Below are 534,644 nucleotides of genomic sequence, written 5' to 3' on the forward strand. Positions count from 1 at the left end.
TTTTTTTTTTATTTTTAATAAATTTGCAAACATTCCTAAAATCTTGTTTTGACAGAAAAATGAATTTAAATGATTTTAGCACAAGGCTTCAACATAGCAAAATATGTAAAAAATTAAGAGGTCTGAGTATTTTCTGACAGCACTGTGTAGCAAACTAAAAAACAGAGCTAAGATTCTCACCTCCTTTGACGGTGATTTTTAAATTTTTTCATTTGGGATCCCAGGAATGCACTGAGCCTTGGCCTGACTCACACACACTCCCTCACAGAGACAAAAAACCAACGAAATTAAAACATATATTGACAAATATATTAAACGATAAATAAATAAAACCTAATTACACAAAACACATCCCACCCCAGTTCCCTTTACGGCAATATACAATAAATACAAATTCAACAATAACAAACAACTAACAAAAACAACACACGGTGAAGTCCATGAAAAATGGCAACTGATGCAATGAATTGATAGAGGTAGATAGTCCAGAGATCAGCTCTCTGTATGTGAATGTAAAGATCAGTCCTACCGGTATTTCCTGATGAGATGATGATGTGTGAATGGGATCAGGAGCGCTCCTTTCTTCGCAGGTTGAACCCTCATACTGCCCTTATCTCATGCAGCAGGAAGACATCAGACAGTCCATACACCAAAACAGAAGATGATCCAGGACAAACAAGAATCCACAGGTAGTAAACAGGAAGGCAAACAGACAGTGTCACACACGTGTGATTGGGAGGCAGCTGAAGGGCCTGAATAATAGTAGTTTCACGCCAAACCAGGGGGTGGCGAGGTGCACTGAGTTTCTCTCTCAATCCTCTGCAGATCATGCATGGGAAATCCTGCACAGTTCCAGTGCCTACAAAGATATCACTTACGGATCCGGCGCCCATGATGATGTCACTTCTGGCTTCTGTGCCTATGATGATATCACTTCCAGTCTCACCAAATCTTTAACAACCTGCCTCAGTTCTGTTCTGGACTCAGACCTGTGAACAACTCAAAAGCAAATTACCCATTTGCAGCCTGGGCACAATATACAGGTGGCTGTCCCAAACCTTTTTCCATGTCTTTTGCCTATTGTGTGACAACAGGTAACTCAAGACACAAAACAACAAAAGACCTCTCCTTCTCTATACAACTGGCCTCCTTTTAAATCTTGCGCCAGCCTCCTTGTCCCCAGCAGCCCTTGCACCCTCAGCAGACGACCAATCAGAGCCTCTGCAGGGACTGCTGGGAGTTGAGGTTTTCACTCTCCAGTAGCGCCACTACTTCTGTAAGCAGTGCCATCACCCAAGGTTACCATATGATTCTGGAGACGTAATGGGGAGTACAAATTAATAATCCTATTATGTAATGGGGAGTAAAAATCTTCTGAATTTAAAATATGCAAAGTAGAAATGAACTCATTTAAGGACTGCACAAAGTGACTTGTTTTTTGCTGTTCTGCATCTGTGATATTCGCCATTCATATAATTGTATTATTGTGTCTGTTAAGAATAGATTTAAGTTTGTATTAGCTTTGATGCTTACCTATCCAGCCCCTAAATCTTTAGGAGACAATGTGAAGTACTGACTTAGGAAGTGAAATTTATGGCAAGGGGTGCGGAGCTTCCACAGCACCTTATGGCCTGGAAGGGGGCCAGGAGGAGTTTGGGCCCATTCCCTGAGAAGAAAGCCTCGATGTGGAGTCAGGTTTAAAAAGGCAGTTTGTGCACACATTGGTCAGAAAGTATGGCTCTTTCTGATTGGTCTTCAATCAGAGGCCATTCTCTACCGCGATCCTCACTTGTGGCAAGACTTGGTATAAGCTTGTCACTCCACCTCTCTAGCTCTCTCTTGGCATCTTGTCATGAAAAGAAGAACACCTCACTCTTTTGCTGTCTTGTCATGGAGAGAATATCAAGTCTCTCTTTTGCCAGTTCTCCATGATGACGACAATTTTACCTCAAATACCATTACTGAAAGAGGCATGCGACCTGTTTCAATACTCCATTCAAAGGCCACACTTAATCTGGATAAGTGTGGTAGCCAAGCCCAAGCTAGACCGAAGACAAGTTGAGAGATGCCTATGGACGCAAGATGCACTGCTCCATAGGCTGTAAAATTATTTTTGTCACATTCATTTTACTTTCTTATAATTTGGGCATATCATTTAAATTGCATACATTAACACATTAGTAGCTCCTTCTCCTCTGCAAGCAGGTCCTCCAACATGCAGGGAAAACTGAGGGGTTGGTGGCAGGACTGGCACTCCAGCCACTATGAAAAACCTCACACTGTTCCACTCCATTTGAACTAGTGTGGTGCTGAGGTGTCACCCGTTACACGGCTGCACTCAGGTCCTAAATTGGGTCCCGAGGTGGGTGCGGCGATGCGTTGATTCAGTGTGTGCTCCCAACCTCCTTCTCCTTCTTCTGCCTTTTCTTTCACTCGGTCTAACTGCCTGAGGTTATAGCTAAAGAAGGGAAGGTGTGAGGAGGTGCTGATGTACAGTGTCTGACCATAGAGTGGTTAGTGTATGGGATTTGAGGCATTCTGGTAAAGTCCACATAATAAAGACTATAAAAGGAGAAAAGAGAGTCACCTAGGACTCTATACGACAAAACGTGCATTCCAACAGAAGTTGCCTTTCCACATCCCTTAAGGGGCATTTCCCCCCATCCATGGCACTGTGGCTTCACTTGTGTTTCAGGGGACTCCTTGTCCGCCAGGAGACCATTTTATACTGAAAAGAAAATCAATCCCGAATTCAAACGACCCATCCTATTGCCAATATAAGCTGTTATTTCATGATTTCAGATATCCTGAAAGCGGATGGAGGTCCTTCACCAAACTTTTTGCAATCATCTCTTTAGTGTCTGTATGTGGGGGTCCAGATCAGACAGAAATAAAGGACAAACTGACAGAATGAGTCGCTGTGCTGCAGCATTGAACTTGTCCACACAGCAGTAACCCAAGCTAGCTCTCCATCCACGTGCCTAAGACAAAAGTAAACGTTCTTCAATTTAACTTTTTCTTTCCTAAGATGTGCTTAAATGAATATTTAATGTGGCATGACCACTGTGCTGAAATGCATAAAAGGCAATCAAGATATTAAACTGTGTAATTAAGTACCATCTGGATAAGTTAATTAAGGGAGAAGGCAGTAAATAAACCCTCCTGAAACGTGTTCATGTGCAAAGCAAGGTGAGCAAACACAGTCATGCCCTATGGAGAAACTATTTGAGGATTTGTATTTCTGGTGGTGGGTAGGACAAATATTAATAATCTAATTTCTGCACACCGCGTGCCAGTGTCTCTTCAGTGTCACAGAGATTCCCAGGAGGGCACGATAGTCCCCAAAGCTTTATTTCACTTTTGTTCTTCCACGTCTCTGTGCATTAAGACTTTTGCACATCACTGCATATCCTTATCTAATTATCTAATGGAATTTATTGCAAGTTTCAATCTTCACTTTCACTTTTCAGTTTATTGCTAAGTGTTCTCGTATGTGCCCAGTGTGCTGTACAATAAACATAAAGCATAATGTTGGTACATAAACAAGAAAATGTTTTGTAAACTATGCAAATACATATTTTGGCGACCCATGTAAAGCGAATAGGAGGACTCATGGGTGCCGGGGCTTCTCGCACTTTATTGCTCTTTCAGGTTCTGTGTAAATTGCAGTGTTATCATTAGCTCCAGTTACGAAGCAATCCTTTAAAACCACAGCCACATATCAAAGCCTTGTTAACTTGCCTGTGTCCGTCTACAACTTATCTGTCAACTTCACTTATCATCACCAAGTGACCTTTAGTCTCCTCACTCCTGATCACCCTCACCCCCCACTCCCTCTTAAGTCTAAGAGGGGTGTCCACCTCATACAATTACAAACCTCTCCTCCCTGCCCTCTCATCATCTCTCACAAAAGTCTGCAAAGGACTGCCTCCACATCACAATATATTGTCATGCATTTAAGACACGGGGGAGCTTCACTGACCCTGGTTGGGTAGGTAACATGTGGATTTGTAACGATGAAATCCAGTCGCTCCCCTACCTCTTTTCTCTTAGAATGGAGGATGAAAACGCAGGCAAACTATGACATCACTTCCACTCCTTTCCCAGAAGTCCCGCCCCTTCTGGTTTGAATGCTATTAAAGGAGAGAATCTCCCAAGAAGTCAGCATTCAGTTTGGTCCCTGCTCCACATGAGAACAGACCTCATCTGTAAAAATGAATTTTTGGATTATCGGTCCTTGCATTATTGTTTCACTTTTTTCCATTCTTGCAAGAAAAATTGCTTTCTTAAATTGGTTTACCATTTTGGGTACCCGATCTCTGTACCTGTGCTATTCCCTTCCTGGTACAATATATTTACATGTATTTACACTTTATTAATGGTAGTATGGTAAAGGTGGTATATGTCCCAGACTGCATCAGCTGGCATAGCAACAGAGTCTTGGCTTGGGTTAAAATCCATATGAACAATGACTTCCCAGGCCACTAGTGGGCACCAGCATTTTCCCTAAGGTTCCCTCAGAGTCTCCTAATAGGAGGAAGAAGAAGGAAGGTATGAAGGAATGTGTGCTGAGGAAAGTGATGGCTGAAATTTATGAAGGAATGATCTGGTATTATACTCTTAGAGGTTATCTATCTATCTATCTATCTATCTATCTATCTATCTATCTATCTATCTATCTATCTATCTATCTATCTATCTATCTATCTATCTATTATATAGTGCCTTTCACATCTTTCTATCTTTTTATTATATAGTGCCTTGCATATCTATCTATCTATCTATCTATCTATCTATCTATCTATCTATCTATCTATCTATCTATCTATCTATTATATAGTGCCTTTCATATCTATCTATCTATCTATCTATCTATCTATCTATCTATCTATCTATCTATCTATCTATCTATTTATTATACAGTGCCTTTCATATCTATCTATCTATCTATCTATCTATCTATCTATCTATCTATCTATCTATCTATCTATCTATCTATCTATCTATCTATTATATAGTGCCTTTCACATCTTTCTATCTTTTTATTATATAGTGCCTTGCATATCTATCTATCTATCTATCTATCTATCTATTTATCTATCTATCTATCTATCTATCTATCTATCTATTATATAGTGCCTTTCATATCTATCTATCTATCTATCTATCTATCTATCTATCTATCTATCTATCTATCTATCTATCTATCTATCTATCTATCTATCTATTATACAGTGCCTTTCATATCTATCTATCTATCTATCTATCTATCTATCTATCTATCTATCTATCTATCTATCTATCTATCTATTATATAGTGCCTTTCACATCTTTCTATCTTTTTATTAAATAGTGCCTTGCATATCTATCTATCTATCTATCTATCTATCTATCTATCTATCTATCTATCTATCTATCTATCTATCTATCTATCTATCTATCTATCTATCTATCTATCTATCTATTTATTATACAGTGCCTTTCATATCTATCTATCTATCTATCTATCTATCTATCTATCTATCTATCTATCTATCTATCTATCTATCTATCTATCTATCTATCATATAGTGCCTTGCATATCTATCTATCTATCTATCTATCTATCTATCTATCTATCTATCTATCTATCTATCTATCTATCTATCATATAGTGCCTTGCATATCTATCTATCTATCTATCTATCTATCTATCTATCTATCTATCTATCTATCTATCTATCTATCTATCTATCTATCTATCTATTTATTATACAGTGCCTTTCATATCTATCTATCTATCTATCTATCTATCTATCTATCTATCTATCTATCTATCTATCTATCTATCTATCTATCTATTATATAGTGCCTTTCACATCTTTCTATCTTTTTATTATATAGTGCCTTGCATATCTATCTATCTATCTATCTATCTATCTATCTATCTATCTATCTATTATATAGTGCCTTTCACATCTTTCTATCTTTTTATTATATAGTGCCTTGCATATCTATCTATCTATCTATCTATCTATCTATCTATCTATCTATCTATCTATCTATCTATCTATCTATCTATCTATCTATTTATTATACAGTGCCTTTCATATCTATCTATCTATCTATCTATCTATCTATCTATCTATCTATCTATCTATCTATCTATCTATTATATAGTGCCTTTCACATCTTTCTATCTTTTTATTATATAGTGCCTTGCATATCTATCTATCTATCTATCTATCTATCTATTATATAGTGCCTTTCACATCTTTCTATCTTTTTATTATATAGTGCCTTGCATATCTATCTATCTATCCATCTATCTATCTATCTATCTATTATATAGTGCCTTTCACATCTTTCTATCTTTTTATTAAATAGTGCCTTGCATATCTATCTATCTATCTATCTATCTATCTATCTATCTATCTATCTATCTATCTATCTATCTATCTATCTATCTATTTATTATACAGTGCCTTTCATATCTATCTATCTATCTATCTATCTATCTATCTATCTATCTATCTATCTATCTATCTATCTATCTATCTATCTATCTATCATATAGTGCCTTGCATATCTATCTATCTATCTATCTATCTATCTATCTATCTATCTATCTATCTATCTATCTATCTGTCTATCTATCTATCTATCTATCTATCTATCTATCTATCTATCTATCTATTTATTATACAGTGTCTTTCATATCTATCTATCTATCTATCTATCTATCTATCTATCTATCTATCTATCTATCTATCTATCTATCTATCTATCTATCTATTATATAGTGCCTTTCACATCTTTCTATCTTTTTATTATATAGTGCCTTGCATCTATCTATCTATCTATCTATCTATCTATCTATCTATCTATCTATCTATCTATCTATCTATCTATCTATCTATTATATAGTGCCTTTCACATCTTTCTATCTTTTTATTATATAGTGCCTTGCATATCTATCTATCTATCTATCTATCTATCTATCTATCTATCTATCTATCTATCTATCTATCTATCTATCTATCTATCTATTTATTATACAGTGCCTTTCATATCTATCTATCTATCTATCTATCTATCTATCTATCTATCTATCTATCTATCTATCTATCTATTATATAGTGCCTTTCACATCTTTCTATCTTTTTATTATATAGTGCCTTGCATATCTATCTATCTATCTATCTATCTATCTATCTATCTATCTATCTATCTATCTATCTATCTATCTATCTATCTATTATATAGTGCCTTTCACATCTTTCTATCTTTTTATTATATAGTGCCTTGCATATCTATCTATCTATCTATCTATCTATCTATCTATCTATCTATCTATCTATCTATCTATCTATCTATTATATAGTGCCTTTCACATCTTTCTATCTTTTTATTATATAGTGCCTTGCATATCTATCTATCTATCTATCTATCTATCTATCTATCTATCTATCTATCTATCTATCTATCTATCTATCTATCTATTATATAGTGCCTTTCACATCTTTCTATCTTTTTATTATATAGTGCCTTGCATATCTATCTATCTATCTATCTATCTATCTATCTATCTATCTATCTATCTATCTATCTATCTATCTATCTATCTATTATATAGTGCCTTTCACATCTTTCTATCTTTTTATTATATAGTGCCTTGCATATCTATCTATCTATCTATCTATCTATCTATCTATCTATCTATCTATCTATCTATCTATCTATCTATCTATCTATCTATCTATCTATCTATCTATCTATCTATCTATCTGCACAGTGCCATTCACTTTTTCCACATTTTATTCTGCAGCCTTGTGTTAAAATCATTTCAATTCATTTTTCCCCCACATCAAGCAACTCTCGATACATCAGAATGACAAAGCACAACCAGAATTTTTGAAATGTTTGCAAATTTATTAAAAACAATCAACTGAAATATCACTTTGACACAAGTAGTCATTGAAGCTCCTTTGGCAGCGATTACAGCCTGGAATTTTTTGGGCCTGATGCAAGGAGTTTCATACACCTGGATTTTGGGGATTTTCTGCCATTTTTCTTTTCTTCATTAATGGTTTTGCTGCTTTAACCAGACGTGTGCCTTGACACAATTCTGCCTCAAAGTTCTGCAGGTAATTCCTTCGACCTCATGGCTTGTTTGTCCATTGTGAGACTTTCTATAGACAGGTGTGTTTACCTTTCCTAATCTGTCCAGTCAATTGAACTGGTGGACTCCAAAGAAGATGTTAAAACATCTCAACAATGATCAGTTGAATGGGCGTCATCTGAGCCATATTTCAGGTGTCATAGCAAAGGGGTCTGAATATTCGTGTCAGTGAGTGTGTGTGCTTTAATGACCGAGTTATTCACAGAGACCTTGCCATGTAAAGCCTTATTCTGGCTATTGGTGTCTGTGAGACCAGGTTAACGTGTGTAGATTTCTCTACAAGTGGCCTCTTTTTATTTGCCCATGTAAACCCTTAACCGGGTTACAGGTGAGGATTTTGTGTTCTGCACTCTGTTTTGTGTGCACATGTGTTAGTCTCAAACACGCACTCAGCAGCCATGAGAAGAAGTGTCTACAAAGAGTAATTTCCTGTGGCAAATACTTGGGCTTCAGTTTTTTATTTTTAAGAAATCTACAATAATTTCTAAAATCCTATTATTTCTTTGACATTCTGAATCGAATCTAAATGATTTTAGCATAAGGTGGCGACATATCAAAATGTGTAAAAATACATTCTGAAGGCATTGTATGTTCCTTAATTTACTGCAATATTCCAAAATGTCGAATCAACACTATCTACTAGATTTATTGTTTTATGATATATTTGAAATCCCATGAGATTGTGCCCTTAAAGCTCTAGTGGTTCATGTTTAACTCATTTACCGCAAGTGTCATTGATTTCACTCCAATTTTTTAACGACATTCAGCTTTGCTTTACTAATGTGTTACAATATTACCAAAAACAAATCTTAAAAATAAGCAGGAGTTTGAAGAGCTCACAGATGGCATTTTGTTTACTGACTTGACAGAGGAGCCATGTGCAAAATACATAACCCGGAGCATTTAGCAAATCAGCTAGATTATGAAAAAAATATACGGGGACTTGCAAACTTATAAAAAGCGGAGTTAAACCTTTAAAATAATGAGTTGCTTTTCCAAGACATAGGGTTTATTTTCATAGAAGCCTGTGATTCTCCATGCACCCATCCATCCCCCTCCAAATCTGCTTATTCCACCACCAGCGACTGTAAACACGGTCATTGGTTGTACGGAACGATCCAACTTGGCTGTCCTCCTAAAAAGCCAGCATTTAAAGGTAATTCAACTATCAAAGGAGACATTAAACACAGACACTGTGAGTGGAGTGGGAACTGAACCCAGCTACCTGGTGCCATCCGCACTGCCTGCTGTGCCACCATGCCTCCCAGAAATCCATTTCCAGTCTCTATAAGCTTTGTATCCTGAGTCTGACTGTACAAGCAGCTATTTTATTCATGAAGCTAAAAGGAAAGAGTAACAGCATCAGGAATAAGACTGTGCTCAACTCTTATACACTATGTCCATTAATTGCATATAAATTGTATTTCCACATTTACCCATTTCAGAAATGTTTTTTCTTCCATGTACGTGCAAATTGTCTGGAAGATATGTAACAGGCAAAGTTCTATTAAATTACAGAGAAAAAGTGACTTTTTATTTAAGTATAATTGGGTTTCATTCTCTTACAAAATCCTGCTTTTTATGTACTGTCTGAGCCATTAAAATGTAACATTTTCCACATGCATCAAAATGACTTTGTGTCTGCATTGACGAGTAACATATCAAACACGACTGCAGTGTATGAATGATCAGGAAAAACTGAAGCAATTGAATCTTTTTGGTTTACACAAAAGAACATTAAAAGATGACGAGATTTAAGTGTTATCACAATGCCTGACAGTTACTAAAGCCCCCCTCTGGTTGTCTCTTCCTTCCCACACACTGGTGTTGTGTTTTCTCATGGCTGTGATACCAATTCCACCTTCATAACACCCTGTGATGCCCAGGTTGGCTGCAGATGGCATACTTCTTTGAACCTGGGGCATCAATAGACATGTACTGAGATGGCCTGGGGTACAAAGGGCCAGGTGCAAGGCTTCTTAGTCTCGACCAGTGTTCCAAAACAAATTGCAGTGCCTTTTTTCCCAATAGATAATCCAATAAAAACAGTGTCATTTGTGGAGGTTAAAATCAGCAATAAATAATTGAATAATCCAGACAGATAAAATACTGTCTCTTTAAAGTTACTCACGGGCTTCAGTGCTTCCTACCAAACTGACGTCTCCTCTGCTCAGCCTGTACTCAAACTCCTTAAATCATCACTTAAACTGGCTTGAGATCCTGCCACCATCCCTTGGCCTTCAGCTGGAGCCCACATGGAGTCATTGGTCGCTCCTACTCCTTGGATACTAAGCAGGAGCAACGTTGCTCATTCCTCTCAGGACCACTTCCTGACTGCTTGCCTCCATTCCACAGCACCAGCTCTGCCGAGATCCTGCTCTTCTTGTCTTTCTTGCCTTTAACCTCCAAACTCTTCGTGTTCCTCTCAGTCTTTTCTTATACTCTAGTGCAGAGGTAGGCAAAGTCGATGCTGGAGGGCCGCAGTGGCTGCACGTTTTTGTTCCAACCCAGTTTCTTAATGAGAAGTCAAATATTGCTGATGAAGCAATTATTGCTCAAGTGACATTTTTCTGCTTCATTTAAGTGGTCTCACTTGTTAAGGGTCCCCTCTCTCCATTGCTTATTTCAATCTTAAACAGCTGCATTCACTATTTTAATGGCTCCTTATTAGCAATAAGATTCATAATCTCTTATCTGCCTTTTATTCACTCCAATGCCTTTGGGTCTCTATTCTCCTTATTGTCCTTATACGTTTTATATTTGCTGAGAGCACCTGATCTGTGTGTACTACATGCTTTTACACGACTGAGTTTTTTTTGATGGGTGTGCACTTATATGATATCTTCTGTAAGTAGGGCATGCCTTAAAAGAATCTCATGTTCCATATCCCCACGAGGCACCAAGTCTCATGTTTACGGTCCCTGCGAGACGCACCGTGGCAAGTCTCTTTTGTCTCGCGGGTCTTTTAAATGTCTTCCGAGAACTTCCGAGAAGATCACGTATCATAACCTTGCTTTTGCTTTCCAGGATTTTTTTTTTTATAATAGAGAGATAAGAAGCCATTTAAACAGCGAATGCAGCCATTTAAGACTGAAATAAGCAATTAAGGGTGGGGAACCTTAGCAAATGAGACCACTAAAATGAAGCATCAAAATGTCATTTAAGCAATAAGTGCATCATCAGCAATAATTGACTTCTCATTATGAAACTGGGTTGGAACAAAAACCAGCAGTCACTGCGACTCTCCAGGATCGACTTTGCCCCACCCCTGCTCTAGTGGGTCCGGTGTGCTAATTGCAATCCACAGAGCAGCTGACCATCCATTGAGACACCCCAACTTCGCCACTGTACACACTCACTCAGAGCTTGAGCACTCTGCTTTTAATGAAAGTCTGCACGTTGCTATAAACCCCAAGTGTATGTTACCACACATCGCTAATTTAACACCTACCTGTCGATCTATCAAGTGTCAGGCTGCGATTTCACTGACACCGACCACAGACAGACCAGGCCAGGAATGGCTGCACGTGTCATTTACTATTCTCTTACTCACAGACAGTAAACTGAGTGTACAGCAGTCAAGCAGGGGAGCAGGTACTGTCATGAATGGAGGCCAAATCCTGAACAAATAAGGATGTGAGGCCTCCAACAGTCTCAGTGAGCCAGGCCAGGCCTCCTATGCCTGCCTGGATTCTGCCTTTAGCAAAATATTAATGCGTTTTTGGATACCGCAAGCATACGACTGAATAATTAATACATGGATTATGTGACACAAGTAGCCAGTGATTTATTCACAGACATTTTGGTGCAGTTTGTTGTTGTTTAGCACTGGCCCTCCGACTGAAGCCAGTGTATCAGCAGCTTTGTTATCTCCTGTTATGTTTAAGTCAAGATTCCTCCCGTAGCTTATGTTTAAATTCAGTTTTTATGTCTTTTTTGTTCAATTTTCATTCTGAGATTATTATTGTTTATATTAATACTAGCTGTGTAAGCCCGTGCTGTAAAAAGCCCGGGCTTCTAGAAACTATTGAAATCGTTAGAAAAAAACTAAAATGCAGAGTTGGTGGTTTCGTTTTGCAGACGTGCTCGCCTCCCTTATCTATCAGCGGCTAAGCGACTTTCTCTCTTATTTGTTGCTTTCTTTCAGCTTCATGCTGTAGCCTCGTCCTTCTTTCTTCTTTTGACTCATGAATATGGGGCTGCCTTACCGGCTCTTTGAGCTTCATGCTGTGGCCTCACACTTCCGGGCCGGACAGCTAGACAGGCAGACACACTTCTATGCTTAGACGTTTATATATAAGAGAAATTATTTTATTGTCTAATTTTGTCATTTTATTTTAATTATTTAGTTTCTATGTGTGTAATCTTGTTCTCCTATGTTACTTGTATTTTATGGGTGGACTCCCAAGTGTCAGGACTACCAATACCTCACCACAAGGAATCGTCCCCAGCCTTTAAGGCATAATGGGAGAATGAAGTCCTTGTGGTTCATTGAATGCATTTTGATGAAAAGTTGGATCTTGGATTTTTGAGCATTACTTTGGGTTGTTTTTTTGTTTTTTTTTTTAGTTTTGCTTTTCTTGAGTCTTCTGCGTGTGTTTAAGGATATTGATTAAGGATTTTGTTTTGAGACTTGTTTGTTTTTGGATTTCTTGTTTGTATCTTTATTTCTCTTTCATAATTTTTTTTGTAGCTGATCTCTTTTTAATCCCGAGGTTTACAGTAATCCCTTCTCTTGTGGTGCATTTTGATCATATTTTAGGATTTTGCTTATAAATTTTTAAACTTTTGAATCCAAAGCCAATTTGGTGTGGTCTAGGCCGAAGCCAACCAGTTGAGCAGTCACGTGGACTGCAGCACAGCACACCCTTTCTGGGCAGACTAGTTTGGATTCTGTCATTTTTAATGATAGCAATAGATACCGTATGTTTCCTGTCCCATTACAGGCTGTGAAACTTCATTCATATTCTTGCAAATAATTCCTGTGGCCATCACTACAAGCAACATGAGTTAAATTACAGATTAGAAAATATATCTGTGTCGTGTATTCTTTTACAAAAAAACAAAAATTGGATAAGTTTTGAAATTAAGATTTATGTTAACATATTGGATTGATTTTGATTTTTTGGTATATTCTTAATTTTTTATTTGCACAGGACAATATTATAGGGGTCAAGTTGTTATTTGCTGGACAAATGTTAATGGAGCAGGAAGGTCAATTTCTTTCACGTACACATGTCAAGCATAAATAACAAAAGTATTCTGCCAGGATTTAATGACATACAGTTTTTAATTAAAAATTCAAAAGCAAAACAGGTCTAAGCCAGCAGTACAAAGGTAATGAGATTTATGAGCTACAAACACAATGAACCGATATTCAGATGCAGTAAGGGTTTCAGCACAGTATGAGCCATCCTAAGGGACACATGCATTGATTACAGGCAATATAAACAGTGGTGGCTCTTATAATTGAGCTAGAGGAGCTGAGCCCACCGCTGCCCCCCCTACCTCCAGGTGAGAAGCACAGATGTAAATGAGACAAGGCCTGCCTGTGGCTGCACCTAAAAATACTGATGTTATGATATTTAGACATATTGACAATGGAGTTGGGAAAACGAGAGCAGAGCTGAAACATAAAGCTTATAATGTGCAAAGGTTGGTCTTCAGTTTTTAGAACTGTGACGGTGGAATCAACAGTTCTGAAAATGATGGGTATGCTGGGATGTGATTGTCAATGTTAGAATGTTTTCTACAGCGCCAATGTAGAAAGATTTTAGCATTGCTAGGGAGACCCTAAATGTCCCCATTTGCCTCAGATGGTTGAGACACTGCCTTGCCTTTTTGACCTGTGTTTAGATATCCCAAGTTCATGTCCGCTCCTCAGAGATATGAACTCCAAGGTACCTGAAGCTGTTCATGGTCTCCACTGGCACCAAGAGTTCAGGTTCTCCATCTCCTCCAGTTAGGCCTAATCATCATTGTTAGACATGACACCTATCACCACTGTGTTGTCATCAAACTTCACAATGGAGATGGAGTTGTGTATGGCCATGCAATTATAGGAGTAAACGTAAAACAGCAGGGCGATCAGGACACATCTTTGAGTGTCTCCTCTATTGAGGATATTACTGTTGGAGGGACAGCTTGTGAGGAAATCCAACATTCACTCAGAGAGACATGCTTTCAGTCCCAGACTCCTTAATTTGGTGAATAGTCTGTGGCCCACTATGGTGTTGAAAACTGAGCCATATTGTATAAACAGCAGTGCATGTAGGGGATAAGGCATTGACCCTTACATTAAAGGTGGCCAATTCAAATCACACCTCTGAATCATTGTTTGACTCTTGAAGGGTCTATGCCACAATTGTAGAAAATGTCCAGTTAATCCAAAATGCTGCTACAAGAATTATTACAAGAACAAGAAAATTCGAACACATAACTCAAGTTCTTAAATCCTTACACTTGCTCCCGGTTAAGTTTAGGGAAGTTTTCAAAATCCTCCTTTTAACATATAAAGCCTTAAATGGCCAAGGTCCGGCTTACTTATCTGAATTTATCATGACTTACAAACCAGAGCATACATTAATATCTCAAGATACCGGTCTGCTTATGATTCCAAGGATTAATAAAATAACAGAGGGAGGTCGAGCTTTTAGTTACAGGGCCCCTAAACTGTGGAGTGGTCTGCCTGCTACTATAAGAGATGCCCTTTCGGTCTCAGCTTTCAAATCCCAGCTGAAGGCTCACTACTTCTGTTTAGAATACCCTGACTAGAGCTGCTGATAAACTGTACAGACTGCATCTCTGTTGTTAGTCATTAGCACTAAAACATAAGTAACATGATAGTTATAATTTGTTACTAACCCTTACCTATTCTGTTTCTCTTCTTGGTACTCAAATCTGGCACTTGGTGCCACTGCCCACCTGCCAAGTGGTTTAGCCTGCCTTAGGTAAAGTCATCTCTGATGGAGGATCGCAGGAATCGTCGGGTCTGATGGAGGATCGCAGAAATCATTGGGTAGAGGGGTTCTTTCATCGGATTGGCTGGCCCAGCGCTGACTCAGCGCTGTCCTATAAGTGAAAAATCTTGGATAAAGACATAACGTACACTTTTTCTGCCAACTTAACTTAGTTCAGGGCAAGGGTAGTGTCCAGCCTATCCCAGCAGTACTGGACAGGGTGCAGCCCATCACAGGGTCCCCTCATTCAAGTTCGCCCTCAGACAAGACTAGTTTGGGATCACCAGGCAACCTAACCAGTGGGTCTCTTTTGTGGATATGAGGACAAAAAGCCACACATACACATGGAGAACATACACAAACCACAGGGCAAATCTGGGCATAGCATTCAAAGCCAGGAGTCTGCACCTGTGAGGTGGCAGTGCTACCAACTGTAACACAATAATAAATTGATAATCCTTGTTCCTTTGCAGCTGTCAGTGGGAATTCAATTTTTCATTTTTAGTCAAGAGTTAAGTAAAAATTGAAGCTGAAAACTCCAAGAATTATTTAATATGGGGCTCAGGAAGCATAATGTAAAGGAACTGTTAGATTTGGTTCTGAGAAAGCATTAGATTTTTAAGTGAATCATTATTAATTTATAGTTAAAAACTTTCCAGGTATGCTGGGGATATCAACACACAGGGGACCTCATAGATGAGGATAACAGTCACATTACATTTCAAATGCTGACCTCAATTCTCAAGCAGCACACTTGCATTTTTATCTTCTGTTTATTTAAATTTTGAGGACAAGAACCATTGGTGCTGCACGCAGACATCCTCCACACAAAACATTAAAAGACTTTTTTAAATCGATATTAACTTTTTAAAATAAAAATAGTTTTTTTTGCTATGGAGACTTCAGTGTGTATGTGTGTTGAACAAACACGGAAGCAACTTCAAAATGTAAAATCTCGATTCTGGGAGCACACACACACACACACACACATATATATATAAAGCCTCAGCACTCTGAACTCGATCACAAACTAAGCCACATTTTTATTGTTAAAAGTTGAAAGATTTACCAACTTAACTCTCCTCCTCTCCGGTCTTCATACCTGGACATGCAGCAGCAGACATTGCGTTAGCGACAATGTGATCAGTACGATGTAGCAATACAAGTAAAAGCAACTCCTGTAATTTTAGTACAAAAATAAATATTCTTCTTTCTCTTCATCTTTCCCCACTTCTGTTTGGGGAGGATGTGCTTCTCCCAACAGCTCGGTCATGAATCTCCTTGCCAGTCAAACCCTTTTCCTTCTGATTTTTTAACCAGCCACCTCTGCTTTGGCTTCCATCCCTTTCTCCTTCCCTGTAGTCCCATTCCCATCACTCTTTTGCCCACATTTTTTTTTGTTTTTCCTCAGCACATGTTCATGCCACCTCAGCCTACTTTCCTGTATGTTCTTAGATGTCTCTCCCACTTGTGTGGTACCTCTGATTGTCTCATTTCTTATTCTGTCCTTTTTTTGTAAACTCCACACATCCATCTCAACATTTTCATTTCTGCTCCTGGGCTCCATTCACTGCTCATGTCTCAGCTCCTTATCACTGTCTTAAAAACCTCACCTTTAACCCTGGCCTTAATTCTTCGATCGCACAATACTCCTGATACCTGAATACCAATCAATCTGCACTCTGTCGGTTATCTCAGCTTCTAGTTTTCCATCTCAGGCTACCACTGATCCCAGATATTTAAATTTTCCCATTCTTTTCATTAGCTCGCCCTGCAGGCTAACATCTGAATCCTGATCATCAATAAACTTCATATATTCTGTCTTCTTCCTATTGATCTTCCAAAGCCCTTGTCCATTCTTCCAACTTCCTCTCCACTTCCTGGTGCTACACAACATCAGGCATTAGTCGTAAATGGGGCTCCCTTTAGTGCTGTTTTTCTTTCACATAATCCTGGAGTTTAAAATAAATAGTCTAAACACCAGGATTATCTGAAAGAAAAACACCACTAAAGGAAGCCCACTTTAAAGTGTCTAACACATCCTTTGAATTACCCAATGACATTAGAAAATGAGTGAAATTAAAAAGCCAGGCAGGTGCGGGAGCCACAAGTGGATATTAGAGAATCTAAGAAGTGAATGCTGCCCGAAGATAAGAGCAGAATAAACAACCTGCAGTGTTAGGTCCGGTTGCCTCCTTCCAGGCCAGGAGGGTTTTAGCTCTTCACTTGACTTCCCCCTCTGCCTGCATCTGTCATCTTCTCCTTTGCTCTCCAGCGCTTACACTTTAAGTCTCTCCCTGCTAGCTCCCGAGTCATCCAACACTGTTTTTTTTTAAAGCCCCCTGCAGCTAGCTTTTATTATCTTTTCTCCAAAGGTTCTTGGAACCTTTAATTATATTTTGCAGTTCACTTGTTTCCTGCTCAGTATCTGGAAACCTTGCTGACCTGAAAACTTCTTCAGTGAAACCACGTAGATGTTGTGGCTGCGAGTTTGTCATAGCCTTTGTTGTCACACAGTCAAAAAAGAGTATAATTGAAACATTGTTTGTTTGAAATCATTTCTAAACATTCATTTCGGTTATTTGCATTAGTTTGGTTTTATTTATTACTCATTTTTGATTAAAAAAGGGCGGCACGGTGGCGCAGTGGTAGCGCTGCTGCCTCGCAGTTAGGAGACCTGGATTGGCTTCCCGGGTCCTCCCTGCGTGGAGTTTGCATGTTCTCCCCGTGTCTGCGTGGGTTTCCTCTGGGCGCTCCGGTTTCCTCCCACAGTCCAAAGACATGCAGGTAGGTGGATTGGCGATTCTAAATTGGCCCTAGTGTGTGCTTGGTGTGTGGGTGTGGGTGTGTGTGTGCGCCCTGCGGTGGGCTGGCGCCCTGCCCGGGGTTTGTTTCCTGCCTTGCACCCTGTGTTGGCTGGGACTGGCACCAGCAGATCCCCGTGACCCTGTAGTTAGGATATAGCAGGTTGGATAATGGATGGATGGATGGATGGATGGATTAAAAAAGGAGTTAGAAGTGCAATGCAAGAACTTATTGTAATTGGGACGATTGTGCACGATGCAACCTGGAAGCTTTGATCCGTAAAACAAAAAACGTAAATAGGTGAACATCAAAGAGCCCAGAAGAAATAGACAGTGTGAATCGGCATGAAGTGTAAACAGGCGCACACAAGGTAGCAAAGAGCTTAACCCTTAAACCACCACATACTTGGGGGTTAATGCACCCCTGGACGTCAAATACTTTTTTGCTGCACTTTTTTAAGGAAAGGCCACAATTCACCAAGAAAAAGTGAACTTTTAATGGACCACATATTTTTTTCAGGCAAAGAGCATCACACTTACTGCAGCACTGACCATTTTACACACTGCCAATGAACTGTAAAAACTATAAAAAAAACTACAGCAACAATCTATTATTATATGTTGTTATAAAAGGCGCTATATTGCGCCCGACCCAACACAGACTCACACTGAGGCACATGTAAAACACAAGAAAGACTTTATTTTTCTTCAGCTGTCGGGCACGACTTCCCCGTGAACCCTCCAGCCACAACATAGTCCTTTTCTCCTGCCACCACCACTCCTCCCGTCTAGCTTTGTCCTCCACTTCCCGACTCTGGTTCCTGAGTGGTGGTTGCTGGCCCTTTTTATAGCCCACCTGGAAGTGCTCCAGGTGCTTGATCACCTGTTTCTAATTGCACTTCCAGGCGGGGCTGTAGAGTTGTCCGGCCTGCCTCAGGGACCCATGCAGCACCCCCTGGCGGCCACCCCAGATCCCAACAGGGCTGAGGAGAACTCCATCTCCCATGGAGCCCTACGGGAAACTGAGGCAGCATCGTCAGCCAGGAACGCTGCCACCGAGCATCCCGGAGAAGGTACTGAGATGCCCATGGTTGCTCCCCTGGAACATATGTAGGAGGGGTGTCCTTGCCGGGCATGGGACCCGGCCGCCTGCCACAATGTACAAGGTGCAACTGACGCCATTGATGAAATTCAGTACATCACCAAGCCAACTGCGCTTGAACTGGCTGCATGCAAGCACACAGAGGCCAACGCTGATGATTGCAGGCTCATCTAGTTCAGTAGCTGAATCCCAAGGACAGTGATGCAGATTCGCTAGGGGGCAGCAGTGGTCGTAAGCTGGCTGCTCAACGAATGTTGCACTGGGAACAGACTATAGCCGGTTGTAAAAGAAAATGTAACTGCTTACAGGCTACTAAGGGTTAAAAAGCTGTTTGCTATAATGGCAGGCTATTCATACAGGTGTCTGTCATAAGACAGGGTGCAGTAAACTGACCTAGGACAACTTCTTTAATCAGAATGCGTCCGTACCAATGGTTCTCAAACTGTGGGACGGGCCCCCCCTAGAGGGACGCGAAGTAACAAAAAGGTGGCCGCGAAGATGTGAAAAAAAGAAAACAAGAATCAAAAATATGAAAAATACATCTATTGAAACCAAAACAAATTAACTTAAACTACATTCTGATACTAGAAAAATAAATATAGAGTTAGATAAATGTCGATAAAAGTTAAGTAGGTATAATAAAATGTGCATCTATGATATATCATTAATTAAAAAAGAACAAATTGGTATTAGTGGTGTCCTTTCAAAAAACCTTAGGGGGAGCGCGATTAGAACTGTTATGAAAACTCGGGTCGCAAATACTTAAAGGTTGAGAAATGCTGCGTTAGACGCAGGAAAGATGACATTTCCTTCTTTAGGGCCCCTTTTGCAATGTACATAAAATAGAAACGGTTAGCCCAGTGATTCTCAATCTGTGGGGCGGGCCGCCCTAGGGGGGCGCGAAGTAACAAATAGGGCGGCGTGAAGATGTGAAAAAAAGAAAACAAGAATCAAAAATATGAAAAATACATCTATTGAAACCAAAACAAATTAACTTAAACTACATTCTGATACTAGAAAAATAAATATAGAGTTAGATAAATGTCGATAAAAGTTAAGTAGGTATAATAAAATATGCATCTATGATATATCATTAATTAAAAAAGAACAAATTGGTATTAGTGGTGTCCTTTCAAAAAACCTTAGGGGGGGGGCGCGAATACAACTGTTATGAAAACTCGGGTTACAAATACTTAAAGTTTGAGAAACGCTGGGTTAGCCAATACATGCAATGTAAGATGAAATGCTTAGATAAACATTTTGTGCTTATTGATAAGTAAAGGGAAGGGGGAGGGAGGAAAATTATTAAAAGTCGAGTGACACAGGGGAACTTTGCTCTTCTGCTTTGCAAAGCATGAATCCATGTACTCATCTGTGACTGAATAAAGACTGATTGATTGTATTATTCCTCAGGGGTTACTTCCACACAGTTTAAGGGTTAATTAGTACCACAATATTCTCCTCTAAACCTTTCATGTTGTCAAGTATACAAACAGCCTACAATTACTGTATGTCTGTTATAATTAACATGCAAATAACAACTCCTTTTTTCACGTAACAGAATAACACTTGGAGCAATGCTGCCAGAACAGGTTTGGTTCCTGTTGTTGTCTGGTGCTAATAAAAAAGTAGCACATTTGCCTCTTTGGCCTCTGGCATTGGTTTTAGCTGGAAGGCAGAACTAAGGCCGAATCAGTAACTGAACTTCATTTATACTGAGGAGGAAACAAACAAATATTAACTTATAATGGACTCCATCCATTTAATTTTTTTCCTTTATACAGACTACAGAGTGGTGCTGGAGATTGCAGATCTAATGCTATATTATGACCACTAGGAGATACAAACCTAATCAGAAAACCAGACAACAAGCATGTAGGTTCAACCCTGTCATGCTGAGAATATTTAATTTAGACATTGAGGTGTCCTCATAAAATTGATTTCACTATAGTCCCCAGATATCTCAGTTTGCTTCTGGTCTTTATTATTCTACTGGATGGCCTGGCAAAGCCTCTCAGACACACATGTTTGTCTGACTGGAGGCTAACAATGAATCACCCAAAACCTTAATAATAATAATAATATTTTTTTAAATTAAAGTTACTTACAATTATAAAAATAGAAATGATTGAATTTCAAAACTCTTTATCCTTGACTTCATCTTTGCAAACTTAGAAACAATTTCTTTTAAATCCAGTATTGAACTAGTTCACTCTCCACTAATAAGGTTGCTGAGAATTATATGAATAGTAAGAATAAATGTATATTGTGACTGCTGCCCTTCAGAAACCCCTTCTTAAACAGTTTATCAATGGGAAACAAGCGCACTCTTACAGCTCCTCTTTGTGGGATCAACTGCCGGCTTGCTGTGCAACGTGCTTCTTGCACAGGACTTCGAACATTTAAAAGACCGAGCTGCAGCCATCTTGTGCTCTCTCACTCTGCTGTCTCTCTTCCCCCAGACTCCCTCCGTTCTGGCTGCTGCTACTGGCCCGCTGGGTCCCCTTGATGAGGAAGACTTTGTGTTCTTTTGAGCAGGAGTTGGAGCTGATGCTTCAAGTTTGACGGCTGTTCCTTGTGAGGCTGGAGTGCCTCTGTAAGAGACTTGTGTTTGTAACTGGCAGAACACCAATAATGCTTCCACTCCTCGGAAAACCTCCTGAACTCTCCTGTGCAACTTTGTGATCCAAGCTTGAGTATATATATATATATATATATATATATATATATATATATATATATATATATATATATATATATATATATATATATATATACAGTAATCCCTCGCTATATCGCGCTTCGCCTTTTGCGGCTTCACTCCATCGCGGATTTTATATGTAAGCATATTTAAATATATATCGCGGATTTTTCGCTGCTTCACGGGTTTCTGCGGACAATGGGTCTTTTAATTTCTGGTACATGCTTCCTCAGTTGGTTTGACCAGTTGATTTCATACAAGGGACGCTATTGGCAGATGGCTGAGAAGCTACCCAGCTTACTTTTCTCTTTCTCTTGCGCTGACTTTCTCTGATCCTGACGTAGGGGGATTGAGCAGGGGGCTGTTCGCACACCTAGACGATACGGACGCTCGTCTAAAAATGCTGAAAGATTATCTTCACGTTGCTATCTTTTGTGCAGCTGCTTCCTGAAGCGACATGCTGCACGGTGCTTCGCATACTTAAAAGCTCGAAGGGCACGTATTGATTTTTCACTGTTTTGTTTTTATCTGTCTCTCTCTCTCTCTCTCTCTCTCTCCCTGCTCCTGACGGAGGGGGTGTGAGCTGCCGCCTTCAACAGCTTTGTACCGGCGGTGCTTCGCATACTTAAAAGCCAAAAAGCCCTATTGATTTTTTTTTTGACTGCTTGCTTTGCACTCCTTTGAAAAGGAAGATATGTTTGCATTCTTTTAATTGTGAGACAGAACTGTCATCTCTGTCTTGTCATGGAGCACAGTTTAAACTTTTGAAAAAGAGACAAATGTTTGTTTGCAGTGTTTGAATAACGTTCCTGTCTCTCTACAACCTCCTGTGTTTCTGCGCAAATCTGTGACCCAAGCATGACGGATTTTCTTATTTCTCGGGTGGCTCTGGAACGCAACCCCCGCGATGGAGGAGGGATTACTGTATATACTGTATATATATTGTGGCACGCGGCTGGGGGTGGTACCCAGCCGGGACGCCCAAGAGGACCAGAGGAGGGCTCACGCCGCCTCCAGACCGCGAGTAGGCGACCGCCCTGGTTGCTGTGGGGGCCACGGGTACAGAGCTTTGAAGCTCAACTCTGTAGGGGCCCGTGGTCACCATCGGGGGGCGCCCCAATGCCTGGAGAGCCCTGGACCTCAGCACTTCCGCCACACCAGGAAGTGCTGGGGCGAAGAGGAACAGGGACACCCAGAGTGCTTCCGGGGATACAACCGGCACTTCCACCACAGTGGGGCGTGTCGGTGGAAGATTGCCGGAGCACACCTGGAGCACATCCGGGGGAACATAAAAGGGGCCGCCTCCCTTCATTCAGAGCTGGAGTCGAGTGGAAGAGGACAAGGTCTGGGAGAGAAAAGAGGCGGCCTGAAGAGAGGAAAGGCATATTGTGGAAAGAGGCCTGGACTGTTGGTGTGATTGGTGCTGCGGCACTGGGTTTGTGCTTCACTAATTGTAAATAAACGTGTGTGTTGGACTTTAAAATGATGTCCGTCTGTCTGTGTCCGGGCTGCTTCCCACAATATATATATATATATATATATATATATATATATATATATATATATATATATTTGAAATAGCTTACTGTCAAATAATGCAAAGAGTACGCGACACGTGTTTCGCCCTAATTCTGGGCTCATCAGGTGTACACACTCTACTGCACTCCCTCTCGGGAATCGAACCTCGGACGTCAGCGATTCCCGAGAGGGAGTGCAGTAGAGTGTGTATGCCTGATGAGCCCAGAATTAGGGCGAAACACGTGTCGCGTACTCTTTGCATTATTTAACAGTAAACTATTTCAACCATTCTATGATCTGCTTCTCACAACTGAGGGCACCGTGGCTGATGTTAGCAGACTTGCTGGCCAACCACAAGCGTTACCTGGTAGGTAACCACCCACACAATCAGATTGTGACACAGACTACGAATGCCATGATATATATATATATATATATATATATATATATATATATATATATATATATATATATATATATATATATACAGTATATTTACCAGTGTTACCTGGTAGGTAACCACCCACGCAATTCAGGTCATCGAGACTCAGACTACGAATGCAATGAATATATATATGTATACATACATATATATATATATATATATATATATATATATATATATATATATATATATATATATATATATATATATATATATATATATATGTAGATATATTGTCACACACGTGCGCATGGGAGGCAGCTAAAGAGCTTGAGTAAGGGCAGTTTCGAGGCATGCCGGGATGTGACAGAGTGCACTGACTCTTTTTCTCCCTTTCCTGTAGACCATTCACGGGTGATTCCACCTGGTCCTCTTGACATCACTTCTGGGACCGAGCCTATGGAAGAAGACCTTGCCAGTGATGTCACGTCCTGGCTTGAACCAATAGCTGAAGACCTTCATGAGCCCGACCTCTATGATCTCACTTCCTGTCTTCCCCTTTAAAAGCCTGCACCTTTTCCCTATTCCCTCAGTTCTGTTTTGGACTCGGTTGTGTGCACATCAGTGCTGTATTCATTTAAAATGACTTTTGCAGCCAGGAAATCAATTATACGGGTGGCTGCCCCAAACCTTTCTATGACTCTGTGTCGAGTTTGTGACTATATATATATATATATATATATATATAGAGAGAGAGAGAGAGAGAGAGAGAGAGAGATAGTTAAAGGATTCACAACAAAGTGAAAGAGTTAGGGCACCACCTTGTTGACTCCGTAAAATTTAAGAGAATTCACAAAAATGTAATGCACAATAATATGCAGAGACGTCATTCGAGATGTAACTTCAGAATGGAACTAAGAACAAGATGGCCGGTTCCTGGGTTACATAATTACTCAGCAGTAGTGATGAGCGAACTCCACAGTGTTTGCTTCCCCTCGATTTCAGAGAAATCACATGAAGTGTTTGTGAATATCGCTGAACTCAGTGAAATGCATTGAAGTCAATGAGGGAGAACTGGCTGAAGTAGGTATTGACTGGATTATAATGGTGCGATCATCTTTATAGTGTCCCTGCGGGCTGGGGAAACACCTGCCATCCATACTGGACTGCTTATTGTGGCCAAAAGGTGACCTGAGCTGTGCGGCAGCAGTGCTAACCACTGTATCACTCTGTCTCAATGAGATGAAAAAAGAAAGAATGCAGTCAGAATTTCACAATCACAGGTTTTGTCAAAACAAAGTAGAAATGCCGAAATCCTAGACAAAAGCCAGAAAAAATACATAGGTCTCTTAAAGGCAGAAAATTCAAAGTGGCGTGTATTGATTGAAGCCGCTGGCTCGTTCTATTTTTTGAAGTCGCCAATGCTTTGCACTTTTTCTTCTATCAAAAAGATAGAAATGTCTTGTAAGTAGTAATAAATCCTTTGTTATTATTATTATTTCAGAAAGTTTTCTGTATTTTGTGTCAGGCTCCTTTAAGGTTTGTTTTTATCTCCATGTGAATAATTATGCATGCATAGGTCACGCACCTCCTTTTCTTATACTAATGTAGAACTTGAAGATCGTCCTGTACATTTGGCAACAAGCAGAGAAAATTGTTACTTGTGCTGTATTTGTTTGATAAAAATAACATTTTGAGAACCTGCATGATTTACTTATCTGTTTGATCACAAACTAAGTCCCAGAGAGTCTGTAATGCAAATGATGAGCATTATATACCCAGGCTGCGTTTCCTGCCTTGCGCCCTGTGTAGGCTGGGATTGGCTCCAGTAGACCCCCGTGACCCTGTAGTTAGGATATAACGGGGTTGAATAATGGATGGATGGATATATACCTGGGGGGCAGTCCCATCCAATGTTTGCTGTTACAGCTGCGGGGGATGGCACGCTGGCCTCACAAAGCATTATGGGGTTCTGGTGAAAAAAGTTCTCCTAAACTGGCCAAAGTATTAGTAAATAATTCAATGAACAAGGGCAAATGAAAATGAAGCAAATTTGTTTTGAATAACACTTTGGCAAAATTTGCTGATCAACACTACTCAGCAGGAAGAGACGGGTCCAGGAGGGCAGACAATGGATGGGATGTCAGCGGTGGAGTTGCTGTCAGTCTTCTGTTCTGCAGAGGGAGGAAGAGAGAAGGCATTAGACCAGAGCGCCAACCCCTGGTTTGGTGGGCAATCATCATCCCCAGAGCCCTTATGCCGTCACCCATGCACTTGACAATATATATCTTATATACAAAGCAGCTATAACAATCTTGCAGTCTTGTATGTATGTTATCAATTAGTTGTCACTTAGTAACCAAAAGGGGGCACCAGAGAGCCCCAGACACAGCAATACGGTCCACAATATAAGAATATAAATACAGTAATCCCTCACTTATCGCGGGAGATAGGTCCCAAGGCCGACCGCGATAACTGAATTTCCGCGAAGTAGGGACACTATATTTATTTAATTATTTAACGTGTATTTGGACGTTTTTAAACCCTCCCTGTATTGTTTACAACCCACCATTTACTCTATTAATAACAGGGACAACTGCTAAGCAATATGAAATCGGTAGATAAGTTTACACTTACTGTATAGCGAAGTACACGTAGCAGCTTGTAGGCGGTCATGACGTCGTCGACCTTGTTGCAAAGATTCCTAAAGCAGATTCCATCCAGACTACTGCCTTATCACGTCCACTTGCAACTCGTTTTGCACCCTGGTTAAAGGACACTGCGGCCGTAGATCTTATATGCTTTTCCTCCTTTTTAAATAAAAAGAATCGATGTCCTGCAGCGGTGTAGCTGTTCCCTTCCTTCAACATATCCAAAACTTTTACCTTTTCTGCAATCATTTGCATCTTCTGTTGGTGCTTGGACACGGCCCCTGAAGCATTAGCACGTTAATGATGAATGAGTGAGATGAGACTTCCTGGTTAATGCAACACTCCGTCACTGAGCCAATCAGCAGCACACAGGAACTTAACTGCGTGCTCTGATTGGGTAGCTTCTCAGCCATCCGCCAATAGCATCTCTTGTATGAAATCAACTGGGCAAACCAACTGAGGAAGCAAGTAAAAAGACCCATTGTCCGCAGAAACCCGTGAAGCAGCGAAAATTCCGCGTTATGTATTTAGATATGCTTACATATAAAATCCGCGAAGTCGTGAATCCGCGAAAAGTGAACCGCGAAGTAGCGAGGGATTACTGTACAATAAAGAGTTTTTATTCCACAAAGCACCTTCCAATGAACACCTCTCCAACAATTATCCACAATCTTATATATTAAGCAGACTGTAACAATCTTGTGGTCTTGTATGTATGTTATAATCCAGTTGATGCTCGGAAAATTCCTGGTGTGCTCCGTAAAAGCAACCAACAGTTTTATCATGAAAAATCCATAGTATTATTTGTTTGTCATTTATTATTTGTTTTTGTTAACTATATTTTTGCATTATTCTTATTGTAACAATGTTGTAGTGGTAATACAATTAAATCAACCTAATAATAATATAAATAATAAGATTATTAATGTTAATACTAATATAGAATACTAACAATAATAGCAGTTGATTCAGATGGCATTCAGATCCCTTCTCCTTTTTTACGCATTTTGTTATGTTGTAGCCTTATGGTAAAATCATTTAAATTATTTTTTTCTCTCATCAAGCAATACTTAATACCTCAGAATATAAAAGAAAAAACAGGATTTTAGAAATTTTTGAAAATTCATAACAAATTAAAAACTGAAACATCCAATTGACACAAGTACTCAGACCCTTTGTTCAGCACTTCTTTGTAGCCCCATTGGGAAGCCACTCCAGCATGGAGTGTTCTTGGGTTTGACACAGCAAACTTCACACTCCTTCATTTGAGGATTATCTGCCGTTCTTCTCTGCAGATCCTCTCAAACTGTGTCGGGGTGGATGGAGACCATCAGAGGGAAGTTATCTTTGGGTCACTCCGGAGAAGTTCAGCTGGCCTGGCTCGGAGTTGTCCCTAACCCAGTACTGTGATCTCTTTGTTTTGTGATTAGGGACACTGCACTCTTGGAAGGTAAAACTTTGGCCCTGTCTCAGTTCCAGAGCAGTGTGGTGCAGATTTTCATTTCTCTGTACTTTGCTAGCCTTGCAGTTTCTGCCACTGCCGATGAGTGGTGCCTGGTTTCTGCCAGACATAAAACTAATCTTGATTTCATCAGACCAGATAATATTGTTTCTCACAGTTCTCAGAGTCCTTTAGTTGCAAACTCAAATCAGGCTTCCATGTGTCATTTACTGAAGATGGGCTTTTGTCTGGCCACTTTGTCATAAAGCCCATATTCTTGAAGTGTTGCAGTGACAGTTGTCCTTCTAGTTGTTTCTTCCATCTCCATACAAGTTCCCTGAGGCTCAGTGAGAGTGAACATCAGTTTCTTGGTCACCACTCTTTACCGTGGCCCTTCTCCTATGATTTCTCTGTTTGGTCATGTGGCCATCTCTAGGAAGAGTCATGATTGTTTCAAACCTCTTCCACTTATTAATTATGAATGCAACTGTGCTCTTGAAAACCTGCTGCAGAATTCTTCTGTAGGCTTCCTCAGACCTGTGCCTCTGCACAAGTCCATTTCTGAGTTCTGCAGGCAATTCCAACAACTTCATGGCCTGGGTTTTGCTCTGATCTATATTGTCAAGTTTGGAATCATCTGTAGGCAGGTGTGCACAATTCCTTGTCATTTCCAAATAACGGAAATTGACCACAGGTGAACTCTAACCAATGCGTAAAAACATCTCAACAGTGATCGAAAGGAATGGGATATACCTGAGCTAGATTTCAAACAGTATAGCGAAAGATCTGAAGATTTGTGTCAATTGGATATTTCAGTCTTTGCTTTTGGAAAGTTTGCAAAAATGTCTAAAATGCTGTTTTCGCTTTGTTGTTCTGGCTATGGAGTATTGTTTGGTGAGAGAAAAAATGAATTTAAATAATTTTAACACAAAGTTGCAACATAACAAAATGTTTAAAAATTGAAGGGTCTAAACACTTTATGAATCCTCTGTACAGTAATGTAAAACAGGCCGAGCACACAGTAGACAGTATGCAATAAGAAATTCAAGAAATGCTGGGGTTGTGAAGTGCATGCTGACCAGTTCAGCGACTGGTCACAATTTGTTCCTTAAATAGAGTCAAGATTCACAACAGGCACATAAACAATCCTTCAAAAAACACTCTTTATAAAACAGTGCACTGTGCTAGCAAAATAAGGGATGAAACAGAAGGAATGAATGCATGTATGTCGTAAAATCGGCATCAACCCAATGATGAAATGATAGAAAATAAAATAATGATGGATGGGAAACATCACTAAAACAAAATTAAAAGGACAATCCTGCACCTGAAGAAAATTAAGAAATGAAGAAATTTAGTGGAAGGTGACACGGTGGTGCAATGGTTCAAATCCCAGGAGCTCCTTGGAGTTTGCTTCAATTTCTTCCGACAGTCCAAAGACATTGTGCGTGTGTTTGTGTCCAGGATTGTTCCTGTCTTGCCATCAGTGTTTGCTGGGATAGGCTTCAGATTCCTATGATTGTACATCTAGAAAATGGATGGATGGATGGGCATTCAGCTTAAAGAGATCCTCAGTGAAATGCAATATGATTCATCTTGGGATTTGGAAGGTCACCTGTAAAAGGTCTGTGTGGGTCATCCAAAGTTAAAATCAAGCATCACTAGCATATGAAACTAATATCTTCCTCTTCTTCTATCGGCTGCTCCCGTTAGGGGTTGCTACAGCAGATCATCTTTTTCCATCTCTTCCTGTCCTCTGCATCTTGCTCTGTTACACTAACCACTTGCATGTCCTGTCTCACCACATCCATACACCTCCTCTTAGGCCTTCCTCCTTTATTCTTGCCTGGCAGTTCAATCTTTAACATCCGATTCCAAATACACCCAGCATCTCTCTTCTGCACATGTCCAAACCAACACAATCTCATTTTTCTAGCTTTGTTTCTGAACCATCCAACCTGAGCTGACCATCTAATGTACTCATTCCTAATCCTGTCCATCTTCATCACACCCAGTGTATATCTTCATCCATCCATCCATCCATCCTCTTCCGCTTATCCGAGGTCGGGTCGCGGGGGCAGCAGCTTGAGCAGAGATGCCCAGACTTCCCTCTCCCCGGCCACTTCTTCTAGCTCTTCCGGGGGAATCCCAAGGTGTTCCCAGGCCAGCCGGGAGACATAGTCCCTCCAGCGTGTCCTGGGTCTTCCCTGGGGCCTCCTCCTGGTTGGACATGCCCGGAACACCTCACCAGGGAGGCGTCCAGGAGGCATCCTGATCAGATGCCCAAGCCACCTCATCTGACTCCTCTCGATGCGGAGGAGCAGCGGCTCTACTCTGAGCCCCTCCCGGATGATTGAGCTTCTCACCCTGTCTTTAAGGGAAAGCCCAGACACCCTGCATAGGAAACTCATTTCAGCCGCTTGTATTCGCGATCTCGTTCTTTCGGTCACTACCCATAGCTCATGACCATAGGTGAGGGTAGGAACATAGATCGACTGGTAAATTGAGAGCTTTGCCTTACGGCTCAGCTCCTTTTTCACCACAACAGACCGATGCAGAGCCCGCATCACTGCGGACGCCGCACCAGTGTATATCTTAACATCTTTAACTCTGTCACCTCCTGCTCTGTCTCCTGCTTTCTGGTCAGTGCAACTGTCTCCAACCCATATAACATAGCTGGTCTCACTACCAGCTACTGGTGCCCATCTGTCCCAAATCACTCCTGACACTCTTCTCCACCCATTCCACCCCGCCTGCATATAATACCACATAACAGGGTTAATGGGAGTCAGACAGTTACCGTATATACTCACAGATAAGTTCTTCTGCAGATAAGTCGGGACTTGATTTTACTGTATTATTTCTGGTATTTTATAATGTTGGTTGTATAAGTCAAATGCGGAGAACTCACACTATTGGTCCAAGAAATTATGATATGCTAACGCCCACCTGAGAGATTAACCACGGAGCATACAGCCTTTTTTTTCTATGTTGGTGCAGCAGCATATGCTACTAACCTCTCTCTCTCTCTATTGTGCCTACGTGACCACACAGTAATACCCAAACTATTCCGAAGCAACATTTGCACTGTTTTGTGTTTTTTGTATCTCACACCCTCATACACCTTTATTGTAAGAGCATCCCTTATCTACGATGGAGCGTTTGATCAGAAGAAAATATGAAGCTGGTTTTAAATTAAATGTCATTGAACTGGCAAAAGAAACTGGCAACTGCACTGCTGCAACAAAATTCGATGTGTCTGAGAAAGTGGTGTGAGATTGGAGGAGGCAAGATGTAAAAAAAAAAAATGAAGTGTCGCATTTTTGAACGGAGGTATAAGTCAGGGTCTGATTTTATGATTGATTTTTCGGGTTTCAAGACCTGACTTATATGCGAGTATACACGGTATACTGAAAGTGTTTGAAATACAGGATCTGTATTGTTTAAAAAAGCACCCCCCAGCTTTGCTGTCCTAGATGACCATCTAGTTCGCCCTACTGGTAGAATCAGATCCAAAGCAGAAGAAAACCCTGAAGCACACAGCCAGTGTTCTCATTCACACAGGAGCCCATTTGGAGTTACCAGTTGACCCAACCCACATGTCTTTGGGAGTGTGTGTGGAAGAACCATGTGGACACCAGGAACATGCAAACTACACATGGATGATGACAGGCGTCAACCCATCAGAGACAGCCAAAAACTAATGCACTACTGTGCTAATCGAGAATGATTTATTTGATTATATTTGTCTTTATTTATATTTTCATCATTCTTTTTAATTTTTTTGCAGTTTTTGGCAAATGTAATATTCAGTTCATCATTTATTGAAAACACAGCAGCTAAATAAGTGAATGTGTCAATTCCTATTCAATAAAAATGAGAAACACCTTCCATTCATCCATCCATTTTCCAACCCGCTGAATCCGAACACAGGGTCACGGGGGTCTGCTGGAGCCAATCCCAGCCAACACAGGGCACAAGGCAGGAACCAATCCCGGGCAGGGTGCCAACCCACCGCAGGACACACACAAACACACCCACACACCAAGCACACACTAGGGCCAATTTAGAATCGCCAATCCACCTAACCTGCATGTCTTTGGACTGTGGGAGGAAACCGGAGCACCCGGAGGAAACCCACGCAGACACGGGGAGAACATGCAAACTCCACACAGGGAGGACCCGGGAAGCGAACCCGGGTCCCCAGGTCTCCCAACTGCGAGGCAGCAGCGCTACCCACTGCGCCACCGTGCCGCCCAAGAAACAACTTGCAAGCAGTTAATGAGTTTGTTTGTGAGCCGCTTTCTGCTCCTTATTTTTTAAATATAGTCTAACGGCGTGAATAACTAAACGGCATTTGATTTCATGAATTTTAGTAGCCAGCAGATAAATGAAGCTTGCTGTAGAATCAGTGGAGAGAATTTAATTTGCATGTTGGCAGTGCGTTCAAAAGTGCTTATTCTGTGAGTTGAAATCATTTTCTGCACACGCCATTTAGCTGTGAACTCTAATAAGGTAACAAATACATCTGCAGCCAAGGATGCACATGCCTCAATCTCGTCCCAGATTTTCATCTCCATAACCAACTGATATAACTATATGAGCCAAGACGTTTTATCCATTGGAATTTCTACAGGATAATGCAAAGCTAAGCAAAGGGCACATTTATAATATGACAGCTTTGTAATATTTATAAGTTCACGGTAGAAATTTGGGGAATGCAAGTTTACATATATAATTTTGAGTATTCCTCCATTCAAAGAGTCTGTCATGGTGAGCTTTCTTATTGAGCCTCATATTGAAATGACTTGAACGAGAAAAAACGAGTGAAAAAAATAGAGCGGCAGTATGAGTGTCAAAAAACAGATTATGAATGAAAAAGGTTAGAAGAGAATGTCCAGTTTGGCCAGCCACAAGGAAGCAGTCAGGAGCTGGAAGAAATTTTGGGGAACCACTCCTCTAACCCCTTTTAATTATAACAAGAATTGAAAGAAAAAGGAAAACGGGTGAGCGATTCACAATGAAAAAGACGCCGATTCAATTCAAAATCAATCAAAAGGGCTTTCAGCTCCCTTTTCTCTCTTGCTTTGTGGTTCTTGGGTCCTGGTCAGTAAAACAGGCTCCGCCTTTCTAGGTTGCTGGAGTGACCGGAAGGGGAGGGGCTTGCTCCAGACATCACAACTGGATGGAAGTGCCCTCAATGGGTGTCTTCTCAGTGCTGTAGAAAAAAGGATAGGATACTGTTAGTGACAGCGCCCCCTGACTGCCCAGGGTGGTAGTGCTTACCTCAGTTAAGCTTGTCAGGGGACCCCTGAATGCCCATGTCCATTCATGACATGAGAATTAATCAAGCTAACAGAAATAGTAGAAATACTCTGATAACAGCTCTTTATAACAGAACAGCATCTCTGAACACACAAGATGCTGGACCATGGAGAGAATGGGTTACAGCAATAGAAGACAACACCAGGCTCCACTTCTGTCAGTTAAAGCCAACGTCACATTGCACATTATGCTTCTAGTTGTAGGGTATATCAGACTTGCTGACTGTGGGAGCTGATCTCATCGCCAGACCGTGTCAGTCTACCCAACTGAAAACTGCTTGGCATGTCAAATTTACAGACTGTGTGCCAACTATTCAGCACAGTCTTCTTCACCGTATTTTCTGAGAGTCAATAGTGATGTACAAAGGGTTAAGAAGTCCAGTAAGTTCAGCAGAAACCTGGACTTTTTTGTTTGTTTTTCCATTCTGGTGTGGTATGCAAAACACGAGAAACCAGATAGGCGAGCTTCTCTTCTGTTTGTGAGGTCCAGAACACCTGCATTCCTCATTTGTCTTCACTTCATTATATGAATTGTATTTGCAGATGGATGTCATTGGTTATGCGGTGGGTTGGCACCCTGCCTGGGATTGGATCCTGCCTTGTGCCCTGTGTTGGCTGTGATTGGCTCCAGCAGACCCCCGTGACCCTGTGTTAGGATATAGCGGGTTGGAAAATGGATGGATGTCATTGGTTACCAGCTCTCATGCACACAGAGCTACCACCACGACTAAAGACAAAATCGAACGTGTTTTAGAGATGAGTCGTGGACGAGTTGGACTGCGTCATTGGGAATGTCACAGTTCATGACTGGAATTAACAGGAGTGCCCAGTCAACAGCCTCTGACTCACAAGATTACGTAAACAAGGGGTTTGACTGAAAATCATTACAAAAGCCTTCTAATGATATGGCTTTAAGGACAAGAGGATGAGGCTACACTGGACATGTGATTGCCAAAACCGCATGATCAGACACTTGATAATGATGATGTCTTCTTTAATGCTGATCGGTGAAATTTGGCAAAGCATTTTTCATAGCAAACATGCTGTGTTCGCTTGCTACATTGTCCATCCCGTTCACCTAGATTTTCCAAAACAACATTATGTTGCGATATGATTGTCCACACTACTTGGTAATTTGTTTCATACCTCTGTGGTTCTTTGTGTGAAGAAAAACTCCTATCATTTGTGAGAAACCTGCCCTTAAGTTCCAAGCCATGTCTTTGTGCTCGTGCCATAGAATTTATTGTAAAGTAGCAGCCTGGATCCACGGTACTAATTCCTTTCAACATTTTAAACACTTCAGTTCTGTCGCCTCTAATGTCCATTTGTTTAAACTCGCTCAATCTCTTCTCACAGCTCATACCTCTCAGTCCTAGAATCAGCGTAGCTGCTCTTCACTGGACTTTCTCTGGTGCTTCTATGTCTTCTGTAAATATGAAGACCAACACTGAACACAGGACTCCAGGTGAGGCCTCGCTAGTGTGTTATGTAACTTGTACTCCACATATCATGATATACAACCTAACGTCTTATTAGCCTTCTTGACCGATTTTCTACACTGTTTGGATGTGATGAGTCCTCTATGACTCCCAGATCCTTCCCATAAGGGGTACTTTCAGGTTTTAGACCTCCCACTGTGTATTCAAATCTAACATTTCTACTTCCTTACATTTACTTTCATTAAATTTCACCTGCCACAAATTTGTTGTCGAATATAATGCTGATTCTACAGTATCTGCCCTTCCACGTAATGCTTTCAGGATTTTATTGTATCCACGGGTTGAGTAATTGAGGGTGTTCTGGAGGGTCCTTCCTACATGGTACTAGATAAGTGGAACCTAACAAAGCGGCCACTAAATGTATATTTCACCGCATCTAAGTTAGCTGTTTAGCTTTTCATAAAATGTAATTTACAATGCTTAATGTAACCAGGGAAACAAGACTGAAAGTAAAGAATATTTAATTCTGCAGCAGAAAAGCAAACACAACACCATGGGATATGAAGCGATCAAGGCCACTTTCAGAAGGCCCTTTGGATGAGTCAAAGTGTAACAGAATAATGAAGGATAAACTGAATAGTTTCTGAGACAGTATACTATCATCAGCCAAAAGTTGTGATGAAGGGGCGGGTTACCAGAAAAAAGAGAAAATGGCATTTGGTTTTGAGGAGAGGCGTTGATTAGGATTTGAAAATCAATGGAGGATGAAATACTACTGTAACAAGGCAGCAGCCAAAAATCAGAATGAGAGTTCATTGGGAGTGTGGTGTCCGGCTCCTGGATACCCAAAGCAGGTCACAAAGATCTGTGGTTGAGGTTGTCTCTTGTTTGGGATCTAATTGAAGTTATTTTTAATAGTTCTTGTTTTCCCATTTCTGGAGATTCTGAATGAACTCTTAGTTAAGTCTTTGTTAATAAACTCAAGTCATCTACAATGAGTTAAGCTCATAGAATTGTATTCAGCCTCCTTGACATGCCCATTAATCTTGGGGCATTCAATTACAATAAAACAATATTGCTTCTTGTAACAGACCAGTGGAGGGACCATTGATTCATCGTCACTCATAATTAAGCCTGATCAACTGCAAAGAAATTGGCTTAATTGCTGTAACAACACGTGTAGCCTAAGGACCATCATTCCCTAACAGCCCTAGTCTTGCTGAACCAGACATGGAACATATAAGTGTGGAATAACCATGAGGGAATTTTCTTAAAAGTGGGTGGCGACAATTAGACAGTGCACTGAGTGTCACAATTCTAAACCAATCTAACGCCTCATGAATGTGGCGCGCAACACAGGGGCCTGGATATTGAACCGCAAAGAGCGCAGGGGCTGAAGTTAGCTACTCATTCGGCTGGCTCCTTATTCGCAGCTACTTATTCTGTTCCAGTCAGCTACTTAATCACACACCTTGTTTCTGCAACGTTGTGCTGGCAGGTACCGAAAAAGAGCAAGGTTTTGATTGCGATAAATTGTCCCACAGCTGTATTAGTCCCATAAAAACAAACATTCTTAATCATATAAATATGTGTTGCCTGGGCAGAGAGCACATTGCATATGTTACAAATAAGCATAACTCGTTTCATGGAAAAAAGGTTTCTGTAAAATGTCTAGCATCCGCAGACATCAATGGACTAGTGGTAAAAACAAACGATACGTTGTTGCAGATTGAAAGTATTGTCAGCTATTTTTGTGAAAATATGAATTGCAAAATATGCTTCTGAAGTAAATGGCGTGTTACGCCCCATCAAAAAGAGGTGAAAAGTGTGGAAGAAACCCCTGAGGAAGACAGTAATGGTTCAATCAATTAGATTTGTATTCAGTCACAGATGAGTACATGGATTCCACTTTGCAAGTCTGTCTGACTAGAAAAGCAGACATGTCATGCCATCCATAGACCACAATGCTTATCTAAACTCTATGTGCTGTTGTTACAATGACAGAATGATATCGTAGCAGACATAGGCACTTCTCAAATGTGTGGGACCTGTGGTCTATTTGTGTGTCTTTCTGCAGCGTTCATTACAAATTAATATAAATGAGTATAAGTAATAAGAGTATGAGTATATTGTTAAGTTTTAGTTATCATGGGCTGCTAAGAGTCAGAACTAATAACAGCAAATTTTATTTTCTCTCAGCTTCAAGTCTTTTCCTCGGTTTCTTTTGCTCTCTCCCTGCAACCCCCACCATTTAAAGTGCAAGGACTGGAGAAAATTGGAGATGGGTTTTTAGGAAGAAACTGTATGGGTGTGTCCTGTATAGTGCTAGATTTCATCGCCATTTACTACAAATTTTATAGTGAGCTGTCCCCAGATGCATATTCTCATTTAAGAATCACGTCTGGTCCAGTGAGACTAAACAGCCCCCAAATATGCACAACACAAATACCCTTAGACATATTCATCAAAATAGTAAGGATGACAGTCATCATCAAGATATGCATTTCAGAGCTTGTGGACTACAATTATGAAATCTAATAATCTTAGTCTTGACTGAATAAGATGGAGAGGGTTGGTGTGGAGCATTTTGTCAAAAAAGATCTTAATGACCTTTCGCTTTGGTCTTTAAATCCACAGTTTGGAGTAAACTATGACAGCTTTTGTTCTTTTGCGTTTATGCTTTATTTTTTCACTTTTGTTTAGTTACTAGTGAGAGGGATGACATGCTGGGACCAGTGTCCCAGCCACAATTGGTCGCCAATAAAACAAAAAGACAGAAGAAAACAATTTATCCAGCATATTGTCTCTCCCCATATGCTAGGTGGCAGCTTCATTGGGTGTCAGTGCCCATACAGACACCAGCATGGAATGCCAGGAATTGTAGTCTAGCAATGCAACTATACTGGGGTGCTTTGGTTCTGCTGATGGGGTGCTGCAGGAAGTTACACAACCTATTTTTGGGAACTTCTTTATGACCTGAAAGTGCTTCCAACTGGCACCGGAAGTACTTCTGGGTCCTCAATAAAAGAGACTGCACTGCCTTGTCCAAAGAGTCGGAATCGGGAGTGGAGACAGGCAACACTCACCTTGGAGGAGTGGCAGTGAGAGTGAGAAGAAGAGGCAGCATGTATACTTGCGATACAAAAGGTATTTATGCAATAAAACTCTTGTGATTTGAACCTGCGACTGTTTTGTGTGTTCGTGTTTGGGGCTCAGGGGCACCTGCTATCGTTCACACTAATCAGTTTTAACAAAAACTACGTACAGCAGTAAAATGTATACATTATATAACAGGGTTTCATATGTGAATGTTTGTCTGTATTTGTGCTGTCATGTATCGTCTACTTTTTCAGTGTAAATGATTAATTAATGTGATGGCAAACCAGTGAACTTGAACATTTGAAGCCACCGTAAAGAGGCAGTACAGCAAGCAATAATTAAAGTGGAGGCGTCAAAGATGGTGAAAGTAAAGAAGGTGTACCTGCTAGTGGCAATCCACTGTTATTTGTTTGTGGAGAACCACTATGGAGAACTTGACCCCACTGGAAGAGAAGAAAAGGACCACGGATGGATTTATGAGAATTGTGGCTGGGGACCCAGGTTAGGTGATGCTCTTCTGCGAGACTGCAGCAGTGCTGGGATTACTTTTGATTTTATTCCGAATTTAAACTTCCAATTGGAGGAATGCATTTAACAAGTTTGTTGCAGTGACTCATCAAAACTAAAACAGCGTCTCATATCTTTTGTGTGTTAAATGTTTGCAATTTCGTTATGTGTCCATGGTCTACTGATTGATGACATCTTTATTATTGCGTTATTTCAGGTGTGGGGTTTATGTTACACAATTTAAAGTCAGATTCTTGTCTTTTCTTATCTATTTAACACTCATTTTAGGAGTCATCTCATGTAGTGATCAGGTGTCGGGATAGCATTACAGAGTAACAATCATGTGTTTGCCATTTTGGAAAGTGTCGCTTGTTTGCCATGCTTCACCAGGCTGTGCTTATGTGTGTGTGACAACATGGCAGCCATCTTTAAAAGAGAAAGGTGAATGATACGAAATGTCTTCAGTGTTTTTTACTTTTGGCTTTGACTTAGTTGTATTCTGTCTTTGAGTGTATTTGTGTTGCATTCTGAATTCAAATCACCTGTAACTCTTTTCTCGAAATATTTTGTCCAGTACTTCTAACAGTTGGGAGGCACGGTGGCGCAATGGTAGTGCCACTTCCTTGCAGTAAGGAGACTGGAGTTCGTGCTCCAAGTCCTCCCTGTGTGGAGTTTGCATGTTTTCCCCCATATCTACGTGAGTTTTATCCCACTGTCCAAAGTCATGCAGGTTAGGTGGTGGTGAATGAGTACAGAATTGCAAGTCCCAGGCAAGGAAACTTTGGGGTGCCAACCTGGCTGTCCCCGTTTACTTCAAAGTATTTTATCAAAAAATAGAGGTGCCCAATGTCGCAAAGATAACAGTCAAATAAAATAGCCACAGTCGGGCTCCGTATTAGGTTTTGGTTGTATCACAGGAGCTCCATCCATGATGTGCTCTGCTCACAGACTGACGCTTTCTTCCACGACCCTGTGATATACTGTATTCCTTTGAAACCAGAAGTCAGATGCCATCACTCGGGGTCTGCTCGGTGCTGTGGGAGGAATAGAAGAGAACATGATTAGCAACAGTGCCCCCTCTTGACCTGGGCTGGTACTACAAAGTTTAAAAGAAGCCTGAGGATGATCTGCAGACACACATGTGTGACAGTGGATTGGTGACGCTACATTGGCCCTCAGCGTGTGTGTTAGACAGACTGGCGGCCCATCCAGGGTTTGTTCCTGCCTTGTGCCCTGTGCTAGCTGGGAGGGGTTCCAGCACACCCCACTATGACCCAGGTCAGGCTTAAACAGATTAGAAAATGACATGACCTCAGACAGTTTCTGTTTATCAAAAGCTTTAACATAATTAATGAAGCACATGTAAAGATTTTCGTTCTTTTTACTTTCTTGTATATGAAAATTCGATGTCAAGATTTTGATGAATTTCGACGTTTTAGACCTCCCTGACTTTCTCATATACAAAGTATAGGGAAAGTATTGTAATCCTCCAAAAAATTCAATTTTGAGATTTTGATGAATCTCGATGTTTTAGACCTCCCTGAGTCAGAAAATATCATTTTTGGAATTATGTTTGTGTGTGTGTGTGTGTGTGTGTGTACGTAAACACGATAACTTGAGTACACTTTCAACCAAATTTTGCAGTGGTACTTTATGTTTAATTCATGCAGCTGCAGAGTCCGATTTATTCAACTTTACTTTTATAGTAATTGTTCAATATATTGTATTATTAATTTGATTTGATTTGTTGTTGATGGTTCTTTAATGTACATAATATAAAAATATAATCATTGTCTTGCAGTTGGCTTACTCCTCAAATATCCATCTCAATGTCTGAGTATATGAGAAAGTCTAGGGGAGACCACTCCCGATTTTTTATCTGTTATCCTCACCAAGTGCTGTGCAGTATATCCCACCCCAGTTCCTTTCCCTTTTCTGAAACCTGGGTGACTTTCTTTAGTAATTTTGTGGAATTCTACAAGAAATGGGCCTTCAAATCAAATCAAATCAAGCCAAATTTCATTTGTCACATACAATTACACACACAGTACAATAGACAGTGAAATGCTTAGCTGCTGAACTCTAAGTCTGTGCATTAGAAGAATATAAAAAGGATAATAAATAATAAATACTCAACTCTGTAAATCAACAAATATCAATATGTGCAATAACAGCATTATATTAATATTTGAAAAATATATAATAAATAAAGTATTTAACAATAGAGCATCATGAATCTCTGAGTACTGTCCTCCCTTAGGATGCAGGTGGACTGTGGATAGGATCTCCTCCTCGGTCTCTTTGAACTCATCCTCAGGCACCGATAGCGTTTACCTGACCGCAGCACAGGGAAGAGGCCATTGTTGGTATTTTTGATCGTTTTCTTTGCCCTGCTCCAACAGTGCTTGATATCGATGACCTGGAAGTTGGACGGTGCACACCCAGCAATGTGTTCAGCTGATCGCACCACTCCATGCAGACCCTTGTGGTCCTGCTGAGTGCCTTTTCCAAACCAGGTGGTGATATGTCCTGTCAGGATACTTTCAATACCGAATTCATAAAGTTTCTTTAGTATCTAGGAGGGCAGCCTAAAATCTTTGAGGTGTCTGATGTGGTAAAGACGTGCCTTTCTCACCAAGGTGTCAATGTGCTTGAACCAGGTGAGCTCCTCTGTGACGTCGACCTCTGATGGTCTGCTTCTTTGTTTTGTGAAAGTGACGTAATGTGGTCTAATACACTTGCCAATCAAAGCCACTATATCACAAGTGCACCTACTGTTAGGAGAAAATACAGAATATGTCTTTCAAGTCATCAAGTAACCATCCATCTTTTCTTCCAAACTTAGTTTTTCGACTCCAGGGCTCAGTTGTGTACACATAAAAAGAGACAAAAAGAAAAGCTGATGGGTAAACTTGTATATATTTATGGCAACTCTGACTCATGTCAGAATATGGGAAATGGAAAATGATAAGACCCTGTAACACACGTAGAGGACAGTGTCGAGTGGGAACTTTGACTGACGGGCCACACCTGTCGCATCATAATGCAGATGTCCTAAGGTGAGCTCAGGGAGGGAAGAAACCTCCTGTGGAGCAGAAGTGCAAAAGCTCCCTTTGCCTGCTTGTGCTCCTCTGCACACACTAAGCATCAATTGCTTTGAGTTGCTCCCATGCTAAAATCTTTCTGCTTCTTTCTGAAAACCTACAAGAAAAACAAAGCCACAAAAAGAAAAAGCAGCGTACTGTTCACAGATAGCTGTGGTCATCTGAGTGGCAGAAGGTCATCAAATCTGGAATAATTTGGGTTGCCAACACGGCCCTCCCTGTTTACTGATAGCGTCCAACATAAAAACAACACTTGATGGCATGAGAAAAACAACAAAAGCAATCATCACATAGTGGACTGGCTTCTATTTAATTCAGCTCTGCCAATGGCTTGTCTGACTCTGACCTTCTTCCTTTGAACCTCCAGAAGCAGAAGGGCCAGGGTCTGTTCCCCTTACTAGCAAATTTCTTAAGACTGTGGAGGAAGAAAATGACAAGACCGTTCGTGGCAGCGGCCCCTCTTGGCCCAGGGTGGTACCTTGGATGGTAATCCTCAGATGCGCATGTGTGACACAGCATAACAGTGTAACTGAAAAGTGGCATTTTATGTGCGTAGTCTAAAATAGTAAAAGCCGGTATTTCAGAGGGGTGTATTGGCCATTAATAATAATAATAATAATAATTCTTTGCATTTATATAGCGCTTTTCTCACTACTTAAAGCGCTTAGCAATTGCATGTTAAGGGCCTTGCTCAAGGGTCCAACAGAGCAGAGTCCCTTTTGGCATTTTACAGGATTCGAACCGGCAACCTTTCCGATTGCCAGTGCAGATCCCTAGCCTCAGAGCCACCACTCCGCCATTCAGCAATGTACCTGTACTGCAGTGGGCTGCAAGATTTAGAGAGAGAAGAGTAGTGTAACATTAGCAAAGCACTCAAACCAGCAAGCTTATAATGGTAGAGAGGTAGGCTGTAACATTAGCCTTTCGGGTATATACTGCTGTACAGCTGGCCCAAAATTCGGTCTTGTGGGCTCAAACGGTTAAGGATATGTCGTACTCTGACAGACTCCAAGAATTAAACCTGTTTATTGTTGAGCAAAATAGACTGCATGGGGACCCAGTCCAGATATTTAAAATAGTCAAAGGCATTGATAAAGGAAATCCAGCAGAATTCTTTCAGTTTAAGGGTGAATCACATACAGTGGATTTTAAGGGGAAGTACATTTAAAACTGAAGCCAGCAAGTGCTTCTTTATGTAAAAAGTTGTGGAACTCTTGAGCAAACTACTGAGATATGGAGTTGAAGCAACCTTTAACCTGACAACCTTTAAGAAGAATCTGGATGAGATACTTGGATAGAATAGCTATTAACTAAACGAATGGTCTTGATGGACTGAATTGTCTCTTCTCGTTCATCAGATTTCTTATTTCTCTTACTTAAAAAATATTTTAAAGCCAAAAAGTATCTTTAGTGGGTAGAGTAGTGGCTCCGAGGCTAAGGATCTGCTCTGGGTACTGGAAGTTTGCCGGTTTGATTCCTGTTACTGCCAGAAGAGATTCTATCCCGCTGGGCCCTTGAGCAAAGCCCTTAACCTGCAATTGCTCCGGAGCAGCAGCTGTCACACACATGTGCACAGCTAAAGGGCTTGAAGGAAGGTAATTCCACACCAGACCAGGGGGTGGCGAGGTGCACTGATGCTTTCTCTTTTTCCACTGCAGACCCATTACTGGAAATTCCACCTGGCCTCCATGATGTCACCTCCAGTCAGGAGCCCCATGATGCCAATTCTGGTCCAGAAGACGCCCCTTCTGGTCACAAGCACCAATGATGTAATTTCTGGTTCCAGGCATAACAACCTCACTTCCTCTGTTGCACTTTAAAAACCCACCTTCTCATCCTCACCAGTCAGTTCTATTTGGACCCAAAACAGTACACATCTGTGCTAAAAATTTCCATTTTTGCAGCCAGGAAAATTATACGGGTGGCTGCCGCCAATCTTTTTATGGCTCTTGTCTCATCTTTGACACTGTACAATAGCTGACCCTGTACTCTGATCCCAAGGGGAATGTGATAACTACACTTTATTGTACCTGGACAATGACAGTATCATTGAACCACTATCATTACTTGCATTTTTTCAAATAGGAAATATGTTACAAATGTCTGTTAACACTGCATGCGGATTGAAAGTTGCCTGTTCCTCTCATCAGTAGCCACCAGTTCATTGCAGGGCATGCGTCAACACTCTGGGTGAATTTCAGACTTGCTGGTTTGTGGAATGTACACTTCTTTGAAATGCAGGGGAAAACCAAAAGTGAGAGTCCTACCTGTAACCACACGATCATTCAGGAAGTGGACCCCGGAGGCTGAGAATGCTCTGAGACAATGTTTTGGAACTACAGACTGGGATATCCTGCAGGGATCACATAGTGAGAACATTGAGGAGGTTGTTGACTGCACTACTGACTACATCAACTTCTGTATGGACATTGTAGTTCCAGTAAGAACTGTACGCTGCTATGCTAACAACAAGCCATGGATTACAAGTGACATCAAGGGCCTTTTGAACCAGAAGAAAAGAGCCTTTAAAGACGGTGATCAGCATGAGCTCAAGCGCGTGCAGAAGGAACTCCGAGTCCAGCTCAGGGCGGCGAAGGAGCAGTACAGGAGAAAGCTGGAGCAGAAGTTGCAGAACAACAGCATGAAGGAAGTGTGGGATGGGATGAAGATCATCACTGGCTGCAGCTCGAAGCGGGGTACCACCATCGAGAGAGACGTGAAGAGAGCAAACCAAATGAACATCTTCTTTAACAGGTTTGACCACCCTAACCCACTCTCACCTCGGAGTACTGCACTCTCTACACATCCTTCTGCTGATACCAACATAGGAGAGACATCCCCACCCACAATTACAGCAGCGCAAGTGAGCAGAGAGCTGAGGAAACTTCGTGCCAGCAAAGCAGCAGGTTCAGATGGAGTATCGCCACGACTGCTGAAGGTCTGTGCATCAGACCTAGGGGGTCCTCTACAGCGCATCTTCAACCTGAGCCTTGAACAGGGGAAAGTCCCGAGGCTTTGGAAAACATCTTGCATCACCCCAGTCCCAAAGGTATCACGTCCTGGTGAGCTGAATGACTTCCGGCCTGTCGCTCTAACATCACATGTGATGAAGACCATGGAGTGGCTGCTGCTTCACCACCTGAGGCCACAGGTCCAACACGCCCTCGACCCTCTGCAGTTCGCATACCAGGAGAAGGTGGGATCTATATGCTACATCGATCCCTCTCCCACTTGGACAGAGGCAGTGGCGCTGTAAGAATTATGTTTCTAGACTTCTCTAGCGCCTTCATCACCATCCAACCTCTGCTCCTTAGGGACAAGCTGACAGAGATGGGAGTAGATTCATACCTGGTGGCATGGATCGTGGACTATCTTACAAACAGACCTCAGTATGTGCGTCTCGGGAATTGCAGATCTGACATTGTGGTCAGCAACACAGGAGCGCCGCAGGGGACTGTACTTTCTCCAGTCCTATTCAGCCTATATACATCGGACTTCCAATATAACTCGGAGTCCTGCCACGTGCAAAAGTTTGCTGACGACACTGCTATCGTGGGCTGCATCAGGAGTGGGCAGGAGGAGGAGTATAGAAACCTCATCAAGGACTTTGTTAAATGGTGCGACTTAAACCACCTACAACTGAACACCAGCAAAACCAAGGAACTGGTGGTGGATTTTAGGAGACCCAGGCCCCTCATGGACCCTGTGATCATCAGAGGTGACTGTGTGCAGAGGGTGCAGACCTATAAATACCTGGGAGTGCAGCTGGACGATAAATTGGACTGGACTGCCAATACTGATTATCTGTGCAAGAAAGGACAGAGCCGCCTGTACTTCCTTAGAAGACTGGCATCCTTCAACATCTGCAGTAAGATGCTGCAGATGTTCTATCAGATGGTTGTGGCGAGTGCCCTCTTCTACGCAGTGGTGTGCTGGGGAGGCAGCATTAAGAAGAAGGATGCCTCACGCCTGGACAAACTGGTGAGGAAGGCAGGCTCTATTGTTGGCATAGAGCTGGACGGTTTGACATCCGTAGCAGAGCAACGGGCACTCAGCAGGCTCCTATCAATTATGGAGAATCCACTACATCCATTAAACAGTGTCATCTCCAGACAGAGGAGCAGTTTCAGCGACAGACTGCTGTCACTGTCCTGCTCCACTGACAGACTGAGAAGATCATTCCTCCCCCAAACTATGCGACTCTTCAATTCCACCAGAGGGGGTAAACGTTGAACATTATTCAAGTTATTGTCTGTTTTTTACCTGCATTTTTTATTACTCTTTAATTTAATATTTTTTGCTGCTGGAGTATGTGAATTTCCCCCTGGGATTAATAAAGTATCTATCTATCTATCTATCTATCTATCTATCTATCTATCTATCTATCTATCTATCTATCTATCTATCTATCTATCTATCTATCTATCTATCTATCTATCTATCTATCTATCTATCTATCTATCTATCTATCTAACCATCGAACCTGATAAAAACTTACATGGAGAGACGCAGAACGTGAAAACTCCTAATGACTACAGCAGGAGCCTGGAGATCTGAGGCAGCAGGGCTAACATTTGCTCTCCATCATTATATAAATATTTCCTTTACAATACAGGAAGCACCAAAAAGTGCAGTTTAAAGTGCAACCCATAAAGCAGTGCTGTGATTTTCAGTCAATAATACTTTGGCTTTACAAAAGACACGTGCTAAGTGTTTGCTTTACCATATGTAGGGGGGGCATCTCAATAGACCAATCCCTCTTGTCATATTTCTGAGCATGCTTCAGTTCACTGTTACAGTGCAAATGTTAAAGGTCATTATTTCAATCTGCCACAATGCTGTGACATATTAACACTCTGGTAAAGGGCAACATCGCCACAAAACCTAAGCCTTGCTGTCAAAAGCAAACACTCAGATCTTAAAGAGAGACATCAGACCTAATGAAATTAGCCTGCAGCTGGCAGCTGCTTGCTGGGATTTATACCTCTTTTAATGTGACAATATGTTTGCATTTTATTGCAGCGCCTCGGGGCACAGAACAATCACTGACCTCCTGGCTTTGAAGGAAATGCGTCAGCAAAACTAAAGACAATTAAATCAAAGGTGGAGAAGGAGGGGACTGGAAAGCAGAACTAACACACACACACGCACACACACACTCGCGCTTTCACGCACACGGACGGCTTCAGGAGAAGCAGCATTTAGAGGGAATGGAGTGAGGAGGCTCTCTGTATGCCTCCGGGCCGCTTCTGACATTCTCCAAAGCAGAACACTTGGCGAGAGTCTGTTGCTGCTTAATGCCTTCTCATTCCATTTACCTCCTCCATAATTGGGTTAGGCAGAGACTGTGGCCTTAAGGACGCATCTTAACGCACCGTGGTTGGAGGCAAGAAATAGATAGGAAGTAATTGATCTGGTTCTGATGGCTCACTTGATATTTAAACATAAAGTATGTCTCATGCTGGCAGGCAGGGTGGCTTCTAAACTTTACTTGCTCCTCGAGTTTTTTAATTAATCTTTTATAATTCAATTTGTTTCCTCTACTGTTCCTAGGACAAAAACTACCAGTGAAAAAAAATCTGTTATAATTTCTTTCCACTAATTTATATGAACAACTCCTGTGGTAGCTATAATGGTCTTTTCATAGAGATACAGTATAGTGATCTAATATAGATTTAAAATATAGAACCCCAATTCCAAAAATCGGGAGTGGTGGTCTTCCCTAGACTTTCTCGCATACTCAGATATGGGGATGGATATTTGAGGAGTAAACCGCAAGACAATGACTGCATTTTTATATTATGTACATTAAAGAACCATCAACAACAAAACAAATCAAATTAATAATATATTGAACAGTTATTATAAAAGCAAAGTTGAATAAATTGGACACTGCAGCTGTATAATTACAAAAGTACCATCTGGTTAGCTGAAATAGCTCAAAAGTCGATAGAAATCTTCGTTTTGTACCTAATACTTGCATGTAATATTTGGTTGACCTAAGTGAAAGCGTACTCAAGTTATCATGTTTACACACACACACACACATACACACAGAGACATAATTAGACTCATGGTAGTATAAAACATTGAGATTCATCAAAATCTAGAGGTCGAATTTTTGGACGATTACAGTACTTTCCCTATACTATGTATACGAGAAAGTAAAAATATTGAGACAGTATAGAAAATGCTAGTAAAAACAAAAAAGGGGGATTTGTAAATTCCATTCACCCTTTACTATATGTACAACACATTATTTGGTGTTTTACTAAGTGAATTTCATTGTATACATACATTCATGTCGAATCTGATGACTGCAACACACTCCGTAAAGGTGCGGACAGTTGTGCGTTGACCACTGAGTCACATCACAAAACTCATCGAGCATTTGGGCATTAAAGACATAAGTTGGTTCATCTGATCAAGCAGAAGTTTCTCCCATTCTTCCGTCATGCTGTTTTTTCCAAAATCTATTTGAAATGTTGACTCGTCCGTCCACAAAACACGATTCAAATTGTGTGACTTTATATCTCAGAAAAGACCGAGCCCAGAGAAGTTGGCAGCACTTCTGGACAATGTTGATGCATAGTAAAGCCTTGGCTGGCATCTGTGGTTTACCAAAGTATTCCTGAGCTCACATCATGATAGCCACTACAGATGCATGATGGTTTTTAAGACAGTGAAGTCTGAGGGATCGGAGATCACGTGCATTCACAAGTGGTTTTTGATTTTAACCTTTATTCATCCAGATTTGACCAAATTCCTTTAATCTTTTAATAATATTGTGCATTGTAGAGGGTGAAATTCTGAAAGTCTTGCAGATTTGTCCTTCTACTGAACATTGATCTCAAAGTGCTGAATTATTTTCTCTCGTATCTACTGCCAAATTGACAAGCATTGACTTTTTTTATAATAATAATAATAATAATAATATATTTTATTTATACAGTTCCTTATCTACTAGAACATGACTGCCTCACCTGTTTCACAATACTTTATTATTAGAACATTATAACACTCTAGACGAGAACAGACCATTCAGCACAGCAAAGCTTGCCAGTCCTATTCACTTAATTCTTCCAAAATAACATCAAGTCGAGTTTTGAAAGTCCCTAAACTCCTACTGTCTGCCACACTACTTGGTAGCTTATTCCAAGTGTGTATAGTTCTCTGTGTAAAAAAATAAAATTCCTAATGTTTGTGTGAGATTTACTCTTAACAAGTTTCCAGCTATGTTGTTATCATCTGCAAACTTTATCAGCTTGTTACTTATATTTCTATACAAATCATTTATGGATATTAAAAATAGCAGCAGCCCCAGCATTGACCCCTGCTGGACACCACTCTTAACATCAGCCAATTCTGATGAGGTTCCTCACACCATCACCCTCTGCTTCCTGTGTCTGAGCCAATTTAGCACCCATCTACACTCCACACCCTAAACCTCTACTTCTTATAGTTTGATGCCCAACCTCTCATGTGGCACCTTATCAAATGTATTCTGAAAGTCCAGATAAATTATATTGTATCCTTGATCATATCCTTTTGTTGCTTCTTCATAGAACTCCAGCATGTTAGTAAAACATGACCTTCCTCTTCTGAGCCCATGCTGACTGTTCAGAAAAAAACTCCTGTTCTTGCAATGTGCTGCTCAATCTTATCCTTAATAATACCAATTATTCTATTAATTTTCCTGTGATTCACGTTAAGCTTACTGGCCTATAGCTGCTTGGATCTGCCCAATCACCCTTTTTTACATAACGGAATCATATTTGCTATTTTCCTGTCCTTCTGAATTTCTCCAGTGTACAGTGACTTCCTAAAAATATGTGTCAAGGGTTTATATATGAATTCACTAACCTCTTTATTCTATTCTTCACATCGGTACTAGTCAGTTTCACAATAAACATATATCTTCAAAAAACAATGCAGTTGATTAGGTAAAACATGAAATGCCTCGTCTTTATGCTGTTTTCATTTGTATACAAAACAAAGCAAATTTACATATCACTCCTTTTTGTTTCTAATAGTATTTTTCCATATTGTCCCAATTTTTTTTGGAATTACAGTTTGTAGATCAAGCAGAGATAAATATTATAAAATGAAACAGAGAGACACACACAGCAAGAATCATTCATTGGACCTTACTTTTATTCTATGTTAATTAGTGTTCCCTAATTTTAATTCTTATTTATTTTGTCTTTTTTCTTTTTCTTCATCATGTAAAGCACTTTGAGCTACATTATTTGTATGAAAATGTGTTATAGAAATAAATGTTGTTGTTATTGTTGTTGTTGAAACCAGTCATGGAAAACAGGGGGGTATTTTTTGTACGTGGATTACTCGTTTAGCTGGATGTAATTGTTGATGATTTGGCCTGATCCTGGATCTGTCGGTTTTTCGAAACTCTTGCTGGATGTGTTGTCATAGCAACACATCCTAATCCTCAAACCTGCTCGGAGCAGGTTTGTTTGATGTAAACAAGGATTAGCTCACAAACTTAATCAGTGTCCGTGCATGGAATTCATTCAGTCATGACTTCACCGTTCATGAATGAGCAACCAATTGATATCGGTATACGAAGAGAATTTCATATAGAGAGGGGTTTGCACGATCGGCAAGATCCTTTATTGCTCCCGGAGGAAATTCTTTTTGAAAAATACTGCTTTTGCCGAGGGGGGATATTGTACCTCAAAGATTTATTAGCACCTTATAATCGAAGTCAAACTCGGCGAAGTCGGGCTCTCACAACCACACAGACAGTTGGCATTGCTTTGAGGTTTTTTGCAAGCGGAACTTTTTTTATATACTGTAGGAGATGCGGAAAATCTATCTAAAAGTGCAGTTTGCCAGGCAATTCGTAAAGTCTGTTTGGCTCTGAAATATTTCCTTCGGGTTTTCATAGTGTTTCCTGGACACCTGCGTGTGCAGACCATAAAAGAGGCGTTTCATGCCATTGCAGGTAGGTAATACACAGGCTAAAACACCCACAGTTCCATGAAGAATCTCACAATCAGCCTAACATTCTCATTACCAGGATTTCCAAATGTGATTGGGGCACATGGGACTGATCAGAGTGGAGTTTGATCAAACATAATTTGGAAAATATACCTCTCCTCCTGATGAATAATCAGACGCAGTGTCTCCCTCAAATATTTGACCTTCGTCAATATCTCGTTGGTCAGACACAAGTTCTAGGGATATGACATTCCCTGCAACTGACCCAACAAAAAAAAGAGGGCTATATGGAACATACCTATGGCACACATCAATGACAAATATATGCAATGACCATCCTTTACCTGAAATGAAGTGACCACTGCATCCTGCCACTGGTTCTGAGGAGGAGCTTCCCCCTGAAATGCCCTCAGAAACAGGGCAATGGGTATTATGCTGGATAGCCAGCTCTTCTGCAGGGGTTAGGTCTGGACTGTGTGGACCTCTACCTGATTTTTGCTTGTCTGCCTTCTTATTAGCTTTAAAATTAATGTTTTTATATTATATATGATTATTTATGTCAACAATTCTTTAAATAGTTATATACCAATATTTACCAGTTTGAAGTATATTCTTGTACTTCACTTTAACCTGTTCTCATGTTCTCCTTGTGCTCACGTCTGATCTGGAATTATGACATATTAAATAATAATTAATCTGACGCATAAGAAATGAAACACTGCATTCAGTAAGTACAATGCACACTACTTAGCGTTTAATTTGTCGGCCACTTTTTGCCAGCTGTCTTTTCTGGTTTGGGCTGCTTTTGCAGTGTTACCCCTTGTGCATATTAAATCTTGAAATTCTTCATATCCTTCGAATAAAAGGTCCTGCTCCGCTTGTGTGAAAAAAATGCGCCCGTTCTTTCGTCATTTTGTTCATCAAAGACTTACTGATCATGTTTTCTAGACTCAATATATATGGGCTTTTCAATCAGCGCGGGCGCGCGCATTCATCTCGTATGATTAGATCCCGCTCGACTAATCTAATACACGGCTGTGTTTGAAAAACCGACTTATCCTGGATGAGTTTCACCGACATTAACTCATCCAAGATAAGACATCTGATCTCAGATGATTTAAGCGACGTATGGAAAATACCCCCCAGGTCATTACCTATACTAAACAACATTATCAGAGGCACTTCATCCAATTCAAGGTCCGAGGTGTTATGACCAAGCTGGTAATCAGCCAGTCCAAAAGACTTCAAAGTTCATTTAGATGAGCGTGGAAGGTTGGGCTTTTAAATGAGAAACCAAAAAAAGGCAGATATTATAGTATGTGTTAAAGTGAGAGCCAAGGAAGAAGCAGGGAATAATGATCAGAAGATGGACAAAGCATGAATTGACGTCAAAACCCACACTGAGGTCAGTACGAACAAGTGACTATGATCCTGGTAACCAAATCTCAACAAGCAAATCGACATCATTGTCAAAACAGAGATGGTAGTTTTGAAGATCTTTCAGCAATGATCACACCACAGCAGTTGACGTTTTTAAAGAGTATCTGCAATCTCACATTCTAAAGGCATGTAGCACAAGCTTATGAAAGGTTACACCCATCGTGCAACGAGAGCAACTTCCATGGGACATGTACTGCTAAATGGTTGTTGCATCATAATAATTGAACAACAAAATGGCGGTGCCCACAGAAAAAAAGCTTATAAAGGGTTACACCGATCATGCAAAGAGACCAACTTCCACAGGACACGGACTCTACTAACTGGCCATTGTGTCACAGTAACAGAACAAAATGGCAGCACCCAAAGAAAAATTAATGTAACATTAGGCAAAATGAACTTTCTTTCAAACATAATGAATATGCTAGAAATGAATTCCATAAATTTCCTAGTGTTTTAAAGGCACCAAAACCATAAAATAATACTTAGAAAAATGGATAAAGCCAGGAAAAAAGTATGTGAGGTCATTTCACAACCCCAGAGATCAGAACATATTTAATATATATATATATATATATATATATATATATCAATCAGAAAAACAAAACCCAAAGTCGCGAAGAAGCACAGTCAAGAATCCTAACATGAATCTCCTGTCATTTCTCTCACTATACTATTATTTACTTGTGTTTTAAAATAAAGATAGAAAGCTTGAATGCTAGTCTGGGAATATCCATATCTGTTATAAAGCTGGCGTGGTGACGTCATACATGGTGACATCTGTAGTGCATGTGACTATTGATGGATGTCCCTGCCAACAGCAGTATTGTGGTGTTTGTGAAATAAACACAGAACATGGCCTTACGCAAAAGGCTTCACAGAAAGGCTCCAATCATTAAGAAAGATGGGCCATGAAATGAAGACAAAACCAAACAGGCATTCTAAGGGCAAGATTGAAGGGCAGACACCTCAAAGATCCAAAATACTGAGTGCCAAATTCAAAAAGCAAGCCAAAAATCAACAATAACATTTATTTCTATAGCACATTTTCATTCAAACAATGAAGCTCAAAGTGTTTTACAAGATCTCAAAGAAATAGTTACACATAAATCAAATTAAAATTACATAACACTAATAATGAATAAACAGTATACAAAAACATTGATATATAATTATGATAAATAGAGCCCTTAAATATAGTATTGCTTTTTTTTAAAATTGTAAATGACGATCAGATGGTTAGATCAGTTGGTGTGGACAAAAGAATTCCAAATTCAACTTTGCTGAAACAATCTGAATGTTTAGTGATGTGCTGACTGCACAGGGTGGCAGCAATTCAAAGTATAATGGAATCAGAAGATTGTTCATAATATTAATAACAAGCCAAGGTCGTAAATGGGAGGGAAGGAATCAAATAGAATTTGGCTAGACTGTGACACAAAATTGTAGATTCAGAAATGTAGCAAGCAAGTCAATAACAAGAATATTGTACATAGCCAAGAAGAACAGAAAACAATTTGTAACTAGTGTCACACACGTGTGAATGGGAGGCAGCTGAAAGGCTTGGAGAATAATAGTAACACATCTGCCCAGGGGGTGGCGGAGTGCACCTTTCCCGGGAAATCCTACCAGGAGCCACTGCCTCGACTCAGGACACTACACTTCCGGTCCCGGCCCCGAGGACGACATCACTTCTGGTCCCGGGACCGAGGATGACATCATGTCCGGTCCCGGCCCCGAGGACGACATCACTTCCGGTCCTGGCCCCGAGGACGACATCACTTCCCCCAGACTTCCTCTAAAGCCTCACTCCCTTCCTCTGGAATTCAGTTCTGCTTTGGACTCTGTCTTGTAAACTTTACTTGCTACCAACCTTTTTTTGCAGCCAGGAACACATTATACGGGTGGCTGCCCCAAACCTTTACAACATTTTGGGTCTCTTCTTGTCACACTAGACAGCTATTTAATGGTAGTAACACCAGGGTTTTATGTTTTGATTTACCCATAAGCTTTGACAGATAGGAAGTGTAGGCTGCTGACCTTTAGATCGCCATGGTAACGATGTCACCCCTAGCACACTCCCGGTCATCCTGCCTAGCAACATCTTAGCAACTCCGTATCATAAACAGGCAATAAAGGCAGCGCCCATAATAACAAAACCAAATGGCCCTTAGGAAGAAATATTCCAAAAATACTGTCATCAGAAACATCCTAAATCAAAAAAACAATCTGATAATTCAACTTCTTGACTTCTAAAACCCCCCAAAGCAGTATCTGTTATTTTTAGAGATAAACTAAAAGGATGTAATGATACTGTGATTAAAGGGCAGCCAAACAAAATAAAAAAAAAAAAAATTCAAACCACTTTTCTGTACCCATCCACACTAGTGTACCCAGTGTATAATTAGGGGACATAGTAAAGTCCAAGGCACATAATGGGTTTAGGTGGCTACAGAGGTCTCACCTTCTCTTCCTGCCATTGGATTGGAGAGGCTGTATCCCCCGATGTCATGTCTCCTCCTGGTGAGGCAGATAAGGGCACACAGACCAGGGTCCTCATGCATAATGGCATGCATAGAATTCACACGAAAACATGACGTACAGACAAAAGTAGAAATGTGCGTACGGACAAAAAAATTCATATGCACAAAACCATCCATATGCTAACTTCCATGCACTTCCGCTACATAAATCCTGGTCAGCACGAAAAGTAATGCTCATGCACGCACCTGTCGCCCCACCCTGACTCCTCCCAGAATTTTGCATATTTTAATATGCAAATCAACACAAATAGCCTCTTGGCAAAAGCACAGGGAAAACCCTTGTCCCAATTCCTGTCATTCTTTTTCTTTCTCCAAATAACCAATCGCCACACAATCAGCTCTGTAGATGTCAAGCCATCTGTAAGCTTAGAACGCCGATTCTTCAAAACTTTTAAGCAGCATTGAAATATATTTTTGTACATGTTTAATTATTCCATCCATCTATCCATCCAGGGTCACACCAGTCCCAGCAAGCATACAGCGCGAGGCAGGAACAATTACTGAACGGGGTGCCAGCTCATCACTGCTGCAATGAAGTTAAAAATGTATCTGTATAATGGAATATATACAGTATATACTTTACTGCATTTCCTCTTAAAAATGATATCAAGACAACCAAAAAGATAGTGCCTGGAAATCTAAATTGACTTAGAAGACAGTTGTCATCATGTGTAAATACGCGCTCTCTTCAGTTGAATTGAATTCCTTTATTGTTAGTGTATGGTACAATGGCATTCATTATGCAATTCCTCCATAAACTTATTTTCCTCTAAAATGATAAAATAACAACAACAACAATAACAATGCGATAAAAAGCAATGAAAAATATACAATATGTAAGAATAAGTGGCTCAGGTTGTGCAATATTACAACTGTAGTGCAAGTTGAAAGTGAGGTAATTGTACTTATAAGTACAAACAGTTCTACCGAGAGCACTTAATTGACTGATTAAGTGTGTTTAGAGCTCTTAGGATGAAAGTACTTCTAAACCGCCAGATCCCGACAGGAAAGGCTCTGAAGCATTTATCGTATGTGAGATTTTTCAAATAGACTGTGCGCAGCGTGTGCTAGATGCAGTATCCCAATAATCTTTTTTCCAATCAGCTGCTGTAGATGCAGTGGGCTAAAATGCTCTGAGTGGTGCACCAAGATTAACAACACTAAAGCAGCTATATTATTTGGAATAGTTTGGCAATTCCGTGCACCATTTTATTGTTACAGGTTGATTACATTCAGATGCCTTAAACTAATAGACAATATGCGGTTAATTTCAGTGTATTTGATAAAGCCGCGTCAGGAATGTGAATCTAAAAAATAAAGGGAAACCACTTATGAACAGTGGCACTGTTTTGGCGCTGGGCGCTGCCAATTTGCAAAACTGAGCCGAAAACATGCATATGCAATTGTTTGACCTGACGTGAGAATGTGCATGGCTTACGCCAAGTTTAGCTTTTATACAGATTGAAATTATAGAATTAAGAGAAACAGAGTCATTAAATATAGAATTTTTTAAGACTCTAAATGACAGCCTGATGATGAAATGTATTTGGCCACAGTTGACAAAAAACAAAACCCAGTTAAGGTGTAGAAAATAAAACAAAATTTGATGGGGTTCCAGGCCAAAAGACCACTCAGCTCCCACCAAGCATTCTGCCTAACATACATTTTCTTAAGTCATTCTTTACTGGTTATTTTTAGGTTTTGTCCTAGAATATTTGATGCCATGTGTCCTGTGGGCAGTTGGGGTATCCATTTTCCTTCAAACATTCAGACATCACAAGCAGCTGCACAGGACTTTTATCAGGTGGTGGTGGAAGACCCGGAAAAAAAAAGAGAAAACTAGAGATTAATAAAGATTGTAAATTCATTGAAGAGTAGGATAGTTCTGTGCTTATCTGATTTATTAAGGGTAGAACTAAAATGTAGTTATGAAAAGGACAAGTTAAAAATGTGGATTTTTTAGGAATGTTTATTTTTTAAATGATCTACAGTGTTAGCCTGGTATATCCCTATTGGCAAATTATTCCAGAATTTTGGTGCATAACAGCATAAGGCCGCCATACCATTTCTTTTATGCTTGGCTCTTGGAATAATAAGCAGGCTACTTTTAGGAGATCCAAGGTTACAACCTGGAATGTAGGAGGATAGGAACTTGAAAATATAGGAAGGAGCAAAGATTATTTAAGGTTTTATACACCATTAGTAGTATTTTGAAGTCAGTTCTACAAGATAACCAACGTAACAACACTATACATTTTTCCGGTTCAGATACCATCATCTGCATTCCAAATTAATATCTGATTAATATCTTTTGTAGGTAGTCCAGTTAGGAGTACATTATAGTAATCCAGCCGACAAAAGATCTTCTTCTTCTTTCGGCTGCTCCCGTTAGGGGTTGCAATAGCGGATCATCTTAGTTCATATCTTTCTATCCTCTGCATCTGTTCTGTTACACCCGTCACTTATATGTCCTCTACCACCACATCCATAAACCTTCTCTTAGGTCTTCCTCTTTTCCTCTTCCCTGGCAGCTCTATCCTTAGCATCCTTCTCCCAATATACTCCGCATCTCTCCTCTGCACATGTCCAAACCAACGCAATCTCGCCTCTCTGACTTTGTCTCCCAGCCATCCAACCTGAGGTGACCCTCTAATGTCATCATTGCTAATCCTGTCCATCCTCATCACACCCAATTCAAATCTTAGCATCTTTAACTCTGCTGCCTCCAGCTCTGTCTCCTGCTTTCTGGTCAGTGCCACCATCTCCAACCCATATAACATAGCTGGTCTCACCACCGTACTGTACACCTTCCCTTTCATTCTTACTGATACCCGTCTGTCACAGATTACTCCTGACACTCTTCTCCACCCATTCCACCCTGCCTGTTCTCTCTTTTTCACCTCTCTTCCATAATCCCCATTACTCTGTACTGTTGATCCCAAGTATTTAAACGTATCCACCTTTGCTAACTTCTAATTCTTGCATCCTCACTATTCCACTGACCTCCCCCTCATTTACACACATGTATTGTGTCTTTTTCCTACTGACCTTCATTCCTCTCCTCTCCAGAGCATATCTCCACCTCTCCAGGGTCTCCTCAACCTGCTCCCTACTATCACTACAGATCACAATGTCATCAGCAAACATCATAGTCCACGGGGACTCCTGACTAATCTCGTCTATCAACCTGTCCATCACCATTGCAAATAAGAAAGGACACAGAGCCGATCCCTGATGTAATCCCACCTCCAACTTGAATGCATCCGTCACTCCTACCGCAGACCTCACCACTGTCACACTTCCCTCATACATATCCTGTACAACTCTTACGTACTTCTCTGCCACTTCCGACTTCCTCATACAATACCACAACTCCTCTCAAGGCACCCTGACATATGCTTTCTCTAGGTCCACAAAGACACAATGCAACTCCTTCTGGCCTTATCTATACTTCTCCATCAACACCCTCAGAGCAAACATCGCATCTGTGGTGCTCTTTCTTGGCATGAAACCATACTGCTGCTCACTAATCATCACCTCACTTCTTAACCTAGCTTCCACTACTCTTTCCCATAACTTCATGCTGTGGCTCATCAATTTTAGTAGTTAAACAGTCCTGCACATCCCCCTTATTCTTAACACTAGAATTACCAGAGCCAACGAAAAAACTCGTAAATCCGGCCCACCTTAAATCCCTTCACACCTCTCCGTCAGTGTGTTTTGTCTTCTAAATGTGTCGATAAGCCCAAGCAGCCTGCTATATCATCCCCTCCACCACCTCAGAACAAGCAAGAAAAGAAGTTCTCCCAGTTCCTGCCTTGATTGATTGTCTGGGAGTGAGCTACCCAGAATTTTAAGGGGAAATAATTTGATGTGTGTTTTGTGTCACAAGAGTCTATGTAAACACATAGTTAAAACAGAAACATTTTTCATGTTTTAGTAATAAATAACAAAATCTAGATATGAACTGTATAATGTGTGAAAGCTGATGGCCAAATATCAAATAAACACTTTCACAAAAGGTGCAAGTACAGTATGACAGCTTCTGTGGTGCAGCGGTAAGATCCACTGAATTATAATTCAGAGGTTGTGAGTTCAAAACCAGCTCCCCGGCAAATTTACCATTTTCATTAGTGAGCTGCTGCTATTGTTAACATTATACAAAAAAAACATACATTTGATTTGTGTCTGTAACAGCCGGTGTAAATTTATAGTACTTCTAAAAGTTAGCATTTTTTTCATTTTTATTCTCTCAGTCACGATCACGATACAACACCCACCCCCCACCCCAGATCTGATGCGGTTACTTTTTATCTGAAACTGGGAATAACTGTATATGTAAGTGGTGTTTTGAGACAATGGAACTGGAAATTCTCTGATATGGAGGGATAAAAGCTGGCAAACAAACTCTGGTGAATCTGCCTTCTTTGTATCTCACCGTCACTTGAATTTTTTTTTATTTGGGTTTATTGAGTGTTCCTGCTCACGCTGAATTAGTATGCACCTTATGGCCCATGATGTCAAAAGCCACACTAACAAAAAACAAAGACATAGGTATATATGATATATGGAATAACTCATTTTATGACCTGTATAGTACATTTCGGAAAACATTGTGGCACTGATGCAACATTATTCATATTATTCATATTTATTCGCATGCCTTCTTGCACGTGTAATTAGTGACCACATTTTTTTTTCTGATACAATCTATGTTTACACAGATTGTTGTAGACACAAAACACACATCAAATTATTTCCCCTTACAATTCTGGGTAGCTCACTTCCAGATAATCAATCAAAGCAGGAACTGGGAGAACTTCTTTTCTTGCTTGTTCTGAGGTGGTGGGGGGGATGTTGTAGCAGGGATTTAAGGTGGACCAGATTTACAACTTTTTTCGTAGGCTCTGGTAATTCTAGTGTTAAATAATGGCATCAGTACACTTCTTCTCCACTCCTCAGGCATCCTCTCACTTTCCAATATTCCATTAAACAATCTGGTTAAAAACTCCACTGCCACCTCTCCTAAACACCTCCATGCTTCCACAGGTATGTCATCTGGACCAACGGCCTTTCCAGTTGTTAACCTGGGGCTCAACCGATCCAGTGTGGAAATTTGTATTGTTGTCTGCATATTGATTTGGCATAATTTTTACACAGAATTCCTTTCCTGGCATAACCCTCCCCATTTGTCCGGGCTTGGGACCGGCACAAAGAAACACACTGGTTTGTGCATCCCCTGTGGCTGGGTTAATCTGGCCGACAAAAAATAAAAGCGTAAATTAATTTCTTGCAATGTTATAAGAGGTCTAACTTTTGTAATGTTCTTTAAATGGGAAAATGCAGCCTTAGTAATATGGATAATATGTGATTTAAAATTATGGCCAACATCCATGATTACATCTAAATTCTTTACTTCCATCTTGACTTAATTGATTAAGGGATAGGATTTACTTCTAATACCCTCCTTATTTCCATTTTTACCAGTGACTAAGAGTTCAGTTTTTTTTTCTTATTCAACTTCAGGAAATTACTATTCATCCATTCAGAAATACAACACAGATGTTGGGTCAGAAAGCCCAGAGCGTCAGGGTCATCGGGTGCTATAGATATGTAAAGCTGCATGTCATCCTGGTCATAAGAAAAGACAATTTCCCTTCAGAGATTAACAAAGTATATCAAATCACAAAATCAAATAAAAAAAAAAACTTGAATAGCTGTGGTAGCTCATCTTGTGTTTTGAAACAATTGAAGCATGTAGATTGAAATTAAAAGCAGGCCCAAAATAGATCTTTGTCATATACCCTATATAATATCATGGGTCTCTGAACTACAATCACCACAGCTAATAAAGAAATTATACTTATAAAATAAGACTGAAACCAATTTAATAGTCTGCCCAAGAAGCTCATTGTCTAAGATGATTATTAGAATACTGTGGCCTAAAGTGTCAAATGCTGCATTCAGGTCTAGGAGAACAAGAACAGATATGTGGCCACTGTCCCCATTAACCTGTAAGTCATTTACTACTTTAAGCAGTGCAGTAGTACAGTTTCAATACTAAACTAAAAAAGCTCAAAAGTCACTAAACTAAATCCTCTCCCTCTCTAAACTATCCAAGGATGTTTCAGAAGGTTTTTTAAAAACGATGAGTGCTAAATACAGGTTCACTTGTAGCAATGGTCTGTAGACAGATGCCACCTATGAGTTATCTCTTAAACCATCTTCGGTGCTGTAGCAGTAAACTTGAGCATATTCATGAGTAACACATGCACTTAGGGGATAAAAAGAATAGAAAATCAATGTGATGTCACAGAACAAGATATTCTACTTATAGTTATTTTTTTCCTACAATCCATATTTCGGATAACACAAAAATAAGTTACATATGTAGAACCACAACCATCTGAATATCATTCAGTGATTAGCACCTCACCATTATGAAATTTAAATGAAAACTGTGAAATTTGATTGCAACGAATTATGTAAGATTTAACTTGTCAAACTAGACTGAGTTATCATGCAGCTGGCGTGCACAAACAATTTTCTCTTTCATGCTCTATGCAACTATGAGGTAACTCAAATACATTTTTTTGAGAAAATAAGCTTTTATTGTTTTTATTATTTTGCTCAATAATACAATGCATTTAATTAGTATATTAAAATATCACTTGTTTTCACCGTGGCAGTTAATGTGTTAGGGTTTTTTTGTCAAAAGCTTAGATATCTGAGCAAGTGAGCCACCATCTTAAATAGGAGTAATGCAAGGACATCATGCACAAAGCCATTACCTGTCATGTGGTGGCAATGGATGTTATTGCCTACAACAGGGGTGGGCAGATTCAGTCCTGGAGGGCCGTAGTGGCTGCAGGTTTTTGCTCCAACCCAATTTCTTAATAAGAAGCACTTATTGCTCAAGTAACACTTCAGCTTCACTTTAGTTGTCTCGCTCGTTAAGATTTTGAACCCTTATTGCTTATTTTAGTCTTAAACAGCTGTATTCTTGGTTTTTAATTGCTCCTAATTAGCAATACCATGCAAATGACAAAAGAGACCAGCATTTCTCCATTTAGCTTGTTTTCATTTACACCTGTGTGTATTTATCACGCATTGTTTGGTTTAATTAAATATTTGGAAGGAAAGTGAAGAGAAAAAAGTGAAGCACTGAGAATTACTCATCTGTTTTAGACTTCAAATCATTTGGATGATATCCTTAGAAAGGAAAATAAATCTAAGATATGAGAATGACCTGACATGGCAGAGTTAAAGCACTAGCAAGCCATGCAATTAAATAATTGACAAGGATTGGTTTTTAATTAAGCAACTGCAGCCACTGCGGCCCTCCAGGACTGAATCTGCCCACCCCTGGCCTACAACATGGCCACAACCATTAGAAGCAGAAAATGATGATGCTTGCTACAAAAATATCACACAAATTGGAACCGTGATGACATTAACAAACAAATGATAAAAATGAATAACAGTCAAAATTGAAAAACTTGTGCAGAATTCTCCAGTCAGTTATTATCCAACCCACTATATCCTAACTACAGTGTCACGGGGGTCTGCTGGAGCCAATCCCAGGCAACACAGGGCACAAAGCAGGAAACAAACCCCAGGCAGGGCGCCAGCCCACCGCAAGGCACGTGCACGCACACACACACACACACACACACACACACACACACACACACACACACACACACTAGGGCCAATTTAGAATCGCCAATGCACCTAACCTGCATGTCTTTGGACTGTGGGAGGAAACCGGAGTACCCGGAGGAAACCCATGCAGACACGGGGAGAACATGCAAACTCCACGCAGGGAGGACCTGGGAAGTGAACCTGGGTCTCCTAACTGTGAGGCAGCAGTGCTACCACTGCGCCACCGTGCCACCCCAATTCTCTTCAGTTATAGTTCAATTATAACAGTGATTCACAAAACAAAAGTAAAATTAAATAATTACTTTAAAATTAAAACACCAACATAACAAAAAACTATACAAAAAACTCAGAAGGACATGAAATTGTTTTTAATTGGATGGTGCCAATCTTAAGTGTTATTCTTGAAATTTATAATTATTTGAAGGCTGGAAGATTCTTTAGAATTTTGATTGGCTTTACTAAAAAGTTCTTAATGGGGTTCATGCCTTTTTAAAAATGGCCTCCACAATGTGATGTACTCACAGATACTACTTGAACAGGTGAGCAGCAACACCAACTGCTGTAATGGCAAGATGAACACTAGAAAATTCTGGGTAAAAAATTAATATCTCTATAGAACTAAATGCAATTTAAAACTATTAAATTTAATTTAATCTTACATTTTTCAGGAATAGAGGTTTGCAACCTTTATGTCTTGAGGGCCCACCCCAAAGTATTTCAATGTTCTAAAATAAAACAATTTTTTTGGTCCAAAACTGTTAATTAGTGAACCAATATATGGTAAAATTAATGGTGATATTTCGTTATTTGTGCAAAAATATTTTATTGTAACAAAGTCTTAGGTTTTGTATTTGTGTGCCTTTTAAATTTTATCTGCACTATTATTTAATAAATTATTTGTGAATGTATGAAATGAATTAAAAAAAAAACATAAATTTACTTTTAATTTATCAAAAACAGATCTGGTCTGAGCTAGAATTTTATGAGTATCAGAGAGGGGTGACTGGATTCCCCCACACAACAAATGGTGTTATTTAATTAGGCTTGGATGGGTTTCAGCATGGGGTTTATAAAGAATGACATGATCATTGTGGAGTACCCAATTGATTTTACCTCTAGCTGTGCTACACATCTAAGACGGGTTCAAATCTAAATAATCAACAAAGACCTCAGTGTTAATGTGAGTGGTGCACCATGCAATGTGTATGTCTCTGTTATAAGCCATTTGCTATGGAATTAGCAAAAGCAGTGTTAATGTTTGTCATGTAGCATCTGCTGGAATGAGAAATGCAATACATTTTATTGCTAAAATGTTTTTGATGCACCATCTGTTGGAATAACAAAGACATAGCAACCAAATGGACACCCAGTCAGTCGCTTATCCTTTTGTTAAGGTGGATGGGTGTTCACATGCTAAATTTATTCACTTACAGTTTCTGTCCATTGACTGAAATAAAAATGCTGTTTTTAACCAACACTAAAATCAAACATTATTATGTCATTGCCTCATGAATTTGTGAGTATTAAAATAATTCAGAATATTTAAATTTACACAAGCTCTTTAAAGCTGCTTTTATTAGAACACACTTTTCAAATCAGGTTTGTCGGGTTGATGACATTTGTTGTTGTGGAGATCACCTCAGCTTATTAATAATGCTGAAGGAGGAGTGATGTTAAATGGACAAGTCAAATCCACTCAAAGATCTGTGTATCATCTCAGTTCATATCCCTGATTATTCTGCTGCTGGCTCCTAAATGAAAGACATGTACAATACAGTATTTAACACGGCACAGTAGCTTAGTCAGCCTACTTCTGAATTAAAAATGTCAAAAACCAACCTAAATACTAGTGGTTTAGATAGAAAAAGGATATGAGACAGGATTAAGACCTTCTGCTTTGTTTTTTTAATCTAATTTATGACGATCAATATTCTTCCGACTCTCAGTATTTTGACCTCTTGTCTGCCCCTGACAATGCTTGTGAGCAGCTCTTAAATATTGTTCATCTCCTCATCAATTCTATTTAATCTTCTCTCCACTAACGGCACTTACATTTATTGCAAAATTCTGGTATCTGTATGTTGTTTTGGCTTTCACATCCTGTTTCTTCTGATACAAGTTGTCAACTTTTGATTCATTGACACATCTTACTATAAAATTACTAAACTTGTTTTCACCCCTACTTCTCCAAATAAAAATTCTGAATTTTCTGAATCTTCAACAATACATAGTCATGGAAAACCACAGCTTCTTAAAGCAGGAAAGAGCAGGAATCAGCCTAAGATGGAATGCCACACTTACATTGGACCAAGGAAGAGACCTCAATCAATCAATCAAATGTGGGCCAACATTCTTGGGGTCCTGAAGCTTTGTACGGTTATGGGAGCCTCTTTCCAACCACCAACGAGATCTGGGTAACTGCTGTTAGTTGCTGTTATTCCAAAATAGCTTACCACAGGTTATTTAAGAAATGTTTTAAAAACCCCTTCTCATACAGTAGACACCCAAAATTGTTAAGCAATGTAGACTAAAGTCGCTTCTGGAGCCACTCCAGGATTAGGGGTCCTGAAGCTTAAGTTGCATTAGTTTCCTAGTAGATCCACATCTGCAATCAATCAATAATTGAATCGTTGACTTGTGACAGTATGTTTCTGACCCTCAGCACCCATGAAAAAAAGGAAACAAATACAAATGCCATATAGCATCTAAACAGATGGCAATGCCACCCACAATGCCACAGGGCCTCCCTCCTTAATGGGTCACTGTAACAACATCAGCAGAGGCTCTCAATCAGATGAAGAGTCTTCAGCAATGCTCCAAGCTATGATATTTATGTGCTGGCTAAACCACTGGTCAGGGTCCTCTGACTGCCCTGTCCTCACTGAGACATACCTTGCATTGCCTATAAAAATAGTCACTTCCTTGGAAGTTCTCACATTTTATTGTTATAAAACATTGAATCACAGTGGATTTAATGCAGCTTTTTTGACAGCAATCAACACAAAATGGAAAACAGATCTTTGCAAAGTGGTCTAAATTAATTACAAAAAGTCTCCTCAAATTACAGTATGTGTTCATTCTCTCATGTCAGTATTTAGCAGATGCAGCCTTAGGTAGCCATGCCAGCCTTCAGTCTGTGCACAGGTCTCTATCAGCTTTGCATATCTGGGCATGGACATGTTTCCTATTCTTATTTGCAAAACTGCTCAAGCTCTGGCAGGCTAAATGGAGTCCACCACACCATCTCAGCTGGATTGAGATCAGGACTCTGACTCGGCCACTCCAGGATGTTTGCATTGTTGTTTTGAACCCATTGCTGTGTAGCTTTTGCTTTATTCTTGGGGTCGTCTTGCTGGAAAACAAATCTCCCAAGGAGCAGGTTTCTTGTGGACTTCATCAGGCTTTCTTCAAGGATTTACGTGTATTTTGCTGAATTCACTTTACCCTCACAAGGTCTTCAGATACTTCTGCAGAGAAGCATCTCTACAACATGTTGATGCTACGTTTGGTGTGTTTTTTATAATGTCCAGTGTTTGGCTTATATCAAACTTGGCTTTTAGTCTAAAGTTCTGTTTTGGTCTCCTCAGACTATAGGACCTTCTTCCAGCTAACTTCAGAGTCTCCGATAAGCCTTCTGGGAAATGGGCTCAATTTTTTAGCAGTGGCTTTCTCTTTGAAATTCTCTCCCAAAAACCTGTCACCCGAACAGCAGTCTTTCCACTGTTAGTACATTGTAGCTTGTAACTCTTTCAGAGTTCACAGAGGTCTCATGGTGGCCTCCCTCACTCGTCTCCTTCTTTCATGATCAACGTTTCTTGTAGATGTCCTGCTCCAGGCAGATTTCCAGCTGTGCCAAAATCTTAACTGGACTCCAAGGGATATTCCATGACTTGGATATTTTTTGTTTTCATCCCCTGACTTGTGCTATTCATTCCACGTTTCACTGAGTTGTTTGGAGTGTTGTTTTCGTTTTCATTGTGTAGGTGAGGCCACTTGCTGACTCAAAACAAGTTGGACATCCTAGATATAGGAACATTTAGACTGCAATCAATGGAAACCCAGACAAGTGGTCTCCAGTGAACTGATTCTGGGACTATAAAAACTGATTGGCTAAACCAGTGAGGATTTAGGTTTGTCATATTAAGGGCGGTGAATGAGATTGATTATTTTGTACTTTATTTCTGTAACTAATTTAGACCATGTTGACATAAAGGAGTCTGTTTCTATTGTTCAGTATGAAAGAAGCCAATCTGAATCCACTATGATTAAATGTTATATAACAATAAAATGTGAAAACTCCTAAGATACTGAATACATTTTTTAGACACGGTATGCATGCACTTGCTTTTTAATTATTTTGCCGTTTGGTATTTTAAATATTTTTAAATGATCACTTCAGAAATTTTGCATTGACTCTTTCTCCTTCTACTGTAAATCCCCTCAGATCAGATCATCAAATTAGTGAGTTGTGAAGCACATCATGATTTGTTGTGTGCCTGTGTCATTGTCACTCATGTATCTCCATATTATAAAAAACATATGAGTAAAATCAGAGTGGATAAAGTGGAAAATAACCTCCTTTTAAGATTTCCAATTATAGTATATCACCTCCCAGAATTCATCATGCAAAATTTCACTAGCCATGTTTATTGCCATCAGGAAAATCTTTTTCCAGTACACTAGGTGCATGTTCTGACAGAAGACTGCTCTGTACATCTCCAGCATGTACCTAAAATGCAAGCTGGCAAAAACATCAGTGGCAAATTCACTTTTAATATCACTTCCCAGCACATCATGCCAACATGACGTGGCAAGGAAACACCGAACATGTCACTTGAATTTCTATTTTTCTGTTAAGGTAATCATGAACATTATTCATTCAACTGGCTGATCTTTATACAGCATCTTCCATTGTGAGCATTGAACAAAGCTTTGGATGTCAATCAATGTTATTCTAAACCAAGGAGGCAAAGCAGCTCATGCAATGGCCAAACAGACATGAGGGCAAGACAACTCTGAGAGAGAGAGATGACCAAATGTCACAGATGGCAGGTATAATAACTATTTAATTGTGCTGAAGAATTTATCACAATTACATACATTCATATCACAGCCAAGAACAGTATAACACTGGAGACAGAGGTGAAAGATTCAAAGAGAACCTTGCCTTTAATTTTGCTTGATTCTCAAATAAAGTTACTGTGAATGATGTTAACCTTTCAGTGCTCATCATAACAGAATACCAAACTATACAGTTTCAAGGATCTACTCTGGCCTGCTGTTATTTTCAATCTATATGCTCCCCATTAGGCCAGATTATCTGAGAACACAAGTTTTACTACCACAGCAGTGCAAATGACACATAGCTTTACCTGTCTATAGCACCAGGTGACCCTGACGCTCTGGGCTTTCTGAACCAATGTCTGTCTTGTTTTTCTTAATGGATGAGTAGTAATTTCCTAAAGCTAAAAAAAAAGTACAAGCTTAGTTTTTAGTAAAAATGTAAATAATGAGGGTATTAGTATTAAACTTGATGTCTTAGTATAAACACTAGAATTACCAAAACCTATGAAAAAACTTGTAATCCTGGCCCACCTTAAATCCATCCTATCCTATCCATTAGCGTCTTTTGTGCTGTAAATGTGTCGATCAACACAAGCAGCAAGCAGCCTACTATCCACCACCAACACAGAAAGGGCAGAAAGTTGACCTGCATTTGAGTTGCCTGGAGTTGTACAGGGTAAATAATATATTGTTATTTGGAATACATACATTTCATGTGTGTTCCGTGTCTACAACAACTATGTAAACACATCATTAAAACAGAAACATTTTTCATGTTTTAGTAATAATTGACAAAATGTAGACATGAAGTGTATAATGTGAGAAGCCTGAAATCCAAATATCAAATAAACACTTTCACAAAAGGTACAAGTGTAACAAAACAAGTGTCCTAGCCCTAAGTTAAGGCAGAAGTAAAGTTAAACTTTAAATCACACACTGCATTGATCACATTACTAAGATTGAACTTTTCCATTTCAGGAATATTACAAAGGTTTGACCTCATAATTACAGTGCAAGATGTTGAGAATGTAATTCACGAGTTTGTTTTTTATCAGCCAGATTACTGTAATGCACTCCTAACTGGACTACCTAAGAAAGACATCAGTCGGTTGTACTTATTGCAGAATGCAGCAGCGAGAATTTTACCTAGAAAATCTGAGCAGATCTCAGCAGTTTTAGCATCAAAACATTGGTTACTCTGTCTTTTAGAACTGACTTTAAAATACTACTAATGATGTATAAATCTTTAAATGATCTTTCCTTTTTCCTATATTTTGAAGTGCAGTCCCTCCATTTCAAGTTGTAATTTTAGATCTTCTAATGGGGATCTGCTTATTTTTCCAAGAGTCAAACATAACAGAAGTGAGTGATTAAGCACCAAAAATCTAGAAAACTTTACCAATGGAGATATGCGAGGCTAACACTTTAATTAGAATGTTAAATAAAACTCCACTTTTTTAATTTGACCTTTTTGTAACTATACTTTAGTTCTACTATTAATAAAGTACATAAGCATAAAATTAAAAATCATTTAAAATAAAAATAAAAACTCCTAAAAACCCACATTTTTAACGTGTCCTTTTCATAACTACATTTTAGTTCTACCCTAAAATGCTAAGATAAGCATAGAACTATCCCACTCTTCAATGAATTTACAATCTTTATTGATCTCTAGTTTTCTCTGAGACCACCAACTGATCAAGAAAATTTACGTTAGGCAGAATGCCCAGTGCGGGCTGTTGGTCTTCAGCCTGGTTTGCTTCTACCCATAATAAACTAGATAAGCACTGAATTATCGTACTCTTCTTTGCACCTGCAGTCTTTATTAGTCTTTACTTTTCTTTGTCTTCTTTTCCGGGTCTTCCACCACCACTTGATCAAAGTCCTGTGCAGCTGCTTGTGATGTCTGAATGTTTGAAGGAAAGTGGATACCCCAACTGTCCCCAAGACACACGGCATCAAATCTTCTAGGACAAAGCCTAAAAAATAACCAATAAAGAACGACTTAAGAACATTTATGTTAGGCAGAATGCCTGGTGGGAGCTGGGTGGTCTTTTGGCCTGGAACCACTGCAGATTTTGTTTTATTTTCTTCAACTTTACTGGATTTTGTTTTCTGTCCACCCTTGCCAACTGACATTATAATCGAACTGTCATTTAGATTCTATATATTCTATATTTAATTCTATATTTTATATTCTATTTCTCTTAATTACATATCTGTCTTATGTAAGTTTTCATTGTTTAATTTTGTATATTATTTATGAATTATTAGTCAGTCAGTCATTGTCCAACCCGTTCTATCCCAACACAGGGTCACGGGGGTCTGCTGATCCCAACCATCACAGGGTACAAGGCAGGAACAAATCCCCAGGCAGGACGCCAGCCCACCCAACTTGGCACACACACACACACACACATAAGCACCTACCCTGAATGTCTTTGGACTAGTGGGAGGAAACCGGAGCACCTGGAGGAAACCCACGTAGACATTGGGAGAACATGCAAACTCCATGCAGAGAGGACCCGGGAAGCGAACCCACGTCTCCTTACTGCGAGGCAGCAGCACTACCACATCGCCACCATGCCACCCATGAATTATTATGTTTTTCTAATTTTAATTTGTTTTTCTTTGCATGTAACTACTTCTTTGACATCCTGTAAAGTACTTTGAGATCTATTCTGTGTGGGAAAATGTGCCATAGGAATAAATGTTGCTGCTGTTGTTGTTCAGGCCATTTTTTGGAGGACGGATTCATCCTGGCATGCTCTCTTCAAGTCTGTGTGCCCTCATCTGTCTCACCAGGAGGAGACATGACACCGGGGGAAACAGCCTCTTCAATCATTAATGGCAGCAAGTGAAGGTGGGACCTCTGTAGCCAACTCATACCCATTATGTGCCCTGAACTTTACTTTATGTCCCCTAATTATACAGTGGGTACACTAGTGTGGATTGGGACATTATAGTGGTTTGATTTTTTTTTGTTATTTTGTTTGGCTGCCCTTTAATCACTTCATTTCTCATGATCTAAACTGTACAGCCTTTTTGTTTACCTCTGAAAGTAACAGATAAGGCTTTGGCGGGTTTTAGAGGTCAAGAAGTTGAATGGTCAGGTTATTTTTTTGAATACTTCTTTCCGAGGGCCATTTTGTTTTTATTATGGGCGCTGCCATTGTTTGCTGTTTGTGATGCAGGGTTGCCAGGCTGTTGCTGGGCAGGATGACTGGGAGTGTGCGATGGGTGACATCATTACCATGGTGATGTAATGGTCAGCAGCCTACACTTCTTAGGTGTCGTAAAACATAAAAACCCTGGTGTTATTACCGATAAAGATCTCTCTAGTTACAAACTGTAGTCTGCTCTTCAATGAAATTTTGGCTAAGGCCGCTATGTACAATATTCTTGTTATTGATTCTCTCACCACATTTCCCAATCTATGATGATTACTTGATGCATGCCCTCCCAGTTACAACCTTGGCTTGTTTTTATTATTATGAACAATCTTCTGATTCCACCTTACTTTAAATTGCTGCAACCCTGTGTAGTTAGCACATCACTAAACACTCAGGTTGTGTTAACAAAGTTTAATTTGGAGTTCTTTGGTCAGTGTTGCCACCATTTAGTAGGGGACACTGAACTTTTATGGTTGGGGGGGAGTGAATGTTTACAAATCCAAATATAATCCACAGTAATGTAATAACTCGGGGGGGATCAACTGTGGAGTGGTCTAGCACTTAGACGTCATTGGTAGTTGGGCATCTGTAACAGGACCCTTTGTTACTCAACAGTCAAGGCTCCGTCACCAGCTGAGCTCCAGTGCTGCTGCTGCTCCTCCTGTCTGTCCAACCCGACCTCAGACTCCTGCTGATTCAGAGCTCACTCTTTCACTCCTCAACTCCATAAACTGAACTTTGCTGAGATTCTTCTTGAGACTCTCTGAGAACAATACGCTGGAGCTGATGGATTTTAATGGAGGACAGTGTCTTAATAAAAAGTGCTCTGTTTCTTGAATATTTCACAATTAGCACAGCCTTATTGGCCCTGTCCTAACATTTTTGGAACAAACACCTAATCCAGAAATGACTTGTACTTATTTAAAAAAGAAAGAAATAAAACAAAGCTTCTATTGAAGAACATTTAATTTATTGTCATTTTACTGTTTTGAATGTAACACAAGTCAAAGAACATTTAAAAATCACAAGCTTTTCCAACTTGGATGTTGACTTAATTATTGCTGCAATGGCAGAACTCACCACAACATCTAGTAGATGAAACATCTGGGCAAAAGAGTCACAAAGTAGTGGCACCCACAAAAGAAACAACGACATGGCGTTATGGCAAATCAAAGTCTCAACATTAAAATAAAATAGTAAATACAAAAACAAAAAGGAACTACAGTACAACAAAGTTAGAAATAGAGCATATATGATTCATACCTTAGAAGTAAAAATTACAGAAACAGAGAGAAAAAATTATTCACCAACATAATAAATGAAAACAAACTAGACTTTATAAAACAACACCAGTCTACAAGAACATGATGGCAATAATGTATTAAAACTCATAACTCCATTTAATTTAATAAAGCGTGCATAATGATATTTTGGAGGAAATGGAGGAGTAAATGAACATGCAAAACTGTCAGTTACTGGGCTCTAGATAATGTGGACTGAGAACTGGATGGACGGGAGTAACTCCTTAAGGGCTGGATGTTCTACCGCCATGATTGAACCCCAACTTTAAACAGCACTCTGATTCTCTGGAAATGACACTGAATTTTATGAAATGTTTGATGTTTTACTTCCATGTAAATAGAAGTGTGGCGATGGGGTCAAAAATCCATTATCAAGTTAAACTTACGTTCTGCTTCTACGATGTCCAAAACATTGTGAAAAGTTCAACTTAGCATAGTGTCTATATGTATGTGTGGAAGATAAAAATTGATTTTTTCAAATTAAAAAGATAAATGTCATTGGAAAATTTGATTTTTTGTACTGATCTGTAGAGCTGTAGAGCTGTTGCATGACTACATCTTAGCAAACATTTTAGAACAAGAGGTTTCGAAGATATCCACCCTGAACAATGAGACCTGCTGTATGAAGACAGGGACTTGTCTTCTGTAGACAAGTTGAACCGTGTTTGTCTTGTTACGGGAGGAGGAGGAGGAGGTTGGGAGCAGGTGCTGATTGCAGAGCCTTGTTGCACCCACCACACGGCGAACCACCCATATTGAGATCAGAGTGCAGCCGTGCAATGGGTGACACCTTAGCGCTACACTGAACAGTGTGAGGTTTTTAACAGTGGCTGTGTGGTGTAGCAGGTCTACAGCTCACGTCAAAAAGGCCTGTTTTAAAATAAATAATCACCGCACTAATGGCTTAGTGAGGGGGCTTGGTGGTGTGTGGCCGAGCGGTTCCCAGGGAATTCGTGATGCGGGCGATTCTCACTTAAGTACACAGGTGAGGAGTCGTCCGCATCCGTAATTGTTCCTGGGAGCTGTTGGTTGTTACAGCTGATGCACATCCCTGTGATATATAGAAGCGCGAGGTGGCTAGTAGAGGAGGATAAAGAAAGAAAAGATGGACGGAGGTTAAGGAGGAGAAGACGGCAGGAAGCAGGAGGGAGAAAGCAGGTGCAGGAGAGAAGGAGAACGAGCGAACGCAGGCGAGCCCGAGTGGGGTGTTTGGCCGGCACCCGAGGGCCAACGGTAGTGGTCGCTCCTGCTGAACACTTGTTTGAAGCAGGAGTGACTGGGAGAAGGTTGGCTTGCCGCAGCGAAGGCAGCGGGAGTCGAAGATTTGGAATAGAAGCCCCAGTGTGAGCATCCTGGTTGGTGGGGAGCCCAAGTCTCGGGCTAGGTGAGCAGAACCGGAGCCAGGGATCGGAAGGCCACCAGACCAGTAGAGCAAAGAAGGTCAGCTGCATGTAGGGTGACTCCCCAGGAGCATAGCCTGGATGGGAGAAACAGGGGAGTCAACATTAATAGAAGTCACCAGGCTTTGTGTTTTTAAAGAGAGCGCTTCCAGCTATTGTTTTAACCTCATTATTTTTTTAAAAGGCTTTTTTCTATTGGATTTTAACCTCCACCTTTCACTCGTTTTATTGGATTATTTATTTAAGGAATTGAGATGCACTGCACTATTTATTTAAACACTTGTTTTGTTGTTGCTGTTTTTAATAAAAGCATTTGGCACTTTTGCACCATCCCCTTGATTCATTGTTATTCCTCACTACCAAGCTCATTGGTGACATTACTGATGATGTCAGGTTCAGGGCTCACAGAAGGACGATGGGAGCGTGAAGCGAACCCGCATCATCACAGGCTGGAGTGCCAATCCCGTCACCAGCCCTGCCTGTGGTTTGATCCGGTACTTGTCTACATATCCTTCAAAAATGATTAGACCAATGTCCAACGATATTTTAACCAGGATTTGTAAAGTCTGCTCTGTTTGCTCATGGGGCCAGGCCTATTGATTTGCAAAATCTTTAAATAGTTTTTGAGAGGCATCATTTATTTAAATAAACATGTGCACGCATATGTAGGCACACACAAATGCACACACACACACACACACACACACAGTCAAAGAAATTTTTAATGGAATATAACAACTTGTTTGCCCTACCAGAGCACATGCAGGAAGATGAAAACAAAGAAATGAACACACATACGCACACTGCGACAGATCTGTACAGGTCAATGTGACACCCCGGAGCCAATCTGTCTGCCTGTGCAGCTTGTATACTTCATTTGACCCTATGTGTTTAGTTTCAAGTTAAATATTATTGAAGTTGTTCACTTCATTTAATTTTTCCTCATGTATTTGTGTATTGTCACACACATGTGCATAGGGGACAGCTGTAGGGCTCTAGTGGCTGTAATTCTACCACTGCTGCTCCAGGGGATGGCGTTCTGTTCTAATGCCTTTCTCTCTTCCTCCCTCTGCAGGCCGGATGATTCATGGCTAGAACACCTCTGACATCACTTCCAGTGTCCATCCACCTGGACCCACCTCTTCCTGTCAGAAGGGCGGAGTGGTGGCTCTGAGGCTAAGGATCTGCGCTGGTATCCCGAAGGTTGCCGGTTCGAATCCCCGTCACTGCCAAAAGAGATCCTGCTCTGCTGGGCCCTTGAGCAAGACCCTTAACCTGTAATTGCTCCAGGGGCGCTGTACAATGGCTGACCCTGTGCTCTGACCCCAAGGGGTATGCGAAAACTACCAAATTCCTAATACAAGAAATTGTATAAGGCGAAATAAAGAACAAAAAAAAAAAAACAGAATCTCAGCCATCTTTGGATGGTTCTATTTTGGACTCACGTCTGCAAAGCCAACTCCACAATAATTGCATATGTTTTCTCCAAAACCAATTATACAGGGTGAACCAGGCTGGTGCCCCAACTCTTTACCATTGTCATCTCTTTCTCTTACAGTATATAATAAATATTATCCAAGCTAACGTACTTGATTCTTTATTACTGGTTGTTCCACATGTCTAAGATGGGTTGACGTCAAAGTTATCAATGTAGTCCTCAGCGTTAAGGCTTGCAGTGCACCATGCCGTGTGAACATCTCTGTTATGTGCCATTTGGTATGGGATTCCTAAAAGCAGGGTTAATGTTTGTGATACGCCATCTGCTGGAATGACAGAGACATAGCAACTGAATGGGCGCAAAAGCAGACACATAGACACATATCCTATTGCTAAGGTCAATTGTGCAGTACAACGGTTGTATCTTATTGTAAAATCTTCTGTTGCTGTATCACTGAAGTATAATTTACGTGAATGGACCATTCCATACCAGTGCAGTCCCATTTATTTGGTGGATTTAAGAATTCACTTTTAGTATGTAATATGCCAAGATGTTGATTTCAATAAACATTCTCTTGGCAATGTCAATTTAAATTTAACTTTTCTTTTTTCAGATGTTAGTAACTTGATTAGAGAATACAAATGATCAATTATGCTATAAATTGGCTAAACAACGAAATCCGCTTCTTAATCAGTAAACAGAGAGATCCATCAACTTTTTCTAAATGTCTCCCAGAGGACAAATAACAAAACAAATGATTTGGATAATGGATGGATGGATGATTTTCATGTACTACCCTCACGCCTTTTATTTACTGTTAAATGTTTATTGTATTGTTGATATTTCCAGTTTTGTACGGCCCAAGTAAAGCAGTTTTGTTATTTGCATTGCAAAGCACATTTTGATGGAGCAGTAGATTCAATATGTGGCATTTACATTTCTCCCTCCATCATACACTTGTCATCTGTCACATTAACTGCACTGACTGTGCCTGCTCTTTAGGACATACTTCATTTTAACTGCGTTGTTTCACAGCAAAGAGCCTCTATGTCCGGTCACTATTCAGGGAGTGGACGTATTGGGGGTGCACTTGTACAAGTACTTGGGGGTCCACATTAATGACAGGTTAGACTGGTCTCAGAATACAGAGGAACTACATAAGAAGAGGCAGAGCAGGCTCTTCATCCTTAGGAAACTGCGTTCGTTAATGTGGAAAGTGACATCCTTCACATCTTCTACAACTCTGTGCTAGTCAGCGTGATTTTCTATGCTGTGGTGTGCAGGGATGGAAACATCACTTCAAGAGATACCCACCAAATTTACAAGCTAATTAAAAGGGCAAGCTCAGTTCAAGGAAGCACTCTGGACCCCCTGGAGGTTGTAGTGAAATGGAGAGAATTAAAACAAAACTGAGTGCCATTATGAACAATCCTGCTCAACCTCAGTTTTTCTTTCTACATCCCCAAAGACAAGCATTTCAGTTAACTGATAACTTTAAAACGGCCCTGTGTGAGTGTGGGCTTGTAATTTAGGGGGCCATGCAAAGAATCTGTAGCCTGATAAAGACTTTTTTGGGTGTTTTTTTTTTGGATGCACTCTGGACTATAGCAAAGGGGAGAGTTAAAACAAATCTGAGTGCCATTATGAACAATGCTGCACATCCTCTCTGTGACACACTAACATTGAGGACTTTCAGCCAACTATTCTTTCAGCAGAACTGGGCCAAGAAACGCAACAGGGGGCTCCTTTATACCAACAACAATATGCCTGCATAATGCCTCATTGGGACTGTGACTATCTATCTATCTATCTATCTATCTATCTATCTATCTATCTATCTATCTATCTATCTGTTTGTCTGTCTGTCTGTCTGTCTGTCTTGTAAAGTGCCTTATAGCAATGCTACTCATGGAAGTTTCTATAGAAAAAAAAGGATGATGGCCTACAGTTGTGAATGGCAGTCAGATTAAATTCTTGAGCACTGTGAGCCACAGAGTAGATATAAATATGTGTATCTCTGCACCATTAGATATGCAAAATATAATTATTTTACATATATTATTTTAATTTTTACAAGAATGCAGTAAATTGTAAAATTTCAAAATGATAGATCTTTTGATTTGTAGTGGCACTGACAAGTCACATCAGCCTGGGATGGCATCAGTGATGAGTCACCAACAGACTGAGCTGGCACTCAATCATCCATATGAGCAGCTTCAGAGCTATTTCAGAATATTCCTGACAAAATAAAATAAATAAATATGCAAATAATTGTATTGTGAAATGTGATGATAAATAAATAACACAAATGTGTTTTTTTGCTGGTTATTTCTTTAAGTGCTTATTTAATTATTTATTATTATTTATCCCTATAATGTCAAAGTTGTAGTGTTTTAGTGGCTTAATCAATGCCAGAACACACATAGTAGTAGTAGTTGTAGTTTATTTATATAGCGCCCTTCACAGACAAGGGCCACAGAGCACTGAACACCAATACAATACAAAGCATAACAAATAGAACAAAACAGAAACATTATCAATAAAATAACAAACAAAAAGAAACTACTCAGCACTGATTAAAATCCTGTTTAAAAAGAAATGTGTTCAGTTGTCTTTCAAATGAATCAACAGACCGCGTGCAGACCATAAGGCAGGCTATTCCATATTCTTGGTGCCACGGACTGAAAAGCACAATGCCCACCTTTTTTCAGTGTGGGACAACTAAAAGGCCCTGTTGCCCAGATCTAAGAGTCCTAAAGGCTGTATAATGATGGAGCAAGCAAGTAAGGTACTCATCAGCTTGTCCATGCAAGGCTCTGTAAGTAAGTACCAAAATCCTAAACTCTTTGACTATCAAGTGCTATATTTATAGGCAGACACCACACATCAGGTGCAGATTCCAGACAGGATGATGAATTTAGGGCTTCTTGAACTAAAGTACAGTCACTGCTTTGTGAACCCATTTTGGGGAACTTTTTCTTGCACTCATGTTTGCCACAGGCGTGCAGTCGCAACTTTGAGCTTGTGCTTTGCTTGCCTTTGGAATCTTGTGGCTTATAGGCTTGTAAAACGCTATGACGGTGAGTGTCCGCACTGCAGACGATACACCATCAAAACGCAGAGCTCGCCCTCTCAACTTTGATAGTTGAAAGTGACAGTTTCGATTTTATGGTGTAGTCTATATTGCATGTGGTTTTATTGAAATACATAAGGAAACAATGAAATAAGCATCAAAAGCATATTTTATAACACATGTAACTATTTATACTCACATGCTATTGTGTTTTTCATTTATTTATTTCATTTATGTTGGGGTTCTGAAGGTGCTCTGCTGGTCTGTAGTGATAAAGCGGGAGCTGAGTCTAAAGACAAAGCTCTTGGTTGACCAGTCGATCTACATCCCTGTCCACTCCTATGGTCATGAGCTGTGGTGATGACAAAAGAATGAGAATACAAACAGCAGAAATGAGTTTTCTTCGTGGGGTGGCTGACACTCTGTGATAGCGTGAGAAGCTGAGCGACTCAGGGGAGCCTCAGAGTAGAGTCACTGCTCCTCCTCTGGACTGAGAGGAGCCAGCTGAAATGGTTTGGGCATGTCATAAGAAAGCTACCTGAGCAACTACCCGCTCCGGACACATCCCACTGGGCGGAAACTCTGCGGTAGACCCAGGGCATGCTGGAAGGATTCTATCTTTCAGCTGGTTTGTGAATGCCTAGGAATTCCACAGGAAGACCTGGAATCTGTATCTGGGGACAGGAAAGTCTGGGTTGACCGGCTTGGCCGGCTGCTACTGCAGCTTTCATCAGGAAATGGATGAAGATGTGATGAGATAAGGCTATAACCCTATAACCCTTGTGAGAGAGACCACAAGGCCCAGTACATTGTCTTCATATTTTTACAATGTGAGCTCTTTCAACATATGTGGCAGACTCAGGGTCATCCAAAGAGTCAGTGGTTGGAATTAAACTGACAGCCTTGTAAGTTATCGTCCATTGTCGAAGCCGAAGGTTATACAGTCCATGCATTTCTTCCACATCACATAAACATTTACATGTATCTCATAACATATATATTAATTTTTAGAAGTGAAGATTATTGTTTAAAGAGGTATTTTGAATTGAACAGCGAGATTTTTTTCCTGAAGATAGCCTCAGGATGTAGTTATTTTGAATCCAGTGATGGGTGGATTGTATTTCCCGAAATAAATACAAAGCAAAGCAGAGCTGCGTTTGTACTGCCTGGTGCCAGACCCTGAGGCAACACAAGATTTCTTTATTCCTATATGAAAAAAATTGCTCACTTTAGAAATACAATCAGGAGCAAAAATAACGTCTACCCCCGCTCTGTGACACTTGGGAGAAGCTGTGAACGGTTTCTTATAATGAAGTCACTTTGGCTATCCAGCTTGCTTCCGAGTTATTTATGGAGTCAATAAAATTACAAAAAGACTCCAGTTTACGAAATACACACACATCTTTAGCTTTTCCTCTTTGAAATCCTAAGAGATGCTGTTTAAGAAGTTGCACATAAAAGTTCAGTCTATTCCGTCCTTCAAACTTATTTGATTAGCTAACAGCCAAATTCCCCAATATCCAGATACTACTAAAAGTTATCAAGGTGTTCACTTCCTCTACTTAGCTTGGAAGTTTGTAATTCCTTTTGTCACACATGCTTGTCATAGTGTTACCACCCTAGGATGAGCGGGGCTGCTGTCGCTAACAGTCTTGTCTCCTTTATCCTTCACAGATTTGAAAAACCGTCCCTTGAGGGCAACAAAGGCAAAGAAGCCCCGCCCCTTCTGGTCCACTTGGTATAAAAAGGAGACGTTCCTAGACGGTGGCATCTCATTTTACACAGTAGTGAACACTTGAGAGAGTGAGAGTGAGAGTGAGAGAGAGTGAGAGCGAAAGAACGAGAACAAAAATGAGAATGAGAACAAGAACGAGCACAAGGACTGATTCAAGGGAATTGTCCCTAGTAAAGAGCGTTTAGAAGCACATGCTTACTTTACAGTTTTTCTTTTTTTTATGTTTGAATTAAATAGAGGTTTTGCTTGGTTGGCACCCAAGCATTTGGCTTTTGCCTTGCCTCATCATTTGCCCTGCTACACTATTAAGATAAACATAATTTATATTTCATCCATTATTCTGTTAGATAGATTATATTGCTCTATTTACAGCTCTAAAGTATATTTTAATTTGGATAATTAAAACAACAAGAAAGCCGCAGTCTCATTTCATGAATACACTGGACTGGTCTAATAATAATAATAATAATACATTTTATTTAGTCCGCCAGGCCATTGAACATTGATCAGGGGAGTTGAGGACTTTTGGCATGAGTGTTGACAGACGTGGTACCAAACCACCAGATGATTATACCACAGTAGTATATGTTGTAGGGTGGTGGTGTTTGACCAGATGTTTCGTCCTTATTCAGACGGGCCATGGCAACCCTAAAATATTATTTTCTTTACATTGTAAACTACAGTAGAGTTTGTGCTTTGTTCTCTCTTGATATACACTGACAGTGTCTTCCGTCAGTCATATCTTTTAGCAGCCTAATGTTGCTAACATTTCTAATTTTTTTTTACAGAAATGATGTTTAATATCCACCGTGATATGAACAAGAGGCATTAATAGGACTGAATTTGCCAGTGTGGTATGAATTACATCCATTAAGCAGCTGCATAAAGAACCCAGGTGACCATAGAAGTGTGAATGAGGCTTTAGGGAGCATATTCCAAAATTTCCACCCAAAGACAAAGCTTTTAAAAACCCCAAAAAAGCCTTTAGTGAGTTTCACATTTCCTAATCACATAATTGTACCAGATTTTTACAAGATTTAAACCCTCTGAATCTAATTCAAGTTTGGAGCCAGGCCAGTACAGGCTGCTGAGTCTTTACATGGCCACCACCTGCTCTCACACAGGGCCATTTTAAAGTAACCAGTCAAATCAAATGCATGTCTTTGGGGATGTAGGAAGAAAATTGATTCAGACATGGTGATGACTTTTTAAATTCCATACTGGTGATATTTGCTCCGTAAAGTAGCAGCTTTAAGCATAGAAATATACATCAAGACAGATAACAACCCTTTATGGCAACCTACAGAGTGTGCTATTGGACAGGCAAGGGATGGTTAAGATCTGATAGCATGGAGAAAATAGGCTTCAGCTGTAGAAAGGGTAACCATTATGCCAGAGCCAGGAGAACAATGCCAAAGGGAAAACAAGAGCAGCCAAAAGTCAGCAGGGATGACTGTCAAAAATGTGACTGTCTGGTATAAGGCAACACGTAGATCACTTGTATTATTTATAGATAGATAAAACTTTATTTGTCCACAGCAGGAAATTTGTTTTTTTACAGAAGCTCAATAAATAAATAAACACACACACTTTGATCAGAACACACGCTAGAATGACTATAAAGGAAGAAAATTCAAACGAAAGAAAACTTCTTACTTGGCACAGTCCCAGTTAGGCATAACGAAGACGTAGTGCTGTTGGTATAAAGGAGTCCCCGTAGTGTTTCTTGACACACTTTTGCTGAATATTTTGTTAACTGAAAGTCCTCAGTGTTAGTATGTCAGAGAGACGATGAGCAGAATTATTCATAATGATACTCAGTTTTGTTTTAATTCTCCCCGTCACTGCCAGCATATTCCAAAATTTCCACCCAAAAACAAAACTTTTAAAACACACAAAAAAGTCTTTATCAGGCTGCAGATTCTTTACATGGCCCCCTCAATTACAAGTCCACATTCACACTCACACAGGGCCATTTAAAAGTTACCAGTTAACTGAAATGCTTGTCTTTGGGGATGTAGAAAGAAAAACTGAGGATGAGCAGAATTGTTCATAATGGCACTCAGTTTTGTTTTAATTCTTCATTTCACTAAAACCTCCAGGGGGTTCAGAGTGTCCTTTTAATTAGCTTGTTGATTCAGTGGGCCTCTCTTTAAGTGATGACCTGCTGTTAAATTTGTAGTCGGAGGTGTGTTGAAGAGCATGAAGAGAAAATGAGACAAGACTGTTCCTTGTGGTGCTCTAATGTTGCTTACACAGTCCTTGATAGATAGATAGATAGATAGATAGATACTTTATTAATCCCAAGGGGAAATTCACTTGAGTCTCACAAACTGCATTCTTTCAGACAACACAATACAATTTATTTTTATATATCTCAAAATCACACAAGTGCCACAGTGGGCTTGAACAGGTCCTGCCTTTTGACAGCCCCCCAGCCTTGACTCTCTAAGAAGACAAGGAAACCCTTGTAGGGTAAAAATGGAAGAAACCTTTGGAAAGGCAGTTCAAAAAGAGACCCCTTTCCAGGTAAGTTGGGCGTGCAGTGGGTGTCAAAAAGAAGGAGGTCAATATAATACAATACACAGAACAGAACACAAGTAATCCTCAATACAGTATAATGAAGACCATGGAGAGGCTGCTGCTTCACCACCTTAGGCCACAGGTTCAACACGCCCTTGACCCTCTGCAGTTTGCATATCAGGAGAAGGTGGGAGCGGAAGATGCCATCATCTATATGCTACACCGATCCCTCTCTCACTTGGACAGAGGCAGTGGTGCTGTAAGAATTATGTTTCTAGACTTCTCTAGCGCCTTCAACACAATCCAACCTCTGCTCCTTAGGGACAAGCTGACAGAGATGGGATTAGATTCATACCTAGTGGCATGGATCGTGGACTATCTTAAAGACAGACCTCAGTATGTGCGTCTTGGGAACTGCACGTCTGACATTGTGGTCAGCAACACAGGAGCGCCACAAGGGACTGTACTTTCTCCGGTCCTGTTCAGCCTATATACATCGGACTTCCAATACAACTCGGAGTCCTGCCATGTGCAAAAGTTCGCTGATGACACTGCTATCGTGGGCTGTATCAGGAATGGGCTGGAGGAGGAGTATAGGGACCTAATCAATGACTTTGTTAAATGGTCCGACTCAAACCACCTACACCTGAACACCAGCAAAACCAAGGAGCTGGTGGTGGATTTTAGGAGGCCCAGACCCCTCATAGACCCAGTGATCATCAAAGGTGACTGTGTGCAGATGGTGCAGACCTATAAATATCTGGGAGTGCAGCTGGATGATAAATTAGACTGGACTGCCAATACTGATGCTCTGTGCAAGAAAGGACAAAGCCGGTTATACTACCTTAGAAGGCTGGCTTCCTTCAACATCTGCAATAAGATGCTGCAGATGTTCTATCAAACAGTTGTGGCGAGCGCCCTCTTCTACGCAGTGGTGTGCTGGGGAGGCAGCATTAAGAGGAAAGACGCCTCACGCCTGGACAAACTGGTGAGGAAGGCAGGCTCTATTGTTGGCATGGAGCTGGACAGTTTAACATCTGTGGCAGAGCGAAGGGCGCTCAGCAGGCTCCTATCAATTATGGAGAATCCACTGCATCCATTAAATAATGTCATCTCCAGACAGAAGAGCAGCTTCAGCGACAGACTGCTGTCACTGTCCTGCTCCACAGACAGATTGAGGAGATCGTTCCTCCCCCAAACTATGCGACTCTTTAATTCCACCAGGGGGGGTAAACGTTAATATTTAACATTATACATAGTTATTGTCTGTTTTTTTCACCTGTATTATTATCATTCTTTAATTTAATATTATTTATTGTATCAGTATGCTGCTGCTGAAGAATGTGAATTTCCCATTGGGATTAATAAAGTATCTATCTATCTATCTATCTATCTATCTAATAGTGCAATATAAATATTACAAGTACAGATCAGAATTCAACAGTAGATGATATCCCATGATATGATTTGGATTTGTTTAGAGTCCTGGAGACCTCAGCCATCAAGCTGCCTCCCCTATTGGCCATTCCGCAGCTGAGTCAGCGATGAGCCAGCCAATCCAATGAAAGGACCCCTCTACCTAATGATTCCTATGATCAGGGATGACTTTACCTTAGGCAGGCAAAACAACTTGGCAGGTGTGCAGTGGCACCAAGTGCCACATTTGAGTACCGAGAAGAAAAACAAAATAGGTGAGAGTTAGTAGCAAATTATAAATACCATATTACTTATGATTTAGCGCTAATGACCAACAACAGAGAAGCAGTCTGTACAGTTAATCAGCAGCTCTAGTCAGGATATGCTAAACTGAAGTAGTGAGTCTTCAGCCGGGATTTGAAAGCTGAGACCGAAGGGGCATCTCTTATAGTAGCAGGCAGACCATTCCACAGTTTAGGGACCCTGTAACTAAAGGCACAACCTCCCACTGTTATTTTATTAATCCTTGGAATCACAAGCAGACCGTCATTTTGAGATCTTAATGTGCGATCTGGTTTGTAAGTCATGAGAAGTTCAGATAAGTAAGCTGGACCTTGGCCATTTAAGGCTTTATATGTTAAAAGGAGAATTTTGAAATCAACCCTAAACTTAACTGGACAGATAGTCCAGTATCCAGGACAATGTAGGCTCATCCATATGCACATCTCTGAGATTACACCCTTAAAAGGGATGGGTGGATGGACGTTGGAGAAATCAAAAACATAATCCTCACAGTGCTGCCAGCTTTGTTCAGGTGAGAATAAGCCTTGTGGAGCAGAGAGATAATTGCATCCTCCACTCCAGTCTTTGTCTGATAGGCAAACTGCAGAGGGTCCAGAGGTCTGCCCCTTTAAATATTAGATGGTGATTGGAATTCCCACCCTGCAGCCTCAATTAATTATAAACCTACACAGTAAAACTGCTAGTGTTAAATGACCTCAAATATTAATAAATTAACACTTAAAGTAAAGCAACAGTTGAATCAGAGAGTATTCAGATTCCTTCATTTTCTGCAAATTTTATTGAGTTGAAGATTTCATTATAAGTGAATACATTTATTGTTGTTGCCCATCAATCTACACTTAGTAAGCCACAATAACAAAGTGAAACATTTCTCAAAGTGAAACATTTCTATCAGGACAGTTTGCAAACTTATTAAAAATCAAAAACTGAAACCTCTCATTTATGGAAGTTGTAGCAGTGAAGGCGTTTATCGACCTCTTGAACTCTCAGGTACCACTCCAAACACCAGGTAAAAGTACTATTATTTATTAAATAATAATCACATGCACAAAGCACCCTCCACTCCACACTATTCATACAATAAACAAACCAATCACTAATCACAATACTCTCTCTCCTCCGCTCCCAGACACTTAGCCACCCTACCTCCCAGCTCAGCTCAGTGTCTGGGTTTTCCCAGAGTCCTTTTATACCCCCTGACCTGGAGGTGTTCCTTCCCAACAGTCCACAAGTCCTTACTACTTCCGGGTCAGGGTAAAAGACCTTTTCTTCAACCTGGAAGTACGTCATCTCTCCTGTTCACGTGACCAGGACGTACTTCCAGGTTATAGGGCACATAAGAGTCCATGAGCCTCCCTACAGCGACTCCCGGTGGTCCCCAAGGTATCCAGCAGGGCTATGTATTAAAACTACAAAGTCCATGAGGTCCTGCTGGAACTCGGGGCACGTTCATGCTGTCGGTAGAGCTCCTCCTGGTGGCCTGGGGGTGAGGGCCGGAAACTCTCGCCGGCCATCCATCACAAAGTATTCAGGTCCTTAATTCGGCACTTTTTAGCACTTTTAAAATATCATTAAACAGAAACCTCTAGAATAAGACAGGAGGAGAGGCAGGTCTTCAAAAAGTCAGCCCCATGAGGCTTTAGTTTTCTGTTTCATGCCCAGGGCTGATTATTTTGGAAGTAACTATTTAACAATATTTTAGTAAAAATGCACGTTTGTGCATATGACTGGATAACTGACATGTGGATTATGAGACACGAATGTTGTGAGATTTTATTTTGTTTTTCCCATGGATGTTTTTCACATCGTTTTCCATTGCACAGCATTGGACACTGCTGGCTTCTAATTATATCTTAAACTTTGTACTCTGCATCCTGCATGAAAACATGACTTTGAAGATTTTTTTCAGCTGCCTCTACAAAGTAAATTGGGTAAATAAGATCATTTTTGGGTGTTGCATTCATTTTGACTTTGAGTTGTGCGTAGTGTTCAGTTTTGTGGAATTCTCTATGTATAGTTTACTGCTTGAATTTACTGGGTTTCTGATTACTTCTTGCTCTGTATTAAGGATTCTGTTTTTGATTTTGTTTTGGAACTCATTTGCTGTGGATTGCCTTTTAGGTGCTGAGGTTTTTTCTTTTTTTTGCTATTTTTGTAAATAAATCTTTCACTTATAAAGATTCTTTGTTTTTTATACAACCCAAGAGGTTTTTGGTTATCTCTCCTGTTGTGAGATGTTTATGTTTATTTTTGGAGGTTTAAATCCCTTTTGGGACTACAAAGCCTAAGGCAGGCTACTTTAGCTGGAATTAAGCCAGCTGATGTGAAGCCTTTTCCAGGCATTTAATCGAGGCCTGACCTGGCCATTGAAGCCTTATGGAGGCCTCACACGCATTTGGCCATGTTCAAGACTCCACTTGATTGACTGAATTGTCTCTTTACGTTTGTTAAATTTCTTGTGATATTGTTTCAATTACCTTTTACCCTTTTTCTGGGTCTTTGCCATATCTCGATTTATTTCAAATAAATTATATTTTTTATATAAAGATTCTTTGTGAATTGGTTTCTCAAGTCAAATATTTTATGGATTACCTTTCTCTTGAGAGGTATTTTGATATATTTTGGAACATCCAAAGTATTTTGAACTTTAAAAGTCTGTTCTCCATCTTTTGGTCTTGATTTAGCTGAAGACTGCCAGTAAAGTTTGGGGTCTGGCTGTCTGGAATGAGGCCTATCTTAGGAAGGCCATTGAAGACAGTTGCCTGGTTTTGTGGGGTTTTTGGACTCCTCACATGCTTTTGCTATTTTGTGTGTTGCTCACCATAACACTTTTATTGTTTTCTGTCTCTTGTCTGCTTTTTGACTGCAGCTTGAGTGCTCTTTTCTAGCCCCCCATTTTCTGTTTGTTATTTATTTATTTAGAATACACTTAGTCATTCACAATTCACAACAGCTCTCACCTATCAGCTTGACAGTGGGGTTCTTTGGCCTCACACTTTCCCTTATAGCCTTACTGTTAGTTTGCCTTGAAGCGAGGAAATCCTAAAAAAGAATTTCTGGAAAAAAAGTGGATAATAATAAGTTGTAACCATTGACTCACCTGTGCGAGAGAGTAGGAGTTAGATGAGTGACACCACTTTATAAGTTAGGGGAGATGGCTGTCTCAAGTTTCCTTTCAATTTAAGGAGCTTCCTGTTATTTTTGTCTGAGCCGTTTTCACCGCTACCTTGATAATTGGCTGCCTGTCTCTTGAGACTCAGGCTTGGCCTCACATTGCTAAGATGTTATTAAAGAAACATACAGAGGAGCCTCATTACAATGTTTTGTAAGTAAAGCTCGTAGTCAAGTTAGATAATGACCAGTCTCTTGGGACCACTAATACTTTTTACTAAAAAGAATAAAATATTGACGGCACACACTCTTGACTAAAAAGAATAAAATATTGACAGGACACACTCTTGAGTTGAGCCTTCAAACACCAACACAAGAGTCCAAGGGGATAAAAAAGTGCTTTATTAACAATAGGCTGCATCAACAATACAAGGAAACACCAAGGTACGGAAAATACTGTTTTATATCTTTAAATTGTTTAGACGTCTTTGCAGAGTCCTGTTTTTCCTTGAACATTAAAGAGACTTTTTCTATTGATCAATGTCAAAAAAGCCAAAATAAATCCACTGTGACTGAAGCTAAACCACTGTGACCTCTGGGTATTCTGCCAGTATATCAGTCCAGTAGAGTACCATAGGATGAAGTGGAATGGGAGTTTCACCGACAAAATTGTGTCTGGTGATATCAAGTCAGCACAAACCAGTAATTAGAACAGTTCTGATGAAAACAAGCCATTCTGCCCAACAAGTCTGTTCATCCTACTCATCCAGATTGTTCAAATAACATCAGGTTGAAACCCTAATGTCCTACTCTGTACTACACTACTTGATAACTTATTTCATATCCCTAAGGCTTTGAGTGAAGTAAAACGTTTCAATTTTTATGTGAAATCTGCCTTGGCATCAGCTCTTCTCTGGACTTTCTCTAGAGCAGCTATGACTTTTTTGTAATATGGAGACCAACACTGAACACAGCACTCCGGGTGAGACTTGTACTCCACACCTGGTGCTGTATAACCTAATATCCTGTTAGCCTGCTTTCCTGCCTCTGTCCACTGTCTGGATGGAGATAGGGGTGAGTCCACTATGACTTCAAGGTCCTTCTTATAAGGTGTACTTCCAAGCTTCAAATCTCCCATTGTGTATTCAAATCTGACATTTTTACTTACACGTAATACTTTACATTCACCAACATTAAATTTCATCTGCCACAAATCTGCCTGAGCCTTCATGCTATCCAAGCCCTTCTGTAATTCAGCTGATTCTCAGCATTATCTGCCATTCCACCTAGTTTGCTAGCATCTGTAGACTTAACCATCTTACCAGTTATATTCTTATTATGTTACCAGTTATATTCTTGCCCAGATCATATACTGTATACAAACGTGGACAAATTTGCTGGTACCCCTCCACGAAAAAAGAAGAACCCTCAATTGACTCTGAAACTAACAAAAGTAATTTGCCGCTGTATTTAAGAAAAATCAGACTTTACTTTAGATTTTTAATTCAATGGAATATTTCAAATCCATATTACTAACCGAGAATGGTAAACCGAATGGCATGGACACAGGTACACGGCGATGGGACCATGAGACGTACTGCGCAGGCGCGTACAGCGCGCATCTCATAAACCGCACGCGAAGTTGTATCCACCGTGCACGAAGGAGTCACGGCCCAAAAACGAAAGAGCTCAACTGACGTGAATGAGAAATGAAGCAACAACGCGCCCATGGCTAACGACTACCGACACAGCCACACAAAAAAGAGGACTCTGCGCTGCAGCCCAGATTCAAACGGAAGAGGCTATGGAGGCCCCACGGGTCCATAAAGTACGGACGGCGCAGGCGTCACCTCCATATTGTGAGTGGCACTACTGCGGAGTGAAGTTAGGAATAATGTACTGCTTGGGTCGACTAATGTATTTCAGGATACCCAAAGCCGGGGGTAGGCGAGCGAAGCGAGCAGGGGGCGGAGCCCCCTTGTAATAACAGAAAAGAAAGGTCATGGACAAAACTGATGGCACTCTTAACCTAATATTTTGTTGCACATCCTTTAGAGTTTGCAATCACTGCACAAAAGTCATTCCTGGAGCTCTCAGTAAGATGTCTGCACCTGTCCACAGGTAGTTTAGCCCCACTCGTCCTAAGCAACCTGCTCCAGCTGTGTCAGGTTTGAAGGGGTCTTCTCCAGTCCTTTCCATAGATGTTCGATGGGTTCAAATCAGGGCTCATTGAAGGCCACTTCAGAATAGTCCGATGTTTCATTCTTAGCTATTCTTGGGTGCTTTTAACTGGGTGTCTTGGGTCATTATCCTGTTGGAGGATCTGTGACCTGCAGCTGAGACAAAGCTTTCTTTTTCTTTTTTTTACTTTTATTAAATTTATTTAAAGCATGTAACATTCTATACAATCAAGTCAAACTTAACAAAACTAAATTCAGTTGACCCCCCCCCCCCCCCCCCCCACCCATGAGAAAGAGAGGAAGACCAACAGCCACAGTAAAACATTTGAGAGTAGTAAAGAAAGAAAGGGTCTTTTCCCCCAATATAAATATTTATTCTGAAATGTTTTTGATTAGATCCTCCCAGGTTTTAAAAAAGTTTTGAACAGATCCTCTAAGAGAGAATTAGATTTTTTCCAATTTCGAATAGTTTACAGCATCAGTTGCCCACCGACCTAACAGAGATGGGTTAGAATTCTTCCAGTTGAGCAAGATAAGTCTACGTGCTAATAGTGAAGTAAAGGTGATTACAGTTTGTATGTTCTTCTCCACCTTAAGTCCATCTGGGAGTCCATCAAACACAGTTGTTAGTGGGTTAGGAAGGGAATGTGATACCAAGGCTGTCTGATAGGCATTTAAACATTTTTTGTCCAGAATGATGTTCATTTGGTGCACACCCAAAACATGTGGCTTAGTGAAGTTGGAGCTCGAATACAACATTCGCAGGTTGGATCTTGCCCTGGAAACATTTTGGACAATTTTAAACAAGATAGATGTGCTCGATAAAATTTTGTATTTTTTAATTGAATACTTTCAGACAGAGATTTCTGACACTGGACAGTAAATTTTGTTCCAGAATGCTTCAACAGTCTTAGCCATTTCATTGTTCCCTGCGCAGACTCAAGGCACCCTGTGCCAGATGCAGCAAAGCAGCTCCAAAACATAACCAAGCTTCCTCCATGTTTCACAGTAGGTATGATGATTTTTTCTTTGAAAGCTTCATTTTTTTTGTATGTGGACATACAGCTCATGTGACTTGCCAAAAAGCTCCAGTTTGGTCTCATCTCATATCCGAAGGACATTCTCCCAGAAGCATTATGATTTGTCAAGACGCATTTTAGCAAATTCCAGTCTTGCTTTCTTTGTGTTATTCTTTCAACACTGGTCTTCTTCCATTGAGCCCAATGTTGCTCAAAAAGTGACAGATGGTGCGATCAGACACTGATGGGCCTTGACCATGGAGTTCAGTTTGTATCTCTTTGGAACTCGTCCTTGACTTTTTGTCTACCATTCTCACCATCCTTTTACCCATTCTGGAATTGATTTTCCCTTTGTGGCCATGTCCATTATGGTTGGCTGTAGTCCCATGGACCTTAAACTTCTTCATAAATATTTGCAACTGTTGTCACTGGAACATCAAGTTGCTTGGAGTTGGTCTTCTGGCCTTTTGCCTTTAACATGCTTGTGTATAATTTTCTTTCTGATCTCCTCAGACAACTATCTCCTTTACTTTCTCTTCTTCATGTTCAGTGTGGGACACACGATGATACCAAACAGCAGAGTGACTACTTTTCTTCTTTTAAATAGGCTAAATGATTGATTACATGATTAGAGATATTTGTGATACGAATTAAAGAAAGCATCAAGTTTGAAAAACCACTCTAATCAAATCTAATCTAATTTATGATCTTTTGTATGGGTTCCCACAAATGTGCTCAGGCCATTTTAGAATTGTAGAATAAAAAATACTTTAATTCTTTTCCCAGTCGCTTTGCTTTACTCAATGACATATCAAAGGCATGCAGGTACACAGGGGAAAATTGTTTTTCATTTAATCACTTTCAGGAGGCATAGGAACTGCAAGGAAACAAACATATTTCTCCAAGTCTGATCTGTCCGACCCCTGACATACACTACTTTTTATATCACATAGTTTTAAAAACGTTTCCATAATGATACCCTTATCCTGGGATTGATTTCTTTTGTAATTTGATGTAAAGCAGGTAATAAAATGACTCCCTCCATTGTGTTTATTGTGTCTCAGAGAGAGGCCAGGTGTTGTTACCCCCTAGTGGTTGAGCTGTTGGACTGTAACCCACTTGGCTATATGCTTAATCTGTTAACTTTGACCCTGAACGAGTCAAGTAAATCACTGCTGCTTCAAACACATAAATACTGAAATAGTTGTATTGGCTATTTGTGATTTATGTTTGTGGACAAGCACCTCAATCTGCGTTATTCCCCATGACCTTGACACAGATTACATGATTTTTGCCTTGAAAATGAATGGACAGGCTTGTGATTTGTAAATTAATCTGAAGAAAATTGTCAATTAAATAGTTATGAAAGATAACATTTTCAAATTGATTTAATCCAAATCCGGGTCATGAGGGGCTGGAGGCTATCCTGGTAGCATCAGGAGCAAGGCATCAAGCAAACCTGGATGGCGTGCCAATCTATTGTAGGGCACCTTTATAAGCACACCTACACAATGCCAATTTACAAAAGGTATTTAAAGTATTTTTGGGGATGTGAAAGGACAGACATTAGGCAAACATACAAACTCCACATTGACAGTACCCAAGTGAACTGCAATGCCAAATCTGTGAGGCAGCAGTGCTAATCAGTGTGCTGACACCTGACCCTATAAACATATAAATCCATAGACGTATTACTAAGTGTTAATTCTAAATGTCAGAGAAGCAACAAAATGTCATCTTTTTTCATAATTTCACTTAACTTCTTGTGGTTTACTCTGTTCTTGATTATCCACTAAACAATTTACATTTTGCTGTTGATCATTTTCAGCAGGGTTGGCTTAATATATGCATTATATATTCTTCGCCTCTTTAAAAAAAACAAATTTTACCAGCATTTTCATATCCTTATCTACAGCTTTCAGAAGCATATCCTACACTGTTCAAAGTATGGAAACCACCTCCGCATCACCTCCTACTGCCAATCCGTATTTAGAATATGCAGGCTTCTCAGGGTACATAAGATATGATTACGTGTTTAAATCTTTTGACAAGCAAGTCAATAATCATGCTCGCCATAAGACTGGGATCTGCTAAATTAAGATGTAATAAATAACAGGAAGATGATAAGCTCAAGGTCAACTTTAATATTCCACAATATGGAAATGAACTTTGTTATATGTATTGACTATAAATTGACCAAAACATTCCACTATCTGGGACCCGCGTGGCACCGGCGAGGGACAGGCACTGATGGGACTGTGAAACCCACACTGCCAATATGAGAGCACTGCTGCTTCTCAGTGTAAGCAGTGCAGGACAAACTGACATTAGCCATGTTTTGCTATGGCAAGAAGAAAAGTCCTAGAGAACCAGTAGTACAATCTAGATGGGAACAGGCCATTCTGCCCAGCAAAGTTCACCAGTTTAAAAGCCAAGGCCTGACACTTTTAATGCCAGCTAAAAAGACTGCATTTACATGATGGAGCCCCTCTGCGGAATGCAGCCTCTGATGCTTATGTGATAAGAAGAGTGATACACACCATGTTACATCTAGGGATGCCTCTCAATGGCACAAGCTGGACACCCAAGTTCTGAATAAAGGACCATAAATCAAGGATGAGTAGCATTGATTGACAAACATTACACCAATGGTCAACCAAGAGGATGGGCTTATGTGCATCCAGGAAGCCAATACCAAGACATCTATTCCTTCTTTCAAAAACCCTTGTAAGACCCTTGTTCATTGCTTCCCTCTGTCATCTCAGTGCCTAACCTGACCATAATTACCTACCCTGTATAGCAGAGACCTGGGTGCTTACGAGGTGTGGCCATGACAAAGGTTACAACTAAAATTACCAAAGCCTACGAAAAAACTCTTAATTCCGGCCCACCTCTCCATCAGCATCTTTTGTGTTGTAAATGCGTTGATAAGCAAAAGCAGCAAACAGCCTGTTATCCCATCTTCCCACTGCAGCAGAAAGTTCTCTCAGCTCAAGTCTGTTTACCTGCGTGTGTGTTGCCGGAGTTGTATAGGGTAAATAATATATTGTCATTTGGAATACATGCATTTCATGTGTGTTCCGTGTCTACAACAATCTATGTAAACACATCATTAAAACAAAAATGTTTTTCATGTTTTGCTAATAATTGAGAAAATGTAGACATGAAGTGTATAATGTGTGAAGCCTGAAGTCCAAATCAAATAAGCACTTTCAGAAAAGTTACAAGCATAACAAAAAAAGTGCGCTTTTATTCAAGAATATAACTGCAGAAAAAGAACTCACGTTAGGGTGTGACATTGACACTCCTCTAATACAACCCCTTGGTTGGTACAGCGATAAGAACTGCTGACTCATAATCAAGATGTTTGCGGTTCGATTCCCGGGTGCCTCTGTTTTGAGTAGTGAGCTGCTCTTACTCTTACTATTATAGAATAAAACATACATTTTATTTGAGTCTGTAACAGCCGGTGAAAATTTATGGTACTCGTAAAGGTTAGCATTTGTTTTTATTTAGTTTTATTCTCTCAGTCGTGTTCACACTCCCCCCAAACTGACACTGCTGTTTTCACATAAAGACGTGCTATAACAGAGGTGAACTCAGATGAGGATGAGGGTTCTACATCAGAGAAAGAGAACAGAAGCCGTCCCCGTGAGAAACGACCACTCACACATAAGAACAATGCAGCTGCACCAGGCGTAATTACGAGTTTTTTCGTAAGCTTTTGTAATTCTAGTGTTAAAGCAATCTGTTATTTCAGCAAATGATATGACTAGTGTGAAATATTTTTGTGATTGCAGGAGATATGCAGTAATAAGTTATAGCTATACCAGCATCGTGTATTGTGTATTTCAAAGTTATAATTTGGCATGGTACATAGTAGTACACCCTATATAGTAATAGTCCTATTAATTACTTAATTTATTAAAGATGAGTCTTTTTCCTGTGGGAAGGGAAGATGTTCATTCAACTGCAGGATCCATGCCAGTAGCAAGAAAGGTTTTGTCCTTCTGGATACATGACAGATGCAAAAACAGCTGAGGAGGATAAAGAAAAGGCAACCCAGGCAGATGAAAGCAGCATAGAGAAGGCTGCTACAAACTTTGATGATTTTGCACCCCCAAACCAGTCCAAAGATCTTGATATGTTTTTCTGCTATCACCTCCAACAATCGGTTGGTTTGAGAGTTTCTGTAACTATTGATCTCCTGGGATTTTCACACACGCCATGAATAGCAGTTTGAAATATGCTGATGAATAGAGAGGTCAGAGGAGAATGACCAGACTGGTTCAAGCTGACTAAAAGTTATGGTAGCTCAGATAAGTAGTCTTTACAGCTGTGGTGAGCATCTCATAGTACACAAAACTCCAAACCTTGAAGCAAATGGGCTACAACAGCAGAAGACCCATGTCAGCCAAGAACAGAAGGCAGAGGATTCAGTAGGCACAGGTTGACCAAAAACTGGACAGTTGAAGACTGGAACAATGTAGCATGGTCTGAATGAACCTAAAGTTCATCAGACACACAGATGGTAGGGTCAGAGTTTGGAACTCACATCATGAATCCCTGCACCCAATCTGTCTTGTGTCAACAGTCCAAGGTGGAGGTGGTGGTGTAACATTGTGGGGAATGTTTTCTTGGCACTCTTTGGGCCTGTTAATACCAATGAGACAAGCACTTCAGTGTCACAGCCTATTGGAGTACTGTTACTGACCAGGTGGATCACTTCATGGACACAGTTTACCAATCTTCTAATTGCTACTTCCAGCATGATAATACTCTATGTCACAAAGCAAAAGTCATCTCAATATGCCTTCAAGAACTTGACAATCATTGGCCTTCTAAGTCAACAAATCTGAATTCAATAGAAGACCTTTAGGATGTGGTAGAACAAGAGGTTTGCAGCATGAATGTGCAGCTGATAAATCTGCAGAAATTGTGTGATGCCATTATAAAGTATCAACATGGACCAGAATCTCAAAGGAATATCTTGAGGAATTCATTCCAGGAAGAATTGAGGCTGTTTTGAAAGCAAAATGAAAGTCATCTCAAACTGGTCTCATGACCATGACAATGAGTTCAATGTTCTTCAGTGCCTTTCAATTCACCAGATTTGAATCTAAAGTGGTAGAATGGGAGATTCACAGCAGGAATGTGTCGTTGACAAATCTTCAGAAATCATGGGATGCAATCATGTCAATATGGACCTGAATCTCAAAAGAATGTTTCCAGCATCTCGTAGAATCCATGCCATGAAGAACTGAGATTGTTTGGAAAGCAGAAAGTGGCCCTAAAAATGTTCACAGTGAATGGAAAGGAAAATATTTCATGAGCAGGTTATGTGCATGAGCGCAATGCTGATTGAATTCATAGACTAGAGTGACGTGTTGAATATTGATTGATCTTTGCTGTTGCCTACAATGACATTTAGTTTTTGCTAGTATTGGCTCATAATAACTGACCATCTCAACTGACTTGACATATGGAGACATTTCTCTTGGCAGACGGATAGGAAATACCTCAGATTTCTGAGAGTCTGGCCAGTTATGGGCCAAGCTGTTTCATTTCTTATAGGTCATTATGCTTTAAATAACTCTGTGTATGAGCCAAAAAACCAGTGTGAAATAAAGCTAGACTATTTTTTTCAAATCCAAAGCAATATATAATGTGACTTGTGACAAAGAGTGTGTGATAAGGACTTTGCTGCCTTTGTCTTTCTCGTACCTGTTAAATAACTGGAGGTGACATGGTGTCATTAACATTTTGGATCAAAGGAGAAACTGTGTGTGGGCAATTTCTTATGTTTTTGCAGGTGTGAAGAAGTGATCATAGGCAAGGTTTGTGATGACTTAATGTTATTCAGAATCTAGGAATAATAAATTGTGTTCAATACGTCATTCCAGTTGTACTTCATTTTCACCTGAAATTGCTTTCGTCCTTTTTTGATTTTATTTCTAGACAGGAAAATGTCACTGCATTAGAAACTGAGAGAGATACACAAAGCCTAATCTGCAATGTGGAAGTACTTTCTGTAACAATGGTGTTGAAGTTAGGACTCAGGAGGCTAGTCAAGGGATGAATCAATGCCAATGGACAGTCACCCCCAGGACTTGAGAGGTCTTGTTTGGCAGCGCTATATAAATGCAAAGAATTATTATTATTCTTTTAAGAATTATTATTATTATGGATTTTTCATTCATCCATTTCATGACTCACTTTTTGTCATTGTCTCATCTAGTTCTGTCGATTAAATCTGCACAATATCTGTAATATCCTTGTCACACATTACAGGATGTGTGTAAGAACAGTAATTGCATTGAAGTTGTGCGTTTTCACAAAGTCAGACTAGAGGGGTGCATGTTGTTGCTAAGCAACAGGAGATGCACTTGTGATAATTTGGGGGTTTTGCACATATTTGGTAGTCTCCTTTTCAATTTGAGGTTACGGTTTTTTTGTATTGTCATTTTTATTCTTATTTCATACTACATTTCTGTGTTTTGTGTTTGTCCTTAAGTGTCATCATTTTGTGTGTTTCTTTCAGGCACAGCCATGTTGTTTATAGCTGCCTGTGTCGTGATGATTGGGACTTTGTTTTCTATTTATCTTTTTTAAAAACCTTTTCATTTGCCTATAAAAAATAATGGAGTTTTAGGGGTTTTAGAGGTTAAGGAATTTAATAATTCTGTCCCGTATTCATCAAGTGTCTCATGATTACACCTAGGAATTGCACTAAAAGTCTCACGGTGAGAGTTCATGTTTGAGAAGGATTGACGTCACGACTTCACAACACCCTGAGCTACAAACTGGAACTCATGATGACGTTTTGTAGTTTTCTGATACTAAAGCTAAGACTGCACCACAAAGATGATAACAATAATAATAATAATAATAATAATAGTAATAATGTTGTCATGCATGCGCTTCTGAAGATCAAGCTCTTCCCCGGGTATGTAGCACCACCCTGTGCCGATAGGGGTCTCTGTGACTAATAGCCATGTTATGTTCTTCCTCCACAGCCAGGAGAAAAAGCCCACTGTGGACAAATGACCCTGTCTCTTATGGTCCCGGGGCTTTAAAAGGACAGCCACTCAAATGGAGGCATTTTTGACCAAGGAGACGATCCAGAGTAAGGACCTCTTTTATAAGAACGTGTGTCACTGGCAGAAGCCTGATGAGCGAGGCCACTTTGTTAAATGGCAGTTGCTTTGTTATTATTTTCATGCCATTCTGTGTAATTTTTGTTTGAAAGAATAGTTACTAAAAGGTGAGGGCGGTGTTGGCACCTCAAACTGCTTTTGGTTAATTGACCCTACTTTCCTCAACCACCACACTGTATTCAAAGTAGTAGGTGAAGAAGTTGAAAAAGAAGAAGTAAAACATAAAAAGGTAGGATATTGTGCTAAAGTGCACATAATTATTGCCAATTCACTACAACATGAAGAATATGTGATAGGCTATATCACAGGATATTTGCAAAAGTTTGCAACCATAATTTAGTTATAAAAAGTACACTTATCTGCGTGGTAGATGAAGAGGTTCTGGGAGAAATGGTTGTGGTGGTGGTATGGAGGCACGCCATGAGTGGAAACAGTGCGTTCAGATGACAGTTCAACGTGGGTGAGCAGGCCTGTCTCCCACTTTAACCCTCTAGCACAGGCATGCTGACATCCCACCATTACATCATGCCATCCTGGGGAAGGACATCTGTTTGACCGCATGAGTTGTGGCAAACTAGCAGTCTCATAAAAGTGGCACGTAAGCCAGGCGTGCCAGAAGAGCCGTGAGTTTGGAAGACCCAGAAAAAGAGTAAAAGTGAAAGTAACTTCAGAAAGGCGTCTGAAGTTGAAGGTCCGTGTGTGTGTGTGGCAGCCACGCACCTGCACGCAAATAATAATGTCCAATAAACAGAAAGGCTTCAGCCTAGACTGAGGCTATAGGGGTGGAAGCTCACAAAAGGCGTCACTGACTGGAGTGTCGGGCTGCCGTTAACGTTTGGCCAGATAAATTGGCCCAAGGAATGCCCAGCAGGGGTCGTCATTTCACCATCTGGTATGAAAGAGGTAGCTGAACAAATTCTAGAATGATCCTTCTAGAGCATTCTTGTATATAGAGAGTTATTTATTTATTTTTTTTATTTTTGTGCTTGTGCCATTTTATTCACTTTGGATTTTGATAACTGGTTTTTTTCTGTCTTCTTGATTATTGTCCTGTGAAAAGAAGGAAGAAGAAGAGATGTTTGATCGTTTGTGTTTGTTATTTTTTTCATCACCTTTGTTTTGAGCCATTGTCAATACTGTATATATTTATGGTCTCTTATTTTTGTTTATTGTTGTATATATATACAGTACTGTGCAAAAAGTTTTAGGCAGGTGTGAAAAAATGCTGTAAACAAAGAATGCTTTCAGAAATATAAATAATGATTGTTTATTGTTATCAATTTACAAAATGCAAAGTGAGCGAAAAAAAGAAACATCTAAATCAAATCAATATTTGGTGTTACTACCTTTTGCCTTCAAGCCAGCATCAATTCTTATAGGTACTGTACACTTGCACAAAGTCAGAGATTTTGTAGGATTCTAGTCAGGTGTCTGATCAACCAATTCTACCAAACAGGTGCTAGTGATCATCAATGTCACACGTAGGTTGAAACACAGTCATTAACTGAAACAGAAACAGCTGTGTAGGAGACTTAAAACTGGGTGAGGAACAGCCAAACTCTGCTACCAAGGTGAGGTTGTGGAAGACAGTTTCATGTCATGGCAAGATTGAGCACATCAACAAGACACAAGGTAGTTCTACGGCATCAGCAAGGTCTCTCCCAGACAAAAATAAAAATAAAATTCAAAGCAGACTGGGGTTTCAAGATGTGCTGTTCAAGCTCTTTTGAAGAAGCACAAAGAAACGGGCAACGTTGAGGATCGTAGACGCAGTGGTCGGCCAAGGAAACTTAGTGCAGCAGATGAAAGACACATCAAGCTTATTACCCTTCGAAATCGGAAGATGTCCAGCAGTGCCATCAGCTCAGAACTGGCAGAAACCAGTGGGACCCAGGTACACCCATCTACTGAAGTGGTGTTCATGGAAGAGTTACAGCCAAAAAGCCATACCTCCGACGTGGAAACAAGGCCAAGCGACTCAAGTATGCACGAAAACATAGGAACTGGGGTGCAGAAAAATGGCAGCAGGTGCTCTGCTGAAAAAAAAAATTTGAAATATTTGGCTGTAGCAGAAGGCAGTTTGTTCATCGAAGGGCTGGAGAGTGGTACAATAATGAATGTCTGCAGGCAACAGTGAAGCATGGTGGAGGTTCCTTGAACGTTTGGGGCAGCATTTCTGCAAATGGAGTTGGAGATTTGGTCAGGATTAATGGTGTTCTTAATGCTGAGAAATACAGGCAGATACTTATCCATCATACAATACCATCAGGGAGGCGTATGATTGGCCCCAAATTTATTCTGCAGCAGGACAACGACCCCAAACATACAGCCAAAATCATTAAGAACTATCTTCAGCGTAAAGAAGAACAAGAAGTCCTGGAAGTGATGGTATGACCCCCACAGAGCCCTGATCTCAACATCATTGAGTGTGTCTGGGATTACATGAAGAGACAGAAGGATGTGAGGAAGCCTACATCCACAGAAGATCTGTGGTTAGTTCTCCAAGATGTTTGGAACAACCTACCAGCCGAGTTCCTTCAAAAACTGTGTGCAAGTGTACCTAGAAGAATTGATGCTGTTTTGAAGGTAAAGGGTGGTTTCACCAAATATTGATTTGATTTAGATTTCTCTTTTGTTCATTCACTGCATTTTGTTGATTGATGAAAATAAATGATTAACACTTCCATTTTTGAAAGCATTCTTTGTTTACAGCATTTTTTCACACCTGCCTAAAACTTTTGCACAGTACTGCATATATATATGTACTGTATACAACAATACAGTATATATATAAAGTCATACACGAGTGCATGGGAGGCAGTCAATGGGCTTGGCTGAACGTGATATACAGGGAGTTAATGGGGTGCAGTCACGGCTTTTCTCTTTCCCTCCAGACCTTCCGAACAGAAGCCTGCCTAACTCCACCTTCACTTCCAGAACCTTCACTACCAGTGACCTCACTTCCGGTTCCGGCCCCCATGGACACACCCCTTCCTCCTCCGCAGCTATAAAAACAGTTACTTTTCCCTCAATCCTCAGTCCTGTTTTGGACACAATCCAAAGTGGCTACTTGGCTTCATTGAAACTCACTACATTTCTTCTTTCATACAGATTCGAATATACGGGGTGGAACCCCAAACCTTTTTCTGTCTCTTTTGTCCTTCTTACAATATATGTATTAATTTTATGTTATCGCAGAGGACTGCCTTTAATTTGAAGTGCATAACATTTGAACTTTTTTGTCTTACTAGCACTATAACAAAGAATTCTTTTAAATATTTTCCTAGATTCTGTGCTTCTATTTTCCACCACTGATCTGTTCAGAGGCATTACAAATGTCCAGAGTTTGAGTATGTGCATGGGGCATCACAGAATAATACTCTAATGCGCACCATGATGGAAAGACAGAGAAGCACACACACTGAGAGAGAGTTCATTCATTCATCTACTAACGGGGGCTTAGGCCTATCCCAACAGCATAATAAACCAGGCAGGAACACAACTAGTACTGGTCATCAGTGCCATGAAGGACAACCTCACTCTAAGGTGACATCAAATCACCCATCAATCCAACATGAAATTTAAAAAATCAAAGAGAAAAAGCTAAAAAGCACCATGGTGTATCATTTTACCACTGTCAGCAGTTTTCTTCTTTTTTTCTTTAATAGTCAAATAATCCTAGTGCCCCCTTCTTCTTTGTAAGTGTTAAGCTGGTGGATGCAAGCCACATTACATCAGTGTTTAAGTCGACAGACCCACAAAAGGGCTGTGGCAGCCTGGATGAGCCAAGTGTTTCCATTCGGGAAGTCAGCAGTTCTGTGAAACTATGATATGCCCTCCTGGTTTCATAAGTCATAAGGTGACAGAATAAAAATGCCAACTCAGAGAAACTAAAGCTGCCGCCGAAGTTGCTTCTTCATTGACATATCATCAGATATTATATAAAATGATATCTGAAAGTCAAAATGAAACTTAATCCTTCCAAGTGATTTAAAATGCATCACGAGAATCTTTGTCATAGATCATCCTCATCAAATACAAGTATATTTAGTAACAGGGTGGTCGTAGGCCAGAATATAAAATGCCATAAATGCAAAACACGTAAGGCAGCATAGTGGCTCAGTCTTTCTGAGTTCACAGTCTCCCTGTTCTGCACAAAGACATGCTGGTTAGGTCAACCAGTGACTCAGAACTGACCCCATGTGTGTCTACATGAGAAGAACCTGCAATGGACTGATGCCATCTCCAGTGCTGGCTCCTGTAATGCACCAAGTGCTGTTGGGATAAGCTATGACCCCTGCAATGCTCAAATGGATCCAGGGATGGAGATACCACCAGGGTCAGTGATGGCAAGGGACTTTTTCAGTAATACCCCCCCCCCCCACCCTACCCCCCCAATGAAACAAATGAGTATCTGCAAGTTGAAATGACTAAGAGTGAACCAAGGGCAATGAAGTGATTGAGTCTTATGCAGAAATCAAGAGCAACAAATGCTGTGCTACATTAAACAACCATGCAGTTCATTGTTAAAAAGTAGGACCAACTCCTCTTAAGGAGCTAAGGAGCCTGTAGGGGTCTTAATCCAGGGTTGCTTGCTCCACAGAAGTAAGAAATCTGAAATAAAAGGATATTTTTGTAAACATTTCCTTATTGAAATAAATGTTATCAGTTGAGTAATGTGGCATTTAATTTCCACTTCACTGGCATCATTGGACTGTGTGATATGCATCTATTATAGTAATTCTAAAGCACTGGCCCAGAACATGAGCAAAATGGCACCTGGCCTCACCATAAAAGCAGATTTGGGGGGTCTAATAGAGTATTTAAAGAAATCCACTCCAAACTACACATAACTAATATCAGCCAAGTGATACAATAACTAGAAATCAGTTGAGACCACCTGCCTGTTACCTCATACCTAATAATTTCCACATTTCTTTCAACATGATAGGAGGTAATTTAGTCCCACATGGCTAACTGTGCCATTTTACTGTATACCCCTGTGTGTGTATCTGTGACAAATAAAATCTAAATCTAAATCACTCCTATCTTGTATCTAAAAGTGTCATCAAATCAGTTTTGATTACAACATTTGTCAGTTTGTTCTTGATCTCTCTGCTGCCTGGTTTCCATCTTTAATGCTCTCATACCTGGTTGTCCTTAAGTTCATGTTTCTCTGAAAGTTCCAAGCTAGATGTTACTATGCATCCCTCAGCTGTCTGGGACAGAAGTGACTTGGCATGGGTACTCTCTGCCTCTCTTGCTCTCTCCTTTTCTCTGTTCTCTGTTCTCATTACTCCTAGTTTGTGGCTTGCGGGTTGGTGGGAGTCAGACCTCATGCTTTGGTTTATGTGAGTTGGTTTGATTCTCTTCTGTAAGTATTTAATTGTAATGATAACTGATAAGATATCTGTAGGCCGCCATGAAGTTCAATTGATATTCAATGTATGACTGTCATCTATGCACGGATCAATATCTTTAGTCTCATACAACCTGTTTATGAAATATTAATCTTTCATACAGTATATAATATATTTTGGATTGTAAGCACTCTCACTTTTTCTTTCTGCCCAGCTTGTAATACTTTGACTTTCCTTCTTCCCTCTGCTCAGTTCTTCTAAGGTCAGTTCCTCCCAACTCTAAGTTCACAGAACCAAAGGAAGGGATGCTAATTTATATTGTACCCCAGAGTCCTGCCGAATACCTTACCATAAGCATTCCCAGGATCCCAGTTACCATCATCTGTCTCTGGTGTTGTATGAGCATAACTTTCCCTGGGGGCACCAGGTGCTCTTGAAGTTAGCCTCACTGCAGAGGTGTACTAGAAAGGGCAAGAATGATTGTCCTCCCCAGTACCCTTCTGAGGCTACAACACATTACATCCTAGTGGCTTCAGGAACCTTAAACTCCATAATAGAGGGCAAGTTGCCTACCTATAGGTTTCTCGTGTGACCGTCTGCTGTAATGGTGACATCCTCTGGTGGTCAATAAGGGTACACAGATTATCACAGTTATCATGTAGTGCATTTATTACACATACAGAATACTATACTGTATGGTGAATGGTTTGTGAGCACCTGACCATCCCACCTACATGAGGTTGCTGGACATCCAATTCCAAAATTATGGCCATTAATGGAGTTGGATTGTGTCTGCATGCATTTGTGCCCTGTGAGGTCAGGTCTGAAGATGGACATCTCAAAGCTGCCCAGTAGGGTTGAGGTCAGGGCACTGTGCAGGCCACTCGAGTTGTTCCACACTAAACGCGTCAAACCATGTCTTTATGGACTTGTACACCTTTGTACACCATGCTGAAATAGAAAAGGGTCTTACCCAATCTGTTGCCACAAAATTGGAAGTGCATAATTATCTAAAATGTCTCTGTGTGAGGTAGCATGAACACTACCCTTCACTGGAACCAAGGGGCCTAGCCCAAACCCTGAAGAACAGACTCAGAACATTATCACTCTTTTACCAAACTTTACAGTCCAGAAGGTAGACTTTTCCTTTAGAGTTTTCCTTTAGAGTTTCACCCATCAGATTGGCAGATAGTGAAGCAGGATTCATCATTTCCATTGCTCTAAAGCATTGCACATAGTGATCTTAAGCTTTTGTGCAGCTTTTCAACCACAGAAAACAACTTCTTGAAGCTCCTGACATGCTACTCATGTGCTGAAGATACTTCTAGAAGCAGTTTGGAACTCTACTATGTGTGATGCAATGGAGGATAGGTGATCTTTACATATTATGTGCTTCAGCACTGTGAGCTTACGTGATCTACAACCTCGTGGCTGAGCTGATGCTGCTCCAGTTACTTCCAATTCGCAATAATAGCAAATTTAGCAGAGCAGAAATTTCACTTTCTGACTTGTGTTGAAGGTGACATCCTATGACAGTACCATGTCACTGAGCTCTTCAGTATAACCAGCTCTACTGCCAGTGTTTGTTAATGGAGATTTCATGGTCATGTGTTTGATTTCAGGCACCTGTTATCTATGAAACACATGGACTCAATAATTTGGACTGGTTTCCTCATACTTTTGGCCATGTAGTGTAGAAAGACTAATTTTTATATTTTAGTGCTTCTTCATCATCATCATGGGTTAGCTGCACACCCGTGTACCCACATTCAGTATATGTAATAATATTAATGTATTATTATCATCACTGTGTTGCATTGCTTGCTTTTCCTTTTTATTATACCTTCTTAGGTTTTGTTCCCTTTGTTGCGCTGTGCCATTGTGTGATAAATTATTACTTGAGCTCTATCGGAAGAATGTCTGAGAACTTTCTTAATTTCCAGAGATTTCTAATATAAGGAGTCAAAGCTACTAGTTAAACATGGATTGGTTTATTGTACCAAAACAATATTATCTTTAATTTACTAAAAGTTTTACCACACACTTGGCATTTGAGAGCATCACAACCACTGAACCCACAAATACTGTAGCACTTGGCTATGGATAACAGCCAGCACACCAAGAGCATGGTCATCAAGAGTCTGGAGATAACATCACTTGATTTATATTCAGCACTATTTAAAATAAATGTTTACCTTTTTTTGCACATTTCCTGGAGGTTGACACTCTTGCATTAACATACAGTAAATCCTTAAATCTTTTCTAGAGTGTTTCTTCCTTGAGGCCACCATTGTGCATCCGATGTTTAAAATGTCCAATCTTTTTACCTTTAAGGAACTTCCATTTTTTTGCTTTCTTTAAGCTTAATAGTCTCCCTAATGCAGGGTTTCCCAAACTGGGGTGTCCGCCTCCCAAAGAGGTGCGAGATTGCTTTTCAGGGGGTTCAATAAAAAGGAAGACTGTGTCGCAATTTGCCAAAATTGAGAGAGGTGCGTTGTCCAACTTTATCTTGGTGCAATCGGTGTTTTGCAATGTGCCGTCATTTAATAGTTTGTGCTCCTGTCCTATGATATGAAAAGTATCAAACACTGCGTGTGCAATTGTCACCTTTGAAAAAGACAGAAATGCGTGTTCTTGCAATTTCCTTGATATGGACAGAGCATTCATAAAGGCAAATAACTTTTTTAAGATTATGTGAATTTGGACCTTGCAATGATCCACAGAGATGGGTGAGGTCCGGTATTGATGTCTGTGTAAGCCTTAATCATGAAATGTCACTGATTTTGAGGATTGATTAATATTTTTGCCTGGCGGGGACAAGGGGGACAGAATTGGATGCAACAACTGCTAGTTACACTCAGCCCATCTCTCCTGCTGGTGTTCCTGGCAGTAGCACAGCAAATTTAATTGTGTGACACATCTGTATATGAACTGCAGTGCAGGTGTTATTGGGGGAGAAAGCTCATTGACTGTTTCATTGCTTAGCGGTGCACCAGCTCCCTTGACTTCACAGTGGTCTCCAATCCCCCAGACACCTTGATTGTTGAACATATGTAATTTCCTTGCAGTGCTTGATGCTTCACAGGATACCCCAACCCCTGGATCATCAGTTAAGTGTCCAAGGTTCATAGTGGACACACTTTCAAGATTATTGAGATTTATTAAGTTAAATAGCTCGTTATATTTAAATTAAGTTAAAAGCTTACTTTTTTGAGTTCATGTTGTTCACCTACAGTACTGTATGTGGTTCAATTTGTGGTTTCAACATGTGCAAACATACATCAAACATTTTCTGCTGGCGCTGGGCATAGTAAATGTTTGGAACCACTGCCCTAATGGGTTAGCTGTGACATCTAATTACACATGGAGGCAATTCCAGTATTAATTAAAACCTTTCATTTTGTCTGTTTCATTTAAAGGGTGAGGCAGCTTTAAACTCTCCCACCATCTTGATAAATGGTTCTTGAGTTTTGCCTCCCTGGACTATCATATTGTAGATGTTTCCTATGTTGGTCAGTTGTACCTACAACAGAAATTGTCCCGTGCTGGACCAAAGTACTCACAGTAAAACCAGACAGACAGAGGGTTAGGTTTAGGATTAGGTTAGGGGATTAAAGCCTTACGGCAATGCCTGGGCATACTGATCCCACAAATAAATTATTATTAATAATTACCAGAGTCCATCTTCCTTTTTTTCTAAATAAACCCTCTAAAATCCTATTACAAAGTTTTAGGATTCTGATTAGATATATATTAACTTATATTTTAAACTTGGGTTGTAAATTCTGCATCTCACATATAAAACGGGCGGGGGTGGGGGGGTTTCAAACTTAAATTTAACTTACTAAAAATGCAGAATCTCATCCCTATACTAAAATTTCAATAAATATTTCAAAACCAGATTAAAGCACATTCCACAAAGGAAATTTACAGGTTCTAAAGATATTTTAACATTAGGTATGTATAAATGATTAAAACAAAAACTGCTAGGGTTAACATTAGGGACATGATGAAAGTTTTCTTAACATCAGGGCCCCAAAGTCACTTTTTAAGATTAGGGCCCCAGTTTACAATTTTTAGGGTTAGGATTGTGGGCAGGGAAGGGACATATAAAATAAAATTAAAGTTATAAACAAGGTAAAGGGAACTTCAAATTGTATTCTCTCTAGCCAAGATCTTAACAAGGCTTAAGCGGATTCTTGTGTTAGGCAAGATATATCTTCCTTAACTTGACTGGGTTTAATAATCCAGTTTTGTAAAACATTAGGAAGACTTAAAAATTGCCTGATTAAAAGCCTCAATCTTTCTCATTCCCTCCGGATGTTGTATTGAAAGAATCTGTGGTAAATATAAAGTAGATTTTGGGAAAGAAATAGCAAATAATTTTAGGATGTCTCGAAAATCCCAATTTAGTTCAATGGGACTAAATAGATCCCTTATTCCAATCGATAACATGAAAACATAAGCTTTTGATATCACTGTTTAAGATAAGGGATTCTTAGATTCTGTATGACCTCTACTTGCAATCGTTTATATTGACACAAACCTAATCAACAAAAACTCATATCCACAATGACACACAGCTCAGAAAAAGTCAGACACCAATCCACTATATTAGGACAATAATTCACCTTAGATTTATTTTTAGAATAAGGAGAAGTGTCAGATTTAGTGCCACCCACTGAATGAGTTTTAGATGGGTCACTATTTATCACTTCTTTCTCTCTATTAATTTTTCTAGGTGTATTTGTCCAATCATGAGTTGTTTTATGGCTGGAGTCCAAAACCACAGAGTCTGTAACAGAAAGAGGGGGATCATTATAATTTTAATTTTTAGTCTGTCTTTACCTGTATCGTCAGGCAGAGATGAAGTATGTGCTACTGATTTTCATCTATTTAAAGGAGGAAGAGGAGGAAGCTGTGGGAGGGAAACAACAGAGGGACATACCTGTTCTGGATCAGGGGACGAAGCCTGTTGGTTTTCAATAATAGTTGTTTGTTGTTTAGTTGTTGTTGACCTACTGACTACAGGCTTGGCTCCCGGTCCAGAAGAGGGCAGATCTAAAATTGCTGCAGAATTAGAATAAACTAGTTTTCTAAAAGAGTCCGGAGAAGTATAGGTTAGTTTACTCTTATACTTCTTATAGTAATTGATTTATACATTGCTAACTCCTCACATTGTGGGAGTTGTTCCAACAATTGTTCAATAACTCTTTTATAATGCACACAGAAGTTTCCCATAACATCTAACCACTTACCAGTATTATTTTTAATTTCTGCAGTTATTTGCGAGTTGGGTGATGAGGGTTTAATAAGAGAAATCAATTTTGTAACCTGGTTAGACAAACCTTAGAACATGAAACGCCATATGGACAATGACCAGGATAATACTAATAATAATTCTTTGCATTTATATAGCGCTTTTCTCACTACTCAAAGTGCTCACCAATTGCAGGTTAAGGGCTTTGCTCAAGGGCCCAACAGAACAGAGTCCCTATTGGCATTTGCGGGATTCGAATTGGCAACCTTCCAATTGCCAGTGCAGATCCCTAGCATGCTGGATTCGTCCATCAGTAGTGCTATACTGTAGTTTATATGTGTATATTTGTCTGTTTTCGAAGTTTCCATTTCTGTTACTTTCACATTTTGTTTTGTAATTTAAAAGCTCATTGGTCTTCTTGATCTACGTGGCAGCATTTTGAAGACTACATGATTGCAATTATTCCATTGATGATGTAATAGAAGCTACAATATAAATATCGGTACTTTACATTTCATCCACTGAAAAACCTTTAGATCTTCATAACAACAGTTACTCTTGCTTCTAAGTAGCCCCTAGCATTAGGATTCTGTGTTTTGGTCATGACCGTATTTTGAGTGAGACTTTCAGTTTTTGGTTTGCACTTTAATTCTTGTCGCTTGTTCTTATTTTGTCCTCTCTTTCTTTTTTGTCAGGAATGTCCTGCTTGTTTAAGCTCACAATAATCCTCGGTACTCTGCATATCATAACATAAACACTCCGCTACCTTGCTGTCCCGCAGAATGACAGTATAATACTAAGCTATTAATATATTGTTTTTATAATGAATACACACATTTTTGAAGAAGAACCAATATATTAAGGCATATTGTGATGTGCAATGTTCATAATAGATAGTGTGAGAATTACAGTAAATACAATAAATGTTGCACAGAAAAGGTGGGAACTGACAGAGGGGGACACCATCTGACATCACCAGGAGGCACTCTATTTGCAGTGTTTAGAAATGGTCTCTGTGCGCAGATTAATGGTGTTCTGTTAGCTCACACTGTAAGGGGATTGCTTCTGGGCCAGACGTTGCATGTTTTTCGACTTACCACCGGCAGTTCATTACGGAACCAATTTCTGAACGGATTTACTTCGTGATGTGAGTCAATGGCAAGTAACTTGTTGACAAAGATGGGATTTGCACTGTGGGCGAATGGAGTATAGTAGTAACATTGTGCAGAAAAGAAGGGGGCTGATAGAGAGTGGTGGAAAGTGGCTGACTTCACCAGGAAGCATTCTGCTCGCAGTATTCAGAAATGTTGTCTGTTGTATGCTGACTAAAGGTGTTCTCCTATTAGCTCACTGTGCAAGGAGATCAATTCTGAGCCAGTTGTGGGTTTGCAACTGACCACTGGTAGTTCACCACGGTGAACAAATCATCGAACTGAGATGCTTCAGTGTGTGAGTCTATGGCAATTCAATTGGCAACGAGGATGGGATTTGCACTGTGGACGAGAGGAGTATAGTGAAGACATTGTGCAGAAATGGAGGAGATTGACAGAGAGAGAGAGTGGCAGACATCACCGGGTAGTGATGTGCTCACAGTATTCAGAAATGTCTGTGCATCTGACTATTCTTCTATTCTGCAAGGAGATCAATTCTGAGCCAGATATTGTGGGTTCACAACTGACCACCAATAGCTCACCACAGTGCAAATCTTCAAACTGAGGTGCATCATGTGTGAGTTACTGCAATTCAGCTACTCATATTGACAACTGCGTGAGTGTAGTTGATTTGTGTATCTTATATTCTGTATATTGCCTCTAATATATTGTGTTGTATAGATTCAGTGCACCAATTGTTGGCATTGCACTTCGGCCACTAATCTGTGGGTGACACGCACATGCAGTAAGATGCCATCATACACATATCACTAAATTTAAAATTGAACCAACACAAGGAGAGCTTCATACATACACATACCAGCAGTAGGATTCAGCGCCAGAATGTTAAATATGTAAGGCAGCAGAGCTAACCACCATTATGCCATTGTGCAACCAAAGCACTCATTCCATACAAGCCCAATAAAAACTTTTTACTTTCTGTTTTTTGGAAATGCCAAATGATATGCACATACAGGGAACATATATGCTACAGGGTATAACCCTTTAATGCCTCTACATCACCATATAATGAGCACCTTATTCAAAGAGGAGCTCACAGACTTCTTCATTTCAAGCATCAACCCCTCAGGTGCCACTAACCATTTTTACTTTACCACTTGCTTTTACATTTAGTTAGCAGCACCACAAAGCAGATGGTTTGTTCTTTTTCTTTCACTGTTACTTTTTATTTTAACCATTGTTGCTAATTAAATCAGTATTCTCCTACTACCAACACTGTCTACCCACACAATTCTGCTGCGGTGTCTAAAGAATGTTTCATATTAAGATGTATATTCATTTCGTTTGAGCAGATTCATTAGAAGAGAAGATTTTTTTTTCAGTATTATCAAGATTTTTTATGCAGTGTACTTCACCATAAAATACTAAGCCTATTTTTACTTTACATTATGCCAATATGCCCAAGTGTGACAAGCATTAGAATGGAAATGCTACACAATAAATATTACAATACACGTATTTCCATATCTCATAGCGTGTTCCACCATACTTTCTGGTCCTTTTGTTAGGGCCACAAGTGATCCCCAAAATAATAAACCTGCCATAACTCTATGATCTGCTCTTGCCCTGCTTTCACTAGCTGCTCCTATCTTTGCTAGTTTTTCTCTATCTTTGGGTCCATCTCCATAAAAATCAGACACCCCGTGGCCTGCAGACCGTTTTATTCTACTCCTATTCACCCACGCTTTGGTGCAGTTGCTCTGTGTATGGCGAGCTAGTACATTACAAAATGTTCATGATTTTCAGAGCCTTGGTACATTAACCCTTGGGTTTTGAGAAAAAAGCTGTTTTATTTGTATGACATATTTCAAAGCAGACTTTAGATAGATGGCATGGCTGGGAACATCTCCTACCACTATGCATGATACAATTCTGAAAGGTTGTTGGTAAGGCAGGGGCCCAGAAAACCACTAAAATGCCACAGAGTCAGGTGCCATACTCCTTTGCCCCTTTATTTAGAGCTTCACTTTAGAGCCTGACCTATTAACCCACATGTGGTTTTGTAGATGTTGTTGGGGAGTTTCTTGCAGTTCCAGTAGTTAGATTTAGCCTAACACAAAGACTACAGAAAGAATCCATTCAAGAGTGACGTTGATGTGGAATAGGACAACATGTGAAGAAGTACCTAATCACATATATACTGAAAGACGAAGCATAACATAACACTCAAAACAGTTCATAGTAGAGCTGAGGCCCAGCAATGTTGGCTACAAGGCTGGAACCATTCATGGATAATACGCTGAAGACTGCATAATGATATGGGACCAAGATGAAGTTTCCGATTCACCTAACCCACGTCTTTAAGATTAGGAGGAAAATAACAGCATCTGGAGAAAAATCCACACAGATATGGGAAGAAAATGCAATACAGCAATGAGTACAGCAGGATGAAAGATCTCTAGTTTAGCAGCACTAACCTCTGAACCACCCTATCATCCTTATAGTGAATGATGATCTCCCTAGAAGAGGCCTGGCGCTCTTCTCAAGTTATGGATTCTCGGTCGTATCAAGTGAATCTTGCGATTTCACAACAATCATCGGGAACTTACAATTCTTGGGTTTCTGCAGGGCTCACAATGTCCTCCCTTCTTCATTTCAGTTTCAATGTAATATTTAGTACTAGGGTGTTGTACCGTGTTAGACATTATGGATGTAATGAGAAGTTAAGCAAAATTACAATATGCAAGTTTTTGAGACAACTCAGGCCCCTTCTTCAGGAAAGATGTAAACTGTAGTGTTTCTATAGCACTCTTCACTGAGTATTTCCGCAAAGTCCCTGCACACAATTTACAAGCAACAAGGAAGAAGGAAAGTTCACCTTGGGTTTGGCTGGAGAAAGAAAGACCCTCTGTAACAGAGAAAACTCTTTCCAGCTGAGAGAACAGGATATTAAAAATATGCAGTTCTGGTATCATTTATACAACATCAGTCGGTACCAGACATGGCTGATGTTATCTATAGCTCATCACCCTGTAGTAATCTGCCTGCCAGGCATTATCACTTTAAAGAAAAAAGGTTTGAGAACAGTGTGGAAGGAAGTGGAGGGAAGTGTTTTCACGAGGATTTTAACTTGGACTTCTGCAGGATCACACGGTGCGACGCTGGCTGCAGGTCAGGTGCATGTCCATTTCAGGCCTGATGGATGCCGCATGTCTGGCCAACAAAAAGGCGAACGTCTCCATAGCTCCCTGAAATGAACAAAGTAGAAGTGCGGCCCGCTTTAGTTTGAGCATGCATGCATTAGTTTTGAGAAGGGGATCCCAAAATAAAATCCCAAGGTAAAGTTACAAGAAAAGTAACTTACCTACCGGAGAGCGTATTGGCTTGTCCAAGGGAAGCATGTCGAAGGTGCGCTTATGCTCGCTCACACGAGGCCACCGGCCTGTTTAATACATGCCTTGCAGGGGTCGAGCGTAGTGCATACGCAGAACGCACCAGCGTCAGCTGCACTTAGAGAAGGAGAGCAGCGTGATGCAGGATTCGTTCCCCAATATACAAGGCTCTTGTTACCTCTAGGTGTCGTCTTTGGACTCAGTGATGGGGAGAGATGGTTGGCGTAGCTTATCTTTCAAAGAATACCAAGCATAGCGTCTTGTGCCTTATTTGTAAATATTTTCTTGTGCATATAAGTATAGACATAAATATCTTCCAATTGTAATATTGTTAGTGGAGGTATTTATATACTGCCACTGGCGCCCTGCCCGGGGTTTGTTTCCTGCCTTGTGCCCTGTGTTGGCTGGGATTGGCTCCAAGCAGACCCCAGTGACCCTGTAGATAGGATATAGTGGGTTGGATAATGGATGGATGGATGGTATTTATATAGCTTGGGGTTGTGGTGCACTTTTTGTCTTTCTTGTGTGTACACTGTTTTTATTATTCTTCTTGTATGTTTTTTTGGGGGATTCATTGAAAGGACTGACTCAGACCGACTCAGCTGGGATGCCCAAGAAGTGGAAGGAAGGGGGAAGGCAGCCTTTTTAGGGCAATTGTTCCCCCTAGAATGCTAGATGGCAGCTCCCCTGGATTGCAGCGGTGCCCCGGATTCCCACAGGGCACTATGAGACTTGGAATTCTTTATCTCTGCCCTGTTGGGTACTGTGGTTGCCACCAGGGGAGGCTGTAAAAATGGAGGAGCCATGTGGCATGTTGATTGCTTACAGATCACGTGGGTAGAAGAACAGAAGCACTTCTGGGTTGGACACGATAAAAAGACTAACCAGCCTCACAGTGAGGAGACCTAGAGTAGGGAGGTGGAGGACAAAGCTTGAGGAAGGAGGATTGGAGACTGAGAGAAAGAGAGAGGAAGAAAGGACTGTGTGTTATTTGGTGCTTTGTACTGTGTTGTGTAGTGGGGGCAAAAGAAAAACACCGCCTCACTTTAATAAAAGGTGTGCAATTAGACTTGTGTCTCAGCATGTCTGTGTCGGGGGTTCGGGGAGCGGTACACCTCCTGGTGGTCCACAGTGTTAAGACTTGCTTTCTGATTTCAGCCATAAATGCACTTCTACTTAATTTCCAAAAATGCCCGTCCATACATTCATTTTCTAAAACCCACTTTATCTTGAGCAGCATCAGGGGGAAGTTGGAGCCTTTTCCAGCGAGTTTTTGGATTCAAGGCAGGAACAATCCCTGAACAGAGAGCCAGTCCACCAAAGGGTTTCCAGAAATATTCATCTGCTTAGCTGATAGCCTTCTCCATAGCTACACAAATTATTAGAACCACACAGAGTTAGAGAAAGTCTTGACCCGCAGTTGTACTTCAGCATTCATACATAAAAAAAGGTTCTACAGACTCTAACAATATATGTCAAGTCATTTTCTAACCTGCTTAATCCAGATCAGGGGCGTGGGTTGTCACATAGGGGGTGGAGCCTATCCCAGCTAACATTGGACACAAGGCAGGAACAAACTGTGGACAGGGTGCCAGTCTATTGCAGGGCAAATACACACACCTAACACACACTAGAGTCAATTGAGCATTGCCAATTCACCTAACCTGTGTGTCTTTGAACTGTGGGAGGAAACCAGAACACCAGAAGAAACACACACATGCAATGAGAGAGAACATGCAAACTCGACTCAGGGAGGACCCGGGACATGAACCCTGGTCTTCTTACTGTAAGGCAACAATGCTGATGTACTGCCCTACAACAATATCCATCCATCCATCCATTTTCCAACCTGCTGAATCCAAACACAGGGTCACGGGGGTCTGCTGGAGCCAATTCCAGCCAACACAGGGCACAAGGCAGGGAACCAATCCCGGGCAGGGCGCCAACCCACCGCAGCCTATAACAATATTTAAGTATAAATTTACTTTAACAAAGATAACTTTGGATCACACCATACAAGCAGTTTACTTTTGTATTAGAAATCAAGTTATACTACTAATCTTTTTTTAGAGAAAGCATTTTTATGTGTATGAATATACTGTACAAACAAAGTGTATTTAGCATATAGCTGATAACATGTTAATTTAATATAAGATAGATAGATAGATAGATAGATAGATAGATAGATAGATAGATAGATAGATAGATAGATAGATAGATAGATAGATAGATAGATACTTTATTAATCCCAAGGGGAAATTCACATACTCCAGCAGCAGCATACTGATACAAAAAACAATATTAAATTAAACAGTGATAACAATGCAGGTATACAGACAGACAATAACTTTGTATAATTTTAACATTTACCCCCCTGGGTGGAATTGAAGAGTCGCATAGTGTGGGGGAGGAACGATCTCCTCAGTGTGTCAGTGGAGCAGGACAGTGACAGCAGTCTGTCGCTGAAGCTGCTCCTCTGTCTGGAGATGATACTGTTCAGTGGATGCAGTGGATTCTCCATTATTGACAGGAGCCTGCTCAGCGCCCGTCACTCTGCCACAGATGTCAAACTGCCCAGCTCCATGCCTACAATAGAGTCTGCCTTCCTCACCAGTTTGTCCAGGCGTGAGGCATCCCTCTTCTTTATGCAGCTTCCCCAGCACACCACTGCGTAGAAGAGGGTGCTCGCCACAACCGTCTGATAGAACATCTGCAGCATCTTATTGCCCATCTTAAGGCCCATATACAAGGCTGCACAGAGATATCTAATGCCTCCACCTGACTGCAGGGGGTCTGCATACTGAGATGAACTCATCCTACTTAGAGCAGTTAGACAAAAGGCAATATGACTGAAAGGTTTAACAGATTAAAACTGCTACAAAAAGGTTTTCCGCTACCATAGCAGAATAGAACAGTTTCAGTTATCATTGTCATTAAGTTATTCTTGACCATGTGAAGTCCATAATCATTGAGGCAGCGTTTCTCAACCTTTAAGTATTTGCGATCTGAGTTTTCATTACAGTTTTAATCGCGCCCCCTAACGTTTTTTTGAAAGGAGCCCACTAATACCAATTTGTTCTTTTTTAATTAATGATATATCATAGATGCATATTTTATTATACCTACTTAACTTTTATCGACATTTATCTAACTCTATATTTATTTTTCTAGTATCAGAATGTAGTCTAAGTTAATTTGTTTTGGTTTCAATAGATGTATTTTTCATATTTTCGATTCTTGATTTCTTTTTTTCACATCTTTGCGCCCCCCTTTTTGTTACTCCATGCCCCCCTAGGGGGGCCCGCCCCACAGTTTGAGAACCACTGCATTGAGGTATAACCAGTTGACAGTAGAGGAGAAAAAACACAATTCAAATCAGCAAAAAATAAACCTCAAGGGGATCCTGGACAGTAATAATGGGGAAAGTTACAAAGTTAGAAAAAAATATAGTTGTGCTGAAGTAGACCACCTGACCACATACCCCCTCTGGGCATTCTGTGATATCATCAACAGATGGACTGTTCCTGCCTGGCACCCTGTGCTTGCTGGGTTAGGCTCCCACTTCCCTGTGACCCTGCTCAGGATGAAGTTGGTTTAGCAAATTTATAGATGGGTGGACAAAGACCCCGGTGTGAAATTCAAACCATGGATTCTTTATCCATGAGACAGCCAGAGATAATATATGCCACAAAACAGCAGCAAATAAATTAACATACATTTAATTAAACTTTTTTTTTTATTGTCTGTTCTGTCTAAATGTCTTTTTTCATATTTTTGTCTTGCTATGAAATGATTCATTGGCAGAGCAATAATTCATTCGGTTTATCATTAAAAACCACTTGTGCAGTTCAGGGTAGAAACCAGTAGGGAAAAAAAGCTTAATGCTCCACATTTGGCTGCCGGGGAGTCACTGTTAGGAGACGGTTATGAAGAAATTATGAAGAAAATCAGAGTGAATATAATTGAGTGAATTTACATTATTAATAGGAATAAATGAATTTTAAAATTAATAGCTAAATGCTTTTAAATGGGATTTTTCTTCAGGTGACCATAATTGCAGCCTTTTACCCATCAGGAGATATCCTCATTCCAACTAGTGAGGTTGTTTTTAGTCATTAATAATAATATACAAGAGATCTGATGTGGATTCTTATTTTCATGTTGTATTATATTACAGCTGTAGGGCCCGGGGTTCAATTCCTGGCCCAATGTCTGCCTCTGCAATTTCTGTCCATTTCTCTCCATGTCCACGTGTTTTTTTTTCTTTTTTTTGGTACATTATTTCCCTTATCTCACTAAAAGTGCATTTATATGAGGAAGGAGCTCAGGAAAGCAGCAAATTCTCAGGAAGGAGCAGATGAGTGATTTAGCTTTGAGTAAGGACTTTTACATAGGCACGTTATTCTTTTTTAATGCTAAATCAGCCGTTCTGCCGATGCTTTTGCATTTAGATAAGAGCTCTCTTAATATTTTAGTAGTTAAGTTTAAGTAGAAACTGTTAAGATTATGTGACACTAAGTGTCCAGAGTTATGTTGTTTAGTAATGCTGTTTAGAATATCTGGTTACTGATAAAGGATTAGAAAAATTACTGGTGTGAGTGTGCAGTACAACACGATTTTGTCAGATGTCAGAAGCATAAATTCGTTTTATGAGCTTCGAAAGGAGAAGCTGACTACCCCAGAGACAGTGAACTTCATTTGACGAGCCCTGTAGGAAAGACAAAAATCAATCTTGGGACAAGCAACATTTAGGAGCCCTTAAAGTGACAGGATCACACCACACCTTAGGATTGTGTTATAAGAATACACAGTATGCTGATCAGGGCCTTCCACCTCCACTATCACTGAGCTACACATGCAGTGTAAAAAAAGTTAAGACACTGGATAGCAATGCAAGTCCTGAGCCGCCCAGAAGACTGAATATCTACCACTAGCAGGTTGTATGGTGTAGATTGCCACATGTTGATTTGCTTTTTCTTTGGCATCAACTGTATATTTACAGAGTATAAATATTGTGAACATTACAACATGAAACTAACTTAACTGCCTGCTTCTCTAGGTTACATTCTCTAGGTTGCATTAGTTAGGATTACACTGATACAGTAGCACAACAGAATAAAGTGTGGGCTGAATATCACAAATGCTCTTTAAAGTTAGAATTAAAGAGAATAAAGACCAAATACTCTGAATTCACATTTAAAAGAATTTAGCCCAGATAAGAGAATGTGCAGTGCATGTTTTGAGGAGAGGTGACCACCCTTAAGAGCATAAGAAGTTTGACAAACAAGAGGAGACCATTTAGTTTATCAAGTTTGTTTATCAATAAAACATCATGTTATGTTAGTTGCACACTACATCAAATTCAACTCTTCCAACAATCACAAATATGTTCAAATTTCTTCTTGACATATTCCATTATGTGAGGTATGCAGTGATTAATGGTAACCTTCCCATTTTGTGGGGTCTCTCACATTTAGAATTAGTTTGAATGGAGTGTCCAAACGGGCCTGATATGAATGAGTGTGGCCTGCAGTGGACCAGCATTACATTAAGGTTTTGTTTCTAGCATGTGACCCACACTTCAAATCGAATGGATAGATGGAATCAGGGCCGGCGCCACCGTTATGGCGAATTACTCATTTGCCTATGACACAGATCATAAGTGGGGGGGGGGGGGGGGGGGGGGGGGGGGCGCCCAGCCGCACAGGTTAGCTACTGAACAGTTGGTTGGTGTACTAATAAGCTTGGCCTAGGGCACAAAATAATCAGGCACCGGCACTGGACAAAAGAATTCTTTGAAGCCGACTAATAAAGCATGTTGGACATTGCTATCTATGGCAGTCCATAGGATGACAAGGCCCATAACATGTAATATGGTCAAGTTGAAATAATTGCATGACTAACCAGCATGCACCTCACCAACACCACTACTTTCCAGCCCCACGATCGGCAAGTCAGCTAGAAAGGGAATGCTATTGAACCTCTAAAATGCCCTCCATTACTTAAAGTACAGTGCAGCTAACCAATCAGAGTGCTGGTCATATTCAATTTCAATTCAATTTACTTTCATTACACCTTAAAGAACAATAAAGAGTACCTGTTGCCAGTATACAGTATAATAAAGTGTGTGGCAATGAATACTAACAATAAATGTGCAACAGTGCCTAATAAAAAAATAAATATCAGATATTATCACTCAACAGATCTCAGACGGATCAGGTTACCATCAGATGGTACAAGTGAAAGAGCTGCAGAAGGGTCAGTAACACTGAATGGGTAACAAATGGGCAGACTGGTTGATACTGTCATTTGGCTTTCAGTTTTACTCCTTGCCAGTTGCATTTTTGGTATGAAAATTCTAGTGTTCTGGTAGGTCATACCATCATTTTCCATTCTGCATACAGACATCTTTAATGTCGACATTTTTGCATTACATGATTCAACCAACAAGATGCTGTGGCTTAGTCTGTCTTGACTGGCATCAAATTATTGTTATACACTCTGACATTGTCATCATCTGAAAACATACAGCTATATACACTTCTTCTTCTTTTTCTTTTGGCTGCTCATGTTAGGGGTTGCCACAGTGGATCATCTTCTTCCATCTTCTGCATCTTGTTCTGTTACACTCGTCACCTGCATGTCCTCTCTCACCACATCCATAAACCTTCTCTTAGGCCTTCCTCTTTTCCTTTTTCCTGGCAGCTCTCTCTTTAACATCCTTTTCCCAATATACCTATCACCTCTCCTCTGCACATGTCCAAACCAACGCAATCTCGCCTCTCTGACTTTGTCTCCCAACCGTCCAACTTGAGCTGACCCTCTAATGTTCTCATTTCTAATCTTGTCCATCCTTGTCACACCCAGTGCAAATCTTACCATCTTTAACTCTGCCACCTTCAGCTCTGTCTTCTGCTTTCTGGTCAGTGCCACCGTCTCCAACCCATATAACATAGCTAGTCTCACTACCGTCCTGAAGACCTTCCTTTTCACTCTTGATGATACCCGTCTGTCGCAGATCACTCCTGATACTCTTCTCCACCCACTCCACCCTGCCTGCACCCTCTTTTTTTACCTCTCTTCCACAATCCCCATTACTCTGGACTGTTGATCCCAAATATTTAAACTCATCCACCTTCGCCAAATCTACTCCTTGCAGACAACAATACAAAATGCAACTATACACACTCATTGAGCAAATTCTTAGGACCACTATCCTAATACTGTGTAGGGTTTCATTTTACTTTTAATATTCTTCATAGAATGGATTTCTTAAGATGTTGGGAACTTTTCTTTGAGATTCTGGTCCATGTTGACATGATTGCATGCAAATTTGACAGCTACATATTCATGCTGCTGTGGTGGGCTGGCGCCCTGCCCGGGGTTTTTTTCCTGCCTTGCGGCCTGTGTTGGCTGGGATTGGCTCCAGCAGACCCCCGTGACCCTGTAGTTAGGATATAGCGGGTTGGATGATGGATGGATGGATGGATGGATGGATGGATGGATGGATATTCATGCTGTGACTCTCCTATTCTACCACATCCTAAAGATGTTCTATGGGATTCAGATCCAGTGACTGGGAAGGCCTCATTGTTATGTTCATGAACCGTGTGGCATAACAATCTCAACTTTTCTAATCATTTGTATTAAAGATATGACTGTTGAGGGATTCTGGGCAGGTAGCCTCCCAAATATTCTTCATAGCCATGTTGATTTTTAAAGGCTGCCTGGCTTATTTGGTTTTCATTCATCTACATCAAAACTCATTTATTCCACTATATGGTCCAATGTAGCCTGAGGATATCATGTTGGCAATGGGTTAAAGGTGGAAACCAACCCTGGATGGGATGCCAGTCCATTGCAGGAACTGAAAACAACCAGGATTCAAAGAGGACTGTCACCTTGAAGCAATCACATTTAGTGAAATGTGTTAAAAGTGCTTAGTATCTTGATGCTGGCATTCCCAGTCAGAATGGCTAAGAGCAGGGCATGTTAATCGTGTCTTACTGGATTAGACTCAAGTGCTTGGCCGTAAACCATGTTGAAAATTTGATGACTACAAACTACACATTGTTACGCTATTTATGAAAATACTTATGCAATCACCGTGCGCCCTATTCAAAACTCAGACAATCTAACAAGCTCTGAGCTTTATTTGATATTGTAAATGTTGTGAATTCTGATTTACACAGTAAGCCTCTGAGAATTCCACGGTGTATTTATTTTCTTATGTACAAGTAGCTGACATTTGTAATTTGAGTACTGATCTTGAATTGGCTGTTAGATTCAGACTGACCTCTTAGAGTATTCTGGAAGAAGACACATTGAGAACATGTTGTGATGGAGTACTCAATGAGCAAGAATGGGTGACGGTGGAACGGGGCAAGTAAGGTCCTAAAATACATGAAGGAAGGCAAATGATTTCTTAGGAAGCTAGAAGACTGGTAACCCAGCAAGTTCCTGGGGTACCTAAGCACCTACTGAACTCTGTAAACTGGCTCTGGAGGACTGGAAAAAGAAGGCTGCAACACCCATTGGCATATAAAAAGGCAGCATACAGTCTCGGGGCTGGGGAAGCAGGAACACGTTGTGCTTTAATAGTGAGGTCTGGCAGGAGGCCATCTGTGTCCCTCTAGACCACAGGGATCCTAAAGTAGAAGGAAAGTAGGGCAAGTCATGAATCACCTGTGAATGGGTCATACATACACCAGCACATGGACGATTCACAATAATCAATCATACCTGAGAACTGTGGTAGGAGACCAGTGTGAATACGGGCTGAGCAACAGATGGAAGCTGAACTGGGGTCTAAAAACTGTGAGGCAGCGTGGCATAAATGTGCCTCTTAGCTGGCATCAACAGAACAGGAGCCAGAGATTAGTTATGTAGTCATTTTATGATTTGTATTAAAAGCTTACGACATAGTCCTTGGGAGAGCCATTCAGTCGTAAAACCAGAGGTACAGCTCACCTATTGATTTTCAAATCCTCTAAATCCAATTTAACATCTCTTGGGACCTGAGCTTATCCCAGCAGGACAGGAAGCCACACTAGATAGGGCACCAGTGTTTATTTATGTGTGTACCCAGTGACTTTATCTCAAGCACTTCACATGACATCATGTGAAACCACTCAGTTACTAAACCATAAGTATTGTATGTCCATCTGTTCATTCTCAAGTACATTTAACCACAGTCAGAGTCGTGGCCTGGCAGAGCCTATCCTGGCAGTACTGGGCACAAGGGTGGAACTACCTCTGGATAGGGTTCTGTTATTTATTTATTTAGTCAGTACACATTATACACATGATCAGGATATTCATTCACTACACCATGAGTAGAGTCAATTGCTTTTCAAGCCTTGTTAAATTAAGGTTCATGGTGGCAGGAACCATCCTCAAACGGGACGCTGACCACCTACACGTTATTGAGCCTATTTAATCAAATGGAGCCTGAGTCTTTCCCACCAGCATCAACTGCAAGGAAGGAAACAACCCTGAACGGGACATCATTCTCTTAGGTATTTAGTTTTATTTATTTTATTTTATTATTAGTTGTCCTAATAATTCCTTAATGTTTCATAATTTGGGCAATTTTTATTAGGTGCAGTACTGGTACTAAATTATTGCATAAAGTTATTCACATTTTAAGATCACACATGCATGATTTGAGTTACAGGAAGTATTTTATCAGGTCCCACATGAGAGATTGGGCATCCGACTAAAAGAAGTGGGAGTTCAGGGTGTGGTGTGTAGAAGGATACAAAATTGTCTCAGACACAGGATGCAGAGGGTTATGGTGCGAGGAACCTTGGGTAATGTTAAGAGTGGTGATGTTAACAGTGGTGTCCCTCAGGGTTCAGTGTTGGGGCCGCTGCTATTTTTAAAATATATTAGATAGGAATATAAATATCAACCTGGTTAATTTTGCAGATGATGCCAAGCTAGGTGGACTTGCAGATAACCTAGAATCTGTTGAATCATTACAGAGAGACTTGGACAGCATACAGACAAAACGTAATGTAAGTAAAAGTATTACGCATAGAAAGCAGAAATGTTAGATCAGAATGCACAATGGGAGGTCTGAAACCTAAAAGTACTGATTATGAGAAGGATTTAGGAGTTGACACTACCAACTGCCAGACAGTGTTCAGAAGCCATTAAGAAGACTAACAGAATGTTGGCTGATATATCCTGATGTGTGGAGTACACAACAAACACACTGGTGAGGCCTTGTCCGGAGTACTGTGTACAGTTTTTCTCTCCAGGCTACAAAAAAGACATAGCAGCACCAGAGAAAGGTCAGATAAGAGCATCTAGGCTGATTCCTAGACTGCAGGGGATGAACTGTGAGGAAAGATTTAAGGATTTGAACTTTGTCATTTCAAGCAAAAGAAGATTAGGAGATGACATGATTGAATTGTTTAAAATTATGAAAGTAATTAGTACAGTGGATCAAGACTGTTATTTTAAAATGAGTTCAATTAGAACATGTGGACACAGTTGTAAACTTGTTAAGGGTAAATTTACACAAACATTAGGATGTTTTTCTTTACACAGAGAACCATAGACACATGGAATAAGCTACCAAGTAGTGTGGTTGACAGTAAGACTTTAGGGACCTTCAAAACCTGACTTGATGTGATTTTAGAAGTTTTAAGTGGATAGGACTGGTGAGTTTTGTTGGGCTAAATGGTCTGTTCTTGTCAAAATGTTTCTATTGTTTTAATGATTGATTAATGGATTAAACAATGAATTATGCTCCCTGGGTTTATAATCTGTGGATAGCCATGTTATACTCTTTTCAAAAGCTTTTCACACTGTGATTTACAGTTAAGCTTTAACTTAACCCGTGAGCATCAGGGATTTACAATACCGCCTGTTTGTTTTAATTATGCATACATATCAGTGCATCAATTGGGTAAATTTAAAGCCAGGATTTACCAGCACAGCATTTGCCCAGCATTTTGTGGCCCTTGTTTAAGTATGTGTTTCCACTGTCCACTGTCAAAGGCTTTGAGAGAAGGATCCAATTTCACCTCCACAGGTAGTTCAGTCTGTCACAAAGTGTGAGCAGCATTGCATTTTACAGAAATAGGAACAATCACAGGATACATTGGAGCAGGTAGAGTCACAGCTATGTCATAGTGTGGTAGTGGGGTCAGTGGCAGCTGGCCATGAGGGATCGGAAGCATCCTAGAGCTCTGCTTATACAAAGCCCAGGGAAAAGAAAAGTGCCTAAATTTCAAAAGAAAAAGAGCTGGAGTTGAAGAACTGTGTATGAATCACATCACACATGATGTGGATATGGCAGTAAGGTTCGTGGATGAGATGGGAATAGACAGCAGACCATATGAGTTGTGGCACGCTGAACCTTGCCACATTAAGTTCCTCATCCAGTCAGTGTATGATGTTCTACCTAGCCCATCCAAAATATTCTGTTGAGGCCAGGTTGACTTACCAGTATGTCCCTTGTAACTCAGGAGAAAAATACTTGACCTTTTCCCCAACTGTTGCCCTATATACCTAAGCACTAGAAGAAGGTCACTAACTCTGGTACCCCGACCAGATGCTAAAGGTGATTCCTAAGGCCATCTGTAGCACTATAGCCCAAACCAAGTGCAAGGTAGGGCATTAGAGCAGGGGAGAAGTTCAAACCTCAACTAAGACCTGCAACAGAGCTACTTAGAACAACAATGGACTGGTAGGTGTCCTCACAGGTGGTGCAGTGGTAGTGCTGCTGCTTTGCAGTAAGGAGACTATGGAAGACTGTGGGTTCGCTTCCCGGTTCCGCCCTGTGTGGATAGCGCTTTGAGTACTGAGAAAAGTGCTATATAAATGTAATGAATTATTATTTATTATTTAGGTGAAGACAAACCTGGGGAAACAGTTCCAATTCCAGGAGAACATTGTGAAGACCACCTTAAGACCAGATAAGTTCTCAATAACATCAAGGCAGGTAGTCATGCTGGAGCATGGACACAGTCCAGGATCTGATCACTCCAGGTTGGGTTGCCTGGTAGTTATCAGTTCTGAAAAGGACTGTTGATTTATTTCTTCAGTTGCTGGAACTGCTGCCAACTTTTTCTAATGTTCCTCCTCTGCACAGGCATCTGCATCTCCACAAGTTCCCAGCTACTCCTTCTCATTGCCTGGGCAGACACACCTCCACCTTCACATCACTTTTCTTTGCCCGGGATCAGAGACAACCCTAGTATTACACTGAGCTCTCTGAGTTGCCAGAAGTTAAGGTCCACATCAGAGGCCTCCTGGTGGCCACCCACTCAGGCCGATGAACTATAGAAATGGGGATACGAGGTCAAAGTGTTCTTTTAGTGCTATGCGTGTGTTGACCTAACTTCTACTCCCACCCACTCTCGCTCCCCCCTTAAAAGCTTGTATATGCTCACAAGAACTGCTTTTATGGCTGGCTTCTGACAGTCCGTTCCAATGTAAGAAGTTATGTTTCACTAATGTCCAAACCCAGGGTGCTACAATACCCACTTCTCAAAACCCTTCTCCTCAAGGGTAACATAAACTCCATCTGCTGCAGTGGTCTCAAACTCCGGTCCTGGACAGTTGCAGTGGCTGCAGGTTTTCATTCTAACCCTTTTCTTAATTGGCAATCAGTTTTTCCTGCTAATTAACTCCTTTTCCTTTCATTTTAATTGACTTATTTTTTAAGATTTGTTTTCCTGAATTTCTTCATCATTCCTCTGAATTGCTTCATTTCTTTCCTTAAATGGCACCCAAACAGAAATGAAACGTGAAGTGAGTGAGACAACAGGAGTCCAACTAAGTCAAGGCCTCAACCTCCAACCAGTTTCACTCCAACCAGTTGCTCAATTCGGAGCTGATTCTTGTTGTTCATTAAACCTGTTCTTTAATTCCATGGCTCATTGCTGCTCTCATTGTGCAATGGCATACATTTCCAAAATTATTGATTTTCTCTTTTCTAAGAGCACTGTGAAAATGTTTTGGGGACCTGAGCAGATCAGCATTCTTGAGATCTTCATCTTTCTTTATTTTCAGATAGTGTATGATGGACACAGTTTGTTGGTCATATGTTGGCTCATTTTATAGCTCATTATTGTTTGACTGCTAATTAAGGAAAAAGAAACAATTGAAGGGTCTGAGTCTTCAAGAACAAGTCAATTCAAATGAAGTCAAAAGAAGTTAATTAGCAGCAAAAACAGGTCACTAATTAAGAAAAGGGTTAGAATGAAAACCTGCAGCCACTGCGGCCATCCAGGACCATAGTTTGAGACCACTGATCTACTTGGATAATTAAGTGTTGCAAAGTTAAAATATCTTTCCTGCCCACCTTTTGACACAAGTCCTCTTCAACATGATAGAACAAACCACAAGCTTTAGTGTTAATCCCATCCTCCGTCTCAGGTTTTTAGTCAGTTCTTATCCCACCTCTGACACCAATGTAACGACCTGGGAATGCAAGAGATGGAGGAATAGACTTTGTAATTTGTAGAAAGCTGATGGTAGTTAGATCTGAAAAGGACCCTAGGACCATCTCCCTCGGCCAATCCTTCACAATACATTTACATAATTTAGCAGACGCTCTTATCCAGAGCGACTTACAACAGTGTTTGTTAGTTTTTTTCGCATACCCCTTAGGGTCAGAGCGCAGGGTCAGCCATTGTACAGCGCCCCCTGGAGCAATTACAGGTTAAGGGCCTTGCTCAAGGGCCCAGCAGAGTAGGATCTCTTTTTAGCACTGACGGGGATTCGAACCGGCAACCTTCGGGATACCAGCGCAGATCCTTAGCCTCAGAGCCACCACTCCGCCCCAATAATGTTTTCTTCTAGGGATGCACTTGACCCCAGCTACTTCATCCCTGTGCCTGCGCATACAAGCTGCCATCCTCACCTCACTGTTCTTACCTGTGTTCATTTTCCTTTACTCCATGAGATGACTCGAGACCAGGGTCCATCTGAGGCTCAGTTTTGGCCAGGTACACAGGCAATGGGGACACACAATCTAAGTGCTCTTTATATTCTTTGCGCTAATCCATCCACCCCCCCCCCCCCCCCCCCCCTGCTTTTATGACCTCCTTCTCCAGGTATCCCTTCATCAGGACCCAGGGCACTGCAGTAACCTTGGAGTAGAAACGCTTAACAAGGATGACTTACATTTTCCTTTATTAGAAAAGATTACCTGCTAAATCAACCATCTGCTCGAAGCTGTTCTAATAAAATCTTGATTTCACTTAACAGGAAAGGTAACTCTTTTAAAGAAACTTGTGGGCTGACTTGCACGCACCCATTACATTCGAACTCTAGGTTAGTCAGCGGGGTGACAAATCCCGTGCCAGTTTCTAGCCGCTGGAGTAAAATAAATGGATAGGAAAATGTGGTGAGATGACGGGTATGGCGCTAAACGTTGAGGTTACAGCTGAGTGCAAACATCATCTGGGATCTGTGTGTCTGTCTTACCACAGAGCAAAGAGTCGAGCACAAATACACCTGCGATAGGAGCTAAAGGAGATGCTCATCGGTCTTAACTGCGCTGCGATTTCTCACAAAGAGGAGGGGGCGGGGGCGGTGGGAGTTATTGGGGAGCGCGAGAGCAAGCGAGAGAGAGAGAGAGAGATGGGAGGGGCGGGGGGTTTGGAGGTGGGTGAGGGCCGTACTGTTATACGATGTTCAAATTTCGAACAGCGCCTGTGTGGTTAATTGCATTATTCACGTAATGATTATCAGAGGCGCAGGAGAAATCTGCTTTTACACTGGAGAAAGGAAGAGAAAATGCATCTGGCGCGACGCTAACTTCATTAAGAAATAAACCTAATGGACTACAGATGCCGGCCACCGTTGAAAGCCGCTACACTGGAATCTAAGCATCGCAGGATACAATATATGGTCATCAAAAATAGCCACATAAAACAACAGAACAAAGAAACAAACCTGATGAAACCTTTACGATATTCACTTTAAACCAAGCAAGAAACAGCGGGCTTTGGTTTTCACTGTCCAGTGTATGGAGATTGTTCGAGTTTGTTTTCCCTGTAAAGATTAATATAACTTGCAATTATTTTAAAAGATTGATCATTTAAATTCAAACTTGAAAACTGGAATTTCCAAAATGGGAAAGGAGCGTCAGAGGGTTGGTGACGATCTCTAGTTTGAAAATCTTATCATTTTTTTTAAGTATAAATGTATTTTTTTAATAAGGAGTTGCAGAGCCAACCACTTTAACCGACTCTTCCATGGGTCTCAAACGAGCTGCGTCCTTTGAGCTGGGGGATCTGAACGTCGGTTTTTTTTATTTTTGATCCAATTGTCTCCATATACCGTCTGCATATTCATCACGTAGCCCTGCAAAAAATGCATGGGTACTGACACTGAAAAAGGAGATCCTCGGCATGTGATATTTTTACTGTACTTTTCTTTTTCCCTGCGATTTGTCACAAACTGAGTAAATCAGCGCCGGGTGCTGCTGTCATTTGGGGGAATCACGTGTTTGGGGTTCACCGATGCACAGTGCCGGACGCTCCGAAAAAGAAGACCAAGACGGATGAGATCAGGAACAATTCAGATCTTTATTAAGGTAAGAAACGACATTTACTAAAGCCGGGCTATAGACCGCTGTGCCGTAGAGGTGAAGGCGCCTGTCGTCGGGAGAACGAAACGCGGATCATTGTGGAGCTGATGCGCCTGCTGAGATTGTGTCTTGTCTTTGTGCGACTCTTGTCCTTTTTCACCCTCCCCCTCGGAAAGAAAAAAAAAACAGCTTTTTTATGCACCATATTTCCTCATTCCCATTGGTCTTTAGTTAAAATGATTTTCACGCAACATTAACTTGATTATTTAATCTCAAGGCAGTCGGAAAAAGGCCAGTATTTCAATTGAACTATACGTCGTGTGTTTGTACGTATAAGTAAATACGCTTGTATTCCAACTTATTTTGGGCTTTTCCTGTTTGGAATCATATGTGCATCCATTTTTTAAATCATTAAATCTATCTATCTATCTATCTATCTATCTATCTATCTATCTATCTATCTATCTATCTATCTGTCTGTCTGTCTGTCTGTCTGTCTGTCTGTCTGTCTGTCTGTCTGTCTGTCTGTCAAGTTTTCTTATACATATATTTTTCCTTTTCTCTTTATATATTTCTTTACAGCACTTAACAGAGTTACGAAGTGTGCTGTTTGCCATATACAGTATACACACTGACGCCCACATACTGTATATGCTTTGTATTTCTAGAATTCAACACTGAAACATACATTCAAGTACACTTTACACATAATAAACCTTAATAAATCTTTCAATCTGTTTATACACACACATGCATTTCCATCTGTCCATCCATTTTCTAAAGAGCTCAATTACACATAAAAATAGTTCATATAACATAACATTCTCAATCTTGCCTAATCCAGTTTAAAGTCACAAAGCTGGAGCTTATCCTGGCAACATTAGATGTAAAGCAGGAGCCAGCCATGGACAGGACACCAGTGCATTGCAGAGCACACAGGGTCAATATGGAATTTTCAATTAATTTACCTGAAATTCTGTAAAATATTTAAAAATTTCATCATTTTATATTGTCTTGCATTAAGATGTTGTATAAGTGCAAAAAGGTATAGTGACCACGGCAAAATGCAACAACAAATCTGAATTAAGTAGCCTTATATCTGTTCATTTGGACTATAAAATAAATTTAATTAATTTCTTCAAGATATTGTTTCTATTATATTTTCTTTGAAAAAATGTGAGGGCCTTGAACACAATTATTTTCTTAAATTGCACTTTTAATAGACTGTGATCTAAATGACATCTTGGGGGTACTTACTGTACAGGACTGAAGTAAAGTGAAAGCTTCATGGACAGAAAACACAACAAAATACTGTATATGGCTTAACCTGAAGCAGTCACTTCCATAAACACTCTGACCTGATCTCTTTGCATTTTCCTGATTGATAAAGTGTTAATGTGCACTGTCTTGTGGCAAATCTATCTATCTATCTATCTATCTATCTATCTATCTATCTATCTATCTATCTATCTATCTATCTATCTATCTATCTATCTATCTATCTATCTATCTATCTATCTATCTATCTATCTATCTATCACATTTTTTCTTTACAGTATGTGTAAAGTGTTAAGAAGTGTTCCTTTTACAATACACACACATTAACTGACGCCCACACATAATTGCTGTGTATTTATATAATTCAACGTCTTATGCATATTGAGGAGTAATACATCTCTCCATTTATACACACGTACAAATATATCCACCTGTCCATCCATTTAAAGTATTCCATTTAAACTCAGTAGCACAAGCAACCCCAGATGAGAGGGCCAGTTTTATGCATATGCTTATATATAAATATATTTATACAGTATATAATTTGTTTGTCTATGTACTGTATACACAGTAGTATATATATATATATATATATATATAGTAGATATATACAGTATGTATATTTATATATATATATATAAAATGTATAGTGTATATTCATTCATGCACACAAAATATATGCACATATACTGTACGTAGACAGTGTGTGTCAGTATGCATTACATGATACTCATCTACAACCTTACTGACAGACAAAAAGTCAGAAGTTTGTTCCGCATTAAGCCTTCACCACATACACAGAAATACAAACACATACATACATATTTTTTAACCAATCTTGAACGTTACTGAAGTATTAATCAAGTCACACCTGAAAAGATTAGAGTAGAAAATGAGAGACTTGTAAATGTTAGAGTAGCAGATGCTTCTTTACTGGTGTGGTGGTTGGTCAATCAGGTATACTGTACATTAAGGTTGATGTTTACGGCAAACGCTTTTAACGAAGGCGACTTAGAACATTTGCGATACAGTTGGTGACATGTAGGTGCACAGGCAGGTGAAGTGACTTGCTCCTGGTCACAGAGTAGCACTTGACACACTAAACCTCACTGCCTGCCTAAACTGTGACATGGATTTGAAAAAGCAGGGTTGGAAAAAAGAAGTGTGGATGGGATGAATGACAAATGGATGGATGAGTGTTACTTCACTGATGATTGGGGAATTTGGACTTGGACTTCTGTGTTTTTCTTGCTGGTCTTCAGGTTCATGTTTATATGAGATGACTCAGAAAGATTATACTGGTTACCGTCATTTATAAAAGATATTTGGATATGTTAGTACAATATATCTTCTTATTTGAATGTATCTTGATCTCTCAGAGCTTAGCATCCTAAAAATGACAATATTTTAAAGAATACACTTCTTTTGGGCTTCTACTTCATGCTGCTGGTGATGAAGCCTAAATTGAAAGGTCCAACATGTTCCGATTCATATTTTGGCTTAGGCATGGGGATGACCTGAGAAATGGCAAATCTGTACTCAAATGCAATTTTTCAGATCAAAGTTTAAGACTTTACCGGGTTCACTAAATTTAAAAATGAATACCAAACTGAGCACATTTTCAGTATTTCTGTGTGATGAGACTCTTTCCTGATTTTCTTCTATTTTTATTAAAATAAATTCAATGTTTTTTGTGTACTGCATTGTGCTGGTTGTGAGTGATAAAGTGAAAAGTTCAGCATGAGTCAGCTGGAGGTCAACTGTGACCGGAAGTGGATGGACTTGAACCTCGACTTAATTGTGTCAGCAGATCATTTTTATGATGTTCCATGAGGAATACTCAATGTACAGTATATTAATATATTCCAGGTATTATTACATATGTCAAGGGAAAGAAAAAGACAGAAATGCATTAAATTAGAGTCACTATAGCCTCAGATATTGCTGTTAATATCAGTGGCTTTCGAATGCTAAATCTTAACATTATTCATGATGCTTTAGAAAATACCTACAGTTGTAGTTATAACCGTGTCTTTTCCACATTTAGAGCTTGTTATGTTAAAAAAAACAGCAAGTGCACTGAGGCGAGAAAGATGTGCTTTTACAGTTTGTTAAATAAGGCTCATAATATTTAATGTGTGTAGCTATTAGGATTATTATAGGATTCTTTGAGTAAAATGAGGCTTTTAGACGAATACACTGGAAAAGTTAACATTAGTTTTGATAGTGTGTATTTAAACAGGAGTTAAGCAGGCAGCTGCCCTTTTGGAGAGAAGGCAACAAATAACTGACTCATAGGATGGAATGTTCTTCAAGAGAAAGAGGGTGGTGGGATGCACACAAATAAATTGAGAAATACTTGGACGTATGCAAATTCTAAAGCAAAAACTAAAAAAATGTTATTACTACTAAACTGCATTCTTTTAACCTTGGAAAAACCAACCAGTGTGTATATGCTTGTAAGAGGATGTGAAACAGGAGCTTGGGAACCTTGTAGTCAACATGCTATTATATTTAACTTAACGTAACTTCACTGACAAGTAAAAGGACCACCGTTAATAATGAGTTGTCCAACTTTAGCAGATATAATTCTTGTATGGTCAGCTACCTAGGCATTCTGTAAAGGAAAGGATCATTGTCAGAGATATTACAAGAGGAGAATACTGATGGACATTTCATTTACTTTTCTGATTTGATTATTTCAAAATACCCATTTAAGTCGATTCTTTTCATTCATTTCATTTGTTTGATTGGTTGATGTTTGATTCATTTAGTTTGGAAGGGGTCTTCTCTGATCACATGACAAATATATAATTTAATAAATCATACTATTCAGTGACATATACGTATATATTTATGAATATGAATATATATGTTCATGAAAATGTTAGTTACATGTTTAACATGATGACACTTCATATAATATCACCCTGTTTTAGTACACAAAGAATGGTAGCACATTGGGTAATGATTCAGTTCAAAAATCAAGTGAACGAGAATTATGAGACTTATTCGCTAGTCAAATGAATGAGAATCACTTGACTCTTTCACAGATAACGATTCGTTTATGAATAAAATGAATGAGAATTCTATGATTCATTTGTGAGTATTGATTAAATCACAAGTCAAATGAACAAGAATCTTGTAACATGTAATGATTCAGTTAGAACTCAAAAGAATCAGTGAGTGATACATGCTCTGTGACCTGTTAAACATGTGCGGTAAAGTAAAGTTGAAAGCAAAAATTGTTCGAAATTTGAATAATATTTTTATAACTTTAAGATTTGTGTGACTAATTTGTTGAATGTACAAAGGAACATAAACATATCTTATATATAAACTTCTACGCGTGGAAGTGTGTGTGTCTGTCTGTCCGACTCAGAAGTGAGAGGTGGAGTCGGGGTAAGGGCTCTGCCTTCGAAGAAATAGAAAACTCACTTAGCCACTAATAACACAAGCGAGGCCAGCACGTTGGCAAAACGAAACCTCAGAAGAAAGAGTCACTCACTTAGCTGCTAATGTACAAGCAATGTGAGCACGTTGGCAAAACAAAACCTCCTAGGAGAGAGACGCTCAGAGTAATTCCTTCCAATTACCTGACATCTCCACATTTCAATTTTTTTTCTGATGATTTCAATAGTTTCTAGGACCACAGGCTTTTTACAGCACAGGCTTACACAGCTAGTTAGTTTAATATTATGTTTATACACTTACCAGCCACTTTATTAAGTTCACCCTTCTAGTACCGGGTTCTACCCATTTTTGCCTTAAGAACTGCCGTAATTCTTTGGGGCATAGATTCAACAAAATGCTGGAAACATTCCACAGGGATTGTGGTCCATATTGATATGATAGCATCATGCAGTTGCTGCAGATTTTTGCGGCTGCCCATTTTTGATGCAAATCTCCCGTTCCACCGCATCTCAAAGGTGCTCTACTGGATTAGGATCTCTTGAATGTGGAAGCCATTTGAGTCCAATGAATTTATTCTCATGTTCAAGAAACCAGTTTGATGTGATTTGACCTTTGTGACATGGTACGTTATCCAGTAGTCATCGGAAGATGGGTAAATTGCAGTGATAAGGAGATCGACAATACTCAGGTAGACTGTGGCATTTAAACAATGCTTAGTTGGTGCTAGAGGGACAAGGTGTGCCAAGGAAATATCCCCCACACCATTACACTAACACCACCAATACCGGTGATACAAGGCATGATGAATCCATGGTTTCATGTTGTTAATGCTAAATTTTTACACTTCATCTGAATGTCGCAGCAGAATTGAGACAGCAGACCTGAAAACATTTTTCCAATCTTCTATTGTCCAATTTTGGTGAGACCTTGCAAATTGTAGCCTCAGTTGCCTGTTCTTAGCTGACAGGAGTAGTACCCGGTATGGTCTCCTGCTGCTGTGGCCCATCTGCTTCAAGGTTTGACATGTTGTGTGTTCAGAGATGCTCTTCTGCATATCTCATTTGTAATGAGTGGTTATTTGACTTACAGTTGCCTTTATATCAGCTCGAACCTGTCTGGCCATTCTCCTCTGACCTCTGGCATCAACGAGGCATTTTCACTCAGAGATCTGCGGCTCACTGGATATTTTCCCAATACTCTGTCAACCCTAGAGATGGTTATGGGTGAAAATCCCAGTAGATCAGCAGTTTCCGAAATACTCAGACCAGCCCGTTTGGCATCAACAGGCATTCCACGTTCAAAGTCACTTCAATCACCTTTCTTCTTCCTTCTGATTCTAGGTTTGAACTTCAGCAGGTCGGCCTGACAATGTCTACATACCTAAATGCACTGTGTTGCTGCCGTGTGATTGGCTGATTCAATATTTACGTTTACAAGCAGTTGAACAGGTGTACCTAATAAAGTAACCAGTGAGTGCATATTCTGTTTAAAAGAATTCTAATAACACATTGTGCAAAACAAACCTTGAACACTTTCTAAGATGTTGGTGAATGTGTTGTTACTGTATTTTTAAATTTTTATGTACTTCTAAAATTTTTATTTTTATACTGTATTGAGGATTTGTTCTGTTCTGTGTATTTTATTGTATTGACACCCTTCTTTTGACACCCACTGCACACCCAACCTACCTGGAAAGGGGTCTCTCCTTGAACTGCCTTTCCCAAGGTTTCTTCCATTTTTCCCTACAAGGTTTTTTTTGGGAGTTTTTCCTTGTCTTCTTAGAGAGTCAAGGCTGGGGGGCTGTCAAGAGGCAGGGCCTGTTAAAGCCCATTGTGGCACTTCTTGTGTGATTTTGGGCTATACAAAAATAAATTGTATTGTATTGTATTGTATTGTATTATACTTGTATGATGAGAAAGAGAATGATCAATGATAGACTTCTTGATTGCTGAGGATGATTTAGTTGTAACTAGAAAGAATCAGGAATCAGAAGGATGGTACCTTCATGTGCACTACAAACATTAAATTAAAGAGGCTCATAGCGTCATGCATGTGCTTTAGGACTCCCGTTGAGCTCTACTGAACCGATTTGTTCGTGCTCATGGTTCAATACCCATAATTCAATGAAAACAGTCGTTTATAAAGAATGGCCCATCACGAGTGGAGAAGAGAAAACACGTATCACATGTGGCCTAAAAAGTCAGACTGTAGTAACTCAAAGTCAGTTGACCATATGAACTGAAGCTTGCTGTGTGACTCTGATTTGAATCATCCAGGTCGAGTGTTTTCCTCCATTATATTATCTAACATTTGGATATAAGCCTGGTTTCTCTGCAAATAAAAATACATCCATCCATCCATTGTCCAACCCGCTGAATCCGAACACAGGGTGACGGGGGTGTGCTGGAGCCAATCCCAGCCAACACAGGGCATGAACGAATCCCAGGCAGGGTGCCAACCCACTGCAGGACACACACAAACACACCCACACACCAAGCACACACTAGAGCCAATTTAGAATCGCCAATCCACCTAACCTGCATGTCTTTGGACTGTGGGAGGAAACCAGAGCACCCGGAGGAAACCCACGCAGACACGGGGAGAACATGCAAACTCCACGCAGGGAGGACCTGGGAAGCGAACCCAGGTCTCCTAACTGTGAGGCAGCAGCACTACCTATTGCGCCACCATGCCGCCCACAATAAAAATACATTTAGATTGAAATAAAGTTTGGATATTATCTCACTGTGGTCCTGCGGGATCAGGGTCCTGGTCCCTGTTCGAGTGTTTAGTGCCTGCCTTTCAAGTGTAGACAGTCCCAGATGGCATATCTGCTCAAAATCTTTCCAATGGTAGTGAACAGGGAGCAGGGTGAATTCTGGGATCTCAGCAGGAGCAGATCTCCTGGCCTTTGCTAAGTTATTCAGAGGTTTGGCCCTTACAGTGGGTGCAACTGAGAGCAAGGTGAGTGATTCAGAGGTTTAGTGCTGAATCCTTTAGATAGATAGATACTTCATTAATCCCAAGGGGAAATTCACATACTCCAGCAGCAGCATACTGATAAAAAAACAATATTAAATTACAGAGTGATAAAAATGCAGGTAAAACATTGTTATAATGTTTTACATTGTATAATGTTAACGTTTACACACCCTCAACTGGGTGGAATTGAAGAGTCGCATAGTGTGTGTGTTTCACTACAGAGGTAGTCAGCCTTTATTAAGGATTCCAGAGGTAAGCATTACAGGGTGTACATATGGAACAAGACTAATAACTTAGCCATTTCCAAGATTAACCTGCCCACCAAATAAAAAAAAGAACCTTTGAAGGCTAAAGCTGCCCTATCTGGACACTGTCACAATAAAATAGCAAGTTTACATTTTGTTTAAAGTTTCTGGAGATTGAATAATTTGTTAGTTTTTCGTATAACATAACCTGCTTAATCTGATGAAAGGTCACAGAGCTGGAGCTTAGCTTGATGGCATTCGGATCAAGGCTGGAGCCAGCCATGTGCAGTGTATCACAGAGCCCACTCACACACTCAAGCACACACACAGGAACAATATGGAATCACTGATTAACTTAAATGATATTTGGGAAAATATTCCAATTTTATCATTTTATATCATTTTGCACTGCCATCTTGCATAATATTGTTAATGTTCAGTTAAGAGTGACCACAATAGAATGTAACCAGAAATCCTGAATTAGCAGCTTTACTTCAGGTCAGTTACCAATTTCTTTAGACACTTAATCATACTTTAATTAATTTCATCAAAAAAATATTTCTGTTATATTTTCTTTCAAAACATGTTCAGGCTATTACCACGTTTATTTTCCTTAATCACTCACTTAACAGGCTGGGCAGCATGATGGCGTAGTGATAACACTGCAGCCTCGCAACAAGGAGACCAGCATTTCCATCTCAGATCCTCTTCGCATGGAATTTGCATGTTCTCCCTGTGTTCATGGGTTTCCTCCAGGTGCTACTGTGTCATCCAACAGTTCAAAAGATATGCAGGTTAGGTGGTTGACAATGCCAGATTGTCTCCTGATGTGTGTGTCACCCTATCCAGAGATTGTTCTTGCCTTGTACTCAGTGCTTGTAAGGTTAGACTCAAACTTCCCTGAGACCCTGCTCTAGATAACTGGATTTAGAAAATGGATGGATGTGTGGATAGACATTAATATAATTGGTATGCTGGGGTATTTACTTTACAGAACGCCTTTAAGAGAAGTGAATGATCCAACGAAAGAGAAGGCAACGGTTTAGGCACCACAGCCCGAAGCAGTTCACTTCTACAAAGACTCCTCTCATCTTTTTGCATTCTCCCTATTATGCCCATCAGTCTCCACATCAACTCGGCTGCAGTTCTTTATACACAAAAAAGTGGGATGAGGCAGCCTGCTCATCCTGGTGGAGAACCCAACAAAGCCACATTTAAGTGGTATTCCTATGTGTAATTCATTCATACATTTATTTTTCTTAAGCAATATTGAGGATTTCTAAAAGCATCAAACCATCTTTTATTAATATGTCTCGATTTATTCAAAATCCTATATGTATTCAATTCTAGATTCTCATGTTATGGAAGTTCACTGACTAAAAAAAGGAAAACAGTGGTGTTGGTAGGGCAATGCTTTATGATTCCTTAAAGTGTGGTATGAGGACTGCTATAGCTGGATTATTATATAATGGGATGTAACGGATTTAGTGTTTGGATATTTGATATGTAGGAGGCTTTCCTTCCACTTGCAGGCTTGGTGGTAATTCTAAAGTGACACAGTATAAGTGACAAGCGGATGTATGTGTGCCCTTCAATGAACTGACGTCCCATTTAAGCTCGCAGGACAATAATAATAAATAAAAAATAATAATAACGATTATTATTATTATTAATTTTTATTTATTTGTTTATTTATTTTGCTCTTTCCTAACTTGCTCAAGCTCTTCATATAGATAGTGGGCAGCCACTTGAACCACCACTATACAGTTTAAGCAAAAGAAGATTAAGAGGTGACATAATTGAAGTGTTTAAAATTATGAAGGGAATTAGTCCAGTGGATCGAGACTGTTATTTTAAAATGAGTTCATCAAGAACACGTGGACACAGTTGGAAACTTGTTAAGGGTAAATTTCGCACAAACATTAGGAAGTTTTTCTTTACACAAAGAATGACAGACACTTGGAATAAGCTACCAAGTAGTGTGGTAGACAGTAAGACATTGGGGACTTTCAAAACTCGACTTGATGTTTTTTTGGAAGAAATAAGTGGATAGGACTGGCGAGCTTTGTTGGGCTGAATGGCCTGTTCTCGTCTAGAGTGTTCTGATGATTCTAATCACCATTGTGCACATTCCACCTGGATGATTACTGCACTAGTCGGCTCACCACACATTACTGTACCTGCAGTTATTAGGTGGTGAAGTTGTGAAAGGGGATGATTAGAATAAACAGGCCATGGTGGGCCATTTAACCAGGACATTGAGAAACACCCGGCTCTTTACGAAAGATGTCCAGGGATTTTTTTAAGGCCACAGAGAGTCACACCCCCACTTTTTTACATGTCATCCAAAGGATGGCACCCATTTTTACAGCACAGTGCACATACTGTACTTCCACAAAGAGAGCGCAGTGTAAGTATCACCCCACCAATTCCCTTTCCAGCAGCAATCCAAGATTTTCCTTGATGGACTCCCATCCATGTACTGGCCAGGCCCAAAGATACTTATCTTCAGGTTTTGGTTCCTTGCAACATTGAACTGAATTGGGCAGGCTAGAAAATGTGAATGAGTGTTGCAAATGGTGAGATGTAAATGGTACATTGTTGTACTGTGAACCACTAGGGTGCCAGTTCAGTCCCCACAACTATGTGACTTTGAGCAAGACACCACACATGTGGGCAGCAATAATACGTGAAAGATTATACATTGTGACCTGGAGCTGCTGCCTCAAAGTCTTGTAGGCCTGGCCTTTGCAGTGACTGTGTTGAGTGTGTATGTTCGTGTGTTTTTTTTTTTTTTTATCAGATGCAGGTTAGGCTAATTTAGTTTTTACCTATTCTATGCAAAGCCATGGGTGGTTATCGGGGCAAATCCCATCTCATGCATACAATGACCTACTTTTGTATCCTATGCCAGACTCTTGTTGCTCTTTGTGTCTGCATTAGTTTTTCTCCCATATCTTTGAAGATGGCCAGCTTAGTTTAACTGGCAGGCCTGAAATATCTTTGAGTGGATGTGTGTGTGAGTGGGCACTGCAGACCTGCTTCCTGCCCTGTGCCCAGTGCCTCCAGGATAGACTGCAGCCTCCCAGGACATTGAATTGGATTAAACTGGCTTGAAATGTTATGTTATGCATTTTGATCAAAGTTTTAGGCATTGATGCACTGTATTGCAATCATTTTTGGTATACTGTATGTTTGTATGTGGCCTCTTCCATTTCATGCAGCTCACTTATTTAATTTTTTTAGCATTCAGTTTGTATACTGTATGTATGAGTAGGTATATAACATATGTATAATATATATTCATTCCTGCTCACAAAATATGCATAGATAGTGTGTGCTGTAATGTATTAAAGAACGTCCAGCTACAAGTCTCCTGACAGACAGAAAGTTAGATGAGCTTGTTTGGCATTAAGCCTTCGTCACGCACATACACACACACACACACACACACACACACACACACACACACACACACACATATTATTGAACAAAACTTGAATGTTATTAAAGTACTTAATCAACACATGGAAAAAGTACAAAATAAGAATGGTAACTGATGAGTCTTAACTAGTCTGAGATTTGTCATTTTGGTGTACATCAAGCACTGCATGGAATGGAAAGAAAACAGATGAGAAAATGGACTTGTGGAATGGGATGAAAGGCAAGCAGATGGAATGAAAGACAAATGAATGGATGAATAACAAATGGATGGAATGAAATAAAAATGAACGGATGAATAACAAATGGATGGAATGAAAGACAAATGAATGGATGAATGGCAAGTGGTTTGGATGAATACAAATGAAAGGGATTAAAGACAAATGAATGGATGAATGACAAGTGGATGGGATGAAAGACAAATGAATGGATGAATGACAAGTGGTTGAATGAATGACAAATGAATAGATGAATGACAAGTGGATGAATAAATGATAAATGAATAGATGAATGACAAATGAATGGGATGAAATACAAATAAATGGATGAATAGCAAGTGGATGGGATGAATGACAAGTGGAAGAATAAATGACAAATGAATGGATGAGGGCGGCACGGTGGCACAGTGGGAAACGCTGCTGCCTCGCAGTTAGGAGACCTGGGTTCGCTTCCCGGGTCCACCCCTGCGTGGAGTTTGCATGTTCTCCCCGTGTCTGTGTGGGTTTCCTCCGGGTGCTCTGGTTTCCTCCCACAGTCCAAAGACATGCAGGTTAGGTGGATTGGCGATTCTAAATTGTCGCTGGTGTGTGCTTGGTGTGTGTGTGTGTGTGTGTGCCCTGCGGTGGGCTGGTGCCCTGCCCAGGGTTTGTTTCCTGCCTTGCGCCCTGTGTTGGCTGGGATTGGCTCCAGCAGACCCCTGTGACCCTGTAGTTAGGATATAGTGGGTTGGAGAATGGATGGATGGATGAATGAATGAATTACAAATGGATAGATGAATGACAAATGAATGGATGAATGACATGTAGATGGACAAATGCTGTCAAGTTGATGACTGGGAAATTTGGAATTGAATATCTGTGGGGGTTTTTTGGGTGGTCTTCAGCTTCACGTTTATATGAGATGGCTCTAATCCAACACTGACCAGTTGAATGAAGTTCCAGAAAGGCTGGTTGGGATCTTCAAGGTCTGCTTGAGTTTGAATGTGTAAAGTTAGTTAAAGCCCATCTCTTCTTGTTTACCACCGGGAGTGCGGGGCTATGGAGGTGTGATTATACTGATTAATCACCAATTATAAGTGATATTTAGAAATGTTGGTACACATGGCTATTTGAATGTGTCTGGATATTGTAAAATCTTTTCCTCATGCTGTCAAATCTTAGCATACTTGAAGGACAGTATTTGTATGGAGTTCACTTTCTTCTACTTCAAGTTGCTGGAGATCATACCAAAGTTCAACATGTTCAGATTTATATTTTACCTTGAGTGTATACACGGTCCTCAGTCTGTACTCAAATAGCTGCCAATGTTAATTCTTTACTGGATTTCCTAATTTTCTAGTAAAATACCAACAGCACACTTTCGGGATTTTTGTGTGACAAGCCTGTAGCCCGATTTCCTTCTCTTTTTGTTAAAATAAACTCTGTATTTTTTGCATACTGTATTGTGCTGGCTGTGAGTCATGAAATGAAAACTTCAGGATGAGTCAGCTGGAGGACAACTGTGGCCAGAAGTGGACGGGCTTGAACTTCATCTTAATTGTGCCAGAAGATTGTTTCTTTTTTATGATGCTCTGTGGAGAATTCTCAATGTACAGTAAATTAATATTATTTTTGGTATTTTCCTCTCCTGTTACTATGCATGTCCAGGCAATGAAGAGAACAGAAAAGCGTTAAATTAGCTTCATTCTCCTTCCAATTATAGCTATTAAAATGAGTGGCCTTCAAAGGTTAAATCTTGCATTATTAATGATGCTTTAGAAAGTAGGAAAAGATGTAGTAAGAACTGTTCCTTTTCCACTTTTAGATGTGCCAGAGGTGAGGATAAGGGTCGTATTTATTACTCCTTGCCATGTTGCTCTGGGTAAACATCTCCTCAGTCTGTATATTCACTCGCTTTGGAACATTCACATTTTCTCATCATTTCAACTTCTTAGTTTAAGATGGCATGGAGGACTGGTGCTGCGATTTAAAGAGAGACAGAAGCTGCTTCAAAAGTGTTTTAGAGGCAGGTTTCATAAAATGAATCACACAGTTCAAGAAAATGGAAACATCATCAGTAAGCAAAAGGCCAGAGCAAAGATCAGGTAAAAATGGAGCACATGAGGACACAGTCGGGATCAGGCAGCAGGTCATGGCACAAGCTGGGGAAAAACACAGTAAAAGGTGCAGGGAATTAGGGTTCAAGTCAGTTGGTTTCTTCCAGAGAATCAATGCAGAATGGAGGAAGGGATTGCAACCATATTGCATGTGCTAGATGAGCAATGGACCTGACTGTACTTAATAACTGTGGCCCCACACTCCATCCTAGTGACAGTAGCAGCAAACATTGTACAGTGAAGCTAGCAGGTGGTCCCTATGCACATTTTGTTTAGTTTTGTTAGTGTGCTCTGGAGAAGATGTACCGTATTCAGCATATCAAATGGTGTATGATCCTAAAATTGGAGGAGCAGTAGACACTCAGGAGGCTGTAAAAAAATTTCAGAAAAACTTGGACAAGCTTCAAATTTGGGAGAACACTTGGAAAATGCAGTTTAATATAGAAAAGTGCAAAGAGCTACATGTGTGCAAGAGGAACGTCAATTATAAATACAAGATGGGAGACACTGTCCTAAAGAACACAACCTCTGAAAACGAATTAAGAATTTACGTTCACACAGTATTTTTATCATCTAACCAATGTGCAGATGTAATTTAAAGGCAAATGAGATTGGTAACTTGGCTGGGATAAGTATGTGTCACACACGTGCACATGGGAGGAAGCTAAAGGGCGTGAATAATGGTAGTTCCATGCTAGGCCAGTGGGTGGCGAGGTGCACTGACTTTCTCTCTCAATCCTCTGTAGACCATCCAAGGTAAATCCCGCATGGTTCCAGTGCCAATGATGATGTCACTTCCGTTTTGTTTTTTTCTGGCCCCAAATGATGACGTCATTTCCGGTTCCGGCGGCAACGATGACGTCACTTCCTGCTCCGGAGCCAAAGATGATGCCACTTCCTGTCCTGATGATGTTACTTCTGGACTCGGCCTTTAAAGCCGGCATCTTTACACCTCTCGAACAGTTCTGTTTTGGACTTGAACCTGAACATAACTCATCTTAAACAAACCCATTTTGCAGCCAGGGCATAATATACAGGTGGCTGCCCGAAACGTTTTTGATGTCTCCTGTCTATTCTTGTGACGTATACTAAAAGATGGGGCACTAAAACAAAACAATAAAGGAGGATCTTGTGGCTTGAGATTCAAATGCTCTGTTATTCTCCTTCACCAATCAATGTCTGACCCACAGCTCCCTGGTTGCCTGGTTATTATAGTGCTGGAAGGGGCGGAGTCTTCTCCATAGGGTGGACCTACACGTCTTCCTTTGGTGTCTCCTCAATGCTCCTGGTGAAGGAGATGATGTTGTTAGTGTCAGCACCCCTCTCGTCCCAGGGCAGAACTGTTTACCTTACCCGAACAAGGAAGGTGGGCCCAGGTACACATATGTGTCAGATGTTAGGTCATATAATAAAAACAATTGAATATAAATCAAGGGATATTATTCTCGGACTGCATAATGAGACCACATCTGGTGTATTGTCTGCAATTCTGGTCATTACACTACAAGAAAGGCACAACAGCACTTGAAGCTGTGCAGAGGAGAATTAAGGGCATGCTGTCCCATGACAGTCGCAGAGAGTTAAACCAGAGGAGACTGTGTGGGGACCTCACCCAGGTACTTCAGATCCTCAAAGACATTGATAAAGTAGACCCAGCAGAGCTGTTTGAACTAAGTGGCAACTCACATCTTCGAGGACACCAGTGGACTCCTCTCTTCTAGCATCTGAGATGGCTGACAATAGGTTTGCGTGAACTGGAGTTTCTGAATGATTTACAGTACAGTTAAAGAATTCTCAGTGATCTATTTACGACCATGAGTTTGCTTAATGTTTTATTTTTATGTTTTAGCGTCTGATTCTTGGTTCTCCTGCTTTTGAATTTCACGTTTCAATTACACTTCATCTCTTGATCCATTTTGTCGGTCCTTTTTGTAGGAGGTAAGTTTAGGATTTAAAAGCAGGTGGGCTTACATACAGTGTGAACTTCTTTCTTTTCCAGGCATTCAAAGTACAGATATTTTTTTCCACTCTTAGGAAGAACAGTAAGTAATAAGGGTAAAACGTATGCTTATATGAATTTGAACTTATTCTTGCTATTATTTTCTGTTGTTCAGATTATCACTTATTAGTATTGTTTTGGAATTTCCATGCTTACTTATTTTTTTAGATCATTCTGCACCTATTCTGACAGTTTTTGCCATCTGTGTTTCCAGTTGTTTCTGTAGCTACATTGTGTTCTTGCTGCTATGCAGGTCGCAGTCAAGTGCCTGCAACATGACACGTCACAAACCAATTATTTAAGATGGACGTACAAAGCAAGGAGGCTGCTGGATAAACTTTAAATTCAGTGTTCAAAAGAGCTGTTTTTTATTTATTTTGCACCCCACGTTTTGGTGCCCCATCCAGAGCTTGTTCCTGCCTTGCGCCCTATGCCACCTGGGGTAGGCTCCAGCACCACCCTGTTTGAGACTAAGCAAGTTGGACAATGAGTGACCTGTCTGACCCCAAATTTTCAAATAGCTTTTTGATTCATATTATTGGGATCTTTCTGACGTTTTATTGGTTTCTTCATCACGTGTTTTGCCTGCCCTTTGGTTTCCGTTTTCAAGTCCTGATCTTTCCCTTTTCCAAGTACAGCTTGACTGTCAATATTTTCTTATCACATACTGTGCATTTAGAAAGTATTCAGACCCCTTCATGTTGAAAGGATATCAACACAAAATAATCCATAATGACAAAGTGAAGACATGTTTTCAGAAAGGTCTGCAAATGTATTAAAAAATTAAAAAATTGAAATCTCTCTTTTATGTGAGTAGTCAGACACTTTGATGTGCCACTCATTTTTTGTTAGGGGCATCCATGTTTGCTTTAATTCTCCTTGACAGGTGTCTAGGACTTGATTGGGGTCCATCTGTAAAAAAGCAAACTGGACATCATTTAGAAAGGCAGACATACCTGTGTATAGAAGGACCACAAGTCATATGTAAGGACAATAAGAATGCGTGAAGTCCAAAGAACTCTCTGTAGACCTCCGTGATCAAATTCTGGTGAGGCATAGACCAGGGCAAGGGGATACAACAATTTGTAAAGCTTTGAGTGTCCCCTTGAGCAGAATGGCTTCAATAATTGTAAAATGGAAGAAGTTTGGAACCACTACCAGGACTCTTTTTAGAGTTGGCTATCTGGCCAAACTGAGTAACCAGGCAAGAAATGCCTTTGTCAGGGTGGAGACCAAGAATCCAATGGTTACTCTTACAGAGCTTCAGAAGTCCTCTGAGATGGTGGAACCAGCTGAAAGGATGACCATCTCAGCAGTACTCCATCAATCAGGTGTTTATAGTAGAGTGGCTGAACAGAAGCCACTTTGAGTTAAAGGCATGTGACAGTTTAAAGGAACCTGGGACCATGAAGAAGAAGATGTTCCGTGGCAAGAACACGTCAGAATTTAGGGATGGATGAATGCAGTCAAATACAGAGGGGTCCTTCAAGAAAATCTGCTCCAAAGTTCATGTGACCTCAGACTAGGGTGACAGCTCACCTTCAGCATGACAATGACCCGCAGCGTACAACCAAGGCAACACTCGAGTTGCTTTGGGTCAAGAGTCTGAGTGTCCTTGAGTGGCCCAGTCAATTTCCTGACTTAAAAAAACCCCATAGAACATCTGTAGGAAGACCTTAAGATGGCAGTTTACAGACACTTAACATCCAATCGAATGGAGCTTCAGAGCATCTGCCAGGAATAGTGAGATTAACTGGCCAAATCCAGGTGTGCAAAGCGTGTAGGGACTTACCTAAGAAGACACAAAGCTGTAACTGCTGCAAAAGAGCTTTTACAAATTACTGAATTCAGGGTTCTGAATACTTGAGAGGTTTCAGTTTTACATTTTGAATAAATCTGCAAGCCTTTCTGAAAACATATGTTCACTTTGTCATTATGGGTTATTACATTTAGATTGGTGGAAATTGTATCCAATTAAAACTAAATCTACAACACAGCAAAGCATGGAGAAACTAAAGGGGTCAGAATACTTTCTGAAACTTTTATATAGCCATCCATCATCTAACTCACATTTCCAGTTTAGGGTCACAGGGTACTGGTTCCTTTTCCTGGCAGCTATGGGTGCAAGACAATTACCAGCGCAGGATATAGAGCCTGTATTTATTTTCAGTTGCTTTTATCCTTATACACTGACATAGTATGCATAGATACTGGAATAGACAGAGGAATTATTCAATCACTAAACCACCGTCCACTCACCTATCCCATAAGCCTAAACCACAAGGCCCCTAACTGTATACAAGCAGATGTGTTAAAGAGGAAGTGTGCTAGTTAGAGTCGTTGCTAAGCAACATATGACGCTCAAAACAGAAGAGCCACAGGCGGGCACGATGGTCCTGAGTTAATCTGTCACTCACAACTGCATCTTTGTCAGGAATGAACCACTTTCTTGACAAAAATAAATGATCAGCCAAAATTTGAAGAGAAGCAATAAAGTATGATGGTGTAAAGTGTCAGAGAAATAGAGACATGCCATAACATAACTCTGTCAGGAGCAACTCGCAAGAACAGGACTCTTTTGAATTTTGTGATTGGTAAGGAAGAAGACTAATTCAGTGAGGAGTTCACGGGCAGACATGAATTAACTAGTGACTGACTGAGCATTGGGCTACAGCCCTCCAAGCCCGGGAGGCACCCATTCCTGCTCTAAATGCTCAAGTAACCTGACCACTGAACAGGAGAAAGGGAAGGAAATTTCAGTGACCTCTCTGTGCTCCTGCTTTTTCTTTTCATTAAATTCTGCCGTCGTGTGCCTGGTACTGATTAATGTGTTATTTTACTCTTCATTAGTAGATGCCGGTTGAAGAGCTGACAGTGATGTAGTGCTCCAAATTAACACAGAGCATCACTGCCCACTCTCAAATTATTGGCTTTCTGTTCAGGTTATCCCCTGTGAAACACCCTAATGTCTTGTGCAAGCTACTCAGCATCTCCACGAATATTTCCTGTGGGAGATTTCTGCTTCTGCTGCTTAAAACAGAATGTTGCTGTGGCGTCACAGGTCTGGAGTTCAGGATTCAAATCCTCATTAATTGTACCTTCTGCTTATGGTTATGTTGATTTTTATTCCAGGTCTCCCAGTCATCTTCCCACATTGAAGGCTCTCTTATTTAATAAAAAATTGAAATTGGCTTTGCTATCAAAGAAGTATAACTCGGTTGTATTTTGTTTGGAACTCTTCAATTGTAATGATCAATTTTGTAACCTTGTCCTGTTGCACTTTGTCCTAAACAGCACCCCAGACTGATGTTTATTCGATTATGTTGACATCTTTTGCTACTGTGGATAAAAGTGCCCGCATGGGAATACACGTAAATATACACTCACCGATCAAACTCTTAGGACCACTGTACTAATGCTGGGCAGGGTCTCCTTTTGCCTCAATTCTTCGTGTTCATGGATTCCTCAAGATGTTGGAAACGTTCCTCTAAGATTCTGATCCATGTTGACATGATTGCATCGCACAATTTCTGCAGATTTACTGTATCAGCTGCACATTCATGCTATGAATCTTCCGTTCTACCACATCCCAAAGGTGTTCTACTGGATTCAGATCTTTTGACTGGGAAGGCCATTGATAAACTCATTGTCATCTTCATGAAACCAGTCTGAGACGACTTTTGCTTTGTGACCTGGTGCATTAACATGAGCATGTGGGCATGAAAGGATGCACATGGTTAGCACCAATACTCAGATAAGTCGTGGCATTCAAGTAATGATTGATTGGTATTAACAGGCCCAAAAGTGTACCAAGAAAACATTCCCTACACCACCACACAGGCAGGATGTGTGCATGGAATTCATGCTGTTGGTGCCAAATTCTGACCCTGCCATCTGTGTGCCTCAGCAGAAATCGAGATTCACAGACCAGGCAACATTTTTCAAGTCTTCAGCTGTCCAGTTTTGGTAAGTCTGTGCCCAGTGCAGTCTCAATTTTATGTTCTTGGCTGACAGGAGTAGAACATGATGTGGTCTTGTGCTGTGGTAGGCCATCCGTGTCAAGTTTCAGAGCATTGTGCATTCTGAGATGCTGCTTTGCTCACCGCAGTTATAAAGAGTGGTATTATTACTGTAGCCTTTCTGTCAGCTCAAACCAGTCTGGCCATTCTCCTCTGTCCTCACTCATCAACAAGGCTTTTCTGTTCACAGACCTGCCACTCACAGGAGGTTTCGTGTTTTTCACTCCATTCTGAGTAAACTCTACAGGCTGTTGTGCATCTGGCACCAACAATCACGCCGCAGTCAGAATCACTGAGATCACGTTTTTCCCCATTCTGGTATTTGATGTGAACATTGACTGAAGCCTTTGACCTGTATCTGCAGGATTGCAGGCACTGCTGCTATATGATTGGCTGATTCGATAATTGCATGGATAAGCAGGTGTGCACGTGTCCCTAATAATGGCTCAGTGAGTATTAATGTTATTGTGCATCCCAGAAGCAGGCATGTTGATAAAAAAGTATGAGTGAGCTCAAGCATGTACATGAGTGTGTCCAATGTTGCAATGATTCCTACTTTATGCTGAATACTGCTGGAATAGGCTTCAGCCCCCATGATGCTGGTCTGGATAAAGTGGTTCTGATAAAAGATAAATTAATGCATATTCTTTATAAATTGGAATATACAGTACATGTACTCAGGTGATTTGTAATCAGTAATGTTGTTGGAGATCAAGGTCATTACTCACATTATTAATGAAAAGACTACATATAGCAAGTTAAAACTTTGCAAAGCTTTTCTGTGCCATTTGTAATCATTATGAGTTATTTTGCCTGCATGGGGATGCTGAGTTAAAAGAGTGGCACAGGGCAGGAAAAAGGTCAGTTAATGTCTAGAAAGACAAAGAGAGATAGTATACATGATAATACATAGATCACCTCTACAATGACCACTGCCATTAGGTGGTGTTAGGACCACCTCAAAAGAGTTACCCACAGGAGCACCTCAGAAAGAAGAGAGAGACCGTGACACCCTGCAAGAAGGCATCATGGTGCTTGAGGGTAGCAGAAAAGCACAACCAGACATTGGTGGTTTCTTGCTTATGGGGGAGAGCAGGGAACTTAAGATTTCCTGAACTTCTGAGAGGTAGGTTGATGGGAGGCATCAGGAGGGCAGATAAACATTTTCTATCAGTCAATTCAAAAAAACAGACACCTGGGAAGTGTTGTTTATGAATGAGCATTTATGTTGTCAGCCCAACAAGGCTCCACAATTCTATTCACTTAAGTCCTAAAAAGTAACATCAACTTCTACTGTCCACCACACTACTTGGTAACTCATCCCTTGTGTCTATGATTCACTCTGTGTAGAAAAACTTCCTAATATTTGTGCAAACTTTACCCTTGTCAAGTTTTCAACCATGTCCTCATGATCTTGAGACAAAGTTTATTTAAAGTAACAGCTGGGATCTGCTGTACTAATTCCTTTCATAACTTTAAACATTTCAAATTTGTTCCCTGTTAATCGCCGTTTACTTAAACTGTCTCGTCACAGCTTAACATTCCCAGAATCAACCCAGTTGCTCTTCTTTATAAGATTTTCTGTAGTGCTGCAATGTTCCTTGTTTCTATGGGTGGAGCTACAGGAGGCGGGGCCACCCTGACATCACCACTTCTGAGCCTTTCTTCTGGCTTTATTATGTCAGCTGAGAAGACTCAGGAGCTGGAGATCATTTCATGTATAATGCAGTAAGTATTGCTATTTTTACTGTTTTTTCGGACATTCTTACTTCTGATTTCTGGTCAGTGTTTTTGGACTTGTGTGCTGTAGGATTTCCTGTTAGGCAACTCCTTTTGTCTCTTTTTGCTCTGATGAGCCTTTTTCTGTCTTTTTCTGTTTTTGAAAAATAAATCTTCAATTTGTAACGATTCCTTGTTGTCCTTTTTTCATAAGCCAGTGGCTAATGGTTATCCTCCCTCTTGTGGGGCTTTTTGATATATTTATGGACACATTTTGTGTTGATTGCTCATCTCCCCATTTGTGGACTGAAGCTAGTAGGTAGTGTTTTTGGGGCCTGGCTGAGTTTAGGTGAGCCTGTTCTGGACAAATGAGTCAGGTCACACCCATTTTTCCTTTTGGGAGATTCCCACAAGATCTTCAGCCTGGTCTTCTGACTTACCCAATGTGCAGCCACTTAATCAGTTAGTGCTCATTTACAATGGGCATTTACAACACTTATAATGTTCAATGTTCTACATTAACTTTTTTTTGTCATTGAATATCACACAAAGCAGTGCACAGCAAAATGAAATTGAAATGAGCAGTATACACAGTGAAAATAAACAACAATAACAAGAATGAACAACAATAAACAGCAGAGAATCACTAACGTGCTAACATTTTGCACAGATATCTCATATATTCTGCTGTATTAATGTACTAGCACTGCATTATCAGAGTGATAATTGTTCAAGAGTCTGGCTGTTTCACAAGTCAACAAGTTGTCTGACCTCGTCTCTGTAAGCCATCTTGGCATTACCGCTGATGAGGCCTATCACTGATGTGTCGTCTGCAAACTTAAATCACAATCAGAATCACATTTTTTTGTCAAGTATAATCATAAACAAGGAATTTCACTCCATGTTTTTCAATGATTCTCCAAGTGCAGTTACATGACAGACAATTCATAAGTGCACACTGGAGATAAATACAAGACAATGCACAAGACTATATGCATACAAAACACAAGGCAGTGCAAGAAATGCTGAAATAAATGGTGAAATAGGCATTAGCTACTCTATATATAAAGATATTTCGAGATATTCAATGGGGAGGGGTGTACAGACTAAGCAAGGACAAAATTTATAAGCTTGATGATCTGTTCTTATATCTGCTTGTTATGGCGTAGTTTAGTCTATGTCTCCTGGCAGATGGGAGAGGTTCAAACAGCTGGTGGCCTGGATGTGAAGGAGTTCGTGATGATTTTCCTTTCCTGCTTCATGACTCTGGAATAGTACACATCCTGTAGGGTGGGAAGACTGGTGCCAGTGATCTTTTTGGCTGACAGGACTATTCATTCTACCCTATAGTTGTAATATTTAGTTGCTGATCCAAACCACACTGTAATGAATGAGCTTAGAACAGACTCAGCGATTGATGTGTAGAACTGAATCAGCAGCTCCTGTCGTAAATTGAATTCCTTCAGTGGTCACAGGAAGTATTGTGGAATCTATGTTAGTCTTCCATGTCAGGTCTTGGGTGGTTATCGATCCCAGTAATGTGAAGGATTCCCCAATTGATACATTGTTGTTAACTATGCAGAGGAGGGGGAAGCTTTGAGGGGACTCCTCCTGAAGTCCATCCACTGTCATCTCCACAGTTTTAAGCGTGTTTAGCTCCAGATTATACTCACCATGCCAAAGGGCCCAGTTGTTCAACCTACTTTCTGTATGCAGACTCGTCACCATTCCTAATGAATCCAATTATGGTTGGATCATCTGCATATATGAGGAGTTTGACAGAGTGGTGCTTAGTTGTGCAGCCATTAGTATAGAGGGAGAAGAGCAGTATGGAGAGCACTCTGGGGGGTGCCAGTGCTGATAGTACAGGAGCTAAAGGTGAGTTTTCTCAGTTTCAATTAAGATGCGGTTTATGCTGTACATGGCACCACACTCATACTTCATCAGGGTGAAGAGTAATGGACTCAAGATGCAGCCTTGGGGGACACCAGTGCTCAGAAGTATGATATTTAATATGATGTTTCCAACTCGGGATGACTGGGGTCTGCCTTTAGGGAGTTTGTTATTCAGTTGTGGGATGGAGTGGAGATTGGGGGTTTCCAGATCCAGCAGAGACAAGCTTGTCCAAGAGATGCTGAAAGATAACTGCATTCATTGCGGAGCTGAAGTCTAAGAATGACATGCACACATATGTGTCTCTACCCTTCATGATGTCCCATGCTCAGGTGGCTTTGGTGTCATCAATAGAGCAGTGATGGTAAGCAAACATATCCAGTGATGGTAAGCAAAAGTGGATGGTTTGTATCCAGTGTGGGGTGAGTCTGAATGTTATATAGTATGTGACCAGTCTTTCAAGCAATTCATCATAATGGGAATGAGCGTTATGGGGCAGTAGTCATTGAGGAACGCAACAGTTGACTTTTTTGGTACTGATATGATAGAGGTGACTTGAAACATGGTGGAACAACAGTCTGTCATTTAGAGAGGTGTTAGAAATGTTGGGGACTACATGTACAAGTTGGACAGCACATTCCCTGTTACACATGACCAGGTATTTTATCCGGCCCTGCAACCTTTCACTGATTGACTCTATGCAGGATCCTGTAAACATCAGCTGGATTGACTTGGTCATCATGATGGGGGGTGAATTTCCTCACAGGTGTGTCATTGGAAGCATCAAACTTTCCAAAATAGCTGTTAGGTTTATTGATGGAGTCCATGTTGTCCTTGAAGGTAGATGAAGCAGGCTTACGGTCTTAATAGTTTGAATGTTTAAGTTACATAAAAGCCTTAGTCTAACCATATTACGGTCATATGAAAAAGTTTGGGAACCCCTCTTAATTTTTGTTTATCATTGGCTGAGCTTTCAAAGTAGCAACTTCCTTTTAATGTATAACATGCCTTATGGAAACAGTATTTCAGCTGTGACATTTAGTTTATCGGATTAACAGAAAATATGCAATATGCATCATAACGAAATTAGACAGGTGCATAAATTTGGGCAGTCCAACAGAGATATTACATCAATACTTAGTTGAGCCTCCTATTGCAAATATAACAGCCTCTAGATGCCTCCTATAGCCTTTGATGAGTGTCTGGATTCTGGATGGAGGTATTTTTGACCATTTTTCCATATAAAATCTCTCCAATTCAGTTAAATGTGATGGCTGCTGAGCATGGACAGCCTGATTCAAATCATCCAATAGATTTTCGATGATATTCAAGTCAGGGGACAGTGACGGCCATTCCAAAACATTGTACTTCTCCCTCTGCATGAATGCCTTTGTAGATTTCAGTGTTTTAGGTCATTGTCTTGTTAGAATATCCAACCCCTGCGTAACTTCAACTTTGTGACTGATGCTTGAACATTATCCTGAAGAATTTGTTGATATTGGGTTGAATTCATTTGACCCTCGACTTTAACAAGGGCCCCAGTCCCTGAACTAGTCACACAGCCCCACAGCATGATGGAACCTCCACCAAATTTGACAGTAGGTAGCAGGTGTTTTTCTTGGAATGCGGTGTTCTTCTTCTGCCATGCAAAGTGCTTTTTGTTATGACCAAATAACTCAATTTTTGTCTCATCAGTCTAAAGCACTTTGTTCCAAAATGAATCTGGCTTGTCTAAATGAGCATTTATACAACAAGCGACTCTGTTTGTGGCGTGAGTGCAGAAAGGGCTTCTTTCTCATCACCCTGCTATGCAGATGTTGTTTGTGCAAATTGCACTGAATTGTAGAACAATGTACCGATACACCATCTGCAGCAAGATGTTCTTGCAGGTCTTTGGAGGTGATCTGTGGGTTGTCTGTAACCATTCTCACAATCCTGTGCATATAACGCTCCTGGATTTTTCTTGGCCTGCCAGACCTGCTGGGTTTAACAGCAACTGTGCCTGTGGCCTTCCATTTCCTGATTACATTCCTTACAGTTGAAACTGACAGTTTAAACCTCTGAAATAGCTTTTTGTAGCCATCCTCTAAACCATGATACAGAACAATCTTTTTTTTCAGATCTTTTGAGAGTTGCTTTGAGGATCCCATGCTGTCACTCTTCAAAGGAGAGTCAAAGGGAAGCACAACTTGCAAATGACCACCTTAAATACCTTTATATCTCATGATTGGACACCCCTGTCTATGAAGCTCAAGGCTTAACGAACTAATCCAACCGATTTGGTTTTGCAAGTAATCAGCATCGAGCAGTTCCAGGCATTCAAATCAGCAAAATTACAAGGGGACCCAAATTATTGCACAGCCAGTTTTTCACATTTGATTTAATTTCATACAACTAAATACTGCTTCACTAAAAATCTTCACTAAAATGTTCAGAAAACACTCCAGTACTCAGATGTTCCTAGGAAATGAAAGACATACCACTGTTATCTTTTTTGTTGAAAGTAGATTAAATTATTATGCAGGCTGAGAGGGGTTCCCAAACTTTCTCATATGACTGTACATCCATACCTGTGTTTTCAGGTTTATTCTACATGCACCTTTTGTTTTCCCATGTGTATAAAGTGCACTGAATATTTATCTGCCCTTATCTGCATTTCAAAAGTGAAGTCATGTCCCTGCCTTCACCAATACACCGTGTTTAGTACTGGGCTGCATCACTCCTCTCATCACCCCATCTTCTCAACTGCTTTTCCTAGTGAGGGTCAGCAGGCCAAACAGGTCAGAGTAGACTTCCTTGTCCACAGCTGAATCCAGATCTTTCTGAGGAATTCTCAGAGTTACCAAGCCAGCCAAGACATATAATCCTTCCATTTTTTGGGGGGTCTACCACAGGTTTTTGTCCAGTGGGACTCTTGGTGGAGCAAACCCATGGCCATCCTTACAACATGCCCAAACCATCTCAACTAGCTCTGCTTGATCCAGAGAAGCAGTGACTTGCTGAACTTATTTCCATATCATGGAGTGTCAGCTCAGCATCCCTGTGAAGAAATCTCATTTCTGCCACTTGTACTTGTTGCTCCATTCTTTTAGTTATTACCCACAGCTTATGAGCATAGGGGAGGACAGGGAAAGCTTTGTCTTTAGACTCAGGCCCTGCTTCAGCACCATGGAATGGTACAACACCCACAGAACAGCAGCCACCACTCCATTTCACTTGTCAATCTCATACTCCCTTTTTGCATCACTAGTGAACAAGATCCCGAGATACATAAACCCCTTCACTAAAGACAGTTGATTCCCTTTCACCTGGAGAGACCAATCCACCATTTTCTCAGACTTGGAGGTGCTGATCCTCATCACAGTCACTTCATACTCAGCAGTGAATCGCTTGAGTGTGTGCCAAAGTCCACAGTCCGATGAGGCAAAGAGAACAACATCATCTGCATAAAGCCACAGTGCTATTCCTTCCCTCCTCAACTGGACATCCCCACATCCTCTGCAGTTCCTTGATATTCTATCAATGAAAACCCCAGATAGGAGCAATAACAATACACAATGACCCTCGTGATATTACAAGATTGAAAAAGTGTACCATGCTCGAGATAGGGTTACTAAGACATACTTCTGAAGCCAGACCTGTCGGTGAGAATCTGGTGGTTGGATACCCTGCAAAACCCGGCCAAGGCCAACCATCTTCTGGGCTCACCACCTGCAAGAAGGGTCAGGGTCAAGTGCAATGACAGTTTAGTTCAGGCATAGGATGGAAAGACCAAGATGAACTAGATCCTGGCAACAGAGACCGATTTTGGGAATTTGGTTGCAAAACTGTACAATACAATCAGCTAAGAAAAAGTTTCAAAACAACATCTTGTTTAAGTCCCAGCTTGGCCAGTAACTTACACAGTGGACTTTCAGCATCCTATTGAGATATGTGCTTTCATCATAGATCCTGATTTTTAATGTGGTGGGGATGTGAAGCCAAAAGCTTTGCATCTCTATAAGCAAAGCTTTATGGTCGAGTGTACTGCTTCTGAAATATTCAGTGCTGTTTAGGGAATCGTTTGTGTTACCGTCATCTGAGTGCTATTTTTGTTCCAGGGTAGTACCGTACAGAGTAATCAACGAATAGATCCGTGGCATCCAAGGCCAAGCAGTGAACAGCGAATCCTTCAGTTGGAATAAAAGCATCCAGAAGAATTTGTGTTGAGGGCTCATTGCTGCCAGCATGTCTGGCATAGAAGCATGGTACCAGCCTGCCTGTTTCACTGGAATTCACTTTCTGTCTCTCTCGCAATAAAATGGTGAGTTATTGTAATATATTCTTATTTACTGTACACCTCCACTACTAAGCAGTATTAATAAAGTTCAAAGAGAGTCTGTTAGCTGGAAGAGTGATTGCAGTGTGAATTTTCAATCATGTGGATTCCCCTGAAAGCGTCCCTGGGAGATTTGACTCTGTTTGCGCTTGCCAAAACAAGACGGGATGGACTGAAAGAGAAAAGCTGTCGAGAGCCGCTTTGCATGGCGTGAATAATGAGAGGGAGCTGAGCTTGTCTGGTGGCCACCCAGATGGAAACCACGCAGGGCTGTGCTTCTGTCTTCTATTTTAAGGTTGTCAAGAAAGACCCGACAGATTGTCTTTGTATTGTTGTAATTTCAACTTTTACCTGGTACTTTTAGGTTACAAACCGAAAGCAGTGCATGATAGGCATGTCGTTTTTGATGGAGATATTTTTATAGGGGATGTTTAGAGCCATCTATTAAATATTCAATGATATGGATTAGCTGTCAAGTTTTAGAATTCTACATACTATATTCTCACTTTCTGCACTGTAGTCTTTAAGCCTTGAAGGTATGACTGTTATTTTTGCTAATTTTGTTTAAAAAGTTAATAAAAAATAATACATATTTAAATAAAAAGAAAATTGTTATAGTATCCAAATCCAAATCCGACATGGTGAATATACAAATAATTAGTTTAGTCTAGTTTATGACATTGCATTGAAATCTGTACAGTAAGGAAACGGAAAGTCGAAAAGGGAATTGGAGTTAGACTGAGACTGAGGCACCTGGCAGTGGTTGGAGCAGTGGCAATGGGATGAATAGGGTTAACACAATCATTCCACGGCTGTTGGTGAGGAGACTCTCTCTGTTGGTCCTTGACACTCCACTATGTAATTAGATTCTAGACTTTTTGATAGAGGCACCAGAACATCAAACACCATCAGGCTGAGCACAGGTGCACCCCAAGGCTGTGTACTGAGCCCACTGTTGTTCATGCTGCTTACCCACGACTGCACTGCCTAGTCTGAGTCCAATGCCGTCATCATGTTTGTGGAAGATACAACCATAGCTGTACAGAGAGGAGGTTTAACATCTGGCGAAGTGGTGTAGTGAAAATAACCTGTCCCTAAATGTCAATAAGACAAAAGAGATGCTTGTTGATTTCAGGAGAACACCAACTGACTATTCCCCATTGTTTATCAACGGCTCTGCTATGGAAATAGTCAACAGCAACAAGTTTCTTGGCGTGTATATTTCTGATGACCTCTCCTGGGGCCTCATGCATAACGCCGTGTGGAGAATTCACACTAAAACATGGCATACAGACAAAAGCGGAAATGTGCGGATGCACAAAAAAATCCAGATGCATGATTCTATGCGTACACCAACTTCCATGTTCTTCTACTACATAAATCCTGGTCAACATAAAAAGTAACGCATTTGCACGCGCCTGCTGCCACTCCCCAACTCTTTCCAGAATTATGCCTCTTTGATTATGCAAATCAATATAAATAGCCCTTACGCTCAGCGTTCAATGAAATGCAATGGCAAAAGTACGGGGGGAAAATAGAAGAATTTCAGCAAATACCAAGTGGAGGCAAGGAAAAACGTATTATTTGTTGGTTTAAACAGTGGTATAAACAACAAAAGGAAGTTGATCGAGTGACATATAGTGTCAGAGAAACTCGAAAGTTCAACTTCACAAAGTCGCCCAGTGCCCGAAATAAATTAGAAGATGTCAGATTTAAAAGTCGCCGTGAAAAGGCGAGTCATAGCCCACCATCTGAGAGTCATATGGAAGCTTATTAGGATACAGAGAAAAGACAAAAAAATAGGCACACAGTGGCAAAAAAAGCTTGAAATGTCAACTTTAATTTCGAAATTTCCACTTTAATCACGTAGTTTATATTGTCATTAAAGTAGAACATCATAAACTTCATCTTTAAATCGTTTAATTTACTAGTTTCCCAAATCACATCGTAACTAAAGTAGCACGTTAAATGTTTTGTTTTGTATGTGTTTTTCTATGTTCTCTATGTGTGTGAATCACTACTTGCTTCTTAAATGGGCTTTTTCTTCGTCCAACAGGACACAGAATCCATTACATTCATGATATTACAGATCTCTAAATAAATTAAATACTGAGATGTATACTTGATATAATTTTCATGATGTTAAGAATTAAAGCATGTTATTAAACATGGGAACACGGTGGCATAGTGATAGTGATGAGCTGGTGCACCATTCAGAGATTGATCCTGCCTCACGCAAGATGCTTGCTGCGCTGTGTGCTACCTTTGATGAAATAATTTATTGCAGCAGTACTGTCTCTTTTAAACGTACTAACCCCCAATTCCTGTCCTTCCTTTTCTTTCTCCAAGTACCCAATCGCCACACAATCAGCTCTGTAATAGACGTTAAGCCATCTGTAAGCTTAGAACGCAGATTCTTCAAAACTATTAAGGAACAATGAAATATCTTTGTAGTACATGTTTAATTATTCTGTCTATCTACCCATCCAGTGTTGAGCCAGTCCCAGCAAGCATACAGTGCGAGGCAGGAACAATTCCTAAACTGGGCGCTAGCTCATCGCTTGTGATGCGACACCGTGTCCTCACATGTTTAATTATTAACAATATAGATTATTTAAATGATGTTAAAATTTCATCTGTATATGTAATATTTTACTGTATTTCATTTTAAAAATGATATCGTCATCATATGTAAATATGCGCTTTATAAAGTGGCTCAGGTTGTGCAATATTATAATTGTATCACAAGTTTACAGTGAGGTAATTGTACTTATAAGTACAAATAGTTGTACAAGGAGCACTTGATGGACTGATTGAATGCGTTTATAGTTCTTGGGATGAAACTGTTTCTGAACTGCGAGGTCCCTACAGGAAAGGCTCTGAAGCATTTGCCGTACTGTATGGGAGAAGTTCAAATAGACAGCATGGCTGAAGCAGCGTGTGCTTGATGCTGTATACCGATAATTCTCTTTCCAATCAGCTGCTGTAGAGCTGTGATTCCACACTCAGATACAGTGGAATAAATACTTGAGAGTAACAACGCTAAAGCAGCTGTAGTATTTGGAATAGTTTGGCCATTCTGTATATTGTTACGGCTTAATTACAATCAGATGCCTTAAACTAATAAACAATATGCGGTTAATTTTAGTGTATTTGATAAAGCCATCAGGGATGTGCATCTGAAAAAGAAAGGGAAACCACACTGGAACAAAAGCACTGCTTTGATGCTGGGTGCCACCAGTTTGCCAAACCGAGCAGAGAACTTGCGTACGCCAAGCATTTAGCTGGTGTGAAAATGTGTAAAAAATTACGCCAAGTTTAGTTTTTATACATTGCAATGTGAGCATGCAATGGGCGTACGCAACATTTTTGTGCGTAAGCACCGTTTATACATGAGGCGTCTGGACAGTCAACACCAACTCTGTTGTCAAGAAAGCACAGCAACACCCTTTTTTCTGTGGAGACTGAAGCAAATTGGCTAGCCACAGCCGTTCTTACATCCATTTATAGAGGAACTGTGAAAAGCGTCTTGACAAAATTTATCACTGCGTGATTTAGGAACAGCAAAGCCCATGAGCGTCACATTCTGCTAGGCATAGTGAGAAAGGCTGAGAGGATCATAGGTGTCTCACTCTCCTCAATCCAGGACATTTTTCAGACACAACATCTGCATTGTGGAAGACGTCTCTCACCCATCACACATACTCTTTGACCTCCTGCCATCAGGTAGAAGATACCGCAGCATTAGGACCAACACAGCCATATCCTACAACTGCTTGATTCCTCAAAGCTGTTAGTCTTCTGAACTCCTACATGCCACCCAGTACCATATCCCTATAACATTTCCCAATTATGCACTGTTACTTTACACTCTGCACTTTAATATGGATATTGAGCATTGTTCAAGCTGCAGCTTTTGTTTTGTTACATTGTACTGTTGCACTGCTTTTGGTAATGTTAATTTTAAAGCTAAATTTATGTTGTTTTGCCTATGCACTGGGGACTGTAAGAAATGAAATTTCGTTCAATCATATATTATGTATGTTTGAATGACAATAAAAGTTAAGTTGAGTTGAGTTGAATCGAGTTGAGTTAAGCCAGTCTCCTTATGCCACAATGCATTAAGGCACAGGGCAAGAAGAGGCACCAACTTGTGCAGGATGAAGTGCGGGGCAGCAGCAGAGGAAGCATGAAACAGCAGGATGACAGGCATGGGACAGCAGTTGGCATGGAAAAGACAGAAGAATGTAGCCCAAAAACCCTGGGAGAAGGTCAATATCGTTGGTGACATGACCAGGTGCTGAACGCAGTCGCAGAGAAGTTCTCCTTAGCCATCACCAGTAGCAGGCATCACTGCCCTCCTTGTATCCCCAGAAAGTACATAATGTTTGCGAAGGAAGGAAAGCAGCCCAAACCACAGCCAAGAGACTCGGCAGGACTAATCAACACCATTCATGATTGGCAGCTAATCGTCAACATGGGCAAGCAGCCAATGTTTCCAGCTCACATTGCTGTAATATCTTTGTGGCCGGATATAGAGCCCTCAAAACAGCTTGCCATGATCGAACTGACAGTACCCTGGGAAGACTGTAACAAAGGAGGCATTTGAAAGGAAGCAAGATAAGTTCAAGGGATGTGTGTTGGAAAAAAGGATGGTGAGCTCACCAACATCTGCTTGAGGTGGGATGTGGAGGCTTTGCTGCAAATGTACACATTGCTTGGTTTGCTTTCGAAGAGATCAGCCATCAGATCAATGACAGAGACTGCCGAGAGAGCTTTGAGACATTTGTAGATGAAGAGGGGTTATCTGTGGACGAATGCTGCCAGGACGCATGTCAGGGCCTAATCAATCCTGGCTGGGTCACCTGGGTGAAGGTGTCTGATGCTGTGAGATCTAAACCACCTAACAACACCTAATGACCCCCAGAAATGTCACTAATGATGAGTCCCAGAGCATTCCTTGTGGATGAATCTAGCAACAAGGACAGCGTACAGGCTTGGGCAGACTTGTGGAAAATGAAATTGAATGCAGGTAAATGTAAGATATTACGTATAGTAAGTAAAAATATTAGTTTTAAATAAACAATGGGAGATTGGAAACTTGAAAGGACCATTTAGGAGAAGGACCAGGGACTCATAGTGAACTGTTTGGATTCCAGGACTGAGTGGTATGAGCTATGAGGAGAGACTAAAGGACTTGAACCTTTTCCGTTTAAGCAAATTAAGAGGTGACATGTTTGAAGTGATTATAATTATGAAGTGCAGTGGATGCAGCCTGTTACTGTAAAATAAATTATGCAACAAGAACAGAAGAACAAAGTAAGAAACCTATTATGGGAAAATATTGCACTTGTTAGAATGTTTTTCTTCATGCAAAGACACATGGAATAAATTACCAAGTAGTGTGGTGGAGAGCAAGACTTTAGGACCCTTCAGATCTCGATTTGATGTTATTTTGAACAATCTCAGTGAATGGGATGGGTGAGCCTGTTGGGATGAATGGCCTGTTCTCGTCACAATTGTTCCAACCTGATTAAATTTACATGTACAGAGCCACACTTTTAGATGATACAGTTGTACAGCAATCTGGTTAAGGGATTTGCTCAACATAACACAGTCAGGTATGATGATGATGATGATGATGATGATATGGTGGGCTTCTACAAGCTCAAGCAACTACACTGCACTGACAAATGAAACAGCCTTTATTTTGTGTACTTCCCTTTTATAAAGAACAGCTTGGCTTACATATAAGTGGTGTGTCATACAATTTGTCAATGAATGCTCTTTACAACTGAATCACCAACAGGCATATTAAATGTGGTGGGGACTATGATCATGACTTTAAACTCCAACACTTTAACCACTAGGCAATGCCGACTGAACAACATCACTTCTGATACAGTATCTCCTTACCATGAGCACCATTTCAATCTGTGTCATGAGTTTAGCTGTTTTCATAGATTTCTACAAGTAGAGAACTTGCATTTTAAGTGATTTAACATCACACAATGAATCAGTTGTGGGAGGCTGAACCAGCATCCTTGAGTTTTACGATCCACCATCCTCAGCTACTAAGATATGCTTCCTAATCAAAAAGTCTTTTTACAGTGCACCCCCTCCATTAAAAAAGTATTCATGTGTAAAAAATCACATACTATGGCACTACACGTTCCACCAACTAGAAGCTACACATCAAAAAAGTCTGATTTGAGATTTGATGCCACACAGAGCTAACATCAACAGACGGCATTCATCAGCAGACCTGAGTGGTCAAGGAGCTGTGGCCTGCAGGGGGTGTTCAGCTCGCCATACTTGACACAGATTAACACAGAACACAAGTTCAGCACAACACATTTTTTATTTTTTCCAATGGGAAACGCTTCCTAAATTGTTTCCCACCAGTGCAGCACAGTACAAAGCACAACAGCACAATCTTTTTCTTTCTTTTTTTCTCTCTCTCTCTCTCTTCTTCTTCCACTTCCACTTCTCCTCCAGCAAGTGTTGTCCACTTCCTCCCGACTCTGGCTCTTAGAGTATCGGCAGCAGTAGAGTTATCTTAACGCATATAGGCATGCTGGCAGTTGCCTGGGGGTCCCAGGAGCATTGGGGCCCCATGCTAATCTGTGTATGTTGTGACTTGTTGATTAATCTTTGCTGTACAGCATGTTTTTTAAAGTTTAAACACTGATTTTGTTGGAAGTACCAATACAATAAATATATGTTTCATTTTATCGACCATTTACGTTTTTATTCCTGTGAGTAGTTGTGTAGGTAGGGGCCCAGTGCACTGCTTTCCCTGGTGGCCTACAATGCTGTTAAGATGGCCATGGGCAGTAGGCTCCTTTTATCCTGAACCTTGGAGTCCTTCCTGTGGCCCATTAGTGTGGTCCAGAAACACTTCCAGGTGAGGCAGAAGCCCGACAAAGTAGGGCTTAGTAGTCCTTACAGCACCCCCTGGTGGCACCTATGGAACCCAACAGGGCTGTGCCGAACTCCAACTCCCATGGAACCCTGTGAGAGTTTGAGACACTGCTGCAACCCAGGGGGTATGGCATCAAGCACTCTGGGGGAGATACTGCCCTGTATGCATTTCCCTCCCCAAGGCCTTCCATTTGACAGGCTTTCTGGCCTAGTAGGTGCCACAGCGCATAGGACCTCAAAAGTGTTTTCATATATATATATAGGTGCTGACCCATTGACTACTCTGTTGGTAATCATCAAGGATTTGAACAGTAATATGTGCAGTTACAGGGAGCTAATGTAGTGATCTAAAAAGAGGAGGGACAAGCGCCCACTACGGCTGTTTGAACACAAGATTTGTCACTGCATTTTGAACCATCTGCAGAGGCTTTGTAACACATGCCAGCAGAGAGTTTAAGTGGTCCAGATGTGGCGAGACCAAAGACTGGGCTAGGAGTTGTGCTGCATACTCTGTCAGATAGGGTTTGACCTTGAGGATGTTGTACAGAGTGAATCTATTAGACAGAGAGGCCATTGTGAAATGGTCAGTGAAGGACAGCTGGTCATTGATCATCACCCCGATGGTGAGATGAGTTGAACATGAAGGTCCTTCTTAACCAGATTGAGTAAGAGATTATGTTCCTTTATCCAGGATTCAATTTCAGTGAGACATACAGAGATTCTAGTTGATATTGTGTGGTCCTTTGGAGGGAACGACAGATATAATTCTGATAATAAAAGTCATGGAATAGGATGATAGAGCTTGGTGAGGACGTGTATAGAGAGAAGAGGAGAGGGTCCAGCATCGATCCTTGGGGAACCCTCTACTTGCCGAAGTGAGTAGTGAAAGACACCCCAATATGCTCTTCAGTTTGAGTGAAACCATTTTAAAATCTTTTTATGGGTAATTACCAGGGTGCCACATAAAAAACAATATAGACATGATGACGCCATTCATTCCATCCAGCTTGTTTCATTGGTTAATAGTTAGGTTGTCCAAATATATCTTCCTGCCAGGTTAGAAATGCCATTACAGTCTTTGGCTTAGTTATTTCTTTGAGATACTCACATCCATTTGTCTGAAGAACAGTATCCTGATTTCTTCCCTGAAAGCACGTCTTTTTAAAACTATCTTTTGGAATGTTCAGCCCACAATATATGTTCAAGTACAAATGGACACATTTGCTGCATGTTGTAATCACTGAAGATCTTAACAGATGAGCTCCTCGTAGTAGACAAACCCTGACAGCTGGCCGAGTGATATCTAGTGTCTACTGACTGATAAAATCCAGTAGGATTTGTGTTCAAATTCACCAACTTTGTTTAAGCTCTAAATCAAGATGCATGTTGCTGTACTTTCTCTGGTGGGTGTCATAATAAGGCAGTCTAGTATTCTCCATTTTCTTGCCCACCTGGGTGCCACTGATCTCCCTGTTCTTTGACTGCTTGTGTCAGTATCACTCATTGCTTGAACTTCTTATTTTTAGTAATCTCATGAATAATTTCTTGTCACTAGTGTATTTAATCTTTAGTATTGTTGTATTTGACCACAAGTCTGACTTCAATAATCTAATACTTACCAGTCAGTGTTACAGCCTGGCCTGGAAGACCATGATTCCATCTTTTCCAATCCAGTCTGTGACTGTGATCAAATAAGTCATCAGTCATCATGCATCACCACAGACCTGGGGATATAATCTTATCAGTTGAGAGAATCTAATTTCTAAGGGTGCAAGATGGATGAAGCTGGAGGTGACAGATGAAAGGTCTCTCCAAGGCACAGCCATGTGTGTGAGTCAGTTAACCACCGTCACATGTCTGCTTGGAGCAGCTGGGAATTACTAAGACCAGTAATGGTTCTACTATGTCTGCAGCATATGTTTTGGATGTAAACATTTTTTTTTCGGTGTGGTGTAGGGGATGTTTATGTCGTCTCTTGCTTTATTACTCTGGATTCAAATTCTAGTGAGTTTGACATTACATGTCGTTCCAGTGCCTCAGGTTTATCAGTCACACTGTTGGCCAGGTATGAATGAGTGCAGGTGCGTGTGGATGTGAATAATCCAAGTGTGACTGGTATTCAGTGCAGCTTCAGTTCCTGCCTTGTTCACAGAAATGTAAACCTGAAATTGTACGAGGGGGTACCCAAACATAACTGGAACCTGTGCCTGACGCGCAATCTAGACTTAGTTGTGAATTTCGCTGCTAGTTGTAGCATACTTACAGTATTCAGTGGCAGTCTGCCAAGTGGCATTGCTCGGTATTGTTCATATGGAATTCCGTGTCGGTTTTTCTTGGTGCTTATTGAACATGTTCTGAGATTTTTGTGATGTTAAGAACAGCGAGTCTGCATTACATTTTGTTTTCTCTTAGGGAAAACAGCTGTTGAAACTGTAGTGATTCTTGAAACTGCTTTTAAAGAGGAAGCTTTAAGTAAAACACAGGTCTACAAGTGGTTATCACAGTTCAAACGTGAGGAAATGTCACCTGATTTTGCTCCGTGTGTCTTTTTCTTGTTCCCTCATATGAAAAAGGAACTCAAATGAAAGCATTTTTGTACTGTGGAGGAAGGCAACGAAAAATCACTGCAGGCATTAGAGAATGTCCCTATTCAGCAATTCCAAAAATGTTTCCACCTGTGGGAAAACCGTTGGGACAAGTGCATTCATTGTCATGAAGAGTACTTTGAAGGAGACTAAAGTTTCAGTAAGTAAAAATTATTAAAACATTTTTTTTTCAATTCCGGTTATTTTTGGGTACCCCCTGGTATAATACAGGTTCTGTAAATTGATAGATGTATGGAGGATATCCAACAAACCCTCTACTGATTCAATGGTGACGTTTTGTTAGGTAATAAACTGTGTGCTATGACATAATCCAGGTGGAAGACAAACTTATAACAGCTAAAATGTATCCTTTTCAAAGTCTATTACCTTTCAGTTACACTGACAACAATAATCAGAATACATTAGCTGGCTTTATCCTGTCTACTAAATTATAATCAATTACTCTCAGAATTTGAGTAGGTGACTTATGGTTTGGTACCTATCGATTCCAGGTGAATGCCATGCTTTATCTCTGTTCTTCTATTTTGGCTTTCTTTGGCACACAGGGAAGGATGTTCAGTATGCTTTTCTTTCTTTCTTTCTTTCTTTCTTTAAGAAGTTGCTTCTTTGCTTTGGTCACACCTTGTGGTTGTGAGTGGTACTGCAGTTTTCTCAGAATCATATACAGTACCATGGTCCTCTTTTGCTAGTATTAAATTTACATCTGCTGGGTAGCTGAAGACACCGCTCCTTTCTTTATCAAGATAAATGCATTGCTTTGTGTAGGTCCTCTCTCTTGCTTGTGCAACTTACTTTACTTTACCAAGGTTTGGACTCATGGAACCCTCGTCTAACTCCTTAACAGATGGTCCTCCACTCTTTCAGTTTAGCACTTGGTTTCCCTTTAGAGGTAAAAAGGGATCTCTCCAGGCTTTGATGCGGACACACCTAGCCAACAGGGGTCCTGCTATAGAGCAGAGTCGCAGCCAGTCTAAGAGTGTTGAGCATATAGAGAGCAAAGATCCAGTGCTTGCAATGTGATGTAGAAGAAGAAATGGACATTTTGCCATTGGTTTCATGAGTACACATAAGCCGAACCTTTTTGGCTGACAAGTTGTGCAAAGTTTTGTCCATCAAGGTTGCCAGTCATCGAGTTACAGCTGTTTGTTCACTGACCAAGTGTTTAAATGGTGCATCCTGGAGACATGCCTGGATGTAACTTTGTCTGTGATTGATTAGATAGATAGATAGATAGATAGATAGATAGATAGATAGATAGATAGATAGATAGATAGATAGATAGATAGATAGATAGATAGATAGATAGATAGATAGATAGATAGATAGATAGATACTTTATTAATCCCAATGGGAAATTCACATTCTTCAGCAGCAGCATACTGATACAATAAATAATATTAAATTAAAGAATGATAATAATACAGGTGAAAAAAACAGACAATAACTATGTATAATGTTGAATGTTAACGTTTACCCCCCCTGGTGGAATTAAAGAGTCGCATAGTTTGGGGGAGGAACGATCTCCTCAATCTGTCTGTGGAGCAGGACAGTGACAGCAGTCTGTCGCTGAAGCTGCTCTTCTGTCTGGAGATGATACTATTAAGTGGATGCAGTGGATTCTCCATAATTGATAGGAGCCTGCTGAGCGCCCTTCGCTCTGCCACAGATGTTAAACTGTCCAGCTCCATGCCAACAATAGAGCCTGCCTTCCTCACCAGTTTGTCCAGGCGTGAGGCGTCTTTCCTCTTAATGCTGCCTCCCCAGCACACCACCACATAGAAGAGGGCGCTCGCCACAACTGTTTGATAGAACATCTGTAGCATCTTATTGCAGATGTTGAAGAACACCAGCCTTCTAAGGAAGTATAGTCGGCTTTGTCCTTTCTTGCACAGCGCATCAGTATTGGCAGTCCAGTCTAATTTATTATCCAGCTGCACTCCCAGATATTTATAGGTCTGCACCATCTGCACACAGTCACCTTTGATGATCACTGGGTCTATGAGGGGTCTGGGCCTCCTAAAATCCACCACCAGCTCCTTGGTTTTGCTGGTGTTCAGGTGTAGGTGGTTTGAGTCGGACCATTTAACAAAGTCATTGATTAGGTCCCTATACTCCTCCTCCAGCCCATTCCTGATACAGCCCACGATAGCAGTGTCATCAGCGAACTTTTGCACATGGCAGGACTCCGAGTTGTATTGGAAGTCCGATGTATATAGGCTGAACAGGACCGGAGAAAGTACAGTCCCTTGTGGCGCTCCTGTGTTGCTGACCACAATGTCAGACGTGCAGTTCCCAAGACGCACATACTGAGGTCTGTCTTTAAGATAGTCCACGATCCATGCCACTAGGTATGAATCTAATCCCATCTCTGTCAGCTTGTCCCTAAGGAGCAGAGGTTGGATTGTGTTGAAGGCGCTAGAGAAGTCTAGAAACATAATTCTTACAGCACCACTGCCTCTGTCCAAGTGAGAGAGGGATCGGTGTAGCATATAGATGATGGCATCTTCCGCTCCCACCTTCTCCTGATATGCAAACTGCAGAGGGTCAAGGGCGTGTTGAACCTGTGGCCTAAGGTGGTGAAGCAGCAGCCTCTCCATGGTCTTCATCACATGTGATGTCAGAGCAACAGGCCGAAAGTCATTCAGCTCACTAGGACGTGATACCTTTGGGACTGGGGTGATACAAGATGTTTTCCAAAGCCTCGGGACTCTCCCCTGTTCCAGGCTCAGGTTGAAGATGCGCTGTAGAGGACCCCCCAGCTCCGATGCACAGACCTTCAGCAGTCGTGGCGATACTCCATCTGGACCCGCTGCTTTGCTGGCACGAAGTCTCCTCAGCTCTCTGCTCACTTGCGCTGTTGTAATTATGGGTGGGGATGTCTTTCCTATGCTGGTATCAGCAGAAGGATGTGTGGAGGGTGCAGTACTCCGAGGTGAGAGTGAGAGTGGGTTAGGGTGGTCAAACCTGTTAAAAAAGATTAGATGAGGTCCAGAAACTGCATTCCAAAGTAGATCTCTGGGGAACACTGACACTTGACCTGAAGTTTAGAGGGTCTGGCAGCAGTTTTTTAAGCAAAGGATTTGTGTGCCAAAGAAAAGCCAAATGAGAGATACCAGTCTGTCCTACACAGTTTACAGTAAGATGATGTTGTCCAGCCTATGGAGCATGGAGTGGATGCAGGTTTTCATTGTCACTTGTCTCCTACTTAGAGTTGAAGTCTCAGGTATAGTTGGACTTCATGGTTAGCTCGACTTGTTCTTCTTCTGTTTATGCACTTTAACTTTAAATGTATAATTAAGCAGCTTTACGAATGTCAGTAAAGCTGTGAATTAATATTGTAACTTATAAGTTCACTTGAGTTCACTCATTCTCTGAGAGTGTAACATGTGCATCAGCCATCTCTTGTGGGGAATCCTTTTTGAAGAACACCGAAGGAAGTAGTAGAGTCTCCTATCAGATGTTTGAGGTGTCGTTCCTTCTCTACTTCCACAGATGATCTCCATTTTTAAGTCCCACTTCAGCTTAATTCTATCACTTCACCATAAAGGTTCTCTTCACAGAGCAATGACCCGGGAGGTTGTTGGGATAGGATCTTAAGGAGGAGGATTATCCATTCTGATAATCAAAAGGGGTTCTATTGAAGTTTTCAGGTGGGCTTCAAAGCAGGGCTTTCCTGTGTCTCTGGTAGACAGCTAGAAAATAGTTGTACCAATTGGGCATTCCGGGCCACAAATGTTTATAAAATTTTTGGTTTTGCTCAGCAATAAACAAGGACCTTACTGGTTTCCTGACTCTTTATGTTATTCAGCTCCGGTGGGTTTATATATTTTTCTAATATTATTTTACTGAATTGCAGGCAATTTGCATTGATCTCATCTGGATTCAAGAGACAATAAATGCAAGAATCGATTAACTTTGCAGTATCAGGATGTGGACAATTAACTTTTCTGTTTTAAATTTATTTAGACAAAGACAGTTCACATTTTCTAAATGTTGTAAGTAAACAGAATTCAGAATTGGAGGGCATTCAGAGCCTTCAAAACCAACAAGAATAATTAAACTTGGAGTACCAAAAAAATGTAAATTCTCTAGAAAGCCTGCTGTACCTCCAGTTCTAATACTGCTAAACTTCAGGGTACGGCCGAAAACACAAGCAAAGCAACATCGTGATGGCTAGCAAAATGTGTTGAATTTGTTAAAACAATATTAACAGTAACTTTTCAAAATGGATGTCTTAAAAATAATGTTGACCCCTCAGGAACTGAGTGGAGTAACAATGAATTGATAGTATTGTACGGAAAATCTCAGTGGGTTGGGAAATCTTTTTGTTATGATCTGCTTTAAAAAAAAATTTCTTATTTCATTTTCATTCCTTTTTGATATTTCTTTTTTATGTTTTGGGAATAGAACAGACAAAGGCACCTCGTTTAATAGCAGTGACTCTAGAAAATGTGAAAAAAAGAAAGATCAAACAAAAAAGAGCTCTGAATTTCAGTTCAGTAATAAGACTTCAGTTATATAATGAGCTCAGGCTTCTTTCACAGATTATGTGCTGACTTCTTCAATGAACCATTCTTGTCTCATGGACAATTTAGGACTCTTTGACACACATACCACAGATCCCACAGAGCGCTTAGATAAGGTGAAGATTAAATATATTATTAAGTGACAATCAAAAAGGACTTGCCACTGTGGCTCCGACAGAAGCAGGTGGAACTTCTGGCTGGTTTTGTGCTTTTATATGGTTGAAACTATAAGAGGTGGGACTTCCAAAGCACATCAATATTGAGATCACTCATCTGTGGGGTTGTCCTCGGCTCTGGGGTGGAAGAAGAAAGAGAGGTCAGTGCTTGCTTTTCATCCAAACTCCTTCCCTCACTCCAACTCTTGTGCAGAGTCCTCTTCACACTCCTTTTAATTCATTAGCTCTGCACTGGCCATAAGCAGAATTCAGAACATTAGAACAATCTAGTCGAGAACAGGCCATTCAGCCCAACAAAGCTCGCCAGTCCTATCCACTTATTTCTTCTAAAAAACATCAAGTCGAGTTTTGAAGGTCCCAAAAGACTTACTGTCTACCACACTTCTTGGTCACTTATTCCAAGTGTCTATCGTTCTTTATGTTAAGAAAAAATTCCTAATTTTTGTGCCAAATTTACCCGTAACAAGTTTCCAACTGTGTCCATGTGTTCTTGATGAAGTCATTTTAAAATAACACTGGACTAATTCCCTTCATAATTTTAAACACTTCTAATATGTCTCCTCTTAATCTTCTTTTGCTTAAGATGTAAAGGCTCAGCTCTTTTAATTTTTCCTCATAATTCATCCCCTGTAGCCCTGGAATCAGCCTAGTCACTCTTCTCTGGACCTTCTCTAGTGCTGCTATGTCCTTTTTGTAGCCTGGAGACCAAAACTGCACACAGTACTCCAGATGAGGCCTCACCAGTGCATTATAAAGGTTGAGCAGAACCTCCTTGGACTTGTACTCCACACATCAGGGTGCTATATAACCTGACTTTCTGTTTGTCTTCTTAATGGCTTCTGAACACTGTCTGGAAGTCGATAGCTTAGAGTCCACTATGACTCCTAAATCATTCTCATAAGGTGTACTCTCGACTTTCTGACCATACATTGTGTATTCAAAGGCACAATTCAGGGCAATGCATATGTTAATTGGCTTCTCCAAACTCTTATGTACTTGTTGAGTTTCCTCTTGTTCCAGTTAAAGTTATATCCAGATGAGGTACTATTGATTTTGAATCTCTTTTCATCACAGCATTTTGATAGTCATAGATACGTGTGCCCAGTTTCTTAGATTTAGTTTCTTATCCAATGTATCCAGCAAATACCAATTTGCAGCCAGTAAGGTGGTCCTACATACAGTCTATCTAAACATTTAATCCAGACACTAAAACACCAAATTAATCGGACAAACAAGTAAATTGGACTATTACATACACAATACTTAGATGGCATTTAAACATTTATATCCTTCAGGGATGACGAGATCATGGATTCTTTTGATGTGGTATCCCTGATTACAACCATTATTAATGAACCTAAAGGGTGACATCACCCTGGGTACATGAACAACATTGTCTTCTAAAGACGTAATGACGTTAGTGACTCTTTTCCTTAAAACCCATTTCCACTTCAATGGGAAATATTAACAAAAGAAAGAAGGCACATTTATGGGATCCCCATTATCTGGACCACTCAGATTTAGTCAAGCAGTGTTTTGAAACAGGGGGTGACATAATGACGCCCTGTTCAGCATACAACAACAACAACATTTAATTATATAGCACATTTTCATACAAAAAGTAGCTCAAAGTGCTTTACATAATGAAGAAAAGAAAAATAAAAGACAAAATAACAAATTAAAATAAGACAACATTAGTTAACATAGAAAAGGAGTAAGGTCTGATGGCCAGGGTGGACAGAAAAAACAAAAAAAAACCTCCAGAAAGCTGGAGAAAAAAAATAAAATCTGCAGGGGTTCCAGGCCACGAGACCGTCCAGTCCCCTCTGGGCATTCTCATCCATCCATCCATTTTCTAACCCGCTGAATCCTAATTCTACCTAACATAAATGAAATAGTCCTCTTTGTAGTTAGGGTTCTCACGGAGTCACTTGATGCTGATGGTCATACAGACTTCTGGCTTTTAATCCATCCATCATTTTTGGAACATCATGGTACTTAGAGTAGATGGTGGTGGTGCAAGCCACCACCAAAAGGACACCGGAAAAGCAAACAGAAGAGAGAGTAGGGGTTAGTACAGATTTTAGAGCCACCATGAATAGCATAGTCACGAGACTATGTAGAATGGGGCATCGTTATGATACCATAATATCATACAGACAGGGTGTCATTATGATGCAGATAGTGTGTAATTATGATATGAACATCATTATAATATGGACAGGACATCATTATGATATGGATTTTGGAGCTTACATTTTAAAAACTGAAGTACTGCAAAGGTTTTGGAGCCTTTCAAATCGCTTGTTTTGAGTTTGCCATCATTACTTCCAGGTATCCAAGATTGGACAATAAACCTTTCCTTGTTGGTTGCACTTTCTTCTTTGATCTTCTGGTTTAACAGAATCCTTGCTTTGTTCTCTGACTTTGATTTATGTTTACAACTCTAAGTTTTGGCTTGGCTCTTGGTGACACTTCATCATCTGGTCTCAGTCTTTTCCTGGCTGTTCCTACACATGTGATAACAATTTTGTACATCACTATTTATGGTCATGTTTATTTCAGGAATCAAACAGTTCTAATATACAAATTGCTGTAAGAGACAACTTAAATACCGCTCACAGACCAAAAGCCAGGGCACCAGAACTGCGAAGAGATTTGTACAATTTATTAAAATTATGAATGAAGTTCACAAATTAGCAGAACTCCACATTAATATCATTTTCCCTTTTTCTGTTTGTGGTTTGGACATGGTGATAGGCTATTTTTTCAACAAATATCCCAAAGACACTAGCTACTATATACCAAATAATTGAATGTATTCATATGTCACAGATTGCTGCTGCTGCTCCATTTCTTTGCTTGGTTGATTGTTTTCAGTTTTGTTGGACTTGTATTGTCACTAATATGGATGAATGACACCAGCTATTGAAATTCTGAAAAGAGAATGTCCAGCATATCTCGATTCACCGTAGTCAAGATAGCATATTATGCAGAAGTAATCACAAAGTCAAGTTTCTAATGTTTTGATCCTAAACAGATAAAAGAAACTGATGCACGTCTCATTCAGAACTGAAAAAGCTGAATTTCATTTGGTTAAACGGTGTGTTAACCCTTATTTTTGTGAAATGATTCTCCATATTATTTGTGACAGTCTGGTAACAATTTCACATTTCAAATAGTTGTTACTCTTAAGCCATATTGTGTCCAGCTTTGAGGTCCCTGTGTTTTCTGACTAAGGTAATTAATACTTGTTAGCAATCCTCCCGAATTGAAATTATTTTAAAACGCCAGACCTCTTTCCTGACTCAGGAGAAACAATTATAAACGAAGAGAATATATTCAGCTGGATGACTTTTTATGTTCTGGGATCAGTGGTGTTAAGAAGAGGTCATGTGAATTAGCTCTGTCATCTGTCAGGAATTTCAAGCCAAAGGTCATCTATTAAATGACACTGTTAATTATATGAGCATCCTTGAAGAACACTGCACTGACATTATGGCTGACCTATATAGCCACACACTGTAGTGCTTATGAAACAAATTCGACTGAAACAGTAGGCTCATTGCTGTGTAAAAGTACATTTCTGTTTAAAAGAAAAGATATAAGTTTATACGGTATGTAAAGATCCCACGTATTCCTTTAATATGCATCTCTGGGTTGCAATAACCACTTAGAGATTTACTACACAAGTATGGTCTCTAAAGAGGTTTATTGACAGGCAAGTCGATTGCTTTCCTCTCATCTACTGGGACCATTTTCAGATGGCTGAATATGGGATTTGAAGCAATTAATCAAACATGCATATATATTCTGGACCTGCTTAGTCATCATGAAGAGCCGGAGTGTGCAGCAGGAACCAACTTGGATGGGACGCCAGTGCAACTCGTGGTGCACCCGTGTGCAGAACCAGCTGAAGGTCCACCATTAGGCACATTTACTGTTTCAGGTGTGTTCACTGCTAGGGATGAGCGGCAAAATCTGCCAAAGCTTTTTCTAACAGCAAATTTGCTGGGTTTGATTGTTAAACTCTGTAAGTACCAAACAGGATTATCTGGCATCCCATCAGGGAGACAATGGGGACCGTTGACCGATGAACTGGCATCATGTCAGGGCTGGGTATGGGACCCTTACCTGGGCGGAAGGATAAAACTAAGGAGCAATGGGGGAATATTCTGGAATATGTTTATCCCCAATCCACTAGAGGGCAGCATCCCAAGACTTTGGTAACCTTTGTGGACATCTGTAGGATGTGATGGGAGTTATAGTGCCATGAAGCAGCCTTGCTGGGTGCCACCAGGGAGTGCTATGGGAGTTCATGATCCCTGTTTCCCTGGAAGTACGTCCATTGTGACTTTACATATCTGTGAATGTTGTGTTTGACTGCTCATGCATCTGCAGCTTTGAGGTCAACTATTGGTGAGTACACAAGTGTGCCCTGCAGAGCGGCCTGCCATCCACACTCTTAAAAATGAACGTGCCAGAGTGGTTCTTCAGAGCAATGCCACAGGGGAACCATTTTTGTTTTCTAAAAGAACCATCCACATGAAGGTTCCAGAAAGAACCTTTATGTATTTAGATCTGTAACAGGTAACATAATGAATAGATGGCAACAGATTTGAGAAATACCAATGGTTTGCGATTATAAAATGACTTTCGCTGCTTACAATAACACAGGCCACAGTCCACCCATTAGTATCCTGCTATACCATACATTAAAGATGTCATTTTTTTTCTACACAATAAGAAACTTTTCAAAGCAAAAGGAACCAACCTCATATGCAGAGAACCTTTCCCAGAATGAAACGGTGCTTTGCCAAACAATAGTATACAAGGAACCACATAACCCAGTAAAGAGCCATAAAATGCCTTTAAGGAACCGCTATTTTTAAGAGCGCAGGGTGGGTTCCTGCCTTGCAGTCACCGCGGCTGGGATAGGCATGATGATATACCCTCCATGTTGTGAATCTGTGGTAATGCAGTATGATGGATTGTATATTTGTGAGCTTGTGCGTATGTGATGTAATTGGTTATATATCTGAGACAGTATGTATTTGTTGGATTTTATAAATTTACTTACATTCAGCATTTAGGAATAAATGTTTATGTTTTTTGAGCATTCAGTATACAAAATTAGAGACAACATATATAATTGTATAATGTACATATATTGTAAAATGTATATGAACAATATGTACTGTATATGTATGCATATTTGTAGAATATACATAATTATACGGATTATACAGTATGAATAATGTTTATGGCTTTGTGAGCATCCAGTATACAAAATTATAGACGTATAACATATACTGTACTTCTGGCTCTGTGAGACGAGGTTCAAAGCATGTAACACTGAATGGGACACTGGAAGAACATCCTCACCAATCTGTAGTATCTTTCATATTGTGGCCTCAGGAAAGGAACCAGGGCAACGCAGCAAGAATCATTGGGGTAGCAACCCATTAGCCCCATTTCATTAAAGTAAAAGAAAAAGCAGAAGGGTGCCTCAAGGCACAACAGAAAAGACGCGGATCAAAATCTGACCACACAACGTTCTCTGAGTTTGTGTCTCGTATGTTATCGAGTCCTAGTCGTGAGTGAGATGCCACATTCTGGGGCCGTCCTTTTTTTATGGTGTCCCAACTGGAAGGGTGAAGCCTGTTTTTGGCATCCTGGGTGCCCTCACTGGGCAACTTCTCACTGATATGCCATAAAGAGAAGATACTATTAGCGACAGCGCCCCCTCTCAGACTGGCATGGAAATGCTTACTTCAGTGAAGCCCAGAAGGCCCAGTCACACATGCATGACAATATATACAGCATCGACTTTGTTGTTAATCTTACCAAACAGGATAAAACAATAAACAATAAAAACAACAAACTCCCTTAATGTAATTCAGGGCCATGTGGATTCAGAGCACTTTCCAGTCATTCATCTTTGGAAATGTGTAAGGAAAAAAAAAAGAAGCACATCCAGAAATTAATAGATTTTTCAGATTTAACACTGAGAACATCCAACTCTGGATGCTGGAGCCATGTACCAACAGCATTAACCCGTGTGCCACCCTGGGTGTTGCGTATGTTCATCAATCTGTATACGTAATGCAAAGCATCACCTCCGGCACTTTACAGCACACATAGGATTCTAATACACAGTAAAAAAATCTCATAATTTATAAATGTAAATACAAGAGTGCAGCAATGACAGGCACAAGGCAAGGCGCCCCTTTCTTATTTTCCCTGCCCCTCTCATCTTGTGACTGCCATGTAATTCAAGTTACATGGCGACAGACACACAGATGCCTTATTCGTAATCATGCTGGGATAAATTCAAGCACTCATTGATCCCAAATTGAGTAAGAGTGTTCATTTCATGAAGAACACAGAAAACACTGCATTGTGGAAACAGAGGTATCAACTGAATGCTGAGAGACTGCAGCATGTTACAAAAGAACCCATACTGTTTGGGAGAGGATGCCATAAGAAGTGAGTGGGTTTTCAGCCTTGAAGTCCAACAATCATTTGACACCATTTTCATGGTTGGTTCCTGTGTTGCAGATTCTGTTACTGTCACTCTAAAATTGATGGATTGATGCTCGAAGAGACTGCAGGTTTCCTTTTCCCTTTTCTCTTTGTAAAGGACGTGCAAGATCAACTGTCATAGACCCTAATGGATATGCCTATAATAAATGAGTGATGAATCCATCTTAAGGTTCTAACCAAGCTCTTTAAAAGAGCTAAATAAACTGGGAGGATCAAATTATATAGCAGGCCTTGAGACCTGGTCACCAGTGGTACTGAGCAATTTTGTTAAGAGGTCAGATGAGAAGGAAAAGCAGTGAGGGCTCAGTGTGACAGGTGGAGTTGATCTTAATTAGAGGATAGCTGGATCAATCCAGTTACTACCAGAGCCGTAATCTTTCAACAATTGCACAGCAGGGGCTGATTACAGTCCATTAATATGGATACGTGTGGGTGTGCAAAGGAGTTTGAGTCCATGTGGGTGTTAAAGTGAGCAGCAGCAGTGAAGTGAAGCGAAGACGGTGGAATTAAGGCTCTGGGATAATAATACAGCAGAGAGGGAGAGATAGAGAGATAGAGCGGAAAGCGTTCTCAAGTGCAAACTGATTTGCCGGCTCGCAATTTATGCCTCACTCGGGAACAGCCCAGCAATTCTCCCAGCTCAGCTCTATGTGCCACATTCACACGTTTTAATTTTGCAGCCAATTTTCTTCCTTTCCTAATGTCAGATGTGTTTCATATACAGCTAATGCATCCCCCCCCCCCCCATCAAGAAAGACAGTCTGATGCAACCAGTGTGAACAAAGCAACTGTGAAAGCTAACTGTCAGGCTTTAGCAAACAAGAACTGACTTTGTTTTAGTAATTTTGTATGCACATCTGGAAAATCTGCAGTTCACAAACCGAGCGTATTTGGTAACAGCGCAGAAAAGAGTTTCCGTTCTCAGGCATTCGTGTCTTATCGGTGGCAGTTTACCTTTCTGTTTAGTTTAGACATAAGAGCTCACTGTTGTCATGTTTCAGACAGGATTGGGTCCCCTTTTTTATTCTTATTTTCCTTTTTTGCATCATCTTTGTTTCTTGTGAAGTAAATTTTTTCACATACTGATGTATTTTTGTTACTGCTGTTCTGTTTATTAATTATTTACTATCAGTGTATCATGTGTGTCCCTGTGTCTTTTTGTGGGTCTAACCTTCAGGAGGCGGGGCCACTGTGACATCACGACTGAAGGGCCGCCCTCAACCTATATATGGTGAGGCCAGGGAGCGGCTCCTTCAGTGGCTCCCTGTTGCTTGAGGAGAGCTGTTTTCATTGTGAGTATTGTTTTTCCTGTTCTGGTTGTATAACTTCTGTTTTTTGGTTTCTTATTTCTGTGGATTTATATAACCTTGAACATTTTTGTTCTGCGTTGGCTTATTTTAAAAACATTTTTATTTATAAAGATTCCTTGTTGGTTTTGTCTCTCCAGTCATAGGTCTGCAGTTTTCCTTCCCTAAAGAGGCTTTATTTTGGAAAATATAAAGTGTGTTTTGAGCATTTTTAACTTTTAAAGCCAGTTTGGTGCCTGCCAGTTTTATTATCACTTATCATTTGGTTGACTCCATTATCCAGCGTGACATATAGAATCTGATATATAGTTGGTTCTTTTCTGTTGTTCCAGTTGGAGTACAGGAAGGTGAAGTGACTTGCACATGGCCACGCAATGTCAGTAGCAGGATTTGCACCACAATCCAAAGCCTTAATCACTACGCTGCACTGCCTGTCTGCAGCATGCCTGGGGTGAGGCCTATTTATGAGTAGGGTAACTTAGGCCTGGCCTGCTTTTTGGGTCTTTTTTGTCTCCTCACACCCTTTCACTATTTTCAGTGTATTCCTAATGTATGATTTACCGCCTTGGCACAGGAAGATAACATAGCCAAATAAACAGCCTTTATTTTATATTGTACCTTTCACCAGGTGTTGAATAAAATATGTTCAAAATATTGCTGGTGAAGTTTCAATAAGGACTGGAGATATTGAATACATCCCTTGTTGTTCAAAATGAACACAAACTGAACGTCTGAAGCAGTTTATCCATATTTTATAAGCAGTAACCAAAATGGAGATGTAAAGAAATATTCCACATATTGATTTAAACTTTGACAGCTCCATAGAATCATGTAGGATTAAACAGAATAGCATCTTACCAGTACAAAACATCTACAGCAACAGAAGGAAGGAGTACTTCAGCTTTGATGCAGTTCTGTGTTTTAATGCATTTCTCTTCATCATGACACCAGAGGGTGGTGACATGTTGCATGTTGCTTGGACATTCAAGAAACAATTTAATAAAAGTATTAATAATAATACATGTAAGAGCCAATTTTAGAAACTTAAAGTTTTGAGTTAAACTCATGTTAATGTTTGCTTTATTTGAATAGAATATAATTTCTTCTATAGTCATAGACAATGGTAAAGTCTTTTTCCCCCCTATAAGTTAGTAAGAGATAGAATCTTCTTGCTATAATTGAGAAACAGTGTGATATTAGGTTTTGTTGTGTTTAGAGCAGGTCCCAGTAAACAGGGACTTGAAAGACCCATTTTCAAGTTAGAAATGGGATAAGCATACAGTTTTCTGACCGCTTTGAAATGGTTCAGAAACGTTTTGAAATGGTATTATAAGTGACTAGTAACGATTTAAGACGTAACAAGATTAAGCTTAGAACTAAATTTTTTCTTATTATAATTTTTCCTTTTTTGCTATTTTTAATTTTTCTTTTTTGTGTGAACTGTTTTACTTTCAAACTTAACTAAACTTTTAAAAACGAAGATATTTTGTCTGTGGAATCATTTCTGCACGTCAGGCTTTTGTTGAATCCCATTTTTTAAGTTGGAGCTGCTGAATTTTGGAAACTTTGGGAAAACGCAGCTACAATACATTTCATTCATATAGCACCTTTCCCATGGTCAAGGAGCTTAATTCACTGTGCTCTTTACACATGGCCACCTACTACCACTACTACTACTACTACTACTACTACAATGGACATTAGTACTTGCCTGTTCTGATTTTCTACAAAACAAGTGCTGAAAGGAGAGGGAAATCATCAAGTAAAAACCCCTCCACAACTAAAAATAAGAATAAATCAATGATATTCCACAATTAATAGAACTATCGAAATGCAATCAAAATTAAGACAATTTGAAAAGTTACATTAAAAATGTGAAAGATACTATAAAGAATAGCAAAATGTTAAACAATCATTAAATTAAGAAAAAAAAAACGACACCAAAGTGTAAGCGGCTAAGCCAAATACCTGACCCTAAAGTCAAACTCCAGAAACTAATTATGAGCCTTTCCCCTCCACAATCAATTAACCTGACATAAGGAGGAGCAAGTTAAATTAACAACTATAAAAAAGGACAATTCATAATTATAAAACAATTCACAGAAATAGAGAATTATCTAAAAAAATGCAATTAATACAAAAGAGGCAAAAAACAAAACTCATGTGAAGTTTGGTAAACTCTTCTCTACACAAATCATCCCAGGCCTGCTAAAACATTGTGCCCTTGAGTCTTGCAGTAGTACTACGCTTTCTGAGTTCTATTTTAACATTGATTTCTCTGTCGTTTGTTACCTTCCTTCTGATTATTCAGACATGTTTTGTATATTTAAATTTTATATCTCTCTATAAAATCCTGGGATGAGACTTTCTCTGAGATAATTCAACTCCAGCGAGACGAGACATTTTGCCAAGAGATTTTGACAATTCCCTCCCTCCTCTCAAACACTTACAACCACGTCCACGGTCCACTCACTTCTCATTCGTGTGAATGCTATTGTCAGACCCAGTTCCTGTGCTCTCAGCTCCAAGTGGGGTCGGAAATAAAAGACAAAAAGTAGAAGACAAAGTACAATGTCATAAAGAGGTTAAAAAATGTTGGCATGATACACATGCAGAGCAGGTTAGAGATTATGAAAGTACTAAAATTCGAAAGTCTCAAAAAAGTGATTGTAAAGATCGCATTAGTGCTAACAAACAGAAATTATTACTCGGTGAAATAATGGAACAGGGATAAGAGTTTGAATATATGGACACAGGTGATATGACAGAAGTATGGAGATATTGTTTGGCTTTAAACTTTAAGTCGAAGACTTGTAGATCGTCTACTTCGTGTTGCCATCAGGGAAAAGTAGTATATCTTCCCAATGAAGAGGCCTATCTGTGAGACTTAAATGATTTGTTGTTTAGTGAAAGTGAAATCCATATATGCGAGCGGCAGAGACGCAAAGTGGCTGGTGCATAGCGCAGGCCAGGGAGTTGGCGAGCAAAGTGAGCAGGGGGCAAAGCCCCCTAGTATATTGTAAATTTAAGCCTTTAAAGAACCATTTCATCAGCTCTCTAAAACAGTGCTTCTTAACCTTTTTGGCCTTGCAACCCACTTTTATCTATTTTTGTTCAGTGATGACCTTTTATTACCAGTAATTTGAATGTAAACTAGCCAACATTTTCCCCTGAGTGGCACATATTACAAAATAACAATAAATACATATTCAATATTTAAATGCAGTGTACATAATCAGTGAAATTTGCATGGTACTCATCAAAAATTATGTGACAAACTGGTGTTTAACACTGAATCAAATTAGGTATCCTTTGGTGTCCTTTTAATAATTTATGACCAGCAGGGAGTGCCACTGAGCCACTAAACCCCAAGACACAACTACACGGTGGGTTCAAACTGTAGATATTTTTATTTATTTATTATTTATTTTATTATTAATACCTTCACAGACCAAATCCTTTTCCACAGCAGTATAGTGCAATTTGTTTCTTGTCTCCTTCTACACCTCCCTCATAGTCTCATCCACTCTCCTCCTGACTCTGACTGCTCATGCAGGATACATTGTTTCCTTACTTCTGGTGCCACAGCACTGCACACTGGAAGCACTTCCGGGTCAGGTGGAAGCCCTTGAAAGAGGGTATAACAATCCTCTGCAGCTCCCCCTGGTGGTACCCAAGATCTCTGACAGGGCTGTTCCATGGGACTTCAACTTCCAGCCTGTCCTGCGCCTATCCATATGGGAGTACCACCTCTGGAATGCGGCCATCATGTACATGGGAGGAAGAAGTGCCTCCTTGGAGCAGCCATCTTCTGTCCTTCCAAGCAGGCCCCCCATCCTGGCAATGACTTACATCCATCCTGGTTGGGATGCCGGACCATCCTTGTCCTTCAAGTACAGCATCCCACCCTGGCAAGGAGCTTGCCTCCATCCTGGTCATGACACCAGTCCATCCAAGATAGCACTCACAATACATAACCTGGACTTGTCTGGTTTTCACACATTTGTCGAAGTCATGGCTACGTGAAGAGAGTGCAGAGAGGAATATCTTTTAGTTTGCAGGTGGTGGACTTATCTAGAATTTCAATTGCACAAGGCAAGGCGAGCTTTTCTGCAATTCTCTGTGCTTTCTGATATTTGGCAGTTCGATGTCCAATGAGCTAATGCCCTGAGTGCCTGCTGGCTTGTTGTACAAACATGCTAGAATATTTTTTGTGAAGCCTCAAGATATTCATTTTTTTTATTTAAAAAGGTCTAACAATTTACTTCTGTGAGTTGCATGCTTTGTTTCCAAATGTCTTTAGAAGGCTTCATGCATTCGTTTGGTGGTATCACGCCACAGATAAAAATAAATCCATACTTTAACATTCCTGTTTGGTTCAGGATTTTTGAATGAATCTTATGAGGTTGATACACAATTGGAAGAGTTTGGAGTAGGAGATGCTATGGGGCATTTGAGGAAGTAGTCCATGTTTGCTGGCTTTCTTAATGAAGTGTGTGACGTGTAACGGGTTGTCTTCTGCTCGTAACTGGACTTATGTCAGTCGTTTCAATTCCTCAATTTTTTGCCAGAGCAAAAAATGTCCCTTTAACTGGGTGCAGAACTGAAATCTGCAATCAGTAGCTTCCTAAAACATTAAAGCGATTTTTAAAATCTTGAACTGACAGTCAGTCTAGGGTGTCCAGTGACCCACAGGTTGAGAAACACTGCACTAAAGTTCAGAGATTATTGAGCAATGGATCCCCCATTTTAAAGAAAGAGTGCAGCTAAATGCACAGCTTGCAACTGGAAAATCACAAAGGCTGATCTTTCTAACCGGTCAAAAGGCGGTTTACCTTGTCAGTGACAACAGCAGCCATCTGACAAAACTCGACTGCTCTTAAAAATGATGTGCAAATATGAGGGTAGTGAGCCCTCCACCCCCAAAAAATACTCTGCAATGTCTAGAGTGAGGTATGGACTAACCTATGGGCATGTTAAAAATATGTCATTTAATTTCAAATATTCAAACCCTGAAAAACAATTAGTACGTTTACATGCACGCACATTATCTGGTTAGGGTGAATAACCCATTTAAGGCAGAATTCTGGCTGCTTAAAAATCTGCTAGGAATCTTCTACAGTTCTCTTTTGTCAAAAAGCTCATTAAACTGCACAAAAAAACAAGCTAAGCATCATCATCAGCCACTGTGAACCTGAAAATAAACATGACACTTGTGTTAATGTTGTTGTGTTTTATTAATCTATTTAGTCAAACTGATGCTTCATTTATAGATTTCTGTTTCCGGATTGCCTGCAAAGGACCAGCATACTGGTACACAAACTTCTCGCCTTACACCCAGTGCTGCTGGAATCTATATATATAATTCAATAAGTCCATGGCAAGCAAGACGCACACAAGACAGCCACGCCCGCCAACTCTCAGAGCCCCGCCCACCAACAATTCACTAAGCAGCCGACCATGGCACACCCATGTCAGAACCCCGCCCACCAACAATTCACACGAGAGCGAAAGCATTTGCCAACAATGTTTTCATCAATCGAGAACGAAAGTCGTAGGTTCGAAGACGATCACATACCATCGTAGTTCCGACAATAAACGATGCTGACTGGCGATCTGGCGGTGCTATTCCATTGATCCGCCGGGCAACCAAACTCTTTGGGTTCTGGGGGGAGTATGGTTGCAAAGCAGAAACTTAAAGGAATTGACAGAAGGGCACCACCAGGTATGGAGCCTTTGGCTTAATTAGACTCAACACGGGAAACCTCACCTGGCCCGGACAAACAGAACAATGAAAAGTCAACGTGGCTCAGAGGTGCATGTGGACTGTAGCAGATGCGAAACCAACTGAGGCGGTGTTTGGAAAATGAATAGTCAACGTGACTCACAAGTGCATGTGGACTGTACACAGACAAAAACAATTCAGGTGAGGAGTTGGGGCCGGGCACATGAGCAGGCAGTGCGTGCTGAATGATGACTAAGAGATGACTGTTCACCCATCAATACATCGTCCTCACTGGGCGTCCTTCCCCTCACACCCCATTCCACCCTCCGCGCATGACTGCCGTCCAGCCCCGTCCCTCGCTCTGGGAGGCGGGGGCATGGCGGTGGTCCTCCAGTTTTCAATCACGGACAATTGTATGTTGCTCTCTCCAGAGTTCCCTTACAGTCGTATCCTCAAACCCACCCCATAAGAAGAAGCATGTTTATCGCGGATGTGAATCGCTGTATGCAGCGTGTAAAACAGTTTGTTTGTCGCGGAAGTGAATCGCTGTATGCGGTGTGTAAAACAGTTTGCAAGGGGTATCCCATGGTCTTACAGTTGGTGGGCGGGTCTCTGTTAGTTGCTCTTGCGAGCGGGCACATGACCAGGCAGTGTGTATGCTTCGAGAGCGAGGGTGGATGCGACAGGACCATCTAAGAAGAATCATATTTGTCGCGGATGTAAATCGCTGTATGCAGGTGTAAAACAATTTGTTTGTCGCGGATGTGAATTGCTGTATGCAGCGTGTAAAACAGTTTGCGAGGGGTATCCCATGGCCTTAGCAATGTCTATGCTTCGATGTGAATCGCTGTATGCAGTGTGTAAAACGCTGTGTATGTTGCCCTCTCCAGAGTTCCATCTTTTCATTCACCTACAGTCGTATCCTCAAAACCAACCCCATTTGGACAACTGTGTCTTTCAGGAAGTGTTCACCCATCAATACATAATTATGCGGCATATGCTACGCCGCTAAGCATCATCATCAGCCACTGTGAACCAGAAAATAAACATGACACTTGCGTTAATGTTATTGTGTTTTATAAATCTATTTAGTCAAATTGATGCTTCATTTATAGATTTCTGTTACCGGATTGCCTGCAAAGGACCAGCATACTGTTACACAAGCTTCTCGCCTTACACCCAGTGCTGCTGGAAGATTAATAATAATAATAAGATAAGGTAAGATAAGGTATTGTTACTCCTTACTGTAAAAAAAACATGATAAAACTAAACTGACTTCTTGACACACATTAACTTTAATGTGTTTTTCAACTACTCTCGAGATTGTGTTGCTAGCCTAGCACTGTACGCTCAGCTCATCAGCATAAATTTAGCAATTTCTGAAATACTGAGACAGATTACTTCAGCCAGGAAAAGGAATAATGCGATCGCCTGAGCATTTGCCTCAGGAAATTTAACATGTCAATGCTTCTACTGTATATGTGACTAACAAACACACAGGCGAATAGAGAGCAATGGACATGCGCAGACTACAAAGTTTTTAATAGTAAGGGTTTAAATGGCCATATAATTGAGTTAGTGGAGAAATCTACCTCTGTTAGTCAAGTTTCTCAGAGGCCAATAACCCGATTTCTCTAATCAGTGCAAAGGAACACACGTATGGATGGGTATCCTGTCTAGGATTGATACTATTCCTTTAACTGTCCAGGAGGCCAATATGACTGTACAATGGAAGGAGGCTCAGTCTCAGAAATATATGCCTCCCCATACTGCTAGATGGTGGCATCCCAAGGCTTCAGGACTCATTCCCATTACTGCAATGCATCATGGGATTTGTACTGCCATGAGGTAACCCTGCTGGACGCCTCTGTAATATAAGTATTGGGGGAGAGAGTGTGCTCAAGGCATTATCTCCCCCAGAGTGCTAGATGCCTGATCAACCCCCAGGTATCCATGGGAGTTGGAGTCTGTTGAGTTCCTAGGGTGCCACCAGATGGCACTACAAGGAGTTGCACTCCCTGCTTCCATCAGGCTATTCCTTGGCACTAGAAGTACTTCCTGGGTCCAAGATAAAAACAGCCGCTCGACCTCACTCAACTTTAGTCGGAGTCAGGAGGAAGAGGGCAACACTTGCAGGAGGAAAAGGAGTTGAAAAGAAGCTGAGAGAACAGAGAAGAGTAGTGCACCATTGTGATTGTCTTATTGTGAAAGGTATTTGGAGAAATAAATAACCTTTTATATGAACCCATGACTGTGTGTGTCAGTAGTGTCAGGGGTTTGGGGCTCAGTGGCTCCCCCTGTTTTCCACACCAGCATAAGAGTTTACATGGCATTTTACTAACCAGGTTTCTGGGTATAACCAGGTTAACGCACCTTTTGAAGTGTTTTCCTAATCCAGCTATGAATGTGACAGCCCTACGAGGTGACGACACTCCACACTCCTCCTTCATTATGCTGAAAACGTAAAGCTGACCTTGGACCCACTAAATTATTCCTAGAATTTCTCAACATTTTGACATTTCCCCCAAGTAACTCGATTCTATATTTTCTGTCACCCTTTTTGACCCTTTTGCTGTTTACATGAATTTTGACATTCTGTTCAGTGACCACCATTTCCCCCTATCCTTTTTGCTCATGCACAATTGTTTTTCCATGTCTCCTTCAGATGATATATTCATTGTTGTTGTGTTTACATAACAAATGGAAACCCAACTGAAGATGAAACAATAAATAATGATGAAAATTAAATGATAATCAGTGCCACAATGCAAAGTGACAAGTCAATCAAATACAAAACACACAATTTTAGCCCACTTCTTTCCTTCTTTCTTGGGTTTCCTAAATGATTCTGTAATCTTGTTTGATGTTAACGACTCCCCTCGCTTTTGGATGGGATCTTGCACTTTTGATGCTTCTTCAGCTGACTACAGGTATACTTTCTCTTTCTTTTACTATGGAGTATCTAGTAAACCTAAAATACAGGCATGCAGACACAGGAGAAACGACAATCAAATATTATATAAAACAACTATGGACCACCCAGTGCAGTCCGCTTCCACTCACACCACACCAACATTGATCTGCTACTCCATTTTACTTACTTATCTTTATTCTCTGTTAGAAATCCAGAGCCCACATAAAAAACACATTAGGGAACACAAGGACACACAGACTTTGCACAACAGCCATACCGCTATCTGAAGAATGTGAGTCTTAACATCATTCAACCTTTAAAAAGGCTTTAATATAAAACAGACTAAAATGGGAAAGAGTCGATGTGCTTTGCAATATGCAGTACTATCCTGTCATTTGGTAGGTGGTGCCATGAAATTTTAATTCTCAAGTTGGAGAAATGCGGCACTGAGTACCTTTTTTGAGAATGGTAATGTGGTTGAACTGTGGAATTTAGGTTAAACAGCCTCACACAGACCTGTTTTGATTTCAGTTTTCATTCATTGAATGAATTTTCATCATTTATAATGTATATTTTAATATCCACCCATCCATTTTAATAACTTTTCCATCAGACATTCATAGGCGTATGTGCCAGGCCTGAACAGTTCATCACAGAGCATCCTACTATGATGTTAAAAGGAGATGTCAGTAACCCTGTGATGTGACAGGGAACAGCGGGGTTGTGGCACTAGTTCCCCAAACCCGACACAAACAGATAAAAGTTATAAATCCCAGCACAATACAGGTTTTATTTACGTGGGAAGCTCTTTCCAAACATTTCCGTCTAATGCAGAACAGTACACAAGCACAAATAAGAACAATGAAACAGCACACAACAATGCCTTTCCTTCTTTCTTGTTCTCTCTTTCTTTCTCTCTGTCTCTCTCTCTTTCCACCTTCACTCCTCCTCTGGTAAGTGTCATCCTCTCCCTCCCAACTCTGGCTCCCAGAATGAAGGCAGTGGGCTTCTTTTATGCTGCATCCAGGGGTACTTCCAGCGACCTGTTAGAGTGGTCCGTAAGCACTTCCAGGTGAGGCAGAAGCCTGACAAAGTAGGGCTCCACAGTCCCTGCAGCACACCCTAGTGGCACCCATGGAACTCAACAGGGTTGTGCCAAACTTCAGCTATCATGGAGCCCTGGGGGGGGCTGGCATATAGAGCTCCAGGGGAGATAATGCATTGAGCACACTCTCTCCCCCAGTCCTTCTATTACAGAGGCGTCCCGGCCGGGCAACTTCTATGATGCTGTATAGAATATAAAAGGCACTCAAGAGCATAACGTGTTGACCATCATAAGAAGAAAATTCGCACACACTGCATTTTCACAAGGACAACTTTAGTGTCATATTGATATGGGAATCGAGTTTTGAAAGGGCAAATGTCTGTCTGAGAGTTGACATGTGAGGGTCTATGCTGATAGAAAGCAGCATAGAAGGTACCTCCTCGACGGGGCACAATGATGCAGTGGCACCTGCTCCTGCTCAGTTAACAGACTTACCTTAGTAATTATAAAAGGATGCCTCCACTCAGATTTGTTCACTTTGGATGCTTTTGTTATATGGTGCTTTTCAATTAAACTTTTTACAATGCATAAATCAATCATTGAAATTGGAAGTAGTGAAGCGGAATATACACCATCCATTGCTGGCAAACAAACAGATTTACCTATCAAAAGAGTTAATTGGATGGTTTAGTGAGGCCCTGCTGCAGTCACTTGATGACTGAACTTGACAACAGAAGAAGTAAAAGGCATAACAAGGTTTCTGTTGGTGAAAGTGCAGAAGTATCATTACCGAGCCTCAAGTGGTGAGAGTGGATGGTTGGCATGCTCGACTGACCCTGTCCCTCTCTGCCAGTCCCCCTACCAAACCAGTGTCCCATCAGAACCTAACACCATTTTTCTAATAAGATTAATGCTTCACTTTCTGGTTCTGGGATTTTTTTAGGAACGTAATGGATAACAAGAATTGTTTGTAGATACACTGTATATTTTATATATATATATATATATATATATATATATATATATATATATATATCACATATATATATATATATATATATATATATATATATATATATATATATATATATATATATATATATATATTAATATTGTGCAAAACAATTCTTTTTAGTGATTTGATTCATTTTGTTCAGTTCACTATATTCACTGTATTCTAGTTTAAAATCTAGAATAGTGTTATAACAGTGTAACAACTTTAACCATCAAACAATATAAACAATGTAAAAAGCAAGCAACAAAATAAGTAATTCACATATTAATACAGTTTACTAATAGGCTATTTCGTGAAGACAGCAGCCATTTAAGTGAAGTTAAAATAAAAGTTGCAGAATGCTATATAAAATGTAGCATGCACTGCGCATGCCTCAAATAAATTCATTCTTTAATGTCATTGAACTAGTAGGTTTGTTCAGAGACCAAGACAAGTACAAAAAACTAGTTTGTTTGTTCATTGCACATCACTACATTATATATATATATATATATATATATATATATATATATATATATTGTGGTCGTGTTAGATATGACAGCATAAATGTTGGGGCATCAGCTAGTTCTCCCCATTTAATAAATATAAAGCAAAACAGAGCATTGTAATCATCTCTCAAAGTACTCAGGTCTAGAGTAGAGCTCCATCTCTGCCAAGCATCCATCCACAATAACAGTCAGTCCACCTTCTGGGAGCCCTCTGACTGGAAGAGTTGGAGCCAGCTGCTCTTATTGGGTATCTTCTCTGTACTGTAGAACAAAAAGAGGCAATAGCAACAGTGCCCCCTGTTGCCCCAGGGTGGTATTGCATACTAATGACCAGTCAAGAAGGTGATCTTCAGAAGCACATGCATGACAAAATATATATATCTACCTTCCATGTGCCTTCTGATGATGTCAGGTGTGTGTGTTTTGGTTTTTTTTGCTACTCTTCCATAAAACTCTGTACAACTGGTGAAGGATTCAGGTGGTGGTTCTTGTCTGCACAGTCTTTCCAGTCTTCTTGTTTGTAGCTTGTAACTCCTTCAGAGTTCTGACAGGTCTCGTGGTGACTTCTTCTTGGCTAATCACTTAGTTGTTGTAGATGGCCTGAATGAGGCACATTTCCAGCTGTGCCATCCTCTTTCCTTTTCCTAATGACTGATTTAACTGGATGTCCAGTGACTTGGATATTTTCTTGTCTCCATCCTTTGTGATTTTTCAGTCACTTTCTCACAGAGTTGCTGAGTCTGTTCTCCTGTCTGCGTTGTGTAGCTTAGTCCACCATACTGACTCGTTGCGAGTTCCACATACAGGAGCATTCAGACAACAATCAAATGAAACCCCAGACAGGTGAACGCCATTGAACTCATTTTGTGACTTCTAATGCCAATTGGCTGCCCCAGTGATGAGTTAGGTGTGCCACGTTAAAGAGTGGGGAATACTGATGAGATCAGTTATTTTGTGTTTTATATTTATAATTAATTTAGACCATTTTGCAGAGATCTATTATCACTTCAACATTAAAGAGTCTTTTTCTGTTGAGCAGTGTCAAAAGGCCAAAATAAATCCATTGTGATTCAGTGCTGAATAACAATAAAATGTGAAATGGGGTAAAACCTTTTGAAATATACATGGAGTTTATTTACATTCCCAGGCAGGCACATCTTGGGATAGGGACGAATGCTACAATGCCACAAATATTGAAATGTATTTTTTAGAATGTATTATTTTGAAATATAAGAAAATACCACTTAATCCAATTTATCCTACTTAAACCTCAAATCTGCTTCAGGGACACTGGGGGCACAGCCTTTCCCAGCAGCACCGAGCCCAAGACAGAGACCCCAAACTGGACGGAGTGCCAGTCCAACGCAGGGCCCACTGACGCACACAGCTATACTCAAAGATCTGAAGCAGCAACTTTCGAAAACTGATGCCATTTTCTTTTTTTTCCAGAGTCACCAAAGCCTTTTAAATGTATACTTTGAAGAACTGGAATCCCCCCCTCCCCATCATCACCAACGTAAACATGAATCAAAAAAGGGAAACCATTTTCCCGAAATGATATCTGCAGACAGTCCTGCCATACCAATGTGACTGTAGTGGGCCATTCTGTCACAATTCAGCAGACGATTTGCCTGAAATGATTTATGAGAAATGAGTTCTCCCTGGAAGAGAAAATCCATCAGTGATTTTGTCGTTTCTATTTCTGGACCTTTCTCTCCGCTCCTCTTCCCACTTCCTACAGAGGATTTCAAGCAGAATTGTGTAGAATGAGGGTCGTCGTCACTGAAAGAGATAAAGGATCACATGCAGCTATTGACAAGTTTAAATAGAAACAAGAAAAGAAGAAAGGGGAGCAAACAGAAAGTTAGGAATAACTTTGTCTGGGGCCATTCAGCTTATGAAAAACCTAAATCATTTATTAATTAAATTACATTTCAGCTATCAAATATACAATGAAATTAATTTTAAACATTTTCTGCTGTAAAATGAGGTGATTTGATATGAATTTCACACAACTGTAGAAATCTTACTTCTCTTTCATTTTCATTTTAGTCTTCTATTATTGAGGCATAGTGGACAGCGCACATGCCTCACTGCTCCAAAGACTTGGGTTCAAATCGCTGCACTGAGGCTGAATATTCTACCAGCACTTTCCAATAGAATTTAAGTCTGTGATGTAAATAAAAAGATCAGGAAAAGTGTTTGCTAAGAAGAACATATTTGTCCACTAAGACATTACTCTAATATTACCTTTGATACAACAAAACCATCTGTTAGAACTGGTTCATCCATGGTTATGTTTAGGATATATTAATGTTTATTTACTGAATCTCTCTCACAACTTTTGCAGTATAACTTTACCTCCCTAATATACAAATGTAGACATCTGCTCATCTAATCAGGTCCAGTCTCTGTGTTATACAAAGCTGTCTTTCTGAGTCAGGTAGGACAATACACCAGGGCACAGTGCTGCCGGTTCTCAGATTATTTGGATTAAAATATAAGCTTTGACCAAGTCGGCATCCAAATCATAGACCCCTCATTTACTGGGATTCTACACCTCCTAGGGAAGATTGTTAGACATAAAATGTCATCCTTGCCTCTGTGATGGACTGATAATCCTGCCCAAGAAAACGTTCTGTCTTACACCAGGATAGGACCCAGTTTCTTGCAATTGGTGTAACAAATTAGGTAGATGGTGTGATGGGAGTGGGGGGTTGGTACCAATCCTATCACATGCAGTGCCAAAGTCAAAATTTGTATCATAAAATGTTGAAGGAACAAATCAAACAAGGGCAGAAGCTTATCAGAGCAGCCAGAATTAAATCAGACCCTAACAGCCCAGCTAGAAATGGCCATAGAGGTTCTCTGAATGAGGTACTTTTCCCCCAGCGCATCATCCACAATTGTAAATGGAAACTCTCTTCACCTCCGTAATCTCTTCTCTGCACCACATCACTGGCAATTGAGCCATAATTAATGGGGCTGCCTGTTTCTGTGGGTCAGGAGTAACTTCTAGATGTCCTGTGGTGGCTTTTCAGTCTTGCAGTCCCATTTACTCCTGATACCCCACACTCTGCCATTTTCGCAGCTTGTTCCATGTGACAACATCAAACTGGCAACTAACCATAAAGGGACATTTTGATGAGTACACCTGCTTCTTTTTAGCCAGAAATTGATTGTGAATCATGTTAGAGAAGCTAATTTATTTATTGTTATGACCCTTCTTCTTCTGCTGCTTCGTTCGGCTGCTCCTGTTAGGGGTTGCTAAAGCATATCATCTTCTTCCATATCTTCCTGTCCTCTGCATCTTGTTCTGTTACATCCATCACCACATCCATAAACCTTCTCTTAGGCCTTCCTCTTTTTCTTTTGCCTGGCATCCTTCTCCCAATATACTCAGCATCTCTCCTCTGCACATGTCCAAACCAACGCAATCTCGCCTCTCTGACTTTGTCTTCCAACTGCCCAACCTGAGCTGATCCTCTAATGTCCTCATTTCTAATCCTGTCCATCCTCGTCACACCCAATGCAAATCTTAGCATCTTTAACTCTGCTACCTCCAGCTCTGTCTCCTGCTTTCTGGTCAGTGCCACCATCTCCAACCCATATAACATAGCTGGTCTCATTACTGTCCTGTAGACCTTCCCTTTCTCTCTTGCTGATATCCGTCTGTCACAAATCACTCCTGACACTCTTCTCCACCCATTCCACCTTGCCTCTCACTTTTCTTCCACAATCCCTGTTACTCTGTACTTTTATAATCCTATTTTGTTTAAAATATTTCTTTACTGGAATACACATTATTTTCTGTAAGTTTTCTGTTCATAAGGGTTTTCAATTATGTAGAATTCAAATTTTGCAACAACTCTGTTTTTGAAATATATAAAATGTTATAAAAAATGTTGCCTCATTTTTGATGCCATCTCGTTTCTCCTGGCTGGACATCATGTAAGTGCTTTTGTTGTGGTGTTACCAGGCCAGCAAACCAGAGCAGTGCAATGTGATGAAAGGTCAGCACTGACCCACTTCATCTGTGTCTGAGGTTGCAGACAAGTCCTTAAAGGAACACTGCACCCAAAAAGATGTATTCCTTTTTTCATACATTATTTACCCCAAGTACTCTGTAGTGGTGAACGTGTTTTTGTGTGGAGAGGACATAGTACAGTTTCTGACAGAACAGGACCTTGAGGTGACCAGTGCTTTATACTGGCATCGATAAAAGAAAAACAAAACAGTTATCCAGATCAATGCTCAAAATGTGCAAAACGCATGCTTTTCTGCTATAGTATTGTTAAGTAGTTCTGGGATACCAGTGCCCATCCTAAACAGTAAACTAAAGCGTCATGGGAATGACTTTTTGAATGGAAGACCTGCCTCTCCCCCTCATTCATTGGTTAGACGTCCTGTTTTCAATTCAAAAAGTGCCTCCCATGATGCTTTAGTTTACTGTTTAATAGTTTAATTAAAAAAATATTTTTAGGTTGAGTATTCCTTTAAAGCATAGGTTTGGTATTTTTCAAGTTAAAGTAATTTCTTCACAAACTTGGTATAAATGCATTTGCTACATGATGCTGTGTTCTAAAGGTAAATGTTTTTTCTATAAATGGTGCTTTATAATGGCGGCTAATGGGGCATCACCAGAAAATAATAGTTTAATAACTCACTGAATATGTCCAAGACGTGTTGATTATTGAGCCACGTCTTGCAGTTACACAAACACATTTGTAAAATAGTTTGTACATGTCATTTTTGGAAAAAAGAAAAAAAACAACAATATTATGAGATTTGGCCATTTTAAAAGAAGACCTGTATGCACCCCATCTCAGCGTGTCTTCTTTTGTGATTTCCTCTTGAAAGACCAAATCACAGTAAATGTTTTGTTCCACCTGATTGATTTTGTTTGATTTACTTCTGTATTTATATGAGAACTCACACAAGTGAATAGAAAATGTATCCTTACCTCGAGAAAAATACTGCGATCAAATGATCATTCCCAGATCTCTTTGATTGTCACAAACATGCATCGGTAACGCAGAGGATGTGTTTTCTTATATCTAAACTTTTGCTGCTTTATCTGTACGTTTTTCATTTGTCCTCTTAGCTTCTATTGTAAAGTGCCTGTGAGGACAGATATTTAAAAAAAAATTATAGAAAATACTTAACTTTAGAAAACAATTTTGCATGGCAAATGCATATACAGCACATTTGTAAAGAATTAACGTCAATTTGAAACTTGTCTTTTCCATTTGTTTTATTGATTTTGTTCTCTCTGGTAATAGATGTTTCTTTTTGTCACTTCAGGTTTAGGTTTAGTTTTGAGTTTGGCGATCATCAGTTTGACATTCTGTGTTACCAAACTTTCCGTTCCACTTTTGACTATATTTGCTTTTGATGGTTTGGTCCCATTCTCCTTCTTTTTGTGTCATCGGATTGAAAGCCATGAAAACTCAACTAAGGATGCTTTTGCTTAGAATTTGAACACACTGGGACACTCCAGAGGGTCTTGGTTTTGTAATCCCACCTTTGTTGTCAATAACCTAACCTAACCACCCTGCAACACCTTCCTGAAGAAAAATTACAGAAGTGTGAAAAGAGCCAATGATGTGTCTCTTAAGTTTAGTGTCTATTGAGTAATGAGTTTGAGGGCCACCCTGAAATATAAAGGCACTGCTCCCTGGAGGGAGGCAAGCTGTCCACACTGCCACCCGGAGGTGCTCTCTGGTTGTCCATGTGGTCTCCTCTTTTGAGAGGGGGTGTTTACTGGCCTTGTGTCACATCCGAGTCCCAGCCCAGTGCGTCTTCATGAAGACGTTGCAGGCCATGCAAGCACCACAGTGGCAGCAACAAATCCAGTTGGATTTTACTGTGTCGAACTTTGAATTCACATTTAGGACAATCAACTGCTTGCAGAGTTTGTTTAACTTTTACTTCAATATTTTTCTTCATAAATAAATAAATTGAGGTTCTTCTTTAGCTGTATAGTTACCGTATATGGGTTTAAATGTAGCTCCTTCTATGGAGTGTAATTAAATCATAAAGAATTGTTCTATGAACAGCCATGCCATGTGCAGGTTCTGTCACTTTCCTTGCCAAATACTATATAACTTGCGCTGAATTTATGTCTTTTAAATGATCAAATCCAAGACTTCTTTAAACTTTACTGGACTTTCCATTTCCAAGGTGTAATAGGTTATTTTTGTTATTGCAGACTAATTTGTAGCGAGTCAGGCCGTTTTAGTGATATCACAGCATGACCCTGGCAGAATTCAAGACCCAGAAGCTAGGGAGCTAAGAAGAGGCCGTCATTTATGATCTGCTGCTGAGAAAAGGCATTTACAGGATAAGCATTCACGTGTAGGCAGACTATCGGCTCTGGAGACAGCACATCCCTGTTTAGGTCCCAGGGCAAGAAATCAAGTCTATAAACTGCACAAAGGGCAGAGAAGCAACCGTCTGAGCCAGCTGAGCCAAAAGAGAACGTCAATGTCTCAAGTGGTTCATTTGGCTTGTGGGGCGTCTTTACTTTGCAGTGGGCTCGTTCCTTTTAGGCCATGCATAAAAGTGTTTGGTCAATCATGCCGGGCTAAATCAACCAAAATGCCTCCTTGCTTTCCCCGCACACTTCTTCTGCAATATGGACTATCAGGGAGATGTCCTTCTGAGTAATGCCTTCTTTTTGATATCTTTTTTATAATCACATTTTTATTAAGGTATTTTTATATATATTTTTATATATATTTTTAATAGTCCATTTTGCAGGTATGCAAAGGAAGCAAGTTCATGTGTGGCATTACACAATGCCATTTTAGATGTGGGTTTTCTTCTTGGATGTTGCCATTTTGTATTTGTTTTTCATGGATGCAGCTGCATTGTTCACTGTTCTTACGCCTGTTGTCAGTCACATGACAGGCAAACCATGTGATGCATTGTGTCATGATGACCCGTCTATACAAGAAGACATCATGCTGGTCATCACTCTGGACCTACAGTAGCAGAGGACAGAATGATGATAGTTGTCTTATTATTTAGAAATCTTCTGTGTGCTTGAGGGGGTTGTTATTCTTCTTCTTTGTTACAATAGTTGTATGTTTTTTGAGCTTCTATGAAAAGATACATTTCCCCCTTTGGACAAGCAAAGTGCTATCTATCTATTATATAGCACCTTTCATATCTATCTATCTATCTATCTATCTATCTATCTATCTATCTATCTATCTATCTATCTATCTATCTATCTATCTATCTATCTATCTATCTATCTATCTATCTATCTATCTATCTATCTATCTATCTATCTATCCTGCTTTTGGTATATTCAGAAAATTTGGAGTGCTTTAGCTATTATATTGTGGTTAGGTTTAAAGATTCTACTAGTCTGATGTTACAGTCCGTAATAAATAAAAATAGGAAAGAAAAAATTAAAAAATCAGAAATCAGAAAAATTTTAAAAATCAGAATGAAAAAATTAAAATCAACACATTGAATGAATGAGGAAACAAGGGAAAAACAAAAACTTTTATAATAAATCTAGTGAAACACATAGACCTCCAGTCGCATGCATTTCTCCGTCCTTGCCATTCTTGCATTAGGTATCCCACATGTGATGCTGCTCTTGTTCTTCATTATGGTGTTTTTTGTCAAATCATCAGTCTGTGATTTGCTTGATGCTCAACAGATGTTTCCGCCATGTCAGTTCGTTTGACTGATCTTTTTGCCATCATAAACTCACGAGTGCAGGTCAGTTTGCCACTGCCTCAAATGTTTTGAATTTCTAGGATGTATCTGGTCAAGACCAAGATCAAGGTTCTAGCCCAAATAATAAAAAAAAAATAGAAATTCTAACAGATACAGTAAGCTAACAATCTAAAAAGTCCAGTTTACATTTATAAAACACTGGACAAAACTATGCCTAAAAGCATTAAAGATACCGTAAATGAAAAATTAATATTAGTAAACGTACTAGCATAAACATCCATCCATCCATCCATCCATTATCCAACCCGTTATATCCTAACACAGGGTCACGTGTGTTCATCTGGAGCCAATTCCAGCCAACACAAGGTGCAAGGCAGGAACAAACCCCGGGCGGGGTGCCAGCCCACCGCAGGGCACACACGCACATACACACTAAGCACACACTAGGGACAATTTAGGATCGCCAATGCACCTAACCTGCATGTCTTTGGACTGTGGGAGAAAATTGGAGCACCCGGGGGAAACCCACGCAGACACGGGGAGAACATGCAAACTCCACACAGGGAGGACCCGGGTAGCAAACCCAGAGCTCCTAACTGTGAGGCAGCAGGCCTACCACTGTGCCACTGTGCCGCCCTAGCATAACCAATAAACCAAAAATAAAAACCTTTTCTTGTTTAATTCTTATTTGTGTGAAAAAAGTGAAAAACAAAACCCTAATTTAGAAAATGACCAAACTGTAAGAGATTAATTAAATAAAAAAATAAAATAGTAAATCGATAAATAATACCAAAACAGAAATCAAAATAAAATAATAAATAAAAAATCTTACAGAGGTAGAAAAAAATACAAAACAAAAACTCAGTATCTGAAATTTAAAATGAATGAAAAATGGATTATAAAAACCCAAAGTTGCCAGAAAAACTGCAAACTCAAACAGACCCACCAAATGAACAAAGCACCCTGTGAGATACACAGGACAAAAACATAAAGTTAAAGAAAAAAAGAAACAATTTTCACCGTAGCATTGTGTAACGTTCCGTTCTCAAACTGCTTCATCCCATCCCGCAGCACTGGTTCAAGGAGTGGGACATTTTTGTCCATCAGTTTACACTCAGTAATCCATAATGGGTCTGCAAATGTATTAATCTCATTTATAGAAGTGTTCAGACCCTTTGATGTGGCACTCCAAATTGTGGTCAGGGGCCTCCTGTCTCCTTGAGATGTTTCTAGAACTTGATTGGAGTCCACCTGAGGCAAACTGAATTGACTGGACATCGTTTAGAAAGGCACACATCAGTGCAGATGTAGAGAGGTGCAGAGAAGGCCCACAATTCACACGACATCTCAGGACAAAAACCAAACCATGAGGTCCAAAGAACTCTCTGAAGACTTCTGTGGTCAAATTGTGGTGAGGCACAGGCCAGGACAAGGGGATAAATTAATTTCTAAAGCTCTGAGCGGTCTCAGGAGCACAGTGGCCTCGATAATGGTGAAATAAAAGAAGTTTGGAGCCACCAGGACTCTTCTTGGAGTTGGACTTCTGGCCAAACCGAGTAACCAGAATCAGAATCAGAATCTCATTTATTGGCCAAGTATGCACACATACAATAACTTACATAATTGACATACTCACAACAGTTAATCACACACCTGAGAGATAAAAACAAAGAAGACAGAGGATGTCTTATATATATATAAAATCCTAAGCCTAAAAGTGTAACGATTTTATGTCACGTTTTTTGTCACACTTTAAATCAGGCTTATTTTAAAACCTACATGTATATGTTTGGAATCATTCTTTTCGTCTTAAAATTATAAACTAAAAAATATCAAGAACTCACATCCCGCGAGTCGAGACTTTGTGCCAAAAGATTTAACCATGCCCGGGGCTGGAAATAAAAGACAAAGAGTAGATGACGAAGACATCTGCTGTACAGGCTTTTAAATGTTCGAAGCACTGCGCAAGATGCAGATCATGGGACACAGCAGCAGCAGCTGATCGAGCAAAGAGGAGGTAAAAAAAACTGTATATGTTTCTTTATATCACCATTTTAAGAGGGGGTTTCGGAGGAGAGACCACGTCTCCTTGGGGTGCATTCAGCCCCCCTCTTCACAACGCGAGTGGCAGGGACGCAAAGTGGCTGGTGTGTAGCACAGGCTGGGGGGTTGGTGAGCGAAGCAAGCAGGGGGTAAGCCCCCTAGTATATACAGTATATATATATATATATATATATATATATATATATATATATATATATATATATATATGTGTGTGTGTGCATATATGCGCAAACAAAGTGCAGAGTGCAAGTCAGTGCAAGAAATGCTGAAATAAACACTGGAAACAAAAAAAAAAATATGTGAACAGTATTGCAAGACCCTGGGAAGCCTGGGGGATGAAACTAACCATTTGTGAGCTTGGTGGCCTGTGGAAAAAAACTGTCCTCATATTTGCTTGTTTTGGCGTAATCTATAATGATGGAAGAAGTTCAGAAAGGTTGTTGCCTGAGTGTGAGGGGTCAGTAATTCTTTTCATGGCCCATTTTCATGACTCTGGAATAGTACCGGTCCTGTAAGATGGGAAGAGTGGCACCAATGATATTTTCGGCAGACCTGACTATTCACTATAGTAGTCTGTTTTTGTCATGTTTAGTCACTGATCCAAAGCACACTGTGATTGGATGAGCTGAGAAAAGACTCAATGACTACTGTATAGAACTGAGTCAGCAGATCCTGTTGAAGGTTGAAATTCCTCAGCTGTCATAAGAAGCATTCGCTGTTTTGCCTTTTTTATGATGGCCCATACATTGGATTATGAATCTGGATTATGGATCCCAGAAACAGAAAGGTTGCCACAACCGTCGATGCAGTATTAAGTTTGACGAGGGGGGACAATCCTGTGGGACCTCTCCTAAAGCCCACTGTCATCTCCTCAGTTTTGAGAGTGTTTAGCTCCAGATTGTTCTGACTACGCCAAAGGGCCAGCTGCTCAACCTCCTGTCTGTATACAGACTCATCACCATTCTTGACAGTTGTGTCATCCACATATTTGATAAGTTTAGCAGAGGGGTCCTTAGAGATGCAGTCATCAGTGTAGACGGAGACGAGCAGTGGGGAGAGCACACATCCCTGGGGGGCACCTGTGTTGATTGTAGAAAGTCCTTGTGATCAGGGAGGTGACCAAGAACCCAGTGAAGCTCCTGACCTGTATCTCCAGGATTTCATGAATTGTGCTGCTGCAATTTGATTTGGCTGATTAGATAAATGCATGGATAAGCAGAAGAAAACACAAAGAAAAAACTAATACAAGGAAAGGAAAATGAAAGATGAGAAATGCAAACCCTAATTGATATAATAAACTAAAAATAAGTAACAGGTGCATTAAAGGGACACTGGGATCTGTGGACCAGGAGAAACATGAAATCCTAAGTAGCCACAATAAATGAAGCATAAAACCACAACAGGAAAGGCCCCATCAGATTTGATGTGGTCCATGAATGGCACACTTGGCCTCTAGGACGTTCAGAGCCTTTCTGCTAAACTTACCAAGTTTGGGTTTTGTTTTTTTTTAAACAATGTAAATTAAAGAATTCCAATTCCACCTCACAGCTGGTCTCATAATATTCATAATGTCTTCCTATTTCAGGGGTGCACTTACTGTAAATATGTTACTGGTTTGCTTTTTCATAGACATGTCATTAAACAGACAGAGGTGACAGTAAAAAAAAAGCCATCTGATTGTGCAGCCCCTTGTACCCTTGTGCGCTGATGTGCCCATAATAGAAGAAGAAATAACAGCGCAGATTGGGATGCAGCGCTCAGCAGACACATTCAGCCATCTCCTTCTCTCTCTGTTCGATGATTTACAGCTGCTCCTCCTAAGATCTTACACTCTCCGGGCTTATCATCATCGCCAGCTGCCCATTGCAGGCGTGGGTGATTATTTTTCATGGAGTGGTCTGGGGGCTTGGAAGAGGTGCTGATGAGGTCAATTTGAGATACTTGGACAAGCGGTGAGCAGTGTAGAATGATTGATGAGGCACTTTCAAACCATCGACAACTTTCTGACCTCCATCCTGCACTGTATAGTTGTGAATTGCAGGAATGTTATTTGCAGGTTCATTCTCAAACTGGCATGCTCCAGAATGGCGGTCTTGCCAGATGTTACATTTCATCTGCTTTTTTGTATGGCTGCATTCTCACACCTCTGTTTATAAGTGTGCTCATTCTCTCAGTTTGTTTTGCAGCATGCGTCTCTCATTCAGGTTCTTAGGTGTCCTGCAGAGTTGCTGCCCTGTAATAGACTGGCATTCTTAACGTTTTTTTTTTGTTTTGTGCCAGGTATTGTTGAAATTAGGGTCAAATAAAAAAAAATGGGGGGCGGCATGGTGGTGCAGTGTTAGTGCTGCTGCCTCACAGTAAGGAGACCAGGGTTCACATTCCGCGTCCTCCCTGCATGGATTTTACATGTCCTCTGGGTGTCTGCATGGGTTTCCTCTGGGTGGTCCGGTTTCCTCTCATAGCCCAAAAACATGCAGGTTAGGTGAACTGGTGATCCTAAATTGGCCCTAATATGTGGCTGGGGTGTGTGTGTGCTCGCCCTGCAATGGACCGGCGCCCTGTCCTAGGGATCTGCACTGGCAATTGGAAGGTTGCCGGTTCGAATCCCGTAAATGCCAAAAAGAGACTCTGCTCTATTGGGACCTTGAGCAAGGCCCTTAACCTGCAATTGCTGAGCACTTTGAGTAGTGAGAAAAGCGCTATATACAGTAAATGCAAAGAATTATCATTATTATTATTGTTTCTGCTTTGTGCCTTATGCTAGCTGGGATAGGCTCTAGCAGACCCCCATAACCATGTTCGGGACTAAGGTGTGTTTGAAAATGACACACTGACTAAAAAATGGACATACATAGATAGGTAGTAAAAGTTTTTTAAAAATATGTCAAAGAGAATGTGCTAATGGTGTCTGTATGTCTCTGTCATTCCAACAGATGGTGCATCACAAACATGTTTAGTAATAAAATGCATTGCATTTGCCATTCCAATAGATGCCGCATTACAAACATTTGTAGTAATGCATTTTATTACTACAATTTGGTGATGCACCATCTGTTGGAGTGACAAATGCAATGTATTTTATTGCCACATTCATTATAAAATGAATTCCAATAGATGGTGTACTGTTAATGTTGAGGACCCTAACTGGCCAGGCTAGAAGGGGCTCACTCAGTAAAGCCTATTCCAAACAATAGTAGCAGGCTTCAGCCTGGCTAGGCCCAAAGTGGGGAAAACTGGCTTAATAGTTCAAAATATACTTCATGTTTCAAAACACACCTCGTAAGAGGACGAAACCTGGCAAAACTCCATCTTGTGATCGGTTGGGGGAAAATACTTTGTAAATTAAAAGTAGTCGTGAGTCACTGCTAACAATGAATTCAAGATGGGCGTCCTTTATTGCATTGATAGAGCCCGCCATATGAGCAGCTCATTACAGTAAAACAAGCGCTGACTAAAATAGAAAAGCAATGGCCCTAAATAAGTTAGGCTCACTTAATTAACACAACTTGTCAGTTTAAACCAATCAACATATAAATAAATGGTATTTTCTTATTTTGACTTTCAGATTGAACATCGCTATTTGAGTATAATTTGAATTTATTTAGAAAAGGTCCTATTGGAAGGCAAAAGCTGACCTTGGATTGTCAAAGAGCAGTTATTTGTTTTACCAGCTCTGTCTTTGGCATTGTGTTATTCCAGACGCGTAATGCAAAGCTGCAGTATTTTGCAAATCTGTTTCTGCATTTCACTTCCATGACTAGCCTCTTTCTCAATTTTGAATGGTTAGCTTGTTATCTTTATTAGATATCTTACAGCTGGACCCCTTCAAAACATAGTTTGTGTTTTTTTCCCTTCAGTTCCACTGCTTTGCACTTTGATTTACAAGTGTGCTCAGAGCAGTTTTCCTAACCGCTTCTCTGGTGCCCTAAAAGTATAATTTTGCATCTGATTCTGCCCTACAAATGCTCATTCACGCTTTTGTCACTTCTCGTTTGGATTATTGTAATGTCCTGTATGTTGGGGTATCCCGTCTATCACACCCATAAATGATGCAGAAGGCAGCTGCTAGAGTTTTGTCGAGTAGCAAAAAAAGGAATCACATCGCTCCGGTGTTGGCCTCACTTCATTGGCTCCCTGTTAGTTACAAGATGAATTTTAAGATTTCCTACATGGGTCAGCTCCACTGTACGTAGATGATTTCTTGTTCCATATTCGTCAGCCAGGCAGCTGAGGTGTGCAGATCAGCTATTACTTGCTGTCCCACATATGCGGCTGAAGCCGAGGGCCGATCGTGCCTTTGCAGTGGCTGGTCCTAAATTCTGGAAGGGTTTACCCCTTGTAATAAGGTCGGCTCCCACACTTCATAGTTTTACATTTCTGCTAAAAAAGCACTTTAATTCACTTGCTTTTTAGTTTGAGTTCAAGTGGTTAAATCTTTCTATTTATATTGTTTATACTATGTTCATCTTGTGTGTGTATTTTATTTTACATACCGTATATACTCACGGATAAGTTCTCCCACGGATAAGTCGGGACTTGATTTTATCGTATAATCTCTAGTATTTTATAATGTCGGTCGTATAAGTCAAATGCAGAAAACTCACGCTATTGGTCCAAGAGATTATGATATGCTAACACCCACCTGAGAGAGTAACCACGGAGCACATAGCCTTTTTTTTCTATGTGGGTGCGGCAATGCACTGTATCAGCGGGTGCTCCTAACCTCTCTCTCTCTCACGGTAATACCCGAACTATTCTGAAGTGACGTTTGCACTGTTTTGTGTTTTTTGCATCTCACACCCTGAGATGGCACACCTCAAGCATTAACATTGATTTGATGAATCCCATACCAGATGGCATATATCAGAGACATATACATGGCTGTTGTCACTCCACCAGATGGCACATCACAAACATTAACTCTGCCTTTACAAATTCCATACCATATGGCTTATAACAGGGATATAGATAGATAGATAGATAGATAGATAGATAGATAGATAGATAGATAGATAGATAGATAGATAGATAGATAGATAGATACTTTATTAATCCCGATGGGAAATTCACAGTGCATTGCTATAACATCAGATGGCATATCTCATACATTAAAATTAATTTTATGAATCCTATATCATATGATATATAACAGACACATATACATTACCATTGTCCATCCAACAAATGATGTATCTCAAACATTAACATTGATTTTATGAACCCATACCAAATGGCATATAACACAGACATATACATAGCTGTTATCATCCCAACAAATGACACATCTAAAACATTAACACTCATTTTACGAAACTCATTCCAAATGGCATATACCAGCGACATATACATTGCCATTGTCATTCCAGCAGATGGTGCATCTCAAACATAAACATTGATTTTTTGAATTCCATACCAAATAGTATGTAACAGTGACATATGTATGGCATTTGTCTTTCCAACAGATGGCACATTTCAAACATTAAAACTGATTTTACACATCCCATACCAAATGGCATATGACAGAGACATATGCATTGCCGCCATCATTCCAAAAGATGTACATCACAGACATTTGTAGTATGATATATTTTAGCCATTTGCTACAATTTCTAAAATCCTGTTTTTGTTTTGCAATTCTGGGGTGTTGAGCTTTGCTTAATAATGGAAAAATGAATGTAAATGATTTTAGCACAAGGCTGCAACATAACAAAATGTGGAAAAAATAAGGGAATATGAATGCTTTTAGAGGACACTGGAAGTATTTGTGAAGGTGGCATCTGTCAAATCTGGGGGTGACAGTCACACCCAATGCTATCTAAATGTGAACTGATTGATCACATTCAAGTAGAATGACAATACAACTGTGGAGGTTTTTCTGACGGATGCTTTTTGCAAAATATACTGTGAACTAAGAAGATTTCCAATAAAATGCAAAAAAAAATGTTATTTAGTCAGCAACATCTCACTTGAGGCTATAAATATTCTAAAGTGCAAATGGTGTTGATGTGATATAATTAAATTATTAGATGCTTTTGGCGGTGGAGCATCACTTTATTATTTTTAAATGACTCCTTTTTTTGTCATACTCCTGTCGATGTGTATGTGCAGTGCATCTGAGGATGTCAAAAAACTACAGGGAAATTAGATATTTGCTTTTAAGATGAAAAAAAAAATTGTGAGCTTGAGAAGGTTGACAAATTGATCTATTTATGCCCTCCGGCATTGATTTTTTTCTGATTTAAAAGCTTTAGAATGCTGTACTGAACACTAATGTCTCCTTCTCTCCATTTTTATTACACCAGGCCTGTTTCTCGCTGTACTGAATATATTTTCGGTCAAGGTCCTTCTCCCAGGTAGCAGACATTCATCCACCCATTTACTGGAAGTGCTTAATCCAATTTTAAACTCTTCGTTTGGGAAGTCAGAGCCTCTCCCAGCAACAATAAGTTCAAGTCAGGACTGATCTCGTAACTTGTCTGCCAGTGGTACACCTTAAAGAAGATCTAGGAAATTAAACACTCGTGGATTAGTAGATGGAGTGACAGCGGTTCAAGAAACTCATTAAAGATAGCTTAGGCTCCTTTTCTGAATTTGAGCAGGACACTCAACTGCTTGACCATGAACTAAACATTTCTAAAAATGAAAATGCATCTTGAGTGAGCCATACAGTAATGACACAACTGAGGACTTTGGAATGTTGATCACCATTGAAGGTGAGATCCCTGTAGTGGTTAGCATGGGGGTTTAGGTCTTGCAAGTATCTCAGGGCAGGAAAAGGGTCCGAACTGGTGCAAACATCTCAGAGTGACGCATGTTTGGTCCTGCTCTTACCAGATGGAGGGAAAATGTTTTATCAAGAGTCCTAATTTAGGGAACTACTCCTAACTTCACCAGGATAGATAGATAGATAGATAGATAGATAGATAGATAGATAGATAGATAGATAGATAGATAGATAGATAGATAGATAGATAGATAGATAGACAGACAGACAGACAGACAGACAGACAGACAGACAGACAGACAGACAGACAGACAGACAGACAGACAGACAGACAGACAGACAGATAGATAGATAGATAGATAGATAGATAGATAGATAGAGATGGAATAATATTCAAAACAGCTCTTGTACATGAGGTAATCACTCCATGCACTGTCCACCAAAATGAAAGTGTTGGTAACGTTACACTTTTTGGCCACAGGGAAAAGGCAGCTTTGCGATAGTAATGAGTTGTGTATATCACACCCTATCATTTCTCGAATTTTCCACCAAACTTTGAACACCCCAGCCACATGTCAGGTAATACGCAGATTTAAACACTTGCCCACGACTCAGTGTGAGGTCATGTTAACGAGAGCTGCTTTCAGCACATAACCCTAAAGATGGGCGGGGCTGGATGTGTGATTGACAGCGAAATGTCACACAGGTACACGAAGATCAGCATTCCACAAAGCCCCAGAACATTCATGTTACAAGCTCAGGAAGGTTGAAGAAGGTAGGCAGAGACTCTTGAGGCACTAAATAAGTACAGCCTCAGAAAAGATAAGGTGGGATCACAGAGGGGGGCACCACATGGCATGGGACACTGGAAGTGTGAGTGCAACTTTAGTGCAGGAATAGCTAGTTTTAGCATAACTGGTGTTTTCCAAGTGCCACAACAGTTGGAAGTTGATTATTGGGTTTAACTCTCATTCGGTGTGTGTCTCTGCCTTTCCATCTCACTGTTTGTTACAATGTTATTTATGATGTTGCGATGTGGCAATATTTACGTGCTTAATACAATATGCTACCTTATTATGTTTTTCCTTCTACTTTTTCTTTGATTATTATTATTATTAATTATATTATTATGTTTATGGTGAAGCCTCATCGTTGCATCAGAAAACTACAAAATGACATCACGAGTATCAATTTGAGGGAAGAGGTTTCCGTAAATTCATGACGTCATTTATTCTTAGCTGCAGCCTCCTACTCCTCGCTGGGACTGGGAGAAGGACACTTCATAACTTCTTCTCTTATCCTACTCTGAGGCAGGGCAGGGCAAACTTTTATCCTAGTCAAACATTTAGTGCAATTCTTCCTGGGAGTAATTCTGAGGCCTTTGATAAATATGGGCCTTGGTCTGGTTACTGTCTGCGTGGAATCAATCTTCATGGTCTCCTCGTGTATCTGTGGAAGTTTCCACCAGTTTCTCCAGTTTTCTTTCCTCCCACATCCACTTAACCTGCACATCATGTTGATTTGTATCTCTATATCTCAAGTGAGAGTGCTGTTTATGAAATCAACTACAGTGGTGTGAAAAACTATTTGCCCCCTTCCTGATTTCTTATTCGTTTGCATGTTTGTCACACAAAATGTTTCTGATCATCAAACACATTTAACCATTAGTCAAATATAACACAAGTAAACACAAAATGCAGTTTTTAAATGATGGTGTTTATTATTTAGGGAGAAAAAAAATCCAAACCTACATGGCCCTGTGTGAAAAAGTAATTGCCCCCTTATTAAAAAATAACCTAACTGTGGTGTATCACACCTGAGTTCAATTTCCGTAGCCACCCCCAGGCCTGATTACTGCCACACCTGTTTCAATCAAGAAATCACTTAAATAGGAGCTGCCTGACACAGAGAAGTAGACCAAAAGCACCTCAAAAGCTAGACATCATGCCAAGATCCAAAGAAATTCAGGAACAAATGAGAACAGAAGTAATTGAGATCTATCAGTCTGGTAAAGGTTATAAAGCCATTTCTAAAGCTTTGGGACTCCAGCGAACCACAGTGAGAGCCATTATCCATAAATGGCAAAAACATGGAACAGTGGTGAACCTTCCCAGGAGTGGCCGGCCGACCAAAATTACCCCAAGAGCGCAGAGACGACTCATCCGAGAGGTCACAAAAGACCCCAGGACAACGTCTAAAGAACTGCAGGCCTCACTTGCCTCAATTAAGGTCAGTGTTCACGACTCCACCATAAGAAAGAGACTGGGCAAAAACGGCCTGCATGGCAGATTTCCAAGACGCAAACCACTGTTAAGCAAAAAGAACATTAGGGCTCGTCTCAATTTTGCTAAGAAACATCTCAATGATTGCCAAGACTTTTGGGAAAATACCTTGTGGACTGATGAGTCAAAAGTTGAACTTTTTGGAAGGTAAATGTCCCGTTACATCTGGCGTATAAGGAACACAGCATTTCAGAAAAAGAACATCATACCAACAGTAAAATATGGTGGTGGTAGTGTGATGGTCTGGGGTTGTTTTGCTGCTTCAGGACCTGGAAGGCTTGCTGTGATAGATGGAACCATGAATTCTACTGTCTACCAAAAAATCCTGAAGGAGAATGTCCGGCCATCTGTTCGTCAACTCAAGCTGAAGCGATCTTGGGTGCTGCAACAGGACAATGACCCAAAACACACCAGCAAATCCACCCCTGAATGGCTGAAGAAAAACAAAATGAAGACTTTGGAGTGGCCTAGTCAAAGTCCTGACCTGAATCCAATTGAGATGCTATGGCATGACCTTAAAAAGGCGGTTCATGCTAGAAAACCCTCAAATAAAGCTGAATTACAACAATTTTGCAAAGATGAGTGGGCCAAAATTCCTCCAGAGCGCTGTAAAAGACTCATTGCAAGTTATCGCAAACGCTTGATTGCAGTTATTGCTGCTAAGGGTGGCCCAACCAGTTATTAAGTTCAGGGGGCAATTACTTTTTCACACAGGGCCATGTAGGTTTGGATTTTTTTTCTCCCTAAATAATAAACACCACCATTTACAAACTGCATTTTGTGTTTACTTGTGTTATATTTGACTAATGGTTAAATGTGTTTGATGATCAGAAACATTTTGTGTGACAAACATGCAAAAGAATAAGAAATCAGGAAGGGGGCAAATAGTTTTTCACACCACTGTACATTTTTCATAACACATTTGAACAGATTCTCAGCTCTTGCCTGACCCTTCTTCCTGCTTTTTGTTCATGTGCTGAGGTGGCATGTCATTTAGACCCAACCTGAGCACTCTGGTGTTGGAAGAGTTGGTGGGCTTTGATCCTCACAACACTTAATTGTATTATGCAGAAATCAAACAGCTGTCTGTGTCGTGGTGAAAAATTATTACCACAAAGGAAAATTACCATATTTGGTGACCCTGACGTGATTTGAACACGCAGCCTTCTGACTCCAAATCTGCCAAAGAGATTAAGGACACCATCAGCCACACAGCAGGGACCCCGAGACCTGGACCTCTGCGGTTAAGTGAGGGGAGATGTTTTCAAGATTTCGCTCAGGAAAACGTTGTTACATGTGATGTGTTCTGATAATTGCACTGGGTGATAAAGGTTAGGCATGAGCACTCTCTGCATGCTGGGAAATGAGGTATAGTCAATGAATAAGAATTAAGTGACAGCTACGGGACCATTTTTTTGGTGGGTTGTCAAAAGGGGGCCATGGCGATTTCATTACCACGCACAACAGAATTTCCTATTGTTGGGTAAATTAGGAGAACTGAATTCTCAAAAAAAAAAAAAATAATATAAAAAAATGTGTATTTATCATTTTTGCATCCAGTTCTACATACTAAACCTAGATTGGCATATGGAGAATTCCTCCTTTCCCCACTTTATATGGATTTTGCATTTTGAACTTTGTGAACAAATTTGTCCATCAGGAATGTGATGCCCATGTTCTGCTCACTGAAGCGTCCAAACTTGTTATCATGCCAGATAAGCAGTGAGAACAACTATGTGACCACAGGGAAAACTGAACATCATTTTCAACAAGCACTGAGAGCAACGCAAAATCATATTTTTATAGGATTACTGAGAGCCAAGTCCCTGAAGGTGGTAGGCACACATTCAAAAGAAGAAATGCTTACTTGTGTGAAAAAGAAGATACTCTCAATATATGACTTACTCTGAGAATATGAGAGCAGCAATACCGTCGAGGCTACCCAACACTTCATTAACAGTGGTCTTCATTTTGGAAAATTTGTGGCAGTTCATCACTGAGTGGTGTGATTTATTCATGACTCCCATTGGATCAAATAGCTAATCTAATCAGGGTTCAATTCTTACATGAGGCTCCATGGAGCTTTCATGAATGCAAAGTACAGGATTAAACATTTGGTTTACATTCTCTCAGAAGAAGATGGCCTGGCTTCATGAAAGTTGTTAGTCATGTGCGTCAGTCTGTGTTTGACAGCATGAGCAAAGGCAGCAGCGCCAGGGCTGGATGAGGGATACTGGAAATGGAAATGTTGACTTGTCTGTGTAAGGCACTGCTGGAGAACTAAAATGACCAAAGACTAAGGGCTGGAAATGCACACTGGTACCGCTACAAAGGCGTGTGGAAAAATGGGTGCCACAATGTGCTAAAGATGCTCGAGATGAAGAATATCAAAGGATAATAATTTCTTCAGACCAACAACAACATTTATTTATATAGCACATTTTCTTACAAAAAAGTAGCTTCCCATAATGAAGAAAAGAAAAATAAAAGACAAAATAAGAAATTTAAAATAAGACAACATTAGTTAACATAGAAAAAGAGTAAGGTCCAAAAACAAAAAAAACAAAAAAAAACTCCAGACGGTTGGAGAAAAAACTAAAATCTGCAGGGGTTCCAGGCCACGAGACCACCCAGTCCCCTTTGGGCATTCTACCTAACATAAATGAAATAGTCCTCTTTGTATTTAAGGTACTCACGGAAGGACTTGATGATGATGATGGTCATGCAGACTTCTGGCTTTTAATCCATCAATGTTGGAACATCACGGTGCTTTGAGTAGATGGTGGTGGCGCAAGCCACCACCAAAAGGACACCGGAAAAGGAAACAGAAGAGAGAGTAGGGGTTAGTACAGATTTTAGTGCCACCATGAATAGTTATTATAATGAATTGGATATACAGAGTATCAGGATTAAATTTCAGTGAAGTTATGAGAAGGCCATGTTAAAATAATGTGTTTTCAGCAGTTTTTTGAAGTGCTCCACTGTATTAGCCTGGAGAATTCCTATTGGCAGCTTATTCCAGATTTTAGGTGCATAACAGCAAAGGCCGTCTCACCACTTCTTTTAAGTTTTGCTCCAGTGGTTGTCAGCAAAAATATCCAGCTAAGAAAAGAAGGAACAACTCTACCACAGCTGCTGTGAGGCTGCAGCACAAAATGGTGAACGGGCCCTAAAATAATCCCTAATCCCAGACTAGGCCTCACCCCAAAAACAGAGGGCAGGCTTCAAGGCCTGCACAAGCCCAAAATGGGGCACAGACTCAGACTTTTAAAGGTTTTTAAATGCCTTTGAATGTTCCAAATACAAAAAAAAATACCCCTCAAGGGAGAGGGAAACTGTAAACCTCTGGCTTGAAATGAGAAAGCAAAACAGAGCTCCGTATGTTTAGAGAATTTAATTAAATAATCAAAAAAACAAAGAAAAGGCAAAAAGGTATGCCTAAAGAGACAACTCAGTAGACAGGACCAATCAATAATCCAGAAATGAAATTCCAAAACAGAAGCGATAATTCACGAAACTACAAAATCCAAAGAGAACTGACAAATGCTCTGGAATTTACAACTTGCAGATACATTCTCTCAGATCAATCACTTAATCCTCAATTTAAAGGCTGACGGTGGTCCCTAGTGGTGACGTCAGGGTGAACCCTTAAGGAGTTTCCCCCACAGAACACCAAGAACATAGTCAAAGAATATAGAAACACAACGCATACAAAGTCAGTACTTCAACAACAATTACCTAAGAAAAACATAATACAACAAAACACCAAAAGCAGAATTAGTAACAAAAGATGAAAACTTATCTTTAAACAAAAACCTGAAATAAATAATATGGTTTTGCTTATCACTAGCAAGGTACTAATGATGCACTTATGAGTGGGAATGATATTTTCAATCCAGCTAAATAATTGTGCAGGAGCTTCATTAGGCACGTGAATTAATAAAGACCAATCGAGACCAGACAGAGATGGTGACAGTTCTGATTTCATTGACAGTGTAAGCTGTTTAAGTTAAAGAATACAGAAAATGGCAATGAAAAATTCAACGTAAATCAGAAGATGTTGTTATGGTTCCAGACAATTAAAAATGATAAAACTAGTGTGCATCTTAATATATAAGAAACACACTTAAAGACTGAATGGCGTGAATATCTTATGTCCCTAGAACAATGTAAGATGATGTTTTTCCAATGATAATAGATCATTTTATAGTTAAGAGTTTTGATATCCCTTATTTAGTAATACTTTTTAGCTTGCATTTTTACATAGGGGTTGGTAACTGGAAGTGATGTCATAGGAGTCCGGCAGATTTTCCTGTAATAGAGGAAAAGGAAAAAGGGTTAGTGCACTTTGCTACCCCCTGGTCTGGCGTGGAATTATCCTCCTTCGGGCCCTTTTGCTGCCTCCCATCGGCACATGTGTGACAATATTATATATATATATATATATATATATATATATATATATATATATATATATATATATATATATATATATGTGTGTGTGTGTGGGAGCCATCTACCTAGCTCTAACTAGGTAATCAATACCATAAAAAGGGGGTGCCGATGCTAACCTTATTTTCTCTCTCCTCCACTGCAAACCATGAAAAAGCACCCAAGAGGGACAGCTGACCCCGCCCTCCGCTCAAGGAACTCCACCCCTTCCAGTTTCCAGAATATAAAGGTGGCGTGAGATGCCAAACTGACTACTCCAGAGGACAGTACTCCTACCGTGAACCACTGACAGAGAAATTAACCCTTTAATGCTTTTTTTAATTGAGCCGTTTGCATCTGTCTTTTCAGTTGTTATGAAATGTAACTGCAAGGGTGGTACCCCAACCTTTCTTGGCTTCTCAGAGTCATCTGCCTACCCAGTCACTTCTTACTATATACTGTGGACCTCTAAGGTGGGCAGCGCCACCCCAAACCGGCACAGACAGACACAGAGGCACAACTCCAAAGGACACAGGACATCTTCCCCGTCTCCCACAAGCACAACAACACAGTCCCAAAAGCACAAGCACAATACAATTCTTTTCTTTTCTCTTCTTTCTCTTCTTCTTATTTTTCCTTTTCTCCTCCAGTCTTCCCGGCAAGCTTCATCTTCCCCCTCCCGACTCTGGCTCACAGAGTAGTGTCTGCTGGGCCCTTATATAAGGCACCCAGAAGTGCTCCAGGTGCTTATTGATGGATTTCCAGCAGTACTACCGGGTGTGGTGAAAGTGCTGCACTCCAGGGCTCAGCATCTGCTGCAGCCCCCACTTGGCGGCACCCACAGACCCCAAAAGGGCTATATCAAACTCCAACTCCCATGGAGCCCTACAGGAGTCCGAGGCACCGCTGTCAGCCAGAGCATTTGCCACCTAGTGCTCCGGGAGAAGTAATGTTCTGGCCGTGTTTCCTCCCCTGGTCCATCTATGACAATATATATATATACAGTATATATATTTATTTATATATATTCTTAAACAATAAGATATCAGACTCTAAATTAACTAAGTGATATTCCTACTGAGCAATTTCAATAAGGCACAAAACTGTTACTGCCATCAAGCAGAAATGTTTTGGTATTTATTTAGTAGTATTTGCTGATAATAGTAACCTTTAGTGAGGTTGTCTCTGTTTATATTTTTTTCTTAATATTTATTTGATGTAAGACTATACCGGAAATAACTGCAAATTTTTGTAGGAACAGGTGTGGTGTTTTTGCATAATGCCCTAACAGATATAAATTCAGTTTTATGTAGTATAAATAGATGAACAATAGGTGAAGCCAGTGGTTAGCATTCATGATCCAATGTTTCGGGTCTTAATCTCACACTTGGCCGTTCCCTGCATTACGTTTCCATGTTCTCTCCATTCATTAGTGAATTTCCCTCTGGGTATTCGAGATTTCCTCCCATTTCTCCAAATATGTTCATCTTTTTGATTGACTGGTACTTCTAAATTTCCCTTTTTTTAGTGCTGTTTTTTGCTTGAGTGGACCCTTTGATGGCCTTGTGCTCAGTGCTGCTGGGATAAGCTTTGACCCCACCAGCACCCTGAAATGGATTTAGCAGAGTTTGGAAAAGTGAGGGCACAAGACAGCAGGACAGAGGGTTGGGGTTCCAGGGAAACATCCAAAAAGTAAAGTGAGGCTGGCATTGTCTATTCCACAGGCCTTATTACAAGTGCTGCCAGTGCTTGTGATCATTTGTGATGACATTATGATCCAGCATGGGGTCTTTTAAAGGGTCCTGAGATGGGAGTGGCAGTTGGGGAGAGGACCCCAGGGGTTATTGATCTTCTTCTGCAACGAGTGTTAGGTGAATCCTCTGGCCTCTTGAGAGAACACCTCCTGTGATTGCACAGACTTAAAAATGGTGGGCTTGGGTGGGCCCTTGACAATGTACATGTTTGTTTCATCACAGACCATGAAAGCTGGCTAAGTAAATTGTTGGTTAAATCCTACAAAGAATAAAGATGTAAGCAAATGAATCCAAAATCATTTTTAAATTGTGTTAATTATTTTTGGCCATATCCCCCACTTGCAAATGAATGTGTGCTCCAATTAAATGAATTGACTTGATTTGAGCTGAAAGACTAAGTGGACTTTGGCAGAACATCCTCCATGTGCCAAAGTGAGGGGGCCGCATTGTTAATGTAAACCTGAGCCCAGGCTAATGAAAAGCATTTCCTGCTTGTGTCCTGCCCTGGCGGCCAGAGCCCAATGTTACTTACCTGCCATTGAATGGAGACGACATGCAGCACTTGGACGCCTCCATCACCACATCCCTCGCAGGATGAAGCACTAAACAGTTTTGAACCAAAGCCCAGCTTTGAGACTTGGTGTGCAAACAAAGTGCATGCATTCCTTATGCAAATGATGACTTTGGCACGACACCCAAACAAATTCTGCCACTCAGTGTTAGTTGCTGCCAAAAGCCGTGTGTCTGGCAGGCGCCCCAGCTGATAAGTGGAGCCATATGTTGATGACTTCCATAGTGCTGTTTCCATCTGCTGCGTGCCATCTCTCTTCAGGACAATCAGCCATGCACCTGAACGTTGCTTCCTGGTGGACATTGGATATTTCATATCTAATAATAATAAATGCTCTCAAATGTATCTTTTGTGAAAGTCAAGTGTGTGTGTGTGTGGGGGGGGGGGGGTGTTCATAGCACCCTGAGGTGAGAATAACAGCAAGAAGGGCAAAAGAAACAAATTAAAGGCTGAATTCAAAAGAACTTGACTGGTACCAGTGAAACAAAAGTAACCTGTCTGGGCCGTCCAAAACAAAATGGTTAGCCCCTCAATCTGGGTGGTCCTCCCTTTCCTCGCCTCCCATTCTTCCCTCTTGTTCCTCCTGTTAATTAGCTGTGTATTGTAATTCGCCTCATAACTCCACACTCAATGAACTTCTGGGTTTGGACCAACTTTATACCACATGCCCAGGTCACGTCTGTCCAAGCCCTAGAATCACCCCTAGGGTCAGGAGTAGCCTTGTATTTGTCACAGGGACACCAAATTAAAGGCTGTGAGGTGCTCACATTCTCCCTGATTTATTTATTTTATTACAAGATGCCAGGACCACACCACACTTTGATTCGGCTCGCATGCACTCACAAAGATGTTACACCATTGTTAAATTAAATGCAAAAAAAAATAGAGTATGAAATAAAAAAAAACAAATAACATGTAATGCAGAATCCCCCCAAATAAACCTCAGCTCCAAAAGCTAACTAAACAAAGATACACAGAAACAAATATATAATTATTACAAAAGCCCACAAGATGATATGCACTACACAGTAAAACACACACCAACACAGTCCAGTACCTGAAGAGACAATGGTGATGATTGAAACATCCCCAGTGAGCAGCCCCCTGAAACAGTTTTAAAGTTTGCCCTACCTTGATACAATTGTCCGTTGTTGATCTGCAAATGGATGGCATCTGCTCCATGGACGGCGATTTCCAAACCAAACCGTCATGATTAGCTTTGTGTGATTTTACTGTCTAAACTCTACATCTCAACCTCTATTTTCAGTGTCCCTCTATCTCTGCCCTTCTGGAGAGCTGTCGTTAGGGACGCAACTCTGTGCTTCTAGGGGCGTGGCTTCAAGGGTCATGACCCGCAAGGTTGTCAGTGTGATGAGATAAACGGTCGGCAGGTGGCGCATTTCGTTATCCAATCTGGGATTCAACCTCTTTAAACCTTTTGTGCTTCTCGTGAGTTTTGTTGACCTCTGCTTGATTTCTCGACTTCGGTAATTGTCTGTCATTAGGATTTGGTAGTGAGGTTCATTTTTATTTGTTTTGGTTTAATTTTTTGTGCACTTCTCTCAGTTAGCTCGGTAAACATTTCAATCCAGGCATAGAGTTAGGGTTAGAACACAAATTTGGGAAAATAACTGTAATCCTTCTAGGTAGCAGTGACTGTAATCCGATTGATTGGTTCAAAGCAGCAGTTAAAAGGATGTAATTGTAACATGAAAGACGATCTCCACCACCGGCTTCTTGCAGCTTCCTTTGTAAGTCCAGAGCCACGTCTTCTTTCTCCCAGTTGGGAACTGAAGTCCTTTTCATGTTGTGTTGCTATAATTCAGTGGCTCCTGGTGATCCTACAAACCCTGAGGCTTCCAATGACCATGAAAGACCAGGACACCGTGGTACCCCTCAGGCTGACTGCACAGCCATATGTTCCCTCCCTGACCTCACTCTCGATTTCTCTAAGGAAACATTGCCTTGTAGTTTTCTGGGGGGGGGGCTATAGCTTTGAGGTGAACTTGTTGGTTTCCCTGCCTTCCTTAGCCACTGGGCCTTTGTGCCACCCTAACCTTCTGGTATTACATTTTTTTATTGTTTTTTGTTTAATGCATTCTGGTAAAAGAGGTCAGCAGATGAATAAATGTGTGCTGTTGTTGTTGTTGTTATTGTATCATAGTCATTTTTAGTAAACGGCTCCAGGCCTCATAAATGACAAAGGTAAAGCAAGGGTCGTCCTCCTTTGAGTCCTGCATGCCTAATGAAGTGTGTCGCTTCAAAAGACGAAGGACTGATGTCTTCCATGTTTGCGCTGGAAATCTAAAGCGTATTTAACTACAACAGGGCTGTTTGATCTTGTTTAAAGGAACACACCGTTGTAACGTGCAAGCACATCCCGCAAGTCTCCATGGTGATGTTTCTTCTTTTGGGGTTGAGAGCGTTTTCTATTCACACGGACCCCATCCTGGCAGCTGCTTCCACAGTCTTAGCATTTGTTATGAACCTCTGGAACAAAGTGATGCCGCATGACTGTTCCATGTCAATATGGCACGTGTTTGTTATGTGGTGATGGCCGTGGCATCTCAGGCCTGTAAATGAAAATATAAAGAAAGCATTAGTTGTTAAGTACACCAGCAAACTCCCTCACTGCTAGATAGATAGATAGATAGATAGATAGATAGATAGATAGATAGATAGATAGATAGATAGATAGATAGATAGATAGATAGATAGATAGATAGATAGATAGATAGATAGATAGATAGATAGATACTTTATTAATCCCAAGGGGAAATCCACACACTCCAGCAGCAGCATACTGATACAAAAAAAAACAATATTAAAGAGTAATAAAAATGCTGGTAAAAACACACAATAACTTTGTATAATGTTAACGTTTACCACCCCCCCCCGGGTGGAATTGAAAAGTCGCATAGTGTGGGGGAGGAACGATCTCCTCAGTCTGTCAGTGGAGCAGGACATTGACAGCAGTCTATCGCTGAAGCTGCTCCTCTGTCTGGAGATGATACTATTTAGTGGATGCAGTGGATTCTCCATGATTGACAGGAGCCTGCTCAGTGCCCGTCGCTCTGCCACGGATGTTAAACTGTTCAGCTCCATGCCTACAATAGAGCCTGCCTTCCTCACCAGTTTGTCCAGGCGTGAGGCGTCTTTCTTCTTAATGCTGCCTCCCCAGCACACCACCGCATAGAAGAGGGCACTCACCACAACCGTCTGATAGAACATCTGTAGCATCTTATTGCAGATGTTGAAGGACGCCAGCCTTTTAAGGAAGTATAGTCGGCTCTATCCTCTCTTGCACAGAGCATCAGTATTGGCAGTCCAGTTCAATTTATCATCCAGCTGCACTCCCAGGTATTTATGGGTCTGCACCCTCTGCACACAGTCACCTCTGATGATCATGGGGTCCAGGAGGGGCCTGGGTCTCCTAAACTCCACCACCAGCTCCTTGGTTTTGCCGGTGTTCAGGTGTAGGTGGTTTGAGTCGCTGTTAGCAGTTTATACTTTAGCTGAAAATGAATTGACTAATCCTGTATGTGAGGTTAACTGCTATGAATAAGTGGGGTGTCTTTACAAAGTGCTGGGTTGGTTCCTGCCTTAGGCCTGATGCTTTAGTTAAGCAAGTTTATGGATTAGGACTGCAACATCAGGTTAGGCCGATTGCTGACTGACTGATCAAACAGATCCAGAAGAATTCTTTTCATCTTAACGGTGAATCATATACTTGAGGACACCAGTGGAAACGAAGGGGAACTGCATTTGGAGCTGAAGCAATGAATTGTGGGACTCTAGAACAAACTACCAAGACATGGAGCTGAAGCAGAAACCTTCAGAAAGGATCCAGAAAGGATCTGGATGATATATTGGGACTGCCTAGCTGTTAGCTAAATGGACTGAATGGTCTCCACTTGTTTGTCAAAGTTAGGAATTCTAGTGGACTCTAAGCTATCAACTTCCAGGGAGCGCCCAGAAGCCATCAAGAAGGTAAACAGAATGTCAGTTTATATAGCACCCTGATGTGTGGAGCACAAGTCCAATGAGGCTCTGCTCAACCTTTATAATGCACTGGTGAGGCCTCATCTTGAGTACTGTGTGCAGTTTTGGTCTCCACGCTACAAAAAGGACATAGCAGCACTAGAGAAGGTCCAGAGAAGAGCGACTAGACTGATTCCAGGGCTACAGGGGATGAGTTATGAAGAAAGATTAAAAGAGCTGAGCCTTTGCAGTTTAAGCAAACAGAAGATTAAGAGGTGACATGATTGAAGTGTTTAAAAGTATAGAGGGAATTAGTACAGTGGATCGAGACTGTTACTTAAAAATGAGTTAATCAAGAACACAGGACACAGTTGAGAACTTGTTAAGGGTACATTTCGCACAGACTTTATAAAGTTTTTCCATTACAAATGTTTGTGATGTGCCGTCTGTTGGAATGCTTAGTGCATTGCCTATGTCTCTGACATGCTATTTGGTATGGAATTCATAAAAGCAGTGCTAGGAATGATGTGCAGCAGGTTAGGGTGATAAAGAATAAAGATGGAAACATACTCACAAGAGAGGAGAGTGTGTTGAGCAGATGAAAAGAGTACTTTGAGTGGCTGATGAATGAAGAGAACAAGAGAGAGAAGAGGTTGGATGATGTAGAGATAGTGAATCAGGCTGTGCAACAGATTAGCAAGGAGAAAGTAAGGACAGTTAGGAAGAGGATGAAGATTGGAAAAGCCATTGGTCCAGATGACATACGTACCTATGGAAGCATGGAGGTGTTTAGGAGAGATGGCAGTGGAGTTTTTAACCAGATTGTTTAATGCAATCTTGGAAAGTGAGTGGATGCCTGAGGAGTGGAGAAGTTCAGTGGTGCCAATATTTAAAAATAAGGAGGATGTGCAGGACTGTAGTAACTACAGAGGGATAAAACTGATGAGTCACAGCATGAAGTTATGGGAAAGAGTAGTGGAAGCTAGGTTAAGAAGTGAAGTGATGATTAGTGAGCAGCAGTATGGTTTCATGTCAAGAAAGAGCACCACAGATGCGATGTTTGCTCTGAGTGTGTTGATGGAGAAGTACAGAGAAGGCCAGAAGGAGTTGCATTGCGTCTTTGTGGCCCTGGAGAAAGCATATGACAGGGTGCCTCGAGAGGAGCTGTGGTATTGTATGAGGAAGTCGGGAGTGGCAGAGAAGTATGTAAGAGTTGTATAGGATATGTGCTGGTGAGGTCTGCGGTAGGAGTGACCGATGCATTCAAGGTGGAAGTGGGATTACATCAGGGATCGGCTCTGAGCCCTTTCTTATTTGCAATGGTGATGGACAGGTTGACAGACGAGATTAGACAGGAGTCCCCGTGGACTATGATGTTTGCTGATGACATTGTGATCTGTAGCAATAGTAGGGAGCAGGTTGAGGAGAACCTGGAGAGGTGGAGATATGCTTTAGAGAGGAGAGGAATGAAGGTCAGTAGGAACAAGACAGAATACATGTGTGTAAATGAGAGGGAGGTCAGTGGAATGGTGAAGATGCAGGGAGTAGAGTTAGTGAAGATGGATGAGTTTAAATACTTTGGATCAACAGTACAGAGTGATGGGGATTGTGGAAGAGAGGTAAAAAAGAGAGTGCAGGCAGGGTGGAGTGAGTGGAGAAGAATGTCAGGAGTGATTTGTGACAGACGGGTATCAGCAAGAGTGAAAGGGAAGGTCTACAGGACGGTAGTGAGGCCAGCTATGTTATATGGGTTGGAGATGGTGGCACTGATCAGAAAGCAGAACACAGAGCTGGAGGTTGCAGAGTTAAAGATGTTAAGATTTGCATTGGGTGTGATCAGGATGGACAGGATTAGAAATGAGGACATTAGAGGGTCAGCTTAATTTGGACAGTTGAGAGATAAAGTCAGAGAGGCAACATTGAGGAAGTTGTTGACTGCACTACTGCCTACATCAACTTCTGTATGGACATTGTACTTCCAGTAAGAACAGTACGCTGCTATGCTAACAACAAGCCATGGATTACAAGTGACATCAAGGGCCTTTTAAACCAGAAGAAAAGGGCTTTTAAAGACGGTGATCAGCATGAGCTCAAGTGCGTGCAGAACGAACTCCGAGTCCAGCTCAGGGCAGCGGAGGAGCAGTACAGGAGAAAGCTGGAGCAGAAGTTGCAGAATAACAGCATGAAGGAAGTATGGGATGGGATGAAGATCATCACTGGCTGCAGCTCGAAGCGGGGTACCACCATCGAGAGAGACGTGAAGAGAGCAAACCAAATGAACAACTTCTTTAACAGGTTTGACCACCCTAACCCACTCTCACTCTCACCTCGGAGTACTGCACCCTCCACACATCCTTCTGCTGATACCAGCATAGGAGAGACATCCCCACCCATAATTACAACAGCTTAAGTGAGCAGAGAGCTGAGGAGACTTCGTGCCAGCAAAGCAGCCGGTCCAGATGGCGTATCGCCACGACTGCTGAAGGTCTGTGCATCGGAGCTGGGGGGTCCTCTACAGCGCATCTTCAACCTGAGCCTGGAACAGGAGAGAGTCCCGAGGCTTTGGAAAACATCTTGTATCACCCCAGTCCCAAAGGTATCACATCCTAGTGAGCTGAATGACTTTCGGCCTGTTGCTCTGACATCACATGTGATGAAGACCATGGAAAGGCTGCTGCTTCACCACCTTAGGCCACAGGTTCAACACGCCCTTGACCCTCTGCAGTTTGCATATCAGGAGAAGGTGGGAGCGGAGGATGCCATCATCTATATGCTACACCGATCCCTCTCTCACTTGGACAGAGGCAGTGGTGCTGTAAGAATTATGTTTCTAGACTTCTCTAGCTCTAACGTTTAACATTATACAAAGTTATTGTCTTTTTTTCACCTGCATTATTATCATTCTTTAATTTAATATTGTTTATTGTATCAGTATGCTGCTGCTGGAAAATGTGAATTTCCCATTGGGATTAATAAAGTATCTATCTATCTATCTATTCTATCTATCTATCTATCTATCTATCTATCTATCTATCTATCTATCTATCTATCTATCTATCTATCTATCTATCTATCTATCTATCTATCTATCTAATGCTTGACAGGCACCATCTATTGGAATGATAGAGGCATAAATACAGGGCCAACTCACAGACAGACACATATCCTTTTATTAAGGTGGACTAGCAAAAACATTATTTGGGCTACTGTGAAATTAAATGACAAATCTGGCATGACCCTTTGTTGATCTGCCTTGCAGCAACTTATTTTCAAAAAAATAACAAAGTGCGAGACTTGGCATTATGAGCACTTTCTCCATTATTTCACAATAGCCCGTGTTTTTGCTTCTCAGATGAGTTGATGTTGCTGAATAACCTAAGAGTAGGTGACCATACTTGTGACACCAGTCTAATAATGAAATGGCATCAGAATACTGTAGTGTGAACGGGTAGGATGTGTTGTGTGTTCAGACTGCCGAAGGTGGCCTCAGCTCTCGACTACAGGTGGGACCAGGAGACGCTGAAAAATAAAATAGCAATCAAGGGGTCAAATCCAGCGCCAGATCATTCAACATTAGTCATAATAAGGAAATGGTGGAGCAGAAATTTAAAAAGAAACACATAAACCAGAGTCAACTCATTAAATGTTATTTGTAGTTAAAAAAACAACAAAAAACTCCAATTCAGGGCTTGAGAAACAGAAATAATTGCAAAGAAAAGAACTTTGGGAATTCAATTGTGGGAAACCAGGAAGTGTGTGACACTGACCTTCGCAGCTATGACCCGATGATGTCACCAGCCATATGTCCACTTGACCCTGTATTGGAATGGCAAAGCAACCAATCATCAAAGCTCCAAACCGCGGTGTCCATATAAAAAACAAAATGCCACTGTGGGAGAAACATTCCAAATTTTCAACATCATAAAAAATCACAATAGGCACATAAATGTGACCTGACCACGCTTCACCTTCATAATCTCCAAAATAGGAGGCTTTGATGATTCTTAATTAATTTTATAATTATAATTAATTATAAAAAAATAAGAAACAAAATCCTAATCATGAAATGTGGAAAGTGAGACCCCTGTCCAATATCCCCCAAGAGAATCTTGATTTTGAAGGGCTTGTTCCATTCAATCAAACAGATGATCGATACAACTTGTATGTATCTGTTGATTAGATAAGCCATTGCATTAAGCTGAATTCATCTTCACGTCCCTGGCGGCACTCAGTGACCTCCTTAACCTTGCAGCTTTGAGTATTTTGTTGTCTTGACATTGCTGTGTTCATATCAAGGGACCCAGAGTGTGCCATGAACACCCGTCCACACCATTCCAAAGTCACCACCATCTGGCGTTGTTGGTTGGATGTGTCCAAGAACTGAATTGACTTGTTTGTGAAATCCTGACCGCCAATCAATGTGAAGACTCATCAGACCAGCTGAGGTTGTCCAGAGTCTGTCACCTTCACTTGTTTGTACACCTTGGTTGTGGGGTCTTTGTTATGAACGTTGGTTGGACGTTCTTGCTGAAACCATCACTGATGCCAGAACTGTAGTAGGATTCCCGTTCCTGGTAGCCTCACTTAGCTGTTTAAATCCTCTTGAACCTTTACGCTGTCTGAATCTCTATAAATAAAATGCTAACAGTTGTGTCCATCTGTCACAGGATTACCTCACAAAACCTTAATGTTGGTCTCAAAAGATGATATGCACTGATGGAGTAAAAAATTGTTGATAGTGGCAACTTCTGCGGAGTTATCAGGATCTGTGTCAATGTTATGGTAAACTGAAGGCAACATAACAGAAAGAAAAAGGAGAGCAGCAACATCTGCTGGACATGAAGCAAACTGTAGTTACATGGTCGGAAGCCGGCTGGTATGCACAGACTACTGGGGCTTAAATCCTAATCCTGGAAGAACCAGAGGTGTGCGTCTTTCCATCTGCTTTAAATTTCATTGTGAACTTTATGTTTCTGGGACTGACAGTGTGGTCCATTACTTGAGTCAAACAGGTGCACGCACATGAAGCTGCCACTCTGTGTATAGCTAGTTGTGGCTTTTTATCCACCCCCTCGTGGTCACGTCATGGACTGACTGTTGTCACGGACGGCCAGGACCATTGCCCTGCCGGGAAAGAGAGACAGAGGACTTGGGGCATTACCTCCCCCAGGTCGCTAGGTGGCAGCCCCCCCTAGGTTTCTGCAGTGCCACAGATTCCCACAGGGCTTCATGGGAGTTGGAGTTCGGGAACAACTCTGTTGGGTTCTGGGGGTGCTGCAGAGCACTACTTTATTGAGATTCCGCCTTACCCAGAAGTGCTTCCAGCCCACACTGTTGGGGGCACCAGAAGTACTCCTGGGTACCTGAATAAAAGGAACCAGCTGCCACTACTCTGGAAGCCAGAGTCTGGAGGAGGTGGACGAAGCTCCATGAAGTGGAGGAGAGAGAGAAGAAGAAAGAAAAGTAAAGTACTGTGTTACTTGGTGCTTTGTACTGTGCTGCTGTGGGGAGCAATGGAAAGCGCTGCCCCCCTTCAATAAACATGCGCAGTGTGCTTAAACCTTTGCCTGGTGTCTACTTGTGTCGGGTGTGGGCAACCGTCAGGTCACACTTTTTAGCACCCATTTGCAATAATGGCTGTCCGGTAGTCGGCCTGAGGATCCTTGCTGCCCTGAGCAGCACATGAAGATCTGTACAAGCTAATGCTGCTCTCTTGGTGGCCCCCCTCAGCCTGGCACAGCTTCCTCTCAGCTTTCCTGAACAGATTCAAATTATAACGGGCAACCGGATATGCCAGATGGATCATAAAATACAATTTTTTTTTTCCGTACTGAAGCTGTTTTATATGGACATACTGGTAATTTTTACACACATGAATAAACCACAAACTAAATGGATAGAAAATATTTCTTCACACACCTGCTATGTCTGAGATGATGTTATTCTGCTTGTGGTGTTAAGAGTAATCCAGTTGAAACCATCTTTAATGCTTATCTTATTCTAATTACTCCTGATACTTTGTGCCTTTTCACTGATTAATTTTGTACTTATTGTTTTTTTTTTTATCGAATTAGGGAATTGTGATAAAATATAAGGTCTATGTATGGTATATATTTTTATATATTTGATATGTGGAGGCCTGAGAGGGTATTCTGACCCCTGCACGTTCTGCTCAATTTATTGTGCTGTAGATTTCATTTTAAATGGATATATTTGCCATTTTTACCCATCAATGTGCACTCAATAACCCACAATACTTCCAGGGCGATGATGCGTTCTTCTCAATATAGCGAGCTGAGTACCACTGGCCCATGAGGAGACTTTCCAGTTTTTGATTTTCAAGACATTTCCAAATCTTTCTGAAAACCAAGCTTTCACTTTGTCATTATGGGTTATTAAGTGTAGATTGATTTTCTCCACATAAAATTTACTCTACAACACAATAAAGCATGGAGAAAGTGAAGGGGTCCCGTCTGACTCCTCCACATGTGACACTATAGCCACTCGAGGTTGTGGAGTCTGCTCTCTCACAATCCCATTGTGGCCTGTAGGGGTCACCCCAGCTCCCCAACCTGACAGAGTCCCAAGTTCAGAACAACACACTGGATTTTATTTTGCCTTGGGAAACTCTTCCCAGCCGTTTCCCACACAATAAATACAGTATAACGCACCGATACAGCACACAGCAGTGCTTTTCTCTTCTTCCTCTTCTCTCTTTCTGCCTCCAACAAGCTTTGTCCTTTTTCATCCCGACTTTGGCTCCTGCAGCAGTGGCAGGCAGCTCCTTTTAAAGTAATCCCTGCAGTACTTCCAGTGTTCCGAAGGCTTGGCCTGGGGTAAGGTTGGAGCCTTAAAGAAGAAGAAGGGCTCCCAAGTGCCCACAACACCCCGTGGTGGCACCCACGGCACTCAACAGGGCTGAGTCTAAGAACTTCAATTCCCATGATGCCCTGTGGGAAACTGTGGTGCTGCTACAAGCCAGGGGGTCAGCCATCTAGCAGTCTCTGGGAGGTAATGCCCTGAGCACGCTCGCTACTTTGGTCCTTCCAATGTAGAGGTGTCCCAGGGCCCCCACTGTCCACCACACCTTAATGGAAGTGATCAGACACTGCAGCATCCCAATGCACTTTCAATATTTGATCGCTGCCATAGACGTTGATTCTCAAAATGTCTGCTGAATTTATTTAGGGGATTGCCGGATGTACGTAGTTCTCTGTAAGGTAAGATTCACTAAGTAAAGGTGATACAGAACAGAGTGCACGCCTGCCATGCCTGCTTCTTGTCTCCTGTCCTAAAACACACAGGAGTCTGCCTCAGAGAGCTCGAGGAAACACCTCGGCAAGGTCAGCTGCTTGAGGGGACTGACATTCAGTGCATTGTACTCTTTCACATGACTTGCCATATAAACTCTGCACCACTGACTCCTGTCTAAAATATTAATCATTTCACCATTTGTGAATCTTTCTTCTATTTAATCATTTATTTTACTGCCCAGATTTCACGCCAAGAGAATATCCTGTTTATGACAAGTAAGCCTCAGTTGCCATGGCTGAAAGAGAGAATAATGAGATTTTTCAAGAAGACAAAGAAGATTCACACGTTTCCAAAGGCGCAGCACCATTTAAAGAAGGAGCCATTTTATTTGATCCTCCTGCACGTGAGAATAAAGATTTCTAAAACCTTCAGTCTCCACGTTCATATCTAAACCGTGATATCCACCTACCTGTGTTCTGTTCCACTTCGATGGCTTTGCTTGTTGCATGCTTCGTGTTTTCGGCTCAGCCTTCGTTCCACACCAACATGTTTGAGTTCTACTGGCCAACGGCGACCTGCAGTGTTCAGACCGCTCTGCCGCTGATTTACTGAAGGGCTTGATAACAGCTGTGTGAGATGACAGTGAGGACATCTCTAAGGATACTGACATGGTGTGGCAGATCAGGCCTCAGGTTCAGACTGAATAGTTGGACACAAAGATAAAGGGATGGAGGGCTAAAGGGAATTCCACTGTGAAAAGGTTTATTCCCACCTGGACAAATCTGGCAGCACTTGTCAGGATGATGGTGTTTGATTTCTTCAGTGTTATGATTGGAGTTTCCTCCAATGCAAAATAGGCAAGGCCCCCGAAATTCAGCCAAAAAGCAGGCTGGGATCTTCAGGCATCTGCCCAGGAGAGGCTCACTTAGTGCAGCCAGGCCCCAAACACTGACTGTTGGCTTCGGCGGGAGCAGGCCTAAAAATTGCTGAGCTGGAAAAACCTCAAAATAAAAGCAACGAGAAGTCAAGAAAACTACACCTTTTATTGGCTAACTGAACACATTACAATATGGCAACTCAGGCCTCTTCTATTGTCCCAAAGAAAGAGGCCCGAGTTGCCTTGACAGTTTACATAATGTACTATGTTCAGTTAGCCAATAAAAGGTGTAGTTTTGTTGAATTCTCATTGCATCCATAATGGCTAACACGGTACAACAACCTAGTACTACAAATATAAAGTGAAAGTCTGACAAAGAGGAGGGTTACCATAAAACTCTGGCTTAATCACAAAAAAAGGCAACAATGAATCCAACTTAATAAAAGGATATGTGTCCCTGTGACTGTCTCTGTCCCTACATCTGTCTCTGTGACTGTGTCTGTCTCTTTGTGCCTGCCTCTGTCTCAGTGACTGTTTCTGTCTCTGCGTCTGTGACTGTCTCTGTCTCTGCGTCTGTGACTGTCTCTATCTCTGCATCTGTCTCTGTCTCAGTGTCTGTCTCTGTGACTGTCTCTGTGACTGTCTCTGTGCCTGTCTCTGTCTCTGTTTCTGTGTCTGCATCTGCCTCTGTCTCAGTGTCTGTCTCTGTGACTGTCTCTGTGACTGTCTCTGTGCCTGTCTCTGTCTCTGTTTCTGTGTCTGCATCTGCCTCTGTCTCAGTGACTGTCTCTGTCTCTGTGTCTGCCTCTGTGACTGTCTCTGTGACTGTCTCTGTGTCTGCATCTGCCTCTGTGACTGTCACTGTCTCTGTCTCTGTGACTGTCTCTGTCTCTGTCTCAGTGACTGTCTCTGTCTCTGTGTCTGCCTCTGTGACTGTCTCTGTCTCTGCGTCTGTGTCTGTCACTGTGTCTGTTTCTGTCTCTGTCACTGTCTCTGTGACGTTCTCTGTGATTGTTTCTGTGACTGCATCTGTGTCTGTGTCTGTCTCTGTGTCTGTGACTGTCTCTGTGACTGTGACTGTCTCTGTGACTGTCTCTGTCTCAGTGACTGTCTCTGTATCTGCGTCTGTGACTGTCTCTGTCTCTGCGTCTGTGACTGTCTCTATCTCTGCATCTGTCTCTGTCTCTGTGTCTGTCTCTGTGCCTGTCTGTGTCTGTTTCTGTGTCTGCATCTGCCTCTGTCTCTGTGACTGTCTCTGTCTCTGTGACTGTCACTGTCACTGTCTCTGTGACTGTCTCTGTGTCTGTCTCAGTGACTGTCTCAGTGACTGTCTCTGTTTCTGTCTCTGTCACTGTCTCTGTGACGTTCTCTGTGATTGTCTCTGTGACTGCATCTGTGTCTGTGACTGTCTCTGTGACTGTGTCTGTCTCAGTGACTGTCTCTGTCTCAGTGACTGTCTCTGTCTCAGTGACAGTCTCTGTATCTGTGTCTGTGACTGTCACTGTCTCTGTATCTGTATCTGTCTATATCACTGTCTCTGTGTCTGTGTCTGTCTCTATGTCTGTCTCTGTCACAATATTTAGATGTACTGTACATGCACTTGTCAGTATAAGTGGCCTGGAATACAACCTGTTCCTGACGGTGTCCACAGCATGTGAGTGCCAGTGACGCTGTGGCAGTTGTCAGCGGCTTGTCAGTGGCTGTGTGGGATGGTCAAGGTGTTTAATAATAATGAGTGATTTTCAAAGGCAGCTGTATGCCCATAATATTCTAACCAGCATCACCACCATTTGAAGTGCATGGCAGTCCTGAGTCATACCTCAATGTTTGACACCCGGTCAAGATGAACTCTACTGTCCACCTAAAAGGAGTTGGTGGGCGTAGATGGAGGCTTCCTGGCTGTTCTTGGACATCTGCAGATGTAAAGGCACTGATGAGCCTTCCTGATGATGTGACAGATCCACTTCAGGCCATCGCTCTACTGCATCCCCTCCGACACAGGTGGTACTGTGGTGCTTTCTATTCACCAATGAGCATTTGGCCTTTCTTTGCCCTTGGGTAACGCCACCTTAAAACGGTAACTGAAGAAAGACGGCATTGAAGACTGCTGAGTGTTTTATGCAGCCGGCAGTTCAAGGTCTGCCCATCTCAGTTTGCCTGCATAAAAATAGCCGTATTAGGTTTCATTTTATTGACCGCAGACTTTAAGATGAAATGAAATGACTCTCAAAGGTGACTTTGTTTGCAATACGCTTTCTCTTCAAATCAAACGCGTTAACCAGAATCAATTTAGTTGTGACTTCCTCTCCAGTTCTTAGTCGGCAAAGGAGCCGTCATGTGCCAGACGCCATGCAACCCCTTTACAAATAGCGGCCATTAGGAATGGACACCGGGACAAAAATCGGATAATTGGGCTTGCTTTAACATACAACAGTTCATCATTTTTTAATATGTTATAATAACAGTAGTTTCTGTTTATTTTTAGATGACTGGGCATATTGCAGGGTTTATACAACTTCTTATAAATCTTTAAGAAAATATGGCAAAAAAGACAAAAGTGCAATCTCAGCCAGGTTTTACCAAAGAACTCTGAGCACACGGATGTGGCTTTAATTTTTTGTCTGAATTCTTAAACATGACTGTACAAGAAAATGCAGCCTTCAATGGCTGTGCAGCACCTCTAAAAAGTGTCCATGTTCTATTGTCATTCAGCATTCAAACTCAATGAGTTTAATTTGGTTGTTTTGACCCTGATGAGCAATAAACTCTAAACTCCTTAATGTCAATGTGAACACAGATCTCTGCAAAGTGGTCTCAATTAATTACAAATATAAAATACAAAAACAATTTATTGTGTAAGTATTGAAGTCAGCATTTAGTAGATGGCAGCCACGAGAGCCTTGAGTCTGTTTGCACAGCTTTCGCTGTCAGCTTCACTCATCTGGACTCTGACTCGGCCGCTCCTGTTTAGCTTCGGCTTTATTTTTGGGGTCTCAAACCACGACATCTGTTCCTTATTCCTCATAGCTGCACGGTTAGCTGTACCATCCATCTAAGATAGGTTGTAATCAAAGTAGACCTCAGCACTAACATTTGCAGAGCTCCATCTTTTGGAATGTATTTTGTAATGTATGTAGTAAAAAATTGCATTGCATTTGTCAGTCCAACAGATGGTGCATCACAAACATTTGTAGTAATAAAATGCATTACTACATCATTTGTGATGTGCCATCTGTTGGAATGACAAATGCAATGTGTATGTTACTTTTCTATGCAATTTGGTATGGGATTTGTAAAAGCAGTGTTACTGCTTGTGATATGCCATCTGTTGGAATGACAAATACAATTCATTTTATTATCACTAAATCTGTCTTGTATTTGTCATTCCAACAGATGGCATGACAAATACAATTCATTTTATTACCGCTAATATTTGTCTTGTGCCATCTGTTGGAATGACAAATGCAATGCATGGGTCTCTATTATATAATATAGATATATATGAAAATAATGTATTTTTTTATATTTATTTATTTTAAATATATGAAAATATATTTAGTGTGGGATTTGTAAAAACAATGTTAATGTTTGTGATGCTCCATCTGTTGGAATGACAAATGTAATGCATTTTGTTACTGTTGATGTTTGTCATGCACCATCTGTTGGAACAACAAATGCAATGCATATGTCTCTGATATATACCATTTGGCATGGGAGTCGTAAAAAGTGTTAATGTTTGTGATTTGCCATCTGTTGGAATGAAAAGTTCAATGCATTTTATTACTGCAAATGTTTGGGGTGCGCCATCTGTTGGAATGACAGAGACATAACAACCAAATGCACTCCCAGATGCACAGGTACTTGTCCTTTTATTTGAATAGTGCTTATGAGTACTCATCTGGTAGTCAGCCCTCATGTACACACAAGCTCACCCTGGTGACTTAAGACTTGTCAGGGTGAGTCACAGGAGCGTGTTATTACCATCTTCCTAACACATAAATGAAGTCTACGACTGAATAACCACACAGGCCCTTAAACCACAGAAAGGTGGTTAGAACCGAGTCCTATGCAGCTTTAAAACGCCAGCACAGCGGTGTGTGTGTGTGTGTGGTGTGTCCTCTTCCATAAGATTGTCACACCTTTGGTGTCACATTAAAGTTGTTTATGGCAGTGTGGTATGTCTCCTTCTTTTCACTTTTTCCAGTCGAGTCAATGCCATCAGCCAGTCTCCATTCTAACTTCAGGTTCTGGGCAGATAAACACGCCCAGCCAATGGAAACCAGGCTGAATTATACAAGGGTACAATCTTTATATGAACTGCACACTAAATGCACTCATTGAAGCAGTGCACTTTAATTAGGTCCAGGGGTGAGTTTGAGACCCTTGCTTTACGGCCCGCCCTCCTGCCCTGCTCCTCATTCTGCTCCATTCTTTTAAAGACCCTTCACCCAGGGCAGGGGTGGGCAGATTCAGTCCTGGAGGGCCGCAGTGGCTGCAGGTTTTTGCTCCAACCCAATTGCTTAATAAGAAGCACTTATTGCTCAAGTAACACTTCTGCTTCACTTTAGTTGTTTCGCTCGTTAAGATTTTGAACCCTTATTGCAGCGTTTCTCAACCTTTAAGTATTTGCGACCCGAATTTTCATAACAGTGTTAATCGCGCCCCCCTAACATTTTTTTGAAACCATAATAAAATGCCCTCCCTGATTACCTGAGAGCCCCACAGTCAACTGAGGCCTTTAAGCGAAACCTAAAAACTCATCTTTTTAGAAAGTCATTTTGTTAAAGTATTTTATAGACTCTTCTGTTCTTTTTTATTTTATTATTCTATTTTTACTCTGTAGCACTTTGGGATTGCTAAAATATAAAGTGCAATATAAATAAAATTTATTATTATTATTATTATTATTATTCCTATATTTTTTGCTGCTGATACAGCACTACAAGTTTAAAATTTCCCTACGAATAGCGAAATTACGCCACATATGGCAACATTCGCGCCCCCTTTTATGTTACTTCGTGCCCCCTAGGGTGCACCCCACAGTTTGAGAACCGCTGCCTTATTGCTTGTTTTAGTCTTAAACAGCTGTAGTCTTGGTTTTTAATTGCTCTTTATTAGCAATAAGATGCAAATGACAAAAGAAACCAGCATTTCTCGATTTAGCTTGTTTCCATTTACACCTGTGTGTATTTATCATGTACTATTGGGTTTAATTAAATACTTGGAAGGAAAGTGAAGAGAAAAAAGTGAAGCACTGAGAATAACTCGTCTGTTTTAGACTTCTAATTATTTGGATAATATCCTTAGAAAGGAAAAAAAAATCTAGGATATGAGAATTACCTGACATAGCAGAGTTAAAGCACTAGCAAGCCATGAAATTAAATTATTGACAAGGATTGTTTTTTAATTAAGCAACTGGGTTGGAACAAAAACCTGTGACCACTGTGGCCCTCCAGGACTGAATCTGCCCACCTGTGACCCTCGGTCTAGTGCTGCTCTCCCACAGGTGGCCTTTTTTCCCACAAACTCCTTTAACTTTATTTCACTAATTTGTCTCCATGGCAACAGAGTGATCTCAGGAGTGGATTAATAAGGCGAGAGTGCAGTCGTTATTGAACTGGGGGCACAGCAGAAAGAAGAGTGCAGGGCCTCTCGTTTACAGTCAATTCATTTTATTAACTACAGGTCCGATTTCCAGTGGACGGTTTATGAAAACTCCTTGGAACTCACGTCCCACTTTGCCTGATACAGCTTCATTTTTTTGATCATGTGACGTTGTGGCATGTCCTTTTTCCCCAAGCCATGCCACATCATGGGCGGCACGGTGGCGCAGTGGGTAGTGCTGCTGCCTCGCAGTTGGGAGATCTGGGGACCTGGGTTCGCTTCCCGTGTCCTCCCTGCGTGGAGTTTGCATGTTCTTCCCGTGTCTGCGTGGGTTTCCTCCCACAGTCCAAAGACATGCAGGTTAGGTGGATTGGCGATTCTAAATTGGCCCTAGTGTGTGCTTGGTGTGTTTGTGTGTGTCCTGCGGTGGGTTGGCACCCTGCCCGGGATTGATTCCTGCCTTGTGCCCTGTGTTGGCTGGGATTGGCTCCAGCAGACCCCCGTGACCCTATGTTCAGATTCAGCGGGTTGGAAAATGGATGGATGGATGCCACATCATGTGATTGGTGTTCACTGGTGCCCTTCTCAGGGTTAATTCCTGCTCTGCACCTGTTGTTGCCAGGATAGGCGCCAGTCCCTTGCTGCCCTAAATCTGGATTAACAAATTTATTGAAGAGAAAGAAGAAATGAGGCGGCACGGTGGCGCAGTGGGTAGCGCTGCTGCCTCGCAGTTAGGAGACCTGGGGACCTGGGTTCACTTCCCGGGTCCTCCCTGCGTGGAGTTTGCATGTTCTCCCCGTGTCTGCGTGGGTTTCCTCCGGGCGCTCCGGTTTCCTCCCACAGTCCAAAAACATGCAGGTTAGGTGGATTGGCGATTCTAAATTGGCCCTAGTGTGTGCTTGGTGTGTGGGTGTGTTTGTGTGTGTCCTGCGGTGGGTTGGCACCCTGCCCAGGATTGGTTCCTGCCTTGTGCCCTGTGTTGGCTGGGATTGGCTCCAGCAGACCCCCGTGACCCTGTGTTCGGATTCAGCGGGTTGGAAAATGGATGGATGGATGAAGAAGAAATGAGAAGTAATTGTGATAACAGCAAGACAACGTGACAGCACACCAGCATAACAAATGAGAATGAACTGCCTTTTAAAATAAGGGTGGCATAAGGTGCACCTTCAGAATACCAGGGCCAGATTTCAGGTGTAGGTTTACAAAATGTGACAATAAAGAAATTGCCCAGGATTATTTTACAGTCGTTTCTGTGTTTTGGTGTATCCAGGGTTTTATCTCTGGCTCATGTAAATTATTGTTTACCCCTGACAGCCTAACCCCAAACTCAAAAGGCAGGCTTCAGGCCCAAAGTGATGTTTTAAAGCTTTTAGAGTTCTAAACAAATTTTTTGATGCACACAAAGGGAGAGAAACCCGTAAACCTCTGGCTTGAAAAGACAAAGGTAACCAAATATCTTCATGATTGAAAAGTTTTTTTATATGAACAAAAAGAGTCACAAAAAGGAAAAAAGTCAACAACAGGCAAAAGGGTAAAACCTAAAAGGCAATTCAAGGCAAACAAGTCTCAAAACATAAAGCAAAGGCAAAATCGGAGCAAAGTACCAAGTCATGTAGTCGAAGTGCAAACGTCAGGAAGACGACAATAGACAAACTCCTAATGCCATCATGTGTCATCATCATCGTGTAACATCAGAGAAACCAAGGAAATCGTTATTGACTTTTGCCACCCAAACAGCCTCAATGTCAGGTCACTATTCAGGGAGTGGTCCACTCCTACAAGTACTTGGGGGTCCACATCAATGACGGGATAAAGTAATCTTGGAACACAGAGGAACTGTTATTATAAGAAAGGGCAGAGCAAGCTCTTCTTCCTTAGGACACTGTGGTCCTTTAATGTGGGAAGTGACATCCTTCACATCTTCTACAACTCTGTGATGGTCCGAGGGATTTTCTACTCTGTGGTGTGCTGGGCTGGTAAAATCACATCAAAAAGAGGCCCACCGAATCAACAAGTTAATGAAAAATGAAGACTAAGTTATGGGGTGCACTCTGGATTCCCTGCAGGTCGTAGCAAAGGAGAGAATTAAAACAAAACTGAGTGCCATTAGGAACAGCGCTGCACATCCTCTCTCTGACACACTAACACTGAGGCCTTTCAGTCAACAAATCATTCAGCAGAAGTGGGTCAAGAAACGCTACAGGGGGGCTCCTTTATACAAACAGCAATACACCCCCATAATGCCTGACTGCGACTGGGACTGTCAAGTCTGAACTTTTCTTTCTTTTGAAATCTTCTTGCTTTATAGTCATTCCAGTGTGTGTTCAGACCAAAGTGTGCATTTATATTTATTTATTTATTTATTTATTTAAAGTAAATAAAGATCTATCTATCTTTTATATAGTGCATTTCATACTTATCTATATATCTATCATATAGTGCCATGCATATCTATCTATCTGGTAAATAGTGCCTTTCCTATCTATTTATCTATCTATCTATTATATAGTGCCTTTCATATTTATCTAGGTATCTATCTATCATATGGTGCCTTACATATCTATCTATCTGGTATATAGTGCCTTTTACTATCTATTACTTATATAGTGCCTTTCATATTTATCTATGTATCTATCATATGGTGCCTTACATATCTATCTATCTGGTATATAGTGCCTTTTACTATCTATTAATTATATAGCACCTTTCATATTTATCTGTGTATCTATCATATAGTGCCTTACATATCTATCTATCTGGTATATAGTGCCTTTCCTATCTATCTATTATATAGTGCCTTTCATATTTATCTATGTATCTATCTATCATATAGTGCCTTACATATCTATCTATCAATCTGGTATATAGTGCCTTTCCTATCTATCTATCATATAGTGCCTTACATATCTATCTATCTATCTATCTATCTATCTATCAATCTGGTATATAGTGCCTTTCCTATTTATCTATTATATAGTGCCTTTCATATTTATCTACCTATCTATCTGTTATAGAGAGCCTTTTCTATTTCTTTACCTATCTAAATAATATATAATGATGAACGCTTTGTAAAGTTCATTCCATATGCCGTCCCTGCACATTCGATGTACAGAGAGGACCAGCGCTGCCTTCACAATACTTTGGTTTTCCCTTCTCATCAAAAGATATGTGTGTTCTGTTTATTTGTGACTCTCCTTTGGTCCAGGATGGGTACCACAATGGGCACCAGTTCCTTGTGACTCTGAAATGGTTAAGAAGTTAGAAAACAGACTGATGGATAGATGGGTGGACAGGCAGATGTGGACAGTGTGAGTGGTGCAGTGCTGGTTGATTGCGGCTCAGGACTTTAGCGTTTGTCCTCCTTTACTATTGTTATGGAATTTGCATGACATGCCCTGAAGTTTTTGCCAGGTACTCTGGTAAGTGCAGCTTGCCAGCACATCTACATTGCCCATATGTGAGAATGTACTCTGTGCTGGACTGGCATCCCCCCACCATTGATAAATCTCCTGCTCCCCATGATTCTGTAATGGGAAGACGGATTAAGAAATTACATGAAAATAGACCATTGAATTCTGTTAGTTCATCTACCGTGGATTCAGAAAGCACTCAGAAGCCTTCATTTCGGCATCCTTGATTGTGCTGTAGGTTTCATTTCAGATGGAAACATTGGACAATTCTACACTCAATAATGCATAATGACAAAACGAAAACACGTTTTCAGAAAGGTTTGCAAATGCATTAAAATGTATTTATTAACAATCAAAAACTTACCTTACTGTCTGAACTTCTTTCCGTCTGTCTTCTGCCCCTTAAAGTAATTGGGAGGTCATCCATAGAAATTTTTAGACCCTCTGAGGTGGCACTCCAGACTGTGCTCAGGCGCCTCCTGTTTGCTTTAAGTCTCCTTGAGATGGTCCTGGAATGTGATTGGAGCCCACCTGTAACAAACTGAACTGATTGGACGTCATTTAGAAAGACACACAGCTGTGTACAGAGGGTCCCACAATTCACACTGCATGTCAGGATAAAAAGCAACTCCAAGGAACTCTCTGTAGATCAATGCCAGTCCTGGAGGGCCGCAGTGGCTGCAGGTTTTCATTCTATCCCTTTTCTTAATTAGTGACCTGTTTTTGCTGCTAATTAACTTCTTTTGAATTCATTTTATTTGACTTGCTCTTGAAGACTCAGACACCTTAATTGTTTCTTTTTTCCTTAATTGGCAGCCAAACAATAATCCATCCATTATCCAACCCACTATATCCCAACTACAGGGTCACGGGGGTCTGCTGGAGCCAATCCCATCCAACACAGGGCGCAAGGCAAGAAACAAACCCGGGCAGGGCACACACCCACACACACCGAGCACGCACTAGGGACAATTCAGGATCACCAATGCACCTAACCTGCATGTCTTTGGACTGTGGGAGGAAACCGGAGCACCGGAGGAAACCCACGCAGACACTGGGAGAAAATGCAAACTCCAAACAGGGAGGACCCGGGACGCGAACCTAGATCTTCTAACTGCGAGGCAGCAGCACTACCCACTGTGCCACCGTGCCACCCGCCAAACAATAATGAGACACAAAATGAGCAAAAACAGGACCAGCAAACTGTGTCCATCATACAATATCTGAAAATAAATTCAGATGAAGGTCTTGGGAATGCTGATCTGCTCAAGTCCATTTAACATTTTCACAGTGCTGTTAGAAAAGAGAAAATCAACAATTTCTGAAATGTATGGTATTGCACAACGAGAGTAGCAACAAGCCATGGAATTAAAGAATGAGTTTAATTAACAACAAGAATCGGCGCTTCATGAAGCAACTGGTTGGAGTTTGAGACCCTGACTTAGTTGGTCTTTTGTTGACTCACTCGCTTCGTGTTTCATTTCTGTTTGGGTGCCATTTAAGGAAAGAAATGAAGCAATTAAGAGGGAAAATGAAAAAAAACAAGTCAATTAAAAAGAAAGGAAAAGGAGTTAATTAGCCACAAAAACGGGTCAACAATTAAGAAAAGGGTTTCTTAAACATGAGACATTCCTTTCTGAAAACATGTTTTTACTTTGTCATTTTGGGTTACTGCCTGAAGATTGATGAGCAAAAAATGGCCAATTCATCCAGTTGGTATTAAATCTACAGCTTAATGGAGTGTGCAGAAAGCGGAGGGTCTGAAGACTTTCTGTAATTTAAAAGAAACAAACGCGCAGGGACTCAAGGCTGTCTCCTGAATAGCAGGCTTGGTGGTTTTGTTTCTTTTCTTGCTCGGCTCAATGCTGCTGACGTCTTTTAGTTCGGCGCTGACATTTTCATGGATTTTTCTTTGCATGGCGCGATGACAGTAATAGATTGCTTTTTTGTGTTTTGTTCCTGTATTTCATTAATATAATTGTCTGTCATTTTCGCAGGCCGTATGCGCTATTCTCGTGCACTTTGTAAAAGTGTTTTCTATTTTTTCTCACTTTGAATTTCTTCTTGTCTTCCCAGCATTCGCTCGTCATTTCCTTCTATTTGCCTGTACTCCGGCTGACTGGCAGGAGTAAGAAAAAGGCAGAGAATTGTATAATAACAAAAGAACAGACGGAAAAGCTTAGAAAATAAGGGGTGTTAAAAATAACTCGACAAAACGAAAAACACAGCTGCAGCGGAAAATTAGCCATTGTGTCTTTTTGGCGTTCGAAGGGTACCAGCAAAATGATGGCATGTGAGGAGTATGAAAGGCAAACGAGCGGAGTGAGTGAGAATTCTAAAAATCAGCCGTTAGGATAAGAGAGTGGACTCTGTGACCGAGGACGTTGTGTGAATCATCGTCTAGCACAGGCATGCGCAACCTTTCCGCTATTGACGGCCGCACTACAGACTTTTTACTTTAATAACGGCCGCACTACAGACTTTTTACTTTAATAACGGCCGCCAGTAAGTCCAAGTAAACTTAATAATGTTTTATGATTTATGTAAAAATTTACAGATTACACATTAAAACAGAGTATGATATATCTGACAATATTCAATTTACTGGTCTACATATGTAAAAAAATGTCTACGAAACGTCATATAGGACAAAAAACCTTTACAGCAATTGTTTCAGGAAGTTTCGAAAACATCGCCATTAATGGCTTCCTTGCTCTTGCATGTTTGCAGACAGACTTGCAAAGTCAGGGGACTCGCTGGAGACCATTAGCCGTATTCCAGACTCTAGATTGCTGTCTACCAATCGGGTTCGGTACTTGTTTTTCAGATATTTCATTCTGGAAAACGCTGCTTCGCACATATGATGACCGTTTGCTAATGGCGATAGGCAGTGTATGGACTTAGCCACAAGGCCGTACAGGCGTACACTCCCATTTCCTTCTCAGTTCCATATTGGCTAGCCGCTAGTCACGTGACTTCAAATGTACTCCTGGGTGTCAGCCCATTTCAACCGAACTAAATATTCAAGTAAGCAAATCGGCTTTCGGCGTCACCATACCGACCCGGCCGACAAAGATTCCGCGGCGTTGAGACCCTTTACTCGCTGGAGTCCAGAGACCCTACACCTGCACGGCCGCCATTACGTACACTTTAATATACACGTCCACGGCCGCCAAAGTCCTTGCCCACGGCCGTACGGCCGCAGGTTGCGCACAGCTGGTAGCAGCTCTCGACACGCCGAATGAGCTAAAGGAACACTGGTGGCCCCTGGGCATGTTGACTACTGAGGCGTTGGTGTCAAGTTAGGAAGAATTCAGATGATCCCGCCATCCCTATTAGGGCCTTCTTCACCCAGTTCAGGGTCACAGAGGAGCCTGTCTTGGTAGATAGATACTTTATTAATCCCAAGGTGAAATTCACATACTCCGGCAGCAGCATACTGATAACGACAATATTAAAGAGTGGTAACAATGCAGGTAAGTTACAGGAACAAAACCCTGGACGGGGTGCCAGTCCATCGATCACTAGCAGACTCCACATTTAATGTATCAGTTGATTCCCATAAATGCTACCGCAAGGTGTAACACCGTTGCTCTGGTGGAGTCAGAGGGACGCAGCACCTCACTAATATGCTGGAATTGGACGAGGAAGCAAGGAAAACACACGGTAAGAGAGCTGCATATGAGAAAGGGAGCTGTTGTTACAATATCAGGATGCCACGATTACAAATCGTAACTGAATGCTGTCAACAAAAGTTTGAATTGCTCAAGGCTGCGCGTATCACAGCTTCTACTTTTAAATCACCAGCCTGGCGATGCCAGCATTAAAATATCAAAATAGATAAAAGACAAAGTGTTACTTCATCTACAGATAGCAGCTGGACAACAATAAGAGTGTGAATCTTAAACGTGTTTTTTATTATTATTATTAACTATTGTACGTATATTCCTGTAACATTTGTCTCAAAACCAAAAAATCTGTCTGGCGAGTTTCACTTAATATGTTATGACTGACTTAGCAAGCATCAGTCAACAGGACATTAAATCTACTAATCTAATCAATTTACTTTCAAATTCCTGATTATCATCAGTTTTGAACTTATACAGGAGAACGAGGACGGTATAATTATGGACATGTTATTCTGCAATTACAGGCAAATGCAAATATAATTAAGTTACAGAAGCCAGCTATATCAATTACATCGGGCTGTACAGCATCGAGCTCAAGTCTGTAATTACATCCACAAAAGATAAGTGCGCTCATGAAGCTCTAATCGTGTTTCCCCAGTGCAGGTATGACTCTGAGGAAGGGTAACGGCTGCCATCATGAAGTCCGTTACTGAACACACGTACGCTCTCCCTGGTTTGTGCCGGGTGAAGAGAAAGCAGCAGCTCAACTTATTACTTGCTTTTTAATTCTCACAAATCTTTCAGAACAAAAGGTTCAGTCCTATTGTTCACATTCTAAAACGGCAAACACGACAGTTCAGTTGCTATCACTAAGTATCTATGTGACCTGCCATCGTTCACACTGTGACAGTGCAAAAACCGTTGTAATGTGGTAACCCTCAATAAAACACTTCATAAATGAAAATCAGCATCTTTTATCTTTATTTACGTATTTTATGAACCCTTTCATTCATTAGATTCAATCCAGGGTGCCTGTGAATGTATTATTTAAATCATCTGTCCACCTTAAGACGTAGCAGTAATAAACAGTATAGCGGTTTTTAGCTTTTCAACACTGGAGTGGTAAACTGTTGGTTTATTTCACTCATCACATTGTGACTCTAAAAACCTACTCACCCCCTTGGATGGTTTCACATTTTAGTGTTATACAACATTAAATCACAGAGGATTTAATGTGTTTCTTTTTTTGACACTAAACAGAAAATGACTCTTTAATGTAAAAGTCAAAGCAGATCTCTGCAAAGTGGTCTAAATGAACTATACGTCAGTTGGCCATAAAAAGCACCCCACCTGTCCGTAGCTGTTCACTTAGCCTAACGCTGTTTGTCTTCCTCATTGGCAGGCTGTTAGTACGCTCTGAAAGGTGTTGGCTTTGTGTGACAGTCCGGGTTGGCTCCATGCACCCTATCACATTCGAGAGCCTCTTGAACCCAAACCATTGACAGTCATGTACCGAGATGAGCCGTGCAAATGAGGACACACACATGCAGCAAGGGGTAGCTGTGAAAGTGTTCAAGTGGTTTTATTTAAAACCATCAAAAAAATAAAGTGCAGTGTAGGTTTTCAAATATTCAATAAATAATCCATAAAATCAGTGAAACTATGCTGAGGTTAAAAATCCAGAATAAGTTAAAAAAAATAAAAAATGAGGTTAAAAATTCCAAAGTAGTTCTTTAAAACCCATGAGCCCCCAATGCTTCCATCTAAAATCGACGTCTCCTTTGCTTACCCAGCTCGGGTTCTTGCAGCCAAACTAGACGTCCTCCAGACAGGTGAACTCAGCTAATACCTGGCTCGGGTCCCCATTGCCTGGCCCTCGGCATTCACGGGGTGCTGTGCCATGCTCATGGCCACACACGTCTGCCACCGCCTGTCCTTTGGCCTCTGCTGGGGACATCACCCATTGGGCTGCCCCAACTCTCTGGTGATCGCTCAGCAGGACTGCACCTTCTTCTGCTCCAGGCTCCTCACCCTGAGGCTCATGCTCGACCACCTGCCTCCATTCTCAACAGCATGATCCTGCCTCTCAATCGTTCTGCCATTAACCCCTGTCCATTTTCTTCTTCTTCTTCTTCAAGCTTTCTCTCTGTTTCTTTCTGTTCTGTTCCCTCCTCTCTGCCATGCTGGCTCCTTAGATTGCCTTGATTGGGCACAGTTGTGATGCTTCGCCCACTCCGAGGCGTGAATGCGACACCCAGTCAATCCTCTCACTTTTGCACGTGAGTGCACAATTGGCCAGGCTTAAAGCAATCAATCCCAGAGTGGTGCCATCTTGTGTAAATCTGTGCCCATTCTATGCCTGCACAGTTATTTATTTAAAACTTGCACAAGGCCACGGACCATTCATCACACTATGCACTTGGTAATGCAATTCCCCTCCCATAATCCATCCATTTTTTAAACATTGTATCCAGCTAGAGGTCACAGGGAGCAGGTGTGCAAAGCAGTATGTGGCGCCACTCCATGGCACGGCACTCTCAAGCTTAGTTGACATTTAAGCTTATATGCGTGTCTGAGTGTAATGTGCAACACCACACAGCAACGAGTTGTGGGTTTAAATCAGGGTTAGAACATTGGAAAAGTTCTGAAGGTAACAGGTCATTCGGCCCAACAAAGACTGCTAATCTTGCCCACCTAATTCCTCTGAATAAAACACTGAGATGTGAACGTCCTTAAAGTCCTGTTCTGCCAGACTACTGCATCATTTATCCCACATGTCTCTGGTTGTGACTAAAGATAAACCTGATGTGAAATTTTACAGGTTTCCAACCTGTTGTTCCTGTTGAACTCATTTTAAAGAAAGAGCCTGGATCTACTCAGCTAATTCCCTTCATAATTTTGAATGCTTCAGTTGTGTCAGCTTTTAGTCCCTATTTACTTGAACCAGGGGTGGCAAACTCCAGTCCTGGAGGGCCGCAGTGGCTGCAGGTTTTCATTCTAATTATGTTCCTCATTAGTTTTTGCTGCTAATTAACTTCTTTTGCCTTAATTTTAATTAACTCGATTCAGGCCCCTTAGTTGTTTCTTTTTCTTTAATTAGCTACGAAAAAATAACGAGACACAAACAAGGTGCCACATGACCAGCTCACCCATGCCCTTCACACAATATCTGAAAATAAAGAAAGGTGAAGGTCTCAGTAAGGTTGGTCCCCTAAACATTTTGACAATGTTCTTAGAAAAAACGGAAAATCAACAGTTATGGAAATGTCTGCTGTGTCAGAATGAGAGCAACAACAAGCCACAGGATTAAATAACGAGTTTAATTAACAGCAAGAATTGGCTTCTCATTAAGAAACTGGTTGGAGTGAAATTAGTTGGAGTTTGAAGACCCAATTTAGCTGGTCAACTGTTGACTTGTTTCACATTTGATTTCTGTTTGGCTGTCATTTAATGAAGAAAATAATTAATTCAGAGCACTGAATCCTATACAGGGCTATTAAAATGAAGGGGAAAAGAAGTTAATTAGCAGTGAAAACTGGTCACTGATTAGGAAAAGGGTTAGAATGAAAACCTGCAGCCACTGCGGCCCTCCAGGCCTGGAGTTTGCCACCCCTGACTTAAACTGAAAAATTCAGCCCCTTCAATCGTTCCTCAAAGCTCATACACTTTATGGCCAAAAGTATGTGGGCACCCCTCTGAATTATTGTTAACCGATGCATGAACTCAAGCACTGTGAGCTCCGTTGACAAACGGAGGCAGTAGAATGTGTCGTACTGAAGATCTTGGTGACTTTAAACGTGACACTGTCATAGGAGGTGTGGACACTAGAGGGAACTGTTGCTCCTCAAACCCAACACCACTGACACCAGGCACAAGTTAAAGCACAAAGAGCTTTTTATTTTAAGGAAACTCTTGACAATACTTTCCCACCACCTCTGTGATCTTGGTTGATCTTGCTTCTTCTTTCTTTGTCCTTCACTCCTCCACTCCTCTTAGCAAGCTTTGTCCACCTACCACCTGACTCTGGCTTCTCAACTGTGTTTGAGGTGGTTCCTTTTATATTGCTCTTCGACCACATGGCCTGCCAGCACTTCCAGGTTATACAAAAACTTTGTCTCCTATAAGATCTCCACAGCACCTCCTGGTGGTACCCACGGCACCCAACAGGGCTGAGATAAAGAACTCCAAACCCATACTTCCCTGCGGGAATCTGGGGCACTGCTGTAATCCCGGGGAGCTGCCATCTAGCGTCTCAGGGGAGGCAGTGTCCTAAAGAAGCTGCCTTCCCCCATCCTTCCATATCCTGGGTGGGCTGGGCTGCCGGCCATCTCTTACATTGGCCACCTTTGCCATAAGTCACAGTATCAAAGTTCTGCTCTGTTACATCTGCCCTGCTCAACTGTATTGTATGTGCTATTACTGTGAAGTGAAGGCAGCAAGGAGCAACAACAGCTCAGCCATGAAGTGGCAGACCACACTAACTCACAGAACGGGACCACCAAGTGCCGAAGCGCATAACATAAAAAATCACCCGTCTTTTGGTGCATCACTCACAAGAGAGTTCCAAACTGTCTCTGAAAGCAACATCAGCACAAAAACTGTGTGTCAGGAGCTTCATGAAATGGGGTTACATGGCTGAGTGGCTGCACACAAATGTGCAATGTGAAGTGTCACAGCACACCGGCATTGGAACAGTGGGAACGCGTGATCTGGAGTGATGAATTACACTTCACTATCTGGCAGTCTGATGGATGAATCTGGCTTTGGCAGGTGCCAGGAGAACACTATCTTCTAGACTGCATAGTGTCTACTGTAAGGTGAGCTGGAGGGGGGCTAGTGCTCTGTGGCTGTTTTTCAGTCTTTGGGCTGGACCCCCTGGTTCCAATGATGGGTACTTTTAAAGCTAGAACATGCAAAGTCATTTTCGATAATTGTGCTCTTCCAACAGCTTGAGGAAGGCTATTTTCAGCTCCAGCATGACTGTGTTCCTGTGCACAAAGCCAAATCCATAAAGATATGGTGGGACTTGAGTTGTCTTCAACCCTATTGAGCACCTTCGCTGACTGTGAACCAGGTCTTTGTATCCAATGTCCACACCGGACCTCAGAAATGGGCACAAATTCCTCACAGATGCAGTCTCCAAAGTCTTATGGAAACCCTTCCCAGAAAAGTGGAGGCTACTATAGCTGCAAAGAGGTGGCCAACTCCATATTAATGCCCACGGTTTAGGAATGGGATCTCCAACAAGCTCATACAGGTGTGATGTTCAGGTGTCTGAAAACATTTGGCCATATAGTGTACCTCTCAGTCCTGGAAGCAGCCAAGTTGCTCTTCTTGGGACACCTCTGCCATGACTTTTTTGTAGCTTTTCCTGTAAATCAGCCATAGATAGATTTTATAGGAAAACCAGCAGATAATTCATTGATAGGCTGCTTAAGGCTAACGTGAACCAGTTTGATTTGTGCAACTTGGTGCTGAACCTCCATCTTCTCAGTTTACAACAGCAGACGCAGAGTGGCATCATAGACCTCAAAACAGCACTGAGTGTTTTCTCTGTTGCTTGATGCCCTTATGCAGGCTGAAACTCTTTATTAACAATGAGCGTACTGAGAAAGCATCTGACTTTAGCCTTACAACTTAATTTTTTGCACCATATGGAAAGACATCTTGTGAAGCATTCAGTTGACAGCTATGCTTGTGTTCTTGGCATGCATTGGGTCTCTGTGAATAATATTCACATGTACGACTGCCACAGAAATCAAAGATTAAAGCAGGTGTGTGATGATCAATTTAAAATTCAGAATTGTTTATACGCACCTTCCTTATATCACAGTTTGTGTATCTTGTGTCCTTTGAGATTTTGAAAGGAAGCTGAGTGTTACCTACTGTTGGTTTTCATCCGACCTTCTTTTTCTAAACATAATTCTACAAGAACGCAGCTTGGGCTGCTTTTAGTCTGCATTTGGAAAACGCAACTGGTGGGGAGGAGGCATCTTTGTGGTTAGCAGAGTCACAAATTGTGGTGACTTTGGGGCACAGGTCAGGTTAGGTCAGGTTGGGGAGCATGCACTGGTACAGCACGTTGCCGTACCCACCACACGACGAAACAGCTTGGGATCCTGATTGGCAACCCCTAGGCAGAAGCACAGTTCAGTCTCACCCATCTGTCTGCCGCAGCCAGGTGTTATGTGGGCATCACCTTGGCCTGGTCCAGCTGCTCTGGTACTCAACAGAGAGGATCATGCAAGCCAGATGACCCTCTGGGAATTGCGCCACATGGCCATAGTGACGTAACTGACACTCCCTCACTATGCAGGTAATGTACCTCATCGGGACTCCGTGACACAAAGTCAAACCAGCGGTACCCAAGGATTCTCCAAAGAGACACAGAACCATAGGAGTCCAGTCTTCGTCTCAGGTCACTGGATAGCGTCCATGTCTCGCAGCCATATAGCAAGACAGGAAGCACCAGGACTCTAAAGACTTGGACCTTCGTTCTTTTGCATAGATATTGGGAGCACCACACACCCCTTTCCAGCGACCTCATGACCCCTAAGTGCTCTCCCAATCCGTCTACTGACTTCATAGGAAGAGTCACCAGGCACATGACTGTCACTGCTGAGGTAAGGAAACCTTACAATGAGGTCGACACTCTCTCTGCAGACAGACACACTGCTGATGGCTGTGCATAAGAGGTCATTAAAGGCCTGGATCTGGTCACGGTGGTTTGATACTCTCCAAGTGAAATCGGTTTGTGTGACTCCTGTGTGTATCAGCTTAGACAGCCAGTGTGGCCAGTACCAAGGGAGATAGCTTTAAAACTCAGTGTTTAATTACCTTTCATCCATCTGTTTTCTAAACCTGCTTATCTTGAGTGGGGAAGATGGAGCCTAACTCAGCAAGCATCTGGAGCAAGGCAGGAACAATCCCTGGACAGGGTGTCAGCCTATCGCAGGGTAAACACACACACATCAGGGAACAATTTAGCAGCACAAGTCCACCAACCTGCATGTCTTTGGAGTCAGAGAAGACACCAGAGCATCTCGAGAAAACCCACAAGGACATGGGGAAGCATGCAAACTTCACATATGGAGCACCTGGGACTTAAACCATGGTCTCCTTGATGCAAGGCAGCAGTGTTACCACTGAGACACAATGCTGCCAGTTTACTTCGAAGTTTACTTTGATATTTTGGGTCACCTTGAGTAAACCTGTCACTAAATAAACAGCAGCAATAAATAATAATAATAATAATATATCATTTTCTAACCTGCTTAATCCAGACCAGGGTCATGGGGGGGCTGGAGCCTATCCCAGCTAGCATAGAGCACAAACCCCAGACATGGCACCAGTCCATCACAGGGCAAATTAGAATCTCCAGTTCACCTAAAATGCATGTCTTTGGCCAGTGGGAGGAAACCCAAACAGACACAGGGAGAACAAATGTGGCACTTGGTGCCATGGCCCACCTGCCAAGTTGTTTTGCCTGCCTAAGGAAAAGTCATCCCAGATGGAGGGTCGCAGGAATCGTGGGAAACATGGGTCCTTTCATCGGATTGGCTGGCCCAGCACTGTTTCAGCCGTGGAATGGCCAAATGGGGGAGGCAGCATGAAGGATGAGGTCTCCAGGACTCTACACAATTCCAAATCTTATTATGGGATATATCATCTACTGTTAAATTCTGCTATGTAATTCTAAAATTTATATTTTTTATTTTTTAGTATATTGAGGAATTGTTCTGTTCTTTGAACTGCATGGTATTGTATTGACCCCCTTCTTTTAACACCCACTACACGCCCAACCTACCTGGAAAGGGGTCTCTCTTTGAACTGCCTTTCCTAAGGTTTCTTCCATTTTTTCCCTACAAGGTTTTTTTTGGGAGTTTTTCCTTATCTTCTTAGAGAGTCAAGGCTGGGGGGCTGTCAAGAGGCAGGGCCTGTTAAAGCCCATTGCGGCACTTCCTGTGTGATTTTGGGCTATACAAAAATAAACTGTATTGTATTGTATTGTAACATGCAAACTCCATGCAGGTAGGAATCGGGACATGAACCATTGTTGTCTTTACTGTGAGACAGCAGCACTACCACTGCACCAACCATAATAGTAACAGCAAAAACAACAACAACAATACCCTAACATATAGGAAGGAGGAGGAATCTGGGGTATCCAGAGAAAATCCACATAAACATGGCGAGACCGACAGTGACCAGATCTGGAACTGATATGGCAGCAGGTGACAGGAGTTGTTTAAAAAAGTGCCAGGAATGTCAAAACAAGTTTATTTTTTTCAGTCTATTCAGCTTGTGGTAAAATTAACTGAGAAGAGACTCATAAGTGTTAATTTGTGATGTCTGATATATGATTTCTAAAATTGGTGAGGACACATCTGCATTTATATTAAAGTGATGGTATTTGATGACTGACTGTTGGTTTCCGTCTCCTGCAATGTCAGCTTGTTTCAAAGGTCAGATTCTCCATTGCACACAGGAGAAAAAATACAGAAAATGGGGCTCTCAGTTTCATGTACACAAGATCTTAAGTCAACACAGACACACAGTAAAATGAAGAAGGAATTAATTATAAACTGTACTCAAACGAGTCACTAAGGTCTAATGATATGTTTAGCACACAAGGTCATGAGGCCTACCAAGAGCACGGTTATAATTATCTAGCAAATAACACAAGTTTTAGCATCAGTTCATATTCTGTTGCCCTTATTTACTGCCTCATCTTGTTGAAGACTGCCAGAAATGGGTGTGCTTTATTTCAAAATATGTACAGTATGTGACATAAGACATGGGTATTTATTCACTCTTATCCTGTATAAATAACCTGAAGTCATGTCAGACAGAGCTCAACCTTTCTACTCATTTCTATCTTTTTTCCTTTCTAGGCTGTTAATGGAGAAGAGGTCGAATGACAGCCGGGACAGTGGTCATCACAGGCGGAATTTTAGCGGCAGTAATCTTATTGTGCATCATAGCAGTGCTGTGTTACTGTAGGCTGCAGGTAAGCCAACCAGAACATGCCAACCGCTTCACCAGTCTCAGTGACTCGGTTCATAAAATGGACAACAGACAGTCCAGTCAGAAGCAATCACATCTCAAATATACTAGTGGTGAAAGTGTAAGGTGCCCAATAGGCAAAGGTATTGCATTTCTGGATATATGAAGTCAAATTAGAATGTGAAATGAAGTGATATCTCATTTATAAAAGGTTTGAGGTTGAAACAAATACAACATAAAAAAATTAGCAATCAGAAGGTCTACTGAGGGCGGCATGGTGGCGCAGTGGTAGCGCTGCTGCCTCGCAGTTAGGAGACCTGGGTTCGCTTCCCGGGTCCTCCCTGTGTGGAGTTTGCATGTTCTTCCCGTTTCTACGTGGGTTTCCTCCCACAGTCCAAAGACATGCAGGTTAGGTGGATTGGCGATTCTAAATTGGCCCTAGTGTGTGCTTGGTGTGTGTGTGTGTGTCCTGCGGTGGGTTGGCACCCTGCCCAGGACTGGTTCCTGCCTTGTGCCCTGTGTTGGCTGGGATTGGCTCCAGCAGACCCCCGTGACCCTGTGTTCAGATTCAGCGGGCTGGAAAATGGATGGATGGAGGTCTGCTAATGGGAACAAGATGGCATTTTTATAGGTGGGGCAGAGGAAGTAATGTCATTGGGGCTGGAGCCGGAAGTGATGTTGACAGGCTCACATGGGATTTCCCCTCAAGTGGTCTGCAGGAGAAAATGAGAAAGCGTTGGTACACACTGCCACCCCCTGGTTCGGTGTGAAATGACCATCTTTTGAGCCCATTGGTTGCCCCCGGCTCACATATGTGTGACTATATATGTATGTAGGTATATATATATATATATATATATATATATATATATATATACACAGTATATATATAAATTTATATGTATTAGTTTATATTATATATATAAATATACAGTGCCTTCAGAAAGTATTCAGACCCCTTCACTTTTTTCATATTTTGCTATGTTGTAGCCTTGTCCTAAATTCATTTTAATTAATTTTTCCCTTCATCAAACAACATTCAGTACCTCAGAATGACAAAGCAAAAACAATACATTATTTGAGATTTTTTTTTAAATTTATTAAATATAAAAAACTGAAATTTTACATTGACACAAGTATTCAGTGCTTCATTGTGGCAGCGATTCCAGCCTGGAGTCTTCTTGGTTTTGACACAACAAGCTCCACACACCTGGCGTTGGTGGATTTTCTCCCATTCTTCTCTACAGATGCTCTCAATCTCTGTCAGGCTGGGTGGAGACCATTGGTGGAGAGCTATTTTCATGTCTCTCCCGAAATGCTCCATTGGGTTCAAGCCTGATCTCTGGCTGGGCCACTTAATACCATTCCTAGAGTTGTCTCAAAGCCTCTCCTGTATTGTCTTTGCTTTGTGTTTAGGGTCGCTGTCCTGTTGGAAAGTGAACCTTCAGCCCAGCCAGAGGTCCAGAGAAGTGTAAAGCAGGTTTTCATTAAGAAGGTCTCTGTATTTTGCTTAATTCAGCTTTCCCTCAGCCCTGTCTAAACTCCCAGTTCCTGTCACTAAGAAAGAACCCCACAACATGATGTTGCCACTGTCATACTTCACCATTGGAATGGTATTGTGCAGTTCACGGGCAGTGCCTTGATTCCTCCAGACATGATGCTTAGAACTGAGGTCAAACAGTTTAATCAGACCACAGAATCTCGTTTCCTACAGTATGGGAGTCCATTTGGTGTCTTTTTCCAAACTTCAAACAGGCTTTCAAGAGTCATCTGGCCACTCTGCCATAAAGCCCAAATTAGTGGAGCATCGCAGCGATGGTTGTCCTTCAGAAAGTCCCATCTCCATACATATTTTCTGGAGCTCAGCTAGACAGAGTGTTAGATTCTTAGTCACCTTTCTTGCCACTTTCTTCTCCAATGATGGCTCTATTTGCCTGGGTGGCCAGCAATAAGAAGAGATGTCATTGTGTCAGATTTATTTCATTTAACAATTATGGAGGCCACAATGCTCTTGGGAAACTTCAATGCTGAGAAATATTATGTAGCCTGTCTCAGATCTGTGCCTCGACACAATTCTGTCTCGAAGCTCTACAGGCAATTCTTTTGAACTCATGGCTTGGTTTTTGCTCTGATGCACACTGTCAGCTGAGGGACCATTGTCCAATCAATTGAATTCACTTCAGGTTGATTCCATACAAGGTGTAGAAACATCTCAGTGATGATCAATAGAATTGGATACACCTGAACAAAGTTTCAAGTGTCATAGCAAAGGGTCTGAATGCTTGTGTTAATGGGATAATTTAGCTTTTTAATCTTAAATAAATTTGCAAAAATTTCTTTAGTCCTATTCTTTCTTTGTCATTGTTACTTGATGAGGGAAAAAACAATTTAATTGATTTTAGCACAAGACTGCAACATAAGAATATGTGAAAAAAGTGAAGGGATTTGAATACTATATGGCACTGCGTATGTACTGTATATTTACAGTATATAAATGTACACGCATATACAGTACATGTACTAGCCCCATTAAAGTTGAAGCTGATAAAATCAAAGTAAGAAGAGTTTACAGCAGAGGTTATAAATAAAGCAGAGCATACTGCACACTCAAGTCAATTCAGTTCAGTCTCAGCTGGCCCAGGAGTGCCAGTGACCTTTTATACTGCCTGTGCACTCCCTGTTGGTAACCAGAGTAGTGAAAGACTCAAGAAACAAAACATGGCGATGCCCAATATAAAATAATATGGTGTCAAAATTAGAAGTGAAAATATACAGAAAAAAAGACCTTACGTGTGTGTTAAATATTTTGTTTAAGTGTAGACTTAGATTCGGCATTGGTCAAACCTTTTGTGGCAAAAAAGAAGTTTCAAAAATTGTATAGAAAAAGAGGCGGCACGGTGGCGCAGTGGGTAGTGCTGCTGCCTCGCAGTTGGGAGACCTGGGTACCTGGGTTCACTTCCCGGGTCCTCCCTGCGTGGAGTTTGCATGTTCTCCCCGTGTCTGCGTGGGTTTCCTCCGGGCGCTCCGGTTTCCTCCCACAGTCCAAAGACATGCAGGTTAGGTGGATTGGCGATTCTAAATTGGCCCTAGTGTGTGCTTGGTGTGTGGGTGTGTTTGTGTGTGTCCTGCGGTGGGTTGGCACCCTGCCCGGGATTGGTTCCTGCCTTGTGCCCTGTGTTGGCTGGGATTGGCTCCAGCAGACCCCCATGACCCTGTGTTCGGATTCAGCGGGTTGGAAAATGGATGGATGAAAATGGTATAGAAAAAGACCAGGTAAATCTAAAAGGGGACTAAATTTTAATAATGTATTCCAAATCATATATAGAGAGTTTGACTTTATATACTGTATATTGATATTAAAAACTAACATAACATTTTCAGACAGTCACAATATATTTAGAACTGACTCTGTATTTATTTAATTACACTTTAGATATTCGTCTGACTGACTTTACACAGTATGTTCAGATTTGACTTTATATATCTAGGACTGAGTCCTTATGCACTGAATTTGACTTTATGTATTCTGCATGTCATTACCGATTGGATAGGCTGAAAACATTGGTTTGGTAACCTCAGACTAAACATTGACAACAGCTTGAAGGATTCATTTGGAGACCCTCTTCCAGTGTTTCTGGAGCAGCAGGTTTATTTGTACCAGACATCTTCTTGAATTACTCATGTCCACGGACACCTAACAAACAAAGATTCCCACATAAACAAGTATTAGTACATGGGGCCAGTTACCGCTCTTAATGTTGTGTCAGTGAGTTGCCGACTGGGTGCCTTCAAGCCTTGGCTTGACTTAAAATGTTTCTATTCAATAACCCAATTCCAGCAGTCTACGTTAAATAGTTTATTACTTAATTTCATAATCCAGCTGACAAAATTGTAATTATTATACTCTCATGTTTTACATTAGTTAAGTGATCAGTGTGCATGAACTCTTATCGCATTTGTTATATGCTGGGTAATGTAAATGACAGTTGTCTGGCATACCCAGTGGTGTTTAGGATTAAAGGCTGTCATGAATAATTTACTGTCATCATCGGCAAACAAGAAAATGACACTAAGAAACATATGTCCTACATGCATTTCTGTGTTTATCCAAAGTGGCAGTGTGCCCCCTATATTACCTCTGGGGTCACATGGCAGAGTTTTAAATAAGACAAGCAAGAGTGAATTATGAATGAGTGTTGGAATTGAATTATTTATTAAATTACTCATTGCTAATGATATAGTGCCTTTGATAGAGTAAGAAATAAATATTTTACAGATTCTTTCACAATATTGGACATTATTATGGACTTAGCTATACCAACCAGAAACTACCCAGGCTCTGAGAGATGCCAGGCTATCATATCATTTCTAATTGCAGTCAACTTAAATACACAATAGACTTAGTGGAGACAGGTCACAGAGTTTTGGTTCAGTGTTAATTTATATTTTTGTTAGTTACACAAAGTTGTTCATCAATACAACTATATGCATAGATAGAGAGGTGTCTAAAAGTGTAAATGCATGTGGACTTTTATTATCATATCATCAATACATGGGCAGTACAGTAATATGAAATGTCGGTTCTGCAAAGTTCTACCTGGACACCTTGGGCATTGCTGCAGACAAAGGATAATACAAGTAAAAATATCTACTGCATAAGGGTGTGCAATTAAGCAATTAAAGAATATTGTACAGTTTTCAGAGTAAAACAATATACAGTAATAGTGCAACATACCATAGACAGGACATGTTGGACACAAGGAACACAAGGGAGGTCACTGGCAGCAGTTCCTAAGAGCAGACATGCAGTTTGAGGAACAGAAGATGTTTAAACAGTCATGGACATACAAGTAGGTATTTTCTTTTTTATGGCAAACAGAAGCAGTAATAGAGGTTGTGCAGTGATTCAAGTCCGATTTCGATGTATAACAGGCTGCCAGTAACACATCTCTGTAATTGTAGCTTCCTCGTCTGCCCCAAACATCCTCATTAAGGTGTTGGTCAACATTTATTTGATGCAGCCTCATATGTCTCCCTTATGCACAGAATACGGCCAACCCTTACTCTTCTCTTTCTTTCCCATTTTTTTCTAAATATTGTGAATTCTTATATAACATACTACTGAACTGAGCAAAAGTTTCCATTGCAGTTATCATAAAGGGGGACTCTCTTCCTCTGAGTATAAACTACAAAAAAAAAAGAGATGAAGGCAAATGTAAATACTTCAGTGGATGTGGCACTGTAACACTACTGTATGCCTGTGCCCGTAAATATCATTTTTTATTTGTATTTTTGTTAGTTTATTTTGGCTAAGGATACATTTTTATGGATTTTTAAATACCTTTAATTTCAGAGAATCTTACAGTAATCTTGTCTGCATTGCATATTTTGATTGGAAGGTTGTTCATTTGATTGAACTTGTTTTATGTTTTGAAATCATCATCATCTTCTGTTTGTTTTATTCTGGTCGTCACCAATTTGTTAACACCCTGACATCCCAGCCTCGCAGCGCTACAAAGCGTAAGTTGTGACCTCATGAGCACAGTGTTGCAAGCTGGAGGATTTCAAAGCTAAAAAAATTTCCAAGTACTGTACTTATTATTGACGCTTAGGTTTTCAGACTGTCTTGTTTGGTTCTTTATAACTGAGTCTGATTGCATATTAAGGTTTAGTTACATGATCCTTCACATCTTCACACTAATGACCTCCACTAGTCTTTTGGTTTTCGATTTCATCTCCTGAACCTTCCCCTCTTGCTCTAGCGGCCTGATAAATGTAAAACCTTGTAACGGCTGACCCCTTTACCCAGCCGGCAGCTACACCTCCAAGACCTGTGGCCTGGATAATTTACTGAGAAAGAATCTAACTATCAAGCCGTACTTCTAACCAAGTAAACTTTTCCCCACAATCGAAGGTGTAAATATAAGTACACAAAAGCAGGATGTAAAATTAAACGGATTAAATGTATTAAATGAAACAACAAGACATGAAAAAAATAGAAAACAGATATAAATATAAATAACCCTCCACCCCAGCAACAACAAGACTCCACCAAATATAAATACAACAAAAACCTTCCCTTGCCCCTGTAACATATAAACACACAACACGAATAACAAAAATTGAATGAGATACGGAAATTAATGTGAACTTGAGTCCGGTTATAAAAAACTGACCTGAATGCGGTTGACTGAACTAGCGAAAAATGAGTCGTTTGATTTTCCCCGGACAAAATGGAGCAGCCTCACCGTGAATCCTCGTTGCGTGGTGGATAATTAACTCCGACCCCGGGGTCTCTCGTGATGAGGTTCTTGAAGCAAGTCCGGCGGATAGAAAAACAAACTGGATGGAAATGCGCGATGTAGAATATAACAGGTACAGATGGCTCGTGGTCGTGAATGTGAAAAATCTCCTTCTCTCCTCTCTTCTTCCTCTCCTCTCTCTCCTGCTGGCTTAAATAGTCCTGTGACGGCGGTAATTGATTAATCGTGAACAGGTGTTTTCCAGGTTTGCGGCTGTGGTCTCCTTCCATCATCCGTCCCCCTTTACGGGGACGGCATTAACTGATACACATACAAACAGCAGACGGGACAATGAAAGGAGACACACTCAGAACTGACATTTAACAACACTAACTATGTGACCCCGCTACAACCTTGTGGCAGAATAGTAAGTAAGATTGGGGCAAAACAACACAACACAAAACAAACATAAAACAATTCAAGAAAGGAGAGTGGAGAAAACACAGTTTCTAATATAAAATGTGTCTATGATAGTAAGAACTATCAAAAAACATCCATGAAAAAATTTCCCTTTACTCATGTCGCATAATCCACAAGTCAAGTCATCTGACCAGGCATTTGAGTAGAAGACCCCCCTGAATCCCTTCATTACGTTTGCCTTCATATCCAAAATGGAGTACCTTTGGTGGCAGTCTATGAAACTGTACATGTGAATTCACCTTCTGATTGTTGAAGAATCTCAGATTTGCACATGTCTGAGGCTTATTCTCTTTCTGATATGTTTTTGCTCTCTTTTCTTTAGCCTTTAACATTTACTTGTACACGTCTCTCAGTGAACTTTGCACTAGTGCAATCATGTGAAATGCAATATTAGCATATAAATAACCAGACCCCCAATCAATGAATGTCTCAAAGCTCAATGAAGTTCACAAGAACATTTACTTAACAATATTTTAGTAAAATCGCATGTGTTTTGGACTTTGTGAGCATACAACTGGATGACTTAACACTTGGATTGTGTGACAAGAGTAGCGTGAGATTTCTTCCAAGGACATTTTTGATATTGTTTGTTGTTGTCCAACATTGTTCACCATAGATGCGTATTCTGTTAGAAACTTTGTAATCTATGTTTAGCTTGAAAACATAAGATAAACAATTTTTACTACATACTACTGAAAATATCATTTTTTGGTGAAGTATTTGTGAAAATAATTTTTCCATTACGTTTTTGTTAATTTTGTATTGTTGTTAAGGATTTGTTCAGCGATTACATCATCTGAGTCATTTTGTGTTTCTGTTTTTATGATGCTACATATTGCTGATTTACATTTGTCTTTTAGTGTGTATGCACATAATGTCACAATGGTCATCCTTAAAAGACTGAGACTTCAGAACGTTAGAACAATCTAGACAAGAACAGGCCACTGAGCCCAGCAAAGCTCACCAGTCCAATCCACTTAATTGTTCTAAAATAACATCAAGTCAGGTTTTCAAAGTCCCTAAAGTTTTACTGTCTAATATGCTACTTGATCACTTATTCCATGTGTCTATGGTTGTCTGTGTGAAGAAAAACTTCCTAATGTTTTTGCAAAATTTACCATCAATTAAGTCATTTTAAAGTCACACTTTCAGTCCACTCTGCTAATTTCCTTCATAATTTTAAACACTTCAATGATTACACCTCATAATCTTCTACTGCTTAAACTGAAAAGACACTGCTCTTTTAATCTTTCTTCAAAACTTGCTTTTTTCTGTACCTTCTCTAGTGCTTCTATGTCCTTTTTGTAGTCTGGAGACCAAAACTGCACACAGTACTCCAGATGAGGCTTCGCCAGTGTGTTGTAAAGGTTGAGCAGAACCTCCTTGGACTTATGCTCTACACATCAGGGCGCTATATAACACATTCTGCTTGCCTTCTTAAAGTCCAACAGTTGATAGTTTTGAGTCCACTATGACTTCTAAATCCTTCTCGTAAGGTGTACTTTCGAGGATTCCTGGTTCGTTTAACATCTGTACTTTGTTTTCTTAAAAAATGAAAGAGTCATATGCACAAACAGATTACCGTCTTGATCAATTTCATGTGTTTACTGGTTTTCCTTTAGTTTTTTCTTTGTCTTTGCCTACTGTTCACAGAATGAGCTCACGTGGACTGGTTAAAGAGAGAATGGCAGTGACCAAAGATGTCTTGAATGCGGTTTAATGTGCAAGGCCATGTGAGCACCCACACTGTCAGTGTATCACACACTTAGCAACCACACAGCATCACAGCGACTAATCACACAAGACAGAGGCACCCATGAAATGCAGAAACACAAAATCTTAAGACCCATACAAAGAAATTGTGCTGGAACAAAAACCTGCTGCCATTATGGTGCTCCATGACTGAACTTAAAGCCCCCGGATTAAAAAAAAAAAAAAAGAAATGATTCACATTATCATAAATGCAGTACAGCAAAAAAACATTTCTATATTTGACACTGTCCAGTGCAGAAATTTCCACACATCCTTTATGCCTCCCCCCAAAATAAGGCTGAATATTCCTTGGTTTTAAAAGCCAAACAATAAATCTTTCAGCCATTGTAAACACTTTATGAACATAGTGGGTTCTTAACTGAAGACGTACACAGAAAAGAGGTCACTTGCTTTCTCAGACTGCTCTTCCATTCCACCACTCAGCTGAATCAAATGGAAGCTGCTTTGCTCTTTCATTATCTAGGGGGTGCTGCTGTCCTGCTTTTGATGACTTAATGAGCTACAGGATTTGAATTGATTAGATGTCAGGTTTGATTTGACTACACATGGACCACACTCCTGCTGAGTAGCCAAGTGAGCCCTGTGGTCGATGGTGAAACAAGTGATCACTAAGCTTGTGCAACAGGCTTAGAGTACAATTGACATCTTCTATGAAAGGCATCAAAATAAAGCCAATGACTCAAGGCACAGCAAGCACTTTACATAAAAGAAAAGCAAAATGCAGAAGCACTTTCACAATTACAAAGGTCTCACACTGGCACTGCCACGGTCCCAGTGGGACACAGATTGAAGATCAGCAGTGTAGTTTACAGTGCAGAGACAAGGGATTGTTCCTGGCTGGTTAAAGCTGGTTGTTAAATCTCAGCTGCTCAAAAAAGTAACAGAAAAGCTGACAAAGGAGATAAAGGTCTTTAAGTTACATGGACTGAAATCTAGATAATCTGCAAAAAATGGAAAGGGCTCCATCAATGTCAATAAATCAATCAATGCTGCTTATAGTGCTACACCGGCTCAGACTTTAATCTAACTAAAGAAATTTCAGGGGTAATTTTCTGCAACAGAAAAAATAGATTGTGAGAGATTTATATCAGACAGAGGAAGAAGCTACATTACAAGATGAAGGCAATGAACTGAGAGTCACTGTCAGGCAGAGCCAGGATTTGAACCCAAGTTTCCAGGCCTGTGAGGAAGCAGCAGTCAGCACCGTACCACCGATTAGTTGGTGACAGCTTAATAAACAACAGCAGGGAGGATGATCAAATGTGGCTACCTACCTACTGGAAGAAACTGTAAAAGCTGGAAAAATCATATATATCTGCCTTTAAAAAGTACTCGCCCCAGGGAAGTAATTTATTATTATATAACATTGAATGACAGTGAATTGAATTCAGCTTTTTTGACAAATGATCAATGGAAAACGTCTCTTTAATGTTAAAGTGAAAATACATCTCTGCAAAGAGACACACAATAATCACAAATACAAGACAGAAATTTGTCGATCGCATGCTGTAAGTATGCACCCTCTTCAGGTTAGTATTTTGTAGATGCTCTTTTGGCAGCCATGACAGCTTTTAAGTCTGTGTACTCAGGTTTCTTTGCATATCTCCACATTGCCATTTCTCCCAATTCTTCTTTACAAAATTGCTCAAGGTCTGTCAGGTGGGATGATCGCAAGTGAACAGCCATTTTCACATCCAGCTGCAAATTCCCCATTGGATTGAGATCTGGACTCTGACTTGACCACTCTAGGATATTCACAGTGTTGTTTTGAAACCATTTGGATGTGGCTTTGGCTTTCTGCTTGAGGTTGTTTTCTTGCTGGAAAAGAAATCTCCCAAGGTGCAAGTTTCTTGCAGACTGCATTTGGTGTTCCTCCAGGATTAACCTACATTTTGCAGCATTCATTTTCCTCTCACATCCCTTCAGGGCCTGCTGCAGAGAAACATCTCCACAGCTTGATGCTGTGACCACCATGCTTCATCATGGGGGAGGTGTGTTTTTAATAATCTTCAATGTCTGGCATTTAGTTAGATGGCCAAAAAGTTCAAGTTTGGTTTCATCAGACTATAGAATCTTATTCTAACTGTCTTCAGAGACCCCCATGTGCCTTCATGCAAGCTCTAAACAAGGTGACACATGCGTTACATCTCTTACCCACTGTTCTATAAAGGTGTGACTGGTGAAGCACCTGGGCAAAAGTTTTTGTCTAACTGTCCAATCACTTTCAGAGTTCTCAGAGACCTCTTGATGGTATCCCTCACTAGTCTTCTTGCACAATCACTCAGTTTTTGTGGATGGCCTTCTCTAGGCAGATTTACAAACACCTTGAGCATGGGAAAAGCGCTATGTAAATAAAATGTATTATTATGACTACTATTTACAGTGGTGCCGTACACTTTCCATTCCTTAATGACTGATTTATCTGGACTCAAAGGGATATCTAGTTTTCAGCCACTTATTCACAGAGTTGCTTGTGCTGTTCTTTTGTCTTCATTGTGTAGACTAGGCCACCATTCTGACTCATCACAAGCTGGCTCTTCCACATAATGGAGCATTTAGACTACAATCAATGGAAACCCCAGACAGGTTAGATTAGATTATACTTTATGTGTCCCCAAGGGGAAGTTCAAATATAATCCATCCATCCATTTTCCAACCCGCTGAATCCAAACACAGGGTCACGGGGGTCTGCTGGAGCCAATCCCAGCCAACACAGGGCACAAGGCAGGAATCAATCCCGGGCAGGGTGCCAACCCACCACAGGACACACACAAACACACCCACACACCCCCACTAGGGCCAATTTAGAATCGCCAATCCACCTAATCTGCATGTCTTTGGACTGTGGGAGGAAACCGGAGCACCCGGAGGAAACCCAAAAAAACACGGGGAGAACATGCAAACTCCACGCAGGGAAGACCCGGGAATCGAACCCAGGTCCCCAGGTCTCCCAACTGTGAGGCTTCAGTGCTACCCACTGCGCCACCGTGCTGCCCAAGTTCAAATATAATAACAAATATAAATAAATAAATATAATAAAAACAAATAACAACACCCTGCAACACGCGTAAGATCTTCTGGCTTGGATAACAGAGAACTGCTATTGTCAATAACAGGTTTGCAGGTGGCAGTAAGATGAGGTCACACCTGATCGGATTGTACCACAGCTTTTTATTTAAAGTCATTGATATTTGATTAGAGCAGGTCCAGCTTGTAGTGTCCACGGATGGAACATGCCTGATAGACACTTGATTCCTGGTTTGCAGTCCCCAGCATTCAGAATGATTCATCATTAAGATGATGGTACAGAGATGATGTAACTTACTTTCCTGGGCAGTGACATGGATGAATTCAGATGTCACTTCAATGTCTTGATTGCACATTTTAGTTTTAATTGTACAATGCTCCTTTTGTCACCATTGCAAATTCACAAAAATCTCCAGTCCTCATCCTGCTTTTTCCACTCAGTCTGATGAAACCTGGCCAGCATTAAAAATAACGTCTGAAATAAGAGGTGTAAGGCAGTTCTTCACAGTACCCAAAATATCCCAGTACTTTAACTCGCTATAAATCGCTAAGAGATATCACAGTTGAAACAACTTATATGAAAGCAATTGGACATTCCTCATTATATGAAGTCAGGTCAGGTCTAATTCTTTTCCAACTTAACACCAGAGCATCATCAAGGCAGAGTATGCATCGTATAAACAATATAAATCACTCACCATGTACGAAGCTCCCTCCTGATGTTTCAGTGTAAGTTGTTTAAGCTTGTGCCCAGGTCATCCAAATGCTCATTCACATTCCATTCTTGTTCACCAAAGCACTTTCAAGATGCAGTCTATTTAACAACATTTTATAAAAATATAGAGGTTTGGAATGTTCTGGGCATACTATTGGATGACCTGGCCTATGGATTATACAACACAAGTAACGTGAGATTTTCTTATGGATGTTTGTGATATTGTTTGCTGTTACCCAGAGTTAGAACATTAGAACAATCTGGATGAGAACAGGCCATTCAGCTCAACAAAGCCTGACAATCCTATCCACTTATTTCTTCTTAAAAAACATCAAGCCTAGTTTTGAAAGTCCCTAAAGTTTTACCGTCTACCACACTACTAGGTAGCTTATTCAAAGTGTCTATGGCTCTCTTCGTAAAGAACAACTTCCTAATGTTTGTGCGAAATTTACCCTTAACAAGTTTCCAACTGTGTCCCTGTGTTCTTGGTAAACTGTCATTTTAAAATAACATTCTCGATCCACTGTACTAATTCCCTTCATAATTTTAAACAATTCAATCATGTCACCTCTTAATCTTCTTTTGCTTAAACTGAAAAGGCTCAGCTCTTTTAATCTTTCTTCATAACTCATCCCCTGTAGCCCTGGAATCAGCCTTGTCACTCTTCCCTGGACCTTTTCTAGTGTTGCTATGTCCTTTTTGTAGCCTGGAGACCAAAACTGCACACAGGACTCCAGATGTGGACTCACCAGTGTGTAATAAAGGTTGAGAAGAACCTCCTTAGACTTGTACTACATACATCGTGCTATATAACCTAAAATTTTGTTTGCCTTTTTAATGGCTTCTGTTGAGAAGTTGTTATCTTAGATTCCACTATGACTCCTAAATTCTTCTCATAAGGTGTACTCTTCATTTTCAGAACTCCCACTGTGTATTCAAACCTAACATTTTTACTTCCTATGTGTAATACTTTACATTTACTGACATTAAATTTCATCTGCTACAAATTTGCCCAAGCCTGTATGCTGTCCAAGTCCTTCTGTAATGATTTAACAGATTCCAAATTATCTGCCATTGGTCACCATAGATGACTACTACATCAGAAACTTTGTTATTTGCATTCTGCATGAAACATGGCATTGCATTGTTTTCTCAACCATCACTACAAGCTAGGAGGTAAGTCACATATACATTTTTTTAAAATTTTAGATGGGGGTATTCCTTTACAATGGTGGTTACACAATGAATGGATTTTAGGACCAGTTCTGGCTCCAGATTGGGATTAGGTAATAATGAATATGGGTCCTGAGTACAGTCTGAATGCATAAAATATGCTAAGAATTTTTACCCTGTGTCTAGGAGATATTGAGATGTCTTGTGAAAAATCACAACTTTGTTAATTAAATAAAGTAGATTTAGCCTTGTTAAAGTCAGATGTCTATAACAAACTGTTGCTGTGCTTATTCTCTTTATTTCAGTATTACTGCTGTAAGAAAGAAGAGTCTGAGGAGGATGAGGAGGAGCCGGACTTTGCCATGCACTCCCACCTCCCTCCTGTCCACTGCAACCAAAATGTAGTTGCAGCAGCCAATGGGCCAGCTGTTTTTACCCCACCCCTGGCCAGAAAACTCACTCGCTCCAAGACTTACTGCCCCAACTGCACACAATACGAGCTGCCCTTCTACCTGCAGCACCCAGAGGAGCTACGCAACGGAGGAAACAGTGCCTGCTATAGGACTGTCCAGCAGGAGGACCTGGACTTGCCGATGGACCTGGCGGGCTTTCATAAGCTCAGTGTGCCGCGCTCTGTCGCCATGAAACAAGCTTTCTCTCGCAGTCGGAGCATCAGTACAGATGTGTGAAACAGCTGGGGATTGAAAGGCACACTCGCACATATGTGTTAATGAACTTTTCAAGTTTTCTATGATTTTTTTTTCCTGGCATTAAATCAAAGAAAAGTTTCAAGGGTACAGATGAGTGAGGATGAGGAACAAAAGGAGCTATATGAGTTCTGCTCCTCCAAGGTGAAAAAATGTTTAATTTTGTAAGCCTTAAGAAAGATAGAATAGAGTAGGTGTAGTGCCCAATTGCCATCTTACTGGCATCATGGGGAAAATAACACTCACAACAAGCAGTTCATATTTCTGCCTCTCTGGTTTTCCCTTTTCGTTGCACAAAGAGAGTCTCAGGCGATTTAAGGGCATGGAGGAGGTTTAGGTAATCTGGCATCACCGGCTTCACCTTTCCAAGCTTACTAAGCCTTTTCCCTTTGGTGAGCTGTTTTTGTTCACCCTTCAGAAATCAGCCATGGCTACCAGCCCTCATTCTATCCTGCCATAGGACAACTGGAAACACAGCAGCAGCCCGATGTATACTGGGATTAGGGTGTACTGGGCAAGGCTTTACACAAAACACAATCCAAATTTAATTTTTGTTTTTTCTGTTCACATCCGAGATTTCTTAACCACCCAGCCATACTGCATGGATTCCCCTTATCTGTGGATCCCTCAGCTTTCTGGTAAAAAATTTGGGTACGGCTTGAACTCTGGGTATTAACAGTAACAATGAAAGCCAAGAATGTATTCTTATATCTTCACTATCTGATAACTCTAAAGCATATGGCAGTGCTTCACTTCTTTAAGCATTACTGTTCCATGTTTTAAAGACTTGAGTAGTGCATTACTGGCTTTTGTTTCTTTTTATAAGATAAAAGGGCAGATGTTAAACTTGTGCATTGTTTTCTTATGGATTTTGTGAACTTGTTCAAAAGTTTTCAGCTGTTTGGTACCGGGGCTTGAAAAGGCTTCAGATTCAATGTGGTGTCATGTAAGCACACATTAATATTGTACGAAATTTTAGGTTTTGGGTTCATTTTCTGTTTCAGTGAAAGCAGGTGGACCACAGCCATAGGGCTAGTAATTGAGTCAGGGGACTTGCGTATTGATTTTTATTATTTAATTATTCCTGTTTTTAAGTGGCTTTACCAAATGACACAGTGATACTTTTCAACAATGTGTGTAAATGGTAGAGGAAATCCTCTCTCTTTTTTTGACTCTTCTTCTTCCCACTTGTTTTTTGCTTGCTGTTATTTTATAATGATGTTTGTGTTTTTGAACAATTTCAAACCTTTATATTGCAGTTCCCCTGTTCTGTGCTACCAGTAAATGCAGAGATGTTCTTGAAATTCATTGAATTTTAGACAACTGAATGAACACTATTGATAATAAAATTGCAGATAAAAGCAGTGAAATGTTCTAAAATACCTTTGTTAAATGGTTTATTACAAATCAAAAAAGTGTAAGTGGAGAAACACTACTGCCAGGTTGGTGTCATTCTCATGGTGTGCATTACAATGCCAGCTAATATAAATGTGGCAGCACTGCAGGACTACGTAAAGCACTGGACAAGGAGACGAAAGTGAATAAATATGATTTAGGCAGGTAACTGGGACCACGAGCATGAGCGTGAGTGTGAGGAAAAACATTTGGCAATAGACGGACCTTGTAGCGAACACTTACCGGATGTGTATTGAATCTAAAGTGTGCTGATAAAGTTCCATATTATTCTTTGTCAATAGAAATTTAACAGAATTCATTTTACACTGGATTATGAACATTTTGCTTCCTGAACACTTTTGGGTACATCTTATGTATTTTGGCCTTATAATCACGAAAATCAAATTTAAATTTTCCCATGTTGTAATGTTTTATTGCAATCACCCATTTTGTGATTTCCTATCATATTATATATATATACTAGCCATGTGCGCCCAACTACGTTGCGCGTGTTAAAGTTGTCTGTGAAGGGCTCGCTGTTTAAACGCGGCTGCCAGTCGAGAACTGGGCCCTTCGTCGCACAGCATTATGATTTTTTATAAGGGAAACAAAATTACAAAACAAAACCCTTGGACATTGATTCGATAGGAACGGCCTACTCGGAATCACTGTCCAAATAGTAATTATGTGGTGGTGGAGGAGCATTTCTGCTTCTCTCCGTTCACAGTCCGTCTCATTTTCATGATGCTGTTGTTTCCTCTCACGATCTCTTCTCAACCTTTCTCCAATCTCATAGGTTGCTTTGTGGCAATCCAAAGAGTAAGGAAGAACCAATGCTTCTTTCTTGAACTCCAAACGCCGACTGATGGAAAATCACAGAAGTGTGTCCGACTTATATACTCTGACTGCCGACTCCAAGAAGTGGGTGAACATTCGATTTGGACGAAGTGCTGCCAACGACGGTCGATAGAAACAGAAAAAACCACAGTCTCGACAACGAAGCAGGTGTTGATGCCAGATCTAAACACAAAGAGTGGTGTCGACGCCAGATCTAAACACAAAGAGTGGTATTGACAGTGTTTGTAAACAAAAGTAACAACCAAGGTGTTGTGTATTCAGCCAGCACAAACAGCACGTAGTCTCCTTTAGTTCAATCCTCTTTAATCGCCACACTCCAACCTCATCCAACGATCCGCCCCTTCACTTCCTCTCCTCCTCCATCACTACTGCCCTCTACTGAACACAGCAGGAACACCACACAAGGCAGTGAATTCGCGGACTAACAAAGATCAAGATCCAAATGAAGATTATATGTAAAGATACAGTACCACAACTAACACTGGAACATCTGTAGTGATCTAAAATTGTTTTCACAACTTGTTCATTTGGTTTGTTTTTTTCAAACTCTGGTGCAATTTCAAAAGTCTACTTCATTTTGGTAGATGTGAACATGGCAATTGATTTCAGGTGTGGACTAAAACAATCAGAGTAAGACCACTGGAAAAGGGTGGTCTCCATGGAGTACTAAGTGAACTCTGGAGTGGTTCACATGAGGTATAAATGTGATCCAGGTACCTACATGAAATATAGTGCATTATGGGTAAAACAGTGCGTGTTGTGGTAGTCACAAGAAGGTGTAACTTCACTTGTGATTGGGTTATCCAAAAAACACACACTGAGGTGGCTAGAAACAAATAACAGTACCCTGTGAGACTGATGATCAAATCCTCTACTCTTACACCATGAAAGTGATGTTCACAATGTGGACTTCCTCTCTGTGCACACATTACCTTTGACATACAGTATGTAGTAAATTCTACTTAAGCTTTCCAAAATGACCAGTATTACCAAATATTTACAGACAGTAGAAGTGATTTGAGATCAACTAAATTGAGCTTACATTCATATGGTGGCTAATAGAGTAAATACGCAACATCATACAGTTACGTGAAACTCACCTGATACTCTCATTGTTATAAAATATGAAGCACATCAGTGCATGATCTCAGCAGAGCTTCTCGTTTGCATACTTACCTAATTCAAATATGTCCTTTTTGTTCCATGTGGGATAGTGTATAATTTTAAAGTAAACTTCTATTATAGATATTTTGTTTACAGAGCGGTGTTTAGTAAATACAGTAAATAAAAAAAATTATAGAAAATGCAGCGGTGCACAAATACAACTATTGTCATTCCTTCATAATATTTTTCCCAGGCAAAAATATTTCTACCCAGTGAAGGAAGAGTGAGACACATCCACAGGGTGTTTACTAACATGCTTAGTTTTCTTTGAAAGTGAGTTAACTGAAAATTGAAACAAAGTAATGAATCCGAATAAATCAAACTGACTATAAGTGTGAAAACGCCTTAAAAAAAGTGTGGCGCATAAACCACTTGTCAACCCAACAAAGATATTTTCCTCTTCTGCATATAAAACTTGAAGAAAGCAATGAACAAGGAAGATGAAGGATTTCAATTTCTGAGACAGATGTTTCTATGAATAACTGATGCCAAGATTTAGGAAGGCATTTTTGTTGATCCACAAATCAGACATGTCACCATTTGCAAGTGGTTCAAAGATCTGCCACAGGGGCTGGAGAAAATCACATGGAATTCAGTCAGGGTTGTTGTTGAGAATTTTCTTGGCAACTACAGAGCACCAAACTAAGTCCAGCAGGCTGGAAACATGCTTCAAGCATACAAAACCAAGAAGCTCAACATGTTGCTAAAGATTTATTTTCTGCATCCACATGCAGGACTTTGGACTTTTTTCTTGCTAATTTTGGTGCAGTCAGGGACAAACATGGTGAAACTTTTTATTAGGATGTTGCAACAATGGAAAAGCAGTATTAGGGCAAATGAAATCTATTAGTGCTGGCAAACTGTTGTTAGACAAGTAGCATCAGAGGCTGAGTTCAAAACAGAAATCAGCAGCAAAACATTTTTAGCTCAATTCAAGAATTATTATTATTTATGAATTACTTTTATGGCTTACATCTTTATCCAAGATGACTTACAACATATGAGATACAACTAACATTTCTTTTGTTTTTCTATTGGAGCACAGGCAGAAGTGACTTGCTCATGGTCACACAGTGTCAATAGCAGGATTTGAACCCTCAGACTCAAAGTGTGAAATCCAAAGTCTAAAGTCTAAAGCATTATTTAGTGACTAAACACACTAAATTTAATAAAAGTTAATTTCATGGATCTCTAAATTCCTATGACATACAGTAATCTGAAATTATATTTGTGTTCAGCTTGAAAATGTCTATCATAATCAACAAATTGTTTTCAAGGAGCAAAATACTTTAAAAACCTTGAGCTGTCCTGCGTATTAAACCTTTGAATTTATTATAATTATATGGTTAACATGCACAAAGTGGAGATAAAGGACCAATAACAACTAGTTTAATGTGTTGACAATAGTACATGTGTAATGAATGTTATATTTTGTTACTGAAATCATTTTTTTTTCACAGACACAGACTGCGGATTTATGACAACTCTCTGTTTTTTCCGGATGGCAATAAAAATGTGTGATTTTCCATAGCTGTTATTAGGATGAGTTGTCCTACTGATTAAAAGCATTCTTTCCAGCCTAGAGAAAGGATTTTTCCAAGTTCCTGACATGATTCCAACTGGAACTAAACATTACTTTCATATCTTCTGCAACTGAGGATGGAAATTCAAATTATCAGTTTTCCAATTATCTGGTATGCAGGTCTACCCCATTCATTTTCAAACCTGCTAAATCAAGTTCTTAACAAAAGTATTTTTAACTTTACTAAATAACAAGTTCTTAAATTTGTTTGTGTGCATATTCTTTAGTGGTTGGAAAAACGTCTTAATAAGATAAGCAAATATTTTGAGTTTATTACCACTCCTCAAAAGAAATGAACCATGGTATGTAAAAAAAGCATTATTTTATTTTACTTGAAAAAAGCATTATTTTGCAAAAGCATTACATTATTTTGCAATTATGAATACATTTTTCTCAAAATAATTGCACTATTCTGCAATTACCATTACCGTATTTCATAAAGATATTGCCCCTTGTACCATTGTACACATGTGTGTGCTTTTGCCTTTTAGAGACAGGTAGGAGTGAGATTCAGTGCGTGTACTTAAGTGTCGGGAAACAAATGGATGTTATACATAATCACCTTGGGCCTCATGTATAATGGCGTGTGTAGAATTCACACTAAAACATGGCGTACGGACAAAGCTGGAAACGTGCGTAGGCACAAAAAAATTCAGATGCATAAAACTGTGATATTGACCACAAATTAAATTAATTGGTTAAAAAATAAATGCTACGCATGATTACCTGTTTTTACATTCTGCAAATTTCTTTCAAAACGATGGCGTAATGCTGTCTTATTTGGCTCATCATTTGGTGGGTCAGGTTCATCATGCTGTATCTCTTCAGATATGGGCAAGCTACGACTGTGTGCCACATTATGCAGAACACTACATGCTTGCACAATACAACACACTTTGTCTGGACTACAGAGCAGCACATTAATGGAGTGAAAATGCTTTCTATTTACATAAACAAATTTATTCTCTGAAGGCGTTTATAGTGTAGCGTCAGCACCAAGTGCCACAAAGGATAGATTCTCTACTCTTTACATGGCTCTTTGAGGTGACTCGCTATCCTTAAAGGGACTGCTTGCCTTTTGCAACACACCTGCTACTGTGTGAAGCTGCTGTTTTCATATGCTCTCCTGCTATGTATGATGTAATGTCAGCTCATTCTTTTGGTGATTCATCCCTGGCTGATGTAACTTGTCCAGCTCTGTTGCAATAGCAATGTGCAGGCAGCTAACAGCTCCAATTACATTTGGAAAACCAGACATTGCTGCAATTTGCTCTTTGATGTTTGCCAGTTCAACCACAGTGTAAGGAAATCTTATATATCTGGATGACAAGTGGATAATACCATCCCATACAGCAGCATGGTGCGTCTCAGTGATGATTGTGAAATACCCCATAGGTCAGCAACTTCACATCGAAAAGCTCCTCTGTCTAAAAACCAGAGAGTGGGCAGAACTTGCAAAGGAGCAGGTTGAGCGCAATTCCTCAAAGTCTGCCTTTGTAAAGCTGGCACTGGTTCAGCACCCAGCGCCAAGAGGAGAGCTCTTGGAAATCGAAATCAACTTAGAAGCCAGTCATCATCATCTATAAATATGCACTCTCTTCTAATTTTTCTATTTGTGATGTCTTTTAACAACTCTGAAGCAGCTATGGTAATTGGAATAGTTTGGCCATTCTGTGCACAATTATATTGTTGCAGAAAGATTACAATCAAGTGAATTACATTTGTAAACAATTTGCAATTAATTTTGGTGTTATTTGATAAATCCGTTTGCAAAACCGAGCAGAAACATGGTGTGATGCTGCTGTGAAAATGTGCATGGCTTTACACTAAGTCTAATTTTTATACATCTTGAAATGAGTGTGGAAACAGGCATACGCAACATTTTTGTGCATACACATTGTTTACATATGAGGGCCCAGGTGATTTAGTGACCAGAGAAGTGATACAGAACTAATGTTCCTGCCTCCCAGCACCTTTGGCACAGCTCTGAATGCTGGCCTAGTCAGAGTCTGGAAAGAGTTTGCACATTCTCCTTGTTTGTGTGTGGATGTATTGGTGTAAGTTCATTAACTATGGAAGAGTACCTGTTTTACAACTTATGAATAAGCTTGAATATTTTATGGCAGAAGTTTGTGTTAATGGTTGTATACATTCAAGCAATTTTGATCTCTAAAAATCTTTCAGAAAACTTGTAGAGTCTGTATTATGAGGCCTAAGGCAAGAATCAGCCCAGTAAGGTGCCCCTTGTTGTGACCCACAAACACAGGAATAGGAAAAAGGCGCGAGGTCTCCAAAACACAACCAAAAAGTAGAGCAGATTCCCTACTAGTCTGAATAAATAAGGCTCACTCCCAGGCAGTCTGATTGTCTAAGCAAATAGGAGGCTTTGGGCCTGCCCAGGCCTCAAAATAGAGATCAGGCTTTTAAACTTCAAAAATCACTTGTGAAGCTCAATGTCCTGAAATATATTTCAGCAAAGGGAGAACTGTGAAAACAAAAGCTTTATAAACAAGGATACATATTTACAAAAAGGAGAATACAATTGAAGGTTCAAAGGAGCAAAAGGCAATCTTAAGCAAAAATGTCCCAAAAAACAACATCTTTATGAAGAAAAAGTCAAAAGCCAATAATCAAAATCAAAGAAAATACAATACTTAAAAGAAAGTGCAATCAAACAAACAGCACAGGACTCACTGCCCAGCCTTCTTTTGTGGGATGGGGCGAGCCCTTAGCAATGATGGATGGGGTGGTCCCCTTTTTGGGGTCTACCCCAAAACATGGGGAACATAACAACATTTAAAAAGAAAGCACATGAATATTCTTAAACATAACAAAAACAATGATATGTTAAATATACAGTATCTACTAAATAATAACTTAACAGAACAATAAGAGAAACCATCATAACAAATGAAGAACTGAAAAATGAATGAAAAAGGCAGGAAAAAGAAATTTAAATATAAAGCAGGGGAAGAACCCTGAGTTGCTTCCTTCCTTGCCCACAATGTTGTTTTGTGTATCCACTGTATCAGTAACCCTACCCAGACATGTGCCTTATTAATTGTCATTGCAAAGGCTAATCTAACAGGAAATTGTCTGCGTGTAAAAGTAAAAGGCAAATTTGAATCTGATGGGGTCAGGGAAATCCGGGGAATAAGGACAGTTTGTGAGGTAGGAGCTGCGATAGTTTTACACTCCAGTACATTGTGGTGAATGCTGGTAACAGTCAGTCTAGTGCCATTACAGAGACTTCTCGCTGGCATGAGGTTTCTGAGAAGCATGACGACTGAACCAATTTTAATTTTGAGTTTATGCAGAGGCATGCCAGTAGGGGTAAGTCTGTTAAGAAATTCTTTGGGAAATGAAACTTGATCTTCGGGATTGTCTGTGATGATGGAGGCAACACTGGTGAAAGTTACTTTGTCGGTAGAGATAAGTTTCAGTACTTGTTCATTAAGGTGTAACGAGTCTTCGTTGGTGACGCTTAATATAGCTTGCATACTGAGTTGTTCCGGAGTCACAGTTGAGAAACACTTTTTTTAATGAGTTTTAAGCTCAGGGAAAAAAATGAACATCTGAAACATCCGTAATGTAATAAGCCACCAAGAAAAGTAACATTGCAACAATGCACGCTACGAACCGATCGCTGTAAACAGAAGTGAAAACAAAATCAAGCCCAGTGCATTCTTTAACTGCCTTCTCTGCCTTATGCATCCAGTCTCCTCTGTCTCGCGCACGCGCCTGTGTGTGTGTCTCTCTCTCTCGCGCGCCTGTTTGTGTGTGTCTCCTCTCACGCGCCTGTGTGTGTGTGTGTGTGTCTCTCTCTCTCACGCGCCTGTGTGTGTGTGTGTCTCACTTAAGCTCAATTCATTTTGCTCAAATGATGTTGCCACATTTTGAAGTCTTTCAGAATATAATTTCTATGGGCTATTAGTTATTTTCACAATATCAGGTATTATGAGCTGTGAATATGAACTAAAAAACAAATTAGTAAATATAGAATATCATCACATTGTAGACTTTCTTCGCCTACCTACCTGTAGTTCAGTGGAGACATTGCCAACTCTGGAATTTTACAAGGTTTGTATCGCTTCATAGTTAAATGATGTTTTTAAAGCAAAAGTGAATGGTCAGTAACAATATGCTTATCTTGCATGATGACCTAGTCAGTCTCTCAATCAGTGCCATTTTATTTTCAAAAATCGGGAGTGGTCTCCCCTTCTCATGTACTCAGATATGGGGATGGATATTTGAGGAGTAAACTGCAAGACAATGATTATATTTTGTACATTAAAGAACTATCCATCCATTATCCAACCCGCTATATCCTAACTACAGGGTTATGGGGGTCTGCTGGAGCCAGTCCCAGCCAACACAGGGCACAAGGCAGGAAACAAACCCCAGGCAGGGCACCAGCCCACCGCACACACACACACACACACACACGCACACACCAAGCACACACTAGGGACAATTTAGAATCGCCAATGCACCTAACTTGCATGTCTTTGGACTGTGGGAGGAAACCCATGCAGGCACAGGGAGAACATGCAAACTCCACGCAGGGAGGACCCAGGAAGCGAACACAGGTCTCCTTACTGCGAGGCAGCAGCGCTGCCACTGCGCCACTGTGCCGCCCCACATTAAAGAACCATCAACAACAAATCAAATCAAATTAATAATATATTGAACAATTATTATAAAAGTAAACTTGAATAAATCAGACTCTGTTGCTGCATGAATATAAAAAAAAAATCAAGTATGTATTCAGGTAAAGTTTCACTTCCGGATGATGGATTTGGCCCAAAAGTTAATACAGATCTACAATTTTGGTGTAACGATCACAGGCCAAATTTCATCCATCTATCTTGTTGTGTTTTTGAGATATCGTGTTTACACACACACGCAGACATAATTTCAAAAATTGTATTTTCAGACTTGGGGAGGTCTAAATTGTCAAGATTCATCAAAATGTCGAGGTCAATTTTTTTCATGATTACTATACTTTCTCTCTACTTCGTATACTTTGTGTGTGAAGTGGCAGGTGAATTACTGTCAACAAAAAGCAGGCACCTGAGAAATAAACTGAAACGTTACTCACTTGTGATTTTTCTGTCCATACGGTAAAGTTTTTGTTGACCAGCACATTCCGATTTCAGGTGTTTGAATTACGTCTTGATATGCAACAAGTGCAAAGAAAGGCAGCACATAAATCGCATTCTATTCCACAGACTTTATGCGCGTATTCAGCTCGCTCTGTAACCGTACATGCTGCGTGAACACCTGGCCTCCTTCACCAGCCACTGTTCACTGGATGAATATGTGCAGGTGGCTCGTGGTGGATGACTTTCAGTTTTAAAGTTAAAAGTGATAAGGGTTAAAAAAACTAACAGCAAGAATATTCATTCAAAAACAAAAACTAAAATTATTTTCAGTAATTTATTATTTTATTTCAGTTACTCTTTCCAGCTACTTTAAAAGTTTAGCTTAGTTTTAGTTTTTCATTTCGGTTTTGTAATTATTTTATTTCAGTTTACGAAAATGTTTTTTTAATAATAGTTTCAGTTTTGATTTTAGTTTTCGTTAACTATAATAATCTTGGAACACACATCACATCGCAGCTTGGTGTATAAGGGGCTACATAGCCGCTGACTGGTAAGAGTTCCCATGCTGACTCCTGTCCACTGCCGTAAGCTCCCACAACTAGGCCTTGGAGCAAAGGAAGGTGTTGGGCTGGTCTGATGAATCCTGTTTTCATTTTGATTATGTGGATGACTGGGGTGTGTATGCGTCTTTTACCTGAGGAAGACATGGCAGCAGGATGCACTATGGGAAGAAGGCAAGCCAGCAGAGGCAGTGTGATGCTCTGGGAAATGTTCGGATGGGTAAACTGTGTCTTGGCATTCATGTGAATGTCACTGTGGCATACCTACCTAAAGACAGTAGCCGAGCACACTCCTTCATGGCAACAGTATTCTTTTAGCAGGATACTGCACCCTGACACACTGCAAAAACTGTTCAGGAATGGTTTGGGGAACATGATAAAGAGTTCAAGGTGTTGATTCGGCTTACAAATTCTCCACATCTCAATCCGATCAAGTATGTGTGAGATGTGCTGAAAAAACAGATCTGGTCCATGGAGACCCCATCTTGTAACCAACAGGACTTAAAGGATCTGCTGCTGATGGCTTGGTGCCAAATAACACAGGACACCCTCAGAGGTCTTGTAGAGTCCATGTCTGTTAGTGCTGTTTTGGTGGCTTGACGGGGAACTACAACAACATTATTTTTATAGCACATTTTCATACAAATAATGTAGCTCAAAGTGCTTTACATGATGAAGAAAAGAGAAAAAAAGACAAAGTAAGAATTAAAATAAGACAACACTAATTAACATAGAATAAGAGTAAGGTCCGATGGCCAGGGAGGACAGAAAAAACAAAAAAACTCCAGACGGCTGGAGAAAAAAAAAAATCTGCAGGGGTTCCAGACCACAAGACCACCCAGCCCCCTCTGGGCATATTAGCCAGGTGGTTGGTGGTTTTAATGTTGTGGCTATTCGGTGTTTATTCAGACATCTGCCTGAAATTTTACTTTGCTACTTTTATTGATTCCATCCCAATCTGATTGTTCAGTCATTTGGCCTTCTGCTTGTTGTGTCCTGTCAAGTTTCATATAGATTCACCAAAGCTGACCAAAAAAAAAAAAAAATAGCTAAGGACATATGTACAAGAGTGCAAGCAATTTTGTCCTATTAAAGGAGGACTAGAAATACGTTTCAGGTCATCATTAGAAAAGCCAGACTTCTTTTAATTGATTTATTGCCATTTAATCAACAACATGTGAGCGGTCCCTGATGAACATGGGGAGAAGTTCCACCAGGACCTCAAACAAATGGTGAGACGTTATAGTGGAGAGTGGAGTGAAGCTTTGTTAGCAGACATCCGCTGGTCATTCCACTGTGCAACACCTTCAGAGGATTATATGAGGAAAAAACTAGTGACTACTGTTTGAAAGTAATAATTATATTGAAATAATTAAATGTGTAATTTGTCTTTTTTTTTTTCAAAATTAAATAACTAATTTTATTTTTTTTTCTTTAAAATACTATTTTTTTTTATTTTAAACATTCATCTCAAACAAATTTTATATGACAGTGCAATTTGGTTGCTAGATTTGGATTTAGAACCCTCAAATCAATAAAGAACCACTAAAATTTTTGACAAGAGTGTAAAAAGTTTTTTTTTTGCTGGCCAGAGTTATTATTTTATTTGGTTGTTTTCTTTTGTTTTCAGATTGTTATATTTTATTTAACATTATATTTTTCTTTTGCCATGACATCATACTCATTTTTCACAGTCAAGGTTTTTTCTCTGGCTGAGGTTGAAATTTTTTTTTTGGTTAATTTTTGAGTAATTTATTTCTGTTAATGTTACTTTTGTTAATTATTTGCATTATACTTTCTTTTTGATTGTGGTTGTGTATTTATGTATGTATGCCATGGTTGCATTCCTTGTGCTTTGTCGGTGGTTTCTCAAGAAGCTGGCCACCTGCCCATCACTGCAAAGAACTACCCTAAGCCCTGTAAAGATGGGGTCAACCCACAGTTCCTTGCGGTTTACACTTGGGAGTAATAAGTTTATTGGTTTTGTGACATAACATAACCATGATGGCATAAATACTGGAATCATGTTACATGCTTCCAAAATTGTGGATAACTTTATAAAAACATTTGTGCATGCTGTTCTTGTAGCATGCCTGGTATTAGACCTTTTATGCTTATTGATTTTTCACTTCAACAGCGGGTTATGGCTTTGTCTTTTGATATTAACCCTTCCTATGTTTTTGACTATGCTTCCTTTCTCACTCCTAAGCTATTTTTGCCCTAATGGTATACCATATCCATTACTTGGCAAAATAAAATGCATCTTGGGATATAGGAAGAAAACTAGAGTACCTAGAGAAAAAAGAGAAAACAAACCACAAAGAAGGAAAAAACACATAGGCAATAACCAGGCATTGTAGGTAGAAGTTCTACGCATTGTAACATAATGCTATGCATACAATTTAAGGGAACCTACATGAAAGCATGCAAGTATTTTCTCCAGACGGTTGTGACGAGTGCCCTCTACTACACGGTGGTGTGCTGGGGAGGCAGCATAAAAAAGAGGGACACCTCACGCCTGGACAAACTGGTGAGGAAGGCAGGCTCTATTGTAGGCATGGAGCTGGACAGTTTGGCATCTGTGGCAGAGCGACGGGCGCTGAGCAGACTCCTGTCAATAATGGAGAATCCACTGCATCCACTGAACAGGATCATCTCCAGACAGAGGAGCAGCTTCAGCGACAGACTGTTGTCACTCTCCTGCTCCACTGACAGACTGAGGAGATCGTTCCTCCCCCACACTATGCGACTCTTCAATTCCACCCTAGGTAAATGTTAAAATTATACAAAGTTATTGTCTGTTATACCTGCATTATTATCACTCTTTAATTTAATATTGTTTTTTATCAGTATGCTGCTGCTGTAGTATGTGAATTTCCCATTGGGGATTAATGAACAACAACATTTATTTATATAGCACATTTTCATACAAAAAGTAGCTCAAAGAGCTTTACATAGTGAAGAAAAGAAAAATAAAAGAGAAAATAAGAAATTAAAATAAGACAACATTAGTTAACATAGAAAAAGAGTAAGGTCCGATGGCCAGGGGGGACAGAAAAAACAAAAAAAAAAACTCCAGACGGCTGGAGAAAAAAATAAAATCTGTAGGGGTTCCAGGCCACGAGACCACCAAGTCCCCTCTGAGCATTCTACCTAACATAAATGAAATAGTCCTCTTTGTATTTAGGGTTCTCATGGAAGGACTGATGATGATGGTCATGCAGACTTTTAATCTATCACTGTTGGAACATCACGGTGCTTTGAGTAGATGGTGGCGCAAGCCACCACCATAAGGACACCAGAAAAGGAAACAGTATTTTGACAGTATTTGATAGTATTGGAAGCAGTATTTTGATAGTATTTACTTGGTGTTTTGCAGTTTTAAAAACATTTTATTATTCTGCTATTCCATTATCAAAAATCAAATTTGTTTTTGTTTACATCCATCTACTGGACCCACTTACCTTTAAGCTATGATCCCAGGAAGCCAGAGCCCATCCCAGTATATACATTCTGAGAAGATGTAGTCACCACACAGACAGTGAACAGACCAGTCCCTTGAAAATGTGAAGTAGCTAATTTCATAGCTAGTTAAAAAAATATATTTTTCTTATGTCTACTTCTAAATATGATATGCCTCGAAGCAATGACTTACATAATATCCCAAGAATGTAATGTTTCAAAACCAACCTAGGCTCTCCGCTTCTAATACTGTCAAAAATTAATTGCTTCATAGTGGAGCTGTTCATATGATCGGTCTAATAAAAGATTTGTTAGCATTTTAAAAATTTCCCATTGAGCAGTATGCAGAATATACAAAATGATTCTTTCTTGTTCCATAGAAAGCAGACACAGGCAAGAGAAAATTAAGCTGCATCAAGTTTTGAGTCTAAATAAATATTTATAGGGCACTGTGTCAAAGTTCTGTAGGCCTTAATATACTGAGCACTTACTTAAATGTTACTTTACGGTTCAATGTAACTATCTAATAAAACTGGTCATAAAAACAAGATGGATTAAACTAATCTTAGGCTTTCCATTTGACAGCATATACGACTAAATGAGGACTTTTGCTGAACCTATATACAGCCCTGGATAATTGCAACAGATATAGTGAGCAAGCTGAATTGCTTATTTAAAATAATTTATTCCAAACATTGTACAATGTTTCACAAAGCTTTGTCCATTTTAACAAATGTTTAAGAATGTCTTACAAGACAAATGATATTCCAGGATTCAAAGAGGTTTCATAAATATTCCTGCTTCTTAAAATACAAAGGTGTTTATTGCAATTTAAAAATTATATGTATATTGAATATATTATGTAAAAATTACTTTCTTGCACGTAATCCACATAAATACATAGAACAAACTAGTAAATTATATTAATACATTATTTTATACAAACTATTAATGTAGAACAGCAGAAAGGTTACCTTTCTTTCTTTAAGAAAATGTAAATGAAGTGTGTGGCTAATTCTATAAACTAATAAAACAAACTGTCTTTTTATAAATTGTATTTGTACATACATTTGCGGTTTGATGCCAGACAAGTCTGCGAGTACCTAAAGGTGACCCCTGAAGTTTAGGATTTACTCCTCAAACCGGTAAACCATGGCTGCCTCTGCCTGACTTTTGTGTAATTCAAGGGAAGACAGACTAACAAACTTTACTTTCTAGAGCAGGGGTGCCCAATGCGTCGATCGTGATCAACCACTAGATCGGAAAGGTAGTGCAGATAGATTGCATTGCATTAAAAAAAATTTTTTTTTAAACTTTAGTCTATCATATATCCTTCCTATGGCATTTACCACTTGATTGACATACAGGGCGGCCAGTCTGAGATCTCTTTTCTTCTAACACATACGATCAAATGCGCGAGCTACTGCAAAACTCCGGCTGTGATCTAGTTAGCCTTCCAATTTATATCGACTAAAGAAGGGATTTTAAAAAAAATTGTTTGGGGAGGGTATGGGCTGGATGTAGAATTGGAAGAGGATTTTTTTTTTTTCTCACAATGTCACAATCGAAGTGCGTTTGTCTGATCTGTCAATCTATCATTGCTATTGCATAAAAGGAAAATGTGGAAAGGCACTGTCGAACTGTTCATAAAAACTATGAAACTGACTTCCTTACGAAAAGCGATCTGAGAAAGAGAAAGGAGAGGGAACTGAAATCGCAGTTAAATCGGACAGCCGTCATTTTTCACTTGGCTGAATTCAAAAGGAAAGGCAGACACACAGAAGCATCGTTCCGGGTGAGTCACTCGATCATTAAGCATAAGAAGTCCTTCCAAGATGGAGAGATGATAAAAGAGGCCTTCATTGAACAGATGGCTAAGGAGAAATTCCTGCTGAGATTTCAAGACCCCTGGCTGGAGAAAAAGGAGTTTCTTCTTGTCATTAAACATGCAGAATACAAGCAACTTAATAACGATCGATGGCCGCTAGACTTGGCATTTTTCTTCCGATCTTACCAACATGTTGAATGAGCTTAATTTACAGCTGCAAGGAAAAGACAAAACCAAGGTCAATATGATTAGCTCAGTTAATGCTTTCAAATGAAAAATGCAACATCTGTCCTCAAAGCTGCAGAGCCTTGATTTGGGGAACATCCAAAACCTCGCATCAGAGCTGGAGACGCAATGGAAGGCGTGTGCGCAACTTGACAGCATACACTACACAGAACAGATTGAAAGTCAGACTTTGACAGACGGTTTCAAGACTTTGCTTTACTTGAGCCAATTGCTACATTTAAGTGCTATTCATTTAGGGAAGATGTTGAGGGTGATTCACCCGCATCAAAAATTGCAACACTGTTTCACCTAAAACTCCTCTACAGTGGAGGATGAGATTTTGACACTACAGGATGACATTCAGCTGAAGTCTGGGGCTCATGGACAGTTTTGGAACTTACTCACAGAGGAAAAGTACCCAGACACGAGGAAATGTGCTGCCTCCTTGACTGCATTATTCGACTCTACTTATTTATGCGAGTCAGCTTTTTCCCACATGAAGATTATTAAATCCAAATACTGTAGTGACCATAAATGTATTGAATTGTTATTGTGCCATAAGGGTTATTCAGTTATGCAAGGTACGACAACATATATTTTATGAATAAAGTATACTCAGTATATATATATATATATATATATATATATATATATATATATATATATATATATATATATAATTTTTAATGTAGGTAGATCATTTCAACCTGGTCATTTTAAAAGTAGCTTGCAAGCCGAAAAAGTGTGGGCACCCCTGTTCTAGAGCAACTTTCTATACTTAACATTATTTCAAATAGCTTTACAAGTATATAACTATGATATAGTTATTTACTTATTATAAATATTACTGTTTAAAATATTTTTACCAAAATAAACTAATAACCTAACTTCAAATTAGGCTAACAACAAACTCACTGAATCTAATTCTGGTTAGCAAGAATCCAGAGTCTATTGCCAGCTGTCCTGGTCACGAAGGGCATCAGTCAATCATAAAGCCAATTAACTGGGATACATTTCAGGTAAAGTTCGCAAGTGGATCTTCTGTAAAACACTTTGGATCAACTGTACCTTCGTGTTTGTTCATTTATTCACAAATTCTCCAGATCTGTTTATTTCAATAAATTTTGTGGGAAGCCAACCTTTATCAATACTGCTAGGAAAAGGGCAAGAGCACCCTGGACAAAGATGCCTGTCATCACAGTGCACAGTCACTCATACAAGGCCAGTCTTGAATCATTGATCATTCTAATCTGCGTGTTTTTGGGATGTAAACAGAGAAGAGGCATGTAAACTGTGCACAGAGGCAAACAAGGCAAGGGTTTGAATTGAGAACTCTGGAATTGTAAGGAAACCATTTCAAGTACTGCATTGACATTCACTTTAGGTACCACAGTTCAAAATGTAAAGAAATAATTAAGTTTTCTTTTAAAAGTACCTACTATAATACAACTGGAGAAATACAAAACTATGGGAGAATCTGTTTAGCATGTTATGTTGTAAACTATTGTTTTGAGCATTGTTCAGTTTGTCACATGTAACACCTTTCACTCAATACCAAAAATATAAAACAATCTGAAAATGTTCATTTTCTTACAAAGATCTACATTATAAACAGGATCATTTCTATGAAAAAAACAATTCTCCTCAGTGCATGAGTCTGAATTTCATGGGTAACCTTTAGGCTTATACTTTAAATCAGAACTTTATCATCATTTGAACCATAGCTGCTTTCACTCAGGGTGAATGAAAGACAAGTATTAAGTATCCTTTCAAAGGAGTCCATGTGAGACACAGCTCTCACTGTCTTTTGAGATTATTTTACACAAAGATGTTACCTGCATAAAGTGCTAATATGATTTAGACACAGAATGACCTGATGCAGCTCACAGGCTGAGGAGAGATATGTTTAAGCAGCATGTGGTCCAAGGCAGGTGGCGAAGCAGACTCAAGGCTAGAGTGGTTATTATGAAGACAGCATAGATCGACATGAGCGACAACAGGCTTTGCTGTAGTACCAGTGGCTGCATAAATTCACTTTGAGTGCAAGAGAACAGTTAGTGTTGGGCTGGTCCTGACAACTTTCATCTGTAGAAACAGTGAAAAACAATGAGAGAACAAAATGGCAAAGATGTGACAAAAGTACAGCTAAGAGTCTGAAAATGAAAGCATTTTTAATTTTAGTTCACAAAATCTTGGATCATATCATAATAATTGTCCAACTATCCATTTTCTGGACCTAATTATTCATTTATAATTGGGTTTATAGGGTCATTATTTTCATGGGTACAGAGTACAGTGAAATTCTTGCTTGCGTGTGCTAAACAACATGCAACACTTTACCACTTTTCAATGCCAGGATTAGTGAGTAGATATACCTTACCTCAAAACACCTGTCTTCCTTAACTGAATAAGCTCAGAACACATAGGGAGATATTATAGTCATGGGGGACTTTAATTATCCAAACATTAACTGGGATAACCTTGCAGATGGAGGAGCACAAGAGCAGGAGTTTTTAGAAGTAATCAGTGACTGTTTTTTAACACAGTATGTTAAAGCACCAACACAGGGTGAAGCCTGTCTGGATTTAGTATTTTTAGTATTTTGTAATAATCAGGATAGAATTGAGGGTGTAGAGGTGATTGAACCACTAGGGTCAAGTGAACATAATGTAATACAATTCTCAGTATTTTGTAAGAGTACAGATGCAAAGACTAAAATTGTTAAGTTGAACTTTGGTAGGGCTAATTTTGAGCAGATGCGATAATGTCTAAGCAGGATACACTGGGATAAGCTTTTAAGTGTGGAGACAGTCGAGGAGCAGTGGAACAGGTTTAAAAATATTTTACACATAATTCAGGACAGATACATACCTAAATTTGGAATTAATAGGAAACTAAAAAAAAACCATGGTGGATTAATAAAGATTTAAAAAAGAAGTTGCAAAGGAAAAAACTGCTTTATAAGGCATATAGGACTTAATGACTGCGAAGTGAATTTTAGAGCATATGAGAACATGAGGGCAACCATCAAGAAGGATATCAGGGAGGCTAAAAGACAGTTGGAGAGGATTATGGCAGATAAGGCGAAAGATAACCCTGAGAGATTCTTTCAGTATTTTAGTAGTAAAAGATCAGTCGAGGAGGAGGTCAAGTACATCAGGAATAGTAAAGGGGAATTAAAAGATACAGAGAGTGAAATAGCGGATGCCCTAAACTTACATTTTTCTGAGGTGTTTACAACTGAGCAAGTGGATAACCTCCCAGAGGTAAACGGGACTACTAAGGAGGTACTGAGGGAGAAGTACTGCTCAGATTAAATAAGCTGAAATCAAACAAATCACCAGGATTTGTATATTTACCCTCGAGTTCTTACGGAGGCTAGTGAATACAGATATAAACACGACACATATTTTTAGGAAGTCCCTGCGCACTGGAGAGATTCCGACGGACTGGAAAATGGCAAATATCATCTCATTATATAAAAAGGGTGACAGGGCAGATCCAAGCAACTATAGGCCAGTAAGCTTAACATGCATCACAGGAAAATTAATGGAAGGAATTAATAAGGATAAGTTTGGGCAACACCTGGCAAGGACAGGAGTTATTCTGAACAGTCAGCATGGGTTCAGAAGAGGGAGGTCGTGTTTTATTAACATGCTGGAATTCTATGAGGAGGCAACAAAAGGATACGATCAAAGTGGAGCTTATGATATTATTTATCTGGACTTTCAGAAAGCATTTGATAAGGTGCCACATGAGAGGTTGGGCATCAACCTAAAAGAAGTGGGAGTTCAGGGTGATGTTTTTAGATGGGTGCAGAATTGGCTCAGACACAGGAAGCAGAGGGTGATGATGCGAGGAACCTCATCAGAACTGGCTGAAGTTAAGAGTGGTGTTCAGCAGGGGTCAGTGCTAGGGCCACTGCTGTTTTTAATATATATAAATGATTTAGATAGGAATATAAGTAACAAGCTGGTTAAGTTTGCAGATGATACCAAGATAGGTGGATTAGCAGATAATTTGGAATCTGTTATATCATTACAGAAGGACTTGGATAACATACAGTCTTGGACAGATTTGTGGCAGATGAAATTTAATGTCAGTAAATGTAAAGTATTACAATATGGGCAGTAAAAATGTTAGGTTTGAATACACAATGAGAGGTCAGAAAATCGAGAGTACACCTTATGAGAAGGATTTAGGAGTCATAGTGGACTCTAAGCTATCAACTTCCAGACAGTGTTCAGAAGCCATTAAGAAGGCTAACAGAATGTCAGGTTATATAGCGCCCTGATGTGTGGAGTACAAGGCCAAAGAGGTTCTGCTCAACCTTTATAACACACTGGTGAGACCTCATCTTGAGTACTGTGTGCAGTTTTGGTCTCCAGGCAACAAAAAGGACATAACAGCACTAGAGAAAGTGCAGAGAAGAGCGACTAGGCTGATTCCAGGGCTACAGGGCATGAATTATAAAGAAAGATTAAAAGAACTGAGCCTGTTGAGTTTAAGCAAAAGAAGATTAAGAGGTGACATGATTGAAGTGTTTAAAATTATGAAGGGGATTAGTACAGTGAATTGAGACTGTTATTTTAAAATGAGTTCATCAAGAACACGGGGACACAGTTGGAAAATTGTTAAGGGTAAATTTCGCACAAACATTAGGACGTTTTTCTTTACACAAAGAACGATAGACACTTGGAATAAGCTACCAAGTAGTGTGGTAGACAGTAAGATGTTGGGGACTTTCAAAACTCGACTTGATGTTTTTTTGGAAGAAATAAGTGGATAGGACTGGCAAGCTTTGTTGGGCTGAATGGCCTGTTCTCATCTAGTGTGTTCTAATGTTCTAATATATCATAGTATTATATTATTCAGTAGAATTCTGGCAAACACTGAAAGCTAAATGTTATTTAAAAAGGGAATGACTGGAACCTGATGGTGTAAGGTAGGCCCAAACACAGAACAGGACATCATTCAGACCATTACACTGATGATGAATCAGGGTTTGAGGTTGAAGTACATTTCTGGAGAAGGGTCACTCAAACACCTACATTAATTCACACAGGAACAATTTTAGATGGCCATTTAATCTAATATCTACATCCTTCAGTTGTTGGAGGAGTGTATAGAGTTAGGAGTAAATCTACCCTGACACAAGAAGAACATACAAACTCACACCAGACAATGGCCAAACTTTGATTTAGGGGTATACATCACTACACCGTCCATCACACAATATTATATTAAAGTTAGGGGGCATCAAATGAGAATTTAATGACCAAGTATGATTTAAATGTCTGTGCTCTGCCAGTGTGATGTCAATGTTGTCTGTTATTTCTATTAATTTACCACTTTGGACTAAATATAACTTAAAACTGCATACACAATAAAGTGGCAAACAAACAAGTTTTATTTCAGTTGTGATTAAGAGTTTAAATAATGAAATGTTATAAAATCATTTTGCATATTTTCACAATTGTAGCATAGGGAGGTAAATGCTTTGCTCAAGAAAACAGCCGATCTGCCAATGCACACACTACAAAGACAGCAAAACAACTTGCAGATATTTTGTTTTGTAAGTTATTTTGAACAAAAGCAGTTCTTCCATAACTAAATGAAGCACAAATAAAACTTTTTATTCAGGTTAGATGTGAAGGATTTTCCCCAAGAGCAACATCTCCTATTCCTATACATATCAAAAGCCCCTTTAAGTGTGACCAGATCAATTCAGGTCATCAAGTTGTCACACACATGCACATGGGGGACAGTGTAGTTGCTCAGGTGATGGTAATAACCTGCCAAGCCAAGGTTTGGCACTGTGGTCCAATGCCTTCTCTTTTCCTCCATCTGAAAAATGGAAGCCTAACCACCACACCAGTGTTGACATCCCTTCTATTGTCCTCCCTCCTGGACCCTCACCTTAATTTCCAAGACCTATATAATCAAGATGGCTACAACCTACTTCAGTTCTGTCTTGAACTCAAGTCTGAAAAGATATCTCTGCATTTTGATTGTGTGCTGTCAGATAATATATGGGGTTCACCCAGGGTGGCGCTCTTTAACTTTCCTTTGCCTCCTCTTTACACAGTATATTTATTATCTCAAAGCTTCTATTTGTTCATCACCCACAATATCCAGTACTTAGTCAACAGGGGACATGTCTGTTTTGGGTGCTGGGCACAGATCGGCCCCAGAAAGGGTGCCAACTCTCAAAACATTGTAGCTTATTAAATATTAAACAAAACCTATAATCCTACAATCACTCGCTCAAGGCCACTTTATATTTGTAGTGTAACTGAAGAAAACCCCACACAGAACAAAAGAGATATTGAAAAAACAAACTTACGAAAAATAAAAATATGCAAAATGCAGCTTGCATAAAATATTTAGAATCCTTAAAACCTCAAACTGAAATAAAGCTTTTTAATAAATAGAGAAAACTGAATGATACTGCAAGAAAGTCTTTAATTTCACTAAAAATTTACACTGTGGTATGGAGGTGGGATTACTTTAATCCTTAAATATTTTTTGATTTAAAAGATTTAATGGATACCTCCCTCCCAGTCCCTGAATGTACCATACAGACAATTTTCTGTAGGCTTAAAAGTATTGACTTTAAACTATAATGCTTTTGGCTCAGGTTGTTTTGGCTGTATGTGATCTTGAGCAATTCATATAACCTTCATGAACCCTGTAAAATAACATTTGCATATTAAAATTGATCTCTCCAATAACCAAAATGAACATTTTCTGAATAGCACGTTCTTTTTTTGGGCTGCTGCAAAGCACAAATAAACCCTAGATGGGAAGGCTGTCCATCACAGTGCATTCATTAAAATAGTTCAGGGCTACGTAAATGATTATAAATACACAACTTTCCACAATTACTGTACTTAAAATAATAGATATTGTGGGACAGCTGTCTAGTCCAGCTTTACTTCTGCCCTGCACCTAATGCCACAGGTGTAGACGCTTTTGCCCTTTGAGCCTGTATTAGAATGAAAAGGAAATAAAATGAATGAAAAGGCATGAAAATAGAGGAATAGGTATATGCCTTATGGAATATATAGGACAGTAGTACACTGCTACTTTTTTTTAAAGCCCCATACATCAGACAAATTAAAATATATATATATTTTTCACAAATGTTAACAGTAACTGAATGGCAGACATCCGTCCTTTGGTGTATGACAATTGCAATTCATAGTATATTGCTTTGAAGAAGTCATCATATTAATCTGAAGTAGAAAATAGGAAGTAGATTCAAATGTCAGCTTCATACCTGGGGCCTCAGTAGGGCAAGACTGCAGATCACATGTGTGTTTAGCTACAGGCTTTGTTAGGGGGTCACAGCCTTTTACAGCTTCTCTACCTTGGTAGCATTTCACATCTCTTATACGCATCCCAACTCCACAGGTTTTTGAGCACTGTTAAAAGAAGACATGGCAGTCAGTCTCCAGCAGGGACAAAAATGTGCCAGAAACTGCAAGAGGCAAAGCAGATATACATTTATATACAAAGCACTTTATGTATAAAATTAACAATGACATTTTATTTTATATAGGACCTTAACTTTTCTATAATAATGCCATGCTCCTGGGCATTTTTTTGACTTCTGGGCTAGGGCTCTGTGCCAAGAATTGTCTTTATTCGTTTTGCTAGTTAGGAGTGTTAGGATATGTAGAATGTGATTATTAATTTATTTTGTGGATTACTATATGATTTGGGGATTTATTTTTTTTAATGTTATTGCATACCACAGTTTTGTTCTCTCCCACAAGCTGCAATTTTGAATGATATTGTATATATCATTGCTAATGGTGTTGCCACCTCATGGCCTGCAAAGTCATCAGATCAACACTTCCTAGTTGTGCAGGTGTTATGTTTAAGCCAGTGTTCCTCCCCTGACTTATATTTAATTTTTTTAAACTATTTTGCTCTTTTTTAATCACTGACTACAATCGTTTCTACTTATATTGTTATTTATATGTATTATTAGTCTAATTATGCATTCCCATGTTATTTATTGTTTTACCTGTTATTTGTTTTCCATGTAGGTAATTCTTTTTTTTTTTAATAGGCAGGGCCACCATTACCTATGCTGTAAAGAGCCACCCCCAGTCTATATGTTGTGAATGTTACTATTACAGTTATGTTCTTGACTGCCCCAGTCTTACAGTATTTACATTTTTTTAGCAGAAATTGAATTTTAATTAATTACATTTGTGTTAAGTTTCTGGGAGAATTTTTTGTCTCCAATAAAGGATGTATTTTATTTTCTGTTACATATCTTATTTATAATATTGCTGCTTTGTTTTTCAGTGTGTGCCGCCTATTTTGTGAATCAGTTGTCAAGACAATAGCCCTGGTTGCCAAGGGGTGTAATCTGCGTTTGGATAAAAAAAGAAAAAAAAATCTTTGCAATGTCTCATGTAATTTAATTTAGATTTTCTGGTTTCGATTTTCTTGTGTGTCCTTTTCTACAATGAGTTTTGGCTTAGTCATTTTTTTATTTCTCTGTCCTCATGGGAACAACTTTTGATCTTCAACCAGTTACCAATTCCTGGCTTCAAACCTCTCTTCATTTCTCTTATTTGGTTCAGTCATGGTGCTATAAAAGCAGATTGGGAAAGTGAGTTCCTTATGTTTCTTTCCAATATACTTTGGTGTAGAGAATTTTGTTGTGAATATTGCCCTTTCACTTTTCTTAATTTTCTTGAATTTTTGCATTTTTGATTATTGTATTATTGTCTTTTAGGAAATTCCCTTTGCCTTTTCGATATTTGTTTAAAATTTTGTTATTTGTCTTCTTCATTTCTGAGAATAAAATCCTCCTTAATATTATTTCATATGCCCATTTATTGCACAGGCCAGAGTTTGGTGGTAATCCCCTCCCTTGTGGGGCATTGTGAATATTTTTGGGACCTTGCTATTATTATTACACTTGTGAAGCCAAAGCTCCATTTGGTGCAGTGTAGATCAAATCTAGCCAGTGAAGTAGGTACTCAGGCTGCCTCGAAGTTTATCTTAACTGGGACGGCTGGTTAAGAGGCTGGCCTGCTTTGTGGCTCAGTTTTCAAGGCCTCACAACTTTGCATTTTTACATTCTGTGAATCAAAACACCAAAATTGTGGATGAAAACAAACATTTTTGACTTGCTTAGGAGTGATCTGGAAACATTTTCAGGACATTTGTGTGTTTTTTTTTTGTTCTGTGTTTGACTTTGGAAATAAACATTTTCTGTAACCCCAGTGTTGAATCTTTGCTCTCCTTTATTGACTACAATTGTGGACCATCTCCTGGTCCTTTTCTTTGGTTAAAGTTTTGCCTTAATTACATTGCAGGTAGAGCGAATGAACACCAAGCCATAGTGCATTACAAGAAGGCTTTTGTTCCAGTTGTTCACATATATTGTAGTATTGATGGGACTTTTCAGGGAAACCCCAATACGACATTAACATGATACTTGGGTTATGATACTAAAATACTACAACTGATGTGATTAAAAATATTACAGTGCTATACCGTATTCATTTTTCTCCAGCCTCTACTATATATACACAGTTTAGGGGGTCTTTAGGAGGCATTCATGAGCTGCCTCCGAACCCAGAAACACTAAGGAGGCTCAAGAAAATGTATGTTGATTTGACAACAAGCTTATTAATACAGTTCTAATGCCTCAAACGGCTTCCTAAACAGTTGTAGCATGTCTTTTAAGCTTCATTATGTGGCTGTACTCACTTCCGACATAAGAAACTACCAATCACAAACTTCTTTAGCTACCCTTTGTTTTCTGCAAGCCACTGTGACCTTTCTTTCTTGTTGCCACTACTCCATGACCAACTTCAAACTCTCCTGGTTTGCGGCAAAGATGCTCTCTTAAACCTCAGCTCTGAATTATTTGTAGTTCAACTTGGGTGTGATTAATCATCATTCTGGGACCAGGGCCGTTCTTAGGCATGGGCGAGCAGGGCAGTCGCCCGGGGCCCCAAGACAAAAGGGGCCCCATCATTCGAGGGTATTTTTTTTTTAAGATCAACGCAAGCTACATAGCACTACAAAGTTTAATGCTAAGCTTACTGCCCTTTCCTGGGACAGGGACGGTGCAACTGGGAACTGGGGCTTGGGGCGTTCGCTATGGCCAGTGCCCTGTTACGACACACCCCCACAAAAGTCAATAAATAGAGTGCTCTCGTCGAAGGAGACCATTCCATTCCAGACCACGGTTGCATCGTGAGCGTGGGTGTGGACTTCTTTCCGTGTTTTTCTATCGCGTATAACGCTTTCTTTCCTTTTTCACCTTGGCATTGGCCTTATCGGACTCCACTTGTAACTGCGTCATATTCACATTAGCAGTTTCGCACTTACTATATTAATATGAAATGCAGTTATCCATCTGGTGCTGCTAAACGAAAGAAAAAGACAGACGATGTAGCCTTTATTGAGACACAAAAAGGAGCTTTGCTGAAATTTGTTGTGGCCGAAAAGGTGCATTCTCCTACTGATTCCTTTCAAAACCGACCAGCAGTAAGTAAAGATTCCGCAAGTGTTAAAGCGCAAAAAGTTGATTTCATTTCTTGAGCTTTATTCTGGAATGTTCTTTAGCCCAAGTTTTAATTTGGTAGAAAAAAATGGAAAACTGTATAAAAAACACACTTTTTAATTGTCACAAAAAAATAAATAAAATGCTCTAAAATTTTGCACACGCTGGGCTTAGCTACATACCTCCACGCAGTGCCCAGTGGAAACAGGTCAAATCTGGCTGAACTGTAGCTAATACTACATGCATTAGGGCCCCCACAGTCTAATTATGCCCAGGACCCCCAACGTCCTAAGAACGGCCCTGCTGGGACCATTTATTTTATTTTTGGGAGTTCTGAAGCATTTTTAAAAATTAGATATTTCTTTTACTGTTATGATTCTGATTTCACTATAGTGCCATCTTGGGTGAGTTTTCACCATGATTACCAACATTCTATGGCGTGTTTGGATAGTTGCTGCCATACTTTTTACAGAGTTGGCATCTTTTACTATCAATGTGATTTAACCTTATCACCTCAATCTATTTAAAATGGAAGTAAGAGTGTGTATACATTCTAACAAAAAAATAACAAGAACAGTAGTAGTAGATATGAGAAAGAAACCAAGTTAGCATGAGGACCTTTTACTTGTTCAATTTACACCACAGTTCCACTTAAAAGATTTCAGAAGGAAAATGTCTACTACATCTGACACGTTCTCAGACAACTTATGTACTTAAACATTAAATGTCTGAGTAGCCTCTGTAGGATCAAGCAAAAATAGGGCTTCATGATTAAATTAAAAAATGTATGGCTCACACCATTAACATAACACAACTGTGGATCTTCTGTTGCATCATAAAGTAGGGAAGAAGTTGGGCTTGAACCCAAAAGCTTATTGTAATCAGTGAATTTAACAAAATCACAAACTCCTTGAGGTCTGCTTGTTAAAAAGTACAGTATATGCCAGTGTATAACTCTTGTATTATATACATGAAATGCTGTAATGAGGTATACATAAGGAATTTCTTTCAAAATTAAATACTGACGAACCACATGCAGGCTCACCTCTGACCATGGAGTAGTGTACCACTTAAAGCAAGGCCTCTCAAAACACGTACTTTCCTCCACTGGCTTCTGAGCAGCATCACAGTCCTCAGGATTCTGAATTTTACTTCTTCCTTCTGAGATTCCCATGCACAGGACTGTCCGCTTTTTGACACCTCGCCCACACGTTGTGTTGCACTAGAGAAAAATGAATAAGTGACCATCACTTTATCATTTTAAAAAAATTCTGAATATAAACTGTGATTCTGTCTTACATAATGATCAGTATTATCTTTTGTATGCAAAATTATAACTGTATATTCAGAACTATAATTAATACAGTCACACTCCCAAAAGATATCCTCTCTGATGGTTATGGCCCATGTAGAATTGCTATAAAAATTATATTAGTATACATTTAAAAAAATTTGTATTCAGACTCTATGAACCTTGAGATATAAAACATGTAATGATAAAATTGCTATATTTTCATAAGCTGGGTAGCCCTGGTTAAAGTCGCTTACAACAAAACTGTAGTAAAAACAAAGTTATGGTCCGAGTTTCAAAAAAGCCAAAGCCCCCATCATGGTTTACAATATTTGATGCTATTTTCAGTCATTAACATAATCTTAATGAGTCAGGAGCAGTTGTGGCTCATTCATGTGACTGACAGTTGTGCAGTTTGACATCACCAGCATCTCAGTAAGACCAGTCTTTGTTAAGGACATGTGAAGATACCTGACGGTTATTATGAATACAGTGGAACCTCTAGATACGAGTTTAATTCGTTCCAGCACTGAGCTTGTATAGCGAATTTCTCGTATCTAGAACAAACTTCCCCATTGAAAATAATGGAAATCCAGTTAATCCGTTCCGCAACCCAAATATATTAACATAAAAATCAATTTTCCTAACAAATAACACTGATAAATTATATATACTGTAGTCTACCTTTAATAAATAACACTGGTAAATAATATAACTGATTATTAAAAGAATCAAAACAGGGGTCCAAAGTGCAGTAGAGCATTCAATAAATCTTTAAATAAATAATCCTTAAAACAGTTGTGAAGTGGAGGTTTAAAATACACAAGAATAACAATCCTTTAACACGAGGTTAAAACGTCAAAAGGATGCAGTCTTTAAAAAACAGATGACAATCCCCGGTGCTTCTTCTCTGTTAGCGTCTCACCTGCGGGCTCTGCAACAGGCGAGACACTCTTAATGCAGCTGACCTTCTCTACACCGTCCTGCTTCAGCTGTTTGGCTCGCCTGTTCAGCTCACTGTTCAGCTACACGTGAGCCTGCACTCGCTCGCTCGCTCGCTCTCCCGCACTGCCTGCCTGCCTGCCTGCCTGCCTGCCTGCCTTCGCGCGCGCGCTTGCGCTCTCTCTCTCTCTCTCTCTCTCTCTCTCTCTCTCTCTCTCTCTCTCTCTCTCTCTCTCTTTTCTTTTACTTCTTCTCCCCCTTAACCGGCTCGCGCTTCTCTATATAGCTGCAGCCCATCAGCCACAGGAACAATCATGGATGTGGGCAGTTTCCCACCTGTGCACTTAAGTGAGAAACGCAGACACCGCAGATCGCGGCTCGCAACTGCTACCACACCCCCTCGCTAAGCCGCGAGCTATACCCACAGCCTGGCTCGTGGCTCGTTACGCGAGCCAATGCTCGTATTTAGATCTGAATTTTTCGCTCATACTTTCCTCGTATTTTGAATTTCTCGTATACAGAGGTGATCGTATCTCGAGGTTCCACGGTATAATGAAAAGGAGATGATTAAGGCAGAAAAGGCCAAGAACAGAACAAGTAATAATAAGAATACTGTGGAAACCAAACAAAACTGAGAAACTAATAACTGAAGGTCCAAGACGAAGAAAAAAAAAAAACATTCTGAAAAATCATAGCAACCAAACCATAATTCCTACCATTGGAGCCTACTTGTTTGAAAGCTAACTACAGGGTACACGTATTACAAACAACTTTAAACCCATCAGGGAACAAGGAAGTATATAATCAGCACTGTATTTATATTGTCACTTACTGTGTTACCAAGTGAGCAACAATCATGGTCATGTGACTTAACTAACCATGTGTCACATTATCAAAAAAGAGATCAAAGCCACAAAAAAAACCCACTATGTATAAATCAGTCTAAATACTACATAACACATCTTCCAAGGCATCAACTCCAAATTTGACCATCTGGCCATCGAGTAAAGAAGTGGGAGTATGTACATCACTTGCCGGTACCCACGAATAACCATCCAACCACAAGATCCAGCAAATGTACCCAGTAAGTCTGACGTCCCCACCAACCAGACGTTGTATAATGTGCTGCTCTCTTATTTGAACAGATTATCAAGGCCAAAATACTAAACACTAATTAAAACTTGAAAATAATCTTGTAAAAAAAGTTCTTAATACAAACAGGTTTTCTTTGACCCTAATTAATTTTAATCTTTAAGTATTTTTTTTTGTTTTCTTTTTCAGAATTTGATCCAACACTAAAATATCAAATTGCAGTATGCTGCCATCTTACTTAGGCAGAACATGCTGACAATGTGCATCATGTGGTCTGTGTCATGTGAACAGAAGCAAGCATTGCAACAATAAACAATACAGTAATATCCATCAATGGCTCCACAAAATGGTGGTGCCTGTGAGAAACAATAAATTTCAAAATGGCATTCAAGTGACTTTACTGTTGAATGATAAAAATATTAAATAATGTTAAAATGGTCAGAAATCTTACAACAATTAAATATATAAAATTCTAATTCTAATTAAAGATTCATTATGGAGGATAATTCATGGGGAATTTATCATGTCCAGGGTCATCTTGGTACCAGCCTGGCACCCTTGACAGATTTATGTAGGATAAGAAGAAGGTGACTTTTTTGTTTAAAAAGTGTGCAACCCCAGAAATCACCCAAAAGCAGATTGCCAAAAGAATGATGGGCTATATAGACATTATGTGAGTTGCAAGTTATTGAGAGGCTGGTTAAAGTATTGGTGTGGCCATGGCTGGATTAAGGTGGGTGCTATTGATGCTGCAGCATTAGGCCCATTCCTGAAATAGGCCCAGATGAAAACAGACGAGAATTTTCCGGAAGCTGAACAGTTTTCCTTTGCTATATTAACCTCAAAATAATTCTTAGAATGAAATTTGGAGTCCGACTTTCGGACGCCTAGACACAGCGTTACTTATTATACAGTAACTATTGTTCTTTGCGCCGTGACGTAACTATAACGTCGTTGTGTTTATTGTTAACTGAAGATTACAAGTTAATGCTATCAATTTTACGTTAAACAGTTTACTTAGTAATTTAGCTGCATTTTTTGCAATATCTTGGAGATTCTTGGCACTTTATTATTGTTCGGTAAGTGCCACATAGTAAATTTTTCACCTTGAAAGTTAGTTGTACAGTAAAAATCGATGGGTATTTAAATGGTTATCTGTAAAGATAAAACTAAAAGCTGGCCCGCGGGCCCGGCATGGATATTTAGAAATTTTTAAATCCTCGACAGGATTCTGGTCTATTATGAAATTTAAATCGTGGACAAATTTTTACCCTCAAGAGCCTGAACTGAGTCACTTTGACCCAATGTCTCTGCAAATTCATTTTTTCTTATTCTGTTTCATAAGAGAACTGAAGAAATTTTGTGTATTTCATTGTTAGGTTTTCTGCATTAAGTGCACTTTTCAGACAATTGCTATTGAATGTTGATGTTACATAGTTTGATGTTAATCTCGAGTTGTTACGATACTACGTCGTTATTATTATTCATGTTCAATAAAGGCTGGCTGGTTGCGTCGCAAGCAAATTAAGGCTCCTTGGTCGGTCTGAGTGAGCATGTACGGTGAGTGTCGAATTTTTTGCTCTGCAGCATCAGGCCCAATTTCATCTTAATCCGGCACTGGGTGCGGCTGCATTTTGAATACTGCCCAGAGTTGTTGTCTTCCTCAGAGGTATAGTGATACTTCAAACACAATTTCTAATTTCATGTTTCAAATAAAAGCAAAAATAGCACAAAAATAACATTGCAAATGAAAGTTTAATACACTTATAGTTTCTATAGTTTGTCTGCCATTCAGAAATGCTTCCCTTGCCTTTAAGTTCAATCAATACTCGCTTACCTTCTCCCAGTCCTGTGCAATCCAGCTTGATGGACACTCTTTCTCGCCACAGGGGTGGATAGCCAATGGCTTGTTCTCTTGATTGCACTGAGACTCTGGCACCACTTTGCCATCTGATGTCTTGCAATACACATGTCGTATCATTTTACCCTGTCCACATGGGCCTGAGCACTGGAAATACAATGAATATATAAATATATATATATATAAATCTAGTTTGTATTTTGTGTGTTTCTCCTGTTCTTAAACTGCATAGCATGGTGTATTCACCAAAAGGTCAAACTAAATGGTGTAATTTAAACTTAACAGGGCAAAATTGAATTATTTTAACAAAATTACCTAATGAATGTTGGGCAAAGTCCATTAATCTGTTTAGTGAACATATTAATTCAATTCAAGAATGCACCTAGCAAACATCTTACCTGGCAGCAATGAATGCAAGGTAGAAACCAACTCTGGACTCACATATATTCTCAGGCACTTTTACACAAACACTCACAAATAACTTATACCAACCTAATATAAAGTCACAATCAACCTGCTCTGTATGTCATGGGTGGAAAACTGGTGCACGTGAAGAAAAAACCCTTGGAGATAAAGAGAGAATACAAAATCTGCACACGGAATTGAACTCAGTCTCCTTGATCTGTGAGGTCTGACAGGTATAAAGCACTCTTTAAAATTGAGAAGAACTCCAAAATGTTACAAATACCATAACGTGTATAAGCATTCACCTTTTTCTATTGTTAACAAATATGTCATTTACAAATAATTAATATTTTTATTTTCCTTTATGTTTAATTATTTTTAAGGTTTTATTTACCTTTCTTCTCCCCCATCACACATCTGGTTCTATACATTATCTGGTTACTCTCCGTTTTTACTGAGGCAGTCTGTCAGTTATCCAGTTACACTCAGATATTCTTAAGATTGCTCACCGGTCCCCAATCAGAGACAGTCCACTGTCGGTCACAAGGCGGACCAGTGCAGTTCTTGGTATCCGCTGGTCTCGTTGATGGATCGCACAATTTTTCATCTTCTGAACATCTCACTTCCCGACTCACTGTGGTTCGTTCTCCACACTTCGCAAGACACTATTCAAAGGTGAAAAGAAATTAAAGCAAACCATCAGAAGACACATTTTCAAATCCTCCTGTCTTATTGTTGTTTCTTTAATATTTAATTAGGTTTATACATTGCATTACAATGAATAAATTTAAAAAACCATCAGACAATATAGTTAAACTGAGATCTACCGTTCCTGCTCTCATAATTTTTAAGGCATTAGAACTTCATTATTAATAATAAAATAATAATAATAATAAGTTACATTTATTGAGCGCCTTTCACAAACCCATGGTCGCTTTACATAGACTATAAAAAAAAATTTATTAGGAACAAAATTAATAAATTCCTGCCATATTCTAAAGAGGTTTTTTGATCTTTTACTTTGTTGTTTTTCCAAATTGGTTGTGGCAGGTGAGTTAGGTTTCCTCCAGTTATGCAAGACAAGGCAGCATGGGAGCAATATGGTCACCACAATATATTAATCAAAGTAATGAAATCCTACTGGGCATTCCTCCAAATAGTGCTGTTAGAGGTTTAGAAAATATTGCGCTTTCAAAACTATGCGAAAGATAAGAGAACAATATATTCCAATAAGGTCTTAGCTTGAGACATTTTGAGAAAACATGACCCAAACAGGCAGGTGTTTAACAACAGTGTTCTCAATTAGAACCTTAACCAGAGTTTATTTTTGAGTCAAGATAAATGTTGTTAGTGGATTTCTATTCATTATCTGAAATTATTATTGAAATGACCTGTACACTTTTGCTTATTATTTCAAACATTTTTTTTCTAGTTAATATATCATACACTCAAGGAAAAGGGCAAGCATAAAGAAGGTGGGGATCTTGAAATAACAATTAAGGACATTTAATTTAGCATCTGTAAAAAGAGGCAAAATCTCAATTACCTGACTAGATGGCTCACTCTACAAAATTCTTAGCATTTCAAGAACCTTGAAATAGGAAGTGATCTGTATTACTGCTCCACAATTACAGGAATAAAGAACATTCATGCATTGCAATCGAGGAACTGTGCTAATCTACTATCAAAAGGTGTTGTTTGCAGGATTTCTGCAATTCAACACAACACAGAGATAAACAAGAAAAATCACTGAACACTTTCAGGAGAACATAAAATTGAACTAAATGTATGTTTCAAACAAATTGATTACAAAATAGGAAATTAATCACATGCCTCAGATAGATAAATAAGAAAGGAAAAACAAAACATGTAAACAGGAGAATTAATTGTGCTTACAAATAATACATGCATTGACAAAACACATGAGCTGATAGGAATTGATGATTAATGTTACTTTGATGATGGAAATGTTGGAAATATCTCTAATCCAGTCTCCAGTACACAAGAAAAAATACATCTCAGTATTTAGAGACTAATAACCTCCAACTAACAGAAATTATCATCAGAAAAAGTATTGTTTACTTAAACTTTCAAAATGTGAATTCATACAGTTCTGGACCAAACTACAGTTGTTAGTTATATTTAATATATATATATATATAAGAGATAATATGAAATGAGTTATATTGGGTGAGTCAGAGATCTGTCCCAGGACTAATAATAATTTGTAATTTGTAATAATAATAATAGAAATTCTCATATAGTGTGTAAAATCCTAAATTTATAATGTGCAAAACTAGGTGAGCACTTGTAAGGTATATGAAAGTACAGGTAAAGCTGAACATTAATTTTAAATACAAAATTGGCCATGCTATTCTACAGGAAATAAATGATATTGTTGACAGCTGTGTTATCTAATATATAAAGCAGAGTCTATGTATGTTTGTTTGTCTGCCATACAAATCTGCACCGGGCGTCCGATCGCCACCAAACTGGGCATGGGGCTGCTTTTTGACCAGGAGGATGTCATGGGGTATGGTTGGTTGGGAAAAATTTCAGTCTTGGTCTTTCTGACTGACTGGTGCTATTTGTTCACTTTCCTACATATTGTAAATAACGTACATTTATCTCACTCTGGTGCTTATTCCGTACGTAATATTTTCCTGGGCAACGCCAGGTACTCCTGCTAGTATTTTATAAAATCAAGATTTAAAAATGTTCCTTCTTACTTGGGAATGCTGGGTTGGTCTTTCTCAGTTTTAGGGCTACATTTCTCACTAGGTGCAGTCTTTTGCCATGTACATAGGACTGAAGCATGTTATCTGGAGAGTTTGTTGGTTGTATACATTGTAAATTTAATTTCAGCAAAGTGGCACTAAACAGATTCTTATAAACAAAATTCCAGATACTGTATAAAAGATCATTTGTACTCTAAGCAAAAGTTACTGGACCATAACGCACATCACCAGTCAACAGGTCCCCAACCAAAATGCACAACAAAAAAATCTGTTTTTTAGGAATGCTTTACCATAAAATGATAATATTTCATTTTGTTACTTACACCATTTTATTTGTAGTTACAGTGAGAAAAAATGTTAATGTTATGTTTTTATGGTGAACAAAAGTAAAAAAATACTAATACAAATGGCATCAATGGATACCAACAACGAACAACAGCAAATAATATAAAAATGTCCATGAACAACATCTCAAATTACTTGTGTTACATAATCTGCCTGTTGGGTGGCTAAAATAATGTTAAATAAACAACTTCCGGAAAATCTATTCATACATAACAGTAGTGCATTAAAATGTAATTGAGCTTCTGAATTAACAGCTTCCTCTCTCCTCAAACACTAGTCATTAAGCCACAAATTCAGTTTTTCCAGTTTTTCATTGGCTGTTTGTGAAACTGCAGAGGTTAACTGATTTTCTGTTTTTTGAAGCATCTTGAATATATCCACAAATGTGAGACATATTTTCCACTGGATATTTTAACTCTTTTCTTTCACTTTGAACCTCTAGTTGTACAGGTCTCTTAGACCACGCTTCACAATTTTGACATCTGAAGAACTGGATGGTAGCCAATGAATGAGCTACTACAGTATTTTACTGCGTTGGACCCCTGACCAACGAATAGGTTGGGTTGGTTCTTCACTTAAAAAGCTTGTCCCCATTTCAGTGTGATCCACTTTTGTTTAAAAAAGGATTTTACTGAAATGTTTTTTTTTATACCGTAATTTAGTAAAAAATACATATGCTTGGGAAGTTGTGAGCCTATGACCGGATCACTGACCTCTGAATTAAGTGACACGACTAATTTTTTTTATTTCATGGACATTTTGATATTGTTTGCTGTTTTTCTGTTTTGGTTCTCATTGGCATTTATTGGATGAGCCATTTAGGGTTACTTTCATTTTTAATCAATGACTAAAACCTCAGTTATGTACATTAGCATTTCGTATTTGTGGTACAATAATCAAAGAAAAAAGTACAATTTAGATGAGAACATTTCATTCACACTAACTTACTTGTTTTTCCTATATATTAACCTAACAATTCTAAAATATCATCAATCTGAGATTAGGATGTCCCCCAGGTACTCAAAGTGGTGGTCATGCTTATGTACAGTAAATCATCTCATTCAGTAAATACAGTCAATACACACAGCTCAAAACGAAAGGGACTTACATGAGTTTGTCTTCTAATTATTTAAGGACTCTACTTCCCTTAATTATATATCTATCTTATGTAAGTGTGCAATATTTATTTTTTGTATACTATTCATTCATTATTTTTGTTTTTTTTACTTCTACTTTTGACATCTTGTGAAGGACGTTGAGCTAAATGCTTTGAATGAAAATTTGCTACAGGAAAAAAATGTTGAAACACATCCCAACAGCTTTGGTCAAAAGTTGGGAATCAGCTCTGGACTGGACATCAATTACTCATAGAACAGTCATATTTACTCAAACTCCAAGTTTACCAAATAAATACAAAAAGTCAGTTACTTCAAGTGTGAGGTGTCCTTGTGCAACATCTTTACTTATATACTGTAGGTACCATAGTCAAGGACTTGCACAGCACTTCTTTAACCAGTCCTACCTCCTCCCATTCTGCCACCTCCCACTGGGGGCCACAGGCAGGGTTTTTACAAGGGCGTCGCTCTGAAGGTCGTTCAAGTTCAGCCAGTTCACACAGGTCGCTGTAGACTGAGCTGTCCAATCCTGGAGACAGCATCTTCCAGCAGCGCACCATCCGAAATTGTACACCTTCCCCACAGGTTCGAGAGCACTCATTCCAGCTACTTGTTTCCCACCTACAATGAGGCAGAATGTCAGGATTTTCTACCTTGAATCTTGAGTTTCCAGTTCCTACATCAAATAAAATACAATAAAAATTATTTGCACCAAGTGTGTTAAGTAAAATTCAGATTTAGGATTGCAGATCTGAAACATATTTATGTATTTATCAGCATTTTATATGGGCTGTATATATTTTGTATTTCCACTGATGTAGGCCAAGTTATTTACTTTTTTATGACAAAGATGGCAAACCTATTATATATGAATGCCAGCTGTCAAGTTCTAGATGTTTTTATTTCTGTAATATTAGGAGTTGGATATGTCTCAATATTGGCAGTACTTACAACATCCTTTGCATTTTTTACCTTCACATTAATTGAATCCAGGACTATGTAGATTCACAGTACTCTTTGCTCCTTACTTCTGGGAGCTGGGTGACTTTCTGAGAGTCATCTGTAGAATTTAGATTTCAGTGTTTTAAAGACCATTCCAGTCTACCTATCTTAAAACATTATTCTGTATTAGAAAAATGGGATGATCATTAAAACTTACATATACTCTTACAGTGCAGGTATTTCAACCCTCTTACAAAAGAACGGTGCGAAGAAGACCAAAATATACAAATGACAATATTTCATTTTATTAAATAAGAAAGCACAAAGAAGTGATAATTAGAATATCAAGTCAGGTGACTTTACTATTTGCCTACAACCACTTCCCACCATGTCTCGTACTCTCCTACCAACCTTCTGTCTCTTTGTCTCCGTATTCTGGCCTCTGTTCCTCCCACCAGTCAACTCAAGGCAATGATTCACCTCCCAACTTCTCCATGAGGAAATTTTTATGATAAATCAATTTCTGCCTAACAAAGCTGTGAAATTCCATCTTGGGTCATTGGCAGCCCTACTACTGTAACAAAGATCAAGCAAACTAAAAGGTATGGACTATACAATTCCAGTTCTCACGAATTTACACTGGCTTCCATTTAGGCTGAGAACTGATTTCAAAATCCTCTTTCTTACATATAGGGCACTAAATAGTGTAGAATCTGTTTACTTATCATGACCTGCAAACCACAGCAAGCAAAAAATGTCAAGATGGCAGCCTACATAATATTCCAAAAATTAATAAAATGACAGTGAGAGGTTGAGCTTTTAGCTACAGGGCCATAGTGTTGTGGAACGATGTGCCTGCCTATATTAGAGATGCCTCTTTAGTCTTGGCTTTTAAATCCAGGCTGAAGATGAACTACTTTAGACTAGAATACCCTGACTAGAGCTGCCGATTAACTGTGCATATTGCATCACTGTGTACTAGTCATGTATACAAAAATATAAGTACTGCAATAATTATGAGCTGTTACTAACCCTCCTCTGTTCTATTTCTCTTCTTGGTAACCTGCTATGGTACTTAGTGCCACTGCTCCTCTTCCAATCTGTTTTCCTACCCATGGAAAAGACATCTGAGACACTGGAGACCTTGGAATCAAAGGAGGGAAGGTTCTGTTATTAGAATAGACAGCCCAGCACAGACTCTATGGTAGAATGCTATGGTAGAATGGACAGCAGCTGGCCATGGTCTCCATGACTCTGACCGTGTGCGAATTTGTTTTCAACTTCCTTTATTATGACTGATTGTGGAACACCCAGAAATGTATTTTCAGCAGAGACGCTGCTGACTGGAGTTTTTGTTTTCCTTTCCTCCATTGTCAACTGACCATAGTTCAAAAATTAATTAATGAACAAATATTGTTGGAGACTATTTATATTAAACAGTTTCAAGCTAGTTTGTTTTCCTGTTTGTTTAAACTAATATGCGTCTTTGTGTATACTGGACACATTGCTTGCCCTTTACCTTAATTTTCTGCTTGCACCATTACCTGTTAATAATGCCACTGATTAGTATTTACAGAGCTGTCTGAAGAAGTGGGGTAGGGGCGGTGGGGGTAGGGTTTGGGCTCATGTGCTGGACAAAACCCATCCACAATCCTTCTTCACACAGACATATAAATGTATATGTGTTAAAATATTTTAATAAACCAACTCACAAAACTCTTATCTTTACTCACAGTGAAATCTAAAATAATTGCAAAGTAGACACTTTACTCAAGGGTGATCTCTAGAACAAGGATTTTATTGAGACCCTTGTACTCATTGCATTAACATTACACAGTGCAGCTCAGTATAGCTATTATATCACCTCAGTGCTACTCCCTGACATCACCACTCTACATTAGAAGCCTTCAACACCAATACATCCTGCATCCCAGCCACCAATTTATACCATGACTCTTGAGTTTTTGTTAAATAGTGCTGCCCCAAAATATCTCTCAGATTTTTATCAATGACACAATGCATCACATGACCTCTGTGTCACATGACAGGCAACAGGGTTAAAAGCCATGATGACACTTTACTTGATTGTGTTGTTTCTTGTTGAACTGCTTTTCACAAAGAACCAATTCATTTTTGGAAGGGTTCTTTGCATATGAAATGGGTTCAGAGGGCATTAAAAGGTTCCTAATATGTGGACAAAGCAGAAATCTTTAATGTATAGGAGACTACCTTACAGGATACTAACAGCTTAAAAAAAACAGAACATTACCTGCTTTATTGTATGCGGTGGCAAACAGAAACCCAGTAAGTAGCATTGCCAAATGCCCCACTGGGGAAAAATAAATTTCTGTCTATTTCACAAATATGTTTTCATCCGTTTATGGCTAATTATGGAACCTGTTTCAGATCTAAATAAATAAGAGTTTATGGACCATTCATTTAGATGTTTCTTTTGAAAGCCAAAAATCGTACCCCTGTTGCATTACACTGAAGAACCATTTTGGTACCTTTATTTTTAAGAGTGTACATTATCTCTCTAATGAACCTCTCTCTTTTTTTCTTCCATTGAACCTGTAGTCCCAATAAGTATTCTTCTCTGGTGCAGAAAAAAACCTACTGACCCAGTCTTTTCCAACCAAGCCTCAGCACAAGGTTGGCCTTAATTTTGCTACAGTGACACCAGGTTACAACTCCCTCTGGTGGCTTCTGCTGTCCATACACCTATAAAACCTCTTTTGCTTTTCAAGAGTTTGGTCTGTTAGACAACCCCTTGTCCACTGTGTTAACATGTTAACTCTATCTTGCCAACCTTGCAGATGACCAGGACAGTAATGTCCTTCTGCCAGTTCTCCTTGAATCTACTTTTGAACTGACAATCTAGACCCAGCTTTCTAGTTTATAGCCATGTGCTTTCGCTTGCAGGCTGCGTGGCTTCTTACAAGAACTTCTTGGCTGCACTTAAAGTTAAAGGTTTGTGTCAAACATTCCAAACATGTTTTTTTTTCCTCCAAGGGTGCCTCTTTCTATCTCCATCTCTCTAACAATTTACTCTCACTCTGTCCCAACTGGGGCCACTGCCTGATTTCCTACCACTTTTCAGGAGCTCCTGTGTTGCCATATTGACATACAGTGGAACCTCGGGTCACGAACGTCTCTGAGCACGTACAAATCGGGTTACGACCAAAAAGTTCACCAAACTTTTGCATCTGTTCACGACCACACACTCGGGTGACGAACAAGCCAGTTTCCCTTCTGGTTCATACACACCAATGATTTCTGCACGTGTTCAGTCTCTCCCTGTGCATTCCCTGTGCAGCAAGCGAGTGAGTGAGAGAGAGAGAAAGAGAGTGAGAGAGAGAGAAAGAGTGAGCGAGTGAGAGAGAGGGAGAGAGAGAGAGAGAGCGAGCGAGTGAGAGAGAGAGAGAGAGAGAGCGAGCGAGTGAGAGAGAGGGAGAGAGAGAGAGAGAGAGCGAGCGAGAGAGCCTAAGCAGAAGAAGTAAACATTACAGAATAAGTAAGTAAACATTTAGTTTACTATTACACTGTGCATTCTATGGTACAATTAACTATTTTTGTGCTTAAAAATCTTTAAAAAATATATATATTTACATACAGCTCATACGGTCTGGAACGGATTAATTGTATTTACATACAATCCTATGGGGGAAATGACTTCGGGTCACGACCAAATCGGGTTGCGACCAGAGTTTTAGAACGAATTACGGTTGTGACCCGAGGTTCCACTGTATCTTATTGCTCTGCGACTGCCAGTGTGGGTCTCTGTACCTCTTCTGAACATTTTACCTTCACTGCCATATGTCTTGTACCAGCCTGGTTGCCTCTTTGTCCCTGGAAATCACTTTCCAGCCAGGCACTTCTTCACACCCTATTATATTTTCACATTTATAGAGTACTCTGAGCCCGATGAGAATTATACTATCTACTATAAGAAAAAAATAACTGAAATGAGTGAGTACAGGCACATGCATGAGTGTGTCCAGTAATGGACTATTAGCCCACTTAGCACTTGAAAGGGTTCCAAATCCCTGCAAACTGATGCAGAATCCATAACTGGCAGGATGGACCGATTAATTTACATAACTCAAATTTCTGTTTTATTTTATAATGACGTAGCAGTCCCCTGCAGCTCCGCCCACGTAGTAGTGAAGAAGGACAGTGAGGAGGGACCTGCCCGGCTCTCTACTCCTGATGTCATGCTTCCCCCTCCCCTCGGCCTGCAGCCTCTGTCTCAGATTTGCGTGAATATATCGCTCCTGCAAGCAAACTATGATTCTTAGCACGATAATGTTCAAGCAAATTATAGAAAAAACACCAGATCTAAATCCGTTAAGTAGTTCTCTTGTGAAAAGTGGACAGAGAGACAGATGTTGGATTTTACATACTGTGTATAGAGGTTAATTATGACCAAGACTAATACTATTCAGCATTTTACCCAGATTTTGAGCCTACATTTCTCATTACAGCTTTGCAGAAGCCATAGGTTACTCCAGTAACATTGTAAGCAAGCTGGGACTGGAAGAGTCACCAGTGTATCATATGGCAATCTGCACAAAACCTGCACAAAACCTACACACCTACCCTAGACGTTACAGAGCCAGTTAAGAGTCACCAGTTATCCCAATGTCAGGAAGATGTTTGAGGAGACCTAAGTACCCAGAGAAAATCCAAGAGAATACAAGATAATTGTTAATACTCCACACTGGTTGGGATACAGGTCCCTGAGACAATGATGCAGTAGTGTTAGGTTTAGACCATGACTAAATCAGATGTGACAAACACTGCAATGGAGTGCTGCACTGAACAGCACTGCTGCACAATATTTTCAGAGACCTGTGTTCAATTGAATATCCATTTATTACTTACAGAGTACACATTCTCCTCAAGGGTTCAAGGATTTCTCTGGATTCATTTGTGACTCTAAACCGACCAAGCATGAGAAAATGTGGACATGTCCTCTAGTTAATTGGCCCATCCAGTGTTGACCTCTGTCATGTGGTCTAATTTGATTAGTAAATTCTAACTCTCAGACAGCCTGAAATAGAAAATGTGGGTACGATGCTGCATTCCTGCCTACCAGCCTTTGTCTTACTCTGACTAGGCCACCGCTGAAAGCAAAGAAAGTCCAAGGGCAGAAGCAAAACAAATTGTAAAAACTGACAATTAAAGCTTTCCAGAGATGGCTACTTCACCTTTTACAAAATTAGAAATTGTGTATGTTCTATTGAATAAAAAAACAACAAAATTGGCATCTAAACAGACACTGATTGACACAGATTTGAAAGTGAGTAACACAGCTAGCAAGGAGCGAAAATTAAGGACTTTGCTTCTCTGATATAAGTACTGTGACACAGGGAATGTAATCTGGGAAAACTGGGCATCTGTTTAGAGACTGCTTCTCAGACCTTTTTTCTTTAAAGCTGTTTTCATCAATTCTCTCCATGTTCACATAGCTTTTTTCAGGTCACTATGGTTTCTTCCAATATTCAAAAGATGTAGTTTTTGGGTTTACTGGCCTTATGTAAGTCAGGCTGTCTGCATGTGTGTTTGTGTGTGTGTGTGTGTGTGTGTGTGTGAAAGTGCCCTGAAATTACTGTTAGCATTAAGAGGGCGGCAGGATGGCACTATCACATTATGAATTCAATTACCTCAAATGACATTCTCTGTTCAGTATTTACACATTCTCCCCTCATCTTCAGGGAGTTTTCCTCTTACATTCTTAAAGATGTGCAGGTTGAGTTCTTCAGCCCAAAATGTATATTATTTTTTTTTAGTTCAAGCACAGGTAGATAAAATAAGTTGCTCAGAACCACACATTGAGACAAAATTGTGAACTGAACAAGCAGCCTCAGAGTTTAAACTCCAATGTCTTTGGCATGACACCACAGTGACCAAGATGTGCAAGCCCTATTTCAAAAATTGTATCCTGCCTTCTGCCTTATCAAACTATCATGGGCTCTGGCCTCCAGTGACCTAGTACTGGAATAAATGAGTTTGGATGAAGAATGATTGAATAAATTAGTACTTAAAAATGGTGAAAAACATCATTATCATTGATAAATATGGATTATCATGTGTCACTGTCAGATGTGGATAAAAATGAAATATGCTGCATGTTGAGCTTGACAGGTGGGTTTTGTTCTGGTTTTGGTTTGTGTGTTAATTACCTAAAAAGCACACATCTAGTAAATGTAGTGCAGAAAAATGGAAATATAAGGATTTATAAGGATAAGGCAAATAGGAATGGAAATGCTGCTCAACTGTATTTAAAGCACTAAATTCACTTGCATCACTAACATAACCTTATATAATCTATTTGTATTACTTTATACCCTACACATGTAGCTATTTACTAGAATTACATATTTGAACCTGTTGGCTACAGGGATAATGCCATATGTGTCAGCTATAAACAGAGACCATTACTGTTAGGCTTTTTATGACTCAGGCGCAGCCGAGAGTGGCAGCCTTTTCAGCAGCTTTGTGAATTTACCCTTGGGATTAATAAAGTATCTATCTATCTATCTATCTATCTATCTATCTATCTATCTATCTATCTATCTATCTATCTATCTATCTATCTATCTATCTATCTATCTATCTATCTAGAAAAATAAAATGCTTGTGTAGTTTTTTTGATGGCTGTTAATCCCACATGCTACCACTAGAGGTCATGATATCATTCCAAAAAATGAATAAGAAGGCAAAATTATTTTCAAAAGTGATAATAGTGCAAAGAAGGACACAATCCTTTTGCTTGGCACCAACCATCACAGAGCCCAGTTATGCACACCACAACACTGACACTAATAAAGGACTTGTTCAGAATCACTATTAAACTTATTGCACATTCCTTTGAGATATAAAACACGAATTGTTATTTAGTCTCCAACCTCCACACCCCTGTATTGAATACATCCAGCTTGAAAATGTATATATCTGTGTATTCATGGGGCAAATGTTAGCTTGTAGATTCTATTACAAATTAATGTTTGCCAGGAAATTTGTCTGCATTCATTCATGCATTCAATTATTCATTTTCTTAATCTGTATATTCTAAAAAAAGATCACAGGGAACACAACTAATACATTACCTTAACTATTTATTAATCCACCTACATATCATTTTGTTTTTCCTAATGTACAGTTAGGTCCAAAAATATTTGGACAGGGACAACTTTTTTCTAATTTTGGTTCTGTACATTACCACAATGAATTTTAAATGAAACAACTCAGATGCAGTTGAAGTGCAGACTTTCAGCTTTAATTCAGTGGGGTGAACAAAACGATTGCATAAAAATGTGAGGCAACTAAAGCATTTTTTAACACAATCCCTTCATTTCAGGGGCTCAAAAGTAATTGGACAATTGACTCAAAGGCTATTTCATGGGCAGGTGTGGGCAAGTCCGTTGTTATGTCATTATCAATTAAGCAGAATAAAAGCCTGGAGTTGATTTGAAGTGTGGTGCTTGCATGTGGAAGATTTTGCTGTGAACAGACAACATGCGGTCAAAGGAGCTCTCCATGCAGGTGAAAGAAGCCATCCTTAAGCTGCAAAAACAGAAAAAACCCATCAGAGAAATTGCTACAATATTACGAGTGGCAAAATGTACAGTTTGGTACATCCTGAGAAAGAAAGCAAGCACTGGTGAACTCAGCAACGCAAAAAGACCTGGACGTCCACAGAAGATAACAGTGGTGGATGATCACAGAATCATTTCAATGGTGAAGAGAAACCCCTTCACAATAGCCAACCAAGTGAACAACACTCTCCAGGGGGTAGGTGTATCGATATCCAAGTCTATCATAAAGAGAAGACGGCATGAAAGTAAATACAGAGGGTGCACTGCAAGGTGCAAACCACTCATAAGCCTCAAGAATAGAAAGGCTAGATTGGACTTTGCTAAAGAGCATCTAAAAAAGCCAGCATGGTTCTGGAAAAACATTCTTTGGACAGATGAAACCAAGATCAACCTCTACCAGAATGATGGCAAGAAAAAAGTATGGAGAAGGCGTGGAACAGCTCATTATCCAAAGCATACCACATCATCTGTAAAACACAGTAGAGGCAGTGTGATGGCTTGGGCGTGCATGGCTGCCGGTGGCACTGGGACACTAGTGTTTATTGATGATGTGACACAGGACCGAAGCAGCCGAATGAATTCTGAGGTGTTCAGAGACGTACTGTATGCTCAAATCCAGCTAAATGCAGTCAAATTGATTGGGCGGCGTTTCATGATACAGATGGACAATGACCCAAAACATACAGCCAAAGCAACCCAGGAGTTTATTAAAGCAAAGAAGTGGAAAATTCTTGAATGGCCAAGTCAGTCACCTGATCTTAACCCAACTGAGCATGCATTTCACTTGTTGAAGACTAAACTTCAGACAGAAAGGCCCACAAACAAACAGCAACTGAAAGCTGCTGCAGTAAAGCCCTGGTAGAGCATTAAAAGGGAGGAAACCCAGCATCTGGTGATGTCCATGAGTTCAAGACTTCAGGCTGTCATTTCCAGCAAAGGGTTTTCAACCAAGTATTAGAAATTAACATTTTATTTCCAGTTATTTAATTTGTCCAATTACTTTTGAGCCCCTAAAATGAAGGGATTGTGTTAAAAAAATGCTTTAGTTGCCTCACATTTTTATGCAATCGTTTTGTTCACCCCACTGAATTAAAGCTGAAAGTCTGCACTTCAACTGCATCTGAGTTGTTTCATTTAAAATTCATTGTGGTAATGTACAGAACCAAAATTAGAAAAAAAGTTGTCTCTGTCCAAATATTTATGGACCTAACTGTATATCATAGACACAAGGTGAAAACAACGCCTAATTTGGACCCAGTCCATCAAATGACAGAATTCTACAACATCTAAACTGTCTTGGCCCGTTTAAAATTAACCCAACATTTTTAGTCTTTTTATGTGCAGTTGGAAGTTTGAAAGATCTGGGGACAGACCCGGGCAGAACAGGAAGGTCTCCAAGGCTGTAGTGCAGTTGTGTCAATAACTGTGCTTATTCAGTACACATTTCTTAACATTTATGGTGTCCCACTGGATGGTTATTAAAAATGCATAAGAAATGTATTGTTCCTCATTCCTTCCCTCTGTTTCCTGAGGCTTAGCTGATCACATTTGAGTGGTCAGTATTCAGAACATGTGTTTTATTTGCAATTAGTCGTGTATTTAAAAAAAAAAACTTAAATGAATAAACTCACTTAGTGCTGCTGTTGTTCCAACATCCTGGATTCAAGTTTCACCCTGGACACTACTGTGTCTGTATGATTTCTTCCCACAGCCCAAAACACTAGTATTTTTCACATAAGTACATGAACTGTAATTACACAATTTACACTAAGAAGTGACCATACGGTGAAGATGGTCCTTGTGTTTTTGAATTTACCATAGTGGTTGTTGGTCCTAAACACTTTGAAAAACAGTGGAACAGACAGTAACTATTGATATTTGAACAGTATATTGGCATTGGATAAATAAGAATGGATGTGTGCAAAATTGTGTGCTCCACTGAACCAGAATTCCATACCAAGAGTTCTTGGACAAGGTCTGACTCCTCATAATGCAGTGTTGGGAAAAGTGCATTCAGAAAAAGAATGAATTGAGAAATGCACACTTGTCAATACTTTTGTAAAGTCCATACAGAGCCGGCATGTTAAATGATGTTGTCTGAGGAGAGGTGCATCACCATATATATCCTTATTGGGCATGAGATAAAACACTTAATTCACATACATTACTATACAACCTTCATGAAACAGTGTGGAGGCCAGAGCTAGGGAAGTAATGATTAAGCTGATTAAGTAACTAGTGAGCTCTCATCTGGAGAACTACTGTATGTACAGGTTTGCTGCCCATAAAAAAATGTAGCAGTGCTATAGATTAGGGATGCACCGATACTGGTATCGGCCTCGATACCACATTTTCTAAAGTACTCGTACTCGTTAAAAGTCCCCCGATACCGGGGACCGATACCACAGTCTGAGAAATGTCTATGTTTGAGCGGCGTGTAAGGGGTTAATCACAGGTGCCGAGTGCCCGCCCCCAGGCCCCGGCTGCAGCTCAGAGCTGGGAGAAGGCGAGGCGAGACATGTCAGCCGTGTGGAACTATTTCAAAGTGAATGAAGACGACAAAACAAAGGCGGACTGCAAATTGTGCTCAGCGAAATTGTCCAGAGGAGGCTCAAAAGGTAGCGCATTTAACACAAGTAATTTAATCAAGCACCTAAAATCCCAACACGACAACGAGTACAAAGAGTTTACCCACGCTTCTAACCAACACAACCCACGCTGCAGCAAACTCTTGCAAGACGAGAGAAAATGTCCAGAGACAATCCACGTGCTGTGAAAATAACACAGGCAATTATCGAGTACATTGCATTGAGTGACCAGCCACTCTTGGAGGTAGAAAATGTGGGATTCCTGCGTCTCCTCCATGTTCTGGAGCCCAGATATGATGTCCCAAGCCGCCGCTACATGACTGACACGGAGCTGCCTAAACTACACGACTCCGTGAAAAAACATATCCACAGCCTACTGCAAGCCTCCTCTGCGTTTAGTTTCACCACGGATATTTGCACAAGCAGTGTTAGCCCCGTGTCGCTAATTAGCCTAACCTCCCAGTGGATAGACGAGAGTTTCACGCCGCAACGAGCCATATTACATGCAAAACAATTCCGCGGCTCGCACACCAGCCAGGCTATAGCGCATGTGTTTGCCAAAGCGGCAGAGTTTACAACAAACTGAAAAAAGTACTTGAGTTGCACTGTCACTGTTTAAATTTTTTTTTATAATTATTTATTCTGTAATATGTTGCATACAACATGCTTTTAATTTTAAATAAATGTTCTTAATTCCAAACTAGTCCCTTGTTTTTTTTGTTAAATTATATGACTAAAGCTGTTACCTGTAAATTTAAATCATGTTTTTATTAAGTACTCGGTATCGGCGAGTACTGAAATGCAAGTACTCGTACTCGTACTCGTTTTCCAAAAAAGTGGTATCGGTGCATCCCTACTATAGATGGTACAGAAAACAGCACTAGATTTATTCCATAACTGAAATATACATATAAGCTATCAGGAAAGACTAAAGGACTTCAAATTTCATTTATTAATTAAACAGAGATTAAGAGGTGACATGATGGAATTGTTTAAAAATTAAGTGATTAGGATTAGCAGTCCTTTTGGGCTAAGTGGTCTGTATTTGTCAAAGTTGTTCTAATGTTGTTCTGTCTTATTGCATTCTTGGTCACTTTACCTTATTCACTTGCTTAAAAACTTCTGCTATGATATTCTGATGATTCACAGTGAAATACTTGAATATTGCTAAGCCTACAGTTTTGTAAGTATATCTTATGCAACATTTGAATTTTAAATATCCAAATAAACTCAGATGATTCTAATTAAATATTTTGCTGTGTTCAGTTTAAAGGCCATGGCTGTTACTTGGGACTCTTAAAGCCCCCTTTTGTTTTCTTTTGCCATTTTTTACCTGGGCTGGCATTCTCTCCCAATGCAGAAGTCATGCACAGGCTCTGGTCGTGTCGTCGCATCGCAATAGGAGTCTTCAACTTCAATTCCATCATAGCGGACACACATAACATAAGACGCAGTTACTCCTGTTATTGATATAAAAGCAGGGGTACAAAATGACGTGATTAAATAGAGCCAAACATGTTGCCTTAACCACAGTATAATTTTTCTTTAAACCTGATCATCTTTTTCTTTAGTAATTCAAATCCGTATTAACCTACTGTAAAAAGTTTCTATAAAAATAGTTTTTTTTTGTATTTAAAATGTCAAATTGCCATAGTGCTGGAAGGCCCTAAGGAAGAATATCAGGAAACACAGTAAACTTTGTAGGCATAAAAAGGTGATTTGAAGATCAAAATATAAAGGACAACAGTGGTGATCTGAGTGAGTTAACAAATGTGGAGTAGCAAATATACCAAACATTAGAGTAGATGGATTGAAGGTCTGCAAGTAAAGCTGTTTTGAAACTTTGCCTCATCTTTAAAAAAAAAAGAAAGGTCCAAAATAGACTTCCAAGATGTGATCAGAAAATGAGCAGCACTATTAAATACAAGACAGAAACAAGGAATTCAAGATGAAAAGTATAGGACAGTCATCACATGTCAGCCTGGTTGCGTCTCATGGCTCTACATTTTTGTAGAAATGCATATTAGAATTGGGTTCAACTGGCCTCAGGTGAAGGCAGTGCCATCAGCAGGGAACAGGTGGCACGATGTGTCACTTGGGATGAAGCTACAGCATATAAGAGTCACAACAGAGAAGAGCTACAAGCAAAATAATGGGGAGTCAGGGTATGAAGATAGGAAGGAAAATGATACATGAGCTATGCTGCTCACCCACATGTCAAAATGCAAAAACAAAAGTATTGCTTGTCCGCAGATTAAAGTCAGATGTTATGTTGTGCTTCTGTTTGGCTGTGATTTCGTCAGTGAAAAAAGAACAGCTAAATAAGTTCAATATGTAAGCTGTGATCTCCAGGGAGCAGATGGGTTCTGTTTTCACCAAAAAGAAGCTGTACTCTCTATGAGAATGATATGTTTTCTGTGTGATCTGCCCACAATTCATTTAAGTGTCTGCAGATGCCAGTGTCTGGCAGTCAAGTTTAGCTATTAAACTGCCAGGAGAAGGAGACTTTCATATATTTTATAACACATGTTTTCTCCAAAACGTCAGAGCTAAGCAATTCCTGTAATATTTTATTTGTGTGGGTTAATTTAGTTTTAATTTGTTATAAATTTGATAAACTGCTTTTTGTTACTTTTTTCTCATTTTATTTCAGAAGGAAAAGAAAAGGATACTTTGTTTTTAGTTTGACTTACAATGTCCTCAGAAATTATTCAGATCCTTTCACTTTTTACACATTTTGGTATGTTGCAATCCTATACTAAAATCATTTAAATTCATTGTATCAGGCATCAATCAACACTCAATACTCAAGAATGACAACACAAAAATGGGATTTTAGGAAAGGTTTGAAAATTTCTTCTTCTTATTCTTTCGGCTGCTCCCGTTAGGGGTTGCCACAGCGGATTATCTTCTTCCATATCTTCCTGTCCTCTGCATCTTATTCTGTTACACCCATCACCACCTCATCCATAAACCTTCGCTTAGGCCTTCCTGTTTTCCTCTTCCCTGGCAGCTCAATCCTTAGTATCCTTTTCCCAATAAACTCAGCATCTCTCCTCTGCACATGTCCAAACCAAAGCAATCTCGCCTCTCTGACTTTGTCTCCCAACTGTCCAACTTGAGCTGGCCCTCTAATGTCCTCATTTCTAATCCTGTCCATCCTCGTCACACCCAATGCAAATCTTAGCATCTTTAACTCTGCCGCCTCCAGCTCTATCTTCTGCTTTCTGGTCAGTGCCACCATCTCCAACCCATATAACATGCTGTAGCTGGTCTCACTAGCATCCTGTAGACCTTACCTTTCACTCTTGCTGATATCTGTCTGTCACAATTCACTCCTGACACTCTTCTCCACCCATTCCTCCCTGCCTGCACTCTCTTCTTCACCTCTCTTCCACAATCCCCATTACTCTTTGTTATGGTGTATAAAATCTGTACATTTTGGTTTCCATTATATTTTGTTCGAGACAAGATAATAGATGAAATAAGACAGATCAAAGCAGGTTTTGTCACACCTCACTTTCAAACAGCTGTTTCCTACATTGAAAGGAAGACATTCTGGGGCTCAATTATTTTACAACCCGGGAAAGGATGCTCTGCTGACACCCCAGGCTATTGATTACTTTATGGATGGACATCTGGGATTTATGGCCTGGGAAAGGGAAACAGGAAATATCAAAGAACTTTATTATCTGGGAAAGAGTTTGAGCAAAATTCATCAATCACATTGACAGCCAGCCAATCAGGTTCATGTGTTGTGTAACCAAGGCATGATATTTCATAATAAATATGCCTTGGTTTGGAGAAGAAGGAAGAAGAGAAAACAGGAGGAGGAAGAAGAAGAAGGAGCAGGAGGGAGGAGGAGAAGAAGAAGAGGAACAGACAAAGACGACATTGGTCGTCAGAAAGGCATCATGAACATCCATTGCTAAATCAAACGCCTCCCTGGGGCATTCATCCTTGTCATTTCAACTTTTTCGTAAGCTTTTCCTAAAGACTATATATATTCAGACTTTCCTATCAGTACTTATTTTCTATTCTTTGTTCCAGTGGTATTATTATTATTCTCTTATTATTCTTGTAATAAATACCATGCTGCTTTTAACTTTCTATGCTTTGTCTTAATGTCTAGAGTGATTGAATTAATAAGTTAGATTTCTTTGAGCACCTGGGGTAGCCAGATTTTTGCCATTATTTCTGTGCTGCGAGGTTTATAAGGCTGAGAGTGAGGCGCCACTCGATAGTTAAGGGACAGTAAAAAGAAGGTATTCTTGGCTGATAAATGGCCTATAGTCAAGGATACTGAGTCTTTGTATGTTTTAATATTTTCTTGCAGACCAAAAGTAACATTTAGGTCTGAGGTCTATTTAAAACATCATATGTTGTCCGTGCCGATAATAAGTAAGTCTCTTGAAGTGCTGAGTGACAGGCTGATGTGTGGTATAAAGTGCAAAGGGTTAATCAGCGTGTGTGTGTCATTCATAGGGCACTGTTGTGGTTAGGGTCTGTGTGTGTGTGTTTATCTATGTGTGTGTGTGTTCATTTTAAAGGGCAACAGTAGACCAACCCGATAACGAACCTGACGAGAACATTTACCCTTGAGAGAACAGGTAAAGGGTAAGTAGAGGGAAATACTACGATAATACACTCTTTACTGTTGATCCCAAGTATTTAAACTCATTCACCTTTGCCAACTCTACTCACTGCATTCTCACCATTCCACTGACCTCCCTCTCATTTACACACATGCATTAATAATAAATGTTTGAAAATTTATTAAAAATAAATAACTAAAACATAACATTGACACAAGTATTCAGACCCTTTCTTATGAAACTTGAAATCTGGCTCAGATATGTCCCATTCGTGATCATCAATGATATATTTATACACCTTGTATGAAGTCCACCTGATTCAATTGATTGCACAAGATTAAGAAAGACATACACCTTGCTTATAGAAGGTCCCACCGTTGACAATGCACAGTATGTAAGAGCAAAAACTAAGCATGGTGTTGAAGGAATTGCCTGAAGAGTTTAGAAACAGAATTGTGTTGTGGCACAGATCTAAGAAAGGCTACAGAAACATTTCTGCAGTATTGAAGGCAGTCCAAATTCCAAATCTCCACGTTACACAGCTTCAGGTAATTCAGCATTTTTTAATTTGCTGTATTACCAGAAAAATTTTAGTTACATGTAACCATGCAAATAAAAAACATAAGGACAGCAGTAAGTATCATTCTGCAAGAGATCATAAACAACCATTTTAAGACTAAAACAGTCATACCTGTATATACTCATGAAATTAGTAGAAGTCACTTATAGTTAAGATGCTAAATTTATGCATCTCACAATATGTGGGTATTACCCACATAAAAATCATCACCAGATCATCGTTTCATTGGTCCCCTTAGACCAGGGGTGGGCAATGTCGGTCCTGAAGAGCCGAAGTGGCTGCAGGTTTTTGTTCCAGCCCAGTTTCTTAATGAGAAATCAGTTACTGCTGATGAAGCACTTATTGCTTAAGTGACATTTTGGTGCTTCATTTAGTGATCTCGTTTGCTAAGGTTCCCCATCCTTAATTGTTTATTTCAATCTTAAACAGCTGCATTCACTGTTTTAATGGCTCCTTATTAGCAATAAGATGTAAAAGACAAAGCAGTCAGCAGTTCACCATCTAGCTTGTTTCGATTTACGTCTCTGTGTGTTCATCATGCACTGTTGGATTTAATAAAACAATTAATAGAAAATGATCAGTTTTAGTCTTCAAATCATTTTGATGATATCCTTGGAAAAGAAAAAATCTACGATATAAGAACCTTACACTGCAGACTAACAAGCCATAAAATTAAATAAGGTCTGAGACTGGAAAGGATTGGTTTATAATTAAGCAATTAGGTTGGAGTGAAAACCTGTAGCCACTGCGGTTCTCCAGGACTGACATTGCCCACCCCCGACTTAGACTATTAAAGGCCACTACCTACACATACTCCAGTCTGAGAATATCCTCCTATTTCTTCATGTAATTATCAATTTCACATTTCCTTGAGACTTTTTGGAGTTTAGTTTAAATTTCCTTGCAACCCAAACCTTAATCTTTTCTTGTTTTATAAAAACAGCTCTCATTTTAGGTCTTATATGCCAACCAAAAGTTGGAAATCCCAACAAACATAGGCTGCTCTCATTGTAGGAACATAAGGTATCCGGAAATAAAATAAAACAAAATAAAAAAGACATACATTTAATTCTTTTCAGTAATGGAGAAAGGGCAGTCACACAAATAACAGTCTTATCTGATTGTAATTAGTAATGTTTCTTTTCTTTTCCTTCTTTTTGTGATTGTTAAACAAAACTGTAGTGCATCTGGGGCATCAGTGCATTATACTGGTAAGGGAATAGCAACCCGAGTGCAGCGGGAGACACCTCAGCAACACACTGGAATGGTTTGAGGCTTTTTACAGTGGCTGGAGTGACAATCCTGTCATCAACCCCCAAGTTTACCCTGCAAGTAATTGTTCTTTTTTCAATAATTCATGTCATTATATTTTTTTTTGTGTTACTTACTACACAAAATTTTTTAAAAAAGGTTCATCTAATTACAGCTTTGAATTATACAGAATAATAAATAATAATTCATTACTTTTATATAGCACTTTTCTCAGTACTCAACGTGTTATTTACACAGGGAGGAACCGGGAAGCAAACTCACAATCTTCCACAGTCTCCTTACTGCAAAGCAGCAGCACTACCACTGCGCCACCTGTGAGGAGCTCCAACATTGGCTCCCTATATATTGGAGTTGACTTTATATATAATTCACACCATATATTTCAGTTTTGACCATATTTCCAAACCTAACTTTATATATTAAGAGTTTCAAATTTGACTCTATACGAGGAGATGTTCAAATGTATGCTTAAAATCATTTTGCTGGATTGTGTTCTCTCTTTTATGGCATGTACTTCAATATTTCAAGGAATAGATCAAAACATTTCATGCTCAGAAAATTCCAGAATGAACTTGTCAACACATAGAAATCTGCTCGATGTGTCCCACACTTGCTGTGAACAGAAAAGAAACGGGCCCTCGTGGAGTTTGCCAGATAATGCCTCATGGATTTCAGGCAGGGACTTTCAGTGAACTTCAAATCAATCATAACTAGCTACGAAGCTTGGTTTTCAAAAATGGACCTGGAAACCAAGCACCAAACCATGTTCTGATCTAGAAAAGGACAGACAGCCCCAGTGAAAGCACAGCATCTGAAATTGCACACCAATATGATGTTTGCGATTTTATTCTCTATGGATTTAATTGTAGCAGCCATCCCATTTGATGAATGACGGTGACTTTCAAGGTATGTTGAGAAGTGTCTAAAAGAAGTTTTCAAAGATCTCCACACAGTGCCACCAAGACTGTACTCTTCATTGGCACCTCTGGAATAGGCTGACCAGATTTTCTAATTCCCAAACTATGCCACTTGTAGGCTGAACATGAAACATGAAATCAGAGTCAGGTGCCCCTGCAAGTAACTATTGTGTTACTTGTAAGAATGCATACGAAATCAAAGTCGGGGAGAGAGTCCCTTTAGCATTTTTTTTTTGGTTCTTTATTTTGCCTTATATTAGGAATTTGTTAGTTTTCGCATAACCCTTGGGGTCAGAGCGCAGGGTCAGCCATTGTACAGTGCCCCTGGAGCAATTGAAGGTTAAAGGCCTTGCTCAAGGGCCCAGCAGAGTAGGATCTCTTTTGGCAGTGACGGGGATTAGAACCGGCAACCATCTGGATACCAGTGCAGATCCTTAGCCTCAGAGCCACTACTCCGCCATTTTGGTTGCCTAAATACGAGACAAAAAAGGACAATTGGGATTTTGTCAAATTTTGGCAAATTCTGGGACATTAGGCATAAAGTGGTACGCGGTGCTTAAAAACATTACTTCCTGGAAAATTGAGAAGTCTGGTCAGCCTTACTGGGACACATAGCTAAAATCGGGGCTTTCCCAGTCAAACCAAGACATCTGCTCACCCTACTCTGGAATCAATTTATCAATACCCCACCTTACTCTCTGGATGTAGCCCCTTGTGACTTTTTCCAAAAATGAAGATGCCCGTGAGGAAAAAAAAACTTTCAAAGTTAAGAAGAAGTTATCAGTTCTGTCCAAAATGAGCTGGGAAAAGTTGAAAGAACATGATTTTGAGGACAGTTCCGAAAACTGGAACCACTGTTTGAATATGTGCATTGAAATTAATGGCAATTATGTTGAGAAGTGTTGAAGAAACAAAATTTAAAGTGGAAGAAATCCAGCCTATTTATATTTCTTCATAGATTTTAAATGGACTTTTAGACCTCCCCTACTACAATGAAATTTGGCTTTATATTTTCATAATTCACTGCATATGCTTCAAGGTTGAAGTAAAATATTCAATCTTGACTTCATAATGTACATATCAGATCTGTTATTAATTCAGAATTCAAACTAATTCATATCAAATTTCATTTAACATTTTCCAGAATTTACCGGGCCTCCATATTTATTTAAATATTCCTGGTGCAAGTTTTATTCCCTGATATAATTGTGCAGTGTCCTTGGTTACCTTAAAGACATTTTTAAGTAAAATACATTTGATATATTTAAGAAATTTATCAAATGATGAACCAATGTAATCACTTAACTGTATAGTGGTTGTTTTCACATATGATAACATATTTAACAGAACACCACAAAGAAATAAATGTAACAACCAGTTTAAGTAAAACTGCTTTAAGTATTTACCTATAGTGCATGTTGAACTGCATGGCTCCTGTGAGGACAGCTTCCATCTGTACATGTCAGCCGGACTCAGTCCCAGACCTTTCCGAGGAATCTTCAGACGATTCCTGTCCTCATTTGACAAAAACAAAATTATAATGTACACTGGAAATGTTTGGAATCTTACACTGATATGACATTTGTTTTAATTATGTGCCTCAGCACTTTCTCAGTTCTTTCTCTTGGTTTGTAAAAGTCATTATTTTCTACAAATAAGAGTATTGATTTATATTCTAACACAATCTCAGGATGTTTGTGGACTTTTTCCAGTGTTATATCAATTGCAATTTGGACATTCCCTAAAATAAGAGTTATTACCTTAATACACAGAACACTTCTAAAAAAAGTTTTGTAACACGTTTTTTATTCATGTGAATGAATGCATGATCCATTTTTATTCTACTTACAAATCTTTTAAATCATAAATGATCTGTCTGTTCATTTTTAACTTGTTTTTTCTATAACAGATATTATGATGTGAGAGTCCCTCTGGGCAGCATAAGGAAACATGACCTTTTTGATGGGGCTTCTTCCAGGACTCCAAGTCTTCATCTGAATATTTGTCTTTCATTCCACACCATCCATTCATTTTCAAAGCAAGCTTTTCTTTATATGGCTGTCGAAGACCAAAGACTATCCTTAAGCGCAGGGAATGTGGTGATTCTGGATGAGATATTGTTTCCACAACAAGGTATATTTATGCACACAGCCACCTTCACACAAATATGGATAATTTAAAAAATACTGTACATGTCTTTTGAATATGGAAGGGAACCAGAGAAAAAAACATGGACACAAGGGAATGTGAAAACTCCACACAGTGTGTCAACAGGCCTGGAACCGAGGAAATTCCTGTGTATTTAGTACCTATAACTGTATAAACAGTAATTATAAATAACAAAGGCAAAACAGTGTTACACCGGGAACATAAATAATATAAGATGTATATAGGTATTAAATAAGAACATGAAGTGATAGCATATACAGTATTGTTCAGGCTCTTTGTTACTAGCACCAATGGTGATATTTACAAGAACAATTATGTGTCTATTTTGAATGCATTTATGTCCCTGTGTATTAATAAAACTAATTATTTTGAAAATTGATATCTAAAATTATTTCTTTCAGTAATTTCAATATAAAAGTTTTGATCTATACAGAATAAAAATATATACTGTATATATAACATTTTTCACGGTGGCGCAGTGGGTAGTGCTGCTGTCTCACTGTAAGGAGACCTGGGTTCGCTTCCCAGGTCCTCCCTGTGTTGAGTTTGCATGTTCTCCCCGTGTCCCCCGATTTCCTCCCACAGTCCAAAGACATGCAGGTTTGGTGAATTGCCGATTCTAAATTGTCCCTAATGTGTGCTTGGTGTGTGTGTATGTGTGTGCGCGCTCTGCGGTGGACTGGCGCCCTGCCCGGGGTTTGTTTCCTGCCTTGCGCCCTGTGTTGGCTGGGATTGACTCCAGCAGACCCCTGTAGTTAGGATATAGCGGGTTGGATGGATGGATAACATTTTTCATCTAACATGCTTTTCCAAATTCAATTTATTTTTATACATTAATAAATGGTGTTATCTTTCATGGGAGTGTAATGGAATTACATCAGACCCAGTTTCATTTTATAATGAAATGATATTCAACAATGACTAATTGGACCAAGTCTGCTGTAATTAAGTAAAATCTTGACAGATTAATCAAATGACAATATATAAAATAAGAGTAATCCATCCATCCATCCATTTTCTGCCAGTCATCTAGGTCCAGCTCACAGAGACAACAGTCTAAGCAAAGATGCCCAGATGTCGCTTTTTCCTACCATCTCCTCCCACTTCTCCCAGGGGAATACAAAGGCATTCCCAGGCCAGCAGAAAGATATAATCTCTCCAGCATGTCCAAGGTTTGCCCTGAGGCCTGAGATGATGCCCAAACCACCTCAGCTGGGTCCTTCTGATACAAAGGAGCAGTAGCTCTACTTTGAGCTTTGTTCGCGCTCCTCAAAATTTCTCTAAGTCTGAGCCTATATACCCTGTGAAGGAAACTCGTTTTTGCCACTTGTATTCACAATCTAGTTCTTTCAGTCACTACCAACAGCTTGTGACCATAGGTGAGGGCAGGAACGTAGTCTGACCAGTAAGTCAAGAACTTTATCTTCTCGGCACATCTCTCTCTTCACCACAACTGACCAATACAAATTTCACATGACCATGGATACTGTTCCAATGCACCTGATGATCTTCCACTCCCTTCTTCCCTTACTTGTGAACAGGATCTTGAGACACTTAAACTCCTCCTATTAGGTAGGAGGGAACTCCACTTTTACCAGATGAGAATCTTGACCTCAAACTTGAAGGTGCTGATCCTCACCTTGGATGTCTCACACTCAGTTGCAAACCACCCCTACACATGTCTAAAATCACAGTCAATGACATACCACAGCTAAAGGTCCTGATGGCTTCACTGGGTGTATAAACTATCAAAGTAAAAATGCAAAAGACATTAAAACCTGCTGTCCCATCGTTCCACCTTCCATTACTGTCTGTTGTAGTGGCTTCACATTGTTCCTTCCACAAAAGGCACCACAAAGCATTTTGCCTGAGGTTCCATTTCTGTGTTCCTCTAGACCTTGGCTACTCTTGCCCTCCTCACTCCTTAATTTACTGAATTAAGTGGTCAACTGATTGTTCAGAGGAAAGATGCAGTTTAACCCTTTCCTGGGATCAAGGTTGCTCTACAGAATTCTTGGTCCCTTCTAATAGCTTCAGAGGAACTTCTGTTTATACCTGCATGCTTTAGAAGACCTTACAAGGATCAGTCATTATTTATGCTGCCCTTGCTTTGTTTCAGACAGGCAAATCTCGGTTGCAGTTACCCCAGGTGACATCACTTTGCTTTCATCTGTCCACACTGAAGGCATTGTACTGGCCTGCAGCCTCTCCTTTGGAATCTCTCTAACTTCTTTTTTCATGGTGTATTTACTTCCTTTCACACAGACGTGTCAAATTCCACCCTGGTGCTTTTTGTCCTTTCAAAATTGAGTCACTTCATTTGACTGCAGCTCTACCCCAAACAAGTTATGAGCGATTTCTTTTATGACCATTTTTTACCCAGTGCCATTCTGATGCCATGTTTGGCCCTGGTAACAAATGGCTCTATAGAGTTCATTATAGTCATTAAAATGTTTTTTTTAACATTTGCTTTCACAAAGACACCGATCGCAGTTAAGGGTGCATGCACTAAAAAGTACTGGTACTCCTTTTAGTGAGGAAGGGAGCTTTCTGTGACTACACCCTGAAAATCCATGTAAAGAGCAGGTGGATATTGAATTTACATCAGTGGTTCTCAACCGGTGGGGCGCGAAGTAACAAAAAGATGTGAAAAAAAGAAAACAAGAATTGAAAATATGAAAAATACATCTATTGAAACCAAAACAAATAAATATAGAGTTAGATAAATGTCGATAAAAGTTAAGTAGGTGTAATAAAATATGCATGTATGATATATCATTACTGCGGTGGGTTGGCACCCTGCCCGGGATTGGTTCCTGCCTTGTGCCCTGTGTTGGCTGGGATTGGCTCCAGCAGACCCCCGTGACCCTGTGTTCAGATTCAGTGGGTTGGAAAATGGATGGATGGATGGATATATCATTAATTAAAAAAGAACAAATTGGTATTAGTGGGCTCCTTTCAAAAAAAGTTAGGGGGGCGCGATTAAAACTGTTATGAAAACTTGGGTCGCAAATATTTAAAGGTCGAGAAACGCTGGCTTACACAGAAAGATAATAGGTCATCATTTAAAAAGTTCAAATTAGTTGACAAAAACAGAAAACTTCTATTATGATAATAATTCTAAAATCCATCAAACAGTTTAATAGTAATACAATAACTTAAAAAAGAGATGAATAACTCTGTACTATTCAGAGACAAAAGAAACCAAAAAAAAGCTGAGTGTACATAATCTAAAGGTAGAAAACTCATTGTTTTTTATGGCCTACATTTTTGAGAAGGCATAAAACAAGGTGATCTATTAGCAGCTGTAAGTAGGCTCTGCTCTGTAAGTACAGCACATGAAATGTGAGCTTTCAGGTACAGGAAATGTAGAGCAATTCCTTCCAGGTGCACCCAAAATTGTTGATTTAATGTTTATGTGAGTATATTTTGAAAATGACATGTTTGTTTATTGCTTTATGAGAATTTATCGGCTTACTGTATTTGATCAAATAAACCAGCCCATCATTGCAAAATACTTGGCAAATGGCATTCCAGGGTTTGTCCATCCACCCTTCAATGTGTTTTCTAAAATTAGCAAAATTGAGTGTAAGTATTATTTTCATACAGTTGTATGGAATTTATTTTAAACCATATTAGGAGGTAGAACTTAATAGGGGTAAACTACATTTCTACATTATATGTGTGTAGTGCTAGGGTGTTATACCATGTTAACCATTGTGAATGTAGTGAAAAGTCAAGCAAAATGACACCTTTTATTGGGTAACTAAAAAGATTACAATATGCAAGCTTTCGAAGGCATCTCTAAAAATTATCTTTTAGAGTACAACACCCTAGCACTACAGACATACAAGACACCGAAATGTACCGCTACTACATGGAATTGAAGACCCGGTGGAAGAAACTGGCACACATGGACAGCGACATCTTCTTCTTAGTGTATATAAACACAGGGAACTCCAGTTTCTATATCACATCTTGCCTGAAGAAGGGGCCTGAGTTGCCTCGAAAGCTTGCATATTGTAATCTTTTTAATTAGCCAATAAAAGGTGTCACTTTGCTTGACTTTTCACTACAATATATGTATAATAAATTATATTTCATTGTGCTATAAGACTAAATAGCTGAAAATAAATAAAAATAATATACTATTTATCCAGTTCATTCATGTAAAGAACAAATTAAATACATTATTTTAAATAAGTTCATATTCTGGGCGGCACGGTGGCGCAGTGGGTAGCGCTGCTGCCTCGCAGTTGGGAGATCTGGGGACCTGGGTTCGATTCCCGGGTTCTCCCTGTGTGGAGTTTGCATGTTCTCCCCGTGTCTGCGTGGGTTTCCTCCGGGCGCTCCGGTTTCCTCCCACAGTCCAAAGACATGCAGGTTAGGTGGATTGGCGATTCTAAATTGGCCCTAGTGTGTGCTTGGTGTGTGGGTGTGTTTGTGTGTGTCCTGCGGTGGGTTGGCACCCTGCCCAGGATTGTTTCCTGCCTTGTGCCCTGTGTTGGCTGGGATTGGCTCCAGCAGACCCCCGTGACCCTGTGTTCGGATTCAGCGGGTTGGAAAATGGATGGATGGAAGTTCATATTCTTTTGCTAGAGCTGACAGGAATTGGGTGCAAAAGAGCTTTCCTAAATAAGGCATAGTGGTAGGAGAATATGCTGTCTAAAATTAGACCTCTTCAGTTCACAATGTTCTCTAATTCCCTCATCTTCCACACATAAATCTTAAACATAGTGATGGAAAGACAAAACAATGTTGAGGAATATTAGAGCTTAACAAATGATCAGTTATCTACTTGAAATATACAGTATGGTCCAGCCAGAACATAGACCAGTTTCTTGTGTGTTGCAAAGTTCTTTGAGATCTCCAGCTATATCAAATACAAAGGCTTGATTAACTCCAGCAAGACAACACTCGGTTGTTAAACCATTGTGAGAGACAGACAGACAGTCTACAGAGGGATAAAACTGATGAGCCACAGCATGAAGTTATGGGAAAGAGTAGTGGAAGGTAGGTTAAGAAGTGAGGTGATGATTAGTGAGCAGCAGTATGGTTTCATGCCAGCAAAGAACACTACAAATGCAATGTTTGCTCTGAGGGTGTTGAAGGAGAAGTATAAAGAAAGACAGACAGAGTTGCATTGTGTCTTTGTGGACTTAGAGAAAGCATAGAGAGGAGTTGTGGCACTGTATGAGGAACGCTGGACTGGCAGAAAAGTAAGTAAGAGTAGTACAGGATATGTACAAGGGATGTGTGACAGTGGTGAGGTCTGTGGTAGGAGTGATGGATGCATTCGAGGTAGAGGTGGATTACATCAGTTATCAGCTTTAAAACCCTTTCTTATTTGCAATGGTGATGGACAGGTTGAAAGACGAGATTAGACAGGAGTCCATGATGTTTGCGGATAACATTGTGATCTGTAGCGAGAGTAGGGAGCGGTTCGAGGAGACCCTGGAGAGGTGGAGATATGCTCTAGAGAGGAGAGGAATGAAGGTCAGTAGGAACAAGACAGAATACATGTGTGTAAATGAGAGGAAGGTCAGTGGAATGGTGACGAGGTAAGGAGTAGAGTTGGTGTAGGTGGATGAGTTTAAATACTTGGGATCAACAGTACACAGTAACAGGAAGTGTGGAAGAGAAGTGAAGACAGAGACTGCAGGCAGGATGGAGTGGGTGGAAAAGAGTGTCAGGAGTAATTTGTGATAGATGTGTACCAGGAAGAGTGAAATGGAAGGTCTACAAGACAGTAGTGAGACCAGCTATGTTATATGGGTTGGCACCTCCAAAAAACAGGAGACAGAGCTGGAGGTGGCAGAGTTAAAGATGTTAAGGTATGAATTAGGTGTGATAAGGATGAACAGGATTATAAATGAGGACATTAGAGGGTCAGCTCAGGTTGGATGGTTAGGAGACAAAGTCAGAGAGGCGAGATTGCTTTGTTTTGGACATGTGTAGAGGAGAGATGCTGGGTGTACTGGGAGAAGGATGTTAAGGATGGAGATGCCAGGTAAAAGAAGAGGAGGTTTATGGACGTGGTGAGAGGGGGACATGCAAGTGGTGGGTGTAACAGAGAGGTCAGGAAGATACAAGGAACAAGATGATCCGCAGTGGTGACCCCTAATGGGAGCACCTGGAAGAAGAAGAAGAAGAGGTCAGTCTAACTATAGTGACCAGATGGGGCACTTTTGAACCTTTCTTGAATTTTCTTGTATTTATTAACAAAATAACACAAAAGAGGGGTAAACACAAGGTCAACTCTAAGTATTAAATAAACAAACAGAAAAACATACCCTGGCTTCTCCACTGGGCCTACGTAACATAAGCTTTGAACTCTTGTTGTTATGTTTGAGGGACTGGCAAAAATGGTTTTGAGTAAAAGGGTCAAAACCAAGAGATCAAGAGGTAGTGAAATCAAGTGTCAGGATAGAAACGAGAGGCATAAATCAAAGTCAAAAAGAGTAATTAGTTTAGAGAATAAATTAGTTCAACAGAAAAAGTTTTGCATCCCTAAACTCAGATGAGGAAGTCATCAAATAGGATGACATTTTAACCTGTTTTGCCAAAATCAGCAAGTCATAACCTTCAAGTAAATGTCCCCAAAAACGCAAATGGCTGACCTAAAAATAAGAGAAAGAAATGGCAGCAAAGACAATGCAAAATCATTTTACAACACAAAAAGTAAATGATGATTCAATAAACTGACCTCAAAATTTGATTCTTCACTTTGAAACATTGTGCCATTAAACAAAAAGCCATAAGTATTTTAAACTTCTGAATTCTAACAAGACATGGTGCCTTTCACAGCATACACAGAACACTCTAATCTTGCCTTTCGTACTTTATTCTCTAGAAATTTTGTCTCATCTTTTGAGAACTCCAACGCCACAGACTTCAAGTAAACCTCTGTACTGGCAAGAGGGAACTTTTACATCTGAGCCAGAAACTATTTCCAAGCATTCCTCAAGTGAAGCCTGTCTGGTCAGGAATGACATTAACTATTCCTGGGGACATCCGTCTAGAACTATGCCAAGCGGTGCATGGTGTCCCTCCAATTCTGAGCCTCACTGATGTAATAAAGGAGTTAGACACGCCTCAGGTCATCTGCTTCTTCCATTGAGTAACAGGATCCAAACATGGCATACAGGGCCAACCTGCTGCTAATCACTGGAAGGGAGTATTCCTGCCCTGTTTCTGGCAATGTCCTCCACTATCCTGACATACAATATTATTCTACATTATACAGCTATGAACCAACTACTATCCTGGGAGACATTAAACTGCCCTCAGCCCTGCTGCTGACCAAGTGCTCTTTATATTCTCCATTATTAACTATAAACAAATAAGTACATACTAAATTCTTTGAACATTTATTATGAAGGAAGGAGCAACAGTCCTCCTAAAGTGTCATTTTCTGACAACCTTAAATATGGATTAAGTGAGAGTCATGGGCACAAGATTAGCACTGATAGATTAGCACTCTCTCTTGTTAGAGAGTTAAGGCTGGGGAGCTGTCAAGAGGCAGGGCCTGTTAAAGCCCATTGCGGCACTTCTTGTGTGATTTTGGGCTATACAAAAATAAATTGTATTGTATTGTATTCTATAAAAATCAAAACTACTGAATGAAGTTCTGGTACCAAAATGAAACCTTTTTGCCAGTCAGTCTGTGGAAATGCTCTTGATGTGCTTCCAAGAAAACACCAATGACTTCCAAAGCAACACAGAGTTACCCTGCCTCTTGGTATCCATATTTAACGGCTTGAAACAAAGCAATGTGACTACTGAAACTGCATACAGCTAATGTTAGAATCTTGCTTTTTTGTCTATGCCAACATTTTATGTACCTGTAAGCCTCTGGTAATATGTAGCCGCAAAGGGCTTGTCTTGGTACAGTGTGTTGAAAACAAGGGTCATAAAATACAGCAATTCTCCAACCCATAATTAAAGACACGGATGGATTTGGGGGCAGGACTTAGTTAATTTAGATAGATTCTTGCATGAAAATAACAGTGAACAAGATAAAAAAGTATGATGGAAAGCCATTGCTGAAAATAATCTTGTTTGAGAAGAGGAATAAGCAGTAAAATGGGCCTAAGGCCATTTTAAATACAGTGAAATGAAGGATTTCATAAGAAATTGGAGCTTGAAGACAACAAACTGTATTCAGCTATCAAGGAAGGACAGGTGGACAAATTCTGTTTTATATATTGTCACATAAGCATGTATGGGAGGCTGTCGATGGGCTCAAATAAATGTTATATGCCAATTCTGGGGATGATTGGGTGCACTAATGCCTTTTCTCCTTACCCTACAGATCCCCAGAAGGAAAACCTCTCTAACTCTTCCTCCAGTTCCTCTATAGTCTCCACTTCCAGAAATAACATCAGCCCTTCTCTGACGTCACTTCTGGAAGAAGACACACCTCTTCCTCCCTCCTACCTATAAAAGCCCACCAGCTAAAGGCTCCCTGTTAGTCCCGTATTGGACAGTCATTGTTGATGCCTCACTTTGCTAAAGCTTTTATTTTTTATTTTTTGCAGATCTGTTTTCAAGAAGTGCAGCACGGTGGCGCAGTGGTTAGCACTGCTGCCTCGCAGTTAGGAGACCGGGGTTCGCTTCCCAGGTCCGCTTCCCAGGTCCTCCCTGCGTGAAGTTTTCATGTTCTCCCCGTGTCTGTGTGGATTTCCTCCGGGTGCTCTGGTTTCTTCCCACAGTCCAAAGACATGCATGTTAGGTGGATTGGCGATCCTAAATTGTCCCTAGAGTGTGCTTGGTGTGTGGGTGTATGTGTGTCCTGTGGTGGTTTGGTTCCTGCCTTGCACCCTGTGTTGGCTGAGATTGGCTCCAGCAGACCCCCGTGACCCTGTGTTCGGATTCAATGGGTTGGCAAATGGATGGATGGTTTCAAGAATATGGGATGAATCCCCTAAACCTTCTCATCCTTCTCTTATCTTTCCGTTACAATGTGCTGTTTAAAATTGTTTACATTCTCCATCTTTCTGGCTTCTAATATGTTACTAAATAATGAAAAATACTCCAGGGTTATATGTTATTCTTCCTTTACATCTGATTATCTTTTATTTCTCTTTGTGCTCTTACTACTTTATGAATCCATCTTTTTAATTTTATAATTGTTGAATCCAATTCACCTTACCAAGAGGATGGGGACTATCTAAGCAGCATTTAACACAAGTAGGAATCAACCCTGGATAATATGCCAGTCTCTCTCTGTGTATCTCTCTCTCTCTCACACGCACACACACACACACACATGCACACACACACGCACACACACACGCACTTATTGACTGTAGGCTCTTTTGAAAGTCATCAATTAACTTACAATGCATGCAGACACAGGGAGAACATGCAGTCTCCATTTCACAGATCCCCCGGGAGAGCAATTTTAACCACTTCACCATTGTACCATTTTCATACAAGTTATATTATCCTGTTCTCTGCTATCTGTATATTTAATTGAGGTCTTTTTTCTTATTTGCTACATTTACTAAAAGTAATTATATTTTGTTTGTTCATCAGTAAACATAAGACAGTGCCCCAACCTAAATAGAATTCCAGTCCATCACAAGCCTGACTTCTGCATACAGCCATACTCACTCATACTAGGCTAACAAAATGAATGCCATATCTTTTAATCAAGGAAGGAAACTGGAAGGAAATGAATATGTTTGTACACATAGTTGCTTATGTCTTTATTAGTACATCTTTGCATTCACAGTTTTACAAAATACGTTGTTTTGTAAAGCAGCATTGTTTGGGCATACTATTACTCAGCAGCTAAATGTTAAACCTGAGGGGAGTGTAAGATTTTCCCTTGTTTACCATAAATAAAAGATTTTGGTTTGGTTTCTGGACAAATAAATGATGGTGAGTCATTCTGTGCAGCTGCATTTGAGATACCATCTCTATGAAGTAGTAGCATGACAACTCCATTAACATGCACAGTTTTAAATCCACAAAAAATCTTGCTTATTATAGAGAATATGAAACATTTCTCTCCAACAGTAATACTCCTCAAAATAGGCTGTTTATTTTTTCATTTTGTATTTTTTAACTTCTGCTCTAAAAAAAATGTAAAGGATCACTGGAAAGAAAACTGCAGAACCAGGCCACATTAACCAGTGAATGGCTGCTCCAATTAAATACTTACGAATATGAAATCACTTACTGTATATATTTTAAATAATACTTTATATATTTAGACATTGACTCCATATATCGAGTTTTAATTAAAATATTCAAACAGTCCATATGCTTGCCTATTTGGCATTCATGCATTCATGTATTCACATATACATGGGGGGTCAAATTTGGAAGTTTATATCATCTGTGGCAGGCGGCTGGGGGCTGTGCCCAGCCGGGACACCTAGAAGGATCGGGAGAGGGACTACACCTCCCCCGGACCACGAGAGGACAGCCGCCCTGGTTGGTATGGGGGCCATGAGAATGGAGCATGGAACCCTACAGGGGCCCGTGGCCACTGCCAGGGGGTACCCAGACGACTGAGGAGCCCTGGATGTCAGCACTTCCTCCACATCCTAAGGTGCTGGCGGAAGTATTACCAGGGACATACGGAGTGCTTCCGGGTGCTGATGCGGCATTTCTGCCACACCAAGAAGTGCCGCAGGAAGTTCATCAGGATGCACCTGGAGCACGTCCCTGGTGGGCATAAAAGAGGCCACCTCCCTCCAGTCATTAGCCGGAGTCGGGTGGAAGAGGACGAAGCTCAGAGGAGAGGAGAGAAGTGGAGAGGAGTGGAGGCGGTGAAGACAGGACTGTTGAGAAGCCCGGATTGGAGGGTGATTGGTGCAGGGGCACTGGGTTGTGTGCGGGACTGATTACATTATACATATTGTAAATAAACGTGTGTCTGGTTTGTCTGCCTGTCTGTGCCAGGGCTGGTCTTCCACACATCTTACATTGGAAAGAGCTAAGTCCCTCCAAGCATCTTAACTGATTCATAACAATAGAATATGTACATTATATATCGTGTATTCCATTTATATTGCAGTTGTATTTTCTTTATAGAGATGTAATTAAATAGCAATTCAATAGCTAATTAATTTACTTTTCAAGAGTGGCTGATTGCTTATTTTACATTTGAAGAGTAATGGTAGATTGCATTCCTTCCTAAACTTTGTGATGGTTTTGATTATTTAAACATTTAGTGGTTCTCTTGTTCTGTATGTTCTAGAAAATATAATAATTTAAGATTTGCACATTATTGGACTTACACCATTGGCTTTCATTTCAAATAAAAGGAATTAAAAATACATGGTTTAACTACATGCAACCTACAGTAAGTACTGAAAAACAATCTTATAACCTTTAAGAAAAGTACAACCAGTACATAATCTCATTACTTATTTATAAAATAATGCTAAGAAAACAGTTTATGATTAATTAGGAATTGGTTTTAGTTGTTGTGGTACTTAGAAAGTGAAGCTAAAAAATGTTAAGAAAGTAAATATTTTATTGTCAGTGTGGCACTAATTGTTTGGGATATACTGTATGTATTGCCCTGAGCCAATGTTTTCAATACGTATTCTAGGTGGCAACTACAATAGATGGAAAACAATTATTTAAAAAATATTGTATAAATGTCTGTCATGGGTGTGTCCATTTCCAATCCATGAGCGCTATAGCATCTGAAGAATTCTGATCAATTTGCTTTTTAGCTAGAAGCCACCTATGGTATTAATGAATGTGTCGGTCATTCTATTCAGTGAAAAAAGTTCTAGCAGATAAAAAGTTTGTTTTTCTCACATCAGCAAAATGTTTAATGGCTAGATGTGGATGAATATTATTGCAAATTGTGCCCTTCTATGCGGTTTCTAATTGCTAAATTGAAATAGGTGATTTACAATAGATACTTTGGTTCAAATATAAGAAAATTAACAGTTTTCAAAGTTAATATTTCATGTCATGTGTGACATTTTGTTTACAGAAAGCTGGCTAAGAAACAAAAAGTGTAAATGATATTAACAAGAAAATTAAATTAAATAAAAAAAGTGTGAAGATGGTCTTAACTCAATGCTATCCTGATTTTCATAGTTATTCTCTAAACTGTGTTTTAAAACTGTGTTTACATACTGTAAGGCAATCTTATGTTTTTGACAATCATAACATTTATGTGTAGAACAGAACATTTCTAACTTTTAAATTGACTGTCAAACATTAAGCATATAAATACAACAAAATGCTGCATAACAATTGTAGCCAAATCAAGAAAAATTACCTTTTCTGTTGTGACCAAATTCACCAAAGAATTGTGACAATAATACAGTTTACCAGTTTGTTAAGTATATATTGAAACATTCCATTTTCAAAAATAAATCTAAAAAATATAATTTCTAAAAAAAAAAGTCAATTCTAGTTATGGAATGTGCACATTATACATTTTTACACAAAATGTTAAATATCTGTATTAGCAACAAAGGCAGATAATAAAATTAAAAAATAAAGTAACCAAAGTAAAACAGGAAAAAAATAAAACAAGATTTAATAATAAAAAATGGGTGTACCCAAAACATAAAGGGTAATGCAGAGCAAAAAAACATACTAGATCAAAAATAAGATGGCATTAAGCAGTTCTACCAACACAGGAAAAAGGCAGAGCAGCCATGTAGGCCAGAAATCATTATTAGCAATACACTGTAATGAGACTTTTAAGCTAACAGTACACACAAATTCACAGTGCCTTGATTTTTCAGCTGTTACTTACTTCCCATTACCTGACAAACTAATTATTTTTAAGATCATTGCAAGTTTGTTACAGCTGTTTGAACAGAGGTTCAGTATTATATGTACTGTATGTGTATACAGTGTATCAGGCCACATCTCAAAGCGATGATCAACAAGTGAGAAGTGATGTGTGACAAGTGTGAAGTAACTAGCGTTACAGTGTAATCCTGATGCTTGATGATGGGAGAAGTAAAAAAAAATGACGATGTACTAAAATGCACGCCATCAGTGTGCTGTGGATGTGTTCACTACATAAAGTAGTGCATGTGTTTCAGTATATACAGTGTGATAAAGGCGCTATATAGCGCCCGACCCGGCACAGACTGACACAGAGGCACGTATAAAATGAAAGACTTTTTATTTTCTCTTCATACATGGGGCACGTCTTCCCCATGTCCCACAGGCCCAACACAGTCCCATGCACAAGCAAAGACACACAACACACTTCTTCATCTTCCACCACTCCTCCTCACCAAGCTTTGTCCTCCTCCCACCCAACTCTGGCCACTGAGTGGTGGTTGCTGGCTCCTTTTATAGTTCACCTGGAAGTGCTCCAGGTGCTTGATCCCTGAGTTCCGGCTGCACTTCCGGGTGTGATGAATATGTTGCCCATATGGGCTCAGGAGTCCCAAACACAGTTCCCCCTGGCGGTGCCTGCGGGACCCAACAGGGCTGCACCCAACTCCAATTCCCAGGATGCCCTGCAGGAACCCGAGGCACTGCTCCACCCCAGGGAGGCAGCCATCTAGCATCCAGGGGGAGGTATTGCAGTGCCCAGGGCTGCTCCCCCTGAATATAGTGAGCAGGGGCATCCCAGCTGGGTATGGACGCCAGCCACCTGTCACAACAGTAATTTAGGAGACAAATCTTACTATCTTGTGTATGCTTTTCAGTGTACATGATATATAAAAATTAAAAAGTAAGTACTAAATGGCCCTTTATACAAAGATTAACAATAAAGAACAACTAATAAAAATAAACAAAGTACTCAGTTAATGTCACCAAGAGTGGAACCTTAAGCTGCCATAATAACGTAAAGTGGTATTTATTGTTTTCTTAAACCAAATCATATACTTTAACATAGTAAGGCATTAGACTTGATCGACAATCATTCCACAGTGGTTCGAAAAATTCAAACATTGTGTTCTTTGTCTTTTGCAGTGAAGTTCCTAATATTTTTAATGTTAATAAAGAAAGACCAATGATGACCAACCCCACCTGTATTGTTCTAAATATTATAAGAGTATTACAAGAAATTCATTATAGTAGGGATAATATACTCACTCATTTCAATTACTAGGTTAATTTTCTAACCCCCTTATTCAGCTCAGGACTACAGGGTCCTGTAAAAAAGTTTATTATAGCTGCTGGTTGTATAAGGTGCTGTTGCACCAATTTACCAGTATACTTGCAATAAATATGCACTGATGTTTCTAACTCTTACTACACATATGGATTAGTGGTTAAGTTAAACCATATTTTAGGAATGTTATGATACAAGGATTCCCAAGTGCACGAGGTATTAAATCATTAATAGCAACATTTTGAAATATAATTCAATGTAAATGAGAAGTCTGCCTTTACCTGACTTTTTGAGTGCGGTTGTTGGAAGAATTTCCAGGTTGCATTGTATGATTTAAAAGCCGAATGCCTCCATCTGATTCATTTGCCTTCCTGTCCAGTGTCAGTTCCTGGAGGGTGCCATTCAAAGTGTGCTCAGTGCTATCATAGTCAGAATCCAGTTGGCCCATCTCCATGGAATACAGTGGTTCTCCTTTGGAAAGCAGTTGATTCATTGTCATGTTCACCACGAGGTCCTCTGAAAGTGGGGGATTCTTGAGGAGTATGTTTAGGATAAGATTTTCAGATTCTGGAAGGATTTCATCTGACACTGAGGTGGACACAACTGAGGTATACATGTGATCACCTACACTATTGTGTCTGGTGACATTGAGGTCTAAATAGAGAACAAATTAATATTTTCTGTAACAGTAAACTGGACAGAGATGTTTGCCTATTAATAATTACTAGTATATTAAATGTTACACATCCATTTGCCAATCCATAATATAAGGCATGACATCTAAGTCTAAGAGAATCTGTGCTTGTGTTTAGTTCTTCTTTTCCAAATCAATAATATTCAAGGAAAATCAGGGACATTGCGTAGCAATTTTGACACAAGTAACATTTACATTTGGATTCTAGAAAAGAGCATATTGTTTTTCTTCTCTTAAAAACTAACTAACTACTTTAGAAAATTTGTTCTAGTCATCTACAAGATGTCATCTCATCTCATTTTTCCCAGTAAGGGTTGCAGTGGCAATACAGTGAGGCGAACACACAAAACTTACTTTTCAATAAAATTAATTAAAAAATGTAATCTTATATAGTAATCTTCACTAAATACAAACTTAAAGTCTGTATACAGATTTAAACGACGATACGGTGACAATAAAGCACTAAACCGTGCAAGATGTTTATAATTAAATACACTCTTCAATGATAAGCATAATTAAATAATTTTAATATGAAGTCTAATTACCAAAAGAATTGAGCTAGGGCCAGTTAACAATGGAGGAGTAGAAAACAGAAACACATGCTGATAAAATACTGGGAGAAAATAAATCTCTGGGATGTCCAGTCGGTTATAACAGCTGACTGGCTGGGCCTGAACCTCAGGCACATTGCAGGAGGTGATTCCAGATGTTCTTTTCCTGTGGTATACTTTGGCTGGTTTCTATTATGCAAAAGAGTAGCAATAGCTCTTGAATAAGTGCTCTGCCTCTAATCACTGATAAGAAAACAGTAAGTATGCTCAGAAAGCATTCAGACCCCTTCATTTTCTACACACTTTGTTGTAGATTTCATTTTAAATTGATAAAATTACCACTTTTGCCCATTAATCTATGTTCAATAACCCATAATGCAAACATGTTTTGAAAATATTTGCATATGTATTACAAATCAACAACTGAAATATCTCATTCCTCTAAATATTCAGGAGCATAAACAAGCCATGAAGTCCAAGAACTCCCAGCAGACCAAATTGTGGTGAGGCTAAGATGACGGCAAAGTTACAAAACCATTTCTAAACTCAGTGTTTTCCGAGGAGCACGGTAGCCTCAATAATTATGAAATGGAATAAGTGTCCTACAACAACAACAACAACATTTATTTATAGAGCACATTTTCATACAAAAAGTAGCTCAAAGTGCTTTACATAATGAAGAAAAGAAAAATAAAAGACAAAGTAAGAAATTAAAATAAGACAACATTAGTTAACATAGAAAGGAGTAAGGTCCAATGGCCAGGGTGGACAGAAAAAACAAAAAAAAACTCCAGAAGGCTGGAAAAAAAAAAAAAATCTGTAGGGGTTCCAGGCCACGAGACCACCCAGTCCCCTCTGGGCATTCTGCCTAACATAAATAAAATAGTCCTCTTTGTAGTTAGGGTTCTCACGGAATCACTGAATACCATCAGGACTCTTCCTAGAGTTGGTCATTTAAAATTAAATCGACAACACAATAAGAGGTACAAAAATGGGGGTCTTAATACTTTCTGAATCCATTGTACTTTTTAATGTGCAGATTCTGCACATTCACTTCAATTTTGTTAAATTAAAAAATGAAAAAAATTTGCTATCTGAAGTTACTTTTTTTAATTTTAGGACTTGAAGAGGATAAGATGATTATTATCTCCTGCTACTTCTTCACATGAATTTCAGTGCAAGTTCTCAACAACTTTTACATGTTTTAACATTGACACACAAGTCTTGTTTTCAGCTTTTCTTTTTCTTCCTGATTGCTAATAGTTGCAAGCTGTATTCTGTAATAATGGTGTATACTGATTTTTGAATTGAAATCTGTTACTTACCTTGGTGCTCTTGACTCACCAGTGTTTCTGGTTCACAGTTTTTAGAAAGTGTCTCTTCGTAAACTTCATTTGTCTGTTGGTCATCATTACTTACAACACCAACTGCTCTCAGTGCGGATGATGGTTTCTTTAGGAGCTGTATTTTTGTCTCAGTATTATCCTTCTCCATGGTATTGAAGGAACTACCATTGAGAGAAACTATGCTGTCCGACTCCACAGAAACATGTCCTTTGCTTTTTTCTTCAGAACCTTTTCTTTCAGCTGATGTGTAAAAGAAAGGCTGCAGCTCAGTAGTGTGTGGATGCCTCAGGACTGTGTATTCATAGGTGATGTAGGGGTTTCTTCCATTTTGATTCCATACCTGGTGTAGAAAGAGAATAAATGAAAATGTCGATGTAGTTTGATCTAACTCTAAGTCCAATCAATCATTCTCTATTAAAATTACTGGTTATTAATAAATTAGGTAATTTATCAAGACCACATAATCCTATTCAAGTTCACTAAGGGGGTTCCTATCCTGGCAGTACTGAGCTCATGGGAGGAACCAGTCCCAGACAGGGAGGCAGTTCATCAAAAGGCCCATTCTTGAATACACCCATTTAAAATTTTGAAATAGCCTAACAAAAATATTTGAAGATGTGGGAAGAAAACCTGAGTACCCAGATGAAAAATATGCTGGTAATAAGCAAATTCCATACAGATAATGACCAATCATCATATCTGTAGTTAGATCTATGAAGCAACAACACTAAACACTGTACTATTGTGTCACTCCTTTGTAAATAAGTAAGATGCCAATGACTGCTGCATATGGGTTAGTCAAATGGTCAAAAAGCGAACTGTACATTTAATGAGAGTCAATGTAGCGATCTTTCTAGATAACATTGGCATATTTTATATGAGTTTAATGCTTAAGATAAAGACATTAGTCCTCCTAAACTCCAAAAATGTATGTTAGTTAACAAGTGAAACTATTTAGATTAACATAATAAAGCATTACAAAGCCTATCCTGTAGAAATTGGCCATCTAAGCCTAGCTAAAAATGCATCCCCCAAACTTCACTCTGAAAGCAGTGTGCAGCAGCCTTTCCACTCACCAGCCTCCAACCCGTGTTTCTCTTTTAGCACATTTCTGAAACTATCAAATATTTATAAGTGTTAAGGAGCAATAATTTAAGTATGCCTTGCAGGGTTAAGGTATTACTGATGCTCTATGACCATTCTAAGTATTTGATGAAGCAATATGTTAACAATTTGGTAAGCATGAATGATTATTTACATAAAATTATTAATAAATATAATGCAAATAACTAATCTGATGATAGAATCTGTTAAAGAATGACTCCATTAAAAGTAATCTTTTTTAACTTTTAAATGATCCATTACACAACTTCAAACTTAGATAAAAGTTTCAAATTACCAAAACATTTATAGGCTGATTAATGGGACCCTGTGCCACAATGTATTCAATCCCACTCTCATAGACATCCATAGGCCGACGATACTTGAAGACTGTACCAGCTGCATGAACATTTTTTGGACTGTCCACCTTGTAGTCACCATTGAAGAAAAACGTTCCTTCCAAATCAGTGATTGCTAAATGGAGAGAAATTGAGAAGATACCGGTATTTGTAAGTATACATACCTGTAATGCAGCAGTTCTAGTAATATCATAACATTCTCCAACTTGTTTAATCCAGATCAGAGTTGTGGGGAGCCTGTACCTATACTGGCCTGACAAGGGGGGAACGGGTCCTGGATAAGGCAGCAGGCCTTAGTAAGTTACATAAGCTCATACTTGCCTGGAGCCAGATTAGTATCACTAATCAACCTGGCAATTACATGCCAATATTAAAATCTTAGAATCCAAAGGAAAATCCATGCAGACTTGGGGAGAATATATAGACTCCACACAGGCAAGGATTGGGAGTGGGATTCAAACCAGGGATGTTGGATCCATGAGATAGCAGTACAAACCACTGCTCCAATAGGCTAGCAATGTAATGAATAAATATAAAAATCAAAATTTCATTAAGCATCATTTCAAGAATGAAATGGCTGACTTTTACTATAGAAACAAGAGAAGACAAAAGTTCATACTGAATAAACATAAAACAGCAACCTTGGTGCCTCTTTGGGCCAACGTAAACAGGGCATGATGCTTGTTTACTGGGTGGTGTGATTCATCTACTTGCCCACTTCCAAAGTGAACAACCAGACTATTTTTCTCTGTAGGGACTGCTGCATGGACTCTTCCCTATAGACATTTTCTCAATATTTATCATATTTCTTTGTTTTCTAGACATCATCTACATTTTATTTTGCACATTTTTAATTTTTCCCATTCCCTTAAACCCAATTGCGCTCTGTGGCTCTGGGGTGGGACCCCAGTTTAGATTAGGACTCTCAGGTGCTACAGTCTCTAGGGTTGTTGTTACTTCTGAGTTTTTATGAGACACCTGCACGCTACTAGCGAATCACTGTGACATGAGAAAGCTTAGCTGCTGTGTCCTTCAGTTCTCATATCTTTGGTGTTACAGGTTAGCTGTCTTTAGTGTTTCAAATTTTAGTTTTGCATTATGGTTTAATTTTTGTTTTTGAGTACTTTAAGATTTCAATTTTATTTTGTGACTTTAAGAATGTACTTTTTCTTTACTTGTGTTGATACATTCATTTTTGCTTAAATTGTCATTTTATTTGTTAATTAAAAAGTTCTGGTAGCTTTTCTTGATTTTGACCTTCCTGCTTGAGTTACATCATAATAATATTTTGTCTGTATTTCTCGCAACTCTGGCCATTTGAGCACTTTAGACTCAATGGCTCCCCCAACAGGATCACATTTTGAGCCTTTTGTAGCCCTGAAAAGGGCCAGGTCACTTAGGGAGCTTTTGGATTTGGTCAGTCCACCAATTCACCTCCTTTAAAAAGAGCACATGGCCTTAATTCTGAGTTGGGGTCATGGGGCTAGCTGGTCTTTGTCAGTGAGGACATAGTCTGACTTCCTGCCAACTTTTTGTGGATATTTTCTCTCTCGGTCACTCTCTAAGATGAAGAGTATTTGATGGGTAACCTGCTGTCTACTATTCTGAGGAAGCGGAACTTGTTTCCTTGCAGGTCATGCATCATTCTGTCTATCCTTGGTTTCTCTGTTTGTATCACCTGTTTGAATATGTTTTGTTAATACTTGTGTAAAATAGATTAGAATTATTCATGTTAGTTAATTATACTTTGAATTGTTAACTTTGCTTTGCATTAGACTTTTTCTTTTTTTTTGCACAATGAGTTAATTATGATGTATTTGACTGGTTAATCTTTTCTCCTTAAGTGTTTTTTAATTTCCATTCTAAGCCAAGGGTCGTTAATTGATGATGGAATGATTGTTCTTGATTTCTCCTAGGTAAAGTTTGACTGAAGAGATAAATAACAGCTGAGCAGAAGGTCAAAGGGAGACAGAAGACAAGGTTGGACAAGTGGGACGCACACAGAATAGGAAGTGCTGCAAGGCTGTTAACGTTTCCCTGTACTTTTCTAATTTTATTTATTTTTTTATCAATAAAACCTTATATTTTGTTTTCAATCTGAAAAATGCACATTCTTGGTAAGTTATAAATCTAACATATTTTATAGCAATTGAGAAAATGACACTGGCTGGAAAAAGTGAAGTACAGGAAGTGGATCCTCGTATAGGACTGATATAAGAGGCTTGGAGACTCGACATTACGCCAAGGAGGAAATGTTGTGGAGAGAATCGGAATGAGCCATGGCTGGAATTTTTCAGATTATCACTCTTTAATTTAATATTGTTCTTTATCAGTATGCTGCTGCTCGAGCATGTGAATTTCCCCTTGGGATTAATAAAGTATCTATCTATCTATCTATCTATCTATCTATCTATCTATCTATCTATCTATCTATCTATCTATCTATCTATCTATCTATCTATCTATCTATCTATCTATCTATCTATCTATCTATCTATCTATCTATCTATCTATCTATCTATCTATCTATCTATCTATCTATCTATCTATCTGTAAAGCAGGAACTTGACAATAGATAGTGTCTTAGGGTTCCTTGGGAGTGGTCAGTTTTCTTCATTCCTTAAATGAGAGCCTCTCTTTCTGCAGATTGTTGGGTCCAGTACCAGCTTAGAAACAACAGGAACAGCCACAGCAGCTTCTGCCTTGAAAGGTGTTGGACCATTCATGCCTGTCTTGTATTTAATAGATTGTTGTTTTTTTGTTTATTTATGAGATTGTTATGTTAATCCATAGTTTCACTGTGTGGAACCAGAAAAAAAGAACCTGGTTCAAAAAGAAAAATAATAAAATAAATAACACTGCTTTATTAATTGAGTCCTAGTACTCACAGTACTTTTATCACTAAGTGGTGTAGTTGGCCAAACTGTCCATTTTATTCCGTACTGATTGGTTAAGCTATAATTTTTGATTTCCTAAGTCATCAATCTAATAAAGAAGGTTTAACGCTGTCTATCACTATTGCCTAGCCATGTCAGTCCTTCTACAATGGCATGAAAACATGTGCCACCAGTGCTGAAGTATGTAGGTCTCTTATGCTTTGGCTGCAACCTTTTTAATTATTGAACAATTCAATATACATATTGAATTAAATTGAACTATTACTAAGCAGAGGGCTTTCAATAGGATTGAAATAGGTGTTTGCAGTTCCTAAGTAAATCAACTAACTGGGATGTGACTGTGCACTGACATCCTCACATGGGTAACGTTTGCATGGAGTTTACATTTTCTGTCAAAATATATGTGGGTTTTTTTTCCTATTCTCCAGTTTCCTTATATGCTGAATAGAGGTGTGCAACACATATCATCTATGATAAAACTTGTTGTTTTAAAGATGTGCAAGCTGACATTATCGAATATGTCACTCACTTTACAAAAAAACAACCAAAGACACTCCTTGACAATGTATGCATGTACTGCGTCATGTAGCCTTATCTCGTGGGGCCAGACATGATTCTCAAATGAAAACTAAATATCTGGGGATAACCCATTAAGAAGATTGTAGTGAATAGCAGCAAAATCCTGTGCTGCAAATGCTACACCCACAGGGCTTCCTTCTAAACACCCACCCCCAATTCTTCCAGCTCGTGAAGTTTAAACTGAACTCAGGGAGAAAGAAAAAAAATTGGAACAAAAGACTCAACTCTTAGAGGAAAAAAAAAGCTAAAATTGCTGTTATCAGTTCAGGAGCTCAGTAGCACAATGTGACTGAAGCTTAATGATTACTTTGTACACTTTAATGAACACTGTGACAGAAGAGAAGCATCTGAGAAGTGCTTCGTTCTGCTACACATCTTGTGGCTATTTTGACTATTGCGTCACTGTATGTCATAACAGCGAACAGAGTCAAGATGAGCATTGTGGTCTATGGATATACCATGTGTTAAAATGCTGCAACTATTCTGGCATGGCATGTTTGCATTTCCAATTAGACAGTAACATTAACTTCCTTTAGTTATTTGTTCAGGTGTGCCATGAGTTGGTTATACAGTGCGGCCTCCTATGTGTTTCTACTGATGTCGCTAGGCAGATTTGTGGATAATCTGCATCTTCTGTGGCTCTTCATTATCAACTCTCTGTGACACATCATTTATATTGAATGCATATTTCACAATTGATATTTTCACTAACATAGCAGATCACTAATCAGACGCTTTCTGTCTGTAGTACAAATTATTTAGAGTACCTCTGTTATTTGCAGTTAAACATCACCACACCTGCTTTGAATGCCACCCTCATAAAGCATTGGATTGGTTTACAAATGTGACACTCAGCAAGCTGTCTAATTGTTCCCACCCAGTTTCAAGCAAAGTTCACTTGTGGTTGTCTTCAAACACGTGGGATTCAAACAAGACTACATATAGCCTAGTAGGACAGACTACTGCACTTGCTCATTGAGAGTGCATGCAGTGTGCTAGTACAGGTGTACATGATCACCACTCCACAAATTAAGCTAGCATAACTAGTTAAAAATGAGCGAAAAGAGTTAAAATACAGATACAGTGGAACCTCGGTTCACGAACGTCTCGGTACACGTATTATTCGGTTTACGACCAAAATGTTCGCCAAACTTTTGCCTCGGTTCACGACCACACACTCGGTATACGAACAAGCCAGTTTCTCCTTCGGTTTGTACATGTTCAGTCTCTCCCTGTGCATTTCCTGTGCAGTGAGCAAGAGAGAGCGAGAGAGAGCGTGCGACACACACACACACACACACACACACACACACACACACACACGCACACACACACACACACACACAGGCAGTGAGAGAGAGAGAGAGAGGGCTGGACTCATAAGGTAGAGAAGGCAGTTAAAGAATGCACTGGGCTTGATTTTGTTTCCACTTCTGTTTACAGCGATTGGTTCGTAGCCTGCATTGTTGCAATGCTACTTTTCTTGGTGGTTTATTAAATTACGGATTTTTTCATATGTTCATTTTTTCCCCTGTGCTTAAAACTCATTAAAAAAAAAGTGTTTTTAGCCAGCAGTTGGTAGCGCTATAGCGCAAACAATTGCAGTGTTAGTTTTCTCTGTTGTTCAAGGTTTTCTCAGTGTTATTCAATGTTTTTACATTTAGTTTACTATTACGCTGTGCATTCTATGGTATAATTAACTATATTTGTGCTTAAAAACTTAAAAAAAATATATATTTACATGCAGTTTGTATGGTCTGGAACGGATTAATTGTATTTACATACAATCCTATGGGGGAAATTGCTTCGGTTCACGACCAAATCGGTTTACGACCAGAGTTTTGGAACGAATTATGGTCGTGAACCGAGGTTCCACTGTTACATCCAGCCTCGCAATGTCGTTTGATGTAATTATTAGATGTGGATCGTCCTCACTTGCATGGATGTGGTTTGGCTTTGAAAAGATGGATGCTACTCAAAGACTGCAATGTGTAAACTATATTGGAAATTGGTTCCCTTTAAAGACAACTCAACAACTAACTTCTCTCATAATCTGTGAACTAACTACAGCACAGAATATAAAGAGTGTGTAAAGTTTCGGGAGTCAGCTGTCCACAACACTCCACCCAAAAAGATGTTTTTTTAAACGGCACTTACCGCATGTAGTCTGTAGTGGTGGCCAAGAAAAAAAATGTAATGTAGTGTTTTAATGGAGAAATGAAATCATGAATATTCAAACTCAACATCACTGATAAGTGATCAATGCCTAACAGTGGCAAAACATATGAAAAACATCCAAGGAAACAAAGAAAAAAAATTCTCTCCTAACTTCTGTTGCATAATCCACATTCGGTATCCACTTGTATAGTTAAAATATGCAAAATGTGTGAATTTTTTGCTAAAATATTAACAGCTGCTTCCTGAAAATGACAACATTGAATGTAAATGTGTAAGATGTCATTACCACTATGATATGCATCATTTATAAATACAAGATGAGAGACACCATTCTACAAGAAGCAATTGCTGAAAATAATTTGAGGGTTTATGTTAACTCAACATTTTCATCATCTAAACAATGCGAAAAAGCTGTTAAAAAGGCCAATAAAATGTTAGGTTATACCATAAAAAACTGTTGAATATATATCAAAGGACGTTATGCTTAGACTATATGATGCAGTAGTGAGACCATATCTTGAGTACTGTGTGCTGTTCTGGTCACAATGCTATAAGAAAAACATAGCAGCACTTAAAGACGTACAGACGAGAGCAACCAAGTGCCTTAAGGACATGTTGTACTCTGACAGATTCAGTGACTAAACCTATTTAGTCTTGAGTAGAGGAGACTATGTTAGCACCTAATTCAAGTCTTCAGAATTTTTAACAACTGTGAGTCACATTGTCGAGGACTCCAGTGGAAATTAAGGGGAAGTGCATTTAGAATTGAAGCCAGGAAGCAATTCTTTACTCAAAGTGCTGTGGGAATCTAGAACAATCTACTGAGGCATGTAGTGGTCTCTTCTCATTTACTAAATTTGTTATGTTCTTAAGACTGAACCCAAAATTAGACTTAGAGGGTTCATTAAAAGGGTATCTTAAAAGCAGTCTTAGAAAAATAATTAGAGAGAAACCATTAGTATCACAAAATATACTGAAAATGAAATAAACAACTAACAGATCACTTAAAGTTCTGTATTTTTTAACTCAAAGTTATTTCTTCACAGTCATGGTATACAATATACTAATTTGCCACATAAAATTGCATTCCAAAGTGAAGAGTTTTTTTTAATACATTTTTAAAATACCTTGTTTGTTCTTGCAGTTTACAATTGGGGTTGAGAGTAAGGGAGTCCACAAGTACATGAAAAATCCTTACAATGTATGTAATATTTTCACTTTGAAGCAGCAAAGGTTTAGGTTTTAGAAAATTTGCCTTCCATATTCATGAGGCATCCTTGGGGTAATGAATGGAAAATAGAAATAATTATTTTATCACAAATTCCTGGAACTAATTTTCTTGAGGCAGCTCACAGCCTCCATCATGGGTGGAGTTATGACAACCCAAAAGCCCTCCGTGCCAAGCACTGGATTCTGTTAATAATAACAAGGATTCTGTTAATAATCCAACTTTTTCTTTTGCAATTCTACACTGGATAAGTGAGTTTGGAAAACTGATGGATGAAAGAATAGATGCCTATCTGCTGAGTTTTGGTCACTTGATTACATACTACGTGCATGCAGAATATTCTCTCTCACTTGAGCATTATCAATATAGAAACAATCTTTGCAAAATAAAGAAATAAGCTTCCATATAGTGAAAGAATAAAATGATTGTAAGTGTGCATGTTTCAGTTATTATTGTTCAGTTGTCTACAGAACAGAGGCATCAATATGCACCTAGGCATCGAGATTTAATAATGTCAATATTGGGCACTTGGCAATGGCTTCTGAGGTGAATCTACAGTACATGAAGAACAAATTGGCTGGCCATCCATAAATTTACAGATAGTCAGCAAAAAAATATTCAGAATTAAAGCCTACATGTAATTCAGTAAAAACATATCATCCATCCATCCATCCATCCGTTATCCAACCCGTTATATCCTAACTACAGGGTCACGGGGGTTTGCTGGAGCCAATCCCAGCCAACACAGGGCGCAAGGTAGGAAACAAACCCTGGGCAGGGCGCCAGTAAAAACATACATATCATTGCCCATAAAAAAATGCATGAAATGCTGCAATACTAGAAATTCATATTTATTGCAAAACAAAGCTATGAACAATTCTTTTCTCTTTATGTAATGCACAGACGCTATTGGTTGTTTCTCTTGCACATACCTGTCAATCAAATATCAGAGCAACCTACAGTACTAGGGTGTTGTACCGTGTTAGCCATTGTGAATGTAGAGAAAAGCCAAGCAAAATGACACCTTTTATTGGCCAACTAAAAAGATTACAATATGCAAGCCGCTTTATGTGAATGTAGTGAGATACAATCAAATAAAGAAAGTCTGATATTGTCCTTTGCAAACAAGTTGGACTAAAGGCCCAGAGTTTATGTAATGGATATGTACAGATTAAAAACATGATGTAAATGCACATTGTTTGTGGGGCAAAAAGACTTTTTCAATTGCTTACGGTGCTATTGCTAAGCTAGAGCCCGATATTTGGAAACAACAATTTTTCTTAGAAAATAAGCTTTGATAAACGTTGAATGGTTGAACTATCAGGTACCAGAGACAGAGCTGAAAAATGGTTAACTTTGTCACACAGAACAATTTGCTGCCAAGTATAATGGATGATCTTAATGAATGTACTGGTGACTAGTTTGCTGAAACAAAATTGCCAAACAAATGAAATGCAAACACACAAATTCTTCCTTGTTCATTAAAAATGTTTTAATCAAAGAACTGAGGAAAAACTTGTCATACAAACCCAGGGAACATTTTTTTTACAAGATGAATCAAAAGATATTAGCACTACTCACAAATTTGCAATGGTAGTGATTTTTTTGACAATGACCAAGGGAAAGCACAGTATCCTTTATGTCACATTTTGAATATAGTAATAGCAGACACAGAAACAATATTTCCAAAAATATTGTCCTGTTTAGTGAAAGACAGCATTTCATCATCAAATGTAATGGCACTTGGAACTGTAGCTAATGTAATAATTGGCCCTAGAAACTCTGTACTGTTAAGATTCACAGACATGCAGTCTCATGTTTTTCACATACTGTATACCATAACCATCATGTTGCTGCACGTTTTTCATCAGGTGCATAAAAGGCTATTCTAAAAACAACTGAACAGCTCTGAAGGGACATCGACAGTGGTGTGAAAAACTATTTGCCCCCTTCCTGATTTCTTATTCTTTTGCATGTTTGTCACACAAAATGTTTCTGATCATCAAGCACATTTAACCATTAGTCAAATATAACACAAGTAAACACAAAATGCAGTTTGTAAATGGTGGTTTTTATTATTTAGGGAGAAAAAAAAAATCCAAACCTACATGGCCCTGTGTGAAAAAGTAATTGCCCCCTGAACCTAATAACTGGTTGGGCCACCCTTAGCAGCAATAACTGCAATCAAGCGTTTGCGATAACTTGCAATGAGTCTTTTACAGCGCTCTGGAGGAATTTTGGCCCACTCATCTTTGCAAAATTGTTGTAATTCAGCTTTATTTGAGGGGTTTCTAGCATGAACCGCCTTTTTAAGGTCATGCCATAGCATCTCAATTGGATTCAGGTCAGGACTTTGACTAGGCCACTCCAAAGTCTTCATTTTGTTTTTCTTCAGCCATTCAGAGGTGGATTTGCTGGTGTGTTTTGGGTCATTGTCCTGTTGCAGCACCCAAGATCGCTTCAGCTTGAGTTGATGAACAGATGGCCGGACATTCTCCTTCAGGATTTTTTGGTAGACAGTAGAATTCATGGTTCCATCTATCACAGCAAGCCTTCCAGGTCCTGAAGCAGCAAAACAACCCCAGACCATCACACTACCACCACCATATTTTACTGTTGGTATGATGTTCTTTTTCTGAAATGCTGTGTTCCTTTTACGCAAGATCTAACGGGACATTTGCCTTCCAAAATGTTCAACTTTTGTCTCATCAGTCCACAAGGTATTTTCCCAAAAGTCTTGGCAATCATTGAGATGTTTCTTAGCAAAATTGAGACGAGCCCTAATGTTCTTTTTGCTTAACAGTGGTTTGCGTCTTGGAAATCTGCCATGCAGGCCGTTTTTGCACAATCTCTTTCTTATGGTGGAGTCGTGAACACTGACCTTAATTGAGGCAAGTGAGGCCTGCAGTTCTTTAGACGTTGTCCTGAGGTCTTTTGTGACCTCTCGGATGAGTCGTCTCTGCGCTCTTGGGGTAATTTTGGTCGGCCGGCCACTCCTGGGAAGGTTCACCACTGTTCCATGTTTTTGCCATTTGTGGATAATGGCTCTCACTGTGGTTCTCTGGAGTCCCAAAGCTTTAGAAATGGCTTTATAACCTTTACCAGACTGATAGATCTCAATTACTTCTGTTCTCATTTGTTCCTGAATTTCTTTGGATCTTGGCATGATGTCTAGCTTTTGAGGTGCTTTTGGTCTACTTCTCTGTGTCAGGCAGCTCCTATTTAAGTGATTTCTTGATTGAAACAGGTGTGGCAGTAATCAGGCCTGGGGGTGGCTACGGAAATTGAACTCAGGTGTGATACACCACAGTTCGGTTATTTTTTAACAAGGGGGCAATTACTTTTTCACACAGGGCCATGTAGGTTTGGATTTTTTTTCTCCCTAAATAATAAACACCGTAATTTAAAAACTGCATTTTGTGTTTACTTGTGTTATATTTGACTAATGGTTAAATGTGTTTGATGATCAGAAACATTTTGTGTGACAAACATGCAACAGAATAAGAAATCAGGAAGGGGGCAAATAGTTTTTCACACCACTGTATAACCACTTCACTAACAGCTGCAAACTTCACTAAAACTGTCATGTTGCTGCACTTTTTTCATCGGATGCATATAAGGTTATTCCAAAAACAACTGAACAGTTCTGCAAGGACATTTATAACAGTTTCACTAACAGCTGCAAATGTCAGCAACTTTATAGACTTTCTAGGGTTCACTGATGCTGATCCACACAATGTACTGAGAATGTGTTCCACTAGGTGGCTTAGTCTGATTGAGTGTGTGGAAAATATTCTTAACCAGTATAATGTCTTATCAGTTACTTTCCGTCATGTGATGAGAATGAGAACCTTTTTAATATTTAAAGAATTGCACAGAAACATTTAGACCCAATAACAAGTGTTACTTTATTTCAGCTACAATCCTACCTGTATTTGTTAACTGCAACAAACCTTACTGGCAGAACTCTCCTAACATCACAGTACTGCATGATGAGTGTGTTATACTACTGAAAACATCTATCCATCCATCCATCCATTATTTAACCTGTTATATCCTAACTACAGGGTCACGGGGGTCTGCTGGAGCCAATCCCAGCCAACACAGGGCGCAAGGCAGGAAACAAACCCCGGGCAGGGCGCCAGCCCACCGCAGAGCACACACACACACACGCACACACACTCACCCACACACCAAGCACACATTAGGTGCAATTTAGAATCGCCAATGCACCTAACCTGCATGTCTTTGGACTATGGGAGGAAACCGGAGTACATTTACATTTACATTTACAACATTTAGCAGACGCTCTTATCCAGAGCGACTTACAACAGTGCTTAGTAGTCTACGACTGTTCTTCAGTCTTTTTAGGCTAGGATTAAATCTACTGTCATTAAACAAGTTACCGCTGACCAAGTTGTACACAAAACCATGCTAGAAGAAAAGAGTAAGTTTAGTACAATTTTTTTTTTTTTTTATATATATATATAAAGAGAAAGGGTAGAAAAAAAGTATGGGGACTTTAGTCCCCCAAGTGCTGTTTAAAGAAGTGTGTCTTCAGACGACGTTTGAAGACAGTGAGGGTCTCCGCTGTTCGTACAGCAAGAGGAAGTTCGTTCCACCACTGAGGAGCCAACACTGCAAAGAGTCTTGATGCATGTCGTCCTCTTCTTTTAAGTAAGGGTGGTTCGAGACGAGCAGTGCTTGATGTTCTGAGAGAGCGAGAAGTGACACCCAGAGGAAACCCACACAGACACGGGGAGAACATGCAAACTTCATTCAGGGAGGACCCGGGAAGCAAACCCAGGTCTCCTAACTACGAGGCAGCAGCGCTACCCACTGCGACTACTGAAAACACCCATTTCATATTTGATTAAGCCCTCTGCACTTGCAAATCTAACACTAAAGATTGTTTGTAATTTGACATCTTAAAATCAATTACCTACAAGGGCAAGCAGTTTATTTTATTGAAACTAAAACAAGAAAGGCACTAGATGAGACTGACGACGTAGAAGTTCATGGCAAGTTTATGCAGTCTGTAACACATTTCTGTGTCCTAGCAGTTAAAAGCATAAAGAAGCACAATGCCAGTCAGCAATGAATTGCTCAAGGTGGCAAAAGTCCTTAAGTCAACAAATAAAGACTCCACCAGCTCAAATGAAATTGTCCAACCTGCCTGTTTTTTTCCGCAAATTGGGAATGAAGTTAGCTTTAATGCATTAGAAAGAATGTTTCTTGAATATCAAATCACAATCTTTACAGATCTGAACCAATGTATGACCATCAATCAAACCAACAATACTGGCTCCATGTTTCCTTTGTACCCTAACTTAGTGGAGAAACATGCTTCCCCACCCTTTAAAAGGTGGCCATGAATATTCTGCCGTTACCTCACAGTATTGCAGAGGCTGAAAGAACTTTTTCAGAAATGAACTTAATTATGACCAATATCAGAAATCAGCTTTCCACACAAATGCTAGGTGGAATATTGGCTGTTGAAACAGGAGTGAAGAACATCAGAACCTTCAATTGATTTCAAAATGTTACTCAATTGAATTAAATTATATAATTATATAAAATATTATTGATTTAAATGATAAAAAACAAAACCTTATTTGGAAAGGTAATCATTACCAAATAATTTTCGGGTCTGTGAGAGTTTCCTCCGACAGTCCAAAGACATGTAGGTGGATTGTTGATTCTAAATTGTCCATAGTGTTATGGTTGGGGTGTGTTTATGTGTATTCGCCCTACGATGAACTGGTCCCTTGTCCAGGGTTTTTTCCTGACCTATGCTAGTTGGGATAGGCTCTGGCACCACCCGTGACCCTGTTCAGAATTAAACGGGTTAGTAAAATGACTGCCTGACTGCTGGTATACCCTAAATATACTATTTCTATGTTCTGCAGATGCCAGGAGGAAAGGTTTGTTTTTTTTACAATACGGTAAAGGCTTTAAATACATAATGTGACAATGGACCAAAGAAACAACATAATGTGCACACTAAAGTCTCTTCAAGGGGATATGTTGACAATCTAATGTGTTTCGGAATAATAGAAGTAATGACTTAAGTCCATTATCTACATATGGCAGACCTCTTACTCATGACAACCTACAACAAACAAATGATGCATTACATTTGCTGGCATGTATTTTTATAATAGTAGCACAGGCATGTTAAACAACATTGTATGAGTCAAAGGCAACAACTGAAATGGCAAACTTTTGGAATAAACTCTAACATTATAACTTACTAGGCCAATAAGTTATATGACAGAGTAATCTCTCAAAAATATACAATGGCCAAACTCACCCAGTATGTCAGCAGATCTCTTTCGCTCAATGATCTGGATATCTTGGGACCCTGCTGGAATTTCAGTTATAAAGGAGTATCCTGCAAAACATAATTATTTAAAACTATACTATTGGGATTTGTTGTCATGCATTCGTGCATTGTGACTCAACTTTGAAACTAAAGAAAACCAACATAATCAACAATTTAAATTAATTTAGAATGTAATTAACTATTTTTACGTGTCTATCATTGTTATTTTTTCTCATCATTTTTTGTGCTACATAAACCTTCTTTATTTTGATGCTTTTCTTTGACTCTGAATCAGAGTGAGTTTTAGAATGCATTGGCTTAAGTAAATGTACATTAGCCACCAAATCTCCTAGGTAAATGTAAATGAATAATGTACAGTGGTAAGGAGTACATGTGGTGTTCTATATTTTAATATTTTATTGATTGGAAACATGTTTGTGTTATGTGTTATGATGCTACTTTCCAAAATCCTAAAAAGTGTACAGGCCTCAAGAAACAAAAGCCAGACTTATACTCCAAACAAGTCTGAAACAAAGAGTAGGCCTCACCAACTTAGTCAACCTGGTCCCAAAGTTAAACGGCAGGCTTATGACCTGCACGGGCTCAAAAATGGGGCACAGGCTTCTCAAATTACAAAATATCAAAGGGAAAAACCATAAACACTTGAAAACAAACACAATTCCTTGAATATTTAAATATTAACAATATTCAGAAATATTCAAGAAAAAAATCAAGGTAGGCAAAAAAAGGGAAAACCACAAAGGTTTAAACTGAAAGTGAATAAATTCTATTGAAAACTAAAAACAGTACCTTTTAACAAAGCCTGAAGCCAAAAACCAGGAAATTTAAACACAAAAATCAAAAGCCAAATCACATGAGAAAAAAAACACAATGCCAAAGCAGCAATTGACACTACCACTTCTCTGTTTTTACTGCTAGGGGACGGGCCCTCCACCTCAATCATCAGGTTGATCTGTCCCCTTAGGTTCTATATAAAGGGGACAAGGCAGAAAACAATGGAAACTAATGTATGCTTTACAATAACACAAAAATCCACAGTATTTAATGAACAATAATATTAAATACATTATAAATTATATTGCATCAAAAGCAAAAACAGAATTAATAACATAATATAAAAAACAATATTTAAAGAACAACAAAAACATGAAATAAGCAAAAAAACAAACTTGATGGTTATAACCCTAGCTGAAACATAACAATTGGTACAATGTAAATGTGACAACACTACTACTACTGTTAATAATAAGATTCAAACAACAACAACAACTACTACTGAATTGTGCTTTATTAGTTGTGGCTTGATTAATTTTTGTCTCCTTGTTAATTATCTTATATCTATAATAGTGTTTGTGTTACTTTAATTAGTTCATCTTTGTACTGTGTTATGTTATTAGGTTTATAATAGTGGAGGTGCAAGTCCCATAATTAGGCAATAGTCATATAGTGCTGCTATTAGACAGACTGCTGTTAATGTCCTGCTCCACGGACAGACTGAGGAGATCGTTCCTTCCCCACACTATGCGACTCTTCAGTTCCACTATGGGGGGTAAACATTAACATTATACAAAGTTATTGTCTGTTATACCTGCATTTTTATCACTCTTTAATTTAATATTGTTTTTTTATCAGTATGCTACTGCTGGAATTTCCCCTTGGGATTAATAAAGTATCTATCTATCTATCTATCTATCTATCTATCTATCTATCTATCTATCTATCTATCTATCTATCTATCTATCTATCTATCTATCTATCTATCTATCTATCTATCTATCTATCTATCTATCTATTAAATTGGCTGAGAGCTATTAAAACAACCTATAGACTCAGCTTTTTTGTAGTTGTTTCTGTAAAGACGTTCTCTGCTGTCTTCTGTATTCCTTTCACTTTATAAGTTTAGTGATCATTTAGCTTTTATAGGTTTGTGAATTTTAGCTTGATGGATGGTCTATTATTTCCAGTTTTTTTTTTTTATTTTGAACTATGCAGTTTTTAAACTTTGCATTTTTAAATCTTGAATTTTGCATTTATTTTTGGAATGTTTGATTTAATTGTCATTATTTTCACTTTTCTTTTTCTTAAAATTAGTGATTTTTAGCAGTTTCTTTTTTTTTACTTTCTCCTTAATTTAATAAATTTACTTCAGTTATTAATGCTTTGTATTTCCAATGTTCATAATTCTTCTGTTAGTCATGTTTTTCAACAATTGACCCGGGTTCGCTTCCCATGTCCACCCTGCGTGGAGTTTGCATGTTCTCCCCATGTCTGCGTGGGTTTCCTCCGGGCGCTCCGGTTTCCTCCCACAGTCCAAAGACATGCAGGTTAGGTGGATTGGTGATTCTAAATGGGCCCTAGTGTGTGCTTGGTGTGTGGGTGTGTTTGTGTGTGTCCTGCGGTGGGTTGGCACCCTGCCCGGGATTGGTTCCTGCCTTGTGCCCTGTGTTGGCTGGGATTGGCTCCAGCAGAACCCCGTGACCCTGTGTTCGGATTCAGCGGGTTGGAAAATGGATGGATGGATATGGTATACTATCTGGCAGTATCTAAATGATTTTTGATCTATTTATAAAATTTTTATATATTTGAATTATTTATTGGTGGCACGGTGGCGCAGTGGTAGCGCTGCTGCCTCGCAGTTGGGTGACCTGGGGACCTGGGTTCGCTTCCCGGGTCCTCCCTGTGTGGAGTTTGCATGTTCTCCCCGTGTCTGCGTGGGTTTCCTCCGGGCGCTCCGGTTTCCTTCCAAAGACATGCAGGTTAGGTGGATTGGTGATTCTAAATTGTCCCCAGTGTGTGTCCTGCAGTGGGTTGGCACCCTGCCTGGGATTGTGCCCTGGGTTTGGCTCCAGCAGACCCCCGTCACCTTGTGTTCGGGTTCAGCGGGTTGGAAAATGGATGGATGAATTATTTATTTTCTTACTTTGAACGTCTTGCTAGTGTTCTGGTCATTATTTGGTCAAGCACATCTGGTCTCAAGGCTAAATGCAGCCTCTATGCCAATTGTTTAGTGCTTGTGCCCTAAACATGTGACATCATAAGCATCACCTTGTATAAATATGAGTGGGCTGAAACACTTCCTTGTCTGAACTTTGCCTGAATTTAGAGTAAGCAAAATTCAATGTTTCATGAAGAAAAAAACAACACTGTAACTGAGAGGCAGAATTAAAGGTATTTTCCAAAAGAACAGCTAGAAAAGGGAGCAAAGATCTGTATGCAAGAGACTTTAGTGGGTGTGAAAATACAAAGAGGCTAGGCTAAAATTTAAACTCAAAAACAAAACCCTAAAATCCTTCGTAAATTTTTTACATTTCTCAAATCATGTCTTCTATGAAGTCAATCTTCTATAGTTTTAATTTTAAAGTTTGCATTCACGACTATGTTTTGTAGCATGACCACCATGATGTTCACCATTCCTTTTTGTAGTTTGGCTGTAGATAATCTGTGTATCAATTTAGCAAAACAATTCTAACTCTCGACTTGCCATGCATTTACTGCTTACTTACTCAACAAAGTAGTCAAATAACTGTGGCTTTGTTAGCTACAAACTTATTTGTGTTCTACTTAATATGATGTGGTATCCCAAAAGGATCCATCCTGTCACCTTTTCTGCTCACCGTGTACACCTCAGATTATACAGTAAATATTACATTAGGTCATGCCACTAGCAAAAAATCCTGTGATGATTCTGCACTATTAAGAGTATATTGACAAGCAGGATGAGTCAGAGAATATATAACTCATTTGGAGTACTGTCTGCAACTCAACATCACCAAAAACAAGAAACTAGTTAGTTACTTTCACAGCACCACAGAGGGCCTAGTTAGAATTCAGGGAGTGGATGTGGAGGTGGTGCACTGCTACAAGTACTTGGGGAACTACAACAATGACAGACTGGGCTGCCCTAATAACATGGAAAATTTATGTAAGGAAGGTCAGAGCAGACCTGCAGTGGGCTGGCGCCCTGCCCGGGGTTTGTTTCCTGCCTTGCGCCCTGTGTTGGCTGGGATTGGCTCCAGCAGACCCCCATGACCCTGTGTTAGGATATAGCGGGTTGGATAATGGATGGATGGAAGGTCAGAGCAGACTCTTTTGGCTTAGCAGACTGTGTTCCTTTGATGTGGATAGTGACATTGTTTACATTCTATAACTGCCATCAATGATAGCTAATTTGATTTTTTTATACTGTAAACATAATTTGAAGAAAGGCTCGCCAAATCAACAATCTGATTAAGAAAGCAGGCTCAATTATGTTATTTAGTTGTGAAAGGGAAAACAACACCGGTCATCCTCTCTATGACACACTATTTTTGGGTACATTTAGCCCACAAATTATTCAGCAGTAATCTGCCATGAAACACTGCTGGGGCTCCTTTATACTTATGGCAATATGCCTTTATAATGCCTCACGGTGACTGATTTTTAATCTTTAGCCAAGTGAGGAGTTTTTAATTGTTCATTTTTGTAATTCTTGGCTGTATTTTTAGGGGAAATGAGGGTTATTGTTGTTGTTTGTTATATTTCTTGTCTAGGATATTGGAGCAAGTGTGTTGTTACCCTCGAGTTCGTAAGGAGGTTAGTGAGTGCATATATAAAAACCTTGACACATATTTTTAGGAAGTCACTGCATATGAAGGAAATCCCAAAGGATGGGAAAATGGTAAATATTGTCCCATTATATAAAAAGTGTGACTGAGCAAATCCAAGTAACTATACCAGTAATCTTAATGTGCCTCACAGGTAAATTGTTTGAAGGAATTATTAAAAGATAAGCTTGAGCAACACATGGCAAGAACAGGAGTTTTACTGAACAGTCAGTATGGGAGGTTGGGCATCAAACTAAAAGAGGTAGGAGTTCAGGGTAAAGTATATAGATGGGTGCAGAACTGGCTAAGACACAGGAAGCAGAGGGTGCTAGGGCTAAGAACCTTATCAGAATCGGGTGAACCATAGAGGTCACTTCCAGGACTACTACAATTTTTCATGTATATAGATGATTGGAAATTAATATAAATAACAAACCGTTTAACTTTGTAGATGATACAAGCTAGGAGGGCTAGAAGATTATCTAGAATCATTACAGAGATTTTTGGCAGGTGAAATTTAATATAACTGTAAAGTATTACAAGTAGGAAGTAAAAATGTTTGGTTTGAAAATCAAAAGTACACCCTTATGAGAACGATGTAGGAGTTGTGGTGGACTCATCCGTGTCAACTTTCAGATAGGGATGCTCCAATCAATTGGACTATTTTTCATGAAAAAAAAAAAAAAAGACTCAATCATTATCAGTAAATTGGCCGATCACAAAAAGCAATCTTTTCAGTCCCTACTTTTCTAAGCTTTATGGCTATTTAGTTGCAGTGCATGTATCTTTTTTGTTGTTTTTCTGCAGCAAACTTCCTGCAGATTAAATAAAGCAGCAAGTTGCGGCTGGCTTTGCAAGAGACAATTGGAATATTAGTCTTTACATTAAAGAAAGTGGAGCAATAAACTGAGAAAAACAAATAGAAGGAGTCATCCTGGGTGGCATGGTGGCGCAGTGGATAGCGCTGCTGCCTCGCAGTTGGGAGATCTGGGGACCTGGGTTCGATTCCCAGGTCCTCCCTGCGTGGAGTATGCATGTTCTCCCTGTGTCTGCGTGGGTCTCCTCCGGGTGCTCTGGTTTCCTCCCACAGTCCAAAGACATGCAGGTTAGGTGGATTGGCGATTCTAACTTGGCCTTGGTGTGTGGGTGTGTTTGTGTGTGTCCTGCGGTGGGTTGGCACCCTGCCTGGGATTGATTCCTGCCTTGTGCCCTGTGTTGGCTGGGATTGGCTCCAGAAGAACTCCATGACCCTGTGTTCGGATTCAGCGGGTTGGAAAATGGATGGATGGAGGAGTCATCCTGTGAAATCAGACTGCGCGAAAAGCTACTTTAATGAATTCAGGCCTTATTATTTTAAATAGACAGATGACTTTATTTATTTATTTTTTCCTATAATGAAAACGGACACCATTTTACTTTGGACAGCATGCTTGTTTAAAGTGCAGCAGCTTACATTATCAACTGGAAAAATAAAAATGTTATCTTAACAGCAAAATGTGTCTAAACCTATTAAGTATGTTAGTTGTGTGCCTTCTTGATAAACAACTTCTTGTCCTTGCAGCCACTCATACACCCGAGTTGTTGTTGAACACTATATGCCGAGGGGTACTACAGTCACTAGTGCAAGTTACTGTGACTTGCTGGAGACCAATGTGAAGCCTGCTATTCGATCCAAGCGGTGGGGACTGCTGTCTCAAGGAGTCCTCTTGCTGCAAGACAATGGCTGCCCGCCCACTCACTGCTAAGAACACTAGGGCTTGACTGGAGGAACTGAAGTTTGAGGAATTGCCACTTCCTCCTTATTCGCCAGATCTGGCACAGTGTGATTTCCACATTTTTGGACTGCTAAAAAAACATGTGGGTGGTCGTTGAATCAAGACAGATGATGACGTGAAGAAAGCTGCGCACAAGTGGTGGTGAGGACAAGACAAAACCTTCTATTCTGCTGGAATCCAGGCACTTCCAGGCAGGTGGCGCAAGTGCATTGAGAAGGGTGGAGACTCCATTGAGAAATGACATCATCAGTTTTGTGAAGGTTTGTTCCATTTTCTGATAAATCCCATTTTCTAACTTTAGCTTGACTCCCACTCGTAGTTCATAGGTACAAAATGTAGCTTCCAGGACATAATAAGAAAATGCAAATACTGTACATGGCAATTTAAGCAAAATTATTTCTGAAAAATTGCTCACCCAGATGTGAAGATCCCTTCCTAAAGTTGCCAGTCACTCGAATGCAGCTGCTTCCATTACCCTGGCATACTCCACACTTATCCAGGGTGAGCGTGGAGAAAAGAACTCCATCACATCCAATTGGCTATAGTACCCAAAACAGCACAAAAAATGAAAAAAAACATTTTATAAATGTTAAGTCACCTTGGATACAGCTACTAGTAGGTCACAAATGTACACAAATTTAGAACTGAAGTCACCTTTGCATAACTAGAATGTTTTAAGATTATTTTATATTCAAGTAAGTAGAATGGAAATGAGGTTTAGAAGAAGTGTAAATTAGTTACAAACTACAGCTGAATAGTTCCTTTAGTAATATATCAGAATCATTGTCATTTGTGAGATACTGTGATGTGGTGGTTAGAGGTGTTACCTCCATCCTACCAAAATGTGAGCTTTATTTCCATCTTAGTCAATACCTGGATTTAGATTACTTGTTCTCTTTGTGCCCATATGAGTTTACTCTGGGTTCTCTGATTTTCCTTCTATATATGAAAAATTGTCTCAGGTCAAATGGCCCTGTCCAGGTGAGTGTGGGTATATGCTCTAGTGCACACTACAATAGATTGGAAATGTGTCATTTGATACTTCCTACCTTGCCACAATGCTTTCAGATTAGGCTCTAGCTCAGCATTCCACAAAACTGGATTAAGAAGGTTTAAAGGTAAATGAATGGGTATATTGAAGAAAACATTTACATAATGAGTCTATTTATATGTCTAGGAAAACAAACCAGAAAGAAAATATATTATACTGACAGTACCTGTTAATGGGTGTGTATTGTCATAAAACATTCCCAAGGTGAACCAGTAACTTTAAATTGTATGAGTATGTGTGATTTGGTCACATGATGAACTAGACTGTTTTGGTTCCTCCCTTGCCCTAGTGCTACTGCAGCAGTCTCAATATTTGCACAGCTCTTTAGTGGAAAAAATAGGTAAATAACATATAGATCATTGACTTTAACAGAATAAGTCATCCAAAGAGAAACATAATGTTAATGCAAGAATAGTTAGGCATTTACTATTAGCATGGCAAGGTGCAATTAAATGGCAGCTCCTAAGAATACAGTACAATGAGATTCTTACTTGCATGTTACCAACAGACAGATGACAGTAGTGCAGTATCAATAACAGGAAATTAAAACAAAGACAGGAAATGAATGCAACACCCTACATTAACTAAAACATCAGTCAGTTTAAATAATAGACACTCATCATGTCCACTAATGTATAGATCACTACAAGTGGCGCTGATCAGCCTTAAACTCCAAGAATAAAAATCCTTGAATCTTCAGAAGTAAGTGTTCTAGATAGATAGATAGATAGATAGATAGATAGATAGATAGATAGATAGATAGATAGATAGATAGATAGATAGATAGATAGATAGATAGATAGATAGATCTCTAAGATTATAAATAACAATGCTAGTAATCCCAGAGTCTTATTCTCGACTACTGATCGTCTGCTAAACCCAGGTAACCCATGCCTCCTAAGTACTTCCAGTAAAACCTGTGAGGCTATTGCTGTATTTTTCAATCAAAAAATTAATGATATTAGAAATAACATAGTATATCTCCCTAACACTAAGGATCCTCCTAAACCCCAGCATTCCGTTATAAACAAATTAAATTCTTTCACCAGGATAGATTTACCTGATTTACATAAAATAATTTCTCAAATGAAACCCTCCACCTGTGCCCTCGATCCAATACCAACAAATTTTTTCAAAGAAGTATTGGGCGTGCTAATTGATAATGTTCTTGACATAGTAAATTCATCATTAGATACGGGGATCTTCCCAGACTGTCTTAAGACTGCTGTAGTTAAACCCCTACTTAAGAAAAATAATCTCAACCCCTCAGCTCTTGAAAATTTTAGACTCATCTCTAACCTGCCTTTCTTAAGTAAAATTCCAGAGAAGGCAGTCATTATGCAGTTAAATGACCACCTCAATAAACATGCTATTCTTGATAAATTTCAGTCAGATTTTAGAACAAATCATAGCACTGAAACTGCACTTATTAAAGTAGTAAATGACTTGCGGGTAAATGCAGACAGAGGCCATTTATCTGTTCTCATCCTCTTAGATCTGAGTGCCGCATTTGACACCATTGATCACAATATTCTTAGAAATCGCCTTAGTCAATGGGTGGGCCTCTCTGGCAGTGTCTTAAATTGGTTTGAATCCTACCTGGCAGGGAGAAATTCTTTGTTAGTTGTGGTAATTACAACTCAAAGACACATGATATCCAATATGGTGTTCCACAAGGCTCTATCCTGGGTCTGCTGCTCTTCTCAATCTACATGCTTCCGTTAGGTCAGATTATCTCAGGGCACAACGCGAGCTACCACAGCTATGCTGATGACACACAGCTGTATTTATCAATAGCTCCTGATGACCCCGATTCTCTTGATTCACTAACACAATGTCTATCTTGTATCTCAGAATGGATGAATAGTAACTTTCTCAAGTTAAATAAAGAGAAAACTGAAATCTTAGTGATTGGCAATAATGGATACAATGAGGCTATTAGAAATAAACTGGATACATTAGGATTAAAAGTCAAGACAGAGGTAAAAAACTTAGGGGTAACTGTTGACTGTAATCTAAATTTTAAATCGCATATTAATCAGATCACTAGGACAGCATTTTTTCACTTAAGAAACATAGCAAAAGTTAGACCTCTTATATCATTGAAAGATGCTGAGAAATTAGTTCACGCGTTTGTTTTCAGTCGACTAGATTACTGTAACGCACTCCTCTCAGGACTACCCAAAAAAGACATAAATCGTTTGCAACTAGTGCAGAATGCAGCTGCTCGAATCCTAACCAGGAAAAGAAAATCTGAGCACATTTCTCCAGTTTTGATGTCACTACACTGGTTACCTTTTTGTATGACATTGTGCTATATAAATAAATGTTGTTGTTGTTGTTAGATAGATAGATAGATAGATAGATAGATAGATAGATAGATAGATAGATAGATAGATAGATAGATAGATAGATAGATAGATAGATAGATAGATAGATAGATAGATAGATAGATAGATAGATAGATAGATAGATAGATAGATAGATAGATAGATAGATAGATAGATAGATAGATAGATAGATAGATAGATAGATAGATATAGTACTTTATGTGTCTCACGAGAAAATTTTGTTTTTTTACAGAAGCTCGGGGAATGCTCTACTAAACAACAACACACAGAAGAATTATATAAAAAAAGAAACAACCTCTGACTTGGCTAATGGTAAGAGAGCAAGTACAGTGAAGCATTACAAAGGCGTAGCATTTCTTGACACGCTTGTTAAATAACTTGTTGGCTAAATCCTCAATGCTAGTGTATCATAGAGAGGATGTGCAGTATTGTTCATAATATTGTTTTCCTCTTTCTCTCATTCACTACCGCCTAACAGAACTGAGCCTACCTTCTTAATCAGTTCATTGATTCGATAGGCCTCACTTGAAGTGATGTTACTGACCTGCACACTACAGTGTAGAGAATCACACTGAATCTCAGAGTTATACCACATGTAAAGGATGTCACTACTCACATTAAAAGAATTCAGACTCCTAAGGAAAAAAAGAGTCTGTTCTGTTTTTCCTTTTATAGTTCCTCTGTGTTAATAGACCAATCCTGCCTAACATTAATGTGGTTCCCCCAAGTATCTATAGCAGTGCACCATCTCCACATCCATTCTCTGAATTGTCACAGGGCATAGAGATCCTCAGGTGTGGTTCAAGTCAATACAAATTTGCTTGAATTTGTTGATGTCAAGTTGCAGAAAATTCTTTCTGCACCAAGAAACAAAATTCGTCACCTGAATCATTACTCTGTCTCACCACCCTGGTCAATAAATGCCATGCCAGGATAAACTTTACTGTTCATCTCTATAAGTTGGTGAGCATTCTTCATAATAGCCATGATATTTTGTTCCTCCTTCAGGTCATCAATAATTACTCCAGAAAATGTAGAGTCAGGTCCTTTGTAAAACATTATCCTACAATGCAGGTGGTCTTATTCTTCTTGATGTCTATCACCAGGCTTTTCATTTTTGCTGACAGTAAGGAGTTTTATTGTCCTGGCACCACTATACAAAAATCTTCTCATCATGAGGTGTCATCGGTAAATTTAATCATGGAGTTGAAGGTTTGTCAGTCACTTATTCATTACAAATGAACAAAGTAGATCTGATTTTCCTGGAACCACATTAAAATCATCTTTGTAGAATGGTCATTTACATTGTAGTTTAAAGCTGTCTTCTGACATCAGAAATAAGTGATTAAATACACAAAGGCACTCGGCTTTGTATTACTATTTGAAAAATCTGCTTACCTTGGAAATTTAAATGGCATATTTTTTTCTTTGACACTGAAAGGATTTGCATATGTTTTCATGACTGACAAAGTTAAGTGTTGATTTTATTCTTCTAATGGGAGTTGTGTAAGCCTTTTCATGCAGTCCCTGCTGTATGATGCTGGGGACCTATTTTAAAGCTAATTAGTTTCATTTAAATGGCTGTGCTGCCATTTATCTTTGATGTACCCATTTATCTTTGATGTAACAACAGAAACCCAAGGATGTGAGATCTGCCAACTGCACTACAAAATTAAGGAACCAGTAGCAAAGGAAATCTTTGCCCTCTAAAAAGAACCAGAGGTCCCTGCTGCATATGAACAGTTAATATGGAAATTATTTCATTTTGTGTATGAAACACTACATTCTTTAAAGTATAATAAATAATTAAAAAATAAATTAGCAGAAAATAGCATAAACCTCAAATGAATTAGTTATAATGTAAAATAAACTGACAGTTAAACTGAAATCTTCAGATGATGGACCTTACAGTCTAAATGCCTCACCTTAGCATTCTTAATAAATACTTTTCTATGCTGTTTCCTGGAAGTTTCCTATTGCATTGTACTGCATGTCTCACCTTGTGAATTTTTTAACCTGATAACATCAATCAATGTTTATCTAATTCAGAGGTATAAGGAGCCAGTACATTCCTGCACACATCCATACTCACTTATAGAGGACCAATTCAGAGTTATTAACTAATCAAATAAACATATAGTGTGTGGGTTGTAGGAGGAAACCCAAGAAGAAACAGAGAAAACATGCAAACTCCACACCGGCATTCACTAGGCTGGATTTAAACCGAGTCATCTGGATCTAATCAGTACATCAAAATCAATCATCACGTGCCATTTATGGTGCAAAAATGATCATGATACAGAATGATATAAAAAACAAATTAATATAAATATGTATTACATATATAGATTATATTATGGAAGAGAAGGTCTGTGATACGGTTTGTATATTTGCAGCTGGAGAAGAAATCGATAGCAGAAACACGAAATGCAGTTTATAGCATTCCATGCAGTTCTTGCTCAGCGGTATACATAAGACAAACTTCAAAAAGAATCTCAATACGTATACAGGAACATCGCAATGCTGTCAGAAGAAAGGACTCACTTTCATTGATCTACACGCATACTAAATCAACAGGACATACATTTAACTGGGACAATGTACAAGTCAAATTTAAGGCCAGTACTAAAAGTGCTTGAGAGCTGGCCGAATCGTGGCTATCAAATGAGAACGCCATGAACAGACACTTGGACATAAATCCAGCATATGCAAACTTAAGAAGAACATGTTCATAATAAATAAACTGTACACCCAATACACACCCATCACACTGACTTAGCCAGCCCCCCCAACCCCTTCCACGTAATGTTTTGCTATATATTGCCTTTGATTCTTGTAAGTCTAAGCATTATCCTCTTATGAAGACCCCTGGCAGGGTTTGAAAGCTCAGGAATAAAAACTACTTTATGATACGTGATTTATTTTTTCTCCCTTTGTGGATCTCCAGCTGCAGATTATATTATATATTTATGTTACATTAAAATTATGCTAGTTGTATAGTAATATTAATAATATATATACCATATAAACAGCAGTACACAACCAAAAAAAAAAAAAAGTACTATTGTCTGGAGCCAGGAGGAGCTTGAAGAGTTTACTTATATTCTTTATAAGTGACAATAATCTTGAACTTGAAAAGAACCTTAAATCAAAAATAGAGAACTCTGGGCTGTATAAAACAGTAAAGTGGTAGAGAAAGAGCAACAATGACAGTATGTTACAAAACAATCCTTGAAAGTCGGCACTCTTTCAATAACTAGTCCATGAAATTTTATTTTCTCTATGCTTCTAGCCTCCGTGAAGTGTTAGATTCACACCTTTAGATATCTCACATTTTTTGGATTACAATTTGAAACCCTCCATCCATTCATCCTTTTTTTAACTCAGTGTTTCAGTTCAGGGTCACATGTAACTGCTGATGGAGCAGCATCAGAAACCTGAATGCATCAAATTATTATTTTCTTTTTGTTTAAACTTTAGAATGTCAAAGAGAAAACAAATGAAGCTTCTGAAGCTGCTCTTAAATGTATTTAAAATGTATTCATACAATAAGTTCAAACTCATGTAGTACAATTAAGGGTTGCAGGGGACCAGAACCTCAGCAGCATCAATGCACAGTAAGATCCAGTTCTGAGCAGACCACCAGCCCCTTGCAGGGCCCACTCAAGTGATCATCAACATTCACTCCAGCAGAACCAGTTTACAGCACCCAATTAACCTGACCCTTGTGTCTTTTGGATATGGGGTTGAATTGGGTTACGCAAGAAAAGCTCACAAAGACTGGATATAGGATTCAAAGTCAGAATACTGGATCAACGAGGTAGCAACATTTACCACTGCCCTGTTATGACTTCCCTCTTGTAATCAGAAACATTAAGGCAAATATTCAGTTAGTTTTGACACTCTTTATTTGAGTGTAGTGTTATAGCCAGATATTTTCTTTTTTACAGATGTTTTGTTAATTTTATTTTTCATGTATTTATGTTATATTTGTTTAATACTTGTTATTTGCTCTAGAATTAACTTCAGAAATAGGTCCAAACCTTTCTAACCTGAACGTAGCTGGAAAAAGGATAAATGGATGGAAGCAAGAAAGTGGAGAAGTTACACCACTTGATGCTTCTGTTCATACTCTTTCGTTATATTAAGTTCTCCTTTTGATGATCCCAAAATTTGAATGGTTTTTTTTTTTTAATAAACACAAATCTGGACTCCTTGTCATTGTTCTGGTCGTGTTGAAACACCATTGGCTCTTCCATTAAAGTGTCATAATTTGCACAATCAGGAATTTGGTTCCTTTTCACTAACCTCACACCTCCCGTTGATACAGACGCCTCTGTGATCATTGTACTTGCAGGAAGTCCCATCTCTTGCTGGCACCATCAGCTGTCTTTGTCCATCAGAGGTAGTGCAATGCAGATCACATGGCTTACTGGAGATGTGCACATAGTCATCTGAGAAAAGAATGAGGGCCAGCATGATTGGCTTATTTATTAATTTGGTTAAGACATAATGTTGATTGAATGCACAAGTGTCCCGCATCATATAATCTTCATTTAATTTTTTCAGTGAATAGCAAGATTACTAACATACTGTATATAATATAGGGCGGCACAGTGGCGCAATGGGTAGCGCTGCTGCCTCGCAGTTGGGAGATCTGGGGACCTGGGTTCACTTCCCGGGTCCTCCCTGCGTGGAGTTTGCATGTTCTCCCCATGTCTGCGTGGGTTTCCTCCGGGCGCTCCGGTTTCCTCCCACAGTCCAAAGACATGCAGGTTAGGTGGATTGGAGATTCTAAATTGGTCCTAGTGTGTGCTTGGTGTGTGAGTGTGTTTGTGTGTGTCCTGCGGTGGGTTGGCACCCTGCCCGGGATTGATTCCTGCCTTGTGCCCTGTGTTGGCTGGGATTGGCTCCAGCAGACCCCCGTGACCCTGTAGTTAGGAATATAGCGGGTTGGAAGATGGATGGATGGATGGATATAATATACAACACTTTAAAATAAAAAGAAGTTGGAAGAAACTTCAATAGGGTTCATATTAGATGTTTATTCATGTTATGTACAGAAATGACCTTTGGTTCACTAAAAATTAGATTCTGAAACCTGAACGTACAAAAGATGTTTTAAATAAGGTGCTTTATTAAGTAAAGACAGACAAGACTGACATTCAAAACAACAAATAAACAAAAGAAAACAATAAACCCACAGTTCCTCTGGGCCTCCCTCCTTATACTGGTTTTCCTCTGTCTCTTCTCTGGGGTGCCCAAAGAACTTACCCATTTCCTCAGTCACACTAACACTCCCACTTATCACCTTCCTGATCCTTCTTAAACCTCTAGACTATCCCCTTTCCTGCTAGATGAGCCCTTGGTCTTCACACCCAACTCCAAACTCCCCTGACAAACCCCTAAGAAACATTTTTTGTTGCAAAGTGTGTTATGACTAATAGCATTTTAACTATTTACAGAACTCCTGTATTTATCAAACGATTTAAAAAAAAAAACCTATCTTTTTAAACAATCTTTTTAATGATTTTAAAAGCAGAATACATATAGTACAGAATTCTGTGTATATTGTTTGTGTGATGTCTTTGGTTACTCCAGGTATGCCGTCTGTTCAAAATAAATTTCACTCATTTAATTGGCAAAATTTGTGGATTTAATGATGTTCAATGCATGTTGTAATATGCCATGCATAAATAAGTGGCATAGATGGTGTAGTAGTTTCATGGAGCCACTGTTCTAGCTTCACATTCTAGGGCCACAAGCGCCTCTCAGACTGCTATACAATTAGAAATAATAAAATTAAGCCAGTTCATTTTTGAAATGCTTAATGAGCTTTGGAAATGTGTTCATTGCATCTGTTCATTACAGTAAAATGAGTAGCACAGTGATGGATTGGTTACCTCTGCTGCCTCACAGATTTGTTATTCAGGGACCAGCTGTTGTCCATGTGGAATTTTCATGTGCTTCCTCCTACATCCACAAAGATGTGCAAGCTAGTTTTACTGTCAGTTCTAATCTGGCTGAATGTAAGTGCAGGTTCAGCAAAGGACTGATGCCTTGTCCAGGGCTGATCTCCATCTTGTCCTCAGTGATAGGCTCAACCCCAACTGGATTAAGGAAATCCGAGAGTATTACATTACATTATTAATGCATAAACTTAGAGACAGGCTGCACTAGACATTTCTAGTCCTTATTTCCATTCTCACAACTGGACACTACGTGGAGTTTCCACATCCTCCTATGTCTTTGGATGTTTCTCCCAATACCCTGATTCTTCTCAATTCATAAAGATATGTGTTAGGTTAATCGGCAATTCTAAATTGACCAGGTGTGGGTGTATGCGCAGGTGAGGGGACGCTGGCGCACGCATGTTGTTGCCGCTCCTCCCTGTAAACAACACTTTCCGCAAAATTCGCCTAATTCTACACTTTCTTACGTTTACTGTCTTAATCTTCTTTATTTATTATCTGGTTTGTACAATGCTATATACTGTATATTCTGCCGTTCTTTATTATATTCTGTAAGTGCCTTGAGCATGGGAAAGGTGCTATATAAATAAAAATGTATTATTATGCGGAGGAGGGCCTTGCATTTAGGGCTCCAGCTTTGTGCTGGATGTTCCCTGTTAGGTTCTGGAGTCCTGCAACTCTGGATTAGATTAAGTGGGCTTGAGATGTTACGTTATATTATAAACCAGCAGGTTGTAATAATTTCCATTACCTGAATATAATGGCTTCCATTGATAATTTCTCCCATTATAGGTTTGAGAATTAAAGGATGAGCACTGCTCTTCTCTGAAACTCCTTGCTGAAGGTGGGCAAACCTATGACACAATTGAATAAGTAAATTAATCAAAGAGGGTGATAAAACATTTCTATAGAAAAACTAGCAAAGGGGTGATCACACACAAAAATGAAAAGACCTCTCAGCTCTACATGGTAGTACTCAAACAGGGGATACTGTTTTAACCAAAGGAACATACAGTTCACTTACTCTTGAAGGACCCCATTCTGTCAGCTCTCAAAATTTTCTCTGTACTCTAGCATCCTGCCACTCTTCCTCGAAGTCAGAGTTATTCTTTTTTATCACCTCTGCCATGAGAATCACCATTGAAACCTCACCTGGGGTTTGCTTCCAGCCTTCTTATATAAATCAATTCTGGATTTAGAATAGATTCTTCAGAGCAGTAGAGAGATCAGCCTTCAGACAACCTCTGTAGCCCCTGCTTCCCTGAAATTCTGTTTAAATGCCACGCTACCAAGACTGATGCTAGTTTGCCTATCTATTCAAGACTGCAAGATCCCAGTCATTTTCCTTCTATTAATACCTAACAACTTGGCTTGTATACTTCATTTTGCAATTGTTAACTCTTGGCACACTGAATATAAATTATTAGGACTGCTGTCCTCTACTAGAACAATTAAATATGTAATTGAAGATACCCCTTTTCCGGCCTCATATAATTGTACTCCCAACTCTAAGCTCATTGGATTGGTGGGAAAAGGGTGGCTGTATATCCCCATCTCAAATCTACTTCAGGGATCTGATTTGCTGTACAGCCCCTGTGGCTTCTGGTGCTCCTGCACTTCTGCATATTAATGAAAATTGAGAGGGTCAAGCATAGTCTGTCAATGCCAAAGACCAACTGGAATCCATAAATAATGTACTGTATGTATAATGCTCACAAGTTGAAGAACTGCCATTTATCTAGGCTTACTTTCTCATATTATGAAGGTCTTATAAGGTATCAAGTCTATCTAGTAGCTACCCATGCTGGTAACCATACAGGCTGATACCTGGCCTAATTTACAAAATATTTTCTCACAAGGTAGTCGTGCCCGTCAAGGACGGGCTGCAGGCGAATTTTATCAGTGTTGCAGGGTAAAAGTCATTAAGTGCAAAATTATTTGTACCATGATTAAATTTAGTAATAAAATGTTTTTTGTTATTTGTGCCACACGACGAATCGGGATTCGAACCCAGGCGGACAGTAGGTGGTGTTAGGTCCTAACTTTGTTCCGGCATCCGGGATCGAACCACCGACCAAGGGTAGTGTGCACTCTACCACCTGAGCTGTATGGATCTTAGTTCCAAGGCAATAATAGACATAATGAAAGTTGTTTCTAGTTTAAGTCATGTATGAAAGTGTTACATGCCATAAAATGAACGACTTATCTTTATCAAAATAAAATTATGAATCATTAACACAATCAATGCATACTTAACGAATACGTAAACTATGTTTATTCAAGTATTTAAGTGGATATCCCTGGGTACACTACATTATTGATGCAAAGACCATCTTGATCCTCGTGGCAATATTTTCAAACTAAGAGCTTGATCTTCTTTCTTGAAGTTGCTCGAGATAAGGCAACATACAGTGTTTCTTCGAAGTTGAGCTTGAATTTCATACGCATGTGCTCAACTTTCTCAAGTTGGAATGCGATCTTGTTGACGACTTGAATTTGCATCTTCCTCGTTTTCATGAAGTCTATTTTCTCGGAGTCTTTGTCGCTCTTGCTCTCTTCTTTCAACAATTTCACCTTCAGTTGCATTTAAACGATTCTCTCGTTGTCGTAAACGTTCTTGTTCTCTTCTCTCAACAATTTCAACTTGAGTTGCGTTTGACCGACTTTATTGTTGTCATTGCCGTTCATGTTCACGTCTTTCAGCAACTTCAATTTCAGTGGCAGTAGAACGTTTTTGTTGCAATCGCAGACGCTCAATTTCGTGAACCAATTGTGTTTGTTCTTCCGTGCGGTTGCTTCTGTAAGCTGCAACTCGTTGCCGTTCATTTTGTCTCTGCTGCGAGATTTGAACACAAATAACAAAAAACATTTGATTACTAAATTTAATCATGGTACAAATAATTTTGCACTTAATGACTTTTACCCTGTAACACTGATAAAAGTCGCCTGCAGCCCGTCTTTGACGGGCACGACTACCTTGTCGTACTGTACGTCGCTGTTTATTCCACAGTTTTTGTTCTTCAGTAAAAATTCTTTTTGGTTTCTTCGTTTTTGGCAATTCTTGAGGTGTAGTTTGAGCACTTGAAATATCCAAAATCTTATTTCTTTTTGCATTTTCGTCTTCTTCAGTCGAGTGACTTCCTTCAGCTTTTCTTTTAATCCGATTGGTCACTCGCCTCCCAGTGCTTCGTTCAGCCAATCAAAACACTGATGTAAACGTACCAACCAACCAACCAACAGACAGACATGCTGAAATATATATATAGATTAAACAAACAATAATCTTGATTAATTAATTTTCAGTCTTCATTATGCTATACTTCTAAGCCAGGAATCTTTGTCAGGTTTTGGTCCATTCCACTTGTATGTGTTTCTGTTATTTGTGATCATTGATATTTATCAGTATTGTGAACAGTATTGTGATGTGAACTTGAGCAGCACTCAGGAGTAGACCTCAATAATGGACAGTGACACAGGTTTTCTAAAGTACTGTAATGAAGAAAAGGGTTATTAACACACAAAGGAATAAGTATAGCAAGGTGAAAGAAGACAATACACCAAAGCCTCACCTAAGCCTCAGGGCCTTCCTAGACAATTGTTCACTTACCCACTGCTGCCCATAATACCCTGCTCACATTCTCTCAAAAGACCACCTTTCTCCTCTCCCATTTGGCCTTCTTTTGATCTGTTGGTCAAGCTCTTCTCTTCTACTATCTCGTCATCTCCATTTTTTTAGGTCACTGTCTGGGAGGGACATTAACTTGTGGGTCCTGATGGTGCCTATGAGGGGCAAGCACCCCAGTATCAGACTGGCAGTCCTCCCCAGTAGCCATGTGAGTTTGGCACCCTCTAGTGCTCAGGGAAAGATTAATATTACTCTTAAAATGATTTCCTCTTATTCTTATGTCTTATTTGATCCAAGTCTTCACTGGTAGTACTCCCTGCTGACTAATTTGACTGTCACTACCCTCAAATGTCTGACAACTGTTATGACTACAACATATGGTAACAATGCAACACTTAACAAAGCAGTAGTTTGTCTTGTGATTAGGCTGTTATTTGACACCTAAAAAAAGAGTCATGATTGTTCCTTTTAATGCTGGTTCTAATTATATCATACTCATGGGAATGTCGTTGTTAATTTACCCTGATCTTTAAGTGTGCTGTGTCTATCGACAACTTGTCATTTTTATAATCTTTTTGTTTCTTCCATAAGCATTTATTTAATACTCACATTACTTGCTTTCTGAATTCTTTGCGCTGTCCTTATTTACTTAGTTGTTTCTTGTGTACCAGCATCCACTAGTTCTGATCACTCTTTAATTAAATTTTCAATTGCTAGGCTGCTATCTCAGTTAGCTGGGTTTTTTTTTCAAAATGCATACAGAAAAGTTCTGTGACTATGGAAATTATAGATCAGGATGATTGTCAAACTGCATTAACAACACAGATACTGACTACATTTGCATTAGGCATTCACATATTCATAGCTAGGCATTCAGTAATAAGCATACTTAATAACTGCCTGTGTATACAGTAACTGACTATTGCACCAACTCTAAATCCAGTATCAGCAGTCACTCTGATCAACTAATAACTATTCACCTGGTAAACTATTTACTGTAAATCTGTTCTTATTTTCAAGTCACCACATGTACACTGTAACAGAGCCTTTTGATTTTCAAGAGTGAGAGGCACTATATGTAGTGGCTAAAGTGTAGTGTTTGATGCACCTTGTGGTAACAGTACATTATTTTTTCTCACCTGAATGTTGCAGAGATGATAATGCTTTGAGGTCCCAGTACAAGTCACATTTTCTTTTCCAACATACAATTTCTTCCTGCTAAATGAATATTATGATTGTTATCAACTGTAAGGTTTTTGTAAATATTGACAATTTTTCAGGTGGGGCACTTTGGTAGGGCAAAATTTTAAAATACGTGACAAAGCCTAAAAAAGTTTTTAGTGCAGAGATTGGTTTAAAAATGTTTTACATATAATGCAGGACAGGTACCGGTACATCCCAAAATATGGAAATAGTTGGAAATTAAAAATGAAAAAAACTCCATGGTGGGTTAATAAATAATTGATAAAACAACTGTACATGGAGTAAAAGAAAAATATCTCCACTGCGAACCGCAGGACATATGACAGCATGAGGACAACCATTAAGAAGGATATTAGGTAAGCTAAAAAGACAGTTAGACAGGAAGTTTGTAGATAAGGCACAATATAACCCAAGAGATTCTTTCAGTATTTTAGTAGTAAGAATGGTCAAGGAGGAGGGGAAATGTATCAGTAAAAGTAAAGGGAATTTAAAACATACAGACAGTGAAATAGAGAATGCACTAAACTTGGATTTTTCTGAGGTTTTTACACATGAGAAAGTGGATAACCTATACAAGAGGCAACAAGGACTACAAAGAAGGTACTGATTAATTTGGAAATTCTAGGGAAGAAATACTGCTTAGACTAAATAGGCTGAAACCTAACAAATCACCAGGACCAGATAACATTTATCCTTGAGTGCTTAAAGAGATTAGAGAGTTCATATATAAACCGTTGATGCATATTTTAGGAAGTAACTACACACTGCAGAAATTCCTAAGGATTGGCAAATATTATCCTGTTATTTAAAAAGAGTAATCATGCAGATCCAAGTAGCTATAGGTAAATATGGAAACATGGGTTCATACAAGGGAGGTCAAGATTTACTAACATGCTGGTGGGTTCAGCCAAGGGAGATCATGTTTTAATAACTGAATGGCCTGTTCTAGTCAAAAAATTCCAACATTCTAATGTTGTAATTTTAACATTGTTCTGTGGCTCATTTTTATTAAGTTCTTACATTATTATTTGCGGTTTAATAGTGGTGCCCTCCTGTTTCATATGTGTGGCACCATTGTTGTGGTTCGAGAGCTAAGATGTTGCTGTCGGTTGATACAGTTGTACCTCCCAGAAATTGTGGTGCATGACAATGTCAGCGCAACACTGCTTAAGCCAACAGCACTCAAATTCTTTGGCCAAGATTGTGGATACTCTGTCTTTTCTTTATATTCTTCTGGTTTCTGAAATTTTGATTGTAACTTCATGTTTTGTTTAGTGTTTTGTGTTAGGCTCTTTACATTTCTGATCTCCCAGTTGACCTATTACCTACAGTGGTGTGAAAAACTATTTGCCCCCTTCCTGATTTCTTATTCTTTTGCATGTTTGTCACACAAAATGTTTCTGATCATCAAACACATTTAACCATTAGTCAAATATAACACAAGTAAACACAAAATGCAGTTTTTAAATGATGGTTTTTATTATTTAGGGAGAAAAAAAAATCCAAACCTTCATGGCCCTGTGTGAAAAAGTAATTGCCCCCTGAACCTAATAACTGGTTGGGCCACCCTTAGCAGCAATAACTGCAATCAAGCGTTTGCGATAACTTGCAATGAGTCTTTTACAGCGCTCTGGAGGAATTTTGGCCCACTCATCTTTGCAAAATTGTTGTAATTCAGCTTTATTTGAGGGTTTTCTAGCATGAACCGCCTTTTTAAGGTCATGCCATAGCATCTCAATTGGATTCAGGTCAGGACTTTGACTAGGCCACTTCAAAGTCTTCATTTTGTTTTTCTTCAGCCATTCAGAGGTGGATTTGCTGGTGTGTTTTGGGTCATTGTCCTGTTGCAGCACCCAAGACCGCTTCAGCTTGAGTTGACGAACAGATGGCCGGACATTCTCCTTCAGAATTTTTTGGTAGACAGTAGAATTCATGGTTCCATCTATCACAGCAAGCCTTCCAGGTCCTGAAGCAGCAAAACAACCCCATACCATCACACTACCACCACCATATTTTACTGTTGGTATGATGTTCTTTTTCTGAAATGCTGTGTTCCTTTTACGCCAGATGTAACGGGACATTTGCCTTCCAAAAAGTTCAACTTTTGACTCATCAGTCCACAAGGTACTTTCCCAAAAGTCTTGGCAATCATTGAGATGTTTCTTAGCAAAATTGAGATGAGCCCTAATGTTCTTTTTGCTTAACAGTGGTTTGCGTCTTGGAAATCTGCCATGCAGGCCGTTTTTGCCCAGTCTCTTTCTTATGGTGGAGTCGTGAGCACTGACCTTAATTAAGGCAAGTGAGGCCTGCAGTTCTTTAGATGTTGTCCTGGGGTCTTTTGTGACCTCTCGGATGAGTCGTCTCTGCGCTCTTGGGGTAATTTTGTTCGGCCGGCCACTCCTGGGAAGGTTCACCACTGTTCCATGTTTTTGCCATTTGTGGATAATGGCTCTCACTGTGGTTCGCTGGAGTCCCAAAGCTTTAGAAATGGCTTTATAACCTTTACCAGACTGATAGATCTCAATTACTTCTGTTCTCATTTGTTCCTGAATTTCTTTGGATCTTGGCATGATGTCTAGCTTTTGAGGTGCTTTTGGTCTACTTCTCTGTGTCAGGCAGCTCCTATTTAAGTGATTTCTTGATTGAAACAGGTGTGGCAGTAATCAGGCCTGGGGGTGGCTACGGAAATTGAACTCAGGTGTGATACACCACAGTTAGGTTATTTTTTAACAAGGGGGCAATTACTTTTTCACACAGGGCCATGTAGGTTTGGATTTTTTTTCTCCCTAAATAATAAACACCATCATTTCAAAACTGCATTTTGTGTTTACTTGTGTTATATTTGACTAATGGTTAAATGTGTTTGATGATCAGAAACATTTTGTGTGACAAACATGCAAAAGAATAAGAAATCAGGAAGGGGGCAAATAGTTTTTCACACCACTGTACATTGTTCAATTTACAATTTCATCTCCTGGTCGTTTTTTTTTGCCGACCATTGTTTATCTCCCATCTAAATAGTTATGAGCATGGAGTGATAAATGAGTGCCAGAAGGGAAATAACAGTGAAAATAGCTGGTAATAATATGGAACTAATGGGGGCAAGCAGGGGAGTCAAAAAAGAACAATCATGAAAATAAAAGTCACTAAACCAGAGTTGAAATTCACCAGACAATTTATTCAGTAATAAGATACAAAGCTAGACTGCCCAGAGATGTGCCCCTCCATTTTATATAGCATGTGAGTGACGAAATAATGTGCCATGTGACCAACAACAGGCATAGCAACAGTGGATTGCATGGTCATGGTCACTCAGAGGTTGACACTAAATGGTGGTGACCACACCAAAAGAAAACAGTGTCACCAGAAAAATGCAAAAAGCACATTAAGTAGCACAAAAGAAAAATAAAGTGCAAAATCACACATGCCATAGTACAAAAATTAAAAAATAATCCGATCACAATGCTTTAAGTGAGTGTACATGAAAGTGTCAGGCAAGAGATGCTTCCTGCCTTGCTTTTAACGCTGCTGTGTTATGCTTCAGCACCCTACAACCTTGTGATAGAATAAGCATGTTCTGAAAATGAAAGAATAAATGAACAGCCTTAAAAAGCACATCAGAATAACTGATGACCAAAGCTTAAACATTTTTTAATGTTCAGTCAGTACCTTTGTTTAAGACAGTGCCTCTCCTGTGACTTCACTCCTCCTCCACATGAGCGAGTGCAGGCTGTCCACTTGGCCCATTCTCCCCACCAGAACGCTGTGACGTCAGGCCCTTCCTCCAGACTATTTGAGGTTTGTCCAAGTTCCTAAAAGACAAATAAGACACCTGCTTATAAGGACACTTTAAAGTTCTCTGTATCACAGGAATTCTCGTTATTTAGAGAACAACATGTGAAGCCAAACAACCAGATTGCTTGCCAGAAGAAACTTATTTAGAGGGTTGCGACTTTGTACATTTTGTACATTGGAATACTCACTTTTGTTTTCTCAGTAACAGATTCAAAATAAAAAAATGTGATAAATAAAGATATAGAGAAGTGAAAAATAATACAAGAATTAAATAAAAAGGGAATCTGAGCAATGCAATTCTGCAATGTACAATGAACCTTCCAAAATACATTATAGAGAAACTTACTCATACAGTAGTACTGCATAAAAAAATTAACCAGTGTGCAATTTAAATGTGTGGCATTCTGCAGTCACAGTGACGACCGAAAGCGGTTGATCAGTCAAGGTGTTTTACAAATAACAAGTCATTAAACATAACAGCTTGCATGTGGGTTATAGACGCAATCCTTTAGTATGGCTAAAAGTGTTGGAGAGTCTTTAGGGAAAAAGAGATTAATGAAAACAGGCCCTTATAGTAAATGCTACCATGAAACTGTCTTTTTCTATTGACTTGGTCATAGGCTAATGTGAGATGCTCTTAGGTAGAGATTATGCCAAATGGAAAACTACTGAGAAGGAGGGCTTTAGGCACACCCTGCCAGCGACTAATAAATGAATGCATCTTCCTCACAATATACATTTAGACCAGTGCTTCCCAAACTCGGTCCTGGGGACCCCCTGTGGCTGCAGGTTTTTGTTCCAAGCAGCTTCTGTTTTTAATTGAACTCCTGGGCTAATTAAGTGAACTGTGTGGGGAACAGCCCGGACACAGACAGGTAGACATGTTGGTTTCACCACACACACATTTATTATACATTATATTTACAATAGAAGTGCACAATCCCAGTGCCTCGGCACCAATCACCCCTCAAGTCCTTGGCCACACTCACAATGCCTTTACAGTCTCTCAACTCCTCTCCACCAAGCTTCGTCCTCTTCCACCCGACTCTTGCCCCTGACTGGGGGGAGGCGGCCCCTTTTATACACCCCGGAAGGACTCCAGGTGCATCCTGAGGTTTCTGTAGCCACACCCCTGTGTGGCGGAAGCTCTAGCGGTGTAACCGGAAGTCCACCGGGTGTCCCCAATCCTCTTCCCCCCAACACTTCCGGGTGTGGCGGAAGTACTGAGGTCCAGGGCTCCCAAGGCATCGGGGCGCCCCCTGGCGGTGACCACGGGCCCCTACAGGGTTGAGCTTCCAAGCTTTGTACCCGTGGTCCCCAAAGCAACCAGGGAGGACGCCCCCTCGTGTCCTGGAGGAGGCACAAGCCCTCCTCCGCTCCTCCTGGGCATCCCGGCCAGGAATGAACCCCCGCCGGGTACCACAATTGATATTTCCCAAGTTCTGTGTTTAGGGAACAAAATAGAAATTAGAAAACTAAGTTTGCTAAAAAAAAAAATATTAAAATGTACCAAGCTGTTATATATCCATCCATCCATCCATTTTCCAACCCGCTGAATCCGAACACAGGGTCACGGGGGTCTGCTGGAGCCAATCCCAGCCAACACAGGGCACAAGGCAGGAACCAATCCTGGGCAGGGTGCCAACCAACCACAGGACACACACAAACACACCCACACACCAAGCACACACTAGGGCCAATTTAGAATCGCCAATCCACCTAACCTGCATGTCTTTGGACTGTGGGAGGAAACCGGAGCGCCCGGAGGAAACCCACGCAGACACGGGGAGAACATGCAAACTCCACGCAGGGAGGACCCGGGAAGCGAACCCAGGTCCTCAGGTCTCCCAACTGCGAGGCAGCAGCGCTACCCACTGCGCCACCGTGCCGCAGCTGTTATATAGGAATAATGTATTTTTTTTTCTTTTTAACAGTATTTTCATCTTGATTTTCATTCTACTTTTCTAGGTGTTCTAATTGTTTAATTAATCCATTATTTACTAATTAGTGGGTCCGACTCTAATGTAGCTGCAGCCTTTGATTATTCAGTGTTGTATGCCAGCGTGTCTGCTCTGCTTGTTTTAAATTGTCATTATTAAGATACAACAAAGGGGGAAAAACTGCACAGAGAAAGGGCAAAATATAATGAAATCATCAAAAGAGAGTTAAGCATTTAAATCTATAGCAAAAGAAGAAATATTTCTAAATGTCATATAAATATAAAAATCATGCTGCTGTGCTTTTCTGAATCTATAATAATAAAAGGCAAAGCCCTCACTGACTGACTGACTGACTCACTCACTGACTGACTGACTCATCACTAATTCTCCAACTTCCCGTGTAGGTGGAAGGCTGAAATTTGGCAGGCTCATTCCTTACAGCTTACTTACAAAAGTTAGGCAGTTTTCATTTCAAAATTATACGCGTAATGGTCATAACTGGAACCTCTTTTTTGTCCATATACTGTAATGGTAGGCAGCAAGATGGCCGTAGGAGACTGAGTTGCGTGTCGCGTCATCACGCCTCCCACGTAATCACGTGAACTGACTGTGAAGTCAGTACGTAGAAAAGAAGGAGGAGCCCCAAAGAGCGCAGAAGGAAACATTCATTACACAATTGACAAGGCAGCGAAACAATAAGAAGCGAGTGAGTGACGCATACAAGCATCTTCATAAGACACGAGGTATAAAAAAGCACGGTGTAAACCGTAAGTCTAAATTAACTTTATAGAAACGCTCCCGCTGCCGTTTGCAATACCATATTCGCAATATACAAGTTTAATGAGAAGACACGAGGTATAAAAAAGCACGGTGTAAACCGTAACCTTAACTTTATACAAACGCTCCCGCTGCCGTTTGCAATGCCATATTCGCGAGATACAACTTTGATGAGAAGACACGAGGTATAAACGACAGTTTGCATCACTTTGTAACAGAGTTAAAATTGCTGTAGCGAGAAACTTTTAACTGCCGGGTCTTAGCTAACATTAAATAAACCCGTGGACATCGCAACATCACACAAGAGAGTGGCTCACGTGAAGTGATTGAACGCAGCAGGAGTGATCACTTGCATTAATCAAACCTGTTCAAAAAACACATTACACAATTGATAAGGTAGGAAAAGAATATGAAACAAGGCACGGTATGAACCGTAACTTTAAGTTTATAGAAACGCTGCCGTTTGCAATACCATATTCGCCCCTGCGAAGTGCGGTGATTTTGCTATATATATTAAACTATTTCAACCATTGTATGATCTGCTTCTCGCAACTGAAAGAGGGCACCGTGGCAGAAGTTAGCCGACTTGCTCACCAACCACAAGCGTTACCTGGTAGGTAACCACCCATACAATCAGATTGTGAATCAGACTACGAATGCCTGCAATGTAATTACCCCAATCTACATGCTGTCAAATGAACGAACCTCACGCCGTGGCACAACGTTAGGGGCTTCGCCTCTACGTCCGAGGATCGATTCCCGTAAGGGAGTGCAGTGACTGTGTACTCCTGATGAGCCCACAATTACGGCGAAACACGTGTCGCATACTATGCATCTTCAAAGCACGGTGTAAACAGTAAGTTTAAATTGAGTTTATAGAAACTCTCCCGCTGCTGTTTGCAATACCATATTAGATGACTTTGTAACAGAGTTAAAATTGCTGGAGCGATACATTTTTAACTGCCGGGTCATGTCGCGTGTTCTTGCGTAGGTACACCAAAAAATTTATACATTTATGCATGTAATGGGCAAACAAAAAATGTACTATACCCGAAAGCACTACAGTAGTACTCAATGTATCTTTACTTCTTAAATGTTAATGTTTTACTGTTTAATAATTTATACGATTCTTATATGTTATTCAGATTCTTTTATCAAAATACCAGTAACAGCGCACTCCACGATAACGTGGAGTGAATACACTTGACATGACCATTCATAGTATTTATCCTCTTTCTCTGTACGTTTACCATTCGTTTGCTCAGAGGTTGATGCGCTTGCTGCTTAATGAGCAGCTCTTGACCCTAGCGTCCCGCTGCTTCTCTTCTTTCGTCGGCATCTTTTCCCGTTAAAACTGATTTGTTTTAAAACTTAGTATGTTTTCTTTAATTTTTCAGTTAAGCTGGCACTTAAGTCTTCAATCTGCCTCAAGAATGATTAGCGAAGGTGGTAGACAATGTAGATATACAAATATGTATATGTATATATATGTATATATGTGTATATATATGTAGATATACAAATATGTATATGTATATATATGTATATGTGTCTGCATCTGTGTGTATATATATATATATATATATATATATGTATGTGTATATATATGTTGATATATGTATATATATGTGGATGTGTATATGTATATATTTATGTATATACACTATGTTTATGTATATATATGTTTACATAACCTCTTTAACACACTACTTCTCCGCTGCGAAGCGCGGGTATTTTGCTAGTGTTGAATAAAAGAAAAAAAATATCAGTTAATTAAATGAGATCAGTGTTATTAGGTGTTGTCACTGATTAGGAATCTGGTTGGAACAAAAACCTTCAGCCACTGGGGGACTCCAGGACCAAGTTTGGGAAACACTGGTTTAGACTATGTGTGCTTAATAATGTCACCAAGGATTCTACACATTTTTCATGTAATGTCATGCTGCAATGTGTAACAGATATAAAAGTTTTGATATCTTTAATATTAAAAATAAGTAATGCATGTTAAAGACAAGTTGTGTTGGTTGGATTATGAGTCTGTATTAGTTTTATACTTTTGAGTGAGCATATAAAGAATAGGTTTCAGCAATTTCCTCCATTCGAACATCTACAAAATATCAAGTCGTGATTTGAAGGTCCGCAAAGTATAACTACCTACCACACATCTTGGTAATTTACTCCATTTATGAGTCTACGGTTATCTGAATGAATTAATACCTTATAATGTCTGCACACAAAAAAAAAACTTTAACCAGCTTCCATCTGTGTCTCCCATGTTATAACCGAAGAACTCGTTTTTAAGTAACCAACATACATGGGTACTTGGACATTGTATCCAACATATTAATTCCCTTCACAATTCTGAACGCTTCTTCTTATTTGCTCTAACTGAAAAACTCAATCTTTGTTTATTATTCATAGATGACAGTCCTGGAATCGGCCTACTTGCTTCTCTCTGGCTGCCATCTTTTTGTAATACCAGAATGTACATAAATTTCCAAATCAGGCCTCACAAGTGCATTGAATATCTCGAGGATACGTTGCCCACACTTCTATTTAACACAGAGTGTTACAGTGCATCCAGAAAGTATTCACAGCGCATCACTTGTGTGTAGAATTCTGAGGAAAAAAATGAATTTAATCCATTTTGGAATAAGGCTGTAACATAACAAAATGTGGAAAAAGTGATGCGCTGTGAATACTTTCCGGATGCACTGTATGTTACAGACTTCTTAATTATTTGTAAACACCACCTCAATACAACTTCTAAATCCTTCTAATAAGGTTTATTTGTAAATGTTTCACTAAGCCCCCAGTGTCTAATCGTCTATTTTTTACAACCTGCAGTACCTTTTCATTTTCTAACACATCTGCCTGATTCTGAATTCTGTCCAGTTACTTTAGTAATGATTTTACTGACTTCAAGGCATTTACCAATCCCACTAGTTTAGTGCCATTTCTAAAATTAACAAGGTCCATTTTTATCTGGACCATAACTTAACATTCTCAAATCTGATTCAGAGTCACAGAGGACCAGAGCCTCATGACCATTGAATGCAAAGCAGAGAGCAGACACAGACAAGCTGCCTGTCCACTGTAGACCCCACTTACGCAGACAAAGGTCAATTTGGAATTCCCAATCAACCCAACATGCACATTTTTGAGGAAGAGGGAAGAAACCTAGAATATCTGGAAGAAATCCATGCAAACAGGAGGAGGATGCATAAATTCTCCATGCCCATTCTGGCATGCTTCTGGCAACTCTGGCATGCAAACATTGTGAAACCAGTCTGTTTAAGGGCCAAGCATACATCAAACAAACCACTGAGACATTTGTTTCCAGTTTTCTTTGGGTTTCCTTCCTCTTCAGGGTGGTGTATTTACTTTTGGTTTTCGTAGTTGTTTGAACCTTTGCTTTTTTCTATGTGATTTAGTATTGTGGACTTTTGGTTTAAAAAACATTTTTATGTTTTGTTATGTTTTTTGCTCTTTGGCAACCTATTTTTGTATTTTTGATTCAGTTTTGGTAGTTTAGTCCAATAAAAGTAATTAAAATCAAGTCAAAGCTTTGTTATTTATTGGACAGATGTTTTATAGTTACATTCTTCACCTTTGGTTGAATTTTTGGCCTCATTCTTTGTTAAAGTAAGTAGACTTTGGGTCTTTTTGGGAGTGTTCAGGCTTATAGGTCTTGGTTTGACCTGAATATAAATACACAAACAAACATTCTTATCATAAACATGATAACCTACAACAAAATTTTCAACAAAAGGTTGACATGAAATTCTTACCAAATACATATTGTACAGTAATTCCTCGCTATATCGTGCTTCGACTTTCGCGGCTTCACTCTATCGCGGATTTTATATGTAAGCATATCTAAATATATATCGCAGATTTTCGCTGGTTCGTGGGTTTCAGTGGACAATGGGTCTTTTAATTTCTGGTACTGTACATGCTTCCTCAGTTGGTTTGCCCAGTTGATTTCATACAAGGGACGCTATTGGCAGATGGCTGAGAAGCTACCCAATCAGAGCATGTATTATGTATTAAATAAAACTCCTCAAATATATTGTGAACCTCTAGAGGATATGGACGCTCCTCAAAAAACAATGAAAGACTACCTTCACATTGATCCCTTCCTTGCTGGGCTGACTTGTTACTTTGTTGCGCGATATGCTTCCCGCACGGTGCTTCACATACTTAAAAGCCCAAGCAGCACCTATTGATTTTTGATTGTTTGCTTTTCTCTCCAACCCATATAACATAGCTGGTCTCACTACCGTCCTGTAGACCTTCTCTTTCACTCTTGCTGATATCCGTCTATCACAAATCACTCCTGACACTCTTCTCCACCCATTCCACCCTGCCTATACTCTCTGTCTTCACTTCTCTTCCATACTCACCATTACTCTGTATTGTTGATCCCAAGTATTTTAGCTCATCCACCTTCGCCAACTGTACTCCCTGCATCCTCACCATTCCACTGACCTCCCTCTTATTTACACACATGTATTCTGTCTTGTTCCTACTCACCTTCATTCTTCTCCTCTCTAGAACATATCTCCACCTCTCCAGGGTCTCCTCAACTTGTTCTCTACTCTTGCTACAAATCATATCATACAGTAGTCCATGGGGACTCCTGTTTAATCTCGTCTGTCAACCTGTCCATCACCATTAAAAATAAGATAGGACTAACTATTTACTTATTTAGGGCTTAGTATTTACTCATAAATATTATACATAACTGAAGGGAAATATGAAAGTACTTTTTAATTTTCAATCACTGGAGATCTTTAAAGAAAGTGAAGTACCTACTTGTTTTTACTGTTTAAAACCCATAAGATTTTTATGGTCATTATACTGTATATAGTAAATTAATGTGCACTGCCCTCCGACTAATAGCACCACTCTTCCAGATCATACTTACCCTTAATATTTCATGATCACCCACAGTATAATTCTGTTCTTAATTGGATATATGCTTTAGAAAAATATGCATAAGGATGTAACTGGACCAAATCAGGGAAACGTTGCAAAAAACAGCCCCTACCTTGAGACTCAACGCACCAACCTGTACTTGAAAGGTAAAGAAACGTCAGGATGATGAAGAACAAGGGTGGACATAAATTTCTCTTTAAACAAATTAAACACAGTTTGAGCCTTCAAAGTTTAAATACATTTTCAACTATCCTTTTCAGTAACATGGGAGTAAGAAATGAATTCATATTTTAATAAACCATCTATAACCAGTCTATAGACCTGTATAATACTGTCAGGAAGTTTCCACTTCCAGGTCCACTTGAAATCCAGCACAATCAAAATGATAGCCAAGAAGTAGAACAGAGGAATTCTCGAATTTTGTGAATAATTTATTCACCCTGAGTCGTGACAAAACGTCTCTGGCACAGACAGCAATATACTCAAAATCCTTAGAAAACAACAGATTGAAAAACTGCTGCTGCTTACACATAATGCAGGAAAAGTTTATCCTGAAATTTATAGAAGTACATAGGAGTCTGCAGTGGATAAAAATGAAGTTAAAAAAGATGTTATCGTGTGTACAAGGCATGCAAGATCACTAAGTCTAGAACAATGTGTAGGGCATAAGAGAGCATGAGAAAGTTTATAATTATGAAGGAAATTAGTACAGTGGATCCCAGATGTTACTTACATATTTCAACAAGAACACAACTTGTTAAAGGCAAATTTCTCACAAATATTAAGAAGTATTTCTTTACAAAAATGACCAAACATATATTGAATAAATGCCCAAACAGTACTGTAGAGAGTAGGACTTTAGGGACCTCCAAATATTGACCAAATTTATTTTGGAGAATTTAAATGAAAAGGATTGGTGAGCTGATTAGACTGGATGACCTGTTCTCAAAACAATTTTTCTAATGTTCCAGTGTTTTAGTCCTAGCGATTACGATTAATTTTTCTCTGATATTTATCCAAGAGGTTGGATGCTGAGAACTGCTTGCCATTATCTTTTATAATGGTGCAGCAATGACATCACAGACCACTTCCACATGACATCATACACCATGACCATGTAACCAGCAAAAGACATCATTACCGTAAATAATATGGCACAGCAATGAAAAGCAGATACAAAAAGGTGATGGTGAAACAGCAAGTTTCATTTCACAGTTTTATGAAAATGACACTAAAATTTGTTTTGCTGGGAAATTTGCACTCACTAAGAAGAGTTTTTTTAGCAGTTTACAAGTTTTTGGTGGGGTTGAAAAAAGGACTAATGCTCCTAAAGCCTTGCTTACAATTCCATGTTTACGTACTTCTGCTAACACAAGTAGTCAGTAGCACACCAGTAAAAACAATGCTCTCTCTGCCTCTTTTCATATCACTGTGAAGTGGTACAGTGCATTTTTCAAAAATGTAACATGTTCCACATGAACAAAATTCATCTCTGTGCACAATATCATGGAGCTTTGAGTTTTATTTCTGTCACTGATTCTTCTTTTATATTGCAATTGCTAAAATTGTGATCACAATTGGCTAAGCGGGCATCATACTACATAATAATTACAATATTTGACAGATAGCTAAACAATAAGTCTACAAGTGACAGGAGATGACTCCAGTGGTTTGGTATTTTTGTCACTACGGAAAAACACTGATTCTTTCCTTAAACACTGAGTAACATCCAGACACATGTGGAATTAATATAGTAAAACACATCCAGTCAGAAACTACACACTTTTCTACTTGTGTGAATGGCACAGATTTCGCTATAAACGCAATGCCATTTGAATGTTTTGAGAAGCCAAACAGGTAGACTGGGAGAAAATTCAATTTCTTATGAAACATTTTGCTCATTACTCAAAATTAATATGTCGCCAAAGAAGCATGTTAATTCCATACGCAAACTAAAGAGGTTCTACAAGGTCTGACATAGAGCTGTTAATTCTCAGAATTACTAAAAATTTTGTGGCCCCAGAACTTGGGACTGTAGTTTTTCACCCATTTTACACTATTTTATTGGAGAAGAGTGGTGCAGTGATGTTTTTAAAGCAAATAGGCTTCACACACTAGGTTTGTAATGCCAGTAAATGCAAATATTAACTGATCTTCAAACTTTTTAAGAAAGCAAAACGAAACTCATAAAACTGCTCCACACATCACGGTGACAGAGTTTTACAACAAAATCACTTTTACTATGAAACCAGATGGAAATGTTGGTGTCAGAGCTTCAAAACAGGTGTAAAATTTATTTAGCACATTTGATAAGGTGTTCCTGTCTGTGATTTTATTGGCATTCTCTTTATAATTGTTGATAGCCAGGAGGCCATGAAACATTAGTCATGAGAATGTCTCACTGTATAATGAATCCAGTTTATCCAAGTGTTTCCTTTTTGCCTGTCAGACAGCTTTCTTCTGCTCAGTGCAGTTTTAATGTTTCTGTCTCACTAAACTGTTTATTAGATATTACAATTTTAAGAATCCATGTAATTCACAGTGAATTCAGAAAGTATTCAGATACATTCATTTTTGTACACTTTATTGTGTTTTAGATTTAACTTTAAATGGATAAATTTGCCATTTTTGCCGATCATTCTACACTCAATAACCCATAACGACAAAGTTCAAGTATTTGCAAACCTTTTCCACATGGGCTGCATGCTACATTTACCCACATTGAAGTACTCAATAAACACTTCCCGTAACTTCTTTTACCACAATAGTTCTCTAAGTTGCTAACAACTATGCTGCCAACTCCAAGGTCAAAAGCCTTATGGTTGGACCATCCCAGGGTCACTTTCAGTTCCCCCTGGAATTACTGTATGTGTGGGACAGGTGCTGGTCTCCATCGGCTACATAAGGCAAGAACTACACCCAGTAACCCTAATTGTTCCTGTAACCCCAGATCTAGTAATGGAAAACCTTAGCAGCTACTTTCCCTAATGGACAATATTTTAAAAACATTTAGAAAAAAATGTGTAGAAAAAAGAAACAAAAAAGTCAACATGAGATAGTACTAGGATTGCCTAGTTTAGCTGTGTAACATTTAAAACTGCTTTACCTTCAGAGCTTTAGATTTCATCCATCCACCAATTATCCGAAGTTGGGTCGCGGGGGCAGTAGCCTAAGCAGGGAAGCCCAGACCTTCCTCTCCCCGGCCACCTCCTCCAGCTCCTCTGGGAGGACCCCGAGGTGTTCCCAGGCCAGCCGTGAGATATAATCCCTCCAGCGTGTCCTGGGTCTGCCCGGAACACCCCCCTAGGGAAGCATCCACGTGGCATTCTGACCAGATGCCCGAACCACCTTAAACTGACTCCTCTCAATGCAGAGGAGCAGCGACTCTACTCCAAGTCTCTCCCGGATAACTGAACTCCTCTCCCTATCTCTAAGGGAAAGTATAGCCACCCTGCGGAGAAAACTCATTTCGGCCGCTTGTATCCGCGATCTTGCTCTTTCAGTCACTACCCAAAGCTCGTAGCCACAGGTGAGGGTAGGAACATAGATCGACTGGTAAATCAACAGCCTTGCCTTTTGGATCAGCTCTCTCTTCACCACGACGGACCGTTGCAGAGCCCGCATTACTGTGGATGCCGCACCGATCCGTCTGTCAACCTCCCGCTCCATTCTTTCCTCACTCGTAAACAAGACCCCGAGATACTTGAACTCCTCCACTTGAGGCCGTAATGTGTTCCCAACCCGGAGAGAGCATTCCACCCTTTTCCGGCAGAGAAACATGGCCTCGGATGTAGAGGTGCTGACTCTCATCCCTGCCGCTTCACACTTTAGATTTCCTCATTTTTATATCTTGCATTTACCTAATTATTTCTGAAATGTACTTTCCTAACATTGCATTTCTGTTCATCTTACTTATCATGCATAGTGTACATATTGAATGCTGTATTCTGTTGTTTTGTAATTGTGTACCTTGGTGGTGTCTGAATAAAGTGTTTGCACTTTTTTATTATACACAGCACTGCATCTTAGAGAGTGTTATATACTGCAGCATGGTATTTTTATGGTCAATTTCAATTTTGTTCATTGTTGAAACCAGAATACCAATGCACTGGTAACTAAATAATATACATGAAGTTTAGAGCAAAGTTTATTACAAAATACACGTATCATAGCCACATGTTATATTTTTATATAAGTGCAAAGTGAACTAAAATTGTTTGTTGTTTTCTATCATGTCCTAAATGAGCAAAAGGACAATATATTTTATCTGGTGCCCTCCACTATAAACAGTTAGCCTTAAATAACTTTTCAGGACTTTGTCCTTTGGACCAGGCATGGTAGGCATTCTCAAAGAATTAGAAATCACAAACATGATAGCCAAATGCGCCTTTGTTTTTAACTACCTTTTCCAAAAATCAGTCCATCCCTCCACCTACCTTTTTTCTATACCTGATCCTGGTTCTTCAGGGAAGCTGCAGTAAGGTAGTGTTATGCATTGGCTATAACACTGGAATTTACACTGCAAGGTTGCCATTTACATTTAAACTTCAAACTGTATCACAAATTGTATCACCCCAAGCAAAACTTTTAATCTACTGTGGCGTATGGCCCGGACACAGACAGGTAGACATCGTTTCAAGCACCACACACGTTTATTTACAACTGTTATTTACAAGTGGAAACCCACACAACTCCAAAACTCCCTCAAAGTTCAGGCCTTTCACAATGATGCCTCTCAAGTCTGCCTCCACTCCTCTCCTCCAAGACCTTGTCTTCTCCATTCCTGACTCCAGCCATCGAACATAGCGAGGCGGCCCCTTTTATAATCACCCGGATGTGCTCCTGGTGCCTCCCGATAATCTTCTGCCGGCACTCCCCAGTGTGGCGGAAGTACAGGCTGTGCACCTGTTATACGATGTTTTGTTATTTAAGTTTAATGTCACTGTTTTCTCTTAAGGAAACAGCACCCAGAAGCACTCTGGGTTTCCCTGGTCGTCTTCCCCCCAGTACTTCCTAGTGTGGTGGAAGTGCTGAGGACCAGGGCTTTCCAGGCATCGGGGCGCCCCCTGGCAGTGACCACGGGCCCCTAGGGTTGAGCTTCCAAGCTCAGTTCCCGTGGTCCCCAAAGCCACCAGGGTGGTAACCCCCTCGCGGTCTGGAGGAGGCGTAATCCCTCCTCCGGTCCTTCTGGGCATCCTGGCTGGGTGCCACCCCCAGCCACTTGCCACACTACCTATGTTTCAACTTTAAAAACATAAGTAAATACTTCTATACTGTACCTATAGTTGTAAACTGCCTATTGATAGTGTTTGATATAAAAAGGCACTATAAACATAAAGGTGGTTTGTTTGTCTTTTCCAGTAGAAATGGATAAAACACATTGGCTTAACATTATAAAATTAAAATTACTAATCATCTTAAGAAAACATATTTGTGCTGTGGGAAATACAAGAGAACACAGGAAGAACACACAAACTCCAAACATTGGGCTACGTTGTGGGGACTCAAACTTTGTCCCCATATTCCTAATCTGCATTGCTTGCTGCCACATCAGCATTCCATTACAAAAGTACTGTACATCACATCATTTCTGTATTGTTAATAACTACAACAGAAACCTCAAAAAGCATGCAGTTTCTCTGTTGTTATTTTACTTTAGATTTTATTTTTGAAATGGTCTTGTTTCCATCATATCTTGAACTCCATGTTCAAGTAACATGATAACTGGCATTTTTGCTGGATTTATAGAAATAGTCTTCATGAACATTGTGTTACATAAGACAAAATGAATCAATAAGAAAATAGCTAGAAGTAACAGTTTCTTGCAATTGATGAATACCGCATTCTGTTTATTTTCTGCACACGTCAAAACACAAAAAAGTGATTCATACTGTACCTTTCTATTACGAGAAGTGTGCTCCAAGGAGAATCCAAATAATAGGCTGCAGAACATTAAGAGTCTTGACCTCATGGCATATGTTTCCTGATATATAATTAATCTAGGAATAGGAGAAAAACATAGAAGACAGATTGGTTTGAGCATGGGTTAATTAATTTCATTTTTAAACATGCATCGGCTCTGGGGTATTCCTGAGCTTTTGTGAATACCTCACTGGTCTATTAACACAGTTTGTTCCTACTCCCTGTGAGACCAGGCAAAGGAGCCCCTGGAAAACATTAGACTCATAATTGGTGATTCCATAGTGCGGAATGTTAGAATTCCAAACTGTGTTAAACCAGCAGTTAATGTTAAATGCCTCGCAGGGGCAAAGATTTCTTACATAAAGGCCACATTTGACCGTGTCACCGACGATGAAGTATCTACCTTATTGCTGCATGTCAGCACAATATTTATTTACGGCAATCTGAGGTATTAAAGAGGAACTTCAACTCTCTATGCACCAAAGCTAAAAGAAAATGTCAGAATTTAGTTGTATCTGGCCCCTTACCAAGATTATGAGGGGATGTGATTTATAGCAGCTTGTGTTCCCTTCACTGCTGGCTAGAAACCTGGTGTTCAAATAAAAGCATAGCCTTTGTGAACAATTGGGATGATCTTTGGGAAAGGCCTGGATTTTTCAAAAGAGATGGTCTTCATCCTAACTGGAGGGGGTCTTTTATATTATCCCAAAATATGGCAGCAAAACTGCCTGGCTGACTGATTAGAGCACCATCCAGGCCGCAGTCATGTGATCTAAAATCATAGGCTGTTCTTTATCCCACCTGTTACTTTCCTGAAGCTGTTACCCATAATCCCTGTTATGGGACATCCTATAAATTTAGTCTTGATGCAAACCTTAAATTACTTGATAACCAAAAAATAAAGTGTATAATTAGACCAAGAGATAAACCAGACCCTCCACCAGGGGCATCTGTAATAGAAACCTAATTCAATCCATCCATCCATTTTCCAACCCTGCTGAATCCGAACACAGGGTCACGGGGGTCTGCTGGAGCCAATCCCAGCCAACACAGGGCACAAGGCAGGAACCAATCCCGGGCAGGGTGCCAACCCACCTCAGGACACACACAAACACACACTAGGGCCAATTTAGAATCGCCAATCCACCTAACCTGCATGTCTTTGGACTGTGGGAGGAAACCGGAGTGGCCGGAGGAAACCCACGCAGACACGGGAGAACATGCAAACTCCATGCAGGGAGGACCCCGGGAAGCGAACCCAGGTCCCCAGATCTCCCAACTGCAAGGCAGCAGCGCTACCCACTGCGCCACCCAACCTAATTCAAATTAAAACAAAAAACATATCACCAGTTTAGAAAGAAGTATGCAATTTTAAATGCTGCTTATTGAACATTCGCTCTCTTGGAAGTAAAGCAGTTTTGGTAAATGATATTATATTAATTACAAAATCTGATCTGTGTCTTTTCACTGAAACCTGGCTTAGTAAATGTGACACTGTTCCTCTAGCTGAGGCGTCACCAGATGGATACTCGCTCCTTCATAAGTCTGGAGATTCTGGTCGAGGAGGAGGCCTTGGAATAATTCATTGTAACAAAAAGAAAATCACTTCCAAAAATTTAGGCGACTTCACATCTTTTGAGGCATTCATTTTAAATATTAAAACAGATTCCAACACAATTATAGTGCTAGTGTACAGACCCCCAGGGCCATATCCACTGTTCATGGCAACCTTTTATCTGTTTTGACTATAAATTATGATCACGTAGTATTGATGGGGGATTTTAATGTACACAGTGATGTGGAAAAATTACACTTTTAGAAAACGTTTTACTTATTTGTTAAATTCAGTAGGATTTTGTCAGACTGTCAAAGGTTCAACTCATAATCATAACCACATATTAAATTTCATTATAACTTACAAAGTTGAAATTCAAAATTTAAATATTACTCCGTTAAATTAAGTTATTTCTGATCACTACTTAATTACGTTTGATTTGGTTCTGCCCATATCAATACACTCACAGATTAAAACAAATATGGTGCGACATCTAGATTGTAATTCTGCTTCAAAATTTATAGATACTTTGAGCAAGTCATGGGTAATTGTGGAAAACAATTTAGATCAGTTAACATCACATTATAATGTGACCTTGAGAGATGATCTGGACACAGTGGCTCCCCTTAAAACAAAAGTGATCAAAGGACACAGAATTTCTCCCTGGTTTAATGAAAACACTCGAGCTCTTAAATTAGAGTGTCAAAAACTGGAGCGCAAATGGAGAACAACAAATCTACATGTCTTTCAAATTGCATGGACAGAGAGTGTTAAAAAACATAAAAAAGCTCTCTTTAAAGCTCACTCAGACTATTGTTCTAAAATAATAGCAATAATAAAAATCCTCGGGTACTGTTTAGAAAAGCGGCTAAATTAACAAATGGGAATTCAGATCTACAGTGCAAAATACCAACATATATAAGCAGTACAGACTTTATGAACTTCTTTAATGAGAAAATTAAAAATACAAGATCCCAGATCTCAGCATCACAGTGCAAACCACATACAAGCCTGACAGGCCTTGTCTCACATTGCATTCAACACTTTAGAAATTTTAATCGTGTAACTGAGCAGGAAATCTTGACTTTAATTTCTAAAATGAAATCTACTACCTGTTCACTAGATCTGCTGGCAACAAAACTAGTAAAAAGTGCAATGGATTTTCTTGTAGTTCTTGTATTCTTAGCATTGTCAAGTCAAGTTAAGTTGGGGAGCATGCACTGGTACAGTACATTGTCGAACCCACTATACGACGAAACAACTCGGGATCCCGGTTTGCAACCCCCCAGGCACACACGTGGTCCAGTCCCACCCTCTGGAAATGACCCTCTATCTGCCACAGCCAGGTGTTCCGTGGGCGACCCCTTGGCCTGGTCCAGCCACTCAGGTCCCCAACAATGAGGATCCTACGAGCTGAATCACGGCCATAGTGCCGTAATTGACGCTCCCTTACAATGCAGGTAATGTGCCTCATTCAGGACTCCATGAGCAACCGCTCATTCAACACAAAGTCAAACCAACGGTACCCAAGGATTCTCCAAAGCGACACAGTACCAAAGGAGTCCAGTCTTCATCTTAGGTCACTGGATAGCGTCCATGTCTTGCAACCATATAGCAAGATAGGAAGCACCAGGACTCTAAAGACCTGGACCTTCATCCTTTTGCATAGATATCGGGATCACCATACACCCCTTTCAAGTGACCTCATGACCCCCCATGCTCTCCCAATCCATCTACTGACTTCATAGGAAGAGTCACCAGAGACATGAATGTCACTGCTAAGGTAAGTAAACCTCTCAACAAGATCGACACTCTCTCCACAGACAGACACACTGCTGATGGCTGTGCCTAAGAGATTATTAACGGCCTAGGTCTTGGTTTTTATCCAGGACACTCACAAGCCCAGACACCCAGACTCCTCACTCAGTCTCTCGAGAGCCCCGATCAGAGCCTCCATTAACTCTGCAAAGATCACAGCATCGTCAGCAAAGTTAAGATCCGTGAAGCTTTCTTCACCAACAGATGCCCCACAGCCACTGGATTCCACGACCTTACCCAACACCCTCTCCATGCAAGCATTGAACAGAGTAGGAGCAAGAACACACCCCTGAAGAACCCCAGAATCAACTGGGAAAAACACAGAGGTTCTGCCTCTACTCTGCACATCACTGACAGTACCAGTGCACTGGCCGTTCATGATATCCAGCAACCTTGAGGGGATCCAGCGAACCCTCAGGATGTCCCACATGGCAGCTTGACCAACTGAGTTGAACACTTTACGAAAATCGACTAAGGCTGCAAAGAAACTCTGCCGATATTCACGTTTGTGCTCCATGAGAACCCTCAGTTCCAGCATGCAGTCGATGGTAGACTTCTTAGGCGTAAAACCAGACTGCTCCGGTTGCTGGTAGGTGAGCAAGTGATCCCTAGCAAGGACCTTAACCGGCACTGAGAGCAATGTTATCCCCCTGTAGGTGCTGCAATCCAGGCGATCACCCTTCCCTTTCCAGATAGGGACAACAAGTCCCGTTTTCCAGTCAGTTGGGATGATGCCAGTCTCCGAAATGGAAGCAAAGATTGCTTGCAATGCCAGGAGGACAGCCTTACCACCAGCCTAGAGAAGTTCACCCCAGATACCACAGATCCCTGCAGCCTTGCCTCCCCTCAGCTGGTTCACCACCTTTGCAATCTCAAAGAGACTGTGTGGTTCACAGCTAGTTGGAGGATCAGCCTAAAGAATCGTGGACCCAGAGATATCCAACGTCCTAGCTGGAGGATCAGCTTTGAACAGCTGCTCAAAGTAGCCAGCCCAGCGGGATATTAGCTTTAATTAGTCTTGTTAGTGAATTAAAGAATGGATGGATGAGAACTACTTGTCTTTAAAAACTGATAAAACAGAGATGTTAATTATTGGAGGGAATGACGCTGATCACAACAATATTTTGTCATCATTTAACTCAGTTAGAATCACCATTAATTTTACTGAATCAGCCTGCAATCTAGGAGTTATCTTTGACTCTAGCATGTCATTTAAAGCGCACATTACAAAGTTGTCTAAATCATGTTTCTTCCATCTTAAAAATGCTGTGAAATTAAGGTGCTTTCTAAATAAGCAGGATTCTGAGAAATTAATTTGTGCATTTATTTCTAGTAGGATTGACTACTGCAATGCGGTGTTCACTGGATGTTCAAAATGTTCTTTGTACAACTTTCAGTTAGTCCAAAATGCTGCTGCAAGAATTTTTACAAGAACAAGAAAATCCGAACATATAACACCAGTTCTTAAATCCTTACATTGGCTCCCAGCTAAGTTTAGGACATATTTCAAAATCCTCCTTTTAACATATAAACCTTAAATAGCCAAGGTCCGGCTTACTTATCTGAACTTATCATGACTTACAAACCAGAGCGCACATTAATATCTCAAGATACCGGTTTGCTTATGATTCCAAGGATTAATAAAATAACAGTTGGATGTTGAGCTTTTAGTTACAGGGCCCCTAAACTGTGGAATGGTCTGCCTGCTACTATAAGAGATGCCCCTTCAGTCTCATCTTTCAAATCCCGCCTGAAGACTCACTACTTCAGATTAGCTTATTCTGACTAGAGCTGCTGAGTAACTGTACAGACTGCATCTCTGGTATTAGTTAATTGTAGTAATATGGTAGTTATAATTTGTTACTGACCCTTACCTATTTTGTTTCTTTTCTTGGTACTTAAATGTGGCACTTGGTGCCACTGCCCACCTGCCAAGTTGTTTTGCCTGCCTAAAGTAAAGTCATCCCTGATGGAGGATCGCAGGAATTATCAGGTAGAGGGGTTCTTTCATCAGACTGGCTAGCCCAGCAATGATTCAGCTATGGAATGGCCAATAGGGGGAGGCAGCTTGATGGCTGAGGTCTACAGGTCTCTGACCAAATCCAAATCCTATTATGTGATATCATCTACGGCTGAATTCTGCTCTGTACTTGTAATATTTCTATTGCACTATTATACTGTATTGAGGATTATTTTCTGAGTTCTGTTCTGTGTATTGTATTGCATTGACCCCGTTCTTTTTGACACCCACTGCACGCCCAACCTACCTGGAAAGGGGTCTCTTTTTGAACTCCCTTTCCCAAGGTTTCTTCCATTTTTTCCCTACAAGGGTTTTCTTTGGGAGTTTTTCCTTGTCTTCTTAGAGAGTCAAGGCTGGGGGGCTGTCAAGAGGCAGGGCCTGTTAAAGCCCATTACGACACTTCTTGTGTGATTTTGGGCTATATACAAATAAACTGTATTGTATTGTATTGTATAAAACTGGGCTCCACATAAGTGTGTTCTTGCTTTTTCTCAGGCAAGGATTGGAAGTCTAGAAAAAGAAGACATGCACAAAGAGGTCAAGGAAGTCACCTGCACTAGGATCCACCCCATAAGGTTTTCAGATGGCACCTTTAAGTGACATGATACAGGCCAATTTCATAAGAGTGTACTCTAGAAGACTGTTAGTCAGTTCTAGTTTGGTTGTTAACTGGTGTGGAGATCAGCCCAGCTACAGACAGACAGACTACAGAAGTCCAAAATCACACACGTTTATTTTGCTCTTCTTCTTCACAGCACACAATACACAATCTCACACAAACCAATAAACTCAGTGCCGTCTTTCTTTCTCTCTTTCTCCTCACTCTTCTTCTGCCTCCATTCCACTCCTCTCCTCTGCTCTCCTCGTAAGCTCTGTCCTCTGCCTCCCGACTCCAGCTCCCCAAATGGAGTGAGGTGGCCCCTTTTATAGTTTACCCGGATGTGCTCCAGGTGCTCCCTGATTGTGTGGCGGAAGTGCTGCAGTTCATGGCTCTGTAACCATCCATGCTTCCCCTGCGGTTGAGCTTCTTAGCTCCGATCCCGTGGCCCTAATGCAAACCAGGGTGGATGCCCTCTCGTATCCCGAGGAAGGTATTGTCCCTCTCATGGTCATTCCATCCTCCAAGCGTCCCAGCTGGGCAGGAGCCCCAGACGTCTGCCACACTGGCCAGAGAGAGGTACAATGTGTTGGTTATGGAACCAGGCCAATAAAGGTAAAAACTCCAGAAAAATATTTTCCACAAGTGCGGTGAATGGAAGACTACAGTTTTTGGTTAAGACTATGAGGCTGGATGTGGTGCCTTCATTTTATTTATTTATTTAATTATTTTTTACTTTACTCTTCATTCCTAGGAGACTTAAATTTGCGTTTTCCATGACTTGGCTGTGGCAATCTTTTCTTCCTGATAGTCTGAGCATCCTATAGTGGTCACACTCATTCAAATAAATTCAGGGCCTTCGGGTATAGATTTGAAAACATTAAAACCACCTCCAGGACAGGGCACTGGTCCATTTCAGGGCCCATTCACACACACACACACACACACACACACACACAGTCACAGAGACCAGTTTGGAATTACAGATTAACCTAATTTGCACATTTTTGGAGTATGGGAGGAAATCCCACAAACACATAGGAAGAACAGGCATGGACATTTTTGGATTCAAACCCAGGATCCTGGAACTGTAAGGTGGCGCCTCTACTCACTGTATCACCATGCTATCCACCTCAATAAAATGAAGTGAAAGACAGCTAAAAAAAAAGAAGTGTGCACTAAATTTGCACACTTTGCACATGCCTTTGGCTCTATGTGCAATACAAAAATAAGATCATATCCAGCATTGTGTTTATTTCAAGATGTTTTGTGCTTTTATTATTACATGTTTACTGTTTGCCTCATTTTAATCTAAATATTTGTATGTGTGCATAATATTCTCAACTCGCAATAGGGACGAGAGATAAATATGAACTGATTGGAAAGATGGCACTGCTCTTGTTTTCACTACCAGCCTGGTCACTGTCTGTATATTGTTTACATATTTTTCCCTTATCTGGTTTTCATCTGAAACCCCAAAGAGTTAAAGGTTAGTTTATTCTGCAACTCTAAATTAATATGCTATAGACAAACAAGGGTGCATTTGTGAATGTGCCCTGTGATGGACTTGTGTAATAGAGGTTAAGGGGGAGAATTACTTTTTTGGTTATTGTAATTACATTGCAAGGGTTAAAAAGCCCAGGGGTATTTTGTTCAGTTTCATTTAAGTAGGAAATGGTGCCATTACAGAAATGAGAGGTAGGTAACACCAGCACCCCTGCCTTGTAAATGTGACCTTCCAAAATGAAATGGGCATGTTCATGCGGGCGTGCTCTTAGCTCTGTAATGGCTGCAGTGAGGTGAGGGCTTTTCTTTTAGTTTCTTATGGCATTTCATTTGTTAATTTAATAATAATTATGATTTTAATATTTAAGTACTGCGGTGGGTTGGCACCCTGCCCGGGATTGGTTCCTGCCTTGTGCCCTGTGTTGGCTGGGATTGGCTCCGGCAGACCCCCGTGACCCTGTGTTCGGATTCAGCAGGTTGGAAAATGGATGGATGGATGGATATTTAAGTATATTTTGCATTACAGTGCATACAGGTGATAAGACCCTGTACATATCTTGTATTGTCACAAAACAAACCATTACAGACGTGTGTACAAAACCTTTTGTAGCCCCTGTCTTTAAACCTAAAATCACAACACAGAGGGCTATTCAAGGCAGAGGTGACAATGACAGGTCATCCTGGGCTGACTTCGGCCGTACAGTTTCTTCTACCATATTATCCACTATTGGAATAAGAGGGATTAAAATATGCATGGATGAAGAGATAAACTGAAATTTAGTATACCGTCAACCCAACCTAGTAGATGCCCGAAATATAAATCTTGTTAAACATATGGTATTACTAAAAATTTGAATTGGAAATATATGAAAAACAAAATTATACCAAGCAATTAAGAAAACTGCATTATAAAGTAAATTTAGTCTGATTATTGTACATGAAAATATTATAGACTTCACGCCTGCAAGCTTGTAGTCTAGTACATATCATATAAGAAACACTTACTTAGCAAAATACAAACTGGCACACAACCTATAATTGAATGTAATTGCATTTTGGAACAAAGAAAAACTTTAGCAAAACAAAAGCTTAATCTATTTTGGCAGATTACAATAGTACAGTTAAGTGGATTGCATTTTATATTTAATTGTTAAATGCTCTAACTTAAAAACTGCTATGGTAAAGCACAGATGTTAAACTCTATTCATTATTTTCATTTTGTGGCCTTTCACAGTAGGAGTCCTGGTTTCTCCCACAGACTAAAGTTAACAAGTTAAATAGTATTTCTCCAGTGGGTGTGAGTGTGCGAGTCTGTGAGCTCTGGTATCCCGTCTATGTTTGAGTCATACCTTGTTCAATGCTGCCAGGACAGTCTGCAGCTCCCCTATCACTTTTAATGAGTTTGCACATTAGATTGATCATTTGGTATAGCTTTATCAAGAAACATTTGGAATTCAGCAATGAAACAAATCTTTCGATCCACCAACTAATTGCCTAATACCTTTAGCAACTATGGAGACAAGGCCCATCATAGCAACACTGAGCACTAGATAGGAACCATCCCTGGATGGAGCAACAATCCACGCAAACACCTTAACTCATTCAGGACCAATTCAGTTTCACCAATTAACTCAGCAAGTGCTTTCAGATGTAAAAGGAAAACTCAAATATACATAGTAGAACAACTCTATACATGCAGAGCCCACATTGAAATTTGGATACAGGGCTCTTGAGCTGTAATGGAACAGTGCTAACTACCATTCCCACTATAAAAACCTGCTAAATTTTTTAAATCTCTAGACTTTTAAATTTTAACACAGCATTACTATCACTATTAAATTAGTGAATATAATACATAAATGATCTTTATGGTAAAAGACAGGAATGAAGTTCTAAACAGATTTTTTTTTCCATGATCACTGAATAAAGTCATTGTAATGATTTGTGATTTGCCCATTTCTCATTCCAGAAGCTGGCTTTTCATGATTTAAATTCCAGAAAAGGGAAAAAAGTAAAACATGTCTAAGCCCAAAAAGCATGAAACCTCTGCTCTCATTAATTAAAAGTGAAAGGCTGTTTTATGTTGTCTGAATGTCACAAAAGAATTATTCCACCAATGAGAAATTCTTTAAATACAGAAATATGCTTTAACCCACTGCAACTGTCTGGCAGTACTGAACTGAATTTTGAGTTTATTGCTAGAAAAACAGTCTAGAGGACATGAAAATTGTTGCCTGTTTTAACAGGACTTTATTAGCCTATGTGGTCTCACTGAGGACAACTTGGGGCGATTTCATGAACATCACTTGCTCAAGCATGAGTAACGTTTAAAGATAATAAATTAGCTTGACTTTTGATATGTGCTAAACCCCATCAATCAGGTCAACATGATAAGCGATTACAAGACAAGAATCATGTATGGGTGAATCGCTATGTTAAGGAAGTAAAAATGTGACCAGGAAGAGTCATTTATCAAAGAAAGAAGGACAATTCTTACAGAGGCAGAGTCAGCACACAGGAGAAATGAAAGATCTAGGTCCTCATTTATAAATCCTGTGTACACACAAAATGAGGCCTGAAATCTGCATACACAACCTCCCACACAAACATCAAGATTTATAAAAGAAAACTCAACAGGAGAATGTGTGTAAATTTGTGGTAACTCAGACACATGCTTAGGGAACATTTCAGAGAAACTGGGAAATGACGACACTCTTGATCAAGTAGCGAAATGCAGTTCAATCAAAAAATGATGGCTCACACACATAGTTCATTTCACTGAGCTGTTATTATAATATATGTTGATGTGACAAACATATTAAAGTCTCAAATGTGATGAATATGATGCACACACTGCATTTTAGTTCCCTTTAAAAACTTTTTTGCTTTGTTGAATCAGTTTAGACTTCCTGTTATTTTGTCACTTCTCAGGGATCTAGTTGACAAGTCAGGAATATATCAGCCAAGACTAACTCTGTCATGCCTGCTGTGCTGAAAGTCTTTAACCAGCCAACAAAGTACAACATCAATTTTTTGTATGGTGTGGGTGCATATACATATAACATAACATGTTGTTACCAACATAAAAAGGCACTTTAAGGCACTCATATTGCAATACAGGGACATGCGGTCAGGTCTGCCTCACCTGTCATCATGAAAAGTAAAAAAACTAATAATGATAACACAAAATAAATGTGTCCACTGGTCTGATGTGCTTTAAATTTGTTTTCTGTATGATTCCTATAATTTTGATAATTTTTATAGTCAAAATTGCTAACTTTGCACATTTTCTGTTCAAATACAATGGAGAAACGCGTGGTGCGGCAGCGATGAGCCTCACCTCACCTCACCTCGGACTGCGCTCTCCCTCACACACGGGTTGATGCATACAATTGGTGCGTGCCTGTTGCTGTCTCTCTGTATGTCGCCAATATAATGTTTGCAGAAACATTTATTATACACCCTGACTTTCCACAGTCTGGCTAATATCTTTAATGAATGTGTCTGACATATTTAGTCTTGCTGATCAGACATAAAACCACAGTGAAAGGGCACAAGGTGAGGCAGACAGCACTGTACAGCACTGAAGGGGGCGCATGTGAGCCCAACAGGTGCTCATTGCTGCTGTTCTTCTAAACAGAGGCGCCAATAAGTTAGCGATATCAGAAAGTCAAGTGCACTGCAGCGGTTTGTTTATTTTTATTTTTTTGTTCCGACTGACTGCCAAAATGGAAGATTAAGACTTTTAAAACTAAAGGAAAATTAGGAGGACTGCTACAAGAAAGTGATGGAGATTTTTATGGAGAAGGATAGTCGCATTGACTTCATTTACAAATAAAGATAAGACAATAAACAGTTTTCAATTTTACAAAAAATGGGATCAGAAGTAAAAACCAATATTTAAAAACTAACTTTTGACCTTAAATAAAATGCATAAAAATGTGTATATGACAGATTTTATAAATTTTCTGTATGCATTTTCCTGGTTTTGTTTGCATATTCACATTTTACTGCTCGAAATCACACAATGTTTTGTAAATGAGGGCCCTGGGGCCTCATGTATAAATGGTCCATACACCATGGTCCATTTTCACACTTACATTGAGATGTATAACAACTAAAGTAGGAGTAACGCACATTTTCACAGCAGCCTTAGACCATGCGCATGCAGCAGTGCTACTCTGTCTGTGTGGTTTCTCTTTCTTTTTTATATACGTATTAATGACGCAGGCTTTATCAAATACACCAAAAGTAATTGCATCCATCCATCCATTTTCCAACCCGCTGAATCCGAATACAGGGTCACGGGGGTCTGCTGGAGCCAATCCCAGCCAACACAGGGCACAAGGCAGGAAACAATCCTGGGCAGGGCGCCAACCCACCGCAGGACACACACAAACACACCCATACACCAAGCACACACTAGGGCCAATTTAGAATCGACAATTCACCTAACCAGCATGTCTTTGGAATGTGGAAGGAAACCGGAGCGCCCGGAGGAAACCCACACAGACACAGGGAGAACATGCAAACTCCACGCAGGGAGGACCCGGGAATCGAACCCAGGTCCCCAGATCTCCCAACTGCGAGGCAGCAGCGCTACCCACTGCGCCACCGTGCCGCAAGTAATTGCATATTGTTTACAAATTTAAGAAATGTGATTGTAATGTATCTGTAACAATATAATGGTACACAGAATGGCCAGACTACCATGGGTGCTTTAGCATTATTAGAAGACATCACAAATGGAAGAATCAGAAGAGAGAATGTATTTAGAGATCATACTGATTTCTTGTCCAATGACTGGCTTCTAAGTTGATTTAGATTTCCAAGAGCTATCCTTTTAGAGCTGTGTACTAAACTGGGGCTGGCTGTAAAAAGGCAGACTTTGAGGAATTGTGCTTTACCTGTTCCTTTGCAAGTTCTGTCCACCCTCGGTTTTTAGCCACAGGAGCTTTTCAATGTGAACTTGCTGACTGATCGGGTATTTCACAGTCATCACTTAGTCACACCATGCCAGCTGTATAGGGTGGTATTATCTGCTTGTCATCCAGATATACGAGGGGGTGATAAAGTAAGAAAATGGGATTTATTGAAAAATGGAATGAACCTTAACAAAACTGATAATGTCATTTTTCAATGTAGTCCCCCTGCCTGGAAGTGCCTGAATTCCAGCAGAATTACAGTCCTCACAACCACTCCTGCACCCAAGTTATTGTCGAACAGTACATGCCGAGGGGTACTACAGTCACTAGTGCAAGTTACTGTGACTTGCTGGAGCCCAATGTGAAGCCTGCTATTCAATCCAAGCGGCGGGGACTGCTGTGTCAAGGAGTCCTTTTGCCACAAGGCAATGGCTGCCCACACACTGCTAAGAACACCAAGGCTTGTCTGGAGAAACTGAAGTTTGAGGTATTACCACATCCTCCTTATTCGCCAGATCTGGCACAGTGTGATTTCCACCTTTTTGCACCGCTAAAAAAACATGTGGGTGGTCGTTGATTAAAGACAAATGACGATGTGAAGAAAGCAGTGCATGAGTGGTGGTGAGGACGAGACAAGACCTTTTATTCTACTGGAATCCAGGCAATGCCAGGCAGGTGGCGCAAGTGCATTGAGAAGGGTGGAGACTCCATTGAGAAATGACATTATCAGTTTTGTTAAGGTTCGTTCCATTTTCTAATAAATCCCATTTTCTAACTTTAGCTCCCCCTTGTATAAGATTTCCTTACAATGAGGTTGAACAGGCAAACATTAAAGCGTAATTCACAGCAACATCCAGTTTTGCAAATGTAATTGAAGCAGTTGACTGCATGCATATTGCTATAAAGATGCCTTCAGAGAATCAATTTGCTTTTAAAAACAAAAAGCATTTCCACTTTATTAATATGCAAATTATCCATGATGCAAAGATTGTTCCAATAATGTTGTGGTGAGATGGCTTGGCTCAACTCAGGATTCATTCATTCTGAGAAATAGAAGTGCTGGGAAAAACTTGAAAATGGTGCTGTTTGTGATGGTTGGCTTCTCAATAAGATAAGACCCCTCTGGTCAAAATTGTAAGTTATCTGTATAATGTAACACGATTACTTAGGTGACAGCGGGTGCCTGCTGAAGTTGTGGCTTCCTACCCTGATTGCCAGCCCACTGACTGAACAAGAGTGACATTATAATGACCTCCACTCTCAGGCTTGGTTGGTGGTAGGGGTACTATAGGGCAGCTTAAGGGCCATTGGTGCTGTCTGGATAAGACTGCTGGAGTTCTACTATATAGTTTACAGAAAGTGTGCTGTATTGTGCAAGCATGTAACATGCTACATGTGGCACACAATTGTGGCTTACCCATTCCTGAAAAGACATGGTATGATGAACCTGACCCTGACCAAACCAAATGATCAGCCAAATCGGACAGCATTACGACTTTGTTTGAATTTAATTAGCAGAATGTAAAAACAGGTAATCAGATGTAGCAAATATTTTTTAACCAAGTCATTTTAATTTATGCTAAATATCACATAGTACAGCATTTACAGTCATATGAAAAAGTTTGAGATCCCCTCTCAGCCTGCATAATAATTTACTCTACTTTCAACAAAAAAGATAACAGTGGTGTGTCTTTCATTTCCTAGCAACATCTGAGTACTGGGATGTTTTCTGAACAAAGATTTTTAGTGAAGCAGTATTTAGTTAAATGAAATTAAATCAAATGTGAAAAACTGGCTGTGCAAAAATGTGGGTCCCCTTGTCATTTTGCTGATTTGAATGCCTGTCACTGCTCAATACTGATTACTTTCAACGCCAAATTGGTAGGATTAGCATGTTAAGCCTTGAACTTCATAGACAGGTGTGTCCAGTCATGAGAAAAGGTATTTAAGGTGGTCAATTGCAAGTTGTGCTTCCCTTTGACTCTCCTCTGAAGAGTGACAGCATGGGATTCTCAAAACAATTCTCAAAAGATCTGAAAACAAAGACTGTTGAGTCTCCTGGTTTAGGGGAAGGCTACAAAAAGCTATCTCAGAGGTTTAAACTGTCAGTTTCAACTGTAAGGAATGCAATCAGGAAAGGGAAGGCCACAGGCACAGTTGCTGTTAAACCCAGCAGGTCTGGCAGGCCAAGTAAAATACAGGAGCGTCATATGAGCAGGATTGTGAGAATGGTTACAGACAACCCACAGATCACCTCCAAAGACCTGCAAGAACATCTTGCTGCAAATGATGTATCTGTACATTGTTCTACAATTCAGCACAATTTGCACAAAGAACATCTGTATGGCAGGGTGATGAGAAAGAAGCCCTTTCTGCACTCACGTCACAAACAGAGTCGCTTGTTGTATGCCAATGCTTATTTAGACAAGCCAGATTCATTTTGGAACAAAGTGCTTTGGACTGATGAGACAAAAATTGAGTTATTTGGTCATAACAAAAAGCGCTTTGCATGGCGGAAGAAGAACACCGCATTCCAAGAAAAACACCTGCTACCTGCTGTCACATTTGGTGGAGGTTCCATCATGCTGTGGGGCTGTGTGGCTAGGTCAGAGACTGGGGTCCTTGTTAAAGTCGGGGGTCGGATAAATTCAACCCAATATCAACAAATTCTTCAGGATAATGTTCAAGCATCAGTCACAAAGTTGAAGTTACGCAGGGGTTGGATATTCCAACAAGACAATGACCCAAAATCTACAAAGGCATTCATGCAGAGGGAGAAGTACAATGTTCTGGAATGACCGTCACAGTCCCCTGACTTGAATATCATTGAAAATCTATAGGATGATTTGAAGCAGGCTGTCCATGCTCGGCAGCCATCACATTAACTGAACTGGAGAGATTTTGTATGGAAGAATGGTCAAAAATACCTCCATCCAGAATCCAGACACTCATCAAAGGCTATAGGAGGTGGCTAGAGGCTGTTATACTTGCAAAAGGAGGCTCAACTAAGTATTGATGTCATATCTCTGTTGGGGTGCCCACATTTATGCACCTGTCTAATTTTGTTATGATGCATATTGCATATTTTCTGTTAATCCAGTAAACTTAATGTCACTGCTGAAATACTAGTGTTTCCATAAGGCATGTCATATATTAAAAGGAAGTTGCTACTTTGAAAGCTCAGCCAATGATAAACAAAAATCCAAAGAATTAAGAGGGGTTCCCAAACTTTTCCATATGACTGTATATCCCTTAGTTCATTGGCCAGCATCCACTATTGTATTTTGTGACTTCAGAACTGCATTCATCAGCAAACTGACAGATAGTGGTCCTGCAGTTTCCGAGGCAGAGGTGTGTGAGCAGCAGCGGCCAAAGATGTCCTTGGCACAGCAGCACCATCACCACCTGGAATCACATCCCCAGCACAAGGGTCATCTTTTATAATACTGTCTGAAACAGAATAAGCAGTAATGTTGCATCTTCTGCTGGCTTGTTTTTCTTATTAAACAAGCAAACTATTTACACGAGCATGGATAATCGTAAGCGAAAAAAAATTCAAACCCACCTTCACCCGTGGTGATGTCAGAGTCCCCCTCACCTGCTGGTAAAAATGGGAGTTATAATTGTCTCATCAATCACTGCTCAAACAGTGTAAGCCCCAGAATTCTTCTACCTCCTCCAATGGTGCTGACACTCATACAGTGGCCTGTGACTTGCTTTTTCACATCGTCATTGATATCTGACCACTTCTGTTTTATTTTGGCACTGTGCAACTTTATAAACTTAAACTTCTGAGTGCCTCTGCTATGCTGTGTCACTCCGTCAAATTCCTTTTGTTGTTTATACTATTGCTTAAGCCGCCAAATAATATGTTTTTCCTTGGCTCCACTTCACTGAGCAGGGCCTCCATTTCACATTTGCTTTTACCATTGTCCTTTAATAAAACACTGAACAGGAGGGGCTATTTACATTGATTTCTATATTCAGATATTTGTAATTCTAGAAGGTTTTAGGGTGGGGCTGTAGGCTCGTGCATGTGCGGTAAATTTCACATTGATTGAGATTTATAAAGAGAAAGTGCGTAGAACTTTACTTAAGCAGTTTTATGCATCTGAATTTTTTTATGCTTTCGCATATTTACAGTTTTGTTCGTATGCCATGATTTAGTGTGAATTCTATACAAGGAATTATACATTAGGCCCCTGGTTCAAAACAAAAAGAACAGATCCTCATTTGAGTAATAAATCAGAAGGTCTGTGGCCAATACTAACAAATATTTCTTCAACCAAGTTACATCTTGCCTGAAGAAGGGCCTGAGTTGCCTCGAAAGCTTGCATATTGTAATATTTCTAGTTAGCCAATAAAAGGTGTCATTTTGCTTGGCTTTTCTCTACATTCAACCAAGTTACAAACACAAAGGCAAGGCACATAACAAATTTATCCCAATATTACCATAACGTTTATCCCACATCACCATCTTAAATAAGGTAGCAGGAGGAGGACATAATGGCTCTTATTAGAATCCTTGTGGGAATGCAAAATGACTTCATCAAAATGTCACCAATTGACATTAACAGCAAAACAAAAAACATCAAAATGACCAAAAATACTAAAAAACATCGATAATGAAAAGTTTAAAAAAAGATTGCCCAAATCTCAGATTATACCTTCATATATATAAATAGAGACAGGTGAAACCAGATGTACCATAGATACAACATATTCCAGCCAGACATCTAATTGATAACTATGGTGATAAGCTAACTGCAGCCATGAAAACGGGGGACTTGTAGGCAAACTGGCTGCATGAGTTTACCATAACACAGAAAACAGTGGGGATGCTAATTCTCTGTAACCTGTTGCATCTTTAAACTGAAGATCTCAGTCACTGACTGATTTAACGTGTGTCGTAATCATAGTGAATTGCTAACTGAACACTATAGGAAGATCAACGCCGTCAATTGCCAGTCTGCCACTTAACACAATAGTAAGCCTGTCAATGTGCTTCTATTTCTAAAGAAAAATGCATAGAATGCTTTTCAGTAATGCAAAGAGACAGTTGGTGCCCCATTTTAATAATATTAAAATATGTTTGTCTACACACAATGCATAAATAATAACGTTTCTGGGAAACTTATCTCTACAACACTTTCTGTCTTATTAAACAAATCATCATGAAATGTGATCAAAGTTTCATCTATAAAAGGTGCTCTATAAAATAATGTCTAAATTTGTCAAAAGTGTGTTCTATCCAGTTTGCTTCAAATGCAACTGCCAGGGACCCCTAAATTGGGATCCAGATGTTTTGATCCTCGCTAAGCAAAGGTAGAAAGCATCCAAGCTAACCAAGCATTGCAGAGTCAAAATTCTTTACTTCTACAGTATATATCAGAGGCTCTCAGCATATGAAACCATGTCGTCCTTAGAAGAATGTGGGTTATATAATGTTTTTTAGCTAATTTCTACTTCATAATAGTTAGCTAATCTCTCACTTTTACATAAGATCTGCTGTTAATCCTTGGTGTTTCACATCATCATGTTCTGTGCTAATGGTTCCTCTTCTTCACCCCAACCAGAAGATGTTGCTCAGTGAGGCAGGGTCTTTTCAGTTTTCACTTCAAGTAGTTTAGCTAATCTAATCTCGTTAACAGTAACCGAGGCTACATCCACACAAGGATGTTTTCATTTAAAGACTGCATTTTTCAATGAAAACAATCCCTTTCTACAGTACACTAGCATTTTCATATCATTTACAAAAGTATCTCCATCCACACTAAAACCATCAAAATCACACATGATGTAGACATTCCTCTAAACTGGGAATGCACGCGTCAGTGAACAAATCCTTGAAGAGACAGTAATGCTTCCAGCCATGCGATTTATCTCAAAACTGTAGCGACAAATTATTTGCCTTTTGTACATGTATGCAGCATTCAAAATTGTACAAAACACATTTTAGATACATACAGGTGAGCAACACAAGACACACCGTAGAAAGTAACTCTTCTATGTCCACTATGTTGGAATATGGTTTTCTTCTTTGAAGAGTGACCACTGAGGGAATGAGACATTGTAATGAGCAGAATCCAATCAGGGACAGGCTACATAATAAATATGAATAAATCAATGAACGATTAGATCCTGTATATTCAAAAATCTGCATTTTCACCTGTTCACACAAGAATGTTGAAGCTGCTCTGTCAGAAATATACGGCTCTGGAGAATGTTTGAACAGCCTTGTTTTCATAGAAAATGGAAGAATAATGTCTCTTTTTTAAATATAAAAGTACTAGTGTGGAAGGGGACGGAGTATCTTCAGTGAAATTTATACATTTATATTTTGCTTTAGAGGGGTCTTGACCATCATATAAATTCCCAAAACCCTAAAATTAAAGATTAATTGCAACCCTATACTGCAAATAGACGTTCAATTAAATGAAAGACTAATACATTTATTTATTCATTTTCTGAACCTGCCTTCACTGCTACAGAATTTTGGTTAGAAAAATCACATCAGTAGCAAGCCAGCACACAACCCTGGATGTGATACCAGTAATTGAGGGCACAGAAAGTGGATCCATACACCTAACATGTACTGTACATCACTGGGATGTGGAGAAACAAATTGTGTATCCAGAGAAGAACAACATGGACACTGAGGGAACATGCTAACTATAAGGCCTGGGTATAAGTCATGGCCCAGTTGCCTTAACAAACATGACAGATTACCCACGTATCTACTTATCTATTACTTCATACTTAATCAAACAAAATTCTCAACAGCTTTCAATCAGAGAAATATCAAAAGAAAGCAAGCAAATTTTAAGCAGCAAGTATCTAAATTAAGGATGTGTCATCTGGCAATGTCCAACAGAAGTAGGTTTTAACAAAATTGTTTCAAATGTAACAATTTGAATTGTTGCTTGCTTCCCCGAAGCCATTTTGGTAAACATGTTTTTTTGTGAAATTAAATAAATATGAAGTGGTGACTTGTCTACATATCCTGAGGAGGTTTTTCGTCTCGACACACATTTCTGCTTAAGTATGCTCTTAAAATAAACAAACACAGAGTCTAGCCCTATCTGGAGTCTGGGTTTTCCTGGCTCAGAAATATTGGTGACAGGTGTCTTAAACTACCCAAGGAACACCTGGATTTCATTAACTTCCCAGACACAGATGGATCACAGCCAGTTGCTAAACACAGGCAAGCACAGACAGTTCAGTCTGTCCAAGACGGCAACTACCACTTGCAAACAGAGACTGGCTGTTTTTATTTAATGGGATTCTCTTCATATGGCCCCCCAGTCAGCCAGACACTGCTAGAGATTACTTTGTACTTTTTACTATCCATCCAGCTCTTCCAAGATGAAGTTTGTCAGGCATCATTTTCATAGATTTGTAAAAGATCAGCAGGCAGAGTTAAGACTTTAATTTAGTCTAGTGAACAGATGCCACATTATCTGATGATCTTTCCATGGATGAAATAACATTTGTTTATTTTAATTTCAACAAACACTTATTTGTCCTCAGTACCTTGCCAACTGTGTTGCCTCCTATATTTGTGACAATATCAAAGGTTTCAAAATCAAATTCACTGGTTATATATTGCTGTACTGAAATGGCAGACTTCAAATAATGTTCTCATCCGGTAATTACCCTCTTTACCTATGCTGCTTCTCCAGCTACTCTGGATTTATCCCCAAATCCAAAGGCACACCTTATAGGTTAATTGATGAGTCTCAATTTACCCTGGTGTGACTGTGTGAACCTAGTGAAGGACTGGGGGCTTTGATCACACTTAGTTCCCTGGGCTATAGGGATAGTGAGTGACTCCACACAGCCAGAAATTGAATCTCTGCAGATTATTCAATGGATGGATAAACAATCTGAAACCCTGATTTAAAAAAAAAATCAAGAATGTGAAAGTAGAGTTAAGCTAAATATAACTTCCTTTTTATTTCACTTGGAACATTCCAAAATTTGGTTTGGTAGATCTTGGATTTTTTTTAATAATAGACCAAAATGAGGATGTGTAACCTCCTGTAGGTCACCTCAAGGCTGCTGTCTGTGTCTCTTTCTGTTTATTCTGTGTATAAACAACTGCCAGATTTCACACAAGGACAGTCATGTCTTAAAGTCCAGTGATGGCTCATTGTTAGTCTTTTCCATGATACTGAGGACAGTCATGAATGTGCAGCTGATAATTCTGTTAAGCCTTCTGATTGTTCTTTTTTATGAACTGTCTGAGGGTGCAGGCAGCAGAAATGAAGTGCACAAGACCAGAAAATGGAAGTAAAGAAAATCATGGTCTAAGGACAGGCAAAAGTCAAATAGCAAGAAGTCAAAGGGAATCTGTGTCTAAAACAAAACAAAAACCACAGTGAAAAGAAAACATGCAAGAGATTGTTTGCCCCAATTCCACCAAAGAACTTCACTAACACCAATAACCTCACAGAAATATCTAGAATCATGGACAACTACCTTCTGTGCAATGCTCCTAGCAACCTGCTGCCACATCTAATCAATGGATGTGTAAAAAGACAAGAACCATACATAAACAACGCTAAAAAAAGTACTCAGATATCTCTCGAAGGAAGGATATGGCTATAGATTTTTGACATTTCGCTCTTTCCTTGCTCTCAGCAATAATAAAAGAGCACCCTGTAAAGATGGTGAAACACAAATATTATTTAGCAACAATCATTGATAATAGACTGACCACTGACCTGAATGTAGAACAAATCATTAAGCAGGGGAGGAAAAAGCTTATTTTTTGTTAGGAAAATAAATTATTTTAAAGTAGACAAAACTATAACATCACTCTTCTTTAATATTGTCAAAGTCCACTTCATTTCTTCACAGGATAGGGACTAAGAAAACAGACACAACCTAGACCAAAGAACTCCTGATGTTTCAAAGTATGTTCCCCTTTTTTCACAGGTAATGGCCAGGATCCTGCTTTTGATGGCCACACCAGAAGCCCAAGGTATTACATACTGTCCAGTTAGAGCACCTCCAGAAGAAGGCGGATAAAATGCTTTCAAATAAAGACCACCTAGTAAGGGCAAATGCAAACATCGAAGCCCTGCCTCTTCTTGTCACGTGTTACTTATAACCATCATAAAAAGAAGAACCAGCCAATCCAGCAGCAGTTCACTTCCATGACTGGTACAAGAAGGAACTCTACAGAGGGTGTACATTGTGCATCAGGGAGGCTTTAGCCTCAACTAAAAAAATTTCTAACTGTGTTATGGCATAAGTTCTCTTTTTGGTGGTCTGATGAATCCTTGGAGGGCAAAATATGCTGATTTAGAAATCAAATTGGCTCAACAACATTTTCAGAATTAGTAGTGCAACTATTCATCTGCAGTATTTCGCTGTCACTGAAATGTGTCTCAAGTCTGTCAGACAGCAGTCATTGTCTAATTCCAAAGTTTCAATTGTTTCCATAAGCTTAAAAAATGAAATTCACAAAACTTAACAGTAATGGATTTAAGAACTTTTTATTCCTGTGCTGTAACTATTTTCAACTCAATTGGCTATAGTGACTCTTGTGAACTTATAGCTTTTGCAAGGTACTAGTAGAATTTAAAATACTTACTGTATATGTAAGAATGTATGGAATGTTCTAACTATAAAAAATGGGTATCATTTCTTCTCTCTTGGCTTATTTCTTGTATTTGTGAATGTTTTATGTTCAGCTGCGAACAAATTTCCTTCTGGCATAAAAATGTCTCCTTGACCTAAAAAAGTCTATATGTAATTTAGGTGTTTAATCCTGACAAGGATTTATTTAACCTTCAGTCATCATATTTATGCTATTTCTAAAACCTGCGTTTTCCAGCTTAGAAATTATGCAAAGTGAAAGACAGTTTCATAAGATGTAGGATTTTGAAAAACCTGTTCACTCATTTGTCCGAAGCAGAATTGATTATTGTAATGCTTTATGATCAGTCATTTACTTACTACTTTATAGCTAATTCAAAATACAGAAAATCATAACTAGAACTAATAAGGATCATTTAATACCAGTGCATTCAGTAAACCACCAATTAAGTTAGGAGCAAATTTTAAAATCCTTTATCTCACATATACAAATAACCGTCATAATCAGCTCTTTGTTACATTACAGAGATTATAAGTGATAATAAGAATATAAATAGCAAGCTGGGCAGCACAGTGGCGCAGTGGTAGCGCTGCTGCCTCGCAGTTAGGAGACCTGGATTGGCTTCCCGGGTCCTCCCTGCGTGGAGTTTGCATGTTCTCCCTGTGTCTGTTTGGGTTTCCTCCGGGCGCTCCGGTTTCCTCCCACAGTCCAAAGACATGCAGGTTAGGTGGATTGACGATTCTAAATTGGCCTTAGTGTGTGCTTGGTGTGTGGGTGTGTTTGTGTGTGTCCTGCGGTGGGTTGGCACCCTGCCCAGGATTGGTTCCTGCCTTGTGCCCTGTGTTGGCTGGGATTGGCTCCAGCAGACCCCCGTGACCCTGTGTTCGGATTCAGCGGGTTGGATAATGGATGGATGGATAGCAAGCTGGTTTAGTCTGCAGACTAGATGGAGTGACAGATTAACTAGAATTAGCCACACCATTACTGAGTGGCCTGAACAAAGTTCAGTCAAGAACCAACATGTGGCAAACGCAATTTATGTAATATAGGCAAATGTGAATACACATACAAAGAAAGTTGAAAATACACCTTATGGGAAGGACTTCAGATTCATAGTGGACTCTTCACTGTCCATATTAAGACAGTGTAAACAATACATTAAGAAGGTCTAATAGGATATTAGGTTATATAGCTAGACATGTGGAGTACAAGTCTAGGGAGAATATTCTTAAGCTTTATAACGCACTTATGAGATCTTTACCTAGAGTCCGGTGGAAACTTTTGGTCACTATATAACAAAAAAGACATAGATAAAAATAAAAATAAAATAAAAAGACATGAGAGGATAGAACTTTTTCAGCCCAAGTAAATGGAGATTGAAATGAAAATGAAATTGACTGTATTTTTCAAAGTTATAAAGGGAATCAGCTTGGTGAATTCTAGCTGTTACTGTGAAAGGAGTTTCCCCAACAAGAACAGGTGGACATTTGATAAGGACAAATTTCACACAAACATTATGAAGTTTGACTTTACACCAAGAACAACAGACACCTGGAATTAAATATCAAGTATTGTGGTAGACAGTAGGACTTCGGGAAAGCTTCAAAACTCAACTAAATGTTATTTTGGAAAAATCAAGTAAAAAACAAATTGAGAAGCTTTGTTGGATTGACGGATCTTCTGTTGTCAAATTGTCCTAACCTTCAAATGCTGCAATGATGAGAATGACTAAGAGTAGTAGATAAGACAGAGCCTGCAGCTATATTGAACCCAAACTCTGGCATGATCTACCTACCAATACAATAGCAGCCAAATCTGTCTCAGATCTAAATTAAGGTCTAACACTTGTTTTGTTTTAGTACCACATACGATCTATTAAATGTTTTTTAAGTAAATGCGACTGTTCTGATTTGCCATTACTAAATCTTTTCCATTCTATCTTCTTGGTGCCTGTGATAGCACATTGCCTACACTGAAATAGATTCCTTATGAAATATGATGGTGGTACTTAATATGGCTTATTTATCATTAATAATAATCATAATTCATTACATTTATATAGCGCTTTTCTCAGTACTCAAAGCACTATCCACACAGGGAGGAACGGGGAAGCAAACCCACAATCTTCCACAGTCTCCTTACTGCAAAGCAGCAGCACTACCGCTGCACCACCGGTGAGGATTTTTTTCATTCATATATGTGTGAATTTCCCCTTGGGATTAATAAAGTATCTATCTATCTATCTATCTATCTATCTATCTATCTATCTATCTATCTATCTATCTATCTATCTATCTATCTATCTATCTATCTATCTATCTATCTATCTATCTATCTATCTATCTATCTATCTATGACTACAAATCTTCATTTTCAATAGCCATTTCTTCAGTGTTCTAATTGTAAACTGTCACAGCTCATCCTTAATTAATCGTGTATGAATGCTAATCAGTTATTAGAGAAACCTTGCAATTGTGTTAGCACAACTGACACCTGTCAATGCAGTTCAAGAAAGTTACTAGGTATTGATGTTCCTAAAGCACAGTTCTGGGCTCAGAAATAACCAAAACTAAACAGCTTTCTGAAGAAACATATCAGTCAGTTTTGCTTAATGAAGGTTAGTCCAAGATAGATACTGAAGATGTCATGCAAAGGTGCCCACTACTGTCTTGAAAGAACACGCAAATTGAATCTAACCAGGGCGTAAAAAGGAGTAGAAGGCCCAGATGAACCACTGTACAAGAATAATAAGGACATCTAAGTCTGTAATTTGAGAAACAGATGCCTTGTAGGTCCTCGGTTGGCTGCTCCCTGAAAGAGCACGCAACAAACATCAGTTTCATCTGCAACAGTGAAAAGAAAAATTTTAAATAAGCAGGAGAACACAGGCACTAGATGGTTGATTTCTGAGTGATTTCAAACTTTTGAAAATTTTAACTATTTTCCTTTTTTTTGATGTGTTTTTGAATTGAAGATTCACTTGTGTCTTCATTCATTGGTCAAGTCTTATGTTCAGTTTCAAAAGGCAATCCCAAGAAGACTTGCAGTTCCTGTTTATTATGTACTCTGATTTTTCCAGAAGTATCTATTGAATGGGTTTTGCACATTTTGAGCATATGTCTGGATATCTGACCAGTGGATTATGCAACACAAGGATGTCTGAGATTTTTTTTGTTTTTTTCATCAATGTTTTCACATCTTTTGCCGCTGTGCATCATTCAGCACCATTGGCTGAAGTACTGTATATCATAAACATTTTTATCGCTACTTTAAATGAAAGCATGACATTAAATATTTTTCTTGCCAATTACTACAAATGACTTGGGTCAAGTAACATGTAAAAAAATCATTTTTGGGAGGAGTATTGCATTAATTTATAGCTTTCAAATTCTAAAATATGAGAGCTTCACAACTTAGTCTTTGCCTTGGAATGGGACAGTGCTTACTTAATACTCCTTCTTCAAAGATCTGAACCCAGTATTTGAACACAAGAGAAAGTAGACAACTGTTGAGGATTTCTTTTTGTTGCAAAATAGATTAATTAGGCCTTTATAATTAATTTTACCTTGAATATTGTTTTCTTTTAATATCTTCTATCTATTTAATGCTACTTTTAATTTTGTTTTTCAGTTTGTAATATGGTGAAGTGCTTAGCTCTGCAAACACACAGATCCTGGAGGCAGGTTTTGAACTATTTTTCCAGTCACTGTTTGCTGTGTCTTTTATCGAACTGTTATAAAACTGTCATAAAGACGGTCTGTATAAATATAGCATTATAATTCAGATTTTTGCTTTTCTATTTCACTGTATAATAAAAAGTATTTTATGGACCAACATTAACATGCCCTTAACCTTAACCCTTATATACAGTATGTAGTATTACAAGACTTTCTGTTATAAACACTTACTTGAGATATGACAGCTGAGTTCAAAAGGGAGGCAGGAATCTAGATTTTGGAATGGTTCACTTGTGGTTGAACAGTCAGTCTAAATACAGTGGATTGTATCCAGTTATGTCTCTTTGAAGCGCACGTGTTACAGAAATCACTTTTTTCACAGACGTTTTTATTTTTCTGGAGTGTTTCAGGGCAGTGGAAAAAGTTGAACATTTGTGAGAGTGTGACTTTGTTGTACTTCTTGTATTAACCTGTATTTAGATAGAAGCATGTCATTTTAAAGATTTATTTTAGAGATTTATAGTACTATTTGTCATGAACTGAGTTCAAGATGTCTGTGGTTCTACATTGAGTAGTATTATATTTTTTTGTTTGCAAAGGACTTAGACTGTACATTTATTGTGGGGTATTCCAATGGTTTACATGTCTTCTTGTCATCCTTTCATCATTAAATCCACATAATCAAGTTCAGGATCATTGGGGCTTAAGCCTATCAGGCATAAGGTAACTAACCCTGGTCTAGATGCTCTCTTTTGCAAAGTAAACTTGCCACGCATACTAATTTAAATTTCTGCTTTATGAGTCTTCTATAATAATTATAAGCAAACTTACTTTATCACTGTTTTAAGGTCACCCACTGTCTGCATGTGGTTTACATGTCTCACTTTAGGGACCTTCAAAACATGACTTGATGAAATTTCACAGAAATAAATATTGACCAATTTTGTTAGGCTGAATAGCCTGTTTTCCTAAAAATTTGTTTTCATGTTAATGTGGATGTTCTAAGTATAATCCAGGAATATAAACTGTCTTAATCCAGATTTTCCCTTTATGAGCTGGAGTGTGTGTGTGTGCGTGTGTGTGCATGTGTGTGTGCGTGTGTGTGTGTGTGTGAACTGTGGTGGACTGAATGAAAGTGAACCTACCCAATGAGCCTTGCTGCTTTGTACCAAAACTTGTACCAATCCTATCCATACCAAACACCTTTCCTGCTTGTGTATTCCTTTGATAACGGTTTCAACTTCAGACCCATGGACTACTGATCACATACACAACAGAGAAGGTGGCCTTTTTCCTATCACTTACTATGCCAGAGTTGAAAATTAAATTAAATTAAACCGCATCCTTAAACAGAAAGTGTCTCATGGAATTCAGTGCTTATTTTGATTTAGCTCAGCCACAGTAAAAGAGAGGATTCTTTCTGTCCTCTTTGCTTGTTGTTTCTCGATTTGATTCAACACATCATACATCACTTCCTCTGCTGTTTAATCATGGATTTTGCATTCTAATTTCGCAAGTGTATTATATGTTAATTATGCATTATTATTATTGTTATTATTATTTAATTTTGGAGGGGTGCTCTCTCTTTGAAAATTAACAGTATACTTTGTTAAAAGAATGTTAAAAAAATGTCACTTTTCAGAAAAGTGTTTAATTTTACTTTCAACTGGACTGGTGTGTATACTTTGTTTCATTAGTATCATGACAGTCTTAATAATAATGTTAAATTAGTTTAAGCAGGTGAAAACAAATATCAGTACTGTCTTTACTTGTAAAAATCCCTGTGATAATATCCACCAAACGAAAATGTGCTATTAAATAATGGGTGTTTATTTAAGAATAGCACTGAAATTTTAATTTTTCCTTTTAGACACTGCTATTTAATGAAACCTTATTTTATAGACTAACCCTAGCCTGGCCCTAATGGTACCCATTTTTATTATTTATAACATATTTCAGAAAAGTATATTTCTGAATAAAGAATAAACTATGTATATAATTTATGAACGTTTTGTAAATTTGACATTCATTGACACTGTTACACTGAATATCATTGGATATTGGATAATAGATGGATGGATTAGGTTATTGATAACATCTCTTCTCCCAGCTTCCAGATCAAAAACATAACAGAAGGCAGACAAAGGTGATGTTGATTTTTGTGGTCACATAAACATTTTAACCAAAATTAATTTTGAGTTCTTATATCTTTTGAAATTCTGCTAGTGCGTTGAGGACTGCTGGTATAGAAATTTTTGGTTCTAATATATACAGTATCATCATCTGCATATAGCGATATTTTCTGCCCAAGTCCTTCTCTAGTAATCCCCCTTTTCTCTGATATATTTCAAAAGTGAATGGCCAGTAGCTCAATGGTGATTGCAAAGAGCAGTGGTAATAGGGAGCTTCCTTGTTGAGAACTACATTCTAGTTTAAAGTAGTATGAAATAATGTTATTAATACAAACATTTCCAGAATCCATATGCTTAAGACTAGCCATTTCAAATTATAGCACTAATATGGCAACATCTAAAAATGTAAAATAATTCAGAGTCTTTTACTTTTTCAAAGTCATTTCTTTCGAAATGGGTGCAGCAATTTGGTAATATATTACTGAAACAAATAAACACAACCTCATGTTAATTTGATCAAGTTGGGTGTTGAGCCACTGGTTCATTTAAAACAAAAAAGCAATTAAAAACAGTTGAATGCCATTCTTCAAAAATAAAAGAACAAACTAAGGGTTAGGAATCCTGCCAAGCTAGTTAACTAAAACACAGCACAAAAAATGTTGCTTCAGCAGTAATTGCTTCAGCATCAATCAATGGTTTCTAATTAAGAAACTGAATTAGAACAAAAAGCTGGAGCCACGGCAGTCCTTCAGAACTGAACCTGAGTATCCTGACTTAAGGCTCTCTTTGCAGTACACATACATCCATCCATCCATTTTCTAACCCGCTGAATCCGAACACAGGGTCACGGGGGTCTGCTGGAGCCAATCCCAGCCAACACAGGGCACAAGGCAGGAAACAATCCCGGGCAGGGTGACAACCCACCGCAGGACACACACAAACACACCCACACACACAAACTAGGGCCAATTTAGAATCGCCAATCCACCTAACCAGCATGTCTTTGGACTGTGGGAGGAAACTGGAGCGCCCGGAGGAAACCCACGCAGACGCGGGGAGAACATGCAAACTCCACGCAGGGAGGACCCGGGAAGCGAACCCAAGTCCCCAGGTCACCCAACTGCGAGGCAGCAGCGCTACCCACTGTGCCACCATGCCGCCCAGTACACGTACAGTACATTGCAATTGCACTCTAATGAAATGGATTACTACTGATTAACTAAATATTATTTCCATTTACCTAAACAAAGTAACATCACTGGAAAGTGTACATTTCTACTTTTTATGCATTCCTTTTATTTCATAATCAATCACTTACTTACCCATAGTGTTACTTAGTTACACTTCATTTAAGCAGATAAATTCAATGCAATTACAGCAGAAGTGAACTGCTATAAGGACCAGTTAATATAAAGGGTTGTCCTTGACATTATGCTTGTAACATTCAAATGTTTTGTTTACCAGTCTGTATTTAAAATAAGTTACTTTATAATTTACTACAGTCTATGAACTGTAAAACTTGAGAAACTCTGCAGTGTGTGAGAACGGCAACATGAGTCATATTGTTTGGGCATGCAAGTAAGAATCTCACTGTACTCTACACAAATGACAATTGTACGACTACTACTACTACTACTTGTACTTATACAATCAGTCCACATTCTCCCTCACTTATTTTCCTAATTGAGGAATTATTTGGCCCTGATGAAAAAATCTTTTGTTTTTTTCCTTCTTCTACTAGATTCCATCCATCCATTATCCAACCCGCTATATCCAGTGCCAGATTAACCAATAGGCACATGTAGCATATGCTACGGGCCCCGCAATTTCGGGGGCCCCCAAATGGTGGACCCAATATTTAATGAAAAAGTGTAGCATTGAAAAACTGGTCTTTAAAAATATTATCTTTACGTTTTTAAACTGTAAATTTCTTACACAACAAAACTTTAGGGGCCCAACACATAAAATTCACATAAATATGATAAGATTCTTATTATAATCGAGAGTAAAATAATTATTTAGTCTGGTTTGAACTGTTCAGAATCTAAACTTCAGATGATGCAGACCAAAAGGGCCCCCAAATTTGAAATGTGCTATGGGCCCCCAAAGCTCTTAATCCGGCCCTGGCTATATCCTAACTACAGGGTCACGGGGGTCTGCTGGAGCCAATCCCAGCCAACACAGGGTGCAAGGCAGGAAACAAACCCGGGCAGGGCGCCAGCCCACTGCAGTCTACTAGATTGTCTTTAATTTGTTTTCAGTTACTATTAAATTGTAATTTTCTTCCTCATTTTTTTATTATTTGGCAACTTGCTGATACTTCTGCTTTTTGGCGATTACATCAGTTCAAGAATTGTCATTATTTTTATCAGAACCTTCTGTTACTCTTTTAAGGAATTGTCTCTTTGACCACATTCTTCTTTTTTGTGATAACAGAAACATTTTAAGGACATAAGTTATATACAGTAGATGTGACGAGAATATCCAGTCTATCAATCGTTTTTGGATGGCTAATAGCTAAACTGCCCTGATATATCATCAATGTTTTTCAAAAGATTTCAAGCACCCCAATTCAACTATATGAATATGAAGTTAGTATTATGATTCTTATGACAATTTGAGCAGAAAACCATTCATAGTTTCTATTTTAAATTGATCCCCCTCTAATTTCTACCAGTATTCTCCAATACCTGATTTGCTACTTACTGTAACTTAAAATCGTACTGCACTTTATAAATGACCTCCACAATTTATGTTAGCTGGATTAAGTCCCATTGGAGAGTTTTTTGCTTAAGACCTAATTGTGAAGTCAGCATTCAACTGCCCATGTAGTGCACATGACTAAAGGAAGTCAGCAAAAAGATTAACAGATTGTGCAAAATTTTGATTAACATTTTTTGAAAACAGCAGTATATGACGTAACAAATTCACTCTGGACTCTAAGCAAAACCTTTAATTCTGGAAAAAATAATAAAAAAAATCCTTTCGATATCGCGGCTACAAAAGTGCAACAACACTTTCTAATGCAGACTGTAATTGTGATCAGATTTAACCAATTACATTTCAAATCTTGCATATACAAAGCTAATTTACCCTCAGTTCACTTCACCTGAATTGATTCTATTTGGCTCTAAATAAAAAAATCTGCACCTGTTGGACTCCCCTGAAGGTATCTTGGTCGTACTATATATTAGGATAACTATGGCCCTCGCAGTGCTAAAGGATATATGGGGCTGTTATTGTTGACACCTACAGTTAAGAAAGGAATAAACAAGCAGACATTACAAATATCATGGAATACCATGAGAGCTGTTACTAGAAAGTAGAAGAGCTATAACAATAGACAATAGGACTGCAAAAATAAGGAAGTTCCACAAATTTCATGACAATCAATGGTGAAAATTCCTTACATATGACAACCATTTAGCATATTCTCCACATTCCAAGCTGCAGAAGTAAAACAAATCAAACAACAAGCTCTATAATCTGTGCAAGTAGACAATTCAATCTACAAATAGGTATGTGGCAGCATATCTTATAGATTAATAGACTAGATAGATAGATAGATAGATAGATAGATAGATAGATAGATAGATAGATAGATAGATAGATAGATAGATAGATAGATAGATAGATAGATAGATAGATAGATAGATAGATAGATAGATAGATAGATAGACTAACATAAAATGATCAAAAGGTACTGTATATTTGGTACAAAGTGAAAAGAGCTCATTACCCAAATACACAGTATTAAGTGCCAAGTATGGTGGTGAGTGTTACACTATGGGGCTGCATTGCTTAAACAATGAGAGCTTTAGTCTAAATCAGGGGTTCTTAACCGGGGGTATCCATACGCCTTTGGGGTATGGGAACCAAATGCTGGGGGTATGGGACTTGATATCCGGGTACTGGTATTTATTTTATTTAATGTATTAATTTATACTTGGGTAGTACGTGAATGGAACACGATAGAATCTTTGAGAACATTCGACATTTCCTGCAAATGCTTGTATTTAATTTTACACATGTGTATTTACTACAGCTTTAATTTTAAATTTAAATTTAATACGTTTTAATTTTAATATTTAAATTTAATAAATGTGTATTTACTGAACAAGCATATATTTACTCTTTTATTGGCAATGTACGTATCTCGAAGACTCTAGAAGCACATTTTGCATTGTACTGCGCACCACCATTCCTTCTGGCAACTAATATAAGGAATGGTGATGATTATTTCGACAGTCAAGTAAAGGAGGTATGGGACCATATTAGATATGGACAATCCATTGGGGGTCTGGAGTCATCAAAAGGTTAAGAACCCCTGGTCTAAATAGAAGAGAAATTTAACAAGAGTATCAATCAAAAAGTAAAGGCAATTTGAAAATGACATGGTAACTGCAACGAGTAGAAGCTGAGTCAATGCAAGTCATTCGCAATGGCTTATGGGTAGTTCAAACATGCGCAGCACAGCACTCTGCTGTTATTCCAGTTGAAGCCAAAGTCAAATGAACATGGACATGCCACTGCAGGATTGCACCATGATAGAACAATGTGCCGCAGTGAGATCTTTTTGGGCAGAGGGAATGAAACCCACTGACATTCATTGAAGAATGTTAACTTGTGCAGATCAGTAACCTGTTTGGGTGCCCATTTTGCGCAAATTTTACAGTACCCTAAAACATCATGCACTGTGACAAGTGAACGTCAGTATTTGATATACAAATGTGCAGCAACAGCGGACAACATAATCCATTAGTCTTCTCTGATGAAGGCATGTGCCAATGTGAGCAGTCAACCAGATGCAGAATCATTGGTTACACTTGTTCTTCATGCTTTAAACCTTTCTACCCCATTCACTAATTTTTCATGAAGTCATGCTCTTTTCACTTCCGTACCTAGCCAACAGTCCTTAATAAGTCTGCTTCTACCTGTTTTGCAGTTATCGTATAATTTTCAAATTGCCTTTACTTTTTGATTTATACCTTTGCAGATCTCAATATTAATATATTTTAGCACAAAACATGCTGCTGTAAGCAAGAAAGCTAGGGTTCCCCTTTTAACATAACAATCATCTGAAGCACATAGTCAGCTCAACCAAGATATGGTACAAAGAAGGACAAATGTCCTGTAATGGTCCATTCTGAACTCAAACCTTAAACCTATAGAAAGTCTGTGGACTCATCTAAAGAGGGTTCTGTACACAAGATCTGCTTGACATCTGACTGAGTTTCTGTAAAGATGTGCAGAATAAAACTGCAAAATGTAAGGTTGCTAAATTGATAGATACCTCTTCAAGCAGACTTGCTAAACTAGTCAAAGCAAAAGGTGTTTTCCAGTTGCATATAACTATGTGCAATGTGGGTGAGGCGGTTGCACTGGGGCTCTGCATGCTTTTTATTATTAACATGATTGCCTACCTGACATCACAATGAAAAGGGTAATTGTGTTACCAGTCCCACAACTCCATAAAGCTTGATTATGACAACTGAATATCAATGTACAGTAAGTTATATGCTAGCTGTATCTTATTGATAGTTGTCATTTTTAATTGAATGTAATTTGTTTTCATATAGGGGCGGTAATTGTTTTGGTTTTTTTTTTGCACTACGATCAATCAAATTCAACTTATACTGTATCATTGTGTGCAACCTATGCAACCAAGGAATTTAACCTTATTTTTTAGTTTTTTTTTCCCTGAAAAAATGTATTTTGTTGGATATTTATCAGGTTCCTTTATTACTATTTACTACTGTTACTGTTTCCAGAAGGAAAATTAATTTAGAAATAATGTGTAAATTTTGTGTGCATCTTTTTGTATGTATTGCATCACTGTGGTTATTCTGAGAAGATATGTAAGAATTTCACTGTACTATGTTCCCATGACAGTAAACTTGTATTTTTACTAAATATGTTACACAAACACATGAAATACAAAATGTCATTGATTACATCTTGCCTGAAGAAGGGGCCTGAGTTGCCTCGAAAGCTTGCATATTGTAATCTTTTTAGTTAGCCAATAAAAGGTGTCATTTTGCTTGGCTTTTCTCTACATTCATAATGGCTCACACGGTACAACACCCTAGTACTGTAAATGTCATTATAAACAGATATACTGTACAGACTGCATCTCTGTTGTTAGTCATTAGCACTTAAACATAAGTAACATGGCAGTTATAATTGTATACTAACCCTCACTTATTCTGTTTTTCTTCTCGGTACTCAAATGTGGCACTTGGTGCCACGGCCCACCCGCCAAGTTGTTTTGCCTGCCTAAGGAAAAGTCATCTCGTGGGAGAGAGGGGTCCTTTCATCGGATTGGCTGGTCCAGCACTGTTTCAGCTGTGGAATGGCCAAATGGGGGAGGCAGCTTGAAGGATGAGGTCTCCAGGACTCTATACAAATACAAATCTTATTATGGGATATATCATCTACTGTTAAATTCTGCTCTGTACTTCTAAAATTTATATATATTTTTTTATTTCTTACTATATTGAGAAATTGTTCTGTGTACTGTACTGTATTGTATTGACCCCCTTCTTTTGACACCCACTGCACGCCCAATCTACCTGGAAGGGGTCTCTCTCTGAACTGCCTTTCCCAAGGTTTCTTCCATTTTTCCCTACTAGGTTTTTTTGGGAGTTTTTCCTTGTCTTCTTAGAGAGTCAAGGCTGGGGGGCTGTCAAGAGGCAGGGCCTGTTTAAGCCCATTGCGGCACTTCCTGTGTGATTTTGGGCTATACAAAAATAAACTGTATTGTATTGTATTGTATATAAAACATCACAAATACAATGCCTTAAATGTGTCTAAACTTGCAAAACATAAGACTTTTTTCCAGGATCAAGGTCTTTAATCGATCTGAATGCAAAAAAAAATATTTGTACATGTTTAGCTAATATTTAACCTGGAAGAGTTAGCTTAGCAATGTCCTGAGTTCTACTGCTACTGCTCCTAAAAACAATAACAAGGATCTAGACCACAGTTTCCGTAAATAAATCAAAATCCAAAACTACTATATTTGTGAACCCCGGCTTGAACATGTGTTCCTGATTGTTACTTAATTTTAATTTGGGTATGGCCAGCTGAGTACTTACTATGTATGCATATGGAAAAGCCCCTCCAGTCCCCATCAACAATACCTAACCTGCTAAAAATTAAAACCATGAGAGTGTCTGCATTTCATTCCTAAACAGATGCATTGGTTGTGGATTAAACCAGGTTTCAAAGCAGAAGCAGTAGGAATAAACGGATGTAATATGGATCAGCTGATTCTGTTTTTTATTATTTTTAATATGCCTTTGGATTTCTCAATTAAGATGCTAAATTGATGAAATGCCTAGGGCCTCTTAATATCTTTGGAATAACATTGTAACCAGAGAAACAATAATAATAATAATAATAATTCTTTGCATTTATATAGCGCTTTTCTCACTACTCAAAGCGCTCAGCAATTGCAGGTTATATGTCAATATGTGCTATAACTGACTAACAAATCACCAGAGTGCAAACACTATCAATGGGATGTAGAGTCACGTGAAAGAGTTAGTTCAAATGAATCCTTGTATGTATTTCTGCCCAGCCCAGGAACTGTAAGTCTCAATGCAACCAATCTGGCAAGGTCCATAAAAAGATGCTACAGCAAGCGTCAAGTCATTCCCATACCAATGCCCTGTGACCAATGCCCTACCATCCAGGCAATAAGAATAGTTTTCAATAAGAATTTTGAGGAACCCAGGCAAACAATACGCTGAACAGTGCAGTGCCATTGGTCTTCAATAGACCTGGAAGACATTTTTTTTGCTTTGCGGCCATTCTGTTCAAAACAGACTAGACAGGTGGCTGTGAGCATTGGTTAAGGTTTTCCTTGGAGACTTTTGTATAATTAGGTTAGGCTGTGTGTTTACAGAGTTTGACATGTGAGGTGGGTTTAATCCGTTTTAGAAGTGTTAGTTTCTGGCTCACATTTACCAAGAATGATTTTTAAGATGTCACCGGAGGAGTGGAGCCGAAACATTTATATTTAATCAATGTGTCTGCTGCTTTATGGCAACAAAGTTTCCAGGAGTTGCCACTCGTGAAATTTTATTTTCATACTTCATTGGGTTCACGTGAATTTCAATTATGTGTTTTTGGCAAAATCCACAAGGTCATTGTTAATTTGCAACTTGAACCATACAAAAAGCAACTGAAGATAAGTAGTATTTTCTGTTTTTGCAAAAATAAAAATAAAGTGGTGGCTCTGAGGCTAGGGATTTGCACTGGCAATCGGAAGGTTGCCGGATCAAATCCTGTAAAATGGCAAAAGGGACTCTGCTCTGTTGGGCCTTTGAGCAAGGCCCTTAACGTGCAATTGCTAAGCGCTTTGAGTAGTGAGAAAAGCGCTATATAAATGCAAAGAATTATTATTATTATCAAGTATATACTCATCTTATCCAACTACAACTGGACAACAAAAATGGTATTTCTGAAAGTACTATTATTTTTTCACTCTTTGTTACCAAATGAGCTGAAAGCTCAGTGTTATATTACAATCCAGCTAATGGTTTTTCTCTAAATTGTTTCACTGAAAGATATCACTTCAAAGGGTGTTCATATGAATTCTCTCACCAGGAAACTTGAATTTCACGTTTGTCCAACAGCTTGCAAATACAGTATTAGATAATCTCTATGTCTCCATTTTCTTCAAGTCACCCTTCCTAGCTTATGGATAATCTGACAGTCCAGGTAGGAATAGGGATAGAAAGAGAGAGAGGGAGAAGAAAACAATATGTCACTGGGGTGTTGCTACATAGTGTCTGTTGGCAGTCCCTTGAGTGAAAGATTTACATTCTGATAGCTCTTTTTGTCATTTCAGATTCTGTTCATATCTGTTAAAATTAGATTTTCATTACACACATAGGTATGCCAGTTTGACACTGTATTTTAATCGTATTTGTTCTTTAAGCAACATTGTGTATAAATTGAAGATTGATTAATAGTTTGACTGATTGATCACTTTGTTTGTCTCTTATTTCTATGCAAGTAAAAGAGAGCACAAAGAGCTACAAAAAGACAGGAGTATAATGGGACAGCAAGGAGCAGTAGGTTTGTCGCATGCTTCATGTTTTTCCTGTGTGATCAATATAGCAAATAAAGAAAACACTTTGTACTGCTTCTTACTAGAACTACCCTTTCTAAATTTTAGTTACAACTGTCTAAAAGTGAACTGACTTGTGATGCCATTTAAACAGCTTTTTCATTCTCGTGGTTTATTTTGCTATGTCTTATAGCGAGTGACCAAAATGTAGATGGGATTCTCAGTTAGAAATCAGATTTAACAAAACTGTCCAAACAAGCAAGAAATAATGAAATGGTTACTTCAGGAAGTAATGAAGAAGTCTTTTCATAAGGCATTGCTTACCGTTCATGCCGGGAGTCACTAGTTAGCAGGACCAATGCATTACATTGTTGGATCAATTTGTAATAGGACATAAATACTCTATGTCCACCTCTTGGTCCTTGTATAATGATGTATACCTGGGTTTACAGTTCAAAAAATGGATTATCCAGCTCATTCAGCTGCCAAAGATAATTAAGTAGGGTTTGCTTCATGGTTAGTAATTTCTAATGTTCTGACATGTTGGTATTTTCCAAATAGCACTTGCCTAATCTGGAATATTTTATGGTGAAATGTTCCCTTTTCTATGTTGGAAAAGATTTTCATCTTATATTATGACAGGTATGTACACTGTGTGCCAACATAAGCAGCATTCAGTGTCTCATCAACACAATGAATTCACTCCACTGTCATAATAGTATAGCCAGAACCAGTAACAAACAACAGCCATATCTTCAGATTTATGACGACGGCACAGTAGCAACTAATCAAAAACAGCAGTGAGACTACACACAGGAATGATGTGCCACAGCTATCAGACTGATGTTAAGAAAACATCATCTTTGCTAATAATGTCAACAAGACAAAAGAACTATTTCTCAGTCACAACTTGCTAGACATCAAGGAAGCAACATTAGAGGATTAGAACACTGGAACAGTCTAAAAAGAACAGTCCATTCAGCCCAACAAAGCTTTCTAGTCCGACTCACTCAATTATTCCAAAATAACATCAAGCCTAGTTTTAAAGGTCCCTAAAGTTCTACTGTCTATCATGCTGCTTGGTAACTTATTCCATGTGTCTGTGTTTCTCTGTGCAAAGAAAAACTTCCTAACGTTTGTGCAAAATTTACCTTGTAGAAGTTTCCAACTGTGTCTCTGTGTTCTTGCTGAACTCATTTTAAAGTAACAATCTCGATCCACTGGATTATTCCTTTCATAGTTTTAAACACTTCAATTATGTCTCCTCTTAATCTCCTTTTGTTTAAACTTTCTTTTGATCTTTCCTCATAACTTATCCCTGTAGCTCTGGAGTCAGCCTAATTGGTCTTCTCTGGACTTTTACTAGTAATGTTATGTCTTTTTTGTAACATGGAGTCCCCCAGCTATACACAGTAATTTAAGATGAGATCTAACTAGTGCATTGTACAGCTTGAGCATAACCTCCTATGACATGTACTCTACGTATCATGCTATATAACCTAACATTCTGTTAGTCTTCTTAATGGCTTCTGAACACTGTCTGGCAGGTGATAGTGTTGAGCCCACTGTGACTCCTAAATCCTTTTCATAATGTGTACTTTCAATTTTCATACCTCCCATTGTGTTGTCAAGCCTAACATTTTACTTCCTATGTGTAATATGTAATACAGTATTTACTTACATTACATTTCATCTGTCATAAATCAGCTCAAACTTGAATGTTGTCCAAGTCCCTCCATAATGATTCAACAGATTCCAGTTTATATGCAATCCACCTAGCTTAGCATCATCTACAAACTTGCAGGGGGTGCAGTGGTAGTGCTGCTGCTTTGCAGTAAGGAGACTATGGAAGATTGTGGGCTCCCTGTGTGGATAGCGCTTTGAGAACTGTGAAAAGCGCTATATAATGAATTATTATTTATTATTAAACTTAATCAGCATGTTATTTATATTACAATCCAGATCACTTATATATATTTGAATAGCAGCGGCCCTAGCACTCACCCCCATTGGACACTACTCATAACATCACTCGTTTCTAATTAGGTTCCTCACACCATAACCCTCTGCTATTTGCCATTTTCTAGTCAATTTCAACAGTGCATAGTGACTTCCTAATAATATGCCTCATGGGTTTATATATGTACTCACTAACTTCCTTAAGAACTCAAGAATAAATATCTGTTCCTGATGATTTCGTTGATTTCAGCCAGTTTAGTCTAAGCAGTACTTCTCCCTCTACAATTTCCAAATCACTCAGTACCTCCTTAGCAGTCTCGGTTACCAGTGGGTGGCTATCCACTTTATCACATGTAAAGACCTCAGAAAAAATGCAAGCTTTGAGCAACTGCTGTTTCACTATCTGTATTTTTAATTCGTCTTTACTATTCCTGATACACTTCACGTCTTCCTTGACTGCTCTTTTCCTATAAAAATACTGAATAATTTGGTTCATGATAGATAGATAGATAGATAGATAGATAGATAGATAGATAGATAGATAGATAGATAGATAGATAGATAGATAGATAGATAGATAGATAGATAGATAGATAGATAGATAGATAGATAGATAGATAGATAGATAGATACTTTATTAATCCCAATGGGAAATTCACATTCTTCAGCAGCAGCATACTGATACAATAAATAATATTAAATTAAAGAATGATAATGATTCACCTTATCTGCTATATTTCTGTCTAACTGCCTGTTTGCTTCCCTGGCATCCTCTTAATGGATGCCCTATAATTCGCAGTAAAGTTATTAGTCTTATGCATACCTTATACTTTTTTTTTACCTTTGCAGCTTCTTTTTCAAATCTTTATTAACTCACTGCAGAGTTTTTTTATTTAATTTCCTACTACTGTAATTCCAAAGTTTGGGATGTATCTGTCCTGCATTATATATAAAACATTTTTTAAACCTGTTCCACAGCTCCTCAACTGTCTCCACACTTAAAAACTTATCCTAGTCCACATCCCTTAGACTTTGCCACATCTTTTCAAAATTTGCTCTACCAAAGTTAACCTTAACAGTTCTGGTCTTTGCATTTACACTCCTCGAAAACAATGAGAATTCTATTAAATTAGGGTCACTTGGCCCTAGTGGTTCAATCACCCATTAATCCTCAGTTCTAACTTGATAATTACAAAATACTAAACCTAGACAGGCATCCCTCCATGTTGGTGTTGTAACATGTTGTGTTAAAAAGCAGTCACTGATTACATCTAAAAACTCCTGCTCTTGTACTCCACTATTTGAAGGTTAGTACAAATTATATTCAAGTAGTTAAAGTCCCCTATGACTATGATAGCCCCATGTAAACTTCCAACCATCCATCCATTATCCAACCCACTATATCCTAACAACAAGGTCACGGGGGTCTGCTGGAGCCGATCCCAGCCAACACAGGGCGCAAGGCAGGAAACAAACCCCAGGCAAGGCACCAGCCCACCACAGGGCACACACACCCACACACCAAGCACAATACAATACAATACAATACAATTAATTTTTGTATAGCCCAAAATCACACAAGAAGTGCTTCCCAAAAAATCCCTTGTAGGGAAAAAAAATGGAAGAAACCTTGGGAAAGGCAGTTCAAAAAGAGACCCCTTTCCAGGTAGGTTGGGCGTGCAGTGGGTGTCAAAAAGAAGGGGGTCGATACAATACAATATACAGAATGGAACAAATCCTCAATACAGTATAAAAATAAAACTTTTACAAGTACGGACCAGAATTTAACTGTAGATGATATCACATAATATAATTTGGATTTGCTTAGAGTCCTGGAGACCTAATCCATCAAGCTGCCTCCCCCATTTGGCCATTCCACGGCTGAAACAGCGCTGGGCCAGCCAATCCGATAAAACAATCCCTCTTTCCCAAGATTCCTGCGATCCCTCATCAGGGATGAGTTTACCTTAGGCAGGCAAAACAACTTGGCAGGTGGGCCGTAGCACCAAGTGCCACATTTGAGTACCGAGAAGAGAAACAGAATAGGTGAGGGTTAGTAACAAATTATAACTATCATGTTACTTATGTTTTAGTGCTAATGACTAACAACAGAGATGCAGTCTGTACAGTTAATCAGCAGCTCTAGTCAGGGTGTGCTAAACTGAATTAGTGAATCTTCAGCCAGGATTTAAGAGCTGAGACCGAAGGGGCATCTCTTATATAGCAGGCAGACCATTCCACAGTTTAGGGGCCCTGTAACTAAAAGCTCGACCTCCCTCTGTTATTTTATAAATCCTTGGAATCATAAGCAGACCGGCATCTTGAGATCTTAATGTGTGTTCTGGTTTGTAAGTCATAATAAGTTCACACACTAGGGACAATTTAGGATCGTCAATCCACCTAACCTGCATGTCTTTGGAGTGTGGGAGGAAACCAGAGCACCCGGAGGAAACCCACGCAGACAAAGGGAGAACATGCAGACTCCACGCAGGGAGGACTCAGGAAGCGAAGCCAGGTCTCCTAACTGCGAATCAGCAGCGCTACCACTGCGCCACCATCATGTAAACTTGACTTTTTAATATTACTAAAGAGACGCGTATATTGAAATTACTGTCTGCATTGGGGGGGTCTTAAACACACTCCTAAAATACAGCCTCTTTTGTGAATGGTTTCCAGACAAATCCAGTTGTCCTCACTAAAATGGAGCTTATCAACCAGTTGAAGAGGACTTGCATTTTAATTCTGTTTGACATTAACGGCAAACCCTCCTTCCTTTTATGTTCATCTATCCTTCCTAAAAAATGTGTATCCCTCTATGTTACTCATCCCCATCTTTGTTATTTAGCCAGGTTTCCGTTATTGCTATATCATTATTAAGCTCAGCTCCATACAACTCCAACTCATTTGTTTTATTTTGGATTTCCCATATTAAGGCAAACTATTTTTAATGTGTTACTTATTTTACTTTTGCACTTGAACTTTGGGTTAGAATTTATGATACTATGCATGTTTATTTTTACACTATTGTTTGCCCCTTTGTTGTAAATCTGGCCTGTCTGAAACTCCCTGGCCACCACATTTTCCAAGTTTAAATAATCCATGACTAACCTAATCATACACCTCCCCACCACATTGATGACCCTCTGGTTCAGATGTAACTTGTCAATAGGTATCATCTATTCTGAAAGGAGACTTGATGTCCCATAAACCTATACCCTTCCATCCTGAACCAAGATTTAAGACACATGTTAAGCCTTCTAATCTCCGTAATCTTATCTGGCCTGGCACGTGACACTTACAGAACTTCAGAAAAGACTTCCTTGTCAATTCTGCTTCATCTAACTCTTTAAATTTGGACTGCAGAACTGATAGACTACCCTTATGTTTGAAATTTGTTCCAACATGCACAGTGACAAAAGTAGATACCGAAGAATTATTTCAACTTAAGGGTCAATCACATACTCAAGCAAAGTACAGCGAAAACTAAGGGGAACAGCATATAGTACTGAAGCTTGAATGCCCTTCTTTACGCAAAGAGTTGCGGGACTCTTGAGCAAAACATGTAGTTGAAGCAGAAACCTTAAGAACAATCTTGGGGGTCTGATGAGATATTAGACAGCTTAGCTATTAGCTAAACAAACAAGCCTGATGGACTGAATGGTCTTCTCTCGTTTGTCAGATTTCTTATGCTCTTATGTAAGTTCAAAGCAGGAATGACTTTAGGCGTGTGATCTTGATTTTCCTTTATGTCTTTGAGTACTAGGTCCTTCCTTTGTCAGTGATTATACAGTACATTGTGTGTTCACTGCCATTTGTTATGGTCCAAACATGTGGACATCACACATCACATGCTCAGTAATGTACAAGGTCCAGTTACAAAAAGATGGCACACATTAAGTTAACTGCACAAAATGTTGACACCCAAAGGAAAAACAAAGACACAAAATGTTTACATGATGAGCTAATGTGGAAAACAGCAAAAACAGAACCAATAAGAAATAAAATTAATAACAAATCAAAAAACAAGTCAAGTCAAGTTGGGGAGCATGCACTGGTACAGTGTGTTGCTGCACCCACTACATGGTCAAACAACTCGGGATCCCAGTTTGCAACCCCCCAGGCAGACACGTGGTCTAGTCCCACCCTCCAGAAATTACCCTCTATCTGTCGTAACCATTTGTTATGTGGGAAACCCCTTGGCCTGGTCCAGCCACTCAGGTCCCCAACAATGAGGATCTTACGAGCCGGATCACCCTCGGGGAAACGCGCCACATGGCCGTAGTGCCGTAGCTGACGCTCCCTCACAATGCAGGTAATGTGCCTCAATCAGGACTCCATGAGCAACCGTTCATTCGACACAAAGTCAAACCAATGGTACCCAAGGATATTCCAGAGAGACACAGTACCATTCAAAAAACAAACACCTTAAAAACTGTTACACATATTGCTGATAAAATTTCTGCTTAACTCATAAAACAAATTATCTTTTGACCCTTTTTTAATGAAAGGATCATTTCGGTCACAAAAGTATATTGTTGGCAAGTGTAGGTAGAGGGTTTTCTCATTTAGTTTTAACATCCTGAGTATACCTAGTCACATGCCATTTAATCTATAAGGCTGCTTTGTGGTAAATGCCTACTGACACACATTTAACTTCTGGAACATTTGTGATTTTCTACCACAAAGCACTTCATACATACTCTATTTCTCTCTGATGTTGTTGACATGAAAACACCACTAACGCTAGTCACTGTGAACATTTAGAAGAACATAGTATGCTTCCTTTGGAAAAAGCAGTCTCCACAAACCAGCAATAAAATACATTTTCTGCAATTTCATTTTGGTGGCATAAACATACCACTGAAAAGGAAAATGAATAAGAAGAACAGCATCACATTGAGCTTCTAATTTAGAAGAGAGTTTAATAGCATGAGAAATATGTAAATATTGTAGAAAGAAAAGGAGAAAGACTAGTCTGGAAAAAAGAAAAGGAAGTTTCTTAAGCTGATGTCTCAGAGGAAGATTTGATTAAAGGAGTAGTGCCATATCTGCTACAGTAATCGAGACATTCAAGAAATGTACCCAACTGATGTAGCTTATCTTCCTAGAAAATGGGAAGTGACAAACTCCCCAGAGGAATGGAGTAACTACAGCAGGTTATGTGTAATAAGAAAGAAATTAGAGAAAGAGTGCCTGATACATGAAACTGGCATTCCACATTCAAGCTGCTAATGTAACATATGAAGTGCACAGACTATAAATGAATCTTTGTAATCAATTAACATTTATTTTTAGACACTTTTCATAGCAATAACTACCAAAAGCAATACATCAAGGTAGACAAATTACATAGAAGATAAATGAGACAGCTATAGCGAAATAATGCATAATTTCCAGGCTATTAGCGGTTAGTGTTGTTGGATCTGGTTCAGAAGCAGGCCTACAGATTCTCTTTCCATTTAACTACACTCGCCTTCAGTGACCCATGACACTGCTGCATCTGTGCCTTCCACAGCAACACCTTTCTGGCACCATAAGCTCTCTAGCAGTCTCCCTGGCCACAGTCTCTTTTAGATACTATCTGGCATCCCGGTCAGTTGCTGCGTTGCCTGCCTTCTAGCTTCCTGGAGCAGAACAACATGTTTTTATCTGTGTCTCCAAGCCACTGTGTTTCTCTTATGCTGGTGTTCTTTTTTGCTGTATGTCAGGAAATAAAGCACACATGCATGATGTACTGCCCCTGGTGGGACCCTTCTTCATGCACAGGCTCCCACACAAGCATTTCTCTGCCAGTCAATGCATTAATTAGACAAGTCCCTGCCCCAAGCTGCCCATTCCGATATCCACACGCCTAATTCACCAGAAGACACATTACGCTCAGTTAAAGAATAGAGAAGATTATTAAACTTTTTAGTAGTTGGTTTAACATTACTATGTCTAGAAAAATGAGTTTCTTGGATGCATAAAATATCACAATGACTTAATAATGCGGTGGGTTGGCACCCTGCCTGGGATTGGTTCCTGCCTTGTGCCCTGTGTTGGCTGGGATTGGCTCCAGCAGACCCCCGTGACCCTGTGTTTGGATTCAGCGGGTTGGAAAATGGATGGATGGATGGATGGACTTAATAATGCCTCCTTCCACATACCTGTAAGTAACCTTTTGAAAGGGGAATTTAGCCCCTGTCGCAGGTGGCTGGGTGGGCGACCTGGCTGGGACACCCCGGAAGACCGGAAGAGGGCTTACACCTTCCCCAGACCATGTGGGGGTGACTGCCCTGTTACCTATTGGGACCACAAGTACAGAGCTTTGAACCCTCAACCTTGTATGGGCCAGTGGCCACTGCCAGGGGGCGCCCCAATGCTTTTGGAGCCCTGGACCTCAGCACTTCCGCCACACCAGTGCTAGGGGGAAGAGAAGTGGGGACACCCAGAGTGCTTCTGGGTGCATAGCCGGCACTTCTGCTACACTGGGGAGTGCCGGTGGAAGATTGCCGGGAAGCACCTGGAGGACATCTGGGTGATTATAAAAGGGGCCGCCTCCCTTCATCCGTGGGCTTGAGTCAGGAGTGGAAAAGGACGGAGCTCGGGAGGAGAAGCAAGAAGGCGGCCTGAGGAGTAAGGCATTTGAGTTGGCCTGGACTTTGGGGGAGTTGGGGGTTTGTGGTGCACAGTAAATATGTATAATAAACGTGTTGTGGGTGACTTGAACGTGTCCTCCTGTCTGTGTCCGGGCCGGCTTCCACACCCCCTAACATTAAAAGAAAGTACCTTCAGGACCAATTGATCAAAATATTTGCAGCAAATGAAGAACATTTTAAAACCCAAATTAAAATTTAGTTGAAAGATATATGCAATTCAAAATAGGTGGGGCTGTACAACAGTAATTACACATAAAACATTATGTGGTCCCACTAGTTGTATCTTATCATTCACATCTGGAAGCACTTTGCAAAATTATGAAAGAGCTTCAACCCATGGTACAGAAAGACAATAAACTGAAGGATAAATTCCCAGAACCTCCCCTCCTTGCATACAGACAACCACCAAACCTCAGACAACTGATTGTCCGAAACTCTATGTAGCTTGGCAGCAAGTGGCACATCTCCCTGCTTACAGAACAGGTGTGGCACTTGTGCACATATCTACATGACAGATCAGGTAGTTATACCAAATTGCCAGCAGGAGCATAAAATAAAGGGCCCGTTCACATGCAAATCTGCTAATCATGTGCATAAGGTGTCCCAACACTGGACTGTATGTAGAGGAAACTGGTCAGACACTGCGCCAGCGAATGAACTCACATAGATTTCATATTTATCAGAACAGTATTGATCTTCTGGTGGCAGCACACTTTAACAGTAATGGCCACAGCATAAAGGATCTGAGGGTCACTGTGCTTATGGGCAATTTCAAGACCCAACAGGAGCGGAGAGAATGGGAATACAAACATATGCTTAAATTCAACACTCTACAAAATGGCCTGAATAGAGACAAGAGTTTTATGACCAGATATGTGGACTAACAGACTGATTGACCAGCTGACTACATCAGAGGCCTATCTTACAGACAATGCACTTCAAAAAAAAACCTTACAGGACTTTCTCTAGTGATGGTTATCTTATCTCTACATTTTATTAGTTCATTGTTCTCTTCTTTCAGGGTTAATTCATCTCAGGTGTATTTATTTTGCTAACATTTGAACAAAAAGGTTGTTAAGATGAAAGAATTTAATCACTTTGCTGTCCCAATATAAGCTAGCGAGTATTTTTCAGTTTCTTTGTTACACCTTGCCTGATGAAGGGGCCTTAGCTGCCTCGAAAGCTTGCATTTGTAATCTATTTAGTTAGCCAGTAAAAGTTTAGGTTTAGGTTTCTTTATTTAGTCATGTTTACACAAGAAAACATGAAATTTGCCTTCTCAGTTGCATCTAATAACAGATAACAGACAGAATGAAATAAAACAGACAAATAGAAATAAGAAAGGTTAAGGTAAGGCAGTTAGATAATACATATTTACACCAAAAAAAAAGGTTACAGGATATATATCAAAACCTTAAACATTATCTCCGATATTTCTTATTGAAAAGTCGTATGGCACTAGGAAGAAAGGAGTTTCTGGAGCGATTTGTGTGGGTTTTCAAAGTGACTATCCTTCCTGATTTACTGAAGTTTAGTTCTACATGTAATGGATGTCTGTCATCAGTTGAGATGATTTCCAGTTTCTTTAGCATTGCCCTCTGACACACACTAGTCAAATCATCTACATCAGCCCCAACAACTTTAGTTGCATACTTCATAATCTGCTGGAGCTTTTTTGAGTTTTGAAGTTGTCATTTCACCCTACTTTCTCCTGTATCAATATATGGCTAACAAGGTACAACACTCTACTACATAAAATTAATAAACATCAAAACTATTAAAACCAATAGAAACAAAAGAGTAGATATAAAAAAAAAACAGTAAAAAGCACATACAGTATTGCACAAGAAATTAGGAGGAAGGTGAAGGTATACCACAGCTTTAACTTTAAAGAGATGTCCTAAAAGTAGTTCAACCAAGTCAAAGTAGAGACCATTCACCCCCTAGTGCACCGCTTGTCCATGCCTTCTTGTATATAAAATATTTAAACTTATAAGATAATGAAATAGTTAAGCCTTTGAGAGTGGAAAAACAAAACCAAAAAAAAAAACAACAAACAAAACACATTAACAGGTCAGTTAACTGTTTCCCTTCTGTAGTTGCTGAACCTTTGTTCCAACTTTAGTGGGGAAAAAGGGAATATATAGGAATATCTCATTTTTTCAACAGGGTTGCAGCTTTGGTTACAGCATTAACAACAAATTGTTGCGAGTCCGGAATTAATTTCACAGGAAAGCCCCATTTATAAAATATGCGCCATTTGCAAAGTAGCACCATGTAGGAAGCAAATACCCTCTGGGATACCTCTCAGTCTAACATTATTCTGTCTGGAGAGATCTTTCAGAATCTTACCAGACACCCTCCTCATTGTCTCCTCCATTTCGCTAGAAACCATTACAAACTCTGACATTCTTGTTTCCATATGTGACGTGCATTCTGCAATATCTACTGTGTCTCCTTTAAGCGTCGTAATCGATTTCTTAACATCAGAACAAATAGATTTACGGAGCTCTTCCAGAAGTAGTACCATTCTTGTTTCAGTAATGGGTTGATTAGTAGTTTGCTTTTCCAACTTTTTTCCCCACCTCAGTTGAAACAGAGTATACCAGTGAAGGTGTAGAGGACAGGCTATGGGTTCTAGAGAGGAGTGTAGGCTTTGGAGTTGAACCTCCGGAAACGCCATGTTTGTTTCTGCACGTGAAGGTTTCTGGAGTACTAAAGAAGACTGACAGTGTCGTAGGGCTGCTATTTTAAGACTTTTTTCCCCATTTCTTATATGATGTAATATATCGATTTCAAAATAAATGCTGAAGTTATTGACTGTTGGCACACTTTGAATTGCTATTAATGAGGAGCTCTAAAACTTGCATCCATTCAGGTCTACATGGAAACCATGCCCCCCAAGAAGACACATTACACTTAGAAAATGAGATCAAAAAGTTAATGAAAGGATGGATACTTTGTTTAGTGGTTAGGGCCATGGCAGTCAAAGTTTAAATATCCTCTTTCTTTCAATTGTTAGATGTGGTCTAGGAGAAAAGAGACTAACAAAAAAAACTGGGAAATGGAAAAATATTTCAAGCACACCAAAGAGTCAGGCAGATTAGCTTTCTAAGGTCAGAGTTTGTAGAGGAAGGGGTAAGCGTGAGGAAGTGTCACTCTTAACACTTAACTTCCTCCTGCTTACCCTTTTCTCTACAAACTGAAAGCCCCTAGGAAGATCGGTCTATGACACCTTGGTGTAAGCAGGTATTTTATTTGAAGCACACACTTAATACGAAGCACAAAGAAAGTCTATTTCTAGTTTACAAATTATTTTAATAATAATTCATTACATTTATATAGCGCTTTTCTCAGTACTCAAAGTGCTATCCATACAGGGAGGAACCGGGAAGCAAACCCAAAATCTTCCACAGTCTCCTTACTGCAAAGCAGCAGCACTACCACTGCGCCACCTGTGAACTTTAAAAAATAATTTGGGGTTCAACAACAGAATAAAAAACAACAAGGCACAGTTACAACTGATGTGGTGTTTTATAGTACAGTTGAATATTGGCCATTAAGTAATTGTAACGGAGAATGGTGACTTTCCATGGTGCTTGATTATAATGGCATCAGCTGGCTTAGAACTGGAGGGAGACCATGAATTCACAAGGTTAACAGCCATAAACTACCTTCAAATGTATTTAGATGTTGTCATAATTTAATTAGAGATCATAGCTTTTTGGTTTTCCTAAAGCTACTTTTTATTTATCACTCTTACTAATTTTGGAGCACTATGATGATGGCGAAGTATTAAAAGTAAACACCTTTTAAAGTGAAGATACAAGGAAAAAATAATATTTATCATTAATAACATGGTTAACAATGCTACTTTTGATTCATTGTTTCTTTTGAATTTTGCAACTTTATTTTCTTTCTGATGGCTGCTGCCAATATTGCATATTATACCAATGGGAACTATTATGTAATTGCTGGTCACATAATCTGACATTCATGTTACATATTGCATCATCTGCTGAAAGCTATTGAAAATGGCAACGCACATTTGGATAAGAATCTACAAAAAAAATAAAACTTTCTCAACGAATATTTAAGGAAAGCATTATCAGTTATTGTTGGAACTTTGATTTGGTTATTTTGATTTCGATTTTGGGGTCCAGTGTTTGGTGTTGTCACATTAGTTTTTTTGATCTCTTGTCTTGTGGCCTTATCTTAGTTTCACTGTTCTTCTATTAATCCCCTTGGCCCTTTATTGTGCGTTCCTTTGTGCTTCACTTCAGAACAGGTTCTCCACCTGAAGCACAGCATGTTAAGGTCCGGGCCAGGAGTTGGATGGGAGACCTCCTAGGAAAAATCCTGATTTGCTGCTGAAAGAGGTGTTGGTGAGACCAACAAGGGGGTGGTTGCCCCTGTGGTCTATGCATGGATCATAATGCCCCAGGGCAGTAACAGGGACACTGTACTGTAAAAACTGGTACAGTCCTGACTCACTGAGGTCATATAAGATGCCTGGGCATCTTTTGAAGAGAGTTCAGCGTTTCCCAAATTTCCTGGCAAAAATTGCCCACCATGGCCTGGTCATTTTGGCCCCTTAATCATAAACCTGTCCCTTATTGGCGAACTCTCTCTCTCATCCCTTCACAACCTAATAGCTAATGTGTCGTGAGTGTACTGGTGTAAGAGTGGCTGCCATGAATGCTACATGTTGGCGGTGGTTGATGGTGGTTTTCCGCTGTTTATTTAAAACAGTTTTAAGTAGATTAGAAAAGTGTTATACAAATATAATTAATAATTATTTTTATCATTTAAATTATATATATATATATATATATATATATATATATATATATATATATATATTTGCAGCTGGAGATCCACGAAGGGAGAAAAAAAGAATCACGTATCATAAAATAGTTTTTTATTCCTGAGCTTTCAACCCCTTTTCCTCCCTTCGTGGATCTCCAGCTGCAAATATGCAAACCGTATCACAGACCTTCTCTTCCACATATATATATATATATATATATATATATATATATATATATATATATATATATATATATATATATATATATATATTATATATATATATATATATATACGTCCTGCGTGGGTTGGCTCCCTGCCCAGGATTGTTTCCTGCCTTGTGCCCTGTGTTGGCTGGGATTGGCTCCAGCAGACCCCCGTGACCCTGTGTTCGGATTCAGCGGGTTAGAAACTGGATGGATGGATGGATATATATATACTGTATATCGATATATATAAAATTCTTTTCGCATTTGAAACGGAAATGACGTATGACCACGCGATATGGAAATTACGTAAAAGTGGTAAACACAAACACGCTGATCTATCCCATACAAGTGCGCACCATGTCGCCGTCTCCCAGCCCTCCTCTCTGGACTCCAGCGCTGAGCCATCCACCACTAGGCGCGTTCTCACAGAGAACACTGCCACATTGTAACTTTTTTTTAATTCGCAGTACTTGATACTAGAAGAGATGAACAAAACAGCTTTGCATCTTTCTACTTTTTAACTGTGCTGAGCTATAAACAATGTGAAGACGAGACCACCTTCAGCGGTGAGCAGTCGTAAGAACAAAGTGGACGCTGGGAGGCATGGATTGTCAGGCTTTTCCTCCGGGTCAACAGTTTCGGGCAGCGTCCTCTCTTCTCGCACTGTTTGTCACACTTCAAGTGCCCCGTCGGCTCCTGGGATAGTGGAAATCTTTGCGAATTAGTGTAATCGGCGCCTTCGAAGCGGGACTCTCTTGGTAAACTGTCCCTTAAGATGAATTCGGGTCACTAAAACCCCGCAATATTCAAGGTTGCTTTTGTGATGAATTCTTTTAATAAGATGGAGGGTTTACATCTAAAAAGATGTACCGACCTCTTCATGTTAAGTATTGGACTTTGGAATTGTTTGGAACTTCTGCCCGTTAAGCATGGAAAGGCAGCATCCACATTTCTCAGAATAATTTTTCTCTTCAATCACAGGCACATAGTGCAAGGTTGTCAAGCAGGTACTTTGCCCGAGACCACTACAGTAGTACTCAATGTATCTTTACTTCTTAAATGTTAATGTTTGACTGTTTAATAATTTATAGGCTTCTTATATCTTCTTCAAATTCTTTTATCAAAATGTTTTACTACTTAATAATTAATATTTATATAATTTCTATGTTCTGCGGTAGGTTGGCACCCTGCCCGGGATTGGTTCCTGCCTTGTGCCCTGTGTTGGCTGGGATTGGCTCCAGCAGACCCCCGTGACCCTGTGTTCGGATTCAGCGGGTTGGAAAATGGATGGATAATTTCTATATTATTGTGAATGCTCTTCATTTGTTCAAAAATAACATTGGTAATTAACAAACTTATTTTATAAATACTACATTTTAGTTTTTTTCCTTTACACTCAGTGAGCGAAGCCACGGGGTAATCAGCTAGTATGAATTAGGGCGAAACACGTGTCGCATACTCTTTGCATTATTTGACAGTAAACTATTTCAACCATTCTATGATCTGCTTCTCGCAACTGAAGGAGGGCACCGTGGCAGATGTTAGCCGACTTGCTGACCAACCACAAGTGATACCTGGTAGGTAACCACCCATACAATCAGATTGTGATACAGACTACGAATGCAATGAATGTAATTACCCCGATCTACATACTGTCAAATAAACGAGCCACACGCCGTGGTGCAATGTTAGGGGCTTCGCCTCTAGCGCTGACGTCTGAGGTTCGATTCCTGTAAGGGAGTGCAGTGAGTGTGTACGCCTGATGAGCCCAGAATTAGGGCGAAACATGTGTCGCATAAACTTTGCATTATTTGACAGTAAACTATTTCAACCATTCTATGATCTGCTTCTTGCAACTGAAGGAGGGGACCGTGGCAGATGTTAGCCGACTTGCTGACCAACCACAAGCGTTACCTGGTAGGTAACCACCCATGCAATCAGATTGTGACACAGACTACGAATGCAATGAATATATATATATATATATATATATAGGGCGGCACGGTGGCGCAGTGGGTAGCGCTGCTGCCTCGCAGTTGAGAGATCTGGGGACCTGGGTTCGATTCCCGGGTCCTCCCTGCGTGGAGTTTGCCTGTTCTCCCCGTGTCTGCGTGGGTTTCCTCCGGGCGCTCCGGTTTCCTCCCACATTCCAAAGACATGCAGGTTAGGTGGATTGGCGATTCTAAATTGGCCCTAGTGTGTGCTTGGTGTGTGGGTGTGTTTGTGTGTGTCCTGTGGTGGGTTGGCACCCTGCCCGGGATTGGTTCCCTGCCTTGTGCCCTGTGTTGGCTGGGATTGGCTCCAGCAGACCCCCGTGACCCTGTGTTCGGATTCAGCGGGTTAGAAAATGGATGGATGGATATATATATATATATATATATATATATAATGAAATTCCCTATTTAGTGTTTTGTACAAGCATTTTATGCACTCTGGTCACAATATGCATTATGTACAGCATGTTTTTAGTTTGTTGGTGTAAAAGTTTGTGCTGTTAGTGGGATCCAGTTTTTGACAATAGAGCCATGTCTTTATATTTGTGTACATTCTCACCATTTCTGTAGACTTTCTTTTCACATCTCAAAAATATGATGGTGAGTTTAATTGGTGACATGATGTCCAGGGCTCGTTCCTGCCAGTCTGCACCACTGCATTGCCCACCATACTGTATGATGGGAATACTGAATGCAGAAAACATCTACATTTATATGCTGAATGTAGGTTATGAATGGAGCGGAATCCCAAAATGCATTTCTGTAATGCTTCACTTTGAAACAATCCAAAGCAATACCTTTAGATCTGGACTAACTCCACCATATTATAACTGGGTTGCAACTCTAAAACATGCTTAACAAATCAACCATTGTATTAACAATCATTAGCTGAAGGAAACAGTGCCCAAATTACATTACAGCAGAATCAAGCGTGCTGTAAAATGAAACTGAGGCCCATTTGAGTACTGATGGTATTGTGTAGACACTAACTATTGCATCAGCCAGGAATGACATCAGCACTGAGCCTGCAGCAGTATGAGTTGCCATTGTATATTCAAAAAAGCACCTTCAGTGCCTGCCACAGTTGCACGAATAATATTTTAATTTGGCTAAAGAAAGTCCTTCTAAGGATGACAAACTACAAAAATGAGCAAAGAAATGAGAACACATTTTATTGGATCAGCACTGGCAAGCACCATAGAGCACCACAGTATATTAATTTTAACAGTTTCATTGCTGATATTTTTGGCCTTGACTCTACTGTACCTATATGGGTTGTACATTGGAGTTTTTTTAATGACAATCACTTTAGTATAGGACCAAGATCAACAAATCAGAGCACTTTCAGGAGGGCAGGCCCTGCTATATGTTTGAATGTAGTAGACAAAAGCGAAGTATGCATAGCGCACTGTGGGAATTGAAGGATATTTTAAAAAATTAGAATTTTGCTTCAGTTATAACATAACTTAGCATGGTGACACAGTAGGGACCACTACTGCTTCACACTCTAACACTCAAGCATGGATTCAACTTGCCATTTTTTTCTGGCAACTGTAGTTTTCTTGCACTTTTCTAACACCTTGACATTTCAAAAACTGGTGTATCAAAATGAGCTCTATGTCAATGAGTGTGAGTGGAGCAAACCTGCAAGGTATTGGCATCTTGGTTTAACTCCTGCTCACACCTAAATTAACTTTGACTCTGCTGACCTAGCTCTCTTTCTCATGGGTGGGGGTCGATTTCAAACCTAGTTTTGTTAAACTTGACTTGCTTGTATGGAATGTTATTTGATTTTAATAAAATTAATAAAATGTTAAAAAAAGATTTCCATTTCCATCCATGGAGTAGAGGAAAATGCACTAGAGGAGAACCAGTGACATCACTTCCTTCCTGCTCTCGATCCCACCTTTTCTGGCTCTAGATCAGTGATTCTCAAACTGTGGGGCGGGCCCCCCTAGGGGGGCGCGAAGTAACAAAAAGGGGGGCGCGAAGATGTGAAAAAAAGTAAACAAGAATCGAAAATCTGAAAAACACATCTATTGAAACCAAAACAAATTAACTTAAACTACATTCTGATACTAGAAAAATAAATATAGAGTTAGATAAATGTCGATAAAAGTTAAGTAGGTATAATAAAATATGCATCTATGATATATCATTAATTAAAAAAGAACAAATTGGTATTAGTGGGCTCCTTTCAAAAAAACGTTAGGGGGGCGCGATTAAAACTGTTATGAAAACTTGGGTCACAAATATTTAAAGGTTGAGAAACGCTGCTCTAGATCATAAAAATATGACCATTACAGGAAGCAGCCAGTGTACCAACAACATGTGTTTAAAATGACTAATTTACACAACAGGCTAAATAACCTTTGACAGTTACAAATAAATGGGGTTTTTCACCCAGGACTGAACGTTCTTTAACTCTCTTTGTCTATTTAATTTATACCTATTAACACCATTACAACACCTTGTTAACTTCACCAACAGTTAACTCACACTTTATTAACATTACTTACCTAATTAACATCAGTTGTAACATGCTATTCATTTTATCCTTCAAACAGGGATCCAACATCATACTAACTTTGTTAATAGTAAACTAATATTTTACTAATCATACTTATCTTCATCCATCCATCCATCCATTATCTAACCCGCTATATCCTAACTACAGGGTCACGGGGGTCTGCTGGAGCCAATCCCAGCCAACACAGGGTGCAAGGCAGGAAACAAACCCTGGGCAGGGCACCAGCCCACCACGGGGCACACACACACACACACACACACACACACACCAAGCACATACTAGGGACAACTTAGAATCGCCAATGCACCTAACCTGCATGTCTTTGGACTGTGGGAGCAAACCGGAGTACCCGAAGGAAACCCTTGCAGACACGGGGAGAACATACTTATCTTAGTGAAGGAAAACTAAGGTCCTAAAAACCTTATTAACAATAAACTAGCACCGATTCTATTTAAACTTATGTACCTTGCTAACAATAAATTAACATTTTACTAACATACTACCTAAATAAACCTTGTTTTTTTTCAGTATTACTACATTATTTTTGTTAAATATGTATTTTCACTTATATCTTATCACATGTCAATACTCTGTAATAAAACCAGTAAGCATTAACCCCAGATTATTGTTACACGGCGGACCCTTTACCTTCTCCTCTCTGCTCTGTGATTTCTCATTCAATAGAGAGAAAGTGGGGTAAGCACAATTACTGGGAAGGGAAACACCTTGGAAAAAGTAAAGTATAACATTACATAAGTGACACTAATGCATTGTGTTATTGTATTGTGCTTTTTAACCCTCTATAAGGTGACTGTAAACAAAAAAGTAAAATGAAAAACAAAATCTGAAAGAAGAACTGAAACAAAACAGAGTTAAAAAGAAAATAAATCTTTATGTAATAATACAGAAAAATACTCCATCCTTTAGGCAATGATTCTTATGCAAGCTTTCTTTTATGTTCCACTGATTTATTCCATTCCAGGATTTTAGCACTGCTTACTATGTACAGATAAAATCAAAAGGTTTTAACTTTTAAAAGGAAAAACTGTCCTCAGGGGGTTAAAACTATGCTGTACTTGACACTGGGAAAAAACAAAAGAAGCATTAGAACAGACAGAGCCTGTAATATAAATATTGACAGACTTACCCACTATGAAGACCATGCAAAAGATGAAAGTCAAGCCTTGGGAAATATCTTGCTCAAGGTCTGCGTTTCTTTAACACTGGTTACTAGCAAGGTGCAAGCCTGCATCCCTTGCTCCTAAAAAGGTAGACAAAGAAAGAAAGCATCAGCGGATATTTGAATTCCTATTGGAATACACAGTCCTGTAGACGGGGCTTGTGCTGCTTAAATCCTGTGGAGTCTCAGAGAGCCTTAGCTGCTTCTCAGCCAACTCTCTGGCTCAGAGTGCAGCTCACAGACAGACAGAGAGGAAATGCCGTTTCCCAATGAAAACCCAGTCAGCTAACTCAGCCTCGCCTGCTCCTAGCTCATAGCTCTTCGCCTCAGGATTTTGCCCCATACCTCACTTTCCTCAACATTTGCCCTGCTTCCACAAACCTTCACTATTTCTCTGAAGAATTTTGAAGGGGTACTTTTATTTTTAATTTTCTCAAACATATTTTTTCACTCAGGTTAACCTTTATCTGTGAGGCGACTTGTACCCAATATGGCATGCAATACTGTTACACCTGACTTAATATGCAGTATTATCTTAAAAACATTAGGGATACCCATGCCTTTCATAGCAGACCTTTTTGTCAAAGATACTGAGTTTTTTATTCCCTAATATCATCCACTCAGTCAGTCAGTCAGTCATTGTCCAACCCGCTATATCCTAACACAGGGTCACAGGGGTCTGCTGGAGCCAATTCCAGCCGACACAGGGCGCAAGGCAGAAACAAACCCCGGGCAGGGCACCAGCCCACTGCAGATCCATCCATCCATCCATTATCCAACCCGCTATATCCTAACACAGGGTCACGGGGGTCTGCTGGAGCGAATGCCAGCCAGCACAGGGCGCAAGGCAGAAACAAACCCCGGGCAGGGTGTAAACCCACTGCAGATCCATCCATCCATCCATTATCCAACCCACTATATCCTAATACAGGGTCACGGGGGTCTACTGGAGTGAATGCCAGCCAGCACAGGGCGCAAGGCAGAAACAAACCCCGGGCAGGGTGTAAACCCACTGCAGATCCATCCATCCATCCATTATCCAACCCGCTATATCCTAACACAGGGTCACGGGGGTCTGCTGGAGCGAATGCCAGCCAACACAGGGCGCAAGGCAGAAACAAACCCCGGGCAGGGTGTAAACCCACTGCAGATCCATCCATCCATCCATCCATTATCCAACCCACTATATCCTAATACAGGGTCACGGGGGTCTACTGGAGTGAATGCCAGCCAGCACAGGGCGCAAGGCAGAAACAAACCCCGGGCAGGGTGTAAACCCACTGCAGATCCATCCATCCATCCATTATCCAACCCACTATATCCTAACACAGGGTCACGGGGGTCTGCTGGAGCGAATGCCAGCCAGCACAGGGCGCAAGGCAGAAACAAACCCAGGGCAGGGCACCAGCCCACTGCAGATCCATCCATCCATCCAATATCCAACCTGCTATATCCTAACACAGGGTCATGGGGGTCTGCTAGAGCCAATGCCAGCCAACACAGAGCGCAAGGCGGAAACAAACCCCGGGCAGGGTGCCAGCCCACTGCAGATCCATCCATCCATTATCCAACCCGCTATATCCTAACACAGGGTCACGGGGGTCTGCTGGAGCGAATGCCAGCCAGAACAGGGCGCAAGGCAGAAACAAACCCAGGGCAGGGCGCCAGCCCACTGCAGATCCATCCATCCATTATCCAACCCGCTATATCCTGACACAGGGTCACGGGGGTCTGCTGGAGCCAATGCCAGCCAACACAGGGCACAAGGCAGAAACAAACCCTTGGTAGGGCGCCAGCCCACCGCAGATCACCCACTCATTTTTTATTCAATACTTTTATAGTGCAAGAGATGGTGAATTAGTGTTGATGCTGACGGCATCTGATTTAAAGCAGGGACAAAGCCTGGACAGGATGTCCGTCATTTGCAGGGTAAATGTTATAGTAGGCTAACACAAACGTACCCATTAATCTATTGTGTAAGCTTTTAGAACAAGGATGGAAACAGAAGAATAGTCATATTGACAATAATAGCGAGAATTTAATGTAAGAGAACATACAATAAAATGCAGAACATCATGCAGTGAAACAGAAAATGCCCATTTAAATCTCCCTTTTTGAGTACATGGTCACAGCGAGCAGGAAACTGGGATTAGTACTGAACCAAAGCTGAATGAGTTGCCAGTCCATTTCAAGATACAGTCATTTACACACCAAAATACTGGCCAAATTTTGAGCTGGAGAACATCTGGCATACTGTGAAACTACAATTTGTATGATTTTAATTAGACTCAGCACTGCTGCCTTGCAACAAGAAGACCAGGGTTCACATCCCAGATGCTTTGTGTGAAGTTTGCATGGTCTCCTTTGTTATGTTTCAGTTTCTTCCAGATACTTCAATTTCCTCCCACAGTAAAAAGATGGGCAGGTAGGTGAATTGGCTCTAGAGTATAATTATGTGTGTGTTGTTCCTCCTGAAAAGGACTGGCATCCTGTCCAGGGACTGCTTCTGCCTTATGCCCGATGCTTGCCGGAATGGGCTCCAGTTTCCCTACTAGGGAGTATCATCAACCCCCAAACACTAGGTACAATACAATCACTCTGACCCAGTCCTGGGTTAAAAAAAATATTCAAGAAAATACACAGTTGCTTGTTACTCCAAAATAAACTCAATTGCAATTTTAATTCAGTCCACTCTTCCTAGGTGAGTTTTATTCTTCTCCTCTCATGGCTCTGACTTCCCAGATGACATGGAGGGCAACCTTTTACACCCAACCCCAGAGTACTTCTAATACCAAACCATTGTCTCCAGGAAGTACTGCCAGGAGAGGCATAACTACCCTGTGACAAGGGATTTACCTCCCAATAGATCCCTGTGACAACAGCCTCTATACCCAACAGGGCATCTATATGGAACCACAATTTCCACAATGCCTGCGGGTGTCCAAACAGAAGCTCACAAAAAATGGGTTGCTGCCATTCAGTGTACTGGGGGACGATATGAGTGTGGTAGGCAAACTCTTACTGTCCCTCATTTCTAACGGCCTACCAACCTGAAAAAGGAACACTAACCACGCTGTTTTGGGATGCTCCAATATTATCCATCCCCTAAACTGGCCTCCTGTCTGGGTAAGGAACTTGCATCCATCCCTAACCCATGGTCTCTTCTTTCACACTGGCTATCCATGCCAATCTCCCAACCTGAACAGGGAATGATATTCCTCTCTTCAAAACCATTTAAATGTTGGCTTTCAATGTAGGTAAGAGAACAGAATCCAACTCAGCTGGGATATCAGTCCATATTTTATATATATTCCCGACACAGGAAGGCAAGACCAGGTTTCCGAGGAATAATGACTTTGTTGTTGAGCAGACAGGAACAGTTTCAAGGAATTATTCAAAATAGGAGCTTTTACTTCAGTACACAAGCACAAAAGATGCCAGCAGCAACAAGGGCAAACTTCCTGCCTTAACTCCCTTCTACAGATTAAAAGAACACAACCCTTATTCCTCATGCAAGATCTGCAGCTGGAAAACACCGGCTGGGGCAGACGCAGTCCAGAGGAGAAAGAACAGTAGAGTGAGTAAACCGGCAAGTGAGAGCTCAGCTTTAAATGTTCTATACAGAGTGTGATAAGCACACTATGCTGTAAGCTTGTAGCTGGTCCTGCAGAGGGCAAGTGAAGAGTTTGTTTGTTTCCCATTGAAATACTGTCTAAGAGAGAGTTTTCAAAGAGCAGTTGTTTTAGTCTGCCATTGGTTTAGTGTTTAAGAGAGTGTCAGCACACAACCAGCAGGAGTGTGAGCATGGAGCTGGCAGCCAGGAGGAATGCGCAGCAGACCAGCTACCAAGCTGTCTTTGCACAGCATGTTGCCATGATGGCGCATAGGCAGCAACAGTGGTCACAATATACACACATATTTTTATATTTATATACTGTATATATACACACACACTCACACAGAGTATATACATACAGTCATTGTTTCTTTCTTAATGAGTGAAGTGCACTGGGGAAACTCTTGCAAAAGAATCTGAGATCTACAGATGCCTCAGTCTGTTCTGCTACAACTAAAAGATAGTATGAGAAAATAAGTCCTCTTAAAAAGGCACATCTAGAACCATCATAGTTCATTTAAGACAAGCTATATTGTCCCTACTTCCCAGCCTAAACTGTTAATGTTAACATATTAGCAAGATCTGTATAAATTAATGAGAATAAGCAAGCAACAAATTAAGCTAGTTTGTGACTTGATAAGCCAGAAAAAATGCATTTCTTTCACATTGACATATTGCACCCCAGGGACTTAGAACCAGCAGCAGGCAATGAAATTATAATGGAACATGTTAATAGATGTACAACTGATAACTCTAGTTAGTTTAATCATGGATAAGGGATAGTCTCCAGCTTTATTCAAAACCCTTGTGGGACATGGCTAGCCTTTTATCCCGGCCAATACCTCCAGGCCGCCAGGTGGGGCCCTGCCTGCAACATAGAAGTGCCCCCAGTTCCAGCAGGGCATCATGGACAGTGGAGTTTTTCATCACAGCCCTGCTGGATCCCATGGGGGCCTCCAGGGGACACTGCAGGAAAGCCCAGAGACTTTGGTTTCACCTATAACCCGGAAGTACGTCTTAGTCACGGCGACAGAGGGAATGACGTACTTCCGGGATGAAGAAGAGGACTTTTGATCTGACCCGGAAGTGATAGGAAGTCACATGGACTGAGGGATTGGAAACACTTCCAGGAGTGTAGGTGTAGGTGCTGAGCTGGGTGGAAAGGTGGCAACGCGTCTGGGAGAGTGGAGGATTGTTTATCGAGTACAGTGGAACCTCGGTTCACGACCATAATTCGTTCCAAAACTCTGGTCGTAAACCGATTTGGTTGTGAACCGAAGCAAATTCCCCCCATAGGATTGTATGTAAATACAATTAATCCGTTCCAGACCGTACGAACTGTATGTAAATTTATATATATATTAATTTTTAAGCACAAATATAGTTAATTATACCATAGAATGAACAGCATAATAGTAAACTAAATGTAAAAACATTGAATAACACTGAGAAAACCTTGAACAACAGAGAAAACTAACACTGCAATAGTTCGCACTATAGTGCTAGGAACCGCTCGCTAAAAACACTTTTTTTTTTTTTAATGAGTTTTAAGCACAGGGGAAAAAATGAACATTTGAAAAATCCGTAATTTAATAAACCACCAAGAAGAGGAACAATGCAACAATGCAGGCTACGAACCCATCACTGTAAACAGAACTGAAAACAAAAACAAGCCTTCTCTACCTTATGCGTCCCTCCCTCTCTCTCTCGCGCGCACCTGTGTGTGTGTGCGCCTCTCTCGCGCTCCTGTGTGTGTGCGTGTCTGTCTCTCTCGCGCTGCCTGTGTGTATGCGCGTCTCTCTCTTGCACTGCCTGTGTGTGTGCGCGGCTCTCTCTCTCGCGCTGCCTGTGTGTGTGCGTGTGTGTGTGTGTGTGTCGCGCTGTCTTGCTTTCTCTCTTGCTCGCTGCACAGGAAATGCACAGGGAGAGACTGAACATGTACAAACCGAAAGGGAACCTGGCTTGTTCGTATAACAAGTGTGTGGTCGTGAACTGAGGCAAAAGTTTGGCGAACTTTTTGGTCGTAAACCGATTTGTACGTGTACCGAGACGTTCGTGAACCGAGGTTCCACTGTATTGTGTATTGATTTATATGAGTATTGTGGAGAGGAGGGTGCTTTGTGCACTTTATAGTCTGAGTAAATATTATATTTGGACTTTTATCTGGTGTCTGGCGTCTGATCAGAGGGTTCAAGGGACCGCGAGCACCCCCTATCGGTCACACCCTGCTCTGGATAAGCAGATTTAAAAAATGAATACAGTGATCCCCCGCCTATCATGGAAGTTATGTTCTAGACCCACCCGCGATAGGTGAAAATCCGCGATATAGAAAGACCACATTTTTTTAATAGTTTAAGCCTTAAAATACCCCTCCCACACGCTTTAAACACATGTAAACTTATTTAAGCACACTTTGTAAACACATATGATATGTGGATGTCGGACTAAGGATATGAGTAACATCCCTCTATTATAAAACATTTTAACGTCATGCAAGACAAGGCAGTGAGACAGAAGGACAGCTGCTGTACAGGCTTTTAAACGAGCCACCTGACAAGCAGAACAAGCATCTTGGCAGAGGCAACACAAAGCCAGCACAAAGTCCACTTCTCATTAGCGTTCATTCAGTTACCCCCTTCACAACGTGAAGTGGCAGGAGCGGAACGCGCCTCCATGGAGCAAGGGTGGGGGGGGGGGATGATTGAGCGAAGCGATCGAGATCAGATTATCTCAGACACTTTGATGACACGCCCTACTTACAAACAATTTAAAACAAATTCACTGACATCTAACCTAGCAGTTGTTGGAATGCTTTTGGCGAGAAGCAGAACACGCAGCTTGCCAGCAGCAGCTGCAGAAACCCAGCATATATTCCAAGCACTTCTCCTTAGCGTGCGTTCAGCCCTCACCCCCCACCTCCTCTTCCTCCTTCAGAACACGCAGAGCGACAAGCAGAACAGGCATTTTGGTAGAAGCAGCACAAAGCCAGTAGCTGATCTGTCCACTTCTGTTTAGCGTGCGTTCAGCTCCCCACCCCCCCTTAACAAAGCGAGCGGCAGAGACGCGAAGTGGCAAAAGGATGCCTGCTGTGCAGGCTTTTAAGTGATTGACGCAAAGCGCGACAAGCACAACACACAGCTGGCCAGCAGCAGCAGCAAGACACCAGCTGAACCGATCGCATCTCTTTAGCGTGCGTTCAGACCCCCCCATCACAACGTGAGCAGAGTTATAAGTGCCGTGAGAAAAAGATTTAACCACGCCCGAGGCAGGAAATAAAGGACAAATATTGTTTAGTAAAAATTAAAATAATGCATATGTAACAATTCCCATGAAAATAACAATCTCTTTAAATTGTTTATCCGGTGAACCAAACCCGGGGGTGGGCAAGCAAAGCAAGCCCCCTAGTAATAATAATAGTATTAATAAATCCGCAATGTAGCGGGGGCACGATAGCTGAACCGCGACATAGCGGGGGATTACTGTAGATAAATGGATGGATGGGTAAAAGGAAAATGTGAATTAAAAACAGAGATAACAGTCAGTTCCAACTTTGAGGTCAAAGATTGAGGGCAGGCTACCCACATGAAAAACAAGATGGAATTGCTGAGGAACTACTAGGAAGGAACTACTAGATGTCTCTGACCCTATTCTTTTTCTTTTTGTGTGTGTGTAGGAGGTTGACTTAGAAGTGCAACAGTCAGGACACACACCTTAATGTCCCTCAGATGTTCCAGGGAAACTAAAACATCCATTGAGGTTAGGGAGCAATAAACTGACTGTTTTAGTCTCATGATCTCTCTAGGATAGCATAAAATGGACCTTTGAATGAGGAAGGAAGAATTCCACCCGAGAAACTATTTCAGGACACCAACATAATTAAAATAGGGGCACTTGGAACAAGCTGAGCTTTTTTTGCACATAATTTTTTATTTTTTAATTTTTTTGAATTAATTTAGAAGAAAGAAGTGACTTTTGATTGGTTAACACGAAAAGACACATAGGGAGAGAAATCACTCCAGTTTTCTGTTAGGACATTTTTCTTAAAGATACACAACAAAATCTTCAGTGTTAAATAAACTTTTACAGTGTTAGCACAACCTTTAAAAGTATAAATATAGAAACAATGGATCCATATACAGCAAATACTGTGTGTTACTTAACTATGTAAATGATTCCAGCAAGTCCAAAATAAAAATTGTAGTGAAGGGCTCTGTATCTTGGTTTGTTGAGCACCACTAGATGTCACTGTATGTAGCATTATGTGCTAGAAATAGCTCCCCTCTGACCACTGAAAATGGCTGACAACTTAGTGTTCGCCTGGCCCTTTAATAGAACAACACGCCTCAGAAGTACAGGAGCTATATACACTTGTAGCCAGATAGGTTCTACATAGAGTGAGAATCAGAATCATCCTTCATGTGTTATATTACTGCTCGTATTCATGTTTATTTTATGCTTTATTGTTATATTTTCAATCATTATTTTTATGTTATTGCTGTTGATTTTGTTTAGAGTTTGTTAATTATGTACTGTCTCTTTAATCTTGCCTATTTTCCATGTTCTTTGTAGGTGGCTCCCCAAGGGGTGGGGCCCCTCTGATTTCACCACTCATGAGCTCAAGAAGCTCAGGCAGCTGTTCACAGTCATTAATTGGAAGGAGTTAAGATATTGTTTTGATACTGGATTTGCTGGTTTTTAGAGTATTAGTACATTAAAAAAATTGTGACGGGAACAGGCCATTCAGCCCAATGAGTTTGTCCATCCTATTTATGAAAATTGTCCAAAATAACGTCAAGTTAAGATCTGAAGGTCGCCGTAATCCTACTCTCCATTACACTATTTTGAAATTTATTCCAAGTGTCAATAGATTTTTGTGTGAAGAAATTTATTTATTCTTGTTCATTTTAGGATTGTCTTATTGGCAACTCCTTTTCACTCTTCTGAGTATTTTTTGTTATTCTTTTGTTTATAATAAATGCCTATTCTTCTTATCAAGAGACCATGTTTTAGATTATCTACACAACTCAGAATGTTTCATGGTTTCTCCCTCTTATGAGAAATTTTGGAACTGTCTATATTTATATTGAACTTTAAAACCAATTTTCCTGTTTTGTACTTAGCCTTTCCCAAAGCCTACCGGTGGTAGTTGAGGGTAAGCTGTTCTGGGTGAGCCTTGTCTGGTCTGGCCAGTGAAGTTCTTGCCCTGCCTTTATTGGCTTTTCTGGATACCTTATGCCCAATTATGCCATATTTATGTCTCTTTTCACAGCATTATGACCTAGGACAACTTCCTGGTGTTAACTCAGAAGTGCTATATAGCCCAGGTTTAATAACTTTGCGCAGCCTATTTCAGTTTGAGCATGGCAAGAGGAAAGTCTACAAAAGGTATGCAAAGTACAAAAAGGAGAGTATTGTGAGGTCTGTGGAATGGGTAAGTGTGTTAAGCATCCTACACATTAGCTGGGGTTTCAGTATCTTGTGTAGGTAGGCCAGAGAAGCAACAAGTTATTTTTACATATAATGTATAGTACTGGGGTGTTGTACCATGTTAGCCATTATGAATGTAGAGAAAAGCCAAGCAAAATGACACCTTTTATTGGCTAACTAAAAAGATTACAATATACAAGCTTTCGAGGCAAATCAGGCCCCTTCTTCATCTTCTTCATCTTGCCTGAAGAAGGGGCCCGAGTTGCCTCGAAAGCTTGCATATTGTAATCTTTTTAGTTAGCCAATAAACGGTGTCATTTTGCTTGGCTTTTCTCTACATATAATGTATATAAACAGTCACACTTGTATGCTGGATAATCAACTTTAGGGATTATCAGAAGTCTGTAATTCCACTCCGGACTAGAGGGCACAGTGCCGCTAACGGTATTGTCCCTTTTGACATCCATAGCACCAAGAAGATGCCCACTGAGGGCAACTGACCCCACCCCTTGGACCAGTGCTGGCCACAGGATGGCGTTCCCTAAGGCATACCCATTCTGCAGAGCCATATTGATTTAAGAACGCAACCCAGGGAAGTATTGCCAATTTGTTTATGGATGTTCTTAAGGTTCCTAAACAGCAGATCCAAGAGAAAAAAAAAAATGTGGGTTCAATATCTTACCTAGCTTACAAACATGTAGTGTTTACAAACTTTTCAAAATTCCATTTCTGATTACCCTGAAACTCAGGTATGCTTCACAACTGATTATTCAAGTGTGTCCTTGATTTGGCTGAGTTGTGGGTGCAATACAGTATATTGGTGTTCTGCCAATGGTTGGTTCTTCCCACTGTGACTGGCTTCATCTTTCTGTGACTCCATAATAGAAAAAATTGGTAAAATATGAAGAGATGAATGCACATGACTGCCTAATTTTTAACAAATGAGTTGGATTACAACACAGACAGCAGATAACTGCAGCAAAACAGTAAAGTAATATGTATTTAGAAAATCAAACGATAGCATTTCTTCATCACAGCATTTTAACACTTGATACTGTTTATTTTTAAGTACATTCTCTACTTTCCCATTTATTTCAGTGGAGGAGGTGGCAAAAAAAAATCAGATTAAAAGGGAAATTCCAGCTGGCATGTATTACGCTTAGAGACACAGCACAGACATCTGGGAGAGCCAGCTTCTTCAGCAAACAGAGAAGACAAATATGAATGGTATGTGCAATCAAACATGACTCATTGGATCTCTTAGTAAAAGCATGCTGCCAAGATCATCACTTTAGAACTTATTGGTACCATTTTTTACTGTTTTACGATTAGAGACGTGTGTCAGAACACTGTTATAAATAGTGGGGGAATGAGACAGTCGTGATAACATTTGGTCATTTGAATTTATCTGTATAATAAGAAAAAGTTAACAGTAGAGAATATGTTGGGAAGACTGTCTTCGCTCACAGGCTAGTTAGAGTAAAACAGTAATCATTCAGCTTCTATTTATTAATATTCCTACAAGCAAAATTAGATGTTTCCTCGTCAAGCACTGCTGTTTAACAATGGTTTAGAGAGAAAATGGAGAGAAATAGCCAAAATACAAGATACTCAAAGTCAAAGAACGAAACTAAATCATAAACGAATCAAAAGCTACATTGTTTGGTTGAGTACAAGTTTCTCAGAAAGTCTTTGTTTTATGTGATGTTATGCAATGCCATGCACTCAGCCATATTTCTTAGTGTGACCATCATGACAGAAGTTATCACGTTGTGCGTGCATGACGTGTCTAGCCACTCCTAGCATCTGAAGCTCCAAAATGGTGGCCTCCATGAAAATAAACAGAACAAATGGCAACACATTTAAAGAAAAATTAAAATTAATAATGTATTTTAATAACCCACAAATTATCAATGTGTTCCTATGTTAACTAATGTTGTCTTATTTTAATTTCTTATTTTGTCTTTTATTTTTCTTTTCTTCATCATGTAAAGCACTTTGAGCTACTTTTTGTATGAAAATGTGCTATATAAATAAATGTTGTTGTTGTTGTTCCTGTTACTGAGCAGGTGGGTCTTTACTGAAAACCGCAAACGTCCACTCACCAGCAGCTTAGTGAAACCCATGGCAAGCAGCTGAACATTCTGGAAGGGTGGACACAGTCTACACAGTTGTCTATGTCAACACCACTTACTTAGGGCCCATCAATCTGCTTTATACACTCCAATCATGAATGATCTTTCAGTTTAAATACTTTTTATTACTCTGACTAGCTACTGTAATACATTTCTTGATTGACTAACTGTTGGTACATTTAGTGAACATTCCTTCTGCTCCCTTATCAACCTTGTGCAGTCTTGCCCATCTAATGTCTGACCTTGAAATGATCTTTACATTGAGATGCAGTTACTAAAAGCTAATAGAGAAACACAGTACTGGTCAGTAAATTTCAAGAAAATTAATACCTCCTTAGAATGTGATTCGGAAATTGTCCCATGGGGCTATAAGGCAGCAGTGCTTACCAGCACTGCATCACTCCAAGCTTAGTGAAACACTGTTTTTAGTTTTGAAGTTCTAAAAAAAGGGAAGACTGTGTCATTTAATATACTATAATGATAACAAAAGAAGGCATACATCTATAACATAACTACTTCAAAAGAACTTTTGCTACTGAGAATCAGTAAAAAAACAAAACTATAAGTGAGATGCTGCATTCCAAGATAATATAAACTAAATTGTGCACTTTTTGGGAAAACTGATCGTTTATTATTTCTCACAGAATTCAAAAATAAGCACAGGTCATTCTTTTATGATAGTTTGAATAGTATTAGAAAAAAAAGAAAAAAATGTGTTCTTCATAGGTATCATAACTAATTGCTGTCCAAGAAATGGACTTCTCCTGTTTTATGAAGTAGCTTAACTAATTATAATACTAAAAGGCAAAATTTGGCAACTGTAGACTTCTAAATCAGGGGCGTCAAACTCAGTTCCTTGAGGGCCACAGTGGCTGCAAGTTTAATTCCAGCCGCCTTCTCCATTTCTGATCATTTAGTAATGGTAATGCCACATCCATATACGTACTATGTTGCCTTGATTTTAATTGACTTCCGTTTAATTGATTAATTTCTACTTTAACAAACAGCCAAACAATGGTGAGATTCAAAGCAAGCCAAAAGATGACCTGGCTAACTTAGACTTCATGTACACCTGTGTCTTTCATACAATATTGGTCTGAATAAAATATCTGAAAAGAAAAAAAAATGAAGGTCTGAGAAATATAAATCTGCTCTGGTCCAGAAAATATCTGGATGGTGACCACAGAAAAAAGAAAATCAGTTTTGGAAATGACTGGTGTGGCAGAAAAAGAATATTAACATGGCATCAAATTAACTAATATGTTTCATTAACAACTTTTGACGTGCAATACACGTCCTGCTTCAACAGCGCCTTCGCAGCCCCGTCACACAGTAGAGCGTCCATCAACTATAGAAAACTAATCACCATGACAACGAGTTTGCACACAGCTCTCAGCACAGAGCGCCCGTCGTCCAGGGACCAATCACCAATCTTGGGGGGGGGGGGGTATTTTAATTCGGCCAATGACCTGGCCCACATTCAATTTGTCAGCTCTTCTCCAGGACAATCCGATCCCAAGACGAGAGACCAACCTCAGTGCCTGGACTAAAGGAGGGTGCCAAGGCACAATGACTAATGACGTCACTGATTGCTTGCTGTGTTTGTGTGTCATTGAGTGGTAGCTACCACTTCAATAAATATGCTTGCTGTTCCTGTTTGAAGTGGTTAATACAGCTGATCGTTCTGAAGACTCAGACTCAGCCTTGTGTTTTTATGGCGTAAGACAATGACTCACGCTTCACAAACTAATAGATTGAAAAATGTGACACTCCAGGGTTGTTTGAAACCCCTGAGTTAGCTGATCATCTCTTGGCTCGCTTTGTAGCTATTTACTGTTTGGCTGCTCGTTAGAGAAAAAACAATGAAGCAAGTGGATCATAATTGAGGCATAACCATCATGTTAAATTAGCAGTAATAACTGATTTCCAATTAAAAATGTGACCAGGACAAGAACATGCAACTACTGTGGCCCTCCATCATCTGAGTTGGAAACCCCTGCTCTAGATCTAGTAATAATATTATATATACTAGTCATTTAGCCCGTTACAATAACGGGCACTAGAACAGTAGTGCATAAACATTAGTAGGAACAGTCTATATTAAATGGCAAGGGACTTTGACCTCATTCTTTTTGTTGGTCGTATTTTTCTTTCTTTCAGCCTTTCTTTTGTTGATGTTTACTTGCTAAGCTGACCGTTCTTCGTGGGCTGCCGCCGTGTATTGTGTGTCTTTAATTTTCTGTGACATTAATACTGTCTTGTACGTCCGCTGGCTTGAACGTCCATAATATACCTTTAATTTTCTCTGGCGGTAATACTGACGTGCACGTCGGTAATATGCCTTCAATCTCCTCTGACAGTAATACTGGCTTGTATGTGGCTGTAATATGCGTCACTGTATTGTGTACCTTTAATTTCCTCTCGCAGTAATGCTGGTTTGTATTTCCGTAAAATGCCTCTAACTTTCTCTGACAGTAATATCGCACATCGCACCGTGCCCCGCGTATGCGCACTTCACCAGAAGCCCCGCACATGCGCACTTCACCAGAAGACACACACACACGGACACCTGGACGAACAAAGGGATTTTATTAAAGTGGATTTTTTCCAAATGTTGACCACAAAATAGACAGGCTGGAGTCTTCACTCATTAATGAACCGGTGGATGGGGGAAAGGAATTGGAACACACTTAAACTTCATCCCAAGGTTAGTTCTGGGGTCTGAGTAATTCCATAAAGTCACAAGACTATCATGGGACATTGCCCATTTACACAGAATTTCACTTCAGCTCGGAGTCTTGACATGCCTTTAAAGTGCAAGTCTGTCTGGCAGCTCTCAGGTGCCTGCATTCCTTGGGCAGAAGATCAGTTGTATAGGACTTTTTCTGTTTATCCCCTCCCTGTGTCTCTTTTCATTCTAGTAGTTCCTGAACCTTACTACACGGGCAATTATTGTGATTATATCCCAAAATGTGAAGGCTAAAACTGTCCAAAGAACTTTCAAGCCAAATAATCTATTAAAATAAAGAATTTAACAAAATAAAGAATTCAAAACACAAGAGTCAAAAATACCAAATACAGGAAAATCCTTTAAATTATTTATACAGGGATAGAAATAGTGGGAAAAAAGAAATAAAGAAAAATAATATTCAAAATAAAACAAATAAGAAATAAACTTTGAAACAAAACAGGAAGCACAAAAATTGAAAAATGCAAAAAGATAGGAACACACAAAGTAAATTAGCAAAAACAAAGAAAATAGTCAAAAACCAAATCCAAACAAAATCTTAAAACAAACTTATGAAATCTAAAACCCAGAAAAATACTGCAGATTTATTAATAAATGAATAAATAAGTAGAATTTAAACAAAGGGCAAATGGGGAGCCAAAGAACACATTGGCTTTCACTAGTTAATACCACAGCAAGTAACTCAGTTAGATGAGTGTCACAGTGTGCCTGTGTATGTGTTTTTTTTAATCTTCTACTAATAATTATTTAATTATTTTGTATTTTTATTTTCTTTTTCATGTTTTTTATACTGCGGTGGGTTGGCACCCTGCCCAGGATTGTTTCCTGCCTTGTGCCCTGTGTTGGCTGGGATTGGCTCCAGCAGACCCCCGTGACCCTGTGTTCGGATTCAGCGGGTTGGAAAATGGATGGATGGATGGATGTTTTTTATATTCATGAATATTTAGCGTATTGATTATTTTGCATTTACACTGTATATGTTGTTTTCTTTTGTTTCTTTATATTGAGCCAAAGGGCCATGGCATTGTCCCTTGGCAGGGCATCTAGTAGTTAACTGACCAAGGATGGACAGTGCAAGTGAGAAGACAAAACAAGATGTAAAGTGCAAAAAAGTGCAAAGCATTTATTCTATAAAGAAGTAAAGTGTGCACGGTACATCATTTCATAAAAGCTGTGTCTTTAGATGAATAAATACAATTAGAATTCTTCCATTAAAAGCACAAAAGCCAAATAAAAGTGTTACTTAACAGAGAGATCAAATAAAATCACTGCATACAAAAATAGAACAAAGAATCCTCTAGTTTTCTTTGGAAGCACAGAAAAATCACACAAAGTTTGGTCCCTTCCAGGAGTTCTGGATGGACCCCAGCAACTTGCCCACATGCAACTGGGCCACCAATGCCCCAAGCCCTGCACACATCAGCAACTTCTCTCGGCTTCACACACAGCTCCACTTGTATACTTTCCTCTGGAACATTCCTTCTGCCTTGCCAGCCACCTTCAGCCTTTGCTGCTACTAAGAAAATGCTCAGCAGTTGTGGACCTCTCCTCCCAACTCCATCGCACTTGTCCCTCACTCAATTCTAGAGTAACCTGCACAAAGCTCATTCCATCTAGTTTAGCTCTTGCCTCTATCTTAAGCCCACTCTTACAATTTCTCCCTAAAATTCTTTCTCCTCTCTTGTTGGTGGCCTCTCCGTCTCCTTTTTAACCGCATGCCGTCAATTCCAGCTGATGCCGCAAAACAGCAATCACCTTTTAAAGGCAAGTGCTAATGCATACCAGTTCAATTGATCTATTAGGTAAAAGAAAAACTAAAACGCTTAATTAACCCACTAAAACATCACATTAACACACACCCCACCACACCCCCTCTGACGCTGCAACTGGTGGACCATATCCATGCATTTATAAACCTGCAAATAGTATAGTGGTTCATTTGTACACTGAGGTCTGTTCCAGTGTTAGGTTTTCCTTTAAACAAATACAATAAACACAATTTCTGTACCTTCACTGCTATTGTTTGTTATATGTTTAAACAACTTTTATTTTTTCTTTCTTCTTTAAATTTTTATACTTTAAATATTATCAATTTTTTTTGTATTGTTATTTATGTTTATTATTTGTATAATTATGTATGTTTTGTCAATTTTGATTATTATTTACTTTCTGTATTCTGCTTTGTTTCCTTGTGTTTTGCATGTTGCTCCCCAGGAGACTGGGCCATCTGTCTATCACCGTTGCGGGACTTCTGCAGGTCCTATAGAGGCTGATGGGAAATGCAGTCCCTCTTGGTACATTATATTGACTTGGTATCAGCAAGTTCTCCTCTTTATGAGTGCTATATGTTTAGATTTTCTGGCTATTTCAAATTTTCTGGGGTCTGTTTAAATATTTTGAATCATGTTTAATGTGTTGAGACTTGATAACTGGGCGGCACGGTGGCAGAGTGGTAGTGCTGCTGCCTTGCAGTTAGGAGACCTGGGTTCATTTCCCGGGTTCTCCCTGTGTCTGCGTGGGTTTCCTCTGGGTACTCCGGTTTCCTCCCAGAGTCCAAAGACATGCAGGTTAGGTGCATTTGCGATCCTAAATTGTCCCTAGTGTTTGTGTGTGTGTGTGTGTGTACCCTGCCCGGGGTTTGTTTCCTGCTTTGCACCCTGTGTTGGCTGGGATTGTCTCCAGCAGACCCCCATGACCATGTGGTTAGGATATAGCAGGTTGGAGGATGGATGGACTTGGTAACTATGGTTTACATTTGTTGGGCTTGTTTGAGGTTTTGTACCTTATTTACCTTTTCCGTAATAATTCTTTTCATGTTATAAAGATTCTTTTTAACCGTTTTTGTAATCAAACTGGAGGTTTACAGTGACCCTCCTTCTGGGGCTTTCACTTTATTTTTCTGATATTTTAGTTGTTTTGACAGCTCCCCATTTTTGGATCTGTTCCAGATTAAGCCAGCTATTAGTATTTGTTGTCTGCTTCTTGGCTGAATTTTGAAGGCCTCACCTATTTTGCTTTGGAGGATACTCCAATCATTACACTGCATTTGTTTTCACAATCCTTTTGAATTCTTTAAATAAACAATCTAATTGTTACAGTAAATGAATTTTATTTTTGGGCCAGAGGTTTTTACAGTTTTTTTCCTGTCTCCCTTTAATATTTGTGACTTTTCATTATAATACTGGATCTGTCTGCCTTGAGGTTTGATGCTAGGCATCTTTGCTGATGAGGTTCACTTTCGATGGAAACCAGCAAGAAACGCACATCTGGCGCTCATGTGCTTTTTAAAGGCTAAATCCTTTATGATATTTTAAGTGGACAGGATCAGAACACTGAGAGTCTTATATAGTCCTCTCAGGTAAGTGCTGCCCTAATGACCACAGAACCTGACAGACCTAACTGCAGATTAGTCTTTAACCCTGCAGTCAAACACAATTAGGGTGAAGGACAGGTTAAAATTATAATTATAAAATAAACCATAGACTAAAAAAGGTAACGGAGTGTATCCTTGAATATGTCTTCCATGACTATGTCCAATTATGTTTGTATACTGGACAACTGGACTATACTCAGAATTCCTCTTGCTTGTCAATGTGGTTGAGTGTCTTGTCTTCTTATGGGTGGGGATAGATTTACCAAACAAAAAGATAGATATAAACAACAGCAAGTTCTAAACACAATTGTTGGCACATATTTCTCTGCCTCTGTTGTTCTTGCACTCTGTATCTGAAACTTGATGCTCAGCAGATGGCACTTCGCCAACTCCTTTTCTTTCAATTATATTGTTCTTTGTCTCATAATCAGCCTCTGTAATTTAGTTGTTGTTCAGCAGATGTCACTGTCTGTCTTTTACTTTTACCAAAATCTCTTGGTTTTCAGAGCAATTTTCTTTTATAAACCCATAACTACAGGTCACTTTGCCAAAATTGCCATTACGTGAAATTATTTGAATTTCCAGAACATATCAGGTCATATGCTTTTGAATATGACCAAGATTCTAGCCCCAGAAGTTTGTAAGTAATCACGTGACAGACAGACAGACCTTAGCATTCTATATATACCACCTAATAATCAGATTGCGATTAAGACTTAAAAAGAATATAATACTCCGATCTTCACCCTGCCAAATAAGCGAACCAGTCACTGTGGTGCAGTGTCAGGGGCTTTGCCTCAGGCGCTGATGTCCAGAATTTGATCCCTGTAAGGGAATGCAAAAGTGTGTACAACTGACGAGCCCCAATAAGGGCAAAACACATAGTGTGTAATCTTTGTATTATTTGTCAGATACTGTTTCACATATCTATAATCTGCTTCTCGCAACTAAGAGGAAGTTGCAGATGTTTGGCGACTGGCAGAACATCCACAAGCGTTACCTGGTAGGTGACCACCTAATAATCAGATTGTGATTCAGATTTTAATTTTGTAAAATCCATAAGAAGAATAGTAACTGTGTTTTCCAGAAGGCTTCCAAATGCCATAGTTCTCCACTTGGGCACTCTCCCCAGAGCATGCCTTTAACCTGCATGTAATAATAAATGATGATTCCAAACTAGCCATGTCTGAGTATGAGTTTCAAATTGTGCATAAGTGGGCCCCTGTGATGAACTGGTGTTCTGCCTAGTGTATGTTCAGCCAGCACTGTGAAAAAGAGTGTAAGGATGCACTTTAATTTAGGATACAATTCATTTTCCATCCATCCATCCATCCATCCATCCATCCATTTTCCAACCCGCTGAATTTGAACACAGGGTCACGGGGGTCTGCTGGAGCCAATACAATTCATTACTTCAAAATTAATTAATTCTTTATAAATAAATTCCTCACTTCATGTATGTATGTATGTATGTATGTGTGTGTGTATGTATGTATTTATTTATTTATTTTTGCACAGAGTTTGTTGCCTGGAGCACACATAAAATATGGACACAATTAGGAACCCTTTCCCATATGAAAAAAAATGATAAATTCCAATACTTGTATAAAAATTATCTTATAAAAAAGTTTGCACAGGATACAGATGATAAATGTATTTCAGTGTAAGCAATTAAAAGGTATTAATTACAACAAAAAGACTGAGGGAAATGAGCCTTTACAGATGGAAAACAAGAATAAAATGTGAAATTCCTGTTAGTCTGGTTGGAAATGAAGGGCATTGAGGACAGAAATAAGCACAATCTCTTCCAAACAGATGGAGTGAACCCTGGTTTTGAACTATTGTGCTGGCTTTCATCCCAACTGAGCTCTTAGGCAATGAATAAAATCATCCACCTGTTTAAGTGTCAAGCCTACATATGAGTATAACACATTGCAATCTTGACAGGTTAAACTGGCATGAAGCACTTGGTGACAGAAATTTGGTATAGCTTATTTAGCCTGCTGAAATAAATAAGACCAGGGCAAGGTAACATAACACAAATTTTCAAACCCACTTAGTTGAAATTAGAATCACTCAGAATCACTGGGAACTAGTCAGCTCATCACTGGGTCCACTCACACAAATAATCACCAATTAACCAGACTCTTTTTGGGAGTGTGTGAGGAAACCACAGAACTGAAATAAAGCCCACACAAACAAGGGGTTAGCATGCAAACTCCAGACACACCACACCTATGAACAAAATTCTAACCTGCTGCACTGGATCTGTGAAGTAGCAACTATTGCACCACTCTCCTATCTCTGAGAAAGGTAGATTTATTTAAAATACAGCATAAGTCTACTTAAAAATGCAGGGGTTGGCAAAAGTAGGTTTACATTTGTGAGAATGTGAAGCACAGAGTTTATTATTGTATTATTATTTTTTTTTTATTAATTATTGTATTATTTGTCTTCATCGTATTATTATTAAAGTGTGCTTGAGTGTAGCAGTCATAACCAGCATGTCTTTTTCCATCTGAACAACTGTAAACCTACTTTTGCCCACCCCTGTATACATCCATAATTATGTAATCTGGCTGACAAATCAAGGAAGAAGAAAAAATGTAAAAATTCAGAAAAATACAGGATTTTTTTCAGTATTGTTAAAAAGGAAACATCTGCTCTTGTACATCTGTCTCCAATCATTCACCCATTTACTTTTACATTTATTCACTTAGCAGATGCATTTATCCAAAGCAACTTACAAAACAGCTTTAACATAATCAAATAAGTATAAATGTGGGACCCAGTTTAGGAACAAGCGTTACAAGACAAGATTGCAAAACTGATCACCACAAGTGAAGAACTCAGAACAAAATGCAAGCTAGTCATAATTCCTTGGTTACAAAAACCTACCAGCTATTTCTGTTAGACAGAAATTCAGTAAACAAGAGTCTTCAAACACTTCTTCCATGCACTGAGGGAGTCAAAATTTCAAACAATGGTGGGCAGCTCATTCATCCAGCTATCCAGAAATTACACATGAAGAGAGTCTGGATTGATGTTTGATGCTACACAGAGATGGCATCATCAAAAACCATTAGATAGATAGATAGATAGATAGATAGATAGATAGATAGATAGATAGATAGATAGATAGATAGATAGATAGATAGATAGATAGATAGATAGATAGATAGATAGATAGATAGATAGATAGATAGATAGATAGATAGATAGATAGATAGATAGATAGATAGATAGATAGATACTTTATTAATCCCAAAGGGAAATTCACAATTAGCAGACCTCAGTCATTGAGAAGGAGTATAGGACCTTACAATTGTCTTCATTTATTTAGGTGTTAACCCATTCACTTACTCTGTAGGCAAGCATGAAGGATTTGGACCTAATATATGTCGCTGCTAGGAGTCAATGTAATGATCTGAAAAGAGGAGTGACATCTGGTAACCTTGGCTGATTGGACACCAGGCATGCTGCAGCATTTTTAATAAGCTGCAGCAGCTCCTGCTACCAATGAGTTGCAGTAGTGACCGCTAAAACACAATTAAAGCCTTGACCAGGAGATGTGCTGGAAACTCTGTCATATATGATCTAATCTTGCAGATGTTGTATTGAGTGAATCTACAAGATTGAGCTAAAGACTTAGTTAAAGTAAAGCTGGTCAACAATCACCACCCTAAGATTGCATATGGACTTGGCAACTGTTAGAGATAATGAGATGATCAGAGAGGGGACAATGGATGAGTTGGGCTAACAAGAAAGTCCATCTTTGCCAAACTGAGCTGGAGATGGTGTTCCTTCCTCCAATCTGGAAAATCAGTGGAACATGAAGATTCTACCTAATACCATGTGGTCCTCTGGAAGGAACAAAAGATACAACTCAGTGTCATCAGCATAGTACTAATAATTACTAAAAATTAATTGCAAATGCCATTAATGCATTCATATTCAGAACCCACTATGTCCAGAACAGGGTAGCAGGCAGCACCAGTACTTGACACACACACACAGTCATAGAAACCCACACTAACTTACAATAAATTTGACAGAATGTCTTTGGAGTGCAGGATGACAGTAGAAGACCTCAAGAAAACCCACACAACAAGAGGAAGACATGTCAAATTTACACAGAATGTGCCTCAGCTGTTAACAAGTAATCATTTAGACCACTACTTTCAAATTGTTATAAACCACCTGAAGAATTCACGTAATTAAATAATCCTAAATTCTATTCCTTGTACACATTCAAGTATCAACTTCATATAAATCACTACATGAGAAAAATATTGCACGATTTAAGAATTAAGCAAGAGAGAGATTATGTCTAGATGAGATGACATTGGATCTGTTTAAGTATAGTTAAGCCAATAGATGCGTCAAGTACGTATTAAGTAGAAAATTACAGTGTGTAAAGGAAGGGTGCATTTACAATACAACAGTCTCACTTACTGTTTGCATATATGGTTTCTTCTTAAACTTCATTAATTAAAAAAAGACATATCAAACTCTGCCTAGTCGCTCTCACTTTCTGCAAACTCAATCGTGCTGTAGATTTATTTTTAAATGGATACATTTACTATTTTTGCCTATCAAACTACACTAAACCCATAATGACATGTTTTCTGAAAGATTTGCAAATTTATTGAAAATCAAAAACTGAAATTTCTCATTTCCAGAAATATTCACACCTTTTGCTGTGGCACTCCACACTGTAAACAGGTGCATTGTTTGCTTTACTTTTCCTTGACATGTGTCTAGAATTGGATTGGAGTCCACCTATGGTAAAATGAATTGATTGGACATCATATAAAAGGGCACACACCTGTTTATATAAGTTCTCATGATTTTAAAGTGCATATTAAGAAAAACATCAGGCCATGAAATCCAAGGAATTATCTGTAGACTTGCATGATAAAACCATGGTCAGGCATAGATAAGGGCAAGAGGATCAACACATTTCTTATGCTATCAGTGTTTCTGAGAGAAGTTGGGAACCACCAGCACTTTTCCTTGAGTTGGCCATCCAGCCAAACTTTGTAACTCGGCGAGAAGGGACTTGGTCAGGGACATGGCCAAGAATCTAATGGTCACTCTATAGCAGAGCTTTAGAAGTCCCCTTCTGAGGTGGAAGAATCTGTCAGAAGGATGACCATCTCAGCAGCACTCCTTCAATCGGGCATTTTGGCAGAATGGTTAGATTGAAGTCACTCTTGAGTAGAAGTCATGTAACAGCCTGCTTAGAATTTGACAAACAACATTTAAATGACTGATCTGATGAGAAAAAAGTAAACTCCTTGGGCAGAACTCCATGCACTCTGTCTGGTGAAGACTAGGTACTACTTATCACCTGTCTAATACGATCCCTATGCTGAAGCATGGTGGTGGCCGTATTATGCTATAAGGGTGCTTCTTCTCAATGACAGGGACGGGATGACTGGTCAGAACTGAGGAAAGGATGAATGCAAGCAAATACTGAGAGGTCCTTGAAGAAAACCTGCACCAGAGTGCAAGTGACCTCCGATTGGGGCAAAGGCTAATTTTTCAGCATGACAATAACCCAAAACATGCAGCCAGGTCAACACTGGAGTGGTTTCAGGACAAGTATCAGCACAGCAAAAGCACGGACTTAAACTCCAGAGAACATCTGCACAGAGACCCGAAGATGCAAATTTATAGACAACAGAGCTTGAGAGGATTTGCCAGGAAGGATGGGATAAACTGTCTAAATCCAGGTGTGCAAAGCCTAAACAGGCTTTCCCAAGATGACCTGAAGTTGTAATTGCTATTGAATTAAGGATTTTTCTTATATGAATGAGAAAGTTCAGATTTTGATTTGCAAAAATCAAAAATTTCCAAAACTTTCTGAAAACATACTTTTACTTTTTCAATATGGATTAGATTGATGGGCAAAAATGGAAAATTTATGCCTTTAAAATTAAATCTACAACACAGTAAAGTGTTCAAAAAGTGAAGGGGTTTTGAAACCACTGTACCTTTTATGTATGTAAGCTTTAAGGATTTTAGGCAGTACTTGTACAGATCTACAGTGTTACACAACAAAATGTAAGTATTAAAAAGTACCTTTGTGAAAGGGTGAATACTTGAATTCTACCTTGAACACTGTGTCTAGTGTTTGTACATACCCAAGTTGTCTTCTCAGGGTACTCCCAAAAATGTGTATGTAAGATTAATGAGTTTGGACTATGGCCGGCAGCTTATCCCGGCCAATACCCCCAAGCCGCCAGGTGGAGCCCTCCCTGCAACGTGAAGATGCCCCGGGTTCCAGCAGGGCATCATAGACCTTGGAGTTTCCCTTCACAGTCCTGCTGGATACCATGGGGACCACTAGGGGACGCTGCAGGGAGGTCCAGGGACTTCTATTTGCCTTATAACCCGGAAGTACTTCCCAGTCGAGGGGAGAGAAACAATGACGTACTTCCGGGTTCAAGAAAAGGAGTTTTCACCTGACCCAGAAGTGTTAAGAGTCACATGGTCTGGGGGACAGAAACACTTCCGGGTCAAGAAGTATAAAGGGACTATGGGTAACCCCAGCAGCCCGAGCCAGAGTTGGAAGGGAGTGCGACAGAGCTGCTGGGAGGAGTGGAGGAGTTGGTATTGTGTTTGAATATTGATTTATTACTGGAGTGTTGTGGAGTGGAGGTGCTTAGGGCACATTATTATAATAAAAAGTCAAAATATTGGACTTGTATCAGGTGTCTGACGTGTCGTCTGAGGGTTCAAGGGGACGAGAGCGCCCTTATTTGCCACATGAGCAATTCTAAATCGACCCTGCATAATGAACCTGAGGGGTTTTTTTTTTTTGTTGTTCTTTATTTCGTCTTATACGATTTCTCGCATTAGAAATTTGTTAGTTTTCGCATACCCCTTGGGGTCAAAGCGCAGGGCCAGCCATTGTACAGCGCCCCTGGAGCAATTATAGGTTAAGGGTCTTGCTCAAGGGCCCAGCAGAGTAGGATCTCTTTTGGCAGTGACGGGGATTCGAACCGGCAACCTTCAGGATACCGGCGCAGATCCTTAGCCTCAGAGCCACCACTCCACCCAGGATTTTGAGTGATATGTCCAGCAATGAACTGTCATACCATCTTGGGCTGGTTCCTGCCTTGTGCCCATTGCTGTTATTATAAGCCCTGATATTTGAATAATCAGGTTCAGAAAAAGTAAGGACAGAAGGAGTCTTAATATCTGGGCTGTAGTTCTTCTATTAGAATAACTGATAAATGAGCTAATTATTTTAAAAAAAACAACATACAATAATGTTCTATAATAGTTGGTGTTGCCCTCCACACAGATAGGCTTCCTATATATTTTATTGGTTGATCAATTTAATCAAGCCATGAATGTCATTCAGACAGCATGGGGAAACATCAGCATTGCCTATATTTGTGGATAAAACTATCACTGCAGTGACAGGACGCATCACTGGAGGGGACGAGGCGGCCTACAGGAGGGAGGTGGCCACTCTGGTGTCATGGTGTGAGGACAACAACCTCACCCTCAACACAGACAAGACAAAGAGATGATAATGGACATGAGAAAGGAGAGGAGACCTCACCGACCACTGTTCATCCGTGGGCTTGAAGTAGAGAGGGTGAGCAGCATTAAATACCTGGGCGTCTACATCAGTGAGGACCTCACTTGGACACTTAACACTACACAGCTGGTCAAGAGGGCCCAGCAGCGTCTATACTTTCTGAGGAGGCTGAGGAAGTTTGGTATGTCAACTAAGATCCTCTGAAACTTTTACAGCTGCATTGTTGAGAGCATCTTGACCAGCTGTATCACCGTGAGTTACGGCAACACTACTGCTATGTACTGCAAACGCCTGCAGAGAGTGGTAAAGACTGCTGAGAAGATCACCAGGACCCCACTGCCCTCTCTGCAGAGCATCTACAACTGCAGAGTCCGCAGGAGAACTGCCTCGATCCTCAGGGACGGACCCCACCCACCCCCAACACGAACTGTTCACACTTCTACCCTCAGGCAGGAGGTATAGAAGTATGAAATGCAGGACTTCCAGGCTAAAGAACTCTTTCTTTCCCAAGGCCATTAGACTCCTAAATAACTGACTGGAGTTTATAACCATCGTTCACCTCATTCTATCTACCTCACACAACTGTAACTGTATTTGAATTGTCCATCACACACCTACCTGCACATTACACTTTATACATCTATTCTGTTTTTATACTTTATGCTGCCTCTGTTACTTATCATTTATCTGCTACTTATTATTTATGTTTATCTTTATACGTTGGTTTTGTCATTTGGTGTGGACAGCAAAGACAGAATTTCATTGTACAGGGAAAAGTGTTTCCGTACTGTGCACATGACAATAAACTTTGAACTTGAACTTGAACTTATACATTATATTATGATTTCAAAGGCTGAAGACCTATAAGATCTCTGAATTCTGCATTAGTTGACAAAAATTCTAAGAATGTAACAATTCACTTCATCTCATGAACTGCATGCATTATACCTTATGGACCTGAATTTATTTTGGAAAGGAATATTATTTAATGCCATGTTGGTTAAGTTAAGTCTGGTGAACTGACTTGCCAAAACCCTGTGGTTGATAATATGGGTTCAGAAAATGAACAGGCAAACCTTATTTTACGAAGCGCCTTTCATAGAAAACATTCATTACACATATGGTACAACTGACTTCTACATCAGAGACTCACTGTGACTGATGGAGTTTCAATGCAAATCTTGTTCTTTGTATTCCAAGCTATCAATAAAGTCTGGCTGTAGCCAGACCCTTCTCAAGCTAATAGTCCAGCACAATAAGAAACATTCACCACTAGGTGGCATTAGATTAAAGATATTGAAATGAAAATTAATAAATACCAAGAAAAATAAAGCAGAGGGAAATCAGGAATGCAAGAATGATACAAATTCCTTTTTATTTCTGTGTCTTCTGTGCACATTTATGAAGCTCACAGGCCACTCTCCCCATACAAATGTAGAACCCTCCTATGCCCCCCTTCTATTATAAGAAACATGGACCAATCCAACCTCTTCACCAGAGCCCAATCCTAAAATGTTAATATTCACGATTAAGTTTATATTAAGAATTTCCTTAACTAGAATGGAATGTTAACTTTACATAGATACTGGAAAATTCTGTTTAATCCCATACACGATAACATGTAAATGAAACATTAACACTACGCTGTAATTCTGATGTAGTAACAGAACAAGCTCAGACAGAAAGATGGAAAGTTAGAAAGACAGAATTGTTTGCAAATGGAAATGTACAGTTTTCTGACCATATGTCATATTATTATACCTTTACAGTATGCTGTGCCCATATAGAAATCTATACAGTAACTTGAAGAAATATAACTAAGTTTGATCTTATTTTATGTGCGTATAATACATTTTTCTCTACATTTTCTGTGAACTGTTTTTACTTTGAATTTCACTTAAGTTTTTAAAAACAAAGATGCTTGGACAACAGAATGTTTTGTGTTAACATGATACTCAATACTTGAACCTTTCCGATGGCTTCAGAATTAAGGAAGCTTCAAATGAACAAAGTTACCAAAGTTACCTTATTAGGCATTAGTTGGCCACTATCTAACACACACTAACACACAGAATGACAGAAGAGGTGGAAAGTTCAAGATAGATATGTACACACTGAAATATGGACAGTCAAAATCTCAACATTCTAAACGATTATGAGTGTGTGTGTGTGTGTATGAGTGTGCCTTGCACCCTCTCAAGGTTTGTGCCACTCTTGAACCCAGCACTGCTGACATAGGCTCTGTTTTCCAGTGACTTTGTGCTGTATAAGCAGGTTAGAAAATGGATGGATGAATAAACTATAGAATGAAGTGTACAAATAAAGAACCCCAGGAGAGCCCCACTAAACCCTCCTACTAAAAATAGTGCCAGATGGGTTCCTGCATGCTGAACTGCTAGACCTGGAGTGCAATTCAACATTTAGAGGACCAGAAGAATTTATTTTGTCTAGCAGCACATGTGATTTTGCAAAAAAACAGAAGTAGCTACTCCTGGAAAGTCAATAACTGGGTCATTTTATACTAAGCAGATTTTTCTTGTTATACTTAAAAGTGACATTAACAAAGAAATACACTCCCAGAAGTCTGTCAGTTATATGGTGTATGTTATTCTTAAGCCATTAAGGCAAACAAGAGACAGTTGTAATTTCTAGGAGAAATACATGAAAGAAGGTAAGCTTCTGATTTTATACCAGCTGAACTACGGTAATTAAGGGATTCTGACAGTCTTACAATGAACAATTTATAAAAGAGTATGAGAGTAGAAAAGGAAGAGCAGTCATTGTGCAGAAAAATCAAGTAAGCATAAAAAATGTGTAGGTTATTCAAACGTCTTTGTAGAAATATACTCTGATTCTGACTTTTTATCATGTTTTAAAAGAGAAAAAGAAACTAGATGGATGCAGTTATCTAAAGTCCTTATTGCTACATCATCTGGAGTTAACCAATAATGTAGTACTTCTGCTACATGAGTGAAACATGAATTGGCGGGAAGTCCTTTTAATTTTTCAGATACACCATCTAGTTACATATTTTCTGAACCTGCTAGACCAAGAAAAATGGGTGCAAGGCAGGAACAACTTCTGGATGAGACGACTGTCCACTGTAGGACTTAGAAGACTATGTCTCCAGAAGGTAAAAGTGGAAAAACGTTATAAAGTGGAAGATAAACTAGAGAAGAAAGACTGCTTTTCATAAAGGCACATTACTGCTTCAAAGTGAATAAATGTGGCTCTGAGGCTAGGGATCGGCACTGGCAATTGGAAGGTTGCCGATTCAAATCCCGTAAATGCCAAAAAGGGACTCTGCTCTGTTGGGCCCTTGAGCAAGGCCCTTAACCTGCAATTGCTGAGTGCTTTGAGTAGTGAGAAAAAGCGCTATATAAATGCAAAGAATTATTATTATGTTTCATAGGGGTTTTCCACTTGGCAGGTACAACCCTGGATAAAACGTTCTCCAATTCAAGGACACACTCTTAAACCTACACTTGCACAAAGAAATCAACTCAAAATCACAAATTAGCCAGTCATGACTGATCATGAGGAGAATATTAGAACAATTTGATCAAAAACCAATAAGCACGTCTATCCTATTTATTTCATTTCTCCACAATAACACTGTTTGATAACTTACTTCATGTGTCTATTATTTTCTGTGTGAAGGATATCCTACTAATATTTTTGCTAAATTTGCTCTTAACAAGTCACTTATTATTCTTCATTTAATATGAAAATGTTCAGCTCCTGTGCTGCACGGTGGCGCAGTGGGTAGCGCTGCTGCCTTGCAATTAGGAGGCCTGTGTTCGCTTCCCGGGTCCTCCCTGCATGGAGTTTGCATGTTCTCCCTGTGTGTGTGTGGGTTTCCTCCCACAGTCCAAAGACATGCAGGTTAGGTGCATTGGCGATTCTAAATTGTCCCTAGCCCCACCCAGGGTTTGTTTCCTGCCTTCTGTCCCGTGCTGGCTGGGATTGGCTCCAGCAGACCCCCGTGACCCTGTGTTAGGATATAACGGGTTGGATAATGGATGGATGGATGGATGTTCAGCTCCTACAATCAGGTTATAACTAGGGAGGGTGAGGAACAACATAGGCACCATTCTGGGAAAGCAATGGAACTAGCATTCTTAGATAGATAGATAGATAGATAGATAGATAGATAGATAGATAGATAGATAGATAGATAGATAGATAGATAGATAGATAGATAGATAGATAGATAGATAGATAGATAGATAGATACTTTATTAATCCCAAGGGGAAATTCACATTCTCCAGCAGCAGCATACTGATACAAAAAACAATATTGATTTAAAGATTGATAATAATGCAGGTAAAAACAGACAATAACTTTGTATAATGTTAACGTTTACCCCCCCGGGTGGAATTTAAGAGTCGCATAGTGTTGGGGAGGAACGATCTTCTCATTCTGTCAGTGGAGCAGGACAGTGATAGTAGTCTGTCGCTGAAGCTGCTCTTTTGTCTGGAGATGACACTGTTTAGTGGATGCAGTGGATTCTCCATAATTGATAGGAGCCTGCTGAGTGCCCGTCGCTCTGCCACAGATGTTAAACTGTCCAGCTCCATGCGAACAATACAGCCTGCCTTCCTCACCAGTTTGTCCAGGCAAATCCAGTTAGATCCACTGTGAGTCCTGAAAATCTATCAGGCCTTCTCCTATAACCATTATGTTGTCCATTTTAATATTTCATTGTCAGAGTGAGTGCGATTTCTCTATATACTACCCTGTGCTGATTGCTGTTACTCCTCTCATGAAATGCCAAAATCTACACATGCACATGAAGTGGATGGTTGTCCTCTCATACAAAAGCAGTTGCCACAAAGTTTTCAAGTGTATTGGAAGTGTATCTAAATATCTATGCATGCTATTTGTAGAATGTGCGCAGTCATCACAGACATCTACATAAACACAAAAAGGAGCATGGACTGCACTACTGACAAGAGAGGTTGCCCAAAACGATGTTATTATGTCTGTGAGCATACAGTAAGTGCAAAACTGACTCTAAACCTATAGCTAACCTTGTATGGTTGAATGGCAGCATCTTAGGGTTCTAAATTTTTATGAAGCATTCTTATTGAATATTTGTACCCTTACTCATGACAATAGGTGGGCAATATGTGAAATGGTCAAATAATACCAAGTTTTTGTACAGTAGGGATAGAATATAGGGGCACATTATTAATTCTTTTTTTTTTACCTTACATGCAGACAAACCTCTCAAATAACCATAAGGATATCAGACTTGCTTACTTCCTTCGTGTTGTTAATTCTACCTTAAAGGGCCATTATGGCCCAGAATTCTGGGAACAAAAATTTAACAAATAACAAAAAACTCATTCTTAAAACTTGTACCGTCTCCCACTTTTGCTCATTGCCTTTCTTGAAACATTCCACGTTTTAGTAATTTGGCCAATGCTGTGCCTGAGAAACACAACACATACACTGTATGTCATCCTGCACCTTTGAACTGGAGAAAAGACTTTCTCGGTGACCTCTGAATTCCCAATATTACAACTTGTTGTTTTCCCTTTCTAAGAGATCTAATTTTAGATTTTTTTCTTTAAATCCTATACATTTTGGCTAACATGGTAACAAAGATATCAATTCACTGCTTTGTGATAGAAGTCAGCAGGTGAGGTGACACTAAGCTGTTACTCAGCTGGAGGTTTGGTAGCTCTGAGCTCTCAGTACAACAGTTGGAAAAGGAAATGAGCTGCAGCAGCGACTCCAACCCGCCCCAAGATTTACTTACACAGCAACCCCCCTTAAATTCTCCCCACCCCCCCTTCAAAGGGTTGAATGCTTGTACAAAGGGCTTATTGTGTTGCTGTGCCCACTCTGAGGAGAGATGAGGAGTGGTGGAAAGGCCCCTAGACAGGTGGGACAGCTGTGCTGAAACTAAAATGAGGCTAGCTGGACAACTGGATGCCCTGTGTGCACCCACCCACAACCAGCCACACATTTTAATAATGTCATTCCCTCAAGACATCCGTGAAAAAGGACCAATTATTTGGGCAAATATTCAAATGTATGCAGCCAGCAAGCCATAATAAAGAAAGAGAGGAATACAGACACACAATGAAAGTGTTAACTTATCACAAATAATTTTTGCAGCCCTTTCGAGGCATTTTTGCTTAGCAAGTGAAGTAGCATGGTGCAGCTGCATCTTTTGAGTCCTCTGTTCACACCCCAGCTTTCCTCTTTGTCCTATGCACTGTCTTCCCATTTTGGGAAAGACAGAACAGATGGACTTCACAGGCTTTTAACCAGGTACTCCTGGTTCTCCTTACATTTCCCAAAAATGTTTGTTAGGTTAACGCTAACTCTAAAAAAGCCCTGTGTGAGTAAGTGGAAGAGAGTATGACATGAAAAAGACTTGTACATTCTCCAGATTCCTGCCTCGCACCCAGGTCCAGTTGGATAGACATTGGCTATCTATTACCCTGAATTAAACTTAGAGGACTTGAATATACATAGATGGACAAGAGAATTTAGATAAGATATAAGCGTCTTGATTTTTTGACCTATAATGGCCAAGTGTTTCATATCTAGGGTTGATTTCTACTCTAAACCTGAAGCTGTTGGATTAAGCGTTAGTGCTCTGTGTTGCAGAACTGATTTAAGCAGGTTCAGGAAAAAGATGGAGTTTGGTTTTCAAGTGCATTTTCTCACAGTTAAATTGAGTGGAACACGAAAATATTAGCAGTAAAATGACTCGAGCCTACAAATCAGTTCTTCAGACCCTGCTCTTAGAGAGGAAAAATGAATAACTGCCTGCTAAGCAAAAGGAATTATTCTGTGGTTTGGGAAGCATGTGCCAATTTTATGTAGTATGGGGTTGTGGCTTCTGTTCTGCAGGTTTACTTCCTAAATGTGTTCATCTCTCTCCTACTTTATTTAAAGGACATAATTTCAAGTTCCTGAGCACTCCCATTTCCATTTGAAGAGTAAAAATCACTTCTATGGTCAACAAAGCAAAGCAGATGCTGTTCTTCCTAAGACCAGCACAAAAGTTTGGAGTATCACTGGAAGACATTTCTATATGTCCATTACTGAAACTGTTTTGACCTTCTCTGTGATGGTTCATTGTGATACTATCTCTGCCAAGAACAGGAAACCTAAAGTCTTTAGTCACCACCTTCCCATTGTGGATTCACTCTGCTTTCCCAGACTGAAACATAAAGCCAACAAGATCTTTTCAGACCCTTCATGCCTCTTCACAATATGGGGGTTGGGGTTTGGGGGGTTTGGAGGGTGTGTCTTATTTTTGCATATTCTTCTTTTCAAGCCTGCATATGCTGGGTTTATGTCCAAATGTCTGTTAATGGCATTTTCATTGGATAGCCACATTTCAGCCAGTTCTCTGGCAGTTGTATGTATATACTAGTCATTTAGCCCGTTACAATAACGGGCGCTAGAACAGTAGTGCATAAACATTAGTAGGAACAGTCTATATTAAATGGCAAGGGACTTTGACATTCTTTTTGTTGGTCGTATTTTTCTTCCTTTCAGCCTTTCTTTTGTTGATGTTCACTTGCTGAGCTGACTGTTCTTCATGGGCAGCCGCTGTGTATTGTGTGTCTTTAATTTTCTGTGACAGTAATACTGTCTTGTACGTCCGCTGGCTCGTACGTCCGTAATATACCTTTAATTTTCTCTGGCGGTAATACAGGCGTGCTCGTCGGTAATATGCCTTTAATCTCCTCTGACAGTAATACTGGCTTGTATGTGGCTGTAATATGAGTCACTGTATTGTGTACCTTTAATTTCTTCTCGCAGTAATACTGGTTTGTATTTCCGTAAAACGCCTCTAACTTTCTCTGACAGTAATATCACGCATCACACCGTGCCCCGCGCATGCGCACTTCACCGGAAGACACACACTCACGGACACCTGGACGCACACAGGGATTTTTATTAAAGAGGATATATATATATATATATATATATATATATATATATATATATATATATATATATATATATTTGCAGCTGGAGATCCACAAAATGAATCACGTATCATAAAGTAGTTTTTATTCCTGAGCATTCAGCCCCTACCAGGATAATGCTTAATCAGAGGATAATGCTTAGACTTACAAGAATCAAAGGCAATATATAGCAAAATTAGGTGGGTGGATGGCGAACGCCATCAACAGACATTTGGACATAAACCCAGCATATGCAAACTTAAGAAGAACATGTTCATAATAAATAAAACCATTATAACTAATAACCCCCCCCCCCCCGTTCACATTGACTTAGCCACCCCCCCCACCTCGCCACCCCCCATATGTAACTTTTGCTATATATTGCCTTTGATTCTTGTAAGTCTAAGCATTATCCTCTGATGATGGCCCCTTGTAGGGGCATTAAAGCTCAGGAATAAAAACTACTTTATGATACGTAATTCATTTTCTCCCTTTGTGGATCTCCAGCTGCAAATATGCAAACTGTATCACAGACCTTCTCTTCCATATAATATATATATATATATATATATATATATATATATATATATATATATTATGTATAAAATGACAGTTTTGTGATTTTTTTCTTCCTAATGAAGATAGAAATAAGATAATTGGACTCACTAATAATCTTGCTGGAGAGTGGAGGTATTTTGCAGATTGACTATAAAATCCAAGTAAGAATTTCATTGTGCTATGTACACGTGGAAATAATGATCCTATAAACATGAACAACAAATCTATCTAATATCGAATACCTAATTTGAAAAAAACAAATCTTTTCCTTAAAAAGGAAAAAAATATAGCAAAGTAAACAAGCTGAATCCAATTCAAAATCACAGGGAGCCACAGCCATCCCCAGTAGCTCTGGATGCAAGGCAGGGAACAGTTTGGGATAGAATACCAGTACAGTTACAGACCCAGTCTGGCCCAAACTCACATTAATAGAAGCTCAAAGAACAATTTGAAATTAAATGCTAAGCCAACATGCATGTCTTTGAGGATGTGAGGGGAAAACTGGAGCACTTGGATTAAAACTCATGCAGACAAAGGAGATTGTGTGAACTGCAAAGAGAAAATGACTCAGTATGGGAGGCAAAAAAAGGATTCTGTATGAGACAGAAAGCTGTGTCATCCTCTGCATCACCATGACACTAGAGTTCAATAATAATGTCTGTGAAACAGTGTTATTTAAATAAAAGAACAGATTCAATGAAACACTGTTACGTGACCTGTGGCTTCAACATGGTCAGGTCTTGCTACTAGTCCTAGGACATTTATATAGTATATTTTATTGTAGAAATTACCTTAAACAGAGGTGGATAAAAACATATTTAAGCTTAGCTGTTAAACTGACCTAATGAGTTTGAGATATTGCATCTTACTGCTGATTGTCTCTATACCATATTCAAATTCGCTATACTTTATATACTGGTATAAGGAAAAAGGGTCCTGCTTTTCTGATTAGTGTAATTGTACATAATATTATAATCTTTAGTTGAGTGTATTCCTTAACCAGCACAGAAAGATCTAGTAGCAGGGACACTTTACACTTTCTCACCAGCTATTTAATAAAATTGTCTCCAAGTCAGGGATGTTTCAACAAGTGGTAAAGACTGATGTATATCTACAGGTTTGTGCTTGTGAGAAAAGTTATAGCTTTATTGTTGGAATCAGGTTTTCCTATTTAAATATTTTGAATCTGAGCTTTGCTTCATCATACATTTACCAATCACTAAGTTTCCTCAAATTTACCAATTTCCAGCCTGGCAAAGGTTTTGAACAGTTGAGTCAAACCTTCCATACTGAGGAAATGTTGACGCACAGTTGTGTCATGTACCTGCACCTACAGACAGACACCAAATCAGAGTCCCTGGAGAAAGACCAAGAGGGCAGAAAAGAAACATGTAAGTCAACCCAATGTAAATGTAAACTTAACAGCCAAGAGCTGTGAGCATTTAAATGGCAATCATTCAGTCTCATTAAAAAATCTTTTAACTAAAGAAAAATGGAGAAAATGTACTGGCAGGAATTATAAGTGAACTTCTTGTTTTAATTAGTCTGTCTGCTTTCAATAACAAAGATTTTATAGATAGCACAATGGAAATTACCAGGATGAGGTAGAAGCCAAAAACTTAGCTGTATGAAATTAAAAATACACAAATTACATGTTGCCTTTTTGGTTTCATTGAGCTTTTCTGGCTCAATGGTTACAGTGGGTTGAGGATGTATCATTGAGAAGTCAAAAAAACATTACAATAGAATGAACAACTAAGAGAAACGTTCTACAGGAAATCATGTCAACTTGAAAACTGTAAAAAGTCTTCACTCCAGACAAGATTCACGGAATCTATTTCACTCATTTTAATTTTGTAATTTCTTTTCATCTCAGTGATAAAAATCTAAAAGAATACTCATTCCAACAATATTTTTTATCTGTTTCTTACCCGGCATTATTTGTAGTGAAGGCCAAGAAAAACATTTAATCTCGTGTTTTCATGGAGAGCAGACATCACAAAATGTGTGACACAATGGGGTTCAATGAAGACTCCGCTTGAACAATGGGAAACAATACCAAAATGTGTACGAAAAACTGTCAAATTACTCATGTGGAATAATCGAAATATTAGATATCCAGTTATGTGCTCACTACATCTCAAGCCCATGTATTTTGGCTAAAATAGTGTTAAAGAAAATCACTCCCAGAAATATTCAGGAAGTACATTCAAGTGGCAGCAAGGTCAATTATTTCAGCACAACTAGTGCAGGGATCTTATTAGTCTTTAATGTATAGAGGGCCTAAAAAACATTTGACTCTCACTTCAAAATCTGTAACCTTTGAGTTTGTTTGTATTCTACCTCAGATATTTCATTATTTCTTTTACAAAATCCTCTTTGCTTCTCTCTTTCTGTATCTCTAAGTTTTTTTTAAAATTCTATTTAACTGTGTTTACTTTTATTTATTTTTATTTGCTGGAATAGTACTGGAAAAATAGTTTGTTCTGGCGTCTTCAATTCTTTACCTTCTCATTTGACCTTTCAAATTCTTGATTCTTTCAATTTTCCTCTAAGTCAGATTTTTTGGCCGTTTTTTAAATTTTCTTGTAGAGTTATCAGTTCAGTCTGTTTTCAATGAATGAATACTCCTGTATTTCATGTAAAGAACCCCTTACTGTCCAAGAAGACAGAAGAATTTTGTATGGCTTACATTTAAAAACTACAACATAAAATGATGAAAACTTTGTTATCTGGAAAAGTAAATCAAAGTGGAGTGGACTTGAAAAAAGAAGTTTAAAAAACTAAGTAATGCATTTTATAAAATCTCTTACCCATCATTTAAGGGAGTGTCGGGGAGATGACTGGTTGGGTCTACTGACACCCTGCTATCATGGATTGTACCATGAACTGCATACAATAGAAATATATTCCACAGCAAAATAAGGTGATGCAAATATGGATCATGCAACATGATGAAGGTCTAAACACAAAAAAGCAAATATATAATAGAATGACTGAAAAAGAAGACATTCAGAAGTTTGCAGTAGTTAAACATACAATCAGACCTACACCTCATCAGAACCTAAAGAGAGTTGTTCTCTCTTCTAATCCACTAACTGCTGTGTTTGGTGGGCTCCCAGATGGGCTTAAAGTGGAGAAGGACAAACAAACTGTAGATAGATAGATAGATAGATAGATAGATAGATAGATAGATAGATAGATAGATAGATAGATAGATAGATAGATAGATAGATAGATAGATAGATAGATAGATAGATAGATAGATAGATAGATAGATAGATAGATAGATACTTTATTAATCCCAGGGGGAAATTCACATACTCCAGCAGCAAAAAATATTAAATTAAAGAGTAATAAAAAATGCAGGTAAAAAACAGACAATAACTTGAATAATGTTCAACGTTTACCCCCTCTGGTGGAATTGAAGAGTCGCATAGTTTGGGGGAGGAATGATCTTCTCAGTCTGTCAGTGGAGCAGGACAGTGACAGCAGTCTGTCGCTGAAACTGCTCCTCTGTCTGGACATGACACTGTTTAATGGATGCAGTGGATTCTCCATAATTGATAGGAGCCTGCTGAGTGCCCGTTGCTCTGCTACGGATGTCAAACCGTCCAGCTCTATGCCAACAATAGAGCCTGCCTTCCTCACCAGTTTGTCCAGGCTTGAGGCGTCCCTCTTCTTTATGCTGCCTCCCCAGCACACCACTGCGTAGAAGAGGGCACTCGCCACAACCATCTGATAGAACATCTGCAGCATCTTACTGCAGATGTTGAAGGATGCCAGTCTTCTAAGGAAGTACAGGCGACTCTGTCCTTTCTTGCACAGAGAATCAGTATTGGCAGTCCAGTCCAATTTATCGTCCAGCTGCACTCCCAGGTATTTATAGGTCTGCACCCTCTGCACACAGTCACCTCTGATGATCACAGGATCCATGAGGGGGCTGGGTCTCCTAAAATCCACCATCAGCTCCTTGGTTTTGCTGGTGTTCAGTTGTAGGTGGTTTAAGTCGCACCATTTAACAAAGTCCTTGATGAGGTTTCTATACTCCTCCTCCTGCTCACTCCTGATGCAGCCCACGATAGCAGTGTCGTCAGCAAACTTTTGCACGTGGCAGGACTCCGAGTTATATTGGAAGTCCGATGTATATAGGCTGAACAGGACCGGAGAAAGTACAGTCCCCTGCGGCGCTCCTGTGTTGCTGACCACAATGTCAGATCTGCGATTCCCGAGACGGACATACTGAGGTCTGTTTGTAAGATAGTCCACGATCCATGCCACCAGGTGTGAATCTACTCCCATCTCTGTCAAGCTTGTCCCTAAGGAGCAGAGGTTGGATGGTGTTGAAGGCGCTAGAGAAGTCTAGAAACATAATTCTTACAGCGCCACTGCCTCTGTCCAAGTGGGAGAGGGATCGATGTAGCATATAGATGATGGCATCTTCCGCTCCCACCTTCTTCTGGTATGCGAACTGCAGAGGGTCGAGGGCGTGGCGTGGCGTACCTGTGGCCTCAGGTGGTGAAGCAGCAGCCGCTCCATGGTCTGTAATCGTCTTTACTTCACTATTGGCACGTTGACTTATCTTGTTCAACTGGAAGAATCTTAACCCGCTTCTTTGGTCAGTGGGTAACTGCTGTTATATACTATTTGAAATTGCAAAAAATCAAATTTTCACTTGCAATGCAAAACATTTTTGAAACATGGCAGGACCTAACCAATAACAATTTTAGAGTAAGTATTTAAATTGAGGAAATGCATTCTCTTCCCTTATTTATTTTAATTATTTTTATTTATTTTTTTTACTATTAAAGTTTCACTCTGTTGGCCTACCTTTCTTTCTCATGGGTAGGGGTTAATTTGATTTGAACTTAGCTTTATAAAATTTGACTTGCTTGTATGGAATGTTATTTGCTTTTAATAAATTCAATAAAATGTTTAAAAAAAATAAATAAAGAGAGTTGTTCTTGCAAGAAATGTCTGTAACATCACAGAATTAAAGAATTTGTTTAAAGAGGAGAGGGGCACAATTCATCCTATTTAATATGAGTGACTGATAAACTCATAGATGAAATGTTTTAATAGAACAAATTTGATGCAATCAGGCCACTGAGAACAACACGTAGCACTAATCCTGTTTGTCGAATTTCCCACAAAGGTCAGGGTAATGTATTCTGTGTGTTGGTTTATCTCTGTGACAAGCAGTGGCATTACGCATTAAGGGCCAGTGGGGCACAGCCCCACCAGATGTTCAGCAAAATCGACCCTTAACACACTTCCAAGTAAATTTTTCATTCAGGTTAATATGGCTGAAAAGGACCTGCACTTTGCAATACTGTTGATGTCACATGATAATAAATAAATAATGCCAAAGGAGAGTTCTGATTATATTTTTTGTGAATGTTCATTTTATACAGCAACATCCACAGAGCACCCATCCACAAGGTGCTGCTATTTGAATTTTGTGTGGGTTTGGTGAGTGTTAAATATAACCAAATACATTAAATATTAAAATCTTAAGTAGGTGTACTGTCTCTCTCCACACTACATTTGGGCACAACAGCAAACTCCAACTTAAAATTGAAGTGCTGTAGAATGGTGTTTGACACTAATGGCACATAGCATTAAGTAAAACTTTCTAAAACATAATGAGCAACAATAGAGAATTTTTGGGAACTGGAATTTCCTCCCATTTGGTTGCGGTTAAATAAACTCAAAACTATTTTACCTCTGTTTGTATTTAGGTGCATTAAGAACATAATTTAAAAAGTATATACTGTAATTATATATAATTGTCCCTTTATGTGTACCTTTGAATTGTGACTTTGTGTTTAGCATTATGTTTTTATAAAGTGTTGTATGTTATTTTGTGCTTTACTGTAACAAGTCAGCATTTGTAAAAGTGCACTAGGTGAGGAAGGCTTTAATAACTTTTTATTAATATTAATTTATTGTCATGATGATGAGTTCATATTTTAATTAATGCTTGTATATACTTTATTAATTATTTAGGTGAGTTTATTTTCATGGACCCACCATTTGGTTTTATGGGATGTTAGGATGCTGTCAATTGCTAAGCACATGAACAGCATGCAGTGTGACACCAGATGTCATCACGCTCGCACTATAAAACGTAGCCGGGCATCTTAAAGAGCATTCAAGCATTGTGCTAATAAAGAAATAGTCTCACAGGGCAGGGAGAGAACAGTAAATGAATTTTGCTTAAATGTGGGTGGGAACATTTAGATAACCCACCGAGTGTGACATTTCTATACCAACTCAACTGATGAAGGCAGAGCTTAAAGTAGGAGTTGTGATTTAAAAAGCAAAGGCCAATGGTCCACTTGTCAATGTCATCCAACACGGCTGAGAAGTCTCCCTAGAACACCCCATTTTAAACATATGGATGTGAATCTTGGGTGCAGAGGACACATTACACGAGTTAAAAATAAACAAATTAAACATTCCGTAAAATCAAATTATATTTTAGCATTTCAAGGCATCATTGGACTAGTGGTAAACATGAAAGGTTCACTGCCACCGTCTGCATGTGGTCTGTGTTGCTTTCAGTTACTACAATACAGTTTTGTTCTTTGACAAGTTTAGTGTAGCCCCTTGTATTTTGGGTTTTATCTTAATGTATAATGTACTGGTCTTTGCAATGACCTGGCCTTTCTTCCACTAGTCGGTTAAAGAATGACATTACCCATTTTTGCACTGAAAGTTTTTGTTGGTCAGGATATCGTAAGATTTGTAAAAACACAAGAAGAATAAACTGAGATGAAATGATATGAACAACAAAAGCACTTTGTGAAAGTTTCTTGATTTTACTGTACTGACCCGTTTTTATATTTAATACCTTATTGTAATCATGTTTGCTTTGTAAACATGGTAATGGTACTATATAAGGTAAAGGCTGACTGATATGGATTTACTTTCCACATATTTCACATATGGTGGAATTATTGTATTCATGAAAATGTTCTTGTGGACACTGTAAATAAAAAACAAATAAATAGATTCTTAAGAAATTTAGCTAAAACTGTTCACTCATTAGTCTTAGTAGCTGGTTTAGTTTTGTGTGATTTCCAGCTGTTTATCCTCAAATATATAAAGTCCATTTTTAAAAACTGATACCAACAACAGCCAAACCACTGCTCAAAACTTCACAAAGTTTTGCATAAGGATTTAGAACTTTGAAAGAAAAACTTCTTTGAATTTCAATGAAAATTTGGAACTTTGAGCTTTTAAACTTAAAAATTTTCAAGCACATTAGTAAAATTGCCCCTTGCAAATACAGTATCTAGGTAAATCGGCACTATATATTTTACAAAATCTTGTAAAAATTAAGAAAGTCATATGCTGGCCACATCAGATTGTTTATGTTAATGAGTAGATAAAAATAAAATAAAACGTGTGGCATATTATATGTGTGTGGCACAGTGGGTAAGGCTTTGGACCTCAAACCCTGAGGTTGTGGGTTCAAATTCCAGAACTGATACTGTGTGACTTGGAAAAACCAAAGGTATTTATCCAATTGTATCTCTCACATGTTGCAAGTCACCTTGAATAAAAGCATCCAAGTAATAATAAATGAAAAATAGATTTATAGATTCTTTTTATATTAATCGGTTCATGTAAAATAAAAATGAATTGACTGATGTATTTCTTATTTTGAAATTGACATTTTTAACAGATTCATTATAACTATTGAAAGACAGTGAACAGATGTATATTTCAGACTTACAGTACTGCATAGAAAAAGTTGCCTCTGAGTAATGTTCCTGAAATACAGCCCAGCGTTCTGTTCTCTGCCAAGTTCACTTCCATCTCATTCTCCCAGGCATCGTTTATAACAATTTTGATATGTAGCACCTGTGTCACTCCAGCTGACAGCTGCTGCCCATTTTGTTTGCTGCCGGGATGTCAAATTATTAGAGTTGTACGTGCCAGTGCCATTGAGTTTTCAGCATTGATTTGATGTTTTAGACCTTTTCACTTAAACAAATGCATAAAACTATCCTGGGAATGGAACCCAGATGCTTAAAAATTTAAGGCCGCAGCACTAACCACTACTCCACTCTGCAGCTCTGTTCTTTGTAAAAAAATTAATTATACACTAAGCTCTGGTTTGAAGAGCTGGATTCTGCTGCAGCCTACATGAATTAAATTTACAACCAGTTAAAAAAAATATGAATGTATTACACTGTCATTGTTATGTACATTTAAGAAAAACCTTCCAACAGTGTAGCATAAGGCCTAAATAAAAGGAAAGGAAGCCCGAGATTTCACACATTCATAATAATATTATGTCCTGCTTGGTTCTACAATTTTCATTAAAGAATTTAAAGACCGATAGTGAATTATTTTTAAACTAGCTATTACATAGTTTATTAACTATTTATTTTTGAACTATGAACATGTTAATCTGATAATAAAAATCACTTTCTCAAGATAAGCACACTTGCTGAAGGAGGAGACAGGCAGGCATTGTTTTTAAAGAATAATTACCTTAAATTAATCTTAATATAGCGTTGCTTTTGTCATGTTTCCTACTGTTTTATTGAGTCATTGACTTTCTACATTTTAAGAAACATGATTTCCATTTATCTTCTAATTTGCCAACTCATGACAAACAAATACAACATGACAAGTGTGTGGCTGGTCGGCTCAACCTGTAGCAGCTGCGTTCTCCCTTAAAGAGACCAGCACACCCACCCCCTTCTTTACAAAAGACAGTGTCAGGCATTTAAAATTTAAAAGCCAGTACAGAACAGCTGTTTTTTTTTTTTTTTTTTTTTACCCATGCACCCATACATTTCATTTTCCCAGATACAGCAAACAGAAGGAAGCAATACCAGCAAAAATCACTCAGACAAAGAACAATTTTCTGTAAAACTGTTGAATATAAGGCATCTTTTTACTTGTTTGGAATGGGCTCAGTAATTGCTAAAATGTTACTGCCAACAGTCAGCAGTCTAGCATTTCTGCCAGTGGTCAGTGTGGCAGCCAAACGAGGCTTTCACATGGAAGCCATGGTTTACTTCTTCACCATGTTCTTCATGGCGGTAAGTGTCTTTTATGTTACTTTGCAAGGACAAGAGAGGAATTATCCTAAAGTAAAAACGTGCTGTAGAATTAAGAAATGTTGCCTTTCAAGGTTTTTGCTGTCTGAGATTACAACTATTTGCACTGTTCAAGGATGGGTCTTCAACAGAATACTGCAAAACTGATTTTAGATAATCAGGCCTGAGTCATTAATAAATCTCTATAGATTTAGAAGCATCTCTACATTTAGGTCAAGTGGGGTACTGCCCGCCATCTACCAGCTGATGGGGCCACTGAGCAAAAGTTAAATAAGTAATAATAAGCTCAGCTTAATACAGTATAATATGCTCCATCCATCCATTATCCAACCCGCTATATCCGAACTACAGGGTCATGGGGGTCTGCTGGAGCCAATCCCAGCCAACACAGGGCGCAAGGCAGGAAACAAACCCCGGGCAGGGCGCCAGCCCACCCCGCAGGTATAATATACTGTGTTGTTAAAATATTTATAGAAAACTCAATTTAATCATCATAACCAATAAGTATGATGTGCTCAATGCAATTTCACATCTAGATAAATATTTCTTTTAGGCATATATGATTTTTTTGTGCCTGGGCCTGCTTTCTGCGTTGAATGGGTGGGCTGTTCTACCCTGCAGTGTTCTAGAAATACACCTTTGCTCAAATGGACTTTTCAGCTCTGCCTTGGGGCTTGAATGCCAGAGCCCTTTAAACACATTGGTTTATTTTTTGTGACTCACTTTAAAGCATTCATGAACTTGCACATCTTGCTGTTTTGGAGTAGTTGTTATCATTATAATGAATTACCTATATACAGTACAATTTATCACATTGTCAACTGCATGAAAATTGTAAATTTATGAACATTCATTTGCATTTCTTCTTTCAAATGCCTAGTACTGATGTTGATGTAACTGATCTTTAGCATTAGAGTGATGTACTGTGTTATCCATAGATTGATACAGGAAAAAGTAGGGTAAAATGACAACTTTTATTGGCTAACTAAATAGATTAGCTGCCTTGTAAGCTTGCATTTGTAATCTATCTAGTTAGCCAATAAAAGGTGTCATTTCACCCTACTTTCTCCTGTAACTTATATTGTAATGCTGTACTTTGATGGTTTTACCACATGACATTATGTGTAAAAACAGGGCAGGTAACAACGTATTTATTTGCTGTCCTCCAGGCCTCTAGAGTGTACCAAGGATTAGACTTGCTGTAGTACTGTGGAGGACAGACTGTCTGGTCCTCCTCAATCACACTCTGTGGTTTGAGGAGTCTGCAAACAAAGATAGCGCCACTACTGCATGCACCTCAGGGGTACCTGCAGAACTTTGAGTGTCAATTGTGTAGCCCAGAAGCATTTGTAAAGGCTTACCCAGAAGGGTTTCCTAATCTGGGTTTAAAACCCCTGCAATCAGTATACAGGGGACTTGAAGTTGTTAGGAAGTCATTGTTAATGGCTTGACAAGTAAGGAGGCTAGAGATGAACTAAACAAGGGGTAAACAGGAAAGCCAGAAGGCTTAGGTTTCTGTTGTTTCAACCCCTGTGTGTTTATTGTTTGCTGTAATGTTTCTCTTGCTTCGTTAATAAAACCCCTTCTTTTGTTGCTGGTGCTCTTCTGGTTGCCATTTAGGTTTGGGGAAGATGTACAAGCAACAGCGACAGTCCACAGTCAGTGACTTCTTAATTTTTGGATTTTTCTTTACCACATTATTTGGCTGATATTTTATCATCACTAGAGGTGATAGCCTAATACACCGTAAAATGCCGTCTTGCTCCCTAATGTGACTGATCTTACATGACTCCTTCCATGTGGCTCCAATGATTTTTTTCTACTTCGTACCCAGCCAAAACCTTTATGCTGCTGACTCCTCTTCTCACCACTCATTCTCAGTAATGAAATAAAAATAATTAAAATTATTTTATAATTAAAATAATTGCTACAAATCACAAATCAGTATTGGCACTAAAACGTAGAAAGCAGAATTGCTTCATCATGTTATGTACTTCAATAACTGTCTACCGGTTGTAATATGACCAAGCTGTACGCTGAGCTTACTCTTGAGCATGCAACGTACAGTTGGCCATGTGAAAAGCAATCTTACCTCAAATCAATGCCAACCTTTTGTAGGGTCAGTCCCTGAGACTTATTAATTGTCATTGCGAAGCAGAGCCTTACTGGAAATTGGTTTCATCGATAACTTCGCATTCAGCTTTTGAGAGTTTAAACATTCATAAACATCAAAGTGTCCACTACTCAAATCGTCACCTGTGAATCTAAGATGTTTAAGAGGCATTGGCGGTTGTCCAAAGGTGTAAACTATTTGGCCATTTCTGTACACTTGAAAGCGACAACCGAACAATTCAGCGGCAGCCATCAACTCACATGCAGAACCATAGGTAAAGGGCTTAAGTATTTCACTCTTCTAGTGCTCCTGTGTAGTATAATTATCTCCTGTACCGTCATCAGTCCACACCTTGAACCTGTCCCAGTCATTCAATACATAAGACACAATGTTCCTCCGGATATCAAGAGTGAGCCTGATATAGCCGTGCAATATGTAACACAGAGAATGGAAAAGGCAGGCGCCATCTCCGGGCATGGAAACCACTTGGTAAGTGACAGTTCTTTGATCGATGGTGATCACCTCGATAGACATGTTAATGGGGGTACGGTTGGAACGATAAAGGAAATGGGTACCTGAACAATGTAAACTAAGTCTAAAATACCTACACAATAACTATAATCGTAATAAACGAACAATAAAACAGCGGAGAAGCCATGGATTAAATAAAAAGGCTGCAGTTTATCAGCAGGGAGACGTGAATACCGTGGCGAAGCAAGGAAGGGAATGAAGAGACCGGAGCGACAGACGGCCTTATATAGGCAGGCAGCCAACTATGTGGGAGGCCTGGGAATGGGGGACCCAACGCCGGCTCACACGGCGACCGAGCTGCAGGCTATGGACGTATACATGTACATAAGTAGGATTCAGTTAGCGTTGGGAACTCGCATACCAAATTTCTTGAAGATGGGCCCATAAGTAACAAAGACCGTTGGAAAGTTCAATATGGCGGCCGACAGTGGCATCATACCACCGAAATAAGTATGTACATCAGTTTCGGTTAGCGCAGGGAAGCCGCCTACCAAATTTCGTGAAGATGGGGCCATAAATAAGAAAGTTTAACATGGCGAACGTTGTCGACCGTTATGACCGTTACTCGTAGAATTTCGAAATGAAACCTGCTTAACTTTTGTAAGTAAGCTGTAAGGAATGAGCCTGCCAAATTTCAGCCTTCTACTTACACAGGAAGTTGGAGAATTAGTGATGAGTGAGTCAGTGAGGGCTTTGCCTTTTATTAGTATAGATGTAAGATCATTTATGACAATTTGTGGGTTTGGGCTAGAAAGTTTTGTCAAGTCTGTTGTATTTACATCTGAAGGTAACTTGGCATTAGTGAAAAAATTTCTTTTGTCCTTATGACACTTAAAACATCTTTTAAAAGTCATCACTCTTACCAGATAACAAGTATCCAGCTGGAGCAGTAAATATAGCAGTGTCTGATGAGTATCATGCTAAGGGTTCAAATCCTATTCCTGTTTGCTTAGTGAGTGGAGTTTGCACATTCGATCTCTGTATATGTTGCTTTTTACCCATGTATTCTGGCTTCCTTCCACCTCCTTTAGTGTGTTAGTTTGGCAGGCAATTCTAAACTGGTTCTGAGAATGCAGTGTACTGGAGCATGGACTAGCATTAATTCCTGTCTTATTCCTGATGCTGCCCATGCAGACTCCAGCCTCCATGACTCCGTATTGTATTAAGTGGGGTTAAGAATGTTATCTTCTGTATAAACATGAATAAATATACTACCTCTAACATAGGCAGCAGCTAGCACTGTTGTTGCAGAGTCCTGAGTTTGATTCCTAGATACACTCTATAACTGTGGGTTTTATCGATATATATCATATCCCAAAGTTGCACATATAAAGTTATTTGGAAAACTCTATAAAGATCCACTATGAGTGAGTGAGTGTGCCCTGTGATGGACTGGCATTCTAACCACAGTTTACTCATTCCTTGACTTAAAAAGATTCAGACAGGTCATGAACGTGTAAAGAAAAAAGTAGCTTCAGAAATGAGTTGGGTGGATTCAGACAGTGCTTTGCACCATGTGAATTGCCAATGTGTCATCTTTCACATTTTCTGTTTATCTTTCCTAATGAAGTTTGAAACACTGCCTGATAATTTGCTTTCTATAAAGACTATATTCAGATCATTTAAAGTTGGTTTCTTCTTTTTCCTTCAACATTTCACACATGATCATTTATTCATCACCAAAGATTAACGGTGACAACCTTAAAATCTTTAAGAACTTTCTGCTTCATTTATTTAGTGACAGCTATTGAGGTTAGTGGTTAAGTATGTACGGAGCTTGCAATCAAGTGATAAGAACTAAACAAAAGTTATACATATACATTTAGTTTTAATCAGGTTAAAGTTTTGAAAGTTTAGTACTGTACAGATGTTTTAACACTAGCAGAGTTGTTGTGCAGAGTGGTCATTCCTGCTTCAAGAGTCCACGGTCTGTAAGAACTATATATATTTTCCCCATGCTTTTGTGGATTGATTGCCGTGAGTGTGTGCATTTAACTTAGTATTATTACCTGTTTTAATACTGAATACTGGAAACATGTTCATAATCCTTCTTCATTAAGAAAACATACTTAGTCCTTCATGTGCTAGAAAGAAAATAACATACATCCCCTTTTTCCATCCCAAACCTGAGCCCCCAAAAATTTAAGGTATGAACACTAGCCACTTCACCACCTGATCACACTGTTTAAAAATATTTGTTGGCAAACAACTGGATTAAAACTAAACAGATACTTTATTTACAGGTTTCTATTACTGGACACCATGCAGCACACTCTTTTGTGATTGGCTTTGTAATTGAGCATTTTAAAGAACTGGCTTGTCATCCACCCTGTTTGCTTCTTGCCTTTCCCCCAGTGCTGCTGCAATAATCACTGGCTTCCTATGATCCTAAACTGATTGGATTAAATATACCCCTTAACACATGTAGGGTTAAACATATACCTATTACTTTTGTTCAGTTCTTCTCACTTGATTGCCTGGATACACAAGTGCTTACCTCTCCCTCAAAAGCTGTCATTAGACAACCAAATAGCATAACAAATTGCAAAATAATAGGATACAGTTGCAAGATTTGTTCATTCCTTCTTTTGACAGCAAATTGTGATGCCTAGACTACCACATGCACACACCGCTCCCCAAAATATAGCGGCAGTCCCACTCACTGTGGTGCTGTTCCAAATTAGAAGTGAAAACTGCAGCCTTCAAACAAAAGTGTCCCATGGAACACAGCACCTCTGTTACTTTAGCGCCAAGCATGTTGAGAACTGATCACTTATAATTTGTCTTTGTGCTCACATATCTTTGTTCATTTAGCTGGGTGCTCTTTCTTTGAAAACTGATGGAAAACATTATTAAGATTGTCAAAAAAAGCCACTTTTAAGAAAGCATTCAATTGTATCTTCAACCAGACTGATGTGCTTATTGTGTTATATCAGCAATAAACGCAACTCTCTAACAACATATTATCCACAAAATAATATTTAAATATAAATACACATTTTAAAATAACAATAGTAATAATAATTTGCTTGACACTCAAAGACATTTAAAAAACTATTTAAAAAATACACTCATTCACTTTCTATAATTGGTCCTTTGCTTTTAAATATTAACTCAAGTTGTCTACTCAATATTGTTTTCATTAATGTCAAATTTTTAAAACTATTAACTATTGCTAATATTTACAGGCTATACTACAGTTCTGTTTTGGAATTTTGTTAACTTTTGAATGTGTAACAGTCTCTGAAACTTTTGAACAAAAGTATTAACTGAAGATAAATCTAGTTATAAATAAGTATATATATATCGTGAGATATGCCTGGACACCATCAGACAGACACCACATCTTTATAAAACACACGTTTATTTTTCTCCTTCCAATAAACACAACACAGTCCCGCACAGCACACTGTGCTCCTCACACCAATTACCTTTCCCCCGGGCTTCTCTCTCTGTCTGTGGGCCACCTTTCCTCTCTCCACGGGAGCTTCGTCCTGCTCCCACTCCCGACTCCAGCTCCCTGATTGGAGGGAGGCGGCCCCTTTTATTCTCACCCAGATGTGCTCCAGGTGCTTGATGTTCTTCCGGCAGCACTTCCTGGTGTGGCGGAAGTGCTGCTCTTGCACCCGGAAACACTCTGGGAGTCCCTGGCAGGATCATCCTCCATTTTCCCGGGTGTGGCGGAAGTACACGTTTCCCGGGCCCCCTGAGGCTCGGGGCGCCCCCTGGTAGTGGCCACGGGCCCCAACAGGCTTGAGCCTCCTTGCTCCTCTCCCGTGGTCCTCTCCCAATCCAGGGCAGTTGCCCCCTCGTGGCCTGGAGGACGAATACGCCATCTCCCGGTCCTTCCAGGCATCCCAGCCAGGTCTGTCCCCCTGCCTCCTGCGACAATATATTATATTATATATATCATATTTCTTTAAATAAGTAATTTTGATCTCTAGTTGTGACAGTGTCTCTCTAACCCTTCAAGCTACCATACAGAAATAGAGAAGTATCTTGACAACCCCAATACATGTATATTTCTTTTTCTTTTTTTTAATGGTAAACAAGGGAATATAGGCAGGTATAGAAATTTAAAGTCATCATTTGAGTTAAGAGGCAAGGATTGCACCAGGCAAGTTCACAAGGTTAATTCCACATCTCTACTAAGCAACACATAAATTAATTTCCCTAAGGCACATTCTACATACTAACAACATACAATATCATTATTATACACTGTTAAATGCTATTAAGTATTTAATGTACAGTATAATTGGTGCTATTTCTAATGTGCAATTGCTTCCATAAAACAGGCACAAAAGATGCAGATTTGGCAAAAAGTCCAGACTAACTAATATGTGGTATTTAGAAACTATTTACTGCCCGATGTTTATCATCTTTAATCGTCTGGTGTTCTTCATATAAGTTATGAAGGAAAACAATTTAGCTGATTTGCGTCAGCAGTGCTTTCTTAAGTGACTATTATGTCCCCTCAAATGCAGACAGTGATACCTGAACAACAGGACACCAGCTCATATTTATGACAACTCTGAGCCTCTTGAATATAAATTATTGAATTAGTGTATGTTTTGTGACTCTTGAACAGTAATATTGAAGATCACAGACTCTAGTTGTTATTTGTTTATTCATTGATGCCGTTATTAAATTTGAGCCTAAAAGTACACAAAAATGCTTTCCAGTTTAACTTTAATGTGGTTTCTGTTCAGTTGTATACATTATTTACATTTGTTATGATAAAGCATTAGACATCTTTGTTTGTACATAGTTATATGTAACGCTGGTTTGAGTGGTACTGTATCTCTTCATGATGCAGATAACTCAAATAGGCTATACAGTGTGGCACCCAGCCGGGACACCCAGAAGGACCGAAGGAGGGCTTATGCCTCCTCCAGCCCACGAGGGGGCAACTGGCCGGGTGGCTTTGGGGACCACGGGAACAGAGCTTAGAAGCTCTACCCTATAGGGGCCCATGGTCACCGCCTGGGGGCACCCCGATGCCTGTGGAACCCTGGCCCTCAGCACTTCCATCACACCCGGAAGTGCTGGGGGGAAGAAGACCAGGGACACCCGGAGTGCTTCCAGCTGCACAGCCGGCACTTCCGCCACACATGGGAGTGCTGGCGGAAGGTTATCGGGAGGCACCTGGAGCATGTCTGGGTGAGCTTAAATAGGGCAACCTCCCTCCATTCGATGGCTGGAGTCGGGTGGAAGAGGACGGAGCTAGAAGGAGAGGAGTGGAGGCGGTCAGGAGAAGAGGCATTGCAGAGAGAGGCCTGGACTAAGGGTGATTGGTGCAGGGGCACTGGGTTGTGCGTGGCACTTTGTAATATAGCAGAAATGAATAAACGTGTATTGGAATTTGAACCTTCGGTGTCCGCCTGTCTGTGTCTGGGCTGCTTTCCACAACAGGAAGAAACTACATATCTTACCCTGCATTCCTTTGTAAAGTTTCATCTTCATCATTACATACTGTATGCAGCATTAACAGCCTATTGCCATAAATATAAATGTGGTAATTTGCCCACTAACTTGATATCCACGTTGTAAAAATATTTACTGTATAAACTGAAAAGGGTATTATCACATATAATATACACACTCCTACTTCCAATTTAATCTGTGCATGTAAAATTATAGTTTATTACAGGTAATACTAAAATAATATAGTATCCCTGGGTTATCTAAATAATTTAGCAATACAGATTTGTGTACCCATGAATTCATTTATAGGGCGGCACGGTGGCGCAGTGGGTAGCGCTGCTGCCTCGCAGTTGGGAGATCTGGGGACCTGGGTTTGCTTCCCGGGTCCTCCCTGCGTGGAGTTTGCATGTTCTCCCCGTGTCTGCGTGGGTTTCCTCCCACAGTCCAAAGACATGCAGGTTAGGTGGATTGGCGATTCTAAATTGGCCCTAGTGTGTGCTTGGTGTGTGGGTGTGTTTGTGTGTGTCCTGCGGTGGGTTGGCACCCTGCCCGGGATTGGTTCCCTGCCTTGTGCCCTGTGTTGGCTGGGATTGGCTCCAGCAGACCCCCGTGACCCTGTGTTCGGATTCAGCGGGTTGGAAAATGGATGGATGAATTCATTTACTAATATGCTTATCTATTACAGGATCACAGCCAGCCATATACATTTAAAGTACACAACTACTACACTTCTGCTGTTGGATAGAAAGGTAGTTTCTTAAAGCTCACTTCCCAGTCAAAGTTTGTTATCTTCTGATCACAACCAACCAGCTAATAAACAAGATAAGATACTATTATCATCATTGAAATGCATACAATGAAATTTTGTGTGGCAGCAATCCTCTAAAGGAATAATAAAATAAACCATACAATATAAAAAATACAAAACAGTGTACCAGATAATACAGGGTTATAAAATACTAAATATAAAATAAAACACAAATATTAAAATAGATACTAAAATAGATAAATATAACCATATATAACAAAAAATAAAACTCGGTAGTTGTATTTGCTACCATTACTTTAAAATTCTCATTAAGTAGTCCTTAAAAGCACTGGGAAGAAGGACAATGATGTACAGTTTTGAGAGAGTAGACTGGAAGGAAGGATGGCTATATCTCTATAGAGGATGCCATCATCTATATGCTACACCGATCCCTCTCTCACTTGGACAGAGGTAGTGGTGCTGTAAGAATTATGTTTCTAGACTTCTCTAGCGCCTTCAACACAATCCAACCTCTGCTCCTTAGGGACAAGCTGACAGAGATGGGATTAGATTCATACCTAGTGGCATGGATCATGGACTATCTTAAAGACAGACCTCAGTATGGGAACTGCACGTCTGACATTGTGGTCAGCAACACAGGAGCGCCACAGGGGACTGTACTTTCTCCGGTCCTGTTCAGCCTATATACATCAGACTTCCAATACAACTCGGAGTCCTGCCATGTGCAAAAGTTCGCTGATGACACTGCTATCGTGGGCTGCATCAGGAATGGGCTGGAGGAGGAGTATAGGGACCTAATCAATGACTTTGTTAAATGGTGCGACTCAAACCACCTACACCTGAACACCAGCAAAACCAAAGAGCTGGTGGTGGATTTTAGGAGGCCCAGACCCCTCATAGACCCAGTGATCATCAAAGGTGACTGTGTGCAGATGGTGCAGACCTATAAATATCTGGGAGTGCAGCTGGATGATAAATTAGACTGGACTGCCAATACTGATGCGCTGTTCAAGAAAGGACAGAGCCGGTTATACTACCTTAGAAGGCTGGCGTCCTTCAACATCTGCAATAAGATGCTGCAGATGTTCTATCAGACAGTTGTGGCGAGCGCCCTCTTCTACGCAGTGGTGTGCTGGGGAGGCAGCATTAAGAGGAAAGACGCCTCACGTCTGGACAAACTGGTGAGGAAGGCAAGCTCTATTGTTGGCATGGAGCTGGACAGTTTAACATCTGTGGCAGAGCGAAGGGCGCTCAGCAGGCTCCTATCAATTATGGAGAATCCACTGCATCCACTTAATAGTATCATCTCCAGACAGAAGAGCAGCTTCAGCGACAGACTGCTGTCACTGTCCTGCTCCACTGACAGATTGAGGAGATCGTTTCTCCCCCAAACTATGCGACTCTTTAATTCCACCCAGAGGGGTAAACGTTAACATTCAACATTATACATAGTTATTGTCTGTTTTTCTGTTTTTCACCTGCATTGTTATCATTCTTTAATTTAATATTATTTTTTGTATCAGTATGCTGCTGCTGAAGAATGTGAATTTCCCATTGGGATTAATAAAGTATCTATCTATCTATCTATCTATCTATCTATCTATCTATCTATCTATCTATCTATCTATCTATCTATCTATCTATCTATCTATCTATCTATCTATCTATCTATCTATCTATCTATCTCTTGGAAAGAAGCTGTTCCGCAATCTGCGTACCTGTATTTGTACAAATACAGATTGTCCTGTACCATTTGCCAGATCGTAAAAAGGCAAACATACAGTGTCCATGGTGTGTTGGGTCCCTGATAATGCTACTGGTCTTCTTATGTAACCGGCAAGTGTAGACATCCTCCAGCTAGGTTGTTCAGTCCCAATGACCCACTGGGCCACACTGTAAACATCTTCAACTGGCAGCAGAGCAGCCACTGTTGCACAATAACAGAGTATACTTTCCATAGTGCTATGAAGAAAATTTATTAGCAGTTGAAGGGGTAAATGAGCTTTTTTAGGCTTCCTGAAAAAGTATAGTCTCTGTTAAGCTAAAAGTTGATTACAGAAATAAAAAAGTGATGTGCAAAAAACAGTAACATGTCAAAATAATTTTCATTACTCTATTTTCCTAAATTTGTTGGTTTACTCTAGTGTCTGCAACACCTGTCAGGAACACAATAAACACTGGCCTGAGAACTGATTTTGCTTAGAAATAGACTGGTGACACATGAGGTCTAGAAAACAAACATTAACGTGTGAAATGTTAACAGTTTACCTAGAACATTTGGAATATGACCAATAAAGCTGAGCTGAAAAGGTTAGGAAAAATTCTAATGAATGGCTTACACAAAGTCTTCAAAACCACAAGGATAGGTTTGCTTTTTATGGGCCCTAGTTTAAATGATCTTTTGCACAAAGACATGTCATTAGGGAAGCTTTCTGCTCAGAATTATTTAAATAAATAAATAGACATGCTAGACATAGTAAGCTTGAGAACTTTGACTAAATGTACTGTAACTAAAATTAGTATAAGAGACAAGTGAATGTAATGGTCATTTATATTAGTAGTTATTACTTATACTTTAAACGTGTTATAGAGATTATGTGTTAGGTAGGATATACGTTAGCTTATTGTAGTTAATACAGGTAAAATTCCATTACAACGAACTCCCAGGGACCTAAAAAATATTTCGTTATAACGAAAATTTCGTTGTAATAAGATTCTGTATTTGTTAGTATAGTGCTTTCTTTAACTTGCACCCAGGCATTTGCAATCATTTCAATAGCTTCTTTTGTGTTCATTTTAATCTCCTCCTGCCTACAAATTATGCTGACAAGAATTTTTCTCAGCATTTCCTTGCGATAATACACTTTCCCGAAGCGCAATTGCAGCATCTGTGGAAGATTGTTTGTCCGTTGCCAGGGCAGGGCAAAAACAGGCTCATAGCGCTGCAGTGAAGTGACACAGAAGCAAATCATAAAAGATCGGGGTCGCGCTATTAGTCCCTGTCTTGCACCCCAAAAAACGAGGCTGAGTCTCAGTACTTTAGGAAAACCAACTTTATTCAGCTTGAAACAGGAACGGCACACTTATTTATTGTAGCGTGATCTGCCACTCTGCTATACACAGACACAGCAGTCAGGCTGCATCACCCATCGATATCTTTTCTGTTTGCTTTGGCGGAGAGACGCAGAATATCTTTGAGCTAGCTGTTGCCCCGGCAACAGATAAACAGTCTTCCATAGACACGGAGATCAAACTTCGCAACGCTCTTTGGCGTGTTGTCCAGTTAGGGGAGGTCCCAAGAGAGTTTACAACCCTCACATTTTCTAGAATGAGTGCCGCATTAATAGGAATGTTTCTTGAACGAGCATCTCTGAACCACATAAAAACTGCTTTTTCGACATCTTCAAATGCAGCAGTTCACATACGTTTTGAACCCGAGATTGTTTTTCTTTTTTTGCTCTGTCTTTCAAGAAAGTTGACAGCGTTGATGGCGAAATTCCGATATCACTGGCAATGTCTTATTTTTTTTTTTGCCGCCATCGAGAGTTTTTTTCTAATGAATTAAATTCCAAAGGATGTTTTTTAAATGATGACGAGCAATAAGCAAAAGGTATCACTGAAAACCGCAAGAAACAAAAAGGGCAAAAAAAAAAAAACAGTACGAGGGATGATCGAAGAAAGAAAAAAAAAATTACAATGTTTCTGTTTGGGGATCATTGTGAACAACTGAGCTGCAGCCACAGAACTAGCTGCTCTGCAGATGATTCATTCAGGCATTTCAAGGTCATTTGGGCACTTTGTTATAATGAAAGTATCTGCTGAATGTACTTCATAGTAACGAGGTTTCTATAGACTCACGTCATATGGGGAAACTGTCGGGACCATAAAAATACTTTGTGTTAATGAAAATTTCATTGTAAAGATATTCGTTATAATAGAATTTTACCTGTATTCGTTTCATTTAGTCTTCTTTTATTTAATTCTGCTCTGTGCTTTAATAAATAAGGTAAAATGTTTTAATATTAATTTGACGTAGAATCTTACACTTTTCTGGTCTCAGATGTTCAGGCGAGGAGGGGTACCAACTCGAGGATTTCATTGAACGGTCAAACAGGACTAGGGCTATAAGGTACATGATGACAAGGCTTCGGGCCTATCAAAATGTGCTAGGCTCTGAGGTTCAGAACAGCAGGGTGAATATCTGGACTCCACCCCATGCCTAGGAAAGGGAGAAAGATAACTTGGGTTCCCACCTAGGCTTGCCTTTAGACACACCATATAATCCGGGTTATACATATTCCAACTAAAATGGAGTTATTTTATTGCATCTCACAGTACACACATATGCACATTGTAACCAAAGTATGTACTAAATCCAATTTCAGGATCATCTAGAGTCAGAGTAGCATTGGGTGAGAAGCAGGACTCAACTCAAGATACCACACCAAGTTTTTTATGAATATTTTTCTGTATTTAGTGGTGGAAACTGTTGTAGTGTTTCATTTACAATGAAGAAATACATCCATCCATTACAAAATCTGACTAATTCATTTAATGGATAACAGAACTTCAGACTATTCTGCAACTAAGGTACAAGGGAGGAAATGGCCCCTGAGAGGCATCATACCACCACAGGGCTAACTCAAGTTAACCTGTAAAGCATTTGTTTGGGGAAGGAAAAGCAGAGTACCAGACGGAAAAGCCACACAGACATGGTTGAGAACTGCAAATCCGATGCAAACGACAACTTAATACAAGATTTGAAACCAGGACACTGGATCTGTGATGAAGCAGTGTTAACCATTTTTTTTAGTAATTATTCTTAATGGCTGTTACCAAAAAATAACATAACTGAATTGACCATAAAATTATGCTTCCTGCCTAGCTCCAAGTGCTGGTGGGATTAGTTGCAACCCTCTCAACCTTAATTAGGTTAATCAGTTTTGAGAATTTATACGTCCATCTGTCTATATTATCACATTTGGTCAGGTACCATCTTACTTTAAGCCTGCTGAGACAGTCCTATTGTGCTGGTTGTTTTGAATATTCTAATTTAGCCTTTGGGATTGTTGTGTTTTCTTGATAATAATCTTTAGTTTATTTCTAGCATAAGAGCAGTTCCAAGTCAGGTTAAATAAGATCACTACTCAGCTAATTATTTTGCATGTTAAACCATTCAAGTAGTTGTGATTAGCTGCCTGCCTGCTCTTTATGAGATGACGCATAAACAAGCTGTTATGCGTCTGTGTATACTCTACAGACATGAAACTTTAATTCAGTTTTCTGAACAGCTTGTTTGCTAAAGCTTGTCTTTGTGAAATTAAACATCTTTTTAATTCTTGAAACATCTTCTGCTTGGTTTTCATTGCTTTTATTTTAGAAATGGTAAGTCTTTCAAATGTGAATCTTAGGTTAATTTGGGCATACAATTGCTTTCTTAAGTACATGCAAACTTCTGCAAAATATATTTTGATTCACTAACCCATTTTTGGGACTAGGGAGAGTATGTCATAAAAATACCCAAAAATCCCTCCTATCATTTCCCTATTTATTGATGAAATCATTCATTAAATTTATGAAATATTGCAAATTTCACTGAAAATTTGCATAATGTTTAAAAACTGTGCTTGATTCATTTTCTTTCAGTTAGATGTATTATCACAACCTATTTCAGCATAATGAAAGGTATTTATTGCTAGTCTTTACAGTATGTAAAATTTGTACTAGTGTTCATACATTAAACCAGTATAACCAGAAATGTCTACCCCATTTTACTAAGAAAATGCATTTCTTTTAATAATAAAAAAGAGAACACAAAGGCTCTACTAAATGTAAACAGACTGGGATTTCAAGCCTAAAACATTGGATTTGTGAGGAAGATAAATATTCATACATCACTGCTGTTCTAAAGATAATCAAGGACTCACCTTTGAAATTATAACGCTGATCTTAACTACTTTGGGCCAAATGTATAACACCTAACATTTTGTGCAGGTAATGATAAAAATAATACTTATTTGATAATAAATGGGATAGACACTAGTTTTATAGCACATAGTTTTAAGCTATAATAAACACTAGGGAGGCTGGAGAAAAAAAAACTACATGCAGTTTTGGTTTCCATTTCACAAAAAATAAATAACAGGGCTAGAGAAAGTCCAAAGGAGAACAGCCAGAGCAATTCCAGGACTTAGAAAATTGAAGGAACTGAACCTTTTAAGTTTAAGCAAACGGAAATCATGAGGTGACATTTGTTTAAAATCATGAAAAGAATTACTATAGGCAGATCCTGACTCTAAACTAAATTCTCCAAAAACGACACTGAGCACAGATGCAAACACATCTACAAGAGTAGATTTCACATACCCACTGTACAGTTCTACATTTTGCTTTACATTGAGAACCATAGATATATTGGAAAAAACGACTGTACTTGGAATATGTTTCCAAAGAATGTGGTAGATTTTGGAGAAATTAGAGGAGCAGGGTTGACAAGCTTATTGGACTGAATGGTATAATTTTGTCAAAACTGCTCTAATGTTCCAATTCTGTCCATTCTTAGAAACTTGTTGTTGGCCTTTTAATCTTTAACGTATTGTGGAAGAAGATCTCAGAGCAAGACAGGAATAGTTCAATCAATCAGCTTTTATTCAATCACAGATGAGGACATGGATTCATGCTTTGTAAATCAGAAAAGCAAATTTCACCTTTTTTTGTATTTTTTTGTATTTTCTATGTTTTTATATTCATTTTCCTCCCTCTTCCATTACTTATGAAACAGTATCTAAGTATTTTCATTTTATATTGCGCAAATCGGCCAAACATTTCTTTTTGTGTACGTGTCTGACGGGCCCATAAAGAAGGAAAGGTCATCTTTCCTGTGTCTAACAGACGTTGTCCTTGGTCAGCTTACTGCAACCTGTTTTATGACAGATGCCTATATGTATAACCTGTCGTTATGGCAAAACAGCTTTTAACCCTTAATAGCTTTCAAGCAGTTAAATTTTCTTTCACAGTATATGACTATCTGTAATACACAGAATTTGGCCTGAAAATTCCCTACAGTAATTTCTGACATCGTAAAAATAGATGAAAAATCAGCATTAAATGCATTTTCTATTTCCTGATCAGTAATTTCAAATTTCCCAGATGGTGTCAAGTGAGATCTGTTTCTATATTAATGGTCTTTCCATAATATCTTATTTTTCTGTGAAGGATTTTGAATATAGTTGTGTTTATATCAATGTCTCCATTGACTACTAAAAAAATCAAAGCAAGTCCATGCTTTAAATTTAAAATAAAAAGGTGCTACAAAGGACAAATGATGGAAAGTAGAAAATTGGCACAAACTGGATGAGAATGTGAACTGTAAGGATATATGGAACAGTCCAGTCTGAAAGGATTTGTTTTATGTGTAGCAAAAATATTTTTCTGGAAAGATTCATCAATAAGCAAGCAGAGTCTCTTTCACTAGAAGCTGAAGGATATTTTACAAAGGCCAAAACACAAGACAGTATTAGTTAAAAATGACAACGAGAGTTACAACCACACAAAGCTCCCTAAATAGTATTTTGATTATGTTCAAATGTTGTTGAAAAAAGAAAGGTCTTAATATTCAGACAGAAAACATACAGGTGTACAACACGTTGCCTTGTGACATGCCACATCTGTGGCCATTAAATGACTGAAAAACACAAGATTTCAAAAAAGAAATATAGTAATGTTCAGAAACAAGATAGGACAAAACTACACTGATGTCATTTTTCTAATAGCTGATACAGTTGAGAGATTGCATAAAACAAATCTTCAATTATAGAGATGAGTCGCTTATCCTATTACTGTTTTTAATATTGATTTAAGCTTATTTTGCATGATTTCTTCAGTTACCCCATTTCTCCTCTAAAAGTTTATACCAATTTGTTTCAAAAAGAATTTTGTATCATATGGTTAAAAAATATGCTATCATATTTATTAACTGAATTTATTAAAGGTTTTCTCAATTTGCACTCACAAAATTTTGTGACATTAGTATCACGGGTTGTTTTTTAATCACCTCTTTATTTTTAACTGTCTTGAACTTAAAGTAGTATCCGTCTTATCATTTGTACAAATTATTGATCTTGTGTTTCACTGGGGTTTCTGTATATATACTTGAGTTTATATAAGCACCCATTATTATGGACATCCCAGTCTAAACTCCTTACATCTCCATCCCAGGATCTTAACCCTTAATGTGTGTAAGGACTCTAATAGAAGTAGTAGTCCTAACATCAAATCGTGTGATTTTGCTAGATATGTGCTCTGCACTATATGCATCCTTTACTAATGTTTATGATCATCAAAGTTAGAACAATGATATTAACAAAAACCATTAACAGTAAGAAAAATGATGATAGCCACTCTTTTCAAGGTTGAAGCTATGGTACCTTTTGCTGATTTGCCACTTATGAATTTTAATAACATCAGTGCATACATGTCTTGCAGTTATACCATGCATGTGATGGCCCGGGATTCTCAGTACTGTGCTTCATGAGGTATGAAATCTTGGAATACTTTAGTGTCTATGGTACAGCAATCTCCATGTGGGTCACTCTTATTGGTATGTATATATTTTGTTATCTTGATATATGTCATTGATAAGCATGAGAGATAAGAGGGTTTTGAACCTTTAGAATTAAAACTGTACTTGATATCATACAAGGCTTTGTATCTTTGGGCCATTTTAATCTAGATTAGCACTTAGATGGTCTGGTTTATCCATGTATCGGTTAACTTCTGCGATCCCTTAAACTTAACATTTGTCTAGCATTATTAAGTAGCTACATACCTTCAACAGCCACATTTCATCTTAATTAGGATTCTTTACTTATTAGCATTACAACATAAGGTGTACAAACCTGTGCATCATTCAGGTAGAAATCAGATATAGCAATGGAAAACTTACCTTTCCTTTGTACTTAAATCTTAACCTTTACTTAATGTTCAAAATCAGTTTTTATGTATTAGGTTTTGACTCTTGCTGAAACAATATTGAATTTATGAGTCAGTGTTTGTTTTCAAAAAATACTAGTTTGTTGCTTCATTACGCTTTGCATGTGTCCTGATAGGTTACCTTCATCACCCCATTCTCCTGTTAATGTGCACGTCATTTATAAATATAGTATTTTCAGACTGCACAAAGTATGTGAATGAGTCAACTTCCTGATCTTCTTCAAAGACAGTATTGTGTCCTAAATAGGGATGCACCGATACCGAAACAGGTATCTGGTATCGGCCTTGATACCACATTTTCTAAAGTACTCGTTAAAAGTCCCCCGATACCGGGGACCGATACCACGGTCTGAGAAATGTCTATGTTTAAGCGGCGTGTAAGGGGTTAATCACAGGCGCCGAGTGCCCGCCCCCAGGCCCTGGCTGCAGCTCAGAGCGGGGAGAAGGCGAGGCGAGACATGTCAGCCGTGTGTAGGGTTGCCACCCATCCTTTAAAATACGGTCCCGTATTTGAGAATGAAATTGCGCGTCCCGTTTTGAATCAATACGGGACGGGTTTTGTCCCGTATTTTTTTTTATCATTTTTTTTAAAGCAGCGTCTCATGCAAATCATCCCACACGCATTTTATGAAGATGCCTCCTTTCCTACTTTTGATTGGGTAATACGGGATGTGGCCCCAGCTGCAGTATGCGTCCCTTATTTTTTTGTATTAAACGTGGTAACCCTAGCCATGTGGAACTATTTCAAAGTGAATGAAGACGACAAAACAAAGGCGGACTGCAAATTGTGCTCAGCGAAATTGTCCAGAGGAGGCTCAAAAGGTAGCGCATTTAACACAAGTAATTTAATCAAGCACCTAAAATCCCAACACGACAACGAGTACAAAGAGTTTACCCACGCTTCTAAACCAACACAACCCACGCTGCAGCAAACTCTTGCAAGACGAGAGAAAATGTCCAGAGACAATCCACGTGCTGTGAAAATAACACAGGCAATTATCGAGTACATTGCATTGAGTGACCAGCCACTCTCGGAGGTAGAAAATGTGGGATTCCTGCGTCTCCTCCATGTTCTGGAGCCCAGATATGATGTCCCAAGCCGCCGCTACATGACTGACACGGAGCTGCCTAAACTACACGACTCCGTGAAAAAACATATCCACAGCCTACTGCAAGCCTCCTCTGCGTTTAGGTTCACCACGGATATTTGGACAAGCAGTGTTAGCCCCGTGTCGCTAATTAGCCTAACCTCCCAGTGGATAGACGAGAGTTTCTTGTTTTTTTTTTGTTAAATTATATGACTAAAGCTTTTACCTGTAAATTTAAATCATGTTTTTATTAAGTACTCGGTATCGGCAAGTACTTGGTATCGGCGAGTACTGAAATGCAAGTACTCGTACTCGTTTTCCAAAAAAGTGGTATCGGTGCATCCCTAGTCCTAAAGCACTAAAATCAAAATATAACAATACTAATGCAAGGTAAAGACACCTTTTAAGAAATATCATTATGAATGCAGATTTCTCCTATGAAATATCCATTTTGTAAACATATTACTTAATCAAGAGATTTGAAAAATTATAAACATTAGATGACTTTCACAACGACTAACTGGGTAATGTATCTAACAAGTAAACTTCCTAATGTCATTTCTCTTTGTTTTACATATTCATTATCTTACACTTATATACTTACATTTGCTTATACTATTTTCCTCTCTTCTGCTATAAACTGGCCATGTCTCAGTTATAATGTTAAAGGACTTTATATTTTTTCTGATTTGTTGATATTCACCAAATTGAAATTCGTCTATTTTATTCTGAGTTTAATGTAGTTATTTAAAGATAGGGTGAGAAGTTCAGTCATCCGGGAGGGGCTCAGAGTAGGAGTCAGATGAGGTGGCTCGGGCATCTGATCAGGATGCCTCCTGGACGCCTCCCTGGTGAGGTGTTCCGGGCACGTCCAACCGGGAGGAGGCCCCGGGGAAGACCCAGGACACGCTGGAGGGATTATGTCTCCCGGCTGGCCTGGGAACGCCTTGGGATTCTCCCGGAAGAGCTAGAAAAAGTGGCCGGGGAGAGGGAAGTCTGGGCATCTCTGCTCAAGCTGCTGCCCCCCCGACCCGACCTCGGATAAGCGGAAGTGGATGGATGGATGGATGGATGTAGTTGTGTTCCATGTACTGTATGTAAATGTTGTACGGTTTAGCAATTTGCTACTAATGTACCATGATTGCAGATATGTGCACATGCTCTGACCCAGTACTCAATGAAGTGTGCTATAGAAAAATAAGATTAACTGAATTGAAAACTGAATACTAGCTGCATTTTGAATTATTAACTTGCAAAGCTCTAGGTGACTTTGATGAGCCTAAAAGGTCTTCACTTACAATGCTTGGGATTCTCACTTCTGCGGTCCGTATCTACCAGGATCGATATGGGTATGGCATCTATTCTGGCCCAATTGGGACAGCAGTACTGATCATCACCGTTACATGGGTATGTAAAATAAATTAATTTCTAATCAAGATTAGTTTTAATGCTGTTATCAAAGCTAAATCACTTAAAATTAAAATGGATGGCAATAATAATAGTTCAACATAATATTCAGAATTTTCTGCCTAAGGGATCAAGAACCCCGAGTTTGAAACCTATGTCCAGCCTCTCTCTTTGTGGAGTTTCCTGCCATATGCACAAAAAATATCTTTTATATTAAATTAACAATTCTAAATTATTGTAATCAGTTTATTAACATGATTGAACTCTAGGGTTGGCTGTTGTCTTGTGCCTGATGTTACCAGTATATACTACCATCAATCATAACCCTGAATTGCATTAAGCGGGTTTGAAAATGTTGTGCGATGTATGTTCAGAATGGTTATTCATTTATTTTCTCAATCTGCTTATTCCAATGAAGGGTAGTGAGACGCCATAGCCTGTCTTAACAGAATCACACTCAAACCATAATCTCCACATGTTCATATGGATTTTCTCTTGGTAATCAGGTTTCTTAAAGATTTTAAAGACATGCAGATTAGTTTACATTTCAACTATAGATTAGTCAAATATCCATATGTTAATAAATGTGTCATGAGATGGACTGACCCTTATCAGAGGTAGATTCTGCATTGTGTCCAGGGTTGTCAAAACAGTCTGCAACTCCCCATGAACACAACATTTTATCAGAAAGTTTAGAAAATTGATGAATGAATGAATAAATGAATGAATGAGTGAGGACTGAGGAACAAGCATGAGTTTGTCAATGCTAGGCACATTTTTATATTGTACATGGAAGAAAGCACTGAAATGTGCATGTTAGCAATTGCATGACCTGGTTACCCTCCTTTTTTGCAGCTACACTGGGCAGCTTTAACTGCTGCCACTTCTTTTATTATACGTCGGGCTGACCACTCAGCCTCACAAAGAACAATGACTTAGCCCCTATCAATCATAATCTGTTTGGTGAACTACTCGACTTTGGTGTTCTATCAAATGCAGCAGTAGCAGTTGATTAACATAACAGACCAAACTTTACCATACTTGCTTGCTATGCAGTTTCATGCTTACTGGACCACTGCTTCAGGGTGCAAATGTCTTTATCACAACAATCAGGTTCACCTTTAAAATTCCCTGATGCTTGTTCAGTACCTGGGATCAAACCCCTCCTCTTGCACTCACTCCTCACTCATATAGTGCCAGTTGAGAGCCAGCAACTAGTCCAACACACATGTTTGGGATACAAAAAGAAATCCGAGTGCCATGGGGAGAACATATAAGCCAGCAGTGATCAGAACAAGGAGCTGTGAGGCAACAATGCTACCCACTTTCCATACTGTACATTATGAGGTATTAAAATTCTGTCTTTAACATGGACAGTCAATGTAGAAATATCTAAATAACATTGGTTTTATGTTCTTTAGTGCTGAAATAGGTGAAACATTTAACATGATAATGGCTAAATGATGTAGTGTACAATTATTCAGTATGATCCTTTTTGTTTATAAACGTTTTGATCTTCCCTGTAATTGCCTAATACAACCTAGAGCTCTTACTGAAAACCACATTCTGCTGACTTTCTATTTAAGCTGCGAAAGATGAAGGAGAAGAAGAGCTTGTATCCAGAAAAATCTGTCTACACACAGCAGGTGGGACCAGGATTCTGCTTTGGAGCTCTTGCCCTCATGCTGAGATTCTTCTTCGAGGTACTAAGAACATTTTTTTTGAGTTCTATAAAAATCTTTTTAGTCATTATTATTAACACATGACATGCCCATATGTCAGGAAAAAGTAAATAAATGTACCGTCTCACATTTAAGTCCTAGGACTAAACAGTTGACATGCATTACTGAGAAATACAATAAAAATTGTAGATGGGAAAATGCATCATTTACACAATGAAGAGCTCTAAAATACTTTGAATTAAAACTGCTCCAGCATAAGAAGAACTCTAGGAAGCACACAAAAAGTAGATAACTTCTCTGTCAAGTAATCGAAGCAAGGACATTAAAAATAAATCTGGCTGAGTTACTTTGACGCATACAGTAGCTAACTAGTATGTTGTATTGAATGATCTCCTTTTATTTATAAGTTTATTTGATGGCACAGTGGTTAACATTGCTGCCTTTACTGAAAAAAAAAATGAAACGCAGGTATTTAAAATCACATAGAGGCAGCAAACATACATGCAATTGCTCCATGTGATGAAATTCACAAAAGAAATAAATGCACAGGGCTGAAAATAATAAAACTTGTTTTTTTTTTATAGTTTACAACATCATTAAGCATGGGCATCCATTTACAGATGCACCAAAGATGTAGATAGATTTTAATTTGAATAAACAGAATTTGTGTGCCATCATTAAAGAAACGTATGTTGTGAGCATTAGCAATATCACACTGTGTCTTTGCTGCACACCTTCACAACTCACTATGGTTTGCTGATACTGGATAAGGGGAGTAATGGCACTTATTTTTTCAACTTTAACCACTTTTCTATTTTATGAGGGAAAGAGTATGGTACATGCTGATTTTGAAAATCGCTAAAGAATAACTTTTGTACTAAAATATGTGAATTACAAGTTTCTGGTGTTTGTGGTTTATAGTGTATGTTTCTTGTTCAGAACAAAGACAATAAAAATCTACACATCTAGTATAATTCTATCATTCAATTTCTAATACTTAACAGCAATATCTTCTTGGATATTCATCGTGATCTAGAAGAAGGGTTCCCCATATCGGCTCACAAAGGGTCTTCTACCAGTTTCTAAAAAAAATTGAAAGATTGATTATTTTATCATATGCTTTATGTTGTCAGATTCAATTAAATGCAGCTCATTTTTATGTTGAATTGTTCAGAAATCATACACGATCCACCTTAATAAAGAGACAAGTGTCTGTGTCCCTTCCGGTTGTTATGTTCCTATCATTCCAAAAGAAGATGCATCACAAACATTTGTAGTAATAAAATGCATTGCATTTGTCATTCCAACAGAGAGCACATCAAACATTAATATTGCTTTTACAAAACCCATACCAAATGGAATATAACAAAGACATATCTCTTGCATTTGTTATTACAACCGATGGTGCACCACAAACACTCTCAGTAATGTGTTTTATTACTACAAATGTTTGTGATACACCATCCGCTGGGATAGCAAATACAATGCATTTTATTACAACATGCATTATAAAATACCAGTAACGGCGTACTGCATGATAATGTGCAGTGAATACACTTGACTTGAGCTCTTTCTCTGTATGTTTAGCATTAGTTTGCTCAGAGGTTGATGCGCTTGCTACTTCCTGAGCAGCTCTTGTTTTTTCCACCCTAGCGGCCCGCTGCTTCCCATCTTTTCGCGTTAAAACTGATTAAGTTAGTTTTTGTGTTGCAATTACTTAGTATGTTTTCTTTAATTTTTCACTTAATCTGGCACATAAGTCATCAATCTGCCTTAAGAATGATTAGTGAAGATGATAGGGAATGAGAACGGCGCCCGTACGGATGCGCCGCACGGCTGCCCTGCTGCGTGCTGCTGAGAGTTGAGAGTCTACAATAAAATAAAATGAAAATAAAAAGAGTAATAAAATCATCACCTACGAAAGCGGATAGTAGACGTCACGTAGTATATGTGTACCAAATTTCAAGTCAATAGGTGAAACGGTTTGTGAGCTACAGGTGATTTAAAATCCTGGACAGACAAATGAACAGCCACGGTAGCGTATTATAGAAGAAGACATATAAAAAGATGGTCTGAGGTCTACGTTGATTACTTCGATTTTAGCCCATCTTAGATGGGTAGCACAGCTTGATCTTCTTTAAAGTGTTATTTCACAGGTACAATCATTAAATCTAATTGATTTCATATTTTGTACTGTGTAATGACAGTCAGTCACTAGGGTGAATGTTCATCGCTAGTTTTCACAGTACTCAATACTGTTCGATATTGTTTATTTTGAAGAACCATCCTATACCTGTGTTGAAAATGTCATGTCTACAGAACAGTGGTTAAAGAAGAAACACAACATTTTATCTGAGTAGTATAGAAAAGATTTTGTGAGAATATTAAAACAAGTTTGACAATAACGGCTATTCAGCCATTCAGCCTGAGCATAATTTCCCTCAATTCACTGTATACTCAACTCATTGCACTATATAACCTAACATCTTATTAGACTTCTTAGTGCCTTCTGTACACTGCCTAGATGCAGACAGTGACAAATCCACTATTACTGTCTCATAATGTGTACTTTCAAGTTCTTAATCATTGTCTTTTCAAATCTAACATTCTTGTTTCCTATGTGTAATACTCTACATTTACTTACATAAAATGTGATCTACCACAAACATGCACAAGCCTGTATTTTGTCCAGATCACCCTGTAATAATTCAGCTGATTCTACATTATCCACCATTTTACTTAGTTTGCCATTGTCTGCAAACTTGACCTGATTGTCATTTATATTCTCATCCAGATCATTTATATTAAAAACAGCAGTGGCTCGAGCTCTGATGCCAGAGGGACACCACCTAATTCTGAAAAACTTCCTCTTAACATAGTGCCTTTTCCTGGTGTTTAATCTAATTCTGCACCCATTTACACACTGTGCCTCGAAATCCTAATTCTATTAAGCTAATGTCACATTACGCAACTTCTAGTCCTCGGGTAAATCAGACTTGCCAACTGAGGGTGATGATCTTGTGGCCAGACCATGTCAGTTTACACAAATGAAAGTTTCTGGGCATGACACATTTGGTGATTGAGTGCTGACCTTCCAACATAGTCTTGCTCACTCCTTTTTTTTGACAACCAATAGCATGCTGCCCGACTGAGGTGGTGCTATACAAAGGGTGAACATGTATGGCAAGTTCAGCCACAATCTCTGCCCCTTTTTTCCCATTCTGTTATAGTACATAAAATTCAAGACAACAGACAAAATAGCTTCTTTTCTCTTTTTGAGGTCCAAAACACCCACATTCCCTATTCCTAATCCATGCATTCAAATTTCCACAAGGGGTTAATAAAGTTTACCTAATCTAATTATATGAATTGTACTTTTGGATGAGCATTCATTGATTGTCAGCTCTCATGCACAGAGAACCTACCCCTACAACTAAAGACAAAATGAAATCTGTTTGATTTTATCAGAGTGAGTCGCAGACTAGTTGGAGTGAGTTACAGCCTTGTAGTTACTTGGATCAACCTAATCTACCCTTTCTATAGCACAGTATAATAGTTACCAGTTTGTAGTCCGTAGAAATTTCCCAAGTGTGCAGTGATTTTTGAAAATATGTGTCAAGTGTTTATTCATAAAGAAAAAGTGAAAAAATAAAACTTGTTTGGTTTCTATTGCTAACAATTTTGAAAAGGTCCTGCTCAAAACATTTGGATGACCACCAAAATCATATTATTTTATTGGTGTAATTTTAAAAATATGTTTAAAATAGGGCGGCACGGTGGCGCAGTGGGTAGCGCTGCTGCCTCGCAGTTGGGAGACCTGGGGACCTGGGTTCGCTTCCCGGGTCCTCTCTGCGTGGAGTTTGCATGTTCTCCCCGTGTCTGCGTGGGTTTCCTCCGGGCGCTCCGGTTTCCTCCCACAGTCCAAAGACATGCAGGTTAGGTGGATTGGCGATTCTAGATTGGCCCTAGTGTGTGCTTGGTGTGTGGGTGCATTTGTGTGTGTCCTGCGGTGGGTTGGCACCCTGCCTGGGATTGGTTCCCTGCCTTGTGCCCTGTGTTGGCTGGGATTGGCTCCAGCAGACCCCCGTGACCCTGTGTTCGGATTCAGCAGGTTGGACAATGGATGGATGGATGGATGTTTAAAATAAAAGCATGTTTTCACTCAATCACCCAATAAGCTCAATTAGCCAAAACAATTTGTGATGAATGGGACAGATTTAAAATAAATAATCGCAACCCATTAAGTTCAGGCTCCAATCAGGCACGGCTGTGTGCAAGCAAGCTCCGTTTTGGGGATGGTTGGGGTGCCTGGCTGATCACACATGTGCGAATGTGAGTGTCTGGCGGGGGCCTCATTTTTACCTAGCAGCGTATCATACCTGCGTCCAACAAGGTAAGCCAATATGAGAGGAGCCTACACGGCAGACAGGAAGAAAAAAAAAGAACAAAAGAAAACCGGTAGGAAGAGAAGGAAACAAACAGCAAAGAATTGTTGGTTAAAGGGGAAAAGCTTAAAGGGGAGATAGGATCAGAAGACACCAGGGTGCAGAGGAGAGGAGGCAGGCAGCTGGAAGGAGAGTCCCTAAGATGAGCGTAGAAGAGGGCTACTCAGGCGGAGTATTTTCCATGGTAACTGTAGTGAGGCAATGCTCACTCTAGCACAAGTCTGAGGAGAGTAAGCAGAAGAAGAGAGGCAAGGCATGGTGCTCTGTTGTGGGCCTCAGATGGCAGCAGTGACCCAAGCCTGGTTTAGAAGATTGGCTGCGCCTATTGGTTGGGTGCCTCCTCTGCTGCAAGACCACATGCAGGGTAAGCAGATGATGTGTCAATTTAGATTGCACCAGGACTTGTGTTTTTTTTTTTTTTTTTAAAAAAGGACAGATTCCTGCCTTGCAATTTTAGCCTCAATTTTATGGATTATTTATTAATGACTTTTAAGTTCCACAATAACCTTGGTTTTTATGGATTATGTATTTAATTGGATGAACTTGCACTACACTTCTCAAACACTGATTGATTCTTGGTTTTGATTTTCATAAAAATCACTTATTACAACTACACCATGCTGGATGTGTGTGTCCTCATTTGCCAGGCTCATCTGGATACTGACTAAAGGTACACAACAGGGAGCATGAAGCCAGTCCAGACCATCACACAATTATATGAGTACTATTATAACAGTTACATGAGTACTACCACAATTTGCAATGAGGTGACACAGTTTTAGCACTGTGGGGAGTTTGCTTGTTCTCCCAGTGTCTGCCTGGGGTTCCTCCTGGTACTCCAGTTTCCTCCTACTGTCGAAAGACATGCAGATAAGGCGAATTGACAATGCTAAATTGACCCTTGTGTGTGTGTGTTCAACCTGCGATGAACTGGAGTCCTGTTCAGGGTTTGTTTCTGCCTTGTACCCTATGCTAGCTGGGATACGCTCCATCTCTGACTCTGGTCTGGATTAATGTTAGAAAATGACATGACACTATTTAAAATGTCTTATCTTCAATGTTTAACTTTTGATAACTGTTTATGTAGAAACGTTTTACTTAACAATGCTAAATCCTGTGATAATCATTCATCCAACTGAGCCAAATTAAATGGAAACTGTCATGTCCTACATTTAAGCTTTTACATATATTTGTGTGTAATTCTAAGCCTTAGGATGAAAAAATGATTACACAATGAAAACACATCAATGATATCCTCAGTTCTAAATGTGAAACTTATAATTTCATATTTGTATCTAAGATTTAAATTTTTGATTAGTCAAAATGGAATTGCAGATATTTCTAATCAAAAGTATCAAACTCTCACAATTGTAAAAATTCAAAATGGAATTACACTTAACTCCATTTGTCCTAATGAGGCTCGTGCTGGCAATATTCCATGCTAAACGGACCAGGCCTCAATTCTTCAATAACTTCTTCAGAGTGCTCCTAGGGAATTTCCACATGATTTTTAAGACAGTCACAAACTACTGTATAATCCAGCATGTCCTGGTTTTGCCCCTGAAATTTAGATTCTGACTAGTCAAAATACAATTGCAATTAACACAAGACATAAAACAGTTAAACTAGTTTGTTATAAAATGATGCTATGTTTTTGTAGAACTCCACAGAAATAATACAAGTGAAATGAAGGGAAAATAGTTCATGCATGGCAATCTGGTTATTCCATCAAAAGTGCAAAAGTAATATAAACTAAGAGGTTGCATAACAAATGCATACAAACTATAAAACATGAATAATTAATTTTTGCTACAGTACAGATTAAATGTGTGCAAAATGAAGAACAATGAACCGGAAAAAAAATCTCAGGTAGGGAAAGTTAACAACAAATTGTATTTTATAGCCATCACACAGACAAAAAAATTTGATCTCTCCACATATATCTCTATATATAATCTTCATTTGGATCTTGATCTTTGTTTGTCCGCGAATGAATTAGAAGAAGAAGCACTAGATGGCAGTAGAGAGACATAGACATTGCATTAAGAATCTCCTCCAGGCTTATACTACTGAAGACTGTAGTACTCCAGTCACACCTCAAAACACAGACATTCAAACTAAACAAATTGTTGTGCTTTAAATTAACTAATCTTTATATATAATCTTCATTTGGTATTGATCTTTGTTTGTCCACGAATTCCACGCATACGTAGACCACCTTCCAGTTTAGTACGTTGTTGTTACTCACGGATGTCAACAATGTGCCGGAATAACGAAAGGGGTGGTGGACAGTGTTACGCTGGTTAGCTCCTGAGGCCTGGTTAGAGAATGAGATTGCCGAAGATAAAAGGTACGTGCCTACGTAACATATGAATGAAAGAAAGACAGTGGGTAAAATGAATGACAACGTAACAGCACGTTCCAGAAATTATTATTGTTACGTTGTAGCCAGCGAGTGCTGCACATCTCACAGTTGTACCGTGGCTTGTTCACATGTCAGTGAAGTGTTCCCTATTTATGCTTTAAAGAGCCTGGATACCTATGTGTCCCCCTTTTATAACCATTGCTCCGTGTATATTGCCTTACTCTTTGGATTGCCACAAACCTGCGAGATTGGAGAAAGGTTGAAAAGAGATCGTGAGAGGAAACGTCAGCGTCGTGAAAACGAGATGGACTGTGAAAGGAGAGAAGCAGAAATGCTCCTACACCACCACATAATTACTATTCGGACAGTGATTCCGAGTAGGCCGTTCCTATTGAATCAATGTCCAAGGGTTTTGTTTTGTAATTTTGTTTCCCTTATAAAAAATCATAATGCTGTGCGACGAAGGGCCCAGTTCACGACTGGCAGCCGCGTTTAAACAGGGAGCCCTTCACAGACAACTTTAACATGCGCAACGTAGTTGGGCGCACATGGCTAGTTTATTCATATAATCCCACACCAAGGACAATCCTTACTTAAATGTTTATTATTAATCCAATTGTGACATTCCATTGCCATTTTGTGAGTTTTTTGATGGGAGTCACCATTTTGTGTATTTTTTTTCATGGGTGCCGCCATCTTATGTCTCTAGTCACAGTGATGCTACATGGTTATTAAGCACTTGTGACATCATGGTTATCATGACCACTCGCATTAAGATTTGTTTGAGCTTTAAGCAATTAAAGGTAAGATCTAATGAATGACTAGTACTCAAGAATTTAAGAAAAAATTCTGGTTTAGACTTTTATTTTGTTTGGCTACAACTTTGACTTTATTCTTAAAACCTGGTAAACATTCAAATAACTTTTGTGTTTTGATCTTTGCAAATGACCACGACAAACCTTTTGTTTTTCACTAGATTCCTTTTATTCTTTGATGTTTTATAACAGAATTTGTCAGATAGGATGCCTCACATCCTGTTTAAACACTATGCAACACAATGCGTACAATATATACAAGCAATACATTTTTAAGAAAAAATAATAAGTTATATGTTTAAAATAATGCTGGGCATGAAACAAAAGTAGTTTGAAAGTTATAGCCTATGACATGTAGTGGTCTTCTACTTGACAGAAACCTTCTGCTACTAGATAATTTGCTTTAATTGCACACTTTCCCATCTTGAAGACCCAGCAGTATCAAGCCTTAATTATATATAAGGAATCCTCACAATAGAGATCTGCAAATTTCAATAACATTTGTAAAATTAACAATAAGAAACTTGCACCTTGTACCCGGTCATTGTCTGTATGGAGTTTCAGCATTCTCCCTGTGTGGGTTTTCCTCCAAAAGAAGAACAGGTTAGGTTAATATTATACTATAAATTTGTTCAGTGTGCATATGAGAGCACAAATGTTCCAATGGCTGTGCTCAGCTTGCTTTCCTGCCTTATGCCTGATGTTAATGGGATAGGCTCTAAATCAGATCAAGAACTGGATTAGACTGGTTTGAGAATTTTACATTATATTACTCTTCACACTCCTACAGCATCAAAAATCTACTTATGTATTTATACATTTGTACCATCTAAGTGATCAATCTATTTTATTTGCAAATATTTATATCACTATTACAACTAAGTCTTTTATCATGTAAGAAGGCACCATTAAAGTCAGATGCTGCCCAAAAATTCCAAAACAATAACAGGACAAAGTGATAAAAAGATTTCCTAAAGGCTGTAAGACAAAATGATGGAGCCGTGACTGAAGGATCCTCTCTGCCTTACTGTATATGCACATAAATATCCAATGACATGATTGTGACACAGTTAACGTTGCCATAAAAAACAACAATACGGGAAGAGAGAGAAGAAAAATTGGATAACAACATACAGAATTTGGAAGTAGTGTATAAGTCACTCATCCATTCGTTTGTAGCAACTGATTTGTCAAGTTCAAAGCCATAGGGCTATTAGCTATTCTAGTAGCACTTGGTACAAGACCAAAAAATAAACTTTGAATGTTTGAGTCAGGCCATCACACTCAGGGGCACTCCCACACTCTACCATATCGAGTCAACAGATGTTCTGCAAATAAGCTGGTCATCTTTGGTGACGTACAATACAAACCACTGTGCAACCATACTAACATATACACTATGCAGTATATAGTATTCTATCAAAAGCCCTTGTGATTAATAAAAAAGAAACCCTGAAATTTAGAGAAGACATTTTATTAATAACACTATCTGGTTTCTAACCATTATTCCCTTCAAACCTAAATTTGCAATATTGTCTGTGTCCTTTCTACAGGAATGGGACTACACGTATGTTCACAGCTTCTACCATGCATCACTGGCAATATCATGTATCCTGATTCTACCCAAGAAGAACAGACTTGGAGGCAAAGGAGGGAACCCTGCAAAGTTGGATTGTTACACTCTCTGCTGCTGTGTATGACGTCATTTTTATCAGAGTCCCTTCAGTCTTGTAGAGGTGACATTCAAATGAAAATCTTAGAAAACAGCTCTGCACATATTAAATCTTTCTAAAAACTACACCCTCACATTTATTTTCTAAACAACTTATCCAGTTCAGGGTCATGGGGGACTGACAAGGGAACAAAACTGGTTGTGTGCACCAGTCCATCTTAGGGACCACTCACACACTTACCTACAGCCTCGTAGAGTCAGTCTAGAACCACTAGTTAAACAAACACACAGATCTTTTGGGTGTTGGGAAGGAAACTGGATGATCAGAATTGCATTAAGTACAGTCCTCTGCCAAATTACCTTGTGTTTAATCTCAAACTGAAGATGACAACATGAGCCACGCTTGTGTAATTAAATACCAGTTGCTTGTGCAACACTGCACTTTTGTATCGTCAGGATATCAACAAATAGGGCTAAGTTTTAACTATGCTATACTTTAATACGGTATTCTACATCTGTACAGGTTTTTTAAATTGTTGGTCTTTGGGGTGTACTTAATGCAAAGTAACAAACTACTGGGTATTAGAACAATCATTCATAATGTAAATCATACACTATAAATTAAGATTGCAAATAGTCTTAGAAAGATTTAGGCGCTTTTTAAACATGTTAGAAGTCAAAAGGGAACACGGCAATTTTCAGCAATAAAATTATATTATCTAATTGGGCAGCATAGTTTTGTAAGGATTAGCAATTCTGCCTCACAACATCCAGTTCTTCTATTTTCCTCCCATATCCCAAAGAAATGTAAATTTGGTTAAACTGGTGTTGCTAAACTGAATAAATATGAGTGTGGATGTGTGCGTGGCATCTGAGCATCTCCCTGTCCAGGGTTGGTTTACTCCTTGCATACAGTGCTATCAGAATAGGCTCCAGTCCCTCCAACCCAGAAATGAATTATGGGGATTCAATACTGAATGGATTGACTATTATTAATTATTGATGATCTGTTGAAATTTCATGAAGCATTTTAAAGAGGTGTCTCTAAATTATTCAAACAAAATAAATATGATGAACAATGCTAGCCGCTTTATAAGGGACGGTGCTATGAATATAAAATTAAAGTATTTTAGTTTGAACACAGTAAAGCTCACAGCATTTCAAGATGCGCAATAAACACAATTTTTAAATTAATTTTAACACTTCAATGGGATTGTATTATATAAGGTAAATTCAACAGTAGCCCAGCAGTTTGGAGTTGTTGTCTAACAACCCAGGAACCTGTGTTCACTTTCTGACACAATCACTTTCTCTGTGGTGTTTGCTTGTTCTCTGCATGTCTACATGAAAGTTCTTCGGGCACCCTGGTTTCCTGACACTTTCCAGAGCATGCATGTAGATTAACTACAAACTCTACATTTGCATGGTTATGTTTGCAAACTCCCCTGAGATGGACTGGAGTACTTTAAAAGGTCTGTGTTGCAACTCACTCCCAAAGGCCTCATTATAAGCTCTAGCCTCATGCAATCTTGTAATGTCAAAACCGCTAAGGGAGTGAGTGGCTCAGACTGAATCCATATATGTGTGCTTTGAAACTGGACCAGTAGATACCAGGCCAATTTATTGAATTTGCTTAGAACTGCTTATAGTCTAGCAGTGTGAAACTGAAATATCTTTCTGTTATCATGCTTATTGAATACAGTCATATGAAAAAGTTTGAGAACCTCTCTTAATTCTTTGGATTTTTGTTTATCATTGGCGGAGCTTTCAAAGTAGCAACATCCTTTTAATATTTGATATGCATTATGGAAACAGTAGTATTTCAGCAGTGACATTAAATTTATTGGATTAACAGAAAATATGCAATATGCATCATAACAAAATTAGACAGGTGCATACATTTGGGCACCTCAACAGAGATATAACATCAATACTTAGTTGAGCCTCCTTTTGCAGATATAACAGCCTCTAGATGCCTCCTTTGATGGGTGTCTGGATTCTGGATGGAGGTATTTTTGACCATTCTTCCATACAAAATCTCTCCAGTTCAGTTCAATTTGATGGCTGCCGAGCATGGGAAGCCTGCTTCAAATCATCCCATAGATTTTCAATGATATTCAAGTCAGGGGACTGTGATGGTCATTCCAGAACATTGTACTTCTTCCTCTGCATGAATCCTTTTGTAGATTTCGAACTGTGTTTTGGGTCATTGTCTTGTTGGAATATCCAACCCCTGCGTAACTTCAACTTTGTGACTGATGCTTGACCATTATCCTGAAGAATTTGTTGATATTGGGTTGAATTCATCTGACCCTCGACTTTAACAAGGGCCCCAGTCCCTGAACTAGCCACACAGCCCCACTGCATGATGGAACCTCCACCAAATTTGACAGTAGGTAGCAGGTGTTTTTCTTGGAATGCGGTGTTCTTCTTCTGCCATGCTAAGCACTTTTTGTTATGACCAAATAACTCAATTTTTGTCTCATCAGTCCAAAGCATTTTGTTCCAAAATGAATCTGGCTTGTCTAAATGAGCATTTGCATACAACAAGCGACTCTGTTTGTGGTGTGAGTGCAGAAAGGGCTTCTTTCTCATCACCCTGCCATAGTTGTTCTTTGTGCAAATTGCGCTGAATTGTAGAATGATGTACAGATACACCATCTGCAGCAAGATGTTCTTGCAGGTCTTTGGAGGTGATCTGTGGGTTGTCTGTAACCATTCTCACAATCCTGCGCATATGCCACTCCTGTACTTTTCTTGGCCTGCCAGACCTGCTGGGTTTAACAGCAACTGTGCCTGTGGCCTTCCATTTCCTGATTGCATTCCTTACAGTTGAAACTGACAGTTTAAACCTCTGAGATAGCTTTTTGTAGCCTTCCCCTAAACCAGGAGACTCAACAATCTTTGTTTTCAGATCTTTTGAGAGTTGCTTTGAGGATCCCATGCTGTCACTCTTCAGAGGAGAGTCAAAGGGAAGCACAACTTGAAATTGACCACCTTAAATACCTTTTCTCATGATTGGACACACCTGTCTATGAAGTTCAAGGCTTAACAAGCTAATCCAACCAATTTGGTGTTGCAAGTAACCATCATTGAGCAGTGACAGGCATTCAAATCAGCAAAATTACAAGGGGACAAAATTTTTGCACAGCCAGTTTTTCACATTTGATTTAATTTCATACAACTAAATACTGCTTCATTAAAAATCTTTGTTCGGAAAACACCCCAGTACTCAGATGTTCCTAGGAAATGAAAGACATACCACTGTTATTCTCTGTTATTCTCCTTTATGGAAAATTTGTATTCATAGGGTTAAACAAATAAACTAATACAGTAGAGTTAAAATTTCTTAAAACACGCCTTCAAGAAAATATTTTGATTGTTTTTTTTTCAATGTTGAAAAAAATGTTAAAATGGCATAATCACAAATATATATTTATGCTTTTATGGCATTTCTATATTTCAGAGCACCAAACCAGCTATAAAGGACAGACTTCAATCATTCTGGAGTTCATCAACTCAGTGGCCAAAGATTCACACCAAACCTTCATTTTTGATGCATCGAGTTGATACCAAGATAGTAGCTTAAGCTAAAAGAGTAGTGAAAGAACTGAACGTTCCTCTCCAGGTAGCCATAGAGGGTATTGCAGCGCAAGGATAAAGAATGCAGAATAGTATGTGAGCCGACAACATCATGGAGCTTACATCTGACATTGTTTGTTAATGTTTGATTTTCACTGGGAATGAAGGTAACCTCAAGACTGCAATGAATTTTTGTAGATATTTAGAAAGTAATTTAACAAATGTGCTTTATTAAACTTTACTAAAATTTTAACAAGGAGAGAAGTAAAAGTAATGCTATATCTATTACTCAACACTGTATATGGTTTTCTGTTGTGTAAAATAATTGCATTTTTTTAAAAGTATAATTTCATAAAACAATGGATGTAGTTCTTTCATTTAAAATATGGTAATATCAGTTTGGGTATTTATAAGTTTTATGTCTGGGTATCTTATTTTTATATTGTCTATTGTCAAATGTAAGAATTAATGACTGTAATCATTTGTTTTATGTTATATGCTGGAAAGATTTTTGCATCCCTAAAATTAAACTGAATAAAAATGTTATATAAAGGATAATAGCCCTTTTACATTAACTAATATCTTCATAGTACTGTATATGCATTCTGTTCTGCATTCATTTTTTCACTTATATTAACATTTTCCGAACCTGTGTAAAGCCTGTACATGAGTCAGGAAAGGTGCACACAAACAAAATTGGGTAAAAGTGAACAATTAATGACATATGCTTTTTATTTGGTAGCTTGTTCATTCCCATTATTGGAGAACATAAAAACATGTGAGATGGTGATTTGGGAGGTGTGAATGGCAACTGTTTATTAGATAAGACTCCTTGGATTCAAGCATATTTCAGTAATTATTTCATTCATATTAGCCACCTATTTGCAGAAAATTAATATTTATTTAGCAGATACATGTATTCATTGGGGCGGCACGGTGGCACAGTGGGTAGCGCTGCTGCCTCGCAGTTGGGAGATCTGGGGATCTGGGTTCGATTCCCAGGTCCGCCCTGCGTGGAGTTTGCATGTTCTCCCCGTGTCTGCGTGGGTTTCCTCCGGGTGCTCCGGTTTCCTCCCACAGTCCAAAGACATGCAGGTTAGGTGGATTGGCGATTCTAAATTGGCCCTAGTGTGTGCTTGGTGTGTGGGTGTGTTTGTGTGTGTCCTGCGGTGGGTTGGCACCCTGCCCAGGATTGTTTCCTGCCTTGTGCCCTGTGTTGGCTGGGATTGGCTCCAGCAGACCCCCGTGACCCTGTGTTCGGATTCAGCGGGTTGGAAAATGGATGGATGGATGGATGTATTCATTGAGGCTTTCAAAAGGCATTACTGTTTCCATATTCCTGCAATAAGAGCACTGGTTGTTCAGAGCTCTCACAATAAGCCAAATGGCACAGGGACCCTGTTATTTACAGCGGTGATCACAATGTTTGAATTACTACTATGCAACATGTTTTGCTTACTATAATTATTCCTCCTTATCATTCATTCAGGCTTATGCTGCCAAAACTAGAGAACACTGGTAGTCCAAAAAGAAAGAGAACAGAAGATAAAAATTAAAACAGAAGACCTGCAAGGTCTTAAAACCAGGAAGATTAATAAGCATGAAAACACTTTTTACAAAGCCTAAACAAGTCACAGACAAACACAGACCTAAATGAGTCAAGAGACAAAAACAACACACAGTTTATTTCCTTGTGGGGCAGCTCTGTTCCCCACTCCTTCTTCTTTCTTTCTCTCTTGCATTTTCTCTGTTGCCTCCACTCCTCTCCAAGCAAGCTTTGTCTTCCTCCTCCCGACTCTGGCTCCTCGAATGGAGTGAAGCGACCTCTTTTATAGTGCGCCCAGAAGTGCTCCAGGTACTCTCCGATACTCTTCTAGCAACACTTCCGAGTGTGGCAGAAGTGCTGCAGTCCAGGGCTCTGCCCAGGTGCCCCCCTGGTGGTGGCCACAGGCCCCAGCAGGGTGGAGCTTCTAAGAAACAAACCCATGGCCCCGGTGTAAGCCAGGGGGTTTGCCCTCTCATGTTCTGGAGGAGGTATTGCCCAGAAAATGCTCCGGCCAGGTGAGGGCCTCAGCCGTCTGCCACACCTAGCCAAAAAAATCTAAAGCCAAAAATATTAAGAGAGAAGACTTGTGAACATTTTTTATTTTGAATTTATAAACTTAGGACAAAACTCAGACACAATGCCCACTTAAATATTGTCACACTGATGACAACACATGCTGCCACTTCTGGGATGTGTGGCCCCCACGATGGGCAAAGCGTCCAAGCAACACAATCTCAAAATAGCAGTGTCTGTGAAAAGCAGGATGGCAGTGTGACAGAAGAAAAACGTGAGAATAAAACATAACTTCAAGTCTCGAAAATAAAAGGGAAATAACAAAAGTGCAACTATAATCTGCAAAGCCCAACAAAAAAATGCATTGAACCCAGAAAATGATAAAGTTACTGAAAATCATATCAGGGCAGGTACAAAGGGGTAAAACAATACATGATTCCATTCACTATCCTGCACCATTCAGAAAAGTAGTTACCATAGTAGGCATAAGGGCCAAAAATGCATAAAGATGTCGACACTTTCACCAAGGAGAGGACACATGAATGGAGAAGTGAAAAACAGTTTGATTCCCCAGGTTTTGGTATGAGACAAAAAACTTTACAGCTCTACTCAGATTATAGTCTGCTCAACATATCTCACAATAAATACAGATAATAAATAAGTGTAGTAAAATGAACATTTACTAATTCAGTTACATTTTAAAATATATTGGTTTTATATATTGATGGGTGGTAGTGCGGATATCAAATAGCATCACAGACTAAATAAATTCTGGTCTAGTTACAATCTGGGTGAAGCTCATGTGTTCTCCATGTACTCCAGTTTTCATATACAGTACATGTCAAACACAAGAATGTTTGGATTATTTGCGACTCTAAATTATGTGTGTGGATGCGAGTAAGGATATATTTAGGGTTAAAAAGTATAAAAATGCACATATTTACTCTGTACTATATACAGTATATATATATATATATATATATATATATATATATATATATATATATATATATATATATATATATATATATATATATATATATATATATATATATATATTCAAATCCCAGTCACTCTCTGAGGAGCTGGCACATCCTAAAGACTAGGTTATGGTAATTAAGAACTCCAAATTGACCCTGTGCACATGAATTCGCCTGCCTCTTTGTAGACTTGTCCCTCCCTTATGCACGATGCATCTGGAATAAGTTCTGCCTGCTCCCTCAGGGTTGTTCTGTGATGTTATCTTATGTAAATGGGATGACTACATCCACTTGAGTTCCCAATCCAGTGTAAGGATTCTTCTGCAACTAAATTCTCTAAAATGATATCAGGCTGCAAAAATGTTATCTGCAATAATTAAAATTATTTAAAAAAAAGATTACTAAATGAAAACAATATACAGTACATGCATTTTTCATTGAAAAGGGTATTAAACGTTTGCGAGTCTAAAGCCAAACTATCTGTAAAGCACAAATACATGGTAGTTAAACTGATTATTTCTTCCTAACACATTAGATAAATGTCAAGGTCTGTGACAGATATACAGCAAAATATCTTATACAGTAAATACAATACCTCTTTAATCACTAATTTAAATCATTTACATGGTGTTAAGATTAATGTGTCTATAATCATATTAAAAGTAAAACAAAATTTTAAATAAGCACTCACCGACCAGGGTGGTAACCCCTATTTTTAAATCCTAGGTATTAACTCCATATAATGTGAAAACAAGACAGTTAACTGGAGTCAATATGCATAAGTGCCCACCAATTACATTCAAAAACTAGTTTTCAAGATCTCTCATAACTTGTGCATTTAGTACATTAAAATTACTAACCATGGAACACTAACCTATTGTAGGATATACTCATACTCATACTCATACTCAGACTTTCTCCAGGTACTCTGATTTTACTCACATATCTCTAAAAATGTGTGTTTTGTTAATTGATGATTTAAAACTGGTCCTTTGTGAATGAGGATGTTTGATTGTTAAACACTTCATGCTAGACTGATGCCTCATCCAGGGCTGATTCCTGCCTTGTGCCTTATCCTGCTGGTATATGTTCTGTCTTTAGTGGCTCAGAATTAAACTAAGTAAGTCTGGAATTGACGGGAAGATGTTCTTTAGGTTCCTTCTACTTGCTGTTTTGAACGGAAAACCTTAGGTAGTCTTAATATTCTAATATAAAAAAACCCAACAACCAAAAAAAAAAGAAAACAATGAAGCTAATGGCACAAGAGCGCAGTCCACTTACAGTCTGTTCTTAATGAGATCTGAAAAATCAAATCTTCTGAATATGAGAAGGCTTCAAGTCCTATAGATCAGTTTGATAACTACTTTTAGAAATAATTTGTGAAAGGAAAATGCTTTATAAAGTGTCAGCTGGGGAGATACTGTAGTAATCATGGTAACTTAAAATGTTACTTTTTTCTGTTAAGGGATGTGTTTTCAATATTTTTTTTATTAAAACTTAGCAAATGTCGCTATAACCTAAATGAGAAAGTAAAGAAATGCATTTTTATGTAGTAAAACCCATACCAGACACAAAAAATAAAGAGAATGTGTATTGGCTAAACCTACGGAAAAGGAAGTCAATCTTTTATCATCCAAGAGAAGCTGTCCAAAGCTATATGACTGATATTTTTTATTGGCTGATTAGAAAATTAATGATCAAGAGAAAAATGGGGCAGCAATCAATCAACAGAGTGTGTTTTTGTATTTTTCACAAAATATGTCCATTCACGGCAGATTTCATTTTGCCACAGTAATGGAAAATTACAATCTGTTTAAAATTTAGTGTGTCAGAAATAAAAGCCTTTTATAACCAGTGAATTTTTTTGTTTATTTTAATCACTATTCGGAAAATTGCAATAAGACTGATTTAGATCTCTTACTTAGGCCTCTTACTATATTACATCCAATTACCTTTCATCACCAATGAATATCATTCTGCAAAACGTTTTAATGATTTTTATTTACAAAATATGTCACATAGTTTGTGTTTTAAAGTGATGAAATATGTATTTGCTTTTAAAATAGTTTTGTAGAATGTCCATATTTTTCCTTATTATAAACTTTAAAAATACAAGTATAAAATTAAAGACAATTTGTGTTTATAATTAATACTTCATGTATAAGAATGCTTCAAAGGAGAACACACATTCCAGACAAGCATGTCTAAAATGTGACATACAAATCAGTTGCACTCAATCTGTATGATGCAGTTATAATCACACTAGCACACTTTTCAATTCATATTTAATGAAAACATCCTGTTAATAAATGTATATTGTCAGAATAATGCACAAATTTGTACAAGTTTGTTTCTACAATACAAAGAAAAATGTTTTAGTTGAAGAGAGGTGCACAAATCCATGGATGGTAAAAGCATCAATAAATGAAAGATATTCCAGTGCACAGACCACAGTGACCTGCTGTAAATAGGAACCATTCATAAACATTCATTCACATCTGTGTGCTAGTTATCAACTGGTAGCTTTAAAAAACAATCTCATTACTGGGAATAAAATACACAAAATATTTGCCAAATTTCTTGCAAAAACACAACATGCTCACAGAAGAAAGTGCTGTATAAGCATATTACATATTGAAACAGCAAAACAGCAACATGTTCAATAACAGATGGACAATGGACCCTGATCATTAAATTGAGTGAAATGAAAGCCAGTAGGAACAGCTGGACTTCAGGACAGAATTTAAAACATTAAAGAAATGGAGCAAAATAAACTCCCAGTTCTATACAACAGATACAACTCCCCACACATAACTGATTTTTACCTGGCTCAGACGCTTTTGTTTATTCTTCATTGTCAACCAGCACACATGCAGTGGTGTTTTTAATATGTGTGGTGTTTATAGTGATTTAAAGAATTAAAAGAGAACATGTTGTACCAGCCATATCTTTTTAAAGCTTAGACTGTGCTCATCCACGTGAGCAAGTTATATTGGTATTTAGCTGTTCATCCACTGTGGAGTTTTCTGTACAGTCGTTTTCTCATTTATGTATAATAAATTGATTTCCACCCTGTGTTCGGATTCAGTGGGTTGGAAAATGGATGGATGGATGGAAATTGATTTCCAATAATCCTTTATTATGATCACTATTAGTTATCTCTTTATTCTTCAATGGCAGAATATTTTCACATCACTTAATTCTGCACAGTAACATATACATTTTAAGCTGATACATAGATTCTAAGCAACCCAAATTTAGAAAACAAGAGCAGATCCTATCTGTTTAATTTGTATCTCTGGACAGATGGTAACATAGTTATACAGTATACAGTGGTGTGAAAAACTATTTGCCCCCTTCCTGATTTCTTATTCTTTTGCATGTTTGTCACACAAAATGTTTCTGATCATCAAACACATTTAACCATTAGTCAAATATAACACAAGTAAACACAAAATGCAGTTTTTAAATGATGGTTTTTATTATTTAGGGAGAAAAAAAATCCAAACCTACATGGCCCTGTGTGAAAAAGTAATTGCCCCCTTGTTAAAAAATAACCTAACTGTGGTGTATCACACCTGAGTTCAATTTCCGTAGCCACCCCCAGGCCTGATTACTGCCACACCTGTTTCAATCAAGAAATCACTTAAATAGGAGCTGCCTAACACAGAGAAGTAGACCAAAAGCACCTCAAAAGCTAGACATCATGCCAAGATCCAAAGAAATTCAGGAACAAATGAGAACAGAAGTAATTGAGATCTATCAGTCTGGTAAAGGTTATAAAGCCATTTCTAAAGCTTTGGGACTCCAGCGAACCACAGTGAGAGCCATTATCCACAAATGGCAAAAACATGGAACAGTGGTGAACCTTCCCAGGAGTGGCCGGCCGATCAAAATTACCCCAAGAGCGCAGAGACAACTCATCCGAGAGGTCACAAATGACCCCAGGACAACGTCTAAAGAACTGCAGGCCTCACTTGCCTCAATTAAGGTCAGTGTTCACGACTCCACCATAAGAAAGAGACTGGGCAAAAACGGCCTGCATGGCAGATTTCCAAGACGCAAACCACTGTTAAGCAAAAAGAACATTAGGGCTCGTCTCAATTTTGCTAAGAAACATCTCAATGATTGCCAAGACTTTTGGGAAAATACCTTGTGGACTGATGAGTCAAAAGTTGAACTTTTTGGAAGGCAAATGTCCCGTTACATCTGGCGTAAAAGGAACACAGCATTTCAGAAAAAGAACATCATACCAACAGTAAAATATGGTGGTGGTAGTGTGATGGTCTGGGGTTGTTTTGCTGCTTCAGGACCTGGAAGGCTTGCTGTGATAGATGGAACCATGAATTCTACTGTCTACCAAAAAATCCTGAAGGAGAATGTCCGGCCATCTGTTCGTCAACTCAAGCTGAAGCGATCTTGGGTGCTGCAACAGGACAATGACCCAAAACACACCAGCAAATCCACCTCTGAATGGCTGAAGAAAAACAAAATGAAGACTTTGGAGTGGCCTAGTCAAAGTCCTGACCTGAATCCAATTGAGATGCTATGGCATGACCTTAAAAAGGCGGTTCATGCTAGAAAACCCTCAAATAAAGCTGAATTACAACAATTTTGCAAAGATGAGTGGGCCAAAATTCCTCCAGAGCGCTGTAAAAGACTCATTGCAAGTTATCGCAAACGCTTGATTGCAGTTATTGCTGCTAAGGGTGGCCCAACCAGTTATTAGGTTCAGGGGGCAATTACTTTTTCACACAGGGCCATGTAGGTTTGGATTTTTTTTTCTCCCTAAATAATAAAAACCACCATTTACAAACTGCATTTTGTGTTTACTTGTGTTATATTTGACTAATGGTTAAATGTGTTTAATGATCAGAAACATTTTGTGTGACAAACATGCAAAAGAATAAGAAATCAGGAAGGGGGCAAATAGTTTTTCACACCACTGTATATGTACTGTAAATGCTTACAAATCCTTACCTTCTGGAAATATATATTGTAGAGAGAGGAAGAAAGAGAGAAGTTAGGAGCATGCACTGATAACAGCACATTGCCGTACCCACCTGACAAACCACCTAAAGATTTCTTAATAGATTATAATAGTCCTCCATCTCTACAAGTAGTACTTCTCTCAGACACATTCTAAACTAAACATTGTACATCATTCTAAGAGACTCTTCTTAGCAGGGGTAATAGTAGAAAAGTAATAGAAAAGGGCTGAGTGAAGCCAACTACAGTGGTTACAGTACTTGTACAAAATAAATTTTTTCAAGAAGACCACAGCCTCAGTATTATTTCCCACATCGAGGGCCGGCGCCACCATTAAGGCAAATTAGGCATTCGCCTAGGGCACAGATCATAAGGGGGGTTGGGGTATGGCAGCCACACGAGTTAGATACCAAACAGTCTGCTGGCACACTAATAAGCTTGTCCAAGAATGCAAAATAACCTAGCACCATCCCTGCCCACATCCCTTACTAGATTAATGAAACTCAAATGTTAATAACATCAAACAAAAGCTATTTTATTGTACTGTATATCATTTATGAAAATGTAAAAGAATGTGACAGTGTTTGTTTCCTTCAAAGTGCTTGTCTTGGTAATTGTTGTGATCATGATCTGCATTTTTAACTTTATATTGTATATTGCTACGGAAGTTATTCAGAAAAAAAAGTTGTTAAAAATTGGCATACCCATAAGTTGTACCTTCTTATTTTTTTATACAATTTTCTGAAAGCAAGTTGCATTTGAGAAGAGCTCTTTGAAAACAACACAGCTTCTCAGAGGTCAAACATCAAATGATTGAAGCTGTATGTTACTTTACTTGAAGCAAAAAGGAAAACATGTAGTCATTGTAAACTGGGCTTACAATACAGGTACATCTGTCTTTAGGCAACCCCATTTCCTCAGTTTCCAAATGTAACCGAAAGTGATTTGCTAAAAGAAAAATAATCATCAAATAATGGTTACATTTGATTTCTTAGAAATTTGTTTTTTTTTGTTTTTTTTTTTTTTTGGTTGCGCAAAGGTGACCATGTCTGTTTTAGTATCTGAGATGTTTACACTGCTGGTTGTTTACTTTGCCATATGTAATTAGTGAAATGAAATTCAATACTTTTATTACAACTGGCTTAAAGTGCTTTCCAGCCTTCCTGTACCAACAGTCAGCATTCTGCCAAACCGCATATATTCCCCAGACAAAACCAGCACTTTGACTTCTTAATTGGGTTATACTTTAGTATTTTATCCTACAAACCTCAAACAGGTGAAATAAAATAACAGAAAAAAAAAAACAACTGCCACACTCCTATAGGCCTACACTTGGGGAGGAGCAGGCAAAGTGGGACAGTTATTAGACCAGGTGTCTGTTATCACAGGGCCCATACACTGCACAAAATTGCCAGAATTTCTCAAGAGTTAACTGTTATTTTTCACAACACTATAATGAAAAATGTATTCTAATCAGAACAACCTAAGAAATCTTCTGTCATAAGACAGTTAATTACTATAAAAGTGTATTTGGACTTGTCCACATTGCAATGAGAGGCATTTTCAGTTTGCACATTTTCATACCATTTCACTTATATGTGTGGTAAGATGACACTTAAAAGTGAAATCCTGGCTACAGGAGCACTGATGGAAACTTGTTTGATATCGTACAAATATTAGAAAGTATTCACACAGAGAACCACAGACACAAAGAATAAGTGACCAAATAGCAAGGTGGACTGGAGAAGGACTTTAGGGACCTTCAAAACTCAACTTGATGTAAAATTTGTGAAAATAGGTGAATACACTAAACAGATCCTGTAAAAATATATTACATTAACTCTATACTTTCTCAATCAAAAATCTGTAATTCATTAAATAGATTATTTAAAATAGATAAATGCATGAAAACTAACATTTAAGAAGTGCTTTACCTGTAAATATCAATTAAATGTTTCACTGTGCAAGACTATTTGTGTGAATCATTGTATTGCTCTGGAAAGTCACAAAGGCACAGAAAACTACATTTGCATAAAGTTATTTGCATAAGAACACCCCCTTTGCAGCAACAGTGTAAATTGTTCCTGATTACTCCCACACCTTAAGATTTGTCAGAAACAAAAATGTAAAGATGGCTAGAAAGCTCATTCTCTGTGTGTTGAAGGTATTTTTTGGTTATGGAAGCTAATTATTTTCAATAGATTGGTGAAGCTGCAGCACACCCTACATCACAAAAGCAACCATTGCTTTTCCAGCAGATGAAAAGGTACCAGTTCAGGATTGCAGGTGACTAGTTTTTTAAAATGGTGGTTTGTTTGTCTGACAGAAAAAATGACTGGTACCTGAATTGTTAGTCTTTTAACTAAAATTGTTTTAGTGAATCTACAGCAAATTACTGGTTACTTAATTGTAGTACTATTACAGTTAACATGTAAAAATTCAGGAAATTACTGTAATTTAACAGCAGTGAAATGTTACATCACGTTAATTTTACAGCTCAGTTTACTGTGAAGTCTCTGTATAGTATTGTATTTTTGTTGTAATATACAGTAATATTATACAGTAAAACACTGTGAAAGTAATGTAATTAGTAGCCAGCAATTTAATGCAAATGTACAGTCCTTTTTTAAATTATACATTTAATTTCCAAGCTGACTATTATCAGGATGGAAATTGTAAATTCTACCAATATCTGTGAAAGTTTTCCATGGTTATTGCAGTTTTTTGTCACATTCTAGATTTCTTTGTGGCATGGATTTCACAAGATGCTGGAAACATTTTATGTGTAATTCTGGGCCAAGCTGATGTCGTTACATCAAGCAGTTTCTGCAGATTTGTCACCTGCACATTCATGACGTGAATCTCCCATTCCTGGGAAAGACATAGCAACAGGAAGCACTATAGGAAGAAGACAGCGTAATGCTCTGGGAGATGTTCTGCTTGGAAACTTTGAGCCCTGGCATTCATGTGCATGTTACTTTATCAGTACCACCTATCTAAGGATTGTTGCAGACCACATACTGTAAAACGGCTTCATGGCAACGACATTCCCTGACGAAAGTTGCTTCTCTTAGTGGGGTAATGCACCCTGCCACACTTCAAAATTTGTTCAAGAATGATGTGAGGAACACGAAAAGGAGTTCAAGGTGTTGACTTGGCCTCCAAATCTCAATCCTTTTCACGCATCTGTGTGATGTGCTGGAAAAACAAGTCTGATCAATAGAGGCCCCATCTTGAAACTTACAGGACCTAAAGGATCTGCTGTTGATGTTTGGTGTCAGATACCACAGGAAGCCTGCAGAAGATGCGTGGAGTCCATGTCTCGACGGGTTTTGGTGGCACAAAGGGGGCTTATACAATATTAGGCAGGTGGTTTAAATGTTGTGGCAGATGGGTATATATGCAATTCTATCCACAAAACAATGCAAAAGAAATAGGACTATCACCTTTGATATTTGAATATCATTTTATACTGTTGTATATAACTGAACACCTAAAATTAACAAATAAAAGGCAATTTTCCACTTTGAAGTAGCAAGAAAAAGTGAAGCAAGCCAACGTTGCAAAATATGGGCACAGAACATGCAAGAATTAAAAAAAATAAGAATGATTGTTGATACAGAAACTCATATGCATCTGTTCATCTTGAAAAGCTTTGCTTGCTGTTTTGTCTGTCACTGCTCCTCACACTATGAACTAAAGGATTAAATGAAGTACAAAAAAGAATTGCTTGAAGAAATGAATATTTTTTCATGTTTTATGCTTCAAGGAAATTGCAAATGAAACCTAATAATGTTCAAAAATTACTAAAATAATCGTTAGACAATGAAAACAAAAGGCTACTGTTTTCTAATATATATATGAATTTCAAATCTTCTAAGAAATGACCTCATCAAGTGGACTGTCTGAAACGAAACAGAGAAAACCATTCATTGATGTGAATGTGACACCAGCTCAGATTCCTCAGACAGCAGCAATTCATAATTTTGGGTGGGCAGAATCGGAAACAGAGAAAACAGTGGTGCCAAAAACATAACACAACTTGGCACTACTGATCTGCACTATTTCTAGTAGTAAAAGGTAAGAAAGAGCATTGGGATCAAAATTTACCTAAAAGAAATATTCTAAGCAACTATTACAGTTTGCCAGTGTCAAAAATCATTTAAAAAATAGTTAATGTATTGTATGCTTGTCTGCATTAGCAGATTTATGATCAACATCATGACAGTGTTTTTATTAAATACATCCATAATCACCAACAAGGACATCCATCCATTCACTCGTGATTCATTTGATCAAGAGTGATACAAAGGATGTGTGCTAAATTATATAAGTACAAAGACAATGAAACTGAGAAAATAAAAATCCTCTTTACATTTCTTAAATAATACTATAAGCCCCTGATTTGCTTATATTAATAGACTTGTGAAAAAATGTGCCTTATTAGAGTCCATTTTTTTAAGTAACATTTTACTTTGAGCTTACAATTCAATCTTATTGACCAACATCTGTGCTCTGAACTACAAACAAAAAGCATTTTCAACTACATCAATGGAAAAGAAAAAACACTCTTTACATTAGATTAAATTCCATCCATCCATTATCTAATCCCAAGCCCAGCCAGCACAGGGCGCAAGGCAGGAAACAAACCCTGGGCATGGCGCCACCTCACTGCAGGGCACACACACACACACACACACACAAAGGACAATTTAGGATTGCTAATGCACCTAACCTGTATGTTTTTGGACTGTGGGAGGGAAACCCATGCAGACACCAGGAGAACATGCAAACTCCACGGAGGGAGGACCCAGGAAGTGAACCCGGGTCTCCTAACTGTGAGGCAGCAGTGCTACCACTGTGCCACCCTTAGAGTAAATTAAAACTGTTAATAAACAAAATAATTTGCTTTGCTTAATTTTA

General features: G+C 39.5%; 3 protein-coding genes across 4 annotated transcripts; 2 read left to right on the plus strand and 1 right to left on the minus strand.

Moving 5' to 3' along the window:
- The first annotated feature begins 126,454 nt into the window (after positions 1 to 126,454).
- fam163ba (family with sequence similarity 163 member B, genome duplicate a) lies at positions 126,455 to 263,050 on the plus strand. Its single transcript, XM_028809191.2, has 3 exons — positions 126,455 to 127,380; positions 247,442 to 247,557; positions 261,269 to 263,050. The coding sequence occupies exons 2-3, from the start codon at positions 247,465 to 247,467 to the stop codon at positions 261,650 to 261,652; spliced, it is 477 nt and encodes a 158-aa protein (XP_028665024.1). The 5' UTR covers positions 126,455 to 127,380; positions 247,442 to 247,464; the 3' UTR covers positions 261,653 to 263,050.
- A 15,903-nt stretch (positions 263,051 to 278,953) lies between these two features.
- adamtsl2 (ADAMTS-like 2) lies at positions 278,954 to 444,442 on the minus strand. The gene is made up of 19 exons (XM_051931763.1): positions 444,331 to 444,442; positions 388,102 to 388,204; positions 374,422 to 374,564; positions 370,689 to 370,767; positions 366,676 to 366,778; positions 364,261 to 364,406; positions 356,966 to 357,089; positions 350,160 to 350,240; positions 336,904 to 337,079; positions 335,484 to 335,844; positions 333,195 to 333,567; positions 318,083 to 318,186; positions 310,646 to 310,772; positions 298,589 to 298,802; positions 294,493 to 294,648; positions 293,555 to 293,725; positions 289,438 to 289,614; positions 285,132 to 285,276; positions 278,954 to 279,934 (listed from the first exon to the last, which is right to left on the minus strand). Exons 2-19 carry the CDS (start codon positions 388,174 to 388,176, stop codon positions 279,813 to 279,815), a joined length of 2,877 nt encoding a protein of 958 aa, XP_051787723.1. The 5' UTR covers positions 388,177 to 388,204; positions 444,331 to 444,442; the 3' UTR covers positions 278,954 to 279,812.
- Positions 444,443 to 486,547: 42,105 nt separating this feature from the next.
- mymk (myomaker, myoblast fusion factor) lies at positions 486,548 to 522,205 on the plus strand. Of its 2 annotated transcripts, none has more exons than XM_028808877.2 (6): positions 486,548 to 486,788; positions 504,131 to 504,245; positions 506,984 to 507,132; positions 508,719 to 508,835; positions 517,993 to 518,175; positions 521,578 to 521,696. In XM_028808877.2, exons 1-5 carry the CDS (start codon positions 486,654 to 486,656, stop codon positions 518,137 to 518,139), a joined length of 663 nt encoding a protein of 220 aa, XP_028664710.2. In that variant the 5' UTR covers positions 486,548 to 486,653; the 3' UTR covers positions 518,140 to 518,175; positions 521,578 to 521,696. The 2 variants fall into 2 exon arrangements, with proteins under 2 accessions (XP_028664710.2, XP_028664709.2); XM_028808876.2 differs by having other exon boundaries at positions 486,551 to 486,788; positions 517,993 to 518,133; positions 521,578 to 522,205.
- The last annotated feature ends 12,439 nt before the right edge of the window (positions 522,206 to 534,644 follow it).

The sequence above is a fragment of the Erpetoichthys calabaricus genome, chromosome 9 (assembly GCF_900747795.2).
Source record: "Erpetoichthys calabaricus chromosome 9, fErpCal1.3, whole genome shotgun sequence".
Classification (NCBI taxonomy): Eukaryota; Metazoa; Chordata; class Cladistia; order Polypteriformes; family Polypteridae; genus Erpetoichthys; species Erpetoichthys calabaricus.

Excerpts from the sequence above, each read along its gene's own strand:
- adamtsl2 (XM_051931763.1), bottom strand. The coding sequence starts at position 388,176 with ATGAGGTCAAGACTCTTAATGTTCTGCAGCCTATTATTTGGATTCTCC. Across the intron at positions 374,565-388,101 it reads ACACTTCTCGTAATAGAAAG|GAACTTGGACAAACCTCAAA; the intron begins GTACAGTATGAA and ends TTTGTCTTTTAG. Across the intron at positions 366,779-370,688 it reads ATCATCTCTGCAACATTCAG|GTTTGCCCACCTTCAGCAAG; the intron begins GTGAGAAAAAAT and ends ATTGTGTCATAG.
- mymk (XM_028808876.2), top strand. The coding sequence starts at position 486,654 with ATGGGCTCAGTAATTGCTAAAATGTTACTGCCAACAGTCAGCAGTCTA. Across the intron at positions 504,246-506,983 it reads CATGTGGGTCACTCTTATTG|CTCTAGGTGACTTTGATGAG; the intron begins GTATGTATATAT and ends TAACTTGCAAAG. Across the intron at positions 508,836-517,992 it reads TGCTGAGATTCTTCTTCGAG|GAATGGGACTACACGTATGT; the intron begins GTACTAAGAACA and ends TCCTTTCTACAG.
- fam163ba (XM_028809191.2), top strand. The coding sequence starts at position 247,465 with ATGACAGCCGGGACAGTGGTCATCACAGGCGGAATTTTAGCGGCAGTA. Across the intron at positions 247,558-261,268 it reads TGTGTTACTGTAGGCTGCAG|TATTACTGCTGTAAGAAAGA; the intron begins GTAAGCCAACCA and ends TCTTTATTTCAG.